Source organism: Aptenodytes patagonicus, chromosome 2, assembly GCF_965638725.1.
Source record: "Aptenodytes patagonicus chromosome 2, bAptPat1.pri.cur, whole genome shotgun sequence".
Classification (NCBI taxonomy): Eukaryota; Metazoa; Chordata; class Aves; order Sphenisciformes; family Spheniscidae; genus Aptenodytes; species Aptenodytes patagonicus.
Window position 1 is genome coordinate 30,705,691 of NC_134950.1, and position 576,716 is coordinate 31,282,406.

General features: G+C 37.9%; 1 protein-coding gene across 11 annotated transcripts; it reads right to left on the reverse strand.

Moving 5' to 3' along the window:
- Positions 1-32,600: 32,600 nt before the first annotated feature.
- Positions 32,601-455,505, reverse strand: RALYL (RALY RNA binding protein like). 11 transcript variants are annotated; one of them, XM_076329474.1, is made up of 11 exons: positions 455,367-455,407; positions 454,368-454,454; positions 253,493-253,771; positions 124,352-124,427; positions 102,294-102,326; positions 71,194-71,241; positions 67,240-67,403; positions 66,496-66,576; positions 58,738-58,851; positions 53,938-54,116; positions 32,601-35,738 (listed from the first exon to the last, which is right to left on the reverse strand). In XM_076329474.1, the coding sequence occupies exons 3-11, from the start codon at positions 253,746-253,748 to the stop codon at positions 35,721-35,723; spliced, it is 969 nt and encodes a 322-aa protein (XP_076185589.1). In that variant the 5' UTR covers positions 253,749-253,771; positions 454,368-454,454; positions 455,367-455,407; the 3' UTR covers positions 32,601-35,720. The 11 variants fall into 11 exon arrangements, with proteins under 11 accessions (XP_076185589.1, XP_076185590.1, XP_076185593.1 ...); XM_076329475.1 differs by lacking the exon at positions 454,368-454,454 and having other exon boundaries at positions 455,367-455,415; XM_076329478.1 differs by lacking the exon at positions 102,294-102,326.
- Positions 455,506-576,716: the final 121,211 nt, after the last annotated feature.

Sequence of the window (576,716 nt, forward strand, 5' to 3'; positions counted from 1 at the left end):
TTTTTAATAGTCTGATCAAATTTGTGGGATTTTCTCTACCTTATATATGTGTCATATATGATACAATTCAGTATTCAGTCACAGTAACATGCCTAAATGAGTGCAAAGTTCAATTGAAGCTGTATAACTCTCCACTCAAAAGTTTCTCAAATAATTTAGTACCTTCCTCAGAAATAATATACTGTGGTCTAGAGCTGGCTGAATAATCAAAAAAGTTATTCATGGGTAATTATTCTATGAGAAATGGCCAAATTTACAATAGGTTTTATTCACAATAGATTATTTGACCAGTTTCACTGGGGACTGCTGTGAATCAAATTTTCTAAGCAGTCAGGCTATCTCCTATACAAAATGCACATCTCAATGCTATTAAACGAAATTAAGCATTTCTGCAATATTATTCACGGTTCACTGTAGCCAAAGAAATACCTTATGCTCTGCAGCAGTTTTTATGGTGATATAAATTACTTCGAATACCTTTAAAACTATCAGAGTGTTGTCTTGGGATTTGTCTGCAGTTAAATACATTCTTTTCTGCATCACCATTTCTGTATCATTTCAATATTTGTATTTTACAATGCCTGCATGATGGCAGTCAATACAATGGCTTCATGAATAAATAATTTATTTGCAGTCTGTTCTCTGATTAAATACCTATGAGATCTGAGGGGTTTATTGCACTTCAGTTGTGTATAGTATATTTTATTATTATTTACTTATATTTTCTAACATCTTACAATAGGAAGAATACTGTGGTCATGGGTAACAGAGACTTCAGCTGATAAAATATACGGTTTGCTTTTCAAGAGCAGGTAAGTGACCTGAAAGGTGGCAGGGCTTGTTGAATTGCAAAAAGCCACACTGTGCCCCTGGTGAGCTCATGAAGAAGTCTGAGGAAGGGTGTGATAACAGCTGTAAATGGATCTAGAAACTGCATAGTTTTTTTGAAAATTAATTCAATTCATTCTACCAATGTGGAATGGTTCCTTGAACTGCAGTCAGTGGTACGAAACACAAAAAAAGCTGTCTGGCAGTCTTACCAAATACAGGTACTCTAGCTGAATTTTCTTTCGATGGTATGATTAAAATGTGTGTATTTAAGAAGAATGATATCAAAGGTTCAAGGCCAAAGTAGTCAGCATTACAAAAATTTTTTTCCTTTATGATCAAAGAGGGAAGATTACACCCTAAATTTAGTATTACAATTTTAAAGCCATTGGAAGCCATTACATAATGTTTCCCAAACTGCAGGAAAATAAACCGGTTTTTACTATGATACTACGACTGCACAGATTTTTACCTGGTATCTGTAGGAGAAAAAGATGTTAGAAAAGATTAATTCAAAAAAAACCATGTATCAACCAAGAGGAAAGCTAGTGTTGCCCTAAATTGGAAAGAGTTTATGTCGAATAAAAAGAGAACCCGCAAACCCCGTCTGTTCCTTCTTTTTAATTGTCTTTCATTTCCAGTTTCATAAACATAGTCTTTGTCTAAATGAGAACATTGGCTTAATTTCTCTAATTGACTGTATTTTGATTTTGAGTCTTGGACTTTGCCACAGAACAGTTTTTAGTTAGTCCTTCTTGGTGCCCTGTTTTAGTTAGAAGTTACTACATTTCCAGTTTGCTAAAAAAAAAAATTAAATCCTTATTTCTTTTCTGTCTTTGAAAAGGCCAAGGTAGTAAAATTTCCCAGACCACTGGTGCTTCCTTATTTGCCCTTTACTTTCCATAACCAGCATCATTTCCTGCAGCATCAGAACTTTGAAAGCATAAAATATAAATATATATATATACACCTTTCCTTCTCACCGACAAAAGAAATACCTAATCTATTTACAATGAATGTGAGACAGATGATTTCTACATGCAACATCTTAAAATAGATGCTTGATAATATTTTTTTTTTTTTTCCTGAAATGTCTTTGCTGGCTTACTGCACTTATCAGGACTGTGATTCAGCAGAAGATCTTTGGAGCACTACGGCAAAGTCCTCATACTTTATAGCCCAATAATTAATACTCTTCCTGTGGGCTGTTGGAAAAACAGGCCAAGAGCCTCCACCTGGTGCCTTACAAATTTGTTCTCTGTCCTCTGCATCCAGGGCAACCTGAGCTTGAATCCCATCTCCTAAAATAGTAGAGCTCAGGAACTGGGACACTCTCCTGAGTGTCGAGAGCCTTTGGTCTGTGTCCTCAAGGAGAAGAGCAGGTGTCCTTCTGTGAAAAATTATGTAAAAAATTAACCCCACTATGTTTAGAGCACAAAGTTGCTTGGCTTTTGTGAGTGCTGCCTGGGACCCACTTGCCCCTGAAATCTCTCTTTCTTTCTGCATCTTCATTGCTTTTGTTAAACTAACCTTTTTAAAACCTTGAAATGGAAACTGCAGAGATTATGTTGTGACTACCAACATATCAGTGCAGAATTATTTCGATTAGTCAAAAGTATTATCCTTCCTCTAAACGTTGCTTCATATTTACCATAATTTTGAAAGGTTTTCCTGGATCTGCCGGAAAGTAAAAAAAGAAACCACCTCACTATTTTCTCAGATTTACTAAGGCTTAGATGGTCTAATTTTATCTCAAAGCAAAAATAAGCAGGTTGAAATCCAGCATCTTATTCCTCTCAACTTGTGAAGGAAAACTTACTGCTGAATGCAGCAGTGGTTTTATGGATATCCACTAATGAGAAAAATAAATGTTAAAATGTAGCTTAATCCAATTCAATTTTTGGCTGTTCTCAAAGAAGGCTATCAGTCCAATTTCAGGGAAGAAGAAAAAACTTGTTATCACAGGAAATTAAAGGCCATTGGTATATGGGCTGTTATTTTCTTGGTTTAGACATTTATGTATGTTTAGTTCATTTGACTATATTACCTCAGTGCTGGTTAAAAATATTTGAAGATAAATTAGAGAAGGAATTAACTAGAGTGTTTAGGAAACTAAATGATGATTGCTGCTATTTGCAAAAATGAATTGGGGAGGCAAAGGTGTAAGAAAAAGGAAATGAATCTTATGGAACTTGAAGTGGATCTCAGAGGATCCCTCCAGGTCATTGAAATAAGGTTGTATGGTTACGTGACTTTTAAAGAGTGAACAGCCAATAAGATGTGACAGCTAATCCACAGAACAGCACATAGGCTATGATATTTTAAGCCATTCACTGAAGAACTGTGTCAAACAGCGTATTAAAAAACCAAAATGAACCAGCAGCCTATTTATGGCTGTTTTACTGAAGAGCATAAGTTGTAGCATGGCTTAATTTGCTCCCTCCCTGGAGCATCGGTGAAATAAGACTCTATGAGTTTTACTATGTCATATAATGCCTCTGGATGCAGCTGGACACCTTTGCTGCCATGCTAATCATGCTTTCAAATAAACTGCTATTTTACCTGTGCTCTGAGAAACTAAAGGGGGTAACTCTCAGAAAAATACCTTTTTCTCTGTCTCGTGACAAACTGGAGGGAGAGAGATCAAAGGATGGCAGAGGCATGAAGGGTTTAAACTATGGCCATGATTTGCAAGGGAGCAAAAAGGAAAAAAAAGCATAAGGAACCATTCTCCCCTGCACCAGCTTGCATTTTTTAAAGCAGTATTTTGGCCTACAGTATCTGACACTTCACTAACTCTCTTTCCTGTGTGTGCTGGCAGAAGAGAGAGAGATCTTGGCTTTGCTGTATGTTTCTCAGTTTCCCACAGAGTGGGAAATGTAGGTAAACTGAAGTGTGTATGTTGTAACCTGGCTTAATTTGCTCCCTTCCGAGGGCATTTCCTAGAGAAATTATGATTCTGTGAGTCAAACTACTTGTAGATGAGTCAAATTACTTGTAGACTTGCTGCAGTAGCACCACACTGCTCCTTGCCTGGAAGCTATCTGCAGAGTAGTCTTTTTATGAATATCTAGTAAAGCACTTGAATGAAAATTGTAACATGTTCAGGGTTCACATACAAAGCATATTTTAAAATTAAACTCTTGAATCTTTTATGTGGAAATGCATGCAGTCCTGATAAGTCATGGGACAGGTCTCTGGGAATAAATTCTTCTGAATTATTAGGCATGCACACACTATGTTGAAAGTGTCATTATAATGCATATAATTTCAACAAAATTATAGATAATCATAGTGAAGTGCTGGGTTTTTTTTTTGGTTCTCTTTCTTCATAATTGGAATAATTGCCAGAGGTTTCAGTTGTCAGCATTATGTCTGGGGTGTTTCATATTATTCATGTCGGGGTCCATGAGGTGAAAGTGAAAATCCTTTACAAAACTGGTGACAACACTTGCTGAGATAAAAGAAAGAGGTAGCAGTGTTGGCACTGAAAGGGTCAGATTGGCTGTCAAAATAGTACTGCAGAGAAAGAGAGAAAGACACTTAAATAAAATTAACTTCTTTGGAAGGTCAGACTGGAAAAAAGGAAGAGAGTTATATGATTTTGATGTTCTAAAGACAAAAAATGCAAAATTTGGGAATGTTAAATCGTAGCATTTGAAATCTAATTTTTTAAGGAGCTGCCTCGGTCTGCTATGCTCATGGATGTTTGTGAATGTACATGAACCTTGTTAGAAAATGTCTTACTAAGTTTCTTATTAATTGCAAGACATTCCATAAAGTAGTGAGAGATGACGTGAAAACTGGTAGTCTCGAGGGATTACTAAGCAGGGCCTTAGTTTTGCAAAACTCTTGCATATGTAGTCAGGCTGACATCCTTGATGCCAAAGTGCTAAAGGATAATGGTGCTGAACTCAGAGGCGGGCCCAGGAGAAGCCTATACTGGGGTCATGGGCCATTGGTCTGGGGTACAGCAGCCCAGGGGCATTTCATACAGCATACATATAATTTCAGAGTATTAAGCAGAATAACGTTTAATTAGGAATCTTTGTTTGACTAATCAATGTTCCTAATCTATTTTAAATTAATTAAGCTAGTGTAATATTTTCTGGTGTTATGATTTCTAGCTTCATATTATGCTGAAGAAAATGGGATTACTTTATGGTGATAGACATACAGACATTTTCAGAGCATGCATTATTATAATTGTCCCTAAAAGGTAATAGCAGCCTTCAGAGAGCCTCAAATAAATCTCAAAATAAGAGAATCCAGATAGGTAATGTGATAATAATTTATTTGTTATATCTCTTGCAACAATCCTTCTCTTCAAGCAGTGCTAGAGGTTTAACACTGGAAAAAGGTAAAATTATAAAAAAAGGAGCGGTTTTCAGAATTATGGAGGCAGTGACATATAGTATAAACTCAGAGCATAAAAATCTGAGAAAAATAGGTGCATTCATTTCTTGTCTAAAGTAACCGCAACTACTTTCCTCTCAGCTTTACTGGACTAATGATCCATAAATTTTGCTGCTTCTCCTGGTATAGTAAAAATATGTGTATTGCCTTAAAAACTAATTGGAAGCCTTGGTGTGTAAAGCCTGATACAATCCTATTTTAAATCTCTCAGCCACAGTTAAGATTGTGGAGGATTTAGAGAAAGAAGAATTATAATAGAGAGTTTTTTTCCTTTAAAGTACACTATTCAATAAGCCTGTATCCCTCTGTCTCTTTCTAGTTAAATGTTCAAGTCAATGGCACTTGAGAAGCGTGCTTTATGAATCAGGACCTTGGTTTCTTGATAAAGCAGACTGTTTTACGTCAGGGTATGCAAAAATCCAAGCCATAGGCCATTTGCTTGCATACAAATTAAATATTATGGGCTGTAACTTCAGCTGAGGTAAATCAACATACATCTTGATTCCAGTGATTCCAGGTCAACTGACACCTGTTGGGGATGGTTTGGTTCCATTCCCCACTCGTGGGTCTATATACATATGTTAAAGAACAAAGGTAAGCTTTACTGATTTACTGTTTGAATCACTCCTGAAGCTCCATAAAATTCAAGAGTCTCTATCAACCTCTCGTACTGTCCAAGAAGGAAACTAGCAGCATGATTTATGTTAATGTTTTCAGTGTCACATGTACTTCTAACATTTAAAATAGACAGGAAGAACTCATCTCAGTGAATGGGCATATGCTGCTAATCTTTATTTTGTTCCAGAAAAGACTGGTAATGCTTGAGGTGTTTAGTCTATATAGGAGAAACTAATGAGAGACTTCAGTAACTTCACTTACTAACTTCAATAACTTATGTTATTGTGTAATAATTATTAACTTCAATAACTTACATTATTGGGAAGCTTAGCAGGGTCTCCAAAAGATTAGAGAGTTACAGCAGAGAAATTAGAAATATCTTTCAAAGCATGAACCAGCCATTGGCAGGTGAGACTCCAGATGGACTGTCTCCATCAGCATTTTATTCCAGAGCAGCTTATCCTGAAGCATCTTGTGGCTGCCTTGAAACACTGAGTTGTGTCCAGTCGCAGACAGAGTTTGACTCAGAGACTGAGTGGATCACTTGAGGCTGCCTCTGTTCCTAAAAATACATGTCTGTTCTGCTGCCTTTGAGGAAGAAGTGTGTCAGTTTGTCACAAGATTTATTTCTGTTAGAGCAGAGAAACTATTTCACAGCAGCAAATACACACAGTTTAGTTTTTTGTCACTGGAACACATTAAAAATGAGAAACATGCACTGTGAGGTATGATTCACCCCAAAACAGAGAGAAAAATATCTTCTGCTGTGCTAGATTTCAGAAATCCCCAACACACACTCCCACAGTAGCACACCAGCTCATTAGCTTTTCCTCTCTCTGCAGGCACAGCTGGATAGCATTTCAGTTCCAAAAAGAAGGCTCTACACATTCGATGCTCTCTCTTTCTCTGTGAGGTTAGACTTACACTGGAGAATTTCAGCTGCATTTCTTCCTACACACCTCCTTCTTCTGTGTTCTTCACAGCTGGAAGAGGATTCTGCTTCACAAATAATTAAAGAGAAGGAGAAACTATTGTAGACCATAGACTTTAAGTACACAGGTAACTGTGAAGTCAGCTAGTCTGACTTCCCATCTGCACAAGCCAGGCGATTTTATCCATATTGCATATACGTGTTGCTGGGGGCTGGAGTTCAGACTGAAAAATGAAACAAGGAAGCCCAAAGTCAGAGATCTCTTCTACTTTGTGCTTTTCTTCAGTTTATTAAAACAAGCAAAACAATCCTAGCCAAGAAATGAGCAGCCCTTGTTTATCAAGGATGACAGATGAGACACTGATAGGATCTTCAAGAGACTCTGCTGAGGCAGGAGCCACCTTGAGGGTGGGAAGGCAGCGCAGGAGCAACAAGAGGACATTCACCCAGCAGGGTGGAAGCCTGTGACTTCTGGCAGTGGGAAGACAGCGCCATTTCAACCTGCAGCTCTTTAACCTAAAATATAGCTCCAGTGCCCTGGCAACAGAGGAGAAACAAGTCCTGTGGGGGAAAGATCCTGGGCCAGATATCTCAGCTTTTACAAGTAGGATCAGTGCCACAAAGAGATGAGTGCAAGTGGAAGAGGGATGGCATGAACAAGTGGAACACAGGCATGGATGACATGGGCTGTTCAGCATGGGCAGGAGGGATAACTGCACCCTTTGTTAGGGGGACCCTTGAATTTTGAAAAACTCCAGTAAGAAACCAGAGGTCAAGATGACATGGGACTAATTTTGATATGTTGTGGAGGTCTGTAACAGATCACCTGGGGCAGAGGTGGTGGTGGATGAGCCTTAAATAGCTATTTCTTGTCCTCACAGGGAGCTTTCATACATCTGGAGGGAGGGCACGATGGCATTGAGCAAATCAGGAAGCTGAAACACTCAGCATGTTCTGTTGTCTGAGTCCTTACAGGCAAAGCCCTCTCCTGGGACCTCTGCTTCTATCAATATGGTTGGGAAGCAGAGAAGTAGAGAGTTGGGGAGCAAAAGCTTTAGGGGACTATTTAGAGCAGCTGAATGTCTTCAGATCCATGGGACTGGATGGGATATACCTGGGATTACTGAAGTAGTTGGCTGAAATGATGGTGAGACTCATCTAAGAAAATTCATGTTGATCAGAGGAGGTTCCTGCTGACTGGAAAAAAAGCCAACACCGCATCCTTCTTTGAAACAGGCAAGGAGGAGGAGGAGAATTACAGCATTCTCACTGTAAAGCTGATGAAGTCCAGGCTGGATGAATGAGAAATTTTCAACTCAGATAGCAGTCCAGTGCTCTCTGTTGAAACAGGATGTTGAGAAACTGGAGAGAAACAAAAGGAGGACTACCACTGGCCAGAGGCATAGAACATGTAGTCCCCAAAGAGAGGATGAAGCATCTGGGTTTATTTAGTCTGTCAAAGAGGAGCTAAGGGGAAGTAGGATAGCAGCCTACAAGTACTTGAATGGGGATTAGAAAGATAACAGAACCAGTAGTGACGAGTAATATAAAAGAGCTAGTGACCAGAAATTGCCATTTTGTGGGTTTAGACTGGACATTAGGAAAAACCTTTCAACAGAATAGTGGAGCACTGAAACAGGTTCACCAGAGAGGCTACTAAACCTCCATTCCTGGTTGTTTTCAAGACTCAGATATGGCTACAGCTGACCTGATGTAGTTGTGGGAATAGTCTTGCTCGGAGCAGGATGATGGACTAGATGACCTCCAGAGGTGCTTCCTGCCAACATTTCTAAGGGTCTGTGACCACCACAATAGAAAGACAAAAATTGGTAGTGTAATTATGCATGGGCTGGCAGAAGAGCTTACACTCATGTTTTCTAAAACCTACTACAATGTAGGTTTGGTGCCTGACTTAATATATGGGTCCTGATGTATTTTTTAATTAGAGACATAGTATTCCCACCAAGGACCCCCACTTCCAATAGCACTTAAAACTATCTCACTGTGAATGTTTTGGAGTCTGTTGGATGAAAGAAACAATGTAGTGTTCTGTAATATAATGGAAGATACCAGGTCCTAAGAAATGTTCACTTACATAACCAGCTAAACTGGAAAGCATTAGCTAATATTAATTGTAAAATAACTTATCCAGCTATGATCATTCTGCTTGATTTATGCAGTTTTACACACCTGGAAGACAGACTGAAGAAAAATCTTACCTTTTAAGTGTTCATGTGGAACCGAACAACTTTACTTCACAAAAGACCTTATTTGGTTCAGTAACAATAGCTTTTTATTCTTGCAGATCTGAGTTACAGATCTGTAGCCTACAAGAATAAATTCAATCAGTCCTTCAGATAATGGTGTTGGCCACAGAGAGAAACATATAATAACCCAAATATCCCCTCTATAAAAGGAGACCCTGCAGTATAATTAGGTCAGTAACAGCAACACGTTGATTATACTTACTAGAAAAGAGGAGCAATAGGCTTTTCAAATCATTTGTTGTAAAGTTCCTGGATTCATATGTATAGTTAAAGGAATAGACTTCAGGGAAATGGAAGTATTTCTCTAACACAGAGAACTTTTGTAATTTTGATATGTATCCATACCTTTAAATTAAATTTTAGGCAACTGATCATGAATCAAATGACTGCTTTTACAAGATCAAGCATTACGGTTGAATTGTATTCCTAATTTTCTCCTATTTCTTTTATACTATATTTACTTAAGAAAAAAATAGGTTATCCAGCACCAAATGATACCATTGTAACAAAAGAATTTTGGAACAGGGTCAACATTGTCCTTCAAATGTACCTTTCTGGGAATGGGCATGTTTTCACACAGCAGTAAAACAACTACTACCTGTGTTATATTCTCTGCTTTCTCAGGTGGGTAATAAGAAATGGAATTTAGGTTGTACAAATATGTGTGTAGATAGCAATTTTGCTATTGGTGGAGGACAAACACATATGATTGACCTTGCCAGGGTCAGAACAATTCCTTCCCCTCACTGTCTCCGAGACTCATAGTCTATCCCCAAAAGATCACAAGTCAAAGAAAAACAGCCCCTTCATTTCAGATGGATTTAAACATTTTTCATTTTTTCTTTTTTCAAAGTATATCTTTAGTGTGATGTGACACCCCACTCAAACCCCTCAAAAACAAAGTAAAACATCAGTGTTATTGAAGAGGTTTCTCTTCAATCACTGTCTCTTTCTTCCTGTGAGATCTGTAGGGATAGTGTAAAGCTAGTGTAAAGCAATAGGAGAACTGATATATCTAAGGGTCTGGCTCAAAGCCAAGACTAAAAATGAGTTCAACAAAAATCTCTCTACGAGGCATCTGAAGCAATGCCATGAATAAAAATACATTCCTAGAGAAAATGTCTCCCTGGTTGTTTAAAATATATAGCAGCCCAACCAGCAAGACAAGCAAGATTTGGAAGTATTTTTCTGCACTGCGCTGCACAGTGCACTTCCAGCACTGACTGGAAGTGTTTTCCTAACTGGTGCGAGATCTGCATACACATTTTTCAGACTGAAGACTGCACTGTAGAACACAGTAGAGTGCAAATTGCCCAAGGTAGCACCAACTATTGTATTTCAGCAACCGTGTCAATTCTGCAACGTCTCTGCCAACCCAGTGCTTGGCCCTTCTTTCACAGGAAAGATGAACTCTCTAGAATTCCCTGGGTGTATACTGAGACAAAAAAAAAGATGAAAATCAATCAGATTTCACTTCCAAAATTTATTAAAGACTGGTATTATTCTTATCCCCCCCCTTCCCCCCCCATTATCCTCTTATTTTTTGTCTCGTTCAAGTCATAAATTGCAGTATGGCTAAAGAATTTTCATTCTATGTTGTATCCCTCACACAGAGAAATTTGGGGTTGATAGGTCTTAAGAGAAGATTGGTTTTGTGATGTATAGTTAACCTGCCTCAGAGGAAATCAAGTACCACGACCAAATAATTCAAAACAAATAAATTAGTATCTGTACTTAAGTGTATGCTATAAATACCTCTACCAGATGAGAATGCATTCCTGTTGAGCCAAAGATTTTAATAAGAAAGCTTCATTGTTTTTTAAAGAAGCAAAATACAGTACAAGTACAAAGTAGATTTAGATGAAAGTGAGTGTCTTCTGAAGGTCAAGAGTTGTGATATTAATAATTAGGTAGTAACTATTCAACAGACAGTTAATTTTAAAATATGACTAAATACCTATCTTTTTTTTTAATAATCACATTTTCATTTTTGTCTTCCTCACCATAAAATTTTTCAAAATCTTAATTATTATGGGAGGCTATTAACTACATTGAAAGGATCTGATTACTTTATACTCTGATATGGTGTGGTTTTGCTACAGAAAGATACTCTCTGTATTCTGTTCAGAGTTTAAAATGTTCATTATTTGCAGCTTTTTAAAGCAACATGAAAATATTCCTAGACCTATTTCTCAATAGCATGTGGCATTGTCAGAAATTGGTAGCTGTGCTGGTTTTAGGTACCAGACATCACTTCCTGTCCACTTATTACTCAGTGTCACTATAAAACTTTTGCAAAGTCTAACAATTTATCTTCATTTCTAATGTGTTTGCCAACTTCCCCACCCCCAGGTTTTATATAGATCCTTAAGATTAGTCTTCTGTGTCAAGGACTATTCATAGAACTCATCACAACTGTACAGGTAGCTTGCCCACTCACAGCAATGATACCTCTACCTAGGCAAAAGGAGAAGTTGAAGCCACAAGCAGCTTCTCTGAAATATCCAGCACTGGCCATTCGCAGAAACCAGATGCTAAATAAACAGGCTGCTGATCTGCCTCAGCATGGTGACTTGTATTTGCAGATCCAGCTTTGCAACAGTCAGTGAGGGTTCAGCATGTTTTGAGCCCTTTGCTTCACCTGCATACAGCACACCAGCTGATACAACGCTCTTGGAAATGTTTGCTTAAAATGGACTGATCAATAATGGAAGGAAAAGTTCACTTCCTCTGAGACAAAAACAGAACAGCATCACACGTTTACTTCATACAGCTAAGCTCTAGGAGTATTTTTCTGACTTTTCAAGGCTCATCAAAATGCTGGTAGTGGAGAGAATGCTCAGGTATAAATACAGAATGAGTCAGTTCTCACAATCTTTTGATTTGTGTGGTTAAAGTTCATTTTCTACAACTTATGTACTCTGTGAAAGAGTAACACAGCAGTAGAAAAGAAACCCTGGAGTTTCTGTCTGACTGGCAACTCAAGATCAATTGGTTCACTCAGCCACCTGACTGAGAAGCCCCTTTATTTATTTGGTTTTATCTGAGAAGCACCTCTCCTATGGCCTCTGGGGAATGCCTGATAAGTAAAAAAACCTGTTCTTGCTCTCCTGATAATTGAAGCACGGCCACTGAACTTCAAGGGCCTGTACTAATGTACAGGAGCAAAGGAGTTTATGCAGGTACAATTAGTTGAGCTACATGTCTGAAGACTGGTTCACAAATGAACTATACAACTCACTAAAAAGCAGTCCTGTAACATTTTAGGTATTGTGGCTGCTATGCTGATTTTGGCTAACAGCAACATTTTACTGTGTATTCATTGGCCAAAATATCACTGTGAAACTTCATTAAAACCCCCAAATCAACAATCTCAAACTCTGAAGAAGAAAGGAGCTGCAGATGTCTCTCCCCTGAGAGAATTGTCTCCACTTTCCAGATGTTCTCACACGTGGCTTGACAAGGAAATAATCCAAGTTTGCATCACCTGCCAAGGCAGCCCTTAAGAAATAAAGACCATTCTGTATTTTCAAACTGTATTCAGTACAGTTGTAAAGTTGCAGAAATTTGATCAGGATCCAAAAAAGAAAACCAACCAACAAACCTTCCCTCCCTACTATTTGGCATAACTGACATAGTCTAATTTGACTTTCTTAGTCTTGAAATCACACAAACCCACTGAAACTCATTTACAGTTCTTGGTCTAACAGAAGTTTTCTCATTTCATAAAAGCTGGAAATTTCAAACTTTAAAAATATCACTACTGGCATGGTTTTCCTTCCTTTTACTGTGGTGTAAATTATGTCTATCACTTATGTTTGATTTTTTTTTCTTTCTTTTTTTCTTTTAAAGGAATTGGGCAAGGTCATTGTGTAGCTTTTACATGCTTTCTCAGGTCTGAAGAGCTAGAACACATATTCACACATACAGAGAAAAAGCCAGGAAAAAATATCCTGGATATCATACTGTCCTGGTTTCAGTTGGGATAGAGTTAATATCCTTCCTAGTAGCTGGTACAGTGCTGTGTTTTGGATTTAGGGTGAGAATAATATTGATAACACACCGATGTTTTAGTTGTTGCTCGGTAATGCTTACACTAGTCAAGGACTTTTCAGCTTCCCATGCTCTACCGACTGAGAAGGCTGGAGGTGCACAAGAAGCTGGGAGGGGGCATAGCCAGGACAGCTGACCCAAACTGGCCAAAGGGACATTCCATACCATGTGACGTCATGCTTAGTACATAAACTGGGAAAAGCTGGCTGGGGCAGCCGCTGCTCGGGGACTGGCTGGGCATCGGTCGGCGGGTGGTGAGCAATTGCATTGTGCATCACTTGCTTTGTATATTCTTCTTCTTCTTCTTCTTCTTCTGATTTTATTCTATTTCAATTATTAAACTGTTTTTATCTCAACCCACGAGTTTTCTCACTTTTACTCTTCTGATTCTCTCCCCCATCCCACTGGGGGGGGAGTGAGCGAGCGGCTGTGCAGTGCTCAGTTGCTGACTGAGGTTAAACCACAACACATTCATATAATTTCAATTTACCACTAAGTGCTACAAGGAAAGAAGAAACAGCAGTAAAGTACCACAGAAGTGCAAAAATTAATCCGCTTCATCAAAATACATTTTGCAGTGAAAGTGACTGCAAGATTTTCCACACCATATTTTTGCATAATCATTCTGGTGGTGTTACTCTCTAATCAGCACAGTCAGTAGCAGGAGGAGACCCAGACTGTCAGGCCCTCTGCTTGCTTTCCCAAACTTCCATATCAGCCCCAATTTACCTGTAGACAGCATTGTTTAGGCAGCGTATCACCTGAGCCCAATTTGAAAAGCATGTTGGCAGAGGTGGTGTACGGGAATGGGAACCACAAGGGACCCATGTCAGCCAGAGCAAGGAAATGAAACCATCTACCCTTTCTGGAAGAGAAACCTACCACCCTTTGTTTTTCCTTCTAGCACTGTTTTATTAGAATGCGAAACACTTCACTATCACATATTAACTTTAAAAAGATAAAAGTCAGGTCTACTAAGTATGGATGAAAGGATGAAAGAACTTGGAAAAAAAAAAGGTTTGGAAGGTGGTCTGCTTTGTGGATCCTTGGAAGATAAGTAGCTCCTTATACTCTGGCTTTCTAGTTTTGAGAAGGTCTCTGGCTTCCAGTGCTGGAACAGTCCTCACACAGTTTCCTCCAGGTCTCAGAGGTGCTTTGGTATGAATCTGTTGGATGTAAAAACTGGATGCAGAGATGTGCTCTTTTCCTTATGGTTCCTGCAAAGCAGCTCATAGCAGTTAGCAGTACCTAACTGAACACCTGCCATCCTTTTGGCTGAACTGGCTTTGAGCAAATGTAGTATCATGTCCACAGAGAGAGACAAGGAGAAGTTACACAGTCCTACCTGCATGTACCAGCACAGACAGTTCTCCATTGCTGTGGCCCTCGCAAACACATGGAGCTGCGATTGCTGAAGAAGATTTCTGTGGGAAATATATTTGTGCCAGAGTAAGTGAGGAGGAGGTTATGCTCCCAAAGATAGATCTGACATGCTGTCCAGCACTGCAGGGACGAGTATATTGGCCATGAGATTAATATCAACCTACAGATGGCCACCATTGAATTCTCAAGTATCTTGAGTAGGAAAATATGTAGAACTTCATGGCAAAGCCAAAGGCAGGTGTGTTATTTTGTCTGATCCACAGGTGTTGAGTTTTAAGCTGAATTTAATCTCAGTGTTACAAATGATGAAAAAAACAAAAGAAGCAGCTGCTCTAGAAAAGAGGTAGTTATGTGAAGGTATTCAAACTGTCCATACAGGATGTGAGTGAGCAGTAATCCTACCTTTTCAACAAACCAGCTAGTTACACATATTATTTCACAAATTATGCTTCAAAACTGCATTTCAAAAGATGCTAACATGGTTCTAATAAGTGCATAATAATAAAATTCCCTTCTCTCATTGTTGCAGAAGGCAGTATGACACGATACTGTTAGTACTTAGTAGTGTAGGTTCACAAAAACTTCTGCAAAAAATATGCAAGCAAATGGAAATGCCATTTCACTGACTTCAGAGAATGCTAAAATATTTCTAGGTTTAATTCAGATATATACATTGAAAGAGAAGATAACAGTGCAGAAAGCAGCACTGCAGTGTACTATTTTGCCTGGAACCATAGCTTTGGCTTTAGGCAACTTGCTCCTCAAGAAACTCATTTCACCCTTCTTTGTGGAATTAGCACTTAAAAGACCCTAGAAAGAGCAGTTATTTATTTATTCCAATAACAACAAGAAGAAATGCATAGCAAGGGAAGAGGAAAAACCTATTTACATTGTCGTTGCTTCCTTGTGTTGTTATTACAAGCTGAAGAGACAATGTTGTCTTCAGTTCCACCAAATCGCATGTGTGTGTGTTGTGCAGGTCAGGGAATCAAAACCAACGTTTCCAAAGTTTGTAATCTGTGTTCAGGTCCAGATATAAAATTCTCAGCTCCAGTGTCTCTTCAGGCTGTCTCCTAGACATGCAGAGCATGGTGGTAAGGCTGACACATTGTTTCCTACACCCAAGATGTATTACTGAGGTACACAGGAGAGGCATCACAATTAACTACAAGTCATATAGGCACTTCTGAAACAGGCACATCAGGTAACGCTTGTTCCAAACTAGATGTGATGTGGTGCTTTGTGAGACTCGCAGGTTCTCATACAGCAGCCACAAGGTCTAAGATTGCCAGATATTGCCAAGGACCTGGATCAGAGCAAGGCAGATATGTTAACCATGTGTGACAGCAGCTGCACACATGCTTTCTGAGGGCTCTGCTTGAACATGCTTATCTGGGGACAGGGACAGGAAGCAATCTGGGACTGCTCAGTGCCTGAGTGCTGCCAAAATGTACATACTCCAGCAAAAACTATCTGTTTTTTTGTGAGGGATCTCTCTCTCTCTCTTTCATATCTACATCTAATCTATATGTATAATCTCTCAGAAAACCTAATAATGATGCTGCATTGTATATATATCTAATTTTAATAACTTAGAAATTCTCTAGTAGGTTTATCATCTGGTTTGTTTTAGGGAAGCCGTCAGACCCTTGAAAGCAGCAGAAGCTAACAATGCAGAAAACCTATCTAGAGGTAAAACATGACCATTGAGTTTGCATGTATTTGCAGTGCTATGTGGAGGACAGAGGGAGAAGGAATATATTTTCCCTTATAGCACCCTTGGGAAGCAGACTTTGCTGCTTGCTTTTTCCAAGTGAAGTCAACCCTCTTCCTAACAAAACAGCTATTGTCACATATAGATAAGATTTGTTAAGATATCATATCCTGACATGATATGATTAAGGTAAATTAGTCATATCTTGAGGACTGCGTATCAGCAGTAAAAGCAGGATAGTCATAAATATAACTCCACCTGTGACTGAATAAATATCTTTATCACTCCTTCAGTGCAGGAATTTAGGCAATGCTTTTTCCATATAGGTCTAGGTGCACAGACAAGGGTCTCAATGCTTTTTTCCTTCAGTGCACCAGAGGGAAAAAAAGTAGTATTCTGCCTGGGCTTTTCACTATGAATGACATACTTCAAAGACTCCTTCAGATTTTAAATGGTTGTCGTGGTTTAACCCCAGTTGGCAACTAAGCGCAACAACCACTGGGTGGGATGGGGGAGAGAATTGGAAGAGCAAAAGTAAGAAAACTCATGGGTTGAGATAAGAACAGTTTAATACTTGAAATATAACAACAACAACAACAATAAATTGTAATGGAAAGTAAAACAATGCGTGCGAGAGAGCGAGCAAAACCCTGGGGGGTGGGGTGGGAGGGGAAAACAAGTGACACAACCTCTCACCACCTGCCAACCAATGCCCGGCCATGCCCTGAGCAGCGATCGCAGCCCCCCGGCCAACTCCCCCCAGCTCATACACTGAGCATGACGTCATATAGTATGGAATATCCCTTTGGCCAGTTTGGGTCAGCTGTCCTGGCTATACTCCCTCCCAGCTTCTTGTGCATCTCCTCGCTGGCAGAGTATGGGAAGCTGAAAAGTCCTTGACTTAGTATAAACACTGCTTAGCAACAACTAAAACATCAGTGTGTTATCACATTATTCTCATACTGAATCCAAAACACAGCACTGTACCAGCGACTAGGATGAAAATTAACTCTATCCCAGCCAAAACCAGGACAACTGTGAACTGGATATGAAGTGGAAAGGATACTGCAGATAGAAAAGTGGCTGAGACTGAAAGGAGAAATCCAAATCTTTTAGAAAATTACCATGCATAACTACTTCTCACTATTTAATACTTCCGTTCAAATAGTTTTACTTTGGTCTAAACAGATTGTAATTCTCAAAGGCATGATATTGAACTTCCACTTGCTATAAGTCTCTGCTTAGATAAAAAAGGGTTTTTATGTTGGAAAGAAAGAATCGTTCTGCTTTCCCAGTTATAAACTCAACAGATCTTTCAGTGATTTCTTTCCACATAAAATGATGCTTATAAATGCCATTTAATAGTGTGTTTATATTTGGTGTATTCAAAGACTGTCAATTTTGCAGTAATGGAAAATACGTAAACTTCAAGTAGAATTAAAAAGAGTGAGAGAAAATGAAATTGTATATTGAAAAATCAAGCTGTTCATAAATAACATTCAGTCCCCAGAAATCCAGAAATGCCTCACAGGTACCAGAGTCAATATTAAGGCAATAATGATGACTGCGTCAGATAATTTTTTTGTTTATTAAATGGAGAAGGAGATTGAACTCCTTTTAGCAAGTAAATACGTGTCTGAGAGGAAAGTTTCATTTATTTTTTTCTTAAACAGTAGCCCAAAGCTGCCTCAGACCTGAGGTTTTTCTAAAGGCAGCTACAAAAATTAGATGCTCAGCTGCTCTGGTATGTCAGGAGAGATCAAGCTTCCCTGGATTTCTCTGAAAATCCCAGCTTGGAGATTTACAGTAGGTGGTGAAAGATGTGTCTGATTTCCTTCCTTTGAAGTGAATTTTTGTTTATGAAAATGTTAGATTTTAGTATTTAGTATTAAATTACAAATTACAAGAAAGAAAGGAACCTGGGACAATTCAGGATTAAAAACTAGTTAGGAGTATCTCCCTAACTGAAGGGCTTGCAGGGTCTTATAATCAGAAGTCATGCAAAAGGTCTTAAATACACATTTATCTACATTTTTTTGAACATTAAAATTCTGTAAATAGTCAATAATGTGGGAAAACTGCTTCCACATTCAAGTATGAAAATATAGACCTATCTACTCTTTTGGTCTTACACTAAAGAGAAGGGGTACATATGCAAAGCAAGTAATTGAAATTGCAAGTAAAGAATATGAACATAGCTTTTTAAAAATTTGCTTGTCTGTTGAAGTACTAGCTCCCTGGTGGCATCACCTTAGTAGTAAGCCCAGGAGAACCCGGTACCTCGAACTCTGGTCCATGCTGTGCTGCACCTCTAAGTGTTGGGGTGTGGTTTGCATTGGATTGAACTAACCTATTTGAATTAACCTGGGAAGGAACTGAAAAGCTCTGATAGATCATCTTCACCTGATGCAAGATCAGACAAATTCCAAAGGGACTTTCCTGCTCTTCTTCCCTTTCCTGGCCTCACATTCCCACCGCCTCCTTTGTGTCATCTGTTGTGACCATGCAGTTGAGCTGGGAGCAGGCTGGAAGTCTGACCTTGCAAAAACCCCAAACACCCTCCCACCACCTCCCCCAACAAATGAGGAGTGTCCTTCCATTAGCTCAGCCAGTTTATTCAACCCACTCCATAAAATCACTGTGGTGGATGCAGGGTAGTGGGCAGCACTGCCGCTGCCTGGGGTAGTCCTCAGCTGGGGAACTTCCCCTCACTTGCAGGTATCAGATTGATCTAGTTTAAACTAATAGGTTTTATTTTACCCTAAAAAAAAGAGGAGTAAAACTTGCAACTAACAGTCCTAGCTGCAAGCCAGTTCTAACTGCTGCCTTCCCTCTGGTGTACGTGGCTGACACTGTCCTCACCTGGACAGCCCCAAAACCTCCAAGAATCTCACAAGGCTACAACAAAGTCTTCCAGAAGGTGTCTGGCCTGCCTTGGTAGCTCCTTTTTATGATCCGGTATGAAGAGTGAAATACAAATGTCAAAGCAACTGTTTACATTCTGTATCTCACCTTTATATAATTACTTGCAACCTAGTTCTTTGGATCTGCTCTCAACACTGTGCAGCTTCTCCTCTCGATTAAATTTCTGAATAATTAATTAAGTATACTTCCAATAATTTAGGTCACAAATAAACTAGATTTTATGTAGTTTCTGATGTAATCTTAATTTCTCTCTATCATAGAATCATAGAATAGTTTGGGTTGGAAGGGACCTCTAAAGGTCATCTAGTCCAACCCCCCTGCCATGGGCAGGGACATCTTCAACTAGATCAGGTTGCTCAGAGCCCCATCCAACACGACCTTGAATGTTTCCAGGGATGGGGCATCCACCACCTCTCTGGGAAACCTGTGCCAGTGTTTCACCACCCTCAGCGTAAAAAATTTCTTCCTTATATCTAGTCTAAATCTACCCCCCTTTAGTTTAAAGCCATTCCCCCTTGTCCTGTCGCAACAGGCCCTGCTAAAAAGTTTGCCCCCATCTTTCTTATAAGCCCCCTTGAAGGACTGATAGGCTGCAAGAAGGTCTCCCCGAAGCCTTCTCTTCTCTAGGCTGAACAACCCCAACTCTCTCAGCCTGTCTTCATAGGAGAGGTGTTCCATCCCCCTGATCATTTTTGTGGCCCTCTTCTGGACGTGCTCCAACAGGTCCGTGTCTTTCTTATGCTGAGGGCTCCAGAGCTGGACGCAGTACTCCAGGTGGGGTCTCACCAGAGCAGAGTAGAGGGGCAGAATCCCCTCCCTCAACCTGCTGGCCATGCTTCTTGTGATGCAGCCCAGGATACGATTGGCCTTCTGGGCTGCGAGTGCACATTGTCGGCTCATGTCCAGCTTTTCATCCACCAGTACCCCCAAGTCCTTCTCAGCAGGGCTGCTCTCAATCCCTTCATCCCCCAGCCTGTATTGATACCGGGGGTTGCCCCGACCCAGGTGCAGGACCTTGCACTTGGCCTTGTTAAACCTCATGAGGTTCACACAGGCCCACTTCTTGAGCTTGTCCAGGTCCCTCTGGATGGCATCCCGTCCCTCTGGCGTGTCGACCGCACCACTCAGCTTGGTGTCATCTGCAAATTTGCTGAGGGTTCACTCGATCCCACTGTCTATGTCATTGATGAAGATATTGAACGGTACCGGTCACAATACGGACCCCTGCGGGACACCACTCGTAACCAACCTCCATCTGGACATTGAGCCATTGACCACTAAATCATAAAATGCATATGACCGCTAAGTCATAAAATGCATATCGCCAAAATCTGAGTTGTTTACAGCCCTTGACTCTGATCTTACAGTGTACGACAGATACATGTAACCTTCATACATATGAATCACCTCTAATTGAAATCTGTCATGATGCAAGCATCTCTTCTCTGACTGACCTCTGTAATGCACCATAGATTGTGTCATACTTCTCACGCAGCATGAGAAATAGGGTAAAACCTAATCTATAGGAAAATAATAAAGAACTACCATATAAATGATAATTTCTGTGGTCTAGTGAATAACCTTAAGGAAATATAATTTTAAATTGAACTGATTTAGAACAAGATATTTTAGTTCAATAATCTGAAATAAATTATGCAGATGTAGGAATGCCATTTTTTCTTAAAAAGGAAACACTCAACTGAAATGCTCAACATTTTCTAATTTTCCCAGAGCGTTTCATTCCATGAGAAGTACGGATAATTCCATTCTTGCTTTTAAGATATAGAAGTATTAAAGCTATCGATAAAAATCTCTGAAACATTAATGCAAATGCTGAAAAATTATTTTTCTCCACAGATTAAAAAATTTCTGATTTTCATTAAGCTCTTTTTAATGTCAGGAAGCAGCAAAAACCCAGCTGGTCCACTGAAGAGGATGAGCTGGGAGCTGAGACCGGGCATGGCATGGGCAGGACAGTGACGAAAGCACAGCCCCATGGCATCAGGGCAGGGTGGTGGTGAGAGGGACAGGGTCCATTTACAGTCCCAGGCAAGGTGAGGTATCGAGTCAAGTCTGGGGTGAGGCCAGGGATCTCCTCAGGAGAGACAGGAGCTATGGCTGGAGACAAGGTTACCTACAGCCTAGGTGCAAGGTCTAGCCAAGAAACCCAAAAACCAGGACAGGCTGTTTCCTCCCTTCCTGTGCTCCTTACTAGGTGATGGTCGCCAGATTAAGTCAACCGCCTTAAACAAGGATATCATGTATCCTCAGTTTTGTGGTTCAAGAGATTGTTGCAATCTTCCTCTAAGGAGAATATAATTTTAAAGACTTCCTTTGAAGAAAAACTTTCAGTTATATTGAATTTCTGATATATACAGTCCTCAAACCCAACAATAAACAATACAAAGAAGAAATCTAGCCAGAGTTTCTCAAGATCCCTTCCTTTGCCAGGGCTTGTGTATGCAGACTTGCCAATGCACAGATCATCGGGGACAGAGAAAAGGTCTGACACTGATTGGTAAATTAAAGGTCTCACCATTAAATAAATTTAACTCATGAAGAAATTAACAGCTTCCCTTAAAAATTCTGAGAAAATTAACATTTTACTCAAAGAGTAAATGCAGTAATTCAGGTATGGTTTAGTGCATTCTTTATACATAATAAATAAGATGAATCACTGCAACACTGAGTGCAAAACTATGCAGTTTCAACCAGAAAATTCTCATTTTCATGCTGATAATAAAAACTGTATCACATTATGCCTAATCACAGCAGACCAGAAGACTCCTGTATGCACAGTTTAATAGCTATATACAGAAGAGCTAGGAATTGTCACTAGATTAATTGTATGTATAAAGAAACCAGACAGTGGAGTGCCGTAGTATGGGTAACACAGTCTTTCAGCTAAGCACATGAGCTCCTTTTGTGCCCTTTTGTTTTCTGAAGAAGCAGGAAATGTTGGATAGATGACCTGGCTTGTGGCGTAGCTTCACCTCCTGAGTTACCAGCAGTGTATTTGTACTTCTCTGAAGCATGAGAATTGCAATGTAAGCTGAAATACAGTAGTATTCTCTCCCCTATGCTGTGAAGGAGTCATTACAGTACAATTTTGCTCAGTAACACTACAAATATACAGCTGTAATGTGTCTATCTCAGCTTTATGTCTTTTAAACCTCAACTGGTCTTCATCAAGTCCTATTATACAGTCTCTGATCATGTTGCACTTCAAGGGTGCAGAGAGAGGTGCTAGAAATCCCCAGGTAAATAGTCATGGAATAACCTGTTTCCACATTCCCTTTGTGCTGTCAGTTAGTGTTTAATTTATGCACTGGAGGGAAAAAGAAAAGTTTATGCCCTTCTTAAAAGAAGAACTATTCCTGTTTAAATACTCTTGTGGAGGTTTTCATTATCCACAGAATGGCTAATCCCTTTCTGAATGCTATTCAAGCTCTTGGCTTTTATTATCTAACTCACAAAGAAACAAATTACATTATAATTATAATTCAGGGAAGCTGGCTCAGATACTGCAGTTCTATCAAGATCCTCAGTTTTAGCCAAGAACACCACTGTGAAAACTGAGACCTGAGGAATAGTTTTTGAAGAAATGTAAAGGCTCTGCATTTTTGTATTCGTAGTTTTGCTTTTTACTCAAATTATAAAGCTGGACATGGTTCAAAAACTGCTACATCCTTCTCAAAACTGGTATTGCTAATGATGTTTTAGCTGATGGGAGTCTCAACAGAAACTTTTGTAGTAGATATGTGAGTATGTGGGCATGAATATATAGTGCAACAAAAGTTTAACAGAGCAATATACAAAACAAGAACAGTACAGGTTATTAATTATCAAGCTAATACTAATATAAGAATAGGTAGGTCTTTAAAAAACACACAAAAAAGACCAGTGTCTTGTAAAAAATCTTGTACCTTTCTTCTACCTGCCCCTTTTAATGCTCTTTCACATGACTGTCCCTGTGACAGCCAGAGAAATGCCCAGAGTATTGCTTCACAGCAGCAAGAATGCACAAGATCTATATAATGAATTTAACTGCTATTAAAAAAGCAACTCATTACATTTCATGCATAACAAGTTTGTATGAGGCTGTAGTAACCCCCTTTGCATTATTCTGCTGCTACTAAGACAAAAGGACAAAGAAAGATGTCTGTAAGGTTCATAAAGCTCTGGTGGGGATGGATCCCACAGCCCTCGTGGGATTGCCCCTGGGACTCAGCCCTTCCTTCTCTGAAAAGGTTTGTTGGCCAGTGTTGATTGCTTTTCAGCCAGGTTTGCAGCTGGGTTACAGGGCTGCTTTGGTGTAGCTTTACTGAGCAAAGTGTCTCTTAACTCTAAACCAGAGGTGAACCTGTAATTCAAAGGGAAAAAAGAAGTCTACACCACTTTTATCTTAATTTCACAGTTCATGGTGAGAAATCATTCTTATTTTTCAAGCTCCTAGAGTGTTAAGCTAAGAAAATGGGCCTTCAGTTATTTTCTTTTAATTGGGAGCCCAGCAGTACAAAGATGGCACAGGCAGGGGTATATTTTGAAATAGCCTGCTGCAACTAGCACTGTGGCAATAATTGAGTCTAGGTGTGACTAAAGTATAGTCCATTTAATGGCAATAATAGGTGCCAAAGTCTGGCGTTCTTTCATAGGTGATAAAAGGATAATTAACACATGCTGTATCTAATTCTTTTTCAGTGGGTAACACTGGATCTGGATTTCAGTTCCTACTCTAGTTATTATAGGACTCACCAATAACTTTAAGTTTTACTGCTACCAACTTACTTTTTCATAAGCTTTGTCCAACCTACTTTTTCCAGTTTTCTATGACTTTCTTTAAGAAATTCTCAGTTATATGAGCAGATTTTTGGAAACTGTTTTTGACATGAATATGAATTATACAGCTGCAGGTTACAGTTTGAAAATGTACTTCCTTCGTCAAAACTTTTCCTTGTGTTACTCAGCCCTTTTTACTGCTATCTTCCCCCAGTTATCCTATCAAAACACCACAGTTAAAATTGGAGGGCCCATTCAGGAACCTAAACATCCTCATCTATGCCATTTCAAATGTCCTGAGTAACTGAAACACCTTCGTGGGACTGGCAGGTATGGACAGGACTGTGAGAGCCTTATTCCTTTATGGAGGATCTAAAGGGGGGTCTAAAATGACACTAGACACCTGTGTTTAGGCATCTAAATTGCTTCCTTGGTGTCTCTGTTTTGGGATCCTAACGAGGGATGCCTGAGGAGTTAAGTGTATGGTATTGCTATTGACTCCAGTAGGACTCATGGACTCTCAATAGTTCTCCAAGGCAAGCCACAAGGACTACAACCACTGAAATACTTCTGTGGTATATAGATGCCTCAGTTCAATCCTGCAGTCCTCAGAGCCTGCCCTCAACTGTAGTCCTGCCCATGCTGCTTTGGTTCAGGAAGCAAGAAAATGCTCAGTCTGGACTTGGGCTAAGTTGCCTTAGACTTAATAACTCTGTGTGCCCTGTTCACATAGCTCATGCCCACACCGTATCTGTGTGCATACAGGAACTCTCCCCCACCTTATATTTTTGGTAGGACTATCTCACGTACGTCTTTAGATGTTCTACTCTGGATTCTGCACAAAACATAGATTTTTATCCAGTGGCATTTTGGCAATGGGATAACCTCTCACTCTGCCTTCCAACAGCCCCACAGTCTTCCCTGAGATTCTTACCCCTGTATTCTGCTCCTTGGGCCAAACCTGCCAAGGTTCCTTGGCAACCGCTTGCTGGTCTTTCCCTCTCTGTCTTCCCTTTGCTTTTCCCTCTGCAGTGCCCTCCAGCCACTACCATTTGCTGTTTGCTTCCCTGAAGCAGATGCATAGCCTGTCTTCCTGGGAAGCATCTGCCAGTGGATCTCGGGAATATTTCTCTTCTCCCATGGGAACAGCTGGAGTGAGTGCTTACCTAATCCCACTCTTCTTGTAGCTCTGCTTTGTCCACTAGCTCATTACTTAGCATAGACAACTCAGATATGGAATAGGCAGCACCAGCTCCCCTCGTTGCCTCACACACTCTGAGTCTCCAACTACCACCTCCCTGATGCAGGGCTGCAGAGTTTTCTGAGATAGGACTTTTTGATTCTTTCCAGCTGAAACTGTTCCTCTTTGCGTCAACTAAGTACTCATTGACTATGAATGAATATTCATCCTGAATAGGATGAGAGAAAGCAATCTGAGCATGACTTCAGCAGCTGCAGGACTCTACTGGGAAAAGAAGGTTCCTGCTTCAGTAAGTGATCATGATGAGAATGTGTTTTGAGTATTCACAAGAGATTCTTATGATAAAGAATATATGAGTGTTACATGCCGATTCTGGCATGCTCCCTGTGCACCTACAGTATCTTTAATGTAGACTTTATGGATGTCATTTTACTATAACATAGAATCACAGCATCACGGAACAGTTGAGGTAGGAAGGGACCTCTGGAGATCATCTTGTCCAGCCGTATTATGTGCCACTGAGGCACATCTACACCAGTAGGTGCAAGGAAAATCTTGGCCCTCCTTCGCACTGTGGATGGGCTTAAAAACCCGAGCTGACAGCACATGTGCTAATACTAGTACCAGGAGAGCTGTGGGGCACAGTGTGAAACATAAGTTACCACAAACACACCCACTCCTGGAAAGCAGTTTAGGTGTATAGGTACTGCACAGTACCCGTGTGGTTAAACTGCTTCTACATCTCAGATGAAGGGTCAACATAGGCCACAATGTTAGATTTATTGGCTCAGATCTTTACTAGTTTATGGGTCTCCCTGGCGCGCTCTGTTACTCTGTGTAAAGGTACTTAATCTTTCAGCCATGTGTTGCATTAAGCAACCTTCTTGGGGGGGACTGCTGCTGCTCCCTCTGCTTGAAAGGATCCATATTAAGTTCAAATAAAAGACTTTGTCCAAGAGATTCATTAAAAACAAAGGCTGTGAAGGGTAGAGTCTGATGATACGGGATCTAAAAGATACTTTTGGTATTATAAAGGATCTTAATGTTACATAAGAAGAGAGTAGGTAATTTTTTGCATTGCAGGAATTAGTAGGAGGAATTCTGTATTCTAGATTATGCTGGTGACCAGATTATCGTAATACTTCCTTTTGGCCTTGAAATATATGAAGCCAAAAAAAAAAATTGTTGATAAAAATAATAAAAAAAATCAAGACTTTAGGCTGAAATCTATTTGGCAAATTTCCAGCCCCATGTGATTTGGAGAGTTTTATTTATTAAAACATACAATGTTGACTAAATTACGAGAGAAAATATACAAAAAACAATAGTTCAGCAAGTTTTATATTTGTTTGAATCAAAAATACGTTCAAAGAATATGAAAGTAGAGATACTTTTTCAGAGGGGCAACATGCCACAGTAACATGATCCTTGCTCAGTTATAGTGATTCATGGCAACGAAACCCTATTATTTTCAATGGCAAATGCTGGCTTAAATTTCTCAGCATTCCTGAAAACCAAGCCTCAGTGGGATGCATTCTTAATATTATGCATTTCTGTATTTGCTGTTGGATACCTTAATGGCTTTCTAAATTTTCATATGCATTGCTATGGAGACCACTAAAATCTGATTATCATTGCTGAAGGAAATATACACCACCACCTTAGCTTGAAGAGATTAAATAATTTTGCTTTTGCACACTATTTGCTCCAAAACTTGGTTAACACTGTCAACTTAGAACAACCCCTACTGGGGCATTTTGCTTGAAAGTCAAATGTGATTTATGACTTAAACTCCATTACTATGCTGATTATTCACAGCAGTAAAAATTTATACCCAGCATGATGTGAAATATTTATCTGCCCATACGGAAACAGAAAGATATGATGTACTGTAACACCGAAGAGTCTTTCAATCTGTAGTGATTTTACCAGGCCAGGATCCTATGTAGTCCCCTCAGATTCTTGCTGTTACCAACAGGAAAAGCCTGTGAGCCAGCTAAATGGCCTCTCCATGTCCTACATTCCCTGTCTCTAACCAAGAAAGGATTCAACCTTCTTCTTCTGTGACTGCTTGAGGTCTGCAGATGAAAAACAATCTATAAAAATGTTTTTAAAGAGGAGCTCATAAGCTCTGTAAGAGTTTTAGTCCTCCAAACTCAGTCTCTTGCAAATTCACTGAAAAAAGTGAAGGTTCACACTCCTCAAGGAATTTGCCCTGGGCACAGGAGATGGAAAGTGATCTCCATTTGTAAGTCTGTGGGTCGTGCGTGTGTGTGTGCACCTACTCACTCACTCATGTTCCTAATTCCTAGGAGGAGACCACTTCATTGCATTTCTCTTCTCTGAAAAACCTTGTAGTTTAACAAATGAGGCAAACCACACACAAAAAGGGGGTGAAGGTGATGGGTAAAAAGCTTGGGCTTGTCCCCTATAAAAAGACACCTTTGAAAAGTGCTATCTGAGGAAGCTGCTGGAAATCTAACATCTGCTCGGGTTCTTTGTTCCCTTGAGTAGGCAGCAGCAGCAGATGTGCTGCTACTTTCTAGCTCTGCACTGCATGGGGTTTCACAGAGCTTCTCTTGTACTTAAAGTCTACATCTGATCAGCAATGTCATTTGTCTACATGGCTGCCCACGTGCAATTCCATGGGCAGTGATTTTTGTCATTTTTCTTATTGCCATTATTGATCGTCTGCTGCTGTCATGTTATCTTGTGACGTGTCTTGGATCCTCCAAAACCAGCGTGGAACAAATTGTTCAGAATGAGCCACATTTAAGCTGGTAGCACTCCTGGATTACTGTTTTTCCACCTTGTTGGCCTACCACAAGAAACACTCAGAACTTGCAATTCACTTACAAATGATCCTCACGTAAGTGGGGGAGTATCCAAATCTGAAAGGGTACTCACCCCTGAAATCAGCACAATTGATTTTATATAGCTTGCTGTCAAAAACTACTTTTGTGTTCCTGAGACATGACCTGATACACTCGCTCTCTGAAGCCTGCTACCTTAAATAATAGTGCTCAATGAATAGATTCGTAAAACAGCTTTTCATACACTGATACATTGGTTACAAGTAATGTAATATGTTGTCACAAACACAGTAAACCTCCTGACATATAGCACTGAAAGTTGTCCTGTATAGAAGTAAAAAAAGAAATGTCTAGGCATTTATTTGCTTTGTACCACATATTGCATAAAACTTTGTCCTCCCGTGTTAAGTAGGGTACTGATGGAGACCAGAATGTAAAAGACTGTCTGTTGGCAAAAAAAAAGAAAAGAAAAAAAACCCAATCAAAATTCATTACTTCAGACACTGATTTATGTGTTTTGTGCACAATGATTTGTGTAACAATTACATAAATCAGAATTTTGACAGACTAGAAATATGAGTTGTGGCATAGCTCCATTGCTGATAAGAACATATCTATTGCATTTTGATTTGCTGTTTTTAACAGCAGTGTTTTTGTAAAGGCGATCAAGCCATATAAGGATGGTCTAAGTGTAAATTAGAAAAAAAAACCAAACCAGATAGGCTTGTACACCTGAAAGCTTTCCTATTTTTATCAATTCTACTTATCAGTCTAAAAAGATACCTTTCTACTAAACTTGTTTCCTATTTGTGTTTATGAACTAAAATTTCTCTTTTTTGGGAATACTTTCTGAATGTTGTATTTGCTAAATGTTTACTTTTCTATAATTCCTTCCAGTTTAACTTAGTACAGAGAGAGAGAAAAATGAGATTAAAAAAAGAGATGAAATTAAGAAAATGTGCTTTAAAAGCTCAAGAATATTCTGAAAATAAATGTTTGTGGTCTTCCCCTACTAGTCAGAGATAGTGAATATTACTTACCCTGTATGGGAATGATTTGAATAACTAAAGCCGAAATAACTTTATAGAACATTAAGCCAAATTCTTTGCTGGAGTAAGACAGTGCTACCTCATTTACCCAAGAGCTGTTTTACCTATTTTCACAATAAAAACTAGCATAACATATAAAAACACTTACCTATGGAGGAAGGCTAATATAAGGTAAAGTGTCCGGTTGCTGCTGGCAAACAATCAGCTGCTCAGTAGAAGTGGTTTGAGCATGGGCTGCTGTCTAGGTTAATTTTTCTAGTGGTAGTGACCAGTTGCCATCTTGTTATGATTACATAGCCCTTCTCCTCACGGGACCAGTGTACATTTTCTTGGAGTTTGGCATTCAGATTGTGTCAGAAGCGTAGCTGTCTCATCTACAGTTTTCCCATCAATGGAAGCATAGATTTACCATTAATGTAGCCACTCAAGTAAACAGACATTTATTAAATCCCTCCCCCACCTTGTGGATTAAAGAACAAAGCCAAAATTTTGAACAGTGGGTTAATTTTCCATGTGATTGGCTACACATTGGTAAGTGTTGAATTCTCAGGAAGTTCAACCAAAATCACCTGAAATTTTGGTGGCTTAGCCCGTGAAAGAATAGTCAGAATCATGGCATTACAGGTATGGATGTGAAAATAAATAAATATGTGGGGGAGGTTTCTTCAAAAGTAAAATGAATACAAGTGCAGCACATCCCCTTTCAGTAATTTCCCCAGTCATCCCCAGGTAAGACCCTTTCAACGCTCATTCAAGTTTCAGTGCCTCGTTCAAGTTGCAGCCCTACCCTGTTGTATATCCTCTGCTCCTCCATGTTCCACCATGTTCCTGCTGCAGGAGCAATACTAGCAACAGCAATATGAGTTATCACTTCTTTTTTCTTCAAATAACATGCTCAATGTTGCTGCAGCTCCTCATAGAGTGAGCACTGATCATAGTTTCTGCTTACGAATCCAGCTGGAGTAGACACCAAAGGTACTCATTTAATGACTGATATCAGCAGAGTTACCCCAGCGATGAGTTTGATTCTTATTTTCCACAACAATAGTTGTCTCTAGTTGAGGAGAAACATTTCTAATTATCTAAAGCACAAAGCAATGGAAGAATATTTTTTTTTCCATATATGCGTAGCTACACATCATAGATATATTCACATATAGTAACACACCACAGAGTGGTCATGCAAAGCTTCTTCTCCATTACCTTAGGCTGTTAAATATACATAGCCAGCATAGTATCAGAAAGTTTTAAATGTAACCTTTAGAAACATTTTTGCTTGGTTAGTTGGATTTATATGGGATGGATGATATGGGAATTAGGTTTTCTGTTAAAACGCAATGTGATAATTGTAGATTAATTTTGTTCACACAAGTCTGGAACGGCAATCTTTCTTTGAGACGTTAACCAAATACTTACTATAGCAGCCCCAAAATATGTATCAATGAAAAACATCAAGCTCTTTTTGTCTCAAATGAGTCTCAAACCCCACCATCCAGAAATCTTTAACTATTTATTTCCTATAGCACTCAGTGTTTTTTCTAAGCAGTTTCTCAAAGCCTGTTCTTATCGTTTTTTCAGAGCTGGTCATTGTAATGGCGTGGATCACCAGAATAGGGCTGCAAATGCTGTACACAGGTGCTCTTACGTTCTCTCTCTCTCATCCTCATAGCCAGAACATTTCATTGGTGAGAAATGCTCAGAGTACTAACTTGCCAAGTTGTGCTGGTTTTGTTTAGTGTACAGAATCTTTCCTGCATCTTTACTCATAGCCTTGGCTGGACTCTTCTTTCTCTAGGAATAGACTATCTGTAGTCAGGTCTGTCCTTAGCTGACTGTTAAGATTGGCAGCCACTGGCCAAAACAGACATCTTTTCTCCTGGTTTAGGGTGCCCAACTGTCCTTAGCTTCACCACACACACTATCCTTCCTCTTGTGTGGGAGCCTAATCATACAGAGATGTTTTTTCTGAGCTGTGGCTGCTGGATCTGAGTGGGCGACTTTGGTGAGCTCTTACTATGGAGAAGTCCTACAAGTTTCTTTCAGGGAGGATAAAAGCCTGAAGGTATGCAGACATGGAACAAGGTTACTGTCTCAGAGTAAAGAATTTATAAGAGAAGAAAATCTTTTCAATGCTTTGCTTTGGAGCCACCCTTTCAGACTCTTAAGGCAAAGAGACAGAATTCCATTACTTATGTGGAAAACTCCTCCACTCCTCTAATAATTTTGCATTATTTTTAAAATGGTTTTCCCAACAGGTTCAAAACTCAAAAATATTTGTCTTTGTCCCTAATGGCAATGAATGAGGCTCAGAATGGATATTCATATGAGCAAATAAAAAAATACTGGAATATAATCCTGACTACAACTTAATTGCATAAATTATATTTTCTATATTTTATTACTAATCATGCAAAGGGTTAAGTACTTCTCTGTTCCAAAAACATTTGTAATGTATTGCTCCTTTGCCTATAAAATGTTAGATTGTTTGATGTTTTATCCATCTAACACTACAGGATGCTCTCCCTGATTATTCTTGACTGATTGATGCCCTAATTTCAGTAATAATTACCCTTGCGGTCAGTATCATCCAACACAGAATTTAAGATTATCAAAATGAATTTTTTTGATGATGTTTATTACATAAGACCTTGTCAGACAAGTACAGAAAATGAAATTATCTTACTTTATTATCCTCTTTCCTCTCAAGTCAGATGTATTCCTTATTTAAATTTTCTGGACTATTGAGGATTCTTCTGAACATGGAAACTGGAAACTTTTGAAGTTCTCAGGCTACCTTCTCTACTAAAAAGGAATTAGAAATTATTTTAATTGGCTACTATTTAATCTGTAACAGGGTTCTTTCTGAATGAGGAATTGGCCCTGTATCATGCATAATAAGAGTAAGTTTATAAAGTTCACAAACATGGGCAAAATCTGGCATAGCTGTAACAGTAAGGACAACGCATTTAAAAATGTAGAAAATACGTGCCATATATAAATCACACACATTTCAAAATAGTCTTGCTTCCCAAAAATTCCCATGTAATTTAAAAACATTCTCGTAGACCTTGTGGACCAATTTTCCTTAGTTTGTCTGTCTAGCAGCACCTCATGCATGGAATAATAAACTATGAATAAAAAATATGTTTGAATACCGAACAGAAAATATAACTATTATTAACATGTTTTTCATCAGTTACATTCATGCTATTTTAGTGATACATGAAACTTAGAAGCTTCCAAGATTAAGAAAATGCATTCTTCAAATTCAGTGAAATATCACCACTGGGCCTCTCTCTTTCTCTCTCTCACCCCACTGAAGAATTTCCTCTTTTTAGGAAGTTTGTCACATTTCTTCTCAGTCATTTTTTAACACAGGACTGGTCCTTAAATTTCTCAAACTGTTAAAATGATAGCAGTATTTCCCACATTTTTCTCCATCTTACTTACTTAAGATAAGTACTTCATACTATGGATGCCTGTTTCTGTTTGTTCTGCTTGGAAAGTTTGTGAAGCATGGTTGTATTACAGAGCTTTAAATGGTATTTTTCCATGAGAGAAATGTATTTTTCCTGGAAAGTTTCTTAAAGTCACATTTTAAGAGAAGAAATTACAAAACTGAATTAGTGCATAAATCAGAGAAAATATTTATTTACAGACATGTAAAAATTATGTTACAACATTTTAAAGAAAACTGTAATGAACCATCAATCTGCTCTACATGGGCAAACTCTGAATGTTTTAATTCTAACTTGCAGTGGCACCTATTAAAAATATGACTGCTTACAAGATTGTAGCTATCTACATAGTTTAAGTACAATGATTTTTCAGAACTAAAAATGGATTTACAGAGAAAACTAATAAGAATCGCAACAATATGTAATACAAGAGTTTACAAAAGTAAAAATATTTTTTCTCAATCCAAACTTTAAAGCTTTTTAGTAAATATTTTCCATTCATGCAGCTGCACAGGTTTGAAACAAATATCTGAAATACACAGAGCGTATAGGTCTGTGTAGAAAATGAATTGGTTTAATTCAGGACTGTCCATAAAGGATTTTATAAGACTGTTGACTATCCAAACCGATTGACAAGATCCTTTATGTTTCCTATTCTTCCATATTGCAAGGGATGAGCAATTTTAAAAAAAACCCCACAACTGACAAAACTCATGTAAAACAAGTATAGGTAGTGATGGCAAACACCGAGCATACCACATACATGAAAAGTAGAGAACTATCAAGCTCTGTTGAAGCTACCAGCATCCTCTGTAGTGATTTGAAACAAACATGCCATTAAGAAACCTTTCTAGTAATTGACTGCACAGCACAGCAAGCTTCTGGCTTGCAAATGAAGTAGTGCCTCATGGTGTTATCAGAGGTGTCTTTTTGTGTTCAAACTATATTCAGACTTAAACTGTGGAGTGAAACAGTGTCGACATTATGACTGTGCAATAATTTCTGTGAATATATAATCTAAGGGTAATGATTGGAAAGAATTTGTAAAAATCTAATAGAGTGCTTTCTGGGATTATTAGCTCGTTTGGAATAGAGGTGGTGAAGAGATGATACACCTAGCTGTTTCTCATATGTAGTTTATTAACACCAACGTCAGAACTGATCTCCTTGGATGACATTCTGCATCTTGTAAGTCAGCCAAGAGTTTACATAGTTGAAATGGGCAGAATGCCTGTTGAGCTGCTAAGGTTTGAAGTTCTTTTTTTTAACTGTCAGCCAAAGATGGAGATCCCAAAATGGCAATTCTTTTTGCATTTTTACAGTTAAAAATGATCATAACCTATGCTAATAGATAGAAAGTGGAGAAATATTTCAACCTTTGATTTGACCTAACATTTCGCTTACACAGAAGTAATATTTTTTGCTGCACTTTTCTGGGAGAGTCAGCCTTGGTGGATTCTGAAGCTGCGATTCTTTATGCTCAGGCGTAACTACTTATACTATTCTTTCCTTAATTAAGTAGCTAGGTACTACTCAGCACTTAGGTAAACCATGTAATTCCACAGACAATAGACAAGATAAATATAAGATACACAAACATAATTGAGAGTACTATGTTACATAGTCTCCTAGTGAAGTAAATTCCCACTCAGTAATAGATAATTAAATTCAAATGTATGCTCTTCTTCCAAATGTTTGAAGAATATCAGTCCTTCTTTGATGATGGTCAAAAAACCTGACCGGAGACCTTGAGCTCCCACCTCCTCATACCCCCACTGTTTGAGGTGAACCTATCATCCCAGAAACTGTTGTTTTTTATAGAAATTGAATGTTTGAGCTATTAAAGGGTCTCTCTGGTACCTTTATTTTTCTTTTGCTTTTAGCCTACAGAGAATGATCGAAAGGGCAAAGCAAGGCTTATCTTTGTGGTGCTGGATGATAATACCAAACACCAGTGGCCATGGATATCAGTGGACATCAGGGCTCTGTGCTACAGACTGGCACACAGCTGGTTCTGAGCTCTATTTGACTGTGTAAGGTACTTCTTAAATTAACGCCTCTCCCTCTTGGAAGGCCGTAGCTATTAAATATTTTTTCCCCTGCAATCACTTTAAAGACATGCCTCTTTCTGTAGGAGTATATTTCATATAAGGATGTAGATAAATAAATATCTATTCCTTGTTTCATGTCATCTGCAGTGCTAAGGAGGTCTAGCTTCGGGATGGTGAACAGGTTGGTACTTTCATTACAGAAGAAGACCTTGTGCTTATATCATATATACTTTGATACCCTTAATATCTCAGTAACACAAGAGAAATAATGCATCCATTCTGTTTGAAAAGAAATATGATTTATTAAGAAATTCTATACTGAGATTCCCCCTACAACATCTGTAATAATTAATTATTCCAACTGCAGGCTTTTAGGAGGGCTTTAGGGGTTCGGGAGTGCAAAGACTACTGCCAGAAAATAAACCAAAAAATAATCAGTAGGCTAACCCAGGTTGTCAGATATTGGCAGTCTATAAGTAATTTACCTGGCTAGAGGAGACTGACTGTCATGTAAACTTTCCATATGGTAACAACAAACTGCCTTTAGAGACTTGCAGGAACAGCTGTAACGACTGTCTGATGAAAGGCATCGCAGAGAGTGCTTATCTGAAGAAAGGGATTTACAGGAGGATCCAATTTACAGTTTATCAAGAATTGCTCTCTTATTTTGACATTTTCACGTTTTAGCAGCTATCCCTATTAGTAAACATAATTATTTCCAATGATGAATATAATAAATAAAATAATGGAAAATACCATACAATGTATTTAATTGTGATCTTGTTTGAATTAAGCTTTAAACAAAAAAGTGCAATATCACCCAACTCTAAATATGGTAAAACGTTAAACATGCTAATCATAAAAATAGCTTTTAGAAATATACATTTGTATACAGTGTTTCCCACACCTGTTAAATATGTCCTTCATACTATTATGATACATTACATTGGCCTTTAAGACATCAAAATTAAAAAAATAATACCAATAATTAGCCAGAGAAAAACACATTTACAATCTAAACCATAAAAATCTGACAATTGTACAGCTTAAAACATATAAGAAATGGAGTTTCTAATATTTGAACAATAACGTCCATTTTAATAAGTAAATTGAGTTTTCATACAAATTGAATCAAAGGTGTTGCTAGCCAGTAAGAAACTGCAGTTCACAATGTTCCATGGGGAAGTCAGAGTTTCTCTTCTCAGTCTTCAGGGGGTTCACACATGACATCTCATCACTTGATCTGTAGAAACTGAGAAATGAAATGTTCACTTTAGTATGAAGGCACAGAATTTCCTCCAGCAGAACCTCAAAAGGAAGCCAAGACAACTGGGGAAAAGAGGAAAGAGGATGATGACTTGACTTTTTCACAAATCAATCAAATATCGGTATCTATCAGACTTTCCAATCTTAAACCGTTGAAGGCTAGAAGAAAAGTCATGTACCTGCAGCAGTGGACAATCAGGACTGTGCAACAGTCCTAAGTTAAACTGCATGGCCCAAAATAACCACAGTGAATCAAGCAGGAGCTGTTGAGGCTGAAGTATACTTCCCCTCCATAATGCAATACAAACAACTGCTGAATAATTTCTATTTTAGCAGCAGAAAATAGAAGAATGTACCTTAGCTGCTTTGCAATGAAATGCTTTATTTGCATAATAGGATTCAATCTAAATAAATTGCGTATCCTTGGTTTGGTCCCATCACACTGTTTATATACCTTATTCCAGACCATTTACATTGACTGTGTGCTTTCAACAATGCTTATAATTACCAGATTGATGGATCTTTCGTCAGTGGTTTCCCTTATGACATTGTTTATTTTATTATTGCTGTTGTGTACATGCTGTAGGCTTTAATTGCATATCCTTTGATTTCTTTTGTTGTTTTACCAGCCGCAGTGTGAAACAGCAAAAATCCAGTGTCAGCCAACACTTTTAAGGGTCATTCTTTCAGTAGAGGCTGGAGGCAGGTTGCATTTAAAAATCTGAGAGTATTGCTGTGTGATCCATTAATGCTACCAGCTTCGACTAGGCATTCAGTGATGCTGCAGGGGAGCATAAGACATACCAGCTCCACCTACCCACAGAAAAACTGACAACACTTTCCCAATCACATCTGTTTGGAAAATTGACAGTAGAAAATGGTAACAGAAATAGATGGTTTCTTTTTTTAAGTGAAATTTTCAACATAATTTTTTTTTACTTTTGACAGGAAAAATATCTTTCAGTTGACTTCTTCACTTTTTTTTTGTTGTTGTTGTATCATTTTCTATAACTGAAACAGAAAACAGCTGACAAAACCCGGTGCACCTCTGATCAAAACCTGAAAAATTTCCAGATGTTCTTTTCAACCAATTTCCCCCTCCTTCAGTGAATTTTAAGTCTGCCTTTTTCCTCCCCAGAAAAAAAGGGATGATTTCTGTTAAAATTTCCATTTATTGAAAACCTGGTTTTCCAATGAAAAAGGTTTTATCAGAAACATCAGAGTCCCTGCAGGACTGGCCCCCTGCCCTTTGAAGCAGCCGGCCACCAGATTTCTCCCTTGTTGCAAAGGGAGCACCAGATTTCTGGTTGTACTCTTCACAGGTAACAAGGATTAGGGAGAAAAGCTCATGTGAGAGATCCCAGAACTTTCTTCTTTCAGTTAAAATATCCTGAAACTATTATTCTTTACTTGCACAGAGAAATATATTCATCTCCTCTATTTTTAGCTCCTGTTTTCTGGACAGACTGAACTACATGAAAAAGATTTTTTAATTCTCCCCTTAAGTCTGAGGGAGGCCTAATGGTTGTTAAGTAGCTACTCATCTTACAAGAAGTAAAAAAAATCCCACTGTACGTCCTATTAGCTCCTCTTTTCTAGCCTTTTCTTCACCTATGCTTTGCTGTTCCATTATGCCATTATAAAAAGCAATAATTATGCAAGTAAGAAGAGAGACAGATTTTCAAGTTATTTATTGAAGCTTTTTCCCTGCCATAAACCTTTCAAGCATTTACCTGTCACCAGCACTAAAAAGCTTCATTAGGTTACTATTACGAAGTGTTACTGCTAGCCATCTGGATCCCAGTCATCAATGCCGCTTTGCTGTTGTTTAGAAACAATGATAAAAATTTACTAACCCCACCAGCCCAAAATCTTGGTGTTCTTCCTTCAGTACATGGGCTTGTTATTTGCCTCTTAAGGCAAATAACCTTAAAGGCTGAGAAGAAACTTTAAAATCTGAAATAGTCAAGCTTTTATTTTCTATAGAATGACAGTAACCCAGGGCTATGATTAATCTAGTGTAATGCAATACTAATTTTATTCTATTTCTTTCTTCTGAATAGTGTGCAATTTATCAGCTGGCTTTATGGTAGTGCTGATGATATTAAAAAACCTCATGATGACTAATGTTTTTTTTAATCTTTGCATTTCCTTCCCGTTATATATATAAGAAACATCCTGACACAACAAGGATGAACTGAATTACATTTAAGGCAGCAATATGGCTTTCATTTGATGTAGTTCTAACAGAAAACCACTTTAGGAAGCGTGATTTGAACATAATGCACTTTAGGAATTGAATAACCCAACTGAGCATATAGCCTTGGCAGCCGTAGACAATATCAAAGAAACAGTATATACTGTCCTAATTGTCATCATAATCTCTGAAAAAAGCTGGAGATAGGTTATAGAATATTTATTGGTTCATTTTCCACCTGAAATTATTTCTGCTGTTTTTTTTCCCTATCTGGGTAGTTTTTTGAGCATGAGCTATTGGAAACACTCTTCTTAGGCATAACACAGTATTTCAGTCTTCCAGAAATGCTGTTGCTACTGTTATTATAGTTCCAGTATGATCCTTCTAGCATTTTTACCAGACTGAAATGATACTAGATTCAATTAATTTTAACTTTACACTATTACAATGTATATAACATTGGAAAGCCAACATTAAATATTAAATGCCTCACTAAATGAAAGTGCAGTTCTACTTAATGGGCCCCAAACTATAATCACTAAAAATGATGGAGTAAACCAGATAAAATGCAGTAAAAATCTAGAGAGTTTTCCATCTTGTCTTTTAAAGGTTTAATGGTTTTACCACTTACCTCGCCTCAAAGCCTAGATAGTTCCAGTCTTTACATCTGTAGATCTTTAAGAGTGCCCTGCATGTAAAGGACATTTTTTGTGGGAGATCCTGGCCATCAGATCACTTGCCAGGTGACCATTTCCTCTAAGCTCTGTGCTTCGTAGTCACCAAGCATGACACAGTAGGAATACTTTGCAGTCTGTATTTCTCCTAAAAGCCTTTTATAAGAAGGCAAAGTCAATATATGGTGAAGACCTGCAGGCACCATTCTTTTAGAATGAGGTGGGCCACCCACCTTTCCCCAGCCTCCCCAAGCAGCTGGAAGCTGTAATGGCGACCACCGCTTCTGTGGCAGGGGGAATGCTGCTGGCTTTTCTAAACTTGTTCAGGTGGACTTTATTTGTCTGCGGGAGGCATGAGTTTTGATCTCTGCTAGCTGGATCCAAACAGAGCTCAGCCTCTTCCCTGCTCTGGTTTATTTGTTCTTCCTTACAGTTCTGAAAAAGGGTAAACAACAGGATATGTTCCTTGTTCCCCATAAATATCTGGTTTCCTTCTCACAGGGTTTATGGGAAAAGTGTGTGGGATTTTCTTTACCATGTTCATCTTCCAGACCTAGATGTACAGGAATAAATCTTACTATATGAGAACATAAATTCAGCACATGTCCTTGGGAGGGAGTATTAGGAATGCACCATGACTAAATGACACAAAAGATGTACATGGTTAACGTCTTCCCTTGTAGTTTAGAGAAATGTCCCACAGAATATGGACATAATAGAATTTACTGTATGGTTTACCCCACAATAATTATATGCAATAAGAGCATCCAACAAGTACATGCAAGATGTTTGTCTGACAAAATGCATCTGCTTTTAAGCAATCGACTTCTCTGAATGGCTTTCAGGATAATGTTAATCTTAGAAATTCCCAGAAAATGCAGCTAAACAGTGGATGGATAGATGACGGTGCACATATACATGAGCTTGAAACCCAAAGCCTCAAAATCCTTCCTCTTGCTCTCCTGCCTCTTTTTCCTGCCAGACAAACCCATTCTTAGGACTGGACTTTTGAGTTTAATAGCTGTAAGGGAGGCATCTGAAGCTAATTCTGACCGTCGCTTGGTTTCAGCTAAAATCACATTTCTACCTCTGTCAGGCTTCTGTTGAGTAGGAGACTCAATGCCTGACACCTTCCCAGGTTTCTGCTGTATAGGACACCTACAGCGGGTGTCTGACTAGTCTTTGGCAGTGACTGCCATACATCACTTTCTGCAAAACAACTGCAAGCCCCATTAAAATGCAACTGCTGCACTGTCCTTTCACTCACAACACTGGCTCTCATACTTGCACTACCTCAAACTGCAATCGTAGTGTGATTGCTTTGATTGCATCTGATGCTCACTCCTATACTGTTATCTGTACAACTGAGAATACTGAATCCAGGTCCACAGATGCCACTGTTACGTTCTTTAGGATGGCATGCTCTGTTTCATCTCGAATAATTTTTTCTGATTATGAAATGTACTTTCTGGACAGCCAAGGAGGTGAAAAACTGAATCTGTCTGCAGAACAGACTTTAAAAAAAAAAAACCAAACAAATCTTGGTTAGCCATTATTGATCCAGATTATTTCCCTAAAATGAGAAAAGTCAGGATGCATTACAGAAAGTAGTAGTGCAAATTGCCATTTTGTTTATTTCCTGCATCTAACTCAAGACAATATCCTTCCTTTCTATCAAGCAGGCAGCTCACACTGGGTGCAAACCCCAGTAATTTATGTTTGTAAGGTACCATGGGGGCATGCACTTCTATTGGCTTTTACACAGCATTCATCATCATGAATGGAATCCGCAAGCAATGAACAGGGCTTACCAAAGAACCTTGAATTTGTATTAGCCATTACATTGACTCCACAGCTGTGTTCATTTGAAATACACCTTGCGCTTTGTCCCTTGATTTAAAGCACGAAATCTCTGATTAAGTAACACAGCTATATAGGTGATTTAATATAACGCCCCCATATGAAATGTAAACGCTCAGTTCAGTAGGTGTTAGCAGGGAAATATGAATGTGCATTACAGGTTTGCTGCTGTCATTCATAACACTTGTAAAACATGACAGACAAAATTATGGCACTAAAGCAAAACTTTTTGTAATGAACTAGTGATAGAATATTCACTGCATATAACAAATGGGAAGAATTAGACAGTTTGGTAAATATTAATAAAGAATAATTAAAAGAAGCAGTTGCACCTTCTTTAAACCTTTCTTCAAATGGTGAAACCTAATCATTATCTTTTGTACTCTGTCAATCATACTTTAATTGCTGAAAACACTACAGAATCGTTTTTCTGTTCAGTGAACAGTTTAATTGCTTTGAAGTGTTAGTACTTATGTGAGTACATGTGAGAATGGCTGTTTTACTCATCAGTGAAAACAAACTTCTATCTCTTTTGTATTAAAAAGTGCTCTGTTTCACTTGCTTGCCTGATAAAAATCAGCAGGAAGAATGAGAAAGCCCTATCAAATACTGATTTTTCCCCTAGACTAACATATCTTTTCTTTCTCAGAGTCCTGTGTAGGCAGATTTGTGATGAATACTGTTCGGTGTAGTGGTGGAGACAGGATCTAATATTTGGAGAGCGTCAGTGAGGACATGCTGCAGTTGAGATGACGGTCAGGTGTGAGGCTGAAGGAACGACTTTGGGATTAGAGTCACCATGGTCATTTGAGAGCTTTGCTGAGAGGGGCTATGAGGGCGGCAAGGAGGGGGAGGGAAAGAAGTGGATCTGTCCACCTCACTTTGTGGCTTTTCCTCCTACTCTACTGCTTTTTGCAGCAAAATCTTCCTCTACAAGGTCCTTTTTAGCTGCAGGAGAAGACACAGGGGCTGGTAGTGTGGTTTCTGGTGACAGTGGGAGGGGTCTGAAGCTGGAGGCATTGGACCTTCTGCAGAGTGTGGGGTGGGCTGCGGGATGTCCAAGCAGGAGAACATGGAAGAGGTGGGAAAGTGGGAAGGTGGGAAGGTGGTGCTTTTGCAGCACTTGCTGCCCTGAAGCCTTCACCCAGAATACACCCACAAGGCTACCCCATGGTGAAGCTGTGCTCCCACCACCACCACTCCATTTCATGTTCTCTCTTGGATGATATAAGGTGAGATTGGGAACAGCATGAAAGCCAGACAAAATGCAGTAAGGCCTCACTGATGCTGTCCACAGAGTTCCCTCAGCTCACACCAGTGTGCCTTGAGAGCAACTCAACACCTTCTTGGGATCCAGTGCCAAATAAAGGGGAAAATGTCCTACTTTCCTTTAACCCCAAGTATGAGTGGATATTCGTAGTGAATTCCCAGAGGTATGACTCTCATTGGAGATCACTAGGTGTTTTCTGCTTCTTAGGATTGGGCCTGTTCAATGAGAAGCAAGTCTAACAGTGCTAGCAGGATCCATGGTAAGGATTGTCCTTGATCATTCTGAATACTACAAAGGACATGTGTTTAGGATGCAGAATTCTGTCAAAAAGTTGTAGAATAAAATTCCTACTGATTTAACCTCTGCTCAATGTGAGGAGTAGGAATTCCCCGGTGTGAGGTGGTGGTCCAATTAGTATGAATGCCGAAGGCAATAGCTCCTGTCCTACCAATGCCAAGGGTGCAGGTTTGAACACATGGCTTAATGTATAAAGGAAATACTAAAACTTGTACCCTGAGGCCACTCACTATGTCTACACTTTAAGTAGTATGTTTTTAAAATATAGGAAAGTAGGAGCTTATGTAGTACTAGAACTACTTTAAACTAATTACACAGAAAGCACCTGCTAAACTTTCCCAGTATTGCCAAATTAGAGTTGAGATAGGTATCAAAAAACAAAGTGCACCCATGCAGGAAAAAGAAATTGTATGCAATGATGGTAAGGAGATCAGGAATGTCCTATCTAATCAACAGGACATTTTTCGGTTACTTAGAGGCAGACATTTTACTCAACATAAAGACCAGGTGGAGCGATGTAAAAAGGAAATTAATTGAGAGGAATGAGGAGGAGAGCTTGCTGGAGGAAGCAATTGGAAACATTTAGCGTGAGATGACAGAAATACTGGGAAAGCTCAGAGTAAAACATAGGAAGGAGGAGAGGGGTGAGACTAACAATGATGCACAATGGATACTTAAATGGTGACGTGTACTGAATTAAGAAAGTCAATTAAACATACAGCATGTAGTTACCTGTGAAAGACTTGGTTTGGGAATGTGATCCAGATGGAAATGACAATAAAACCTGGTCCTATTTTAAACAGCTTTTGCTTGGTGTTTTCCTGCATAATACTTATTTGAATGTAAAGTGCATAGTAGTGCATAACATTTTTGTTTTGTGAGGATTTTGAGAGACATTCCATTAAAAATAAAAATTACAAAGCAAAATGGTGGACTCAGGGTTACATTGTGGTCTGCAAATGGTGCAGAATCATCTAATAGCTGAGAAGGGATTAGTATAACCCTGCAAAGAGGAAGAAGAGAAGAATTTAGCCTTTTGATCCTCTGTTTATTGGGGCTGGAACACAACTTACTCTTTTTGAAAGACATTATAAAACTGTAGTGTACTTTTAGAAATCAATGGCAACAACAATTTGGAAACTTCAGATACACATATCAGCATAACAAGCTGGCTAAGATGGCATTTGATTAACTTCCAAATCTTCATTTTGGCAGACTGAGCTTGTTTTATTCCTCACTGATTGCTTTTTTGTTGAAATGGCAATTACAGTTCTATCACCTTCTAAATAACTTCCCTTTTCTGAGGTCCGTAAATGCCTATGTACAGATAAATTCAATCTGCCTTTCATGTTTTGGTATTAATCATGCAGAAAATCTTCTTAGTAACACATTTATATTTTCTCAAAAAACTGAGACCTTTTGGAATAATTGGGTCACTAACTGCAGCGGCTCTGCAATTTGTATTGAAAAAATAAAAATATTTAAAATTTGTGTCTTTTTATATGGAATAGTAACAACCTTTTGGCTTTTCAGTGTTTACCCCTCTTTACTTGTGTGAAGACTTTCAACAGAGAAATGTTTCCTCTGAGGGTTTTTCATTCAGCATTCTTGAGGCTCAAGCATACTGATAAAGCCTGTGAAATGAATGTTTTCTAGGGGAACTAAAGCTATTTACTTTCAAAGACTGACACACCAGGAAAAATGTGTGATGCATGGCAATTGCTCAATTTCAGTTAAATCTAAGAATTTGAGGATTAAGCTGATTGATAGGCTCAAATCCACAGCCAAACACAGACCCAATGCCTGGCCTGAATCATTGCGGAGGATTTCAGTGTCCCAGTGAGAGCCTGGAAAACACCAGTGTCCCCTTCCCGTTCTCTCACCACTTTCCCACTGTACCTCGTACTGCTGCTTTGGTATCTATGCTAGTTTACTATTCTGATACCTGTTCTCTCTACACAGGACTGGGGAACGTTGGTTGCAAATAATGAGTGAACCAAACCCAACCTAGCACCTTTCACAATTCATCCAAAGTCTGCTGGAATCAACCAAAATACAGGGAGGTAAAAGAAGAGCAACTCCACCAGAATTAGTGAAAATTACATTGGCAAAAATATTCAGGGGTGGAAACTGAAATCAGTCTTCATATTTAAAGTGGTGAGTTACTTCAATTAAATCTTATGTTTCTTTACCAGCCACAAGGTACAGCAAAATCCTGCGATCTTTTTTTATAAGCCTTCATCACCCTCCCCTGAAAAAGGACCTAGGTTTGCTTCCGTGTGGTAAGTGGCCGTCCCCATTTCTGTAGTACACTCAAAGGTTGACTCTACTCTCATGAATTTTAGGCTAGCAAAATCTGTGGAGCTAATTCTGATTTACTTAGATAGAATAAACGTAACCAGGCCACTAGTACTGAATATTAAGGTCAATTACATTACATCAGAGAGGAATTCAGCTCATTTAAGCAAGTATTTTGTTTACATGTCTGAGAGAATTTTTGGCCTCATCTGACAACATTATTTGCCTCTGAATCAATTCACAGGTTGGGGTTTTTTTGTTTTTGTTTTTGTTTTTTTTTTTTTTTAAATTGGAGGCACAACAGTTGTTTTTGACAGTTGAAGCTGAGCCATTAAAATCAAATATTTTGATGTCTCAGAAATATCAAGCACCATGACTATCTTATTCTTACCTAAAAGCTTAAGATAAACACATAACCCTGCCTAAAAAGAAAAAACAAACAAATAAACAAACAAACTCAAAGTGAAATTAGCACAAAAATGAATAATGAATACTAAATAATGATAAATCTACTGACGTTGGGTCAACAAACAGCAGAGTCCCCCTTATCCCCGAAATACAGAAAGTACACAAGCTACCCTTTCAAAACACAGGTCCACAGGAAGGCAGTACATAAGCTTGACACAAAGCACTCAGACAATTTGTGAAAAACATTAAAACATGCTAAGCAGTACAGAAGTAATTAGAAATTCTTTAACGTATCAGATATATTGCCAAGATGTCACCCATACTAGTGTTTCCAAATAGACATATCGCCAAACTTCTGTGAGTCTGTAAATCCCACATGCAAGCTGGTGCTCTGTATTGACAGGCGCTTGCTAAATGAGTGTACTTAGGACTAGCCTTGTGCAGCATTGGGCTATAACCAGCCATTGCTTAGGTTAGTCTAAATACCAGAATTTTGTGACCATTCTTTACAATGGTTCTCAGAAAGTAAAGCAAACAAAAACCCTGTTTAATATTTATACCCATTTATACCCATTTATTGTCTCAGAAAGGATGTACCTCATTTAAACTGCTGAACATGGGTGGTTCTTCTGTGCTCAGTGGGATTAACAGGGTGTAGGAGAATCGTAAAATCGTAGGCTCACAGAATAGTTTGGGTTGGAAGGGACCTCTAAAGGTCATCTAGTCCAACCCCCCTGCCATGGGCAGGGACATCTTCAACTAGATCAGGTTGCTCAGAGCCCCGTCCAACTGACCTTGAATGTTTCCAGGGATGGGGCATCTACCACCTCTCTGGGCAACCTGTGCCAGTGTTTCACCACCCTCAGCATAAAAAATTTCTTCCTTATATCTAGTCTAAGTCGACCCTCTTTTAGTTTAAAAGCATTCTCCCTTGTCCTGTTGGAACAGGCCCTGCTAAAAAGTTTGTCCCCATCTTTTGCCCCATTTAAGGGGAGAAGATGACACACTTTCCTGCTCTTGCTATATGTGCCTGGGCATTATGCTGGAAACTGCTGGTGAAGTTTATTAGTGTTCACCCTGCTGGGCCTGAAGGGACTTGTCCAGAATTGTCTTGCATATAGATAGACCTCAGAAAGAGAGGCCATACTAATAATTCTGAGCAGAAAATGTAGGAAGTTAAATGATGACTGAAACTTCAGGCAGGTCAAGACTGATGGCAGGGTGCAATGAAAAAGCAAAACAAGTTCATTGAAGAGTATATTTGATGTTGTTCAACGGGCAAAACCAAAATTTGTGATTTTTTTGACTGGAAAGCATATGATTTTATAAGTTTAAACCATATATTTGGGGAGTGCTTCTTTCCCACATGTTGGCTGTAGGGCCAAAGGCACGTATTGGTCTGACCTCAGAAAGAGGGTCTGAGTCTACATGCACATTCGATCTGCTGAGACGTATTGCCCACCGCATTGGCTCAGTGGCAAAGCTGAGAATGAGACCCAAACTTCCTGATTCCCCATCCTTTGCTTAAAAAAAAGATAAACAGAAGAAAAAAAATGCTTTTCAAGCTCTTTTGCATCAACTCTGTAAGATTCTAATGGCTGTAAATTAATTCTATTATTTACATTATAAATGTTTTAAAAATTTTATGCTTTTGAGTTTTTTTTTTTTTTAATTGGGGACTAAATAATATATAGCAGCTTCAGAGAAATAGATGTGAAAGGTGAGGAAATTATTTTGTTCATTCATTTTACAAATATGCAATTATAGGCAGGGAAGTCTAGTAGAAAGAGAGACACAAAGTACATGGTAACAGTGCTTGCATTTTCTGCAGGTTCCCATGTGATATGTAGGGGATAGGATGTAAATAATAATTAGAAAAATATTATGTAGTCTGTCAGGAGTACCTGATTTTAACCTGATTAAAACCCTGAACACCACTTAGGAAGTCTGCCTCTGAGAAATCGACTGCCTGGAAAAATGGGGAGGAGGAGCTGGTAGCAAGGCCTTTCCAATGACTCACTTGTACAACAGCATGTGAACAACAAACAAGTCTACTGTGCTATTGCATATATTAAATATAACAAAAGGGCATGTCAGGAAGTTTCTTGCAATTTTTGATTTCATGACATGCTTTTATTACTTTTTCCATTTTTTCAGTCACAGATTATTAGATTTACTGCAGCTTTGGAAGGTACAACACATTAGTATCTGTCAGGTATGCTGCCCCTAATGACTTTCTTAGCTTGCTCAAGTACAAACATCTTGCACTGATATTTATCAAGTGAACACAATCTTTTACCTATTCATTTGTCTTAGGAATGAAGAGCTTCATGTTTCCCCTGATACAGAAAGCAAGATTTCAATGAAGTCCAAAATGTTCAGTGCATTGAAAACACTAAATTTTGCTTGGTCTCAATGATATTTAAAGTAATCTAAATAAGATTTCTGGCACAACGTTGCTTCAGTCATTACCATTAGTTAGAAGTTTTGTCCTCTTTTTTTCTAAATAGTACTCTGTATAAGTGCACTCAACAAGCTGCAAATTGTCACCATAGCTATTGATCTTTTTGACATGCCTGATCAACCTAATTCTGCTAATAGAAGAGTCAGTCTGGTCTGCCCTGATGAAATTGACAGAAGAAAAATGTATCTAAAAGGGCAATGAAAAATCCAGTTTGATTACAATAATAAATTAAGTACTCCCTATCCTATCATAGTCACATATTTGATCAAACTTGCTATTTGAGATATGCAAAATTGGGCTTAAACAACATGAAATTCATCAGACAAATTTTTATTCCTTTTCTGTAGATCTTATTTTACTCTCTGCTGAGTACTTTCATTGTTGAATTCTCATGCAAAATAATGAAAGTACAGAAAGTTTCACTGTTTCATACAAATTTGCTATTAAATTACTTTAATTTCCCTTTAACTACTTATAGGAGAGGGAAATGTTTTTGATGAGCTTTAGCCAAAGTACTAGTTGGTTCCATTGATTTAAATGGTATTTTCATCAATTCCTACAAGAAATATAGCTATTATTATATCATAACGTTTTTACTTTTGCATAATGAATCTCAGTGCAGCAAGAGGATTAACCTGAGTTTTTTGTCTGTGGCAGTTTCTGGTTTTTTTTTTTTGAAACATGATTCTCTATCAGACATTAAAAACAAATCTGATGATAGACTGAAAACATGCAGTGCAGAGATGGAGAAAAGGACAAGAGTAAGAAATGAATTATCCTTGAGAGGTAAATGTAACTGAAATATACTTAATAGAAAAAGAACTATAATTGTTGTTGAAATAACTGTGGTAAATCTACATTGTAACCAGAACTGGGCCTTGCACAGTCTCTGTACCTTTTGTTTCTGATATAATTTAATAAAAATGCCTCTCAAGACATCTCATTAAAAGTGACTCATTATTGTGGAACTCCCATCTAATGCTTGTGTGGCTTCATTATTTTTAGCGTAGCTACACCAGCATAAAATCACAATGCTGCGACTGTGAATATATCCTTCAAATTCCAGCCAAGCACTAACCAGAGTCTGATCTGAGTTAAGACACTGCAAATCTATTGTATTTGAAATCATTGGGATCGCATGCTCTACCACAAAACACTGTTTGCTCTACTGAATGCTTAACTACTGAACCACTGCTGTGTTATTATTATTATAGTTATTTATTACGAAAGGCTGACAGTTTGATAGAAACTATTCTTCTCAGGCAATGTAATATAGATATGAGTGCTTGTGTATAACTCATTCCAATTAATTAGCTTGTTGGTATTTTATTAAGCATTAGCCGAAAGTGATTTTTTTTCCAAATCGACAATTCTTCAGGCTTTCAGCTAATTAATTGGATGCCACCTTTGTTATTTACAAGGGGATTGTGATGATAAGTTATAGTTCATTTTGAGCCAGTGCTTCCTTGATGATCGATTAGCACCATTTGAAACAAGTTCAGAGAAGTTATATTAAATGCTCTGGGTCTGCACGGGGTTGTCCAGCCGCTAAATCAGCAGAGTAAGGAAACCACCGTGCAACCTGATTCACAAATGATTTTCCTGCATGCTCTCAGCTGTGCCACACACTGCTAACACTACTTGTAGTAAGAAGGGGCTTGTTTTAGAGGCACTGAGGCCAAGCTGCTTTACAAATATTAAAACGTGTGTTGGAGTGTGCAGCAAAGGTGACTTCTCTGCTCTCTGCTGTGCAGCCACAGGAATAAGAGGAGGTTATTGGCTTTCCTTCCCACTCCTTACAATTTAAATCCATGCCAGGCACCTGAAAGCTGCTTGATATCACTGATGAGTTGTGTTCTGATGATTTGTGGCCTGTTTGTGATTTGTATATGAGGTGAATTTAGTAAACATGAAGATCTTTCTTCATAGGAGCTTGTTTTCTGTAAGGCAAGATGGGAAGCTATGTAGGTGTGTTGTTTTCCACACAGCACTATTGAGGGACAGTTCAGATTAAAAGCAATAAGAGTGGATGTGTTCGCACTAGGAGGGAACACAAAGATTTTTAATTCACTGCAACTAGAAACTGTTCAATGCGAGGAACAGATAGAAAGCCTGACTCATGGGTCTTGTAAAATCTGGGATAGCCAACTACTTTTTTTTTTAATCTAAAAGAAGCAAAGGAAACAGACCTGAAGTTTTCATCCACCCCAGCTACCTCTGATGATCAGTTAAGTGACATGAGTTGTAGACTAAGCTCAGGAGCTACATTCCTAGGAATTCTAGGACGAGAGGAAATGGCCTCAAGTTGTGCCAGGGGAGGTTTAGATTGGACGTGAGGAAAAATTTCTTTACTGAAAGAGTGGTGAAACATTGGAACAGGCTGCCCAGGGAAGTGGTGGAGTCCCCCTCCCTGGAGGTATATAAAAGACGTATAGATGAGGCGCTTAGGGATATGGTTTAGTGGGCATGGTGGTGTTGAGTTGATGGTTGGACTTGATGATCTTAGAGGTCTTTTCCAACCTTAATGATTCTATGATTCTATGATTCCAAGTTAGTGATTATTTTATATATATATAGCTACAATATATTATCACATGTCCTTGTACAAGGGGCAGTGGAAGGCCAAAGTGTAAGAGCAGGTGGGTGTGAAGCATATGACACTCTTCACTGAGCAAGTTGAAGTCAACTGTTTGACTCTGTCAGTCTCTCCTAGCATATCCGTACATAGCTGGATCATATATCTGAAATCACCATTTAAAGAACTCTTCAGTATGTCAATGCAGCAAAAGTCTTTGGGGATTGTTCTAAAAAGATCCTCAAGCTGGAGTGTCTGCAGCACTGGAGACACTTACTGAGACACTTTTGTGGGCAAACAGTTGGTACAAAAGAAACTTTCCCAAGAGGTGGTTTGATGACTGTAGCAGATGCTTCAAATGCAGTATGTCTTGAATTAGAGTTTAGATGAGCAATCAAGTTATTGTGGCGTAAAACTTTTTCACACTTCAGCTGAGCCATAATGACTGGTTGTGGGCGTGTCTTTAGTCCATAGAAAATGACAATGCAGGAATGAACAACATCCCAATCTAAATGGTGGATGAAGAAGGTGTACAGCTGTTGAATGTGATGTGTTTTTGTGTGTGCAGCCAGCAGGCAAATGAAGAGGCTAAAGCCTCCTTAAATCCACGCCTGACTTAACTCAGACTGCAGGCTAATCTACTTCGCATTTCTTTACAGTTGGTCTAGGCTGAAAGCAGGCATGAGGACAGCTGCCATCACTCAGTTGGTGTGCAGTAACCTGTTCTTCCAAACAGACAGTGTGTGAATTTAGAGAACTGATCATTCCACCTAAACCCACAGCATGGATCCTGCATAGTCACCTCCTTTGCAAGTTAGAATTAGAAATAGAGAAAGAAATGTATTTTTGAGTCCTCTAGTCCAAAGATGCAAACCCACATACACAGGTTCAGAGGCTCCATTCTGGCAGCATCTGGACTCTGGCAGCAGGTCTCTCCTTATTGAACACTTCCCTTTACTGACAGCCTTAGGTATGGTCACAGGGGAAACAAAAAAGAGACAACAGGGTATTGTGTTCAGCAAAAAGAATCCTGCAGCAGGTTATTGTCAAATGGCTTGGCAGAAGATTTACAGCTAAATATGAAACACTGCAAAAAAATGTTAAGATCTAAATTTAAGTCATGTTGCTCGCTCCCTCTAATAATATTTTTCAGACTAGTGGACTCACAACCAATTTTTGGTGCTGAACTGACTTCAGAACATAGCTATGCCCATTTCAAATGTTTTTCTATTTGCTTTGCTGCTCTTAGTGATGAAAGAAAAGATTTTTTTTCATCATTACCCTAAATCCCTTTAGCTTTATACTTGGAAAAGATTATAGATTTCATTAAAAAATGCCCTTTGGAGGGGTATTTCTTATTCTGAGTCCAAGGTTATGTCATTACACATGGAAAGTTTGTCCTAATTGTTTCACATTTAATACCTTTCATGCTAAAACCCCCTTTTTTTTCCTCAAGAGTTGTAACTGGCTCCATTCCAAAATGACACATTTGCTATTAGTCAGCACTTTTTCCTAAATAACTTAGTTTTCATAAAACAGGAGAACAACATCTGTTAGGACTTTTTGTTTTATAGCAAGCTTATCTATCTACTTTAATTTTCACAAAACAGAGGGTAATGCCAGATAGCAGGGCACAGAACAGGTAGAAGCAGACTGAAATCCCCAGTATGCCTACTGGGGTATTCACCATATATTTGATAGTATTCTCATTGACTTTCCAGTTATACAGCTATCAGTGATTGGAGTGGAAAGTAAAACTTATATTATTACTACATAAATATATGTAAGTATAAGTGAAAAACAGACTAAATTACCATATGCATCATAAACTACCAGCTTCATATTATAAGAGTACTGGCTAATACTGCCAAGTGTTTGGGTAAAAACTGTAGAGGAAAGATGCACAGTTCAATTTATAATTGCTTCTCTGTGGGAAACACCCATTGCCTGAGATTTCTTTGAAGTAATCCTTTGTAGAACAATCCTTTATCCAATCCATAGCAGTTTTTCATTCACTGATCTCCCTAGGCTTTGCAAAAGAAAGAAAGTGTTATTATCCCATCGTAGCAGGGAGGAAAACTAAGGTGAAGTGGCCTCTTCCAAAGCCTGAGGAAAATGACAAGGGAGGATGAAAAGCACAAGGATTTTACATCAGTGGCAATCTCAGTTCTGAGCTTTAAAGTGTGCAATACTGCCAGCTTCTCAGCTAGAGGGTGCCAGCTTCTCGGCTAGAGGGTCCCAGCTTTTGGGAAGGCAGAAGGCATGAGGCTGTCTGGCTCCACTGCCCTGGCACTGGGACGGGGTGCACTTGACCGAGATGATGCACATAAGCGCTCTTCCTTGGCCTTTCCTTGCTACTACCATGTTGTGTTGGGAGGGTATCATTCATGAGCGCTAGGGCGCAAGGCAGAGGACACCTCTCTCCATGTGCAGGGAGCCACCTCCTCCCGGCACTCAAGGGGCTCAGTAATGGCATGCAGAGAAGCTGGATCTGGTTCCTCCCTGTGCCTTAGATGTGCAGCTCAGACCTCTGAGCTGTCTTTGGAGCTGTGTCTGCAACACACACACTGCACTTCAACTAATGCCATAACATAAATCTTGGAACGGCTTTTTAACTTGGAAGCAGTGGTGTGCAAATGTGGCTATGCCTATTCCAGACTTTCACTGTAATGAAGTCTTCCTGTGCTGCTTGCTTTTTAGAAACTTCCCTGCTTAGGCCTTTTCTAGATGAAAAATTTCTTCTACATCATGATTCATTATATAGTGAAGATATATGCTAAATATGTCATACCCACAGGGTGAAATGACAGCACTGAACAGTCAGAGGCTAATATACTGTACATTAACTGCCCCACTTAGTTGTCTGCAACAGGGAGTCTGACACCTAATTAGTGCAAAACCCACCAGTCTTGCTAAACTGTGGTCACCCCTATGGCTAATATCACTTCAGCTGATCAGGTATTAGCAATGGTGGGATATTATATTTACAACTATTTATTCATTACAAAATTTCAACTTCCTACAAATTCAGAGTGGCAACTGCTTACAGAGGTCCCTCATACCTGTACAGGAGAACCTGTTTCTTTGAGAAAAAGTGATAATATCATCTATTCTACATCGCATGTTAAAAGATGAGGGGATTCAGGTTGTAGTAGCTTCTCCTGGGCATAATGCTATTCAGGATTTATAAATTCAAGAGGGCCTTGTGCTGGCTAAAGGGACACAGACCCTCAAATTAACAGTAGGTTTAAATTGTTTTTGGAGTAAGCAGTACAAAACACTGGTTATTCACATGCCGCGTTACTCCAGACTTGGTGTTGGTTCAGCTGTGCCCATTGCTGACTGAATTCTGATGGCATCACTGAATGATTTTTACAGTGCAGACATGATTAAATGTGTGTTAAAAAGCAAGCAGGAACAGTGACACTGAGCAACAGAAGTGATTTCTGCTCAAAGCAAAAGAATATGAAAGCTGGGAAGAGAGGGGGAGTATTATAGATTCTAAAACAATGTGACTGATCCATTCTTAGGAATGAAGAAAAAAGTATAAATCTGACTTTCAAAATATTTTTTAATGTTTCTCTAGAAGAACTTAGGAGTTTTACAACATGATGGGCATTTCATAAAGGTGCAGGCTCAGGCTGAAAACCCAAACATTTCTTAGCTGAACATTTCTTAGGGAAAAATCCTTCCATCAAAAAAATCTGTAGCCACCAACACAGCCTGCAGGAGATACACATGGAACACAGGGACTTGGAATTATGGGGGAGCACGTGTTTACTAATAAGAAAGTTTTCCATTCTAGAATCTTATTTTGAAATGTTCCAGTTAGGAAAACATGGTTGCTTCCCCTCCCCACCTACATGTCATTAAATGTAAAATAATAAATGTAAACCAATATAAAGTACATTTCATTTCCTTTCTAAAATCACCAAGTGTAGTAAAATATATTTTTCTTGTTTGTTTATCCTCAGAGGGCCCTGTGCTTAACTGATACTACAATGTACGAAGAATATAGGACTAGGCACTAGTTACAGAACATCACAGTGCTGCTGTGAGCTTTTTTTGTTAACACTGATTGTTGGTTCTCTGTGGTTACTTGTAGCAACTGTATAGACAGACATGGCATGGTTATTCCTTACCAGCTCATTGCTGCCATCCTCATCAAAATCCTCCTCTATCCCATCAGTCATGTCTTCTCCATCCCCATCTGCATCTGGCCCTCCTTCAATTGGCTCTTCTGTAGAGTTATCTGCATTCTCTGATATGCATTCCTCTTGAATCAAATCAGCATTATCTTCCATTTGTTTCTTTTGAGCTTCTGCAAGGAAAACATACTCTGTAGAGATTCAGTAGCCTTCCCTATTGGTGGCAAAGAAAAGTGCTCTGAGGAAGAAACTTAAGCTTCCCATCTCCAGATGAGCTAGCTTTGTAAAAATCAGTTTGTTAATATCTACCAGGCAAACATGATCAAAACCCTTGTTTTCAAAAATTAATGCATAAATCAACCATAGTACCAACATGCTCATCTATCCCATGCAGTGGATGAAGGCTTGATTTACCAGCAGATCCAGCTTTTTGATTTTCTGGACTTTGCTTTGCCCTGGGAATCCAATTGGCATAATCACCATATATTTATTTATCTGCAACCAATGAGAAGGACATAAATCTCTATGCTCTGAGAAGTGGAAGGCTGTTAATTGCCAATAAGTGAACAAGGATTTGCATAAATTTGCTGTGAATATAGCTCAACAATCATACAGATAATCAACAAAGCCTTCTAGACAACTGAACATATTTTTTATGGAGTAAAGTAACAGTTTCTCCCCGTTGGTATAATGTGCCGAGGTAACTGGAGAATGCCGCTCTCCAATTACCCAAATATAGGGCTTCCTAAAATGTCCACAAAGCAGTGAAAAGAAAGACCATTTCCATGGAGGCCCAGAGGATCTGTTCTGGTTGGCTTAGCGCAGATAGCTGCATTGTTGCGATTATGTATTGTGAGACTCCTGGATATGCTGAGGAATTTCATCCAGCTAGCAGAAATCCAGAGGAGGATTGAGGGAGGAATGACAGAGACAGACTGGCCAGAAGAGTGGTTGGAGGGATCAGCCTTATTCCTATGCACATCAGGAGTTTAGATGAAAAGCTTTATGTACTCAAAGTGAATACAGGCCAGAGAATTGGTTGCCTGTAGCTGGAATACCAGTCTTTTCAGTCTGAGGGTGACAATACCCATCAACGATCAAATTTCTAGAATAAAACCATTTCTTTCTTTGTTAGATTGACTGTTCTGTAACTCTAGTAGTGTATCACCTATCTTATTGGACAGGCAATGGATCTGCAGATTGTCTGTGAAGCTCTATATTTTTCATCTCTATGAATTTATTATTATTTTACTATAAATCATTACCAGCTGCGTATAATATTCAAATCTGCTCACACTTTTCTGTATCATCCTGGTCTTAAACCAGGACATTTGTTTTTCCTTCTACCTCGGCACATTTATTTTGCAACTTACTTTCATCTCTTCAGTCTTTGTTAGTCTCTAATCCCTCATTTTCAGTCATTTACTGAAGACACATAACAAGTAAGCTTTTCTCTCTTAGTCACATAATTTCTTCAGAAAGATTCTTGGACTTAAAGAATAAAATGTCATCTTAGATAACTGCTTTGACAGTACTGTAGTCACACGTATTAGTAGAAGATTCAGCCCGTGGAGCCTCATCATCTATTGGTAAGGTGCTCTATACAATACCAGGTTAGTTATAAGTCATGTTACTTGCCTTACTGCGCAAGGAGATGTTGATTGAATCAGCTATGCCTACTATGCCCTGTCCCATCTCCTTCTGCTTTAAGCCACTTCTGAGATTAACCCAGCCGTGGCAGTGACAACTGAATTAACTTTGGTCAAGGCTTTCAAAACGGGTTCCTGAAATTATGGACTTAATACATTTAAATGGGAAAACTTTCAGGATACAGCTGCAAAAAAATTAGCTCACTTACTTAATTGTCTGAATGAGAACATAGACTGGGTTCTTTAGAGAAGTCTAAAATACCAGCTCAGCATCTAACTCTTTTGAGCTCTTTTGAGAAGCTAAACTTAAGATCCTACCTTTCAGAACCCATCTCTGATATTACAGGGCGAATATTCTCCTCTAACCATTTTTTCACATCAAAGCAGCTTCTTATCCCTGGCTTCCTGATTCAGATTTTTACAAACAAAGGAGCTATTCCTGCAGTTTTCCTATGTACAGGAAATCCTCTTATCTATATTCCCATTCCCGCTATTGGAATGGTCAGGGGTTGATAATAAAAGACAGAACATCAGCCATTATTGTAAGGAGAGTTTTCACGCAGCTGTGGAGCAGTAATCAAGGTATGCACTGAGCTTGTCCAGCTTGTCTGTTTAACCTGTCACATTCCTCCAGATGTATAACTTTTAAGATTAATAATTAAATATTCTTCATGAAAGTAATGCAAACTTAAAGAAAAAGGCAAGATGATGGCTTGATTTTTGTTTTGTGTAAACGAGACGTAGATACTCTCTCTGATCCCAGTCTTAGTGAGGCCACACCTTCTGGCAGAGGAAAGTAAGAAATAATATTGCCAAACCACAGAGAAGGAACAAAATCATCTCGCATCTGACAACATAAATGAAATAGTTCAGATACTGATGTAGCCTTATCTTATACAAATCTTTCAGCTGAGGAAGCAATCATCTGCAGACTAATCACCCAGGCTGCATAACCCTCTTCATCAGCTCAGGAGACTTAAATGGGGATCCAGGTTTACTGGTGTCTCTGAGGTATTTTTTCTCCTCACACCCTCTGATGAGAGGCAAGGAATATGGGGGACCGGTTTTGCACCCGATGTTTTAAAACATCAACAATTTGAAACCAGTTTTTAATCTCTGAGGAGATTACTCATTGCTTGTCTTCAAAAGGCATAACAGTATGATTCAATACAAATCAACGTTTTCCTCTTTGAGCTGATTTCTATTTAAATGAGTTCACTACAGTCCTTTAGCAAAAGTGAAAATTGGATATCAAAGTACAATGACGCGCAGGTTGTTTTGCATAGTAATGGGTTTATATAAAAACTCCCTGAAGTAGGGATGCGCCGTCTCAGAGCATTTCAGTACACAAGTGATTCAATGGACTGCCTTGCAATTACATCTTCACTGATTATACCAACTTTTATCTAACTTGCATAAAGTAGAAAATAGAATATAATGAATACATATTGTGTACAGTTCTCCTAAAAGAGATACTCACACTCTGTACTAATGGTTTACCTTAGACTTGGAAAAAAGCACTCAACTTATTTTGTGGTATAAACTATGACAGCTGAGGGATTGGTCCTTGTCTGTCAACTTAGAAAGTGATTGTAAATAAAAGGTAGGGTTTTTTAAAGAGCTGTTTTGTTTTTTTTTTTAAATTGTTAACCCCAAAAAATTTTTCTGTAGTGTTCTGCCCTAGGAAGACATTCATTAGAGTTATTTCTGAATGCCAGCAGGAAAATTCTGGGTTCAGAGAGATACCCCTGAAACAGATCAGCAAATAGGGCAGGCACGGGAACAGGAGGGATCCAGATCTAAATATCTATTTTGCCTGTGTCAGGTTCATGAACCTCAGCTGCTAATTCCCACCAATGTTTTAGATAGTCTTGATGGAGCTCTCTTTATGTGTCCTGTTGGGTCTTTTTGGCTTCACGTAGCTGATTGGGGTTAGGCAAGGGACACAAATCTGAGTGCCCAGACACCCAGGCAGCTGTGGATTTTAAGGCAGAATTTCTTTCACACATTTCACACAAAATACATAAAAAATTTTCATCAGAGAACGGAGGGGGAAAAAAAAAAGGAACATTGAGATTTTTCACAAAATAAGGCTTCCATTTCACCGCTGGCTCTCATCAAAATCAGCTTGCTAGTACACAGCTCCTGTACAAAGATATACCATGTGATTTATAAGGAAATTGCCAAGGAAGTACCATAGACAGTGGTAAGAACTGAGATTGTTTTCTATATACACCGTGGTGAAAATACAACCTTATAAATTCCTTATAACTGCTCAATATGGCTTTAAAGTGCTGCCAGGTGACCTCATTCAACTAATAAAATGATCACTGCAATGATAGAAACAAAGATCTTGATTAAATTAAAAAGCAGGGTTGGATTTTGTCATTCCCAAGGTTTGCCTCAAAACAAAACATTTCAAGACAGAGAAAAGCTGAACTAGAGGTGCGGTCAGATTTACAGAGATGCCACAGTTTCACACAATAGCTTAGGTTGGAACGGATCTCTGGACTCTCCAAGTTCAACTCCTCTTCAAAGCAGGGCCAAACTCAAAGTTTGGTCCAGGTCCATGGGGCATTGGCCCGATGAGTTTTGAATGTCTCCAAGGATGGAGCTACTATAGTCCCTCTGGCAACCTGTTACACTGCTTAGTTGCATCTCTTTTCCTTATATCAAACAGGAATTTCCCTTGCTGAAACTTGTGACTATTGCCTATTGCCCAGGCAATAATTCCTGATATATACCATCTAATAATTCTTAACATGGATAGCACAAGCATCCCCAAGATCAACAACCTCTCACTTAATTCTGTTCAGTCAATTTTTTAGTAGTATTTTGTTTCCAGAACATCTAGTGAGAATCTTTTATTTTCTTTTTTTTCCCTACTGCACCATAGAAAACAATTCTTGAAATGATGTTGCATGCTCTGTGAAGAATATTAATTCATCCTCCCAACAGTTCTACCTGAGAGTTAATTTACCTTGCTTCAGGCCTCCATTACGTAGCAAAATTTCTGGAAGGCTTCCATTCTCTCTTGTCTGTCTGCTTGACTGATAACTAGGAAAGAAAATTAACTCTATCCCAGCCAAAACCAGCACGCTAGGTTCTAATTTAATTAATGTGACAACAAATTGCTTTCACCTACCTGCTTCAGCTTTTTGCTGCTTTTCAATCTTTTCCAGTCTCCCTAGCAAGGAGTCAATTTTTGTTTTGATCTGGGTTAATTCCTTCTTGATTGTTTGCAACTCATCTGATTTCACTGTGGAAGGAGAGTAAAGATGCAAAACATGAAATAAATTATATTTGCAGCCCCCCACGAACAAAACATTATTTTTTCTTTCCTCTGTACTACAAAGTCTACTCTCTCATTTATGTCAGTATTTTTAGAGATTTAAGTTTTAAAATGAACATTGTTAATTAAAAATGCTGAATCCTGGGAAATCACAAGATACTAAACCCTAGTGGCAAGGGGTTATGTGAGGTGTATTGCTCTGTAATAAGCATTTCAGGCAAAACATCTCAAGGGCATTCTTGGTAAATCTGAGTAACTTTTACTGAAAAACAGCCTATAGTGAAAGAATGATTCAAATATGACAGACAGTTCACAGTCTTGCAATGCTATTTTGCTGGACCATTTTGTAATAATAACAACAACAATAACAAGTAGCAGTAGGTATTTTTCAACAAGAGTGAATGGTAACATAAGTGCTAGGGAGCCAGGAATGCAATGTTATATTCCAGTCAACAACTTCATTGCAATAGAAGGTATTAAGTATTATTGCTTCAAAAGCTTTCAGTTCTGGTAATTTCTTGTACTTTTTCCAGCTATAGATAACATATGAAAATATTTCTTTTTATGATCACATCCAGGGACTGGAGGCAACGCCCACAAATTAAGAGCTGAAGTTTGCAGATCTTTGTTGCATTGCATTACTCTTCATTTATGTACATTATTGCACTCTTTGTTGTCTAACATAAGAAGGAGTAACTGCTTTGGAGGTGTTTTGGCTTCAGAAGAAACAGCACTGCAGCACGCATGAATGATCTCACTATTATGGCATTATTAGGATATGTTTTTATGCTCAGAAGATAGTCCAAACAGATCCACTTGCCCCATCTATGGTAGGACATCATGTTGAAAAGGCGAAGAGGAGGAAATGGGAACCCTGTGCTAGCATGGGAAACTAAAGCCATTTATAAAGGTCAGGAGTAGATAACACAGCTGTCACAACTGTGTAGGAAGAAATGGACCATCACCTTAAACTGTGAGGGACTGGCAATGGAAAAGCACTGAGCAGTATTACTCTTCCATCCTTACAGTCACTGAAGCAGGATGTGTATTGACTCTGGGGAGTGTATCCAGAGCAATGGGAGAGCCCTTAGTGAGCCTGGGAAAAGGAATGTTCTGCCATGGTGAAGGACCTGTTCCCTTTCTGTCCAAAGGGTCTCCTGACTGCATCTTGCCTTATCAGTCCTGTTCATTGACTCATGGGCATGTATCTCATCATGGTGTCTCATTGGTATTTTTTATTGGACAGTCAAGATCTGATGATGAAGCATGCAGGCAAGCTACTGCCTGCTTCAGTGGTAGTAAATGAGTATGTGTTTGCTTCTAAATCAGCCTTATTGCAAACTTGGGGCACATCCACTGAGGTTGAAACCAAGGCTTTTTATCTTAGAGTTTGGGTCATGTGCATTATAGTTATAACAGGTCAGCTTAAGGCAGTAGGTTGCTATATGTAGTGATGAACTTGTTTAATCACGTGTTCATCTTGAGAAACTGCATATCTCACAGTATCATAGGCTGAAACCTCTGATCTCATATTGAATGAATGGCAGGCCTTAGAGAACAAAGCTTAAAAGTAATCTTTGTGCTAGACCCTTATATGCCATACAGTATTTGACGGAATTATTCAGTATATTTATAGAGCAAGGCCTTAAAATGTTCTTGGAAAAATAACGGGTCACTATCCAATCCCCCAGATCCGTAACAAAACGTTAAGATTCTGACAACCATATATTTAGAAGGTTACTGCTTCCCCAGGAGCAGTGGTTGGTCTGTGCTGGAGTAGCAAAGTGGCACAGATTTCAGGGTGAAATTGTGTGAATCTGTCCAACAGGGAGTGTTAAGTGTCTGCAGCAGCCCTCTGTGAAGGCAGCTGGCAACAGATCCTGTGCAGCCAAGCTGTTGTGTTAGAGGTGGTCCCTTGACTGGCAAATAGCACGCTTGCCAAGGCTAAAAGGTCAAAAGTCAGAAGAGACACCACAAGGACCTACTGAGATTTGTTCCCAGTCTAAAAAGCAAAGCAGAAAACATTTGCACTTCTGAATTTGGTGAGGAAACAGGCACATACTTAGGGCTACTGTTCAACTCAGGTCAAACCTTCTGCTTCATGGGGGCTTCCCTGTGGTGTCTCAGTGAGAAATCAGTTTGGGAAGAAGACTGCATCAGAGGGAACACAGACACAACAGTGGGGATTCAACAGCAAGCAAAGATGGTATAAATGACTGAGGAGCTTTATTGCTACTTTGCAAGATTTCCCTATGCCAAAACTATTTGCTCAAACTTTGGTCACTGAATCTACAATTTATAATTCACATTTAATAAGGTTATTAAATAGGAGATTCCATCATACAGTCAATCACTTCAAGTTAACACTAGAAAGGACTGAAAGAAAAAGGGGGAAAGTTTTTCAACAAATCTGCACAAGTTCCAAATTTCCACCCTGGCTCCAACATTGCGGTGGTGTAGTTATTTGAGTTGCTTATTGTCTTAATTTGCAGAGAATTGTAAAAATCTTCAAAATCATTCTCCTAGAGCAAATCCACTCTCAGTTATATTGTACTGGGTACTTCTGTAGTGAGCAACAATTACTAAAAACAAATTACGAAAGGTCCTGATGAACAACAAGCTGAATATGAGCCAGCAATGCACCCTTGTGATAAAGGATGCCATCAACATCCTGGGCTGCATTATGAGGAGTGTTGCCAGCAGGTTGAGGGATATGATCCTTCCCCTCTACTCAGCACTGGTGAGGCCACATCTGGAGTACTGTGTCCCATTCTGGGCTCCCTGGTACAAGAGGGAATGAAGAAGACAAAACCAGACTTTTCTCAGTAGTGCCCACTAACATGTCAAAGACCACTGGCATGAATTAAAGCACATAAAATTACATCTAAATACAAAAAAAAACATTTTTTTTTTCCTGTGAGGGTAGTCAAACACTTGCCCAGGTGGCCCAGAGAGACTGTGGAGTCTCCATCCTTGGAGGTATTCAAAAGCCATCTGGACACAATCCTGGGAAACCTGCTGTAGGTGACCCTGCTTAAGCAGGGCAGTTGGACCAGATGAGTTCCAGAGGTCCCTTCCAACCTCAACCATTCTGTGATTCTGTGATTCTGTGGTATAGAGCTTGGGAAGAACTTTAGGCTTTTTAAGCACAGTGTTATGACAAAGACAAAATGTAAAGACTGTAAATACTGTACCTCAGGTGTCCTGCTTTGAGTATATAATTTCTCCTTTAAAACTTCATAGATTTTTTTTTTTAAAGTTGATCTCAGGCAAGAAATAAAGCAGTTGATAAACATAAAACCAGAGCTGCATGTGTCCAAAATATCTGTTCATCTGCTTTTGAGTAATAGAATAGGAGAATAAAGTAGCTTACTGCCTCTTTTTTTTCCTATTAGCAGATAAGCAAAGGCTAGCAGGTGACAGAAATGCGTGTATTGAAAGGGAAAGAAATTACTAATGAAATTCCTCAAGCACTGGCACCAAAATGGCTAAATATCTTCAACAACTTTGATGCAAAAAAGTAAATAAACAGGTGGAATTTGCTGATGACATGAAATTGGAAGGTGTCATCTATTCAGAGTGACTGGAATGGAAGGGTCAGGTGATTTTAAGGAATGCTACATTAGAAAAAAGAGGAAGTGCAACTGCACTGAAAAAAGGTCCTGCACTTGATTGACTAACAGCAGAACTACTCTTAACGTGGAAGCTCATTAACTGAAAAAGACAGTAATGGAGTTGTCCTTGGGTGTAGCTGTAGTCTCAGGTTGACAATAGGCTATCACTATAATGCAGCCATGAGAGAAAATGCAGTGCTAGGATGTGTCAAATGATGTATTGCTAAAGATGGGGAAGTACAATGCCATTGTACAAGGACCTGGTGAGAGCTCATCTGGAATAATGTGTACAGGTTGAACCACTGAATTCTGGGAGGTATGTGGGGAGAAGGGCCGTGAAGATGACCACAAGAATGGAAAGCCTGTAGTGTGACAGAAGAGTTTTGCTTTTATGCCCGAGACAAAAGAAGGTAAAAGGAAATAAAACTTTTAAGCTGAGACAGTGTTGTCACAAAAAATGGATATGAACAAACGAGAAACAAATTTAAGCTGGAAATTAGAAGAAAGAGACAGACAAAAACCAAACCATAACTAGCTTTAAGATGGATCTTAAAGGATTAGATGATGCGGCTACTTGCAACAGTAAGGAATTAGATTCAGTGTCCCTTTCCATCCCTCTGCCAGGAATACAAGGGCCTTCCAGAATGCATCTTTCATAGAAGCATCTAGCACCAAAGGAGACAAACTGCATCCAGCTCAAAACAAGAGATTTAAAATTCAGGTAAATCACATTTTTAGAAATGAAAGTGCTATTGTTCAATTACAACTACATTTGTGAAACATTTTTTGCCATAACTACAAATCGATTCATCCACAAAACATGATTCAGATTACTTTGGAAAGAAATGTAATGTTTTAAGCCTTTAATGTTTAATATAAAATATTTTATCATATTGTATTACTTCAGATTTCACTGAAAAATTTGTTAGCTGATGAAGCTAAATATAAACTATACAAATCAAAATGAATAATTTTAAAGGCATAATTCAGTACATATTGTAACATCTTAAGTGTCTACTCCTTAATCTCAAGCACACAGGGTATAAAAAATTTGATTAGTGTTTTCCTCCTATTTTCAGATGTGTAAAATGAAAATGCATACTCCAAGAGCTTCAGTTTCTATATTGTCAGAAAAAGTGAGTTTTCCCAGTTCTAAATAGCAATCTGCATCTGTTGCTTCCCACCATTAACATGAAGAACTACTGTGTGTAGTTTCCACACCAACGTTTCATTTTGTGAGTTACTGCTGATAAAGTGGAAAGGTTTCTTTATTTTTTTCTAGTGTTTGGAGTTAAAAAGAAAACAAAATATTGTCAGCTGAGCCTTGAAAAATTATAGATTCAGAAAAGAAATAAAATCCTCCTAACTTATTTTGTGTTTTGGAAGCAAACTTAGAACACATATTGCCACTGTTTGGTAGAACAAGAATTTACTGCACTGGAGGGCAGACATTATTTTTGCAGACATACATCAGTGAGCAAGGCATTTTTGGTATTATGTTTTTATAACATCTTTGCTGTGTGCCACAACAAACTTCTGTCTTTGGATTGCTGGTTTTCAGAAGTGAGTCCCTCTGATCCTGATAATTTCACTGAGGGATCCCCTGTGTTCTGACCTTTAATACTACATGTATGGGTTAATTTTCTGGATCCAATCTGAGCATGGAGAACAGCTATGAGAACAGTTATGCCTATGAGATTTCTACTTAAATCTGAAAAGTCTATTAGGGGATGTGATCTCATGAGAGTTTTGCTATTCGGGGGTGAAATCTTTCAAGCATGGGCAATACCATTTTGATATAGTTAATTCTAAGCCTGTGATTAAGCTGTTTTATGGTCTTGAATTTCATTAGAACCCAAAATAGCTTCCTTCCCACAAACTATGTTTCTCCTTATTGAAGAGATCCTTTATTTAACTAGCAATAAATTACAATTAGAATCAACAGTGCATTGGTTCAAGGGGTTCAGATTAGCAGTGTAGAGTAAGGGGCAACAAAATACTAAGTTGCTTCATCCCACAATTCAATATAACCAACTTTTCCAATAAAATGGCAAAAGAAGCCGCAAAACTCACATTCTCTACTTTCCAACTTGAAGCCCCTAAGGAAATGGCTCAGTTATTTCTCGTATATATACGAGACGTATATAAACATCTTGCAATAAGCTGATTACATTCCTGTCCAAGTCAACAAAATCATGTTTCTACCTTTATGATGGGTTGGTTGGACTTGACAAAAAGGGAAGTAATTCAATGGGGAAATCAAGCATGAAAGTCTTTATACTCTGTGTCTGACTCCTTTTAAAGGTGTGCTGCATGCTGAAAGAATATTTTCTGCAATTTATTCCAATGTGATAAATGGTCTCTGCAGTTGTGTTCCAATTGCCATTGTAAAGAACTGAGGGTGGAAACCCAACAGGGGCCAAAATGTTAGCCCACGTTTTTAGTGATGCATCTTGCAGCTCTCCCTTCAGTGTTAAAGAGCTGGATCCAAAGATGCTCTTGTCACCTGGAGCTCTAAGACTGACATTTTTAGAATTCATATCACACCTGAATACATTGAAGGAGCATAACACTGTTAGGATCTCTACACTCCTGATTGCACTTCCATTAAATAATTTAGAGGTTCTGCAACATTTGCCATGTTATGCAGGCAGTGTTTTGGAGGTCTTCTAGCAAGTGGCTATGGGTACTCAGTCTAGGGTTGAATCCTATAATCTACGTTATGCATTAGTTAAGTCCTGACATGGTACTATGAAACATTTTCTGAAATGCAGAATAAATAAAGCAAATTTGATGATTATTCTGAGGAACAGATATCCCTACATTAATGTAATATTCTCTGTTCCATTCACTACAATGAAAATTCAGATTTCTGGGTGAGAGATTTCCTTGACATCTATTGGAATATACTAAGGTCCTCAGCTCTCTAGAATTTTGGTTATTCTTGTTCTGGACAATGAGAAATATATATTAAAAAAAAACTTATCTGAAAATAATTCATCTTCTCAAGGCAAAGTGAGTCCAAAAACCCATTCTTATTAGACCATGCTTTAGGACAATTAGTGACTTGAATGCACTGATACTACTAACTTTTCATATGGATAAGACAACAATAAAGGATGAACAAAGGAGATCTAATGAATCTGTAAGTGTATACACTTACTAAAGCTTTGATTCACTGTGTGAAAAAACAAAGACTCAAGGGCTGGAAAAGACTAAGAAAATAATTTAAATTAAAGTCTACTAAAGTGAAGATATTGAACTGTATGCTTTCTTTTAAATTAATATAAGGAACCATAATTCATTACTTAAAGGATTGAGGAAAGAAGAAAGTAGCTATGGACAGGTGGATTAGTTCAAGATATGTATGAAAATGTCTAGGCTCATGTTGATCCTCCAGAGAACAAAGGAAGTGTTGCTACTCCCAGACATCCTCTTAGGGTATAAGTGAGCTCCAGGATATGACACCTAAATTTAGATGTCTTCCTGTCTGGTAGTGGGCATCTAGCCAATTCATTCACTGGAGACTTGTGTGTGGTTTGACTGTACAGCCAACAGAGACCCTCTTTCTCAGAATGTCATCCTTTCCAAGGAATGGCCCAAGCTCCTTGTTCCTCAGTGTAAAACATTATCTTTTGCTCTGTTTATCACATTTCCATTCTTTCAGTCACATGCATATTTATTACATGTTTTCTTTCAAGGTCTTGGGACACCATTGGTTCATACAATAGGATCAAGAATGGATCCTAGTGGGCTCACTAGAGGTCCATCTTCTTTGTTAGATGCTAGTGTGTGAGATTTGGATAGGTTATTAAAGCAGAGTATATAATTGGCTCAAGCTGATGACATAATTAACCCCTCTTCCAGTAAGGAGTAGTGTTGGTGGATTCACTTATTTCATGGTTGTGTATAAGACAGCATGATGCATTGTCGGCCAGTCTGGTACTGAAAGTGTCTTATTGAAGTCCCTTCATTCTTTCTAATATCTGATCCCTACCTGATTTTTCTCTTCCTCTTCCAGTGACGCTTCCAAGGACAGTATCGCTCCACATAAGGGGCAGGGGAAGACAGGTGGGTGCTGAAAGATGCACGGAGAGGAAGATGAAGTTCCCAGGACAATACTACGGGGTGGGGAGCTTGGTGAGCTTGGAGGAGGGAATGCCTATTATTCATCAGTTCTTCTAAGGCCAACTCACTAAGGAAAGGTTGAATAATCCCAAGTTGCCAATACTGTTTTGCCCTCCATTTAGAACAGGCAAAGACACTTTGCCTTTTTCTACCCTCAGAGGAATCTGGCAAAAAAAGCACACACAACCCAGCCTCCCCCCGCCCCCCTACCCCCCATCCCCACCAGCTCATATACAGTCCTCAAGTCTCAACAGAAATCAGTGTGCCTCTGTCTATAACAAGAATATTAGCTTTGCTTTATTATCAGCTGTTCACATGACCTCATGGTGCATAAGTAGTCAGGATGATAGGAGATTTTAAACAGGCTTCTTCTGAGGCCAAGGGAGTGATCTGTAGGTCAAATGTTGTGGAAGGGATTTCCTTCAAAAGTTACATCAGTGTGCTCTTTGACTTGCAGGAAAGGCATGGCAGCTTTGGTAATCAAACCAGTTTTTCAAGCTAAAGGCTGAGGGTAGGAGATGACTACAACAGAGCTATATAGTGGAAGCTGTCTGCTTACAGAAATTGCTAGGATCATTGTTTCAATAATGTCCAACTGATGTGAGCAACTCACATTTGGATCCTGAGGAAGAAGCCCCACTTGAGGTGGATCGTGATGCTCCTTTCATGGAGAAAACCCCTTTGCCTCTGCGAGTTGTTGTCACAGCCACACGAGGACGCTTCAGTGGAATCACTGCACGGGGTGGTGGGGGGACACGGCCGTGGTAATCAAACAACCTAGAAAAGATTAAGTCAGCTGGACTCCATAAAACCTTCTGTGATTTCATGTCATGGAAGCCCTGTCAACTAAATTTTCATGTTATCTTTGAGAAAATTACCCTCTGAAGCCGTAATCACTTTATATCACAGTCAAATTAGATTTCAAGGACCTATGCACATTAAGTGCCATATTCAGATGTCAGTCACAGACTAGTGCATAGCTCAGATTTTTTGCATAATTTAAATGAGGGATGCATTATGGAACTCTGTTATTTGCAGTATGGAAAATCCATAACCTGCTTTCTACAGGTCCACACCATTTCATTGCACACAACTAACAGCAGTACATTTTGTTGTGGTGACATTTCAGCTCCTTTATTACATGCATGGCTTAAATTCTAGTTTTCCATCTGCTATCCTTATAGGTAGAAAAAGAAATTAACTTTTCTGAAGCCAACCATCACTCTAAAGAAATATCCTGCAGTTTGTAAAATAGCAAGAGTCTTTATAGTGAGGGACCTGTATGTCCTTTTGAATGCATAGAAAAGAGGTCTCAGCATATGTTCTCTTTATTCAAGAATGAATTGATGTAAAATCACTAAAATACCCAAGCATGCTTAATAAAAAAAAAGTCTTGTTCAAACCAAAACCACTTTAGCACGCAGATTTTCAGAGAATTACTACTACAGTCAAGAAAAGATACTCTACAACCAAAATGAACTAGTGTTTCCAAACAGAATACCCCAATTCTAAACACAGAGTTATCAACAGCTGCTACCTAACCTGCGTAGAAGAAAATAAAGGCAGTAGAAAAGGTGATCAAAGCTACAGATATATTTAGAACATAAAAGCTATGGGCTCTGAATATGACAGGTCAGGAGAAGAAAGTTCAGAAAATTAAGATTTCCAGTTCAGAGACTGAAGTAGAGGTACAAGAAACATTCTCACAAAATATTCTTGAGTTTCTTTTAAATGATACTTGCAACTAGTAATTATGGAAATTTATAACTGCATGTTTAATTTTCACAATTCTGACTACTATCACCCAGCTGGGCAGATAGATACACATTTGAAAACAGACACACAGGAAACAGTAATTCACTCACCACAGTGTCTAACAGCATACTGAACGGGAAGCAGAAAATCTTCTAGACTATTTTTTGGCAAGTAAACACCTAATGCTTAAATCCCAAGATCCTTAACATTGTCTGTACCATAATCCTACAGACAATATAACCAGCTCCCTTCTTTTCCATAGCTGCCTACAAAATGTGTCACAGAGATCGTGTCACCCCCACTGAACTTGAACTCCTTGGCCTTGGACATTCTCACTGAATAAGCAGTTTCTAGCCATTGTGAGCATAACTAAACAATTGTGTATGAAGATGAACACTAAAACATTTTTGGGACTTTTAACAGAAATATTATTGTTTGTTGTCACTCTTCATTTATCATATTGGATGATCTGCTGGTTGGTCACAATCTCCCATTTGACATTACTGGAACAAAATGTTTCAGAAGAAATGTAAGCTATCATGCAAAAGATCATTATGCAATTATTCCTCCAAAGGTGATTTTTTTCTAGCTTATAGTGAAATGCAAAACTATGTTTCCTTTTTTGAAATATATAAAAGGACTGTTATCTAATATTATTATTCTTACTTTTATTTTTTAAATTATGCAAAGCTTTTGGGCTTGGTATTTTGTTGCACCAAGTTCTACATGTTTCAATGATATGCTTTCTGTAAAAAAATGCTTCCTTTTATCGGTTTTGAAGTACCCTGCCTGTCTTCATATGAGAAATGATAAACAGAAATGCTCAGCTCTAAAGCAATTCTTTGTCCTAATACTCACTAATGTGCATACAATGGTACCTTTTCTTTCACCCACCCTTCTAAATTCCGCAGTCCAGATCTTGTCAATCTGTCTTCATACAGATTTTATTTTACAGCACTAACCATTATTATCACCCTTTTCTGACCCCACCAATGCTTTAGTCAAGACAAGATAGGTGTATTCTCCCTTCAGGGAGGTTAGAAAATTAATTAATATTATAAAACAAGATCTATGGTCACAGCAAAAAAGATTAAATTTCTGATCACAGAAATTCAGAAAGTTCAGAAGTTCAGAAATTCAAAGAATCATGACTATATTTCTAATTTATATTTCTTATAAGCATGTTGACAGTACATTGAACTTTCCATGGGATTTTCTCTTCCATGCCTACCATATAAAGCTTTTCATCTTCCACTTCCATTAACTTGGATCTAGCAGAGACCTTTAACTTCCTAAGTTTTTTATGTCAACAGATCAACATGTCCAGCCTTGTGAGGCCAACCTCATATTTGGGTTTTTGCCCATAAAACTTCTGCTGTCTTAATCCTGAAAGATTTCAAAATCAGAAAATTATACTATTGAATAGATTATGGACACATTTCACTGCCAGCGGTTTTCCATAAGACAATCACCAAGATAGACATGAGCTTCCACAGAAACAACCTTTAATGCCCCATAAGTATTTCTTTTGTTGTGGAAATGTAACCATTATAGTTGTTCGTTTGTGTTACCCATAATACACAGAATTAGGGGGAAAACTAAAGACATAACTTTAATATTCAGGTGGCATAGATCAGAAACAGCACCCTGTTTAAAAACATACAAATCCACTGATGAAATTCGGAGCAGTAACCTTGGGGAAAGTAATCCCAAACCTGTGGAAGTTAACCTTTACAGGATATGAGCTGCTCCTACTGTCAAGGCTGGACTGAGCAGGATTAAACTGCATTGATGGCTTTTACTCCATATATTTATAGCTCACTATTTTTAGCTCTGTGGACAGAGCTAAAGTGACAAGTGAGCATGGTCATTTACACACAAAAACAAAACTCAAACTGAATCAATCCCAGGAAAAAAACAAAACCAAAAAACATTGTTTCTAAATTTTTCCTACAGTGTTCCTAAGCAGAAAGGTACATAGCACATGGTAACTTAACTTCGGGGTGTAAACTGCTCCCCTGTTATTGTCCATTGGTTTACATAAAAGAAATGTCAGATTAGAAGAGATTGGTGGAGCAATGTTTTGTTCCCCTCTGACTCACTTGGCCTGTGCTAAACCAGGCTGCTGTCATGCAGAGACACAACACTGCTGCATCACGGGCTGGTTATCTGTCGTCATCCATGTTAACCCTGTGTTGTGGTGATTGTGCTACATCTGAATAAATGAATAAATTCCCACAGTGCTGAGCTAGGTTGTGTGTACGTACTCAAGGCACAAGTCTCCAATTGCTCAGGTATCCACACTTCTTTTCCTCCTATAGAAACACACATGCTGTTCAACTTGTGGTCTTGCTTCCCTCAAGGTCCTTCTAGACTTCTAAACATTCTTGGAAGACACATTTTTCAGGACACATTCTAAATCTTTTCATACACATGGATGAAAAGACAAAGACACGAATGTCATACTGAAGAATTTTACAGCTGCTATATGTTCCAGTGACAGTAAGCCTGGAAGAACTCTGTGGGAAGAAACACTGAGCAATTAAACTACCGTTAAACTGTTCAGCACAGAAAATACCCCAAAAGCTCTCAGAGAAGGATAAGACCAAAAGAGCTGTTTAATGAGCATACATTTGGTGATGGTAGGCTTCTCTGTTTATGATATATTCAAATAGTCTTCTGATACACAATAGAAATAATGAAATGAATAATATGTAAAATCAGAACAGACCTGTCTAACCAAATGATGTGATTACATTATAAACAAACAGTAGAAATGGTGTAGGATATACAAAAATATAACCACACATACCGATTGTAGAAATCATCTCTGTAGTAATCATAATCAAAGACATAACCACTGTGGAAAAACACAGAAAAACAAGAGTGAACTGGTTTATAGAAAAATACACGTTGATTAAAACATTTGTGGTAATATTGGCTTACTTTCACATTCCAAGACCTTTTTCAAATTCCTTCCACTTCTTTTTCTCAACCATACACTGTACATTATGTTTGTCAATGCTGTTGTCAGCTATCACTGTAGTATACTTGGAAATGTGAAGTCTGGGGCAAGCAGAACAGTGTAAACAGTTGACAGCACATATAGAAAGGTTTTAGCACAGTGCAACAGCTCTGTAATTAGAGGATCATTGTAGTGTAATTCTCTGAGTGATCAAATGAAGTGAGCATCCTAATACTGAAGCCCTCTTCTTTGCTGGGCTAACAGCATAATCAGTGGACTAGGAAGACTGTTAAATACATGAAAGATTGACGAATGATTGAGTAGGTGAGGAGAAATAAGACAATGAATTTGATTTATGAGAAACATGAAAAGGGTTGGACTGTTGGTCCTTGAGTTCACCATATCTTCTTTCATCATAAAAAGAAATGGAAAAAAGTTAGGAAAATGAACGATTCAAGCAATAATGTTACAGAGATGCCTTTCCTCTCAGGTTCAGAAGGGAATATACACACCAATCTGGGAAAAGAAAGGCACCATCAAGGGAAACAAATATAGGTAGGAAATGCAAAGGTCCAGGGAAAAACTGTTTTTGAGCTGTCAATTGCAAAGTCAATCCTAGATTGATCTTCCTAGTTTTGCATTCCATTACCAACTTTCTGCCTTTACAGTGAAGAAATAGCAATGAAGTCTATCTAACTCACACATCCACAAAAATAGAACCAAAGAGCTAATAAATGATCTTCATGGAAAACTCACAAAGGATTTGTACTTTGCCTGATGAAGGACTAGTAACACAAACCCTAAGTTTTTTACTTGCCTGAGAAGGACAATTATGAATATTAAAGGATGAGAGGTATGAAGAAAGTATCACAAAAAAGGAGAAGATTTAAATAAGAGAGCAGAAAGGTAGAAAGGAGAGACTTAGAAAGACAAAGCACAGAAGAAAACATTCATAGAAAATAAAGGAAAATAAATGATGGTAGCTACATATTAATGAAGTTTGTCTTCACAGGGAATGGACTTCTGGATAATTTGTGCTCTTGAACATTGAGCAAAATGTCTTCAATATTTTTTTTAGTACATAATTTGAAGAATGGGTCAAGAATTCTGGAGTTCTTTGGGTTTATTTTTCCTCATCACATAATGTCTCTTCCCCCTTTTCTTCCCTTTGCTAAGTCTCAGAGGTTGACCACTTAAAAGGGGGAAAAAACAGAATTGGCAGGCTTAAATTACCTCGGTAATCATTTCATCCCAGTGTTTTGATTTTGAGAGTTTGCAATTTCCCTTGTCTGCAACGGGCAAAAACATCTATCAAAGCAGCAGGACGTCAGGGAACAATTTCCACCTCTGGCACATCTGCCTTGGATGCAAGTGTCCAAACCTCTAGTGATAGGATAAGTTGTACTGTCTACGCACATAATACTGGACCAGCAATGAAGATTATGAGACTCACCGGGTGAGAAGGGCAATTGCAGTCCTGTTAGTAATTTATTTGAGAAAAGAAAGCCCTATATGCATTTTATATGAAACACTTATTAAATAAAACAGCCCCATGAGACTAGAACCCAGTAGCAGGTAAGCTGTGTGTGGCAGAGGAAGCAAAATAACATTAAGTAATAATAGTTAGACCTTGTATAGTGATCATGTTTCTGTATCTTACCTTAACACAAAACTAGCAAAATTTTCCCTAAACTATGCGACAGCTCTTATTTCATCTTTCACTCCATAGCCGGTCTACATGGAACTAAGAGGTAGCAGATAGCAGACCCATTATTTTATTTACAGCTATTTACAGTTTGCTAGTGGTTTTATTTAGCTGAATGATTAATAGCTGCAGTAAGCCCATACTTAATATTCAATTTGTGTTTTTAAGTAGAAGATAACAGACAATTTGAAGAAAAAAGATTAAATTTAAAAGGCCTGTCACATGAAACCTTTCACCTGGAGTGGCATTAATTTAATTTGCAAAAAGACCAAATAAATTCAATTTTTCAAGGTTGAAGACCATGAAGCTGATGAAGAATAATTCACTTTGCACCAGCTAGAGTAAGGCTGAAGGGCAACTATATTTTTCTGTGACAACTCAACCCTGGCCCATAGGACACAATAAGGACTGCTGGCCCTTCACTAGGCTTTCAGAGTGTGGGACTTACTTTTCATATACAAATGCCATGACAGAGACGGCTCAAAGCCATCCCTGGGAATGGTGGCACTGACGGGGCACAGGAAGAAGAGAGGACTCAGGCAGAGATCTGAGTGTGTTAGGGAAAAATGTCAGTAGGCTTGGTTGGGAAAGGCTCACAGGTTCCTCAGATGAGGGTAGTTGCAGGCTGTGGAGGTTTTGGGTAAGGAAAATGCAGGAAAGGGTTTCTGGTGTGGCAACCAATTGTTTCTCTCCTTCCCTACCTTCTGCTCTCTCTGTCACTGTACCACTGAGGAGATTCTGTCACACAGCATTCTTTATGTAGAATATTTTTATATTGCTGAAAAATGTGGCTTATAGTTTTGGGTTTTTTTTTAATTTTTTTTAATTTAGTGTAACATCTTGGATAATACTTCTCTTTTGAGAGAAACAGTTTTGCACATCAGTCAGCCCCGAAGAATTTCATTCTTTTTCTCTGTTCCCTGTTCAGGTAGCTTCTGTCTTGAAACTGAACTTGTTTTTTAATGTTCCTTCAGCTTTGCAAAGGACAGTTTCAACCCATATGGTCTAATGCTTATCTGCGGGACCAGAGCAGAAAAAAGCAGAAACACAGTTTGGAGTCTGGTTATCACATGGCAGTGTAATCTATGAATTCTTGTAAATTTTTATAGGTTGCTTATATTACCTTTTAAAAATATTTCATTGCTTCAGAAGCATTTAATACTGTTATGTCTTTAATTTTCACCAGGAGAAACCCCAGCAGTTTTCATATAGTGTTTTACAGCTGAAGCTATCTAAACAGCTCTGCTACAGGTGTGGCCTCTAACTTTAAAGTTAAGGTGCTTTACATTTTTGCATGGTTTAGTTCAGTAGCATGCATTGCTACCGAGATAAGCAGTAACTGCAGTTATTCTGTATGTTGCATGACAGTCAGCCTCTGAAATGGGCATACACATGGCTTTAGCTACAGTAAACATTATTCAATTTGTCCTTCTTATCCACCTCTCTGCCAAGCCACCCTGTGGCTGGGATACGAGATGCAAACATATTGTGGCTTCTAACGGTGCAGCCTGCTAGCACAATTGACAAGCTAACAGGAGCTGATCTGCTTACATTTCTAGTCTGAGTTTATTGTAAGTGAAATTGTCACAATTCAAGGGCATCCTTGTTAATTAAGTCCCATGTCCCAGGATATGGGTGCTGGGGACTCCAGCAGGAAGTGGGGAGGGAATCACTTTCCCCAAAGGCCATTTGGGATCTCTCTGCACTGGCAAAAGGCATTTCTATGTGGAAGTACCATTCATATGGAGTGGGAAAGAGCCAGTTCTGCACATACAGGGACTCCTTACCTGGGACCACTGGCAAAGACGTGGCAACAGCTACTTCATCCTCAAGGTAGGAATAGCACCCAGAGGTGTTAGAGGTGGATGGGCTGCTATGAGCTCTCAACAGAGCAACAGGCTCAATTCTTTTTTCCCTTTTCCATTACTTAGTCTCCTTGAAGAAAGCTGACTGAATTCAGGTGTTGGTCATGGAGGAAAGACATTTATTCTTCCATGCTACCTATTAAAGTAACAAAAGGGGAATGGCACTGTAGGACCTTATCTGTAGGTGTTGACCCTTATGGAAGAAGACAGGTAAAGGAGGGTGGTTTTAAAGCTTTGGGAAATTTTGATGTGGATCCTTTTCTATATCCATGATCTGTGTCTCTCTCTCCCTCCCTGAAATTCTGCCCGCAGCTGTGGCAGCACAGGCAACACAGCAGCAACATGCCGTAGCTCCTGGGGTTAAGCGTCCTTCACTGTGACTGCTGAGTTAACAGCTCACGATGCAAGACATCATGTGAGACCCTTAGAGGTCTGGGGTTTTATAAAGGCAGTTCCTAGTCCTCTTGGCTGTGAAGCAGTTGTCCTGCATTTGTACTGAAAAGGCTATGAGCCAAAGACAATGAAAAGAACCCAAAATGGATGACCTAGGAAAAAAAATCTCTTCTGTTTCTCCAACTGATCTCACTTGGCTTTTTTCTTTTTCATTCCTTTTTTTTTTTTTTTTAAGTTGAATGATGATGTTTCATTTATAATAATATGTTAAAGAGGTTATACTGTGAAAGCGACCAGTACATCTCTATCTACAGTCATAATTGTTCATACTTATGCATGCCAAGGGACAGACATAAGCTTTGGTCAGTGCTGCAGTATAAAACACGAAGCAGAAAATTACACAGATAATCACTGGCACTGAGATCAAGGTGACTGCAGGGCTCTTAACCTCTTGAGATATATTCCTTAGCAACCCACCAACCTGTGTTAGGGAGGCTGCAGGAAATCACTCGCACGGTGTTGAATACCAAATACTCAGCAAGTCGGAAGCAGAGAAAGGTTTAAACGAGCCTGTGAACTGGTGGAGTCAGCGGTTTCCTAATGGCATTGTAAACAGGCAGATTACTTACCCACAAACATATGCCATCTCTGCAATATTAACAACAGAACTGTGCGCATGATGCTGCTATTAAAATGGAAGACAGTAAAAGACACTGTAATGCTCATACCGAGGCAAAGAAAACTCATCAATAAAGTGTGTTTTTGTCAAGCAAAAGTCATGGTTCCTTTTTCTGACCTAGTATCACCAAGTCAATCTTGTATGAGCTGTCTCTTTTAGCTTCACTTCACTTAATACTAAGCCTGCTTTAACTTGTGTATGCCTGAAGAATAAAGGATTCCCCAAAGACCAGATTTTCAGAGTTATAATGCTGTATATATTCAAATTTCCTATGCACATCAGCAGTTGCATATGTGTCAGTCAGGCAAATGCAAAATTATGCTTCTGCATCTTTGAAATAAACCTATGGATGTTATTTTGTCCTTATTTATCTGATGATATTGTATATTGAAAATATATTACAGCATAATCTTTCTCGTGTTCTGTGTTCTATGCCCACAAAAGATTTTTAGAAACTAACAATCACATCCTGTTTTAACTTACTTAGCTCCAAACGCTAGTGAGTGTAACTGACTTCAGGGGAGTTATTCTGACTTTAGAATAGTTAACACAGAACAGAGCAGAAATAGATTTTGTTATTTTCATGGCAACAAGAATTTCTGTCTTGCATGTGAGTCACCCTTAGCTAATATCTCTTTTTCTTTCCACAGGTACAGAGATGTATTTGTAAATCATAAATGTTGACAAACCAGGCATAATGTATCTTAATTCAATTCACAGCACTATCACCATTTATACTGTCAATTGCTTCTCTGTTGTCAGGGCTGGATAAAAATATTAAATACAAAAGCAATATTCCTTCATTCGAACTCTTTTTAGGAGGCACATATCAACCTAATGGTTGAAACTAGTATTCCAGTCACTTGTAAAATCATTTCTCTTGACATGTAAAAAGAGTGCTAGAAATTGTTCCTGTTGAATGCAAAAGAGAATCAGTCTAAACTGACGTGATGTTAAAAAAAGGGGGTGGGTGAGGGTAGCTAGATGATTTAGAGAATAAGCATCGGGAGATGGAAACTTTCCCTGTTAGAAAATCAGTCAGACGGCAATGACTTTCATGAGGTATTGAAAAAAAGGTGAAGATTTCAGGCCACTTTTCAGTGGATGGTTACTTACATTCCCCAAAGACCTGAATTAAATTGGTGGGCTGAATCCCACCTTTACTTTAGAGAGCATTTGATTTTAGTTAAGGCTGAGGATGCTGATAGAAGTGGAAGGACACTTCTGTTTTGCAGTTCAGGCTGTATATTCTGCAGAGAAAGAGAATAGTCTCCAGAGTCTGCTTTTTGCTGACATACTTACTGTCAAAACATATTTTGTCAGTGATTCCTTCAACTAATATATTCTTGGAGGTTTACAGCAAAAAAGAGGGAGCCAGAAGAGGAAAAGTAATTGCAGAAAAGTATTTTACATTCATTTCCATAATGCAGTTATGAGGGCAAATAGGTATAGTTAAAAACAATAACCACCAAAATCCCCAACTGCTTGTCCCAAAATGCCAAATGATTGAACATAACCTATTATTTCTATATTTCAGTTACTGATCAATTTTCATAGTAGTTTTGTAACCATAAGTTAATAAGAGTTTTATTTTAATTCTACATGTTCATTCAATTAATAAGTGCAAGATAGATTTTTTTTTTTTCCTGAGGTGGGGGAGAAGTATGGAGTCAAGTTTTAAAAAGTACAGCAAGGAATGTAGTACTGTAAATGTAGAATTTTTTTCTGCAAAACTGAAAAGTTTTTGGCAAATCTAATCTGAAGAGGTACATTTTGTCCAAGCAAGACATGTATACATAAAATAGCTGACATACAGTACTTCATTTTCCATTAAAGTATCTTTCTGCAGGCACTAGACAGAATTTATTTGCAATATGATTAGGCTGTATTTTTTTCTGTCTTCAGATACATCCCTTCTTTACCCTCATCCTATCTCCTGAAAACTATTTTCCCAATGTAATGTATTTTGGGAAAACTGTTGAACTTATTCTCCAACCTGAATTTTAGGCAAAACTTGTGCAAATATTCAAAGTTGCATATACACAATCAGGTAATTAAGTTACTTAGACACTTTCCTGTAGAGGATTAGGCAAAGCTTGTGAAGCACAGGATAGGAAAGATATCAAGATCAATATTCAGACTCTGGGGATCAGCTGGTCTGGGAGCTGTTTATGGCAGCCAGACGGGCACAAGTCATGCAGAGATTTCAAGGCAAAATTCAGCCCCAACAATTTTCTGTACAGCTAAGTGCTAAGTATTAGAATTACTCCTAATAAAAGCTACTTACTGTGGCTGCAGAGACAGTCTATGCTTAACACTGTTAACCTGATTCTTTTTAGAAACAAAATAGTAGCTTTTGTATGTAAAGAAACCTGAGTAAATCTACTTAACGTCTCCCTGACCTTTCTCCTCCTGCTGTCAAACTATTTTTCTATCATCTAAAGTAATCTCCAGTTACTTATGTTTCCCATGGGAACATCTTATAGTAAGGTAATGAAAAAGCTTTCCCATGTCCTAACCGTTTCCCAAGGTGTCCTTTAATTGTATAGAGTGACTGGGAATTTCTTGATGTCCATACAGTATTTTTTTTCTTAGTACAAGAGTAATGAGTCCTGCCTCTTAAAAATGTGTTTTAAATTCAGTGTATTCAAGGTACTACTGTCAAACCATACACGTATGATTGATTATCCAATTTATTAGTGATATTGTATACATTGCAGGAGTGCCATTTAACTTGGTTTGTCAAGTACAGAAGACTGGCATTGACAGGTGTAGGAATAAGTGATGGGTTTAGGCTTTAAAGTGTTTCTACAGCATTTCACTGAACTGCAGATTGATAAATTAAAATCACAGTGGTAGCACTGGAGCTGAAAGACTAACCACTTAGGATTACAAAAACAGATCTCTGAAAACTTTATGTACACTTCAAAGAAGCCATCTTAGAAGCACTGGATGAAACAGAAAAACACAGCTCACAAAAGATTAATCAATTACAATGTGACAGTGTCAGAGTTTATATAAAGAAAAAAAATATTTCTAGAAAATTGTAACACATGTTTTCCTCTCCCCTTTTCAAACTGTCAGAAGGCTTAAATTAAATTTAATTCTGTTCTCATTTACACGAAGTTTACTTATGTGATTTAATTATTTTGGATTGAGCAACTCAAAGTTCAAACCAGCAAAATGGAGACATGAAAGAGACCACAACTGTCAGTGTCCTGAGTACGGCTTGTGAAGACAAGACATGCTGCTTCTTTTTCCAAGAGTGCACTTTGCAAGTGAAGTTACAATATAAATGGAAATACTAGATACTGTGAATCTAAGAAAGCATTCTTGTATTCCTGACCCACTGTGTAATAATTTCCATGGTAAATGGATATGGGAAGTGTATCTGATACAAAGGAGATTCTTCTTAACCGAGCACAGGACTAGACTCAGTTCCAGTCTTGTCAGAGATGAGAAGAAAGGGCAGTTGTGCATCACATAGCCAATTGTGTATCCTCTAGACCAGTGCTAACTGTGCTGACTACACTTTCCTTGGTTTCTGAAAAATCTGTGCCTCCTAATAAGTCGGTGTTCTGGAAGGGCATATGTCTGTTCACTTTCTGTATACACAGTGGAGAAAACAAGATTTCTTTTCTGTAAGGGAATAAAAAAGTCACAAAACAAAGGGATTCCTAAAATAACAGTGCGAAAGAACTTTTGATTTACAGAAGGAAATTCAAATGTCGCCACTCTGAACTCCCTCACTGTAAATCCAGAATAAAGCTGTTGAAATCAAGGCATCAGCTATAATTATCTTAAATGTATGTCTGGATTTTTCCATTATATTCATTCTCATAAGGGAAAGAGGATTTTTGTCCCAGATGACTCACCTGGGTGTAGTATGTGGCAAAACAGCCTGGTGACTTGTCATGGTATTGGTATTACAGTTTCCCTATAGAGTTTTGGTAGACATATGGTAGAGCTACTGAATTCTTGTCAGACAGATATGATGAGAGTATGAATCATCTAGCTGAAAACTTTCTACATATCTTTTCTAATTTGCAAAGAAGTGTTGTTAGGCACTTACCAAAGGACCTTCTTCCCCTTAGAGAACCCCCATATGGGTTTCTTTTGCCTGCTCTGGTGTCTCAGCCGACTTGCAAGGCTGGCCCCTTGGCCTCTGCAACTTGCCTTAGGCATGGTGTGCCTTGGAGGGAGCTTAGACACTTTTTCCTATCTGCAACAGGCAAGAACTGAGGTTCTGTGCCCATCTTTTTTGAGGAATGTCATAGAATAGAATCATAGAATCACTGAGGTTGGAAAAGACCTCTAAGATCATCGAGTCCAACCATCGACCCAACACCACCACCCACTAAACCATGTCCCTAAGCGCCTCATCTACACGTCTTTTAAATACCTCCAGGGATGGGGACTCCACCACTTCCCTGGGCAGCCTGTTCCAATGTTTAACCACTCTTTCAGTAAAGACATTTTTCCTCACATCCAATCTAAACCTCCCCTGGCGCAACTTGAGGCCATTTCCTCTCGTCCTATCGCTAGTTACTTGGGAGAAGACACCAACACCCACCTCGCTACAACCTCCTGTCAGGTAGTTGTAGAGAGCGATGAGGTCTCCCCTCAGCCTCCTTTTCTCCAGGCTAAACAGTCCCAGTTCCCTCAGCCGCTCCTCATAAGACTTGTTCTCCAGACCCCTCACCAGCCTCGTTGCCCTTCTCTGCACACGCTCCAGCACCTCAACGTCCTTCCTGTAGTGAGGGGCCCAAAACTGAACACAGTATTCCAGGTGTGGCCTCACCAGGGCCGAGTACAGGGGCACCATCACTTCCCTACTCCTGCTGGCCACACTAGTTCTGATACAGGCCAGGATGCCATTGGCCTTCTTGGCCGCCTGGGCACACTGCTGGCTCATGTTCAGCCAGCTGTCGACCGACACCCCCAGGTCCTTTTCCGACAGGCAGCTTTCCAGCCACTCTTCCCCAAGCCTGTACCACTGCATGGGGTTGTTGTGGCCGAAGTGCAGGACCCGGCACTTGTCCTTGTTGAACCTCATACAGTTGGCCTGGGCCCATCGATCCAGCCTGTCCAGGTCCCTCTGCAGAGCCTTCCTACCCTCGAGCAGATCAACACTCCCGCCCAACTTGGTGTCGCCTGCAAACTTACTGATGGTGCACTCGATCCCCTCATCCAGATCATCGATAAAGATATTGAAGAAGACCGGCCCCAGTACTGAGCCCTGGGGAACACCGCTCGTGACCGGCCACCAACTGGATGTAACTCCATTCACCACAACTCTCTGGGCCCGGCCGTCCAGCCAGTTTTTGACCCAGTGCAGAGTACACCTGTCTAAGCCGTGAGCCGCCAGCTTCTCTAGGAGAATGCTGTGGGAGACGGTGTCAAAGGCCTTACTGAAGTCCAGGTAGACCACATCCACAGCCTTTCCCTCATCCACTAGGCGGGTCACCTGGTCATAGAAGGAGATGAGGTTGGTCAAGCAGGACCTGCCTCTCATGAACCCATGCTGGCTGGGCCTGATCCCCTGGTTGTCCTGCTCATGCCTTGTGAGTGCCCTCAAGATGAACCGCTCCACAATCTTCCCCGGCACCGAGGTCAGGCTGACAGGCCTGTAGTTCCCCAGATCCTCCTTCCGGCCCTTCTTGTCGATGGGCGTCACATTGGCAAGCCTCCAGTTGTCTGGGACCTCCCCCGTTAACCAGGACTGCTGATAAATGATGGAGAGTGGCTTGGCAAGCTCCTCCGCTAGCTCCCTCAGCACTCTCGGGTGGATCCCATCCGGCCCCATAGACTTGTGAGCACCCAGGTGGCGTAGCAGGTCATTGACTGCTTCCTCTTGGATTATGGGGGGTTCATCCTGCTCACCGTCCCTGTCTTCCAGCTCGTGGGGCTGAGTACCCTGAGGATAACTGGTCTGCCTGTTAAAGACTGAGGCAAAGAAGGCATTAAGTACCTCAGCCTTTTCCTCATCCTCGGTGACAATGTTCCCCCCCGCATCCAATAAAGGATGGAGATTCTCCTTGGCTCTCTTCTTGTCATTAATATATTTGTAAAAACATTTTTTGTTGTCTCTAACAGCAGCGGCCAGATTGCATTCTAGCTGGGCTTTTGCCTTTCCCATTTCCTCTCTGCATGACCTCACGAGATCCCTGTACTCTTCTTGAGTCGCCTGCCCCTTCTTCCACAAGTGGTAAACTCCTTTTTTTCCTAAGTCCCAGCAAGAGCTCCCCGTTCAGCCAGGCCGGTCGTCTTCCCCGCCCGTTCTTCTTACGGCGTACAGGGACAGCCTGCTCCTGCGCCTTTAAGACTTCCTTCTTGAAGATCGTCCAGCCTTCCTGGACCCCTTTGCCCTTCAGGACTGTCTCCCAGGGGACTGTCTCAACCAGCGTCCTGAACAGGCCAAAGTCCGCCCTCCGGAAGTCCATGGTTGCAGTTTTGCTGGCCCCCCTCCTTACTTCACCAAGAATTGAGAATTCTACCATTTCATGGTCACTTAAGTCTAAGACGGCCTCCGACCACCACATCTCCCACCAGCCCTTCTCTGTTAGTAAACAGCAGGTTGAGCGAGGCACCTCCCCTGGTAGGCTCACTTACCAGCTGCGTCAGGAAGTTGTCTTCCACACACTCCAGGAACCTCCTAGACTGCTTCCTCTCTGCCGTGTTGTATTTCCAGCAGACGTCCGGGAAGTTGAAGTCCCCTACGAGAACAAGGGCTAGCGATTGAGAGACTTCTGCCAGCCGCTTGTAGAACGCTTCATCCTCCTCTTCATCCTGGTTGGGTGGTCTATAACAGACTCCCAGCAGGATATCTGCCTCGTTGGCCTTCCCCCTCATCCTTACCCATAAACACTCGACCGTATCATCATCACAATCATTGAGCTCTAGACAATCGAAACACTCCCTAACATACAGGGCCACCCCACCGCCTCTCCTTCCTCGCCTGTCCCTTCTGAAGAGTCTATAGCCATCCATTGCAGCACTCCAATCATGTCTTTTGTGTTTAGGGAGGGATCTTTCTCAAGTTCCCTCATATGGTTGTGCTCCTGCCTTCCTGGGCATGCAGGGAAGACAGTGCAGTCTGTGTACCCTCCTGCTTTACTCTGCCTGGTACATTTCTTTCTGGTTACCTCCACTCTGTAAGGGCTTACTCCACTCCCTGGTTCACTGTGAGGGTACCCGACAATACGGGGTATTAAACATTTCCTCTTTTCCTCATTCAAGATTTTTTAATGAGCGTATCCAATGTAGAGTTTGATCAGATTACATTTTTGTCTTCAGGTTTAACCTGTTTTTCCTAAATCTAAGCTCCTGAAAATACAGTAGTCACATTTTGTAAATCATGTTATAATCTCTGTCAAACATTTTGGTAGCATAACTGATGTTAACTTAATAGTCCACAGTCTGACTGTTATATTTAAAAAAAAACAAACCTACAATAAATTTGGGGAGTTCAGTATGTATTTTATGTGATCTTCTCATCTTCTCCCTTGCACTCCCTGGATGTTACCAGACTTCTGTAGGCTCCTTCATATCACTGTATTAAGCTCCAAGGAAACAGTTGCACAGATTCACATTTTGACAACTTGCTTACAGCAGGTGGGCAAGTTTCATTAGCTTATTGTTATTGTCTGTTAAGAACATAATACTAATGTTCGTGCATAAGATACCACATTCAATGGCTATAACACTAGAATTGAGAATATTTTTTATCCTGCCTGGGGAGAATATTTACAAACGTTCCTTTAGTCTTATCAACCCTGGCAAAATGATTCTATGTATATAAAAATTAAATATTAATGCATTCAGACTCTCATTTAGAAAGACATTCATCACTCTTAACTAAGATGTAGTAATCATCATGGTTCTTAGACAATGATCTGTATGTCCATCTTTTCTCTTCCATACAGGCTAATTTCATAACATTTTAGATATTAAGAAAATGACTACACAAAAGAGGGCTCGGGGAGCTTTATGCTTCTATTATTGACATTTTCTGTAGCGTGTGTCCCTATATCATGTGGTCACAGTCCCTGTCAGATTAGGGCTTCACTTGCACCAGTATGCATCAAGGCTAGTAAACATTTATAGAAAGGTTTCTTTCAAGTGTTTTATCACTGTGGGAAATGCACATTAGAAGTTAACAACACAGACACATCTTAGACTAAATTTGGTTTTATATAGTCTATTGAATTAAGCTACCATAACAATTTAGTGCTGAGAATTGCCTCCAGCATCTCTTCCCAAACCACAAGACTCTGTGAAGAATAAAGCTGTTAAGGTCTTTCTCCCTCTCCTCCTTCCCCCTCCCTTACCTTCTTGATGAACTCCCCTCACACAATTTTTGCCTTCTCCCAGCAAAACCACATTACCATTACTCACCCTTATATGACTTACATGACTGGAATGTTATTTTTCTATGAATGCTCTACACAGCAAAACAGTTTTATAGCCTATAACATATCAGCCAGAACATGAAATACACCTAACTACTGACACCTAGACAAGGTCTGCTTGAAACAAAATCGTATTTGATTCCAGATTTAAAATGTAATCATGATTAATGTGTGTATGTGAATAACAGTATTAGTTTTGCAAGGAAAAAAACCCTTATTTGATACCTTTCAGGTTCCTCCATCTCTACTAAAGAAATGTGAACACTTTGGCATAATACTGCTATATAAGCCACAATAATGACCTCCAGTTTTGCTTCACTAACTTCACTGTCTCAGAAGATGTAGCTTTCATTTCTATCCCATATCCTCTTGTAAACCAAAAAAGGATAGATCTGCAGGATGAATTACATTACTTGAGAAATGCTTCAGTTTTCTTCCTTTATGTATTGATCCTAATTTCTGTGAAGGTGTTCGCTATTTTCAGGTAGTCAACAAATAGTTCATAGGAAAAAACACAGTCTGAAAGTTGGTAATTCTTCATTTTGACTATTTGTTGTTCATAGAGTGCCTGGAAACCTACCTGTAGTTTCTGTCCCTTGATTTAGATAGCAAGAGAATAAACAAGGCTGTACCTAGCAGGTACTTTTCAGCAAATAATTGCTTTTGATAAAATTCCTAATTTGTTGGGACTTATAAGTACTTTCTGGTGGCTATCTAGGTGGTTATGAAAATGTTTGACAAAAGTAGCTACTGGATGATAGCTGATTCAACCTCCCATCCTTACCCCTGAGAGTAAGGGCTACAGGACGCAAGCGTGACAGAGTTCAGAAAAGTTGTTTTTGTATAAAGCATTAGAGTCGACTGAAAAGAAAAAAAAAAAAAAAGATCAGTAACTCTATATTTGTTGGAAATGGGTTTATACTTTTTAAATTAAACAAATGCTTTAGCATTAGCTACAGACTCACTACCATAGCAATATAAACTGTCAGTTGCTGGTCATGCATGACAGATCCACTCTGATATTTCTACTTTACATTTAAGGCACATCCTCCAACTTTTAATCCTACTCTAATATGTGGTTGTGAAGGAATTCTTTTTATTGAACAAAACTGATCCTTACATGAATTCAGAACCAAAGCTGAAGACTTTACAAATAAAAGTAAGCAATTGAAGTACAGTAATGAAACTGTTAGCAATAAAGCTCTTAGCACACTAGTGGCAAGACAGAATGTGACCTAATTTCTATTTATTTTTACGTACATCATCAGCAAAATTCTTACAACCTGTTATAACTGTATGTACACCCCCGCAGGAGTGTGTATGGCTGATGTTGACAAAGCTGCACTTTGGCCTGCAGAATGGTAAGAATTATAAGAACCCAGCCTGACCCTGAGATAAAAAAAAATCCCCAAACTCAATGGATAACTGCAGATTGCTTTTGAACTGCAGTTCATAATTGGAACTAAGGCAAAAAGCCCCAAACCAAGCCAAAACCAAAATGGTCAAAATCAAGACCTTCCTTCTTGAAATCAACATCATTTTGGGCCAAAGAGAGGCTATTGAATATGACCCTAAATACCCCCAAGACCGTCCTGCTTCTTTTCAAATTAAGGTGTGTAAAGGCGTTATACCAATATAGTTGAAAAGTGGTTTGTAAATGAGGTCAGATCTCAGATTAAGCTAAATTTGTAGAAAACAACCTCTGATATGATTCATTTTAATAGTTGAAAGCTTGCCTAGTATCAGGACATATCCTGATTTTGTTTTATTTTGAATGAGGTGTGTACTACAGCACGCTAACGCACAGCTGAATGATCCAATAAGGCAAGATGTGAGTAGTTGTTCCTTAGTATCATACACAAGGCTATTGACAGAGCAACTCTGTCTCTCTGACAGATGTCTCCTAGCCTAAAGCTTAATATCTTTTAAAAAACCTTTAACAAACATAAGAGAGAAGTAGGAGCTCCAATTTGCTCTGTGTCAACAACACTTCTCTCTGATGTGCCTATTTCTGCACTGCCTCCTCTCTTAACAAACTTCGCACCGTGGGATGGGCCATTCTCCCGATTTCACAGAGGGGAGTCAGAGGCTGAAAGTATCATTGTACATGCCATGTGTCCAACAGCTAATGTGGCTCCCCTGCCTATTCATAGGGCTGGAAAGCACTTCTAGAAGCTGTTTCTAGAACAACTAGCTCAGCCTTCTACCCAACGGGCTAGACCCGGGGCTAGACCAGGTCAGCCATGGCTTTACCTAGCTGAGACTTGGAAACCTCAGCAGATGGAGACTCTGCAACCTCTCTGGAGGACATCTTCCATTTCTTCCATGATCCTAACTCTGGTGGTGCAGCTCTCTGTGGCACACAACACTTTGGTGAAATTATCAAAGTTTAAAATGGTATAGAATCAAGAAAAAAATCCTTCCCTCTTCCCATCACCATTCACAGTAGGTGACATTCATTGTTAGGGTTGCACGTTACCCCTAAACACAAAACCTAGGACAGGGAAGAGAATGGATGGTCCCTTTTAAACTCAGAAAGGGTACTTACGTACTGTGGTAAGAACACATGAATAGAAGGGAAAACATACCCCTTTTTATACATTTCATAATTTTACATTGCAAAGAAAACATATGTATTCAAAAAAACATCTAGGTAATACTATCTTCTTCCTTCAGCCTTTCTAATTCTCTTCATCCTTACTCAGCCTAGCCAATTGGCCAGCATGGTTAGCACTGTTTTACAGGTGCCATGTTCTTTGATGCGTTCCCTTTGCTTTAAAAAAACGGAAAGGTAAGAACAGAAAAAAACTAAATTAGGATCTGTGGCAGTGCTCTTGATGGGGCTTTTTATGAGAATGTCAATGTTTAGAGCACCCGCCCATTTTAGAAAGCCAATGTGTATAGAGACTGGTGTGGAGCAATAACTTTTGAATCAAGGTCAGTTGCTCATTGCTATTGTGATGATGGGTAGTCAATCTCCAAAGAAGAAATCTCTTTATCAAGGAGCTGCAAATTATATTACTGCAGAAGGGTGTGAAGTGGACTTTCAAGTAAAAGCTAGCATAACAGTACTGGCTGTCTTTCTGTGGTTCGGTCTTTTAAGCTATCCTGGTTTTGGCTGAGATAGAGTTAATTTTTTTCCTAGTAGATGGTACAATGCTCTGTTTTGGATTTAGGGTGAGAATAATGTCGATAACACACTGATGTTTTAGCTGTTGCTAAGTTGTGCTTACACAGAGTCAAGGCCTTTTCCTGCTTCTCACACCACCCCACCAATGAGTACGCTGGGGGTGCACAAGAAGTTGTCAGGGGACACAGCTGGGACAGCTGACCCCAACTGACCAAAGGGATATTCCATACCATATGATGTTATGCTCAGTATATAAACTAGGCGAAAAGCTGCCTGGGGGTCCACTGCTCAGGAACTGGCTGGGCATTGGTTAGCGAGTGGTGACCATGTTCCCCATCCCACTGGAGGGGAGTGAGCGAACAGCTGTGTGGTGTTTAGCTGCCTGCGGGTTAAACCACAACGATCTTTTTGGTGCCCAACGTGGGGCTCGAAGGGTGGAGATAACAACAGATCTGACCAGGGCGTGTTAAAACAAATTTGTTACAAGCATTCATTATTAGGTTAATAGTCGCTGGTTGCAATGTTGATTTATTTGCTCTTAGAGTTGTTGTGCTTGTTCTCAGAGTTGTGTTATGCAACACCTCACTTGCTGTATATGTTCCCCGTTGTGCTGTTTATCACCTCTGGGTGCTGGATTAAGGTTATCGCTTTGCTGTACTGTGTAACACTGGCTTATGATATGATAAAATTACTGGTCATGAGACTAATCTGATATTTGTACTCAGCATTGCTGTCATCTCTGTACTTCAGGAACCATCTCTAGGAAACTATTAATAAGTACACTCTTTAACTTTTCCTCTCGGAGAGCCAATTTATGGTGGAGAGAAGGGGGGACACTTTCCCACACTTCTTCACCTTCCCCTTCTCCTCCAGGCTAGTTACAATAGCTCTTGAGAATTTTGAATATCCTTGGGATGTTCAAACTAGCGTGTTCCTATTGCTATGTCTCCCGAATGTGTTTCAGGTCTTGTTTAAGGTTAAACAACTATTTAAGAATACCACCCAGAGATCTGCCCCAAGGCTGGATAGTTATGAGTGGCAGGGTGTGTGGGATAGTATGGACAAGTACCTAGGACAGTGGGCACGTCCAGTGTTTTGGAACTTCATCCTGAACAAGTGCAGAATCCTGAAAAACTAGTAAAATATTTGGAAAAACTATGCTGTCACCCTGGCAATTCCAGAGAGACACAAATCAGAGCAACATGCTGGGGCCTGGCCCATGCCTACCGAGCCCTGTTCAACACTATTCAGTACCCTCTAGGGGAAAAGAATGTCTCTGGATCTGATGACAAAGTGACAGGCACTGCGGTTACTCCAACCCCAGCGGCAGGCACTGCAGTTATTCCAACCCCTGCAACAGGCACTGCAGCTGAACCAGAGAACCAACCCATGCTGGTATTATTAGTCACCCCTATACACAAGAAGAAATGTTGGAAGCAAAGGTCAGTTCGTTCAGTAAGGGAAGAAACTCTTCCTCTACTAAGGGAAGAAGTGGACGAGGCAGACTACTCCGAAGCAGGGACATTATAAGAACAGGAGGAGGAAGCGGCAGAACTCATAAACAAGGCTGTAACCACCCGTTCCCTATCCCTGAGTGAGCTGCGAGACATGCAAAGAGATTCCAGCCATCATCCAGGTGAGCATATTGTCACCTGGCTGCTCCGATGCTGGGATAATGGGGTCAGTAGCCTGGAATTGGAGGGTAGGGAAGCCAAGCAGCTGGGTTCCCTCTGTAGGGAAGGGGACATTGACAAAGCGATTGGAAAAGGGGCACAAGCCCTCAGCTTCTGGAGGTGACTCCTGTCACGTGTGAAGGAAAGGTATCCCTTCAAGGAGGATGTTATATGTCATCCAGGCAAATGGACCACCATGGAAGGAGGTATCCAGTACCTGAGGGAATTAGGCATGCTAGAGGTGATTTATGATGACCTGGACAATGAGCAGTTATCCAAAGATCCAGATGAAGTCAAGTGCACACAACCCATGTGGAGGAAGTTTGTACAGAGCACACAATCATCATATGCCAACTCAATGGCAGTAATGACCTGGAAAGATGGAGAAGGACAAACTGTAGATGAATTGGCTGGCCAACTCCGGCAATATGAAGAAAGTCTCTCTTCCTCCCTATGGGCCTGCATCTTGACTGTAGAGAAACTGTCCCAGAAGGTCCAGCAACTCAAAGAGGATATGTCCTACTCCCCATCTGTACAGACCAGTACCTCAGCTATTAGGAGTAAGTGTTCCTCTGCTCAAGAGAGAGTATATAGTGGGTACACACCACAGGCCACCCTGTGGTTTTATCTGCATGACCATGGTGAGCACATGAGGAAGTGGCATGGGAAATCTACTGTGACCCTAGAAGCACAGGTACATGAGTTGCAAGGAAAAACAATCACAAAAGAGGGTTCTTCCAGGAAAATTGCTGCTCCAGTTTCCAGTGAGCAGTTCCCCAGACAGGGTGGAAGGGATGATTTTACTTCCAATCTTAATAAAGGGACTTTTGATTCGCATTTACAAGAAGCGAGTAACAAATACTATGACCAGGACTAGAGGGGCCTTGCCTCCAGCCAAGTAGAGGAAAGGGACAACCGGGTTTACTGGACTGTGTGGATTCCATGGCCTGGCACATCGGACCCACAGGAGTATAAGGCTCTAGTAGACACCGGTGCACAGTGTACCCTAATGCCAGCAAGCTATAAAGGGGCAGAACCCATCTGTATTTCTGAGGTGACAGGAGGATCCCAACAGCTAACTGTATTGGGGGCTGAAGTGAGTCTAACTGGGAATGAGTGGCAAAAGCACCCCATTGTGACTGGCCCAGATGCTCTGTGCATCCTTGGCATAGACTACCTCAGGAGAGGGTATTTCAAGGACCCAAAAGGGTACTGGTGGGCTTTTGGTATAGCTGCCTTGGAGATGGAGGAAATTAAACAGCTGTCTACCTTGCCTGGTCTCTTGAAGGACCCTTCTGTTGTGGGGTTGCTGAGGGTTGAAGAAAAACAGGTGCTGATTGCTACCACAACGGTGCACCAGTGGCCAACCGAGACTCCCTGATTCCCCTCCGTAAGCCGATTCATTGACTGGAGAGCCAAGGAGTGATCAGCAAGACTCGCTCTTCCTTTAACAGTCCCATATGGCCAGTGTGAAAGTCTAATGGAGAGTGGAGACTACTGTGGCCTGAATGAAGTCACACCACCGCTGAGTGCTGCTGTGCCGGACATGTTAGAACTTCAGTACAAACTGGAGTCAAAGGCAGCCAAGTGGTATGCCACAACTGATATCGCCAATGCGTTTTTCTCAATCCCTTTGGCAGCAGAGTGCAGGCCACAGTTTGCTTTCACTTGGAGGGGCGTCCAGTACTCCTGGAACCGACTGCCCCAGGGGTGGAAACACAGCCCTACCATTTGCCATGGACTGATCCAGACTGCACTGGAACAGGGTGAAGCTCCAGACCACCTGCAATACATTGATGCTATCATCGTATGGGGCAAGACAGCAGAAGAAGTTTTTGAGAAAGGGAAGAAAATAATCCAAATCCTGCTGAAGGCCGATTTTGCCATAAAACAAAGTAAGGTCAAGGGACCTGCACAGGAGATCCAGTTTTTAGGAATAAAATGGCAAGATGGACAGCGTCAGATCCCAATGGATGTGATCAATAAAATAACAGCCATGTCTCCACCAACTAGCAAAAAGGAAACACAAGCTTTCTTAGGTGTTGTGAGTTTTTGGAGAATGCATCTTCCAAATTGCAATCTGATTGTAAACCCTCTCTATCAAGTGACCCGGAAGAAGAACGATTTCAAATGGGGCCCTGAGCAACGACAAGCTTTTGAACAAATTAAACGGGAGATAGTTCATGCAGTAGCCCTGGGGCCAGTCCGGGCAGGGCAAGAGGTAAAAAATGTGCTCTATACCGCAGCCGGGGAGAATGGCCCTACCTGGAGCCTCTGGCAGAAAGCACCAGGGGAGACTCGAGGTCGACCCCTAGGGTTTTGGAGTCGGGGATACAGAGGATTTGAGGCCTGCTATACTCCAGCTGAAAAAGAGATATTAGCAGCATATGAAGGGATTTGAGCTGCTTCGGAAATGGTTGGTACTGAAGCACAGCTCGTCCTGGCACCCCGACTGCCGGTGCTAGGCTGGATATTCAAAGGGAGGGTCCCCTCTACACATCATGCAACTGATGCTACATGGAGTAAGTGGGTTGCACTCATCACATAATGGGCTTGAATAGGAAACCCCAGTCGCCCAGGAATTTTGGAAGTGATCATGGACTGGCCAGAAGGCAAAGACTTTGGAATATCACCAGAGGGGGAGGTGACACATGCTGAAGAGCCCCCACTGTATAATAAACTGCCAGAAAATGAGAAGCAATATGCCCTGTTCACTGATGGCTCTTGTCTTGTGGGAAAGCATCAGAGGGGGAAAGCTGCTGTGTGGAGTTCTATACAACAAGTTGTAGAAACTGCTGAAGGAGAAGGTGAATCAAATCAGTTTGCAGAGATGAAAGCCATCCAGCTGGCTTTAGACATTGCTGATCGAGAAAAGTGGCCAGTACTTTATCTCTATATTGACTCATGGATGGTGGCAAATGCCCTGTGGGGGTGGTTGCAGCAATGGAAGCAGAGCAACTGGCAGCGCAGAGGCAAACCCATCTGGGCTGCTGCATCGTGGCAAGATATTGCTGCCCAGGTAGAGAACCTGGTTGTAAAAGTCTGTCACATAGATGCTTACATACCAGAGTCGGGCTACTGAAGAACATGAAAACAACCAGCAGGTGGATCAGGCTGCTAAGATTGAAGTGGCTCAGGTGGATCTGGACTGGCAACATAAGGGTGAATTATTTATAGCTCGGTGGGCCCATGATGCCTCAGGCCATGAAGAAAGAGATGCAACATAAAGATGGGCTCGTGATCGAGGGGTGGACTTGACCATGGACACTATTGCACAGGTTATCCATGAATGTGAAACATGCGCTGCAATTAAGCAAGCCAAGTGGTTAAAGCCTTTCTGGTATGGAGGACGATGGCTGAAATAGAAATATGTGGAGGCCTGGCAGATTGATTGTATCAATACTCCCACAAGCCTGCCAAGGCAAGCGCCATGTGCTTACAATGGTGGAGGCAACCACCGGATGGCTGGAAGCATATCCCGTGCCCCATGCCACTGCCCGGAACACTATCCTGGGCCTTGAAAAGCAAGTCCTATGGCGACGTGGCACCCCAGAAAGAATTGAGTCAGACAACGGGACTCATTTCTGAAACAACCTCACAGACACCTGGGCCAAAGAGCATGGCACTGAGTGGGTGCATCACATCCTCTATCGTGCACCAGCCTCTGGGAAAATTGAACGATACAATGGACTGTTAAAGACTACACTGAGAGCAATGGGTGGTGGGACGTTCAAACATTGGGACACACATTTAGCAAAAGCCACCTCGTTAGTCAATGCTAGGGGATCTGCCAATTGAGCGGCCCTGCCCAGTCAAAACTTTCACGTACTGTAGAAAGGGATAAAGTTCCTGCAGTGCATGTAAAAAATATGCTGGGGAAGACAGTTTGGGTTATTCCTGCCTCAGGCAAAGGCAAACGCATCTGTGGGATTGCTTTTGCTCAAGGACCTGGGTGCACTTGGTGGGTGATGCAGAAGGATGGGGAAATCCAAAGTATACCTCAAGGAGATTTGATTTTGGGTGAGAATAACCAATGATTTGAATTGTATGATGTTAATTGCTATATAATACTATATGCCATCACTACTATGGTTGCTATATGCCATATCAACAGTATTACAGTGAGAATCACCCAGATTAATGAAGAATGAATTTTGATGAAACCAAGCAAAGTGCAGCGATGATAGAACCGGACAAGTGCAGCAGTGATGGAACCAAAACTGGCTTCAGCATGCAACAATCCAACACCACAGACCATCTCTCCTGCCCTGAAGGCCTGTTATGACAGACGGAGCCCAAAGTCATGGACTAAATGAACTCAACGGACATTTTATAGGGATGGCACATAGAATAAGGGAATGGTATCTGTGTGTATATGTCAAAATACAGGAAAGGTGGTGATGATTAATTGGGATGTATTGGAAAGTGTGAGACCGGGGCATGACATAGATGGTATAGAATAAGGGGTGGATATTGTCCTGGTTTTGGCAGGGATAGAGTTAATTTTCTTCCTAGTAGCTGGTACAGTGCTGTGTTTTGGATTTAGGATGAGAATAATGTTGATAACACAGGGATGTTTTCGTTACTGCTGAGCAGTGCTTACACAGAGTCAAGGCCTTTTCCTGCTTCTCACCCCACCCCACCAGTGAGTAGGCTGGGGGTGCACAAGAAGTTGTCAGGGGACACAGCTGGGACAGCTGACCCCAACTGACCAAAGGGATATTCCATACCATATGATGTTATGCTCAGTATATAAACTAGGGGGAAAGCTGCCTGGGGGTCCACTTCTCAGGAACCGGCTGGGCATCAGTCAGTGGGTGGTGAGCAATTGCATTGTGCATCACTTGTTTTGCATATTCTTTTATAATTATTCTTATTTTCCCTTTCTTTTCTGTCCTATTAAATCATCTTTATCTCAACCCATGAGTTTTACCTTCTTTTTTCAATTCTTTTCCCCATCGCACCGGGGAGGAGTGAGTGAATGGCTGCGTGGTATTTAGCTGCCTGCCGGGTTAAATCACAACATAAGCATACATTTCTCTTTGCTGTCCCACCTTTCTCTTCTAGCACAAGTGCAAGTAACGTTAGGTGGATGGACCAATCTGAGATTTCACTTGCTAGTGAAAAAGATTAAGCTGATTTCAAAAGTGGAATCAGAGAGATCAGCCACCAGATTCTTTCTGAATATTTGTAAAAGCCCTAGCATGCTAAGAACTTAATATTAAGATGAGTTTCAATTGTTACTGTCATACAAAAGTAGTAAGAGCAACACAGGCAGAAGAGCAACGGGCAAATACAGATTGAAATTGAAATTCAAAATATCAAACTTCAAAATTATTATATCTTTCAATATATTTATCAAAGGGAAGATATTGAATTAAAACTTCTTTGTAATGATCTGGAAACCCGTGAAAATAAAGCAAGTCTTTCGTATTGCAATAGCCATACAAAGGATGAAAAACTGTCGCAATTTTCAGAGGTGGTGTGAGTAGGGAGCTAAGTCTCATTTATGAAATTGTTTCACGTGCCTGTTAGCCTACCACAGTAAGCTGTGCATATTCACACAAGCCCATAGAGACTGGTGGGCCAAAATGCTATGTTGATACCTCAGAAATAGGAAATAGGAATACTGTGCTAACACAGACCTCTCCAAACACTGTTTTCTATAACTCCTGGATCAGTGACTACTGTTTGGGCAGTGAGTTTGAAGTAAATAGTGTTGTTCCACAGTGATGTTACATACCCTGCAAATATTGTCCTTCCTTCCTCCCTCCCTTTTCCATTGTAAGAAAATACCTGCCTTTTTTCTTCTTTGTGTAGTCCTTTTACCTGGAGTTTCCTTTCTATTCTTATGGTCCTGCATCCCTGTTTAGTTCCTTTCATTTCCCCCCTCCCCCCTGAATGTTTCTGCCCCCTGAGTTTCCTTAAGAAACATTTTCCCTCCTCTAGAGAACATCCTGTCTCATACATAGGTGAGACTACAGATATTCAGTACTGAGGAATTGTTCATCATTAACCCAGAACATAAATGACTTGCATATGTATTGTTTTCCTAGAATTACTAGTGAAAGTGTAGTCTTGGATGACAGAAGTAACAGAGAGTAAATAAAAGGGAAAGGCAAACAGTATAACCAGAAGAGAAAAAAACTGATCTCATGCTCTGTTCCCTTTCTCAGTTATGAAGCACATTATTACTGATGTTATTAAGGTCAGAGAGGGAAAAAAGAATTCATTAAGGTGCATATTTGTTGAGTTTGTTGCTAATAAAAGTTAACGGAATTAGGAAAATACTTTTTTTTTCCCAAATGTGTGTTTGGCACACATTATTAGTGTGTTTTCTATGCAATATATATTTTTCTGTGTGTCTGAAAGTGGAAGTGGTGTAGAATGAAAAAGATCAGGAAAATAGTGGAACCATAAAATAATTATTTAGATTGCAGATGAGTAGAAAAATACATAATCTGGTATCTTTAAACACAGTAATGACACAAAAACACTGACAAATGCAGTGACAGCAATGGACCAACATTATTATTACTGTGGCTTTGTAATCTCTTCTTCAGAAATATCTTCAAGCAAATAAACTTTTTATAAATTTATAAAACAGTGATATTCATCCACTGTTTCAGATTCTTTTAATAATGGAAAACAGGCAATTATAGAAAAACTTAATCCTTGTGGGTTTTGGTAAATTGTTGGAAGAGAAATGTATCAGTAATACTGCTTGAAATTAAACCATAAAGATTCTTGGCATCTTCCACATTAAGATCCCCAGCTTTCCATAGGTGTTATCGTCCCCCAAATCTGTCCTGTCTCTCTGGGGACTACCCTGGCAGCCTCACCATGCACAGAATCCTTGCAGTCCCCTGACTTCTGCTTCTGGCCTCCAGGCTAAACCTCACACATAATTAAAGAGTTGGTTGTTTTAGAGGGTATTCTCTGCAAATGCAGAAGACCTGCTGCTGCCTATTTAAGTCACAGAGCCCGAGTAGTTTTAAGCATAAGGAATTACTGCCTGTCTCTAAACAATGAGTTTAAATAATTGTCAAGTATGTTCAGTTCTCCCATGCTTTTCATGAAAACACAGCTCCTGAATACCTGGCCTGAATGTGAATGAGAGTTACAAGATTATGTTCAGGTTGGTAGTTCTATTGGTTTCATATTAACAGTGCAAAATGCATCCAGTATCTCCTCTTCTTTTTATATTTTTCCTCTGCTGAAGGAAAATAATTTTCTTAGTTATCTCTCTTCCAAAGCTGGATGGGGACAGTAGGAATAGTGTCTGCTCCTTCCACTGATGCTATCTGATAATCAGGATGGGGGACAAGTGTTATGGTATTTGTTGTGGTTACGTTCTGTTTTGTGCCTTATAACCTATTGTCTGTAAAAAAACCGCCACCCACAAAAAACTGACTGTGAATTGAAAGAACCTGCATATTTTGGAAATGGACTGAATATTATCCTAACAGAGCCTGCAAGGACTAGGCTTTTTTTTTTTTAGTTATCTCACTTCTTCAGAATGGGATCCCTCAAACTGGTGTTTGAGTGCAGGATTTCCTATAGATCTTCTGCAAAATGGCCTTATGGGAAAGAAAACACTACTGAGCAAGAGGAAGAAATGTGGATAACAAATTCCAGTTGTTAGATGTTTCTCAGAACAATTCTGCCAGAAGAAAATTAAGGAATTTTACTTTTTGTATTTTGGAAACACTTTCTGAAGCTGAGCCCACAAAAATTCCTCCATCTTCACAAGCACCTGTGATTCGAAAAGTACTGTGATTTAGCTGTGATTTGGAAAAACATGTTTTTTTCAGTATTTTCTATTGTCATATACTTTCTAGAAACAGGATCTTGGTGAGGAAAATAGTTCATACAGATGTCTAGTCTTTTTACTGAGAATGTAAAAAAATGCAGCAAGTAGTGCCAATTTGACTTGTATCTCTCTTCTTTCTCCCACAACAGACAACTATTAATCATGTAATAAATGCATACAATGCATTCATTTCACTTATGTCTCTCTCTGGGCTTTCCACCTAAATTTATACTGTTTATAGCAAACAGTCAATCTTAAAGAAAAAGAAAAAAGAATGAAAAAGTCAGCAGTTTTGTTTTTTTTTTTTTAACATCTACACACGAAAAAAAGAGAAATAGATTGAAACTCAGCTGACAACCAGATGTATAAAACACATGCATTTTCAAAGACCATCTCACAGAAGAGCTATTGACTGCTTATCCAGAAGTAATCCCATTCTCTGCAGCTGGCGGTAGATGAATCTAAGTTCTCACTAGCCTCAGAAAAAAATCAGCTCTGTTTCTTACTCTCTCTCCCTGTCTCTTCTGAATTCAACAATATGGGACATATTATTAAATGACCCCTAACAAAGACGACAAATATTTTTTAAAGTTTGACAGACTTATTATTTGCTATGATGGATTTTCTACCACTGCATGTGTTAAAGTAAAGACCAGATGTTATTATGAAAGTTACATACATCTATAGGTAGACACAAACAAGAATTAGTTAAAAGAATTTCTACTGTGCGAGACAGTTACAAAATAATTATGGTCTCTCTTGGCCATATAATACTATTACAGGTTTTAAAAGGTGCTGCAATGAGTGTGTCTTACAAAATGAATTTTGAATTTTAGGGCTCAGACTGATGACCAATTACAAATCTGCATGCAATATTATCTGGAATTTATCAAGGGCTAAAATTTTACATGCAGATAGCTACCGTGAATCACCTGCCATGAAATAGCTGGGTGAATGGTTAGTAACTGGGTTATCAATCTAGTCATCTAGAGAGAATGATAACAGTTTTGTTGAGGGGATAATTATGCATCATTATTATTAAGAACAAAATGCCAAATATGGAGAGCTAATATAGATAATTAAAAGTTGTTGGCATTTTAAATATTTTCTTTTAAATATTATACATCCTTTGCCACAAAGTGGGATGAACTTAATATGAGCTGGCTCTTACGTTATTCTTTTTGCAGTACCCAGGTACCCAGTACCTCTTGACCTGCCTGGTGTTTCTAGGTCTGAATCTTTCAAAGACCTCTGCATGAAGTTAATTTGATGCATTGTCAGTAGTCTTCACTTTGGTGGAGTTTTACCAGAACTGTTGCTTCTGATGGTAGTCTTCCAGGCATTATGTCTATTTGCATGACTTCTTTTTTATTCTAACCCTACATGAACATGAATGCTACATAACATGAAGAGGAAAGAAAGTCCAGACAACTCTCTTTCTTGCTTAGGTTAAATATGGACACAAACCCCCAGAAATGTGGAAATAACACCTGGAGGGGGAATCATCCTGTGCCCCTCCAGGCTAACACTCAGCATTCAGCACTGTTAAGAGATGTTTCAGCCTTCACTAAGGATTTTATTTTCACCTCTAAGAGACAAAGGAAGTCAACATGTATCTCAAATTCAGCTCTGTATTGTAGCCCAAAATCATAACATTGAATTCAGATACTTTTATCTGAATAGATCACATACTCAGTAAATTTTTGCTGCCGATTGCTACCTTTAGAGACTTGCATTAAAGAGGTTACTGTTACTTCAGTGCCAAATTATGCCCGTCTTGCACAGGGAGTAAAGGAGCATGGATTTTTCTTCTTTGCTATGCACTTTGCATAGAAAGAAGGATAAATGGAATTTCCTTTACCAAGGGAGTACAGGAGCTGTTCTCTCCCTGTATTCAAGACACAAACTACAACAGCAAGAAGTGAGGTCTGCTTCTCTCTGTAGCTGACTGCTTTCTGAGAGAGGGGAAATGATGCACCGTTTTAAGAACCACTTTTCCTTTGTGGGATCTCTCATGGGAAGGCTGCAGTCCTGCACATACATGCAGAGCTCAACAAACTGTGGCAGTCTCAAGCTCTTAGTCTGCCCCTTTTCATTTTCCCTTCCCCCACCAAAAGAATTAACAATGGAAAAGCACCAAGAAGTTGTTAGCTTAGGCACGGCAAAATAAAAAAGCATAATTAGCCCCTACAGGTAGTACAATGAAAATGTGGAAACAAATCTCTGTCGCAGAAGGTAGATCAATGAAAGGCTGGTGCGCAGGACCGAGTCATCTGTAGGCAACCTAAAGTAATTTAGATTGGTGTTTTGACCAACTCTGGCTGCAAGAGGCATTAAGGACACCCATGTGTTAGTCTAATTGAGGCTGAGTCAGCATTTCTTCTGCAAACATTTACTGTATTTTAAAAGCCTGGTGGTTGCAGCTGTCTGTCTGGGTTAAAACCTTAGATACAGGTCTTGTCACAAGAGCTCATCCTCTGAACAAATGAACATCCCAATTACTGTGGGACTAGGAGGAGCATCTTTCTGACTTAGTACCAAGGAGGTGGATGTTGGCTTGGGCCCTTCCTCAGAGCATGGCGCTCTGACCTCTGTCTGAAGCCCTCCTTTGAGGTGGAGGAAATACAGCAGTAAAAGGCAAAGGTAGCACAGAGGTGGGGACTAATTTTTATAAGTTCTATCCTTATAACTTGCAAAAAATAATTCAAGTACATTACAGGCAAACTTCTGGGATGTTCTGGGAAAAGGCTAAGTCTATTACAGGCTGGATCGATGGGCTGAGGCCAGCTGTATGAGATTCAACAAGGCCAAGTGCCGGGTCCTGCACTTCGGCCACAACAACCCCATGCAGCGCTACAGGCTTGGGGAAGAGTGGCTGGAAAGCTGCCTGTCGGAAAAGGACCTGGGGGTGCTGGTTGACAGCTGGCTGAACATGAGCCGGCAGTGTGCCCAGGCGGCCAAGAAGGCCAATGGCATCCTGGCCTGTATCAGAAATAGTGTGGCCAGCAGGAGTAGGGAAGTGATCGTGCCCCTGTACTCGGCCCTGGTGAGGCCACACCTGGAATACTGTGTTCAGTTTTGGGCCCCTCACTACAAGAAGGACGTTGAGGTGCTGGAGCGTGTCCAGAGAAGGGCAACGAGGCTGGTGAGGGGTCTGGAGAACAAGTCTTCTGAGGAGCGGCTGAGGGAACTGGGGGTGTTTAGCCTGGAGAGAAGGAGGCTGAGGGGAGACCTCATCGCTCTGTACAACTACCTGAAAGGAGGTTGTAGCGAGGTGGGTGTTGGTGTCTTCTCCCAAGTAACTAGCGATAGGATGAGAGGAAATGGCCTCAAGTTGCGCCAGGGGAGGTTTAGATTGGACGTGAGGAAAAATTTCTTTACTGAAAGAGTGGTGAAACATTGGACCAGGCTGCCCAGGGAAGTAGTGGAGTCCCCATCCCTGGAGGTATTTAAAACACGTGTAGATGAGGCGCTTAAGGACATGGTTTAGTGGGCATGGTGGTGTTGGGTTGATGGTTGGACTGGCTGATCTTAGAGGTCTTTTCCAACCTTAATGATTCTATGATTCTATTTGCTCAGATCAGACTTCCCAAGAGGAATCCAGTTTAGCAACAAAGTCACATACAATGACTATGGGGAGGTAATGTCTATTTACACAGTGGCCACCAATCCGCTCATCTAGAAACAAACCCAAACCCAAAACATAAACATAATGCTTCCTCCTAGGTAGACATCCCCAAATATCCTAAAAGTGCTAACACAGTTCTTAAGATCATGACAAGAACTACAAAAGTAAGATTTATTATTTTGTGGCAATTACTATTAATATAACTGTTACCATTGTCTTTTATTTGCTTCCTGGATTTTTATACTTTCAAGTTTGGTCCTCAGCCACAATGGCATGCAACTTCTTTTTTAATCTTAAAGTTGAGATTTTCAGGTAATCACTTCATTATGAGAGTGGAGGCCTCAAAAAACCAACTCAATAGGACAAGTTACAAAGTGGAGTAATGAAAGGTAGTAACAGAAGTGACTGAATTCGATAATGAATTTGGACTTGTCAAAGCATGCAAACCAAGAGCACTCCCCTCCCCCCCCAATTTGACCACCATTTGACTTATTTTTCAATAATTTTGAGTTGGTAGAAAATAGAAATGGCAAGCAATTAATTAAAAATATACTTAAACAAACCAAAGTTACCTTATGCTATAGAAACTGAGACATATCTCAATCCTGCTTATGCTGATTTGTTGAGTTTCTCTGTTCATAACTGACACATTTCCTTTGTTTGCTAACTTTAATTCACACTTCAGAACTTGAAGTAGTTTTTTGATCTCCAGTTAATACAACAATTTGGAAGCTACTGATAATTACATGGTAGAATTAACCCTTAAATGGTTATTTTACATGGGATCTTTTCTCTGCAGTTTATGTTCTTGGTAGCATGAAGCATGGTGTGGTGAACAAAGACAAATGAGAATTAAGAGACATAAAAAATATACAGTTCTGAAGGAAAACAGGGAGTGAGAATGTTAGAAGACTTAGGAAAGTTTTAAAGAAAGAAGCTAAAAGGAAACAAGTGCATGAAAAGTGAACTTAAGACTCAAGTAAAATACAGATACTTACCTTTAAGATATATATAATGGTCTAAATTTTATAAAAAGAATATACTTTTTTTTTCAGAATATGTCACATTTAAAAATAAGTTTTTAGAGAGATGAGTTAATCATTTTAAGATATAAAACATATAATGCTTTAAGTGGTTATGAGACCATGAAGACAATAGCTGTAATAAGCAAATCAGTGCAGTGATCTATAATTAGGCTAAAAATGTTATATTTTTCTATTTTATGAATTTGATTTTATTTCTGTTATTGAAGTACTACAAAATCTTTATTTTAAAAGAAACTATCAATTATTTGTTCAGGGACTTAGACAAGTGGTATAGACAATATTTGAAATGGTTTCTGACTGAAAGATCAGTGAAAACAAAATAATAAACCAGCTACCTTTCAATGCAACATTTAGCTCCTACATGCCTTTTAGTATAAATTTTCATTAGTCAAGAGAGGCAAAACATACTTCTTAGTATTTTTTAAGAAGGGAAATATCCACAACTGCTGACTTTATTGACTAATAACTACTTTTTCTAAGCTTAGCTATAGTAAATAGCCATAATGTTGAAACAGTATGTTTATGCTCAACATAATCCAATAAATTATATTGTATGGTAGTTGAATATATAAATATCCATGGAAATATACGTATTCCTACTTACCCAACGGACAGGAAAGGCTCCTTTGATTCAAGTCTGTCAAGTAAATAACAGAAGCTTTAAAGATATATATATATATTTATTGTATTTCAGAACATTAATATGATGAATTTAAAAACAGCCACTCACAGTATCAAATTTACTTGGTGACCAATACACAATTTAACAACAATAGAAGGGCCTGATCCATTATGCTAGGAGCTTAACTCCAAAAAAATCCCATTTACCTAACTTAAGTTTGGTTTAGTAAATAAATATTTACAAAGCAGCACATCTAGGCCCTTTAAATGTCACAGATTCAGATGACTTGTGTAGGTATTTACATGGAAAAGCTAGAGTGAACAAGTAACACTTTGTCCTTTTTTTTGCATTTTTCATGCAAAATGTTTTTTTCTTGATGGCCATGATTTAGGGAAGATATAAAATCTTTTTTTTTTTTTTTTAACTTTAAACATAAAATTTAGTATGGGTGTAAGAACTTTCCTGATTTGAGGGCCTCCACACCCATTTTATTTGCTTTCCAACATCCTCTATTCATATGACATGGTCACTTCTTTGTCATGAGAACTTCTGGCACATCTGCCACAATCAGCCTTGTTCTGGAGCTGGATGCCACTAGTTTGGTAGACCCAGAATCATGCCCAGTTCTAAAATCAGTTGTTAAAAGTGTTGTTCTCCAACTCCTTGCTGTTACTGCTGTCTCTGTGAGGAGCTGCACCACTTGCGCACTGACAGGAGCCTCTTCTACTAGCAGTTTCCACTCAATCAGGATAGATTTAAAAATCCTCATCTACGTTATTATACTGTATTTCTGCTCCAGTACCTGCAACTGGCTGCCCTTAATTTTGTAGTGTGTCCTGGCTGCAATGAGTTTACTAATATCAGCTGCTTGTTAGGACCATTACCATGTGAGTTTAGGGTCCTTTATAAACATATTTAAAGCAAATTTACAACTCAATTATTTTGAGAGGTTATATGACATGCGAATGATGCAAAAGTTTTCTATTGTGCTAATTTTCACTGAGAGTATTGTGTTAGGAAGAACAGCAAATAAAAAACCCTAGATACTTAATGTCTCTTTGTAGCCTTTAAAAAATGTGTTTCTAACAAAGTGAAGTATGTCATATCTGGAACTGAACATTTCATTTGTGATGACCCCTCCCATCCAAAACCAATTCAGTCCCACAACAAAATATCTGAAATAAACTGTAAACAACAGGACTAATTGTAAATAAAAGGACTGTAAATGATTTGTCAATGTTTTAAGAACGAACCTTTCCTTCAAGTCGTCTTTGTAGAAAAACCAACAGGTACATTTGCAGTTGCTATTCATTTAGCAAAGGTTTTGTCTAAAAAGCTCACAAACCAATAGACCAGTTTAGTTATTGCCATCTATCCAGAAGGGTATTTACAAAAGGTGAACTTGTCACTGTGCTTTTGAAAAGAGTATATGATTTTGTCTGTAATTAAAAAATACTGCATGTCATCTTTTTGCAAAGCATTTACTTCTTTTCCAGAATCACTAGTGGAAATAACTTAGGAGCCTGTCTTCATTTACAGTGTCGTCTTCCAATGTATTTTAAACCTAACTTCCTACGGTTAGATTTCCAGCAGTGGTAAGAACAACTTTCATAAGGCTTGAGGAAAGGCCAAAATGTATCCAAAACATAGTAACTTTTCTGTTGTCCTCATGGCTATACCTCACCTTTCCCTTTCTTTCTGGGATTGTGATCCACATGGAAGTAAAAGAATAGAATAGGAGATCACTGATGGACTTGCATGTACCTGGAAGCATAGTGGAAGCCCAAAGGTGAGTATCCCCATGCTTAGGGGGATGCTTCTCCAGGGCAGTCCCAGTGCTGTCACGAATGCTTTCCCTCCCAGACTGCCATGCAGCACACCAAAACTCTCACAGCACCAAGAAGATGCTTAGCTTGGCATCCTCTGTGCTTAAGCAGTACTGCCAGAGAGCAATAAAGTGACGGGGCCCTTCATGTGCAGGGTTGCATCCTTCTCCTGCAGGCTCTGTGCAGCCACCGTGCCAGCTTCATGGAGCAGCTCTTCCTGCTGCGGATCACACCATTACAGGAAAACATCTGCACCGTCTTTGCAGCTTCTCTCTGGTGTATGAGGAAAAGCCCAACTAGTAGTATGGTTTTGTTCCTGTTTTTCTGCTTAATGAAATGACTGGGAAGTACCCAGTGTTTGGCTCGAGAAACTAACTATAAACGAAACAAGCCAAAAATGAAAACCTCAGAACATATTTACATACTTCATAATACAGAAATTTTGTAATGAAGAGAGACCTGGCACTATCCTGATGGAGGATATTCTGGTGGATTTTACTTGCAAACAAAAAGTGTGTGATAGAATGCCCTGTGGACCATATACTGCAATTAAAAATCTATTTGAAATCCATTCTCAAGATGGAATTCTTGATTGAATGATTTAAATAGTGCTGCCCTAGGTTTGACCCCTCTCTGTTATATTTGACTAAATGATTTTAGATAATTTGCTACATTACTTTAAATTAGTTCAAGTGTTCCTCATAGTAAAGGAATACAATTATCTGTTGGCCTTTTATTTAAATTGATAATTCAGTATATAACAAATTAATATAAAGGTTTTAAAACTGCAACACCATATAAAATAACATCCTATATCATCTTTACTGGTGACATTTATCAATATATATTATAGATTTTTTACCTTTCTTTTCTAGCCTGCAGTACACCAAATTCTCCAGAGTTTTGAGGAAGTCTCGCATAATTAAATATGATATCTCAGAAAGAGTAATCCTGATAAGCTGTGAGAAGGGCTGTCATACACCTTCAGGAAAAATGTTAAAACAGAAGTTTTCTTTCTTGCAAAAATGTATTAGGCATGCAAGAACTACTAGGTTGGACAGTAAACAAAGGGAATAATGTTTTAATTATGTAGGAATGGTAATGAAGCTGGAGTGATCAGGATTTTTTTTCTTTCCTGAAATGATTTTCCCATCAGAAAATTTCAGTTTGTCAAAATGTCAAGGCAATATCAATTTGAATAGGAGGGAGGCAGGCTAATCGGTAGCCTGACTGGGACATGGCAGACCGAGGTTGTGTTTCCCTTTGATTCTGAGCTAAGATTTTCTGAAAGATCTGACTTTCTTATCTACATATAATGGATAATTTTTTTGCAGAAAGAAAAAGGATTTTTACACTATGTAAATTGCTCAATTAAAATCAGTCACTGTAAACCAAACAGGCATAGGTAATCAATTTACACCCATTGATATGCTACAGTACTGTCACACTCTGTTTAAAATAAGGAGCCTAGAAATTTCCATTTAGTATTTTACCCCTTGCAACCTGTCTTGGAGAGATATTTTACAAGATCTGATTAACATAATTGTGTATTTCATTATTTTCTTTGCTGCTAAGTTTGCTTATATTAATGCCAATTATCTAAATCCCATCTTTGACATGGACTGAACATGCAGATGGACAAATTTTTCAAGGTTTGCAGACAAACATACAAGGAAACGTGACTAGACTAAGGGCATGTGAATTCCTCTTTGACTTGTAAATAAATCATTTAAGGAAAGGAAGATCCCAAAGTAAACTCCACTTTCCTTGCATAATTGTCCTGTTAAGATTACAGGTAAGATGGCTTTTTATATCTGAGGCCTGACCCAAGATAGATAAATCAATATCATTTTGTGTTAAAGAATTCTCTCATCTCCTTCCCAAAGCCTATTTACAGGACAAAGTGGATAACATTTCTAACAATATCAGCACGGTACACAAGTGAATGGATTTTAGCCAAGCATTCTCCGAGGTAACTCATTATGAATCAATATATTCTTTCTCATGGTGATCATATAATTTCACCTCTAAGGAGTAAGTAAGAAAAGCATGTGGAATTTAAGGCATTTGTTAGGGTTCTTATTCTGACTTTTTAATATAATAAAACTGTTTATCCTAAATCAGGGAAAGTGGTGGTCAGGAACCAAAATTTTTTTAGATAAGTCACCACTTTGGGTTACAATCTTCAAATCAGAATTTCCAGGGAGGATAACCTGAGTGTGTTGCTGAGGTCACACATTTTCTTGTTTGACTGTAAAACCCATGAATAGTGATTGCAGTTTTGACAGAGACTGGAAGAGTTAATACCTCTAACAGGAATCCAGAGGATTCAATTTTTTCATTCAAGCCATGTAGGAAAGTCAGGTCAATTAAAAGGCATTTTGGACTTCAGTCACTTGATGGATTGGCTGTATAGTGTTAATGTGTATTTTGTATGATTGATGTGGCTGACATATTTACCTGTCAAGCATGTCTATCTCTTTGCACTGCACAGCTTTAGGAACCAAAGATTTAGCAAAAATATGTGAAGTCAAAGAATATTCAGATTTATGGCTCACCCTGTTTGCCAACAAATTTAATTTTAAAATGATAATCAAAGACAACTCAAGGGACCTTTCAAAAGAAACTGAGGTAGTTTGCCATTCACAGTGATCAAGCAGGGTTGCATTTTTCTCTGCATGTTGACTTCGTGGTTTGAAGTCAATCATCAGTAGTGATCAGAAAACATCTTCCTTCAGAAATTTTTAAGCAGTATTGCTCACATTTAGTCCTCTAATTCCTTTACTTTTTAAAATGTGCATTATAACTTTTGGTAGCTCCCAATATTTGTATACAATGCAAACAGGCCTAATAAAAGCATGTCTTAATTTATAGAAGAAATATTATTTCATGTAACTTCCACTATCTATTGAGATTGAAATAACCATTGCTGGTGTACACTAATCCTTCCCTCCTTCCTTCCTTCCTTCCTTCCTTCCTTCCTTCCTTCCTTCCTTCCTTCCTTCCTTCCTTCCTCCCTCCCTCCCTCCCTTCCCTCCCTTCCCTCCCTTCCCTCCTTCCTTCCTTCCTTCCTTCCTTCCTTCCTTCCTTCCTTCCTTCCTTCCTTCCTTCCTTCCTTCCTTCCCACAACAAGCTGTGTGGTACGGTCAACACACTGGATGGAAGGGATGCCATCCAGAGGGACCATGACAGGCTTGAGAGGTGGGCCCATACAAACATCATGAAGTTCAACAAGGCCAAGTGCAAGGTCCTGCACATGGGTTGGGCAATCCCAAGCACAAATACAGGCTGGGTGGAGAATGGATTGAGAGCAGCCCTGAGGAGAAGGACTTGGGGGTGTTGGTTGATGAGAAGCTCAACACGAGCTGGCAATGTGCGCTTGCAGCCCAGAAAGCCAACCGTATCCTGGACTGCATCAAAAGTAGCATGACCAGCAGGTCGAGGGATGTGATTCTCCCCCTCTACTCTGCTCTGGTGAGACCCCACCTGGAGTACTGCGTCCAGCTCTGGGGCCCCCAACATAAGAAGAACATGGACCTGTTGGATTGAGTCCAGAGGAGGGCCATGAAGATGATCAGAGGGCTGGAGCACCTCTCTTATGAAGACAGGCTGAGAGAGTTAGAGGGTGTTCAACCTGGAGAAGAGAAGGCTCTGGGGAGACCTTGTAGCAGCCTGCCAGTACCTGAAGGGGGCCTAGAAGAAGGCTGGAGAGGGACTTTTTACAAGGGCATGTAGTGATAGAACAAGGGGTAATGGCTTTAAACTGAAAGAGGGTAGCTTTAGATTAGATATAAGGAAGAAATTTTTCACTATGAGGGTGGTGAGGCACTGGAACAGGTTGCCCAGAGAAGTTGTGGATGCCCCATCCCTGGAAGTGTTCAAGGCCAGGTTGGATGGGGCTTTGAGCAACCTGGTCTAGTGGAAGGTGTCCCTGCCCATGGCAGGGGGGTTGGAACTAGATGATCTTTAAGGTCGCTTCCAACCCAGATCATTCTATGATTCTATGTTTCTATGATTTCATGTTTCTATGATTTCCTTCCTTCCTTCCTTCCTTCCTCCCTCCCCCCCTCCCTTCCCTTCCCTTCCCTTCCCTTCCCTTCCCTTCCCTTCCCTTCCCTTCCCTTCCCTTCCCTTCCCTTCCCTTCCCTTCCCTTCCCTTCCCTTCCCTTCCCTTCCCTTCCCTTCCCTTCCCTTCCCTTCCCTTCCCTTCCCTTCCCTTCCCTTCCCTTCCCTTCCCTTCCCTTCCCTTCCCTTCCCTTCCCTTCCCTTCCCTTCCCTTCCCTTCCCTTCCCTTCCCTTCCCTTCCCTTCCCTTCCTTCCTTTCCTCCTTGCCATTTATAATGGTTTCTGTGACTTAAAGTAATTTCAATCCAATTTTTCCAGACATCAGTAACTGTTGTCAGATAGAATTAGGGAAGAAGCTCATTCTGTCTTCTGGAACTTCCATAAATACCATTATAAACATTGGCAAGTTTTTAAAGAAGCACTGTCATATTCTGGAATAAATAAATGTTAGACCAGCTGTATAGAAGACATAATTTGTCAGAAGTGTTTCAGAAGCAGAGGGCGTAGAGGAATAATTTACAGCTTTATGTCAACTTTTACAATTGTTCTTAATAAATTTAATAAGTTCCACTTCCAACTGGTGGTTGACATTGCAATTGATGACTCTGGTTAGAAAACCAACACAAACTGTATTGTTTTCATGACTATCATGTGGTATCAAATACTGTGTTAATATGAAAATATGAGTGCCCTGGGAAGTTCTTTTCCACAGAGCTAAATGTTTCTATTATTTATTGAAACGTAAAAATTCTAGTACAAAATAAAATACATTCCTCAAACCATGGACGGAAACTAGAGTACTGCAAACTCAAAATGTCGTTTCTCAGTGCAAACTTACTCCTTTAATATGATAACTGACTTACTGGATAGAAGGAGACAGATAATAGGTAAGACTTAGCCTGATTTTTAAAGCTTTTGATATTGCCTTATATGAGAGTTTCATATTCAAGCTGGGAAAATATGGTCTAATTACCTTAAGGGAAATATACATTAAGCCAAAAAAACCCAACATGTCCATGCACAAAGAATTCTGCCAATGGGAAAGAGGGGCACATTAAATACTAGGAACACTCAGTGCTATGTTTTGTTCAGTTTTGGGTTGCATAAATGATTTGAACACAAAATAAAGACTATGCATGTAAAATGGATGACAAAAAGCTGGTTTTTGAAACAGCCCAGTGAACAGAGTTAAAATCTGAAATTTGTTTGATAAATTGGAGAAGTAGTCTGAAATCAGTGTAATGAAATTCAAAAAAGATAAGTCCAGTGAGAATTTGAGAACAAGAACTACTTTATATGTATATGGAATGGAGGATAACTGGCTAGGTGTTACAAAAAAGCAAGTTTCAAGAGGGTAAGAACTGAGTAACAGGATACTGTTTAGTGTGGGGACATTAAAACATCTTTCCTCAGAATTGATGAATCCCTCAGTTGCTGCACTGTGCCAGCTTTGGGCACAGCATTTTATAACAGGATGGGGGTAGATGCAGAGAATCAAAAGGAGAGCAATTAAGAGTTGAGATGAGAAGCAGTTTTAGAGCGATGGAAATGCCATATCAAGTAGAGGTTATTAGGTCCTCCACGTATCCTCTGTGAAGTAGGAACTTCTACCTTGAAAATATCGGCTGGAGCTGATGCTTCCAACTCTGGGGATTCCTGCTAGTGATCTAGGAGCTAGAGTTTCTGTCATTTAGATCCTTTCTGCTCCATGACAAGAAGCCTAAAATGTCTGCATATACTGCATATACTGTTGCGCCAGGGGAGGTTTAGATTGGACGTGAGGAAAAATTTCTTTACTGAAAGAGTGGTGAAACATTGGAAGAGGCTGCCCAGGGAAGTGGTTGAGTCCCCATCCCTGGAAGTATTTAAAAGACGAGTAGATGAGGCACTTAGGGACATGGTTTAGTGGGCATGGTGGTGTTGGGTCGATGGTTGGACTCAATGATCTTAGAGGTCTTTTCCAACCTCAATGATTCTATGATTCTATGATTCTATGATTCTACAGACCTTGGGGCTATCTGTCTGCAACAGCTCACTGGAGTCACAGAATATGAAAGTCTGAGACAAACACCAGATGACACAGAAGGAACAAAGTACAAAGGCTACCACTCTAAATAAGCATGACTGTAAGCTATTGATGCTTCACTCCTGAGAAATAATTTTTGCCATGTAATCCCTTTCTGGTTCCATCTAATTCCCATTTGGAAAGAAGTCTTTAGCATTCAGGAGCTAATTCCTGCCTGCCAAGCAGGTCCTGAATCACACAGGTGCTTTCCAATATCTGTTCTAGGGATGTTTCCGGTTAACTTCCTTTTCAGCCTATATTAACTACTGACATGTCCCAACATCTCACTTGAGGCACAGCTATTATGTGAGGAACACAAGTTGATGCCATAACACAAGTATGTTGTATGTTACAGCAAAAACTGATGTTGCAACTCACACAGAAATACTTTAGGTTCTCCTTTGTTCTGCATTTTTGTTCTTTGGCTCCCCTGAATCATTGCAGTGGCAATGAGCAGTGTCCTTCAAGCAGCACACGCTTCATCTCTTCTACTCTCAGACCATAGTTAATCTACATTTGATTAAAGTTCACAACTGGAATATTTATGTTTACTAAAACTAAATTTTACTAATTACTGAAGAATTTATTCAATAAGCTACTACACTAGTAAGCACTCTAGGGATAAACAGAGGTTTTCTTAAATACGGTTATCCCTTTGGCTACCAGACTCTCTATATGCAGATCTATATACAGTCCTTAATATATATTTAAAATATGTATTTAGTCCCTTATGAAAGTAGTGCAACACATATGCATTCTGACTGACAAAAAAGACCCATTTTTTCTAATATCTTATGATTTCTGACAAGGTTAATTATTTAACATCGAGAATAACTTAGATCACTTCTTGAAGCATCAGGTTTTCCCCAGCCCCATGACGAGAAATTTGCACCCTAAAGAAGTTAAGTTTCCAATATATCTGTAGGTGATGCGGATCTTACACAAACTAATTTCTGGTGATACGGAAAACTGAAATTATGGTTGGTCCCCATGAGACAGCATGGTTGGAGCATTTTCTGTCTTTGAGTGCTTGTGCTTGCCCTAGGGTTCAGTTTGCACTAATGCAGTTACTCTACATTTAATATGCTGCAAGATGGAGCTGCCTTTATCCTTTCAAGAGTTTTGAAGTGAAAGGAATAGAATATTTGGCTCAGCGTATATATCGTGATTTTTAAGCATATGGAAATTTATATGTCAGGACAACAAAAAGGTATGTGCAAAAATTTCAAAGTTTCAAAGTTTTCAAAGTCAGCCCAAGATAAAGCAAGGTTTGTCGCTTTTAATTTCTTCTGCCTTACTCTATAAAAGTTTTCTTATAGAGGTACTTAGCATATGACCAAATTTAACTAGTTTCCTAGCAAAATCTGAATCTTGTTACATAATTTGTAAACATCAAATTCTTGGTATAAGTACAAGTTTCAGGGGCCCCTAAGATTCATTTCCACATGAATTAATAGGACAGATGATAATCTTTAGCCATCAGTTAGCAGAGTGTGACTGAATAATCTGTCAAGAATTATCTCTAAAATCTGACAGTTGAAAAACTGAATAAAAGGTAGCTTTCCATACAGGGAGGAAGTGCTTTAAAGAGACTGCCTCTTCCCTATGCTAATTTTCACAACAGCACGAGGCTAGGATGAAACATAAACCAGCGTACTGGTTTTGATATACTAGTAAAAATGTGCTTTGTCATGTTGGATACTGAGTGCACTACTGCTATAACACATGGGGTGGAAGGATTTTGGGGTTGTGGTAGGAAAGGGAGGCATGGGGAAGAACAGTAAAGGAAGTAGTTTCCAATAATCTTCACTAATGAATGGCCTAAATTTTAGGCATCAAGAAGAGAGGAAAACACAAAAGCTTTAAGTAATTTGAAGGTTTTATAATAATATAATATCTTTAGAGAGCTAGAACTAAAAAAATAGTATCATATCCATCTAATAGAGTTTGATTAGCTGATTATAGTTTGTACCTGACTTTACTGTATTTTCCTCTATGAATCCATACATCGCAAAGACAACATGGACAGTGGCATGGATTCTCATAGCTGAGATAAATATTGGTAAGTGTGTCTGAGAAAAACCAAGTTGTGACTTGGAGAGAAATTAATTCAGACTCGACATATGAACACCTTCTTAGATAGTTATGGACTGCAGTTTCTTCCCACACCACGCAAGAGAAGTCTCCTGAAGCCAAGCGGAGTGATAAGGAAGCTAAACTGAATTTAATCTGTACACTACATCTGTATGATGTTTCCAGTCAGGAAGAAATGAATGCTCAGATTCAAAGAGTCTTGCAAGAATCAAGAATAAGAACTCATTTTCCTTCAGGTAAGAACACTCCTAACTCTGATCCCCCTCCCAAACGGAAAACATGCTCAATTTGGTACCTTTGTTCAAGTAAGCAAAGGAAACTAACTCTGGAGAATGAAAGTAACTCCATGCCACTGCTGTCAATTTTAATTTGCTTTTTTCCTGTGATATGCTAAGAGTTGCTAAATTTTGCAAAACTCTATGCTCCCAACAAAAGAATTTTTTAAAAAATATAGTAGTGTACTGAGCTATCTACCTTAAAGTCCTCTTTCTGACGGCTGTAATCATTCTTTGCATGAAGCTGATGTCACCTGACCCTCTTCTGCTCTAAACCAGAGTAAGAACATTCAGGTCAATAGGTACTGGTCTAAAAACATCTGGAATGAGTTCATCAGGGTGGGCTGAACAAAACAGTGTTGACTGATCTAATGCACACAATCAATACTACTTTACTGCATGGCTATTTGTAATCACAGAGAGATGAAGGTTACTACAGACATTGCCTTTGAGGATCCCAAGGGTAGAGGCTTAATCTCCTTTTCCCTCAATGACACTGCTAACACTTAAAAGTAGTTACAGGAGGGGCACTGCTCTGACAGTGTACGATTCATGTTTGTCATGTTGTTTCCTAGAATAATCTCACTCTTGCAAGACTGAAAAATACAACATACATTTTTATGCCAATAGATATTATAAATTGCTCATACCTTAGGTCTCATAATAAATTCACACACGTTTATGAATAGATCTGTTACTTTTCAGTAAAATAGCCAGTGCTTTTGCCAGAAGTTCTGGGAATACCAGCAACATAATCTACCAAAAAAGGCATGCAATTTGTAATCTAGTCTTTAATAAATAAAATGACATTTGACATTATGCACCAACAGCGCTATCTAAGTATCGGTCCTGGCAGGCTGGATAGCATATTTTCAGACAGTATACTCCAAGACTAGCAGAATTCACCAAGAAATAAACTTGTGGGGTAATTTCATTGCTAATAGTTCACTGCATATTAATATGTTGCTATTGTCCCACTGTGCTGCACACAGCATAGCCTTCCGTGCTATTCATAATCTTACTTAACAATCCATTTTCTCTTAAACTAAGTATACTTTAAATCTCTTCTTCCAATATTGTTTGTAAGACTTTAAAATATATAACAAGTTGCAGCCTTATTTAGCCAGCCTTCCTTATTTATTCGCAAAACACTAAATCTATAATCCAGCATCATATTTCTATTACCATTTGTAAGCCACCTAAACTGTGCCCTTGCAGTACATCAGCAGCTCCCAGACTGAGTTACAGCCTTCTATACAATTAGAGGTGTTACGTTATGTGAGAACCAATGCCTAATTACGAGCCCACAAAGTGGTGTTCTGAAGCACAGCCTTCCCCTGCATCTCTGATTACTGCTGCAATTAAGGGTTTACTAAATTCCTGAAAATGAAGAATCCCACTAACATTTGCCATGTTAGGACAGGCCATTCTCTGTTTTGTGTCATGAACCCTATGTCCTTACTTTTAAGACCTCTATAAAGTTAATAAGACAGTTACCAAACAACAGTAGTTGCAAAACCAGATACTGTTTCTATGATGCCTGCTTCACTAAAACTCAAATGTGGAAAAATGATCATGGTGTCTGTTTCTGACTTTTTTTAATATGTTGTAGGTACTATTCCTTTTTCTTAGCACAGCTGAGTATCTACAGAAGACATCGTCTTTCTGCTAGAACACACTGAATCCAAATTCTGATTATTTCTTAAATCAAACGTAAGAAGCCATGCAGTAATAAAGGGTGGAAATCTAACATGTAATAGCTGATAGGAACAAGGCTCAGACTGTCAAGATTTAAAGTGAATGAATGAGTAAAAGTACTATTTCTGTTTGCCTCCAGGCAAAACTATCAGTGCTCTGGATCTTTTAGGGATTTACTTTTTGAATTATAAGCCAAAGTTTTTTTCATTTGTATTAGCAGCACATATTCTTGGATAAGAAGGGAGTCATAATAATTTCGATGCCATCAGAAGGTTGTGAATATGTTTACTGTTCCACTGTGGTATATAAAAAGGGATTAAAAACCGTGAAAAAAATAAGATGGTTTTACAGTTAGTTACTTTAGCTAGTATACTGCTTCAGGTTTCATAGGAGATGAAAAAAAGTAAGAAAGAAGATTAAACACCAGGGGAAAAAAAAAAAAGCAATAATAAGAGAATGGGCTATTCTTCTCCAAACTTGCTAATCTCTGAGCATGAGTGTGATTATGGTGTCTGGACTTTTGTGGAAGAAAACAACGTCAGTCATGTGATACCATATATGATCTTCTGCAAGAGGAAAAGTACCGAGCTAGGAAAAGGGATACAGATCCTCTGCAGATGTGTGAGTTGGTGTCACTGGCTTCCTCTTAACAAAGAAAAAAAATAAATGGAAAAGACTGTGGAAGTCTGAAGAACAACTTGAGGTGAGATGGGAAGAAAGACAAGTGCTAATTTTTCAGCTTATGCAGGACATACTTCAAAACGGGTCTAAGTCAAGACCATAGTTTAAAAACTCTGGTGAAGGTGAATGCAAACAAACATGAGAAAAATGTAAGATTTAGGATATACTGATAATCTGAGAAGGAATATCTGCCTTAGTCACTAGAGATAGATTCTGAAAGGGAGTTAGCAATATTTTTAAAATAGTGAAGGGGAAGATTTAAAAAAAAAAAAAGAAAAAGGACAGTTTTGTTGTCCTAGTTGTTATTGGAGTAACCACACAGATTAGGAATAATATGACTGAATGAACAAATCAAGATGACAAGTGTATTTGATATATTTTGGTCTTCTGAACTTTTTCTCTACCTCTACCTGGATTTGCCTCCAGAAGCAAAGGTTTTCCTGGATGTTACTAAGGACCTGAGACCCCCCTCATTTTCCTCCCTCTAAATTTAGCAGGTGCTGCACATTCATGCTCTGGATCATGCGAAGGGGCAAACTTATGTCCTTGGCTGGCTCTCCCAACCCCTCTGAGCACATGGATTTGTTTTTTAAACATCTCTGTGGACAAATTGATTGCAGTTACACTGATATAATTCAGAAATGCAGAGCTGCATGTGTTGCCGTTCATCAGCAAGTATTTTTTTCTTATTCTTATGATATTAGTTATTTGACACGGGGCTTTCTCCTTGAAAGAAAATAAACAAAACTTCAGACCAAACTGAATCACTGGATCTGCTGTAGTTTTGTATCTGTGCCTTTTAACATTTTTAATATAATTGAGAATGCTACTTAAGTTCTTGACACAAGCAAAATTTGCATTGTTGTGAATTTTAAGTGAGAATTTCAGACTAAATGATCATTTTTTCTGTACAGTAATATCTGATTCAAGTGTAATCACTGAGAACATTCTTTGATTAAATGAATGTAAATAATATCCTACTGGATTAAAAATTATCTCAATTTAAACAATGCCTAAAAATGTTGTTTTATGGAAGCTAGAACTTTTGTCAGGAGACGAGTTGTAGAGCAACACTCATCTTAAATTCATTCCATTGCACTGAAATAAAATAGTTTATTTCATGAAGGAAGGTAATCAAAGGCATCAAGAAGATACATTTCTGTAAAAAGGAAACACTTTGATTCAAAAGAAATATCTCACGATATAGTCTTAATATGATGTATTCATCAAAAGATTATGTTCCATAAGCATAAATGATTTTTTTTTCATTCAGTATGTAGAAAAAAGTAAGAGGCATAATCACAATTTAATGCAAATGTAAAGTATCAGGATATAATTGATCAGGTTTATTTTCTGTTATCTGGACTGTGCCTTTAGGTTTTTGTAGGCCAGTGATAAAAATGGACACACAAATGCATTAAGAAAAAGAAGGAATAAAGAAGCAAGCTGTTGGAAATCTAGGACAATATTCAATCAAGAAAGTTCTTTATACCTGCAGTTATTTTTATTATATGCCAGTAGGTTAAAGCATATTGCTAATACACTGCCAATGGCACATTACAGCAGCAATTATGCAAAATACTGCAGTATTCAAATAGAATAGTAATGCTTGTTTAGACAGAATTTGTTGAGTTTATGTTATGCTTTCAAATGGAGGAATGATCTTAAGAAGCCTCCTACCCTGGAAAAAGAAGCAATCAACATTGCCCATCACTGTGCTTTTCACACTTTCCCCTGAAATGAAGGGCGCCCAGAAGTGCTCAGAAAAACAACTCAAAATAATGGATGGCTCTGAGAATTGAGAGGCAAACCAAACCACACCAAACTCTATAAACAGTATCTTAAAATAAATCTGAGAAGCAGAGAGCAAGTAGAGAAAGACTGTAAGCAATTTTTTAAGCCTCTGCTGTAACATAAAACTGCAAAACCAAAGGAACATAATCCAATCAGCTTTGTGATGGAGATTACAAAAGTAAAATGTACTGAGGAAACTGATAAAGTATTTTTGTCAAAGAAAAATAAAACTTTGATACAAAACCATAATCATACCCTGTAAATAAAAGAGCATCTCTTTCCAGTATATTAATATTAGACATTTAAATAAAATAATTTCCTCCAGAGGCCATGGGACGTATGAAATTGTAAAGTAAAGGCTGTTTAATATGGCTAATTAGTAGCATGTTAAATTAAGCATGCTGAACATACACTTCAATTGCATTACATGGAGAAGTGGTTGGGAGTGGGAAATGACTGTAGTATCTAATACCACTCAGGGAGTGCTGAATCATAAACCTGAAACTTCAGAGACCAGCTTGGAAAGAACTTGCCCTCAAGGGAAGCCTTTGCCAGGGCCACCACGTGCTATAGATGGGCAATGATGTGGAAACTCAGCCACCACTGGGTGGAGATCCGGTCAGCCAATGCAACATGACGAGAGATGATTTCACTCAGTATTTCCTGGTCTTGTTAATCCGTCCACTAAATCCACCCTGCTAATCGTCTAACTCCAGGACGTGTCTCAGCTTGATGGATCCCAGGCTAGGCGGCTTCATGCCCAGCCAGCAATGGGAATACTGGGAGGAGTGGGACTTGAATAACTCCTCACTGGGCCTTCAAGATGTGGCACTGGGGCAAGGCCCGTTTTGCTTATTGTGGCCTTATGAGGAAGCTTGGAATTTGGCAAGGGTGAAAATAACTCACATGGGGAGGGTTAGTCTTATCTAAATCAGTCTTGGAAATGTTTATAGGTCAACTACAATATTAAATTGTGTAGAGCAAAGAGAGTGACTAGATAGCCCAGCAGTGCTGAATAACTTGCCTTCCCAGTTTACTTCCAAATCCTAGTCCCCTGCTTTCCTACATTATACAAATATTAGTTCACCCCTGGGTCGTTCGTCTTTGGTAAACAAACAAGTTTTCTCAGAAAGCAGACTTGGATGTGATCTGGGACAGTTTGCTCCCAACTCCCTCCCACTTGTACCAGTATCACTGCACTAGTTTTGGCTCCCCATGCCCTGCGTGGTCTCCAGCAGGCCCCCTCCCAGCACCTCACACAGCAGGGCCTGCAGTAGCCGTGCTCATTTTCATGCCACTAAAAATCCCACCATGCTGCTAGCCCGTAGCACAGTCTTTTTGTTATTTCAAGAGACCCAAAAATAGGTGCTCCTCCCATTCTTCTCAAATCCCCTCATCTCTGTTGCTGCTACAGGGGTGCCAGAGAAGACTTTGAGCTGACCCCCATGCTGACAGCCGTACAGAGGGGACATGGTGAGTCCATCTTGAGGCAAGGAAAGACACAGGCAGTGTGTGCATGGCCGTTCTGCTCCACCTGGCCTGGGGCTCGGCCCCACGCCTGGGGCAACTGGGGATGGAGCCATTAGCAACCTCCAGAATTAAGAACTAGAAGAGCCTTGTCCTGTTTTAATAACCCCAGCAAAGACCTCCAAAATGGAGAAAAAGCTTTCAGACCATGTATTTAACATCTCATATAACATGGTGGTGGACTGAAATGAAAAATAAATAGTTAAAATATTCTTTTATGATGTAGAGAAACAGAATGCTGGTCCATCAGAGTATTTGCGGTTGATTCTACTTTGGCATGTTGGGCATAAACCCAGAGGAAAAAAACAGTAAACAGACTTTCATATGCTGACGCAGAACTGCTTTAGTGAAATACTGATCAAAACACCACAAAATTAAAAAGACAAAGTGTGATCCTTTATTTTACCACAACAATGCTCCCAAAGACTGCTTTAACGTGTTTGCGTCAGCACCTTTAATCTTCACCTTGTGTTTCAAAGATATGAAGATTAGCCAGTAAAATTAGATTTCTGTTTCAGGCTAGACCCAAATAACAAGTTGTAAAATAATTTTAAGATGCAGGTTTGTCAGGCATTTAGTTTTCTGCAGAAGTGCTGTGCTAAAAAAGGAAATTCACAACAACTTTGAACCTTCTGGGATTTAAGTCCCCCCCTCACATAGTGAACAGCAATGCAAATCAGGAGGAATGCTGCTGGAGCTAACAGTTGTTAGATTTAAGCTGATTCCTGAACACTACCCTAAGCATATCTGTAGTTGTTCAATGAATGTGCTTAAAGTTAATAATGTGTTTAGCAGCTTTCTAAAGTGAAGCCTAAATCTTTCTGTTCTCCAAGTATTTTTAAGGCCTAATCCAAAATGGAAGTTGTTTTATTATGGATTGAGTGGCCTTGCAATGACACTGACCCACTCCCACAGCACTCTAACTACTCCGTCCCTGCACTCCTAGACAGTGTCTCTATATACCTCCCAGGCCACCTGTTCCTACTTCCACCTTTTTATGCCTCTTTTTTATGCTTTAATTTTTTCAGGAGCTCTTTTTTCATCTGTGCAGGCCACCTGTTACCTTTGCTTGATTTGTTGTTCATCAGGATGAACCATTCTTGAACTTGAAGGAGGTGATCCTTGGAAATCAGCCAGCTCTCCTGGCCCCCTCCTCTCTCTGGGACAGTGTCCCATGGGATTATTCCAAGCAGTGCAAGCTTGTTCTCCAGCAGTCAAAGGCTGTGATCAATGGGATCTTCAGCTGGTAGGAATTAGGGTATTAAATTACATTTAAGAGAGAAGAAGAAGTGGAAGTAAATTCTAGTCCAGTGAATGGCAAAGGTTTTTGCTGACTTCATTTGGTCCATGAAGTCTTTTAAATTCTCTGTATCACTTTTAATTGCGGCCTTTTTTTCTATGAACTGTACCAGGAATGCTAGCATCAAAAAGATGTAAAAAGAAGTATAAGTGGCATAATAAACTGGAGAACAAAGGAGAGTCTGGATATGTGAATGCATATGTAAGTTGAAGAAGAAATGATATACGCTTATCTATCTTGCATCTAGTTATTCTTATAGCTGAAAAAAAATGATGTGTCTCACATTTAGGCTCATGCTAAATATCACATAGATGACATTAAATGAGATTATTTCCACACAGATTTTAAAACTATAAAGGTTAAAAAAAAGAATGTAGATCCTGAACTGAGGCATGACCAAGTATTCTTGGTATGGTATCTATACCATTCCAGGCAAAAGTGGATCTAACGACTTGGACACATAAGAAAATTATGTGGGTATAACACGTCATAGGACATCGGTTGCTCTGTATTAATTACTCATGTGCTTATCCAGCTATAAATGTGATGCAGGTTTCTCTTCAGAGATGCAGAGTACTTTGAACAAGTTTGAAGCCTCAAGCAATTCACAATAAATAAAATCATGCAACCCTGTGCAGAACTCCGGTTTGCTTACCTTAAAACTGTTCTTAAATGGGTCTCAAATATCCAAAAATACTCTTGAAAAATCAGTAACAAAGGAAACTGAACAAACAATAGTTGTTATCCTTAATACTATGTTGTACGCAGTCACTGTTTTTTCATTGGATGTCTACCTTAAGACAGTTTCTTCTAGCCAAGTTTCCTGAACATGCTTATGAAACCACTACATGTGGAAAGTATCAAAGCTTGTTTAAATGACCATATAGCACATCTACTGTTTCCTCTTTATCCACTAAATCAGCTGCCTTGTCAGAGAAGGAAATTATATTGCTTCAACATAATTTGATTCCAATAATTCTATGATGGATTTTTTTTTTTTTTTACCATCTTATTATCCTCTAGGTGTTGATAAATTGATTGTTTAATAATTTGTTCTAGTACATTTCTGGGAATCAAAGCTGGGCTGACCTGATAATTTTCTGGGTCCTCCTCTTCTTAAAAATAGGTATAACACCTGCCCATGCCCACTGGTTTTCTGCCTTACGTGACCTCCATAAATTTTTGAAAATGGTCACTAACAGTCCACACACAGATTCAGCTAGTCCTTTAAACACTCTAGGGTGAATCTCATCATACCATTTCCATTGAATTAACTTATTCAAAAACTGGTTAGCCAATCCTTTTATTCCATGCCCTCTGGTTAAAATTGATTTTTTCAAATAGCTGGTCAATTAACCTCTTTTGCTAAAGCAAAAGAAGCCTTTTCTGTATCATCTACTATCTGCTGTCCTTTCCCGCCAAGTAACAGCAGTATAAAAAAGCAGAGGAAGTTACTCTAATGACAATCTTTTTGTTGCTTTTTATACTGTTATATGCCTTAACCTTTCTGATATCCTGTCAGATGACTCTACTGTTCTTTTCTACTCACTTCCAGTCATGGGGTTTTGACTCCACATTTTGTACAATTCCTTTTAACTTTTCAGGATGTTAAAGAAACTCGATGCTGCCATAGTATTCCTTTGTTCTACTTCTTCTGCTTCTTCTGTTCTACCTTAAGAAAAGTTGATGCAAGATTTTCTGCACTCCTTTTGTCCCTAAAATTTCTTTCTAAGAGATCCTACTTACCAGTTCTCTGAGCTCTTTGAAGTCTGTCCTTTCTGAAATCCATTATCCTATTTCTACTGCTCTCAGTCCTCCCTTTTCACAGTGAATATTTTGTGATAACTAAATTTTTAACCAATGTCTCTGTTAGTCAAAATCAAATCTAAAGTAACCACTTCCCTCCTAACCTTCTCCATCTTGTGTGTTGACCCTGGCCAGCAGCTAAGCACCCACATGGACACTATCTCACTCCCCTACTGTTGTCCCCCATTGGGATGAAGGAGAGAATAGGAAGAGCAAAAGTGAAAAACCCTCATGGGTTGAGATAAATGCAGTTTAATAAAGGAAGGAAGGGGGGAAAAAAACAAGTGATGCAAAGGCAATTACTTTCCACCTCCCACAAGCAGCCCAGGCGGTCTCCAAGCAACAACTACTTTGGAAGGAAAAAACTCCCCAGTTTTTATTTCTGAGCATGATGTTATATGATACAGAATATCCCTTTGGCCAGTTTGGGTCAGCTGTCTCAGATGTATTGCCCACCCCCAGCCTATTCATTGGGAAGGCAGAATAGGAAAAAGAGAAAGCCTTGAGGCTGTGCAAACGCTGTTCAGCAACAGCCAAAACATTGGTATGTTTTAGTAACAAATCCAAAACACAGCACCATATGGGATCCTATGAAGAAAGTTAACTCCATCCCAGCCAGACCCAGTACAATGTTTTGAAATAAGTAAATGTTCTCAACATTGTCAAGGACTTTATAAGCCATTGATTTCCTCCGATATTAATATGCTAACAGATACTGAGATAATGAAAGTTCTCCATTACCATCAGAGGAAGGCTTCTGTTAGTTGCTAAAAAAAGCTTCCCATAACCTTCTAGAGAAATAGTCTGTACTAGATCCATGAAAGGACATGATCTAAGATCTTTTTTCTCTTTAAAGTTCCCTCAGAACTTTCCACAGGTCTCTTTCTTATCCCTGTCTTGTTGTAGAACAAGTATGTATGAGAAATCATTCAGAAGCTCAGAGATGGAAGTGCATATAAATGCCAGAAACCACAGAACATCTTCAAAAATCTTTTGAAATACTGACACAGGGACACAGTAGACCATGGCTACCAGTAAGACCTACAGAGTTTAACAGCTTGCAGTTGAGAGTAATAATAAAACAGGGGTTCTCTTCTCCAAAAATAATATTCCCATCACTTCAGCTAAGGGCAACTAGATAATAAAACTTCACATTACTATTATCTAGCACACAGGCTCAGATCTAAAATGCTCCTGCCTGTCTTATTCTGAGATCCCACCCTTGAGTTTCCATCTGAAGCTGTCAGACCAGACCATGCTTGAAAAAGTCCTGCTCAAGTGTCTCTGATTTCAGCACTGAGCTGTTGTTCTCAGAGCCAGTCTATCTGCATTTCAGCCACAGTAGAAATCAGTCATAACTCCTTTCATGGATCTGGAGCATAAATTCTGTAGTACTTTTATGAGAAATGAGATTTATTGAGCAGAAATGCATGTGTGCATGTCTGTCTGTCAATCCCCCTAACAATCTGGAATGCTTCACTAAGCTTGGTTGATTTTGGAAAAAAAGGTGGGAGTTTCAGGTTTGCACAAGCTGTATGAAAAAAGGCACTTGGGAATAGGAGAAAGGCACTATCAATGCCCTCCTGAACACCTGAGGAAGAAGTCCAGTCTTGTTAGAAGTTGGTTCTCACCCTTGACACACCAATCAATGAGAAACCAGTGAATTATTAGTCATTTCACTGAACCCTGCAAATACGAGGCCTTAGCCAAGCATAAAGCATAAGGATTAAAAATTGAAATAGCACTCAGTTTAAAAAAAGAACAAAGAAAATTATCGATTGTAGTTCTAGAAGTGGAGACATTAATAAACACTTCACAAATCACCACACCAGTCTTTTTGTCAGTAGGTTTAATAAATGATAGATTTATAATTTTATTATGTACTTCATATTATTAAACATTACACTTTTATATAGGCCTAAAGTCTGCTTCTCTTCTGCAGTTCCATTTTCACTTCAGAAAAAGAAAAAAGGAGGTGTGGAGGGAAAATTAAATTACCAGTGCATAAACAAATAAATAAACAAACACCTTTTTAATGCAACACATATTTAAATTCAAAGCTTGAATTCCAGACTGAGCACTTGGGTGGGGTCTTACAGAACCTAATGTTCACTAAGCGCAACGCCAGTGGCTTTAGCATCCCTGGAACAAAACCTGTGCAAGGTGATTGTATTCTGCTACTTCGTCCTAAAGGAGCGTCACTGTCAAGCATCTTTTCAAATAGCTTTTTAGTATAACAAGAATCTATGTGTAATAGCTCTTACAGTTTAAATCTGCAGTCCTTTCCTTTGCATTGTTCTTGCATTGGCAAATAACATCCATGATGTGAATACCGAGAAGGCAGAGATCAGCTTTTTGGCCTCAGTAAAACATAAGGCATTTTCACTAAGAAATAAAATTCTGGTCCGACTGATTTAGTTTTATCTGTTCTTCTGAATGCCTGTATTATCATTTAAATATCCTAAGTAGTTTATCTTTTTACAGCAAACTCTGGTGTTTGTTTCCGACTAAAAGAGGGGCATTATGTGCATATTGTGATCATTACATCTAAGTATCAGTCAGGAATTTTGTTTGCTGGGCTTACTCCTAGCTTTTTAAGTTAGTTTTTTAAGACAGGTATCATATGGACAGTCTTTATCTCCAGAAGTTAGAACATTTTGCTCTGGAGTGAGTCAACAGATACAGGTCGTGTCAGACACTACAATACTTGCTCTTTTACTCACATTCAAAACCTTTTGGTGTGTACAGGAGCTTGATTATATTTCGTGCAAACACCAAAGATTGGATGGAAAAAAATTCCTTTGTCTCATTCATGGGCTACATAGTGACATTCGTAGATACATTTTTGGTTACCATAATTTTTCTAATAAAAATCGAATTGTAGTGAGTTAAGATGAAATCTCACTTACCTGTAAAGTGCTGAAAGTGGCCGCTTGTTGCCAGGTTTTGGTCTGTATGGTTTTGGTTCTCCTGCCATGTTGATATCTGAAAGCAAACATTTGATATTAGTAAGCCAAATGTCTGGAAGTCAGAGTGAGTTTACAAAGGCACCTTCAAGCCACTGAAACTGAGTAACAGTCAGTGAAAATGGACAGCATGCCTAAAACACCTATCTAGTTTTTATCACTTCTGAATTGATGCTATAAAACTTTCCTAAAAATTCTTACTGTAATGCATGAGGATTTTAGGCAAAGTGATTGGTAACCGATATTTTTTAAACATACATGAGTTTCCACTCAGGAAGCTGAAGCCAATAATGTATTTCTATTACAGAAGGAGACTTGAATGGTAACTTAGATGTAGAGACAAACTATGATCGCAAGTCAAATTCTGTTGTGGAGGGCTATAATGCTTCTGAGAAGCTGCCATTTAAGATCTAGAGAAACGCATGGTGATTTTTAACTGCCACTTCACTATTCACTCAAAAAGTTTTCAAAAGCAAATGAGAGCATCTATTTCCTACCTCAAATACTTTTTTTTTTTTTTTTTTGGTTCTGAGTACAAAAACACACTGGCTTTAAAAATTGTATGGAGAAAGAAAAAATCTGTTTTTGCACATACTTTATCTTAGACAGGTACTTATAATTCTCAACAACACCAGAAATCTTGTGCACACTTTTGAAATGTTCACTTACATTATGCCTGTGTATTTATCCTTGAAATTTAAAAATATGTGAAGCTTATATAGACATTAGTTATGCTGGTTCTCAAGTTACTCTCTTCTTTTGAATCATACTCAAAGACATACCAGGAAATACATGTCCACCATTTTGATTGCTTGTAACTGTTACCCATGGAGAAAGAATCACAGACCCTTCTGTGGAGAATACCTTGCTCAAGCTTAGGAAGCTGTCTATATAAACACAAACCTATATTAAAAAGCTTTCCCCCTCCAATCGAATGTTGCAAAGTCGACATTACAACAAATCACATGGATAAAGTAAAACTTCTGATTAGGAAACAAATTCCCTGCCATCTGAGTGATACTGCAGCTAAATCTCTCCTCAGTTTCACTAATATATGAAAGAGTAACATTCAATAAAATAATCAGAATTATTTTAGTGTAAAATTGCTGTGACAGAACAACGTATCCCATTTACCATGGAATCATCTGGTGATCAAGACTTTCAAGGAAGCACATGTTCTTGGTAAAGTCTATGCTTAACCTGAAATTGAGCCTAGTAGAAGGACAGGAGAAGTAGAAAGCTGAGGTGTAGAATGAGGAAGCATCACTGCCCAGCACAGTGATGCTAAAAGCCCAGACATTTTTATTTAAGCAATTCTTGACCTCAAAAGCTGCAGTAAAAGCCTGAGACTTACTGACTGGATACTTTTATTTCACACAAAGTGGAAAAAATAATCCATCTGACTTTTTTTAACCATCAGAAACATTGAAAATGTGTGTCCCTCAGATTTTTTGACAGAAAAGATTTTTTTATTGGAAATTTGATGTTTCAAAGATTTAAAAGAGTTTTAAACATATTTTCCATTTAAATTTGATATTTTGAGATAAACCAACATTTATTTAAAATTATAAAAGGTCCTGAAATAGAAAGGTTTTGTCTAGAACTATTTAATATAAAATATACTTTTTGTAAAATTTTCTCAGTATAAAGCATTTTGGAATTAAATCTGATTGTAGTTCCTTTTGTCGGAGCTGTATTACTCTTAAATCATAGTTTTCCATAAAATATTAAATTTCTTGTTTTACTTATCTCTCTGAAGTTGGATGAATATTAGAGACAGTTTTCATACCTCCTTGAAATGCTTTCCTGCCCTTAATCTTAAGTAAGTGCTTTATTAAATATATATTAATCTTCCTCTTACATGGTTGTTAAAAATTCAGCTATGATTCCCTTATTTAAAGAAATATGAATTCTACTAATGTTGATGCAACAAAGTAAACCTCAAGCCACTGAGGAATTTTGATAGCTGTGCTGCATTTCCATTGGCTCCTGGAAATAACAGAATTAGGATGAAATTTTTATCCTGTGACCTTTACAATAATTAGACCTTTCCACACTATTTTAATATGTCAGCTTTAAGGTCATTGACTGTATTGACTTTCACCATCTCTTACTACAACTAGGTCAGAATTTAGGAAAAAAAGTAGAATTATAATCTGTTCTTGGGAAATACCTGAGGCTGCGGGATTAATCTTCACATATTTTTTCATGTCTCTCATCTGCTTCTCTTTCAGAGCTACAGCCCAGGTCACTATTCTTAGGCATATGAACATTAAAGGATTTAAAAAACTTTTTCACATCCTTCCGGGACAGATCAGTACTACCTTGATGATTAATCTTGTAGATCTACATTTGCAACTCTACAACACCCACTTTTAACAAAGATGAGTAGTGTAGAAGACTACGGGCTGTTTGTTATGTGTTCCCTTTATTTTAATCAAATACTGTCAGAAAGGTAACGCTGTAAGAAAACACAGCTGTAAAGCTGTTCAGAATCAGTTAAGAGTTCCTCACACTTAAATAAATGTCTAAATGTACTAGCAGAAAACAGTGAACTATGTTTTACAGACAGTAATAGCCAGAATTTTTCTTTAACGCAGGAAATACTTCATACAAAAGCTGTGCACATGGGGCTTTTCTGTTAATATGAAAGTGATTGAATAGCTCTGCAACTCCCTAAGCACCTTGTAGTAGGTGATGTAGGAAATGGTTTAAAAATGGTTTAAAAAGTTAGAACTTATTTTCGCCCCATTATTTTTCAGCACTATCTACTCCAACCTCAATTTTCTAACTAAGATTAGAAGTGAACTTTTCAACATTTCACAGGATAGATTATTTCTAGCTCAACTGGAAATCGTGTGAGATAACTTGTTCTCTTGCTTCATCCATCATTAGTTTCACAGCAAACATTTACATCTACTAGGTCATAAACTGTGTGTCAAATAAATTTGTTGGCTGCAGCACAGAGATTTGTCTGCGCTAATGATTCCACCCCAAGGAATGCAAAGAGGTATCACTCCTTATTCTGTAAAATTAGCTACTGCACTTGTACATGAATATGAACCAGACAACTTGACAAAGGACACAGACATTCACATTGCTTCTACGTGGGAATGGAGCAGCCCAGGGACTCTCACTTTTCCACTCATTTTCTCTGATCATATACTATGAATGTTCAGTTAGACATCAACATTAAGATAAATTCAACACTGAAATTCAAAATATTAAGGAATCACTATGAATAGGAAAGTGAGTGTGCAGACAACAGCACATTGTAATGCAGCAACCGGCTCTCTGTGCTTTCAGAATCAAATGAGATTACTTTCTTTATTAAAAGAAATGCATCTTCAGTTCTATCTATTCCTGTTAGCACAGCAGAGTCTAGTTAAGGTATGAGATCTAGATTTCATTCAAGGCTGTGTGTCATCAGTAAAATATATCTAATTTTGAACATGGTATTTTTTATTTCTAATTATACTGAAAAGTGCATAGCAATTAATGAGAAGAAAAAAGACTTAGAATGTGCAAACCATTTAGAGAGAGCAGTGATTGTATTCAGTAGCTACGTAAATTCGTCTGAAAGAGCATCTCAGCACAGCGTGATCTACCTTTCTCCTATCACCATTTCCTACCACTGCCTGCCTACCTCTTCTAGGCAGAATAGTAATGACCAAGGAGACTCTGGTGCATGAACCTCTCATTTTTGGAGAGGCAGTATCAGGTAGCTCATAGGTTGACTGCCAAAGCCATCTGGGAATCTGGTCCTGAAGACAACAGTTGCCTTTAAACAAGCTTTGTAAGTGTAAGCAATGATACCTAAAGAGTATTCATACCCTAGAAGTGTTTCAATATTTCTCAGTATACCTGCCCCTCCTATTCTTTAAAAAGTTTTATCGAAAAAAAACCAAACTCAAACAAAACAAATCAACCATTTTGGTTCACAAAAACAAATGCCATAAACTAGAAGCTTCAACAGGCACTAGCTCAACCCATGAAAACTGGGACTTCGACGTTTTCTGCTGCAAATCCAGGACCTGTGTCTCAGGCTACATCTATAGTATAAAATTAAATAGTGCCCTTCCCAGACAGCAGTACTCAGTTCTCTCTTGTGTTAGATTGTTAGAATGGTTCCCGGTTTGACTTTTAGCCCCAGTTAACAAGTACCCTCCCATGCAATTTCTAGACATAGGTAGAGAACTGACATGAGCCAGGGACCCTTGCAAATTGGCATTTTAGTTGTGACCACTCTGCTTTGCAGGGTAAGACCAGAGAAAGAGAACGGTTCCAAGTACCTATAATTAAGTATTATTGATGTGGCCTCTGAGTGTGGGCTTCATGTCAGAAAGACTGGGGACCAAGACCTGGAGCTAAGAAAACTCTAAGGGCCTCTGTAGCTCAACAGCTAATTTTCTAAGACATGTTTCATCAGATGTTCTTCCACCCATTCTTGTGAATGGCTGCAGAAACAGAAACATTCCTTGAAAAATCCCACAGTTACTTGACTTAAAATTTTGGATGGAAAAGGGTGTCATTGTGTACTTCCAGACCAGCTCTGCTCTAGACCAACCTTTAATGGAAGAAATGGTAATTAACATACAGAGAAAGAATTCACACAATGAATGTATAATTTATATCCAGACAGAGATATGGATATAGGGAGATCAGGATGCATTTTCTCCTTTTTCAGATGACCCACAGTATATGGGACAGAAGAGGAAGACCAAGAGGTAGATCAATTTAGAGAAAGCCTCTAGTCATGTGATTTATAGCACAAGTGGACACCAGCAAAGCTAAAGCTAATCTATCTTTCTTTTATACTCTTCCATCTACCAGTCCTATAAATCTCCCTGCTGTGTACTAAAGGAATTTTAATGAAGTCACATGACATTTTTTACATCATAGACTTCCTTTTTTCTTTATATATTACATTAATTACATGTCATCTCCTCCCTTTTCCACATCTCTACCACTGAAATGTAAAAAAAGTGGAGAGGAAAGGATAGTCCTCAGTTCTGTTCAACTCTGTGCCCAAATTGCACAGCTATAAAGAAGAGACTTCCCAGAAAATTGAACACAAACTCAAATTAACTTTCAAGGCTAGTAAAATATTAAATGAAAGTCTGGGTCACGCATTTTCCTTTTCCATAATGGTATTAAAAATAATTTGCTTGTGGGGCTCTCAGCTGCATTTGGATTTTCTCTTAGCATTGAAGTAATTGGAAGCCTTTTTTTGTACAAAGATGACAGCTATTGTTAATGCTTCATACAGAAAGAGACTCTTGTTGAATAGTATATGAAATTGCTTTGTTCAACCATCTCTTCTTTCATTAAATACTGCTAAAATGAAATGAGGCTATAGGTTTATACAAGCTATCATTCTTAACACCATTCAGTAACAGAAGTGTCAGGTGTTGTCTTGCTGGAAAGCCTCTTTCTGTTCCCCAGGGAACTGGGTTAGTGTGAGGACAGGCGACAGCTAAAGGGGGAAATCCTGTCCTGTCTATGCACCCGTCACAAACCGTTCCTTCAGGGTCCTGGAGACAGCGGTCTCTCCCTTGGCTGCTGAACAGATGCCAATATGCTTCACAGCTGACATGGAGCATTGGCCTGCCTTGGTTTTTGTCTGCTTGCTGTCATCCCTGCACCTCCCGCCCCCAGTAATGGTACAGTCACTGGGCAGACCTTCCTGGCCCCCTCGGGTATGTGACAAGCAGTGGTCCATGACCTGCCCATCCTGCCCGGGGAAGAGGAGAATGCTAATTTCGTGGCATCTTGAAGACTGCCCATGGATTCTGCTGAGATTGCAGAGGCTGTAGATGAGACCTCCCAAACTGCATCTCTGCTGGCACTTGAATCCCTTGCAGATCACTCTGGGGGATGGCTGGAGGGGAAGGGACATCACGGAGAAAAATGCATGTCTTGTGAAGTGCTTCCTATGGGAAGGAAACCCTATTGGTGGCATCCTCCCCAATCCTCCCCCTCAGCACCAGACTTGTGGGTTCCTCTAACAGGAAAATCCACACTGCTCTTTTGCAGGTGCAAGAGATTCAGACTCAGCTACACGGGACTACGTGGCCACAGCCACTTGTCTGCAGACCAGCTGTAAGAGCTGCAGGAGTTTGGGTGTTAACTATGGAAATCCCTAGTTCGGTTTGTGCCATGGCAGCCATGAAGCTGGCTGTCATACGAGCACTTCACCCCACCAGAGCCAAACTATAGATGCAGGCAAGTGTAGTCTTCCTGTAAGAAGATCCTTTTAATTTAATTAAGTTTTCAACTGCTCTGTTTCCCACCCAGAGAACAAGATTGCTACCTGACAAGTACCTTTTAACACATGGACCGGCTAATTCTGCACATGCAGAGGATTAACATTGCCACAAGGATATAGGAAACCAATGGAAAAGTACATCAGGTACTTTCTGCTACCTTCAGGAAAAGAAGACAGCTATTTTAATGTAAGTTTATCCAGCCAAAAAGAAAAAAAAAGTTCAGGCAGGGACTCTCATATGATCCCAATCCTGCTTGCACTGTACTTTCTCATTGCTGTTATTAATGGGAAACAGAACTGGTCCTTGAGTTACAGCTTTTTTCAGACAGTGAGGTGTGCAAGGAGCACCTTTCATTCTTTGCCTTCTCTTGATCACAATAAAGATGCTGTTTACAAAAAGAAAATAGAGCAGCTGTCTTCTTTCAGATCAAGCACAGTCATTACAGGGCAACAGCCAACAAACTCTCTGCTGCTTTTCTTTGGTAACAAAAGTTAGTTATTACCATGAGACTCAGACAAAACTTAATGCTGACTAGATGTCTGAGTTTCTCAGCATTGCAATTAGCCTCAAGCAGCAACATTAAAGAGTGTAGTGGGGATACAGTATGAAAGTCCCTCATCTACCTCTTTCAGATTTGAATATGATTTATTCTAGGGAACATGCCCTGAACCTCAGTAATTATCAACTCTTCCTCAAAATACCTTTTTTTTTTTCTCTCTTCTGATACTTGGCTACTTTCTCTGCCACACAGCCTTTTATCTAACTCTCCTACTAATGTTAGCTTCATGCTCCAAGCAATAGTTTTCCATGACAATTGAAATCTGTAGTGTACAAGAGAGTTCACTATCCCCATTTCCCCAATCCCTTTGTCTTTCTCATTATTCTTCCCACAGATGGTCAACTTTATTAATGTAAACATGAACAAAAACTATTTTTCCTAAAATAACCATCACAATAACAATATTTTGCCAAAAATTACCAATATTTTTTGTCTGCATTTTTTAACCATATTTCTTGGACACTGCAACAAAATTTGCTTACGTTTGAAGTGCATTTCCCCATAATTTTGAAAAGTGAACATTCCCAAGGCTTTCTGGGTGGCACAAGCAGAATGGTTTCCACAGAAATGCTTTCCAACACACAGCTCATTCTGCACATTACAGCAGCCTTGGGGTCTGTCCTGGTTTGGGCAGGAGGGCCCAGCAGCCCCAAGGGCATGTGGCAGAAGCAGCAGGAGACGGTGTGGGGCAGAGGGTGTGGATGGGCACCTTCAAGGTGCTGTTAGGTGGGAGCACAAAGTGTGTCTCTCTGAAAGGTTGGCTACTGTACCTGTTTCTGCCCCTGGGGTTTGTTGGCATAACAGTCATCACTGAGGGGCAGGTACATTTTTGATACCCTGAACTTTGCTGTCAAAGCCTTCAAGGGTAGGTCTGACCTTGAGGGTATTCCCACAGGCTAGATGTTTTCATCCAGGCTGACAACAGATCAGAGAGGAATCATGCTGTGGATTTCACAGAGTCTTGAAAAATTAAGTCCATGGATCACAGGAGGCTGGCGGGGGAGACAGGAATGGACCTCTGCAGCCCCAAGTGCACTTCCACCACTTTCCACTACTATTCCTCTCTAAAACACGCCTGATTTTATCCTCATTCTTTGTCCTGAAATTCTTCCTTTATTCTTCACTGTTCTCTTTGCAGTGATCTAAGCTTTCATCTTGTCCCCACCTCACTTCAACAAGCCCCCCGCCCCAAACAACTACTCTCAACTACTTTCAGCTGTTCAATTCTCCTTTCTATATACCCTCTTTCTGCCCATGATCTTCGTGTTCCAGGTTTATCTGGATTAGGGGATCTATAGAGGATGTTCTTTTCAAGCTCCAAATACACTTTGGAATTGCATAGCACAAGTCTTATAGCATTTCCCTTGAGATACAGTAATTTTTTCAGTGCCAACTTTATGAAAATTTGTGTCCCAAATTATAGACTCATAGAATGGTTTGGGTTGGAAGGGACCGTTAAACATCATGTAGTCCAACCCCCCTACCATGGGCAGGAACATCTTTCACTAGATTGGGTTGCTCAAAGTCCTGTCCAACTTGACTGTGAACACTTCCAATGATGGGACATCCAGAACTTCTCTTGGCAACCTGGTGCAGTGTCTCACCACCATCATTGTGAAAATTTTTTTCCTTAAATCCAAAATATCACATATTAGGGTTCTGAAAAGTTTTGCCTTTGTAACACAACCATTGTAAAATATATGATGGACATCCACAGAATGAGCTCATAGGTTTTCATGTAAAAACTTTAAATATTCCCTTAATGCTATCACAGTTTCAGTGTTATAAAATAATATAGCAGTAATACAAAAGAAAATGCCCTGTGATGCTCACTAACCTGAAGTCTACCATTTTTATTAACAGGTCAGGGTTGGGTTGAATAAAATGACAGTGGAAATGGAGATAATGTCACTGAATTTTAGCACACAGAAGGAAATATTATTGTGGAGGTGATTTACAAACAAATTATATGCCAAATCCAATATTTCTGTATTAGCAATGCTTAGGTTCTAACCATGTACTAACTCTCTTTCATTGCCAGTGCATGAAGTTCCCCAGTGGATTCAATTTGACAACGAAACTAGAACGGCATAGAAGCCTATTGCAAAAGCAGGATATATAATAATTGGAAATACTGACAAGCTTCAAAATGAAAGAGATGCAGTGTTGTTTTATTCAGGTCTCTCTGGCATTTCTGCAAGGAAACTATAAAAATAGTTGATAGGAATAGAGAAAATGCAATATTTTGTCAGACTGATGGTTCATATACTGTAGTTTTCTGCCGCCAGCTGCCCCAGATGCTTTGGAAGGAGACGCAAGAACCCCAAACTAAGTAGAAAGGAGATTATTTTCCCTCCATTCTCTTATCATCTCAGCATGATTCTCCTCCTAAAATGCTAAGTAGTTTAGGATTTCTTTAAGTCCTAAAGCATGATGTTTTATCTTTCCCCCTATACTGATTTTGTTAGTACCTAACTGGTACTAACTGGAACTGGAAATCACTACAACTTCAAATAGCCTTGCTAACTACATAAATGTCCAGTCACTCTGTTATTCTTACTAATATATCACATTGGCATATTTTTTTAACACAAAAATATGTTTCTCAACAAGAAGTGAGCTCTGTTTTGGCCTTATAATCTCCCCACCCTTCATCCCCTCAAACCCCCTCTCAACCACTATTCATTTTACCCATCAGTAATAACCAAAATCATAGAAGTCATGTCAGAAACCCTTTCTTTAAACATAAAGCATCATCCTTCTCTCTGCAATTTATTGGACTTTTGCTGTTTACTTCTGTAGATTTACATTTGGTCTTGCATGCAGGTATACTTTATATGCTGCTTCAGGGGTTGTCTCTCAAGTGGTTTAACGTGTACTACATATTATTAATGATATTAATTTGCATATATCATGAATCAATAACAGGAAACACTGTAATAGGTTACTAAAAATCATATTAGGAAATAAAGTAATTATTTTGAAACTCATTAAATCGCGTCTGAATATCAAAGGTACTACCAAAAAGACCATGTGACATACTCCAGTTTAATTTTAAAAAAGTAAAAGTATAAATTACCGTGCATATTAATACACAGTGCTAGTGAAGCTCTCAAATTGGTCATTCACCACTCTCCTATGTTAACTGGATCCACATTTTTCTGTGCTTCTCAGTAACATTTTCTGTCTACATTAGCTTTGCCATACAAACAATATATCTCTATTACCCACAAAGAAAATATGTCATTTTGGCTCAGAGACCATAGGAACCAAGAACTCCTCCACTCTGAGTTAATTCTTTTCCCCAGAAATCTGTGGGGCCATGAGATTTCCGATTTATTTCTTCAGAATATGATTATTTTGAGCAAACCACACATAAACACACAGCACAAATGTTTGTAAAAAGGCTTCAGAAACTAATTTCTACTGCAGTTGGCTTAAGAAATATATAGAGCTAGACAAGACAATAAACACCCATTGGGCATTCTCTTCCTCGAAGGCTTTTTGGGCTTATATCAGATTCCTGTAAGGAGTCCAGAATCCTTATTTTTGCATCGAGTCATGATGCAAAACCAAAGTTCTGCAACTTGGTCATGAAGTTAAAACAGACATAACCTTCACCCCACACCCCCAAGATTAAAATTTTCACCCAAGTTGCTAATCCCTATCCAAGGTTCCTGCATTTTCCTTTTCCCTCATATATTTGTACATTGTGCTGATTTTGACTGAGGTAGAGTTAATTTTCTTCATAGTAGCTAGTATGGGGTTATGTTTTGGATTTGTGCTGGAAACAGTGTTGATAACACAGGGATGTTTTAGTTACTGCTGAGCAGTGCTTACACAGAGTCAGGGTCTTTTCTGCTTCTCACCCCACCCCACCAGCGAGTAGGCTGGGGGTGCACAAGGAGTTGGGAGGGAACACAGCTGGGACAGCTGACCCCAGCTGACCAAAGGGATATTCCATACCATATGACGTCATGCTCAGCATATAAAGCTGGGGGAAGAAGGAGGAAGGGGGGGACGTTCGGAGAGATGGCACTTGTCTTCCCAAGTAACCGTTACGTGTGATGGAGCCCTGCTTTCCTGGAGATGGCTGAACACCTGCCTGCCGATGGGAAGTAGTGAAGGAATTCCTTGTTTTGCTTTGCTTGCGTGCGCAGCTTTTGCTTTATTTATTAAACTGTCTTTATCTCAAACCACGAGTTTTCTCACTTTTACTCTTCTGATTCTCTCCCCCATCACACTGGGGGGGAGTGAGCAAGTGGCTGAGTGTTGCTTAGTTGCCACCTGGGGTTAAACCACGACAGTACATGTATACTTGTGTATGAAAATATTCACAATAGAAGTATGTCTTTTCAACTGGAACAATTTTTCTTAAGTTTTGCAACACATCTTTATCACACAGTTTCTGAAAATAGAAGGTTGCAAAGGAACACTGAGGGATATTGAATTCCTGAATCTGGAATTAAATTACTGCTGTTTAAGTGGATGCTGAAGTCAATTGCTTTAATATAGCAAACAAACCATTCCTTAGTCTCAGAAATGTCATATTTGAAATTGTTATCTATCATGATTGCTAAGGGAAGACTGGTGCCACAGACCTATCTTAAACCTCAGTACCTGCAGCTTTTAGAACTGTTAGATTCTTTCTTTCTTTTTCCTTTTTTTTTTTTTTTTTTTTCCCCCAGTGCATTGAGAAATTCCAGTGGCTGATCAAATGAAACAGCTCTTTAAGCTCACCTGGAAACATTAATCTTCTGGACATACTGCATAAACCACTAATCTCATGCCTGTCATTTAAAATCAGGAAGGGAGTACAAGGAAAGATGCAGGCAGACTTTTTAAAGCCTTAGCATTGTTATTTTAATTTGTTTTAAGTCTAAAAGAAGATCTCTAAATCTTGCATTGCAACAAACAATAATGGCCAGAGATAAACACTGGGCTGAATGATCCCTCTGAACAAAAATTAATGATTCAATACAACATTGCTTCAGCACACTGTCTCCTAATCTTTTGCTTCCTAATGTTCAGCTCCTTATCAGACACTGCTGTTAACATCATGACATATTTTTTTTGCTTGAAAGCAGAGCCAAAGATACAACTAAACCTTAAAAATATTTATGCTGGCCTTGTATACATTGGCCCAACAGTCTACAGCTAGCTGTGCATATACCTTCGCTCTGCTGTAACTTCAACTTTACAATCCTTTCCCATAATGCCTGATACTACTTATCAATCTTATAAGCATTTATAATTCCATACTTAAAAATATTTGAACCTATTTTCCAAGCAATTAGGCAAGAATGGAAAAGCAGTGCTCATGTAAGAAAGGAGACAACTTTGGATGAGAGTTTCAAAAGTTCTCAGTGTTAGTGTAACCTTCCATTTAAGTCTGCAGTAAAATCAGATTTAGGTCAGTGTTGTTACTTTTCATTCTTCAATCATGCATTGTATAATAATCAGAAGACCTGTCTTTTTTTTTTTTTTTGACTTACTGAGGTGGAATCTAGTAAACTCCAATAAGGAAGAACATTGTGGCCTTTTACATTTGCCTCTTGCTCATTCACATGGTCACTGTCAACCTGAGCTTGTTTATTTTAGGGAAAAGGAAAAAGTACATCCAGCAACAAAGCCTCCCAGGGATTCAGGATGTCACAGCCTGTAATGGAGGTGTTCCAAAAGTGCCAATGGGAAATTCCAGCTGATTGTGTGATGTTTTCAGCTGTATTTATGGAAAAAGTGTCATACAGAGAATGGCTTTGTGCTTGAGCACATGACATTGCATTACCTGTACTGCCCAGTCAGTATGCAGGATGCAGGACTACATTGCTGTCTTAGCAGTAGCTACCCCCATTCCCAGCTCATTTTCATTTTATACAGTGATCCACAAAGAAATGAAAATAACATTGGGAAACAATAAATTGTAGTAAATGCATTCATTACTTCATTTTATGCCATTCACTAGGATACTGAATCACCACCATAGTGGCTCCAGGATCAATAAGGACAATTAACCCTTTTTGCATGCACATTGTGTTCTTTATTTTGGTGTTACCCCCCAGAAACCTTTTTTTCACATTTTAAAGAGTTCTAAAGGCTAAGATTAATAGAAAAAAATCATGAACCAGAACATGGAAATGCTTCTCAGCTTCAGCTCATATAAGTGGATGCCAGCCAAGATCAAGCAGCAGTTACCCACCAGAAACCCAGTGCTCACTTCAAGAACTTAGGAATCTAAGTTCTGGTGTGGGAGGAGTGCATCACTATTTGGAGTGGATTCATGTTTTCTTTCAGCACCGTTATTCATTTAAGTTTGTCTGGAAATAAAGGCTATTCTAACTGTTGCTCTGTTTGCAGCAAATAACTCAGAAAGGTCCATCTTTGTTTTACTTACATTCAAATAATTGGTTTAATATTTGACACCTCTCCTAAATGAAAACCGTGCTCAAACCTACTGTGCTTATGAGATCACAGCTCCCCAAATCCTGCTCAGATATTGAAAGTCTATAAATCCCTCTCTCCAAGATGTGCAAAATAAACATGCCCACAAGTTACTCCATAGAATAATTAATCTCTGGCTGTCCTCTCTAAATTAAAAATTGTGTGTTTTCTTTCTTTGATACATGTTGCAGTTTTGGGAAGGTGGGTACTATGGTTGAGTATGACAGATTATCCCCAAAGGAAAACAAAATCCACTTGCAGATAACAGTGGCTCAGTTTTGGGTTCAACAGGTTCTTCAGGATACACTACCTCTGGTGACACATGCTGACAAGGATGGTTGTGATGGATGGTGCACAGCATATTTTTTTTCTGCTAGGATGCCAGCCAAAACTGAAATGGTATTGCTGCCATGGCAGAACAATGAGTGAGGGCAGGCGCAGTAGGGATTAGTACTGTCATTGACATAGACTTCAGCTGTCAGAGAGGGATACAGCCTGTTGTATAGTAGACGGGGAACAGGAGGGCAAGTGAATTAGACCAGCCCATTAAGAATATAAATATTCCACTCAGGTCTCATAATATTCATAAACTGGGTATGTCCTGCTTTAGTTCTGCCTTTCTCCGTACCTCTGATTGCTTCACAGGCAGCTCACATGCGAGTCTGTGGGTTGCCTGTGAAAAATTTTCTGGCATGTGTGACAGTGTATTACAGCAGTGCGGGTGCAGAAATTATCTAGCATGGCGCAGACATCCCCTAGGACTCTAAGGATGAAACTGAGGTCTTGATTTTCACAGAGGAGTATGATGAAATTTTATGGCGCATCCATGTAATCTTGCATTTGCAAATACCTGAATGCATTTTTCATGCATTATCAAGAGAGCTAACTGTTGGAGCATTTGCATATGAAAAGCCTCCCCCATACACAGATTGCCAGGTTCCAAGTTTTTCTAATCTAGGAAAGGTTCTAGCTATCACATCTTTAGCTTAATACAATTTTATTTAATTCTTTTTAAATTGAGAGAAAAAGTAAAAAAAGTAATCAGTGTACAAAACCATAAAGCACTGAAAAAGCTACCATGTTAGATGTGTAAATATACTTAAGGTACCAATATAACGTAAATATTAATATTTTAAATTTTAAATCTGTATTTAGCAAAATTTTGCAGTTTTACAGTATCTGCAGAATAGTATGGGAGCTTTCACTAGTCTTTACTTTCACTGGTTCTACTAAAAGTTAAGTATGAACATCTATTCTGATATAGGATGATATTGGGAGAGAAGTGAATCACAGGTCTTTTGCTCATATAGTCACTTCTATAGTTCAGTCACTGGCATCCCAGCAATGAAAGGAATCTATCTAAAGGTCAAATACAAATTACATTTATGTGTCCCAGAAAATACACCTTGGCACCATTTTTGAAAGTTTAATCTAAGTTAAATATACAGTGGTTTTTTTTTAATAAAATAATAAAATCTTTTATTCTACTGTTTACTAGGTATATTTATGATTACTTACTCAATAAATTATTTCAAGGGCTACTATTTTATCCAGCAATAGAAACCGTACAAGAAACTTGCAGTGTTAAATCCCTGTACTATGAATGGAGGTAGGAAGTTAAAGATCCACACTTCTGTCAAACAGGCAATGGGGAAGACATAGAACTGCTAATCAGTGGGTAGCATAGCCAAATGACTGCATTTTGGAAAGAATTCTTTCAGTCTTTAATCTAGGTATGAATTTATGTGCCAGTATTAAAAAAAAACCCAAACAACAAAACAAATCAGAACCATAAACCAGCTGTATTTTGAGAAGAGCTCAGCTTTTATTTACTTTCAAAATTCAGCTGTTTCTCCCCTTCTTTCTCTTACACACATACCTGCAAAAGTCAGCACCCTTCATTTCCTTTTTTATTCCCAAGAACAGGACTCGTATGACAATCACTTCTGAAAAATGGGTCTTTTCTCTTAGTGAGCTACATAAAAGCCAAGATTTCTTACAGACAATCCATATTGTGAAGACTGAACATATTTGACAGGCTGCCCTGGAAATAGCTGTATCCGAGCCTGTGATAAGCAAGGTTGTATTGGGACACAAGCTTTCTTATTTATTGTGCTACCTTGAAATAAATGGTGCCTCCTTGGTATGCACAGGACTCCACCTTTCATACCCCACTCCCATTTTGGCATGCAAACACTTGAGCCACATGAACCTCTGACCATCCAGGAGCAGCCACCCGTCCCCCCGGGCTCAGACACACCGCCGTGGTGTTTGCTGGGTCCAGCAGTATCATGCTATGTCACAGCGGGAGATAACACACTGAGGAAGTGTTGGTGTGTCCACAAAACCAGGAACATTTCGTACAGGTTTCATCAATGCTAGTTGGAATATTGGCTTACTGACGTTCTCACTGCATTACACGGTTCAGTAGTAAACCCAGTATTTTTCTCACAGATCAACAGCAGCAGCAGCTTCCTTTACTGAAATGGCCATACCTGAGTTACAATCCAAAACCAAGATATGAAATGGTAAGCTCTTTTAAATTATAGCATCAGAATTATCTCTCTACAACCAGGCTGTAACTTTGTCAAAACTAAAAATACTTTTGGCAGTGCCACAGTTTCTATTTGCCCCAATGACTTCACCCACTGAGCAACCAAAAACTAAGATCTAGAATTTAATTTGTTAAGTATGCACATCTCCAAACTAATTACTCCAAAAGACAAATTGCCAAGCCATTAAAAAACAGTTAAAAAAATAATAAACACCATTCTATCTTTTTCTTCACTCTCTCCTTTGTGGCTCCATATGAAATTGGAAAAATAATTGGCAAAAATTTGAATATTGCAAATGAAATTGGTTACTGTGCCCATTACTATATGATAGCACAGATACAGTCAACATAGGTTTGTGAGAAATTCAAGGTGGCTTTTGTCCCTGGGGTGTGTCTGCAGTGAGCCTGTGCTACCATGTGGGAGCTGAATAATACAAACCCTGTGTAGGGAAGAAAGCTGACTAGCCAGGAGTGCTGTTTTAGCTCAACTTCCAGTCCACACTTGGAGTGAGAAGGACATCTATGGAGCTGCTCCTACTGTCCATTTCTGAACCTCATGGCACTTCTCTTCAGTTCTCTGGGATATATGAAAGGTGTCATATGGCTTTATTCCTACAACCAAGTCCGAGCACTTGACTGTATCAATGTATTTTGTGCTTTTGGATTTAGGTTCTCCCACAGCAAGGGAGACAGAACCAGAAACCAGATTTTCTTTCTTTCAGCTCTAACTCCACTGAGAGGAAATGGATTATTGCTGCTACTTGAATTCTTTTTGGATTATGATTGAACTGAGAATAGCTTTCAGAAAAAAAGTCAAATCTGTAAACATTTTGGAAAGAAAATGACAATTGGGATTAGGAGTTTAATGACTAACAATAAGGAGTCTATCTTTTTACAGTTTCTTTAAATTTCTCATGTACATATAATTTCTTGAAACAGCATTTTGCTCTCTCTGTCATTTTAACTAGAATCCAAAGGAAGATTTTTGTTATCTTTCTTCTGGGAAGGTACTGAAGAAAAGCTTGCTGCAGTTAAATGCTGGTCATTATTTGGATATCAAGACTCTTAACGTATGACATATATGATTCTTCCTGCCATTTTGAAAAAAAAAAATTAGAAAAAAGATAATAAATAGAAGGCCTTGTGAACAGGAGATTAAAAAGGAAAAGTAGGGAACTGCTAGCTTACTCTTTCCCTTCTAATCATGAGCAGCCTATTGCTGACAGTAATTATTTTCCTCATCTTAACACCACTGGTCTCTAAATTCTGTCCTGAACATACTTTTACTTTATCTATAGCCTTAGATAATAATTGTTAGCATGGTGACCAAAGGAAAAGACAGAGTCTTCCCAAATGGCACACTGAAAGTGTCAGAAATCCCAAATTATAGGTGTGCATTTGAGAAATCACAGGTATTAATACTGTAAAAGCTGAAGGGAAAATCCATTTGGCATAGGAAGTGTGGGCAGTGGAGCATGTCGTTCAGTTATACTAGAAACAGGATTAGTTCAAAAGAAGAGAACTAGTTCTTTGTTTACTCCTAATATCTAAAATGCTTGTACCTGTGAAATTGAAATTTAGCTAAGAGAGTTTTGCTGTTGCTTGGTTTTATCAAGTTTAGGCATTTATTCGTGTGCTAATTATTCTTCTTCTTAAAGAAACAGTAATCAACTAAAAGATGACTGCTCTAAGAGTTGTAGAACTGACACAGAATTAAGAATATTGTTACTTTAATTACCAAGAAATAGGAAAAAAAACCCACCATATTGGTAATGAGTTCTAAAAGCTGTAATGGCGGTGGGAAGAGACAGAGGTAGTCAAGAAATGGAGGCAGTTCAAGTGTAAACTCATCCACTCTACTGTATGCACAAGATAATAAATATGACAAAAATTATTCTATAAACTTTGCTAAAAAGTCCACATTTAGCTTGTCTTACATGATCTAAAATATTATCCTTCATGAACATAAAAATGACCTTTATGTGCTTTGGATATCTGTGGTCTTATCAAACACTTCAATAAACCAATTTGTGAGTACTATGCTAAATCACAAAGTAAGACTAATTATACTGTACACTACAATGATTACCTCTTTCTACCATCTCAGCAGTGGAGGAAAGTGGTGTATCAGGAAGAAAGGAAAATACAGTGAGTTATCATATATGCTCTAGAAACTCCATAACTGAACAGGAAGGAGCAGTAAACAACCACAGAGGATGAGAAATACCACAGGAACAAAGAAAGGAATAAAACATAAATATTTTTATTTTTGAGCTATATCCAGCCACTCAAGTACATGAGGTATGAATAACCAGCACAACCTTATGCTGTGATAAACTGCCATTTCCTGCCAACCCCCTACAAAAAATCCTCAACAACATAGATACAAAAAACATGTTTTCATCTGTCAACAAGTGTTAAAGTGTGGATTTTGCAGCTCTGAGCTTAGTGATCAGTAATACAATGTACTTGACCAGTGTCACTTTTTTCTAAATGTTGCCTTTTCACACTTTGGCACTGCACCCAGTCCTGTCAGCCCCACTTACACCGTGTTCAGGCTGAGCTCTGGGCATGTTCCTTGTGACTGCATGGATGACCCTTGTGCTATGACTTAGCACATTTACTATCTGATCTTTTGGTATCCTGCAAGATAAAGCTACTGACATGCAGAAACCAAACATGACTTATGTTCTCATAAGAGAAATGTCACAGATGATATATTGCCCTGTAATTTTCTGATGGTAAATGAATAATTACTTAGGGTAATCGTGAACATATTACTACTGAAGATACTAAGATTTCAAAATAGTTACATAAATACATCCAATAATTGCATATTTTACTTTATACATAACAATTATAACACTTAAATTATTATCTGGACCTGTTTTTTTTTTTTTTTTCCAATTTTGCTTGAAAAGTCTTCACATGTTCATTAATGTTCATTAATGTTTAGTACCTGCCTTTGTGCATATTTCACTAGCTATGAATGTGGCAGATTTATATCCATAAAAGAGGAAGCAGTCTAGGAGGTTCCTGGAGTGTGTGGAAGACAACTTCCTGACACAGCTGGTAAGTGAGCCTACCAGGGGAGGTGCCTCGCTTGACCTGCTGTTTACTAACAGAGAAGGACTGGTGGGAGATGTGGTGGTCGGAGGCCGTCTTAGACTTAGTGACCATGAAATGGTAGAATTCTCAATTCTTGGTGAAGTAAGGAGGGGGGCCAGCAAAACTGCAACCATGGACTTCCGGAGGGCGGACTTTGGCCTGTTCAGGACGCTGGTTGAGAGAGTCCCCTGGGAGACAGTCCTGAAGGGCAAAGGGGTCCAGGAAGGCTGGACGATCTTCAAGAAGGAAGTCTTAAAGGCACAGGAGCAGGCTGTCCCTGTACGCCGTAAGAAGAACGGGCGGGGAAGACGACCGGCCTGGCTGAACGGGGAGCTCTTGCTGGGACTCAGGAAAAAAAGGAGAGTTTACCACTTGTGGAAGAAGGGGCAGGCGACTCAAGAAGAGTACAGGGATCTCGTGAGGTCATGCAGAGAGGAAATGGGAAAGGCAAAAGCCCAGCTAGAACGCAATCTGGCCGCTGCTGTTAGAGACAACAAAAAATGTTTTTACAAATATATTAATGACAAGAAGAGAGCCAAGGAGAATCTCCATCCTTTATTGGATGCGGGGGGGGGAACATTGTCACCGAGGATGAGGAAAAGGCTGAGGTACTCAATGCCTTCTTTGCCTCAGTCTTTAACAGGCAGACGAGTTATCCTCAGGGTACTCAGCCCCACGAGCTGGAAGACGGGGATGGCGAGCAGGATGAACCCCCCATAATCCAAGAGGAAGCAGTCAATGACCTGCTACGCCACCTGGGTGCTCACAAGTCTATGGGGCTGGATGGGATCCACCCGAGAGTGCTGAGGGAGCTGGCGGAGGAGCTCGCCAAGCCACTCTCCATCATTTATCAGCAGTCCTGGTTAACGGGGGAGGTCCCGGACAACTGGAGGCTTGCCAATGTGATGCCCATCGACAAGAAGGGCCAGAAGGAGGATCTGGGGAACTACAGGCCTGTCAGCCTGACCTCGGTGCCGGGGAAGATTGTGGAGCGGTTCATCTTGAGGGCACTCTCAAGGCATGAGCAGGACAACCAGGGGATCAGGCCCAGCCAGCATGGGTTCATGAGAGGCAGGTCCTGCTTGACCAACCTCATCTCCTTCTATGACCAGGTGACCCGCCTAGTGGATGAGGGAAAGGCTGTGGATGTGGTCTACCTGGACTTCAGTAAGGCCTTTGACACCGTCTCCCACAGCATTCTCCTCGAGAAGCTGGCGGCTCACGGCTTAGACAAGTGTACTCTGCACTGGGTCAAAAACTGGCTGGACGGCCGGGCCCAGAGAGTTGTGGTGAATGGAGTTACATCCAGTTGGTGGCCGGTCACGAGCGGTGTTCCCCAGGGCTCAGTGTTGGGGCCAGTCTTGTTCAATATCGTTATCGATGATCTAGAGGAGGGGATCGAGTGCACCATCAGTAAGTTTGCAGGCGACACCAAGTTGGGCGGGAGTGTTGATCTGCTCGAGGGTAGGAAGGCTCTGCAGAGGGACCTGCACAGGCTGGATCGATGGGCCGAGGCCAATTGTATGAGGTTCAACAAGGACAAGTGCCGGGTCCTGCACTTCGGCCACAACAACCCCATGCAGCGCTACAGGCTTGGGGAAGAGTGGCTGGAAAGCTGCCCAGCAGAGAAGGACCTGGGGGTGTTGGTCGACAGCCGGCTGAACATGAGCCGGCAGTGTGCCCAGGCGGCCAAGAAGGCCAATGGCATCCTGGCCTGTATCAGAAATAGTGTGGCCAGCAGGAGTAGGGAAGTGATGGTGCCCCTGTACTTGGCATTGGTAAGGCCGCACCTCGAATACTGTGTTCAGTTTTGGGCCCCTCACTACAAGAAGGACGTTGAGGTGCTGGAGCGTGTCCAGAGAAGGGCAACGAGGCTGGTGAGGGGTCTGGAGAACAAGTCTTATGAGGAGCGGCTGAGGGTACTGGGGGTGTTTAGCCTGGAGAAAAGGAGGCTGAGGGGAGACCTCATCGCTCTCTACAACTACCTGACAGGAGGTTGTAGCGAGGTGGGTGTTGGCCTCTTCTCCCAAGTAACTAGCGATAGGACGAGAGGAAATGGCCTCAAGTTGCGCCAGGGGAGGTTTAGATTGGACATGAGGAAAAATTTCTTTACTGAAAGAGTGGTTAAACATTGGAACAGGCTGCCCAGGGAAGTGGTTGAGTCACCATCCCTGGAGGTATTTAAAAGATGTGTAGCTGTGGTGCTTAGGGACATGGTTTAGTGGGCATGGTGGTGTTGGGTTGATGGTTGGACTGGCTGATCTTAGAGGTCTTTTCCAACCTTAATGATTCTATGATTCTATGATTCTACCTCTGATTCCTATTCAATATAAAGAAAAATAAAATTAAGATGATGTAGGAAAATCATATCTCTTGTCTCTCTAGAAATAGGTTCATCAGGGTGAACACTTACCATCTTCTATCACCAATAAGACCACCAGCAAAGTATGTAAATATGGAATAAATAAGTGCTCTGACTATTTTTGCAGGAAATGATTATTTCTAAATGATTTAAGATATAAGTAAGATCACAGAACCTAAAATAAGAGGTTTTGAGAAGGAAACAAGGGAAAGCCTGAGCTAATCAGTCTTCACGGTGATATTTAATGAAAGAGAGGACAACTGATCTTCTACAGAGGACAGAGAATACCCAGATACACTTGAGGTACCTTAGATGAGCTGTAACATAGTTGTAATGTTGATACGACCTTGACTGAGTGGATGGTAATTCTTTTGTCTGTTTACCATACAACCTGATGCTGAGTGAGAAGCAAATTGGAAGGCAAAAAATGAAACAAGAAAGAGGGCATAGCACATGGAAACTCATCGACTGTGGCCTTGACAAACCTCCTGTAAAAGAGGGAAAGAGGATGTGATCCTGCTTGGTAAAGGGCTTATTTACTTTTTCTAGAAAATGCAAATGAGATCAACTGATCTTAGCAATAACAATTTAAAAACAGGTGTCTTATTTATACCACTTGTTTTATCTTAACCTGTTTTTTAATCTCTACATCCCTGAACTCCTGCCCATAGCTATGGAATTAGGCAGTTTTGCGCATATTGCCAGAAACTGTATCTCTCAGGAAAGAAGGAGCCAACAGACTTGGACTGTCAAGATTGTCCATATAAAAGGCTTTGACTAGTGAGTTCTGTTCTGTAATATTTATTGCTTGCACATTCAAGTCCTCCCCATTAACAGCAGCAATTAACGGCAGAGTATAAATATCAAGTTTAAAGGATTGAAACTGTCATTTATTGCTATAACTTTAAAACACAGAATGGCTAGGTGTTCAGGTTAATCCAAAACTAGATATAGTAATGGCAGAAGTTGTAATGTAGGCAGAACTCGGCCTTTTAACCACTGTATTACACAAAGCTCTTGCTGTTGCTACTACTAATTGAGTTGCTTTAATTTTCAAAAGGCAAACATTGAAAGAAATTTGTTATGAATAATATAAGCTTGTTATGCTTACATATTAAAAATATACAGCGTTTTCAAAAACCATAAGAGTCACTTGGAGTATTACTGCTCCAGTACCTTTCTTCAGTACTGCCATTTGCAAAGAACATCATAAAAGCAAATATCTGTAATTTTTTTCTTGAAAATTTTAAATTTTAAAACAAGAAAAAAAAAAAAAGAAGTAGTAATAATTCATCATAGTTGCAAAATCATGATCCTGAGAAAAAGATAAAACCAATCAACTGTATGAAGTGTTGGCTGGGAGAAATTTGAAACCATGTGAAAATATTCTCTTGATAGATTCTTCCCTCAGGAAAACTTGATTTTGTAAAGTCACTGTAACTGAAGAGGATGGCAAACAAGTTGCAATATACCAGCAATCTACCCTTCTAATGCAAATAACCGGAAGAAAGCCACATCACAGTTAATTTCTTAGTCAAACCCAGTTCTATCTGATTTCACATTACTAGCATTGTAATTAATTAAAAATGTTGCACTTTTGTCTCTCAACACAATTTGCTATGCTAAACGAGATATCTGCCTTCTGATCACAGAAATGACAATTGTATGGTACAGACAGGAAAACGCCTTTGCGTAGTTTGACTCCCATGCTGGTGTCAAACTGTATGACTAATGTAATGACTGTGCTATTTCTAAGCAATTTGGATTAAGCAAGCCAGAAGGAGCTTCTGAGACCGTCAACACAACAGTGACTAAAGGCAGAGCTCAGGGGAAAAGGAAAGCTGTGATCTGTGGGATACAGGGGAGCTGCTGTCGACTCCCACGTGTGAACTGAGAACAACACTTCCCTCTCCCCCACTTGAGTTATGAAGAGACGTATGGGTCTTGCTTTCTTGTCCTTCTCCTTCCTCTTCCACATCTCTAATGCTTCCTAATAGTGCAATGAGGTTCTCAAAGAAGGAATCAAATGGTCTTCCAAACCCAAGGACAGAAGTATAGCAAATTCTTTGCCTCTGCTGCTACACCATCTCTGATTAAATTCATAGCTGACCCAGAGCACCCACCTGTAAATGCTGGTGAACTGGTAAACACTTTACTCCTGAAATGGAGACTCTACCTCAAATGGACACCCATGGAAACTGTCAGCATGCCCCAGAAAAACATCTGTCCTCAGAATTTCACTGGAACACCAAAGGTAGAATATTTGTTCAGAAAGAGCATCGTATCCGCTTGGAGATCTGATAGGGGATTTTGTCTCTTGCACGGGGTGTGTTTTTCATAGGTGGCTATGTTCAAATTGGAAAAATTGCATTACCCTGGAAGCACATGGTCCATGATAAACACCTTATATGGGGATTCAGGTGATAAATACTGTCAGCACATATCTGCTACAAAGGGGATATCTTCTTAAGCCCCAGCTAGCAATCAGCTTAGTTCCGATACAGAGGGATTAATATATTCACAGGATTTTGTACCAGCCAGTATAACTAGAAATGGCACAAACTGGATAATAAATCAGCCACAAAACATGGGTATATATATCTATATATAGCTTCATTCATTTAAAGATGCATACAACAAAAAGAACATTTCTGATCGTCTTCTGTATTAACATATGCATGTGTTTTGCTTTTAAAAATAATCTACAATTTCATTTCTCAAAATCCATATGAACTTTTGGAAATATGGAACCAGACTTTTTAGTAATCTACAGTGGTTATTGTCAAAATTCATTTGCATCTAACCTCTGAAGTGTCAGTTTGTTGAACAGCCTATTTTGGTGCTAACCACTTTAGCACTAAGCACTGTCTATACAAATTTCAGGGTACGTCCCCAATAAGCTGCAGTGATTTCATAGTTAACAATTTTAAAAGATTAAGAATATTACCTATGACCAATTTTACAAGCAATGAAGGATTAAGCTTTGTTTATCATCCAGATTAGCCTTTTGCTTTTTTGGCTAAAGCTGACAGGTTTAGCACGTGAGCTTCGGTGACACTCATGAGCTTCACCATATATATCCAGGGCATGACAGTTTCAAGATCTGTCACAGAGACTTGCGTTCCTAAATCCAGGGGACTCACAGTTATATTTCAGTGAGGAACTTAATAGCAACACTTATCAGGATCATGATAAACACCAAAATTACATTTCTTAAAGGAGTTTAAAATTAAAATTTTTGAAGAAACATATTTCTTCTGTGCATGAACAGAATATCTGGCAAAGGCCACATGCATTCAGTTTTGATTAAAACATGCATCAAGCCAATTAGTCTTTCACACAAGCACATCCCAAGCTTATCAATGTCCTTGTTTAATACTCTTTACTTTCCTGACTAGACTGATTCAATGATCAAAATAATTAACCAGTTTTGCGGCAAATCAAATTTATACAGCTGTGGAAATGAAACAGGTGTGACCTGCATGTATTCTTGGCTGGTCTTTTGTCATGGGACTGCAGTCTCATTTTTTATTTAAGGACCTTGCCAGTAGTAATACCTCACAAGATAAGGCTATGATTTGTGTGTCAAGGAAAAAAATAATGCTTGTTATGTACCACACCTGAACACTATCGGTGCACTGATAATGAAAGAAAGATGCCAGAAGGAGTAACTCATGTGTGATGATGAAATCAGGGAGCATTAATTAGACACACACTATTTAAGACTATGTAGCAGCCTAACATGCCATAAAATTAAGGGCATGATAAATAGCAGGTTGATTGCACATCAGGAAAAAAACTGATGAAGTTATGCTCCATAATTAATGAATCCCTTTAGAGTACAACTTTCTTAGGCCTTATAAATATCACCTGAATTACTGAAGTAGCTTTGAAATCATTCCACTGGGGAAATTAATTGAAATGGATGAAAGACATATAGGAGATATAGCTGTCTTTAGTATTACTGGCTTCATTGCAACCTGCTGAGTTTCCAACTGTTTGAGCTATATTTCAGATAGAGAATCCCTGGTCCTTGCAGGTAGAGCTGCAAGCTGAAAAGCAACATAGCAGAAGTAATGTAGATTTATAATCTTTCATTAAGTCAGCTTAATGCTCTTCCAATTTTGTGAACATTTTTTGCTATGTAAAGAGAAAAAAAAGAGGACACTGTGCAGATTACCCCCAAATCCTCTCAGTGAGCACATTGATATAGCTGCAAGCATGTGATCTCCTTCCAAGGGAAAAACAGGGATGCTGTTTCCTTTTCCAAGACTGGATTCAACTTTGTTTTCACAGAGTCAAGAGGGGAACTGTTACTTCTCCAAAATGCAAGTTTCTGGCCACGATGGCATAATGATTTCACTACAGAATGGAACTGAGCTCCGTTTCCTCTCTTCTCCACCATTCTCTCTTTTTCCTTACACCTGACTTATTGTAAAACTGTCCTGGTTTTGGCAGGGATAGAGTTAATTTCCTTCCTAGCAGCTGGTACAGTGCTGTGTTTTGGATTTAGCATGAGAACAATGTTGATAACACACTGATGTTTTAGTTGTTGCTAGGTAGTGCTTACACCAGCCAGGGACTTTTTAGTTTCCCATGCTCTACCAACTGAGAAGGCTTGCAGGTGCACAAGAAGCTGGGAGGGGGCACAGCCAAACTGGCCAAAGAAACATTCCATACCATGTGACGTCATGCTCAGTACATAAACTGGGGAAAGCTGGCCGGGGGGGCCGCTGCTCGGGGACTGGCTGGGCATCGGTCGGCGGGTGGTGAGCAATTGTACTGTGCATCACTTGCTTTGTGTATTATTATTATTATCATATTATTATTATTATAATTTTATTTCAATTATTAAACTGTTTTTATCTCAACCCATGAGTTTTTCTCACTTGTGCTCTTCCAATTCTCTCCCCCATCCCACTGGGGGAGGGTGGGGGAGTGAGTGAGCGGCTGTGTGGTACTCGGTTGCTGACTGAGGTTAAACCACAACAAAAACACATAACAAGAAATGCAAATTAATGCATAAAAGATCAAACAGCATTTAATTATACAGAATAGTTTTGAAGAAATAAGTGACAAATAGTTACTTTGTTAAAGTAGTACAAATAGAAACAGATTGTTACTAAGAGAGTAAAATAAAAGCACTGTTGAGGTAGGTGCCCTATATCTTACTGGAGTTATAGAAAAGTTGTGAATGATACAATTCAAAGGGAGGGATCTGGGACGAGGCTTCCTCTGGTTCTGAGGCTGATCTTTAATCAGCTTGTTTTACCATTACCTTTGATCATTAAGAGTTTAGATTCAAGCCCAGAGATCACAGCCTCAGACAATATTCTATTTATATAGCCTACAACTGTGAGCCTCTCTATAGAACATTTCAATGAGTTTTATTATTATTACTGGTGTTACTTTTTACCAGTTAGTAAGGACAGCACAAGAATTTCTCTAATTTCTAGAACTTTCATTCATCATTGGACAAATCCTTCAATATATCACACTGACTCTGCCATGACAGCATTAAATGGAAAGATCACTAGTACCATTTGACTCTAGCATCTCCATCAAATGACCACTAAATATTCTTTTTAAAAATCTTCACCTTGATAGGATGGTATTAAATCCTTTGAACTTCAATATAGACATGAACTCTGTCATAAACCATTTTGTTCTCATCTCATATTTTCTAGAGGCCAGAGCATCACGTTCATGCACTGTCAAATGAAGTGTTAAATTACATTAATGTCCTAATGTTTCTGAATAATTTATGTTTAGAAAATTTATAATATAACAGTGAGCAGTATGAATGTATTCTGAATGGGTTATAGCTTCCCTTAAAAAACCACTTATGGCAGGGTTTATAAATTGGCTGCTTAATTTGCATTTGCCTGAAGCACAGCCAAATATGTGGTTATTAAAAAAAAAAATTCTTTTTCCTTTACTACATGTATTTTAAACTGATTTGGCTGGTGGCTTTTGAGAACTGAGAGAATGAAAATACATACACATGCTTTTCTGCTGTTTTTCAATGCCTGTCTGATAAAAGACATACAAAACTGACTTGCCAAATTTCTTTTATCTCTATTAGGTGAAGAGAGACCAAACTGAGGGGCAGATCTCTGAAGATTCAGTTAATGCCCAACAACAACCCATGCCTCTTAAAAAGCATCAATCTTCTGTACAATACATTCTTAAGGCCTGACTACATAGTTTCCCAAGAAGGATTGCCTAAGATATTTTATCTCATAATATACTATTTCACAAATTCTTTTTTGCAATGAAACAAGTTGTCTGCCAACTATGTAAACGCAACTTGGCTTCTGCTGCTGTCCATGGCAAGATACTTACATGGCCTAAATTAAAGGATCCAGGTGTGCTTTTGAGCACAAGACATAGTTGCTTTCTTGCCAACATCCCAACTCCCTGCTGGGAGAGCTCCAACAACATCCTCACTTTTGCCCATTCCTGGACTCTGCTCTTCACAGAGGAAAACCCGAGTATGGAGTTGGATGGGACCATCATGTCCTTACCTAACCTAGATCCTGGGGAGAAATGACTTCAGAAATCAGTTTGAATGCTGGCTTAGTGTGTATTTATATCTACATGTATGAACAATAATAACCTGGAAGATTGTCTACATACAAAGTAGATCCTGAACTTTTTAAAAAGTCACAGGTAGGAAAATCAGATTACTTGGGAGACTAAAGTATGTTTTGATGGTGTAACATCTAAGTCTCTAACAACTCCAAAACATTAATGCTTAATGGCTGTGCGGTAGCTTGTGTGTAACAACAGTAGCTGTTTGTATTAATTTTTCTCAGCAAACCGCTACAACAAATGGTAGTAAATTGGACACTTTTATGGCAGTTTCAACAGGTGCTCCAACCAAGTGGCTGAAGAAACAGAATAAACAGGCATTCACTTGTAAGACGTTCCCTTCAAATCTGATTTAAATCCCAAAGAAAGGGCTCCTGGGGCATGTTACATGGCTGTTTTCTGTGAACGCAGTGTGTAGGACAACATAATTGTCACTCTTTTCTAAGCAATAAAGCCTTGATTCAACACTATTTCTGTCAATGTGAATTTTGCCATTGATTTCACTATTGCATGACCAAAACTTTAGGTTCATGTAAAAATAATCAATAAAACAAAAAGAACACCTGGAGGAGATGTTCAAAGGCACAAAATGTTGTTAAAAGCCTGCTTGCTGGAACTGACTTTCGTCAGAGATCAGCTGGCAAATTGTCACTGGACATTTTTCCCTTCTACTCTCTGATGCATGTCCTAAATTCTGCAGACAGCCATGGATAGTGTATATCACTTACATGAAAACTAACTATGCACAGAATATCTTTGTTTTTTAACTGCATTAAATGAGTCAGAAATAAGTTATAATGGGAAATGATATATACCAGCCACTTCCCTTTAATTTTAAATTCTCAACATACAGCACTTGTTCATCATGTTCCTGGGTTATAAATTCCTGGCAGGAAGAATGTTACATAAGGGAAATATAAACCACTGCAAAAATTGTAAGCCAGTTATATGCATGATTTTTCTTTTTTTCCCCCCATTTATCTGCATTTCTGTTTATATACCTACAACTTCTTTTGAAAGTAAAATTTTTTTTTTAGACAATTTATGTGCTTCAAGTTGCCTATTTGAGCTACCAGGATCTGTAGACAGTAGTTGACCATATAGTAAAATATAGATAATTCTATGGCAGATCTCTTTTGTTTGAATATGTACAGTACATTCTGTAGAAGTAGGTTTTAAATTCAGGTGTAAACATGTTCTCCAATGTTAAAAATAGCATTTTTGGCTTATCAAATATTTTGAAAACTGAATTCTACTAAACATTCTGAGTTAACATAATAATGTGCATATATATTCAGGCAAAGGTAAAAAGAAGATGTAAAAATGCATGCTAATGTATTTTTATGAAAAGGAAGAAAGAAATCAGGTTTCATGGTGACTGCACAAACATCTGCAGTGTGGAAATTCACGCAGCATTCATGGGCAGATCCATCTGATAGAATCTGCATTTCATGAGATATTCTCCTTCTTCATTTTTTAAAAGGACCCTGGTCAAAGCATAAATCCAACTTATTATAAGAAAGGAATATAAAAGATTTTATGTTTACTTTCAAAATCTTGCTAGCATTGCTATCACAATGTTAATTTGGAAAAAAATATTTTTCAATTAATCACCGAAGGGATTATTCTCACACACAGGAGATACTTCATAAAAGCACATATATTAATATTCATACCTCTGTAGACTAGAAATAATTTATTGTCCGGGCATTTTTTGGTCAAGTATAAGCAAAATATGTGTGAATAGCAGGAAAATATTTTCTTTTTGACAGAGATCAAAAAGAACTGAAGTAGGTTCATTTTGAACATGTGTTTACAACAGCTTGCCTGTGACAATCGAGATTGACTAAAAATTCACATGTAATATCTGTAACATACACAATAATTTCTGCAAATGTGCTCAGAAAGCTTTTTATCCCAGATTTTATAAAAAATTACAAATCATTGCATGTGCACGGTTACTCTCAAACTATTACAGAAGGCACTGGTGGCTGTATGCCATCCACTCATTGCATGCATCTAGCTACTCACTAATGAACCTGCTTTAGAAAAAGTCTTCTCTCCTAGTCGTGGCATCTGCATCAGCTGATCACTTTCAAGTGTAACGCAGTATGTGTGGTACATCACAGGTTACTTATATATCAAAATATACATTGCTGGGGACTGTGACACTGTAGACTGTTTTTCCTAGAAAGCTGATCAGTGAGTACCAACAAGGATGTAAGGACAATTGCAAAAAGCTTGACGGATTTTCTGCTCTCATGAAAGGAATTTGTAGACAAACATATCTTAATGCTTGAAAACTATTTTAGTTTTAGGGAATATCAGAGAAAGGAAAAAAGTGCTAGAGCTAGACCCATACTGGCATGAGTCCATCTTTATAAGACTTAGTCCTCATGAAATATGTTAAATGGAAGATATAAAATGATACCCAGTGGGAAGGCCAATCAAATAAGTGCTTAGTGCACCAGAAATGTAATCATAATGTATGTTTCTGTTTCTCAGGACAGCCATCTCATTTTACAAGTGACCAGTACTAAATCGCTGAGATTTTCTTTGGCTTTTAGTTCAGCCACTGAGGGCAAGCAGGAAGGTACCTCCCTTACCCTACCACTCTCTCCCTGATTTTTTTTTTAAATGATAAACTGTAAGTTTAAAAAGATATCTTCCCTTCAAAAAAGATAGCTCATAAAATGGAAAGACCATTTGCAGAATAATAAACAAGACTACTGAGTGTGGAGACTCTCTGGCATTAGGTTTCAGTTCTGTGCTGATAGAACATGTTACCCTGCAGTAACACAATGAAAATATAGCAAAGACAAAGTGTTGCAAATAGCTGTGCAAAACCTTCAGTGAGTCCTAAGGAAATAATATCTGAACGCAGGCAGTAAAACCAGGCTAGAAGGTCACACCTAGATCCAGCTTTATGACAGACCTGGAGGTGAACCAAAATCAGCAATAGAATTGCCTTTGGAAACTATTAATAAGACAGATACCAGCAATTTGGAGAACAATGGGTGTTCTATTTAAAGAATTACAGTTGGATGATTTTCTAAGGCAATTTCTAACTTGCCAGGGTCAAAAGAAGTTTTATAATACAATATGTATTATTTATTTATTTATTTATTTATTTATTTATTTATGTTTGGTGAAAAGCAGCCCTAGGCAGACTTTATTTTGTGGGAAGTTCAACAAAAACCAAAGAATAGTTTGTAGAAATCAGTGCAGGCTTCTGCAAAGGACAATGAGGAAGAGATGCCACCTTAGTTTTAAGCAGGGGCAGAAAAATCTATAACCATAATCCACAACATAAACTGACAACGCAGCCTATTTTTCAGAATGTTTAACACTCTAATAACTGAAAAAAACAGAAGAAATGAGATGGAACAGAGGAAAGCAGAAATTTAAGGCCAAAATGTGAGCTCTTCAAAACGAAAAATGTGATGCTGAACGCTCCATAGATATGAGCTGGAGTCTAAATATTAGTCATATGTGCCCACAGTCTTCATTGTAATGCCACTCTAATGTACCTGAGATCTCTGTCCCTTCTGGGCTGTGTACGGAGGGAGGAGGGGGAATGTTTCCAAAGTAATGTCTAGAAATGTTTCTGGATTTTACTGTCAAAGAATCTCAAAGATAAAACTGCTGAAAAAATGCTGGACTTTATGTGACATTTAGGTCTTGGCTGATGCTTCACAACCAGTAAATATCCCTTTAATGGTTTATCAGATTTTGGACAATCATTTGAGAGGTATTTTTTAAAACTTTATGATTTTTTTCCTTGTAAAGGTGTCAATACGCACATACTGTGCTTGGTCTTATCACTGGTTGTCTTTCTATATAGATTGCTTTAAACTATGATTACCTTCAACCTGTTGATTGTTATTTTAATAGATTTCACTTTTTAAAACTATTACTGGTTTTCCCAGATCTCAGGTCATTATTGAAGTACAGTCCCAGAACTCGTAAGTTTTGATTCCTTGTGGAAGACTAACCAACACGCAGTAAGTGCTGTTTCACTGATGATAAATTGTGTTACTGATGAACATAGCCACATTTGCTGCCAGCCTGAGCAGGGCTGAGAACTGGAATTCTATGTGTGCGTGAAAACCAGTATTACATTTATAGTTCTGATATGTTCTTAGTTTTCAATGAGCTTTCAAATACAAACTTTCAATTGTGTGGTACATTCGTTTGTTAATTCCCCTAATACATTTCAAATCACATAATCCAAATTATATGATTTGCATATGTTCATCTTTTTTAGTCATTCCCTTTTTATGATCCTTGACAGTAACTGGTGTATTTTTATGAGATCTCCCCAGCTTTCTAATTATTCTTTTTGTTGAAACGTTTTATATTGCCCACTATTCTACTAACTTACTTATGCAAAATAAAGAAACCGCTCCCAACATTAAAACCATAACCTTTTTAATGAAGCCAAAGCTATTATTAAGGTTTTTTGCTGCCCTAAATTTCTCCTCCATAAAACTGAAATGACTCGTTGGATTTCTTTGTTATGTTCTCCACTTGCATTTCATGTGTTCTGACTTCTGCTCTCAGACAATTTTTTTAGAAGTCGCTTCTGAATCTGTACTTGCACTGTTTATTCCTTTCTCTCCCCTCCCTCAAGCTTTCCGCCTCACTTTTAGTATTTCCTCCCAGCATTTACTCTACAGGGACAAAAAAATCTACTTTTGTTTTTCTTCCTGAGGCAGACTCCTACCGAGCAGTGGGGAGCATCACGTGAGTTGTGCATGTAGGGTTTGGTCAGACTATTAATCTCTCAAAAGATGCTTTTTGAAACAATTACCTTTCAATACTTTTGATTCACTTGTACAGTCTAGAAGCAGAAAAAACTTGTCTGCTTTAGAAGTCTACACAGACACTTGAAAAATTGTGAAACAAAAAATTCTAGCTTATTTACCCTGCATGCTTCACTAAGGGACATATGTCTTAAGTTTCACTGTTTAGTAACATTGGAAAATGAATAATTTCAAACAAGCCAACTTTCTCAGGTCACAATGAATTCCCTTCAAAGCTATGTGAAGAGTGCTTCTATCCCTCGAGCCCCTGACTTGTTGAGTAGCAATTATATTTTTTTTTGTATAAAGACGTTATCCATGTGATGTGAATGTTCAATGACATTTGTACTCCTGCAGGTCATGAGGGCCTTCTTGCTCTGCCTTATTACTGATGATACATTTAATTGTGCTGAACTCTACTTCCTCAAAAGGTATGCAGCAATAGGAATATCCTGGGGCTATTCTAGGACAGCTTTACATGAAGAAAACTGTCTCTATGTCATGCTGAAGAGATATTCCCTTGTTGTCTGGGTCTCTGATGTTTTAAGGAAAGAGGCAGAGTTTTCTTATATGTATCTGGGTCAGTAACTACACTTATTTTCCCCAATGAGATCACTTTAACTCCTAGCACATGTTGTATTAAAGGCTGCTATTTTCTTTGAGCAGCAGCAGCCTTGGTATTGGGGGCTCTTTATTGCCCTAAGAGGTAAAAAGGAGACGTGTACATGCTACTTTCTACAGCACTCTGCATGCAGGGAAACCTAGGACTGGACAAACAAAATTGGGGACTGAGGGCAAAGAATCATGATACATTTGACAATTACAGGTAAAGCTGTGACATGTCTCCTTTGAGGAGAGAGAGATTGCCAGAATAAAAGGAAGTATGATGTCTACCCTCTCATTACTTTTTCAAAAAAACCCTGAAATACAACTAATCATCTGTTGGTTTTAAAAGAAGCAAAATCTTCACAAGATCTGGATGATACTTTACAAAAAATACTGTTCACAGCATGTCAGCATAAAAAATAGCAATGACTATTTCAGCTAAGCAAACTGTAATATGCCATGGAAACAGATATTTTACATGGAGCTGGTAGCCAAGCCTTGGCAGAAGTCATTAATGCATTTGGAGCACAATTTCAGGCCCATTTTATGTTGACAGCGTTCTTCACATTGTCATGAATGAGTTTGGGATCGATGCCTTGGAATTAACGGGGCAGGATCTGTAGCTGCACTTATGATAACTGTTGACTTTATCAGTGGTTCCTAATATTCAAAAGTAACTGCTCTTTGCCTCAACTGTCATTGTGCTCTGACTGCCATTGCTGACATGCCCAGAAGATTCCATGAAGCACCAAAAACATGAAGATGAAGAAAGCAAGAGATAAGTCCTATTTTTCCTCTTAATTTTCCCATCTTTACCTTAACTTTGCAACCCCCATTTCTGGTGTGTAGCATGGAAGTCCCACACTAGCCTCTGCACTCCAGGCATCACTCTGCCATCTCCTCCCAGGTGTTGCTGCACACCTTCCTTAAAACACAGCTGCCTGCCACACTGGCCATTACTGTCTCTTTCTCCTTTTGCATTTCTTCCAAGTCAAATTTACAGTGTTAGACTGAAGCATCATTAAGGATCATCTTTTCATTCTTTTCATACACAGCCTTCCAAAATGTGGTCCTGATTTAAGTTGTGAAGCTACACTAACCATGAGTAAATAATAATGATGTGAATTTCTTAAAGTTGATTTATAGGTAAGTCAATTTTTTTCCAACGTTATTGTCTTCAAGGGTAGTAGCCTGCCTTGATTCCTGTAACAGTGAAGTCTACAAGAAAGAACCCAATGAAAAATGGATGCCTGCTACTTGCTTCATGAGAGGAGGCTTGGAGGCATGGCATCTCCAGAAGATGTGAATGACTGCCTCTCCATGGAGAAGACCCACATGTGCACTGCAGCTTACAGCAAGGCTTACCCTGACCATCCTCCTTAGCAGCTGCAGCCCCAAAACAGGTCAGTCTGAGATTCAAACCTTTTATTTCAGAAAAGCTGTACTACACATGTTTACCAATTTTTCAGTGTTTATAAGATTGCAACTGTTACAATGGTTTCCCCTCATTCAGCCCTTAGGTCTGTGCAATGAAACGAGAATCCAGCCTATCAGTTGGATAACATCCTGAATTAAGGATAAAGCACGCTATAAATCTGGGTGTGCAGACACATGTACGCATGGAGATTGTATGTATATGCATAGGTAGGTACATACAAACACTCATACAGAAATAGCCTTAATCTGAATTTTGTTTAGTGTTGCAAGTTTCACAGTGATATTTCACTGTGATATTTATTTTTAAGTCTCACTAGTTACAACCATGTATGGAATAAATAAAACATGTTAACTACTTAATATGAGTTCCACTTTGACTAGAATCAAAAACAAAGGTACAATGAAAGTGAAATATTAAGATTAGTTTTGAACTTAGAAGTCTTATGTACAATGCTTAGCTGAAAAAATATATAGGGAACCTTTATCCTATTCATATAGACAGATAAGTAGACCCATTTTTTTGCATCTGCTCCCCTAGCAAGAGTTTTGTACCTGGGACAGAAATTGGAAATGGGCATTCCTTATATTTTATGTTAGAAAAAGGTCATTATGTCTCTATTTTTTCTGTCCTTCTTTCTAATCTGATGTACTTTTAAATTAAGTACAAAATACCTTACATCCTTCTTCAAACATTAAAGAAAAAAATGGGTTAGGAAAGCAATGCTTGTAATACTGTTCAGAATGTACCAAATCCAGAAGCAGAATTTCAATGAATAAGAAAAAGCCACAAAGCTCACTTTTGTTTTATGCCAGATGTTCAAGTGTTTTATTGAGAGTTAGTGAGGAGATATAAACCCCAAGGTTCACCCTACATATATTGGAAATTATATACTAATTTTTTTTTAATTGTTTATTAAGGGTCACCAAAAATGCCTCCAAGTTTGAAATAGAACATGTGTTAAATGTAATGGACAGAAAATGTAGTACTTTTCTACTGTTTAACACAGCTGCTACCATTATCCCTTGTATTTCAGAATAACAATTACTTAGATGAAATCTATCCTTCAAAAAGCCTTTGAGTGATATGAATAGTAGCAATATCAAAATTACTCAAATTGTTTTGTTTGTCTGTTAAGGCTTTTGCAGTTGCTAATTAACTAAGAGATATTAATGAAGCATCCATGTATACAGTACTGGTATCTAATATAAAGGAGACAGTTTTATTGAGATATTTTATTGATTAGGATCTTGAAGTTAGAGACAGTTTTAAAAACAAAAAAACATTGCTACAGCCATCCTCATAATTACAAATTTGATTCTAATTATGTTTCATTCTTTTTTTTTTTTCCTCTTGGCAAATCACAGATTTTCCTCGGGGTCAGCAGGGGTGGAGGGGAAAGGGGAAGAAGGCAGGTTCTCTCCATAAAAGCATTCTTAAAAGCATCTCATGCAGTTTTCATGAATGACTATATCCCTACAACAAAAAACCTAACAACTCAGCTACCCAGTCACAAATTTTGTTATTGTACACCATAACCAGGCTTGAACAGGAGAGAATGCAAGAATGCAGCTGGCTATAGAAAGAGCTCCCGGTTTACATAATAACAGTGATAGTAATTAGTATGTTAAAATGAACTAGATTAATTATAATCTGCCTGTATATAAATAATTTTCTTTCACTGCTGCTACGGGAACAAAATTTATGATAATTTATTTTATTTGAATGTGAAGCAGATGATTGATTTCTGTTGCAGAGATTTTAGCAGAGATCTGTCCTGCAAACTTTCTACATGCAGCACATCCATTTGTTTTGGGCAAGAAAAAGTGGAGACCTGTACAGATGAAGCTCTAAGGACCAGAAACTGAGGTCAGTGATACAGCTGTATATATCCCTTCAACTCTGAACAGTAACAATGCTCCTGTCCAAATACAATCCAAACTTTTCTTCTTCCAAATTGATATACCTCCCCTCCTGCTCTCTCCCTGAAAACACACAGTGTCTACATGGCATTTTTCTTAGAGGAATGTGTTTTTTCTCAGCCTCAGACATGCTCCCCCTTTATAACTTGGCCTCTTGCTAGATTTTCTTACAGTAACACATACTTCATGACCTGACCCACAGCACTTCATTTTTACTTGCCTCAGTCACCCTTCCGTAACGTTCTGGAGGAGGTAAGATTAGTACTGAAATTCTGCTGGCTGATGCCATAGAAATTTAAAAAGTCAAACAGGTGCTTGACTGGAACTCATGCATTTAGAAGCCAGTGAATTTTCAGGGCTGGAGTGTCTTAAATACACAACAGAGACACATGCGTGCTTCCCTCCCCCCAGTTTCTGTTTCTGTGGTTTAAGCAAACTAGTTAATTATTCTGAAAGTTGTGGTGAAGGAAAATAAAATAACTGCCCTTAAAGTTCTGGTATTGCTGGCTTCCTAAAGCAAACCACATAAAGAAGTCCACCAAGTGAAAGCTTGTCAACCCTGTCAAGTCAAAGGTTATAGCTAGCCAGTCATTAAGCCCTCAATAAAGGATGCTGGTCTGAACTAAACTTACACTTGATCTCTATTTCTTTGTTGATATTATAAAGCAATCACTTACTGAGGGTTTCCATAGTAACAAGTGAGCTAATTTTTTATTTTAAAGCTCATTCATGCACTTAACATATAGATACAGTGGGATAATTGGCAGGGAATACTGCTCCTGCTTTTCTGGTATTATTTAACCAGAGCAGGGTGAAGTAAAGCATGGTTTTCAATGAAACTGGAGATCTATTTTTCCCTCCTCTGTAAGAACATTAAAAAAACTTTACAATTTACTTACATCTTTGGTTTCTGCGTTTGCTCTTGTACATAGTCATTCTGAAGAAATTCCACTTTCTAAGAAGTAATTGCCTTGAACACAGACAAAAGAGATGAGATCGTGCTTCTGCTTTCCAGTGAGACAGTTGCTCACTGACAGAAGGTAACCAGCAATCTCTCAGAGAAAGGCAGGGTAATACCATTCTCCTAGAATCCAGGGGAGATGCTACTGGCTCTAACTATTTTCTCTGTTACAAAGCTCAGAGATGAAATATATTTATTTTCATATTTTTTCCAACGTGTTTGAAACCAGCTAATAAAATCCAGAAAGCATATAGAATCATCTAATCAGACAAAGTGGGGTAATGTGCTATTCTCTAGTCTGACACCAAGATTCCTCGAAAAAGCCCTGATACAACCAAAATTGCATAAATGACCTCATAAACTAATAAAAACTAACTTTTCATTGAGAGGTCTTAGAATTATGCATATGAGGACATTAAAATATTTTGGGCTAAATTTTCAAGCAAAATTACTATTAAAAAAAATCAACACATGTTGATCAATGAAATCCTGACTGCAGGTCTGAGCTCATGAATAGGTTATTCAGGAAATAACACATAAAATGTAATTTTTTTCTTTTTCATGCCTATGTTTACTTCTACATTACCTTTCAATGATTTAATTTGGGAAAAGTGATTTAAGCAACATTCTGCTGATTGCTCATTTTTATAACTACTTCATTGCCCGCTAGTCTGTTGAATCACAAGGTCATGGGAAAAAAAGTGGCAGCATTGTATGATCTTCCACATACATGTATGTCACCATTTCAAAGAATCCAGACATATTCCGAAAGGGAGCAGGGGAAAGGGGAAGAAATTCTTGCTGTGTTAGGGAGATGAGAGGTATGACAACGTTCAAGAAGGTGCCAGTGGCAGCTATGGAGCTGGAAAGAGGTGGAAATTCCAGTTCATTCAGCAATAAATCTGCCTCCAATAAATGTGTGTGAAAGTATTTCTTAATGTTTTAAGAAATTCATGTTTTGAGATGCCCTTCATGTTATGAGATTTGGATCCCAGATGCCACAAATACAGAATTGTCAAAGGATTAGAGATAGAGGGTGCAGTAATGCAAAAATAATTAGTGACAGAAATGTCTTGAAAACTAATAAAAATAGTCTCATCATTTAAAATGCATGGATTGAGAACAGCTCTCTAAACTTCTCAAAGAAATCTAAAGCTAATATCTTTGGCTTACATAAAAAAAAAAACCATCTGGTGCCTATGGATCATTCATGTTTCAGAAAGTAAAAAACAATCCTTTTCAAAGACAGGAACAGTTTGCAACATCCATTATCTAAAAGCATTGACCTACAGTTATTTTCTTCACCAAAAAAAAAAAAAATTAAAAGAAATTAAAAGGAATGTCTGAAACTGCCTACCCACCCTAAAATTATACTTTTTCCATCTTTTTTTCCCCTCTCAGATTTTTGTTTATATCTCCAGTATAACTATTTTTAGCTTTGTGTATCATTTAATTTTCCTGTCAGTTTTTCAGTGTTCACATATCCTCACATTGACACACCTCTAGCTACTGAAGTGAAATCTTTACTTTATATTGGCTCTATTCATCTACTTTTCCTCCCTCTGTCAAAACCTGACCACATATCTTTTCATTTGCTTTGGATTTGTATCAGCATAGCTGGGAATAAAGTGTAGCCTGAAGAAAGTGAAAGCAATGGATGCATTTTTTAGATTTATTTAGTATTTCAACTACAGTCATCTCAAAATGCCACAGTTGAAATAACACCATCTCTATTGTGGAGGTCAACAGAAAGGTGGGAAATTGCAAAGCACATCAACAGTGACAGGAAGGAAAAATTTGGCTAAGTCATTGCTAACCATAGCGGCAGACAAAATGTCTGTACTATGTAGAAAGACCCTGCATGCCATATAGTCAAACAGCATTGCACAGTTTATATCCACTGAAGTCAGTATTCTTGCAGTAATTTATATGCACAGAGGATAATTCCCCAGTTTTCCTGCTTTATTTTTTTCTGTGAGTGAATTTCCAGCAGAATCAGGTCTGTGATCTGACTCAGAGATCTGTGGTCTCCTTTTAGATTTACTGTTTCGTGTAGCAATCTTTGGTCCCTTTTCTTGCTCTTTTTCTACTTCTACCTGAAGGTTCTCGTCCATATTATTCAGTTCAAATTTTCCTTCTTTAATTGATTTGGTAAGATGTCCTCAATCTTTTCCCTCAGCCCACATTAGATCTTAACTATAGAACTCATTCCTTTTCCTTATCATTAATGGCTAATTTTTCATTAATTTTTATCATGTGTTTAACCTAGACATATATTACTAGCTCTCCATTAACATACATTAGACGTATATACATACACATACATACATACAATGTATATATACCTATACATTACACATAATACACACAACAACATGTATATTTTTCCATTGTTCTTTTGTGCATTATTCTATTACAACAATGTATTTGTATGTAAATGTCTTAGTAATGGTATAAAATAAAAATATAAACTAAATGGAAATTTCATGGGATAAGAATTAATTTATTTTAAATCAATGATTCCTGAAAACACAGTCTTTCTTGATTTTACTTTGTGTTAATTGCAACTCTGATTACTTCTTCAGTACAGTGAAATGCATTTGCTAAAAATAATGTAAATACACTCTGGTGAATCATTCTAGGTCTGTTCATAAAAAAATATTGCAAAAAAAGTACTTGAATGTGCTGGCTAGCTTTGAGTGGGCACTGCAGCCTCCTGTTTCTCTATGTTACTGTTCGTTGTTAGAGGAGTTTAAAATTCACTTTCACACTATTACAGCTTTTAAAAAAGACAGAATCTTGTATATGGCTGGTTAAATGCAGCAAGCTTAGTGAGGTGGGAAGAAATGAATGGAACGTCTCAGCAACAAAAATCACCTAGTCACATTAAGCTTATTACTTTTCTACAAAGAAACATCTTCCAAAATGATTACAAAAGTTTAAAATATTCTTAAAACAGTCTGTTGGAATGAATTTTATCAGTTCATTGTTGCTGGTGGTAAAAGAATTAATAATGTCCACATCTGCACATCCCATGTCACCTCTCGCCTTTCTCTCCTCCCCACCCTACAGGTCCCAATAAGGCGTTTTTCTTTGAATACTGCAATAAATTTCTCAAACTGTTTCCTAAGCAGAGGGAAATAAAAAATACAGATATTTTACAAATATAACTGCTGACTTGAATGTCACATATTACTCATCAATAAACACTTAGTCTGGGCTGTATCCTCGATTTTATTTTTAATGAGCAGATCTTAGACAAAAAAAGGAAGGTGGGGGACGTTTAAAGTATGTTCTGTCTCTCAGTGTTTTAATTCAATGCACCCAAAGAGTCTTCTTAGATGACATCCTTCTAAGGCTTCCACTATGGTTATTTTTATGATGTCAACTAAGAAAATATTACATCTATGAATATGAATTAATTTCTTTCTTAAAATAAATGATATGTGTAGGGACCAACATTTACCCTCTTCCAAGTAAGAAATGCTCCTTAACACAATTATTGATACATTAAGATAATGCACTTGACATGTGTGCATCTTTTACTGGTAAAAATTTGGCCAATCATCTGACAATAATGCTTTTTAACATGGTGTTACATTAGATAAATAAAATTCACTTTACCAAGAGATGCCATTTAGCTATTAAGGCAAGTTTATGATAACACATTCCCTTTATGATGTAATGAGGACAGAGCTTAAAATATTGGCCAAACCATACCCCTGACTAACACTGCTACAATACTGAACATACTGTGGCAAGCAGAATAAGAAAGAGTAAAATTTGTACTTCTCATGCTTACAACTATAAGTTAGAGTTTCATAAATACTTTACAAGAGACAACAAAGCTGGCTAGCAGTCCTGAAACAGACCAGAAATAAAGACCGATGAGAGTGCCAAAGAAGGAAAATTGTATTAAAAGTTTACCTGTAGACTAAAGGGCTCCATTCAGCTGCATAAACTTTGATGTCTAGCAATACTTTGATGATTTATGGCATCTGAGACGTCCACACAGTGCCAGAAAATATGGCACAGGACCTGTATGAAAGCTACAACTTTCTCGAGCACTCTGCTGAAGTCAAATCCATCTTAAATGGCTCTAGGCAAATATTTAGGCAACTGAACCCAGCCCAAAGAGTCTATATTTTGCCCTTTTTCTGATAAGTGTCATTATTCTCTGGCTTTTTTATACTTAGGGTCATTGGTTCAAAGTGGTCCCAACCTGAACTCTCAGGCCTTGACCCTGCACGAGTCAATGGATACATGTGGAGGAGAACCCCTACAGAGATCCACAAAAATCCAGGTGGGGAAGAGGAAAAAATCCTGCCTGTTGCAGGCCTGTGATTGATTGCAGTAAGAATTATATGGAAAGAGAAAATTATAAGATGTATGACTGAGAATTTTTAAATATCCTCAGAGAGGCCACTATTTGTTAGTACACAATCCACAGCTGATTGTGTGGATTAAAAAATAGTGTGGATAAAAGAGAAATAATGTAGCACAATACTTTCAAATCAGCAGTACTTCTTTTTGCTAAAGCCAAAAAGACTGTCAAAATGTTTTAACAGTCTTCCTTTACTTCAGCCAGTTTTTATTCTGCCCAAGTGTTCATATCCAGAAGAATATACAGTTTGCAAGATTTCATGAAAGCCTCAAATATTCATCAAAAGCTGCATTAGAAAGAAATTTGTTACATTCACAGCATTCCCATCATTTACTGATTTAGAAAAACATCAGAAGAAATTAGTTTTTTCTGGAGATGTTTGATTTTTAGAAAACTATTTGGCTGTTTCTTTTCTCTATTATCTTCTACATTTCTGCTGACCTATTTTACTTTCCTTCAGTACTATCAGACAGTAATGACACTTCACCACAAAAGATTCTTTTTCAGATAACAGGAGAAAGCCCCCCAGGTGCTGGTCCTACTTTCACCATAGGCAATTTTCTCTTTTTCAATGAAACTTCTTCACTAGAATATCATTTGTCTCATTGTTATACTAGCATTTATCTTTAGTCTTTAAGGAATTCACTGTCAAGCCTCCCTCATTAGACTAAGCTCTTTTTACCAGATGTCACTATTACCATTTAGCAATATGATCACAGAGGTATGAAAGAAAGCCTGCCACCTTCTTTCTCAGGTAGGAGCCCATACTGGCTCTTCCTCCTGTCTCTTGCCCTGTTCACACCACGTTCTCATTCCTCCAGCAAAAACATTAGAAAAGCATTTGGATATTTTTCTGTGACTAACAATTTCCAAAGTTTACAGTGTCATTTCCTACAAATGTAAGGTTAGAATCAACATCCGCATGTCTGAAAGTAAAATCTTCATCTATTAGTAAAGACAGGAATTTCAAAGAATCACAAAAGATTAGGAAAAAAACCCAACAACTAAGTAGAGGTACTTCATAACACTCTTTAAATACATGAAAGGCTGACACACACACACACACACACACACACACAAAGGAAAAAAAAAGGAAGAGTTAGTGAATAAGCCATTTTCTGTGTCTCTGGAGGTTAAGACAATCATGGACATAGACTGTAGCAACAGAGATTTAAATTAGTTCTTTGGAAACTCTGTTATTCATAAGGGTAGCTCTATGGTGCCTAAGAAGTGCTAAAAACTGTATCACTGAAGCATTTTAGAATAGGTTAGATATCTCAGAGGACCGTGACTAGGAGATGGATAAGATGAAATCTTGTAGTTTCTTTCAAACCTTACTTGTGATCCCATATGTCCAGATAAAATAGAAATCATCATAAGGTCCAGCACTAGTCAAGATTTGGTCTATGTTTGTCCTTCAGTCTACCTAATATTGATGGAGCATGCTAGGGGAACACTAGCATGACATGGGGAGAATTTACACCAACCAGTGTGAAGCATCTAATGTCTAGTACCTACTTTTAGGGAATCCTGTCAGACCAACTTTTGCTCTTGACACTGGAGCAGCTTCACCAACTGGGAATGAATGAGATCACCTGTGGTTGAACCCTGCTCTGAATCTTTCCAGCTACAGACACTGGTCTGCTAACTCAGGCACCTGTGGATACACATTATGAATACCCTTCAGAATTGCACTGTGTCCTCAATTACATTTGGGGAACTGCTACAAGATTCAGAGGAGCTACAATACATGGATATGTTGGAAGCCTGAACCTTCCACTTTGCAATTCAGAATCATGGTTTTACACAAAGAGTCACTCTGCAACTTTCTCCCTAGTCCCAAAGATTGACAGGGGCTCTGGAGAGGTTTGATACTTTCCCAGCTCTAACTTCCTTCTCATTATTCACACTGTCTTATATAACCCTTGAGTGAAACTTGGCCAATTCTATTCTGTTCCCAGTTCCAAAATGAATAATGCAGTTATGAATGCCTGATAGCTCATCCTTTTTTCAAAAAAAGTACTGTGCACAGTAACTACAGGTCCCTTTAGACTGGTAGCAATAACATAAAGCTTTCTGTTCCTCCATCTGAAGAACATTTAGCTATTATTTTAAACAGGTATAATAAGATATTCCTCTCTGAAATGTCTGAAAAAACAGTTAAACTTCAGGCTCAGAGTTAGATATTCTATATGATAGATTCTACAGTGGAAAAAACACATCTTCCCTTCTGCTTTGGCAAGTGGAAAAAATGGTAAATCAATCTCAGATGAATGCCGTTCTGACTCCTTTCATTTGCTTTACACACTCCATAAGATCCAAGTTTGTTCCTCCTATCTTAGATCAGTTTCTTTCCTAATCCATCTCAGTTCTTGACAAGTTTGTCTTTGGCTAGTTTCCTTTTGGTTTTGAGCAATTTTAATGTTTTATTTTGTTTTGTTTTTCCTAAGTCTTGGCTTCTTTTAATCTCATCTTTAATTTGATTTTAGCCCGGTTTTATCTAGCCCTGACAGGTTTTCATTTGTTCTGCTACATGCTTTGGTTACTAGTTCGGCTGGGAGTTTTCATCATCTTTTATTTCATCTTGATGAGGTTGTCACCATCCAGCAACAATACTTCTTAGTTACTTTCACGCTATTTCTAAACACCTGTTCAACAACTGAGATGGTCTTAAGAGATGTTCTGCTTCAAACGTCTCTGATTGTGGAACTAAAACACACTTCCCTTCCATTAAAAGGAGTTAAAAGGTTTGTGTCCCAAATTGTTTTCCAAATATAAACCAAGATTCCACTCAAAAACATCTTTTCTTCAGAATTTGCATTAATATAATTCAGAATGCAAATGATTTATAAAGAGGTGGTCTGCATTAAACTATTTCTTAGTAATTCAATTTATGAGCTATATTACTAGAAAAGCTTGCCTACATTTCACCTTACAGTAATCCTTTCAATGATCATGATCTTCAAAGTTTTGCACAACATACTGAAGTTACAGTTCACAGATTTTCCTAAATACAGCACAAACACAATCCTGTCCTTGGAAACATATTCATTTAATACAAAACTGTAGAAAAATGGCTATCAGTTTTACGATAACAGTTTTTATCTGTGCTAGTTAGTAGCATGTTAAGAAGTTCATTATCCTAGGTCATGAGTCTAGAATTAACATTTCAAAATGTAACAGTTTTTATCCAGTTGGTAAATTTTTAATCCTAGTGGAAAACTGTCAGAAAGTCATTAAGTAATAGAAATTTTTTCTTCCTTGTTGTTAAATCTGAAATAAGTCATGATGCCTGTAGCAGGCACCAGTTTTCATCATCTCGGAGCTGGTAGATCTTACAGGATACTGCAAATATAAAAGGGTGGACAAATACCAGATGCGGAGCAAAAGCAGCACTACTGAATTAAAAAAAATATTTAAGTTTTTAATAGACCAGCAAGTGCTCAATTGTGGATTTAATAAAAAACATTCATACATATCATTTCTAGAGAAACAAAGTGCTGAATATTGGTGAGTTTTCATGAGAGATTTAAGACAGCTTTTTCTATCAATCTATCTTGATTCTGCTTAAGTAACAAAATCATTCCACTTCAATGTAGAGAGCTGTTTTTAATGGGAATTACACCCACTGTGTCATATTCTGCAAACAGATGATATCCTTTTCAATTTGATTGAGTGACATGCAATTCAATGCTGCCCTGTTTTCCTTTTCACATTCCTTTTAATTATCACACTGATGAGACACTTCAGTATGATAAATTTAATGGGACAAACCTTTAGAACAGAATCCATTCTTGCATAAATGAAGAACATTGCAAAAATACACCTCAAATTCATGTATCTGGATTCCGTTTAAGGGCTCAAAAATACTTGAACACCTCAGACAGGTTCTTCAGACATAGCCATTTGAAGAAACGATTTGCTATCATCACTATTGCACTATGAGATCTTTTTTTAAAGTTTTTATATGTTTATTGAAACAGCATTAACACACGTTCAAAAGGCATTTTCAGTTCTTCACTCTAGTGAAGGTTGTCTCACTTTGTCTACAAAACAGAACGGGGAGAGCTTGAGAAAGAACCTCTTGTGAACAAATGAGGCACTTAAAATGTCCATTTAGGGCTCACAGCAATGCAAACTGATGATGTTTTATGCTACAGCCAATGAACAGCTGCTGCTTCAACCTTTCATTTCAGACTAATGCTTTTATAACAACAATCAAGAGAAAGCTGAAAATGTTCCACTTTCTTTTCTCATTGTATGGGATCTTTCTCAGTGTGTAGGACTCAAGACAATTTTAGTCATAATCAATCAGTGTAATGGCTGGCTTGAGAGGGAGAATAAGGCCTTTGACAGAGACGAAAAGTAGAAGAAGATTGATTTTTGGAGTGATAGAAAAAGCTGTGTTATATCAATTCACCACCAGACCATGCAAAAGGATGTGACACTATCGGCACACATACAACAACATCCTTTGAATCACAGGGCTCTGCTGACTCTGTGCAAAATACCAGTGTGACTCCAGGTTCACAACTGCTCCTACTTTTTAAGGTTTTTTTTTAGGGCTCGTGCAGGTGCCTATGTGGGGTGGCAGGGTGGGGAAAGCGCTAACAAGAAGCTATTACATTAAAATTATTAATGCATCTGATTTAATGTCTTAATTAGACTGGGGGATGGGTGGAGAGGAAGCACTTTTTCCCTGGCCTAAATGGGCTGCATGCCTATGGTGGGATTATATATGTTTTGAGTCAGCTGAATTCATAGGTTCAGTTTTTAGAATATGCCAGCTATACGGCAACTTCTCTAAACATTGCAAAAAAATCAAAGACAATTTCTGAGTCAATGGTATCCTACATAGAAACAGGATATTTTCTCTATGATTATAGCAAGCCAAATTCTTTGGTTTTGTTTTAAGCTCAAGTAAGTTTTTAATCAAGGCTGGTATTATGGCACAATAGTGCTACATAGCATTTAACACCCAAAACTCCAATTTTTCAATGAAAAGTTTTAAATATGTTGTTTACCCATTTGAGAAAAGGATAGCGAACATTTGAAACAAATTTTACATTTAAAAAATTCTGGCTAATGGCTAGAAACCCAGCATTTTAAGGACATAAAAGAATCATTGTTAGTAATAAAGGGCATTAGAATATGCTTTTGCATGATAAAGAACTTCCAAATCAAATACATCCTCTATTTAGGGATGTTTCAAAACCACAAGAAGTAAGAGGAACTTGGAAAGACTAGTACTTCTCACCATGAGGTTTTACTACTAAATATCAGATCATACTGTGAATTAACTGCTAAAAATGCACATAGAAACTCTTTCCAATGGGATACTGAAACCCAGAAAACAGAAGTGTGTTCTCAATGACCTGAAAACCAATTGAAAAGAGATGTCAGTACAGTAGAGGAGATAAAGAACATTTTTATCCCCTTGTGGACTTAGCAGGAAAACTGCTTTCTCATCAAGGTAAATAGTTAAGAGACTGTGTGTGCAAATGTGAAATAAAGGTATGCAAGTTGCTTTATTAAGCTGTTGCCCAAAATCATAGGCATTGAAGAATTTAGGTGCCAGGGTTTCTATTTCCTGTTCTGTGGCACCTTGGAAGGGTAAAACCATTTCAGATAGCATGAGAATAGCAGCTTCTGGAGGTAGTCTGTTCAGAGAAGATACCAAAACCACAGGGATATCCGAAGTAATTTTTGAAAAAACTGTCCCCAGATCACTTCCATTCTTGAAAATTTCTGTTCTTGGCTCAGCTAGACCAGACAAAACATGCTTATATTTTTTAATGAAGTTTGGCTTTACAGATAAGAAAAATCCTTTGTGATGCTGCAACAAAATAAGAAAAAGAAGGATTTAAGAAAGGCAGCATTGCTATTCACCATTTATCTCTAGACTGAAATCCCTGCTCATGTTTTAGACTATAAAAGGCATAGCAAATTATTTTGCAACTAATATTCATAGGATCCAGTTTAACTAATGTTGCACTGAACACATAGCTCCCTCCTGCCATTACTGAAAGGGTAAGGTAGCTTCAGAAGCTTGCATGAGATTGGTCAGAAGTGTTGACTACATTGACTTCTAAAAGGTGGAGATAAGAAAAGGTACAAGTCCTCTCAAAAAGGGTTTCTTTCCTCCCTCAAAGCAACGAATTACAAAAAGAAGAATTATAATTAGAATACACTAAAATGAGAACCTTTGCTCTGAAGTATGACAGGAATATTAAACTTTGTGGGAGGCTAATTAAAATCTGACAAAATCTTAATCCGTAAATTTTTTTACACAGAGTAAAAAAATGTTGAATGGCCCACATTTTACACTGAGTCAAAATCTCTCATTTAAGGCCACCTACACATTATTGTTTGGAACGCAGACCCAAGCCAATCTGGATCCAGTTTACTTTTTGCCAAATGAAAACCAGTACCATGCAATTCTGCTACCTTATAAATCCAAAACCTGGACTATTCCACTTGCAAAACAAAGAGATGAGCCCTGAACATTATTTATTTTGGAGGGATACAGCACTTACGACACAGATATTTAAGAAAACGAGGTTTGGAGAATAAAGGTCCTGCTAAACCTGGAATAAAATGCTAGAAAAAATGAGCATGAGAAGATTTTGTTTTGCTTTTCTGATGGGCATCGAGCTTAGTCTCAGTCACCTTTCCTGGTGGTTTGGCACTTTCACTGTGGTTTTAAGGGCTTCAGTTGAGATTGGCAAAGGACTAAATGAAAAAACAATTACACTGTCAGATTTTCCCAGGGAGCGAGAAGACTGATTTTATTTCGCAAACATTCCTGCGTGCTTGGAAAAGGCAAAGCAGAAGAAATGCAAGATCATGTCAAACACATGATGAAATCAAATTGGTCTAACTTTAATCTAAAACACATGCAATGAAAACTGTGATTGACATTTTCAGCAACTTCCAGTAAATGCAAAAATAAATCCACATGAAAAACTGAGGTAGGGTTAACTGATATAAAAATTATTGCACAAAATGTTACACTTTCTCCAAGCTGTACTGTGGACCAGAAAAGCAAAATACACTGAAATATTTCTTTTCAGAGTTTCATATGGCTTTTGTCAACACTCTACTGCTGAATATTTTGAACAGCAGTCAAAATATAGCAGATGTGACCAAATGGGAAGGGGAGGTGGTGTAAATCAAAACACTGGATGGAAGGGTCCAGTATAGAAATATAGTCCTGTCAAGTGGATTTTTGATAAATTTTCTCACAGTTAAATCCCCCCCCTGCAGAACAGTGCCACAAACTCCACACTGTTCTGGCAGCAGCAGAACATGTGGCGATTATTTTTAAAGAGATCAACATTTTTAAAGAGGCTAGCAAGATACAGGTTTATTGAGCAGCCCTCATTCAGACTAATAAATGTTAGTGAAATTGTTTTTCAAATGTTAATAGAAGAATTGCTTCTGAATAACATCAAATTAATAACCTTTAAAACACCTGACTCTGGGGAAAGGGAAATAGGATTATGCTTCTTTTAAGTTATCATACAGAAAACATATAGCGAGGTTCAAGAATGCAGTATTTTTTATTAATGGTTTCAAGATGAAGAAAACAGTCAAATTTTCAGCTATTGTAAATTAAAGGGTATTGTATGACTTAGTTGCCTGCATTCATGAATGATTGAGTTCCATGATGTGGGAGGTTCTACGTTATGCAGCATAAATTCAGGAAAATCATCAAAATTATTTTAATTTAAGTTAAGTGAACATTTGGCTTACAATTCTTAATTTTCCAATTCAGTGAACTTAATAGCCTAATCTTTCAAATAGAGGGATAAATTTGATCTGTAAATGGTATCTCTGGCTAAACATATGACTAATCATGCCATTTCACTGCCCAATCTTTTTCTTTTGGTAAAAGCATCTCATTGGAAATAGTCTTGAAATTTTCAGTGGAGTCAGTATTTCCAAGGATGACTGCACTAGAATATACTAATGTGCAACCCTTCAGAAAGTTGTTGAAAAATAGGTTTCTAAATTTAAATGAAGAAGCTTTTAGGAGTTCCCTTAGCAATTGCACCTATAAAGTGATGTACCCTTAAACCATAATCTGGGATCTGTCTTGAGATACTAGCAAATATGGAGCATCACATGTTAAGCAAAATAAAATACTGCAAAGGAAAGTAGAATTAAATTGTCATAATGACAAATACAGCTTTAAAAGTTCCTTTCATAATGCAGGCATATTTTCTTGTTTTGCAAAGTTATAGATCATTAAAAAAAGGTTTTTATCAGACAAGTGTCAGAACCAGGTGCTATATAACAAAAAATATGCTTCTTCCAAACTTGATCTTACATGTCACTTGGACCTAATCTATAAAAAACTGGAAGACACGGAAAGGTAACCTATGCTAAATTTGGACCATCCTATCCTTTGTGTAAGTTATCTGTATGATAATTTACACAAAGAAACTAATAGAACATAGGTGGAATAGGCCCATCTTACCTTTTATTTTAAAGTGATCAACGTGGATGAATGGACAAACTCCTTTATTCAAAAGGATGTAAGATTCAAGAGGTGATTCACCGTTTATATGAAAAATGGGCATGTATTTGAAATGAAGATATGAATTGCAAATTTAAGATACTCTAAATCAAAATCCAGTCATGACCAAGATGATAACGTTCTTTCCTTAAATTTTAAGTTCTTTACATTGACAGATTGCAGACCATTATAGAGACTTATCACCAAGATATTCATAATTCCCTACCCAGATTTTAATTGCACTCCAGTGAGCCTCAAAATCTGGAATACGAGGCATCTGTACTCTGAACATACTAATAAGAACCTGAGGCAAATCAAAAAAAAAGAAAGTAAGGGTGAAAGGTGATTTCCCTCCAAATCATACACAATTGACCATTGGCTATTTTGTTTGAGCTCATGGCCTGTTGGGGTCATGGCCTGTTGGGCAAAATCACCTAGGCTTTTTCAACACTCAGTGCTCTGCAGCAGATTGTTTTGCATGATATTTGGCCTCCTCTTCCTAGGGTTGATATATTGTGTTCATTCTTCTGCAAGTTGAGGCTGCTCTTCAATGCTAGCACCAAAGAAATTTCTTGCTTCTTTACATTAAGCTGTCATTTCTGTTACACCAATTTTCCAGAATGGGTGAGACAGATGGGACCATTTGTGGTCAGTAAGTGAGCTTATTTTTTTCCCCAGTTTTGCTTTTCTTATACATGTCATGTTTTGATCATTACAGTTGCCGTAAGAAATTCCTAATCTCTATCTTTCACAAACTCTTATTCTGTTACTGCTTACTAGATGCCTTTTGCTCCTTTCTTGTCTAATAATTTTGACTGGGAAACAGTTTTTATAGCCAAATACATAAAACTGGAATCTCTTGTAATATTTTTCCTCAATTTTCTATAGGTCATTACAAAAAGGGGAAAAAAAAAAAATCCTAAGTTTGCTCCAAGCTGGGAAATATGCATGGAATGGGATTTCCTCATGCATATTTAATATCCATAAAGAATCAAATAAAATGGCATGATCGAGAAAGCTTTACATAACAGTAGTTTCAAGTACCAGATGTTAAAATTTGAGCATAAGACCCTATGGAGAATCAGAGAAACTATGTGAGTGCAAGGGGAAACTGTTGAACTTGATGAGCCAGAGGGAAAGGGAGGAATACCGATAACATTCTGGAGAAGATGGAATGAGGCAGAACATCTATTTTTGTTATCAAAGTTTTAGTTAAGTTTTGCCAAGACAATCTGACCCAAGCATTTTGTCTTCAGCAGTTGAGATCAACAGGGAGTACTGCTTTGAGAAAGCCTATTTCAGTTAATTATAATTCACTGCTGCCTGTATAACTACTCAAATAAAGGTGGTTTCTTCCTTGGGGTGTCTTCCTACATTTTAGTTTCTTTTGCTTATCCTCTCTGAGACCCTGAAGGTGCAAGGACTCCCAGCTTCTGTGTGAGACTCAAATGGCCCAGAGGACCTAGGCATTACACGAAGTGCAGGCTAAGATCTGAGCTTCAGGGAGCTCAAAAAACCCCCAAACACTCAGCATCTCAGGCAAGTACCTCCAAGAAAATCAACCTGGCTTTCAGCAGGTTATGCAGGTTCCCCAGCCAGACTCTCTAATCTCTCCCTCTGACACTTATGTGGCTTTGTTAAATAATAGTCAGTCTCTCCAGCAATATTTCTTCCTGATTTCCCTTCCTTCCTCCTCATCAAACACCTTCTTTTTTTTTTTAAAGGAAATGTCATTATTTCCCAAACAGCACACTTCAGCAGATCAAACTGTGGCAAAACAAAGTTTGCTTTTGCAGCCTGCCTGAATTTCACCTATGGAAAATAGAACATGAAACTGCATCAGTGACACTTACATGAGTGATGGGGCAGACCCAGTATTACAAGGGTTTATAATACAAGGCAGAAGGAGTGACCTTCAGCTATGACACTTTGCTATAAGGAAAAACTTAAAAAGAATAAAATCTTTAAACTTAAATCCGGACTCTTGCTCTGAGGACCACTTGAGCCTCACAGCTGTGTCTCCAGCGCCATCTGCTGACACGGGATTCCATTGCAACTCCCAAAGTGTAAAATTCCTCCAAGTGAGTTCCTCTGAGCTTTGTGCTTGGGACAGTTGATGTAATCAGAAATTTCTTGTCAGAATTATAGCTGTGATTAATTTCACTTGCTTTTTAAAATTTTGTGCTGTTCTTTGCGGGCATGTGGGGGTTTTCAGTAGAGCTACTTGTTTGTATTGCCATCATACCTTACAAATGAAAATGTTTAGAGGATTCTGATTCTTCTTAGTGCATTCAAATGAGAAAAAAAAGTTGCTATATGAAAATCTTGGAGTTCTATTATAAACTACAGTAGGCACTTAATTTATAGAAGGGAAAAAGTAATTCTTCATAGTAGCCAGCTGCGGATTCAGTATGACCATGCTTAAATTCAAACGAATATGCCCATGTTATGCCCTGGGGTTGTAATTTGAAATTACAATTGTTTGCTCTGACCTGCTGTTTTTGAGTTGAGGTACTTCTTGCCTATCTGAAAACCCTTTACACCCAAGGAAGATCTTGGCTTATAATCACATTACAGTTGAAGAGGTCTATCATCTGAAGATGGCACCTCAAAGTGGGAAGGTGTAAAAAGCGACCATTGCATTTTTCCAGTAACTGGAAAACACATACTGGAAAAAAGAGATTCAGAAAGCAGTTGCCTGACAAGCATTACAACAAAAAACAGCAAAGATTTTTTTTTTTTGTTCAAACTCTGAGGCAGCTCACCAGAATTTTTACACAGATCTGGTGAAGTCAAATTTCTATGCAATCATTTCAGAGGAACCCCAAGAAATAGAGAACTCTTTCCTTCTTCTTATCTCATACAGAGTACAGACAAAATTCCCATTATTAATACTTTTTGCATGCCTTTTTTTCTTTAGAAGTCTTAGTTGAAAAAAGTGTTAGAAGCAGTGAAATAAGAACTTGTGATAGAAACAGTTAAATGTGAAGAAAAATTAATTGATTATTGGAGTGGAGAATTTCAGACAACTGTGAGCGTGGTAATAGCAGTGGAAGATACTTAAATTCGCTCAGATTTACAGCTTATACGAGAGATTTAGCATGACGTGTGTAGGAAACCTATTGATTCTGATGATAATGGTGACTTCCCATGCTAATCATGTCTTCTCTACTCCCAAGGGTTCTTGCTGCAAGGTGCTGTGGAAATGAGATGTCAGTGAATGGAAAAAACAACACAGTTTGTTAAAGGAAAAACATTAAGAAAAGAAAGGAATGCTGGATACCAGTGCACTGGTATCCCAGACCACTCCCTGCTTCGGGGGACAAAATGCATTTGGGGAGTTATAAAAGTTCAATATTCTGGTGATGATAAGATGAATAGGCAACTGAGTTGTATTTTGAACTGAAAACATAAGCATGTCCACAGAGAGACTTGAATGAGACTGAAATATCACAGCAACTACACTGAGAAGTCCACGTTCCTCAAATGGAAGATAATGTCTGTCAGGAAACAAATGGAAAAGGCAAAGACAGTTGGTGACAAGTGCAGGACTTTTAAAGCATGTTTTCACTACAAAGTTAAATCCTTGCTGCCTTTAAAGAGCAGTTCAGCATCTCAAGACAGTAAGATATGTTCTTGATCTGCAGTTACCTGGTTATGAGCAAGAAACATCCCCCGAGGGATGTCTTTTCAATGGGGCATCCAAGGCATTTTCGTGAGAGGGACTATGGCAGAAGTGGGGAAGGTTCAAAAATGTTCACAAGCTGAAATAGTAGGAAAGAGAGAGACCAGTATAGCAGTTACCTCCTAAGGAGTCAGAAAAACAGATCAGTCAGGGCTGAAGACAGATTTTAAACTCCATCTGTAAAACATTTATGTTCCTCTGTCCCCCCTTGTCACACCTTGATTTCAATGGAAACTGTACATGAATGATTGAAATCAGAGCCCATTAGTCTGAATTCAACCAATCTTACAGCAGGTGATTTGCAGAATAATCACAGAAAAAAATGCCTTATCTGAGCAAGAGTTCTTTCTCAAGGATACAGGGTTACCAGCAACAGGCAAACACATTATTAAATTAAAAGCCTGGAAGAACAGAACAGCTTTATGTACTAAGCTCCAGGTGCATATCCCACTGAAATAAGTGACAGTTTTTGAATAAGCTTCAATGAGCTTTGCATCAAGCTATTTATCAGGGAGTTCAAGGTAAATATCTCCTTGATGAGAGCTTGTTTACTAAAAGTTTTCTTTAAAATGCTGAAGAAATGAGGCACACATCTTAATAAGCCAGGAAAGTTTAAATATTCTTTAGTTCTACTTTTACAGGGGTTGTATCTGAACCTTTGGCATTTTTTGATAGAATCAGTTCTAAAAGCCAGTTTATAACTTAACACTTTCTAATTTACATTAGCCACACAATGTAACAGAACCAAGACACAACAGATACCTGGAACATGCTGCAAGAGGTGTGCAGAAAAAAAGGAGGAAAGCTCTTTTCCTGCTACAAGGTATTTTTATCATTTTCATATTTTCACTTTTTCTGCTATGCTCCCATCATCTCCCAGGCTTTTTATTGCAGTGACACAGATTTTTAGATTAATGTTCCTCCTACATGATAGTACTGTGCACTGGGTTAGCTGGATTGAAAAGGAATCTTCTCCATCTCTCTAAATACATTAAAGAGATCAGCAAACACCTATATTAATGCAGTATTTAGAGCATGCATAAGTGAGTGTGGATCTGCGTCTGTGAAGAGGGAGGCAGTGAACAAAACTGCCTGGCCTCTAGTGGCAGCAGAACTGTCTGCTCATAGACTTGATTAGTGAACAGAATTTCAGTATACCTTTCTACGGCTATGAATTTTTTGGAAAGAAAAATAGCTAATCAATAGGTAGTATAGACAACATATGAGAGAATAAATTTTAAAAATAAAGGATTAAATTTGAGTGAAGTGCAGAAGAAAAGTCCCTGTAACTGCGACATAGCAAGAGAAAATTTAAGATAAACTCTTTGGTGAGTGTTACCTACACAGAATTTGAGAAACATTGTGTCAGTTGCTAGTCAAATTGAAAATCTTATCATAGAAAAATACATTTTAGAAATGATTCAAGTGTTTCTCAATGGTCTGATCATGAAAGGATCTCAAAAATAATTTAAAAAGTTGTTTAAATTAATAATTACATTCTTCATGGTTTTCTTTTGTAGAAAAGAACATGCTAGATTCAAAAGTTATATACTTTAATATTCATAAAAAGTAGATATGTAACAGGAAAAAAAGGTAGAGTTGTCACTCCCCCCCCCCACATTCTAAGGTAAAAATTAAAAAAAAAAAAAAAAATTGCAAAATCCCAGAGCAACAAAGCCTCCATCTTTCTCTCATCAATTTTACAATCAACAGATTACCTGTTTCTGTGCAAATCAAAGGAACTCTAGTTGCTGAAATACAATATATTTTGGGCAGAATCTTACATACATGTAGCTCCAAAGAGTCTGTTCTTATTGGCTTAGCATTTCTATTCCAAAAACTGATTGAATTTGTGTGAAAGTTTAGCATCTGTTAAGAGCAATAAATGTACTATTTTTTTGTGCTGTTCATAAATTCTTGTCAGTAAAATAAATGTCATCATATAATGCCATCATATAATGAACCCATCATATTTCTTTGCTTACTCACGAGACTGGAAATCCAGATGTAACAAGAGGAATCAGATTCCTTATGTGTATTTCCTCCTTTAACCCTGTTTCCACCTTGTTGCATCCCTTCCCCTTTCCTTTTCCTAAAATAGGCTTCTCGTCACAGAAAAGTGAAGAAACCTTGCCATCTTGTGGTCAATGGTAGTTATTATGCTTTCAAACAAAAACATGAAACAGGCTCCAGATACTATAGTGGTCACCACGTGGGGAGCTGCAACTTCAGTGACTTTAAGGAAAAAACAGAACAGAACAAAAATTTTAAGTATAAAGAAAGTGTCATACACTTTTACCAGTTCTGCAGAGATAACGAATAAAAATGTCTCAGAGCAAGAAAGAATGAAATAGGGTAGGCTGTACATTTTTTTGGATTCAGCTGACAAACTCTCTTAACCGCTGGAGATGCGGGGAATATTTTCTTTTGGCAAATAGCTGACATTTGCCAAGCAATTTTATCATCAAATTCACAAGCTGTCATCAAAACTTTAGACTTAGGTGAGCTGGGAAAACCTCTTAAGGCTACTATGGATCAGCAAAGTAGCTATTTTTCGTATTGCCTGAGACCCCAAACGTGAAATGTTTGAGTTACAACTCTCACAATGAACACAGAAGAGAAAGGTAGCAGATTTTGCTGCCAGGTGCTTCTCACAAGATGTGGACAAGCTGTAGTGGCCCCCTCCCCGCCTGAAGGGAGGTCCTCAAGGAGAGAAAATCTCCAGGTGGTACACAACTGACAAAACACCTCCTCTGTCAACCTTTTCACTTGTCATAGTGGACGGATAAAAAGATCATATCTATGCTCCGGTGATTTGTGGCTGCTAAAACAGTCCACAGTCAAAATGACTTTTCTAATTTATGCAGGCAGCCAGCCTTATCCTCCTCAGGCCACCTGACCAGACCTCCCACAATACAAGAGACATAAATTCAGATTCGTTTGGTTTATACAAAGACTTGACTGACTGGTGCAATGTGAAGGAGCACTTAATTCTTCTTTCCCTTGAAGAAGTTCAGTTTGTCTCCACTGCTACGATCTTGTAATTTTTTTCCCCAAGTCTTGCAACGAATTCAGTAGGGTTTTTTGCATACCACCCCATGCAGTTAATGTCACTGTTCTGTTAAGGAAGAAAAATTCTTAAAAAAAAAAAAAAAATGCCATTCTTTTCGTGCACTTCAAATGACAAGCTCTCATCAAAGCCCCCGGAGAAATGATGCTTACTGGCAGTGATATGTGTTTGAGAATTTCTGGATGTTGAAAACCTCTTAAGAACCCATAGAGGGTACTTGAAAATGAAACCCACCTAGGACTTTTCTCTTGTACCAAAGGCTAACTACCATGGAATAGCCCATGTCTATACAATTAAACACTTTTATTCCAAGGCAAGGTGGCTGCATCCAGAGTACCTATTAAAATGGTCCTTGGCTCAAGCTACATCCCAAACCATGCCTTGTAAGTGGTAGCTGGCTAAAGCCAAAATCATCCCAGGGACTGTTCTAACAACTTACGCTAGAGATGGTTGAGGTCCTGAGCCTGGGAACATTCCCTGGTTCAGTTTAATGACTATTAGGTGTAGCCAAACATTTTTACCCCCAGATTTATGTCTATGGCAGTGGAAAATTGTTTTAGAAAATTTTGGCTCTGAATCCTGAAGGTAAACAGTGCGTTAATTTGTTATTAATAAAAAGGGCATTATGCCCATTAATTGTAATGAAGCTCCTGTCTGAAAAAAAATCATTTTTCACCTTATCCTCTGTTACCTACTTGAAGAAGAGAAAAAAGGCTGAGGGGAATTCTGTTGAATGAATAAAAGAAATATATATGGGGTATGGCTCAAATGATGCTGGAAAGGTTTTTTCTTTTTCTACTATTGCTTTGATGTCTATCATAACACTACAGCTAAAATTAGGATACGAAAGCCTGCAGATGGTATGCTCTTCTGCTCAGGCAAATTAGAAAAAAAATTAATACTGTGTATTTGTTAATAATAGAGAACTTCTACATTGTTAACAAAAGAAAAGACACATTGCCAAGAAAATGTTCAAATACTTCACAGTGAAAACGAGATCCATTTTATCCTACTTGGAGGCACTGGTATGTAGGACAAGACAACAGATTTATTTCTAGGAAATTTGCATGATTCATGAAATTTCCCTTACAAAATTAAGAGAACAGTGTTGAAACTAAAGTAGAGGCAATTTGTTTGCAGTCAAAGGCAACAATCATTACAATGAAGCAAATCACATGTAAGAATGATATGGGTTATCTTTGAATTGAGGATTTAGTTAATTGTCTATCCTAGCAATTCGCTTCTTTGCATGAATCTTAAGAATTTGGTAGTCTGAATCTAGGCAGCAATATTTGAGCTTCAAAACCTGTTCCAGCTGGGATCCCACTAGTGACATATCTGAAGAATTTATTTGAAAGCTGTGAAGCTTCATTCTAAAGAAAAACTAACAACCATACATAGAAATATAAACAGAAGTATATTTGGTTATTACTCATTTTTAACCATTGCCGGCTGCATATAAAAAACAGCCTGAAGGGTACAGACAGTCTCTACCAGCAATGTCCCTGTGGGCTTGGCTACAACCAATTTCGTCATAGGAAGTGTTGAACAAGAATATGGCAGGTTCTGCCAGGCTACCACTTCTGCATGCCTGGAGCAGGGGTGAGTAGATGGAGTGAAAAAGAACTGGATATGACTCTGGGAGAGCGTGGACACCTCCTCTGCCTTACCTCACTGGAGCCCCAGGGGCTCTAGGAAGCATCAGGCATCTACTGGATTTAATTTATTCTGTCCCTAGGGAATGGCTCAGTGCCCATTTATCATGGAAACTAAAGGATTTATAGCAGTCTATGCTGGCATGATGGATCCAAAAATCTCAGTTCGAGACATACATTGTAACAAGATCCTAACCATAGGCAAGCTTAGCTCCTACATGATACCTCAAGTTTTCATCTGAAAAAAATCTAATTGTAGGACAGAAATGAGTCCTGACACATTCCATCAAGTTTGCTGATTTGGATGATTGGGATCACCATGGGATTACAAGCAAGCCATGGAGCTTGCCTAGACTATGGTCCAAATACAGACTCACAGCCCAGCTTCAGGGTGCTTTTTGATTACATAGCTACACACAATTATTCTTGTCAAGGAGTTACGCAAAACTCTCTATTTCCTCTAGTCTCAACAGATCTTATGAAACTTTTATTCAAAGACCAGTTTCAGTAACTAAAAACCTATGCTACCACATGAATAACTTAACAGTTATTAACAGTTTAAACAGAATCATTAAGTCTGTCTTTTAGGCTAGGAAGAGTTTTGTTTGCTGCTAAGACAGAAAATCTCCTAAAAGAAATGCATTTTATGAAAGCTCAGAGACTTTTCCTGAATATTACATAGGACACAGTTGCTTGAGCACAGGGAAAGTAAAAGCTGAATTCAGATTGACTAGAAATTACCATACATGTTGCTTACTATTAAACATATCTAGCAAAATTCCTTACCACTTGTTATATAGTATATACTCCAGAATGCTAGTAGAATCTTGAAAAGTCTTTGCAGCACACTATCTTGGAGTAGCACATGAAATTTGAGCAAAACATGACTAGTAAAAACTTGTTTTGATTAGGCCTGTATATGTTCTCTTGCTATAGAGTAAACATACAATGCAGTTAAAACATTTGATCACTGAGAAGAAGTCAGTTGGGTAATATACAGTGAAGCAATCTAAAATACAATTGCCAGCCTGAACAACCAATAGAGGAGTTCATTCCTCATTCACCTGTTTCCTCATAGCACTCAACTATTTTGCTTTTGCACATATCTATGCACACTTCAGGGTTCTTCTGTATCTAGACCTCCAAAATGCTCTTCAAGTCCCTTGCTGCAATGCTGCAGGGTGAATGTCTCCCATAGTAATTAACATTTTGTACGGTAGTGCACAAAGCTAGACCAAGCACACAGAACTGCAAGCTTCTGTACAAAATAACTACATTTGTGGCTGGCAGGAGAGTAAAATTGCATGACTGAAAAAGATTCAGCTGTAGGGCAGTCAGGAAAAGAGGTCTGTTGAAATGCTTTTGAGATGTTCGTGTTTCCATCCCTTCCATTCTCTGTAAACCAATAGCTCTGCCTCAGCAAGAGTTATCACATAACCAACAAAGCTATCTGAAAGATTTCGGTTCTAAGGCACCATGAATGAACTGCTTTCCTCTTGGGGTTTATGGCAGTTGAACTATGATGCTGAGGTGCTTCCCAGTGAAATGTCCTTTGCTGTGAAGCCTCTGCTCCTCTGAAAGAGGTAAAAGTTCAGAACAAAGGGAAAGGCCTGATTGTTTTATCATGTTTTTAAGGATGGAGTCAGGGGATTACATGTGGGCAGACAATGTCAAAGTTATAAATTCTGCTGAGCTGATGGAAATTAAGTCATCTGTTCTTCCTTGTATGATGCTGAGAAAAGAATGCAAAGGAACCTTAGTATAGCTACAGGGTGTCACTGTGCCTCAGCAAACCTGTCACACCCAGAGCAATGAGGGAAAGGATGGTAAAAAAAGAGAATCCCAAATAACTGATGACTGGAGAGGGTTTTCAGCAGTGCGTAAAAGGACTCCAATTAGGAAAAAAAAAAGTACTTTTTCTCTTCTCCCGGCTTTGTAAATATCACAATTAAGACCTCATACGTGCCGTGACTGGAGGTTGATACCAAATTCACCCTGTCACAGAAAAGTGCTCCGGAATGTCAACTCTATTTTTGAAAAGAAGTTGTCTGGCTCATCTGACTGCAAAGGGCTAACTAACAATACTCAGTTGACTTTTCAGAGTGCTTGAAACAATGGGTCTGATAGAGGCTAATTGCCTCGATCACCACAGTCAGGGCTCTCTGAATCTGCTGCTTTACAAGTTAATTATTTTTCAGCGTAAGAAAAATACAGAATTCAGTGTGGAGAGAGTTCATTCCACCATGGCCAGATGCCAAACATCTGTTTCTCTCCTCTGCGTTATCCTGTCATTTTCTCAGTTCCTTTTTTCCACAAAAGGTACTGTTTGAATTTTATTTCCTCTTTTACTTTTCACCATTACAACCAAAAAACCAAGGTTCAAAAAAGAGCAGGGACAAATATCCATTCTGTAAGCAGGGCGTAAGTAGAACCAGAAGTTCAGATTTGGCCGCTGCACAGCTCTGCTTTCACATCACATACAGCACAAGGAAAGGACACATCACTTAGGCGTAAAGCAGTCTGGCCTATAATAGTAAGACTGAAATGATGTTTTAAAGTTACAAAGAAAATTTTTCGCATTTGGAATTGAAAAAACAAACTCTGTTGTGGAATAAATGACCTTTCCTTGGGTGTTATACTTGAGTGCTGAAGACTTAACTCAGAGGATAACTGTTTCCTACCATGGAACATCTTAGGCGTCCAATATACATGAAAAACAGATCAATTCTTTGCATAACTAGTGTCCTGGTTTCAGCAGAGATAGAGTTAATTTCCTTCCTAGTAGCTGGTACAGTGCTGTGTTTTGGATTTAGCATGAGAACAATGTTGATAACACACTGATGTTTTAGTTGTTGCTAGGTAGTGCTTACACTAAGTCAAGGACTTTTCAGCTTCCCATGTTCTACCGACTGAGAAGGCTGGAAGTGCACAAGAAGCTGGGAGGGGGCACAGCCAGGACAGCTGACCCAAACTGGCCAGAGGGATATTCCATACCATGTGATGTCATGCTCAGTACATAAACTAGGGGAAAGGTGGCTGGGGGGGGCGTTGCTCGGGGACTGGCTGGGCATCGGTCGGTGGGTGGTGAGCAATTGTACTGTGCATCACTTGCTTTGTATATTATTATTATTATTATTATTACATTATTATTATTATTGTTCTTATTATTTTATTTCAATTATTAAACTGTTTTTATCTCAACCCACGAGTTTTTCTCACTTCTACTCTTCCAATTCTCTCCCCCATCCCACCGGGGGGGTGGGGAGGAGGAGTGAGCGAGCGGTTGTGTGGTACTCAGTTGCCAACTGAGGTTAAACCACGACAACTAGACAATAATTCAAGAGCTTACTTTTAACTCTGACTTTTAAAGATCACAGACTATATTAAAATATGTGACTTGAAGAGGTGATGGAGTACCTGAATCTTGCCTCTGAAGCTTTAACACAAATTATGTAAATTGTCTCAACCATTGCAATAAAATCCCTGGTGCAATTTGGCTCATGAACGCCTCATTCTTTCTTGACAGCTTCAGCAGGAGGAGTCCCATCTGCAGGCTGTCCCAGGCTTGCCTGACATTTGGTGATGCTTGAAAGGAGAAGGCATATTTTTTGAAGCTGCTCAGCCAAGGAGGGAACTGATCCCACATGTCCCACCTTCTGGGAAATTTCTAACTTCCTCCAACCATTTATTTCAGAGAAAACATGAGGTGATTGCTTGTGCACAAAGACACACCTCAATCCAGAATCTGTTGCAGGATCTGAAGCCCAAGCTCTGAGTGGCATCTAAGATGGAAATTGGGATCCTCCCTCCAGTGTCTTTTCTTGGTTAGCCTCCATAGCCCCCTTTTGGCTACTGGGGGTGTGTGAATCCCTTTCTGACAAACCGGGCTATTCATTATAAAGGGATCTAACTTGGGAATTCTGTTATCACGAACTTAATTTTTGAATCTCACTTCCAGATACATTTGTAATAATGGATCATCCGTGAATTCCTTCATAGACCTGGTCCTCCTTAACCCCTGAATTTCTCAATACTAGGTAATATATGAGCAAATGTAACTGAAGATTGTATCAGATGGTGGCAGCAAAGGACCTTCCAATGTTTGGACTTCAGCAGTGTGCATCCAGCATACTCACTGCTCATCCTGTGTTTTGTTTTCAAGTACCACCTATGATTAGGAGTAAACATTGCACTGCATTTGTTTCAGCAAGAGGAAAAATAGCAAGCACATGGTTTATTGCTTGTTTCTAGGAAAAAAAGCTGTTGAAATTGGATGTAACTCTTATAGCAGAGTCAAATAAAATAGAAGAAAAAACAAATGGCTAAATAAAAGCAAACAAAACACATAAGTAAATAAAAGAATGATGAAATAACTCTGTCACCCCCCAGACAGTGAGAAATTCCTTGGTTATTTTTGTCTAGGTGTTAGAAGAAATTCTAACCTAGACTGACATAATAAGTATTATTTTCATAACTAACGTTTTTCTCAGTATCATTTACATAAAAATAATTACAATGACAAAACAAGCAGGTCTCTTTTTGTGTACTTGCTAGATCTCAGCTGCAAGTAAAGAATCAAATCTGAATCTAGAACCTGTAGGACATAGAAGATTTTCATTATTTGTAGATGAGATTTCATAATTTAAGAGGCTGAAGATGGATGGCCCTGTTTGGTACTATTGCTCTGCATTATGCTACAGCTCCATTAGCACAACTGTGGGCAAATAATTAACAGCAAGGTCAGATATTGCCTAGAAGAGACTTGAAAATGGATGCAGGAGAAGAGAAAAGAAAAAGAAAATTAGTATTAAATTAGAGTTGAAAAATTAATAGAGAGAAAAAAAAAAGAGAAGAAAAACAGCACTGAAAGCTGTTAGGTACACTGAAAACTGAATATAGTTCATATCATACTGCACTAACTTGCACCAAACTAGTTTTGAGCATTCCTTTCCAGTTACTATCCAGATCACTGGCTTACCATTAGCTAAGTTTAATTGAATCTCTATTGGGTGTGAGAGAGAAGTTTAAACTTCAGAAAAAAGCTCTGATTCTGCAAAAGGCTTTCCTGTCTGTCCTGGTTTTGGCAAGGATAGAGTTAATTTCCTTCCTAGTAGCTGGTACAGTGCTGTGTTTTGGATTTAGCATGAGAACAATGTTGATAACACACCGATGTTTTAGTTGTTGCTAGGTAATGCTTACACTGGCCAAGGACTTTTCAGCTTCCCATGCTCTACCGACTGAGAAGGCTGCAGGTGCACAAGAAGCTGGGAGGGGGCACAGCCAAACTGGCCAAAGAAACATTCCATACCATGTGACGTCATGCTCAGTACATAAAATGGGGAAAGTTGGCCCAGGGGGGGCTGCTGCTTGGGGACTGGCTGGGCATTGGTCAGCAGGTGGTGAGCAATTGCACTGTGCATCACTTGCTTTGTGTATTATTATTATTATTATTATTACATCATTATTATTATTATTGTTCTTATTATTTTATTTCAATTATTAAACTGTTTTTATCTCAACCCACGAGTTTTTCTCACTTCTACTCTTCCAATTCTCTCCCCCATCCCACCGGGTCATGCAGAAGAAGCATGAGACAGTATATCCTAATCAATCAAGAAATTGTGTATACCCTTTCCCAATTACACAATCTGTTTACCTGCACTCAGCAAATTCCACCCAGTTATTGATAAAGAGTCAAAAGACATTGTCACCTCCATAGGCTGAACTCATTGGATCCATTGGGGGTTGCCTGCACCCCTCTGTCTGCTAATTTTTCATCCCAAGCACAAACGCTACCTCCTACCTGCCTCTCATCCTCTGCATTTTAAGGATGCACTGACACTCTCCACACATGCTCTTGATGAAGGCTCTGTGCTGTCTCATTCCCAAGACCTCTGCTGCTCTAATACTACCAGTACCCATTTCTAGGACCACCATTTACCTCACTTTCCTTTCTCTACCTCATGCATATTTCTGCTGGTCCATGCCTTCCATAATGTTGTCCCTATCTCCTCCACCATACTGTATCTGAGTCTATGGCAGGATTTTAGTGGGTTTCTGCAATTCCTATATTTTTTTTTCAGTGAAAAATGTCATATAAGGTATCAGCACAGACAGCTGTTCTGAGAGGACTGAGATGATGGAAAAAGCTTAATTATCTTTATCTTGGACATGCAAAACTGCCACCAGTTCGTTCCTTGGTCTATAGGCAATGACACCAAAACAGCTAATTACAGTAGTTGCTGGGTCTGGTAAGCCAATTCAAGACAAAAATGATTCCTTGTGGTCTTCTCTTCTGTATTTCAGATTTTTTCCAGATCATCAAGGTCTTTCCCACTGTAGCTCATGCCACTCCCATACGCCTTGGAGTTGGTGAGGCATACAGTTATTCATAAATGGCATCCAAACAGAGCAATGCATTCAAATTGTCAAAAACTAACTTTGGTTGTCTAGCTATGCGACTGTCCTATAACTGAAAGTGGGCTAGAGGTGTTTGCATAGATCCATTCAGTTGAATAGAACCAAGTATTATCTCTCTGTAGCTTATAGATGGGCAACTTTAAACTGCCACCATGCAGTCCCCTCCATGAAAAGTGCTACCTTGAGTTCTCATTCAGACACTGTGTCTTCTTTGAGCTCTAAGCAGTCTATCCAAATGGTTTTTTTCTTCCCTTTAAGCTGGTGCAGCTTTAATAACCTCTGCACTGTGACCTCAAATAACCAATATGTTGAGAGGAAATATTCCCATCCTCCATCTCCATTACCCCACTGCTTCTCCATCTGCACAGGGAGCAGCCGTGCTCCTTGCACAGCACCTTTGACGTGCTAGGGCATCTGGGGTAACTTCCACCTAAACTTAGTGTAAGGCAGCTCTGCTGAAAATCAATAAACTAGTGAGGAAACAAGCTACTCTGAACACAAACAGCAAGTTTAAAACCACAGAAATGAAATGTGTCAATCTTTCTTTCGTTATTAATATGCGTAACTGCAAAACAAACGTTTGAAAATCAAGCAAAAAACATTCTCTTCTACCCTACTGATTTACCAAAGACCTCAGCAAGACTAAAGAAATCTTCCCAAATAATAGTGGCACAGGACATTTCACAGGATTTTATTAAGAAAATATACATGAACAGTGTTATCTAGCATGTTATTACATCCAGACTTGATGAAAATCAATAAACACCAAGGCCAGTATGTTTTACATCTTAATGTTTCTTATACCACCAGCTTATTTCATTTTATTTTGCATATGCTAGTAGATTGGTCCGTGTAAGCAATCGTGCCTTTTCTTAAATTCTAAGTGTAGGCTATGCATATGTAGTTCATACCATGAAACAAACAAGATTAAAATAAATTGTAAAGGAGCTATGAGGAAATGATAATGGCACTAAAAATAAAATTTGCATGTATTTTTAAATATTATGGACAGAAAATAATACTAAAGTATAATAAACAGAAACCAGAAATGGAAGTTAGTAGCACACTCAGTGAGTACCTGGAACAACTCAGACAGAAAAGAACCAAAGTGTTTCAGATAGCTACAGTTAAAACAGTTCAGATACCCTGGAGAAATCCTAGAACACAGCCACGACTAATGGAACCCAATGATACAATTTTACATGGTTCAAAAAACTGTCACATTTGGGGATCTCTGAAGTCTTGCACCTGGATGATGCAGTGTAACCCATTACTGTATTGGCTGTTTTATGTTCCAGGGCTGGAGGGAAGACAAAGCTTAAAATCTGATAGGTAACTAAAAATAGAACTAATCTAGAGTCCCTAAATTAGGCCATATGGCTTTAGAAATAATTAGGTTAAACAGTGTCATAAAACACCATGCAAAACATACAAGTCTGCATGTCACTAAGAACGATCAACAGCAATTGGCAAAGGTTTGCAAGGTAATAACTAAATTCCAACCCAAGAATGACCTGAGAGTCATTAAACTCTTTACAGCAATAAGCACTGCTGAGAACCTTTGCAGACAGTGACTAATAGGGATGAAAAATCTTTGCAAGAATCTAGGATGATTTCAAGCTGCCCTCAACAGGAAAGAAAGTCGGGAAGAAAGAGAACAGAATCCTTTTTTTCTTTTTGAAAGCTGCTGTGCTCTCTGTAAACATGGCTTTGTTTTTTCCTTGGTGCTGCGTGTTCCATCTTTCTCAAACTTAGCATGATTGCAGAAACAATGCAAGAATGGAAAGTGTTTTCTACACAAGAAAGAAGAGATTGTTTTCTGTGGGTAAAGGCAGACAACTAAATGGTGTGGCATAATTATAAGCATTCTATTTTTGAAGATTTGAAGGAAATTTCAGATTTTTCCTATTTAAGGAGCAGAATCTGCAACAAGACAGTGACAAATTTCCCACAGCTGCAATGAGGAAAATATGCATAGCTCTGAATTATTACAGACCAAATCTTGTGCATGACTTCAAGGTCATATGTTCTGAATGAGACTTTTCCTTTGTCTTTGACACAATATGTATATGTATATGTGCATGTACAAAGTAAGGGAAGTCTAAGCTGCATTACCTCAGTGATAAATTTCTATAAAACATTTTTGATCAATAAACTTTAAAACTGTTAAAGGAGGAATTATTAAAACTGTTAGAGCAGTGAGAAACTTACATGGTGCTTTCTGCCAAGGCATTGAAATGCTCACTACTTCTTTCAACATTTGCCATTAGCTCTTAGCAGAAATAAGTCACCTCAAGGCATCCTTATTTTATTAACATAATCTTAACACCAGTAACTCAAAGTTTGAATGGCAAGATTATTTATCTATTTGATTATCTATTTTTAAAATCTCAGCTTCAGGAGTCCTGTGGCTATAGGCAAGGTAAACTTAAAAGAGATACTAAGAAAGGTTTGGCAGTAGAAATCCTAAAGACCCTAAAACCTGTATTGTGAAGAAACAGAACACACAACTGTTGTTTTCAAACCCAAGCAGCAACTTACAATTCACAGAGCTGTATTAACGATATTTATTCCTCTGAGACTGGAAGGCTTTTTACTTCTCTGCCTACTCCCTAAGACACGACCAAGTACTGACTTGTTGGCCATGAGTGGGACATATATGAGGCATTATTGTCAGCAATGAGTGTAAACGACAACGTATCTAATAGCAGCCTTCCATGCTTTACATGAAGTCATTTTCTGTCATCTACAAGATACACAGTTAAGTCTATTATACCTTTATAAATCCGGAAAGGTTTCTGCAGAGGTGTTAATGATTTTAATCAGTTCTGCACAGGCAAATAATGAGCCCTCTCTGTCCTCATCAGAATAGCAAATAGCCCAAGGTGGCACTGAAAATGAATCTCCGTTATATAGGATGGATACTGCAACCTTGATCTTGTAGATAAAGTGTGGAAAAAGGACATTCCTTCCTCCAACAATGCTCCAAGAAAGAGACTGACCTTTATCCGGTTCAGACAGAAACAACCAGGGTGCAGAAGGACAGAGTTCTTGCTGGAGGACATGTCTTCAGTAACTCTGAATGAAGTACCAAATCTCCCAGGAAGGCCAGATTTAAGATCTGTGCCTCTCCTTGATATTAACAGTGGGTTACCTTAGACATTCACCAGCACAGGATGCCAGCTGCTATAAATCCCTTAGCAATGCACTTAACTTTATCTCTAAGTTGTAGAGGAATGTTAGGTGCCCAAGTCAGCACTGTAGAGTCCCCATGGGAGTCAGCTGAAATGCAGGTATTACAAACATTCCTTGTTGCCCCCACTCTCTCTGTGAATCTGGCTCCTATGCTATCTGATTCATCCATTTTTTGAAGGTAGCTGCATTCCCGTTTTCCCAAATAAGAAACTAAATGCACTAAACACTGCAAAATATTTGAATGCTAGAGTAATGCAGGGTCATATAAGTGCTTTGGCTAGAAAGCAAGAAAAGGCAGGGAAAAGCAACCAGTTCCTGACGCAAACAGTACCCATCAAATGTGTTATAAGATATGTCGTGCTTTATGCTAAACAATTCAGCAGGAGAAAGTGTGGGGCAAGAAACCATGGGGATAGTCTACTAATTAGTGAGTAATTAATTCAGTGTAATCTGCTCCCACTAGGAACAATGTACTTGTCTCAGTAGGACTTTTAGAAAAATAGGAAATAATAGACTCATAATTGCAATAGGTAGGTATCCACCTTGGTGTTCAAATGCTTAATTACTTTTCTGCTTTCCTGGTATTAAATCTATACCTAGGCAGCTGTCATGGTTTAACCCAGCAGGCAGCTAAACACCACACAGCCATTTGTTCACTCCCCCCTGCCCCCCGGTGGGATGTGGGGAGAGAATCGGGGAAAAAAAAGTAAGATTTGTGGGTTGAGATAAAGACAGTTTAATAGGGCAGAAAAGGAAGGGAAAATAATAATAAATAATAATAATAATAATAATGATAAAAGAATATACAAAAGAAGTGATGTACAATGCAATTGCTCACTGCCCACTGACCGATGCCCAGCCAGTTCCCGAGCAGTGGCCCCCTGGCCCGCTTTCTCCTAGTTTATGTACTGAGCATGACATCATATGGTATGGAATATCCCCTTTGCCAGTTTGGGTCAGCTGTCCTGGCTGAGCCCCCTCCCAGCTTCTTGTGCATCTCCAGCCTTCTCAGTCGGTAGAGCACGAGAAGCTGAAAAGTCCTTGACTTAGTGTAAGCACTACGTAGCAACAACTAAAACATCGGTGTGTTATCACATTATTCTCATCCTAAATCCAAAACACAGCACTGTACCAGCTACTAGGAAGAAAATTAACTCTATCCCAGCCAAAACCAGACAGCAGCTCAGAAAATTCCTCCAGTCTGATGCCATCACAGCAACTGTCAGTACTCGATAGGCAGTTCTGAAGTGGGGTCTCTGCACACCTGAGGTCTGCTTTGCATCATGAAGGGGGCCATCCCTTGAGCCAAAATTTCAGTTTTAATGGGAAGGGAGCAGCTTGGAAAGGTTTCTGTCATTGAGAGGGAGAAAGAATAGCCAGCAGCAGCAGTAGGAATCGGTGCTGCTCTGCCTGCCTGTTCTTTCAGAAAGAAAGTAGAGATTGTAGGGAAGGATGACTGTTCACAGCTGGATGGAAAATGAATAGTGTCTGGGAAATATACGTAAATATTCTGGGCATCTTTGGACAAAAAATGTTTGGAAATACAGGAGTTTACTAGTAAGACAACTGTAGCAAGTGGACTCACACACAAACACACTGAAATCATATTATCAGTAAGTGTCAGCCAATTAATCTGCAGATTTCTAATGCCATCATATCAGTATATATGTAGGTCCCAGGCTTGCAAGGTTTTTTTCTTCCAGAACTTAAACATTCCCAGGAAGGTCTTGCATCTCCTCCAAGTTTGGAGGGATGATGGTACAGCTATGAACTGTAACATGAAAAATATCACTTTTTTCCTGTAAAAATTGTGCAATAATTTACATTGATAGAAAATGATGAAACCATGCATTTGGAGGTCATATATTGTATGATATGATAGAACTACACATTAGCTACCTGTGAGCTTTCCCACCTTGCACTTAATTTCTCCCCATGAATATATTGCAGTGGTAGCACTGCAATATTTTCACAATAACACAAATTCCATCTGGAATTATTACACATCCATTAAAAATATTTGAGCATATGTTTAGTGGGGTCATGGAGTGACCTTCCCACTTCATGGAAGGCTTTGCATATAGCTGCTACATGGGGGGTCTCAGCATAGTAATGTGAAGAAAAAGAATCTCTTTGGAAACACAAGTGTACGCACACGATGCTGAGCAGAACAGATTATCTGATACTAAGGATATGAACAACTGGGAAAGGCCATGGAGTTTTTTTTGGAGGAAAGATGGCTGGTTAAATGGTAGCCTGGTTTGTTGGCTCTTCTGAAGGAGTCTACAGTTTCTCCAGTTGTGTCCATGTGCCTCACAGAGCTGCTTCAGAAGCACTTAACCGGACTCCTGCTGAGTCGCGGCTTTGAAATGCCCTAAATACAAAAGCTCTTTATAAGTCACAAAAACCACCTTCACAAGAAAGGAGGTCAGGCTGAGACAGCCTAGCAAAGGGTTTCATCAGAGTTAGCTGAAATACATTATTGCACATTTAAAAGGCTGTGTTTTATTTCTGCCTTTCTGGTTTAGGTGAAGTGTAAACGCTTCTCTAATAAAGTCAGTAAAGGTCATCTTGGAGCTATCATCTTCATTGAAAAAGTACAAGCAGTGACAATGTGTCTGAGCTTGCTAAATCTAAAGTATCACCGTAACACTTTTGGTGAATCTTGGTATTTGGGCCTACCCAATATTTCTGAGTAGTAATCCATAAGTATTTTGTTGGAAATCATTTTAGACCACTGAGAATTGATTTTCCCTTGTTATTGTGGTACTTGTCAGTTAAACTCATTTTTAATATATCTTTCCATGCAGCTGGTTGAGTTGCAACCTGTAGCATAAACGAAGCTCTTTGACAATTATTCCTTAAAGATAGCATTGCAAAAGACTAGCTATTGTAAGGAACTGATATTTTCTGTTGTAAACGACTCGTGTTGCACTGATAGCACTGATCATGTGGGATTTGCACGAGAAGTTAAATTCTAGGCAATAGTAAGTTTGAGAGGTTATTTAAAAAATTAAAAAAAAATTTCTAACTACATTCAATGTTGTTTCTTTAAATTTCACATACGAAGACAAAATTTTTGAGCAAGTTTTTCCATATTATTTCTCTGTAGTAGTCAACAGTCTGGCATCCACTACGATAGTGTCCACTTTTGGGGTACTATAAGAAAACAACACAGAACATGAAAATGATCCAAAGTTTAGAAAACATGATGTACTGAGAAATACTGAAAGATCTAGTGTCTTTAGTTTAGAAAAAGAAAGAGAAAGAAGGGGACATTAAAAACCGCAAATATTAAAAATGAAAATGATCAATTGTTATTTAAACCTGCATAGAATATAAAAAGAAGTAAACATTTTAATGTACATAAAGAGATTTTTGTATTACATATTTAGGCTTGTTTATTGTTAAATGCATTTCCTAGGGAGATTATGCAATTCCCCTTATTGGAAGTTTGAGACATGAACCGGACAGCTGCCAAGGATGAACCAAAAGTACTGATCCAGACCCAGAGTAGGAAAATGGACCTCCTGAGAATCTTTCCAGGCCCAGGTTTGTGATCGTAGCAGTTAGGATAATCCATTTAAACTGGGACACTTCTCCTCCTTCTTTTCCTATGGTCTGGGATTCCCTCTGGGACCTACGCATCTATAACACATTACGGCTCTGGTCTGCTTCAGCCTTTTTCTTGGGAAAGGGGCTATCTTCTTCAGGCATTAATAGAAAAAAGAAGGGTGCACAGCCTGTCTCCATGCTAGCAGTCTCCCACATGCTAGAGAAATTGGACAGAAACATGGTGGAATCAGACGGCATTGTGATCTTTGTAAAACAAGGCACCACATAAGAATATGTGATATTATTGTAATTGGGCAGTGTATCACTTCTCAGCCAAATTACTCATGTGGCATTTCATCCTGCCTATCTTTGAATCCTGTTTTGCATTTAATGAATATACCAGGCCTAATCTGACAACCTTTGAATTTAAAGTGATGTGATATACGTTGTGTAGAAACACTGAAAACCAAAGAGGTAATGGGGATAGACTCTTCCTTTTGGAGACAGGGAGGGTTGTTCAAGGTATTGAATGGCTTGGGACTGAAGCAGCTGAATGACTGACTGTAACACCAACATAGGGACTTGGGGTTTTAGACCAATTTTCGGTTCTGGACACTGAAACTCTTCATCATAAATGGAAGATTCATTTGTGTAAAAGACAGGTTTCTCAAAGATCACGCTTTCACCATGGAAAACTTCCATAAGAACTCAGGATAATCAGAAATTTCATAGATTTCCATTCCAAGTACAAAAAGGTCTTGTTTTCAGTAGTAGCAAAGTATGGCAGTATGTTTATAAAGAAACTACCAGCTCTCAAAACATGGTACACTGCTTGCACATTTAGTTTTCCTTTAAGAAGGTGAGATTAGAAAGAAGGACCACATGGCACAGAAATTAGCCACAGTACTTACTGCTCTACTGGAAGGTGCTTTAACGGTACGGTGATGTGCTGTTAAATGTAAGCATTAAAATTGAATTATTCACAGTGAGCCCAAACTTTGAAGTGACAGGTACTGATGATTTAATTGTTATTGATTTCAGCTGGAAGTATTGGACTAACCACCTACTAGAAAAGGTTGACTTTTGTGAAGCAGGAAAGCATAGATTAAAATAAGATCCTAATTTTGAAAGAAATTACCTTTTCTATTAAGAACTACAACCTCATAGCCAAATCAATGAGGAAATAATGACATTCTTGGTACACTATACACTGAAATGTACAAGAACTTAGGGAAAAATATAATGAAAGGTTGTGAAGTCTCTTTCACATGCTCGTTAACACAGCCTCATCATCAGGATGTTATTGCCTTGAGCACAACAAGAACTGAATTGGCTGGTTTTGACCCTGAAAGTAAATGTAATGGTCTTGTTATTACCATATCCTTCAACTCATTGTGGAGTTGTAAGTGAACATTATTTCAATTATTTTGTTCTCCACAAACACACTTTTTTTTTCTCTGAAATAATTTAGAGTTTTTTCAAACACAGGGAGACTGATAAAATTTTCAACATCTCTCTCCCACTATTATGTATGTTAACATACAGGAACCAGATATCACAACAATTATTGCTCAGTCTTCTAGTGCTGTCATCTACTTGTAAACATCCAGGTTAATAAAAAAGTGTGCATGTAAGGTCACGTTCCAAACAAAGACATTTCATCCTATTTGGAAAACTAGTTTTAATTATTACTTATACTTGAATGAAATATATCGGTTACAGCCTGTAGATTCGGATCTGGAGTCAAATAGACTGGAAACTTGCATAAAAAGGGTTATAGGAGCAACTAATAAAGCCAGAAGGCTAATTCTTCAGTGTGACTTGGAAGCCTTATCAGTGCCACATTCCCTTGATTAAATTGGTACCTGTGACAGGCCTGGAGATGTGTGGTTTTGGTCACAGTGCTTTTATTGTCTTCACTTTCAAACTCTATTCCATTTCGCCAATTGATTTCTGCTGCTAATGTACATTGCCATGCGATAAACAGGCATAAAAAATAGATCTCGAAGGCACTAAGTAATTCAATATTAAAAAAAAAAAAATGCTCTGAAAAAAACAAGGTTTCATATACAGATTAAGTTTAATGCAAAGCTTCAGCAATTTGGCTATGGTATGGCTAAAATGTCTATCAATCTGTTGACTACATACAAATACATATGCACATTATGCAAGACCGTATTTATGAAGTACATAATAAAGTATTACACAATGCATCTGTTTTGGATAACCTTGGATAGATGTATACTGAAGGTAATATAATTGCAGATTTAAAGACTGCATCAGAGAAAGAAAGGTTAGTTAAGGTTACCCTTTTTTTCTTACTGACAATGCAAGCAGGTTTAAGTATTACATTACATTGTAATATTACATTGTTATAGCTGAGCTCTTTGTTATTCTTTAAAAGCAAAAAAAGTTTTCTATTTTATAACCAACAGTTGTTAGCCAGCCATGGTCAAACTGCTGAAATTAAATGGTTCCATGGTTTGGTTTTTGGCTTTTTTAACAAAACTGCTTTTGAGGTGTATTGATCAATTCAGCAGAGAGTATTACAAGCTTAAATAACATACACATTTTGTGCAAGCAGTATTAAAAAGTCACAACCATTCTTAAGTGAAAAGGCTTCAGATCTTATTCCAAATCCCCAGCTCTTGATTACATTGAAACTCTTCTAACTCTCCAGATTTGTTGTCATTTACAGATTCATGTTTCATACCTAGAAGCACTTCTGTATGTGCTTGGAGAAACCTGCCCCATGAAAGTGTCCCTTGCTACACTGTGTGGTGGCGTCACTTAATCCCTTTTGTAAACTAGTCAAATTCCTGTTCAGAAACTTATTGGGTAACTGTGGAAATACAAAGATTAAGTACTGAAGCTCAGTGTAACTGATGACTGATCATAAAAACATGGGATGACTCCTGGATAAAGAAACCTCAATACCAAAGCTTCTGTTTGAATCAGGAGTAACAGATTTACAAAACGGCATCCTTCGGCAACTTATGTTTTTGTGGTTGTTTTTTTAAAAAAAAAAATTCAGTTTAAGTTTCATATTCTTCTTTTCCCCAGACAAGCCACATAAGAAATCCTATGCAGATCCTCTGCAAGCAAAAAAATACTTTAAGGCCAGGGCAAATTCCTTTTATTTTTTTTTTCAGACAGGATGCATTATTATATACCTGGCCTCCTCACTATGTTCAAGTCAACCAAAATAGTGTTTTGCTTTTAAACCTGAAGAATGGTAGTGCAAATCCACTTTTTAGCACTTTTTTGTGATCTTTTGTTTAATCAGGAGGATTAATCACGTCTTTATTCTATCATGTGACACTTGAACAATAACTGCACTCTTTAATGAAGACTCTGAACCACAAAAACCTCTAAAGTATATCAGGTAAAACTGTATTTGGGACTACAAAAAACAGAAGTGAGTGTTTCTGCACATACTCTGAACTGAATATTGCTGAGCTTTGCAGCTGAAAAAGAAATACTGTAGATACATTGCAACATCTTATATTTTGAAAGTAACACATCAGCAAAGCATCAGTATACTAATGAATGTTTCACAGCTGCAGTATTATAACTGAAGAGGCAAGAAATACATTAGAAAGACACATGGCTGAATAAGGATGTCTCTGTAAGGAGACATTCAGCTATATGAGGATCCAGTTCTATACTTAATATATACAGTTTTTGAGGAAGTCGTGACAGAAATTAGGGGATATTCAAATTCTGTTTACTATCTAAATATCTTTTAAAACATGTATACATGGACAAATGTCTAAAAAGAAAAAATATTTCCCCCACATTTAAAGGCAAATTTGTAATAGTGGTCAGATAACAGCTGCTTATTTGATATGAATATCGTCTAATTTCTTCTCTCCTGAAAATTATTTCTTTTTTTGCAAGTCAGGGTCTAAAACATCAGAAGACTTGAAGCCATACTGAATAGCAGTGAGGAGTTGGGGGTGAGAGAAGAAAGGGGAAAAAGAGTGATGGCACTGTTATGATGTGACATAATAAATGCTATGACAGTTCTGACAGGCTATGACCAATAAACAAGCTCCCAGCTGAAGATAAGAGTATATGAAGCTTACCAGGTTCTCCAAGACCCAGATTATGTCTGGCCCAGGTGCTTATGCCCAGGTTCTTGCTCAGCTGCATTCTTACTCTGGATCAAAGTGAGACCAATGCACACACTTTAAAGCTTTTCTTTTAGTCCTTCTCTGGAAAAAATGATGAGTTTGCAAAGGAAAAATAACTGGAATCCATCTTAAAGAGAATCCCACTGGTTTGTCCCAAAGGTATCGTGATGGAGTGAAAACTACAGGTAACCTGAGAACTGCAGCGAGCATGACAACGTGTCCAGTCTGCCATCTATAACTGGAAATACTGTCCTAGAGTCATCCTTCTGGAGTGCCATCCTTTGCTCCAGCTGAAGCAGTGCAGATTCATGCTCAAAAACTGGCTTGTCCACTTCAGAACATGAGTGACACACAGAGCCCCATCTTCTGACCCAGTGTGCACATCCCTCACCTGACACAAGGGCATCTGGTGCTCCCTCGGGAAAGGTACCATATGAGTTTTCATGACAGACCACACCTAAGTGCTGCAGGCTGATCAAAACCAGTATTTGCTCCTCACGAACACTGTTTCCAGAGGCTTTTTCCTTTTTCTCCCACCCCCTCTCCCACACTCACACCTATTCCTAGGAAAGAAATATTCCCCAAATCCCATTAAGCATGTTCGTGAGGTTTAAAACCTCATCAGTTATCAAATATCAGACCATCACTGGTTCAACATTAGACTCAGTTCCTGGATGTGAATTCTCCTATTTGTAGCTGACCGTACCAAATCTGTTACATTTAAAACATTCTAGGAAGAGATACTGTTTGGCACAAAGCTGATGAGCAGCAATCAATAAAGATCATTGCCACAGCATCACTTCCTAATGGCAACAAGCAAGAGCTTCAGAAATTTTGTTTTCAAACAACATCCTGGAATGTACATGTTTACTTCTATTTACAAATTTAAACCTACAAAACTTCATTGATTTGCATCTGAAACGCACACTCCAGTCTGGTCTGTACTCTTTAAGCTTTTCTCATCTTAGAGAAAACTTTTATAGCGGGTTATTTAGTATGACCTTATTATTAAGATTGTTTACTTGCTTTTTCTAAATTTCTGCATTCAACATAGCATTAAATACATTGAGGAATGATGTAAAGTCACAAACTAATTCTGAAAAATACATATAGAAATACAAGTATTTTGTAAAGTACTCTTTTGTTTTTTCTTCTTGATTGCTCACTCAGGCAGCTGGCCAGTGTGCTAACAGCTGCATCTCTGTTACTCTGCCTTCTTCCTCTCCATTCCCACACAAGTGTCTCTACCCATTGCACCCCATTGGAAAATTAGTCTTTTTTTCTTTCACATGGTACTGTGTTATCTTACCCCCCAAGTGGACTGTAAGAGTCAGAATCCTAAACATAATAATTGGTGTTACTTTTAATGACAATAGTTATGTTCTTATAACTACTGACATATGAAAGAGTTTACATTTTGTAACATTTTTAGAAGTATCTCACTTTCTTGTTTAGCGGGCAAGCAATATAGTGCATAGTCATTTGCTATAGAGCTGTGTTAGATAGTTTACAAAAATACCTAGGTAAGACGCTTCTACCTTCCTATTTTTAATCTTTGTCTGCTTTTCTGTTGCCACATAATTAGGGATGAAAAATAAATGGTCTGTCCTGGGTAATTTAGAGAAATTCACATAAGCTGATTTCAAGTTGCTTAATATTTTTAGCCTTTTCCTGCTTTTCCAGTGCTATTTTATTAAGAATAAAAAAATTAATGACCTAATCTTTTCTCAAAGTCATGAATGTAGAAAGGCATGTGTACAAATGAAGAGCAGAAGTTTCCAAATCAGAGAGAAATGTATAATATTAATAATAATCTATAGATTTTGGAGCCAAAGCTTTTATGCTGCATGCACTCTTCATTTCTCCATGTGATTAGATTCTCTCATTAGAATGAAAACCATTTATCATCCTCAATGTACAGATAATATGATGATTGATGGCTTTGCAACCAGCTGTACAATATGCAAATATGTGACTTTTTAATTTTTTATGAAACACGGTATGCATGCATGGTTGTTTTAATCCCTTTAACACTCACACTATAAGCATGCCGTGTAACATTAACACAGAAGGGCCACTGGACCCTCTCTTATCAAAACAGACATGATTTTAATAACAATCCAGCATAAAGCTTTTTTTTTTTCTGTTGGCATTTTCATAGTACACTTGGATAGCAGTTCTATAAATACAATTATTTTGTTTCCAGCATAGATGTAAAACATTGTCTTTACTATGAGTAGGTTCATTAAAATGTTCCATGTTATTAAGACCCTACATATTTACATTTACTAAAGACTAGAAAAATCCTGCCACCAGCTAGGGGAGATGTTATATTTCCTTCTTACCTTACTTTTGCTGCTGGTTTTTATCACCTACAGCAATGTGAGGAACAGATGCAAGGACTGTGTGGAGCCAGTGAAGTGAAGTCTGCAGCTCATGGGAGCCAGCCACTGCCCCCAGCCCAGGGAAGGGCTATAGGTAATGCATGCTTAATTCTGAAGAAGGGAAGGAAAAGGAGGATGACTTTATAGAGCCCAGCACTTAAGGAACTTGGCAATTTTCATTTGGATCAGGAACTGGTGAGAAAACAAAGAGGTAAAACAGCTGGAGAGCTCTCTTTCGCATTTGTCACATCTTTGAGGTCTAATAGAGGAGTTCCAGAGACAAATGATCTAGTCACGAGGAAATGTCTCTTATGACAGATAAAAACATGTGCCATAGCCTAGCAGACCTTCAGCATTGGAGAAAGAAGTTAGGATATTCATCCTGGTTTCCTCCCATTTTACCCAGCATGGCATATTCAATACATTTAAAGAATAAAATTAAGGAGAAACAAATTAACACCGTAGACTAGATGCAAACATGACCACTGATGAATTACTCCCTTCCCCTCTTTCCCCTCCTTCTATTTTTTTCTGATTCAAACTCAGTAGCACCTGACACGCACAAAGTGATTTTGCTTTGTGGAAATAACAAGAGTTGTATAGATCGATTTTACTCAGATTTACTGCAGAGTTCCTTCTGAGCCTTTAGATTGTCTATGTATTTTTAAGGTTTTAAGATTCCCCTTTTCTCCAAGGACTTCTTCATGACTTCTAGCTTTCTGTCCAAGAGGGAAAGATTAGCCTCTCTTACAAGATGATGAACCCTGATTTTTAAACAATTGGACATTTTGCCATTGACTGATACCATAAATTTCACTGTGACATTTTCTAGAGCACCCATTTCTTGTGATGGATACGGACTTGCAGTTACAAGGGAGCAGGGGATCGGTGGGGCTCCTGTGTGACAGAGCACTCTCAAAGGCCTGTGCCCTCACTGCAGCAAGATCTACTTGAAATGATATTTTGACACAAATGTATCCCCAAATGTATATGTTGTACAAGAACACCTTCAAATTCTTTCAACTCAGTATGAATATGACTTTCAAAACTGTCAGTTATGCTCTCAAAAAAATATTTGCCTTACATCCTCTGTTGCTCCTGTCAGAGAACACACCAGGGAGACTGGAAAATAGTATGCTTAAGACCATTTTATCCCTCAAGGTGGTGACTCAGCCACCCTGTTTTTCTGTCCAGTGGCAATATAGCTACATTCAACCAAACATTTGAAAAGTTATTGCCCAGAGTCCTGCAGATGGGGTCTGGCTGGAGCCTTCTCTTAAAAGAAGACTAAGCAGGGAGCTGCCTGTCACCAGAGGTTGGGTTGAGATGACTCTTGCCACCTCCGGGCACAGAGAAATTTTTAGTCCCTGCATGCGTATGATGAATAGCTACCTTTGATATCAAGGGATTATTCATTGGCACTGTATACTTTGTAAAGATCGTGGTGGATGGTTAGTGTGTCTGTAAAATGATCAGCTGGTCCTGCATCTTGCAGCTCAGCTGAGGGCTTGTGCGACTGGGCCTGTGACTTCGGACACTTACCCCACTGTCCAGATCCCTTCTTACCTCTCACCAACGCTGCCTTGATCTGCTACTTTCTGGAGAAGATGAAAAAAGTGAAGAGGAAAGAAAGGAGGAATGCAAGAATCTACTGTTTTCATATTTTTCCAAGTAAAATATCTATATATCACTATCAGGACAGTGACATCACAGGGTTGTCCATCTTTCCCTATCTTTTTTCTGCAATGAGTGTGTTTATGATTCAGTTTTCCTACAATGGTTTACAGGGTCCCTTGCTGAAGGCTTATGTGTGGTTTGCTCTCCAGGTAGAGAAGACCTAATATTTAATACTATGTCTTTTTCTTAGAAGGCTAACCTGCCCTTCTTGGAGGAAAAAAAAAAAAGGTAAGAAGAAAAAAAAAAGACTCACAAACAGGCAAAATAACTTAGGGTTGAACATTTTAACTAATCATTTCTTCTTCTGGAAGATATTCAGCAATTCTGATTTGTCTGTGTTTCAAGGAAAGGTTGCTCTACACATCCCCTTCACTTTAAAAATTAGTATGTATTCTGTATACTACACTTCTTACAGTCTGGGAATTACATCATCCAAACCCTCCTTCTTCTACACTGATTTTGTACTAGATCATGTCATTCTAAAAACAAGAACAGCAATGTGACATCTTTATACATTTCTTGTTCTTCTCATTGACCTTGTGACAGTGGTGGTCAATTTGTATAATTTTGCAATATTTTATATTTTACTTAGCACTACCACCTATAGTCTTATCAAGTCATCAGAATTTCATTTTTTATTCTCCCTTTTCCTTAGAAGAATGAATGACTGGATATATGTTTATTTAAAAAACCCAACCAACCAACCAATATAATAATAAATGGGAAAAAAAACCCAACAAAACAACAACCCTCTCATGTTTTTTTTTATTTTAACTGGAACATTTATGAATAAACATGTTACTGTACCTTTATATTTCAGAATGTACAGCAGAGGCCCTTCATCCTTTGAATCAAGGAAATATGAAATACCTGTATAACAATTCAGCAAGTGCTGCCTAAAGGGTGGTACACTGAAATAATACTGACGAGACCACGCCCTACTAAGCAGACTGACTTACTGGAGAGTAACAGACAAATGGCCATGTGTTTTCTCTCTTTTTCCGTATAAAACAGAGATGCAGCTTTTTTTGTAAAATACACTGCATCCTAAGGCAAAGCATTGTATAAAAACTATTTTCTTATAGAGGCATCACTACCAATTAATTTGATTTCAGGATGTTGTTTTCTTAGTAAAGTCTTTTCACTAGTTTATGATACAAAATCACAAACAGCATTTACTCCCATTGCATCAGTTTTCTGCTCACTGGAAGAGCAGAATTTCTTTCCTTCTGCAAGAAATATGCTTATAACACATATATCTAAGATGGTGTTTTCCTAGAATAAATGTTTTAGAATACTGAGCATTAATTGGCGTACCTTTTTTTGACTTCCAGCTCTAAACTTATAAAAATAGTTATAGTGAGGGTGGCAGCACAATATGAGGTATGAATTATTGAGATGAGATGAAACTACAGAATCCTCCATGAAGAGAGCAGAGTCCTGAGAATGGTGAGGAAAAGCTGGATTCCAAACTCGCAGCCCTGCAGCTGGGGCACAGCTGTTTTCTTTGGTCCCTGTGCCCAGGAGAGGGAAGAAAGCAGCAGCACCAAGGTACTGAAAGCAAGGCCAGGAGTTGGAAAAGGGAAACAGTTTTAAGGGAAGCAAGACTCGGCAGAGGACAGCACTAGCTCATGTTCTGCAAGTGCCATAACCTATCTGGAAGTCTTACCAAGGTCAAAAACTTTCATATGGAAGATATCTAAAAATTTTTTGTTACAAACATTGATAAAAAAAAAATCAAACTCAAATCATATAATGACTTAGAGTACTATTGACTGATAAAGGTAAATGCACAATTTATCTTCTTTATAGCCCAAATTAAATATATAATTAATTAATTATATACTAACAGCATATTTGTAATACCATAATCATTCAAAGCCTACTAAAAGATCTGAACCTCAGAGAAGGATGAGTTTGCCCTTCTAAGTCATTAACGTTACAGAATCCTGTCACCCTCCTCCCGTATCTTCCCACATACTCCCTCTTCTTGATTTTCATCATAAACTAAAAGTAACTACTATTCTGACCAAACTAAAAAGAGAAGGTAAAATATGCAGAAATGTGTGTAAAATTGGATTTTTATAGAGATCATTTTATTCTGTGAACTTTAGGTCATGAAACTGAAAAATATTTAAATATTATGGCTCAAACAAACATTTTCTTTACTAACATTAGTGTGATAAAAGAGTCTTTCCTCCTTGACCCGAGGTAAGTGACAATTACAATAAATGCATTTCACCTTTGACCATGGTTTGAGATCATTCATTAATCTATACACACTGTCCACTCTCAGCTGAGATTAGATTTTAAATTCAATTATTGTTTTAATTTACGTGACATTTAAATTTCCTTCAGAATTCTATTATTTAATAACTATTAACACAAGCTTTTTATCTCCTGCTTGAGCCTCAGAATACACAGTTTCATAATTCAGTATTATTTCTAATTGGAGCTATTAAGTTAATAACTGATGAGCTTTCTTAAATTCTCCCACTATCTTCTGTACATTTTTTCATGTGGGTAGTGTAGAATGCTGCGACTTCCTTCCTTTTTCCATCAGTTTACGATGTAAAGTACTAGATGTCAAAAAGAACTTGAGCCAGATTCAGAAACATAATTTTTGGTTAAACTAAAATCCTGAACTTAAGATATGCAGTGCTTACTTTTTAAGCAGCTCCCACTCTTCCCCTCCTTCCCAAAGTGGACAAATTCACTTTCAGCACCAAGTGTCCTGATGTGAAGTATTAGTGGTCAAAATATCCGCATGTAGAATAGGGAGAGACCTTCAGGAAGCACGTTCAGCATGGTGGTGTTTGGTAAACTCACATTTAAAATTCTTACCTTTACTTTTAAATATATATTATTTTATTAGATCTGACTCTGTATATACTTGTATTAGTCTGTCACTCACCATTAACGGTGAGAAACCAGTATAACAATACGAAAACTGGCCTGCAAGGGACATTGTTCAGATTGAATTAGGCTACCTGTAATATACAATTTAGGGACAAGCCAATAATTCAGACCATTTCTATCTTTAGATAGATGCAGCCATGATTATATTTAGCATAGTAACAAACCTTCACTTTCTATATATAGAATTTAAACTCACTGGGAGTTTAAAAACTTTAGTTAATCCATAATAAAATAATGAAAGAGCTAAAAAAAAAAGCTAAATTTCTAAAAAAGCGCATCTTACAAAATCTAATTAACAGGTAAACCTGTGCCTTCTCAGAAAATTTATTTTAAATTCCAATGGCAAATGCAACTTCTTTGGGGGATTGATAACCAGCAGAATTCCTCACTCTTGTCTAAAAGTCCAACAGTAAGACAAGTATTAGGTATTTACACTGTATTAGGTGAAGTATTTCTGTTCTCCATCCCAGAAACCAGGTTATCAATTTGAAATTCTTCAAGTTGTGTCTTATCTGAAATTGTAGGATTATACCATCTTTTCAAGGTTTGATACTACCATCTCCTACTCCTAGTTAAAGTCACTGAAGTTCATGGGATTATTGTAATGAGTAAGGTTTATTCTTTTAAGGACCAAATCTCTAAATTATTAATCGTACAGGTGTTAATTTCTTATTCTAATTTTTACTCCTTTTATTATTCTGATGCTTAGTATGAACACTTTTTCAACTTAAAGAACAGCTCAATAAATTATATGAAAATGTTTGAAAATAATACTAAAGAAACAGATCTAGGAGTGTGGATAAAAATTAAAACCTGAAAACAAAATAAGAAAGAAAGGGTATTTGTGTTCTGATTCCTAGAGTTGTTGATATTGGCACCGACACTTCTGCTTAAAGCTTCTGAGAACCAGCCCAACAACTTACCTTACAACCATGAAACACCTCTGTTAAGCATTAAAATCTCTTAAAGTGTCTATACATACTTTTAATGCCAAGATGTATATGCCTATGCACACATAGCACCTGAGGGAAGTCATTCCCCTGATGTGTTTGTCTTCTTATTGAAATGAAGAGAAAACCAGATTACCATTTCAGGGTTGATCATGTCAATTAAAAATATCTGTGATGCCATTATCCTTCTCCCAGTAATAAGGAGAAAGTATCCAGAGATTTACCTCACTCCTTTCTCCATCCCAATTGCACACCAAAGACAAGCAGTAGGAAAGCAGAGGGCTTGTCCCAAGGCAAATTCCTAGGGACCTGCAGTTCAGTGATGAGCTTTTGCAAAGTGTGTGCTCTTCACTGAAAAACATTCTGCTGGGCAAATCTTCCCTCATTTTCCCTAAAACTATTCTGTATTAAAGAAAATAATTACTGGAACTCTAAACTTTGATTTTGTCTAACAGTATTTGCACCTTAGACCGAGGACTTTTGCTGTTATTACAGTGTTGATCTCCTGCTTTTATATGTGTATATTTTAACTGTAGACATCTTCATGGAAACAGAAGCTGTCCTTTGTTGCACTGGAAATAACTCAAAGTTCTAAAAGCTGGATTTTTTTTTTTTCTTTAGAGACTAATGAAACAAAGGAAATTTCTTTTATCTTTTAAAGAATTTTTCCCATTCTCCTAATCAACATTTCTGCATTTTTTTGTCACCAATTTTGATGGTAATATGGACTCTTAAAGTAATTAAGGTTAAAAGGAACCTCTTGATGTTATCTAGTCCTATCCCCTACTCAAAGAAAGGGCAACTAGTTTAGATTGCTTGGGACCTTGTTCAGTAAAGTTTTGAATATCTCCAAAGAAGGAGATCTCACAGCTCTCTGGACAACCTATTCCATGGTTTGATCACTTTCATGATGATATTTGTTTCCTTTTATCTGGTCACAATTTCTGATGTGGACATTTGTGTCCATTGCCCCTCCTCTGTGTGCACCTCTGGGAAGAGTATAGCTCTGTCTTCTGTATGCCCTCCCATTAGGTAGCTGAATAAGATCTCCCTGAACCTTCTCTTCAGGGTGAACAAACACAGCTTTCTCAGTCTGTCTTTGTATACTATGTGCTGTCATGTATGCTACTTCCCCATGACTTTCATGGTGACTCTTCACTAGGCACTCTCCAGTACGCCAATATCTTTCTTGTACCAGGGAGCCCCAAACTGGACCCAAATGGTACTCCAGATGCCATCTCATAAATGCCAGATAGAAAGGAAAAAACACTTCCTTCTGCCTGCTGCCTACACTTTCCCTAATGTAGCCCAGTATGCCACCCACCAGCCTTCTTTGCCACAGAGGCAGAATTTAGTCATGAGGACCTCCAGATCATTTCTCCAGAAGCTCCACTCTAACCAGTTGGCCTGTACTGTTGTGTGGGTATATACAGGTACAGGATATGGGATTTCATTCTCCCTTTTGTTGAACTTCATGAGGTTCCTGCCAGGTCATTTCTCCATGCTGTCCAGGTCCATCAGACTAGCAGCCCTGGCTTCCAGTGTATCAATCACCCCAGATCACCAGTTTGGTGCCATCTGGAAGCTTGCTGAGAAGGCACACCACTCCATCATCTGGGTCAAAAATAAAAGCATGAACACTATTGATTCCTGAGATATGTCACTAGTAACCAAGCGCCAGCTGGACTTTGTACCGCTGTTCACAATCCTTTGAGCCTGGCAGTTTAGGCAATTTTTCACCCACTTTATACTTCATTTATGCAGATGTCACCAATCTGGATATATAACTATACTGTGGGAGATCGTGCTGTAAGACTTGTGAATATATCACATTCCTTGTGCATTTTCCTGCATACTACTATAAAATGTGGCCCCCTCATGCAGTCAGTTTTCTTCTACCACTGAACTGCGTTGAAATCACGTTTCCTTAGTTTAAAAAGGCTGAAAAAACTTCAGTATGAAAGAACCAACTGTATAGGTCCTATTCTGCAACAATTCAAAAAGTTCTTAACGCTTTTAATAAAATTCAACAATGTTAATAATAGTAGTTAACTTAAAGGCTGATTTAAAAGGCAGTATTGATTAAAACTAATATAAAAGTTTTTAAAAATAAGCCTTTGTAACACTATCGTTATCCTGCTTTCTGCCACTCATCACTCTGCTGTCATTCTGCATTCCAGACTTCATTTCATCTGCCAGGCTTTTACAGAGCTGCTGCAAAGAGTCTGACATTTAGCCTTTTCTGCTTAGCTTTTGTCAGTCAACCCTATTCCTTTTCTGAACTTTCCAAATGCACTTTGGAAATAGTTGGGTAGTGTCAGGCAGACTACAATTGTGAGATTGACTGTTCCTTTCCCTCCAGAAAGCCTGCAATTGTGCCAAGTGTAACTGTTTGCCTACTTGTCTTACAGCCTACCTATCACTCGCTTGGTATGGGATGACCTGAAAACTGTCAGATAATGGCTGAGCCAGGGCATTTTTATCACCCCTGGGAAAACACCTGTCAGCTCTTATGTACAGCCCAAAGTTCAGTAAGCAAGATGACAAGGAAGGCAATAGAATCAAGAGAAGAAAACTAGTTTGTGGCTGCCATAAAGCAGGTCGGCCAGAAATCATTGCTAGCTGTGCCAATCAGTGTCTCAATTGGCAGTTGTTTAGTGTTTGGACTGTTCAGATGCATGTCGCTGGTAGACTGGGATATGTTCTATGAGCCAAGTGACTTCAGTCACGTTTTTGCTGCTGTACTGTCATTTGTAGGAACGCTGTTTCCAAGAATGGATGGGTGAGAAATGACAAAGCATTACTGGGCAGTTTGGAAATCCTAATGAGCAGATGGGTATAACTGAGCACTCTATCTGCTTTATTAAAAAAAGGAGAAAAGGTTTTAAATGAGAACAAAAGACAGGTTAAATTATAATAAATAGAAATAAGAAAGGCTACATATTCACAGAATTCAGAAAATTAAGGTACTGTTTTCCTGGGATGAAAAAAAAGTTCAAAATTTAAACAATGTTTTTATGTCTTTTGCATTAAAAAGATAAACCCAAATCAGTGATGTAGAATTGATATCCAGAAGTTCTGGAAAAGTTTTTTCTAGAATTAACCTTTGGGCATGGTCCTAATTCTGCAGAAGATTTTCTACAAGAGAAAGTTATTTGCTAACCACGGCATGCATGAAGAACGCACACTGATGAATAAAACCTTTCCAGTTCATTACAAGATCATCTAAGGCACTACAAAACCACTTACAGAGTAACAATAGTTCAGAAAGGGACAACTATATCGTTAAGTAATTCTTACAAGAATTAATTTTCATCTGAGGTTGACTACCCACTTAGCTAAACTACAGGAACAAATAAAATAATGGTCCTTACTCAGAGTAGTTCAGGGTCTGTTAAGGGCATACAAAAGGTAGAAGAGAGACAGCCAGTTCCCCAGAATCACCCCATGATAAGAGGCAGAGGGAGGATTATAAGCATGACTTAAACAGCCTTTTCAAGTCACTAAAACTGCTTCCCAGAACAGCCACAATCTGGAGTACAACACTTAGCCAGATGTTGTGGAAGCATGGATAATGATCGCAAAAATGGGCTGCTAATAAGCTGAGCATGAGCTTTTCTGACAAATGAGCTGTTAGGAAGCAGTAAGCTTGCAGCAGGTGAAGCTTTCTTGAACTGAATGTTGAGGTAACCTAAGTGCTCTGTACCAGTACAGGATGCTGCTTGGGGAGCTTCAGATAACATCAACCTCCCTCTTCCCTATCCCCTCTTCAAAAAAGAAAGTTCAAGTGACCAAACATTAGGACGGTGAAAACAAACATTTGTTTCTACTTTAAAATTTAGGCCTTTTTGTCTTATCTTCTACAGTGCAGAGCATTTCTGGCTGCAGCTACATTAGGTACAGTGATATGGTTTCAGAGTGAAAGCCCTGATTGTCCCCACTTACTGTGTGCTGGCTCAGTTCACAGACTGTTTTTGTTCGTGATAACTAGGCCTCTTTTGGAGAAAACTAAAATGGGAACTCTACTCCAAGCATGCACCAAATGTTCTCCCATACCTAATGAGGACAGAGACTGAACCAAAGAGAGGTACTTCAGACGGCTTCAATCATGTGTTGTCAATGCCAAACTAAATCTTGGCTGGAGTAAATCCCTGAATCACATACAGGGAAAATGTAGGAATTACAGTGCCAACTGCTTTGATTACTGGTCCACTTCTGTTTTGCCAAATTGTTTTCTAATATGAAACTTCAATATCCAAAAAAGACCTCTTTTCTAAAGTCTTCTAAATTTTGAGCCGGGGTAGGAAAGAGTGGGGTACAGTAGCATGCTGTGGAAAAACATTTGAAATTTGGGAAATGTTTGTCCTCCTGCCTCCTTACAAATGCCATTAGCAAAATGGTATCAACTGGCATTTCCTTAAATATTACATTAAAGATTCAAAAATACATGGGTTTTATGTTTGGCACTTTACATGCATTAATAAGCCAAGTAGTTACTTGTGCCTGTGAGAAGCTTTCTGTGCATGGCTTAGATTTATTTTAACACTTGCCCAGCAGCAATATACACAAACCAGCTTGCTCCACTGGGCAAAAAGAATGCAGCATCCATGCCTAAGGTTATTTTGGGCAGAGTAGCTTCCTGCCTCTGCCAAGAGGCAGCTTATTATGATGAAAAGTGAGTACGTGATTAAATTCTTGGTAGACTCCTTTAGAGCATGAGCATACAGAAAGATTACTTACCTTAAGTAACACTTCTTTGAGATTTGTTGTCCATGCTTATATTTATGTTGTGGTTTGTGCACAATCATGCTCTGAAAGAGTTTTGGTTTGGGCATGGACATGTCCCTCCCTTCATTCCAAATGCAGATTTTATAAAAGACCGAATGAAACCCCATCCCTTGAAGCTTCAATTCCAGTGTTTGTCTACTAGGACTCTGCTCTAGACAGTAACACAGGAGAGTGGACTGTAAATTATAACCTCCTTGACAAAGAAAGAGAAGCAAAGGTAGTATTTCTGTATATTTCCAAATTCTACATGATTTGTAATAAAAACTTAAAGCTGAAGGTACTGAGTTTGAAAGGCCTCAGAACTGATACTGTCAGCCTTGCGCTCTGCAGTTGTCTCAGCCTGCCTGCACTTTGTTTTTGCTTGGCCTAGCTCTAATATCAGGTTTATTCCAGACACATGGCTATGGCTTTTTTATTTTATTTTTTTACTTTTGTTTATTTTTGTATGGCACAACTACAGTTTTATACAGTTATAAGTAAGAAGTAGTTACTCTGTGTAGAATGAGAAACCTAAGACTCTAATGTAACGATGCAACATCAGTAAATGCAGTTCCATTATGATAGCAGATGCTTTGAGAAGTGGGAGCATAAGAAGCCATGCAGAGGAGTATAGGCATGGGATGATAAGAGACAGGGTGCAGGCTCACCATTGGTCAGATAAATAAATGCAGGTCTGGAGCTGGGCAAATCTGATTTTAGGGGTAACAAAGAGAACAAGAACATAGTGTCTAACATATTTGAAAGGCACCATTTGAAAGGGTCTGGAGAACAAATCTTGTGGGGAGTGGCTGAGGGAACTGGGGTTGTTTAGTCTGGAAAAGAGGAGGCTCAGGGGAGACCTTATAGTGCTCTACAACTACCTGAAAGGAGGTTGTCGGTCTCTTCTCCCAAGAAACTAGCGATAGGACGAGAGGAAATGGCCTCAAGTTGCGCCAGGGGAGGTTTAGATTGGACATGAGGAAAAATGTCTTTACTGAAAGAGTGGTGAAACATTGGAACAGGCTGCCCAGGGAAGTGGTGGAGTCCCCATCCCTGGAGGTATTTAAAAGACGTGTAGATGAGGCACTTAGGGACATGGTTTAGTGGGCATGGTGGTGTTGGGTTGATGGTTGGACTGGCTGATCTTAGAGGTCTTTTCCAACCTTAATGACTCTATGATTCTATATGTAGTACATTTGGATGTAACATGGAGTTGCAGACCAATTAAGAAATAGCAAGTAAAAATGTTTTAGCAAACATAAAAGTGATTTTCAGTGAAAACAAAAAACAATTCTATGATTAGACTGTTGAAATTTCAATTATACTAACAATAATTTCTTGGCTTCATAAACAAGGTGTATGTCTTTTTTGCTCATAAACAAGGTTGCACAAACTGTTGCACGATGGGTACCCTAAGCATCTGTAGGTCTCAGGCTCTTTAGTCAAAGACCATTTCCCTCCATGTGCTTTGTCAGAAGTATCAGCATTAGTGCTTCAGAAGCAGTGCTTCAGCCTGTGTGCTGTCATCAGCCAAGTTAAAAAACAATTCTTCCCTCCCCTGGTGGGAATGTGGCTGTAAATGGGAGGACCCTCACAGGCTACTCAGGACTTTAAAATTAGTAGGCTTAGCTGGAATGCCATAGGAAACCAGTCTATCCCAAAAAAACAATAAATGCTATGTTGAAGACAAACTAGAAAGCTTCAAATCAAATACTGCCACCCCTGCATCTAACATTGAATAAAGAGCAGCAAATTACACAATGCCTCCCATGGATTCATCCTTTTTTTATACCTTCCATAACACTGGGAAAAAAAACATGAGTATCCTCTCCCTGGAAACCACTTCAGGTGAACAGATTCCACCTGAAGACACTGTAAATGTGTATAACCCCCTGCATGTCCAAATATGCCTATGGACAATAACGCAAAGGAGAGAAACCCATAGCAGTCATAGCTTTGCTATCTGAGGACTCCTAGGATTTTATACTGCACCGTACTTCCCTTTAAAGTACACCAAATACACATGCCTTACACAGTGCACTCTAAGAAAATAACTATGAGGAACTTTGGCAAGCAAGGAAAGTCAACTGGAAGTGACTGAGGAAATCCACATTATAAACTGGTGGGCAGAGTTTCAAACCTCTGCTCTCTAGACAGCACTGGTATTTGCCTTGGGGAACAGCCTCACATCCAAACAGAGCTATTAGAAGTTTCTGAACAACCTTGAAACTGGAAATATTTGAAGATATCCCTGTTTTTTCTTTTCCTGCATCTATCAAAGAATTTGGCGTATTTCTCTCTCTCTCTGGCTGAAACAGAGTCAGCATATTTCAGGCTGCAGAACTCACTTTCACCTTCCTTCAACCATCAACTTACACTGGGCTGTCACAAATTTTCCTATCAGTCCCCCTGACTGATTAATGGGAAGGAGCAGATGTCCAAGTCTGTATCTATCATGGCAGACAGCTCTCTCTGTTATTTACCTGTGTGACAAATGCAGCCCTTCCTTGTGCTGGAGAGCCCGGCACTAGAAGGGAGAGCCTGGTATTGACCGAGCTGTCCGCCTACATCTGCGTAGTGAAAGTGCACATCCATTGCTGCAGCTGCAAGGAAGTAACTAATTATAGACTGGCGCTAGTGCCTGGAACAGCACAGAAAAACTGCCACTCTGATAAAGGATGATGGGTTCTTGTGGAAAGAAATTCATGTTTCCCTTTCTTTTTAGAAATACTATATATCTTGTATAGATATTTACATGTGTTTCAACCTAAATTGAGCAGGAAGTCCCTTGTACTTGTACATAGTTTCCACAGACCTTTAAACATTCCAAAACTGACAATTTACTGTAAATTGATGAGGGTAGATATGGAGAAAAAGAGGCAGTAGCAACCATTTACAGCTTGGGGAGATCAAAAAGAAGAAAATGATATAGTGGAAACAAATATGTTGGATTATGCTTCCACAAGCCCTAATGATTAACTTGCGATGACTGTTGGCAGAAATCAGTTTTTGCCCTTTGCTGTTCTGGCTACTCAGTGTCAACAGAACTCAGGAGGTGTTGAAGAAGAGGTAATCATCTACTTCTAATTAGCATAAGTCCTCTTGTTCAACAATAACTGGAAAATATTTTTACTTGATAACAAAAATATCTGAAGAGCTTGTTCTTAAGATTTTGTTTTTATTAAGCAAATAAGGGCAACTCCTGCTAGTATAAAAACAAGTGACCCAAGTAACTGCTGCACTCAAATAAGATAAACACTCTTATATAAAGTCTTATTTAATCCAAATACATTTTTGATTGAAAATATTTTTTGTGATTTATTTGAAAGGAGTTTTTAGTTACACGCTTTCAGAGAAAGTGCATCTGTAGAGCTGAAAGGTTCAAGGACTGGTCTACAGCTTTCTCTGAGCCTCATTTAGACTGATTAAGGATCAAAATTTAAGAGACTTGTCTTCGACCCAGCAGAAGCAGAGATTTGAACTAGGATCTGCCAGTATCTTTTATACTGAAAGTTATAAATCTTTTGTACTGAACAAAAGTATAATTTTAAAACCTGGCATCAGAACTGTAATTGTCTTCTGGTGAATTCTAGTCTGAGGCTTGTTTTAAGGCTGTTGTAAGCAATGTTTACACCTGGGCTTCCAAATACATATTTAATTTTGATAAGTGAATGCTAGTTCAATCTATTTTTGCAATGTGTTTTTGAATAGATTTAAGACATTTGAGCAACCTCCTTAGTTATGTGCACAGAACTGATAAACCTACATGATGGATATAATATACTTATTCTTGGGCTCAGAATGGAGATGACTGATTGAACTCATCAGCGAGTTGCTAGTGCAATGGTCTTCTGGCTACAGCAGCATAACCAGCATGACTGAAGTTTGCAGACTGTTAATTTGTGAACCTTTTGCAGTTAGGGTCTATGTGTGCAAATGAACAGGCTGAGTACATACAATCTTCTAAAGGGCAAGGACAGAGCTAGCCCCCAAGGAAGTGAAGTGGGAGATGGTAGGGAGCATCATTAACTGAATATCTCTGCTTTCCAACTAGGGAGAATATTGGTTGATTGATAGGCTAGAAGAATACAGTTTCATACATGAAAAGTGAACTGATAGCCATTTTCAAAGGACAAAACCTTCCAAAGCTGTTGGCTGACCAAGGGAAGCAGAAGTCTATCTCATCACACCTTGTCCAGTCATAAGTTCATAGGATATTGACTTAAGATATAGTAGTTTTTTGAGAATCTATTAAATAGAGCCTGATTTTTAATCAATAACTGGCTTTTCTTCATGTTCTAGACACTTTACAGGTGGTGAATGGAAACGATGCTTTGGGAAAGTGATCATGCATAGGGAAGGTAGTTCATACTTAAATCAATGCTTGCTGAGAAAACATGACTATATCAGGAAAAAAAACGTGTTCACTCTACAGAGAAAATTAAGAAAAGAGTAATAACAGGCATCAAATAGCAAAGGGCTGTTGCAGAGAAAGGTATTTTTTGTTTTCTGTGTCCATAGTAGACAGGAAAAGAAGTCATGAGTTCAAATCACAGACAAGAAGATTCAGAGTCGTTATTAGAAATAGCCTTTTAATTGGAAACATAACAAAACACTGCAATAGATCATTCAGGGAGGTTTTGAAGTCCCTCTGCTGTCCATCCTTAACTCTGTCAAATCATTAAAGATGTTTAAGACTAGCTTAGAATGACCTAAAAGTAACCCTCATGAATAATCCAGGATTACAAATCTTGCCTTAGGACTGAAAAGGTAACTAGACAAGCTCTTGTGATGCTTTCCCACTTTATGATATCCTTAGACTAGTTATTGCTGTCTCTTCAGATTCTCTATTTTGTTAATAACTATGAGCATTATTATCCAATGGTGAAGATGTGGCCTGCTACGTGGCTTAAGAAGAAACAGTCTGGCATTTGGAAAAACACCTAAAAGTTCACTAAATCATTTCTCAATTCTGATCCACTATAGGTGAATCTGTTGTGTTACAGAAAACATACTTCTAAGTGTATGAATCTTTCTAAAAGTTAAAAGGATGCTGATTTGCTTATTTGTTTTTTCTAAATCAAGAAATGTAGAAGACTGTTTTACCCTAATCTGTGTTTTAATGTATTTAGGGAGGAGTTTCAGGTAACCAGAGGAATTGGATGAGGCAAAGACTTAGCTTTGCTTGCTAACTGTTACACCCTTGGCCCAAAATATAGGACATGTCAACTTGTGTAGAAGCCCATGCTATCAGGTATTATAAGTTTGAACCAGAAAGTGTCTTTTGCTCTGTTGGGCATACTTTCCCTTTCTCAGTGCTAAGACACACTATGTTTTGTACTACATGCTGTACCTCTGTGCTATAGTGCAGACAGCAGAGCACTGTTACAAGATCTTCAAGAGAAGACTCGGGGATATTGGAGTCAAGAAATTCCCTGGCCACATCAGGCGCAGTGAGAAGGCCTGAGCAGCAGACCCTCCTCCCGTCAGGAAAGGAAAGCACTCATCCAGCTCTAATGGAGGAATATCCTGCATGTAAAATGTTTAATGCAGTCGTTTAGCAGGACACCTATGATACATATGTTGTTGATGAGGCCTGAAAGCAGTAGCTGAGTTTTTAAAGTTACCTTTCTCAATAAATTGGTTTTCCGCCCATTTGGCCAGACGTCTAGTATCTAATTCATTTGGCTTTCAGTCACTTGTTAATGAGCTTACTCTTCTTTAGAAGTTACAATGTGATTCAGAATTAGTTAATAGGCACAACAATATTACCTTAGTTTGGAAACATTCTAAAGTAGGCGGCCAGTCATCATTAATTCATGTGGTTTTCACTGTAACATTAATCATGATAAATTAATTCACTTTACAGTTATGTGTGATATGTAACATAATTTACAAGAGTTACTCAGTAATTTTGCAATTAAAATGTCATTATCTTAAAATGTTACCTAGTATCTAATCTTTAGTTTTTTTGAAACTTTATTACAATATTTTTTGCATAAATATAAAGAGATCAGCAAAACTCTTAGTTAAAAATGCCACGTAAGCAGAAAGTCTTGTGCTAGGGAATGCTAATCAAGTTCTAAGGGCAGCAGCCAGGGAAACACTTTTGCAAAAGCAACTCAACAGTCAAGCAAGTATAAAAACATTGAAGGAAACTATTCCACTGATAATGCTCATCCAAGGCACCATTAGCATATGTTTTCCATCATACAGTTCTCCTATTCTGGGGTGCAGGAAGAAAGTGGGAAGAATGTACAATTGAAGATGTAGTAAAACATTTATTGCAAAATATTTCAGTTAAGATGAAGTTAAATATGAAGCTTTTGATTAACCTCCGTAGCTGCTGAAATCTTGTCTGTAGTCATTTTTATCAACTTAACATTTCATCTTAATAAAAATAAATTACTAACACCACTTAAAACATGATCTAAATGCATATCATATATACTTCCAGGGTCTGGCTGGGACACTTTTCTTATTTCCTTTCATACATTCATATTTCATAAGTCTTACCTCTAGCCGCCTAAGTTTACAATAGAAGTAATGGAATTAGAAGTCACAGAATTATGGAAGTAATATATAAACATACAGACAACATACATGCTAATACTTATGCATTGTATATCTGTGTAATTTGGTTATCTTCATATTTAGATATAAGAAATCTTAAACTACAAAGAATGGTAACATGACAAGAAGGAATTTTAGCACAACCAATTTCATAACAAGGAAAAAGTATGGGGTTTTTTTTGTAAGTGATATTACACTCCCTCTGTAACTAGCAAGAAAGAAAACGTGTAAAGTAACTTGTTCACTGATGAAATGAGTAAGAGACCAGCATGAGATAACCTCTAAGACCTGTATTGCATAATTTCCTGGTGACAGCTATTGATATTAGTGCCCCAACAGAACTTATTTTTTTTTCCTCAGGGCTGCAGTTACTTTTTATAAAAAAATGTAAAATGATGGACTCATACATGCCTATACGTAAATGACGAAAAGAAGCCCTGTCCCTCTTCACCTGCCCATCAAACCTGTTGCTCCAGAGAGACAAGGAACACTAACAAGTCTTCAGCCTACATTTATCCTGAGTACAGAACTTAGTTCAGATCCTGACAAAAGAATAAATTCCTCCTTGTACAAAAGACCTTTGAACATCTGGTTTGTAAGCAAGTCCTACTTAAAATAAGTAATTCACTTTGAACTGTGATCATGTATATTTCTATACTAATAGTACTGACTACAACTGTTTATGAATTTTTAGTAGGTTAATATGAATGTCTATATACTGGTTTAAAAACTGGGGTGGGGAAAAGAAGATATAACAATCCCTCTCCCAAGCCCTAAATATGTACCTACAGTTCTAATAGCTTCCTTCTGTTCATTAAAAAAAAGAAAAGAAAAGAAAAGAAAAGAAAAGAAAAGAAAAGAAAAGAAAAGAAAAGAAAAGAAAGGAAAAGAAAAGAAAAGAAAAGAGAAAAGAAAAGAAAAGAGAAAAGAAAAGAAAAGAAAAGAAAAGAAAAGAAAAGAAAAGAAAAGAAAAGAAAAGAAAAGAAAAGAAAAGAAAAGAAAAGAAAAGAAAAGAAAAGAAAAGAAAAGAAAAGAAAAGAAAAGAAAAGAAAAGAAAGGAAAAGAAAGGAAAAGAAAGGAAAAGAAAGGAAAGGAAAAGAAAGGAAAAGAAAGGAAAAGAAAAGAAAAGAAAAGAAAAGAAAAGAAAAGAAAAGAAAAGAAAAGAAAAGAAAAGAAAAGAAAAGAAAAGAAAAGAAAAGAAAAGAAAAGAAAAGAAAAGAAAAGAAAAGAAAAGAAAAGAAAAGAAAAGAAAAGAAAAGAAAAGAAAAGAAAAGAAAAGAAAAGAAAAGAAAAGAAAAGAAAAGAAAAGAAAAGAAAGGAAAAGAAAGGAAAAGAAAAGAAAAGGAAGCTTTTGAGTCCCTAAAGGTAGAAATCAGGGAAAAAAAGATTCAGAAAAGATGAAACAGGTATAAAGATTTTCCTCTATGGGAATATGTAAATACAGTCCTTGACTAGAAAAGCAGGTAAGAAGATGGACTCACCAAGGTCAAATGCATGACTAAGTACTAAGTAGCAAAACATTTCTGCCCCAAGCCTTTATAATCTCATTTTTAGAGAGCTAAAAGAACACAGTATCCTCCAAATACAAGGCACGAGAATTTAAAAATCTGTCTGGGCTCAGGTGGCTTTTCCATCCTTTCCAGTAGCAGTGTGAGTAGGAATTCTGGTCGTCTTGAGGTGTTACTATATTTGTCTATATAGAATTTTTTCACCTTCTCTGATTATGGCAAAATACCTTATCTGCAACATTCCCTCCTGTCCCGCTACTGCAGTTTGTTATTATAAACCAAAAAGATGCCCTTTTTGGGGAGACTGTCCCTTGGTGCAAAAACAAGTGCTTACAGGTCTCAGTGTCTGTTTGCAAATCAACCTGGAGACATGAAATCCCCAAACACATAGATGCCATCTTGATATAATAGTTCTTCACCAGGTCCTATTGAGCTCAACAGAAAAACTAATGACTTGGATCTCATACTATTTATTTTAATATATCCCTCATTTAAATTCATTTCTCTCACTCAGAAATAATGAATAAGGTGCAGAATATAGCACTGGATGTACCCAAAAAGGAGTCAGTAGGTGCACTTGAACCAGAGAAAGTTTCTATAGCAGAGCAGTTGGTTTCTTCCCCTTAAAATTTCTGAATGGAGTCTCTCCCATATAATATGGATATAATAATATATAATATGACAAGAGGGCATGGCAAACAAAAGCATAACAAGATTCAGCAGCTGGAAGTTGACACTGCACAAAACTCAGGCTCGAGAAACACATTTTATCTGTAGACAACATGGTAGAACTTATTATTTCAATGGCTAAGCGTCTAACCTCAGGTTTGTTCTCTTTTTAATTCAAGATGCATGTTTATTAGAAAAGATGTGCTCTGTGGCTGGTTACAGCTGTCAGGCTTATGGCAAGAATTATTTCTAGGAAGTCTTATAGTCTGTATTATTCAGAGCTCTGCCTAAATTATTGGACCTTTCTCTCCTTAAAATATGTGGAAAGTGGAATTTGTTTCTTGACTGTTGATATGTTCTCAATTTGGTTGTGTAATTTGCTGTCCAGAAGTATTCCAATCCTAAGAAAATAATTTCTTTAGCATCCAGTTTTCTATACTTACCAATTAACATAGCAGATACATATTTATGAGTGTTCCTCTTTTTGCTTGTTTCAGAGATTGAACATCTTTAAATGTGAAAGTCCTGGCATATTAGGGCATCTTTCACTCTCTCTTTCAGAACTCTATTATAAGTGACAGAAGTTGAATGCATTTTTAAAAAGTATTTGTGTCAAGACCAAATATATAAACTTTAAATGGTAGCGTAGTTTACTAGAACTGCAGTAAAAGATAATTCCTTTTTTACATTCTTTTCCTCCTTTTCAGTTTAACACCTGACTATTTCTATCTGTTTCTGACACCCCACATATTCAAGATGCTGACCAATCTATTGCAAGAAACGGAAGTTCAAAACAGGATATTATTTTAATGGTCTTTGATTTAAATGCTGAAGTAGAATACAAAACAAACATACACACACATAAAAGTAAAACAAAACAAAAATAACCCTTAAAACCTTCTAATGAATTATATTGAAATGTCATGGTAGAAAAGATAACCAAGTAATTTTGTCCTTTACCTTTCTGTCATATTTGAGGTTGTGGTGTTTTGGTTTTTTTTTCTTTTTTCTTTTTTTTTTCTTATTGACTGAAAAACAACATGTCATTCCATTTCAATATTGCAAATAATGTTTGCATTTCAAAATCCATAATGGGAATCAGACACTTTCTCTAATGAAAAGGAGTGATTCTGACTGCAGAGAAGCTAACAGCCTTGTAATTAGGGCATTCACTTGAAAATTGAGAAAGCCAGATTCAGGTCTCTTGTATCAGCCTGATCGGGGACTTCAATCCAGGTCAGTGCCCTAAATAGCAGACTCTGTTGCTTTGCTTTGCAGCATAAGTCTCTCTTTCTTCCCAAAAATGGGTGTCTTTCTTATTTCAGGGGGGAATGGAGGTGATGGTGGTCACAGCAGAGAACCTGTCTAGATCCAAGATGACCTTTATGGGGAAGGTTTCATTGCAGCTGTTACAATACTGCAGAAAAGCCTCAGCTTTAATGTCAGTGTTTTACAACTTAAAAACCCACAAAAAACATTTTTCGTAGTAGCTTCTCTTCTCAGAAGAAGCTTTCTGCAGTGTCTTCTGAGTCAATGATTGTGTGGAGGTATAACCTAAAAAAATGGTGTGATATTAGAACTACAGATTTTGGTATAAAGCACAGAGTCCATGAATACTACTTTTTTGTTCAAGCATAGTTCTTGCACAGGTAAAAACCACATCTGTGTAAACATGTAGAAATGCAAAAATATATAAAGTAGGTCTCTTGTTCCTTATTCTGTAAATCCACGTTTAAAGATCTAGATTAAAAAGCAGCAGCCCAGACAAATACAATTTTACCTGTAAAGTTCTCCCTGTTCTACCCCACAAACGTGCAAACAAGTTGTCTACTAAAATATTTGACAACTTGCAAATCAACTGCTATAGTAAAAATAGCCTGTAAGTAGCTTGATTGGCAACCCTTTTTCCTGCTTCCCAGGAAATAGCTCTTTAGCACCCTTTAAATATGAGCCCTGCAGAGTCATACCTTTTAGTATAGAAGAAATATGCTGAGCAGTAGTAAATTTTCAGACCAAATGAGATATAAAGGTCACGAAGAATGAAAAAATCTAAAGCTACTTATATCTAAATAAAGATCTGAATTGAGTACAGTCAAATTACACAGTTGGCAGTAGAGGTGCATTAAGGTATTTCACCAGGAATTACTTTAGCAAATATTCATTTTAACTCTTATGGATGGCCTAATTACACTTATTTTGGCCTAATCACATCAGAAAACCTTCTGAGAGTTACATTTCTCTATTTAACTGCAATTGCACCCTGCAAGATTGCCTCAACCCAATGGTGGCATCATTTCGCATATGAGCGGAGACGGGGCTGTGCACGGCAGCTGGGCTCCTGGCTCCAGACATTGTTCAGGGAAGCTTCAAGGGTATGTTTTTTTTGTGTGTGTGGCTGTCCTTACTGCTGGCTTAAAGAGGTAGATTGTATAACTATTCCAAAGCGGAAAAGCCACAAAGGTGTGCAAAAGGGATTATAGCCTCTGTGTGATTTCAGACACTTCTTATTTTTTCATTTGTTTGGTAAAGTGACGCAATACCTGAGAGTGTGTGGCGTAATCAGGTTTATTCTTGAACTCCCTGAAATCAAATGTGGTTTTGCTAAGGAGATTGACTTCCTAATGCTAACACACATTCACAGGTTCTGTGGACATGAAAGGAAAATTGATCCTCATGTGAATGAGTTTTGTGATCTAGAGATGCCTTCTATTACAAAATCTTTTTTAAGTAAGCTCATGTACTAAAATGTAGAAAATAAACATTAGTAATCACCAGCTCTAGCTGTACTTTAAAAGAGAAAATTAATTATCTAGAACAAGTAGCAGATTTTGTGGGTTTTGTAGTTGAAATGATCCATCAGTCAAATAATGGTACAAACCTCTTTGCTTTGATTCCTGTAGCTGGTGTTTCAAATAAGAACTGGAGTTGATTAATTTTGATAGAAACTTTGAACCATTCTTTACTCAGAGGCAGTGGCTGAGATGTTCAGAATATCCAGAAAACATATTTAATTTTCTACATTATTTGCCACCATTAAAAGAACAGCCAAAGCAATTACATTACCTGTATTATGGTGTAGAGAGATAACTGGTAGGACTTTCTAAATCTCAGGTAACGCTCTTAAACAGACTACTAAAAAATTTCAAGCACCAGAAAAATCAGTTTGCAACCTGCCCAACACAGGTTTTTTTATCATTCAGGAAAAGAAAAAGCCTTGCTTGCTGATAAGAATGGAATAAATCCCACCCATTGTTCCTAAACCACATCTCCTGGATTAAGGAATAGATTTTTTTTTACAGTAGATTTAGAAACATAATTGCATGTAAATAATAAATATCAACAATAAACCAGAATTGTAGCACCTGGCACAAAAGCAAAAATAAATAAATTAATAAATGAAGACAAATTAAGTTTTGTGTGGTAGGCTTAAGAATAAAAAAATCCAGAACACGATACAGAATTATTTGCTGCACTCAGTACTTACAATAAAAAAATATTTATCAGATCTGTCCAATCCTACGCTTATTAAATGGCAAATCCTTTCAGCAAATTAAAGTTACATGAGATCAAGACATATTCTGTCAGATGTATGCAAGTTTTGGGTGGGCCGTATTTATTCCTAGGAGAGAGCATGTGTAATGAGTCTGATGTGCGTGGGATGTATCAGCCCAACTTTATTTGTGTTTCACAGATGGTTCTACAATAAAACCAAATGATTTAGTACTTCTACCATTTGGTCAGAATGTCCCTTGCAGGGTGTATGCATAAATCTGAATGTTCCCAAATGTGTTGGACTTTGTGCACACATGCTGTCAAATTTTCCTCTACCACTGTCCTGACAATGCTTTGAGCTTTAAGTGGGTAGGGAAACTAATGCAACAGCAACTTTGACCAGAGCAAGTGCCACTGAGGCAATAATCTGAAGTAAAGCAAGGAAGTAACAACTATCATAAGAATAGAAACTAAAATAAAATATGAGCAGATTAGAGCACTTGGCCTGGACGTGATGGTAGCGTACTGTGCAGCTGGTCAAATTTGACAACCCAAGTAGACAGCCTTGCCTTACCGTATTTATTTATTTCTGTTTAGTAACATCAATAAGCATCATCTAACCTTCCTTTTTTCAAGTAACTCCAAGTTCCTGTCTCCCCCTCCCTAAAAAGCAATTATTTTGAAGGCATGCTTGAGCAGGGGGTTTGGATTAGATAATGTCAGAACAATTTTGTGATCCTGTGATTCTGTGGGATACTCTGACCAAAATGCAGTATTTGCATTCTGTTCTGTCGGAGAATCACTGCCATGCAGACCTCCTCTCCAACTAGGCTCTTCAGCCAATCTTTGAAACACCCACCTCCGAAACCTATGCACATCTCTTGAACCAATCATCCTGTTGCTTCAGCAAGTTCTAACAATTGCAGGAGGATCCAATTACTTTAAAAAAGAAGACGGTGCTAAAGAAGGCCCTGATGGGGACAAAGCCTCCTCTCTTTGTGAGGAGCATGCACAGAGAGCAGAGACACACTGTGATGTGCTCTTCATGAACTCTGAACCAGCTAGAACACTTATTTTTGCATGGTGATTTCATTCATGGGTGCAGCATGTAATCATGCCTGCAGGTCAGAGAGGTGTGCATCACTGTGGACAAGTTTAAATCCAATGTGACAGGGTAGAGCGCCCTTCTAACCATAGTGGGAAATAAGTGCTTTTTGGATCCCTGCCTATTTCAGTGTCCAAAAGCAACAGTAACTCTTGAAGCAGCAGAAGTTCAGTAAAATAGCAAGACTGTTGACTGGCTCTATCATCTAAAGGCAGATGTGTTCAGTGGAGAATGAAATCTCAAGGTTATGAATTTTTAAAAGTCTTTCCCTTTTGCCAAAATCAACCTTCTCTTCACTGTTAAAAAGTTTATCTTCACTCACTTGCTGATCTTTCAGAAGACCTTGAACTGAGGGGAAAGATTATTTAGTCTAATTTGAGAGCAATATTGAGTGCAGTAACACTAGACATTGACCATATACTTTTAGTGGTACTCTCCTTCAGCAGTATCGCCGGACTTCATATAGAGAAGGAGGACAGGTCCAGCTGTGAAAGCAGAGAGTTTTTGGAAGAAGTTATCATGTTTTAATATGACAGGGAGTGTTTGAATGGATCTTAGCAACCTTGTGAATCCTTAACATCTCTCTGAAAGTATTCCTAGACTGAAAGGGTTTAAGTGTTGCCTATCATTATTCAGCTTTATGTCTGTTATCCTGGATCCCCACAACTGCCTGAAACTCAGCAAGGAAGGGCAGATAACACCACCATTGAGATGTTGTTAGTGCCTGCCAGCTGTTCAATTAGCTTTTCTAAAGCATACCGTTTCCAAATTATTTCCCCCTCATTTTCATCATAGATCTAATATTTGCTATTTCATGCCTTGTTTTCAGCAATATCTTCTAGATCTTTTTGCAACTACCTCCCAGTGATCCATGCAATCCCACAGCTTCCTTGAGGACAGCCTTGCTTTTCTCCATTTCCGATTCTGGAAAGAAACCAAGATTTGAGATTCCTGTGCTTTTGCCACTAGTCCCCCAGCTGCAACCGCACCTCTCTCTCAGTGCCCCAGGCTCCCAGTTTCCCCAGTTTCTCTTTGCTCCACTCTTCTCCAAGCACGGCTGCTCAATCTCTCCGGCCCACACGCCTCACTCCCCTGCTATCCACATAATTCTCACCTCTTCCTAACCTGCTAGGCTGCCTGAGACTCTGTTTCCCTCCCCACATAATGTCTGGTCTCTTATTGCTTTTCTTGGAAGCCATGCCTGCTTTCCCACACAAAGCAGTAGTCTCAGGGAAGCCTCCAGCAGCCAGCAAGGCTTCCACTGCTTCTACTTTACAAGACAAACAATAGACAGGCCTCTTCAGCTAGAAACACTTTCTTTTTTTTTTTTCCTCCTGTGGCTCAGTTGGCAGATCATCTATTCCAGCCTCATCGACTGGATGTGATCCAGAAGCCACATACTGAACAAGCCAGATTTTAAATGTTGTTTATAGGGAAAGATGTACTCTACAGAAATCTCCTACACTTAAGTGAAATAAGTTTCTTGGAGGGGAATCTAGGGGAAATAAAAGATCAGTTTATATTGTTGAAATTCAAGGATATCTATGACTTAAGTTATTTTTCCCTCTTAAAATAAGAAGGACCATCACTGATGCTGGAGTGGACCACACAGAGAAGACAAAGGGAAACAGATTCTTAATACAGCTCCTAATGAATACTATCTAGTAGCAAAACCATAAAACAGTACTTGATGAATCAGAAAAAAAGTATTATTTTTGCTGACAATGAAAATAAGCAATTGATTTTCTGTAAAAGGTGCAGATTTAGCAAAATCAGTTACTGAGTTGCGCAAGATTAATGGAGCTGAACACCTGGATTTTCATATGTACATATCAGGTCTCTGTTTTTATGACAATGTGTAAGGAGTAAAAAGAGATAAAGAAGAGGCAGAGTATCAAGTTAAGGCAGAAAATATCTGTTCTCCCCCATCCCCATCAAGTTGTCTTGCCTACAGTTTTTAATATATACTTTCATGCTCTTTAAATATAACTCCGTGATCTGCCCTGGCTGTGCAAGTCATGGCCAATCACTGCCCTGTTCCTGCCATGCTGCATCAGGATTCATGGAAGAAATACGCATCTCTCAATGAGGGACAGAGGAATGCTTTGAAGGTGCTGATTCAGCCCTGGGGGCATAAGGACAATGCAACAGTGATAGGTAGCAGTTAATAAAAAACTTAGCTAAGCTACTTTTTTTAAAGCTTGAGTTTATAGTCACAAGGGGACCCTTGGCAGGCCTACCCTTCTTATGCCAGAACAAACACAAATGGATATAAATATTCAACATATAAAGAGTGTTGCAGGGAAAAAGTAGGTATATTCCCCCTGCAAACTTAAAATCTATAACTACTTTATGGCAAGCACATTTTAAATTTAATGAACATAACTGAAGGATGATGTATGGTGCACTTAAAGGGGCCTAGAAATGCCACACAAGTAATGGATGCCATACAGAAGGACTTAAAGTTGTTCTAGAAGCTAAGTAAAGAAGAAGGACAGAAGAATACTGTTAAATATTTCAGTCAGGTCAGCGTGCTGCTCCTTGGTGTATTAACCTTACTCAGCCAAGGGATGCCCTGGGAAAGAAGCCATAGTTTTGGTTGCCTCCTACTCCTTTTCTGCAACCATGAGCTTGACCTTTGTACTGACAGTAGAGGAAAAAGGAAAATCTTTGGAAAGCCTCACCTTTCCTACAAACCTCATTGAATAAGATTGATTGACAGCTAAAATTTGTAATCTAGTCCAAGAACACTCTGATGAACGTGTGACATGAACTTCTGTTTTTCCCCAAGTGCAAAGGGTGTAGTTTCACATAGACTATAAATAATAAATAAAGAAATAAATAAACAAGCCAATTCTGTACAGAGGTTGATGCAAAATAATCAGGAATTCCTCATCCACCATTTTTCTCCAGTCACCACTTATATACTGCATTTTGCATATGTCCTCTTATCCTCTCGTCACATTTTCATTCCCTACACTTAAGCAAATGCCATTCAACCTGAACCAATGTCTGGATCATGGTTTGAATGTTTGGATCATTTGAGGCTGACTGAAGTTCTTGCTCCCACCTGTGACTGCAGCTGGGCATGTGGGATGTGGGGAAGGATCAAACTAAAAAGTTAAGATTCTCCCGCCTTTTCCGAGCGTGAAGTTGATGGGCTACTCTCACAACACCTTCAGTACGCAACACAGTCAGAGCCCAAACTTTTGGACCAAATGTACTAGGAACAGGAGCAAAATAACACCAAAACCAAATGAATATGTGTCAATACCAGCAATGTGCAAGCATTTCTGTTCAGTTCACAAAAAGGGATGGGAGAAAAGGACGGGACAAAAAATGAGTTGCACTAGTCTCCTCTCCCAGTTCTTGGACAGACAGCAGTATAGCTGCTGAAGTTTTACCCTACCATCCCCAAAACTTCAGGCCTTGATGGGCTACAGCAAGAGCAGGGAGCTCTTAGAGCTCTCTGCTGACTGGCAAAACTGCTGAGAGGCCTCTTCAGCTATGGAAAAAGAAGAGGGTGTGTTTTCATCCAGATGTGGGGCTGGGAGAGGTGCAAAACTGTCTGGAGGGCACAAAATGATTGATGTGGGGCTGGCAAGCATATAATTAATTGATGTTGCTATACTAAGAATGCATAATAAATTGCTGCAGGTCTGGAGGGACACAGATTAATTAATTGGGGCTTAGGGAGAAAGTGGTGCTCTTAGTACCACTGGGCAATATTTTATGCAAATATGTGTAATGTAATGCAAATTAAAAATCTACTGGGGTTTTTGTGCCATAAGATATTGACAGAGATGTGCCTGCACTGTAAAACAAATTCTTTCTGCAGCTACAGCCTGACTAGAATTGGGTGAAGAAGGTAAAAGTTATATATTTTCAAATATTATAGTTTGTAAAATTCCATATTAAAAATACTTTTTATTCAGATGCGTACAAAAGCATCTCGTTTTCCACATATGCTTTTATAAACACGTATTGGGCTAAATAAGTAACTGAAAAAAATACAGTAATGAAACTTTTCAAATTATTCAAAGACCTCTGTGTGGCTGAGCTCTGATCTGGCAAGACGTGCTGCTTGGGAAGAGAAATTACAGGATGCCCATAAGGGGAACCGCATTTCAGGGTAATGTGAGAGGACTGTAATTGCTACACTCTGATATAAGAGAAAAAGAAAGAATCCTGGCTGCAACTACTAAAATAAGGATCTGAAATATGAGGGCAGTAAAACCCTAATCTTTTCTGACCTGATGTCGGCCCAGACACACAATAAAGAACCATCAGGGATTAATCATTTGAGGAAGGAATTCAGGAAGAGTTATCGTATTCTCTGCTAAATTTTGCAAGACTTCTCTGAAGAGAAAACATTCGGGAATGTGGTGGATGTGTGATCATCATTTGACATACTGTGGTAATTTAAAGTAGAACATAGCTACAGAAGAAGAATGAGATCACTAATGGAAGTTTCAAGAAGCAGTGATTCTAGCAAGAACAGTGCACTTTCTCCAAACGAATTTGACTGTAGCCCTTTGCACAGGGTTTAATATCATCCTAAGAAAAAAACACTTAAGACATTAAGATGGTATTAAGCTAATGGCATTATTATGTTGTCTGTCTTTTTTTTCCTAAGGAAAAATAACTTTATGGCTATGATGGTCAGAAAATCGGGTGCAAATATGTCTCTGCCTGTCTGGAATGAAAAAGTAGGTTGCAACAAAATACAAGTTGTGGGCCTGATGGGGAAATCCTTTGCTTCTGTAGTGCAGAAAGCTAAAACAAGATTGATCTTAGTCACAATTTTTTAATTTTCTTACAGATTATTACCAGTGTTGTTAATATCTACCTAAATATAAAAAAGACCTTGTAACAAAAATTAAAAAAAAGACATTCTGTAGTGTAGAAAACTCAGTTCTCTAAATTCCATTCAACCCCTCATTTATTTAATTGTAAATGTCACTGGGAAAAAGCCACTTATTTCTGTTGGCTAAATCAAGCCAAGCTTGTCTTTAGGTGGATATTGCTAATCTAATTTCCAAAGGTGCTGATACAACAAGACCATTTGTGTAATTTCTATAGATTTGTTATTAATATCAGACATAAATCACTAGGGACCTTAATAAAATCAAAAGCCTTTCATTTTTTCTTCTTGATTTATTGTGCTTATCCAAAGAGACTGTAGAATCTCTGTCTTTGGAGGTTTCCATGGCTGTTCCAGACAAAAAATTCCAGTCTGGTTTGGTATAACAGATCACAGAACTTCCTTGAATTAATTCTGGGCTGAACTAGGACATATCCTTTATAATAACATCCAATGCTTACTTTAGAAATTTTGATTTAAACTTTTGGTAAACTGTTCCTAATGGCCTCAATGTTAAAAATGTGCTCTATTTTGAGGTTTGCTTGTTCTCACTTCAGCTTCCAGCCTTCAGATTTTGTTACACCTTTCTCTCCCATGCTGAAGAGCTAATCATCAATGTGTTAGATGTTATACATAGAGCAGTCACACTTTTACTCTGACTCCCTATTTTGGTATTTATTTTCTATTTTGATATAAATGTCCTGTTTTCTTCATCATTCATGAGCCCAAGCATCTTTGTGCTATCTACACAAATTATCAGTGATTTTTGTTGTCTTTCAGATTGGGTGAAAGAATGATTAAAAACCTGATTCTACCATGAACTGCACAAAAGACATACACCTGCTCTACGATTACTTCCCATGTCCCAGTCTTTTGAGACTAGTTTTTAATCCATTTGGTGTGCACCATACAAATGCCATAAGACAGTTTCTTAATCAAATTTCCACTTGGAATGAATCAAGTGCCTTGCAGAAGTATGTTACATCTGTTCAACCTTACTATATGGCGCTAAAAGATAAAAAAGGATACATAATTAATTTCTCAAGCCCTATTTTCAGTAAAGTCATGCTGACATTAGTAACATTATCCCCATGTTCATTCCTGATCAGTCAAGCCCCGTGCCAGTGATTTCGCTGTATTTTCCCTGCAATTTAAACCAATTATGACAGGACTATTGTTACACAGCCTGGCCCTTTTACAATTTTAAATTATTTACATAATGTTCATTTTTTTCTAGTGGGTGTGCTCACAGGAACCACCCTTGGCAAATAGGCTGGGATAACAGCAGCTGACAAGACAGGAGTGAGTGTAAGGTTATGATTGAGTGGGATGTTCAAACTGCCCAAGATGGCATTTGCCCAAAACTGATCTAGGTAAAGAGGAAGACAACCATTGGACAGATTAAACAGTAACTGGGGAATTACCAGGAGACTTCTGGGGGAAAAAAAAGTCAGCTAAACAAAAATGCAAGTGAAACACAAAGTTTTGTAGTGGGCGGGAGAAGAGGGTAGCAAGGCAGAGGGGGAATGGGATGACCCTTCCAGATGTAGCCCCATGGCCCAGGGGCTCTGCCTGGGTCTGGCAGCATGGCCTCACCATGGGCACCCCCAACTGCTGCCCCCAGCTAGTGCACAGCCAGCATGGGGGCACACAGGGACCTGCACGCTGGAGGTGCAGGGTCACCTCCCAAGGGCTGCCACCCACCCCCAAGGGGATGTGGGGGTCAGCCGGGGCACACATCTCCCACAGCAGGGGTATGCTCTGTTGGGATTACTTCTAGAATAGGATTTAGAAATTTTGGAAGCATTTTATTAAAATTTTGCAAGTGCCTAGCGTTGAGGTTGATCTTCTGTTATCGTTATGGGTCATGACTTCCAATTAATTTTGTGTCATTAATAAATCAATAAACGGCTTCAATCCTGATTTGGTTTAAACTGTGTGAACTGAGCAATTTCTCCCTGTGAAAATTCTACCCTTCTGAAATTCTTACTCCAGTTCAAGGCTTAGTGAAGGTAACCCCTCAAATGTTAGCAACTGAGAACCTCCCTGTAGAATATCCCTGCTAGTTCTTTAGAAACTTTGGGATGAAAATTAATTTTCAGGAATTAAAGATAACTTATTTCATAGATCTGTAATGAATTCTGGAATGGAAACCATATCATCATCATTCTGTGATCGGAATGTATCTGACAATTTCCAAATACAGGAAAAAAAAACTTTTATAGAACTATTTTGAAACCAAAACAACAATCCCCCCCATTTCTTACCAGGAATGCATTGATACCCTTCTTTCAAATTCTCTTTGTTCTTTATACTTAAAATACTCATAAATCTAATATAATTTAATCTTTCTACATATTCTATTATTTCAGTTACCTACAGCTTTCTCAGATTGTGAGTTTTTTATGGTGTGTTTTTAAGCAGACTAGCTTCTTTTCATGATTATTTCTCTTTTGGCAACAATTAAAGTAGTTTAATCATTCCTGATCAGATTCATATTTGCGCATTTCAGCACTTTCTCCAAATTGAGCTTGCACACGTCTACTTTCAAGGTTTATAAAATTGACCTTTATGAGCAGCAAGTATACTAAGTAAGAGCAACTTGTGACCATTTGTACCTAAGCAACCACTGTATTTTTTTTCCATAATTGGTTCTTCTCTATCTATCAATACTGATTTCTTCTGCAACAGGTTCTGAAATTAGGAAATTGCATTTTGTAATAGACAGACATTTGGCCTGAGTTCAAATTAAGCACAAGAAGACTCTGTTTTCTGTCCTTTTACACAGATTTGGTACCCTTCTTTTTTTCCCATTACTTTATCCACTTTATTTAAAAAAATAAAAATCCAAGTTAAATTTCTAGATTCTTGAAAGTCACTAAGATATTATCCTCTTACCAAGATGCCAAGAGCATAATGGTATGTAGTCTGAATAAAGCTTTATTGAAGTGAATAAACTGGGATCTGAATGCCATACTATGGAACTTGCTGTATTTTTTTTCCTTGCTGTTCTCATTCTAGATAGACTAGGATGAGTGCCAAGCAATCATTAGTAAGCACTTTTCATGTCTTTGCATTTCAGAAAATGCTGACTCGATGAAAGGTTAGGTGACTAGCCTTCATTTCTGTAGACATAAAGAAATCATATGCCAAAATGAGTACAAAATACGGTAGCCATCATTTCTTTGGGATTTTCATTGTCTCAGCTCATGAATTTTATACCTTCTTATAAATTCTAAGAACAATTTGACATTTTCTGCTTGTATCACCGAGCCAGAGGATTCCTGTGAATACTGATGAACTTTTACTGGAATAAATATATTGTGTACAGTGGTGATGCAGTTCACTATCAAAGTATCTCACTACAGATATACTGCTTACCATCAAAATTTAAAACAGATGACTTGGACTACTATTGGTAATTTTACATAGTCACTTAAAAAAAAAAAAAAGATTACATTCCCTGTGAATTACTGTCCCAGGACTGCCCTTTCACAGAATTCATGGAGCACGTGGACCTGAACTGGGAGAATACATGATCCTTGCAAGAGCTAAAGCTGCTGTCTTGCTCCTGAGACTGTGATTAAATCCATTAGTACCTGTGACACCAGGCCAGGCCCTGAACCTGTCTCCCTTTCAGGCATTGCTTTCAAGGCAGTGTACAATTTCAGAGAGAAAAGACATGAAGTTACAAGAGATTATGATGCTTCACCTTTCTGCTCTGTGCACTCTTCCAGTTAACTGAATATGAATAATGGGGACATAAACTCCTGTAGTTCGGCTTTTTACAAAACATTCCTGTCCAGTAGCTTATGTGCTTTAGTCATATTGTCCGAACACAACCGAACGAATCACATTTTTGCTTTTGTAAAATGATAGAACTTATGACACTCTTCCTACAAGAAAATTGGATTTAATGTGTCTTTTGTCATGCTTTGGATAAGCAACTCAATGAGGAACTGCCAACCCTTTTTCTGTCTTTCAGCAAAACATGCCATGGGATCCTGCATCAGAGCTTTTGCCACACCTGGTATGACCATGCAGTCCTGCACCTTCCGTCCTTACCGGGATGCTGATCCCTCAGTGGGAATTGAAAGTACGCAGAATTGCCAAAGCTCCCCATTAGAAGCTGAAGAAAACAGCTCTGAGGAACAAGGCAAATAGCGAGGGAGTAAGAACTGTTGATTAAATAGATACTTAGTAGGGTAAGAAAGTAGATTTTTCTGGGAGAGGTAAATAAAAAATGGAAATGGAGGAATTTATTGACAGGGTCAGAATATGTTTTTGGACTGAGTGAATGTATGATGAGAAAAGCGATATCAGTGTAAGGAACAAAGAAGTTATTCTTCATAAGTATGACAAGTGTTGATAAAAATCAAGGATGTCAGGATGAAAAGGAAAGGAAAAAGGAGAAAAACTGATGCAATGGGAACATTCTGTTCATAAATTAAATTTGTTGCTATTAATGTATTTCTGTTCTACTGTTGGCAGAAAAAAAAGAGCAGGATTTTGTGGTGAAGCTGGTATTGTTATTGTCCACTATGTTATGGTCAATATGTTCCTTATAGAAATAGTCTTTCCTTTTTTTTCTTTCTTTTTTTTTTTTTTTTTTGAAGACGTTCTTACGCACAAGGACTTTATCTAGGATCAAACTAGTTTTAAAATTCCAGCAAATTAGATTGAAATTGCTACCTCATTTTGCACAACACAAGACCAAAGAAAAAAATCATAACCACTTTGATAAGTTACATCTAAAAAATCCCATCTTTTTCTGCCTTTTCTTCCTCATCTGCCTGTGGATTTAAATACATCAAAACAAAAATTTAAGACTAGGAAACAAATAAAGCAGCAGTAAGTGCCAATTAACAGAAAATAAAGACCTTTAAAGTCAGGCTGTAAAAATTCATGACTGCTTTTCCAGCTGCTGCAATGGTAGTATGAGTGTTGATTTTGTCTTGTTGTAATTTGAATGTTTGCATTTAACTTTCCTCTAATAATTTTGAACAAAACCTGTCCAAGAAACAAAACAAATTCTCAAAAAGTAAAAAACTAGAACAGCAACCATCCTCTTAGCCACACAACTAACCTGTCTTCCACAAAAGTGGTGGCACGGAAGTGTTTCCATAACCTCAGTTTTCATGGTCTTTTGAAAACATTATTAGAATTTCATTTTAATTGAGGTCAGGATGGCTAAACATTAAGGTTTGCATGTAGGTGGTTTATCCCAGCCTCTGGCATCATTAAAAGGTAATAACATGAACATGGCAAAACACTGAAGATGTAAAAAGCAAAGGTGGGGTGGTATAAGCTTAACAGAATTCATGAATAAGGGAGTAATTTCCAGGACAATCTCTTATAAATATTAAATAAACTTGTAAAGTTAACAAAACCAGGAAAAACGGGTTAAGGGTAGACATGGACACTCTTTTTTAACAGGAAATAAGGTAGGTAAAGGAACAGAACTTGGGAAAGGTTGAGGGGTAAAAAGGGACTATAAGGAGAAGAAAATCATGTCCTTAAGGTTTTTTTGGGATACCTATTCAGGAGCCCTGTGCCTGATCTATGTGGCTTGGAGCAGGACAATAAATCTGTTGCTGCTCCAACACATATGTGTCTGACTTACTTCTGTGGTCAGGATGGACTTTAGTGGTGAAGAGGGACCAACCAGATAAGACAGACTGGACAATTACAAGCGAATCATCCTGGGAGTCATGTCCAGCCTCATGAAAAACAAAATGACTAGGAGCAGCCAGCAGATTTACTGAGGCAAATTATGCCTGACAAACCTAATGAGCTTTCTATGATGAGATGAATGGCTTAGCGGATGGGGGAAGAGGTGGTGTAAGTGCTCTTCACCTTCACTTTAGCAAGGTCTTTGACACAATCTCCCATAGCATCCTTGCAGCCAAAGACTGGGAGGTATGGACTGCATGGGTGGATTATAAAGTGGCTGAAAAATAACCTGGACTGTCATTGCTTTGAGTCAACCCTGCTTTGAGCAGGAAGTTGGACTAGATGACCTTTAGAAGTCCCTTCAAACCTAAATTATTCCATAATTCAACAATTCTATGACAGTATCAAATCAAGGGATAAAGCTTAGCTGAAGAAATCATAAAAAGGAAGTATTTTTAAGTGTTTCTTTAAAATTAAAGATGTTGAATTATTACATAGTGTGCAGCTGAGAAGTGAATCACATCCTGAAATGGCTTCAGATTTTGCCAAGCACAGGTTTTCCTGTAATTTAGTATCTATTTGTTTGTTATCTACTGTTTGTTTCACACTTGCTATTTTCAGTCAAATTTTGTGTTCCTCACCTGAAAGACTAATTAAACAGACATAGATTTCACAAAGTGAGCAGTGACCTTGAGTCCAGAAAACTTAAGGTAGAAATAGAATAGAAGACCTAGAAAACATTATACACTTCCCAAATTAATTTCAATACTTGAAAGTTATGACCACACTTTAAACTCATTAAGTTCTGTTCCTCTCTCTTTCATATTTGTATGAAGCACCATGAGCACACTGAAAGAAAGCACAAGAGACTTAAAATTTGCCATTTAACTGCAAACGGTAGGAGAGGTGGCACAGATGTCTACAACAAATTACCACAGCATTGAATTGGAAACGTTCTCTTTTCAATGAGATTTTAACAACACTTAGGAAAGACTGTGCTCATAACAAAAGTGTTTGGATAAACTAATGAACACTTCTATCAGGGAGAAGACTAGAAAAACAAGCAAAAGAAGTAGACTAAAAAAAAAGTATTAAATACTGAGATTGACACAAATAAAAATGAAGTACTTTAAATGTTTAAGCACACCATCTCACACCTCAAAAAAAAAGAAAGAAAAAGAAAAGAGATCTTACTTATGGTAGCAGAGACATTCAAGCAAGTTCTATCCAGCTTTCATAGATACATAAAATAAAATGTGTCTTTTTAAAAAATGTTTTTAAAAGTGTAATAAAAGATGTCTGTGCTGTGCAACAAAGTGTGGCATAAAGGAAGCTAACTGTCATCAGGCTGGTTAAGAAACATGAAGCAGGACAGCTTCATTGGTAGCTGGGAGACAAGTTTTAGTTAGCTCTAGTGTGGATTAGTTGTGGAAATGATTGTACTTCTTTCTGGAACAAGCTAGTGTATGTTCTCAGCTTTCTGCTGTCTGGCTGTTATCGTCTGGTGGGAGAAAGCTCAGGACTCATGTATCTAAGCTTACATATATGTCAAATAAGAAATTCCAGGCTGGGTTTGAACATGATCAGTGTCTTCTTACAAATCCATTATCATTTTGTAAGTAATATGAGGTATTCTGCAAGGTATAGAAGGACTTTACACAACTTAGAATAGAAGCGGAAATATCCAGCTTTATACTTAAAAACAGACTACTCCTTTTTCAGTAGGCCTTTTGAAAATGACAAGTCTTGCCATGAAAAAAATGCTCTGATTCAGCTACCATGAATTTTCTAGACGAGACTAAAGTCAATCACTTAAACAGTTGTAATGATCACGAACATGAACAATGTTCAGTTCTGAGTCACTAAAATACCTAGAAAATGACTTTTACTCAAAACTTCGTTAGCATGGTGGAGCTCAGTAATACTAGATTCTCTTTTGGGGGAGGGAGGAGCAGTAGTATAGAATTTGAGCACCTCATTTGTCAAATTTCCCTTTTTTTGGCTGTGAATTTCACTTTGTATGAAGTGCTGAAAAATAATTGAGTTATTAATAAAGTGTCAATATTATTTTTTTCCCCATATACATGATTTACACAGTTTTGCTGATGAAGTTGTCTATCCTTGAAAGAACTGTACGATTAAGTGTGAAACCTGAAGTAGACCCTTGATGAGAAAGAAACAGATTTCCTCCACTGTATTTTCCTTAGGTGTGAAATGAAAGTAGGCTTAAGACATGAAATCAAATCTGAGGAAGCAAATATGCCTTCACAAACATTTCTTGTCTCAGTTAAGCTAAACAAAAAATGAACATTTGCATTTTAGCTGACCTTGCTATTAAGAAGGGAAAGAAAGAGAGGAAGAGTGATCCTAAAATTTCATCACGCTAAAGAGCTGCCTTCATGAACTGAGACTATGATTGGGTGAAGGATTTTTGTCTACTACATCAGTATTCTGGTAGGAGGAATATTTGCTATACTTTCTTCTCCAAACAGCTGAGTGATGTCTTGAGAGGGAAAGCTATTTCATGGGTTTAACAGTTGTAGTCCAAAAGACAAATAGCAGGGCTGGGATTTGCCTGGATTCTGCAATACACTAAAATATCATTAGTCTGTCCTGTCACCAATTCAGTGTTGAATACCTGGTAAAAACCCCCGCATACTTCCAATTGCAGATTAGAAAGATAAATATTGGCAAGTCAGATTTAGATGAGAAATAATCTGACCTGTGCACTTTCCATACACCCTGGAGCAGATACGAATTTCTCCATATGCCTTTTAGAACAAGGTCAGCAAGTGAAATGTTTTAACAAAAGAATGAGAAAACACAGAGTTATGGCAGGCACACATACAAACCCAAGTGACATGATATTAGCAGCACAGCTCCAGCAGTACGTGATGAGATAGTGAAGAAAGTATTGTCAAATGATCAAGAAAAAAATATCAAACTCAGTCCAGATAAGATTCTGTTTGAAGTGAAAGAAGCCAAATGCATGGAAGATAGTCTATCAAATTGAATCAAGCTAGATGAAGCAAAGAAGTGAAGCTGTAGACAACATGAGACCTCCTAGAACAACAAAACCAAAAAATGCAGAGCATCCTAGAGATAATTCTTTTTATACAGTACATCCCACATGAGACACTGAGACAAATGCTATGAGAGAACCTATCATGACAGTGGTTTTATCACTACAAGATGCTATGCCAGTTCAGAATGAAACATAGAATAGCTATACAAATTTTAATGATCCCAGCAGTCACTAATCAAAGCAAGTATGTTTAAGAAAAGGCACAGGATTTTGTCTGCCACAAAGGAAAATTATTTTTGTAACTTCTTACACAGCTGCAACAGAAATAAAGCACAGTTTTGTTCAAATCAAGAAGGAACTACTGGATATTGTTTGCTAAAAAATAATCTCATAAAGATATGCATGGAATAAAGGCTGAAGTACTGGGAACTTTGAAGTAACATTGCCTAAAGGTTTTGAAAAGCACTTACAAAATTACAATGGATATATCAGACCCATGAACATATAAACATTTGTTGCAAGCAGATTTGAGGAACTTAAAGTGTAGTGCGTTACGAAACCTGAGGATGAAATGATGAACAAAGTAACATTTAATGCAGATGAGACCCTATGCTATATACAGACATGCCAAGCAGCAGAGAAGAACACAGAAAGATCCCATAATAACACCTTGTCCATGATTTTAAAGATGAGCTGGCCATGCAGAAGACTAAGTGAATCCCAATATGCATCTGTATACAGCCTTGAAGGACAGTTTTTCTTATAATAACACTTGCTGATGGCAAGCGAACAGATCATTATTCTTGGCATTATGATGGAGGAGATACTTAACATTTGCATGAGCTGACATGAGGCTATTCAGAGTACAAAATCTTGTGCCAGGCACAACTTTGCAAATTTTAGTTTATCATAGTTTAAGAATATATGAAGAATTTCACAGGAGGAGACCCCAAGCAATCAAAAAGTAAAGCTTTGCTCTCATGAGTTCACCTTGTAGCTAAACTATTTTCTTAATATACCATTGGTACTTTTCTGAACATGAAAAATTTTTGGTTCTGCCAGAAAGTCAGACACAAATTGTAGTTTCAGTTTTCATAATGAGTTAGAGTGACCAAGTCCCATTAAGAGGGAAACAGAAGATTTTGTAAGATATAGGGAGTAAAACTCATTCTTATTCTAGGTATGCTCAGTCTAATGAAATGGCTCATTCCATTAAAATATGGATTTTTGTTATGCCATGAAAAATTCAGCTTGCTCTTCTGGAACAGGCATACATCAATTGTGCAATGGTGTCCTGCCCTGAACCGTGGATGGAGCGATGATTGTTAAAAATAACCCTTCCTTCCTTTATATGAGTTGCTTTATATGCATGGATAGTATCTGAAATGGTTCACGCCAGTGACTATAGGATGAGAAAATACTGATTAAAAAAATCTACAACAAACAGGACTATGGAGTGACTATAAGAGTTAATCATCTTTTCAAGTTCAAGTGTATAAGGAAAGACAACTGTGTTATACTGCTGTAGAATAGTCTGCTGCTATGGCTGTAGACTATAGCTACAATGAATCTTACTGATGCAACAACAGGCTGTATAAAAGTATTGGGAAACACCAAAGTGTGCAATGGGAATGGACGAATGGAAATTATCCATTATCAGAAGACCCCCAGGAACAATGATCAGTGGTCATATCCAAGGTTCCCTACAATGAGACTTGACACCAGTGTCTGCTGTTATGCAGGCTGCACCAAGACCAAAAGGGCATGGGTAGGCATCAAGGTGGAGACCTATGCGATAGATTTAGACAGGGTCCCTGTTCCTGCATGCAGGAGTAGGCTGAGACAGATTACACAGCTTCCCAAATACAGGAACAAATTGACATAGGATTAAAGAGTCAGTTCCAGTGGGTAAAATTTAACAACTTCTGAAATAAGCTGTGGAAGGCTAATTAATAATTTTTCAGAAGTTCTGTAATATTCTGTTCATGTCTGAGGGCTGGATGATGAGAGCATAGACTAAGATGTGATTTAGTGGGACAGACTTTAATAAAGACAGCACAAGTTGATATCTTTAGTTTCACTCTAGGTTCCTGGGACTTCAAAGGCATTACTTTCATCATGACTACATATACACAATTCTTGTGGGTTTTGTTTGTTTGTTTGTTTGCTTTTGTAAGAAGACTTCAGGGCACTGGGGTGACTGGTTGAAGGATCAGGAGCACAAGTAATGTTTTCCTCAATCCCTACAGTGGCAGGGAAGAATACTGAAAGGAACAGGAAAACACACCTGAACAACACGTGGCTCAGGGGCTGGTGCCATCGGAGGAATTTTGGCTTTTTTGATCATGGGGAGGTCTACATGGCACTGGGCCTGCTGGTGACAGACGGAGTTCAGCTGTCTCACAGGGGTAAAAGGATCATTGCTCATGAATTGGCGGGGCTCATTGAGAGGGCTTTAAACTAGGTTCGAAGGGGGAAGGGGATAAAACCAGGCTCACTAGAGATGAGCCTAGGGGTGGCATGCCAATGCTGGGGGCAAAATCGATAGCCCAGCTCAAGTGCATATACACCAATGCACACAGCATGGGCGGCAAACAGGAGGAGCTGGAAGCCATTGTGCAGCGGGAGAGATATGACTTAGTCGCCATCACAGAAACATGGTGGGGTGACTCTCATGACTGGAGTGCTGCAATGGATGGCTATAGACTCTTCAGAAGGGACAGGCGAGGAAGGAGAGGCAGTGGGGTGGCCCTGTATGTTAGGGAGTGTTTTGATCGTCTAGAGCTCAATGATTGTGATGATGATACGGTCGAGTGTTTATGGGTAAGGATGAGGGGGAAGGCCAACAAGGCAGACATCCTGCTGGGAGTCTGTTATAGACCACCCAACCAGGATGAAGAGGAGCATGAAGCGTTCTACAAGCGGCTGGCAGAAGTCTCTCAATCGCTAGCCCTTGTTCTCGTGGGAGACTTCAACTTCCCGGACATCTGCTGGAAATACAACATGGCAGAGAGGAAGCAGTCTAGGAGGTTCCTGGAGTGTGTGGAAGACAACTTCCTGACACAGCTGGTAAGTGAGCCTACCAGGGGAGGTGCCTCGCTCAACCTGCTGTTTACTAACAGAGAAGGACTGGTGGGAGATGTGGTGGCTGGAGGCTGTCTTGGGCTTAGCGACCATGAAATGGTAGAATTCTCCATTCTTGGTGAAGTAAGGAGGGGGGCCAGCAAAACCGCAACCATGGACTTCCGGAGGGCGGACTTTGGCCTGTTCAGGACGCTGGTTGAGAGAGTCCCTTGGGAGACAGTCCTGAAGGGCAAAGGGGTCCAGGAAGGCTGGACGATCTTCAAGAAGGAAGTCTGAAAGGCGCAGGAGCAGGCTGTCCCCATACGCTGTAAGAAGAACGGGCGGGGAAGATGACCGGCCTGGCTGAACGGGGAGCTCTTGCTGGGACTCAGGAAAAAAAGGAGAGTTTACTGCTTGTGGAAGAAGGGGCAGGTGACTCAAGAAGAGTACAGGGATCTCGTTAGGTCATGCAGAGAGGAAATGAGAAAGGCAAAAACCCAGTTAGAACGCAATCTGGCCGCTGCTGTTAGAGACAACAAAAAATGTTTTTAGGAATATATTAATGACAAGAAGAGAGCCAAGGAGAATCTCCATCCTTTATTGGATGCGGGAGGGGGAACATTGTCACCGAGGATGAGGAAAAGGCTGAGGTACTCAATGCCTTCTTTGCCTCAGTCTTTAACAGGCAGACCGGTTATCCTCAGGGTACTCAGCCCCACGAGCTGGAAGACAGGGACGGCGAGCAGGATGAACCTCCCATAATCCAAGAGGAAGCAGTCAATGACCTGCTACGCCACCTGGACGCTCACAAGTCTATGGGGCTGGATGGGATCCACCCGAGAGTGCTGAGGGAGCTGGCGGAGGAGCTCGCCAAGCCATTCCATCATTTATCAGCAGTCCTGGTTAACGGGGGAGGTCCCGGACGACTGGAGGCTTGCCAATGTGACGCCCATTGACAAGAAGGGCCGGAAGGAGGATCCGGGGAACTACAGGCCTGTCAGCCTGACCTCGGTGCCGGGGAAGATTATGGAGCAGTTCATCTTGAGGGTGCTCACAAGGCATGAGCGGGACAACCAGGGGCTCAGGCCCAGCCAGCATGGGTTCATGAGAGGCAGGTCCTGCTTGACCAACCTGATCTCCTTCTATGACCAGGTGACCCGCCTAGTGGATGAGGGAAAGGCTGTGGATGTGGTCTACCTGGACTTCAGCAAGGCCTTTGACATCGTCTCCCACAGCATTCTCCTAGAGAAGCTGGCGGCTCACGGCTTAGACAGGTGGACTCTGCGCTGGGTCAAAAACTGGATGGATGGCCGGGCCCAGAGAGTTGTGGTGAATGGAGTTCAATCCAGTTGGCGGCCGGTCACGAGCGGTGTTCCCCAGGGCTCAGTGTTGGGGCTGGTCTTGTTCAATATCTTTATCGATGATCTGGAGGAGGGGATTGAGTGCACCCTCAGTAAGTTTGCAGACGACACCAAGTTGGGCGGGAGTGTTGATGTGCTCGAGGGTAGGAAGGCTCTGCAGAGGGACCTGCACAGGCTGGATCGATGGGCCCAGACCAATTGTATGAGGTTCAACAAGGCCAAGTGCCGGGTCCTGCACTTGGGCCACAACAACCCCATGCAGCGCTACAGGCTTGGGGAAGAGTGGCTGGAAAGCTGCCTGGCGGAAAAGGACCTGGGGGTGTTGGTCGACAGCCGGCTGAACATGAGCCGGCAGTGTGCCCAGGCGGCCAAGAAGGCCAATGGCATCCTGGCCTGTATCAGAAGTAGTGTGGCCAGCAGGAGTAGGGAAGTGATCGTGCCCCTGTACTCGGCACTGGTGAGGCCGCACCTCGAACACTGTGTTCAGTTTTGCGCCCCTCACTACAAGAAGGACATTGAGGTGCTGGAGCATGTCCAGAGAAGGGCAACGAGGCTGGTGAGGGGTCTGGAGAACAAGTCTTATGAAGAGTGGCTGAGGGAACTGGGGTTGTTTAGCCTGGAGAAAAGGAGGCTGAGGGGAGACCTCATCGCGCTCTACAACTCCCTGAAAGGAGGTTGTAGCGAGGTGGGTGTCGGTCTCTTCTCCCAAGTAACTAGCGATAGGACGAGAGGAAATGGCCTCAAGTTGCGCCAGGGGAGGTTTAGATTGGACATGAGGAAAAATGTCTTTACTGAAAGAGTGGTTAAACATTGGAAGAGGCTGCCCAGGGAAGTGGTTGAGTCCCCATCCCTGGAGGTATTTAAAAGACGTGTAGATGAGGCACTTAGGGACATGGTTTAGTGGGCATGGTGGTGTTGGGTTGACGGTTGGACTCAATGATCTTAGAGGTCTTTTCCAACCTTAATGATTCTACGATTCTATGATTCTATGATTCGAAGACCACTTAGTATTTAATTTTTTTTTTTATCATTACTTTACGTTTTGTTCAACATAAAAAATATTAGATCAAAGAAATTTTCTTGAAACCTAGCCCTGATGATGACAGCTATTTTACAATAGTAATTGATCTCGATTGAGGAATTATTCAGCAATAGTTTTATGAGTTCAGCAAATTTAAAAGTCATCCCCACAATAAGCCAACATTTATGGCATCTCACGGGTTTTATAGGTTTATGGATAAATAATTTCTGCTGATTCAAGTATTTGCTTATTTAAACATATTTTTTTGTTTAAACTTACACGATAATGATAATTCCTTATACAGCATTTCACATGTGTTTTTGCTTTTGCTTAAACGCTGTTCAGAAAAAAGTGGATTATTACACCAGAAGAATGAAATATTCTTTGACGTACAACGTTTACGTGTTGAAAACCATACAATATATAGTTATTATGACTTATCAAGACCTAAATACCTTGCTGTCTAAGGCTCACTTGGATAGATAATTACATGTATACTATGGAGTTACAGCTCTCAGATTATTTACTCATGGTGCAATGCTGATAAGTACAAAACATTAAAATGTGTATCTGCAAAAGTTATGACAGGCCAAAGATTTTTCTATGAAGTGTATTGCTCTTTCTGGTACAGTAATGTGAACATGCAATATCCAATCTCTTAAAAGTATGACTTGAAATATAGTTTGAATATATAATTAATTATTATGTGTATGTAATATATGATATTTTTAATGTCTCATTAAAATATATGTTAAAATACCAAAACATTCCCACTTTTTTCATTGATATCGATACAGTTTCTGGAGTTTCTCTAAGGCAGTCATTGTCCTTGGCTGGAATGTTTTGTCCCACACTAAAACTCCAGTCTTTACAGACTTGCCAGAAGCAAAATAAGAAACCTTTCCAGTTGCTCATCCACTATACACTTTAAAACAAGATAGCATTGCTTTCCTGTTATCCTGTAGAGGTATATCTTGCTATCGGTAGCTAGAGGTAGGTGGGTAAGAGTATCAGGATTGCTTCAATAAGTCATGAGTTATGTTCATACAAATGAATGTCTTTTAGGATTGTTGTACTTGCATGCTACTGACTGAAGGCTGATAGCAAAGTTAAAACTGAACAATCACTAATTCAGTTTTGAATTTCCTTTTGTAGTGTACTATTGGTTTAAAGGAAATTTGTATAGATGTGTCATTTTTCAAGCCAAAGTGCATTTTTCACAAATGAGTTCACTAAAGCAGCATAAGTATTTATTCTTTGTAAATACAAACATTCATGACATAATTAATGTTGTCTGGTTTTCAGATTGAGGTGAAGAATTGATTCACTCTGGAAAGTCCTAGTTCTGCAAATACATAGTTAAGTCTTTCAGTGTTGCTAGACATTACAAATATAAAATAGAGAAGATCTGTTTTGAGTAAAGGCAAGGGAAACAAAAGGAAAACCAGCCCTATTGTCACATCAATTCAATTTACAACAAAGGTATATGTTGAATCTCTCTAAAGGCTATCTTTATTACCTGCTCTTCTCCTTGGATGTTTTCCACTGGGTAGTCATCATTTAGAAAGCCCCTGCAGGGCTTCTGTGCTTCTCAAAAGGATGTGCAATAGAATATGTCACCCAAAATAATTATCTGCAACCACCATCTTACCTTAGGCTACATGTCAATATGCACTCACTTGGTACTCAGAGACTGCATCTAATTTAGACCTGAAGGCAGACATACGTGAATAATACTTACAGCAACAAAACAGGATTGAAGCTACAGTGGAACTAATTTATTAGTTAAAAAGGGCATCAACTGAAGAACTACAGTGTCTTTCATACTCTTGGTACTGTAATCTTTTTCCTTTTTCTCAGCGTTCGAGAATGAAATTCCATGGTGTCTTAAAGAAAGCAACAGAAGACACCAAAAGTACTAACCTTGCAGCATATAATGTGCTTTCTTGAGGTGCCTGTGAGGTGGCTCAGCTCTTATTCTGCTTCAAATCAAAACATATTCTGAGGTTAAAGGAATTATGCTGGTTTAAAAATGTGCGTGAAAGAGGAAAAAAATTAGGTCATATAATTATAAAAGATAAGGCTATGAACTATAAACCAAGCAAAACAAAGGGACATTATGATGTAGAAGTTGCTATGATAGCTATACCAGAATTTTAGATGGAAGCTGTTACATATATTTGCCAAATGCGTAAGGTAAACAGGAATATATAATATAAAGTTATGGAACATTAAATGCCTTTTATGTGGTATTTGGTTTCACAGAATTCATGTGTGTTGGAATGGATAAAAAAGTTAAATAGTGCTGCTGTGACCCTTGTGAAGAACTACAAAGGCAGGAGAAAACATCAGGTGAAGAACTGCATTCTCTATCATGTTCCCAAAAGTTTCATTCTTGCTGCAGCTCGCTCCTCAACCCACAGCTGCAATGAGGGACTTGGACCATTTGCTTTGGAGCTAACAGGTCTCTAGTCCTCCTCTCACCACAGAGGAGTGAAATCACCCTTGGTAAAGCTCACGGACAGACTCGGTATTTCCTCAGAATAATTCCTATTCACCCCGTCTCTTTGTCCTATGTGTCAAGGAGATGAATATGGACAAATGTTCTCTAACTCGTAGATGTGTTTAAAATGGATGAAAAACTTTTGATGTGATACAGCAGAGGGGATTATGTGGGTGTGTTCCCACAACTGGGAACATAACTGGCAGTTTTGTCCTAGATCAACTTGAACATTTTCTTGGCTCCAGCTTGAAGCAATTCACAAAATAATTATTTTGAAGCAGACTCCTGTGCCCAATACTGACCTGTCCCTGCCCTGCTGTGGGCCAGGAAAACATGCTATTCCCATGAAGATATATCATCACTTCAAGAAAGTACAGTGAACTTCCCAATAATAACAATACATTTCTTAAACATGTTTTTTTTGTGTTTCTTTATGATCTCTTCCCCACAGCTTTTCAGAGCATGTAGCACTTCATGGAACAGAAAACTTGGAAATAACCACACAGCTCGTGAAATCCACTTCCTTGAAGTTACAATATCCAAGGCATAGCCATTACACATCACTGGCCACCAAACACATTGAGAGTTGTCCAAGGAGACCAGCAGGCCAATTATAATGACCCACAGGAATCTGGCAAGACTGAGGGCTCTACCAATGCTTTAGATTTGTACTTCTGAGGAATCTGTTAAACAAAATGCCTTGTTATGTACCTATGGAGCCTAACACTTCGGGACTCCACCTCAGAAGAAACATTTAGACAGGACTCTAATGCACACCATTGATGCGATTCCATTGCCTACAACTGAGTGGGAATTGCAGCAGTAACTTCAGTGAATTATGCAGCACTGTATACCACTATAGGAATTTACAGGTTCAATTTTTAATTCCAGTTACATACAAGTGAACAGTTTCTAACCCACGGGTAAAGCTGCTGTAGAGGATATCATAATTTTGAATGGCAGGACTCCATAGAAGACAGGAGCTAACATAAATGGTCAGTTTTCCAAAACCATGAAGGAACTAATGTAGATTAATAATGCAGTCTAAATTAAATGATTCCTTCTTTTGTGAGGTATTGAGTACTATAGAGTGTATGGTAGTATCAGGCATGTACTATGGGATAATCTTTTTCAAATATTCCTTTGTTCAAACAGCTTTCCAAAATGGATTACCATCCAGCCCTCATTATATTACTAATATATTCTAATTCCATTTAAAAGAGAATTCAGCTATGCTAACCAAGTTTATTTGTACATTTGTAAAAGACTTTTCTTGTCCCCTTTCCATACCTTGACTGTTGATATAAAATCATGTGTTCTGTTTTTTTCAGAATGCAAGGCTCTCAGGACAGAGAACAAAGTCTTTTTTCACTGAGTTGTTTCACAGTAATCAGTCAACCTGTTACTTCCTTCCCTTCAAATGCACAATTTTCACATAAGTTATTCTTCTGGGTCATAATGCCAAGCAAATTTTAGCTATCAGCTCCTCATTATTTTGAGGTCACTGTTAATGTCTACTGCTAATAAAAAGAAATCATAGAAACAGTTTGTCTAATGAGAAATTGTCCAAGTTGCAGAAGGCAAAGGCAGGGACTGGGAGAATGAAGAACCTCCCACTGTGGGAGAACATCAGGTTCAAGACGATCTAAGGAACCTGAAGGTACACAAGTCCATGGGACCTGATGAGATGCATCCACGGGTCCTGAGGGAACTGGCAGATGAAGTTGCTAAACCACTATCCATCATATTTGAGAAGTCGTGGCAGTCCGGTGAAGTTCCCACTGACTGGAAAAGGGGAAACATAACTCCCATTTTCAAAAAGGGAAAAAGGAAGCCCCGGGGAACTACAGGCCAGTCAGTCTCACATCTGTGCCCGGCAAGATCATGGAGCAGATCCTCCTGGAAACTATGCTAAGGTATATGGAAAATAAGGAGGTGATTGGTGACAGCCAACATGGCTTCACTAAGGGAAAATCATGCCTGACAAATCTGGCGGCCTTCTACAATGGGGTTACAGCTTTGGTGGATAAGGGAAGAGCAACTGACGTCATCTACCTAGACTTGTGCAAAGCATTTGACACTGTCCTGCATGACATCCTTGCCTCTAAATTGGAGAGACATGCATTTGATGGATGGAGCACTCAGTGGATAAGGAATTGGCTGGATGGTCGCACTCAAAGAGTGCAAACACAGGCTGGGCAGAGAATGGATTGAGAGCAGCCCTGAGGAGAAGGACTTGGGGGTGTTGGTTGATGAGAAGCTCAACACGAGCTGGCAATGTGTGCTTGCAGCCCAGAAAGCCAACCGTATCCTGGGCTGCATCAAAAGAAGCGTGGCCAGCAGGTCAAGGGAGGTGATTCTCCCCCTCTACTCTGCTCTGGTGAGACCCCACCTGGAGTACTGCGTTCAGCTCTGGGGCCCCCAACATAAGAAGAACATGGACCTGTTGGATTGAGTCCAGAGGAGGGCCATGAAGATGATCAGAGGGCTGGAGCACCTCCTATGACAACAGGCTGAGAGAGTTAGGGGTGGTTCAGCCTGGAGAAGAGAAGGCTCCGGGGAGACCTTGTAGCAGCCTGCCAGTACCTGAAGGGGGCCTACAAGAAAGCTGGAGAGGGACTTTTTACAAGGGCATGTAGTGATAGGACAAGGGGTAATGGCTTTAAACTGAAAGAGGGTAGCTTTAGATTAGATATAAGGAAGAAATTTTTCACTATGAGGGTGGTGAGGCACTGGAACAGGTTGCCCAGAGAAGTTGTGGATGCCCCATTGTCCTGGTTTCGGCAGGGATAGAGTTAATTTCCTTCCTAGTAGCTGGTACAGTGCTGTGTTTTGGATTTAGGGTGAGAACAATGTTGATAACACACCGAGGTTTTAGTTGTTGCTAGGTAGTGTTTACACTAGTCAAGGACTTTTCAGCTTCCCATGCTCTACCAACTGAGAAAGCTGGAGGTGCACAAGAAGCTGGGAGGGGGCACAGCTGGGACAGCTGACCCCAACTGACCAAAGGGATATTCCATACCATAGGACGTCATGCTCAGCATATAAAGCTGGGGGAAGAAGAAGGAAGGGGGGGACATTTGGAGTGATGGTGTTTGTCTTCCCAAGTAACCGTTACGCGTGATGGAGCCCTGCTTTCCTGGAGATGGCTGAACACCTGCCTGCCGATGGGAAGTAGTGAATGAATTCCTTGTTTTGCTTTGCTTGCGTGCGCAGCTTTTACTTTACCTATTAAACTGTCTTTATCTCAACCCATGAGTTTTCTCACTTTTACCCTTCTGATTGTCTCCCCCATCCCACCAGGGGGGAGTGAGCGAGCGGCTGCGTGGTGCTTAGTTGCCAACTGAGATTAAACCACAACACCCATCCCTGGAAGTGTTCAAGGCCAGGTTGGATGGGGCTTTGAGCAACTTGGTCTAGTGGAAGGTGTCCCTGCCCACGGCAGGGGGGTTGGAACCAGATGATCTTTAAGGTTGCTTCCAACCCAAACCATTCTATGATTCTATGATTCTATGATTCTATGAAGTACCGCTTTTACAAAGTCTTTTTCTTCATCAAAGAATACCAATGACAACTGTATTTTTTATACAGAAAGAGTAAATGAGGTTTGGAACAGCTAAAAGAAAATTTCACCTTGCTTATTCTTTATATTCCTTGATACATCAGGAATTGAGGCATGAAATATGCCATCACAAGGCTTTGCAGAATAATCAAAGTATTTTAATATTATACAGTTGAAACAGTATTGAATAACCTTTCTGTTATTATTAAAAGATTTGAACAATTCAAGTAATTATTGATCCCTTAATTTCTTTTACAACAACTTCACTTACCTTCTATACAAAGCACAAAAGTACTCTGAGTAGAGCAAGGACGTCTCCTTGTACAAAGCACTTGGCATATTATAGGTGCCACAAGAAATACTAAAAGAGGCTAGCAACAGTAGTCATAGTAATAACAGATCTATTGCCTTAGGAAAACACAGTTTAAAAAATCTGGTCAGACCAGTGTGCAAGGAGCTGTAAATAATGCACTGATGGCATTACATGGCTTATTGCTCGGAGACCACCGCTCCAGGAAGAACCTTCTAACAATGCCATCCCACAGACTGACTTTGCTGCCTTGCTTTATCACTTGAGTTCTTTTATTTCACTCATATCTATAACTTTTCCTGAAAGAGTTGTAAAGTAATCTCCCCTAAAATGTAATTGGATATCTTTAATCTGTTTTTCTTTTGAAACCAAAATACAGGGGTTATAAAACTAAAAATTACTGTTGAGCAACTGTGACAAAACAAGAACCCATCTAACATAAATATCTCAATTTCTACAAATAATCAGAAAAACAGATTTCTACAGCCTGAGAAATTGAAAATGAATAAGCCATATCCGTTCTTTATAACTTGTTACAGCCAAAGCACTAGCTACACTTTACCTTTTCCTGACATAGCCATTGAACACATGGGTTTGGATCTGAGCAACATAGTTCAGAGGTCTAGTGAAAGATCCCTGGCTCCTACCAAACATCTTGCTGTACTGTCCAACATTACTATACATACAACATTTGGGTTTAGTACTGTACTCCAGATGATTTTATCATTGACAGCCTCCATATCTAATTGCAAATAGCTTTCAGAGGTAACACTTGCAATAAGAAACAACAGATCTTACATAAGCATTCATGACAAAGCACTAGAAAACAAAAATATTACACTTTTTTTTAATTTGGAGTTCAAATGAACAGTGTCCACAATATTATGTGGGAATAACTTCAACCTAAGTTTTAATAATAAACTTCTCTAAATGAGTAACAGCATTACAGTTTGATTTGGTACAATTTCAAGGACTAACAAAACTCATTCTTTTGCTTCTGTAGAAAATCTGACACACCACTGGGCTGGATATTACTGTAGATTCATTAAATGCAAGATAACAACATCTATTAGACAAGTCTTGTTATATTACATTAAATTTACTAACTAGAGTCTAAGAGAAAATACTTACATTTTCCACATGAGTAATCACGTTCACTACAATGAGATTACACAGAGAAGTATAAAGCAGTCAGAAGCGATGTATTTAATAAATCAGCAGTTTATAGCACTAAAAATTTTTTAATATCTAGGTAACATCTCATACTTTGAAAATTCTGCCAGATCCAACATCCTGGAAATGCACTTAGATGGAACAATGGCAGAACAAACTGACTAGTCCCCAAGGCACCAGCAGCAGATGATATTTCAAAAGGAAAGGGAAGAGAAAACAATATTTCAATGATATGAGCAAACCCTTACCTAGTGGCTGCCCTGCGATGATCCTGGCATTCTCTCCTGCCACTGCAGCCCTCGCATGCCTCTCGCTCATGTACTGTACAAACGCATAGCCTTTATGCACTGAGCAGCCAACTATTTTCCCATACTTTGCAAAGATCGCTTCAATGTCGCCTTTTTTGACAATGGCTGTGTTCAGATTGCCGATGAAGACTCTGGAGTTGATGGACTTTGGGTCGTTCTTATTGGTCACGTTGCTGGTCTGTGTTTTGCCGGTCATGGTTGGATCACTTGGCTTTAACCCTTAAAGAAAGCACAAAGAGAATTATGTTTCAAAGCATACAGTTACCCCTGACTTTGGATGATTTTTCCAGCAATAATTCACTTTTCATATTTCACTTAGGGTGAATCTAGACTCAGAAGAGTTATACTTTCTAAAAATTATCAATAAACCCGAGGTAGCACATTTTAAAATACTGCCCATAAGTCAAATTAAAACTTCTTATTTTTATAGATATAAAATATACCAATACATCTCTTAATACAAAGTTGTGATAGTGGAGCTTTACTGTAATCATATGTGGATTTCTGCTTAGAAATTCAGTATTGACTTTTTAAGTACCTAGCCATCTAGATACTACAAAGCAAGAGAACGAATCATTTCTTATGTCAAATAAATGAACATTCAAGGCCATGTAGAGAACAAACTCTAAAAATGAAAGACAACTCTGCTTTTGTTTGCTGCGTCAGCCAGAGCACATTTCTCACCAGTTAAATATCATTGACCATTGTGAGGAGTGCGGGACAAGTAACATACAGTTCTTTACTGCAATCAATATGTTTCTATCAGAACAATTTTCCTTATTAATTCAGTACAAAAAAGAAAAGTGAAAAGACAGGGAAAGCACAAGTGGCTTATGTTCCTAGAATTCAAAAGTATGAAACCAAACTTCCTTAATTATAGGAACACAGATTTGCTTGCTGCTTTGTTCTTTCCTCTGGGGTCACAAGTCTAACGGCATCCTGGCATATCTCAAATGGAAATATCCACATTATTCCTGGGAAACATTTGACAAAAGAAAAAAAAACAGCACTTCGTGTGTTCATCTAGCTTCACACTTCTGAAGTGCACCTGATTTTCTTAATATGTATGCAAATTCCACCTGCCAGCAGGTCATCCATTTACATCAATTTACTTAGATGGGGGTGAAATGAAAGAGGTTGTCCCATGTCACTGCTGGGTTTTCTTTAGCTATATTAGACAACAGAAATGTCAAAAATATGCATACCTCTAAATAGTGAAAACTTATTTTGTAAGAAGGAGGTCATTTAGACAGCAGTCAAATATAAGCCATGTCTTACAGCTAAGAATTATGTTACTATTTTTTAACCTGTTCATATTTCTGATCATATCACAGTAACAGCTCAGGCAAGAAGAGAATCCAGTTAAATACTGCTCACAGTCAAAGCTCAGTTCATTTCTTAAGATGAAAAGGAATAACGACCTCTATTCTGGACACCTAAAGCTTGACACTAACTAGCAGAAGTTTCATATTTTAAATCAATAGCTACCATATATTAAGCTAGACTGACGAAAAAAGAAACCATTGTTACTGAACTCCGCACAATTCCTGGTGAACAAAACGGTCACAGCCACAGCCATCAGCACTTTGACCGTCTCCATCACACAGGATCCAAACCCCACCCTTCAGGTAAAAACGCACAATGGAGGTGTGTGGACAGTCCTCCTGGGTCCTAGCAAACGGTCTGCTTTATTAAAAGAACGTGTGCAGTGGAGCTATCAGTCAAATAGCTTTCACTTGCTTAACAACTTAACATGACAGCTTCATATTACAACATTTAGAGAAAACACTGTAGAAAACAAGAAAAAAATATGTTTTCTTGTAAGTTTATCAATTTTAAATACATTCTGGAAACACAAGATACTGTATACATGCACAAATTTCATCATGGAAAACCAGGAAAACTGCCTTGACCAAAAGCCTCTGAGCTTTATCATATGACAGACTCAATACTGTATATTTCTAGATTGCTGTGCAGATCATGCATGTTGAAGTCATGTCTAGATATATTTAACCTGAATATTTTGAACAGTCATAATAGTACACTTGGTACCATAATAGTTTGAAGACAAACCACCTACAAAACATAAATATAATGCACATTGAGATCCGTGTTGGCATAAAGTAGACTGCTGATATTATCTGAGAAGTAACGAGTTTAAACCCATCTTAGATATACCTGTATTTACACAGGAGTCAAAGTGACAATAGCATAGCCATGTTAGCTTAAAGAGCCCTAATGACCCAAACTGAAGAGGTAACACGGCAGAGTGGTATGTATAAAGACAAAAGTTACGGCAGTCAAGTAGCTGGTGAACAGGGAACCACTGGTATCCCCTGCTGCTGCCAAAATGCACACCACTTCGGTGTGCAAATACCACTTCTGTTGGGAAAAATTAACACGGACAGTATTGTATTCATCTTTGTGAGGATCCAGCAAAAAAGCTGTATCTGTCCTTATATAATTCTTAGCATCTTGTTAATGTTGTCTGTGTACGTTTATCAGCTGTGTAGCTGAACTGATTTTACTAAACTCACAGAGGTAGTGTCTCACAAGTAAGACCACTGGTCTAGAAAGCAGTAGACTCGGCTGGTAGACCTGTCTTTTCCACTAGCCTGCTGTATGACTATCAGCAAGACACTTTTTGTGCCTCTATTTCCACTTTTTAGATTTCAGACTTACATTTTTTTTGACTAAGAGCTGTTGTTTCATGTATTTTTATATAGCTTCTAACACACTGATGTGATCTCAGTTGGTACGTTTGGGCACAACCGACACACTAATAATAAAAATGACAAGGGGACAAACTCCACAGAAAATCTTCTGCCAGACAAGACTTGCATGAAAATTATACACAACAAAACTCTTTAATTATTACCATCACAACTGTTTTCAAAACACCAGAGTACTACATTCTGTATTTCCTCTATTGTTTAGCCATTTAACATGGAATTTAGTGAACTATTCCTTTTTTTATTTCATAAAAATCCTCATTTTATTTTTACCCAGTTTTGCTATGCACTAATTTAAATAGACTTTGAATAGGACATCGAATGTTCCTCTCTTGTAGTTGTTCTTTGCAATGCAAATTTACAATATTTTTATAACACAAAGAAAAGTAGTTGTCTGGTGGGTTCTCTCATATTCAAATGAGCAGTCAGGAAAACGTGCTGCAGAAATTCAAAGGGTGAGAATAATATTAACATGTGAATAATTAAGATTTGATTGCCTTGCTGGTCGATGTACAATACTATTATGAATATTTCATAAAAATCAAAGATACATGGGATCTTCATTACAATGAGAAAGAACTTATGGTAAGTTTTACACATCACTTACAATTTACCTTTGTGAATATTGAATTATACCTATCTTCTTTGAGCTATCAGCAAAATCACAAACACTATAACTCATACAACCACAGAAATAAATGAAACAGTGAGAGAAACATATCTAAAATCATCTCATTTCCTTGCAGCCTTTAATAAGGTATCTTGTTAATTTCCTATTATTGCAGTGACTCTTTTTGGTAATAAATATCCTCTATATGCCAAACATATTTTAAGAAATGCTTTATGAATAGCATCTAGCTGTCAATACACTTCATTATAGTTATTTATTCAATACACTTCATTATATACAGCATTGCTTTATGCTGTAGCTGATTTAATTATTCTACCCAGGACTAACTAGTTTAAGTCTTGGTATACTTGAACATAAAAGTTATAAATCAGACTGTTTCCATTACTGCATAGATCTCTGGTTCGAACAGTAAAGTTTGCAAACCTGTTTTAAACATTAAAATATCTAATATGTTAAACAGGAATGAAAATGTAAATGACTAAAATGAGATTCCTATTGTCCAGCACATAAATGGGATAAGTCTAAACCAGTCAATTTGAAGTGCTGAAGAGGGGGGCAGATTTTAAGCCCTGGCTTCCTTCAATTTTCTATCATTTTCTGATGAAGTTCAGTTAAGCACCAACATGACAAAGCATTGCTTTGTGGCTGTGAAACTCATCTTCAGTCCATAAGATGAACGTTTCAACCCACATCTCACATTTCATAGGAGGTGTTCCTCCTAGGGCTCTGTGGCTAACACCAGAATAGTGAAGACAATGATCCCTTTTAGAGTCGGGCTGTGTCCCAGTGCAGGGAAGAGCACAGGACCTGAAGCAAAGGGAAAGGGAGTAAGTTGTCCAGTTGTACATCCCAGTAACTCCCAGGCATTTCTTTGGGGGGTGGGCGCAAGAAGGAACCATGATAGTCTTGTTGGACCTCTGCTCCCAATGCTGCTTACACATTTTACCAATGATTCTTTACAGCAAAATGCAAAATTTGCCTTTGAAGAGACAGCCTTTTGGTCAACCTGCAAAACAATTTGGGACATACGGAAACTTGAGGACCTAAGCTGTTTAAAGGAATTTTGAGAGCAATTCACTTCAGCATGTTCCTAGTCATAGAACTGTTTCTCATCTTAAAAGATTGATTGGAACTCATCAGCCCAGTTAAATTTCTACTGAATACTGAAAATTTGTCTCTGAAATTATCCTTATGCATTTTCCTATGCTGAATAGACCAATGAGGCCAACCTGTAACAATTCTGTTAGAATAAAAATCCTAGATAAATCTTTTTAAAAGAGGTTAGGAAAGATTTACATTTATGGTTTGGGGAATTTTTTTTAGTAAGATAGATACTTAGTTTCACTTTTTAAAAAATTGCCTTCAACAAGTTTAGTAATACTTTCAGGAGCTTCTACATATTTATGTGCTTTTATCTTGGAGCTATTTTCTTTCCTTTTGTAAATAAAACATTTGCTTCTTTTAACCAAATAGAAAAAGTCTGTATATTTGAATGAACTAAATATTACTCGCAGTGATTTTAGGAAGAATTAAGGTCTACTGAGGAAAAACTGAAACAGGAAAACTGAAAATCTTTAAAGAAAAATGAAATGTTTTCTGAAAATAGATTAGAACCATGTTAGTTATATGTAGAGAGATTTAATACCACACTTCTATGTACTTATTATTTTTATAAAGAAAATGTTAGGAAAAATGAAACACACTTTCATTTCCCTGAAAAAAACACAAATTTAGTTTGAGATCATGTCTAGAGCTGAGCCAGGAAATAATCAACACTCTGTATTAAATCTATGTGATAATAAAAGACTAATTCTGTGGAGAAAGATTTTTAGATATGAAAATTCCCATCATTGGCAGCTTATTCTAAGCACCATTAAATACCAAATCTTAAGTTTTACTATTTACAATAATAAAGTTTACACAGTAAGATGCATAGTACACATTTGATAATTACAAATCCTTCCAAAAAAGACAGAGAAAGACCTGAACAGACACGTGGTTAGACAGTGAAGTCTGTCTCCACAATGAAATCCACAGTAAAAAAATACAGCCTGTAAAAAATTAATTGCTAGGATGTTTGGGGGTCGAGGTGAACATGGGCATTCTGGCAAAAATCAAACATCATGGTATTGGTCCTTAGATGGACAAAATGCAGCACTATAACACGTGGTCAGTCTCTGACCTAAAACACATGGTGCTCTCTTTGGCATTTCCAAGCAATTTATATTTGCCCTTCTGTTATCCAGCCTCAGTTAATAGCTGAACTTTTGTAAATATCAAGATTCAATCCTTGCTTTAATAGTTAAGCTTTTCTGTGACTTAATGTCTTTAAGGTTCAAGAATCAATAAATATTAATATGTTTATCATGAAAAAATTTAAGGCCATAATATATTTTCTCTCCTTTTGAATTACTTTTTAGCAACAGTGACAACATTAATACTTTTGTAGTGTTGCATACAAATTTAAGATGTTTAAACATTGGGAGTGTCCTTCTGTGGGTGAAATGTCCTACAACATAGCTTTATCTTGCATTGATACTAATATGTTATGGAGAAAATTCAATATTCATGTTAATTCCTTTAATCAGCAGTCATTAAAAACTATTTTATCTCAGCTAAAATCAGTCCTTGACAAACCCTATAAAATTTTACATACCTGTTGGAAGTAAGAATATTGGACATATCATGGGGGGAGGGAGGTAAGAAGAGAAGAGAGAGAACAGAAAGCTGTCAGATAAAATATATTTTGTCTTGGAAAATCCTTTCTTCTTTATATTTTAAATTCATTTTTAATGAATTACTTTATGTAGGTCACACAAAAAAAGAAAAAAATTATTCATAAGATGGTTAGTTAAATCCACATCAAAATATTCTGGGCTTTTCCAGTTCTCATTAAAGTCAAAGAATCTGTTTCCCCTCTCTCCCCCAAGATATCCTGCCTTTTACGTATATTTTTATTTTATTTTTTACAGTTTAACTTTAAGTTTTCCTTTCAATTATTTTTAAGAAGGGGTTGACACACCATGTCTATAACACAGACAATTCTCCCTTCAAGCTGGCATTTCTTGAGCCATATAAATGACAAAATGCATCAATACTTGCTATGCCATATCTTGTAGAAAACGAAGGACTAAAAAATAAAATGATGTAGCAGATCACACTTCATCTTCTGTTGTCACTCTTCTCAAAGAGACAAAGACTTTCTCTTTGTGGAAGGCGAAGAAAATGTATCTACTTTAAAAAAAAAAACAACAAACTAGATATTAATAATACCATACAGACAAATATCATAAAACACTTTTAAGAATACATTATTTTGGGTTAGTTGTTTAAACATTTGAAAGAGTGAGGGGGACATGCACACCCTGTCTCAGGAGCAGCACCACCTCCAAGGAGGGAAAGAGGAGGAGGTCTGAGGTCTGTACAGGTGGACAGAAGCTACAGCTTCTTATTGCCCTATATTGCTCTATAGCTCATGGTGCTGGGACCTTCTCCCACCCAAATGGGCAGAAGAAAACGAAACCTGTCAGCAGAGAGTTATGGGGATTTTCTCTCCCATTCACACGCTCTTTGTTCTCAGGATATAGAAAATAACCCTATGTGATCATGTAAAGAAATACCGATCCTTAATATAAATTTTTATGAGCACTCAGATATGGGTCCCTTTCCACCATCATACTTAACCCCTGTTAAATACAAGGATTTCTCTATTTATCAGTTGTAAAATCAAACCATAATCCTGTTGACTAGGATAAGAAAGTAATTATGATAACACATATCAGTATAACTGTGTAAATAACACAGTGAATTCAGGAGAAAAATATTAAATCCAAATCTAAAAAAAAAAAAAAAAATAAAATTAAACTTATTTGGGATTCTAAGTGGAGTTTGAAATAGGGTAAAAATGTTATAATACCTAACTGTCTAATCCCATAAAGAGATATACCCTTCCAGGGAATACCCAAGAGACCTGGAAATTAAGGTGACTTAGCAAATTCCAGAACGGGACCTTTGGTATTATCCCTCAGGTAATGTCTCACCTATTAAAATGTCTCCAGGAGAGAGAGTACAATCAGGATATTTTGACACTAACGCAAGGCAGTCAAATAAAGGGTTAACTTTCAAACTTTTCTTTAACATGTCGTGGTTGCAATCTATGCATTGCATATGTCTATCCAGGAAACTAATAATGGAAACTTTTCATCTTGGGGTGCACTGCTTTTATGTGCTGTCAGTCAGGCTCTTGGATATAGAACTGAACAAGATTATATTATTTTTTTTTACGAAAAAGGCAAACTAAAGTTGGTGACTTTTCCCTTCACTTCCAATATTTTGACCAGATCTATTTGTAGCCAACTATCTCATCTCCTCTGAGTCATCATTTATCATTTATACAGCAAGCTATTTTAATCTTCCCTCATCAGTCATTCCTGCTGGCTTCTTAATAATTTTTAATGCATTTCTGACTTTTACAGTTTCTGTGGCCTAAATCTGTTTTCAATCTTCAGTTTTAGGTATAGTGACAGTAAAAGTTGCAGGACTGCTGTCTTTCTCTTCACTTGGTGACTTGATGGTACTATGGATTTCCTACAAACAATCTTAGCTATATTTGCTGTCATATGACATTTCAAGCTAATCTCGTGTTCACTAGGATTGCTTGGTCTCATTTGGCAGTGTTGCTTCATCTGTGTTTTTGCTTTCTCTTCAGCTTCATATCACTGTGAGGATTAAATGAGCCTTGGCAAGTAAGACAGTCTCCTACTATCATTTTTATATTTCTAGCCTTCCTAATAGACTTCACCAGTTTTCTGTGTTCTCAAGGGAGTATACAGTTTCAAAGTACAATGTCTGCTGAAAGTTTAATCAGTGAATTGTTTTAAGGCTTTAGAATTTAAAGCCAATATTTAAAACCAGGTCTAATAATGATACCTGTGGCATGGTTAGATGTTTCCCCTACAACACAATTCTCACTGGAAACCTTCTCTGTTATGTACTAAGCTGTTTTTTGGGACACATGGCATTAAACATAACTAGGCCAATATAAATTAATTTTTCAAATTATTCTTAAGCGAATAAGATTCTTTTGGCAAATTTGTCATGCTTTTTCAAAGTGGCATCCGATCTTTAATGTTTGTGGAATCGCTATAAGCGACTCTCAGATGAACTATTTCAGCCGATTTTATTCTACCGAAGCCTCCAAGAAAACTTTCAGTAACATTATTTCGATTAGAATTTTGCTCCCTTATGTTCCCTCTATTATTTTATAAGAGTTTGAAATTGGATTTGAGGTATGTCATGGTCTAGGCTGCCAAATGCCAAACAAGAAGTCAAGAGCTTCCAAATTGTAATCCTAGCTCTGGTACAGATTTGATAAGAGGCCTTATGCAAGTCACTTAATATCTCCACCTTGTCCTCTTTCTTCAGAAACTGGCAATAATACTGATGATATTCCAGCTCAGTGGCTTGTTGCATGAATGAAATGAAAGAATGCAAAACACCACAAAAATGCTGTGGCACTAGGAAGTTTAATAGAAAATATACAGTCTAATAGAAAACATATGACTTTGTTTTGAGGATTAGTGATACTTTTGTTTTTCCTGTCCATACAACTTATACCTATATATTTCTAAGTATTTTCCTGTATTTTCTGTTCATGGGGTTTTTTTTACAATGTATCTCCCATATTAGTTGATCAAAATCATTATTTGATGTTTCATAATGGAGAGATGTATTTAAGAATACTTGACTTTCACAATCAGAGGCAAATTAGATCACATTTGCTCTTGCATTTGCTCCATAATGTCCTTCTCAGATGTCTGGCTTGGGGATTTATACCAGATGACCATATTGTGCATCTGATTTACAGGAAGAAAAGCTAGTACTGACAACCAAGTAATCCTGATATCTAACTCTAGCTCTGCCAGTAACTTTCGCAAAATGATGCAGTAAATCACTGGCATATTGTGCTTTTGTTTTATCCATCCCATTCTTTTACCCCATTTATTCAGCCTGGCTAGATTTTTGTATCGGTCATGGGTGAACTGCATCTTTAAAACCCAAGCACATCTGCAGGCAACATGTGGTAGACTGCTACATCCCTGCAGAGCCTTGGGTTTATTCGTTAGCCTATACAGTATATTCCAAGTCAGGAAGCCAAGGTAATAGTCTATCATTCACCGCAAAACACCTGAATGCCTTTCTATTCTATCTAGAAAGTCTAGTCTATCTTTTCACATGCTGAATATCATGTGCATATATCAAAATATAAGATTAGAAAGGTAGTCAAGAAACAAGAGATAGTCTCACCGCTGAGGATATGCAACAAGACATCTGAAATTCCTTTCCTTGATAAACCTTACAGTTAGTTGTGTCCACCATGTGGCAATGGAATTTTCCGCATGGGATTATGAAAGTTTCCATCATCTATATATACAGTATACAGATATCTGATGAAGAAAAACTTAAAGAAAAAAAACTTAAAGAAAATTTGAAAATGGATCTAATGATGATTTCATGTCTTAAATTCAGTCTTGTACTGGGTCTTATTTCAGCTCCTTTTTCCTCCACAGTCATGCAACCACGAGCAAGGTCCTTATAAACTAGATCCATAGACTCTCCTGGGATTCTACCAGTTCATAAACACAAATCCAAAGCTATCTGTGGAGCTCTTCTTCCTCTATCATCTCATCCTGAAGGCATCTGAAGTTTAATTGCACTTCAGTTTCTGACATTAAAGCTTACAAGTAGTCTAATGTTCTGCAGAAATCTCTTTAAAATTTTTCAAGACTGAGTGGCTTGATATATATACCATGTTTAAAACTGCCCAAATTCACATTCATTGACCTGTCTTGCCTGCAGAGACTATTTCAGTAATTTTCCTCTGTCATAACTATTAAGGACACAAAACTCAGTTGTGGTGCCTTTCCTAGTGTTTTAACTGATAGTTCGACATTTAGGACATTCTCTGGGACAATGGAAAGCTTCATTCAATTCTCTGCTGTTGAAAATTAGAATGTGTATTCTTGGTCTCCTGAGCATGTGCCTCGGCTCTCTTAGCAATCACTGTAGTGTGGCTGCTTCAGTGTCTTACCCCTACATCTCCCTTCCTAGACTATCTTCAAAAGCATTTGACATTTACTTTGTAGTTAAATCTATTGGAATTTTCATGCCAAAGCCTTACTAGGCACTTATATTTTAATGCAAAAATAATTTTAATATCTGGCTGTTTGTTTTTCAGTTCTGTGCTGAGACATGGGAATTAAATGAACCTTAGCATAGTAACACTGTCATTGTTACTGAGAGATCACAAAGCCTGCAGTTCCTACACTATGCTCCATACCATATAAAAAATCTGTTAGATAGTTTAAGAAACTTTAAAAGCAATGTGTTGAAATACTGTCTGTATCATTGAGAATCTCTGAAATGATACTCTACTTTCATTTTTCTCTTTAAAAATCATTGTATTTACACACACAAAGTCTCATCTGTTCCCTCTTTACCATTTTGTGAAAAGCCACACAAAAATTGGATGAGAAAATTTTTCCAATATTTCTCAATCTTTGTAGTCTCAGCAGTAACTTTTTGCTGCAGCAAGTAGATACAAGTGAGATTTTAATTTAGTCTGGGATAGTAGTAAGTCTTAGTGAAGCTGTGATTTTACTCTAGCAGACATCTGATGCCCAAATACAATGATAATATTCCCTATTCAGATAATTGTTTTATTTATTTAATGCTCTTTTAGAGGCTCATTTAAGCAAACACAATGAAATAATAATATGCCAAAGATGCTTTCCTAAAAACATTATCTGAACATTAATCAACCACATTAATACAGATTTTTTTGATGCAAACCATACAAAACCTGTTGCCAACATATCTTCTCTAGCAGTATGTTATTTGAGCAAATAATTTAATGTCAGCAGGTAACTCAGCCTCTGGGATCCAAATCTGTGTACATTTGAATGCTCTAGAATTTGGTGCTGGCTGCATATTCCTGGTTTTGGTTAACCCTTTGCAAAGAGACAGCTCAGAAAAAAATCAGTTTACATTCACATATAAGTCTAAAGTATCATTCTCTTCTCTTGTACTGACTCCTCGTATCATAAATGTCGTATTTTCATTGCCTTACTCTCATATCACCTGTCTCATATATTCTCTACTTCTTCCCACATCTACCTTACTCTGCTCAAGTCCATTCACACTATTTCTTACTCAGGTCCACTTTGTTTCTTCCATTCTGCTGAGTCCTTCCTACAGATTTTCCTCCTCCTCAACCTTAGAAGAGCGACACTGGTATGAAGTTCGTCACACTGCTTTTGTTTTCTCTTCCTATGGGCCTATCCAGTGACTGGTTAATTTATTTGTATCAGAAGCTTTTTTTTGCTTGGTATGACTCTATATTGTACCTAAAAGAGTGTGGTCTTGTAAGCACTGGGACCAGCAGCACCTGAAGCGAACATAATCTGTCATTCTCTATCATGAGCCGACTGTATTACTACTCTGAGTGAAACTGTGGCCCTGCCAAAGTCAGTGGCAAAAAAGTAGGATTTTAACTGCAATTAAACTGAATTTTTGCCTCTTAATGTGCTTCAGAAGGAACAACACTAGATCTTTCAGCTGCATAGCATTTTTAAAGACTATAAAAGAATGATTCTTGTAACACTGAGTATGCAGTACATTGCTTTTTCTCTTTCTTTCCACACTGTAGATACATATGGGACAGGACAAAAAAAAGGAAAAAGGAAAACATTTCCAGTAAATTTTCAAAATGCAAAGTGGATCATGATTTATTTTTAAGCCAAAAAATACAAGTCTGCAAAGAAAATTTTTAGCAACCTCAGTAGAAATCATTAAAATCCAGAATATTTAATGTAAATATACTTCATATTTTCTCCCTGTATCACAGGAGATTGGACAAATTTGAGTGTAAAGAAACCTCCCTATGAATCTTACATTTAAATAATTTATTCTATTGATTATACTCAATCTCCGACATCATGCTGTAGAGCTGTAAAGTATCTGATAGGAGTGCAGTAAAAACTGGTTAGAGAAAATAATTTACAATGAATAATTTATCCCTCAAATTTTCTACCCTTTAAAGTTTTTTTTATAGCTCTCGCTGTCATAATATCTAACCTCTGGTCTAATGGATGACATTATTAGAAGGATTCATTATTAAAGTAAGTCTGCTTTAAACCAAAGTGTAGCTTTCATTGACTTAACTGGGACAGGAAAGGGTATAAATTGAAAGGAGAGGGGGTTTGCTGTTGTTTTTATGTTATCCTCCTAAGTGAATCTGCACTTTAAGTTTTGTTATACAACAGTTTGCAATGAGTAAGGATTTTTTTTCTTGTAAATATAGATCAGTTTCAAAGAGCTCTTTGATAGCACTTGAATTTCAATATTAAGTATTCTAAATATTCTTTAATTTTATCTAGTTTACCTAGATTTAGTTTGATCTAGTATGTCCAACATTATCATTTGCTTCCAATTGACTTTTAGTGTGTTTCTTCCACCAAGTTTGCTCAGGAAGCTCTCAAATAAATGTTCAAAAATATTCGCACCAATGAAACTTGCCTACTCAGAGCTGAAATATAAAAAGACCACAGAAGCAGGCAAAGCTAATTATAAGTGTGTATGAAATCTATGGAAGAAAGTTGCTTGTGTTATTTCACTTGGCTTAAGTGATCAGCTTTGGCAGCTCAAATTGATTTTTTTCAGTCCATATTATTTTATCATCCCAACGAATTACAACACATGTGATGCTGCATGCGCTTAACTTGGTCTTGTCAACAAATATTAATTATTTGACAGAACTAATTATTTTGAAACTAAAATATACTCAGCAGGGACCACACTGGTCTTTTAACATGCAAGTCTCGGTTCCCCAACAACATTGCATACAACATACAGTCTTTGATTTCCGTTAATATTGTTAGTTATTCTCCTAATGTGATTATGTATTCTTATATTCCTTTTGGAAAAAAAAAAAAATCCTACTAAAGAGCATCTTATTCCTTTTCAAAAGTGTATAGCTGCTTCGTTAACAGTACAACACCAATTCATACATATCTCAGGTGTGTAAGTGATGAGAACTGTCATGTAAGGAAGGAACTGCTTGTCGATTCTTGCATATGTTACATCAATCCCTTTGAAGAAAAACATCACTAGAATTATTTTAAATTCTAAGAGTAAGCTGTAGCTGAGTAACATCACCATTGTCATCATTAAGTTGTGCCACTTAAAATAGCCTTTTATTATTTTTAACCAACCTTGCAATGTTTTCTCTGAAACTGATTACATGTTGATTACAGATGTTCTGATAAGTTGTTCAGCTCCTGATTATTGGGAAAATTTACCAGATGTTGTGAAGTATGAATGGCATATAATGAATGGCAATAAACCAGAATGGCAGATCAATAGGTACAGGTAACATTTTGAAGAGAAACTGGAATGCACTTCTGTAAATTAAATCTTTTAAGCTAGCTCACCTTCAATTTCTGTAAGAATTTGCTTTTAAAATTATCTGTATATTTACAGCAAAAAGGTACTAATTTAATGCTTTTTACTGGTTCTATTTTTATATTTTTCATTGTAGAAAGAGCTAGGACCGTTAAGAAGAAAAAGTGTTTGAGGAGATGGTTACTAGTCCCTTATTTCTTTCGCTTTAATCAATATGTGACTTTCACCCCTATCTTTAATATTTACATAAAAGAAAGTTAAGTGCTATCAGCTTCTATAAAAGGAAAAGTACCTTCACAACAAAAATGCTTGTCATGGTTAGGAGAAGGATCTGTCTGAAATTTCACCACATAGGTATTTCTCAAAAGTGATTTCCTTAGATGTTTCCAGTAGTTTTTATTGAGCTATTTCTATTTCTGTCTGTCAAGTCCTCTAAAGGGTATAATAAAAAAATAAGTGTAAAGAAACGTATTTAAGAAAGAGTAGAAAATTACAGCCATCTCTGGTTTTTATATATTGGTAATCTAAAAATAACAACTTACTATTTGATGCATTTTCCTGTCTTCTGAATATTTGGAAAATGCTCTGAACAAGCCACCCACTCTGCAATGCTGAAGTTCTTTTGGAAATTGAGGTCTTTACTACCAGTCCAAGATGAATTAGGAGTTCTGTGTGTGCATACATCTTCTGAACAGCAACAAATTATGTAGATCTACACTAATTCTTGCTTTCCTTGCTGCAGCAGTATACCAGAGACCTACAAAATGCTGTGACTAATACCAAAGGTAAAGTGGAGACTGTAGGATCTAAGGACAGTAAAGATGTCTGACAGAGTCAAAAACCTTGTTCTCCTTTTGTTTGTTGCTGTCTGACCTATAAATCCTCAGGTGTGTAACTTACACATTTGGACTGCTTGACATGAATGTGAAGGGATACATTAATCTACATGAAAGTATGAGTAATACAGGCAGTCTAGTTACAATAGCTAAAGCAGAGATTGGAAATAACCTTGTCCAGAAGAACAATTGCTTTGCAAAGCATAAACCTTTAGAAGTGTTTCTGCACAGTTCAGTCTCTGGCTACCAAGAGAATCTCTCCAAGAAGTTCCATAGAAAAATGGGAAAATATCTAATGTAACATTGTCAATCAGTTCTTATGTTGGATGTATAAAATTATCTCTCACCCTCAGAACTTGTCTTGGAAAGAAAACTACAACATAAAAACTCGAGACAAGTCCTATTCTGTAAAGAATAGGATTGCAGAATTGCAGAATAGGAAGCAGAACTTGGCAGATCTCTCCAAATGGAGAAAATACTGTCCTCTCACTCTATGAATAGCCTGCTAAATTATGGTTTAATTTTAAATACCATGCACAATAGCTTTAAAAATATAATGTCGTGAATAATAATTAAATTTATTCCCTGACCACCAGAGCTCTGTGAAAGTGTATCACACCTTCTTTCTCTGTTTTTTTATGTCTCTGTAACTTTGTTCCCCAACAAAACTTAAATGGTCTGAGAACTGAAGATTAATACCTTCAGAACAGTAGAAACTATGTCTTTAGTCGTGTCCTTGGTTTAGGAAGAAGGACGGTTTGAAGTATTCAGAAACAATTCATATTCTAATCTCCTTGATGTGAAATTCTCAAATATTGAAGGGTTTGGAAGAGCAAAATATAGTGTGACTAGGTAGAAAGGACTTTTATTAACAACAGTGGCATTTTGGGAAATCAAGCTTTTTCCTCATATACTGAAGGTTTAAAGAACAATTCATTTCCACGAGCCTTTTCCCAGGAAGGTTTTATTTTTGGGAATTATGGTAGGAAGGAGGAATTGAAAATAATAATTAAGAACAGAGAAACAACCCCTGACAACTTAAAGGGTGATTGCTACAACACAGGGTGGGAATGCAAGGTGTATTCATCTTTCCTATCTGTATATGTACTGTTCTATCTTTGTAAAATATGCAGAAGTAATTCCTTCCATTTTACTTGCTTTTTTTTTTTTTTATATATTTTAGTTCTGTAAAGTTAAGGATAAATAGGTTGGGATTATTAGACTTCTCATTTTAAAACATAGTTCTAAATAATTTTCCATCAATATTTAATGAAGTGATGTTGACATCCTAAAATATCTTATCATGTTCTATATCTAATACACATAAATAGACATTTATACATTTTTTCCAGGGACTCATTCAGGTATTACAATTCACTGCTACAAGTGAAAGGCATACTGCTTTTTCAGTTAAAGGAACCTTAACTGAAAGGGAAAAGTAGGTCTTTAATTCTGGGGTAGTGACAGTTTCTAACTGCATATTTTCTATAGAAAAATGTGCTGTAGCACAAAGTCAAGCAGATGTTTGCATCCAGGTTCTGGTACACTCCAAATTAGAAACTGAACCTGAAATAGCAATCTGCAAATATAAGCATGCTATCCACCATGAGCAAAGCACAGCTCTATGGTTGTTAAAATAGTCTAGACAGACTAAAAAAAGAAAGAATATGATTAAAACAAATGAGATGCCTTTATTACATTTGTGTTTGAGAGAGCTGAATGAATCTGCCAAGATTTTATAACTCGCAGGATTCTAAATGCTACTGAGAAGAAAGCTGTAGACATGGTCTATTTGTATAGGTGTCAGTCTCAGACAAAGGACTTTCCTCAGCTCTCTTGGTAAGCCAGGCTGATGTATCTAACGGCATATGCAATGCAAGACTGAAGTTATTATGAGGAATTCAGGCTCCATTTAATCAAAGTTTATGAAACATTTTATAGAATTCAAAGAGATTCTTTCTAAAGTGTATTTTTATTGCAATCACTAAGCTATTATATTACATTGTATTTTTACTTTTAGCCTTGAATTTTCACGAGTAAAAATAATGTATCTTTTATTCAGACAGATTTTGCACTAATTTAAAATGTGTTCAATGATTTACTCTGATTTTTTTAAACAATACTGCTGACAATGTAACTTTTGACCTACAGTTAAGGTGACTTATCAAATGGTTGTTTACATACTTTTATAGAATTACTTATGTCTATATTAAATTGTATTTATTTCATTTCTCAGGAACCAGGGCATTTCCACTAAGTAAAGTATCTTAGATGCTAGAAAAACATTTATATCTGCCTCTGTATCCCTGTTTGTATGAAAAGTTCTACTTTATAAAAGTTATCATAAATTAAGTTTGATGACAGAATTTGTTATGAACTATATAGTGAACTTCTTCACAAAGCATCATTGACAAAAGCATGCCATATATGTATAAAAATCATCTCCTGATTCTTGGTGTTAGTGCTACCATAAATACTTCCACGGCTTTTGCCTTCACCCTACACTTCAGTAAGTAAAGAATGAAGAAATAGATCCACACACAGTCATATTTTTCTGTAATCCAAACTTTGTCCAAAAATAGAAAAGAAAAGCATACTTCCATGCCACCTAACTGAACAACTATCTAGCTACGTTTTCAGAAAGATCTCGAGACCTTTTTATTTTTTTTTTTTCCTTCTCTGTGCTACAAATTCACTAAATCTTTAAGGTAAATAGCAGAAAAATTCTACTGAGAATCTGAAAATATTAGCAGTCTCTCAGACAACTCAACTGTAAGGATTATAAAGCAACTGTTACGAGCTTGGTTAATGATCCTCTAAATTCAAATACACATCCTCCTTCTCTCTCTCAATGTATAGTTTATGAAGTCAAATATATACACTTTAAAGACTTCACTATACAAATGTTGAAGAGATGCATAACAAACTTTTTTCCAGCTAGTAAGATCTAAAGAATCTTTAGAAACTAACATAATTTGCAAATTGAGGTACATTTTTAATTAGTCTGTAATTATAGAACCAACTAACTGACATAAAGGGTGCCAGAGAATACCTGTTCCACCTGTTTTTAACAGAATCTGCTCCAGGAAAAAGCTGTAGACAGTAGACTTTTCAATTTGCTGTTGATTGAAGGGAAAAAAGAAATGTTTCAGGTCAATTTAAAACAAAAATATTTTCCCCCTCTCAAACCAAAGTGAAAAAACAGGGGAGATATATTGTCTTGCGTAAAACCTATAAGACAAAACAAGACAGGAAGACAGACATTTTAAAACATCAGTATATGGGAAAATTCAAAGCTATTTTAGGAAGTGTCCATCTAAAATGCGTTCATTTTTATTCTCTCTCCATTTTTCATGCTGAAATAATATGATAAATTTGACATAATGTTAAGCACAGCTGCTTGAAAATTTTGCAGTTTTTCAGTGATTGTTCCACATTTACAAAGTGGCATCACCTCACAAACATTAACGAATTTGCTTTCACAATGTCTCCTGCTGGGAAGGAGGTTCTCTATCCCAGCATAACAGCAAACTAACAAAGTTCTAAAATTTAAATAGTTTTCTCAAAATATCTTTATAGACACATGGACTCAGCCTTAAGTCCTGATCAAGTACTTATACACATAATATGTAGTTCCATTTGAAATATAGCCAAATTGGTTAACAGAAAGACTTAAATGAGAATGGAGAACACTATGATGACATTATTCCATTACATCTTCTCGCAAAACCTCTCTTATGAATATTTTGTTTTATTCCATTTTAATATTTGTTAATTAAATTTATCAGCAAGACTTTTTATTATTATTTCTCAAAGAACAAGAATGTCCACAATGATAGGGCAATTTTAAAAGAATGCACACAATGTCACCTACACTTGGACGAACCTTGCTTTAACAATATTTTTTTTTATAGAAGTCAGCTGAATTTTCCCCAACATTTATATGGTTTACAGTTGCACAGTATGTACTGTGGGTATTTCCAGATGCTGTGAGGTTATACAGTATTTCAAAACAAATACTGCAGGCACCATACCAATTGGAGGCTTACCTATGGCTGATTGTGAAAAACCATTAGAAAGTCTGAGTCCATGTGGCAGCAATTTCTGACTGAAATAGTGCAATGAATTGCACCCACTGCATATTTCATTTTTGATATTTTTTTTCCTTCTAACAGCACTCAGTGCAGCACACAGCCTTCCTTTTTGCTGTCACAATCTTTCATGACAGACCAGTGGGGAAAAACTAAAAAGTAGAAAACGTATCTACATGACTTGCCTCATTGTCCAGCCTCTCCCAAGTTTCAAATGAATTATTTTCCCTCCAATGTTTCCACTAATGTTTTCAGGGAATGTCTGTGATTTCATGAGGCTGATATTGCCAAATATGTCATTTAGGGGATATAAGAGAGAAAACACTGAAAATGAGTCCACTTGAGCATGTACCTACAGTGCAGAAAGTAGCTCTATCATGATTGCTCTACAGGCTCTCACCACTGACATTTTGGGCTCTCATTCCCTCTTTTCATTCCCCTTGCCCATCCTGACAGAGAAGAGTGGAGCAGGAGCTCTTCGCAAACCCACGAGCACAGTGTCAACCATGGGCACCCAGAGGAAAAAGGCTGTTAGTAAAGTCATGGTTGGGCAGTCTCCTTATAACCAAAGCTCCTATAGATTTCTGTGAGGCTTTGGGATGCTGCCTGGTAAGTATAAAAGAATTAAGATAAACACAGAGAAACATAACCATATTTGGTAGAAATAGTTGGTTTAACAAGATTTCTGAAAATCAAATGAGATTCAACTTTTTGATCTCTTATTGTCACTTCCTACATTCCCTCCTCATGTTTTAAACAGATGTAATATCTTCTTTCTCTAATTTTCCTTTATGATCTCTATTCTCCCATTGGAAACAGGCATAACCTCTTTATCTAAAGATGTTTTCCCCTTCAGTTGACTGCCATCCGGGGACCCAACAAAACAAGGCAGTTAACAAGCAAGAGAATTTGCTGCAGCCCAGCAACTCTTCTTACTAAATAGTAGAAAGATGTCACTATGACATCTACTAGACTATGAAAGCAGCCTTAGACTCGGTAGACCTCATCAGAAACTTCTCTGGTTTCTATTGTGTAATGTCACCAGCACAAGCTCTGGACTTCAAACAAGAAACTGCAAAAACACGATCTACTGAATTTAAGCTTTGAAACACTAGGGGTCTAACTTTGAAAGGAAACAGAATGCTTAGCCCAGGGAGTATCAAAATGGTTAAAAAGCACAGTAGAAAAACAAGTTGAATTCAGGAAAAAACATTTATAGATGGAGTAATTTTTCTCTCAGGAGTGCGAAAACAAGAATTGCCTCTCACAAGAAGAGTCTTAGGTGCTCTCTCCCTGCCCAAGAAAAAGTTATTTTAATAGATTCAGAAGCTTCACTTTACATTTATGGTGAGAAATATTACCCATTTGTAAACATTCATTATGTACAAACAAAATTCTAAGTTGGAAAAGCAGTAAAGACAGTAAAACCACTGCTTCATCTGCATGGAGTGCATTGTATGTGTCTGTGGTTGAGTGGATCAGGTTTTATAATAAAAATCATTGCTTTTGTGATTCTCTTCTCCTTTGCTGGAACCAGCAGTGTAAATAAGAGGCTGCAGTATGAGTGTGGACACTCAGAATAAAAGTAATGCCACTCCAGAAAATCTATTTCTTCCCCCTCTTGTTCCATTGTGATGCAAAATGTAGTACTTAAGCCAAATTTCTCTTGGAACATAATCTCCATTTCTCTGCTTCTCATTTCATATACAGTAAAGATTAGTCTTGTCCTAATTTGCTGGTGGGCCAATGGGCTTTTGTGTTGAAGAGTTTTTCCTCCTTCTCCAGGTCAAACACGTTAGCACAATCAACATCTCTTAGAACATAAAAAATTTTGGATAATATTACATATCTTGAAGAATCTAGTCCTAAATACCTCAAAATCAGCAGATGCTTCTGATCTCTAATATTTCTGAAACTGTTTCCCTAGAAAAATAGAATAATGTCTTCCCCCAGCAATATGGCATGAGAACTCAGGTAATATAGTGGCCAGTGCCATGGGAAAGCTCATGAGGAAATGAAAAATTCTACATGCAAAACATGTTTTGAATGCAAAAAAGCCACTTTTTGAACAAATTAGAAAAAGCAATTGACTACTGATAATTAAGTGAATGCTGTCATCTATCTTGGGAACTGAATGAAGCAGTGATCCTGTGGAAAAAAGACTGTATGGAATAATTTAATCCAAATTCTGATTGATGACACATATCCCAAAGCAGGGTAAATTAGAATTAAAAGTGTACAGTGAAAAAGCTGTCATTTCCCAACTTCTGAGGTTGACTTTGCATCCTAACCAGAAAAAAAAAACCAAACAAACTTTTGTTTGGCAAAGAAACTCTAATGAAACAAATCAATCCACCCCCCTCACTGAAAAAAAAAAAAAAAGAAAAAAAGAAAGATAGCTATTCATCACACTGCCGCTGCCATCCATATGAATACTCAACAAGTATAAATCCATCAGGTCAGGAATATTTCGCAACATGGTCCTCTCCTCTGATAGATCTCTGAAGACACAATTACTTCAAACAATAACACTGATATCAATTCCCTACAAAATAAATGTATTCTCAAAGCTTCTCACTGGCAGCTGTACTTAGCAATTTTTTCTAGGTATTTTCTATAGTCACATATGATTTATAAACACATACAAACATTTTTTGAAATTTTTCTTAAGGCTGAAGTTGGGCAGAATTTCTTAAAAGTGATCCCATTTAAACCTTTGTCTAGATACCACCATCACTGGTACCCAAAGATGAATAATATAAACATGTTTCGCATACACAGATCCTGACCAATGTTTACAGTACAACATCTCTACAAGAAGGATTCTGTATTTCTGAAATCAAAAGAACTTTTCTTGTTGTTTATATTAGTGGTTTTGGATGAAAATTCTTATTCTAACAGGTTTTAAAAGGTATGACAACTGTAAGAATCCAAGTTTTCTGAGCTGTTCATTAAAAGGAAATTATTCAAATATGACAGTGTATTTAAACATTTCAGAGACCCTTGCATGTGTCTCTCAGAGTTTGAAACTTTACAAATTGCAATTTCAATTTTGGTTGGTTTTGGTTGTTTAGGTTTTTTTTTTTCCCCATGACATCTAGGACTGGAAACTTAGATTAAGGAAAAAAAAGTCAAAAGAAAAACCCAATATTTTCACATAATCATATCATACTGTAAGCTGAGGTACAAAGAAAAAAAAGTCTTTAAGAAGATATTATTAAACTTTTGATAAGGTTTGTATTTCTCAGCAATAGAAGACAATCATAGAAAGACCTACAGTAATTAAATCTTCCAGATCATGGTTTATGTATGCTAACAAGGGTCAAAATAAACCTTGTTAGTTTGAAAAAACTATGTAGTGGACTTTGACCTTTCTCTGGTAATTAATAAAAGCTAAGTAAATTTAGTGTTCATGATAGATGTCAAACAGAAAATCTTCAAACTTTATAATACTTTTGCAGAGGACGGAGGATCTGCACTGCAGCAAGTTGAAGATTTGGAGAATCAAGTTACATAGTAAAAGAATTATTTTTAAGCTTCACTTACCTACCTAAACCTCCCCGAAGTTCCTTTCAGAAGCTCAGCCTCTAACTCCTTCCATGTTCCTACCTCTCCTACCTATTGTTCCACAGAGAAATAAATGAAAACATATACTAGAAATCTGGCCAGTACTTACAAAGCAGTGTCCCTGAAATACTTTTAGTTTATATTTTTATTTTTAGTTTATGTCACTGGAAAATGAGACTGAGCTGGAAAGGTACTCTTAAGATATTGTATATCAGTGCACTGGAAAGAAGTTTTTTGCCATGAAAACATCAGAAAAATTTTCACCATAGAGGTTGAGGTTTTACAAACACCTGGGTGTGATTTTTGAATATAGGTCCTAAATAAATTCCCTCAAATCTTGATATTACTCCAAATTCCTTTCTCCTGAAAAAAGCGTCCTTGATTTGTGCTCTAGCTTCTATCAGTTGCATCATTGAAAGAGCAACAAACTACAGAAATAACTGTTTAAAACTGTGGCAAAAGCATATATATCTCCAGAGTTTATTCTTCTGAGAATGACCAACAAGCAAACCACAATTAGAGAATAACCTGCAATATGCTTTTTACATCTGTTGCTTTCATAAAGAATCAGACAGCTTATTACATGTACAAATTCGAAATACTGAATAAAGCCGAATTCAGAGGAGGACAATCAAGACTAAAATGAGTGAATACATTGAAATGTATATGACAGAATGAGATATTCCATGTTGCTTTGCACCTCTTTGAAATGAGTCCCAGCTTAGCTACTCGGAGGTGGGCAGAGAGTCCCCTGCCAGTCGAAGGAGTTCAGAGGTAATTGAGGTCAGCTAGCAGGGAAGGCAGCTTGGGCTCCTAGTCTAGATTACATAGTTTAGGACAGGCAATTGCTTCTTTGAAAACTGCACTTTAGTATTGCAGATTAGAATAATTACATAGGCAGCTTAAATTCTATTTTAGTTTGCACTTTAAAACAGCACCTTATGGGAAGTTGAAAACAGTTCACAATTTGACTTTAGACCACAGTCAGTCACATTCATATTCTCAGTCACATAAAAATCAATTTCACAATTATTCTTACTGGTTTCATAACTTTGGTGATCACTACATTTTTAGCAATAACAGAATTAGGTTCAAAAATTAGTACACAGTTTAGATTTCAGGCATGAATATTAATAAATTTCTCATTTTTGTTACTTAAAAAAGTAACAAAAAATTAAAGATCTCTATTTCAGAAGAATCCCTATTATTGGGAAATTTACCCTGCCAAGTAAGGGAAAGTGTGAATTGGGAAAGAATAAAGTGCATACCCTCTCTAAGACATTTGTAGGAACCGACTAGAGCTACTCATCTGTAATTGGAAGAAAGTACACTTATTCTTACTGGGCTTTTGCCTCTGTATCTGAAGTTATGCCAAATTTACATATACATACCTTGATGATAAAACCAAGACTGCTTAGGTATTACCCAAAATCATAGAAGTCATCACAGAAAGTACTTCGCTTTTCATCTGTCTTAATTTTATACTCCAAAAGGAAGAGAATGAAATTCCCTTTCCCCAGCTTCATTGTTTATACTAGAAAAATAGGGGAAATAGGAATAATTTGGGGTTTAGAGTGTTAAAAAAAATGAAGTAATGGACACACACATATGTATATAGTAAACAGAATGGTACCTGTAAATCTGTAGAAGAGCTATTACAATACTTTTATAAAAAAAAGAATGGAGACAAGTTACAAAAACACAGCTATGCAGTCACAAACAAATAGTCTCCTAGACCTGCCAGAAGTGCCTGCTCTGGAGAGATGGGTGCCTATCTCATACCATGACCGCAGAGTAGCTACAATGGGACAGTGACTGAAACTAGCTGACATGATATTGGTGGTGCCACCAGTCCTTTGAGCAACAGGATGTGGATTAAAGCCCTCTTCCAAGAGGCAGGAGATCCAGTTTCTAGTCTCTGTTCAGCCTGTGGGCCACTTAATGCCCTGTGCAACTTACCCTGGACGATGGCAATACCACCCTCCTCTACTTTAAACACTGTCTCAGTCTCAGGTTAAGTGTCCCAAATGGATACTGCAAGTACCAAATTCTACCTGCAAATAGCAAGGGATAATAATAACTTCTATAGGCTATCACTAAATCCAGTGCATCCATAGGTGAATTTGCCTTTCCCATAAAAACTAGGAGATCAGTTCTGCTACCTTCAGTAAAGCTGAATCAAAGCTTACTGCACAAGTAATCCCTGTTATTTCAATGGGACCATGGAGTATGACGGTACTTAAACTGGGTACAAGCTGCAGGATCTAGCTGAATTACTTGAGTCTAAGAACTGGGGCTGGGTAGTGGAGGATTAAAGGAAGGTGAAAGAATATTTCTTTTGATTAAAACATACAAGATCCTAAGGCACTATGTGGAGCTGTGGTAACAGAAAATACAAAACAGCCACAACATAATAACATCCTAGAATTTAATGAAATTTACAAAAATCAAGTTGTTCTTTCATAAAGATGTGTTAATATTATTTTGCTTTTTCAAAACTGGATGAAAAACAATTTTATTTGGTGATCATTCTTCACCAAAAAAACTTCATAAATATATGTATGAATGTGCACTGGTCTGAGGATCTGTGCTGGCGGTGTACAGCATCCTGCTCGGAAATTGCTCAGGGATCTGGGGGATAGTGAGCAGCAAACACAATATGATGTGACTACAGTAAACAATTAAAAAAGCAAATAGTCAGTTACAAACAGCAACCTTCAAGTTGCGGAGGGAGGACTTCCACAGTAATTCACAAACTGCAATAAATAATTTGGACACTTCTGTATCATACGTGAACACAGAGATCACAGCAAAAAACAAAATTGTATTTTTGACATTGATAACTTCTAAAGATAAAGGCAGAGATGAAAGCATTACATTTATTCTACTGACATTATTCAACTAATGGTATTGGATCTATAAATATAAAAAATAAAAACTTCAAATCCAAAGCAAATATGTTATTTGTGACAAATGGGATAGCTAGTCAGGACATCTAGTTTGCACATGGATCTGAAAAGAACTGGCAATTTGGTATAACATTCTGTTCTGTGCGGCTTTTATTAGAAGGTTACTTCTGGTAGGAACCTTCTGTTGCTTACTTTTAAACAGCCATTTAAATCACATTTAATCATAATTATACAACTAGCAGTGCTAATTATTCTGGATAATGCATTTTAACACATCTTATCGCATAAGCAGCTCAATTCTGTGGTTCCTGGTACTCACAAAGATTGGTGAAATATAGTCCACTTACTCCCATATAGAGCAGAAAAGTCCAAGTGTCTGAGCAGAAGAAAGACTAACTTGTTTCAGACATGTCTAGCTGCAAATATATGAAACTTGTTACCATAATAGAAATAATAATAAAAAATAATCTCAGAATCAAAGACCTGGCTAGTTTACTGAATTAGCATATTTTAGACTTCCCATAGTGTCAGTTAAATTGCTGTTGGATTACTGCATTAAACTAGAATATGGATACATATAATCTGAGACAATTCATGAATTATGATCTACTACATCTGAAACTAAGATGATAACACACAGCAGGGCATTTGAGTCTCAAGGTTTAGCATTGTGCTGGGTACATTTTCTGGTTTTGGGATTTATTTTTTTTGTAAACAGTAATGACTGCAAGCAGGTTGGCACAGCCATGCAAACAAAAAGACAGGAGATATGGTGTGGTCTGTACAATTGCCTTACATTTGTTTTCTTGTTGGCCAAATTCTTAACAGCCAGTGTAGAAGATATTTAATGTATTATTCCTGTTATCTGATTTGTTCTGTCAACCACAGCATTATTCTAATGCTTATTGGTAAGTCCTACTCAAGCCAACACTTTGCTTTCAGCTCCATTTTTACTATCCAGAGATACTGGTTTTCTATTCATAACTTCACTCCCAGAAAAACCCACCCACTCTTCTTTACACTATACTGCAATTCATTATTTTTCTATTAGTAAAATACTTTAATAAAATTTCTCTTTTAAATATAATTTGGAATAATCCAAGGAAATATTTCTAATGCTAGAGTTACTCATGTAGCTTGCCGCACTGATCTCCAGCCTACATTCCAGACATCATCTTAAAATGACAATGTTGTAAAAAATCAGCATCCAAAAATTTGTATTCCTTCCAAAACTGCAACACAAGAGTTTATTAAAAAAAAAAAGAGATAATCATTTTTATCGCTCTGACACTTTCTCTAACATCATACAGTTTATCTTTCCATGCTTCAGCAATCCTGGATTTGTGCACAATCAAACCAAGGAGCCCGTGGGTCATGGCTACAGGCAGTCCTGTCACAGAGATCTATTTCTGCTTTCTAATTATGTCATCATTAGAATATAACCAGTAGCATGTCTTCCAGAGGGGTAACCATTCATTAATGCAGACAGATAAGACTGGTCCATTGAAAGTAATGAAGTGGAAACATCCACATTAGTGCTAAAGCCCTTGAGATCACGCCCGCTGTAGTCCACAAAGCACTGTCAGGCCCCTTCTATTGTAACTGTGCAAGTGAAACAATTACCCACACAGTTTGTGGCTCTGGAGTTTGCTGGGTCAGAATTTCAGTGTCTCATCTTCTAACAGGCTTTTTTTTTTTTTTTTTTTAAGCATCATGGGGGTTTTATTTGCTATTTGCACTTAATACACAGTCAAATCAAGACCACCAAGTGGGAAGATGGTCAGACTTCAAATACATAAAAGGTTTCTGCTACAGAAGGAAATAATGTACTCTCCATGTCCCCAGTGGAAAGGACAAAAAATGCTAAATTACAGCAAGGAATGCAGGTAATAACATTAGCAAAATGTGTATAGTAAAGACAATGTAAATGTACACTAAAGCCACTGAATATATCTGTCTTGTGAGGTTGTGGGATCTCCACCACTGGAGGTCTTTAAGGTTAAACGTATATCAATATCAATCTTGACAGCTATATTTTAACCTTGTTTCAGAGGGGAACAGATTTTATGGTCTCAAAATCCCTTCTGGATCTGTTTTCCATATTTTGGTGATTATTTGTTATGTTATGGCAAGATCAGAAAACTCCATTAAAGTTCAGCATCCCAAAGTGCTAATTGCTGTACAGGTGCTATTTTAAGAGACAAATCCTTCCTTGGAAAATTTATGATCTCATTTCAGATAAGACACAAGGAGAGGTTATAACAGCTGAAGGAATGGTGGATGGCACAACAGTGACAGACAGCAACTTTACAGTTTGTTATTTTCAAAGTGCAATTTGTGCTTTTAATCATGTAAAAGCTCTTAAAAAAAGATGGTTTCATGAATTAGACAGCCATTGATCTGCCAGCCATGTACCTCTGAGTGATGGGTTACTCTGGCAAAATCCATGTAGGTAGCGCCTATTGTGACAAATAGGCCTGTTAGCTTGAGGAGTGTGGAACAGCAGAAGGAAATACTTTCCATTCAGTCTCTGCTGTAATATCATGATAGGCAGAAATATGCCTGCTCTTCCTTCTCACACATCCACACCTTACATATCTAGCTGGTATCCCCCGAGCTCCTTACCCAGTCCTGAGGGCAGCTTGGATCAGAAGCTCAATTCTAATGCTCCAGATTGCGCTCTGGAGGGGACTCTCCCTCTCCATAGAGAAGTCACGGAGACTAAATGGATAAACTAAGAGAATTACAATGAGTTTTTCAGTATTGGTTAAAGTTCGACTTCAAGAAGGTTGTTCTTTCCCAGGTTGTAATTAAAGCCATATGAACCGTGCATTTTGTTAAAAAGTATATTTTTTACATAGTAAAGGCCTGTTTCTTTGCAAAGTTTCCTTCTATTATGGACGACTTGCCACCATGACTCACAATTCTCATGTAGAAAGGATTCTGCAGCAAGCACTGTACAAAAAGGAGCCTGATTCCAGAAAGCTTGCCCAAAGTGCTTTCCACCACCTAAACATCCATATCAAAACATGTAATTTGGGAACAGTTTACTTATTTCTGATAGGCTTGTGAGGTTTTTTTTTTTTTAATAAAGCTAAAGCTAATAATTTTACCTGGTAGGAAAATCTTTTTCAAAAGATGTCCCCAAATCAAGATTAAAAAGAGCCTTTTATATGTTTATAGACAGTGATTTTCAACACTTTGCTACAAACAACCTTTTCCTCCTTCAGTATCTTCACGCTCTTGACTGTAAAGACACAGGTACTGTTAGCTTTCTTTTCCCACTGATCTAACCTTTTCCACTGAAATTCTCTCTGGCTAAGAACTCACTTCAGTGTCAAATCTCCATTTTCTAAAGCTCCAATTCTTTTAGTCATCTTTGTGGTTACACTGGTAGAATGGGCAATAACCCAATTAGGCAGGAAGCAAACAGAGGAATCTTTCATGCTGCTAAGAACACTCACAATAAAACATTTCTAAGATGTAACCCATAATATGAGAACCTTTAATTTCCCAAAATAGGTTAGTCACCTGCAATGACAATAACAAGAATTTCTTGTGACAAGATCCAATTCTTTTCTCATGCTATCTTACAACAAGCCCTTGCATAAATTCTTTTCTCAATATAAAAAGCCTGAAAACTTTCCTGGGAAAAGGACTGGTTTGCATAATATGCAGATTATTTCAGTTGCTTGATCACTGTAATAAATGCCAGAGAAGATAAACAAGCACTCCTTGCAAATGAAGCATTGCATGCAAATTTCATTTTTATTGGAATGACACTTGGTGACCTATTCTGGAACCTTAAATTGATGAGATTTTCCTAACCAGCCATGGTTTCTAATATTCAGTTAATGAATAAAAAAGAACCTCCATGATTTTTATTTAAAAAATACGTACATAAGAAACCTCATTAAAAAATTGGGATGGAGAATATTACATTGAAAATGCTTGAATAGACAGATATTATTACAAAGTGCAGAAGAGCAACATTTCATGAATAAATCAAAAGGTATTAAGATTAAACAAACATGTAAAGTTTGAAAATTAAAGGAGGTCAATTAATGAAAGCAACAAATTAATTCAATTTTCATCTGAGCACTTGACATTAAACTTGCTGCTGTACAAATAAACTCAATTTCAAGGTGTTTGATGCAGAAACCCATGATGCAAGAAGGTCAGAATTTGTCTCAAAATTTCAGTTCCCTGATTGCTGAGGTAAGACAAGCCATACCTTTGTCCTGAGTGGTATGAGGATGCTGGATTAAAATCCTATTATATTCAAATCACCCCTTATTTCAGATCAAAGAAATCAAGATGAACATTGAGCACAACAGAGAAACGATAAGCCTGTGGCAGGTGGAAAAGCAGCTATATATGACATGGAGTATATTCTTTGTAGGTAACTATGTGGGTACTACACCTTATTTGAAATTAAATAAAGGTGTACTTCTGATGCTCAGTGCTATAAAGAATAATCTGAAAGCATATCAGCTCTGGGAAACAACAGAAGGATGTTTGTGTGCATTGTACTGTGCAGCTGTATTGAGACAAAAGTCCCTGAACCATATATGTAACATGGCTGGAATGTGGATTTCATCAGTAAGGCCTCTGTGACAACTTTTTAACCTATTCCACTGCCATTGAAGAATCATAAGATACAGGACCAGGAACCACAGCTTCTCGGTAAATGTGACTTTTTGCTGCATACATAGCACTCCAGAACAAAAAGAGAGCAAGTTTTTGTGCCTATGTAGCAAACCCAAATAACTACACAATTACAGAGCTGGCAAACATTTCTTTCAGTGCTTGTCCATACACTATGGACAAGTCACATTTATCCAAAACTTAAAGACGAAAGAAAAGTAGAAGATGGCATCTGATTTTGAAATCTTTGCAAAGAAATTACTTAGATGGGTCTTTATAAAATACTTTAATTAAAACTTGGTAAAGAATTTCATTGATATGAACAATATTTTGGAGAATGGCTAATAAGAACACAGAATGACTGCTCTGGAAATCCAGTTTACCTTAAGCTTCACTACATTTTGTGCTAAGTGAATGATGTCTCTGAAATTTTAAGTTCTAAAGGAGTTAATCATGAAAATTTCAATTTCTCCCACTCTTGTAGCAGAGATGCCACCTACTAGAAAATGTGTCTGGTCAACAACAAAGATACATCTAGGTCTAGATGCCAGTTCAAATCTCTCCTCTGCCCGCTCAAACTAAGCAGTGGTCTCTAGGGAAGGATACACAAAGGATGCAGGTGGTGGAAGGAAGTTGAGCATGGGCAGAGACTAGTTGCCTCTTATCAAACTACGTGTCAAAGAGAATATAATAATCATACTTTTTTTCTGAAATTCTGATTTGATAAAGCCATATTTCACCATGGAATGACTTCTATGTAGACAAAACAACAACCTTGGTACAAGGTAAGGAGAAAAGCTTTATTAATTTCAGAAACAAAACTTCTCCTGCCATGACCTAATACATGGCTGAGTCTTCAAGTAGGGATATCTCCATGATTGTGCTCCTCGGTGAAGCCTACCCCTTTCACAGCACCCTGGGAGATACAAGGTGCAAATGCTCACATACTCTGGCAGCACTGGAACACATATACCCAGACCTCTGAACTCTTAACTTGATGCATACTCATGAAAAGTCATGCACAGTTAGTTCCAGTTAAATAATAAATTCTTCAGTCAAGAACCGTGATTTTTTCTATTCCCCAGAGTTTATCTAAAACAATAGATTTTTTTCAAAACTGCAACTCAATTCCCAAAGGTATCTTATGAATAAGGCATTTTTAATCTTTATTTTACTGATAGGGAAGCTTTTGAAAGGAGACAGGGTGACAGACAAACATGTCCTGAGTCTGTGTAGTAGCAAGAATCTTAGTCTGTCTTCTGTTTTTTGCTCACATCACTGTATCCTGGCCTTTCAGAGAATCTTTTTCTACAGTGTGGGAATTCAACTTTTCTGCATGTAGTCATTTTAGACCTTTGCAAAACACATGTTTTTGAAGAAATACAAGATTTTATAAAGTGGATTGTCATATTGTATCAAGCATTTCATCATTCTTATTAAAAATCCTTGCTTAGGGGCTTGGCACTGATGTTATGATTTGTTCTGCTCTTTGATATACAGTGTTTGAGTTTTTATTTAGGTCAGCAGCACTTGAAAAAATAGTTATCTATTTATTTTATGGCTTGTTGAAAATCACCAGACCTTAGGACTCTCAGTCAGCAAACATGGGACTTTCTCAAATTACCATTACTGATCAAGCTTGCCAAGGTTTTCTTAAGTCAAATATGCACATATTTTAACTTACTTACTAGTTTTAATCAAGACAACTTCCTGTTTATATTTTTTTTTCTTTCATAGACTTCCTTTTTGTATTCATTCTGGGTTGTATGGTTAAATTCTTCATTTTCAGTGGAAAAAAAAATTATGCATTTTTATTTGCATGAGCTGCTACAGCTGTACAGTATTCATGTGTTCATCCTAAGTGTCTGAGAGGGTATCAAACCCAGCAGATACTGTTCAGTGTTACAGAAGAGAAGCAGTATTGAAAAGCATAACAAAGTCCTCTCTGGGATACATCAACAATGTCTGAGTTGGGGAGCTTGAAATGCTAACAACATGCCATCTGTGTTTTAGTGAGGGTTAGCTACTGCTTAAATGATTGTGATTAACAGCCAGAGCTTTATACACTAACAAGCCAAGTTTGATTGTAATTCTTTGGAGAGTAATCATCACTCTACCCTGCAATTATACACAATGTGTGTTGAATTAGAAGCAAAGAAAAAGAACATGAAATAACTTTCAGACTTGGAAAAGCAGGCTATTGAACACAAGCCAAAGGTGAGATGATTGGCGAGAACTGTGATTCATTGTAATATTGCTGATATACCATAAAAAGATCAAAGGAAATGACAATTTGAAGAGTTACTGGGAAAAAAAATGAGGAACATGTCAGGAACATAACTTACATTAAATAGGAAGGCAAGCAGAGTATAATTTCAGAAAAAAAAGCCATAACCATTTGATTTTGCAACAGAATTGTGAACTATGGAAAATTTTGACTTTACCTCATGCCTTATTTCTTTTGCTGATAGCTAAGTGTTGAATGACTACTTTCACTTGTGCCCACTCACAACAGATGTGCTCTTGCCTTCGCTTTCGACTTGATCTAAAGCTGTAATAAGCAAGGCTTAAAAACTATATAAAGTTCCATTGAAATCTTTAAGCCCAGGTTAATTTTGTTGAGAAAGGAGGAAGAAGAATACCGATGGCCAAAAAACAGGTTTTTCAGCAGAAAATTAGCCTTGCTTGCAATGAAGACACAAGGGGATGTTTTTTAAAAGATGTGAGACAGCAAAAAGATTAATTATTAAATTAATACTCTTGATTCATCTGTTTAAAGAATGTTTAAGAAACAGATGTCAGTACCTCATAGTTGCTAATAATTTCTGTTCCTCTGTGACAAGTAGCCTATAACTGAGGTCTCACCACACACAAATTAGAAACCATACATTTAACTCTTGTAAAATAACTCTAGTAAAATAAGTTTATCAATTTCCTTCTGAGCTTTCAAAGCAAACAGCACAGTCAAACTTGCATTTGAAGGATTTAAGGAAAAGAGTGGAATATTTAGCCTAGGAGAGTCAAAATGTTCCCCCTGAATCGTACATTTCTTCTCAGTCCCAAAATAGGGCTATTGCTCATTTGACAATGATTCTGTCTCCAGTCTTACAGCTCCCTTTTCAACCCTTTCCCATGCTATATCTTGCACCAAATCTGGTTTTCCCCCCATCTTTTCATTCTGCAAGACCCAGAGCAAGGCAACATTGAATTTTTCTGCCTTGGGGACAGACCTTGCTGCTGCTGTCCTGAGACAGAAAAGAAGCTGAAGATGCAGCAAGGCAGAAAAGTACAGTGCGAGACGTGGAGTCTGGTTTGCTACACCCACTGCTAGCAGAGTAGGTGGGACAGGGAGGAATGTCCCCCCCAGATTTGCAACCTCCTCCGTATTTCCTGACTCTCAGAAAGAGAAGCTGTCACCAGGCTGCTTTTGCATGGCTCTGCCACAGGCAAGACAGGCAGCTCGGCCAGAGCTGCTGCTTTTTAGAGTGCTACTCAAAGCAGCTCCCTGCTCCACACAGGCCTGGAGCATCCCCCACCTCCACTCCTTCCAACAGCACTCGGCTCACTTCCCTCCCATAGCTGTTTCATGCGCACGCCATTGTGACTTGCTCTTCTATCCAGTGCACCTACAGTCTTGCTGCTTTGTGTCAAATAGGAGCGTTAAAGAAGTGGCCATTTATAGGCCACATCTGCTCTCTAGCCCCCTTCTCCAGCAACATAAGCAGCTTTTGCCTAGGTCCCTAATCATCCATAATCTTCTCCTTCCTGCCTGATTAGCTTCTATTCTGCCAATTTGATGCTTTTCTTCAACACCCACTCCATCACTCCCTGCTTCTCTAACAGCCTGTGGAAAAAGAAATACTTCTCTATTTCTTTTTTAATTTATTTTTTTTCCCCCTTTAATCTCTCTTGCTAGCTCAACACTCCCCTCTTCATACTCCTCACCCAAAAATACACATTCTTATTTAGGATATATATTAACTTCAGGAAAGGGTGTCAAACCTCTAAACAGCTTTTTTTTTTTTTTGCTTTTTTTTTTTTAAAGTGCAAAAATACTGACCTTAAAACAGTAATTTCCCAGCACCACCACATATACACACACATCAAAAGGAAAAACTTCCCACAGTCATCTGACATAAATACATCAGATCATCACCTGTGTCCCTTATCTTGAATAACTACCTATCCAATTCTGCTAATACTTATCTCCAGTGGTAGGACAGAGATTTTGCAGCACTCTTGTGCTCAAAACTCATTTTTTAATGAATGTTTTCTCTAGTCATGCTCACATTTATTGCATGGCTACAATGGTTCTGATTCTGAACCGTAGACCAGGCTCTCATTGAACTCTGCACGTTTGGCAGGAGAACTAGGGAGCACCAGCAAGCCATGAGACATTGCTCAGTACCCTGGACAGCCCTGTCAGAGACCTTCTGTCAGAGCAGTATTACCCTTGTCGCAAGACTGGACATAGAAATGGCTTCCAAAGTGGCCACACATTGATGCACACACTCAAAAAATGCCTGGATAAGAATCAAAACCAATATGAGATAACTCAGATTGTCCCTGAGGACAGGCAAACTCAGAAGGAAAATGCCTTTCTTTGAGCATAACGGTGGTCCCATGGGGTGAACCAGAAAACTGCCAGTTTATTTACTTGAATTGCTTAGAGGAATAACAGAAAAGCTGTCAAGAAGAGAGAACCATAAACATATGGCAGAGAAGGAAAAGCATTTTGCTTTTTAATGCCTTGCTCCCCCTTGAGTGCAGCTACACAGTGGAGCTTCACCTGGGTCACCAGACCAGGTGAGTAGACACAGGCATGCAGTCCTATTTCCATAAAAATATGAGAGAGGTTTGATTTGCATTTCATTGTGGAGTCCTGGTATTATGAAGTCGTTAGAGCTGCCATGCTAACATATTAGCTTTTTCCAAAGGTGTTTTCCAAAGTAAAGAAACATTCCTGAATTACTGCAACTAAGAAACTATAACCAACAAAGTTTGGTTACAGATATATACATACTAAATATATATATATTAAATATACACATTTGGTTATATACACACACTAAAATACTCTAACCAATGAAGTTTTTGCAACCTATGTTTGCCATATACTTTGACTTTAGTTTCTCTTCTATATAAAAGCTGGTCTGTCACAAGCTTCAGATTGTATTTTTGTAAAGAGTGGTATCATCTTCTCAGAGATAGCTATCAGGATTACAGGGATCAACTGATTTCATTATTGTCAAATTCTGTAAAAGAAGACCACCCTGCAGATAAGAACACAATTACTTTTAAGTCTATGCAGTATATATTGTAGGATGGATCTATAACTTTGACACATGTAATTTATAAATGTGGACTATTTGGGTTTGTTTGGCCCAAAACCAGAAAAGAGAGAGACAATTAGCAGTTCAAAGTAGAAATGTATAATCTGTATGAATAAACTGTGAAATTAATTTGAAAATAAAAAATATAAAAATTGGCATTAAAAGCTTTACTTTCAAATGGAGTTTTTCATAATCTATTTAGAGCAAAGACAATCCATGTTCATTCTCCAATTAAGGGTACAGAGTTGAGTGCACTGGACATAATTTTTCTTTAATTCGTTCAGAACAATGTCTATACATGCAGTCAACAGAATAAATTATTTTTCTATTGTAGAAAAGGGAGAAAAACGGTTACATATCTGTATCTCTGGAGTTCCCATAACCTATGGTAGGACGTATTTGAAAGACTGTTATTGATTCTCTACATTCATACCTTTTGATAAGTTAGATGCCTTAGAGAAGTGTTAATTAGAATAAAAGAAGGAAAGTCCTGTAAAAAAGAATAAAACTGGTACATTTTATTTTTAAGATTACTCATTACCATCATATCTGATTCTCTAGGGAAAAGAAAACAGTGAGAAAATTGCAATTGTGAATTGCAGTTAATATTTGACATATTTTACTTTCCATTTTGGTAAAGATGGTTCCCCCTAAACAGATACCGCTAAGAAGAATTGAGATATAAAGAAAATTGCTCCACTCAGGAAGACTCAGCTGTTTATAAACGTAAATGGAACAAGATGCAACCCAAGTCCCAGGCTGATATTTTGTGCAATGGACCTATACAGGTAGGAGGATGACATGTTGCCCAACCTCAGTTATGGACAAAGTACTAGAGTAGTAGGGCGATTGTTACAACTGGTACACAGTATTAACCAGGAGGCAACCTTCAAACTCTCCAGAAGTTTACTTAAATACAACAATGGAGGAAAATATTCTGTTTCACTACTGAGATAAATACATGTATTTGCTGCTAATTTGTTGTATATTTTAAAATTAACTTCAAAGAAATCTTTATTTTAAGATGGAAGAACAGTAATCTTCAAAGAGACTAATCCAGACTTTTAACCATTTTCTCCAGAATTCTGTCTCAATATGATACAGTTAAAATAGCAAAGTCACCACAAAATAGTCAAAAAGTCAGAAGTCAAACCACAGAAATGATAAATTGTCTTAAAAGCTCCAGGACTATTTTAGAACATATTTATTTTATTTATTTTCTGTATTGGGTCACAAGGTTATGTGTTCAAGTTCGGTTTTCCTACACGTAGAATGAAAGTAGTTGTGTTTTTATTTTCCTGTTGGCTTGTTTTAAATAGAAGGTTAAATTCTAGTGAATCTCTAATGCAGTAAGTCATGTGCGCATGTGTGTGCATGTGTTTTTTTGTAAATATAAGTATAGAAGCATACAATAATCAATCAGAATGTATATTAGAAAATTAGAAAAGCTTGCAATGTCAGAAGTATTAACTGAAATGTCTTTGACTCTGTCAAAGTCTGAAATACTTTTGATTTAGTGTCTGGAGAATTATATCCAAAAGCAATAAGCAGGGCAAATTCTGCCTGAAATTCTGCATTAAATTAAAACAAAACCACAGAGTTAGAAGATCTATAACTTAAAGCTCCTTTATGGGGAGAGGTGATGTAGGTGAACACCTCTCAAATACCGGCTATAACTCTACTAGAAATAATCAATTAAGATTTTATTCCATGTATCTCTTTTTATACAGTGTTCATCTTAAAGCCATCAGTTAAATTCCAGACTTGCTTGTTTAAGTTTACATTGTAAATGTCTCATTGTTATTTGCTTAGAAACTGGCAGTTAATGTGCAGTAATCAATGTCCAAAGTAGAGCCTTGCTACAAATAATGTTGTGCCTACATTTTTCAGATACCTTTATATCAATATTTTGAGATGAATACAAGTGTGTGGATTTTTCTAATAAGAAAGCTGTCTTCCTGTCTTCGCTTTGGGAATATATTTGCAGAAATTAAACTCTGCTCTTTTGGGAGTTTCAGAAATAAAAGATGTATAAGATTAAATGCACCTACACAGGCAAAATTCTGCATTCTTGTAGAGAGACACTTGATAAGTGAATCCATTTTCAGTGTGTCACCTTTGAAGGGGATAGCATTTTCTTTTAACATGTGAATGAAAGAACAAAACATGTAAAAACTTTCCTGGGCACAGATTCCACCATTGTACTTTGCATCGCTAATTGGACACTAGTGGAAAGAAGTAGCCATTCAAAGTCCTTGCCTGAAGGCCACAGAGAGGTATTACCATTTAAAATCCAACCACGGTCTCAGAGCAATCCTCAGTCCTGTATCAGAACCTTATGCCAATGGAAACTGGATGACAGAGACACTGACCATCAATCAGAGCAGATGAAAAAAACCCTCTATTCACAGGAGTCTTCAGACATTAAATTAATTTGTTGATGATGAAATAGAAAGTCTGTAACAACAATCTTCTAACGTATTTCAGAATGGAAATCCACCAGACTTGAAGTTGGTAACAGAAAAGGCCCAGCTTTGCCCTGCTTGTCAGTACAACGAGCTCAGGTGAAGGGCATCACTGGTATCCATAGTTCAGCAGGTTGGTTTCTTCTGTCTGGATTAGAAAATCACAGAGAGAACCATTTACTGCATAAAATACAGTCTAAGTGGTTCCATGCTGGGTCATTAAATCCCCCCAAAATGACAGAACGGGCGCTGCAATTATTGCATAAAAAGAAACTTAAAACTGGAGCGGTACAGACCTCTGCTTTCGAGAATCACCATATTTACAGTTCCAGCCATGGGCACAGTTAAGGTGGGCATCCAGGGCATAGGAACACACCGAGCACAGACATGTCCACAGCACATGATATAAAACCTGTACCCCAGATGCTCCCAGTCCTCGACAGAAGGACTACGCATTACCGCAGCTGGGAGCACACCCTCTGCTTGGGATTCAGAGGACAAGAATTTTAAATTTAGTGTAAACTCCCTAGCTTTTTTCCAGGTTTGCTCCCTGTGACTGGCACCCTTTCTGCAGACTGGCTGATCTTTAACTTCTGATTGAAGTTCCTTTATACTAGTGCTTGCTTACAGAACCTTTACCATGGAATAAAATAAATAGTGACTTTACTACCCTTTTTCCTTCTTTATTTTTTACATTACTTTCCATTTTTTGCCAGTTCTCTCCTTTTGCTCCCTTCCACGATGTAGATGAAGAGGGAACAAACAGTCCTAATACCCAAAATCAAATGTCAAATCAAAATATACTTCCAGCTGAATTCACTCTAATTCTTAGTAATTTAAAATAATTCCAGTTTAGTTAAATTCCAAACCATTCCTTCCTTTTTGTATTTTTTTAAATGCTTTTAACAAAATGTCACTGCATAGTAGTTTCTCTCTCTCTCTCTCTCTCTCTCTCTTACACACACACAGACACAGACACACACACACACAAATATCACTGGCTATAAACTGTGTGCAATAAAGATGTAATAAATATAAATGTAGATTCTGTTTCCACTGCACCTTTCATTTTTCCAAAAGACTGGTCTGCTGACAGACTGACTTACTGAGATATTTTGTTTGAAAACATAGATAACTTGTATTCACTGATCTAAATTAAATGAATATTGTAGAGATAGTGCTACAAGTAAAAATATAATGAAGAATAATGCAGGTTGAACAAAAGCAAGTTGGAAATATTAATCATATAAAGGAATCATCATTCCATTTTACATTCTTAGAGTAATTGACATTGAAAAACAAATGCCCTTAAGAGTTGTGCTTAGAAAATAAAATCTTTGACTCAATGTTAAAACCATCTCTGTTACCACTCTAAGATTACATGATATGCAGAAAGTGTATTCTGTTACGGATGTAACAACAACATCAACTAATTTTACGTGTTTCTTTTCACTGCCTTTTACATGATCCTGAAATACTCATTAAAACAGACCTGCCTGATTCCCAAGAAGAGCTGAGACAGCATGAAAGGCTGGATGACTCCATTGCCCACTGGTGAATTCAAAAATGCCTCGGTAGCCCTCACCTCAGAAGCTTTCGCTGTTATCAGCTCTTTCCAACTATTTTCAGCATATTACGGAACAAAGGTACTGCAAATGTAAACAGTCTTTTGAGATAATAAAGAGAACAATTTAGCTGAACGAAGAGGGCACATACATTAATTCAATTTTGAAGACATGTAAGTGGGCATCTTAGATAGGCCTCTGAGGCTGAAGCATCCCTGTTCTGCAGGATTACACAGAACACTGCCATTTTTTCTTACACCTCTCTCTTATCTTTATCTCTGACCCGATTCCTCCTCAGGCCCTGATCCTTCAGCCTAATTGGTTTTCCCTACTCCCTGATTAGCCACTGGGGTGAGAAGCTCTCCACGTGCCGAGTGGGACCACAAGGGCAGTTCTGGTGCTGCTGCTGCATGCTGGTGGGCACTCGCAACAGCAAGGGAAGCGGCACAAGGCTCCAAGCTGTAATCCTTTGAGAGATCTCTCCTTGGGGCTTGTTTATTATCCATAAAGCAACAGCAAGTCAACCGCAAAACACATGGCAATGGTCCCCAGAGGCTTTCTGAGCTCCAGTCAGCCAGGACAGAGGGTCACACTCTCCTCTCTGTATACAGTTTTGTTTTTCCCTCTTGCTCCAGCAGCCACATGACCAACCAGGATCACTTTAACGCCATTTACTGGCTGTGTTTACCTTTCACTACAGTGTTTGCATCTAAACTCAACAGGAGGAAATTAAAATTCAGTGAAATTTCTGACTGTGAAAAAAATTTCTCAGCCCTAAATGTTCATGGCAAACATTTTAATGGCCATAAAATTAAGGCTTTTGTTCCCACAGCTAAAAGACAATAGAATATTGATACAAAGGTTTTTCCCAAGACAAGAACTGAAAACATTTTTAATCTAGGTATTCTGTATGCCAGTTGACTTATTAGGATATTTTAGACAATCCCTGGCAATGTTTATCTGATTGGGCCACTGCCAAAAAATAAAACAATTTGGAATTCATCACAGGTTACTCAGAACCACCCACTTTGCTATCTATTACTGTGCAACCTCCTCCTATAAGCATGACAAAAGAAAAAACAACAGAATTTTGAAGCCTGTCTGTATCATACTACTTTTTTTTTCCCCTCTAATTTACATTTTTCTGTAGAAGCAGTCACCGATTTAGGACTACCCTTTCGATCTGGCCCAGAGCCACATAACTCAGAAAACAGGATTTACAAATGATATATGTGTTTCAGCACAAAACTGCAGTAGAAAAATTCCATCCCACATTCTAAAAAAGTTCTCTCTTTGGCTTCTCTCTTGGCCAAATGCCTATATTGGCCCAGCAACACAGTCTTGAGAAAGCTTTCTTACTTGTGTCTACTCTAGAATAACATAAGCAGACAAATTACAAAACAACCATTCCTTTGTGCTGCAGTACTCCTATAGTACCCTGTCAGAAGGCACTGAGAGCACACAAGGAAAGAGAGTGCTTAGCTTAAATGAAGGGGTAGGTGGTACTTATTTCCACACCAACGTAGCTATGATCCAAAGTTCACACAAAAGTGGCACCATGAGGCAAGCCCACGCTCAGAGGTGTATGCAAGGCAAGTATAACAGTATAGACATAGTTAATTATGCATCCAAATTATAACTGAACCTCAAGGGCAGCATACTAAACCATACAATCATGTAACTCGTAGGCTACAGAAATATCTTGCAGAGTAATAATTAATTCTTGCATCCATACAAGTACAGAAAAATCAAAGACTTGTTATTAGTCTAGTTACAGTGACTTCTAATCTAATTATTACAGTTTGTTCCTCATAATGATAGAATTGGGGCTGATATGCACAAAGTTATGCATTTCTCTGGTGTTTTACTCTGACTTCCTATGTGTTGGTATGGTGAGTCACCAGCCCCTAAATCACTTTATGTCTCAGAGTATGGTGGTTGTCTATGAAGTTTTGCCTTTGGAGCATGTCCAGAACTGCCAGAGTCTGTGTATCTCAGTCACTCACCTCCAGCGGATCAAGGTGCAGCACACTTAAATCAGCTGAAGGGCCAGTAGATCCAATAATCCCACACTAGCAGCCTACAGTTCAGTTTAGAGCAAAACACTGCTTTTAATTAATTACATTAAAACACCTCTGAAGATAAGCTTAACCACGAGGTTAGCTACCATTCCAGTGGAGGTAGTATCCAGCCTGGAATTATGAGTTCAAGAGTCATTGTCATGATTATTCTCCAAATACGAAACATCAAGAACATTGTTTTTTAGCTGAGATACCAGCAAACAAAACAATTTCTTGTCATAATAAAGAGGGTTACCAAGCATATAGACATGACCCAAAATGAAGACTGTAGTCCTAGAAATCACAGTTCACTAGTTTCTGTGTTTTTCTTTTGTGGAATAAAACATTAAAACATTTCTATTACATTTTTGCAGGAATGAATCAACAATATCCTTAAGTATGAGTCAGGAGTATGGAAGCATCTTTAAATGTTTTGACATTTTACCACCTTAGGTTTTCTGTGCACCAGCTTGACTTTACTTTTATGGCTGCTCTAAATTTCATTGCCCATCAAAGATTTCTAAGGTGCTACTACAGACACTAGGAAGGAGCATCCATATAGAATCATAGAATCACAGAATACTTTGGGTTGGAAGGGACCTTTAAAGATCATCTAGTCCAAACCCCGTGCCATGGGCAGGGTCATCTTTCACTAGATCAGGTTGCTCAAAGCCTTGTCCAACCTGACCTTTAACAATTCCAATGATGTGACATCCACAACCTCTCTGGGCAACCTGTTCCAATGTCTCACCACCCTGGTCATAAAAAATTTTTTCCTTATGTCCAATCTACCAGTATCATGTTTCCCAAGCTGCTTTTGCCCACAGCATCCTCAGAACACAGAACTTGCCACAGTTGCTTTACCTTCTCCCTCCCCATCACAGAAAATATGCAACGGATGTAGTTTTGCAACAAGCTATTTGGGTGCTTTCATCTGGCAATGTGACACCAACAAGGAAAATTCCAATTGGACTACTTGCATATACATTTATTCGCATGCAATATTCATGGCTAGCAGCAGACAGCTAACAGAAAGAGCAGACAGATAGGCTGTTATGACCCTGGAAGTGGAAATCTCTGCCAGGTAGAAAGAACTTAAACTGTTGCTCCAAACAAAGTTGGAAAGGTCAAGCTGACACTGAGACAGCTTGCCTTACAGGGAACAGCCTCTTCTTTGTGTAACTGGTAATGGAGAAGAGTCACTGCATTCAGTCTGTAGGGAACCACTTATTAAATGGGTCAGAGAATACATATTTCAAAAGTTAGACTGTTGGCTATAAAGGGTGTAGTTTCATTCTATAATAAGCACAAGCTTGATGTTCACAGAAATAATGCTGTCAGAGTTGCCCTTTAGAACATTGATCCAGTGCTGGTAAACTTCAGGAAGAGGACAGAAAGCTTACTGCAAGTACAAGCCATGGACATTATCGAATTGCAGTGAAAACAAAATAACATGAATAAAGCAAGCTTGATAAACTCATAATGCCAAATATTTTTCTCAGTAATACAGTACCTGCAAACAATCTGCACTGCTGCCCATAAGGAAAAAGTAATTTTGATAATCTAAATATTTGCCTGCTAGTCCCAACTGATTTGTCAGTAACTGTGTTAATGTGCTAGGAATGGTAATGCAATGATTTCGAACACACTTCTATGCTTCCTTTGATATTCCAGGCATCTCAGTTGCTGTCCCTGAACAAGAAAATCACATAATTACTTCTGCAAAGAGGCTTGTCATAAGCCAATGTTTAGTACGGACCTCTTCTTTCTTTAGAATGTGAACTCTGAAATGCTAAACTCAATAGGAAACAGCCAACAAATGCACACATTTTTCAATAAAAATGGTCTTGTGCTGACAAAATCATAGGCTGCTAATGCACCTCTTAGATTGATAAATGTGAATGTGAAAGCTGAACAGTGTGACTTTCCTATTAAGTTTTTCATTTGCATAGGTTACCTCAAGGTCTCCATTCAAATTATTTGGTCTCTTATATGAAATCAACAAACATGAACAACTCCATTTCTCAGCACCAATTTCCCCTTGGTTCACTACTTTCTCCTTCCAAGCTCTTCACCTCCCACAAAGCATTGAACCTCGTGAGACCAAAAGTTGATACAGCAAGTGAACTTTCCCATTATACAATAAAGGTGAAGAAAGGGATCCACACAATAGATAAAAGGCCAGACAATAAAATAGAGCTTGAGATGAGTTAAGATTAATTTGTTTATAACCACAGTTTTTGCTCATGATTCAACAGCTAGCAACAAGAAAAAACAAGACAGAATAGCATAGCTTCATGGGACACACAGGTTATGATAAAGCAGGGATGAGAAGCAAAAACTTAAAAGGAACAAGTATCCCAACATAACAAAGAATACATGCTGTGCACAAAAAATTAAGAATTCATTGACAAATCCTGCATGAGCACATGTTTTTGCCAGCTTTACCTCATGCTTGAAGAATTGCTGGTTAGAGCTATATTAAAATTACAGGTTGCCAAGGCTTGCCTTCTGACCTTCAAGGAGAGAGGCACTGCACAGCTCTCATTCATCTGGCTAAACTCCTTCCTTCCTTCTCTTCCCTTCCCTTCCCAAAATGAGGCAGTTATGTTCCACCATCCCTGCCTTGTGCTGCTTGCAGGCTGCACCCAGTGATGAGATGTTGGTTGGCGCAGGACACAGCACAGCAGGGCACATGCCGTAGACTAAGCAGTCCTGACTGTTTTGTGGCTGTGCTTGAGACTCTGCCATGGCCCTGTGTATGGCTCCTTGGGCATTGTGGGAAGAAATCTCTAAAAGCAGTGCTCTCTTTGAAAAGTACGACCTTACAGGTCAAGTTCAAGGATGTCTTTCCCGAATTGCCTCTGAAAGTTAACCAACATTGCTCTGTGCAGAAAGCTGTTCCTCAAAAGAAGAGAGCTGGCCCTGAAATCTACCTCCGAAGGACAACAAAATGCCATTGAAATATAACATCACTGGGGATGAGAAAAGCTTTGCCAATTTCTTCCGAGGCCAGGAGAAGCATACAAATTGTTGTGCCCTTTGAAAAGAGAAGAGGTGCATGCTACAGAACCATCTTTCATTTCTCTATACACCCATTCCTTAGCTAGCACAGAGATTAATAGGTAATTTAAGAACAAACTTGTTTGGTTCAATCTGGTTCTCTTGGTAGAGAAAGAAAAATGGTCACCGGAAAAAAGAGAGATATACAGGAGGAAAAACTGTGTCTGCTGAAGTGAAGCAGCAGCAGCTTACTTACAGCTAAGGTGACTGCAACAGGAGAAGGAGCAACAGCAACCAAAGATTGCTGAGATCTCTGAAAAAAACAGATATTTCAGCCATGCAAAGCCATATGTGATTTTGAGTAGACTTTCTTTACTCTTTTGGTTGGCTGTTTGCTCCCTCCCTCCATTTACTCCTCATGTTATGTTACCCACGCAACCTTTGCTGCTGCTGTGTCACACCCAGTTGGACAAGCCATACAGCTTCCCCATGACTCAGTTGCTGCCCCTTCCACACCTGAAAACAAATCTTATACTTATCTAGTTCATTTAGATTGAAAGTGTCTTGGGTAAACTGCCTGTTACTTTATGAACTGCTCCACACAAGATAGCCTCATTTTAACTAATCCCTAGGCACTACCAGAGTATGTCTCTCCAAAGACACAGGTAAAAAGAGTATAGAAAGCTTTTTTTTTTTTAAAAGAAAAAAAAAATCAATCAGACTGTGTCCTGTCTATATGAAAGATTTTATTACACTTTTTGAAATATGAACAAAATAAACCTATGGATAATAACTGATGGTGTGAATCAAACATATGTAGGTCTGTTCACAAGATGGGAGGAAACTGTCACATGAATCACACACAAAGTCACATAATGACAAAAGTGTTTTGATTAAACCACTGAAGTGAGATTGAGGTTTAAAACATTTTACAAATAATTAAAATATTACCTTAATCCTCAGTGGTACTCAGACACATATCTTCCACTGGCAGTCCAAATTACCATGAGTTAGCTTTATTAGAAAAACAACACAGCTCACGAATTACCAAACATATACCTCTGAATACCTTTTAGAATTAGCTTTCATGCTTGAGTGAACTAAGAAGTAGTTGATTTTATAAGAAATATAAAGCTATTCCTGAAAATTGCTGAACCTTTTAAATCCCACCAACCCGTACGCTAGAAGCAGCACTCTAAATGTCACCAATTGCAGTCTGTACCTTCCTTACCTAGAAGAATCATCCCCTGTAAGCAAAATAATCGGGGAGTGCAGAAATATCTGTGCAATTATAAAAACAATGCAAAAAATAAACTTACTTTACCCCAGGGGTCTAATCCTGGCAACAGTCATACACAGGAGTAGTTTTATTCCAGTCTGAGCAGAGACAATGAATAACTTTACTACAGCAAATATTCCTGTGCAAGTGTTTCCAGGATCAGTTCCCAAATCTATAAAGAAACCATGTTAAGAGCTCAGGTAAAGTTGTTTTCTACATTTATATAGTTTACATTTGAATAAAATTACATAAAAACACGTAATTTAACATTAAAGCTATGCTAGGAAATTGAAAGTATTGCTTGATTTTTCCCCTCCATCGGCTATCAAAAAAGCGATTTGAAACTGAATAAAAAGGGAGATATTATCTGAACTGTAGGTGTTGTGAAAACTGTGCAGTGAAAATTAAAATACTAGTTTGTGCTGCAGCCATAAATTACTAAACTAATTATCTAGTAGCAGGCATAACTGAATCATTCAAAGGGGTAATTAGCAATCAGACATAATGAGTACTGCTACTATTTCTTGTCATACTGTATTTAGCTTCTGTGCAGCCTAGAGGAACTGAATTATTTCCTACCCTTCTCAGAGGGCATTACTGTTATATTGAGTGCATCAGCCCATATTATTACTCCCAGTAGTTTAATTCTTCACTGGACTGCACACTTCTGATTTCTCCTGTCAAAGTTTTGCCTGATCTCCTGGGTCCTTTTAAGCAGGTACCATCTTCACAGTTTCTTCCTTGGCCTTAGCATAAATGTAAACTGTAATGTAATCAAATTACATGGCTCTTATTATTTTCATTGTATTCCTGTCTGTGAACATATGCTGCATCTTATAGATAGTTCATGTTTTCTATAGCACTTGGACATTATACAGTGTAAAATGGCGGACTTGCATAAAACTGTATATCCAGAGGCGATAGAGGGGAGTTCGACCGTTAATGTTGACCTTTCAGATAAGAAGGTGCAAACCCATGTATGCTGTTGATCAAAGGTAGTTTGGAGAAAACCCATTTTTTCCAGTGAGTTCAACACCCACACTTCACAACAAAGAATAAAAACTACAAAAAACAAGCAAGTGTTGCTTTTATGTGGAAAAAATATAGCACAGAGAATCCAGATTCCTCAGTTAATACATTCTGTTTGGGGTCTGTTTTAATTTTGTCTTTGATTACAAAAGTTTATTTTCAGCCAGACAATGTCTTATTGTCATAAGCTTCACATTACTGATGGCCTCTTATTTTGCTCAAAGTTTTTGGACATGCACATACTCAAGAATATATCACAGGGTTCGGTAGAACACCTCTTTATGAAAGCCAGATTCTACCAATATCCTTGCATTTTTGCAGCACAGTTCAAGGACCATCTAGTATTATGCATCAGTAGAGAAGCTGATCACCTATGAAAACTGGTGGAAGCAGAATGCTGTAGTGAAGGAAGTACTACTCTGATATGAAAACTCTAGAGTTTTAAATATTATAAATTTATTATATTATGTTACTATTAGATATAATGATAAAAAATTTTCACTAATAAGTGATTAGGTATTAATATTCAAATTTTCTTTCATCATTTGCAACTTCAGGCAAAATTTTCCTCTGCCCTCCATCAACTGTCAAAGGCTCTGGCTGTTTATCAAGTTTTTATGGAGTGACCAAGTCCTTACTTGTAGGGATCTGGGCTAATACCAAGCTACCAAGGTTGAACTCCTTGCAATGAGTTGACACAATATGGCAACAATGCAGAAATCATTGCATGCAGAAATTCTTGCAATGCAGAAACTATTTTCAAGAAGATATCTCCTCACTAAATATAGTGTAACTTACATATCAGCATGAGTAGAGCCCCTTTCCCCCCACATGAACTTTTTTCTTTTGAAACTTGCAGTTACACTAATGTTTGCTGTTGTGGTGGAAGGAAAGGGAGAATTGCAGTGCAGGGTTATTGACCAGCCTGCCTTTGGACCGGCTCTTCATCACATCATTTACTTGCTTATTTTTGTGCTTCTACAAAGGCCAGGATTTGGCATATAACAGTTTGGTCCACATTCCCAAAAACAGATCAACATGATTTAGTGCCAAATTAGCATTTGTGGCTGAGCAAACACTGACTGCAACATCAGGGCTGCTCCATTTAAAAAGCAGAACAGAGATTTTATGAGTTGCATCTACTTTTTAGTCAGTATCCAACGTGTTAGTAGTAGCCCCTCCCTGAATAGACTGATAAAGTGTCTACTCAAGCCAAATCTGAGTCTGTTCCACTAGTTTCCAGAATCTGTTACTTTTATTTGAAAAAAATCCCACCCTCAAGATACTGCTCACCCCCAAACATCTAAATGTGCATATTGGTATGGTAGGCTGAAAAGAGTTTATTTTCTTTTCTTTTTTGTCAAGTACTCCTGCAGATGTATTGCATTTGAATTAAGGTCTTCAGGAGTTATGACAGCAGCTTCCTTGCATTGTAACTACCAGTTTCACAGCTTTGGACTTTGGATTTATATTGGTTTTTACATTTAGATAGTATCTAAGATGCAAGTGCCCTAGTCCTGAATACATTCATTGAAGCTAAGCAGATGCATATACAGAATTCAAAATAAACTGGATTATTAGCTATCTTTATGAAACAAATACATTACACTTCAGAAAGCAGGTAGTTTTAACTAGGTTGTTATTAGTCATAGAAAGAAGGAACTTTGAATTAACATAATTTTTCTTCAACCTCATTAAAAAAAATAAATATGATTTTTAGCAGGTTACTGAAATTTCTCTTTAGCAAGATGCTGCAAATAATAAACCAAGTTTAGGATTGCTAACTACTATATCATTTTTATTTGGAGTAATTATGACTTCCATATTACCATGCACATCTTTAGGGAACATTATAAATTCAACCTTACTTGTGTATTTTTGCTTATTGCATTTCCCAAGCATCCAAATTTTGCTCTCTGTTTAAAAAACATATTAACAAGGTAGAATTAGTAAAGGATTAGGTTAAGGCAGATGTCCAGAAACAAGTTTCAAATGGATCACAGATTAAATTTGTGATTATACTTGTACTGATTCTCCTCACTGGACAATTTTTTTGAATTTGTGCAGCCATGAAAGTCAAGCCTTTATTCTCACTGCAATTTCATCTTTATGTAATCCTTCCACAGAATGATTTATAGCATTCTTCTTTGATGTCAAGTGGTCACTATGAAAGCTAATATTCTTTCAAGAAATATGAAGCTCCCTGTTTTCTTTTTTCTTCATCTCCTCACTTCATCCTGCCTTCTCTTTTTGTTATCAAAAGGAGAATTAGGGCATTTTGATTCAAAATGCACATCACACAGATGGGTTAAAGCTTTTCCACTTTGATCTCCTAAAAACCTCTCAAACCTCCTGATCAAAGAACTCCTTCCTAAGATCTGAGTCCTGCAGCCATTGGCTGTTTCACTGAAATTGGTGAGAATAGGACCATTCCCAGGAGCACATCCTGCAAGGCTGGCCTTGAACAAATGGAGGTAGAGTGCTAACATTCACTAACTGCATTCAGATTTCCTCTTACTTGGCAGTTGATGCTTCCTCATTATCAACTCTTCCATATCTCTGGCAACTGATCTATTTCTACTATGTAAAATCTACATGTTTTCACATTCTGTGAGTATGAAGATTTAATCAGTCTGTATCTTCATTTATTCTACAAATTTTCTATTAAAATTATTTTCAGTTCAATCAACTGATAGTAGATTTCATACCTGACAGCTATGTCACAACACATTTCTAACCAAAAGCTATTTTTCCCCAGTTGAACATACTTATTTGAAAAGGTCAGACTTGGTTGCATTAAGAAGAAACACTGACTTGCAATTTAAACTTGGACAAACGGTACCCTGAAAAAAAGTTTAAAAAGGTGTTATATGCACACTTATTTACAAAATGTGTACACACAAACACAAATCCACCGAAGTTAAGGAAGTTTTTATGTTTTAACTGTCTTAGCAGAAGCAAGTTAATATAGAAATACTCTAGAATATGGAAATGTATGAGCTCTAGTTCTGGTTCTACTCCTGTGGTTTCACCAGAACTGTGTGAGGCTTGACTGACGCCTCTGCATCCAGTCTGGTCCTGCCAACAAGATACTCTCCCTTAATTGTTCTGTTGCCTGTAGCCTCTCTTAATCCTGCAAAGCATCAATTACTATAGTTTATTGCACTCTAGATGCACCTTTGTATAAAGCAGCCGGAAAGGGCATAAATGAAAGTAAATGTTTCTTCTTAAATATTGTTCCTAAGTGTAAACTTCATTTTATACACTATCATTTAAGGCACAGCCGTAACCTTTATTCAGATATCAAATTAAACTTTGAGATTCATTAAAGCTGAACAAGATAAATGTTTCTTGCTTTCTGTTTCCACACTCCAGCAGTTGTTGGTTCTAACCTGACATGGAACTGGGTTAAATTTCATGTTGAAACCATGGGTTCCCTTACACACATCCTTATGCCACCACAACTACAGCAAAATATCACTGTGATAAAACCAGCTGTCTCGATTCCCAAGATTATTATCTAATCAGTCTTTAAATGTTACTCCAATCACTGATCACACAGGTCTGTTGGTAACCATTTTCTCATCTATTTCCATGCATTTAACCATTTTTTATGTAAATATGTAAACCTCAGGTGATAAGGTACTCAGCCTTTCATTGAGAGCAAACCTGATCTTTTTGGGTGTTTTGACACCCAAGAACATTGGGTACATGAAACCTGTGATTATATTGCTCTAAGAGCAACATACCATAACTTATGCGAGCAATCTTGGAAGTGTAATTCCTACTAAGTGAAGTTCCCATTTTGTGTGGGGGAAAAAAAAAAAAGGCAGAATTGATGTCTTTTTAGATGCAGCTTGTTCTGTCCCATTGCTTTCTGGGAGCAGAAAGGGAAAAGGAAGAAAACCATATTCTTCTTTGAAGGTGATGGAAATTTTTTGGAGATAGAGACCTTGAGTTATCCTATACTGAATCTTGAAATCATACATTATATACAATTACAAAGAAAAGGTTCTTATAGAACAGAAATCAGATAAAAGGACCACAAATTAACTTTCTGAGATTAAAATAACTGACAGAAACCAATGTTAGTTTGGAAAAGTTAACCTGACTACTTTGATGTCACATTTTAAGACACGTTTTCAAAGTTCCAAAGTTTCTGTAAAAATCTTTTCTAAATGTCATCAGGTTTTATTCTTTGTCTAAAACTGGTACATGTCACATCTAGTTTATCTCCCAGCACAAAAATAATGAAAGGAACAACAGAAGGCACTTTTAGAAGTACACCTTTAAAAAGCATCTGTATTCCTAAAGTCCCCTCCTGGACTAAACTTAGCTACATGATTGTAACTGAAAGCAGAATTCCTCCCAGGTTTTAAATATGTAGTTCCAATGACAAACATTTAAGACAGAAATTAAGACAGAAATTATGCCCTCAGATACACTTCAGCAGCTGGAGTCCAGCACATGTTTTGAAGGCAGAATTTGCCCTTAAGAAGTAAAAGGACAGTCTCATAACCTTCAAGGGGGTCACATCTAAACCTGATGCTAAGGGGGCACAGTACCAAAGCTGACAGAGCAGCAGCTGCATCTACTAGATTAGAATCCAGCTTCTTACAGTAAAATATTCTTAACATAAATATATATTGCATATAACATAAAATTCAACAAAAGCTTTTCTCCAGTTCTCTAGATAAAGCTAATAAATTTCCTTTCCTATATTGGAGGTAAATAGCACTTATTTTTACCATTCTGCACTGCTTATACTTTTTGAGTTAGTAAAAACAGATTATGGGTGAAATTTTCAGCTATGAAGCATACTAGCTTTTGAATCTATAGTTAACCATTGCTCTTCATGCTATTTTTACTTTGTAAAAGTATAAACAGCTTAAAATATAATTCTTTCTGCCACAATGATTTGTTTTGGAATAATTTAAGGAGGCTATTCTCACTAAGAGGTCTAGAAATTACCACCATGCCACCAAGCTTTCATATTCTCAGCATCAGAATACAATATTTGTTATGCAAAAACTCTGAAGTTTCTAACTTTGCATTCCTTCCAGCACTGTAACTCTGCCCTTTTCTAGGCTGGTTTTAAAATCTTAATAAATTAAAATCTATTGTATTTAGCAATGAAGATTCACACATATTCCATATAAAACCTCATTTCATTTGATTTCAACTGCTGCTTAAACAAAATACATAAATTTACCTGCTATTTATATTTTAATTTGCAGAAAGAAACAGAAAAGCTTGCATGAAGACTTCAGTTATTGTCATTTTATGATAGACACTACATTTGCTTTAAAACACACCTAAATCCAACTCTGAACTCAATTATTGTTATTATTCCAAACATCGTGATGGCAGCATTGCTTCAAAGATTGACATCTGCTTTCTCAAGTTCAACATTTGACTGCACATTCATTTGGTTGAACAACTATCCTTCAAAAGTTATAATGTATGCATTTTCTAATGACAACATGCAGAAGTATCAGGCACTGCAGAAAAACTCAGTATACTTGTTTGAAATGTTTTCTTTCAGCACCATTTCCAACTTCAAAATACTTCAAAGAAAAAGTCTTTGTGTACCTGCTCCTTTTCAAAATGGACGATCACAATAAAAAATAGACACAAATCTGATTAAAGTTTGTTTTCACAGCATTCTTTTTTCAGGTTTTAGAAAGTAAATATTCACTTCATGTATATTTGTACTAAATACAGAGCAAAGACACAGAAACAGTTAGTAAGGCTTCTAAATACAAATAATTCTATACTTATTCATTAGAACCTCAGATTCTTATTTTGTTAGTAAAAACATAAGCAAAATGATACAGTGAAACCTAGACAGAAGTAATGTTTGTTTTGTTGTTTGGGGTTTTTTTTGTTTGAGTATATTCTGTAAAAGAGAAGATGGAATTGCAGCTAAAGTCTCAGCAGGTAAAAGAGCACACGCTTCTAAAGGGAGAACTGTTCTCAGTTAACTTTACTAGTTTATGAAGTTTTCACTTATGAACAGGACCAGAACTATCAAGCTTCCTGGGCTAGGGAGTTTTGATAAAATCTTATTTCAAAGGGTTAGACAAAAACAGCACAATACTCACAGAAAGAGCATTGAACAGCTTTGAGCTACTGACATGTACATCAACTTAGCAGTTCAGCATACTGCTGTAGCCATGTATTTCAGTGGTCACCTACCTCTATGGGATCTACGGCTTCCCTGTTTAGGTTTAGCAGAAATTTATCAGAAATTTGCAACATCAACATTGCCACTGTACAGTTTCTTCCCATATCTCTGCCTTCTTTTTTACACCAAAAGCATTCCAGAGAGGATCAAAGCTTGCACAAGCAAGCTATTTTCGGAGAAGCCAGTTCGGCATAAATCAAGGAAACAGTCTCCAAGACAGTAAGGCTTGCTGGCAGAGATAGCAGTCTCATATCCAGTATAACATGTCTAGCATGGGCAAACATTATGGTGTTAAAGCTTCAGGAGACAAGTGTTATAATGGCTGTCTGCAGCACTGACTGCTGACAAAAAATAATTAGTACAAAAAGAAGAAAAATCCAAATATTTTCCTAACTAAGTAATCAAAGTCAAAGATGATCAGTGGGTAATTATGCTTTTATGAATAGAGTTAGATTATCCTAAAACACCAGACAACTTCTCTCTTGGAAAGATATATTGCAAGCTCATTTCTGATAAGGGGAAAAATGTTCAGATGTCTTCCCCAAAGGAAAAAAGCATTTGTATACAACTTGACCTACCAGAAGTTTTGAAAATGATGGATTGTCTACTTGTCCTTGACCATAACCTCAGAATCCTGTCTCCAGTGGACACTTCAATATTCATTACAATAACTCTTACAATAGATTTAGAAAAGAATAGCTAAAGAGTAGCTATTATTAGAACTTGAGTTTAATTTTGCAGAAAGTTCAAGTATCAGATTCAACAAGCTGAAAAAGATGGTGCATTGCAAGGTCCAGATCATTGCATTTGGTAGTTCTGGAATAAAAAAATATGTATAAAAACCCAACTGATATATCAGTGTGATTTTGGTTTATAAGAACTGAGGAATTAGTGAAAACTTCATATATCTATGAACTCTAATTACAGAACTGGGAATTGATATGCATGAAAGATAGACAGACACTTTTGCAGGACTTCTTTCTGAAGAAAATTCCTCAGCATTCCATTCCCACATATACAAACAAACAATCATATGTGTGTGTATAAACTTAATACTGCAGCGTTCTACAGAACTACACTGATGTTTCAGTTTGGGTTTTTTTAATTTTTTTTTTTTTTTTTAATAACTACCTCTATGATAATATGTAAAGGAAGTTTCAAAGGAGTAGATAAGATGGCTACGGCTGAAAATCAGCTGAAGAATTCTTCTCCAAAACAAATTGACTACTTTCATTTTCCATCTCTGAGCAAATCACTATAATTTAATTGAAATAGATGGACAGATAGAAAAAGGAGCAATATTTACAAAAATTAATACACTAACCACAATTGTCAGAAGTTTGTTACTCAAAAATACTCAAATCACAGAATATTAGATACACGCACTTTATTGGAAAATGATGGCATTTGAATTATTGAAATTTTCCTTCCTTCATGAGCCATTGACAATCACAGGTTTTTTAACCAAAAATCTTACTGATGTTTTTAGGTCTCATGGTTGAAAGGAAATATCTACAAGTTGAAACATCTGAAAAAGTAGCACTTTAAAGTTTCACAATTTGAGAATACGTAATATTTTGAGAGTTGAAGTCAGGCAAAACTGCAGTTTTGCCTCACACTATTTCATTTTTCTAGTCCCATATTAAACAGAGCACACACATCATCCATGAAGGTGGTGAACATTCAAGGTATGACTCCTGTTTGGGATCACCTACAGAGCTTTTTTACTCCCCGTTCTGTTTTCTTTGTAACTGTACACAAAATATGCAGAAGATTCACCTCTCCCCACTTAACATTTCCAGTCATATGCTCAAACAAGCAGAAAGCCTTACAGCACTAGACAATATTCAATTTACAGTCTGTTGCTATTTCTAACTACTGGGAGGGTTTATCTATTACTTTGAACAGCAAAACCCCACCAGGTTATATTTCTGATGCATGTTTCATGTGGCATTTAAGTTACTTACAGGTTTTCCTCCAAGACAAAACTAGCAGAATGGCAATGGATGCCGCACAAAAAACTTCAGCAATCTGAAGTCCAAGGAGTAGTTTATAGCTGAATAAAAAGTATACCTATGTTTTCAAGCACTGAACTGGCTAATTAGAACATTGATTAATTAAGAAACACCATATGCCAAATACAAAGCACAGTTTTGAAGGCCTTGTGAAGAACACTCTCCATTTATTATTATTATTACTGTTGTTGTTGTTGCTGTTATTATTTTGAAATCATGCAATAGAAAAGCATGTAGGTCAGTAACGCAGAGCAGAAACTAAAATAAGTTTAGAAGAAGTCAGCTTGTTTACAAAGGGTACAATCCTGAAATGACACATTGCAGACATCACTGAAGTCACAGCTAAAAGGCATGGGTGGATTTCTCTGCTCACTTTGAGAAGTGCAAAATCGACACTTTGAGAAGGTTAAGATGTCACTCATTTAATACCTGCAGAATCACAAAGTAAGCAGGGAAGTGTAAATATTACAGGATAAGTTTTAAGTCTGTTACCTTTTTAACTGTTCTAACAATGATCATTACTCCCAGGTTACTTAAGGAGTTGAAATAGCTGCAATCTTTCAGAAACAATTCCGTGAGTTAAATTCACCATTAAATAATGGACCGAGAACATACAAATAGTTCATTGCATTATTTCAGCTGACTCTCTTTTGCTCCCTTTTATATGAAGACAGTACCCGTCCCCAGCAGAAGAAATACCAAATCCTCAGAACTGTAAAAATGAGCAGCCTCCCAGCCTCAGTCCACACACACCTATTGGTTTACACAGCTAGAGAATAATTTAGAGTGCAATAGCTCATTTATAATCAATACAGTAGCTTGCTCTTCTAGGAAAGTTGTGTAACTATTCATGATATATACTGTCAGCTGCTCACATAAGCCAGCAGTGTACCTGTGAGGATTGCAGAAAAGTTGTTACAATTTCTATGGGATTGACGTCACATATATAACCTAATGCCCATTAATACATAGACTGACCCTCCCTCTTCCTCCTCTTCTCAGCTCCAGATAACATAAGCCACTATTTAATGTTAAACATGGAATATTAGAGTAATATTTGTTATTCATATATATTAACATTTACTTCTTAATTTAATCTTTTTTTGATCATTACACAGACAGATTTTTTTTTTTTTTTTAAGGATAAATTAGGTGAGTGTCTTGGTGCTGAGACAGAACAGAGCAGACCTGTCTGTCAAACACAGCTCCAATTCAGTTCCAGGTCTGGAGCAGTCCACAGTCTCCTCCAGAGCTAATACAGTATTTGATCAGTTTAAATGTGCACAGCAGATTAATGCACAAAAGTAGCACGACTGTGGGAGGGACCAGCTGAGTAAAGCATTCTAATGAGGATTCATGGAGCATTATTTTGGCATTAGGCCTTAAATCTTTATACTGAAAGAAATAAAAACTATGAAGTAATGGTCTGAAAGCTTTGTTCCTTTGAGATCAACACAAAGACCTCAGCTGAGATGGAGATTAATATTCAATAAAGAAGCAAGCACTGAAACTAAACTTCAGCAAGCAAGCTGAAACTAATTATTAGGAAGTTTTTGCTATGGATTATGACAGAGTTGGAACTCATTCTAGAAGCACTAAAACCCCCAATATTAATAAACTAAGCAATATTTTCCAAGTTATATACTTAGAACTTAGAGTCTGATTATCTCATTTACTCTTCACATCAGAACTAAGGCCATCTAAAACCTATAAAAGACCAGAATAGCATCCACTGAGAATTAAATAATTTTGTAAACATAAAATAGCCAAGATGAATGCCTGTACTCTCTTTAAATCATAGTTTGAAAAGGACTTCTGAAAATGCGTAGAAGCATCAAGTACTTAACGGGTTTTTTTTAAAAAAAAGGAAACTTCTTATAAACATACAGAATCATTCATGAAGATATAAAACAAGACTGTAAGTATGTTTCAGTATTGAACAAATAGCATAGAATAGGATTTCTAAATGCATTTTCTCATTTTGTATTAAAAGTTTATTTCAAGTGCGTTTTTTACATAATCAGAAATTTAAGGTTATTTTTATATTTTTCAATTTGAAGGCACATGAAACAATGTAGTAACTCAATTGCTTGAGTTGAATTGAACCAAGTTTCTAGAAGGGCAGTCTTGGAAACCCATCAGTTTCAAAGTATCCAAAGTTCTCTAAATCCTGGACAAAACACTACACATTGAGTCATATTTACACAGTTCTATATGTAAGTAAATAAAAGCAAAACAAGAAGCAACATCTGCAAAATCACACTCGTTGAACAACCAAGTGGCAAACTCATATAAAAACAATATCTTGAAGTTATTAACAATCTGTGATTGTCCTGACTTATGAAGAGATCAGGAGCTGAGTGCAAGTTGAATGGGCATCAGGAGGGCTGGGGTAACAATTCAAACCACTCTCTCTTCCTCACACCTTCCCCCACCTTCCAGAAAAAACCAAGGGCATTTACAGTCAAAATATTTTCCAGTGAACTTTAGCAGGTTTTAATAACACTTCAGTAAAGTTTTTGTTAATTTCTAAATATTCTATTTCATAAAAGAAACATTGCCTACAAATTATAAGTGAGGCTGTTCCTCCAAGTCCTCCGCCTTTCTGTACTCCTTCACACTATGCCAGTGAACACTATTGGCAAGTCTGAGAAGCTATTGCCGCAGTATTAGTTTCTCTACTGTACTTTAGATACTCCAAAACTGTTCAGGATAATGACCTGCTATACGTTGCCCCTTGCCTGTTTCTTTCTTGTACTGGGCACACAACAGAACGAGTCTAAACACTGTACCGAATCATTCTTTCACTTGTTTGTACTTATAATACTTTTCCCCATCCCCCAGAGTCCCTGGGCTGCATGCCCAGACTTTGGTCGCCTGTTCACAAAAGCACAGAACACTTTAAAAGAACTGTTTATCAGGTCGTGATCGAGCTAGACTTACTTTCCCCAAATTTGCCAAAACTGAGTGGATACACTAAACATTCACATTGAACACAGCAAACCCTGGCCAAACAGGGAATTTCCATAAGGAGACTACTTTCTAATTCTTGAAATCCTTTTAATCTAAGTAACTGAAACATTCTCAGAAAGAATGTACTCTGATACTGATATCATGATTATGGCTTCTAGAAAAAACATGCAGTGGCACCTCTCAGAGTTGAAACTTCACAAAAAATTGTTAGCATCTAGGCAATGAGCAACTAAATAAAGAAAACAAACATTTGAAGCCCACAGAGCTACCTAGATGCATGCTTTCACAGAATACTAAGATATGAGCCATAAACACCCAGAGTTTACACAACAGGCACTCATATTCCGGAGAGCTGGTTGTTCTCACAACCCACCAGGAGTGCTTGCTACTTAATGTATTCCATCTTCTCACGCAGGAAAGGAAACGACTGGTTCCAAAAAACAACTAAATAACAGAGTTCTGCTCAAAATACAGCAAATGTATGCTGAGGCATGAGTCTACTCTTTTTACAGCATCACAATTTAAAAAGAAAAAAAAAAACTGTCAAGAAGCTAGTTCAGCATCCTAAGGACATTAAGAACGTTCTAGTTCCTGTTATATCTGAGATATGTGCATACCTCACTATATCCTCTGGTGCTATTCCTGATCTTAAATACCCCACAAGCTAACCCACTTAAAAAATTCGCTGCTCATTTATTGCTGTTATTTTTCACTGATTCAAGTCAACCTAAGATACTTCACTACAGTTGAAACACAGCTGACCTTCAGACCTCCTCTCCAAATGCTAAACTTAACCACCACACTGTTCATAATTGCAGCAGATGGTTATAGGCTTAATATGCACATGTGAACTTTATAAGGTCTGTTCTCATCTCTAAAGAAGAGGCATGGAAATGTATCAAGGTCATCGAAGCCTTTTCTTTGCCCTCCAACTTAAGGGGGGTTGGGAAAGGGAGGAGAAAAGAAAGGTTGGAGACAGAAAAAGAAAAAACGTCCTTGCCATGGTGGCCCAGTCTTTCTGAAGTGCTGAGTCTGTGTTGGTAGCTAATGCAAACTGAGACACTCTACTGGTTCCAGTACTTTGTCTTTTATTTATTTATTTTAAAGGCTACTCTACCTCTCCCTCTATGATAACTAGTTTCTTAATTTCATCATACAAATTTAATAATTGATAGTGATTACTATTGCTGCAGATCATCATCATCAATCACTGTCTCCATTTCTACTCAGTAAAAAGTCCCCTTGATTTAGCACGTGTAACATAGCAGCTTAGTCTCAAACAGTTAAAATTAATTTTAAAAATCATGCTACCTTCCCTCAAGTAGTTTTTATTTCTTACCCCTAACAGGATTTCTTCTAAATATATATTTTTATTATTTCATTTGTACATTAACTTTCCCAGCTCATGGAGATGTTGGAATATGAACCTGTGAATTTATTAATGAATATAAATCACTCTCTACACTGGATAATGAGCATTATACTGACTACTATAGTATGCATCATCATTATAACAAATTATTAAATACCCATTTACTGTCTGTGTTAATGTTTCTTGATTTTCTTCTCCATTTCAGAGCTATGTTAAGACAAGCCTGGCTTGTGCTTACTACCTGCTGGCAAATTTAAGAAACCAAAAGACAAGTTTAAAGCAGGTGATTTTTCTCAAATATCCTTACAGCACAAGTATAAATGAAGAACTGTACCGCTGCGATATGCAATGGCATAGGCACAAGAAACAGAGTCATAGAAGAGGGGATTTGCGATGTTGATTATATCAATGTTATATGAAGCGTGGTTATCCTCTTTTCAACATTGGCTAATAATAGCTGCTTCCAGGCAAGTTTTGAACTGCTGTATCAGACAGTTTTATGGAAAAAACCACTTATGAGATAAGTGTATTCCTAATCCTGCAAAGTCACCAAATGCCTGGAAGCATGACAGCTGATATTTCTTTCAGTTTTTTAATCCAATTTGGAACAGCTGAAATCAGCTTAAGGAATGAGTTAATAGAAAACAGCAGAATAATTACCTTTAATTTTAGTATAAACATCCTGTTAAAATAGTAATTAAAAGGGAATAAATGGGAAAAAAATCCTCACACAAGAATCAAGTGTGATGAGAAGGAAAGCCTAATACATAGGAAAGAAGTAGGTTTTAAACCCTAGGTGGAGAGCAAGCAGAAGCAACCTGAGGAGTTTCTGTCCCACTGAAGAAAAATACAAGTTAAAAGCACTGCATGTAGCTTCATACGAGCCTGTTCAAAAGTTTGAAGTTGAAGAGCAATTTATTTCTCTTCAGGTAAGGAGAAAAAAAATGTATATGGAAAGATTCTATGATACACTGATATTTGCAGAGCAAAATCTAGGCAGCAGGAAAAAAAAGAGGAAATAAGAGGACTTTGGAAGTTAAGCCAGACAGAAAAAAAAAAAATGAACAAAATATCCTCACTGTTTGCTCCTCTTTAATCTGTCATCTCCAAAGGCTCCCTCATAACTCAGCCATTGGTGATGAGCCAAGTTAACACAGCTGCTCCAAAGAATCAAAATTTTCAAATGTTGATGTGACAGCTAGTCTGGTGAAAATAAAAACAGGATGATGACAGAAGAGAGAAAATAAAAGAACCCACACCCCCAGAAGGTAAACGAAAACCTCTGAGAAGCCCAATCCACAACGTGACTATTTCTTTTGGTCCTCTGACTGGTAGACAGACAGCAGTGATGGAGAAACATTTTCACCACCATGCCTGAGCAAGAGTTGCAACATTATTGTGAAGTACCCCCAATTGCATTGGCTTATGGTCATAGCAACTACTGCCTTGAGCTTAGAGTACTGCAGAATTCTTTACACAGGACTATGCTTAGAGGCTTGGACACCTGAAATATTATCATTTATGTGAGGATTTTTCTTGCTTAAACATTAAACCATGCAGAGAATACATTGCATCAGCCATCACTGCTCTGTGGAAGTTGCCAGTAACAACCCTGCTAGAGCTTCAGATTTAAGTTTCCTTTGAACTCTATTGCCCCTCAAGTCTGCCCCTCCTGAGGCTTTACCACCCTATCAGCTGATGTTTTCAAGGACTGACATGCACTGACAATGTCCATTTAGGCTGTCATGGCTATTAGGAGACCAGCTTCTAGCAGACAGAGTATGAACAGCTCACGTGTTTAGATGAACTTCTGTCACCCTCTACCAGAGCCAATGCCTTATGCAGAATTTCCACTCTTCCTCAGCTGAACCTAGCAGCAACCTGTTTTGAGACAGTGGGAAAGGAAGAAGAAGTTTTAGATTTGTCTTTCAGGAGTAATTCAAACACTTTTGCCTTGGCTCTCCAGAACATATACACATACTTTTTATTATTTCTTAGGTTGCTGCACAGACCTAAGATGAAGGATGCTGGGGGAGTAGACAACTATTTAGGGTGGACCTAGATGCTCATCTAATTGGGAAGGGAACAGAACTGTATTCCAAAGACTTTTCATAGTTCTAGTACTTTGGCAAAAATAAAAAGCATGATGGCGTCAGTTAATGTTAAATTTAAATGACCCATTGATCCTAAACCAAATTGAAGGGCTTCTGGAATACTATTTTAGTTTTTTTCTTTTTGATTTTACTGAAAGTAATTTTCTATTATTCTTGTTACAATTTCTTGGATCAATGTACTGAGTTTAAGTGGCAAGGTTTTGGTAATGGGAGGGGGCTGCAGGGGCAGCTTCTGTGAGAAGGCACCAGAAGCTGCCCCCATGTTGGACAGACACAGTTCTAGCTGGCTCCAAGATGGTCGAGAAGAAGGGAGAGGGTGGGGGGATGGTGGTTTTAGATTTGTTCGTATTTCTCATTATCCTAATATGTTATTAACTGGCAATAAATTAATCTTCCCCAAATCAAGTCTGTTTTGCCCGTGATGGTGATTACTGAGTGATCTCCTTGTCCTTATCTCGACCCATGAGCTTTTCATCATATTTTCTCTCCCTGTCCTCTTGACGGAGGGAGAATGATAGAGCCTGTTGGTGGGCACCTTACAACCAGCCAAGGTCAACCCACCACAATCAACCACTTAAACAGATGACTTCTTAAAACAAGATCAAATTAATAGAAAAAAAATATTCTTTTTAATATAAGAATATCTGCGCCAGATGAAAGTCAGCTTCCTAAGAAGTTTGATACAGGCCAAGAAACTAAGACGTTAAAATTGGCAGACAATCTCCCCCCAGGGATGCATGAAAGGACTCAGGGGTAGCTACTAACTCACATCCTGAATTCCAGGTAAAGCGGCAACGTATCACCTCATAATGGAGCTTTGATCACCTCAGCAACATTGTTATTTGACAGATTACTAAAGAATCTAGAACAAAGTTGTCTGCAACCAGTTACAGGATAGAATGGAGGCAAGGATGGAAAAATATGTTTTAGCTGGGTGGTAAATTTAAGATTGGCTGAATCCACATCCTAGAATAGAAATCTCCCTACAGGAAAGTAAGGAAAGAATTAGACTCGTGCACACTGGAGAACTGACTTGAACCAAAAAGTACTTTGAGTGAAAAAAATAAATGAACACATACATTTTGTTTTGTTGGATCAGTGTATTCTTTTGCTAGGTCTGAGTGCAGAGGGTTTTTTTGCTTTGTGTGTGTTCCTGAAGAGGTGAACTCTAAATGAACTTCCTACAAAGTTGGAGTTCTGGCAGTGGTTATATGTTGGCAACATGTACCTGGGGGATGGAGAGGCGGAAATCAGTGCTGGATGACTTGGACTGATGGGACATGAGGTTATGAGACTGCGAAATAGCAACAGAGATACTACTAGTGAGGTTTTACAGTGCTTAAGGTACTATATACTGGGACTGTCACAGTACTGCCTCCCCAAATGTGCATTTTCACCCCTTCCCTTGTGAAAGGCCTGATACTCATGTGATTGCAGACAAGGAAATTTCAGAAGCTAATTCAAGAAAAAGGTGATTTGACCTTTTGATCATATCTTTCTGAAGTAGCTCATCGCTTGGTGGTGCAGAACCAGTATCTGTACAAGCTGTCGTGGTTTAACCTCAGTCGGCAACTGAGCACCACACAGCCACTCGCTCACTCCCCCGCCCACCCCCTCCCGGTGGGATCGGGGAGAGAATTGGAAGAGTAGAAGTGAGAAAACTTGTGGGTTGAGATAAAAACAGTTTAATAATTGAAATAAAATAATAATAATAATAATAGTAATAATAATATACAAAACTAGTGATGTACAATGCATTTGCCCACCACCCACCGACAGATGCCCAGCCAGTCCCTGAGCAGCGGCCCCCCCGGCCAGCTTTCCCCAGTTTATGTACTGAGCATGACGTCACATGGTATGGAATATCCCTTTGGCCAGTTTGGGTCAGCTGTCCTGGCTGTGCCCCCTCCCAGCTTCTTGTGCACCTCCAGCCTTCTCAGTCAGTAAAGCATGTGAAGCTGAAAAGTCCTTGACTAGTGTAAGCATTACCGAGCAACAACTAAAACATCGGTGTGTTATCAACTTTGTTCTCATCCTAAATCCAAAACACAGCACTGTACCAGCTACTAGGAAGAAAATTAACTCTATCCCAGCCAAAAACAGGACACAAGCAAAAAACAGAAATGCCTGAGTGAGAGCAGTAGAAAGCATGAGACTACAACAGCTTCTGCTTTGGTGAATTTGTGCTGATGGATAACTATACCTCGTACCCTACCTTTCACACAGACCAAGGCAGTGAGAAAGCCCTTGCCACTACTATTTTTGCCATACAAAGGAAGCTTAAATGACCCAAGCAGCCTGGCTCTAGATACCATAATTCGGTGTCTGGGTGAAAATTATTCATCATTAGTGGCACCGTGTGCTTGGATATTTTATAACAGAGCTATGTCATAAGTAGGGTGAGATTTCTCCACAGTGCTGTCACTAATAGCTGTGAATCTCAGTGATAATTTTTAGACTCATCAAGTGATATAGCTCCAATCCATTTAGAGACTTCATTTTTCATGAAGTCTATCATCTTAGCACTTCAACAGGCCATAAAATATCTTTATGAAGTTTGGCAACAGTGTTATGCACAAACTGAAAGCTAGAGAGTTTCACTTTGTTAGATTCAGTGACGTGGCAGATTTATGGATAGAAAGGAAAAAAGGACAGCTGCTAGCTTCCTCTCCATATAATATTGTTTATTAAACAATATAAACACATGTGCATAAACTCCCTTCAATAGCCAGCTTGCATTGTTCCCTGACTCAGAGGAAAAATAAAGTCTATATATATGGACTTAGAAATGAGATTTTTCTCGTCCCCACAAGAATAACGCAATTCATCCCATATCTTCTTGCTCCTTTTTTATACATGACAAAAGGCAGAATATACCTTTATGAGCTCTATCCCCCTCACGTTGCACTAAAATATACTTGGTTTATTTCATTGTCATCTTTAAAACCTTTAAATAAACATCTCTATGCTATAATTTATCATAGTCAGGAGATAGGGAAGAAGTTAATACATTCAAAAAGTAACCTAATCTGAAGGACGTCAGCTCTCACCTTGCTTCTATATTGCAGGGTCCTAATAAAATTGCTGTATTGATTTAGACCACTGCCTTGCCTATTCCAGTAGCCAAGACTAGCTAATAGCAGATGTTTCTGAAACAGATTAAAATACATCGTTATAGTAGGCTACTCATATTCTGTTGAATTGAGACATTCCAGAAAATATGTTAGAAATATTTTCAGTATCCCCAAATGTGTGCCATGTCTTTAACTTGGAATACTTATTGATCAAACCAATATATTGTAAAGGAAAAATTCAGTTTAAAAGAAATTGGTATATAAAATGAAAATTATATATCTCATTTTCTGCCCCTCACTTTTAAACAGAAAGTCACAGAATGCTTGAGGGTGGAAGGGACCTCTGGAGGTCATCTTCTCCAAGCCTTCAATGTCAGATTATTAAACAATGAAAAAGAAGGATCTGTTTCTTCCCTATATGAGTTTTCTTTCTCCTTTATCACTTCTTCCTCTTTTCTCTCTCATCTCCCTTCTATCCCGTGAAGTGAGAAAACCAGCAAAACATAGTAACATCTTTTTTTCCTCTGTCTTAGAAAAACTGAAATACTTTCTCTAATAAATACCATGACTTCATGAAAATTTAAGCTCAAGGTCCTCTCTTGTTTCTCCTCCTGTGTAAGGAATATTCGTATCTCTTATGATTGCTTCAGTAACCTCCATGCTGACTATGAATTATTAGTCAAAAGGTGAGATTTTTCCAAGAGTGCCTTTCTAAACCCTTGACTTGTTCTGCTTAATAGAATTCATCCTCCAAATATACTGAGCTTATTTAGGATCAGTAAAATGAAGATAAAAACATAAGAGCTGGTTTTGATATTAATTTCTCTCCTCCTGCTCTAGAACTGGCTAATCCTAGAAATGGGAAATAAACAAAAATGCCTAAGGCCTTAGTTACACTCACTCTGTGGAAATTAAGTCATTTGTTAATACCATTTTATTACATTGGTTCTTTCTACTCTGTACTGCATAGGAAGGCTGAGAGCAGTCATGTTTTTTGTATTCCTAGAGTCTGAATAAATATACAATATATATATTTATGCAATTAATCTTGTAGCATGGATAAGACTACACAACTTTATGAAAGTATTTTAAGATCAGATTTTTATTCCACCATACTTTCTTGTTTGGTTTGAGAGCAGTAGATAGAAGTACAAAGTGTCTGGGAAAAATTATTTATTTATTCCTTACATCTATGGTCCAGACATTACACAGACGGCATGCAGGACAGATTTATGCTGAAATTTATCCTCTCCTTCTCTCTCAGCACAGTCAGACATCTGACCGTTGGTTTTTTTTTTCTTTTTCTTTTTTTCTTTTGTTTGTGCAAGAGGACTTGGACCCCCGAAGAAGCAAACAATTCCCTAGAACCATTTTGCATTAATAGATTTTCTCAATTCTGCTTGATGAACAGCAAGATGTTTGTTTTTAAATAAAAAGCAGTAAATTATTGGGAAATTAATCATTTACTTGGCACAGGATAATTCATTTTTCTTATGCTATATGAATAGTTTGCTAATTTTCTTTTCCATGAAGGGTCTGTGACAATACACAAGCTTTCCTTTAAGCTATGAGAAACTATATCTTTCCACTTTCTGTTAGTATAGGTTATAACAATAAAAAAGAGTAGAGTTTTTATCTGAAAATTTGCCACAGGCAAATGTTGCTCTGCCAGTGATTTTAACTTCTCACTAGTTGTGGGTTTCAATCTTCTGTAATCTACACACAACCTTATTAGGCTGGTCTAGTTTAATAGACCTTAACATTTTCAAGTTTTTTATTTTCTCTCATTAATGAATGTGAATTCAGCAAGGTCAGGTCAAAGACCTAAGTGAGGTCAATATGGACATTTGTGTGTTTCACAGCATTTTTCATGGAAGAGGTGGGGATTTTTTAAATTAGTCTAAAGAGGTAAAAATGCAGCAGTGACCACAGGTATTTAGAATTGCTTTCTTAGCACACTGGGAAAGTAAATCCCTAAGTCAAACATTTACTAGTTTCTATTCATTTGGAGGAAGAAATTATTGCATTAACCTCTGTAAACTATACCACATGTGCAAGACTATCAAGGTAACAAGCAGAACAGCAACCATAGCTGTTAGTTCATCAGCCTATATGGATGGACTCTCTTCCTCAATATATTGTGTTTTATGATGATGATGGTTATTGGTTTTGCACTGCATTATACTTCTAAGCAAATACTTTGAAAAGTGATTACAGAGATATGAGCTTCCTAAAATGTCTGTTGTTTTTGAAATACCCATTCACATAATAGAAGATAGCTTGATTGTTAATGTACTAAAGTCTAGATGAAAAAAACCAAACATCGGAAAAAACAATTGCTTCTAGTTGAACAGAATCCCATGATCTAAAAATGTTCAAACATGAATTGCCATAAGGACAGATATAGAAATCAGTAGAGGCTACCGATCAATACATAACAAAATATCAGTCACGATTTACTTCCTGACTCAGTTTGAAAGGTAAAAATATCAAAGCATAGATGATGCCCTTCACAAGGATATTTAAGCAAGTATTGCATTTTTGGCAGTATAGGAAAAGGGCCATGCCCTGGGCTGGCTTCCGTATGCCTGTTCTGAAGGACTGCTTCGTCACTGTGGAAACTGATTCTGGAAGGCAGCAATGCTGAAGATCCCCTCCCTGAGAAAAATACTCCGATCACACGCTGGCCTGCGCAGTCTTGCACACGCTTGCACTGTGACATTTGTGCTATTGACATCCAAACAATAGTATGAGCAATTCTTTATTGCCTTTGGCCTCCTAACAGCTCACTCCACCTAAAAATCTGTAACTAATAGGTGAGTAATTAAGTTCTGTTTTCCTAATGGTTATGTGTTCAGGTCATGGCTTGATTGATCATGGTAGGACAGCCTGGGAGGGGTAATCCAAAACAATGGCCACTGATATCTTGTTGGTTAAAATGTCATTAACCAGCAATGTCCTGTACAAATGTCTAAGTATGATGTCTAATTTCATCTATCCTTTGTGGCCACCGAAGCATGCAGAATTTAGGGAGCAGCACTCATGTCATACTCGATCAATTACCTCAGAACAAGCTATGGAGGGATGGTGCATGAGTTTTCCTAGAATAGCTCAAAATCCCACTAATATAAAAAACATCTATTATTCAGGTGTATTTGCTCATTTTCTCAGCCTATGCCACTTAAAACCTACATCCCAACTTCTCTAGGTCAGCCTAAAAATTTACTTTCTCCACTGCAATGATGAGCAGTCTGGAGGAAGTAGTTTTGTGTACAGAGCAGCCTGTTTCTGGAAGCTCGTATTGTGACACAGAAAAAGTTTGTTCACACAGATCCAAAAGGGTCTGTTTCTGTATAAGGAAGTCCCTGTTACACAGATCAGGTATGACCTCACTGAGAAGCACTTATTCTCCTGCGCCAAAACCATGCATGCATGTCTAGAGGTTTGCCCTGTAGCTGCAGCACTTCAGTCAGAAGCTTTTATAGTGGACAAAGCATCTCCAATTTCTGTGTCAGAGAGCTCTCAGAAGCCATGAAGTCCAAGTGGCTCCCAGGCAGCAGAGAGAGATTTCTGCTAACAGAAACAGCTCAATGCATCTGTGGCTGTTATAAAAGCATAGCAAGAAGCTTATAGAACCAGAAAAGCCTCAGGTACATGTGATAGTATTCCCCAGTTATCATTTTACCTCCCAAAGGTGTTTGAATGAGGTGTTCTGAGATACCCGACTGTAAGGAATATCTGGGATCATTTATCAGCCCAAAAGTGACAGTTTATACCAATACCGACTATTGCTATTTCTGGAGAGTTTTACCTTCTCTAAAAAAAGTACTGTGGGTGGAGGAGGAAAAGATGGTAAAAAATTCAGAACTAGGGTTGTGTATGTAGATTTTTATTTTTTGGATTGAAGAAAGTCTGTAATGAATGTTTAAAGCCTGTATCTGCGCAATTGAAACATACAGTCAGAGTTAGTCACAGTGAGCAAAGTGGCATATCATCAGTGCTGAAAGTTCTGAGAAAGTCACTGTGCAAGTCCAAGGACTATTCATTTTAACAACAGCTTATAGTTTGATGGTCCAAGGTCATCTGACCTAAAATGAGAAATAGATATAGGTAGTTTTAAAAACAAGAGGAAAATTATGAGCTATAGGAAGAAATAGCCTGCAGCTACAAGACCTTGGGCTGTGAGCTCATTAGATTTCAAAGTGTTGGAGGCAGCCAGGATCAATACTTGAGTGACAGACCAACATGGAAAATGATCTGGATGTTTCAGAAGTGTACTGGAATTTCAACAACAAGCTTAGAGTCTTCAGATGAGATTTAAAACAACAGATTCTAAAACAGAACATACCATAATTTAAAACAGATATTCTCATCTTTTGCTTTCCTCTATAAGTGATTGTACCACCTTCTTCCATTTCAAAGATCATTAACATCAATAGCTGTCTTTAGATAGCTTGAAAATGGTATTTTATACTTAACCCTCAAGGACTGACAGATTTCAGTCTAACACCTTAAGAGGACTAGGAGAAATGAATACCATTGGTATTCAGTAGAAGTAACTTCTGCATTGACTTTCCCAAGAACAATCAGTATTAAAAAATCACATAATAAAATATTCTTAAATAAAAAAATCATAATTTAGACAATTTGTTTAGACTTAAGATCATGTTTTATTTTCCAGAAGCTTGAACTTACTTACAGAGTCATAATTACTCTAACAAGCCCATAGGGACAGAAAGTATGCTACTTTTTCCACTTTTTTGAATTTTGGCATCTAAATACACGATAATAAAGGTAACACACGGTAAACATAACAGACTACTAATAAAGAACTTTCAGCCTTAAACAACAGCTTATGCTAAAGCAAATGCAATAATGGGGGCCAGATCTTTTGAGTACAGCAGCTTATGCTCCACAAAGTTTTATCAGAACTCATAAAGCAGTAAATTTATTCAGTTTACCTTGCACCAATAAAAATTATGTGGCTAACCCAATAAAAGTAAGGCAGACCAGTGTATCTCACTACGAATACATACGTAGGCTATTACATTTTGCACACACAAAATTTAAGATGCAAGTTTGGCACACATTTGCAAGAATGAGTATCTTTTAATTTAATACGGCTTCAACCAGAGATGGCTCTTATCTAGGGTACAGTAGTTTCAATCACCCCTAAAACTTCATAAACCCTGTTAAAATTTGTTCTGTGGAATGATGAAGAATGGCCATTACCTTGAAAGGACCTTGCAACTTTCTACTACTTGTCTCCAGAAATAATTGTGAAATGCAAGTATCACAACATGCAACAAGTTTTATATTTGAATTTCCGTGTACACCTGAGCAGTAGCCTTCAGCAGTGATTTCACTGGCTATATCCAAACCTGCAGAAACAGGCATGTGGCAAACGAGGCTAGCTCGGAAAGAAACATATAGGAGAAAGCTACAAGGTATTGATCATTTTTCATCTTTACCTGTGTATAGCACTTACCTATTCTTCTGTAGTTAGTTTTAGCTTGATAATGAATAACATATGCTATTCCTTTTTTGTACGATATTGATCTGTTAAACTTCCGTTGCATTATATATATTTGCATACTCACATCTACCATAAAATTTTCTGTTGATATCTCTGTCAGCTGAAAAGCATCAAAGCTGCTACTGGCCTGAACACAATTCATTAATTTCATTGTTCTACCAAACAACTACAAGGAAGTAAATCAGATGCTTAGAGGTAACATAGCAATGCCTGTTAACATGACAATGCTGCAGTTTCTTATGAACAACATGATATAGTGTAATTCAAGAAGACAGAAAACACAAATGATAAAAAACCCAATTACTGGCTGATGAAAATATGTAAATACTCTCTTCATACTGACAGTCCATAAAACTGCCTTATAGCTAATGGCAAGATGAAGCTTAGGTCTCAGACGTTTGATATATGACAAAGTTTCTTAAATTCTTCTGATCTGAGCCCTGTAATGATCCCCCCAAGGTTGCAGGCTTTATACCTGACAGATCATTGTTTTATAATTTAATACATTTTCTTCCAGCAAAGCAGTGCATAAACAAGTGCTTTAGCAATTAAACAAATGTTGCAGGGGCATGTAATGGTACCCATACCTCATTTATATGAGCTTGGTTATCTATATAATAGAGTTAATTGCTCCCACAGTGCGGGACAGCATGGACTTCTGCCAGCCCTATTTAAAGGAGCCTTCTACTGTGTGTGACCAGCATGAAAACCAAACAGATCCACTGTGCATTTACAAAGAATGTCGGAACTGCTGTCCCCTAGAAAGGGTGAAATAGCAACAGTGGCACATCTGGCCCGTCACAACAGGTGGAAGGAGTAAATAAGTTTATGAAAAGCAGGGTCCTCTGAGTAGAATCTGTTTCTTGTGATAAATTCATAAGACTTAGAGTCCTGCATCAGGAAACCTTCTTAAGCTCATGCAGACATTTTTCCTTTCTTCTGTGAAGCCAGAAACTAGCTGCAATCAGGAACAACTCCAAAAGAGAGTATACATGGACAAGGGAAGTGCAGTCACTTGCATGACTGGAATCCCGAATAAATCAAAACTCCTTGAGCAAAAGAGATACTGATTTTAGCAGCTTCTTTGGCTAGTTAAGAGTGTTATACGAGCTGGTTCTTACAACAGCAACAAGGGACTAGACTTGGTTAGCCCAGAGATCCTTTCATTTCTGTGTTTCTAAGCTGACAAACTGAGTAGAAATGATTTTTAATAATAATCTAAGAAAAAAAAAGAAGGCTCTAATAATCTAAGATAAATTTCAAACAAAAGAGAAACTGAGAGAGTAACGATTAAGAGAAGTGTCAGGTACCTCTGCGGTCAACAGCATCACGCAACGGGAACTTCTATAAAGCTATGTGGGGATTTCAGAAGAATTTCATCAGGTTGATAGAAAAAATGAGGGGTGTGTTAGTAGCTAAGCAAAGAGGGTAGCTTCCATTACCCGAAACAGAAACTGGATGAGCATTTTCTATTGTTCCAGTGCAAAAAAATATTGTTATTCCTTAAGATATGAAACTCCTGTTAACCATACATTTCAGGAAATTGGGAAAATTAACATTTAAACTCAATTATGGTTTATGGGAATACAAGTTCTTAGATTTAAATGCTTCAGTAACAGAAGACAAAGAAGGCTGTAGAAAAGAGAGAAGCGTCTAAATGAACAAATGAATAGCAATCTTAAACTGCAAGAGTAGAAACCACTAGTGAACAGGCAGTTATTAAGGCATCTATCTTTAGCTTAAACTTATATTAGTTGGAACAGAGATGGCAATATAAAACGTCAGTGATTTCTTGAGTTTCACTAAGAAAACAACAATAGTTTGTGTAATGGCTCCCTCTTCTCCTGCCTTACTCTGGGAAGTATAACAGTGCCTTTTTTTTTTGCTTCTCAGAAAGCTTGCTTAGAAACTACCAGCCGCTAACATGCTAGCAGTTCTCAGGCTTTCTTCTCTAGGGTACTCCGGTAACCATCTGGGGAATAGAAAGAAGAAAGGAGATTTCAGTTTGGACAATGTTGTCTTCTGGGCAACGCTAAGTTAACAGTGAGATAGCAGCCACAGGTACACAGCCAAACAGGAACTAGACTGCTGAAAATAGATTGAAAGCATACAAATAATACATATGTACATACCTATATGTGTGTTTATATGTAAATATATACATCTCTCTACATAAATATATACACATGCATACATTTCAGAGAGGATGGAAGGGAACAGCATGTTACCTAATTTAGACATATAAAAAAATTAAAAGAGAAATAATTGGAGGCTGACATTTTCTGTTCTGAGCTTTCTGTTCTGCAGTATGTACCATGTGGATAAGCCTGTTGATTCAAATGGGTTCAGAGTGTGGCCTGAGTGTCTCAGTGAAGGCTGGGGCCCTGCAGTGGTGTGATGCTTGCATAAAACATTCTTTCATTATACCAATCAACTTTTATTACTGAACAAAATCAGTTCGATTACAAAAAGCATTTGGTGTGTCAGCAAAATAATTTTCTGTTCAACCTTTAAGTTTTCCAAAGAAAGGGCAGTCAACTTGTTTCTTGCCAGCAAATCAAAATGAAAAGCCATTACAATTTTGTAGCAGTTTCAAAGGCAAACTGCCGTAAAAGATTTTAAGCGAAGTCCCTGAAATCTGTTTTTGTATTGTTAAAACAGGCTAATGTAATTTGAGAAGTATGAGCTCAGCAAACAGCAGTACTCTCATGGGCTGCAGAACACTGAGCACTCCAAAGGCACTGGTATAGCAAGTCTACCAACAACTTCTAGATACATAAATGGTTAATTCTAAAGATTGTTTTGTGACAGCAAAATGAAAAGTTTTGATCACTTTTTCCAGTAGCAATGGACCATCAAGAATAAAAAGTGAGCTTCTCTTTCCATTAGTAACAGTCTAAAAGTTGTGGGAAGGAGAGGAGTAGAGATAAGGTTTGTGAACCTCTTCATTAGCGTCACTCTGCTATGGACTGGAAAAAGGGATAGCAGTGCTTTGCAAACTGCTGAGAAGCAGTCTTATATATAAGTATATGTAAGTATATACCAAAATGCAGCTCAGCACAGGATTACTCCATAATGTTTACTAAAGTATGGGGCAGACACGTCCACGTAGTTAGTGATGATAGGTGAGGTAGAGTCCCTGGGGAGCCATCCCTTCTAGTGCAGTGATACTCACTCACGTCTAGAGCAGCACAGCAGCCTTAGGGCCATACACAACTAAATTAAAGGATGACTCCTATCAGTAGAAATTATCAGTAGAACTTGAGCATGGTACCATGCTGAGGAGAAAACACCCCTTAACCAGGGAGGTCTATCAGCTGATGCTGCTAGACACTGCATTCTGCTGCAGGAAGTTCACCTTCCGACAATATTTCCAATTGGCTTTACTTGAGCTTTCCTCTATTGAATATTAAGTCTCAAGGGAAAGCTACTGCAACAATGATTAACACAATTCCTCAATATACAGAACAGAAATTTTCAGGCAGGATGACTCTGTGTACAACACTGAGACAATGGTCTGTTCTGTATTCAGTTTCTACACTTAAAAGATGGAAAATTTGAAGGAGATTAGAGTTAACTTGTCATGCATAAGGATTTGCTTTTGACCTGACAAAAATTTCCAAGTGACATGAATATGGTACACAGTAGTACACAGAAGAGTACTACTTGAAACTAGAATATTATTTTTCTTATGTCTAAGAAACAGCTATGAAAGTCACGAGTAGGAGTTAGACTCCCAGCTGAACACTTGATAAACATTTAATCAATGAAGGTTAAAGGATTTGGAACACTCTCCATTGCTAGATGTATTGTTTCCTGTAAATTGATCTAGGATAGCTTTTAATCACAGCTTACTCAGCTGGATAGATGGATGACTGAGGAAGTAATTCTGTGAGCTGTTCTATAGGACTGTACCAGAAATACTAATAGTCCCTCTGACATTCAGGTCCATGAATTTCTGGAAGAGATCTTAAAATGTGAGAGGGACATGCTCATTTTTCTTTTCCATAGAGAAAGGTTGTCCTGGCCATGAAATCCACATAGTTTTGCTGCACCAGGAGCAGGGTTTATAATCCTCACAGGGGAGGTAATGTTGGTAACAAGAATTGAAAGCACTGCGTGGGATGAGATATGGCTGAAGAGGCAACGCTCAGAAGAATGCAGGCTGACAGAAAGGAGCCAAGAGGAAAAATAGGATTTGATCAGGCTGACGTGGCACAAGGGAAACATAAGCAGCCAGGAAAGCCTTGTGGACCAAATGAAGTTAATGTCACCAAGCTAGTCTAGGTACTTAGCTCTCAGCATGCTGTATGGGGCCCAAAAGCTGAAATGAAAAGGATGGGGGAATAGGAAAAACAGACTTTGTATGAGTAGAATACTTTCAGAAGTAAAATCATGGGCAGAAAAATAAAAAAAAGAAAGTCTGCCTACTGTTAGACAGATTCACATGACCCACAATACAGATGAGCAAATTTCTGTCTCTGGACCACTGTTGTTATTCTCTAAGGCAGTAAAAGATTCAGTATCACTTGCGTGTTTCTCCAAAGAGCTAGTCAGTGCACAGGCAGAGATTTGAATAATTTACAGTAGAATGTCATTAATCCTACCACTCCAGGACCTTATCAAAGTGCAGATTAATGAGAGGTCATGTAACTTCAATGTGCTACTGCTAACACAAGCAATCACTCTGCCGCTGAACTATTATACTTCCTTACTGAGCATGAGCACTTTAATGAAAACAACTTTAAGTGGCTGTATAGGAAAATAAGCTTTTTAGCAGAGATAGCAGTGACTTAACTTTGGGCTACAATCATTTAGATTAATCAGATCTGGAACATTTATGTTCCACCGTATGAATGTTAAGAAGCAGCATTAACTAAATACACAAATAAATAAATCTGACAACACTGTCCTCAATGATCTCCTGCCTTCTCAGGAGTCTCCATTCCACAGACTAAAGAATTGAAAGCATAACTTGCATTGCTCCAAAGTGAGTGGTAATACCTTGAACTGAGTGAGTCTAGCTCTTCTCCCTCCACCCAAGCTGACTGGTGTGGCAGAGAGTTCCTAACACCACTGCACCAGAGTGGGGTCTTAGTGCATAGCACAGAAGTAGGTTGGTACTAACATATCCAGGTGAACTGGGGTTACTGTCAGTTCACGGGGAGTAACTGGCTGTTTCATAGCACTGACTCCTTCGCTGCATTTTAGCAATTGAAGGCATGCAGCCAGCGCATGCAGACTGTGCTGCCTGGCAGGAAAATAAAGTGATTTTAATGGACTTCATTAATGATAACAACTCCACCTGTAAAAACACTGTAAGTTCAACTGACTGCACAATTGTACTGACTAAAGTCTATATAATACTATATATAGCAATATGCAAGAAACAAAATGCTCTCCGATGGTTAAAACATTTAGTCAGCCAGTGCAAGAACAGAAACTGAAATTCAATGAACTGACATCCTACAGTATGTATAGTTTCTGAACTGACCCTTTGTATGCGGGCTAGCTGCCCAGATGAAAGAAGGTAATCAGCATTTAAAAGAGTTTGCTTTGCTGTGCTGAGCTAATATTGACTACTGGACTGCAGACATATGGTAAAAACAGCCACATGGAAACTGCTACTTTTCCATTTCAACTTTGTCCAGGAGGTAACACTAACATGATACTACACAGAAGTGGGTGAAGGAGACAAAGCACAGACAGCATCCTTCGGTACAGCAGCCAAATAATGCTGGCCTGCCCAGCCTGCTAGTAGGAAAAGCCAGTATTCCTCTTTATGTGAGGAGAATTAATAAAATTAATTTTGCTGAAACTGCATCTCCTCTAGATGATTGAATCTAAAGCTCATCTCAGTGACATCGCCACAACTTTGAAGCAAAACATTAAGAACTGTATTTGGGGAGGTATATAAAATTCTAGAAAATAATAATGATTAATAACATGATGACAGGGTTAGATGGAAAGGGAAACTTTAAAGCTTGTAAAACCAAAAATGTTCTGTTAACTCAGAAGTGGATTAGAGTGTTCAAAGTGCTTCAGGACTCGACACCATGTAAAGGCTGATTTATACTCCAGGCATCATAATGCCTACCTACTTCAGAATGACAAATAGCACTGCGCTGAGATCTCAATGGCAGCCCCAGAGCACTAACGGCAAATGTCTTCCATCTTAATAGCTGAGACTCTGCAATTCTCCTCACTTAAAATTCTGAGCGTTTAACACTTCTCGATGCATCTAAATCCAGATACAAAAACCTTCAAATCAAACTATTTACCTCAAGTGAAATCTACCCTGAATAATTCATAAGCAGCAAGGACGCTGGAAGCAAAGGAGCTGAAGAGTATTTTAATGAAGTCTAGAGTTTCAAATATAATGGTATAAAAGCTATTATGGATCTTTTCTAACCTTATAAGAAAGAATATCAGTCTCTGTAACAATGAAAGATCCCAATGAACAAGAAAAGAAACACAGTTCAGGTGTCTTGTTGTCAGTGACTGATGCTGCTAACAGAATCGCACAGATTACTGTAGAGAAAGGGCTGCTATTTGAAGCAATTCCTGACGAAGAATTTGAAGTGTTCAGATTGATTCTTATTCATCCTGCCCCTGTGAAGAAGTATTGATCCTTAAAATAGCTATAATAAGCTGCAATTCAATTAGAATAAAGTATGAAAGTCAAGAAAATGCACTGAACGCAGGGCTGGTGTTAAGATGGCACTTACCTAACAAGAATTTTTCAGCTCTTAAGGACGAGGCAAAAGAATCACTTATTATGTATCATAGCTGGTCATTTCACTGTGGGAAGCAAGGTTTTGTATTTTCCTGTTTCAGCAAATCATCTCTGTAAAATAGATACTACTAAAATGCTTGGTTGATTTGTCTGGGATATCAGTGACAAGCCAGCACTATCATCAAATATCATCTGCTTTCTAAGCCAGCCACTGACTTATTCTGAATTTGGTGCATTTTAACCACTTATCCACAAAAATGTGAAGAGGAGAGAGAGAGAGTGTGAATTAAAAATTCAGCAATAGCACTAACTTTCAGAAATTTAAGGAAATTGGTGTCTTCAATCAAAGTTCTTCTGCATTGCTGGTAAACAATGAGTTAATTCTTCTGTGTTACTGATTAACAACATCAGTGCATGGACAATCTGATTACTTTAAACTAATAGGAATAAGTCATTCAAGTTTTGTGGTGTAGGACCACATACTTGAGACGGTCTATGCAAAATTTTTTTTTTCTTCTTTTTTTTTTCCTATTTTACACACTGAAAAAACAGCATTCCTTCATAAATTGGACTGCTGAGTAAAAGTATATTTCTATCTCAATAATAAGAGCATAAATCTGACTTTTGCAGAGTAGTATACCTGTGATAAAAATCTCTTAGAAACAGGTATTCTCCTAGACAACACTAATGAAGGTGTAGATATATAGTACTACTTACTACAAAGGCATACTTGAAAAGAAGAATTTTTCAATTTTGAAGTACATATTATTTCCATCTGACTCAACTGTAGTAAAGCAAAGTAGTTAACACTTTTGTATACATTTACAGTATTAATGTATGAAAATTGTTCACTTATTAGCGTTGCAATTTGACACTGAAATACATGCAGCAGTCTGCTTTATTCTGTAGAAAGAGGACAAGTTTCTGCATAAGACATCTCAGGTTTGGGGCATCTAAATTCAGTTTTCAGATCAAAGATTTTCATAAGGCAAGTCACTTAATTTTTTCAGGTCTTATTTCCCCACTCTTATTTGTATTTCGCAAAATGGTGAAAGGATAAGGAGTCTTCCCATACATCTGTTAATAGGGACTACAGATACCTTTGAGAAAAATTCACATAGTTTCCATAGTAAATAATACTGTTCAGAGACAAGCATTTTAAACACAGAAAGACTATGAAATTGTTCAGTACCAGATACAAATAACAATAATTTGGCAAAACATTCCTTGTTAGCATCAAGGAGGTATTTTGTGATATATCTTAGTAGTGCTACCTATGGATTAACATGTTCATTTTAAGATAATTTTAGGAACTTTTACCCCCTACTTTTCAGACATTTGGGTAGAATTAACATTACATACACAAAATTGAAACGTGTCTCTGCTCCCTCTGCTGAGATAGTAAAAGTTAGCTGGCAGTCCTAGGGTCAAAGCAAGAGAGGAGTACTCTTTCTCTAGGACTCCAGGGTAGGAAAGGTAGTTGAATTCATCTTGACTGAGGAATAACTATGAGATGGGGATGGACCAAAAATGAATCTGTCCCCACACCTGTCAAAATCTGCAAGTCTTATGCCAATGTAGGCAAACCATCTGTTCAAAGAGTAAGGGCCAAAAAACCCCTCAATTATTACAGCAAAGCTTTCATCCATGTTGGTGCAGGCCAAGAAAAATTAACATCAGTGCTGACACCAAAAAAGTCTCACACTAAGAATCCAGTCTATGCTCTGAGGTCTATCAAATAGAGAACTAAATATGATTCTATGAGGTGGGAATAATGTCAGACAGCTGAGGAAGGACTGCATCTCCATTTTGCTTATGCTACTGTCCTGAAGGAGTCATATTATCACCATTTCCTTTCCCACCCTCCATGATTAACTCCCGATATAAAGGGATTGCTATTCCCAGCAGCAACCAAACCCAATGCAGAAGACGGTCAGAACATCACTAAGAGCGCAGTTCTGGTAGACAAGGGATGAATTATGTTATCCTTGGACTTTGCTTGAGAGAAAGGGGAAGAAGAAGAAAATCTGACTAACTTCTGATAATTTTGATTTCTAATTTGACACCCTCACCTCTGCTCCCCCAACACACACCACTTACCTCCTTTAAAATAAAAATGCAACCACTCAAATTATCCAGCCTGTGCTAGTAATTTCTATCGCCTATGGTAGGGTGACAAAGGGATGCATTTGTGAATCTACTTTGCATTCTAGTAGGAGATGCTCACTAATGTACCCTTTATAAGCCAATTCAGAAAATGCTCTGCATACTGCTACTTTTCACTCCTTCCTGTCCAGTTTGTGATATGGGAAGTCTCCCACATACTGGACTGAACTCTTGCAAAGGGAGGCTCCTGCTATGTCTTGCTCTGGGCAGAGAGGCAAGCATAACTCACCAAGTAGCTATGCTTTAAGGGCCAAGGGCAGCAAGCTACTTAAAAAGACTATTGTGCTCAAAACTCTGCTAAACAACATAAAATGTCTTCAGAGAATAACAAGGGCAAGCCTAGGTGAACAAAAGCAGAAAAACAGTGCCATCCACCCTCCGTTCATAGCTCTTTTTCTTCTGGAAAAGCCTTTCCCCAGGAAAGATGAATAATTTTGCTGGCTGTTAGCTTTCAATCTTTACTGTTTATTTATCATATTGCTTTTGCTGTAGATACAGCATTAAAGGTTGTTTGGTTGTCACAACTCACCTCCTTTGTTAATGCTCTAAGTGATCATTGAAATGCATTTCAAGATTTGGCTTCTGCATCTTCAGTCCATGTTATTAAACAAATCAAAAAAAGGGTTAGAAATAACTTTAGCAAATTTCAATTAAGTCACCAACATGAAAGAACAGAGTTCTCTAATAGTCTATGCAATATGTACAAAATCCACGCTCCTCTCCAGTTATTGCATACATTTCACATGAGTAGTGTAAATAACAAGTAACCTTTTTTGGACACCCAGTTTATCAGCCTGTTTTGCCCGGAATCAGTGTGAATAAGCCAAAGAGCCAGTTTTATCACCTTTTCACCCCTTGTTTATGGAAACTGGTTCCCAAACAGCTCTTCCACATGGAGACACTTTTACAACTGCAGCCACGCTTTAAGCAAACTACAGAAGGCATCTGCTGAGCTTCACAGGAATACACAAGGAACGGCATGGAAGGATAACACTAGTTTTATGCCAGTTCGCTGGCACAGACTGCTTTAATGGCTAGAAAAATCAAGAAAGCATGCAAAAATCCTATTCCAGATTCAATAAGGCAAAGCAAACATCAACACCTGAAAGGATTAGAATACCAAATGAAATTACCTTAGAAACAAAGACCACTTTCAAGCGGATAACAGTATAATCCATTTATGAGAGTGCTTCAACACAAAGCACTTTGCCCTTCTGAAACATTCCTCCTTCTCCCCCCCAACACTTCACGTGAATGACTCATGTGCCATAAAACCCTTCAGGGCAGAAATCTATCCATACATATAGGCGCGTAATTCAAAGCAAGAGATGTTAATTTATTTGTTCCCATTTCCTGCAAATCTGTGAAGATTTAAAAAAGAGCAAGGTCTGAACTCCCACTCTTGATCTCAGGGCTGCCATTGCAAAACAAATTCTGGTAGTGACAATGATATTCTACCTCTGCATTCAAGTTTAATAATGATTTTATTAAACTTTATTTCTAAGCTTTCTAAAAATTTTTTGATCTTTTACTGATCCACAGTAAAACACACTGTTTAAATATTACAGTCCCTGCATATTTCATGGTTTAGAGGTTTAAACCCATATATAAAAAAATTGTTTTGTCTCATCAGCTGTAGTTTCAGAAGACCCACAACAACTATTTTACCAATCGTGTGTATTGGAAAATCTACGATTCACTGGGAGACCACTGATTTTGAGACGCATTAAAGTGAACTGGTAATTCTTCTAATGTAAAGCTGTATGTACATTTTACCTTCTTAGATTTTATTATTTACTAAAGACCCAAATAAATTATGTATGATTCATGTGATAACTCTTAAATTCAGTATCACTGAAAACTTGAGCTTACAGGTGTTGCCAATTCTATATATTTCAGGGTGATCTGCCTCATTAATGCATTCTCTCTGTTCATCTGTATGCATGATGTATGGGGTTTGGCAAATTGAAAACTTTTGATATGATAAATTGTGAAATAGAAAACCATTATAATCATGGACATAGTGCTTTCTGAAGATGCATTTTGTCTGTGAACATCGCTAATGTTCTTATGTTTACCTAATACATGTTTTCTATAACAACTCTATAGCTAATTTGAGTAAGGAAAAATTAGATCATTGTTATTATATGCATTACTTGATATTTCTAAAAACTAGAATCTAACCTCTCAAGCATTAAAAGAATGAAGAGCCCAAGTATTTGTAAAGCCTTGGATTTCATTGATCCTGCTGCTTAGTTATATTTTGGACCAGAACACCAAAAACGCCTTCTGTTTGTCAGTCCAATGACTATAAAACCTATAAAGATTTTTTTTTTCATCCCTTGTAATGATTTTTCAGCTTTTAAGTTTCAAGTATACCCTAATTTTTTAAAGAGTGCTCCTTGGTCTTTAATAGTCTGTTCAATCAACCTTAGTGACATGGAAATTTAGAAGTTTCCTACATGGTGATCAGTGTCTGTTAGTTTTGGAGAAAATGGTATTCAGTAGGAGGGGAGGAGTTAGGATGAAATGCTGGACAGACCAGACATACAAAGCTTCCTGCTCGCTTTGTTGCAGAATACATTATGTTTCCCAATCAAACTGCAAAGATTACAATCACAGCTACAGTGTTATGGTTGTGTGAATAAGACTTATAAATCCATTTTTATTTTTGCCATCTTGTGTCTGCTCAATTCTTGCTCTTTCCAGGCTTTTAGATCATATTTCAAATTACAGGTTAAACAGGTTGCATATAGAACTGCCAATACAGTCAATTCAGTAACCTTTACGTAAGGTTTTAAATCAATAACAGGGACTTCTCTCTTCATCCTAAGGTTTAAATAGTTTAAATATTAACTATTAAATAAATTATTATTATTATTATACATATTAAACAAATAAACGCTAAAAATTTAATAGTTTAAATAAAAACCTGCTAGCTGAAATAGACAATGTCTTTCCCTCTCGTCTACCAAAAATGTACATATTTTGTAAGGCTGTCTGTGCATGCCAAAAAGCTTCAGGGCAGGCTTTCTGTTTTCAAACACAGTAGATTTGCAACCACACCTTACCAAATAAGGCCATCCATGTAGTAAGAATTTTATAATGCTAGCCAGAATTTTTGCCTAGTAAATATCAGCATTTATTAAAACCTAATTTGTGGCATTTCATTGGGAAGAGAGAACATTTTCATGGCTATTATATCCCATCAGTTTTCCTAGCCTCAGAATTATTTAAAGAGTGCTTTTGAGTGTATGTTTATTTTTACCTCCTATTCCTCCTTACATAGGTTTTATTTTTGATTGGTTTTTTTTGAAGTAGCTGTCCTCAGACTGGTGGCCTAAATATATTGCAGACCTTACTATGCCTCCAGCAAGAACACTGGAAAGTTATGAGGATAGCACACTCCCCACTTTCTGCGGTGCCCTTCAGTATTTTTATAAGGGAGCTGAGAGACAATAAGTGACAAGCCATTGTTTGCAGTCAGATCCTATCTGTTTTCCTGTAGAGGAAAGCTGGCAATGCAAATAACATTTGCAGTGTAAAAGATTTCACTTTCAGGAGAAGGATCATGAGAGAAGAGTTGTTGAAAGATGTAAAACCAATGTTAGACAGAGGGGAAGATAAGTCAGCCAATGGCTATCAATTAAAGTTGGATTTGCAGTGCAGCACGGGAAATAACTGAATACTTGTTCATCTGAGCACAGAGGCTGACTGATGTGGACACTGCAGTTAAAAGGTGTTCTTCTTAGGACCAAAATCTCAGCTGCTTTTTGTTTTACCAGTGTTGCAGCCGTAAAGTTTGTTTTCTTTAAGGCTGATCCCATAATCTTAAAAGGGCTCAAGCTCTGGAGACTTATTTTAAAAGAGAGTAAGAGACTTGTCAAACAAGGCATGTTAATGTACTGCTTGGAGTTCCAAAGATGAAAATGTCAAACGATTTGGTTCACTGACTTCTTTTTCTTCAACATAGACTAAAGAAATGAAAACCTTTACCTGCTGAAACCAGTGGGAATACTTCCCATCAACTTCAATAGTATCAGAATTTTATCCAATATTTCTTCATATATAGAGAGATGCACAGCACTGAAACATGCATCACATCTGGTGTAGCAGGAAAAATTGCATACAAAAATTCTTTTAGAAACCTTAGGAGATTTGTAAGAAGCTATTCCTTCAACTGGAAAACTCAGTAGCTATAGAAGATCCTTGATTTAAAGTGCAAAGTATGGATCTATGTGAATTTCTCTCTTATATAACTTAGAAACCCTCTGTATCTCTTTGTGCCTCCCAGGTCTTACAAACTGAGGTCCAGCAACAAAGTCTGTTAATTACAAAGTTCTCTATGTTACCTATTCTATGTGCTTACACTGTTATTTGCATCCAGAGATAAGCAGAAAGTGTATATAACTTTTATGTCCTCTGAACTTCAGTTGGAACAGCTTTCCCAAAGTCTTGACACTATTCACAGAAAGTACTGTTGTATTTTTTAAAAGCCATCCATTTACAGATAATATTGAAACTTTTACAATCATGTTCTTAAATGGATCTTAATAGCAGCTTCCAATAAAGGCTTTAGTTACAGACAGCAATTAGTCAGTTTATCCCTAAAACCAAAAAAATTAAGGAGGTTATGGAGCAGATGCATCCTTAAATACTCTAGTTCCTGGCCAATTCCTTAAATCACTAATCATAGAATTATAGAATCATTGAGGTTGGAAAAGACCTCTAAGATCATCGAGTCCAACTGTCGACCCAACACCACCATGCCCACTAAACCATGTCCCTAAGCACCACGTCTACACATCTTTTAAATACCTCCAGGGATGGGGACTCAACCACTTCCCTGGGCAGCCTGGTCCAATGTTTAACCACTCTTTCAGTAAAGACATTTTTCCTCACGTCCAATCTAAACCTCCCCTGCCGCAACTTGAGGCCATTTCCTCTCGTCCTATCGCTAGTTACTTGGGAGAAGAGACCGACACCCACCTCGCTACAACCGCCTTTCAGGGACTTGTAGAGAGCGATGAGGTCTCCCCTCAGCCTCCTCTTCTCCAGGTTAAACAGTCCCAGTTCCCTCAGCCTCTCCTCATAAGACTTGTTCTCTAGACCCCTCACCAGCCTCGTTGCCCTTCCCTGGACACGCTCCAGTACCTCAATGTCCTTCCTGTAGTGAGGGGCCCAAAACTGAACACAGTCTTCGAGGTGCGGCCTCACCAGTGCCGAGTACAGGGGCACGATCACTTCCCTCCTCCTGCTGGCCACATTATTTCTGATACAGGCCAGGATGCCATTGGCTTTCTTGGCCGTCTGGGCACACTGCCGGCTCATGTTCAGCCGGCTGTCGACCAACACCCCCAGGTCCTTTTCCGACAGGCAGCTTTCCAGCCACTCTTCCCCAAGCCTGTAGCGCTGCATGGGGTTGTTGTGGCCCAAGTGCAGGACCCGGCACTTGGCCTTGTTGAACCTCATACAGCTGGCCTCGGCCCATCGATCCAGCCTGTCCAGGTCCCTCTGCAGGGCCTTCCTACCCTCGAGCAGATCAACACTCCCGCCCAGCTTGGTGTCGTCTGCAAACTTACTGAGGGTGCACTCGATCCCCTCCTCCAGATCATTGATAAAGATATTGAACAAGACCAGCCCCAAAACTGAGCCCTGGGGAACACCGCTCGTGACCGGCCGCCAACTGGATGTAACTCCATTCACCACAACTCTCTGGGCCCGGCTGTCCAGCCAGTTTTTGACCCAGCGCAGAGTACACCTGTCTAAGCCGTGAGCCGCCAGCTTCTCTAGGAGAATGCTGTGGGAGACAGTGTCAAAGGCCTTGCTGAAGTCCAGGTAGACCACATCCACAGCCTTTCCCTCATCCACTAGGCGGGTCACCTGGTCATAGAAGGAGATCAGGTTGGTCAAGCAGGACCTGCCTCTCATGAACCCATGCTGGCTGGGCCTGATCCCCTGGTTGTCCCGCTCATGCCTTGTGAGCACCCTCAAGATGAACCGCTCCACAATCTTCCCCGGCACCGAGGTCAGGCTGACAGGCCTGTAGTTCCCCAGATCCTCCTTCCGGCCCTTCTTGTCGATGGGCATCACATTGGCAAGCCTCCAGTCGTCCGGGACCTCCCCCGTTAACCAGGACTGCTGATAGATAATGGAGAGTGGCTTGGCGAGCACCTCCGCCAGCTCCCTCAGCACTCTCGGGTGGATCCCATCCGGCCCCATAGACTTGTGAGTGTCCAGGTGGCGTAGCAGGTCATTGACTGCTTCCTCTTGGATTATGGGGGGTTCATCCTGCTCACCGTCCCTGTCTTCCAGCTCGTGGGGCTGAGTACCCTGAGGATAACTGGTCTGCCTGTTAAAGACTGAGGCAAAGAAGGCATTGAGTACCTCAGCCTTTTCCTCATACTCGGTGACAATGTTCCCCCCTGCATCCAATAAAGGATGGAGATTCTCCTTGGCTCTCTTCTTGTCATTAATATATTTGTAAAAACTTTTTTTTGTTGTCTTTAACAACAGTGGCCAGATTGCGTTCTAGCTGGGTTTTTGCCTTTCTCATTTCTTCTCTGCATGACCTAATGAGATCCCTGTACTCTTCTTGAATCACCTGCCCCTTCTTCCACAAGCGGTAAACTCTCCTTTTTTTCCTGAGTCCCAGCAAGAGCTCCCCGTTCAGCCAGGCCGGTCGTCTTCCCCGCCCATTCTTCTTACGGCGTACAGGGACAGCCTGCTCCTGCGCCTTTCAGACTTCCTTCTTGAAGATCGTCCAGCCTTCCTGGACCCCTTTGCCCTTCAGGACTGTCTCCCAGGGGACTGTCTCAACCAGCATCCTGAACAGGCCAAAGTCCGCCCTCCGGAAGTCCATGGTTGCGGTTTTGCTGGCCCCCCTCCTTACTTCACCAAGAATCGAGAATTCTACCATTTCATGGTCGCTAAGCCCAAGACAGCCTCCAGCCACCACATCTCCACCACATCACCACCAGTCCTTCTCTGTTAGTAAACAGCAGGTTGAGCGAGGCACCTCCCCTGGTAGGCTCACTTACCAGCTGCGTCAGGAAGTTGTCTTCCACACACTCCAGGAACCTCCTAGACTGCTTCCTCTCTGCCGTGTTGTATTTCCAGCAGATGTCCGGGAAGTTGAAGTCTCCCACGAGAACAAGGGCTAGCGATTGAGAGACTTCTGCCAGCCGCTTGTAGAACGCTTCATGCTCCTCTTCATCCTGGTTGGGTGGTCTATAACAGACTCCCAGCAGGATATCTGCCTTGTTGGCCTTCCCCCTCATCCTTACCCATAAACACTCGACCGTATCATCATCACAGTCGTTGAGCTCTATACAATCGAAACACTCCCTAACATACAGGGCCACCCCACTGCCTCTCCTTCCTCGCCTGTCCCTTCTGAAGAGTCTATAGCCATCCATTGCAGCACTCCAGTCGTGAGAGTCACCCCACCATGTTTCTGTGATGGCGACTAAGTCATATCTCTCCCGCTGCACAATGGCTTCCAGCTCCTCCTGTTTGCCGCCCATGCTGCGTGCATTGCTGTAGATGCACTTGAGCTGGGCTATCGATTTTGCCCCCAGCATCGGCACGCCACCCCTAGGCTCATCTCTAGTGAGCCTGGTTTTATCCCCTTCCCCCTTCGAACCTAGTTTAAAGCCCTCTCAATGAGCCCTGCCAATTCATGAGCCATGATCCTTTTACCCCTGTGAGACAGCTGAACTCCATCTGTCACCAGCAGGCCCGGTGCCATGTAAACCTCCCCGTGATCAAAAAAGCCAAAATTCCTCCGATGGCACCAGCCCCTGAGCCACGTGTTGTTCAGGTGTGTTTTCCTGCTCCTTTCAGTATTCTTCCCTGCCACTGTAGGGATTGAGGAAAACACTACCTGTGCTCCCGATCCTTGAACCAGTCGCCCCAGTGCCCTGAAGTCCTTTTTGATCACTGCAGGACTTCTCTCTGGAACCTCATCACTGCCAGCCTGTATAACCAGCAGCGGGTAGTAGTCGGAAGGCTGTACCAGACCAGGGAGCTTCCTGGTAATGTCTCTGACCCGGGCCCCAGGGAGGCAGCAGACTTCCCTGTGGGATGGGTCCGGTCGGCGTATAGGGCCCTCTGTTCCTCTCAGAAGGGAATCGCCTATGACAATTACCCTCCTTTTTTTCTTAGCAGCGGCAGTCGTAATGTGTGGGGCTGACTGCCTCACCCTAGGCAACCTCCTGGACGGACCTTCGTTTACGTCCTCGTTTGCCAGGCCCTCAAGTTCCAGGGCCCCATATCTGTTGTGTAAAGACAACCGGGAAGGTGAGGGAGGCCAGGTAGGGGTTCGCCTGGCACCCCGAGCAGGGACCTGTTTCCATTCCCCCCCATTGCTTAGGTCCCCTCTTTCTACCTGGTGGCAAGAAGGCAGGGGATCCCCTGCTTCTCATGGAGCCTCCATCTGCTGCCTTTGCCTCAGGGATGGTAGGGTGCGGCTCCACCAATCTACCTCCCTCTCACACTCCTATTCTAAGTTCACAGCTATTCTAAGTTCTGCCTTCTGTCTTCCACACCTATTCCTTTACCTTCTGCCTATCCATGAGTCAACTGCTATGTATTTATATACACATACACATGTATGTATATCTTTCAATTCCAGGCTGCTGCCAGAACACTTTCTTCCTAACACAGATTCACCCAAACAAAGCTTTCCACCTTCTGGCTGGGAATATGAGAATGAAAGGAGTAACAGGATAAAGTGCAGGGGAGATAGACTAGCATGGAGAATTCTGCAGTGCAGTGAGAGATATCACAGCAAGAAAGGCTAAAAGCATTAGAATAAAACCCTCTCCAGCATTTGTGGGTTCCTACCCGAAGCACAAAGCGATAAGCTACACATTTTCTCACAATTCCTTATTGTATGAACCATAGGATATATTGGTATCCAAGCCACAGGATCCTGATCTCACTCCTTTTTGGTCATATAGCTCCCAGTTGCTGCTCAGCCATCTTATTCAGGCTGAACATACACAAAAAAAGATTTTGTTCACTTTACTGTGTAATATCTTAGAGCAAAAACAAAAAAACTATTTTCTTGGCATGGATTCTTTAGACTGGTTGTATTCTACTGGAGTTACTTTAACAATTATATTCCACCAAAACCTTCTCCTTCTTTAAAGAACTAGAGACTTTAGTAAATGGAGATAACTATAATATCATATGTTTCTGTGGATTTGTTTTATTTTCTCCCATTAAAGTTATTATTATTACCAGAGTAGAACAACATGGCATGCTGGATAATATAAGATAGATTTAAATTCAAGAAGGTATATACCAGCTGATAAACAAAGATGGGTATTTACAAGTAAGTGAAGATAATTTATGTTGTTTGCACAGTACTACCATAATTTTTTACATGAACCACGTAACTAGATCTGAATGACGTAACATCTAAGTGGCAATCAAGAAGGAATTTTATGCCTAAACATGGTACTGGAATCCAGTCATCAAATATGAATGGAATTGGAACAGGCTGCCAGTGACATTGATACCTAGCTTTTGTTATATTTCATATTGGTTAAATTGACATATACCCAAGATCAAATCTAACTAACAACTAGAAGTAGGAAAAATATTAAGAAATCATAACCTAGCACCCTAGAGTTTTAAAAAAAGCAACACATGTTTATTATATAAATTAAACATTAACCATAAATCTTGAGCCTAATTTTGTTAAGATTAGGAAAAAAATAAAAGTAATTTAAGGAAAAAAAAATCAATCCATCTAATGAAAATTGCATCCACTCAAGGTTTTTTTTAAAACAATTCTCTGAATTTTTAAAGGAGAACAGAAAGCCATTTGGATGAATCAAAATTAGGAGCTTTTCCTTTAAAATCTTTATGTTCTGATGAGACTGAAAGACACAGTAAAATAAAAAAAAATTGTCATTTCTATTCATTTCATTGGCTGGATTACTGCTGTTTAAGTTTTGAGAAAGAGATGCACAATATTTTGTCATTTCACACACACACACATATATATATGGCTCTGTATGTTAGGGAGTGTTTCGATTGTCTAGAGCTCAACGGTTATGATGATGATACGGTCGAGTGTTTATGGGTAAGGATGAGGGGGAAGGCCAACAAGGCAGATATCCTGCTGGGAGTCTGTTATAGACCACCCAACCAGGATGAAGAGGAGCATGAAGCGTTCTACAAGCGGCTGGCAGAAGTCTCTCAATCGCTAGCCCTTGTTCTCGTGGGAGACTTCAACTTCCCGGACATCTGCTGGAAATACAACACGGCAGAGAGGAAGCAGTCTAGGAGGTTCCTGGAGTGTGTGGAAGACAACTTCCTGACGCAGCTGGTAAGTGAGCCTACCAGGGGAGGTGCCTCGCTCAACCTGCTGTTTACTAACAGAGAAGGACTGGTGGGAGATGTGGTGGCTGGAGGCTGTCTTGGGCTTAGCGACCATGAAATGGTAGAATTCTCGATTCTTGGTGAAGTAAGGAGGGGGGCCAGCAAAACCGCAACCATGGACTTCCGGAGGGCGGACTTTGGCCTGTTCAGGATGCTGGTTGAGACAGTCCCCTGGGAGACAGTCCTGAAGGGCAAAGGGGTCCAGGAAGGCTGGACGATCTTCAAGAAGGAAGTCTGAAAGGCGCAGGAGCAGGCTGTCCCTGTACGCCGTAAGAAGAACGGGCGGGGAAGATGACCGGCCTGGCTGAACAGGGAGCTTTTGCTGGGACTCGGGAAAAAAAGGAGAGTTTACCACTTGTGGAAGAAGGGGCAGGTGATTCAAGAAGAGTACAGGGATCTCATTAGGTCATGCAGAGAAGAAATGAGAAAGGCAAAAACCCAGCTAGAACGCAATCTGGCCGCTGCTGTTAGAGACAACAAAAAATGTTTTTACAAATATATTAATGACAAGAAGAGAGCCAAGGAGAATCTCCATCCTTTATTGGATGCGGGGGGGAACATTGTCACCGAGGATGAGGAAAAGGCTGAGGTACTCAATGCCTTCTTTGCCTCAGTCTTTAACAGGCAGACCAGTTATCCTCAGGGTACTCAGCCCCACGAGCTGGAAGACAGGGACAGCGAGCAGGATGAACCCCCCATAATCCAAGAGGAAGCAGTCAATGACCTGCTACGCCACCTGGACGCTCACAAGTCTATGGGGCTGGATGGGATCCACCCGAGAGTGCTGAGGGAGCTGGCGGAGGTGCTCGCCAAGCCACTCTCCATTATCTATCAGCAGTCCTGGTTAACGGGGGAGGTCCCGGACGACTGGAGGCTTGCCAATGTGATGCCCATCGACAAGAAGGGCCGGAAGGAGGATCCGGGGAACTACAGGCCTGTCAGCCTGACCTCGGTGCCGGGGAAGATTGTGGAGCGGTTCATCTTGAGGGTGCTCACAAGGCATGAGCGGGACAACCAGGGGATCAGGCCCAGCCAGCATGGGTTCATGAGAGGCAGGTCCTGCTTGACCAACCTGATCTCCTTCTATGACCAGGTGACCCGCCTAGTGGATGAGGGAAAGGCTGTGGATGTGGTCTACCTGGACTTCAGCAAGGCCTTTGACACTGTCTCCCACAGCATTCTCCTAGAGAAGCTGGCGGCTCACGGCTTAGACAGGTGTACTCTGCGCTGGGTCAAAAACTGGCTGGACGGCCGGGCCCAGAGAGTTGTGGTGAATGGAGTTACATCCAGTTGGCGGCCGGTCACGAGCAGTGTTCCCCAGGGCTCAGTTTTGGGGCTGGTCTTGTTCAATATCTTTATCAATGATCTGGAGGAGGGGATCGAGTGCACCCTCAGTAAGTTTGCAGATGACACCAAGTTGGGTGGGAGTGTTGATCTGCTTGAGGGTAGGAAGGCTCTGCAGAGGGACCTGGACAGGCTGGATCGATGGGCCGAGGCCAGCTGTATGAGGTTCAACAAGGCCAAGTGCCGGGTCCTGCACTTGGGCCACAACAACCCCATGCAGCGCTACAGGCTTGGGGAAGAGTGGCTGGAAAGCTGCCTGTCGGAAAAGGACCTGGGGGTGTTGGTCGACAGCCGGCTGAACATGAGCCGGCAGTGTGCCCAGACGGCCAAGAAAGCCAATGGCATCCTGGCCTGTATCAGAAATAATGTGGCCAGCAGGAGCAGGGAAGTGATGGTGCCCCTGTACTCGGCCCTGGTGAGGCCGCACCTCGAATACTGTGTTCAGTTTTGGGCCCCTCACTACAAGAAGGACATTGAGGTGCTGGAGCGTGTCCAGGGAAGGGCAACGAGGCTGGTGAGGGGTCTGGAGAACAAGTCTTCTGAGGAGCGGCTGAGGGAACTGGGGTTGTTTAGCCTGCAGAAAAGGAGGCTGAGGGGAGACCTCATTGCTCTCTACAACTACCTGAAAGGAGGTTGTAGCGAGGTGGGTGTCGGTCTCTTCTCCCAAGTAACAAGCGATAGGACGAGAGCAAAAGGGCCTCAAGTTGCGCCAGGGGAGGTTTAGATTGGACGTGAGGAGAAATGTCTTTACTGAAAGAGTGGTTAAACATTGGACCAGGCTGCCCAGGGAAGTGGTTGAGTCACCATCCTTGGAAGTATTTAAAAGATGTGTAGACGTGGTGCTTAGGGACATGGTTTAGTGGGCATGGTGGTGTTGGGTCGACAGTTGGACTCGATGATCTTAGAGGTCTTTTCCAACCTTAATGATTCTATGATTCTATGGGAAAATTTAGAAACTAATACTCTGTTTCAAGTGGCTCAAGGGCCTTCAAAATATTGTTTGTGTTAATTTGGTTCTGTTGTCTTTTTCTTCAGAAAGGAAAACATACGGTGAACATACTATGTATTCTATGTAAGCTTTTAAAAAAACCTGTACATGTGAAGTTCTTTACTAAACATTATAATTCCAGTGCATTTATTCAACATATTTCTGATTCAAATTAATTCTGAGCTAAATTATGTGTTTTAAGTGCATCATATGCACTACTGTTCACCAAAGTGAAACCCAGCATCTTTTTCCTTGATATTTCACATTTTCTGAATATCTGATCTATTTTCATTAATCTAAATTTTCTCTCCAGAATGCACACCACAGCAAAACACATCAACAAATGAAAGGCAAATGTGATAACCTATAGTCATCAAGAAGTGAAACACCTGGCCCATTTTTTGAGACAGGTAAAGTGTTTGTTCCTGTCCATAGCAGTATATTCAGCAACAGGCTGAATCTTTATGTACTTTGCATAATGATTTGTGTTATTTAGTGTTCCAAAAAGATGAGACAGTTTTCTCTAAGAATGACTTTGATTCAGCAGCAGAATGATACCTGATAATTTTCTGAAGAACATGGCTAGGTGGAATTGATTAAAACATATATTAACATCCAACTGTGTTTTAAATAAATCTTTTTTTTTCAAATAGATTTTACATTGTTGAAGTAACTACATAATATTAAAAAGGTCTTCAGAAATTCCACCTAAAATAGTACAGGTCAAGTGCTACAAAAATATTATTTTTTTAACTAACTGAAACACTGGAAATGCCAACATAGTATAATTTATATGCATCTATACCATTGATGTAGAAATAAGGACAGTGTTCTGGGAAAATATCAGTGTTCTCCAAAAGGATTTAAGTACTGGCCCTGATCTCTGAGCTGATTGCAACACTTCTTATAACTTTATATTTCCAGTGGAGTGAGTGCTGATATTTTACATGTGAAAAAAAAATATATATAGTGTATGTATATGCATGTGTGTGCACATGTGTGTATGCATGTGGTGGCACATGAAAGCTTCAGCTTATATACTTTTAGTTTCAGTTTAGCTGGCATGTGATGAAAGAATAGCTTCTTCAGGTGAAAGTGTTTATTCCAGCTACAATACATTATCTTTTCCTGGTCATTTGAAAGCAGTAGTGTACTCAGTTCCAGCACTGTATTGTGCTACAATACACTGTTCTAAAACAGAGGGGTTTTTATAGCTGTTTAAGAAAAATAACCAATATTATAAAAAATTAAAAATCAATTATTTAAGGTAAGATTTATTACATTCTGATTTAAATTAGTACTTAACATTGGGAATTTAAATTCATCCTATAAAACATAGCCCTGAAGATGATGAAGGCCCTTAAAAAGTTAATCCTTGGACACAGAGAGGTCCTGTGTCCCACTTTTGGAGCTGACCAGAAACAAAGCAACCGAATTCCAAAGGCAGCTCCGCTCTGAATGCCCTACAGGCGCAGAAGGGTACAGCTCTCTGCCTGAGCTTACAGACCCGCTTCAGGTTTGGCAATGCTTCTTATTTATCCAATTCAGAGAGCAGGGCAACACTTGCTCATCCAGCACCATTCATGCAGAGCTACCAGAAATACACCAGGAAATCAGAGAAACTCAGCACTACTATGTCATCCCTGAAGCAGAAGCAACAAGGGAAGGGACCCATCAGAAAAGCCTATTTCACACACATTGCAGTAAGGTCACACCACTTTGTAACCGAGTAGTGCGTTTCTTACATGTTCGTCTCAAATCTTAATGTGAAAATCTTATAAGTTCTGTTGTAATCCCATAAAAGTTATCTGAAGAGATCTAAGATTACGATAAGCCAAATGAGTGCGACATTGAAAATTTGGGTATCTACATTTCCTTGAATTTGGAGAAATAAAAGTATTTTAAGATAAAATAGGACATGACATAACACTCAAGTTATCATACTTCTCAATTTATCACAAGCTTTAGCTTATTGTCTTGATGCTAGATTTTATGTTCTTAAACAATTTATGAATCAGAGTGAGGAGAGGCTAGGTACAAAACCTTCAGTAAATTATGGGTAAATCATTAGGACAGAAGTGAATCTCTCTATCCTTCTGTTTGAAGTTCTGCTATTAGAATTTTATTGTAATTTATTGAATAATGTATCATTTAGGAAGGAAAAAAAAATCAGAAGAACTAGAAAGAGGAGCAGGGATTTCCTTTGGACAAAAACTTAACATGATAGAAACATAAAAGCCCTTACCTGTTAATATTTAAGACAGAGCTTTATTAAAACAAATTTCATTTTCATCAATGACATTGTGCAGAACTGAATTCCTCCCTAGTGAATGACACAGGCACTTCTGTGGAAATAACTAATGGGAACAGAACCTGCATCTTATTCACGGTGGTGCTGAAAGTGTTACAGAAACTGTCAGTTCAAGTTTGTAAACTGCCAATCTACATCAAGTCTTTTAAAAATTGTAATAAAAAGATTAAGACTTTGTTATAATTAAGATTTTTGAATCAGCAATGATCAGACCTTTGCAGAAAACTGCTGCAGTAACAGTCCATTAAGAAAGACAAGCTGTAGGAACTAGTTTTTTCCATTGACATCACATGAACAGTTTGTACTGCATTGTCTAGTTAGGCACAAAACCCTAAAATATCATTTTTTTTCTGGGAAGAAAAATCCTTAAAAATAAACATTTATTTTTGATGAATAATTTCAAAATATATTTTCCCCACATTTTAAAGACATTCTCCATACATGAAAATTTTACTACTGAAAAATATTTTGTCAGCTCCACATAGACTACTCCTATGAGCCAGCTCTGTGTGCATTCAATTAGTTGTTGCTAATCACACATTCTCCAAATTAAGCTTACCACCCTTACCCCCCCCCCCAAAAAAAAAAAAAACAACCCACCAAAAAAACCCAAACCACAATAACTGGGAATTCTATCTGTCCTTGAAATGTCATTCTTTGATATCAGAAACTCTAATTTGTTGTTCCAGATGGGTTCAAGTCTTTTAAATTACACAGAGTTACAGAAACTACTTTGGCCCCAAAGGTTTAAACTTTGGTAGTCTCTATAAAATAGGGGGTAGTATGTTTAGGGTATACAAAGATGGTGATTCAAGGATGTGTATAGTGCCCCAAGGCACAGATTCTTCCTTCAAGCTACCATGCTATAGCAAGATCAGACCATCCAAATCATTACGGGATTTGGATGGTCTTTGCAGCTTTCCAGGCAGTTTGTATTTCGGGATACAAATATAGAGCCATGTTTGTGATGTGGAACTTGGGGTAGGGAAGGAGAAAGGAGGAGAAGGAAATATTCCTCCCCTCTGTCAGTCACTGGTTTATTATGATGTATTTTGGAGAAAAACCTTATGGCAGGTAAACTTCCTATGGTCCCTCCTTGACTCTGCAACTCCAGACCAGAACTATCCACACCTCAACCTTCCAACACTGAAGCACCTTCTCTCCAGTTACAATCATGGCAAAGCTGTTGTACAGGCAGTCAGACCAACAAGTATTACACATATTGTACAGTCATTTTCCCTTCAAGTGTATCAAGTGTTTTTCCATCACTCCTTTAATCTATGCTTCACTCAAAAAAAAAATCTGTTTTAGAATCAAGTTTGACTTTTAAAATCTTAATGTTCTGAAGAAAAGTATTGCACGTTTTTATGAAACTGTTAATGATTTTTAGCTACAGTTTTGAAGACCTAAGCTCTTAGAGGCAAGACCACAGCTAGACCAGAGGCAAGACCACAGTGTTCTTTCCCTAAATGAAAGTTTTTTCATGATTACTGAATTACTTCACTATTCATACTCTTGAATACATTCTGAATACATAGCTATCTTATACAACAATAGATTACCCAGTGGAAATCACCAACATAGGCCAGAAGCAGCTGAAGGTATTCTGTTGGGAACCCCAATGCCAAAAGGTTCCTAGGTATGAAGTCCAAAGTATACAGTAAAAATTATACCAATTATGGTAAGGCTACTTGATTATCTGTTACTGTCATCTATAAAGTGTTCTTTATGCAGTAAAACAAAAAGTTATTTATAGCAGTAAAACAGCATTTAAGGTACCATCATCAGTCTAACAAAAGCAGAAGGAGCCAGAGGAGTTAACAAAAATATTCATGAGGATGTCAAATGTCAACAAAGAACAAATATTAGTTACATGGGGGTTTGGCAGGTGAGCAATGCTAGAAGCAAATCTATAGCCAACGTCACTATGACAAATCCTGTGTCAGCTGAAGGCCTGTTCAAAGATGTGGACCTTTAGTGGATAGCTGTCAATCCTAAGAGGACCGTAGTGCTTTCTGGCTGCCCTGAGCTACAGGTGGTCAGAGCCACCTCTGACTGCAGCAGCAGGTCATTTCTCCCCCACACTACTTCTGAGATGTGCCCCTCCCAAAAACTGACCATGTTTTAAGTTGTTTTAAGTGACTGAAACTGCTCTGCTCACAAGAATGCTTTTCAGGAAGCCACAACGGCCATTTGAAATAATTAATGGAGAAAGTGGATACTCTTTCCTGACATGATCATCTTGAATAGTTTCTTAAGTTCCCTTCAGATCATGTTTTTCTAGGCATGTATTTCCCCAGAAACAGCATTATAACATAGCATAACTGAATCTAGAGATTCAGAAACATTGTGCAGCCTGCTTTTCCATTCAGACAGTGTAGATGGTATTTTTCAGTATTAGAGTAATAGTCTATATTATGCCGATAAATATTGTACTGAAAAGCATATCAGCACTATATATTTAGGTCCTCAGCATGACTAAGTTATCAAAAATTATAAGTAACCTCTCATACTAATTAAATGTCCAAGACCATCTGAAATTTGACAGAAGTCAATGGAAAGACTCACATTAGCATAAATGGGTCTTGGATCAGGCCCTTAAAATCAAGTGCTTCATGTAAGAGGTAAGTACACTGTTTGCTTGTAAGGAAAAATGAAAGATCTCAGTGGGAATGTAAGTGTATTTAATGTTTGGATTTTATGATGACTAGTTATGAACCACTTCTGGAGGTTATTGGTAAGTAACAGGAAAAAGTAGAAAAAATTATAGGACTACTTGACTTCAAATAAGAATTGGTCCTTTTTCTACTTTTCTCAAAAAAAACCCCTTTTGTTTAAAAGCAAACCAAAAGCAATAACAAATTTTAAAAACCTTGCTTTTAATTTTCTGTTTCCATGTTTACATGTGTGCAATATCCCAAAAATTCGTTTTGAAATCATCAAGTAATAAGACATAGTAGCTGGAGATGTCCATGTCATTTCTAGATACTGCCCAGAAACAAAGTTGAGGTGGAATATTATATGCAGGTTATTTTTGTACTTGCTGGGGGAAAACAATTAATTAAAAAAAGCATGAGACTAAGTAGTAAAATAGGTGTTAAAGGGTACTATTATGACCTGTGGAAGTCTCTGTTTATTAATTAAACTGCAGAGGAGATAAGTTGACATGTGTAAGTAAGTATTCCCAATGTGACAGTGAAGTCAGCTAAGCACTGACTTGTGTTATCCCTTGAAAAATAACTTCTTGGTTATACATGTTCTGAGACAAGGACTGAGGGATGGGCAAGCAGGGACCATCTGAGAACAGGGTCTTTTTACAAGTCATCACTGCACCTGCTGTACTGATACTGCCCCTTTCACCACCTCAAGTTTAGAAAGACTTCCCCATTTTAGACTTCCATCTTCAGAGAATTGTGTGCTTAATTTAACTCCAGCAATAGTTCATATTTAATAAGCATTCCTGGGAAGTATTTATGTCTGTAGTCAGATATATTCAGCTCTCCCTCTTGTTACTAGTGTCCTAATCTTCCACCTAATACATTACTTTTCCCCAAAAGCCCTGCAACTAATAAGACAAACATCCACGTCCCACTGAAAAATACAGGTGAAGGCATTCAAAACTTGCTTTTATTTGAACAGCTTGAAGTTATGCAGTACCAACTGTAGTGACTTTTCTAAAACTTTATTTAAATAAGCAAGTGTGGAAGCCAATACATCAGTAATGACAACATTGCTGTCAGATTAAGACAAAGGCCCATATCCCTACACTTCACTGATTTTATTCTCCTAGGCAAAATGCTTAACTCTGTTAGGAACAATTTCTTGGTCTACTTGAGTCAGAAGTTAGCACTGCAGAACTGCAAGTATCATTTAAGAGCCTTACCTATTATTATCTCTAATGATGCTACCACCATATGTCACAAGTTACTAATTGGTAATAACACCAGTATCAGTTACATCCAGATTTCAGACTAATGATCTTAAAATAGATTCCTCTTATGATTCATGCTAAGAATAAGGGTTACCTATCGAATTTATGTAACACTTCAGTTGTCTAGATATTTCATAATCTTTCTAGAGAATAATTTATCTATTGTCTTGTCTAGCTCTCATTTGAAGCAGTACTTGATTGCAACTTCTTTCCATTCCTAATTGAGATGGTCATATAAACATCACAGAACTTCAGAATTACTCAAGGGGAAAAAAATATTCTTACCCTCCCCAGAGAAGGCCAAAGATATTAAATTATACTCAAGTATTAAAGTTGAGCAGGGGGGTGTTTTGAGGAGTTTTGTTTGGTTGGTTGGTTTTGTTTGTTAGTTTTATTAAAGCTAGGCATGGATAATAATTTACTTCCTCCTGAAAACTCCAAAGCTATCTGTCTAGAAATTATTTTTAGTCCCCTATATACCAAAAGATTCTATAAAAACAAATTGGCCAATATTAGGTGAAATGACTCTGAAGGTCAAACACATTTTCTAAATAAAAATCTTTCTTTTCTAGAAAATCAGTAAAATAAATGTTTCGCAATACATCCAAAACCTTTTGAACAAAATGTAATCCAGCTAAATCCATGGAAAGCCTTGAACCCAGCCCTCCTAAACTAAAACTCTCTAAACAGTGTCTATCTAAAAGTTAACTGCTTATGCAATTAGGGAGAGTCATATAAGCTCTGTGACTTTAGGATATCTATTCCTTAAATCTTCAAAATAAATCCACATTGTACTGATATTAAATAGCTGCTTAGGGCTCCTAAGCACAGGTAAAGATACTGGAACACCTAACTTCCAAGAATGTACAGGATTACTTTATAGTCTGAAAATACTAGGCTATAAGCACGACTGTAGTAGAGGCTCCTAAAGCAGGCTCGATCATGCCCAGATCACAGCCAAGACATGCTACCCAGTACAGTAGGTATTAAAATATCTTCGGTGATGTAGAACTTGGTCTTTGTATCATCTATTTATTATTTATTCTATTTCTATTTGTGCACAACTTTTTAAAACATCAACAATTTGGTTATGTCAAAGTGTTGCTGATTTTGTGAAATTATCTTTTCTCATTTACTGAGATTACTTGTCAGCACCGACACATGGAATTTTTTCTTTGCAGTCTTTAGTCAATATTGCTAGCTTGGACTTGAAAGCTTCTGATTTCTATTTCATATGTATTGGAGTTGCACATCCTTTTCACTTTGTGTGCCTCTATGATTTATCAGAAATTCAGTAGCAATTTAGTGATTAAAAAAAGTATATTCCCTTCTGTTTTGTTTACCACTTCCTAAATTTCAGATGACTGTCTTATACAAGTTAGATTTTTGAAGCTGGATGAGAGTTTCCTGGAGAGGGGGCAAAGTTCGGTACTGAACCCTGACCATAGGGCAGGATCCCTGCATACACATTTAGGAAGGACAGCTGATGAAGAGCGCCTGCTCCCTAGGGCCAGGGCTAGAGCTGTGCTGCACCCTGAGACCAGGCGACGTCCACCCATCCTGACCTCCCGGTTGCTTGTGTCCTCAGTAGCTAATGTGAAGTTACTTCAGTTCTCCTGTCATTCCCCCAGCAACAGCGACAGCCACATAAGCATATCCTGAGTGCAAGAGGAGAGAGAACATATGGATGCAGACAGGGGAGCACACAGAAACCGTGGGACCATATTGGCAGTAGTCATAACACATCACCAAGCTAACTGTCAGCACGATCCCTGTAGGCATCAGAACAAAGGAGAGTTAAGGAGGGATTTGATGGGGATAATGAAGTAGCCCAACAGGCATTTACAAAAATCTGGGGACGGTGCAAGAGAAAGGAGGGTTTGCTGAAACACATAGTGGGAAGCGGGGAAGATGATGACACCAGAAGCTGTTGGGGAGCAGGAGTGAGGCATTTGATACCAAGTGGGAAATAAGCAGGGAGGAGTGATATTGTGAAGGGCCTTGAAAGCAGAGACAATTTAACATCTGATGCAGCAAAGGGAAAACAATATTGTCAGAATGACTGGCTAGCAAAGTGTTGTTTGCAGCAGCAGTCTCTATGCTTATCTACACAGTAATGAAGGTTGGGTAAGACCATCAAAACAGAAAGGTTTTATTTTTTCTCTGCATTGGAATTAATTTAAAAAAAACTGCATTGGTCATAAAATAGAAGCATTGCAATATAAGCAAAAATAAGGTTGCCTAATAAGAAAACCAATTGGCAGAATCTGGCCAGTTACATTTCACTGCATAATAGCACCATTAATTCTAGCAATATTACCAGTGGAACAGGCTGAAATTGTCATTTCTGACAGAAAAAATATTTTGGAAGACAACTAAATCTATGATGGAAGTAGGCAAGCACAAATCCACTTAAATCAGTGGTGCAGCACCCGTTTCTGTCAGCTGCAATAGTCTCCCTTGATTTTTCATGAAGTTTATGACAAACAAATTACAGTACGCGGAGAAGGCAAAACTTGCTATGTACTACACTGAGATATAAATATGGCACAAAGGTTACTTATCGAAACATGCATCCTCCACTCCATACAACTTCAGTCAGATAAGACCTCACAGAAAAAGCTATACTGAGATAATACAGGCATAAAATACAAAGTTTTTGAGAAAGTTAAAAGATAAAGAACACTCTAAATAACTGATTATTTCACCCTATAGTTAAAGTGCCACTCATAACATTTTAACCCTCAATAATTTCAAACTAGATATTTGCAATTTGTATTCCTGCAAGAAAGGCTAGAATAGCCTCTTGAAGACTATTAGGTGATAATTATGTAGCTTTAAAAAATTATATTTGTCCTTTTTAGCATCTAAAATGGTTTTAATATTTTTTCTATCTACCTTCAATAACTTGCTTTCTATTTAATTTAGCTAATAGCTAAATAAGAAAGAAATAATTCTTTCTTAATAAGAAAGGATTCTGTAGAGTGAACAAGCTATTCTGAAACACCATGAAATACAGAGAAGCTAAGTAACTTAATCACATTTGCTAGAATAAAGGTCCACATGAACACAGGGAGAAAATTAACTAATAACTGCCATATTTTTTCCCATTATCACTTGGTATTCTATAGATCTGGGAGTATAATTACTAGTAATATTGGCTTGGTTTCCCAGTCACTTTCATAGAAGACCTCAACTTCTCATTTTCAGATCTTCTCCCAGAAAGATACATTCAACATTGACAGGTTGTTTTTCTCCTCCCCTGATTTTTCAGAAGTCAAAGCAAACAAAGTTTAATTTTAGGGAGTAAAAAGAACCATTGAGTAATTACTTAACTGCGTAATGGGAAGAGAATTTGAGACTCGTATGAATTTTCCCCATCACACCACAGAAGATGGCAATTTCTGTCCCTCTTTTGGAAGGCTTTCTCCCTCTTTGATACAGCATAATACTAAAAAAAACCCCAAACATACAAAAACCTCATGAGCTACATAGTATCATCTTTTGGTGATAACTAAATTAGGATGCAAAATGGTTTAACCTCTTCATTGGCCAAAGGGAAGGAATCACAGCTCTGTAGAAAAAGAAGGGTCAAGAACTGCCTCCTATAGAAAGCAGTAGCAGGGTTTCCTTTGAAAAGCCAAAGAGCCCACATCTCACGTTAAAACTCCTCCTATTCCTATTCCAATATATTGACTTTGGTTTCTGCAATGCTGACAAGGAAAAAAAAAAACCTGCCAGTCAATTGTTTTATTTTTGTTTTCATATTGAACTATTTTCAACAGAAGAACTGCAATATTACGATGGATATCTACAGAAAGGAGGAAGCCAACAAAACTTTCCCCGTTACACTAATGTAGCACTGAATGCTTTCAGACAAAGAAATATTCATAAGTTTGGCATTTTACAGCGTAAGAGGTTAAAAATCTGAGGGACTTCATACAATTTTTCCTTGAAGAATAGCCTGATGTTAGTTTAAGGTTGCTGAACAACACAGAGATACCCGAGAAGCCCAATTCCAATTGCAAGGCACAGTTTAGCTTAGGACTAAACAAACTACCTGTGCTCAGTACATAGTAAGATTTCATTCATCCCCAAAACTCAACCCTTGCTATGAAATCTTTTATTATGCATATATTTTTAGAGAATTACATTAAAATTTACTATTAGTTAAATTTAGAAACAAAGGCAAGGACAAAGACAGCTCATATGGCTTCAATTTAAGTCAAATATTTAATACACCCTATTAGTATATCCAGTTTTTAGGACTTAATGACTGTCAGGTAATTTCATATTCTGGAGTTCTGATACAGCATCATAGGGACTGCAAAGCACCAGTGGAACTGAAGAGACAGCTTATCTATTTATTGCTTTCCCATGCTCCCAGGCATGGAGGTAGGTGTATAAATATATTCAGTTCCACAGATCTATCAAATCAGGTAATTAGGCAAAATTCTGAAGAAAGCAGAAATATTATTACAATTATAAACAAACAAATGCTACAGTCTGAGACCAAAAGAAATTAGAATCTTTGGGCAGAGATAATGACATGAAGAATTTATAACCTTTTGATGCACATTTCAGATATACATTGTATTTTATTATAATCACAATAAGTGTACTTTCACACTACCCTTAATATAGTGTGATTTATGTATTTAAGCATGTCTTTGCAAGAGAGATCAGCTAATGTTTTTGTCCAGTATACAGTGTGCAAGAGCACAAGATTAATACCTAGTTTTCATGTTTACAGGAGACACTTGCAAGAAACTGGTATCAATTATTGACATTTCCAATCATTATTTTCAGTGGTTTAGCAGAATTCAAAAACCTCTTCTCAGTTACTTATCACAAATAAAAATTATTACATAGAAGGCACTCTGAAGAAAGTTAATGAAATAGAGGTTCTATTGTGAAAACAGCTAGAAATAAAACACTACCCTACCTTTTAAAATAAACACAAAATTATGTTGTGGAACAGTGCATTGGAAAACTGGTTTACAAAGTAATATCAGAAGTGTGGAAACAGCACAGTACATATTAACCATAGCACCTCACTCTGCCTTCTGATGGAGGCAGGGCAAGCTAGCTTTTAGTCATCCCCCAAAAACAGGAGTCCCAAGGGTCTACCTGAATGAATGCAGCAGACACTTGATATTTATGCTTTCGTATCACCTAATATATGCAATGAAATGGATCCCTACCTCACTGTAAACAAACTTTTCCACTGCCATATCCAGCTTTGTTTCCACATTATTTCATCCTTCAAGACTCCCTAGATACTCGGCCTCAGGGACTAAGATAAATCTGACCTCTGAAGTCTTAACAGAAGTCTGAGTCTTTCCTCTCTAAGAAGGAATACAGTTAGGACACCTCAGCACTGTAAGTGCCTCCAGACCCCAGTTCCTCTTGCAATATACTGACAACCCTCTGGAATTGAGGAAAAATAAATACACCTAAGGATCAGAGCTGTTCTAGCATCCCCTTGTTTCCTTGTAGAAGAGATCACACGAAAGCCTTGCAGCAGATATTCACTCCCTGCTCATTCAGCCACTTGCTGCCCCTCAGGAGGGCATAATAATTTTCTGTAGTGAAGCTCTTCAGTTCTGTCAGCATCACATAAAAATCCCCCAGGATATAACTCTGGTAGCAGATACATTTCCAGGAACTGTGGCATGAATTCTACCCGTTGTCAGCAGCTGCCAAATTATCAAGACCCAGTTAGGGAAGAGAGCTTAGGGACTCTTACACTCTGGACCTCAGTCACTATCAAGATTTTGCTCAACCCAGCCTTTTAGTTCCCCAGTAATTTGAAGCATTCAAAATAATTATTGAACTGTCCCTGATTTGTTTAAGCAAGTTCTCTAAATAGAAAAAGCTGGAGATCTTACACTAAGCAATGCTTATCTGTGGTAATATTTTTAGGGAAGTAAGCACAGCACAAAGTCTTAAGTCCATTTTAAAGAAACCCCCATGCATAGGATATCACTGGAAATATAGCAAAATGAAAGCACATTCATTGTACGTGTAGGGCTAGATCCTACTTGTGTTTGTATAACTCTGGTGCTCTCTTTGGCTTGAAAAAACAGAACTCTTCCCCCAGTTAAAGGAACTTCCCAGCCGTATGACCAGTTCTGTGGCATCTGGGCACCACAGCCCATCTGTTCATGCATATGGGTGTAGTACAGTGACAGCTTTACTGCATATTAGTCATGCATCATGTAACACATTTCTTGACAGAGGCAAAAACAGTTTATGACTTGAAGCAAATCATTTTACCCCAAGGGCTTCTCAGAGCCAGGCAGGGCTTAGGTCAACAGCTCAGGAGTTTGGCAACTATTTCCTATCATTGCTTTCTTTGCGAGGGTCCGTTACCTGATCATGTTGGAGAATGTGGCCCTATGTTATGATAGAGAAGGCACTTTGAGACAGCTAACAAGGAGCTGCAGTGGCCATGAGCATGGGTTATTCAATCACAGAATCACAGAATGGCTGAGGTTGGAAGGGACCTCTTAAGATCATCTTGTCTATGCCCCCCTCTGCTCACTCAGGGCCAGCTAGAGCCAGTTGTCCAGGACTCACATGTCCAGATGGCTTTTGAATATCTCCAAGGAGGGAGACTGCGCAACCTTTCTGGGCAACCTACCTGGGCAGTCTATCACTTGCTCCTAAAGTACCTGAGGAAACGGCTACTAGAAGGAGGACACTTAACCTCAATATAAGTTGGTGTCTACAAACCTATACAGGCTGCAGGTTAAGCATTCTGAATGAGGTCAGCAAGCTACAAAAGCTCCCTCCTGCTAAAGGTAAGGGCAACTGCATGCAGTAACATGGACAGTTTATCTGCCCCAAAATTATACCATGCAACAAAGCAGGGTGCAGTGACCCCCAAACCAGCACTGAACAAGCTACCCCCAGAACTACATCACCCTGCTGTTTTGCCAGGGCAAGGGAAAGCACGCACATATATGCAACACAGTGTCCAGACAGCACACTTCCGAGCTGCCCACAGAGAGCATGGCTTGGATACCAGTGAAATAGTACCTTAAAACATCACTATTCAATATAAGCATGACTGATTTCCCTGGAAGTTTTAAAGGTAAAACAAACCTGGCAATTTAAAAAGGAGTTAAGCAGCTTAGAGGTTGACAGATAAAGGCCAATCTTACTATGATAGATTCCACAGTGTATTAGAAGAACGTATAATATGAGAAAAAAAAAAAAACCACAGAGTAACAGATTCCAGCACATAGACATGTAATTCTGATTTTGCAGTAAGAAACACCATACCTATTCAACTGCTTCTTCATGGACAGGAATATATTATATCCCACTATAGTTATCCAGCAAGTGCAGGAATATTAAAAATGCTTTACAAATACTTCATTCTTCTAAGTCAAGCATTTCTTAGAGAAATAAAAAATCCTGCTAGCTCCACTCTAAAGGTCATGCCAACTATAAAGTCTAATAAAAAATTTCCAGATGGCAGCAGCCAACTTCCAATAAGATTTAATTTGGTTAATTGACTCTTATTTACTAATTTATAGGAGTATGCAGTTCATTTAAATTAACCTCAATTGCTGTCATGATTTAAGCAAGGTTAAACAACCTGAGATTAAAAAAAAAAAAAAAAAAAAGAAGAATTTGTGTGTGGGGGAAATGACAAAGAGGTTATTTTCCTATTTGACATACTAATATAGTCATTGGGACTTCAGAGGCTTTCACTTTTGTTTAGAAAAAGGAAAAATAGGAAATACTGACTAAATTGTTAGTGTAAGAACTATCTAAGCACGGAACATTCTTGTTACAATTCCATTAATCATTTAAAAAAAAACAACAAACCTCTGGGTGAGACAGGAAAACAAATAAGCCAACTAATGGGAATAAGGGACTGGCCTCAGCTTAGAGGACTTGTACAGAAAATATTCTCCAATGGACATGGTCCTCAGCACTTAAGCTGTAGCATCAATTCCTCACACCTTGGTTCTGCAAAAAGTTAATCCACAATATCAGCTTTTTAGTACTGAAAACTTAATTTCTCTACCATCTTTCCACACTCACAGGAAGGATAAAAGAAACCTTTTTTCAGCCCAAGCCCCAGTGACTGTTACCTACTTCTCAATGGAAGAAAAAGAGATAAAAGGCAGTACTAGATTGTAATAAGGCATTTGTGGACTTAGCCAGTTCTGATTGCTTATCAGATTCATCTGGGACAGTGCTTTGTTTAATCCTGAATGAGCTTAGCAAGAAAGGAATGTTTCACTGGAGAAAGAAGTTAGTCCTTGAAGATATATAAAACTTCTGGGTTCCTACAGACTGTTTCGATTGAAGGTTTTGTCTGAAAACTGAAACTTTCTTCTGAGGAAAAAATTGCAAAGACCTTAGTGAGGTGCCTTTTCTTCCTTGCTTGGAAAAGCAAGAGAGCGGTAGCATGCAAAGCCCACAGAGACGGGGTTGGATGTGTGTCAGCTCCTGCGCCCTAGGCGTCTCTGTCCCACTCGGGCCGCTTTTGGCTGTGGCACAGATCAAAGATTGGAGAAAGCATGGGAGAGAAGAGGCTGGATTGTTCTCTGAATTCTTGAATAGCAAAAAACTTAGAGGAATAAGCTTATGTCTGTGCTCACAGCATGTTGATCAGTGTTAAATGACCACACCCTTGCTTGCAAGGTATTTAAATTTCAGAAAGGGTTTTCTTTTTTATTGTTGTTTTGTTTTGTTTTGCCACTGGATTTTAAGTTTCTTCCCTGCTGTTTCCAATTCTCCAGAGGAGGAGGGTTTTTTTGTAGGCATGAAACCTAAGGAGTATGAAATAACATGAATGAAAGTTCTGAAGCTTGAAGAAAAAAGTTCTACAAATTGCAAAACTGTTGCTTTAAAGTCCTGACAATGACAACTCACAGAAATATCTATATTATGAAAGACCAAGTTCTCCCATCTACCACATAAAACTTTATTCATAATCAAAAACATCTAATACACCTATAAACAGTACAGCTGGCTTCCTTTTTAATGGAGCTTGATATATCTCCACACTAGGGAGCTGTTTCAGACAGAAATGTTTTTGTGAAATGTGGGCAAGAAACATGCATACAACAATGAAAATGCACTGCAAGACCACGTCTTAGGAGGTCAAGCATTGATGTGACCACACTCTGCTCACTACAGTTGTTCTCAAGTTTTCCTGATATTCATCACAATTTCCATCCTTAAAAGGAAATTTTCCCAAAAAAATCAAATCTAAAATCCCCTGAATATGTATAGAAAGTAGACTGTGCATCAACATAAAGCAGGAGAGGTTATGTTCACATTAGCATATCTGCTATAAACTCAGAGTGCTATAAGTGCAGGTATGACGAGATTGCTAAATAGCTCATTTGTACCTGACACTGCAGAGGTATCCGGTGCTCACAAGCAGCAAAGAGCTGGCTGGGATGTTGAATGTCCTTTGCCCTCATTGCCTAATAAGTCTCATAACTGCAGTGATGATTTCAGAAAGTAATGGTTTTCTTATTCTATGCAGTGGGAAGTCTTACATAGGGGCCTGAGCTAAGATAGCTCACTTAGAAGCATTTCTAATGGGCAAGTAACAAAGCAATTCCATGCACAGAATTTGGTAGACTATTTTTCCTGCAATTTTTTTATACAGCTTTCTTATTTTCAACTAATGTCCCATTAGTGGGAAATAAGAAGTGATAATTTCCAAACTGTGATTCAGGGAAAGGTTTCTGCAGTGTGTTAATGCACAACTGGGAGAAGAACAAGTGGCTACTGCTGAAGAAGGCTCCTTCCCAGGCTTCCTGTCTGAGGCAAACACTCCCCGGCTTTTGAATGAGGATTGACAGCATAGTGAAAACAACAAGAAAAGATATTAAGAAAAAGTAACACTTCTAGAGTAAATGTCATGCAGCTCTGCCTAAAACACATGCTTGTTACCATCTGTTGTATACAACCTGTGTGCCTCAGATGCGCTCTGAGCACATTACTGATCCTTGGGGCATCACTGAGAGCTTTCTCACTCAGAAAATGTTGGATGTGGAATTGATTCGGTGGTATATCTAGCTAATTCAGAGTGTAGTACATTTATCTGATTAATTTGAAAAGAATCTCTGCTTTGGAGACAAAAGAAAAGTCGTTTAGCACCCCGCTAGACAGATTTTGCCCACATGGGTAGTTTTAGCCAGGCTCAGATTTCAACCTGTGCAGAACTGGCACTCTATGCCAGACATGGCAGTGATTTTTTTGGTCGTTCTTCCATTCTCATTTTGATTCCATTATTGCCAATGATAAGAGAGTAGAAGCAGCATATTACTTCAGGAGCCGATATAGCTGCAACTTTCTTCAGGAACTTTGTGACATAAGGAAAAGAGTCTCTCTTGATTGATCTGTAACCAAAGAAGTTGTATACTGAAATGACTGTACTAGTTCAATAGCTAAAATATATGATCTGAAATATGTATTGCCAGGCAAAGCAGTGTAGGATTAAGAAGTGCTTTTTGTAAGGATTCTCCCTCTATTTCCTCCTAGTAGATATTTATCAGTCTTTTAAACTTTTAGGTTGGAAATTTTCCTCTTGTCTTAAACTGTCTGTATAAATATTCAGATTGCAATATTTATTTCAGCTATCTAATTTGCTTGAATTTCAGTGGTAATTTGCTTGTTAAGGCATACAAGCTGAGACTGTCAGAGTGTATTTGGAAAGTACAGTGACTCCAATTTCAAATAACTAACTAGAGAGGTGTTAAAAGGATTTGAGATATATACAGTGCTTACTATGATTAAGAGGTTGTTAATGTGTATCCACTTGGACACCTGAAAATGAAACATCCAGAACCATTTTAGCGGTACTCTGATACATTTTCTTCACTGTTTTCTAACCTATTGTAGTTAAGTTCTACAGTCTGTGATTTTATGTTTTTCACCATTTTAAGTTTGGAGTTTTTTCTATTTGCAGTGGTAAAGTTTCCCATTTTTTAATTTTGACTCCATCTGCCTCTGTCAGTCAGGTTATTTTTACATTTTGGATCTGCATGACCTACAATCATTCTATTGCTTAAATATTTACTATTTGGTATGGAAATTAAAAACAGTGCTAAAAAGCAACTAGCTCTCTGACAGCCTTAGCGTAAATACTCTAAGTCTTTTGTTCTTGTCAATGGTAATTTTTCTATTGACTTGTTTATTTTTCATCTATTCACTTTCTATGTGCTTAGTCTCTTCCTACAGTCAGCATCTTCTTCAGCTCATTTGTTTTTGCATCCTAGCTCAGCTCTCCACAGGTCTTCTCAGGTCCTAACTTTTTTTACGTACATTCCTGCTTCAGTTCAGTCATAACACTTCTCTTTTCTTCTTAGCCAAGAAAGAGACGTATAGGTTCTTCTAAAGTATCCACCGTTCCTTGCTTGTTTATATCCTCTACTTCTTTTCCTAGACTCTTACAAACTCTGTGAGTGGAACACTAGACACAAAGTATTTATAGGCACCGTCGACTGTTGGCTCAGAAAAGTTTGCCAATAACAATGACTCCATGCACTTTCTTTAGGCTCTTTCAGCCTCTTCATTTTCTTTTTTTTAATATTATTTTTACCTGTGGCAAATCATAAACTTGCATGAAAGTGTCCTATAGAAGTGTACCTGTAAGTGAATTATTTGCCTATTATCTTTCTCTGTTGCTACAGAAATCAGTAAAAAATTCTAACTTCACCTGTATCAGAAATTGACCCCTTGAGCCAAGACTCAACTTAAATATCTTTTTTTGTCTTTTAGCTCTAATTTTAACATTAACTACTTGTGATCATTTTCACAAAAGTAAAATACACAGATAAATCAATTTAAAAAGTTTAGCAAACCCCTTACATCAATTTTTGAGTGGGGCTGATGTGATCGAGTAAAGGCTTTATTTTACCTCTCTAGTCCAAGCACTGTTTGTTTTTTTAAGGACAATTAAATCTGTAATAATTTTTATTTGCTGTCTTAACTCAGACTCCTTATTTATATTTGTAGTACAGACCTTTGGCATTATCTTGACCATAAACTACCCTCTCAAACTATTAGTATAGTACTCACAATCTTCGTGACAGCCTCTTCTACTACAGGGATTTGTCTCCACTCTACAAAATAGCGATTTCATGTCTATTTTCGGTATGTTGTAATTTATTTGGCATTCTGTGCCATCAGTCCTGCCTACCTATTAAGTTATGTTAGTATTGTCCTGGCCCCCTATATGAATCTGTTATGACTCACGATGACAGAGATTCATGGCAAGTGACCTTGTAATTCACCTAATTCTCAGGAAAGTTTAACCTGTTTCCACATAATCTGGAAAACAAAATACAGCTGGTCTTCTGCAATTTAATGTGAAGCATGTCAAATCTGATAGCAATTTTACACTGACTTTCATTATTTTTGGATTCAGCATCAGTCTTCATCATCAGTATAAAATAATTATGCATAGAGAAGTAGGCAAAAACAATATTGGGAATCAAACTATAGTTTAGATCTTCTTTTTACAACTTCAGAATGAGAATATTCTAAATGTTCTGAATATATACCTTGACCGAAATGCATATGCTACATGTAAGTGGAAATGCAACTTTCAAATGCCAATGTGCATCTGAGATGTTATTTCTGCATAAACAGAATCAGAACATATGGTCAACCAATAACAGTATATCAGCAAGCACATTTTACTCCTGAGACTGTGCCTTGAAGAGAATGTACTATCATATGCCCATTCTAGATATTGATTCTTGTCCCTGTTCAGCTGTCTAGGCACAAAAAGAATGGGGTTCTTCTTAGAGAAACAGCAATATTGTTGATTTGAGTGTCAAACTACTAAGCCTTGAAATATGTATATTCTACTGTGATTGTGTTGGAAAGAGGAACAATGTTATTATGTGCTAAGAAAAAAGTTTACTCTTCTCCATATCTCCTCTATAATTTGACTTCCATCATTTAAGCTACTTAAGAATAGGGTGATGTCTTCTTAAACTTCTACTACAGAAAAGAGAAAAAGATGTCAGCGCTGCACTACATCAGCATTGCTTTTTCAGTTAAAAGGCAAAATTCTAAAAGTTGTAAGGATGTAATTTCCATCCTCTGAAAGTCAAAATAAAGGTTTATTTGTCATACAGAAAATTTGGTCTGAAACATCTCATAATATTTATTTCTGAAGGAACTTTAAAAAAAACAGCTGATCATTCTAGAACAATAATTGTTATCTCATGTTCAAAATTAGGCCAGCTATAGCCTCACAAATGAGTAACTGGGAGGCATAAAAGATGGTGATGAGCAGAATATGATGCAGATGCAGTTAGCAGGGTAAGACTGCAACAGCAAAGAAAATAATTTTTCATATTTTTAAGATTTTTTTTTAGAGAAAAGACTTTGAAGGCAGTCAGAGGAATATCTACATTTTAAACAGACTACTTAATATAAAGTTCATTCTTACAGTATTCTATTTATGAATCTACCAAGCAAAATAAAGAAGAATGGACTCCTGTTTTTTAAGCAATGAGAGGGAAAAGCAGCACTGTTAAAAAGACTTTGTTTAGTTTCTGTACCTTAAGAATCCTTTTCTAACCCCTATTTATGCCTGTCAGAAATCAGCTCTCTTGGCTGGCAGTTCAATGTACTAGCAGTAGTCCATCTGGTTGGAAACCCTGAGGAGGATCTATGTTTCTGCAGATAAAACAGGCAGGATTGCAGTCAAGTTAATAGACTCAGGCAAAATGACATAGTGAACTTTCATTTTTAAATAATTTGCTATGACATAAAGATGTGGAAAGTAAAACACAGAGAAAAAATCAAAAAAATCAAGGACTGGATTAAATTCTATTTGATGATGCCTATTTCAACCTACAAATAAATTAGAATACAAAGAAAACTATTGCCATAATATTTTAAGATACCTGTGAAATGACAATTTGACTGTAAGAAGTAACCCAAACACCAGTAACTGGTTGGCTCTATGACCCTATTGAAAGGTGAGTGCTAATGTATTCAGAATCATGTATATATGTTTTTTTCATCTGTTTAGTCATACATAATTACTGACTAGCTAGGGACTGATTTACTATGTTTTGATGTTATGTAGAATGCCATCATCAGTTTCACTGAGTAACGTATCCAGAAGGAAAATTTGTTGGGTGTACAATGTAAGCATATCAAATTACTTTTAAAAATTCTGGAAATCATCTTTCATCTCTACCCTTACAAAATTTGATACCATATATATGTCTTCCGAACACGGTTCACAAAATTGTAGGTTATGGGACTGAGACATTCTTTCTCTGTGTGTACTGCTGTAACTCTCAAGACACTTCTGCTAAAAACCATAAGAAATATAGCAAGAGAGGATACAATGATTAACTTTTCAGAGGGACACTATGTAATATATATGTTAAATATATAATTTTCCTGTAGGGCAAAATGTTGAGTATTGTAGTTCTTACTAACTTCAGCCAAAACATGAGGAGCACAGCACTATGTAGGGTTGGGATCACACAGTCATTCTGAACAAAGTGTAACATTTTCAGCTAAATGTTTCAAATTTCTAAGATTTATTCAGCATAACAGCAGAAAGTTTGAAATTTTCAGAGATGAAATTTCAAAATACACACAATGGATTTTAAATAGCATGGACTTTGTGACTGGACAAAGAAATTGTACTGAATAAAATTACAAACTACATTATTTGAAACTGAGACTCTTTTCTGTCTTCCTAATGAAATTATCTTTAAAAAGAGAAAAATCCTGAAAGAGAAATACATGTACTGATAAATTAATTAATTAATTATGTAAGTTTTTGAGCATAAGTAACCGAAATAAATAATTTCTACATACCTAACATTTATTTAAGATTCTTTTGATCTCATAAGGATGCTAAAATTCTTAAAAGAGACCTTTCAGTCACTTTTAATCAATAGTCTAGGTATTGTTCTCATCGTTGTAATTCACAATATACTTTTTGAAAATATTTCCACTTTCCTACTTTTGATCTTTGCTTCATAAAACACTAAATGCAAGTAGTACTAAAATCATTAGTTATTTATTTGCTTGTACAACCACAAAGTGTTTTCCTACAGCACAGTTCCAAAGTTAATGTGATGAAGCCAAAGAGGTACCACAACCTGTGCCTCATCTGGAGTCTGCCAGACTCCTAAAGTGACTATGTTCCCAAACAGTTCAGCACTGCCATATGACTTAATCTTATGATGCATCTTACAATATATGGAGTTTTTCTTAAAACATGCACCACAAAGATCTGCAAATTACTGGAATATTTTGTTTTCGGTTTGAATAGATTATATGTCTGAAGTTTATGATTACAGTTTTTGTCTGAGCTGTAAGCAAAATATATGTTACAAACTCACATCAAGAGACCAATCAAAACATTCAATATTTATCCATTTTAAAAAATTTCATGACTTTGGAAGCCTGATTTGTTATTTTGTTTTAAAAAATACAGGTTTAGAAATTTTATTATAATCGAGGCAATGTTGCAGCAGATTCTTGGGGTTCATTAAAACTCATATATTTCACCTTTCAATCTGCAACTGTGTTCTGTAACCTGCTGAGGTCCTTCAAATCAGTGTTCAGAAATAGAATAATTATTTCTTCTACTTATGTAGTTATTTAGCTTATTTAGCATTTGGGGAGAAAAATCAAATATTTATGCTCCTTAAACCTTGTTAAAATAGAGCTATTGATACAGTAATTAAAATTGCATTTGTAATTTTTACTCTTTTCTATAATTATAGCAGAAACCTATAAAATTTTCATAGCTTTACCATTTTTTTTAAAAATAAACCTGGGTTCAACGAGTGTAATGCTTAAAGAGATGTTAGACTTGGAAAATAATTACTTGCACTCATCAGCTCCTGTAGGGGTTTACTAAAATCTGTCTCCATATGTAGATTTAAGTCAGGTCTTCATGGGGTGGAATTGTGCCTGTTAATCAGAACATATTTAAAAATGCAATAAACTTTTAGATAGTGCCTCTGTTCCTTGCAAGGAAGCTCTGAATCTTAGGAATTAAATTCAGTGACGTGGTATTAACTAATCATTTTAATTGTTATTCACATCAAAGATGAGTAAAGGTCTCCAGTGCCTTTTCTTGTCCTTAACACCTTTGTGAAGATGTGGAAGGTGGAGAGAAATTTCACCTAAAGTAAACTGAGACCAAGACAATCAAAGCAATCTTTAAAAAAAAAAAAAAAATTCCAGATGAGAGAGGATGTCTTGCAAGGTATAAAGATTTCAAATTTTTAGCAACCTAGACTGGTAGTTAGCAAGCTTAAAGCATATATGCTTTCCATTTATTGCCATTAGGTCCTAAATCAGAAATGATATCCTGAGAGCTTACACCCACCTAGCTATCACATTCTTATATTGTTGTGGTTTCATTCACAGACCTGATGGTTACTAAGGTACTATTCTGCTTTCAGCATTTTTCAATTCTGTCCCATGACTCTTTCAGGCTCCAGGATTTTTTCCTGTCTATTATCTTGGAGATTCTTATGACAGTGTTACTGTAAATAAGGTCATTGCCTGAAATAACAAGGAAGGCCTCCCAGTCCTATTTTATTATGTAGGACTTACAGATTTTTCCAGAAAAAAAAAAAAAAAAAAAAAAAAAAGTCTGTAGGAGTGAGAAAGAATTTTGTTTATTATTATTTTTCATACAGAGACTTTTGTTTGTTACAGGATCAATTTTTTTTTCTTTTTCAAATGTTCTTGATAAAAAAAGAATAACTACTACAGAATGACAGGACTGTGCTTGCTGACCTGTAGTACTGAATACACAAAATTTAGAAGACACTGTTGGAATGACTACACCAAGAAACTGCATCAGCCAATAGTATAAGTCCATCAATACCAAATATATTTTATTTTTCCATATTCTGTAACACATGGTTTCCTTTTTTTCTGTGCAAACATCCTTGTAATGAAGAACATTAAAACTGAAGGGACTTTCTGGATGATAGAATGCAGTATGCTCGGCTGTCACCAGCAGCCAGCGGTCTCTTTCGTAACATGTTCAGGTTCCTCATAACTCCTCTGGGGAAGCTAATCCAAAACCTGACTGTAATAACTTTTAGGAAACTTATTCCAATATCTCTCTGGAATGAACTGATTTTTATATGTACCAGCACTGCTGTTAATGATCTTTTTAACTCCTTGATGCATATATGGACAATAGGATCAGATTTTACTTAGGCTAAAATCCCTGAGATATTTTTTCTGTATACTTGTACTGTTTTCAATACCTATATTTTAAACTTGGGTATCTGGAATCAACACTACAGCACTACCATTCCCTTATCTACATCAGAAATATTTTCCTGATATATGTTAACTTAGTGTTTTCTTTTTTTCATATTTAGATAGTTGTAGTAAAATTGGATGCTTCTAAAGTTAACTTCTGGACTGCACTGTGGCATGCTTTAGGGACAGGCTACCCTCATGTATGGCTGCATCTTGAACAAAGGAGGAGGCAGAAAATATTTGGGTTCAGCTTATGATCTGTGATCAAGTAATGTACACAGATCTTTTAAAACAGATGTGCAACCAATGACATAGAAAAAAAAAAAAGAAAAAGAAAAGGAAAAAAAGAAAAAAAAGAAAATAAAAAAGAATGTTTGGGTTTTCCACTATTGAATTTTATCCAAATTCTTTTACTCCAGTGTTCAAGGACATCCAGTTTTTCCTATATATCTGAGTCCCCTGCATTTTTATAGTACCTCCTAATTTTTATTTTCAGCAGATGAATCCCTTTAACACAATTTTTTTTTCTTATTTATAATTCTCCTAATAATTACATTGTAACAAATACTTTTCTATGTAACATTTTATGAAGTTCAGAGAGATGAGAAGCACAACAATTCCTTTGTCTAGAAAACCAAAGTAAATTCCTCTAAATACCTTCAGTTCATTCCATTGGAGTTTGGCATCGCAGAACCTCAAACCTAGCAGTTGGTTATTTACCAGTTTCCTACTGTGACCATCATCCACCATACAGTACTCCCAAATTCATTTGGTAGAATGTGAATGCCTACATATTATTATGTTTTTATATTTGGAAGTCAGGAGCATGATGTTATCATCAAATTTTTACCTTTTCAGTCTCCACCAGCAGTGTTGATAAATCAATTTATAGATGTCTAGTCTTTTCTCCCATTGCTTCTATTGGGGTTTTCTAGACTGTTTTGCAGGCTCACCACCAGAAACAGAAATTCAAAGTGTTAGGCCTCTGGTACAGGTAAGGATGGCCAGATTAATTTTACATGCTAGTGTGTGTGCACGCAACCAAGACTCACAATTAAAAAAACATTAAAAATCTCAAGAACTGTAATGCTGAGACATGACAGCTCTCCCACCGACCTTATGCAGATCTAGTAAAAATCATATATGCATCTGACTGAGGTAACTGTGGATGGCTTTATAATCATCCCCCTAGACATAAGTATGAACAGTCGTAGTTTCTTTATATTCCTTTCACAGTGCAATCAAAGGCACTAATCCTGCTTATGTGGGTGAATAACATTAAATATTTGAATAATCCCTCTGACTTCTCTCTGAAACTTCTAATGAGCAAACAGCTCATTATCATGTATCATCACGGCTTGGTTTTTCAAGAATAACAATACAGATTCAATAAAATAAATACAGCAGCAAAAAGTTTTACAGAGGAGGAAATCCTAGCCATTCAGTAAAGGTAAATGTTCCTAAATTCTTGAATAGATACTAGGTCTACTCATTCTTTTTAAGATTTGTATTTTATTTCTGGTTCCTTTAGAGAAAGTGCTCATGTTTTGTATTATTTCGAATAAATATTTCTATTTATTTTTACCCATACTTTTTCTATCTATTCTATTCATGTGTACCCATATATTTGTTTGCACAGCTTCATAATGCATGGCCAAGTAGGTCACTAGCAGGTAATGAAACTAAGAATTTTTTCTTCTCTTCACAGGTAAATGTATCCATTATCCACTGTTCTAAGATATGTATCACATGGTCATCCAAAAAAACTAAGAACTGTCAATTTGACGAACTACAACTCGCATCTCATTAGTGTTAGCACAGAAATGATATTTCACATCAAAAATGACTGCTAAAATATCCGCAATTACCAGCTGTTCAGCATCCATTTTTTATAGATAAAAAACATGTCAAATTTAATTTATCAGACATTTTCTGCTGTCATACTTCTTTTTCATCCAATGTACTGAAAAGTTATCAAAAACCCCTCACTTTTATTCCAGACAGGTATCATAGAGGCAAAAAACCCCCCATAAATGTTAAGTATCCAGATATAATAGTTACATAGATGGATAATCTTCAGAAAATTTCTTCATTTTAAAATCTCTATGAACTATTTTATCTTTAAGTATTTGTCTTTTCCAGAAGGAGGGTCAAAATTTTGTTAGTTTTAGTTTGTTCATTTTGGATACTGCTATCATGGGCAAAATAAATAAAGAAGTAATAGTATCTCAGTATATATTATTTGTTAGCTTTCCTGGAAAAAAAATAAGATTAAAAAGACAGATTTTTTGTAAACAGAAAACATAAAACACACCCTCATTTGAGTATGTGGGTCAGCATGAGCAGTGCTTATTTAGATCTTCAGTGATGTTGCAGAGAGAAGTTATAGAATCATAGAATAGAATAGTTTGGCTTGGAAGGGACCTCTGAAGGTCATCTAGTCCAACCCCTCCGCCGTGGACAGGGACTTCTTCAACTAAATCAGGTTGCCCAGAACCCCGTCCAACCTGACTTTGAATGTTTCCAGGGATGGGGCAGTCACCACCTCTCTGGGCAACCTGTGCCAGTGTTTCACCACCCTCAGCGTAAAAAATTTCTTCCTTACATCTAGTCTAAATCTACCCCCATTTAGTTTAAAGCCATTCCCCCTTGTCCTGTTGCAACAGGCCCTGCTAAAAAGTTTGCCCCCATCTTTTTTATAAGCCCCCTTGAAGTACTTATAGGCTGCAATAAAGTCTCCCCAAAGCCTTCTCTCCTCTAGGCTGAACAACCCCAACTCTCTCAGCCTGTCTTCATAGGAGAGGTGTTCCATCCCCCTGATAATTTTCATGACCCTCTTCTGGACCTGCTCCAACAGGTCCATGTCTTTCCTGTGCTGAGGGCTCCAGAGCTGGACGCAGTGCTCCAGGTGGGGTCTCACCAGAGCAGAGTAGAGGGGCAGAATCACCTCCCTCAACCTGCTGGCCACGCTTCTTTTGATGCAGCCCAGGATACGATTGGCCTTCTGGGCTGCGAGCGCACATTGCCGGCTCATGTCCAGCATGAAATGATGATGGTACATGATGAAAATGATGAAAATCCACCAGTACCCCCAAGTCCTTCTCAGCAGGGCTGCTCTCAATCCCTTCATCCCCCAGCCTGTAGTGTTACTGGGGGTTGCCCTGACCCAGGTGCAGGACCTTGTTAAACCTTGTGAGGTTCACACAGGCCCACTTCTTGAGCTTGTCCAGGTCCCTCTGGATGGCATCCTGTCCCTGTGGCATGTTGACCACACCACTCAGCTTGGTGTCATCTGCAAACTTGCTGAGGGTGCCCTTGATCCCACTGTCTATGTCATTGATGAAGATATTAAACAGTACCGGTCCCAATACAGACCCCTGCAGGACACTGCTCATCGCCAGTCTCCATCTGGACATTGAGCCATTGAGCACTACCCTCTGGATGTGACCATCTAACCAATTCCTCACCCACCAGACAGTCCACCCATCAAATCCATACCTCTCCAGTTTAGAGAGAAGGATGTTGTGGGGGACCGTGTCAAAGGCCTTACAGAGGTCCAGATAGACGACATCTGTAGCCCTTCCCGTGTCCACTGATGTAGTCACTCCATCATAGAAGGCCACTAGGTTAGTCAGGCAGGACTTGCCCTTGGTGAAGCCATGCTGGCTGTCTCATATCACCTCCCTGCCCTCCATGGGCCTTAGCATAGTTTCCAGGAGGATCTGTTCCATGATCTTCCCAGGCACAGACGTTAGACTGAGTGGTCTGTAGTTCCCCGGGTCTTCTTTTTTTCCCTTTTCAAAAATGGGGGTTACGTTTCCCCTTTTCCAGTCAGTGGGAACTTCTCCGGACTGCCACGACTTCTCAAATACGATGGACAGTGGCTTAGCAACTTCGTCCGCCAGTTCCATCAGGACCCGTGGATGGATCTCGTCGGGACCCATGGACTTGTGCACCTTCAGGTGCCTTAGATGGTCTCGAACCTGATCTTCTCCCACAGTGGGTGGCTCTTCATTCTCCCAGTCCCCACCTTTGCCTTCTGCGGCTTGGGCGGTGAGGCTCGAGCACTTGCCGGTGAAAACCGAGGCAAAAAAGTCATTGAGTACCTCTGCCTTCTCTGTATGCTGGGTAACCAGGTCTCCCGTTTCATTCTGGAGAGGGCCCACATTTTCCCTTGTCTTCCTTCTATCCCTGACATACCTATAGAATCTTTTCTTGTTGCCCTTGATGTCCCTGGCCAGATTTAATTCTATCAGGGCTTTAGCTTTCCTAACCTGATCCCTGGCTGCTCGGACAATTTCTCTGAATTCCTCCCAAGCTACCTGTCCTTGCTTCCACCCTCTGTAGGCTTCCTTTTTGTGTTTGAGTTTGTCCAGGAGCTCCTTGTTCATCCATGCAGGCCTCCTGGCTTTTTTGTCTGCCTTCCTCTTTGTTGGGATGCATCACTCCTGAGCTTGGAGGAGGTGATCCTTGACTATTACCCAGCTGTCTTGGGCCCCTCTTCCCTCCAGGGCTTTATCCCATGGCCCTCTACCAAGCAGATGCCTGAAGAGGCCAGTCTGCGCTCCTGAAGTCCAGGGTAGTGAGCTTGCTGTGCGCCCTCCTCGGTGCCCTCAGGATCTTGAACGCCACCGTTTCGTGGTCACTGCAGCCCAGACTGCCCTTGAGCTTCACATTCCCCACCAGCCCCTCCTTGTTGGTGAGAACAAGGTCCAGTAGAGCACCTCTCCTCGTTGGCTCCTCTACCACTTGGAGAAGGAAGTTATCATTGACGCATTCCAGGAACCTCTCGGATTGCTTATGCCTTGCCATGTTTTCCTTCCAACAGATGTCGGGGTGGTTGAAGTCCCCCATGAGGACCAGGCCTTGTGAGCGTGAGGCTGCTCCTATCTGTCTATAGAGGGCCCCATCCACTCGGTCTTCCTGGTCAGGTGGCCTGTAGCAGCCCCCCACCGTAATGTCACCTGTCCCTGCCTTCCCTTTAATTCTGACCCATAAGCTCTCGGTCAGCTCCTCATCCATCCCCAGGCAGAGCTCCATGCACTCCAGCTGGTCATTGACATAGAGGGTGATGCCTTCTCCTCGTCTCCCCTGCCTGTCCTTCCTAAAGAGCCTGTATCCCTCCATCCCTACACTCCGATCACAGGAGCCATCCCACCACATCTCCGTGATGCCAATAAGGTCGTAGCCCTGCAAGCGTGTTCATGTCTCTAACTCCTCTGGTTTATTCCCCATGCTATGTGCGTTTGCATAGAGGCATTTAAGTTGGGCCGCTGATGAAGCTGTCTTGCTGGCTGGAGTTCCTTTATGCTGCTCTTCAGACACTCTCCTGCTGACCTGTGTTCCTTCTCCAGGCTCTGGGCATCTATTGCTGGCCCTGGCATCAAACTGGTGGGAGAGGGATGGATTGAGGTTCCCCTCCCCCGGCATCTCTAGTTTAAAGCCCTCTTCACCAGCTTGGCAAGCCTATGACTGAAGATGCTCTTCTTCTCTGACAGATGGACCCCGTCAGCCCCTAGTTGACCAGGTTTCTCAAAGCAAGTCTCATGGTCTAAGTTGACTTAATCTTCAATAGATCACAGAGGAAGAGAGAGCCTGAAGCACTCTGAAGGCAAAAACTAGTAGTTTAAAGAAAAATAATTATTCAATATGTGGGTGAGGAGTGCTTTTGTTGCATTTTGAAGACCTCTAGGTGTCTGGGAATGGCTTAAATTGCACATCAGAGGCCAAGTTGCAGAAGGCAGCAACAAAGTTATACCAGATCAGATAAGGTCCTGCTTTACACTGATGTTTGGGGGAGGTAAATGGAGGTGATTATTCCCCTTTATTCTGTGCTTGTGAAGCTGCATCTGGAGAACTGTGTTCAGCTTGGGGATCCCCAGTACAAACTGGAGCAATCAAACTGGAATGAACACAATGGAGAGCCACATGAGTGGTTTGGGGCCATATAAGAGGCTGAGGGACCTGGATTTTTTTAGCCTGAAGAGATGTTTATAATCTTGTGGCTCTGGAGCAGCCCATCTGACCCATCTGACCCATCTGACCCATCTGCCAAGGGTCTTTGGATTCACTGCAGCTACGCACCTAAACTCAGCTATTCCACAGTGGTATATATGAGATGTCACTGTCACTGCAGCCCTAAAGGATGAAGTAAACTCATCTGATTTTGGAAATGTATGCTACAACAGTTTTAAGTAACGTGCTTTAGAAAGCACGTATGGAAAATTAAAAAAAAAAAAGGGGGTTTCAAATTTGTTTGAACTGAGGCTGGATAAAAAAAAAAATCTAAATAAAACCTGCATTTTTTCAGCCAGTTCACATGAAAGTTCTTTTATTATTTTGCCCTATCTGACAGATGGGAATACTGAGGAAAAACCCGCTGCCCAAGAAACTACAAGGCTGTTAAAACTCTTTTATTTGTAGTTATCCTTAGCTATTATTTCCCAAATCCATTTTGTTTTCTTTTTCCATCAATAAGGTTTTTGTTCCAGAGTGAGAGCTCACAAGAGGAGAAACCATTAGCTTTCCTTAGTGCCCAGTAGCGATATTTAGTTTTTCCAGGTTTCCAAGTGAAGTTCGAAGCACATTTATTGATTAAATTTATAGTGGATCCTCTAGCTATTCTCAGCATAGTACTTTTTGTTGCTGACTCCTAGCAGAAAGGTTATAGTTTATTTTTATTTTGTAAAAGAAAACACACATAAATGGGAACTCCCCACCATCATATTATTTTAAACCAGTTCTGGTGGGATTGTGAATTTCAGTCCTTTGCTCAGACTATTTTTTAAATATTAGAATGAAGGCTGTAACAACTAAACCAAATATCAGCTCAGTAAGTCTCCAGTTTGTTGCAAGCTAGTTTGATGGAGTTCTGCATGAAATAAATAACAATGAAATTACTTCTTTTTAAAATGTCTCCACTTAGCTATAAACTAGAATTCAAATGTTTAGCATTTTCTCTTTATTTTAGGTCTGATTGCAATGTAAAGCTGGTGGTATATCTTGCAAATATCTCAGTGATATGACCTGTGACTTCGGACCCTCTCCTGTGGTTCAGCATTCATGTTTCACTATGAGGATTTTTCTTTCTGCAGCTAGAGACAATGTTGTAAAAAGACATTTCTCTGAGCTGATTCATTACTGAGCTGATATTTGCTTTAGTTGTTACAGCCTTCATTCTAGTATTTAAAAAATAGTCTGAGCAAAGGACTGAAATTCACAATCCCACCAGAACTGGTTTAAAATAATATGATGGTGGGGAGTTCCCATTTATGTGTGTTTTCTTTTACAAAATAAAAATAAACTGTAACCTTTCTGCTAGGAGTCAGCAACAAAAAATGTCTGATTACCATTATTATTTATTTAGTATTAACAGTGGCTATATGTTTGCAATGTGAGGAAAACTTTTTGACCTAGAAAGATTGCAGTTTAAATTGATGATAGCCTTTCTTTTTGTCAATAAAGCATTACAAAACATGGCCCAGTTACTGTACATGTTGTGTGAGCTTAGCAAGTATTCAGTAAATAACAGAAAATATTTCAATCTATGAGGTCTTTGAATGTTCAATTTAGCTTCTTGTTAGTCATTAACTTGTGTGATCAGTCTCCTTAGACACATAGCACTGTTTGTGTCTTCATTGGATGATTAGAACTTTTTAAAAAGGAGAATAACAAATGATGAAAAATGGATAGCAAATATGCTTGTTCCATCTAATGTATGTGTTTGCATGCACATAAGTTTATTAATTCAAATAGACCTTCCCAAAAAGCATATGCAAGGCAAGTCACATTCACATGGATGCGCATAAATACTGAGCACACTGGTGGGTATTTATTCAGCTGGTATTTTGAGTTGTAACAAATGCTTACAAGCATTGTGTTAGCAATATCTCATATATACCTAGATGATATGAGATTGGAAGACGTTTTTCCTTTACTTTAAATCTACATGTAGCATTACCTTGTTACTACTTTCATTCTTGTAACAAGCCTTACCTGGACACAGCTTACCTTGAATGAATAAAGAAACTCTTAAACATTGCTTTCTGTTCTCCTGATAATGGCCCTTGTCTGTTTTTTTCCTAAAGTAATTAAAGAAAATCTCCCATATTCCAGACATACCATAATTTATTTCCTAACTGTGGTAAAACCTTGCTCTATTTACCAGTCCCTTGACCAACATCTATGTCTAACAGTCAGGACAGATGTGGTTCATAAGCCACGTTAAGTCCTGATTTCTTGTTTTTTCTGGGTGGGATGTGAGCATATCATATGCTCCTGTTAGCATCTTGGGTTTCCTTCCCTGCATTGTATCTGGGTTTTCTTCCTCTGAAATTCAAGGATATGAACTCAGTACAAATACTGGTCCAACAGCCTTTGCAAACTAGACTCCCCCCCCAATAACCTTTTTGTGTTGCAACTATTCCAAATATCAGCACACAGACAGTTGTAGCTATGATATCAAAGAATGAAGATACGTGGAAAAGATGTCCACAGTCTTGACATTCCCTTCTTTTAGATGCTAAGTCAGCTGCTACAGATCTCAAGATGTACCTTTCTTTCTTTCTCCTTTTCTCCATATGCTCTTAGTCTGAGCCCCTCTGCATCACACTTGAATTAAGTGGTCCCAGAAGCCTGGAGGGGAGTTTGTGATTACTCTCCTGAGTTCTCATTTCGATAAAGATGACTGTGGTGGGTCTCAACTATATTCAACTACATGAACAGGCATTTTTTTTCTGAAAACAAAACCTGTTCAGAATTTGACAGGTTTTGGTGTTCTCTGTACAGGTATTTCCCACACGAAAGACCATCTAGCTCTTAATTCCTCAGAGCTAACTGATGGAGTAAATATATTATACTAGAAAAAATGTATTAATTATATTCAAGATGTCTGGCTTAAGTGTTTTTGTTCCAGCTAAATTTCTGCTGATGTGAAATGTACTTAACAGTCCCCAGTATCCTGCACCCTCTTTATGATTAATAAACACAATATACTAAAATTCTTCAGTTCCATAATATGCTCTGCATATTTAAAATAACATACAGAAAAATATAGGCTCCAGAAAAAGATTATTCAGGGTCTCCAAATCAGAAAATCACACTGCATTTTCAGTTGCTGACAGTCTTTAAAATGAAAATAAACAAGTAAAACTAAGCTTCAAGAAAATTCCTCATATTAAATATTTTATAAAAGTTGTTACCGTCTAGACAAATCTGATGTAAGGGTTGCATACCAGTAGCCACAAATAATCAATATGACAATTTTGGCATGGAAGCATAAAGTTGGCTGCAACAAAATCAATAACAGCATGAATCATCATGTCTTGGTATGCTAATTACGGTTCTAACTTTAACCATTAGTACCTGAATAAAATATAAGTTAAGAATATATTCTCTACAGCTGTCATTAGTAGTTAAGTGCCAACAACTAATTATCAACCTTTCCTGAAAGTGCTAGATGTTTTATTAATGCACTGTATTGGTAGATTACATGAGTAGATAAAAAGTAATTCTCTTTTTAAAAAATCCCTTCATAACTTTAAAACTGATAAGGTCTTAATAATGAGCTTCTATATATTTATATGTTTTAAGTAGCTTATACAAGAAGGTTGCTATCCATTTTAGCCTAATCAATATTCTGTTCTTCAGTTCATTTTCAGCTTGAGACATTTCAATATAAGTTATCATACAAGAAATTGTTCAAACTGTCTTTTCCAACTGCCCCAAATACACCACTGATAAGGTGGGGACACACAGACTAACAAGTAATTTATGTTCCTTTCTATGTAGTTAATATTTGAGTAAAACAGTCCAGGAAAAAAAAAAAAAAAAACCACAAACCTCTGGAAACTCCAGATAATAAAAAATAAAACTTGTACTGGTGATGTATAATGTATTCACCTAGTTGCTTAAAGAGGTATCTTGTAATCTCACTGTTTGTGACTTTGAATATGTTACAGTTCAAAAGCCAGTTTTCCCTATGGTTGTTCCTGGAGTTTTAGACTGAATTCAGTGTATGCAAGAGAAAAATATTTTATGCATTCTCATAAGTATAATCACATAAGTTTGAAAAAGTCATCATTTACTGTGTTAGAAGACTATAACTATGGTTCGAGACAGTTCTGGTAGCCTGAAGCAAAGTTCATCTTGGAGATTACTTTTTTTTTTTAAATTGACAGGTAACAGTTACCTATTTTCCCCTATTTCAAGGACAGCATGTTAGTTCTATAACTATTGATGGTCTACCTTCCGGACACCTACTATGTGGTGCAAGTGAACAAGAACAAAAGATCAGCTCTAGGGAGCTGGAGATGATGATGAAATGCTTGGAGAAAAGTAGGTATGCAGCAGTGCAGCATAAAATGACCTAGAAGTTATACTGGCCAACAAACTGCATATTGGTCAAACAATAGCAACGTGCTATTGTTTCAAGAGAATTCAATGTCACTCTGACAGGTTTAAAGAGAAATGTTTTATGAGGAACAGAGAGGTGCTACGTCATTCTGCTAGATGTTGGTGAAGCTTCAGCTGGGAGACGGGTCCTAGTATGCCTAAAGACAAATTGGAGGGATCTGGGAGTTTAATACTAACCTCAGGTATATGAAATTATCAGAATTCTATAAAACATGACCTGTGAAGAAAACCTGAAGAAACTGGAAATGTCTACTGTGAAGGAGATGAAGTGGTGACAGGAAAGCATTCTTCCAGCATGTAAAATTTTATTATTACATCAGAATAGTGGTCAGTCTATGCCCACTAGGAATAGCACAAGAAGATTTCTAATTTGTAAAGGTAAAAGATATTAGGAGAGGCTTTCTGCCTGTAAAAATAATGAAATGCTGTATCAAAACAACTAGAGAGGTTTTTGGTTCACTTTCATTTCATGTTTTAACAATATTTATATAAGTCTGTCATGGATGATGAAGACACACTTGATTTTACTTTGTAAGTAAAGCAAATGAAAACAAGAAGGATCTAAAAAATGTCATGCCAAATTTGTGATGCAGGGGATGCTTGTAGACCTTGAAAAATACACAGGATCCACAGCTAGCAGAATGCTGAACATCTATATGATGAAATACATGAGTAATGGCATTGGCACTGGAAATTTTTATCAAAATTATTGCAATTGAGGCAATCTGGCAAAAAGTGTTATGTGTATCTTCAAAAAGGCATATTATTGAGTAGTTCTTTTAATATATTGGAGTGAAATAAATATGTTTGTTCCAAATCACCAACAAACATCTGCATGTCGTTTGCTATGAAAAAAAAATCCCAAATCTGTTAGCTAGTGTGATAAACACATACACAAAAAATTATAATGGACTGTCCATTTTGTTTATATAGCTAAGCTAAGAGGCCTCCAACAAATTCATGAAGATCTTGAAGTAAATAAAATCCTAATACTATGAAGACATTTTCTTTCAAGTACACATTTGCTAAGAGTAACCTTTTTCCATACCTGCAATTATCTTACTCTAAACTGATTGTTGTTGACATATGTAATTAATGCTTACAAAAGGACAAACCAGGAATTAAGACAGGCAGCAATTATTTGAAGTGTAATGTCTTCCAGATTAATGTTGCTGTAATGAATACACAATTGTTCATTGTGTATTAAAACTGCATGCCAACTACAAGAAGAGCCTTGAAAAGCTGGTTCAGAGGAAAAAATTAAGATTATTTATATCTAATAAAAAATCAAACTGAAGAGGCTGCAACCCACAAGTTAATTTTTAGTTCTCATCTAAGGATTAATTGGACCCTGTATATCAAAATGTCTCTTTGCCAACAGACGTTTCTCTATTTGTTTAGATTGTGCTGCACCAGGACATGACCTATGTCTACTAAAGTCAGTGAAAGACTTGCTTTTACTGAACAGGATTTAGACTCACACTTCTAGTAGGCTATTGCTGGCTGCATAGAAAATGATGGTGTGCTTAATTATCTGATTTTTGTTTGGTTTCATGCATATCCTACCTCTTATTGCCAGGGCTTTTATTTTGGCTGGGATTCTGAGAAGCTCAAAAAAGATGCTTTAAATAGACAAGCAAACATTTAGCAGTTCATTCATACCTCCCCTCTTCCATGCTTCAAAATAATAAAATAATAATGGGAAAAGAACTAACAAAAATATTCTGAAATATATGGAATTTTCTTTAAATTACATATATGCAACAGAACTGCCAGCTAGCTAGAGGAAAAGTGAAAATCACTAGATAGTGTATATCTTTAAAGGAGAAAAGAAAATTAGAGAAAAGGATAAATACGTTGCGTTAATGATTGATAAATACTTCTGACCATAAGCAGCAAACATGATTACCAAAATAATTGGTTTAATGAAAATTGTTTCAGATCATTGACACATATGAACAGTATACAAAAGTAGCATATACTGCTAACACCCACCCCCTCTGTCCGTGGGCACAGGGGTTTTGTTCAAGCTCACACCTGGACACCCAGACTTGCCTTGAGTTAAGTTGTAGGTGTTCCTGAGCCCAAATCTGTCTCCTGCTGTCCTGGTTTGTGGGTTTCCTGGGTAGACCTTGCACCTATGATGTAGGTAACCTTGTCTCCAGCCACGCCTCCTGCCTTACCTGAAAGGATCCTTGGGCTCACCTTGGACTTGACTCGTTACCTCACCTTGTCTGGGACTGCGGATGGACCTTGTCTCTCTCACCACCCTGACCTGATGCATCATCAGGGAGGGCACTGCCCTACTCGTGCCATACCTGCTTTCAACTCCCAGCTCATCCTCCCTCATGAATCAACTGTCCTCTTGCTCCTCCCTGGCACAGACATGCACTGTGGGTGCCTTTTAAAAACTGCAAACCTCAGATTAGTATTGTTTGCCATCACCTTACACTCATAACAATGAAGTTTCAACACAAATACTGCTATGTATCTCAGCTGCTTGTAAAGTCCACAGAGAGACGTGGCTTCACAAGTAAGCAAGTTTTCGGATGTGACTAGAATGGAAATATGATGAAATAGCTGCTGCATGTTTCTTGTGGTGCAGCAGTCCCAAGCAAGTACTCATTGAACTTTTTCAGAAACTATAAGCTACACAGCTCACAGCTGGTTTATCATAGCATGGAGTTAGAGTTCTTCATGATACTCTACAATCACAGAATTGTTGAGGTTGGAAGGGACCTCTTGAGGTCATCTAGTCCACCCCCCCTGCTCAAGCAGGGTCAGCTAGACTGTTTGCCCAGGTCAATGTCCAGATGGCTTTTGAATATCTCCAAGGATAGAGACTCCACAACCTCTCTGGGCAACCTGTGCCAGTGTTTGACCTCCTTCACAATAGAAAAGTTTTTCAGATGAAAAGTGTTCAAATGGAATTTCATATTTCTTAATTTGTGCCCATTTGTCTTGTCCTGTCTGTGGGCACCACTGAGAAGAGTCTGGCATGAATGGAGCATGCAGCATGCAGCCTGGCATGCAGGTAGCATGCAGCATACAGCCTGGCATGCAGGTAGCATGAATGGAAGAATTCCTTTGAAAGGAACCCAGGCAGAACTGCCTGGAGCATGATGGGTGTTTGTTTCCATAAGCAGAGACTAAGAAAGGAACTTTTTTGAACTTTAAATTGGTTGTTCCTATGTTATTGTTTTTTTTTTTTTTTTTAAATAAAAAAAAAGACATTGTCAAGAAGCTTGGATGTTAGTTGGTCTCCACAGAAACCAACAAGCTTTTCAAAAATCAATCAGTGAGTATAATATACAGAAAAATAGTTCTCTGACAAGTAAAAAAGATCAAAGGTATGAATTAGTTTGGCATGTTTATAGTTTTGAGTATCATTATCAGTGTTGGAACTTGATTCAGCAAATGATCGTCTGTAAGTCAACACTAAGAATACAATACCCAAGAGAAACATTTCTTTAAGCTACTTACATACTGTGAAACTAAAACTCTCCAAATGATAACTATTAAAGTGGAAACATTAACTATATCAGCCTCCCATATTCACGCTGTTCTTTCTTCACCATTTAAGACTGTGGTAATCTGTTATGTAGCACTGATCTGATACAGTATCTTTGATGCAACTGCAAGCTCCATGCTGTTCCCTTTTAACAGACCTTAGAAGCATCTCCATGGGTATTCAGCTGAGCTTTCTCAGCATAATGGAGGACAGGGCTTTAGCAGGCAAAATCCAGTTTTTCTCTGCAGCATCATATTTAGTGCAGCTCGGTGCATGGTAACCGGGTCAAAATTTATGCTGTTTAAGCAGCATTAACTAAGTGTTTTGGAGTCCTCTGAGCAGCAGCTGCCGAGCAGTCCTGAAGTTGGACTAGAACAGCCTCAGGACCACCTGTACGCCAAGTGCTGTTTCTGCCATCCCTGTATTTCTTGTTGAGTGGATTGGAGAGGAGAATTAAATTCTTCTTTTTATTTTTACACTTCAGTGTTCTTCTCTCACCTGGCAAGCAATGTATGAAATTGCATTAAGTATAGATCATTAAGAGCTGTTTGACTATATGAACAGGTTATTATTTTTCTCTTTCTGAACATACAGACTACGTCATTACTGACACTTAAACAGTTATATTCATGACTCTGGAAACATTTATAGTTCCAGACATGACAAGCTGGACAGTTCAATATTTTCATGGAATTCAGTTTTGAAAACAAGGTCTTCCAGACATATCCACTGTGGTAACTACGAGGACAACAGGGTACAGCTCTCAATAAAGTATTTATTCTTTTCATGAGATTTAACTAGGTAAATGTACCTGTGATGCATGTGCATAAAAGAAAAAAGAGATTATACTCCAGTAAATAAGTAGGATTCTACATTCTGTCAGAAAAGGCGGATTTGGCATGAGAACAATTTCTGCTTCATCAGAACCAAAGTAGATTTCTAGTTATCTGCACCACTGTAGAAAAGTAAAAAAATGTTTGAGATTTTAAAGAAACCACATTATGACATTGTTGTTATAATTCTCTGGGTTTTTTTTCTTTTTCATTCTGCTCTTCCTCAGTATTTAATCTTTGCAAAACAGGCCCAAATTGCAAATAGATGTTTGTCTTGTGGCTTTCTAAAAATCCCATTGAACAAAGAAATTTATTTGAATACTTAAAATTCAGTAGTTTGAGGAGTTAGAAGGGTATTATTCAGTTGTTCAGGCATAGACTGAAGAATTTTAATGTATCAAATCTAATAAATTTTGAAGTCATCTGCTTGTAGTGGGTTATTTTTACCTTAAATAAAAGATAGCACGATTTTCCAGAGGTTACAGAGTTAATAGTAACTATCATACTGAGAAAAGCCGTTCACCAGTAAATCCACTTTTGCAATTAAAACCATGCGTACATGAATTCACTCTTGCAGAGCTATTGAATCTACACATGCATCCACTATCAGGGACAGGAATCCTGGGGTAGATTTGAAATTAAACTATGCAACGCTAGAAGACTTTTTGTAAAGTGTGGGTTTGCAGTGTCAGAAATCAACTAATCCTGACATTTCCAAGGATACAGAACATAATCTTTGAAATGCTCTTGGCAAATGGAAGGAGGCAATGTTACCCTGCTACTGCCTGTGCCACTGGAAACTCCAGGAACTGTTTGTTCTTGGCTGTTCCTACCGTTTGCTGAAGCACTCATGGTATTGTCGCCTCCGTGTGCTTCCTGAGTGGCACTAGGGAGAGCAGAAAGTCATTGGCTTCTCAAATGTTTATCCGTGCTCTAGGAATGTACTTGTTTTAAGGTTGGAAAAAAAGTTTGATTATCAGTTTAAGATGATTTGAGGCTGTCTATAACTAAATGATGGAGCTTTATTAAGTAACCCATTATTTGTCCATTTTAAGCTGGTAGTTTTGAAGAGCTTCAATGAAGTTAAGGGAACTAATGACATGTTCCTTTAGATAACACTGAGCATCTTAGACTAGCATTTAGACAAATATCCTATTTTTCAACTTTTCAGAACATTGCTTAGTATGTGATCTCATTGCATCAAGAAATGAAGTGTATAGCAGGTTATTTTTGAAAATCAATGTGTTGGTTAGTTGCCTTTCCAGAAAATAGCTATTGAACCATAGCAATAACGTGATCAAATATTTGTCCATATCCCAGTTGTTATTTTGAATTTTTCTAAACTCCCCTTGTCTCTAGGTTTGTTTTGTTAAGAGTTGGGACCTGGTGTTGACTACAGCTAGACTTACTAAATTCATCCTTTAGATCCAATGGCTTCTGGAGAGCCTAATGCTAATATGTAATCTTTTACTGTGTTGTGAAATCTCTTGGTGTTGACAGTAAATGATGATTTGGATGCACTGTGTACTCAGGAGAACAAATGACTGCCATAAGTCATTTTTATTCCTTTGGTCTGTAGTTGGGGTTTGCAAGAGGATTATAATGGTACTGCACTGAGTATTGTATTATATGTCCCCAAACTACTACAAGACCTGGCTATGCAAGTCACACAAATACTGTCAAGTAAATCCTGCAGTCCTCCAATTTTCTACTCCTATTACTAGTTATTCTTAAGTTTCCACAGTTTTTTTTTTTCTTTGTCAGACTGCAATACCATCATGTTTTTGTGTTCTCTGTGTTCTACCAACAAAATTTCTTAGCAGATTACTGTACACTTTTTGAAATATCAACACATATTTTGGGTTTCTTCTGGAAATGCTTAACTTTCAGTTTCTCCAAAGATACGATTGTAAGATGTTCTTCCTCTAGTTCTACTAATCAGAATCATGATTCTTTTGACATAAAAAAGAAACAGCTACAAACAACAGTTTAGTGGTAATATTTCCTGAGTTTGTATTGCTCCATGTCCCACATTCAGTTACATGTATATGAATGTAAGTTCACAATATTTATGGAATTATTATTCCTGTCCATATTAAAGTAGAAATAGATGAGGAAATAAAACCAGTAGTAGTATTCACTGAAAGCATCTTAACTTCACTTGTGTTGCTGTAGGTAAATGGAAATGGCCAAGCATTTTTATTCTAAGAGCTGCTGAATTCAGTGTAATAAAATTTTCATCTGAAATATGATTTCAAATAATAAAATAACCCTTGATTTGTAAAATTATAAAATTGTCCATATATAGGAGTTACCCATCCTGGTTATGTCCTTTAATAGGAATACTTAGAAAAATGTTAATTTTTGTCACACAAGCAAAAAGTCAGAATCAAATCTGAATCCTTAGTGGTTTCAGTAGCAAAAACACTTCAGGACAAAATAGGACTCAAGACAAAAAAACATCGCTACCCAACTTAATGAGTTTCAAAATAATGAATTATCTTGATATTATGTTATGATTTATTTCAGAATTTTAGGCAAAATACTGGTGAGTGATAATTAACATGCAGACCCTCTTTCAAGCATAGGTTCAGGCATGCTCTCTTCCGAGTTTGTTCTTTTTTTTAAAATGGTGATTGATACAGGAATCAATATTTTAGTAGTGATGCACTGTTACCAATTGTGCATAAATGACCTTGCATACATGTTACATTAGAAAAAAAATTAAATGTTCATATATCTGTGTAAGTTAATCATAGGTTGATATATTTGTTGAGAATAAAAATGATGTATGGATTTTCTGATAACAGTTAAGATGTTCCGTATTTCAAAGTCTCACTTGTGATAAATTATTTTTAGTAAAGGTTTTTAGAATTTTTTTTTCTCCCTTTTTTTTTTTTTTACTTTTCTTCTCCACTGACTTCTATTAAAGCGCTGTCTTGGTTCAGTGTCCTTTGAGTTTAAATGTGAGATTGATTGCTAAGCAAATCTTCACATCTCTCTTGCCTACAGATACAATAGAGGTCTTGAATGCCATTGCTCTGGTCTCATATTAAACAGCTGTGGGTAGCATGGCAGAGCAGTTTCTCAGATAATAAAGACATACTTTTGAGTACTGGCCTCTTCAGCCTATATTGGGAAAAGGGCTAGAAAACACGTGTTAAACTTTGACAGCTTTCTGCTGATGTGCAGTGCTTTCCTGATCATCTTTTAAAAAGTAATGGTAAAAAGTACACTGAACCCCTGGTAAAACTATCAAAGGCCACTGGAAGGCATGAATTCTATGTAAACAGTTATGCAGCATTGGATGTTCTTTCCTATATTAACATCAAATACTTCATTAAAACCTGAGAAAATTTGTTTTTTGTATGGGTCTATGGGTCATTTCTATTATGAAGGCAAAACTAGAAAAGAGGGGGGTTTTAGATTTTAACACCATGGGAAATAGTAATACCGAATTATAAATATGGAATTCCTACTCTTAGGTCGATGCTTAGACAGCCAGACTATTCTTATACATGGTATTAGTATTATTATGGGTAGAACTGTGTGCTACCTTTTACACCAAGCACTTTGTTTTATAATGCAGATTCAATAAGCCCAAATAATGTGAATTTGCATCAGTTATGCTGAACTATTCATTAAGGAATACAATCCCTCAGAAAATCTATAAATGTAATATCAAGCTTTTTGTCCAAAAACATTTGGATTTTTTAGTTTGAAACTGTTTTACTTTGCAATAATTTTTGTAATTTTATTCAAGATAAACACTTGATACCACTTTAAAAGAGCCAATTTCAAGCAAAGAATTTTGCTTTCGTCAAAACAAAACATTGTGTTAGCTTAAAATGAGTTTTTAAATTTCTGAGACAGATACCACCCTCCATAGTCCATTATTTACCCAGCTTCACCAGTAATGTATAATGTTCCCTACTAAGAATGTTGACATTTACCTGAGTTTATTTCTGTGACAGAGAAATCCCTACAGGTAGTTATTGTGAGCAAAAATCTTTTTATTCTGACTGTTAGAGGCTACATTTAGCAAACAATAGCATAGAAGGAAGAAGAAAAAAGGTCGTCTTTGCACTATCATTTGGAAAGCCAAGAAAGCCTTCTTTCCTGTTACTTTTTGGAGGATGAGTCAGCTTACCAGCTTCCCCAAATTAATTTCACATTATAGATGGTATTGCTACACCGACATTGTACCCTATACCATGATTCAAACTAGTTCAGTACAGTGGGGTTAATTTATTTCTTCAAATCACACAGCTGCTCCACAATTTTGTGCTCAGAGTAAGACACAGCAAGAGATGTTTAAACACTTACATCTGTCCCTGATTAGCTATCTTGGAAACTAATTAAGCAATCAATAAACAGAACAAGTACAAGTCAATGGCATCTCTGATAAGCATGCATGATCTTAAACCCAAAGCAACATAGTTGTCAGCAATTACAAGGAAAGCTATACCATCCTAAGGTTCATTAAGATATACTTGTACGGCTATTAAATGTCCATCTACTAATAGATTTTGTACAATACATAAGGCAGGAGTGTGGGGTTGTCTTTAGCTTCACTGGTGTATAGAGTAAATTTCACTTAATCATCAATAAGAAATACCAGATGTATTTCAATATATACATGAAGCATAAATAAAACCCTTTTTTCTTAAAAATACTTAAGCATTCCTGTTAAATTTATGTCAGTAGTTCCCAAGGCTTGGACCTGACGTATTTAATGTGTTGCTATGGAAGCATTATGTCTCTTTCCATTGTAACAATTATATGCCTGAACATGAAACAGAATCTGACTGATTTCAGTCTTTGAAGAAGTCCTGACATGAGTTTGATGATGAGATTTTAAATTATCTGCTCATCTGAAAACACATACAGTTGTTATTTTCAGCTAAGCAAAAATGCAGATTTTATCACAGCATTTAATCTTATCAAGGATGTGATATATAATTACAAGGTAAAATAAGGAAAAACCAATCCTGTCCTAATAGGAGCCCTGTTACTAAAATAATGACAACGATCTCGCTGTACTTTGCTGTTCCTCCTGCAGGGTCCCGCGGTGCTTTGACGAATCATTGTAGCTGCTGCCTCTTGAGCTCTGGATTGCTGGAGCTGTACATTACTATATTGGCTTGCACATATGCATTACCCTTTCCACTGACATTCACCTTATTACTTGAAAAGACAGGTTCTCTTTCAACATGACTGTCTTTGAAAAGAGTTAAGGAAGTTCTAATCACTTGCCTTTGCAATTGAGGTATTTGTGGAAGGGTTCAATGTTATTCTAAATCTTCTCCAGCCTCAGTGTTGGCAAAAGACCAATTAAGTAATTTGAACTTTTAAAATTCGCATCCTGCCTCTTTATAAATTAAAAATGCAATTTGTATATCTGCAAGTCAAAGTTGATGGGTGTTTACAGGTGCCTAAAACTGTGCAAATATTCAGCTGATTTAAGAAAGAGCATCTTATCTGTGTGTTTAAATGTGCTTTACAGGATACAAGAAAAGTATATTGAGACAGAGGTATCATTAATACAAGAAACCTAGCATGTCACTTTCCTGAATTATTAGCTTCTAAAATTCTGATCTGAATGTTACATGTAGTACTTTCTTGTATTTTATACAGAAGTTAAATTGCCATCCCCCTGATTTAAAATGGGCCACTTCTTTAATAGAGTTAATAAATGGATCAGGGTGACAATTCAGCAAGGTAGATAAGCATGTGATGGATATAGCATCACACTCCAGGTTAGCCACATGTCTAATATCTAGGACAGTAGGCAAAAAACAGGGCTTGTCTTTTGAAATAGAAGAGGCGATTGTCAGTAGGCAGAATGTAATTTTCCACATTGGAATTTGGCCAGCACAGTGGGTGCTCTACAGTGCAACTCTTCCAGAAAGTATCTTCTGCTCTTTAATGACTACAAGCAGTTAGAAGGTTGGTTTTCTGTCTCATCTGAAATCTGGCAGCAAATTCATATAAGCTCTCGTCCAAAACACTACAATTTTCTGGAATTTTCAGATGACCCAGATGTCCTTGTGAGGAATCATCTTTAATCATGAAGATTATTATTATTACTATTATTACTGTTAATAATATTAACAGTAATAATAGTAATACTATTAATAACAATAATAATAAATATCTCATATTGCCAAATCTTCAGCCTTGAAAATAGTGCTTTTGCCAAGGCAACATCATGATTGATTTTCTATCATTTATGTTCAATTGTGATTAAAAAGAAATTGTCCTTTTGTTATTGATAGGGTATTACCCTAAGCTTATTGTCAAGGCATATTTAAATGCAACATTATTATTTCATTACTTTAAGGACATCGGCTATAACTGTCAACACTCTCAGCTGAATGGTGAAATTAAACCTTTTCTTTTTTATATTTCACATTTGCCTTTTATTTTTTGTTTTATTCTATTGATAAATGAACAATCCTTTGATTTAAAAAGAAAAAAAAAAAGAAAACAAAAAAGCACAAAAATCCAAACCAAGACAACTTGAAAGATGATTACTATAGGTCTCATCTTTCTACTTCTTCTCTTTCCTGTTTTTATGTTCTTTCCTATCCCATTCTCCTCTTCTATTTCTTGATTTTCTTCATATTTTTCTTATTTTTCACTCCTTCTCCTCCTTCCCTGCATCTCTGCTCCTAGACTCTCTTTTCTCCTTCCCTTCCTCACCTACTTTCTATGACCTTTTCAAGTTGCTCATTTACGATTACTAAAAATCTTTCACTAATCCAAAAAGCAAATGAGATGGTAGTAAAAATCAATAATATTAATTCTGTGGTGTTCTATGTGATTTCTTAATTAGACTAGATGACTGAAGTTTTTATTAAAAGTCTGTTACATTATCTGTTTGTACAGCACCCAGAAAAATGCTGAACACAATGTCCTTTTTGTTTACATAACTGCAAAGTGGAAGTAGCTCCACTGATGTGAGTGGAATAGCCCTGGTGTAAAATTAGAATAAACCCGAAAGTTTCACTGTTACTGTATCACTTGCAAAAACCTTGCAATCTCATGTGAACTCTCAGAAAATCTTGCAAATCCAAAAGACTGCTCACATGGGCAGTCAAATTCACTTAATTGTAGCTGCTGGCATTTGTAAAGCTGCTCACCTGTGTAAACGTTTGACTGATCAGGATTTAATACGTGGCATGACAACATGGCATGTTGACAGGGGCTGAAAAAATAGAAGGCGACAATGTAAAGTAGGAAAATTATTGCAAAATCAAGACTACTTAGAGATTGAATTCACATCTGTTCCCTCCTTGATTAACTGGTTCTTTTGTTTTTGACATATAAAACCCTATACTTATCGGTGGCTTTTACATACTATGTTGAAAACAAAATTTGCAAAACTTTATTCCCCAAATGGTCATGAATTTTCTTACCTTCAGCAAATTGCTTTTCTATATGGCCTTAACATTAGAATTCTTAATTATTAATTTGGCTACTAATGGTGAAGGGGCTCCTTGAAAAACTTGGTTTAATACCAGCATGGCAAGACCTAAAGTGTAAGTCCTGGTCCCAGAATCTGTAATACTCAGCAGGACATGGGCTCAAGCACCATCCTACAATTGACTGTACTATGTAGCTATTAGCACACTCCCTGACATGGTTTTGTCCTGGGCAAGCTAGCACTTTCCCAACAATGCCAAACATGGTTTGGGAGATGATGTATTCAAGGAACCAGTCAGTATGGATGAGACCTTTTTGAGAACAAAGCTTAGACCTGTTTCAGGATAAAATCTAGCCCTATAGATGCAAACCATGCTGTGCTTTGTGCCTGTCAGGCCAGAAAGTTTACCAGAATTGACAAATCTTCAGGCTACCACAGTGCACATGGGCAGAGTTTGGTTCACAGGAGTCAGTCAGCTGATTGCTAGGGTGTTGAAGAGACCCAACAGGATAGGACATGCAGATAAGCCCTTTCATTCTGAACAGTATTAAGGTGCAAGATATTTCTCAATATTAATGGCTTTGAAACCCCTTTCAGGGCCGTAACTCTGTTTCTGTTAAAGAGCTGTTGCCCTTTTTCTCCCCAAAAGACAGAACCTTGCAGAGGAGTATCAGACTTGGTGCCATCTAGGAAGGAAAGGCCAGGATTACATTTTCTTTGCAGCCAGGGAGAGATTTCAAATCACATCTCTGTTTTCAGAAGAGTGCTTTAGTAATCACCTATAGGCTGTTCCAGAAATGGAAAGGTGATGGAAAAGGTTCCTTTCCCATCAAGGATTTGCTCTCCATGCTATAATTAAAGATTTTGTGTGCCAGGAAGAATAACAAGGGAGAATAACTGCAGTATGCTGGTTAGGACTTTCACCTTCAGAGGAAAAAACAGCAGTCATAAGTCGTAACCCAAACCTAAGCCCTGTTTCAAATGGTCCTTAAAACCAGGACAATAATTCAGGTCTTTCCCCCTTGCAAGTGCCCTAAGCACTGAGCTAAAGTGTCATGGTCACAGGGAAAGATATTCGTCCTATATTTGGGTGCCTGTTTTTGTACTGTAAGTACATTTTTATCATGCATATTCACCATACAGTCTGTTATTAATTTTAATTATTTTCAGTATTAAAGGCCCATGACACTATTAGCTGACCATTAAAAGTCATCTATAGCTCATTATCAGTGATTAATCACCTGCTGTCTTATAATTAATGTTTATTAGGGGAACAGCAGTTTAATAGCTGTTCCATATTTTCTGTGCTAGTCAAGAAAACTTAAAAGGCAGTTATAGTGGACCCTCAAAAATTTCAAATGGCATTTTTTGACACTGACTTTTAAGTCTCAGGAAATAAACTGTCATTGAGAAGTAAATTTACTAGCTAAAAAAGGTGTAAAAACCAACCACACTAAAGACTTATTTTACTATAATGATAGTCACTGAAGCCTTAATAGACTATTTTCCATTTGTTGAGACTACTTAAATTTCCAGATATGTGAAACTGGTCATGCCAAGATCAGCTTGCCATATTCGGCTAATAGGCTTGTGACCATCTTTCAGAATTGTGCATTCTCTTTTGTTACACATCTTGCTGGAAGAAGCCATTTTGACACTGACAGTCTCAATTTTAATTAAAAATTAGAGTAATCTTTCACTCATATTTTTTTCTATTTTTATTTAGAAACATTCAGTTATTCCTTTTTTGTTTTAAATATGGGCAAATATTTATTTCTGCAAATTTATGCTTTTAGTCATGTCATAGATGAAAGGATGAAATAACTGCTGAAGTAATGGAATCAAATATGACTTCATAGTTTTTATTTATAGAAGTAGCTGTTCAGCTGTAAGCTAAGTTCAGTATTGCACAGTTTAGGGCATTTTGAAAACATTGATTTCAAAAATCAGCAATTTTTCAGTGCAGTTATGAATCTTGTTAGGTAAAAAGGGCCATGATAAGTGAAGTGATCTCATCTGCTGAGATGTAGTCTCCATCTGCTGTCTCGAATCTCTGGGATTTGGGAAATCAGTATACTACCACTATGGTAAGAGATATTTAACTTTGGAGGACTTCTGAACATGCTGGAGCAGTGCAGTATCACCAGCTTGCAAAATATTGTGAAAATAATGTATGTTTGATGCTGTGAGGAAAGCAAATAAGAAATTTCAACCTTAATCTGCTTGATCTTCACAGAAATTTCTTCTCAATCCTTATCAAAACATACAAGTAACTATCCCAAGAGATATATAATATACTGACTTTGTCATCTGCGGGTGAATTCCCCATTTACTTGTTCCCACATTGAGACGAAAATGGCTGAGCCTCAGCTTCCCCGAAGAACACCCAGCTTCCTGCTGGTCACAAGAGAAAACAAGAGATGCCAGCTCTAACACTGTGGGAGTAGTTAGGTTTTTCTCTTCCATTACTTCTGGGGAACATTTCCAGAACACCACTGCTTTAATGATCCAGTATCTAACTTCCCATCAAAATTTATTCTGAGCCATTCTAGATACATTTGTTCTACTGCCTGGACTAAATTATATTTCAGATGGTTTTGTTTTCTTTTTTTTTTCCTTTCCTTAGAGTTTACATGTACTCTACATACAGACAGCAATTCTCTCCCTTCTCAGCCTCCAGTTTATTAGGTTAAATGAAACAATCCCTTTCACACTCACCTAGTATCATAGGTTCTGCCTCCCTGTGATCAGTTTTGCAGTCCTTCTCTGCACTTATTCCCATTTGAAATCACATTTCCTAAGCAGAAGTGGTGTATTTAAGATGAGGTGGTGTATTTAAGATGAGGCCTTGCCTGTGACTAGTCAGTAGGTATAGTCATACCTTTTGTCAGTTGAAAACATCTCTGATAAATTTTAGTTACATACTTGTCTTTCCCATGGCTGCAAAATATTTGTGCCTGATGATAGTAATTCTGGGATGACCCTGCGGTCCCCCTCTTTCTCAGTGATCTATTACTAATAAACACCTAATTTATAATTAGAGGTTTCATTAAGTAGCCCCACATTCCTGGCCTTGCCTTTTTACACTATTATACTTCAGGCCATTTCTATTACTCCAGTCTTCGATGTCATTCATTTGAGTTAAAATGATAAAGGATAGCCTTATGGTATTAGCAATCTCTATCAGATCTCAGCTTTTGTACAAGGGTTGTGGACTGGAACGTTAATTAAAGCTGATTCTAGAGAACTCCCCATGGGCCGCTCCCTGGCACAGCAGTTTCCTTTCCTGTACTGTCTTACCACTGTTCTGTTCATTTTACCTTGGAAACCCTAGTCCCCTTCTTCTCTCACTAATATTTTTTATGTGACAGCAGTAACTTTCAGCAAACAACTTTAAGTAAGCACCTAAATTCCATAACACATAATCAACTTGTTGTGGTTAGTATGCACACATTGAAAGGAATTTTCTCATTTGGAGCAGAGCCCAAATTGCTACATGATAATGACAGACTTCCCATTGTTTCAGCAGTTTGGGGGATAAATCTGTAGGGATCTGTGTTTCAGATTCTCCTAACTGTCATGTGCAAGAACTCTTAGATGCCAAATGTATACTTAACTACAGTCTGCTCTAATGGCTTTTTCTCAGTTAAAAGCTTCTTAAGTAAGAGCACTCATTGAGACAATTCCTTTAGGTCAAAGAAAAGAGGAATACCACTTCTTAACAAATATCCTGAAGATGCTGATCAGTTATTAGCTGCTGATTAGTTATTATCTGCATTTCAACAGACACGCAATTTAAATAACAATAGTATCACCTTGCATACCAAAAAAACAACTTGTGTCTTTCTTACAAATATGTGCAGAAAAAAAATCTACCATTTTTGGTCTTGATAGACAGTTTTGAAATCAGTGAGTAAGAATGAAATTCTAATGTATTTATAAAGAATTGAAATCACTGCTCTTCTACTTTAAATATAGAAAGTCCTAGACTAATCTGATGAAATGAGTAATCTGAGACTTGTGACTTCTGTTGACACACAATAAATTGTATGAAAGTTTGCCTGGAATATGGTCTATGGGTCAAATTGGTGATATTCCTTAATGCAGTAATATATATCTAATAAAAGCCTTCATATTAGTGTGAACATGTGGTTCTCTCTACATACCTTGTTAGTAAGATTATTGTCTCTGGTCACCACACTTATGATCTCCCTTCCTTACAAAACAGTGATCTAGAAAGTGTGAAGTAAGGATCTTTTCTGAATCAGAGGAGGAATTTCAACTAACATAGCACAAGAGTATGGTTTGGCAAGCCCTTTTGGCGCTTGCCAGGCTGCTATCAAATGCAATTGTTGCCTTTCACAGGCAGGAGGCAAGCTTATAGCCTTCTGCACCCTTGAGCTTCCACAAAGCAGACAAAGCTAAAAATAAAAAGAGAAAAAGTAATTCAGCTTTATTATGATACTTTTCACTTTTCTTTCCCTCTGTTTTTTCTTTGCTTGCACAGAAAATGGTCAGCTAAAGCCAGAAACCTTTCTAGCTATCTGAAGTCTTAAGTTGGGGATAAGGTTGGGAGACATCTGAGATTTCTAAGTTTTGCCCATCGATTTTTCCTTTGAAGTAAACTCAAGGCAAGCTGAGAAATGTCAGATAGTTGCTGAAGGTTATTTTTGCTATGAAATGCTAAACATTGGTTTTTTTTTTTCACAAAGTCTTATTGCTTCTATAAGGAGGTTTAATAACAGAAGTAATTAAAAAATTGTGCAGAACTATAAATTTATATGAGGCTATAAGCATACAAATAAGCCTGCATTGCATCATTTTGCATGTGATATTTATGGTGTTTGAGTTTCATTTATCCTTAAATAAAAAGGAATTGTTAGCCCCAGTAGAAAGGAGATTCTGCTTAATCTTGAGAATAAAGGGAGTTCTAGGTGTTTAATGGAGAAGACACACTTATTTGGGAGCTAATGCTGCTCGCAAGTCAAGTGTTAAGAACATTTTGACTGCAGGAGTAAGCCCCAGGAAAGCTCTGTGCTGGCACACAACCAGAAAGCTGAAGGGAAACTATTGCCCCCCTCACTTTAATTAAAAAAAGAATTTAAATCTAGGTATCCATGTATATTTATGAAGCAAGTAAATCACACCGCTATGGCTTCTAAAGTTATAATAGCATGGATTAAGGCCATAATACATTTATTGTACAAATTGCATTTGATACTTAATAGTAGGGAGGATGAGAGAACAATGTATTATACAACATAATAACAGGAATAAAAACTTTGTATTTTCATACTCCTTCAGCTGTTCATAGTTGTCTGCGATTACTAGTCAAGTCATCATTGCAACAGTTTTAGGGAGGAATAAATAAAGATCATGTCCTCACCGTAAAAATAGGGAAACTGAGGCAGAGAAATCCTATGATGTCTGAATTCTATAGATACAAGTCTGATGTTACATGAGTAGCCCAGTTAGGACTGATTTTTCAGTTGCATATCTAAGCACATAAAGAAGTACCATATAATTTTCTTTATTCATTGCTATATTAGAACAACATTTAATGTAGTTTGCCTTGCTATCTTACTAAAAGTAATGGCAGGATGAGGAGCGGTATTAACCCTTCTGCCAGTTTCTGTGCTCTGCTATTCCTGTGGGCCAGTGGGCTGTTTGCAATGAACACAGTGCTATTATTACCCTAGGGAGATTTTAGGTGTAAAAATTCAGAGTTGGCTGAAATTTTCCTTGGGGATTTCTCTTGCTCTGATGCACCCTTCTTGTCCACTTTGACTAGCTCTTGAAGATGGTTATTAACAAGTTAGTCTATTCACCTTTTCAAGGTGACATTCTAGTTTCAGAACCATTTTCATTTCATGACAGAAATACAAACAATTCCCAGGTTTTCAAATAACCCTGAGTCTCTGTGGTAAAATACTGTTCTCTCTGTTTGTAGAAGAGAACTCTTACTTCAGGAATGAAACTTCCAACAAGTGCCAAACAGGGTCAGTAGAAAAAAATAAATAAACCATTTCTTGTTCAAAAATGCAGACTTTCTTTATCCATGCCATTATATTCAGGACTGACTCTGTGTTGTATAAAAAGACAACAATTAATATTCTACCCTTCTCATTAATCTTTGTATCAGTCCATTCTTTATTATAAAGTGGGTTGAATATATTGACTATCACAAGTTCACATATTTCCCACAATTGAAAGAACACATATATGTAGAATTAAATTTTCATCCTCAACATGTGACTGCCAGTCATGTTTTGCAAGACAAGTTTCTAGTATTTCTATTCTTTTCCAGACAAAGTAGAAATTCAACACTAGAACAGAATAAATCTAAACTGTTGCAGAATCAGTATCGGTTTTTATTCTGCCATCTAGATTATTTTATTTTTAAAAGCTTTTGAAGATTTTTTCTTCAGATATCTGTGGCTTATAAAAATCTCATAATGTTAGACAGGAACTGGCTCCACCAGAGCAGCCCCTGCAACATTTTGGAAAGAAAAGCTACTGCATAAATCTATAAGCATTGGCTGACATGGTGTCACTATTCCAGTCAGAGAAGTTATCAGAAAGTGATAGCTGAACAAATATTTTCTTGAATTTTCTCTCTATTTTATATTTCTAAATTTAAACTTTTTAAGATTATATGTTTTTTAAACTCTTTTGTTGTGGAGTGGGCTTTTTTTAATTGTATTTAGGAACAAGAGAAGGGAAGGAATGGGATTAGTGGTTAATGGCAGCAATAAAAACAGTCAATTATATTCAGTAAGAAAAGCTATTCCAAACCAAAAAGACTAATCAGAATGAATTATCGAGAGGAAAACCCTTGTCATTTTTATAACAGTATCAAGAGGCACAGTAATATTCAAAGCAAAAGCAGCTATATAACAGCTGGTAGCACTACTACATCCACATGTGAAACTCCCTGACCCTGCCTTTCCATGTCCATGTTGTCCTGTAAATTTATGATCTTTATAACCAACATGAGACAATGTGACTGTTGTATGTTGCATAACTGGGCACCAAAATCCCACATTTGACCTAATTCTTATTTTTTTAATGAAATAGTCTTTTGGAAATTTATGACTGGATATGAAAAATGATCCTTTGAAATGATGACATTAAAAGGGAATCTGTAAAAAAGACTTGCCCAGGCTTGTATGTGCTGCCTTTGAGATTCATCTTCTTGTATCTTAATAAATCTACCACAGGATGTGTGCACAAGTACTGTACTGAGCCTGAAGCCATATTACCTAAGATTCACTGGGCCTGCACAGCATGAGAAAGGGAAATTGTTACTAAAGATAAGGCTAATGAGCAATGATGCAGTGAGAGGAACAAAGAAACTCCACTGCTGCAAATCATAGAATCACAGAATCATAAAATCATTTAGGTTGGAAAAGACCTTTAAGATCACCAAGTCCAACTGTTAACGTAACACTGCCAAGTCCACCACTAAACTATGTCCCTAAGCACAACATCTACACGTCTTTTAAATACCTCCAGGGATGGGGACTCCACCACTTCCCTGGGCAGCCTGTTCCAATGCTTCACAACCCTTTCGGTGAAGAAATTTTTCCTCATGTCCAATCTAAACCTCCCCTGGCGCAACTTGAGGCCATTTCCTCTCGTCCTATCGCTAGTTACTTGGGAGAAGAGACCGACCCCCACCTCGCTACAACCTCCTTTCAGGTAGTTGTAGAGAGCGATGAGGTCTCCCCTCAGCCTCCTTTTCTCCAGGCTAAACAGTCCCAGTTCCCTCAGCCGCTCCTCATAGGACTTGTTCTCCAGACCCTTCACCAGCTTCATCGCCCTTCTTTGGACATGCTCCAGCATCTCAATGTCTTTCTTGTAGTGAGGGGCCCAAAACTGAACACAGTATTTGAGGTGTGACCTCACCAGTGCCGAGTACAGGGGCACAATCACTTCCCTACTCCTGCTGGCCACACTAGGGCCTTTGGGTATGATTTAGAGGTGTTTGCCAGGTGGAAACAGGAAGAGTCCAGAGCATTTTTGCCACTTGGTCACTTTGAATGTCTACTCTAGTTTCAGTGGAATATGACTTTCTAGCACTAAAGCAAAAGGAGAAATAGGATGAGCTAGTAAGAGGAAGCACCTAAGAACAGGCACTAACTTGTTGCTCAGTGGGAAACTCAAACTCGGGTGTTTTCACCCTGGCATTCTAAGGTAGCCACAAACAAAAATTTTGATTTGTGATATTCAAGGCTACTACCTTCAGCCTTGGGACAAATGTCAGCCCCTCTCTCTTTCATCCAGTGAATATTAGAGTAGTTTTATGAAGTATAACAGCTTCCAAAAGGAGAGAAGAAATGTATATCCACAACAAAGATGTTTTATTAATGCAAAATTATGCTACAGTAGCAAATTGTTCTTATTGACTGCATTTTGTATCAATTGTACTTTGCCTTTCTGTTAAAAAAAGTAAAAGTTCTTGGTGCAATTTAAGTAGTGGGTTTTTTTCTTGCACGGGTGCATTCATGCTGCATCATGCTTTATCCTCCATACTGACTAGAGCAGAAATCTGGGGTATGGCTGAGACCTAAGTAAGAATCAGTCATTTACTCTGCAATCTGAGGGTTGAAGCACTGATCTGTGACATGAGATGCCCCAGGACTGTACCTGTTTGCAAGGTATCCGGAATGGAAAATGAGTCTGAACTGAGCAGCTCTGAAACATTCACTTAATTCTCCTGTATTTCATGTGAAATGAAACTTTCCAACCAGTTGACTGGGGTCTCTTGTTATGCATTTCCTAAACCCCAGAAATTTCTTGACATAATTTTTTATAAAAATCATTACATTCTCCCAATTCTTTTCACTTGCAAGAAGCTGTTGATAAAAATGGATCATTTAGGAAAGTCTATCATTGTAAATAAGAACCCTTGCACCCTTATTCTCCTCACATAAAAATCAGAGGTCATTAGCATTGGATTTGAGCTCACATTTATATAAAAAATATTATGTTGAACTTGATGTAATTATTTTCTCTTTGATTTTTTTTTTTAATCTAAATGAAGGCCACAAATATCTGAATTTCACATTTGATTAATGAAATAAAATCAAGTCACTGGGCCTCTATTAAGTTGATAGATATCTCTTTTAGAGATGGAGATTTGTTTATTCATGAATATGTTAAGTCCTTTTTTATCTGCGTCATTGAAATCTTGAATTTCACATTCTGATATGAACAATAGTTTATATAAATCTCCATAGATAAAAGGTAGGATTCAGCCCACAAATTAAGACACTTAAATTAGGTGCCTACATGTAGGTGCTTGTTTATTTATGCACTAGGTGTCTAAGTGCCCATTATACACAGACAACGGACCTTAGAGATATATTCACATCACCTTACAACAGACCTATATTTTGTCAACGATAACATCACCATTAGGTATAATGATGGTTTAGACAAGCAGTTTTTATGTAGACACCTAGTGAAAGATTCAATTGCTAAAACAAATGTATATAGTTCCATAGGAGACAATGTGGAGCATTCCACCTGCATCCTAGCCCTGTTCCAGAAAGGTGCAGCCCCCTCATAGCTCCATAACTGCTGGCATCTATATGCCTTAGTAATCTCAGATGTCTTAAGATGCCTATGTTTAGGCAAGTAAATTCAATCCTATATGCAGACGTCTTGACTTGAGTGTCATAATCTGCAAGGTGAAACTCACCTTTAGTTTGACTAAATTTCTACTCTTTGATTTACTCTGCATATGCAGTTTTCCTGCAGACTTTCTTCCCTGAAAGACTTCTCTCCTTTTATATGGTGGTGAAGTGCTGAAAGCTAACATAAAACATGTGAAATATATAGTTGCTATCAGTTTTCTCAGATAGACCAATGGTGAAATAAGGTTCTTGTTCTCACCCTGGAAATGTGGGAGTTTCTATAAAAAGAAAAAAAAAACCAAAAAACCCCTACCAGCCTTCTGATATGTCCCTCAGACTTGCACATTTGTTTCACTTGTGGTTTTTTTTCACCTCTGCAAATATACCCAGGGATAGGAGGAGATATTATACCCTTCTCCACTTTCACACTAGTTGTCCTTTTTTTTTTCTGGTTGACATAAGTCCTCTGAGTCATTTGAGATAAGCCCATGACATAAGCACAACCCACTACGTAAGACTACATCCAGTCATTTATACATTTAAAGGGTTATAAGTAGCAAGAAAATAAAAGTGTGCTTTCTTGTAAGAAGAACATGTTTCAAGTTTGGGGATTTTTTGCTATGCGATGTTGTATTTAGGATATTTTTAAGTGTTTCTGTGTTTTAATGATTTTCTATTTTTCTTGTTTTCTTACATATTGATATGGCTTGTAATGTTTTGGGTGTTTATTAATAGGAGGACTTAGTTTTTTAACACCTTTGCTGTAATATCTCCAGCATCTATTTCTACTGCTTGAAACAAGGTAGAGAGTACTGTGGATCTGAAATTCCCAGGGGCTGGGTATGATGTTATACTTCAAAACTCTATTCAGAGGACAGAAAAACACAGAAATTAGAGTACTTTTTACTGGTCCCTAAGTATGTCTTAAGCATTTGTTTCCTAATCTGAACAGTTCATTTATTTTGTTCATTTTTTATTTTTAAATGGGGGGCTATTTTACAAAATGCCAAGGTCAGTATTACAATAATAAGAAATGAGTTTTACTGCTTCTAACACCATTTACTTCCTCCTGTACTGCAGAGAATATGACATTATACACAAAAAAGAAATCTCATTCAAACAGACATTTTCTGCTTTACTGCTTGACTTTCTGTGAATAAGTAATCTTTCACATTGTGAAAAATTTTGTGGCAAATTTTCTCTCTAAATAGAGTTTATACATACTACATGTCATGCTACAAAAGTGAAAGCGAAGAAGAGGGAGAGATTGCAACCTGTCTTGTAAAGGTTTATCTGTAGGGAAAAAAAAAATCATAGATTTGTTATTGCAGTTCATTATCATTGCTGTATTATCAGTGATGAATGTTGTTATGCATTAAATATTAAAGTCTGGAGATTGTATTTCTATTAATTTAAGATACCATTGAATCTCTTTTTAAGTGTTAATCTTGCCTTCTGTATCTGGATCATATTATCATATCGCTTGAAAAATCAGCAGATATTTTTCTTCTTTTTGCATATGCAGAGTAGTGTCTGCAGGGTTGAGTTTCCCATGCTTAGGTAGAGAGCTATTGCAGCACGCGCACTTTCATGTCGAAGAAGCATACCAGCCTAACATATAATTCACTTGTGGAACACTACCACAAGATAATATTGACATCAAATGCCTAGCATGATTAAAAAGAAAACTAGACCTTCACAATTAAAAATGAAACTGAACCTCCAGCTGTGGTATGCTTTGAAAGCAACTCTCCTTACGTGCAGCCTGGCTCTTCAAAGTTTCCTGACCCCCACATCAACATGATTTCTTAAACTGAGGTAAAATATTAAAGAAAAACAAGGGAGATGTACAGTCAGACTACAGTTATCCAAGCACCCACAGATGAAGTCAGATACATAATAGCATGCAAGAATCATCTGGTATGGATTGAACACAAGTGGGAATTCGAAATGTAATATAATCAGATATTTTGAACATTCTGCTATTGGTCTCAATTTGTCTAAGTACTTTAAAAAATGAAGTCCTTGAACATATTAAATCTAAATTGCATCTGAAAGAGGATGTGACAGCCAGATCCAGAAGAGGGCTTACAATGTGAGTATGACAGAATATAGGTATCTATACTCAAAGCAGTTATCAAGCCTTGATTGCTGCTTCTCAGTTACACAAGAACTCCTGTAACTAGATCTGGTTTCAACATGAAAACCACCATAAATGCCTACAGTTCTCACGTACTCCACACACACACGCAACACTTCCCCTTGTTCCCAGAAACTCTGTCAAAAGTAAATCCTGTGTTTTGGAAGAAGGAGGATTGAAATCAGAAACAACAACAAAAAAAACCCCAATAATAATATGAGCTTAATAATAATTATTATTATTCTATGATTCCATGTACATATGTACATACATTGGCCATACATACACTGCCCTTACATAGGATGAGGTAAGTATGAATTCCCAGCCAATATTGGGATAATATCTAGGCTCTCTTTCCCATGAAGCTGGACCAGATGATCTTTTGAGGTCCCTTCCAAACTGAGCTATTCCTATTCCTATTCCTATTCCTATTCCTATTCCTATTCCTATTCCTATTCCTATTCCTATTCCTATTCCATTCTATTCTATTATATTCTGTTCTGTTCTGTTCTTCTAGTTCAGTATTTTTGTCAAAAGTTATTGAATAAAATGCATTACCAGTATTTTTTCTAAGCTGCAATTCCTGAATACAGAGAGCACCTACCTACAATTCTGAATGAGGTCTAGGAGAGAAATGAAACTTAAGACAAATTCCTCTATCTTTGTGGCTTCCCCAGTGGGAAGCCCTGCAGATCAGGGAGCGTTTCTCTGGGTTGGTTTTTATGTGTCCCTCCTTGAGGCATCTAACCAGGGAGAGCCATGAGCCCTGCAGCTCTCCTTCATCAACATCCAGTGTCCTATACTGGGAAAGAGGCTGTGCTGCTCTTCATTATCTCTTTGGCTGCATCCAGCCCTGTGTTTAACTCTTCCCAAACACTGCCTAGGGAACATTTACTCAGTGCATTCTAGTTTTGCGCAATGGATCTCATCTCTATCCCTTAGTCCATGTGTACATGGTAAGCCATGGACCTTCAGCAGTTAGCTGAATAGCAAGTGTCCTGCTCACGGACTTGACCAACTGTGCAATGGCTTGGTGCAGTGTAGCCCATATGTGCAGGGTTCTTCTTGACACACCAGTGCACCAGAGGGTGACTGCACACAGCCAAGCCTCACAGGGGCACTGAGCCAAGAGCTGTTCACACAATTCATACTTAGACCAAGCCTTAGGGATTTAGAAAACATTGACCAACAGGATCCATTTCATGTTCTTCCCTTTCTTTTACTGCCATGTCATTTCCTCCAAGAATAAACCAGAGCTCTGGCTTATTCTTGGATAACAATGTCTCATATCTTATGCTTAGTCTCTAAGCAGAATATTTCTGAAAATTATGGTGGCAGGGCCTGGAGGCTGAGGCAGTGGAACCGTAAACAACCAATAATAAAAAGTGACACATGACTGCTGGTAATAAAATATAAGAACAGAACCCTAAGTATCTTAAACCTTATAAAGTTCTTTCAGGTATTATTCCTTTTGCACTTTATTGCATCAGTTAAATGGCAAGGAACTTATTTCAAGAAAAGATGTATTTTTTTCCTGCAGAGTGCATTTCAATATCCAGGAAATCTCAAATAGCTTCAAGTTTTGAATTCCTAATCATTGAATCTAATATTTTTCAATCATAAGCCTAAATAAGAACTCAGATTATTTTGGTGGTTATAGTATGCTGTGATGCAGGGAACATAATCATAAAAGGAAAGGTACACTTACTCTGGGTCTGAATTTTAATAAATGATTTCAACAAAAACATATTCATCTCCATGATAGTTGTTTTCCCTTCTCTACATTAAACTCCAGAAGTGAACTATTAAATAAGTCAGTTTATTGAAATACTGAATTTATCCTACATTAAGCCAAAAATGTTAATTGCTCACCAAACTAAGTCAAGTATTCTATAAAGTCTTGTTTTCCTATAAAAAGATTTCCCATAAATTTAACAGACTACTTTATTCTCATCACAGGAGCACACTAGAGGAGAAAGAAAGAGAGTCACAAAATAAAGGTTACTTTTACTGTTGTTTTTAGCTAGCTGTGAAATTATAATACTACCTCTCTATTAATATACTAGGCAGTAAACAGCTTCCACAAATATTTTAACTACAAGCAAAAATTTTATACAACAGCCATTACCACTATAATTTAGAAGAATATAAATTATAATGTAATTACATAACGGATTAGTAATATAAAGACTCTTCACAACTAAAATTTGCTAGATTGAGATCTATAATGTACAATAATTTCAGATATACATGATAGAAGTAACACAGATTTCCACTTAAATAATGGTTTGATCTCCCTCACAGAAATCTTACATCCACAGACATTGAAAGGCTGCAATAATACGAGTATAGGTTGTGCCTGTGTAATTTTTAAGCTGAATTCTGAACACATTTATTCATGTGTCAAACTTCTAAAAAGTTACTAGAGTGCTCTTGAAACTTAAGCACACAAAGAGTCCTACTGATCAGTAAATTATGAGCTCAAAGTTCAGTACATGAAGACAGTCTTGTGCATAAAACTGTTCCAGAATATCAAAATGTTTTTGGAGGTTTGGGACAAAACTTTCTCACAGATTCATAGCTCTGTGAATATAATATAATTTAGTGTAACTCTATACAAAAATCACAGGAACCTGTGATTGTTGTCTTTCACTTCAGCTTTGCTTATTTTGATCCTTTATTACATAGCTTTACATTATTATTAATTAGATTCTGTTGAAGTAAATTGTCTTCATTGCTGTTTTATGTTTAAGTTCTATCATTATGGATCTTCACTACTTCTATGAAAATTATCTATAAACAAATACTAGTTAAATGGTGACCACCTATAATTTTCAAATAATATTGTAAAGATGTCGTAACAGTGAAGTTGTATTGCTTAACTGCACTAGAATTCTTTACATAAAAATAATAATTAGAGTGCTTGATACACATTAAGTAGATTAAAGAAGTCACTTTGATGGTATTCAACCATTGCTAATCAGTGTGTGCTATTAATTAAAACTTAATGACCTGAATCTTTCTGTTATTGACAAAATGTGGTTTATAATTACACAAGAATTTAAATAACATGGCTAAAGTAATGCTAAAAGGGCAAAACCTCAACAGTTTGCTTACTCACAGAATGAAGTAAGTTTTCATAACTAAGCTTGTCCTTTTAATTAATAACAAACTTGGTAAACTTTCTCTTTGCTTGATAAAGTTGATCACTTTATATACTTTTGTAAATCAATCCAGCACAAACACTCTGTGGAATTTTAGTCTATACATTGTAGATACAATGGAAAGTGTTTTATAAGTCATTGGTTAAATGGCCACCAGGTCATAAATTTCAATTCAATTAGCTTTTTAATCTAACATATTAAGTCTTGCAGGTCTAGTCTTAATGTGCAATAACATCATTCTTTTACACATCAATTATATTGCTTCTATTAGAGAAAAACAGGAGATAATGCCCTTGAAAACAGCTGTTTGCCACTACTCTAGCCGATAGTATAATGTTTAAGTCAAGATTTTTTTCTAGTTCTACAGTGAATCTGAAGAGTGAGACAAAATTTTTCCATCAGGTCCTGCATTTTCACTACATAACACTTTCAGGGTCTGCTCCTATGATGTGTGAGGAGCCAAACCGAAAAGGAGCTCAGAGCTCCTACCTGTGACCTTCAATACATCTTATTCCTGTAACTTGTTATTGGTCCCTTCTTCGAGATGCTATCTCCTCACAGCAAAGACAGGAGAACTGATTGTAACGCTTTCCCCCAGGTGGACAGGGCTGGGCAGGGACGCAGGTTCCCAGCAAGGTTGTGCTGGCTCCATCCTCGTAGGTTTCCAAGCCCCAACACGGCACAGCCCTGAGCAGCCTGGTCTGAGCTCACAGCTCGGAAAAACAGCTTGGACTAAGTGATTTTCTGAGCTCCTTTCTTGGCCTGTTTGTGTCCGAATACGTTCCATCCTCTCACACCATTTTTTTTTGTTGTTTGGTTTGGTTTGTTTTCAAAAGTATACATATAAAAAAATATTTCCTGTATTTTTCTCCTTCTATTTGTCCTTCAGCTTCAAATGAATGAGTCTAAATGAAAAACATTTTCTTTCATCTTATTTATTAGATAAATCCAAACCAGTGAAGAAATAGAAAAAAAATTCACTGAAGAAAGACATTATAGGTATGAGTAAAAAATTGTGAACTCTGAGGTGTTTTGCTGTTGTAAGGTATGAAAATAGAGATACTGAATATGTTGATTTTATTCTATTTTATGTAATTAAATTAGTAATATCTGATTTTCATTTAAATAAAAAACATAAGTAAATTAAATGGTTTTCAGCCATAAATGTAACTATCAAGATCAAATTTTGTTTCGAACAGATTAATTTTAAATTGTATATATTCATTAATATATACATATGATGCTGATTAAATGAAACAAAAAGACAAAAACAATCACCTTTTAAAACCCTGGCTTCAGAGAAAGAGATTTACTAGAGCTAGGAGCAACATCTTGAGTAACTTTTAGCAAGACTGTCAGCACTACTGAAATAAGTACTGCTTAACTGCTTCCAAAGATTTCACAATTTTTAAACCAAGTTTTCCTGTGCAAATTGCAATCCAGGTGTTAGTACTGGACTGTACTAACAGTACAGTGACTTTTGTTGCAGTTTCAGCTGGACGTGGTACCTTTTCTTCCTATTACAGACTTTTTGTTCAGAGTTAACTCAAACCGTTTATTTAGTGATGCTACTTCAGATTTAGGTGCACTTCTATGGCTGGTGAAATCATTCTTGCCCGCGGTATGTGGTGTTTGAAATATTTCTGGGAAAAATAATATGGCAATGTCAAGCACTATTTTAGGGCTAGATTCCTGTTGACAGCCCCACTCTTGAGGGAAAACTGGTTGACAGGGGTAGGCAGTTTTAGCTGGCTCTTGACTTATTTCCTCATCTTCTACTCTTTCTTCTAGGTTTCACAGATGGCAGATTAAAAAATGAGCCTGATCTATTATTTATTTTGATAAAGTAAGAAGAAAATCCATACAACTCCTCAGGTCCTACAGAACACATAAAACCAAGAAAGTCTGTAAAATGTTCCAGCAAGGGAAAAACTGAACTTGCAAATTTATACACAGGAAACAATGAAAAGAAAAACAGCTAACAATAACTAGAACAATGATCAAAAGAGACACATTAGAAGATAAACTTTTAAGCAGCCAACAGAAAAAGTTATAAAATCGTTACAATTTTTTTTTTTTCTCCAGTTAGACTTGTCCAAGAAACTCCGTTATATAGGTATTTTAATTTATGGTGTTTTCTTTACTATATATTTACTGGTCCTCTAGAAAATAATGACTTGAAACTTTGTTCCAACAATCCACTTTTATAAGATAAGTTTTTTTCCATTAGCTTCAATAGTGAAATTAAGAAAAGGATTAAAAACCCCCACATTAAAACTTTTCCTTCCTCTTTATTAGAAACATTAATTAAATTCTGCCATTGTTCATTTCTCTAAGTACTGCTTTTCACCTATAGTAAATTCTATTAAGTATTGGTGCTTTATGCCAGTAAAATATAAATTATGATAGAATAATTTTAAGAGGATGTAATGAGTATTGCATGAGGGTATACGGACAAAATATTATTAATGTGTTAGTAACTAAGTACCCTCACTGAAAATACACACATTGGAAATGAAAAATAAAGCCACGGTGAATACCAATATAATTTTATTTCTAATGTCAACATTTTTCACTTATTCAGTTAGAAGGCATTCCCTCAAGATATATATGAGGGAATATATACTGCTGTATACCTGACAGTTTTAATCGTTATATGTTTGAGATAACTGATACATTATAAGTAATCTCTTGTTAAATAAATATAAAATTAAAAAGAACATTTTCCATTGTATAATCCAGTCAGTCATATTTAACCTTAAAAAGATACTCAGCTTCTTATTAAATCTTATAAAAATATTTATCCCAAGTTTCAAGCAAAATATTTATCCCAAGTTTCAAGCTCTTTTCCTTAAAACATATTAGAAAATTGAGTATGGAGGGATGGTGGAACATTCCTAATACTTTAAGAGTAACAAACATTTCCAAGTCATTAAATGATAGTAATGAATCAATACATATTCTGGCATTGCTCATTAATACATCACTGAAGCTGAGATTTATCTTTATGTTGTAGGACCTAGAATAGAAATATCCTTCATAATTAGTTAATTGAAAGACATAGGATGTTGGATTGCTAATCTGCAAATAACAGTTATTCTCAACAAAGTATTTTTTAATTGGGTCAGAAGTGAAAACTGAATTTGCTGCCCAAAGTGACCTATTTTTCCCTGTAACCACAACGGAGTTACTCTCTTTCTTTGGCATGTAGTTTCAATTAATTGTTTTAACAACACAGTTAATTTTGCTTCTATCTCCATGCATATTTATGTGCTGAAAAAATGAGATGCTAGAACAGAAAAGAGGCTACCTAATCTCTCTGAGGGTCTGGTCATTTAAAACCACTCCTATAGCAGGAAGCTGCAGCCTCTTCTAGCACAGAACTAGGGTCATCCTGGGGTCTTTTCAAAAAATGTTCAGCATTTATTAAGTCTTTCAAATTAAAAATCCAGACTGCTGACAGGAAGCTTAAAATGTGCAAAAATCTAGGTAAGGTGTTCAGCTTAGTGATGCTAATTTTCTCCCTCACAGAGGCTCAGAGGAAGCAATTGCCACTGATTGGCATTATCTGCTAGCTCTGGAAGGTGGGTTCCAAACACCTTTATACTGTTTTTCAAGATTTTTTGTTATTTTTGTCCCAAGCATTTAATTGACTTTGACTGCTTATGAAAATCCCATTGGGAGAAATCTCTGCTATAAAGAGAGACATTTCAAGTAGATTTGACATTTCCCAGTTAATTCTATAGTTCAAACATGAGATGAAATTTTGCATTAACACCAGAAAGAAGTGATATCAGTGCTCATTGTAAACAAGAAACGTTCCAATGGCTTCCACAAAGATGTGGAACCCTTTTATCCAATTTTAAACTGGGGCCATGCAACAGGTCAAAAATTAGTCTTGGGGCACTCATTATCATTCATTTGCAGTTCATTTTGCCAAAACTCTGTTCTATGTTCCTGAAAGGTGGCAAGGCTCAGAGATACCACTGCTCCATTACACGGATCCATAGTAGGCATCAGAAAATTCTGTTTGAGTATATGAGCACTGAGTGTCTGGATGATTATATACACGCTTATTTCTAGTGCCACCAACAGAAGGAAGTTTGCCTTCTGCAGTTAGTTTAAGATTGTACAGGTTGCATGAGATGGAGCAGAATTCATTAAATTTCAAAGTCAGAGGTGTCCTGTATAATCAAATTAAACTATTTTGTAATGTCAGAGTTATCATATAGAAATAATTCTTCTTTGTCACCCCCTTTACCATATTTCCAAATTTGCCAATTTAAAATGATTAATCAGTAAAAGATTATTAAAATTTATTACCCAAATCTTAAGCAGAAATGTCTACTACAGAAAATAAAAAAGTACTGAGATTTGCTAAGAACAAAATGAGTTATCCTTTTATGACTGTCCTATGCCCCCTAACACCTCTGCTAGTGGTTATATATGACTTTGAATAGTTTAATGCACAAAAAATCACATGGTTCTTCCTGGCTTGCTAAAATGGACATTTCATTCATTCTCAGCTTTGTGAAAGAGAGGATAATATTATTACTGCCTTGACTGTCTTCTTTTTCTTTCACATCTAACTCCAATTTGTGTTTCCTGTACTGGCTCCTTTGGAAAATGAATGGTGACTTCCAAGAAACACAAAGCATTCTATATATGCAGTAATTTTCATGCTATTTTTCAAGAAACATTTAGGGAAATCAGAGAGAGAATATATCTTTATGACCGACTTCTTTGCTAAACCTTTAGGAAATCCCACTCTAGCTGATTTTTCTTAGTCCAATAACTATATCTCTTGAATATTTATTTCAAAACAATCAGGTTCCACTCATCCAAAATAATTTCCTCATTTTATGCACAATTCTTACTAATTGGATCTAAATTACTGGATATAAATTATCCAATTACTTCAAGAAATATAGTTTCGAGAAATATAATTGTCCAAGTGATGACAAATAATTATGTTAATTGTCCTTCTGTTCCTCCTGATTATTCCTGTCCATTTCCCAGCTCACTCCCCCTTCCTACCCGATCCACCGTGATTTTCCTTCTTAGCCCTGAGTAGACAGCAGAAAAGGAGTCCTAAAGCAGCACAGGCAATTTGCTGTTCACCTAGAGTGGGAGGGTTTTTTTTCAGAAACTCTGCCTATGTGTCTATTTGAGAACCACAGGAAAACAGCATCTGACATCATCATGAAATATCTTCATGAATTCCAGATCACTTCATGAAAGCTGGCATGCTCCTTCCATCCAAAAGTATTTTATGGAACATTTATTAAGTTCTATGATTCATGAAGCTTTTGGAATTGATAGTTCTCTTCTTCCAGAAAAATAAGGTGGGGGACCTTATTCAACATTTGACTAGTTTTTCTGTTTGTTTTGTCATTTCTTTATCACTCCCAAAAGTCACTCTTCACCTCCACAACAGCCTTGCAAATTCTTTATCTACCATTTTCTTAAATGCACCTCATCTCAGCAAACCAGGTTTTCCTTTCTCTTGCAGCGCATGAAATGTTTTCTCTCTTGTGAACATAAAGAATACAACAGTTAAAGCTCACAAGCAAAAGGAAGGTTTTGGGGCCAGAGACCTGTGAACTCTTTCAGTATAAATACCATTTAGATCAATCTTGTCCATTAACAACCTCAGGATAAGTATCAGGGTTTTCCCTAGTCCTACACCTTCAGGGGTCTGTCTCATTCTGGTATTATTGCCTTGTGATGTGCCTTTCTGATGGGCCAAACTAGATTAAATTCATTGGTATGCCTAGGAACATGCTGTCTTTGGGCAGGCATGACCTGAACTTCATCCTCTCATGGAGAAATGAAACTCTTACTGACCAGTGGGTGCAAGAAGATTTCAAAAGCAGCTTCTGTTTGGAGGGTGGTGACTACAGACTTAGTTGTGGAGAGATCTGTAGTGCTGTTTTTGAGATGAGTCAACACCTCGCACTTGTCCTGTGTGATCAACACTAAGGGGGAAAGGCTTTTCTCTTTAGCATATCTGCAACTCACCTGTACTTGCAATAACATTGATACCAATTATTTATATATATATATATATATGCAGGTATTAATAAATTTATAGTCTTCCTGAGCTATTCAAGAATTCCATGAACTCTCCTGTCTCCTTCCAGATATTTCTGCAGGCACTCCATAACCTTATTCTTTGCACAATATGCATCTCGTTTTATAATTTCAGTGAAACTGCAAAATCAAATGAGTTAAACATTGCAACAGAAAGAATTTGGAAGCTACTACTATTCAGCAATTCTGCCCTTCCATAAAAGGTTAAAATAATTCAGTTACTAATGTGATAAATGGGAATTAGTTCTCATCTGGCTCTGGTTTGAAGGTATTTAATATGAGCTCGTTATTCTAATATAGGGAACTGAGAGAGCCTAGGCAGAGATGTATTAGATTTATACATATTTTTCCTTCATCTGAGTTTAACTCTTAAAAAAAAATAATGCCAGTATTGTTTTCATTTTCAGGGTTTTATACAGTTGTGCTAATGAGGTAGGAAAAATATGCTATTTTTGTATGCATATTAAAACTAGGAATGACATGAGTTGATGTCAAGAAGACAGAATGCAACTATTTAAAGATGCTTGTAGGAAGAAGTGTTGTCACTTTTGTATTCTTTTACTGTCACAGCCACAACAATTCTACTATTTAACAAGCTATTAGAAGGGTTACTTAACTATGAATTAATATAACCTTCATTTTGTTAATGTGGATGACTGCAATATGTATGCTGATTTTGCTAAAAATGTTGATTTCTTTGATTTTTGGCAAAGACACTGACTTCTACAATGGATTGCATTCTAGAATGATGGTTTTAACTTCATATAGCAAATGGTGTTCAACCAAATACTTGCCACGGCTGGGAACAGGCAGCATTACAATTCCTGCTAAGACTGTAATGGTTTAAGTTACTGGGAGAAGAATTTTTTTGCAAAACATCTTTTCCATCAAAGTGCAATGGAGCACTCAGTGAGATATTCCAGTGCCTGTGAGTTGATGACTTCTAGAAAAAAGGCTTGGGACTGCTTCAGCTGAAGGTACTTTAACAAGCAAAACCTCTGCAGGCTATTCACAAAAACTTTCTGTGCAGAAACACAGCTGTCTGGGGGAACATTTCCTGTATCATCACGCACCTCACACTTTCCACTACACAGTTCTTCATCCTGCTTCTACTCACAGGCATGAACCAGGAGATGCAGCTTAAAAACCAACAACAATTGTCTCACATTATTGCGGATGACCTGGCTCTCTAAAAACAAGATTGGGGGGGGGCGGGGGGGCATCCAGAGTAGAACAGGGTTAAAAACCTGTTAGTATAATGTGTTTCCAGTGCTTTGGTATTTTTAATGTCTTTGATGAAGTCAGTGAAATGTTCATAATCTGCATAGTGTTACATTTACATATACAGTTGCATATAATTCTTCTTCTTTGTTTATTATAATGCCTTTGTAATATCTTAGTAATATAGTAGAAGAGGTACAGAATCATTTATCACTAAATTTACGTGCTACTGCTTTACAGTGTAAAGTAATATTTTATTTTTTTTTTAATTCTGTGGCAGAAAACAAGGCATAATGCTGTACTTGATCAATGACATTTATCAAAACTCATTAAGCAACAAGGTAGGCATATAATTGTGTTTTCACACACAGATCTTAAGACGTGAGCAAGAAAAAGGCTGGTGATGAAAACCCATTTACTGAAAACCAGTTGGAAGCCTTTAATCCCCCACCATGAAGCAGACATGTGGTTCCGGTCCTGAGGAAGGATATGACAAGGGCAGAGGACAAGGCCCTGTAAAGATCCAGAGGTGAATGGAGATGTAGAATGGGTAAAAAGCATGTGGTGGTGGTGGAGTGAAAGACTGGATCAAAATGAATACATGCCTGGGGTGATAATTCAGGTTGCCTGAGAAACCTTAATTCAGGTGTTTCATAATTTCTGGGTTCTTCAGTTGCAACCTTAGTGTTCCTTTGGCACAGTTCAGAGGCAGTGTAATAATAAGCCTTTACAAAAAAATTAACCACATAAAGCTGCTGAAAGAAGCTGATCCCTTTGAGTACTCAGCAAGGACAGTCATGCTCAAGTTTCTTCAAGTACTTGAACCAGTGATGATACTGGTAACACTGTTAGCCTCCAGCTGGTCCTATCCTTCAGGGAATGAAGGCAAACTTAAATTTCTCTGCTATTTTCTGAATAAGGGAAAGCAGACATTCATGAATGGTGGAATTCATTTCTATATCTTAATCAAAAAGAAGTGTATTCTGGGGGTTTTAAACACTTCTGCACCAAGTTCCCTGTGAGTCTTTCCCCTACCCTGGCCTCCTGTTTAGTTCCTTTCCTACTATAGCTCCCAAACTCCTGTTTCCTCAGCCTACTCCTGTCTGACCTTTCCTATACTGCCCCACACCTTTACTTCTCTCATTTACCCCACACAAGCCTGCACTCTTCCTCTTAGCATAACTGCTGCTGTTCCCCCCTGCTGCTATTCAATTTCTTGAATCTTCCCTGGGAATGTTTATTTCGGCTCTTTCTATATTCTTCCCCTTAACATCTTTCTTTACTACAGTCCCTCTTGCTCCTGTCCTGTCCACACACAGACCCATTCCCAGTCTCCAGCCATTTCCTTCCTCCCCTTCATCCTTCCTAAAGGCATGAGGAGACAACGCTGGAGGGACAGGTTTTATATGCTTAAACTTTCTTGAGAAAGAGCTTATTTTAATCAAAACTTTAACAAAATATCTGAGGGATATATTCAGCATAGAGTATTAGAGCCACAATGGTTTACATTTGGCAGAGCTATCAGCAACTGAAAACAGAGGCTTATGATTGAAAGCCTCTGGCAGCCTCACTTATTGGCATCAGAACTCTGCCATCTATTACAACATGCTGTTTATTTAACAGTTTCTGTTAAATTAAATTACTTATCTTTAATCATGGCAGATATATTTATATCTATTTTAAATAGCCCTCCAAATGTTTCTTTCAATTCTTGCACATAAATTCTAGTGTAATGAGGTAATGCTGCTGCATTTTCATGAGTATAATAAACCTCCTATGGTTTGGCCCAAGTTGAATATATCAAGGAAGAGAAAAAGGGAAGGAGGAGTTGGTATAATCAAAAAATAAGTCACATTTAATATGTTAAGTTTTAGAAAGTACTGAGGAAGTCCGCAGTGTAAGGAGGATGAAAATGACATGTAAAAGAACAGTACCTTCATTTGTACAAATATTAAAATATAGGCTTTAACTTTATGAGTCTGATTCTGCTCTTATTTATGCTGGTAAATTTTGTTTACTCTCCTGTAGAAGGACTAGTGAAATCAATGAAATCAGTGGAGATAAACAGAAGTAAAACTAGAATCAGACCCCCACAAATGTAAATGAACAGCATAGAAAAAGAAAGATGATCTTTTGGACAGTGCTGGGGTTCTTATGTAGGAAAGCTGTCATCATGAAAAGTTAATGATGTTTAAGGATTTAAAAATTGTTAGAAGGTAAAATACCAAAAGTAATAGTTGAGATTATTTTCTGCCTGTAACTGCCGCTTGAAAAAGGGCAGTTGTTTATGTACAGTAATACTTTAATTTCTTATACAAAATTCTACTGAAAAAAGTTGCATTTGGCTGGGACAGCATTAAGATCAACTTGTATTAAAAACACCATCTACATTTTATCAATTTTTTTCTTCCAATTTCAGATACAGTGTAACTACCCCCCCACTGTTGCCATGAACTATTAGTGATTCACAGAAACATAAACAGTATGAGGGAAGACTAGAAACAAAAAGGTTAATTATACAATCTTGCAATAAACTTCCCAGCACTTGTAGTTTTTATTGGGTGCATAACATGGCACTGTATAAAATGCTTTTTCTTTACTCTCTTACCAACGTTGTTCGTGGGAATGTGAAGGTCTTACAGGCTGAATCCTACTGACAATAAGTTTAATAGCTCTGCTGTATAGCTTCTTTCTTCCTGAAATGATTTTCACCACAAATTTATGAGTTTTTCAATATATAAAGACTCTCATCTTTATTGTTCTTTAAATAAAGATTACAAATCAAATTAAATACTGGAAAGTGAAAAAGAGCATAAGTGAGAGCAATAATTTTCCAAAAAGTGTTTTTAGTATATTTCCTTCCACTGACCAAAAAGTCATGATGCCTGGAATTGAATTATACAGTAACTTGAGGGTGAAAAAATACCAGAAGACTGCAGAGTAGCGTGTGTTTAAAAATTATTTCCTAACAGTGCAATATATCTACTATTTTTCTTACTCCTTCCCATCAAGAAGACCAATGAAAGCCTTACAGAAGACCACATCAGTCATTTGCTCCCATCTGCATCCAAGCAGAAAGCTCTGGGTTGTAAGAAACTGCAGCCCAGCACCAGCCGCTAGTCCTGAATGAAACAAAGCATCTGCCTCTCTGCCTTGCCATGGGCTCTGCTCACTTTCTGGGAGCAATTATAGTGTTTTCTTTGTAAGTCTGCATACAGGCCAGTGAAGAGGCATTGCTCCAGTTGATACATGGGGGGGACTGTTTTAGACAGTCTGCTCCATCACATGATAAACCCTTGACCACTGCACTATAGGAAAGACGTGTAGATGAGGCGCTTAGGGACATGGTTTAGTGGGCATGGTGGTGTTGGGTCGACGGTTGGACTCGATGATCTTAGAGGTCTTTTCCAACCTCAATGATTCTATGATTCTATGATTCTATTTGAGGTGTGAAACGGCTCTCCATGAGCTTCTCAGGAAGACCCGCAGCAGAGAATCTGTATCTAGATGAGGCTAATAACTGGAGGTAATATGTCTAATATATTAGAAAAAGTTCTTTAATCTAAGTACATCACAAAGAATAAAATCTTTCTCCATTTTTAAGTAAAGCATTACCAGTAAAATGATAGCATCTTGCCACAGTCTTTTTATGCTCATTTTAAATCTTTCTTACAATTATCCTGCTTGATACTTCCTTTGCTTATAAGTGATTTTTAAAAAAAAAAAAAATCCAGCCTTTTCTATTTCTAAAGTAATTATTTGTCATGTTAGAGATGTAATGAATATCAATCTAGGCTGACAACTAACATAGCAGTGCTGCAGCAAGCTTTCTGTCAAGCATACCTAACATCAGCAATTATTTCTACTGATGGGCTAATTCAGTGATGCTGAGGTGTTATTTCCTTATATTTTATCCCATCTTATTCCTGTATTGTTCCAAAAGCAGTTCCCTGCCAAAGACATTAAGCTAATTAAAATAATAAAACCCCATTTAGCTGAAACAAAGACTGTACTGAAAATTCTCAAGAGTAAAGGCAAATGAGCTCACTTACAGATGTTTTGCCTTCCTACCATTTTCCTTGTGCATATTTAGTTGGAATGTCAGTCTCCCTCGTAGTCCACTGAAACTTGTGATTTACAGTGTATTTCCCCATCTCCACTCACATTACCAAATACAGTCTTGGAATTTTTCTACCATGTTTATCAAATAAATTGAGAGAAACAAAGATGGCATTTCCTCACAACAAAATCTAAACTAAATTCCATTATATATGATCAGCCACTTGATTAAAATCAAGCATCCTTTAACTGAAATCTTAATAACTGAAACCTATATAAGTTTTTAGCACTGTTAGATATTAAATGGCAAGCATCTGTATCACAGGCACATTAAATGATAGCTAACTCTTCTGGGAGACTCTTCCAACAGTCAAGAGCTGACCACAGATTAGGCAAAATCTATCCTCTGTGTGCTGTCTCCCACACAGCAGGTGTGTTGAGAGAGACTTGTAACTCATGCATTTTTTTGTGAATAAATTAGAAACTTCAGTATTTTTAGTGTATGTTAGAGTTTAAATAACACATTAATTGAAAATCCTCAAAGGAAAATAAAAGCCCAATAAACTTGTTGCCAAATTTAATTTTAAGGAAAATTTCCTGGTTGAAGAAAACTAAACAATGTTCTATTCAAATACATATATTTATTACAGAAAGATGGCTTCAGACCTGAAACAATTTTCATTTTTGTAAATTAGCATAATAAACGACAATAGAATATCCAATATCAGCCAAAGATGCAACCCAATCTAGGGAAATGAGATTTACAAAAAAGCAAGGAAACAAAACCCAATTAAATTCCTTTTCATCAGTTTGTACAGCCTTTTTCACAACACCCACAATGATATCTTTTTTTCACAACACCCACAAAGATACCCTTTTTTTTAGGAGTATACCTGAAATGGCTAGGATACATGTAAATATAATACCCCACTTTATTTTCTCACCCACAAAATATTAAAGATATGGCACTAAGCTGCATTAATAATGGAGTAAAAAATCCATTTTAATGGATAGGCTTTAGCTATCTTAACTGCAAAGTCAGTGAGGCAAAATCTCTCAAAATAATCACCTCAGCTAACGGTCTTTTTATTATATAAGGTCTGTGACCTTATTAGGTAGCAAGACTGGATGCTCAGAGAGCATGAATGTAGTTTATTAACAAAGCATCAATGAAACCTGATAATCAGAGTATAAGAACGAAGGATGGCAAGTAGACTAAGTCTTATAGATATATTGGCAGATGACAGAATTAATGTTTTCTGAAGAAAATAAACAGAAATATACCACTCAAACCAAAACAAAAAATAGATTAATTGTTAAAAGAAAAGGTTTATTTAAAGAATAGAGGAGGACAATAGACAAAACACAACATTTGGAAGATTGACTGTTATTGATAGTTACAATTTCTATCAGCTAAAAGCTGTACTTGCAGACCTGCACTGTGCTGTGCTAAATTCTATATACTGTATTTTCCCTATCCCTGCATATAGTAGAGATGCCAGGCCCTTCTCTTGATTCATCCTCTTTGAAAATACGTGTGGTTGATGGAAAGAGGGTTAATTAGTTCTCCATATCCTAGATAACTCTTGTTGCACCACTCTTACGGTCTCAAGTATGACTGTGAATGCATTGTACCTGCTTGAAACACCATTGGCTGGTGATGTGATGGGCCCTACAATATTGTACCAATAGCACCCCATGTTGCTGAGCCCTGAGGATGGCACATGGGATCCTTTGGAGGACCAGAAGTGAATTCACAGGCATGAGGTTTGCAAAGCTGATTTCAGTGATGGCTTTGGGAACCCTCCAAGGGATGCTGGAGCGCAGCTCACATTGTCAGCTCACTCTCTAATGTGCCTGTTGACAAAATTCCCTTTAGCAGCTTAGCTGAAAAAGTTGATGCCTAAGCTTCCTTAGTTTCCTTCCTTAGATCAGCTGACATGTTTTTTGTTTGTTTATTTGTTTTTTTCCTGTAGTGACCTCCTAAAACATGGCAGACAAACTCAACAGCAAGAAAAAATGTAATAATCACTATTATTGCCAGTCTTTGACATGCAAATTTTTATAGCTCTGGCTTATTAACTCTGCACAAATGGATTTAGAGTGTGTTTCTACAGGAGGAAATGTAGGTGCTGGACAAAAAATCCACCAGGACTTTGCCATGCCAGAAAAGGAGTGGGCTAGCATTTGGTTAATAAAGCCAGCTCCCAAGGAAGCTGTGGATATGGACTGCATACGAAGTACTAATTTTTTTCAGAGCCAATGAAAAAGCTGCCTTTTAACTGGACTAAATTAGCTCTTTCATGGGAGAGCAACAAACCAGAGCAAATTGCTCAACAGTATCCCTCTTAAAATGTCAAAAGTACTTTGTCGAGCAGGATCATTATTTATATCATACAGACTTCCTGCATCTGCTTTTACTCTTATCATGGCCCAGTTCAGAAGTATTCACAGAAAGCATCACCTACAAAGAAAGAAAGATAAATGGTGTAGTTCACAAAACAGAACAACATCATTCCATCAGAAACTTATATTTTGCAGAGCTCCGGGTTTTTACTTGGCTCAGAATTCTTGCTACCTGTGAAAGATTAAACCTCTAGAGAGCTACTGAATCTGCTGTTTGCAGGTAGAAATTGTCTTCTCTTTTATCTAAGAGAGTGCAATAGTCAGGAGAAATCATTATTACAAATCCCTGGAACAGTCTTTTTTTCAGATGTTCTCACTATTTCTAAATCTGCTTTCATTTTGCATGAGGACCCTTTCACATTTCAAGGAAGATTAGATATTGGAGGAGAGGGGAGGAAATGCTTTTCTTTTCCTGTTTTCCTGTTTAGGTCAGATTTTGTGCTTGTGTCAATCAACATAATTACACTGATTTCAACAGATCTTCAATAATTACCTTGTTTGAAAATATAAACCTTTGTGAAAACAAAGAACTTTCTGTAGTTAGCCCTATTCCTTATGAAATCTGGATGCTTTTATTTTATGGTTTTTGTCCAATTTGTCCATACCGCTATAACACTTTGCTTTTTGATTACTTCACCTGTCCATCATGCTCTCATATCCCTTGATCCTCCATGACACTGAGGAATTCAGTATATGATGTAGTAAATGTGTGATAAAATGCTTCAAAATCTTTGAGCACAATCACCACCTCAGTTGTCTAATTAACATTCTGTTTCCACTGAGGCTGGGCAGTGCAATGGAGGTGGCAGGAGGAGGCATTAGTGGAGGTCTCATTAGTCCCCATTTCCTCATTCGTCCCCAGATGTAATGCTGGCAATCGGTATAACTGTGTTGTACTCAGGCCTTCCGTATGGTGCTCCTGTCAGGCATAATTAATCAGCCCTTTTATTGATTGCATTTTGTATATTGGCTTTTAGACCAGAAAAAATGCAGTGAATAAACATCTCTCATGAATGTTGCCCTGCACCAGAACTTCATCACCTGGTCGAACAGAGACCATTCCCGTTGCATTACAAAGGTAAGATATCCTAGATGTTAAGTATATCATGCTTCCATGGCTGGTCAGGCTGCTCTCCCATCCCCACCTTTTGGCTGCAGGGCTGCATATGCCCTACTCAGAGAAAGGTCTACGTCCTGTATCATAAACTCTACAGGTGGATATAGTAACAGGACTGATATCAAAACTTACCACTTATTGCCTTCTGAAGAAAGGGAATCACTTACAGGAAGAATTTACTTCACCCCAATTCAAGGCTTATCTAAAAAACAATTCTTGAATAGTACAGTATAAAAAAAATACTTCAGAGTTCTTTTCTGGGCTTAAAGCTAGGCATTTCTATACTCTGAAGTCCATGTTTACTCAAGTTGTCCTGTAATTTGGTGTGCTTCAAAAAGTACTCCATAGAGTTGAGGTTCTCAGCTTGTAGTCATCTTAGTCTGATATCGAGCTTTTCCAAATTATCTTATTATTGACACATTCACCTATATTTTCCACAGGCATAAAGTTCAAGCCATAACTCTGATAATACTAAAACATTTCTTAATTGTTTTTGACTTACATAGTTACTCCACAGCATGTACTTATACTGAGAACTTTTGTTTTTGGGGGGGAAGCAGAGCAAAATTTCAAAAGGGAAATGAGTTACCATGCTGAATGTGTTGCCTGTGGTGCAAGATGAAGCAAAAGGAAATGAGAGAACAAGGAACAGACCTTTTACTTGCTGCTGGGTTCTTAAGGCATAAAGGTCTAACTGGATGACAACGAGAGAAGATGAAGGGGAAATAGTGACAGAACAGTCAAAGGATGTCACAAAGACACATAAGAAAGAGATCCACACATCTTAGCCTGGTAGTAAACACCACATCTTAACACTTAAGAAATTTCTGTGATTTTTGTTTCTGGTCTGTCATAGACTGCCCGTTCAAGCACTTTGTTGGAAGATGATTTAAGAAAGGGAAAAAGCATTTAAGAATCCATAACATTTCTGCCTTTAGCTAATCACAGGCATGCCTCAACTGCAATCTTAACTGATAAATATAATTTCATAAATGATTGCTCATGAATGTGACATTACACTGATTAGTGGAAAATTGTATACATTTAAAACATCAGCCAAACCAAAACTCTTGAAAAATACAAACGATAGAGCTGATGATCAACCTTAACTCTGCTCATAGTGCCTCATGCCACATGCACCTGTGGCACATGTATCCTCACTTCTTCATACCAAAATGGGTAAGAGCTGCCCGCTCTGGTTACCTAGTACCCATCTCAGGGACAAAGGTTAGGGCATTGTACCTTGGTGTGCACCCTAACTCCACATCCCTGATTTTCAAGGTTTCTGTTTTTATAAACTTCATATTCAGAAAGACACAATGTAACACTATTGTCTTCTGTGGGAGGACACAAATTCCCTTTTCCGATTGTGTGGTGTGTTAGATTAATTGTTCTGGTGTCTCAACCCAGATTCCCAATGCTGTTGCTCATATGCATTAAATTAAGAGGGAGAAGCCATTGCATGCAGTCCCAAGGGCTTCAATGAGTCAATGCAGCCAATGAGATGTGAAAGACCAGGTATCACGTGGTGAGTGATACTCCTGGGTCCTTTTCAGTGCTCCCGTGCTTAACCGTGGGATGTGAAGTCATGTGAATGACACTTTCTGTTAGCCCTGTGCCACCAGCTATTAGAGAGCTGGTCCAAGACAGATGTAAAGAGAACAAGGCAGGCAAAGAGACCCACAGCCAAAATGGAGCGTGCACCCTACCACCACTGCGTGTGAAGAGCCTACCTAAAAGGATATACAAACAGTAACGACGTTCCTAGTTATCATAATTTGTCGCTGAGCAGTTCTCAAAAAAGTTTCTTTTCCTTTTAAGCTCCTAAATTAAAACTTACTGTGTATTGGAGAGCTATTTCATGGCCCTATCCATGACTTATACCTTGTTTTAAAGATTTCAATAGATCATTATTGATGTATGGGGATTTGCATGCAGCAACCAATGTTTTCATTTGATCAGTCATTCAATATTATAACATGAGAATGATAACAAGCTACTAAAGAGTCCATCATGGGTAATGATGTGAACCTGTAAAGCATTAACTTTTGCATTTAAGAGGACATCCTTTTGTTCAGATGTACTAATTTCTACAGATAAAAATAAGACAAGCAAATATTAAATCATTTTTATTGGCTAGAGTCCAGAAAAACCAGGTTCACTAAAGTCTAACTATACACCATAATTAAACTGTCAAATTTTTTCTATTAAATAATTAAATACAGTATCAAACCCAGCATTAATAAATTGGGTGTATCATGTCTCTTCCTGGACAATTTGACTGAGGAGGCTTTGAACCATGCTTTCAATTTCTCTTATTCAATGAACTGGTTTTGATTCTCATCCAGTCATCAGATGAATTAGTATTATTAGTCAGTGCAGATGGTAAACTACATACATATATGGTATTATGACTTCACAGCTATTGTCAGTCATGAAGATAATCTTGCAACACTTCTGACCTGCTCCACATATTAGCATTAAAGGCTCAACACAAATCTGATGAAAGTCAGATTTATCAGTAGATCCAGTGTTTTTCAGTTCAACATATCACCATATTATGTTAACTGAAAATATATAAGCAACCTCAGTCAAAAAATGATAACTGATATTGCAAATAGTAAAACAGAAATTATGGAAATGTGATCATAAAGTCGATGCTTTGAGAGTAGTTTTCAATTTCTAAAGTAGTTGTTACCATTTTTCTATAATATATATTGCAGAGCCTTGCTGGTTTGCATGAACTGGGAAATCTTAAGAGGAACCAATGACACAGGAAAACCCGAAGAAATTAAAAAAAGCAACAAACAAATAAGACCCATTTGTAAACACACAGATTACAAACTGTATTTTGTCTATTAAGAAATTAAGATGGTCATTTCATCTACAATTACTAAACAGGTCCTGGTGGGTATGTTTCCACTGTACATGCTGGTTTTCTGGAGTGAATTATGCCAGCCACCAGAGGAAGGAGTGGAACCATGGATCTGCTCCTGGGAACAACCTCATGCCCTGGGTCTCCTGCTAAGCGAACACATTCAGCCTGGATGGTGACTACAGCCCAGGGGCTGTAGCATCAGCTCCTGGGCAGACCTGAGAGGTAGCTCTTGCTAGGTGGATTGCATTTAAACAGTATGTCCTGGCAGCATCTTTTCTCTGTTGTTCGCTGCTTGGGTACACACATGCCTTGCCAGGGCTGTTTTCACTGAGAACATGATTTTGCTGCCATTGTGCAACATTCTTCACAACACAAATACGTCTGTCTGCACATCACTGACACATCAGAGCCTGGATAGCTGGCGTGAGTCTGCTTTTACACCAACCCTGTGTGATGATTTAAGCTTCTAAGCCATACAGTGTTTTCCATCATCTTCTATATGACACTGGGTAGTTGTAATTACTGTTGTTATACACTGCAAATTCTCAAAGCAGCACATTCGATAATATTTCAGCAAACACAGAGCTCTGCTTCTGTCCTTGCAAAACTCAATCAATACACTGGGCCTACACTGTCAGAAAACAACCTATATATTGGAATTATCCCTCAAATTATTAATTAGTTAATCACAGAAATGTCTATCTATTAAGATGAAAAATAACTCAGCAATTCTGATTTGTACAACCAAAAAGGTTATAATTAGTATAGAAAACTTTTCCATTTTAAGCTCTGCATTTCTTTGCCCAGATCAGTGAAATATTAGGATTTACATCGAATCCACAAAGAGGCTTTGCCATATCTTACAATGCTCAGGGGTTTAACAAAGCTATTTCTGCAGATTGTCTTGAGGATTCTACTTAATTAATTAACTTAATTAATAATGCTATATGAAGATTTTTAGGGAGAACACGCACTCTGGTTAATTTCTTAGCATAGATAAGGTTGCCATTCTGCACGAAATCCTACTGAAAGCAGTACTCGGGAAAGGAGCACCAATGGTAACAATACCTTGTTTTGCCAGCTTGAACTGATCTGGAATTCCTGAGGCCTGCCCAGCTTCTGACTTTGGGTGAACGTGGAAGAACCATCTTACACCTTTACTTGTTTCTGCTACCTCCATTAAAAGTTAGGTACGACTGAAATCTTAACACTTAATGACATCAAAGAAGGTAAATTTGCACAGCATTGTCCTGGCAGTCAAACTTGTTCTGCTTACACCAACACCACTAACATACACGTTAGTTTTGAATCAGGCCATAGTTGTCTTTTTCAAAGTAACAGCTAAGCTCAGCTTAATGTCATGCCAGAGAAAACATGCTAGTTAACATATTTTTTAACATAATCAGTCCCCTGTTACAGAAAAGGTGCCTATGCCAACCACTTTCAGCTTCCAGAGATCAAAACATTTTGGCAGTATTTGATGTTCTCCCTCAAGTACTCAGAACATAAAAATGTTCACATGTACACATATGCATTATTATATCTGATTAAGCTCCAATAGTACAAAAAAATTAGTGAGAAAGTTAGATATCAAGCAGAGCTCTAAAGATCAGTGATATATTTTTCATATATCTAGATGTAATTTCATAATTTTTAAGACTGCTACCTATGTAGGAGTCAAGAAAACATTACCTTTTTATTTTCTGATGGATTCTGAAATATACTTAAAACAGTTAAATAAAATGAAAATATGAAAATAGAATATGCAATTGTTCTTTTAATTACTGCATTTGTGAGATACATATATATACATATATATCCTTTTGTTACACAGGATTTCTAGTATTATTACTTGAATTTTAATATAAATGTTATAATAAATTGCATTATATTTCCCCTACAAGATTAATTTATGAAACCATATTGTGGTTTATGGTGGCAGCTGAACCCCTCAATGGAATTAATTAAAGGATAATCTCCATTGCTTTGTAGCATACAAACCAATAAATGGCTGCTGAGATTAATAGCTGAAGCGAAGCTAAAGTGTTTAAGGAATTTCAAACCCCATTTATTACACCCTACAAAGCAGGAGAGATTATAGCTGTACAGCAAACTGGAACATCAGAAAAACCCAAAAACAAAACCAAAAAGAAGCCCACACAAGGAAAACATCATTTCCTTCCCTTGTGAATATTTGAAAGTGATGCTTCTTTGTTCGACAGTTCTGTGGCATACAGATGAACTTGGCTAGAATGAAAAAGAAACAGGGATGAAGCTAAAAATGTATGCTGGCTCTTTTGATTTTTCATCTAAAGCAAGGTCTACCCAGGGAAAACACTTAAAAAAAATTAGAACAGGATATTATTGATGGAAATATAATTAAGTAGGTTTTTTTAAATAGAGTTTCTTTGTGAAAGCTTAAATTTTTATATTCAAGACAGCATTTCCCAAACACAAACTGTGAAATGATAAGGTTTGCAAGGTGTTTGGAGGATGTTTTCTTTAGAGCAGCACCTGTGGTATCCTTTGGATGAAATTGCTTCTGCATCTTCACCAAATCTCTTTAGCTGACAGAAATGAGATTTGTACGATATTCAGTCCTCCTTTTGGCTTTGGTAGGAGCAAATGGGGTACATGTGTGTGCTACAGCACATAGGTTGTTGTGCTTTGAAAGTTTGTCCAGGTGACAATTTTTCAATGCCATTTTCAAAGGAGTTGTATAAACCTTCTTTGACAGCAACCAGTTTATTCTGTTTTTTTATTAAGTGAATTGAAGGCTGGTTTTAACTACCAAAACATACTACTTTGTCTCATTCCTTTTGCACCAAATATTATCCTTAGCTTTGATTTCTTCCTGAATATAAGTAAGTCTAATAAGCACTCCCTATAAGCATTTTATTTAATTCTTCTTTTCATTTTATTCTTCCACAAAAATCACTGGCAAATTCTGAAATTTCCATTTTAAAAGGGGTTTTCACTTTATTTTTCTAGCTATAGAAAATTAATGAAGTTTAAAGTTAATGAGGTATAGAGTGTGGGTTAAAGTCACCCTACCCACTGTGCATCTTTAAAACTGATGATGGCTCAGCTTTCTAAATAAAATGTATTAATTGTCATCTGAGGATGAAGACTTGTTTCAGGATAACAAATGTATTTAACAGAAAGGGGAAAAAAAAAAGTGAAGTATATGCATCACTGCCTGGTCTGCTAGCATCTGCTCTGGTTTCATGTCTGCCTGAGAAACCTGCCTCAAGAGCAGCTCTCTCTCTTAATCCATCTGTGCAAGAGGGAAAGGGAAAGAAACAGAAATCTCCCAGGATGTGTGGCCACTTTATCATTCCTTCCGAGCTTAACCCTTTGGAGAGCAATAGGAAACTCCAAGTCTGGAATGGAAGAAGCAGAATACAAAGAATGTCACTTCTGTTAGCCAGTAATGTTTTGAAGATAATATAGTTACACTAATCAGCTGAGTTAGAATTATAACCAATAATGTTAGATCCAAAGATATATTTGTAATAATGAGCTGAAAAGGTCTTTCATTGCATTCTCTTGAATACTGCTTTCTCAGCATTAAATTCAGGAGTAAATTTACTTCAGCTTCTTTTTCTTTAGCCCTTAATTACACGTGTGGAATTTTATTGCATTACTGCAAATTATTCCTAGACTTTCAGTAAAATGTTCTTGTTGGTCTTCCTTTAGATTTCCTTAAACCCACACTGCTCTAACCTGTTTTTATAAGCCTTTTTTGTATAAAAGCCTACCACAATGCAAATAATTTGACAAACAGGAGTACAGAACTAAACCAGGAAACATAAAGATGAAAAGCACCAAACTGTTCAAAACATCACAAAAATGTTGAGGTTTGGGGGTAATAAGCCGGTTCCTAAATTAATCTGAGCTGTGAAAAAAATCTCAACTTTCTCTTTTAACAAATCTCAGCTCTCTTATTTTATTTAAAAGATTTTATTTTTTCCAGAAATCAATTTTTTAAAGTCCTACATTAAAATGAATATTTTAAAAGACTATCTTTCACTATCCTATACTTCTTCTACAGACATGTATATTTGTTATCATCTATATTTAATCATTATAATTTGAGTCCAAACTCTAGGAAGTTCCTTCCACTGATATAAACACAACATCTATTTGATCTGAAGATTATTTATCTCTTACGCAAGTACTTCCCTATATCCTTTTACATATATGTACCTTTAATGTATTGTTAATATGTGACAGAGCACAGCTGAGAAGTTTTCTATTCATTATGTGAACATAATATAGCTTACTTGCAGCATGACTTTTTGCAGTCCCAATGCTCAACCCTGTGTTGTGCACTGTTTCTGAGCCAGGCAGGATTCATCCCAGTTTTGGCATTTGTTGGACAAGAATCTTTATCTAAGCTTAACTGAAATTCAAACTTGAGAAAGCCTGGTTATCTCTGAAGAGCTATTGAACATGCCTAAGAAAGGCTTTGAAATGAAGACAGAGACCTGAGTATTTAAAATAAGACTTGATGAACTAGCTACCTACAGGCTCTTTCCAGTTTAAATTTGACTTGGTCTTCTGGTGAGCGTAGCAGGAAAATGACGATGTAAACAGGCTGCACAGGGCTAACCTATTGCAAACTAGATAGTGAGATGGGAAAAATAAATCTCTTCCACAGCAGGGACTTGTGCGACCAGTCAGCAGCAGGAGCCCCCAGGGTAGCACACACTGCTCCGGACATGCTCCCCTACTCCCATTCCTCCTGGCCAGTGTATTATAGCTGCAAAGGACCTGCCATCTACCTGGCTGCCACTGAAGAGCACAGACTGATTCCTTCACATTTGTGTGTTGCTAAACAGAAAGCTTCCACTGATTTTTGTGCATTCTTATACCCCAAATCAAAATCACAGTGATCATTCTGGAAATGGTGATGCAGAGCCTTCTCTTTCTTGACTATTTGGGCTTATAGCTTCTCTTTGACCTATTAATCTTCTCTGTCTCAGACAATTTTACAGTTTGGCACCTGTAATATACTTCTGTGAATTGTCTTTAGCAAACAAGATTGCTGGTTCCACCTCTGAGTGCTGAACTAGAATCAGGTGAATCCCTAACTCTAAAACAATTTTCTATAGTTACCTTTTACCAAGAAGCACCACTCCTGGGAGACTGAGACAGTTTCTCAACAGACCTTCAACAGTGCTGCCCATCCCATCAGATAAAATAATAAAACAATAGTAGGGAAAATGTACTTTAAATATTTTCATGCATTATTTACGTTTGGTGCTTCTATTTCATAATAGTTACATAAAAATGTAGGGCAAATGTCTTCATTCTGATAAACATTGCAAACTCTGTAGTTCCAAATGCTTATATTCCATGCAAAATTCCCTTTAGTGACCAATAAGAAAATAATTAAAAAATGGTTTACACATTTACAGGACCTTTCATCCAAGAGTCTCCAAGGGGCTGCAGAGATATGTTCATAGTAACATTTTCATCTTACAGCTAAGGAAATCAAAGACTAGAAAGATTAAAGCCCAAGCCTTTGGAATTAATTAGAGCCTTGAAAACCTTTCAAGGGTCTGCATCTAAGCAACTTGTCTAAGGATGCACCCTGCACACAACTGGAAAATAAAATACAGGTGTCATGAATTCCTTTTTCATTATTTCAAGGCCACCAAAGACGAATTATGCATATAGAACAAGCATAGCTAAATGACTTCATGCAATTCATAGAAGAGAGATTACCCCATCAAACATAGTCCCATAGTATTCATGACACTCCAAATAAGCTTATTTCCTCATGATAGCAAGTATAGACAATCACTGTATATAAATATCTACAGTCTAAGGTGTAATGTACAGTCTTGTCATCCATTGCATTTGGAGAGACCTCTAAACATGCAGGAATTGCCATCACAGGTCATGATCACGCGTTTGTGTGCATGTGAGTGTGTATGTGCACGTACATTCAGTCCCAGAGGGTTACTTGCGTAGTGGAGGGGAGTCAGGTTATGAAGATTTTGACCATTTAAGCGTAGAAGACTAACTTTCCTATCTAAACAGCGGAAAAAGGGCTGGTCCTTTCAAAAGGTAATCAGAGTCCCAAAAGGACTTCTCTGAATTTGGATGAAGAGAATGTATCACTCAAGAGATCCACATCTTGAATCAGGTCCAGCTGTTTAGACTCTTCATTTATGTTCCATGCTGACACACACGGAACCATATCAGCAAAAAGGGAGGGGAGGGAGGAATCAGATTTGTGTAAGCAATCTTTTTTTCAGAATTTTACAGAAATTTAGAAAACTTCTATACTTCATGTTGGGTTGAAAACCACGCTGACATGGTTTCTGTCAATGACATTGACTAAGATGTGATCCTGCTTCTCTTGAAAGTGACGTTGTTTTTGATGGTATGTGATTGGACTTTAAAGGCATTTATATATTTTATTGAACATTCTGGTATTAAATATTCTGCTAATCAAGTCAAAAGCTTACCAGATGAATTAAATTTATATTCAACAGCTATAGTCCTCTTTGTAATTTTTGTATGTATTTCACATATATAATGAACATATGTTGCAATATAGAATTTTACCCTATAAGATTAAGTAAAAATATTTTTATTATTAAATGTCTGCTTTTGTTTTCAGGATTTTTTTTAATTTCAGAAATGCTAACAGTTCTCAGATTGGTGTGTTGAAGAAAATATTGACCTAAAATAGTACAGCATGCTTTGAAAATTACAGGTATGAAGAAAATTGGAATGAAAAAGAAACCTCCTGGGTGAGATTATTCACCAGAAAACATGAAAACACTAAATAGATCACCGTTTTTGAAAGAGGAAGAACCCTGGAGCAGGTGAGATTTGCATACTAATTAGAGACAAAGTTTATTCAGGCTCACAGGCCAATCTATCTTCCATCACAAGACAGCATCTGTTTTAGAAGAGTCAACTCCTTTTAGGTTGGCTGTTAGTGTTATAAAAGCTGAAATATTTTTCAGCCTTCATTACATATTTTTGCTTTTGGGGGTTTACAATTCAGTCAGTTTTACTTTTTTCACGTTTAAAGTAATTGTGTTTAGAAGTGATTTTTATTGTAAAAATAATTTCACTGTTTTCCAGTTTTGTTAAAAAAAAAAAGTGCCTACGTGGTGTGATTTGCAAAATAGTTAAAAATCAACCAGAGGATGCATGAAATATAGACTATCCAAAATTAATAAGAGCAAAAATATACAGGACTGAAAGGGATCTTATAGCTGAAAACTGACTTTAATAAGTGACCCTCATTTAATATTTAACTGCATTTCTATTACCCTAATACGAAAGGCTATTCACTTTCTCCTATATGATATCCCAGTCCTTCTCTGTATTATTGATGCCATTCCGCTTATCTGATATGAGCAAATTTCACCAATATACTCCCAATATTTACCAATATCAATAGTGAAATTATGAAAAAAAAATTATCTCAGGACAATTACCATAAAAGTTCCAGTTGTAAACTCCCTCACTCACAATACATCCTGATTTAACACTGCTGTCATCTGCTCATTTGCAAATTCCTTACCCTCTTTATGATACTTTTTACCAAGCCTCATGTTGTCCTTTCTAATTATTTCCAGTGCAGCACTGTACTCGACATATATATTAGCTTCCATTTAATGGTTTTTAATTTAAATTTAAATTTTAATATTTAAATTTTTAATATCTAAATAATTGATTTTAATTATTAATTTTAATATCTAAATTTTAATATTTTAAAATTTTATATTTTAATTTAATATTTTAATATCTAAAATATTCATTAATGTGGGTAATCTGCATTTCTGGATATCTATCTTGATTTGATTGCAATGAAAACATTTAGATGAAAATATGGTTTTAAATGCATCCAAGTGAATATGTACAAAACCTGAGGTACCTAATACCTTGTGAACTCAATTGAAAACATGCTCAGTCCCACAGGAAGAAATTGTGTCAGTAAATTCAAAAGAATGAAAGGAATTATAGTGTCAGTTACTTTAATTAATCATTTTAATTCATATTAAAATGAAATATGATATACAGGAATGTTCTACTATTAGCATGGATTCCTTTCCCAGACCACAGCTTAGTCACTTACAAAAAAATACTGGCAATTCTTTCTTAGTCATAAAACACTTCTACTGAGAAAATTCATTTTCCTCAGTCACATACATAAGTACAAGATCCACCTGAAATAGTTGTCTGATCAGTCCTCCAATTTTAAACAAACACGATGCCTAGGGCTATCATGCTGCTGCTTCTCCTAGATGGGCTTTCTGTTTCTACCTGAATTTTTTTTCTTCATGACATTTGAAGGCTATGGTCTTCATTCACAATTTCCATCTGTTCACTCACAAGCACGTGACAGCTCTAATTTGAGCATATTTGGCAAATTTACTTGACTCCTGCATGCTTCCTTGCAGACGATGATCACTCTTTTGCACCCAGCCTTAGTAAACATGGCCTTCTCTCCTGCTGGTGAGAAGGAAAAACACCTCCCCTTGTCTCTATAAAAGCAGGGATTATAGCAGGGCTACTATAATCCATAAACTGTGAAAGTAATTGTTGCCTTTACTAGACTTGTATTCTGACCCAGAAAAGCAATAGTAATAATGGGTTTGGTGGTGCCATTCAATCTGTCACTTTACCTTGCCTTCATACAGCTGACTGTATGGCCAAAACCCCACTGCAGTCTGCCCTGTCCCCTCTCAAAAAGCAGTTTCATTAAATATAGTTTATTTAATTCATCAGTCAAATCCCTATTTAAAGCTAAAGGGAGTTTCACTCACTAAGATTGAGACTCAAGTCTTCCTCATCTACTGAAATTCAATGCTATATTATTGCATCAGTTATTAAAAGACCATGATAAGAATGCTGTGCTTCAGAAAACATAGATCTGAGCAAGACAATATAAGTTTTTATAGCATTAAAGAGAGTGACAATTAGCTCAGTACAGCTAATGTGAAAAATGTTCCCTCTTTACAAAGCCACATGTTTTGAGACAGCTGTAGCAATTCATCTTGAGACACGATGCCATTCCCAGAACTTCTGCTTGTAGAAGTCTTTGCAGATCTTGTTTACTTTGGTTTTGCATAAGCAAAAAGAATTTGGCCAATGGATCTGTCGCTACATAGACTGATCCCAGTATAAGTCTGCCTAGAAGAGAAGCAGCTTCAGGCAGGAAGATCATTGCAATGCAGCCAAGACAAAATCATGGGCTCTCAGATGTTCATGGAAACCTTGCCTTTAACTACCCCGGAATGAGGATTTCGCTCTCTCTCTCAGGTTTAACACTTGTCTCTACAAGGTTTATTTTACAACTGTGAATAAATGTTCACCTACATCCAACAGACAGGCTTCGGGGCACTGCAGTTGCTTCACAGCGTACTAACGGCAGAAAGCAGGACGCAGGGGTGACGAGCACAGCACGGAGAGATCCCACAGTGATGCCGAGCCGCCGGAGTGGGGGCCACATAATTTCCCTTCCTTGCAACTTGTACAGAGAATGGCCAGGGGAAATAGAACAGGACTCAGCCTTCATGGCAGTCTCTGACTGTAGTAATAACTCCTTGGCTACTGGCAGCAAAAGGAATTTTTGAGCAGCCCTCCAGCTCAGAGAACCACTTTAAGGAGTGCAAAGACAACTGTACACCCTTTTACACAAATAATGTCACACAGCTGTTGTGAATGAATGCCAGATATGAAGCAAAATGTTTTCTCATGACCGTGTATTACATGTCTTCCTCAGTTTTCAAATTGGTCCCTGTATAGTCTCCATTTTTAACAACGTTTTTTCAGTCACTGTACGATCTTGATGAGATAACCATAAAGAAACTGTTTCCCCTTTAATGTATCCAAGTATATCATTAGTGAACCAAGTTCCGTTATTTCAAATGGAACAGAAAAGTATACACTCCAAACTTTAAATATACTTAATAACAAAATGCTTTCTTGTGACATATATATTCATTTATTTCATAACGCTGCAATGGTGTTCAAAGGCATAACTGAATTACACATTGCCATGAATGCTGAACTTCAGGACAACAGGGTTTCAGCTCTTTTAATCACAAACTAATTTTTCCTTGCTGAGAAATACTCATCTTCTTGATGACAAAATTTAATTAATGTTGTCTTAGGTTCCTGAGTGTAATATTGGTTGGTATTGTTGCTGTTATGAAGTGAAACAACTAACATTGATAACATTCTGTATTTCCAATCTTTTACAAGAGTGCAATTCTAAAAGGACAGAAGAGAAAAATAAACAGAATAGACAAATATATAACAGGTAAAATATAAACATGGTCATACACTGTTGAATTTTAACAGGGGCTGCCTATAATCTTTCACAAACATGAAAATGCATTGTATTATTCATTACTTCAATTTAATTACAGAATCATGAAAGGAAATTAGAAGAGACCTCAAAAGTCATCCAATCTATTCCTTGGCATGTGTTGTCTGATCTGGGGATTAGTCTCAATATGTAATCAATCAGCTTTGCAAATTGAAGAATAGACACAATTTTCCTTATGTTACTAAGAAAAATCTGTCTCAAAAGTGTGACAAAAACCACCATAGGACAACTTCATATTTTAAGTATGGAAACACACGTTAACCACTTGTGCACGAACAGCAGCTGGCCGTGATTCATAACTCCTTTTTATGCAGGATAAATTACCTTGCTTCATCTTTCTCACCCAATGGTGTAAACCGCTGTATGACCTAATTAATATATTCCGTACAATAATAGGTCTAGGTATTAAATACAGGCTATAGCAATTTATAATAAATGAGGTGTCACAGATAGAAAGCAAATTAAAGGAAGTATTAGTTATTAACCAGAGAAAACAGTATAACAATTAAAGAGATGACAATAGCCAGGTTACTTACCTTAGAAGGGGATGTTCCACTAAAAAGGAAAAAAAGCATACAAGATGCAGTCTGCATTTTTTTTACTTGGCTGAAAATTATTACTCAGCTTAATGGATATTTTTCATGAGGATTGGGCTGACTGATATTAAATGAGAGCAATTACCTTGATGAAGTATTAAGTAAAGAATTTCAAATGCATGATGTCAGGAATTGAGAAAGCACATTCACAATAATATTAACATGATCGTTTTTATAATGTTACATATCTTACTTTCCGCTTGAGTTATTTCCTGATTTTTTGGTTGCCTGTCACTGTATTTTTTCCTAACCAGACAAATCCATCCATCATTTCACAGGGAGAGCAATGTTTCCTTTTTGGCTGATCAGAGACAATTTCAGACACAGGTCCAGCATGAGCAGAACCTACCTCTGATTCACTTCAAAGCCTCTCTTGTGTCACACTCTAACACAACAATAAAAAGCTATTATCTCTATTTATTTAGAGATAATGAGCACTATCAGCTGCAAGTAAAGTCAATAGCATCATAGTTATCATTTCTGAAAGTCTGACTCTTCACCTATACCAGAGAATTTACTCCGTGGTTAATTCCACACCCAACATTGCAATCCACAGCATTTCACCACCTAATAATCCCAGTACTGCAACAGAGTGCATGGATAAGCACAGGACATACTTAATTAAGTTTAAGAAACAATTTCTAAATAGTGTCTCCTAGTTATCAGCAATTTTTCAATAGCAGAGAGCTGTAGTGATGCCTACTGGTAGTTTTGTACTTTCCTAAGATATACTTACAAAATATTTAAAGCATGATTCTAAGTGGTTTATCCTACATTATTAAATCTAAACAATCTATATCAAATCAGCATAGAAAGTGTATTTCTGAAAGATCATACTTGCTGTAATTTTTATTTATAATCTCTAATTTACAAAGGGTGTCCTAATCATTCATGCAAATTAGCAGTTGTAATCAGTGGTGTAACTTGAGAAATGAACTTGTTTTATAAATTACGCAAGATGAAATGGAAAACTCAATCCTGAGCTCATAAATGTCAAGTGTAATTTTGTTGCATGTCAGACACAACTACACATTCTATGTATGTAAAGAATTTGCCATGAACATAATCCACTTCTGTGGTTGTGGACAATGCAATGATGTTCAGTACTAATAAATAAATACATTAAAAAATACAGTTATATTAAATTTAGTTTCCGCAGTGGGCCAGATCTAGCACAGGAGTAAATCAATAGAACTCTATAGAAGCTAAACTATTTCTGACAATTTGCTCTGGATCTGGCCCTCTATATCTCATGAAATAATTTTTTTAAATGATTAAGTAAAGTACTGCACATATAAGGCATTGATTTTTATCATTGATTTTGTGCTGGCATTTGAGCCAAGCCTCAAAAAGCTTGAGCGTTTTATGTATTTACAGCTGTCTGTTGGCAAGGAGTAATTCATTCACTCCAAATGAAACATGCTTGTAAAAACAGCATTTTTCTAGACTAGATTTACAAACAGCTTCTTCAAATAAAAAGTTAGAAAATGTACTTAAAATCACTGAAACAAAAGCAGAACTCTATTTCTTGATTTTTTTGGCTTGTCAAACAAATAAGACAGATATAGATTATATTTTCCTCCCAAGAGAGCTGTTCCACCGGCAGAGAGCAAAGATCAATGTTGAATCATCATCTCATAACAAAATATTTCCAGTGACAAAATGAAGCATATTATTTAGTATTTTTGGTTAAATATGTGCGTAGGAAATTTTTGGTTGCCTGTCACTGTATTTTTTCCTAACCAGACAAATCCATCCATCATTTCCTGGGGAGAGCAGTGTTTCCTTTTTGGCTGATCAGAGACAATTTCAGACATAGGTCCAGCATGAGCAGAATCTGCCTCCGATTCACTTCAAAGCCTCTCTTGTGTCACACTCTAACACAACAATAAAAAGCTATTACCTATATATGAGAGAATATCACCCTCACAGAGACCGACACCTATTCATTTAAACCACTCAGCTCCCTCAAGTCTCAACTGGTTAATGTGTTATTCCAGAAGAAAAAAGTTTTTTCCCCTCTCTTTCAGAACATGTGTCCACCAATGCTAAAGCAGAGAACACTGCTCGCTACAAGGGCTTTGCCAAAAAGGAAAGAAATGAGTGGTAAAGACAGTTATTCCACACCTTCCAGCTATACATTTTCTCTTTCTACCAGTCTGAATGACCTTTGGCTGAGCACGACATCCAGAACAAATTGTAGGTTTACTAGTATTGGGGGCTACCTTTTCGACGTATCTATAGACAACTTTGTGACAGTGGTTGAAAACACAGCTGCTAAAATATTTGCTTTTAAGTCTTACAGAGTGATGGATAACTCAATACATGAATCATCAAAAATAATTTTGATGATGGAGGGGTTTATTCCCATTTCAATGGTGGAAGAAATGAAGCAGAGAAGGCACAATTCAAAAGCATTAGAAAGACCAGGAGAGTCAATAGACGTAGACTGAGTTGTAAACCTAGTTCTGTCCACGGTGAAAACTAATGGTATTTAGGAAATGTGAATGGGGTTCGCGTTCAGGTTTTAGATTGAAAACTCCAGCAAATCAGCTTTAAAGGCACTGTTTACAGAAACTCTCACAGATAAAATCATTGAACGCAAATCTCAGGTTCCTCTGCCAGTTGTCATTTCATTGGTAAGGCAACTGAGCAGTAACCATTGGAACCACATGACAAGGACCTCTTGTGCACTATTTCATAAAAAACTGAGAGAACAATAGGGAATGTTTATACCACATTTCTGTCACCCATAGGTTTTATTAATCCCATACTTATGTTATTATTCAGTAGTCTGAAAGTTTTTTTCTGTTCAATAAACAATGGTATTTGGCACACCACTTATTTCTGAACCAACTCACAGACACAGATTCTTTCAGTTTAACATGCTGATATTACGACCTCAGAAATGTTCAGAGAAGGCTGTCTACAGCCACATTCTGGCAACAATCTTGCCTTTTTTAGCACTGAAAAGAGGTCAGGAAAAGCTGCCTTTTAAGACATTTAAGGATCCCGCCAGTATGGGAAAATTAGCAGCAGCTATAGCTTGTAACCATATTTTACCCCTCTACCCAATAGAACATGACAGGACCCTGAAAAATTATGACCAGAATGTCCCATATTTTGACAATTCCTGCCTAAAAAATCCTTTTTGGGAACCATTGGCACAAACCAAAGCAGCTGTTAATCTGAGGACTTACAACAGTGAGAAGCAAGCCAGCAGATACCACTATTTTGACTGTCCAAACTCTTAGGTCCTTCACTAAGCGCAGTTTCCTCAAGCCCCAAAAGCACATTTGAAAGGAGCTGAATAAAACTTGGTGTGAAAATGTTTAGTCATTACATTTTCCTATTCACACATTCACAAAGCTTCAAATTTCAAATTTTGTCCTTTGTTTGATTGTTTTCAGAGATGTTACAATATCATCTCAAAGATCTGAATTTATCAGTCTTGAAAGATCTTCCAGCAGTGTGGGCATACCCCTAATAAAGTGTAAGGAATTCATCTTAACACCGTTTCTTGCTGCACAGCTCCTCTTTTATAATTGCGGTTTCATTATGATACTTTACATCAACAAGAAGGTATGTGGTTCCAACTAGTGAACTAATCTGAATAACGAGAACAAAGAGGCTCAGAAAGGCTATGTGATATGCTCACACCACAAGGTCAACAGCAAAACCAAATCCTACCTACTGTCCCATCTTATACTTTATCCATGAGGTGACAGCTGAGGCTCAGGTGCCACGCATATATTTTCAGGTTTTATCCCTTGTATATATTCATTCTCCTCCTGTCCCCTTTCTTTCATACTGAAAAGATGAGTTTCAGAGAGATTAAGCTAAGTAGCATATATTAACTATGGCTCATTACACATACCAATGGAAAAAAAATAATATTGGTTCTAAAACACAGAAGAGAAAAAAAAGTGTTACAATAATGACTTTTTCAACTTACGGATATTTTTCTCTTTATCAAAAAAGAAAGAGCCCATACTTTTTTCTCAAAATATCTAATCCTACAGTTAAAATTGCATCTTGCATGGCATGATCCTTTAACCCCTCTCAGCCATACTGGCTCCAAAGCATACTTCCCAAACCAAATTGCAATTCTTGGTCCAAAGCAGAACAATCGGAAAAATGGTGTTTTGACAGCTGAATATCTGATGACTGTATCGCTTGAACCTGTCTGTTACTTAACCCTTCTCAGGATTTAACATAATAACATGCTCTTTTGTATCTCTAATAATCAATCTAAAAATTGGGTTAGCGAGTGGTGGCACATTTATAGAGCATCCTTTACATTTAAGACCTCAGCAGGCCTAATTAATGTCAAAATTTCTAGGATCCATTAATACACTCTCTTTGCCAATGCAGTTTTTGCTAAGTAGGGCATACCTTAGTCTATGCAAAATGTCTGATTGATTATAACCAATACACTATTCAAGGCACAAGACAGATTTTTCTGCAGTAGTATGTAACATAAAATGGCTAAAAAATATGCAAGCTTGTGCCCACCACCCTCCATCAGAAACAACTGACTTTCTAACTATCCTTTTGCTATGAATAATGCATTCTTCTAAATCCTCTCAAAATGCAAAGGAGAGGCTCTAGAGCTAAATAGCTTTCACTGAAAAGATGGTTTCCAAGTTTATAATTTCTGTGCTCAGGTTTCATGTGCATCACATTTCCCCCCACCCTCCACATACAGCATGCCTGTGCATTACCTCAAAATTTTCAAAGCTCCATTAGTCATTCTGTAATAAGACTGAAATGGTCTTCCCAGTATAGAACTAATCGGCGTATTTCCCACAACTCATCACTAAAAGGAAGCAAACCCCATTACATATGCTATGAACAAGTTATGAGCATAGAACCAGGTAATCAATTCTCCATTGATTTAATGGAGACATCCTAACAATTTATACTAGCTGCAAATATTGGTCACTATGTTTAAAAATGTCCAGGCCACAATATTTTTAAAATTTTAGCTTAACTTTGAAAAACATTAGCTTTGGTAGCCTTCCTGCCTTTTTCTATTTGCTTATGGGTTTATTTGTTTTTGATTTTGCAGGATTAGTGAAAAGATTTCAGATATGTTAGTAGCTCTGTAGAGGGACACATACAATTGACAGAAGGAGGCTTCCATGTGAGATTTAAACTTAAATACTGAAAAGAGGAAAGGAGGAGAGGGGAATCATAGTGAAGGTTCAGGCACTAATTGTTTCTGTTGTGCATACACATCCTTCCATCAGATACTATGCTCCTCTCACTGTCCAGTACCTCTGCAGTTTCTACATGTTTTGTGTTTTTTTTTCTTTCTTACACCATTCTTCTATATATCTGCAGGAGGGAATACTCCTCAATGTGTCCCATAAGATGTGACTGTACTCTTATTGGTGGTCAAAGGTTGGAGCCCATCACTGAAATTGACTGGATTATTTTGTTTAGCTCAAAGAAGGTTAACTGTAGTGCATGTATGTAGAAGAAATTAGCCATAATAAACAGACAATTTACATCAACAGGAAAATTATTTTCATATTCTCAGCTTTCTGAGATATCCCATATCTGTACTCCAATGATTTTTTTATTTCTGTACTTTTAAACAAATATGAAAGAAAAGTAACTAATACCAGTGTTTATTTTCAAAGTGCAATCAATATCACCTTCAGCCCTAATGATCATAGGAAAGAGGTGTTAATTAATTAATTAATATATGTTTAGTAAAAGAAACAGGTGTTGCTGAACCAGTCTCCTGTTTTCCAGCAAATGCCCTTCATTCCAGTTCAACGGACAAGGAAATTCTCTTTATGCTGTAACTTGCTATGGAAAAACCACCCAAAAAGACTGAACTTCTGCAAGGGGTTTAGGGAGCACTTGGTTAGACGGGAGATTTTACAGAGGACTGAACTGAAAAGAGAAGTTTGAGCTGTGGGTTTGAGGCCACACTAACCCAGCACTGAGTTTGACCTAATAAACCATACCCAGAGTCTTCTGAAAGTCACATAAACACTACAATGTCTTAGAGACATTGAAGCTGGGCTGGGCAGATGGACTGCACATGTGTCCATGCTGTAGATGTGTCCTCAGAAACAAAGGCTAAGGAAAAGATTTTGTGGAAAAATGTTGCCTAAAAGGAGAATAGAAACTGAGTGACAAAGCCCTCTCACATTGCCTGCCTTCTGCTGTGTACAAGAAAATTTCTGATTGTTCATTTTTCTAAATAAATGTGATTTCATAAAAATAATCAATTCCATTAAGAATATTATCTAAAACCAGAAAGAACCTATGTCACCCCAAATATTTTTTTTTTGTAACGTGTTTTTGAAAATTACTGGTTTAGATTATAACCCTTTTCTATACACTATACACACAATATCACCACAATCCAGAATAATTAATAATTTGGCAACATTCCTCCAAGTCTTTATGAAAAAAAAAACCCCAAACAGAATTCTGGCTTATTTTATTTTGCAACAAGGTTTCATTTTAAACTGCACCCTAAATGTTATAAAATTTTGGCTGTGCCTGACATACAATTTTGGATGCCAAGAAGTGGCAATTGTAGATGTCCTTCTATAGCAGACAGTTGAATCTAGACTCTCAAAAAATCTTACTAGCTCATTAAGTCTGACTTTAGTAATTGGATGAGAATCTGACTACAGAAAACATCAATACTGATTTACAAGAAATCACGCTTTATCTTATTTGGTACTACAGCAATTTTCAATATAGTATTGCAGAAAAAGGTATTATGAAGGGAATTTTCCCCCAAGATGCAAAACTTGCTTTTCAACTGCACAGTAATTTTTGTCTACAAAATATTTATCTATTATTCCTAGAAAAACTGGTGAGTTGTAGGATTTAACCATATTTAATCATGTGATCATGTAAAGTACAAACTTACAATACAAAGCCTTTAAAGATGTGCGTGTTTGGTGGTTGGCAGGAGAGAAGTCCTTACCTCAGGAGTGAGCTCCTGCACAACCAAGGCGAATCCTAACCAAAGCCAAAAGCCACATCACTCCCTGCCCCACCACAGACCTTGCATGCTTTATATCAGCTAGATGGAGACTAAACACGCAAATGAAATTATGTGTTTAAACCAGACTATTAGCTCATGCAGCATCTTTCCATGAATTCATATCAACTAACATTTGGTTTCACTGAAAGAAAATTATTTCTTTTAGTCTTGCTTTTGAAAACAACTATCTTCGTTTTTAATGATTCAGTTGTGGTCTAATACATGGTGCTGGAAAAAAACAAATTGACTCTCTCTGTTGTAAATAAATAGAAATTTACATCTTCTATTACACCATATATCATACAAGATAAGATCATGTAAGATATACGGTATCTTTTATATATATATCCTATACGGTAGATGGAGGAACAACTTCAGCAGCTTCTCATAGATTCTCTTTAACTGTTGGGACATAACTACTTCCATGAAAGTCAGCTCATTTAAAAATCAAAATTAGCTGTACGTCTTTTTAAAATTTTGCCTGCAAAATGGCTGTAGGATTTTTCTGAAGATTTCACTGTGATAATTTCACTATTTGTTAATTTGGTTTTGAAGCCTCTTTCTGCTCCACCTGCTTTGAAATATGCTGTTATTATTCTATTAATAAAGACCCATTTTTTTTCCTTTTTTTTTTTTTTTTTTTTTTTTTAGGTTGAGCTGTGTTAAAAGGTGTTGAGAAAGATAGTAACATAAAAAAAATCTCCAAGTGAAAGAACTATCTGGGGACTTATAAAAGGGATGCAAGGACAATGAGACCAGACCTCAAGTATAACAGAAGGCTTATATACAAAATATATAGCATGAGAGAAAAATTATTAATAATAAGAAAAAATATTTTTAAATGTATAAGAATATTTTCACAAATTATCTTTTCAATATACTGCTGTTGAGAGGTTGTGACTGAATGAGTTTACAGAGGTAATGCATGCAAATACTTTAGATGATTTCACATTGAAAAGAATTTAAATGTTTACACTGTGTGCATTATTTTGAAAAAAAATAATTGTTATTAGTGAATACACACTCTACTGCAGAATCTTGAGCACTCATGGTGGGTTGCAAGCTGCATATAAATCATGTGGTTTTCAGGTTGGAGCTCACCCTCTATTTTTTTAATAAGCTGCTGGTATTGTTTCATGGCTGGGTTCCTATGTACTTTAGCAACACAAATCAATAATAGTTTTCTTATGTTATCATTACTTAAATGATAAGTATTTGTAAAGCATAAAGGCTTTAAAATTCTTAGCTGAAATTTGACTAATAAAGTAAGTCCTTAGAAAAATATTACTGTTCTAAATGTAAATAGGTGAACACATACGGGAAGCTGAAGTTCACAAAAACCAGAGGACTTCCTTCCAGAGTTTCTGCTGGGATACAGATATGACCAAGCTTGAATTGTCTGCTCTGTTCATTAAAGCATACTTCTACTTTGCAATCTTCCTCTCTTACTTCCTCATACAATGGTGCAAATAGAAAATATGGGAAAGTTTCAAATTTATAGCTTCAATAAGAAACTACAAGGCAATGCTCCAAAATAATTTTCATAAATAACTGTCTTTTTATGCTATCATTGCTACATATTTCATAATGAAACTTCAAATATATGTGTTTAGACATGTGATCTCCCTCAATCTAGTAAATATAGATTGTACACATATACATTCAAAAAACAGTATATTGAAAAAATTTAAGTAGGTCGGCAAAGTCAAGGAATAAAAAGTTAGAAAATGCCAGAATTTAGGAAATTACAAACTCCTATCATTTGAAATTACTTCAGGAGTTTGATCTGAGCTGCAATACGAATCTAATAATGTATTCCTATGTCATCATCTTCCACATATATAGCAAATTAATATTTATTTATTTTTTAATTTTTAAAAATGTGTTTCTGCTTTAAGCATACTTTCTACAGTATATTTTAAGGTTTTGTTTTTCTACAGAATATGAAGTTGCTGTTAATTGATATGATCATTAATAGATATTATATTTACTTTGGTAAGATAGTGTGATATGTCCTGATATGTATCTAATTGTACAAAGTATCAATTTCTGTGCCAATTTATTAATATTGATAAACTATAAAATAAACTATAAAGAAATTATAGGCCAGTATAGTTAGTTGAAGATGTCCCTGCCCACGGCAGGGGGGTTGGACTAGGTGACCTTTAAAGGTCCCTTCCAACCCAAACTATTCTATGATTCTGATTCTTGCATTATTATTCTGGTATTTCATGCATTCTACTAGAAAGTAGCCTCTTGCGAGAATACCATTTTTTTTCTTATTCTTTACTACCAGCAGAAACAGAATAATGAGCTAGCTGGACCTTGAGTTTGACCCACTGCATCAGCTCTTTTTTACTTCCAGTATACCAGAAAAAATATATACCAACTCATTTACTAGGAAAAACAACATTGTTTTTTTTATATGAAATCAGGTTTTTATTATGCCATCTTCAGAACCCCTGATTCAACAGGTACCAGACTGTCTGTTCTATTGAGTTAATACCCTGTTCCACATTTCTATCAGAAACACAGCCTATTGTATTGAAAACAGAAGCCTGATCTTACTCCCAATGAAATCAATAGCAAAGTTGTTATAGACTCAATTACAAGACGGGGAGTATCCTTGGATATAGTTACATAAGTACACCTTCTACATATCATGGTACGCTCTGTACTATTCAAAATGCATGAGACTGGAAAGATAGACTTTTATGAGAAAACGTCATGCACAATTTCTCATCTTTAATATAAAAAATCAAAACAAAAAATGATGTCCTCAGAAAAAACTTTGTTGCGGCGCAATCCAAATGGACTCACACCCAAAGTGTTGCAAAACTGCAAGTGAGAGCAGTATCTGACTCCCTGTTTCTATGTGAGCTCCATCTTGCTACAAGCTACACATAGAAAGCGACACATTTTACGTTCAAAGTGTACCTGGTATGCATTGCCATTGCATATTTACTTAAAATAGCTTTCATATATGAAGTATCTTACTGATGATGATGGCAGCCTTCATTCAGCCTTGTTTCCACCACAATTCTGTTTTCTAGGCCAAATAGAGATCACCATCATATACAGTAATCTACATTCTACACATAGTAAATCGTCCATAAAGATGCTGAGGTCAGGCCTTTAACTCTGTATTTAGTGGAGATGGACAAAATTCTCTTGACTTTCAAAAGTACTTATGCTTGTTGCTCTGTGTGAGCGGCAGTTAACAGGCGAGTACCATAATTTGGAAATCTTGCTTTGAATTTCACGGATGAAGTCTAATACCAGAAGACTAATGTAATTTATTTCAAAACTTACATGTTACATGTAGCATCCACTACCATGAGATACATTTTATATCACATTCCAGAGGTCACAAAGTATTTAATTTGAAAGAGGCAGATTATAAACATATGTAAAGAGCACCACCCTTTCAGGAAAGGATCAAAGCTTTCAAAGTTTTCATTAAGAAGTTCTTAGCTTCAAAGGTGCCAACTCTATTACTCCATTTCTATAAAGATACTTTACTGATGCACTGCAAGGCTGTAAAACATAATAACAAACAGCTGGTCATAAAAGAAATTGATGATTATGGATTATACTGTAGTTACATTTTGAAGTGAAATGGCAATTGCTATATGAAATCATTCTGTCGCACTCTGAAGGAGAAGATAAAAGTTGCAAAGCAAACTACAAAGTTAAAATATATATTTATGGCAGAGAAGGTAGGATGGTAGGACTGAGAAAAGGCAAAGGATTTGAGTTAGTCCAAGGAAGTCATCATCACTCCACCCCTGATTTGAAAAGTATTTGCTTCAGATCTGTTTCCACAGCTCCTTCTTCATCTTACTTGTGTGGGCAGTCTTACTGACCAACACCAGTGGCTTCAAAATATCTACTTGCAGGAGCAAGAAAGTCAGATTTCTCCCGTTTGCAAATGACTCTAAGTTCTGAAGCATGGGATGCATTTTTTTATAATCTCTCCTTTCACAAGCATGTCCCTGAACACGTATTCTTTATTCAGGGTCCCTGGACCACCTACTCACCCAGAGCAGCTGGCAGAGTTAGACCCAACGACATCAAATAGCAGAGTTTGGCCTATATGCCCTACTCTCATTGAGAAATTCAGTTGTGCTCATCTATGTCCTGACATCTATGGTCATGAGACCTTTATATTCCCGTGACAACAGTGTGCTCCTAACTCTGAGCCGAGACACATGAGTGAAAAAGGAAACTTTATGGTGCATAAATGAAACAGGGAAAAGAGGTGAAAACTTCATGAAGTCAGCAAAGGGTTTTATGCTTGTAAATCTGTTTTATGCGAATACTGCTCAGACGATGCATTTTTGAGGGACAGTACAAAAACTCAGGGTAGAAATATAGATACATTTTGAGGAACAAAGATGCAGACCAAGAGGTGCTGAAGTGTACAACATGACACAGTAGCTGCAGCTAACAGTTTATAGTCCCCAGAGCGTATTACTGCACTTATTTGAAACAGTTATTTCAAAGTGCTGAGAACTCCAACTTTTTAACTCCTCGATTCTGACAAATCTGTAAGATTTCTGAATCTGTACAAACCATTATAACGTGGCTGTTAGAGCTCACAACTGCATCCTACTTTATCATGGTAGTAACACTATGGTATTTGGGCAATTAACTCTTACTATGCTAAGTTTTGTGCTTATTCCTATTATACCAAATGGTTCATTTCTAGTTTGGATTCAGCTTTTGTTCAGTTTCATATTATGCTGTCAGTGAAAAACACAGCCTATGTGAGCAACTTAACGACATTTGCACAAGCACTCAGATAATGCCGCTCAGAGAATAAGACAAACCCTATGGTGGAAACATGTACACTATGTTCACATATATCAATACCTGTACAAAATCTTACAGAAAGCCCAAACACATATTGAAAGAAATTTCAGAATTCATAGTTTGTGGAAAAAGAGGATGATATCATAGAATACTGGGCAGTGGCACAAATTGGCTGGTGCTTTTGCATCCTGTTACTCACAATGACTTGGGATGAATCTAAAGCAAGTCACTGAAATAAACTTTGCCTAAGAGCTGATTTATACAAAGGTTAATACTCAGTCTTATAAAATTCCAATTTTCTCTAGAAAATTGCTTGAGACAGGGAAAAATAAAATCTGTCTGGATATTCAAAAATACAGGTTTTACTGGAATCTTTTATAACAAGCATGTACATGAGGATATCAGCAGCATGCCACCAATAGCTAAATATTTAACCTACGTTGCCTGGATCGCCTCAGTTCACAAACTATTATTTTTGCTTTTTTATCTTTTAAAAAGCCTTCTTCAGAACCATCTAGAACTTTCAAATTCAGGTCGTCTGCTGTTTGTTGATCTACTAATGATTTTTTAACACTGTGACTATATATCTACGTTCATTTACATATGCAAAGTGCAAGTAGCTGATTCCATTGCCACCCACATAATCTTTATCTTTCAATTATTTTCAAAGGTTTCTCAAATGAGGTCTGTGATTGCACCTAATAGCTCAAGTCCCTGGATTTTAGAATAGGACTCTGTGAGGAGAACTCGTTGAAGGATCAGGTTGTAGGATTACCTTATAAACAGTCAGAAAACTGCATGAAGCAATGGAAAAAAGGTGTGAAACCTTGGCCCCACCAGAACTCTTTGGGAATTTTGTCATAGTCCAGAACTGAATCAAAGTGTTTAGAAAGACATTTGCATTTCTGTAAAAAAATTATTGCAGAAGTTGAAAAGAAATTCAAGTTAAAACTTAAAGCTATGAAGATTCTAGTGGCCAAAAATAAGTTTTCAACCAAATAGTTCATTAAGAAATTAGTATTTCAACAGACGGAGGGGGGAAAAAAGCATGAGATTCATCTCCTCTAACTTCATCCATCAAAAAGTTAGGAAGCTAGTTTAAGTGTCCCATCTAGGTTCTCTCTCATCAGTGACAAGAGAGAGGCATTTTAGAAAGGTCGTTCATCTCAGCTATCCATAGATGCCTCTCTTGGGATGTAATCTGTAATTCTCTGGAGGTGTCTATATATCTCCATTGACTACAAAGCCTTAAGCGACTGTGTTAGACTTCAATGACTAACTTTTAGATGCCTAAAATGTTGACTAGCTTAGCTCTGAAAACCTATTTTTTAAACAGCAAGGTTAAGTGATATGAATTGAGCCTTTTGTGTGAATCACTTTATCAAAAATCTACAGAAAAAAATGTTTTGACAGGAAATTTTGACTAGCATATGTATTACTGATTTTAATAGGACTAGGGCTTAATTCTGCACCTTTCTGTTTCTATGTCACCCACCAGAGCAGGGCACATGCTGATGAATGGTAACACAGCATGCTTTTCTCATAAAATAATAAACAATAAAAATAGCATCAATGTCCTGATGAACTACCTCCCTAAAGTAAAAGTGACATAACATCAAAATTTAAATGTAGTTTCTCTTTTCATTGTGCTTAATGTACATTAATTGTCTACAACTTACAAGTGCACAACTAGAAGATGCTAACCTCTTCAGAGCCAATCTTACAGTTGTCACATTTACAGAACTCCCATTTAACTGGAAGTTGTATATGCAGGAAGAAAACATAATTACATCCTTCTTCTTCTGCAGTTTGGAAAAAAAAAAAGTGTATGTGAATTTATACAGTAGAGAGTACATTAGAAAACTGTCCAACTGTGCAACATCTCAAGTGTTGGGTTTTACCCTGTGAAATCAGTGGCAAATACAAGTTAAGAAATGAGATAATAGCAGTGATATTTTTGTTACTTAGAACACAGTATAATTAATCCCTTTTATAGGTACCCAAACAGGAAGTTTTGTTTTAATTATACCTTCAGGGTGTCTATTTCACAGGCACTGCATGACAGTTTGCACAGCACATTTTAAAATGTTATATAACTTCTATTTATTGGGTGAAGGATCTTTTGATAAAATATTGTAACTAGGTAGAATTCCTTGTCTTTTATAAAAAGTAACTCTGCATTACGGATCAAGCTCAGAAGCATGATGCTGCAATTACTAAAAGCACAGTGTTTCATTGTAAAAAGTCAGTGAGTTACTATAACTCCCTCTACCCACAAGAAGAGCTGTTAGCATCCAGTAACCCTTGAGAGCAGGCCCGGTGTTCAAAAATGTTACATTTGTTACATTTAAATTTGTTACATTCATGCATTTTAATTTTTTTTGCATTTTATTCATTCATATTGTTCTAATAAAGAGGATGCCTAGGATAGTGCAAACATTTTAGTACTTCTGAACTCCATTATAACACAACCAAACAGAAAGAAGGACCAGCATTGTCAACACCATAGAAATATAATTCTTTGAGACTGAAACTCCAATTCTTAAGTCAGACTGAAAATACTGCATGCAAGGCATCCATGTGCAGTGCCTCTTCCAAATGATGAAGTTACCACTATTTAACAAGGTGTATCTTGTATCTATTTGACATAGATGCTGTTCAGCTTCTATGCAAAACTCTCAGGAAAAACGGAGACACCTTTTTACTGAATGAACTGTGCTAGTGTGATGTTTTTCTACAGAACAAATTTAGCCTTGCTTCAGTCAGGTGAAAAATCCCATTAATATTTGATTTGTGCCAGATAGTCCCTTTTTGTTGACCCTGCGCAACACAAAGCACATGCCTGACTCAGGGGAGGATCTTGACGGAAGCAACCTATGTGACTGAGCAGGCTGAAATAAAGGCTTTTGGTATGGGGCACAATCGGAAGACTGGGACCTGACTTTCACCAAGTTGTTTAATAATTATCAAGGTCCAATAATTATCATTGGATCCTTTATGGTTTCTTGTTCTTTAAATTATAATAATAATGGTCTGTACTGCCTTTTATAAGCTATGGCTGTCCAAGGGACTGTAAGCAATTCTCAGAGGACCACAGAATTGCCTGTGCAAAGTCTCAGCTCTTTTCGGCAGCCAACCGTTGACTTGGTTGCCCAGAGACTGCGCGTCAGTATAGGCAATAATCGCTGACATCAGGACAGAGCCACCTGGGAAGGGCCACTGATGTAAACGAAGTTTAATCAGAGCTTTGGGTATGTTGGGAGAAAGACTCACGAGTGTGCAAAGGAAAAATAGAGCCTGGGGAGTGTCATCCATATTCCACCATGTTCATACCCACTGTTGATCATCACTCATATGAAATCTACCTCTGCTTCTTCAAACTTCTACCCGCCAAGTCAGAGTAGAAATTATTATGTTTACTACCATAACCATGAAGGAACTACACCAGAGCAAAAACCTCTGTTCCTGAAACTGAAATGCAACTGCAGAATGGTTGAGCCCTGACATCCTGGCAGGCCAGCCAGCATGCAAGGAGCCTGGGCTGGATGCTGGGGAAGCACACAGAGGAGTACCATGGAGGCAATTTAACTCCATAGCTTTTGTCAAGTGGCAGTAGATAATAGCGGTGTGTATAAATTTACTACGCAGACAAAAGTAAAGAAAAGTGTTGGCTAAGCCCTAAAGGATAATTAATTAATGTAAGATTTCCGTTAATTCTCTATCACACTAAAAACATCTCTAAAATTATCTATCTATATTATTCTATCTATTCATCTACCTATCTATCATTTTATCCCAGAATATCACAATGATAAAAAAAAAATAATTGTATTCATGCTAAGAAACCTGAGATTTACTTAATAATTTGAAGTTCTACTCGATTATTTGTTTTAATTGTTGGCAGATGATTCATTGAGATGGAAAATCACACTTCATTGTGCAAAAATAAACTTTCTCAGAAAATACTTCCAAAACTGCAGTATAAATGCTTTTGAAGGATTAAGTACATTATAGAGATTAAAGTGTCATTTTGAAATAGGAAAGAGTAAAGACAAGAACAAAAATGGTACGAGTTATTCTAATGTGTGTAGATGCAAAACAATAATCTTCAAGCCATTTTACTCCAGTAATTGTTCAAAGATCATAAAATAATATTGGTACCTTAACAAAGGCAAAGATGTTACATTGTAATCTTCATACCATTTAAAAGTAGCACTTTGTTTTCTTCTGTCAATCTGGATCTGAGTTTAAGGAAGCTACAAACTGGATGACTATGTAGACACTGTCACAGACTACGTAATTTTTCATCAGGAAATAGTCGTCTTTAGCCTTCTGTTCAGAAATTCTATAAGTACTTAAAACACAAAGGATTCAGCTCCAGAATTTGACAGAGCACCACATCCTCTAAGAAGACCAAGAGAAGTTAAAAACATCCAGCTGAGGGCAGACCTATCAGTCTTTACAATCCTACACTTTAAACACTATTAAGCTTTTTTTATCTTTTTATCTTTTGAAACACAATGCAGGGAATGAAGAAAATAGAAAAAACGACACTGTAAAAGAGAAATAAGTGCTTTTAGAATAATACTTTAGAAGACTAGAGAGCTAAGATATAAGCAACGTGGGAAGAACCTAATAAGGAAAAGATATTTTAAAAAGCACTGTAGCCAACTGTCACATTTATTCCTGATAAAAGGCAGTCCCTGATACAGCACTGGCTCAAGCCCATTCAGGTTACCCTGGCTGGTATGAATACAAAATACTAAAACAATAAGTAGAAGATTCTTGGGACTTTAAAAGTGTTGCAGGAGAAATTCCTGAGAGTTCTTTGCTGTTACATTCTAGCCAGAGAAATTCAGATTGGTTAGGCAGAGCAAAGGGATGGTCCACACAGCGCAAAGCCTGCTTCACCAGAAGAAGGCATGTCCACTGTGCAGCTCCAGGTGGAAATGTTCAGGCTGATGTGAGACGAGAAGCCGGACTGCCATGTTTGCAGCTGAAAGCAGAACAGACCAGCTTGGGCAGAAGAGGATTTGAATGTAGCTGCCCTGCTTCTGCTGCAGCATGACTTTGGTCAGAGCCAGCCTCAATATCACTTCCCAGCGCTGCACCGTCCACACGGGCCAACACCATCGGGAACTTCTCCCCAGTAAGCCCAGCAAACGTGAGTGAAAAGGGGCTATGATTGCTCCTTAGAAATACACTCTGAAGAGGAGCAGAGACATGGGGAAGGAACCTTACTGTTTAGGGACAGCACTGGCACAAAAACAAAGGAGCGTAAACTGTCTGAGAATAAATTTAGGACAGGAATGAGGTTTCTAACAGCCTGAAGAGTGAGGCTCTGCCCAGCCTTCAAAGAGATGCAGTGGGAGTGGTGCCTGAGCTCAATGTAAACTGGAGCTTGCTGAATCTGAACAAAATAAGAAGACCAGCCTAGCATCACAGCAAAACAGAGCTGATGACTCCACAGGCCTCTATAGTCCTATCTTCTATGTAGAAAAATATGTGAAGATACGTTTCTGTTGCTGATTCAGGCCACTACAGTGGCTAAAAACATGTATTTACGAGCCAGCGCTCTGGGTACTATACAGTTAGTAACTTCTGCTCACCTGTCACATTTTTATTTGCTAGTAAGTACTGCTAATAATAGTTAGTTTATGAAGGAAGAAAAGAAAAATTGCTTTCCAAAGCTTTCAGTTTATAAACCTTTATAAAGGTATCTTAAATTCCTAAGCTCTCCTGAATATCAAAACAGATGTAAAGAAAAACAGAAGATGCCATTTAAGTCTGGACACTCATCACTTTCAGGAGTTAGGGCAGTACAAGTACCTCTCATACTAAATGTAAGAAATTGTCTTTTACACTAACTATGGCTTTCCAAATATGCTTTCAACAGCATTAGTCATAGCATAACTATGGAAACACTAAGCTTGAACCGGTTCCACCAACCCAAATCCTACTGTGCCCACATACTGCAGGAGGTAGAAGTATCCTCTTTCAAAATTAGCTTCTTTATTCGCATTTTAAAGTCTCCAGGCTGTTTGATATATATGAAATCATACAACCTCAGATTGCTGCAGATGAAATGTATGTATATTAATTACCATGCTACTCGGACAACAGGTGTTTTGTAGATGAAATCTGGGTGCTGAAATTAGTGCATTCCTAAAACTTTCTTTCTCAGACTTCAAGATAAGACTAGGCGAGCAGGATTAGATCTTCAGTCAGCAACTATCTGTACAAATTTACTCACACAACACACCTGCAATATTAAAAGAAAGGACAAAAGGAAAATCATTCTGGAAACTGCTAGCCTAATTACTTTATTTCAGTGCTTTAGCAATATCAAAGATATCTTGCTTACTGGCAGTTCCACGTAATTAAAAGAAAAACTTTATTTTAAAAATAAGGAGGGATGGAAATAAAAAGAGGGCTGGAAGACAAAGTTTCAATCACTCTTGTATTTTAATGGCTTGCTTTCAAATTAAATTATGAAAAAATAAGCAGGCTGAATCTTCTTAAAATGTGGAGTATTGACCCAACAGATCGTGACTATTTTTGAGAAGTCATCATAATCTATCATGCAAATATCTAGACAGTGTTTTTTAGACACATGGATTATTGACCCCAATATACTGCCAAAAGTATTCCATCATGTCAGAGCAGAAGCCGTGCATAAATACGTGCTAAATATTTTTATTGCATTTAAGCTGGAAAAAGCCACCATAATAATATACATAATAGATATGTTTCTACAAAGGCAAATGAATGTATTTATTTTTCAACATGACTAATTTCATGAGAGCATGCTGAAGACTTCTCATACACACTTTCTACTTTAAAGGAAGCTGTTAAGTTACAAGAATGTAAATATAAGTGTTAGAAGCCTCAAACTTCCGAATGCATTTGTAGTCCTATGAATTATTTTTGCTTATACCACAGTGAGAAAAGAAATATATCCCCTGTAACTTACTTTAGTTTCCACATCTGTATACACAGTATATCTTTATAGTCAGTTATAGATCCCTAAAAGCTGTTTATGTAAAATACATTAAGCAATCCCATCACAATAAAGTAAACTACAGAGAACACTGCAGGTCCAAGCATTCAGCACTTTAACTTTAGCATAATATTGCACTAGATCTCTTCCGGGGGGGGGGGGGCACACGAGACGACACACACGAAAAAACAAAACCAACAAAACCTGTCATCTGGAAAAATCTCACCAAATTGTATTTTAGAGAACCAATATTCTGTCTCTACATCGGGGGCAGCCTCTGTTAAGCATTTAAGTGCTCTCAATGAAAAGTAACAGTTTCTTCTCCAATCCTGAACTCTCAGTGACCGTCAGGGAAAGTAACAGTTTCCCATTCCCTGCCAGCCAGTGGCATTAACAATCATCAAAACAAAACGAAACACCTTCAAGCAAATATCTGCTTCTGATTAATCTCCGTCCCAATGAGTTAAATTCATAAGAGGCAACCTGCTGCCTTGTTTACACCTTTTTAATATGAGGAGCAGAAGTTGCATATAAGGGTTTTGCTGCCCTCAGGGCTACGAAATATGCCTCATGTGGCAGTGAGCCAGCTCTCCGAGGGAGCCTCCTTTGCTGTTTCTCTCAGCTATTTTCTAATGGATAATTTTTGAACAGACACACACAAACACACACGAGTCACTACAATACAGGGCCGGGGGTTTTGTTTTTGTCTAAAGTCCTGTAAGTATTTGTACTCATAACAAGGATCTCAAGGTTTCATCCAGTTTCGGTTTGGGGCTTAGGGTTTTTTTCAAACGGGAAGGAGCGGGGTGGTGCTGGTGGGGGGTGTCTGGATTTTTTTTCCCCCAGCTGCCTTCCCCTCTATACAGCACAGCACATAAAACACCTCTCTTCAGCTTAACCGACCTAGGCTCAATTAGTGCAACATTTTGCACACATCCAAGCAATCACGAGGCAGAGATATTTAGTTCAGTCCTCATGTGTATTGCACAGAAACCTTTAGTTAAGGATGGAAAGAGATTTCTTAAAAAAAAAAAAAAAAAAATCTCACAATGTAATTTACACAGCGTGGAAACGCCTACAAGGAGATGAAGTACCTGCACTGGGGAGATGTTCAGTTGTTCACTTCATCTTCCGTTGACAAGGAAACCAAACCGCACTTCATTCTCCAGGAAAACCTTCCACTGCCATCATTTGAAAATGTATTTATTTGTATATATGTATATATCTATCATCATCATCATGATAATAATAACCATCATAAAATACTGCTGGCAAAAGAATAAAAAAGTCAAGGTGCAAAATGTGCAAAAGTAAGGATCATGTCTTTGGCTTTCTGTTTTGCTTTGTTATCTTTAAGGAGGAAAAAAGTATTTAAAAATTATAACTGTAACAAGCTGCAAGAAAAGTTTCACATTATAAACTGGCATCAAAAACTGAAAAAGAAGAAAAAAACCCCCCTGCTGATTGCACTGAGTGTCAAAAAAAAAAAAAAGAAACAATAACAAAAATAATAAAATTAACATCTTGCTCTGTGGCTTCCACCAGTATTGCAAGATTACAAACTCTGTGTAAACACTGCTGTAAAATGCATTTTCAATTCCCATCTCTTTACAAAAAAAAAACCCTTAAAAACACCCAAAAATAAAAATAAAACAACACCAGAGAAAATCCTCTGCAAAAAGAGTTAGAAACATGCCTTTTCTCTTATCTTTAAAAAATAAGCATCATATTTCACATCGCTTTTCCGTGCCACAACAAAACCAGTTGCATATATAGATATATAGCTACTAAATGTATATCAGTTGTTGCTGGACTGGCAAGTCTGTATTATTAATATTATCATTTTTCATTCCCAGTGACTCCCGGCCCCAGCAGCACCTTTTGCTCACAGTTTAGAAACCATCGCATGCTAGGAAAAAAACTTGTCATCAGCAAAAGATCAAATCCATTTAAACAATAATCAAAGAGGAAGAAAAAAAAAAGAAGAAAAAAAACAAAAAAAACAAAAAAAAAAAAACAAAAAAAAACAAAAGGAAGAAAAAAAAAACAGGACAAAAAAAGGAGGACAAGAATGTCAGCGGAAAGGTACTCACCGAGCGGGAGTAAAAGGGAGGAATAAAAATGAGAGTTACTATAAAATACAGTATGGCGGTGGAAGAAGGAGTGAGGCGCTTTTTTTTTTCTCTCCTCGCTAGTCTCTGCCTCCGGCAACCGCCACGTGATCCGGAGCCGGGCGGACTCGCAGCCGGGAGGGCGCAGCGGCGGCGGCGCCGGGCGCGGGCGCGGACCCAGCCCGGACCCAGCCCGCCCCGAGCCCGCCGCAGCCGCCCGGCTCCCGCCGCCGCCCTGCGCTCCGCACCCGCGCCCCGGCGGCCGCCCGGCCTCGGCAGGTGCCGCTCGCACGCACGCACTTGCACACACACGCTGACACCGAGGCGCGGGCACGCAGCCGGCTGCGCGGGCGAGGTGCGGAGGCGGGCGCGTCTTGCGCGGCAGCGCAACTTGCTCGCCGGCGCTGCGCGAAGTTGCCGCCCGGCGCCGCCCGCCCGCCTGTTGCCCTCCGGCCGCGGCGGTGCCGCCGCCCCTTGCCCCGCGGGCCCCGCTTTGCGGCGCCGCTCGCCCCCGGGACTGGGGCCGGCGGCGGGCGGAGCGCGGAGCGGAGCGGAGCGGGCCCGCGGTTTGCCCGGCTGGGGGGTGCCGTGCCCCGGCGGCGGCCCTAGTCCAGCGCCGGGCTCCGCGCTGTGTACGCTCGGGTTGCCACCCCTCCTGCCGCCCCGGCGGAGGGGGGGGGGCTGTGCACGGGGGTACGCTGTGTGTGCGCAGGCAAGGGGGTAGCCCCACCGCCCAGCTCGCCGTGCGCACGGGGGTGTCTGCCCGCTCGCCCGCCCTCATCCCCCGCGTGTGCACGGGGGTGCCCCTCCCGCAGCTCCGGCTCAGCGTGCGTGCGCGGGGGCAGCCCGGCACGCAGACGGGGCACGGAGGGCTACCCCCTCCTGCCGCTCCAGCTCAGGGTTTGTGCACAGGGGCACCTCTGCCGCCGCTGCGGCTGGGGATGTGTGCACGGGGGTTCCCCTGCTGCCACTCAGGCTCCGGGTGTGTGTGCAGCTCAGAGTGTTTCCGTGCCGTGCACTGGGGCTGCAGTTACTGTGCCACCCACTCATGTCTGAGCAGCGCTTCTCCGTCTCCTTCCGGAGAGCGTTTCACGTGTGCAGCTGGGGAGAGAAGGACAGGTACCAGCAGTCCCATCTATTATTTGCTTTTGTTTCTTGGCCTCTGCCCGGCTCCGTGGCCTCTCCCTCCTCCCCTCCTTCCAGTGGTAGGGCTGTTGCTTCCCATAACAAAGTTACTGGCCGAGGTGGGAAAGAAACAAGTGTTTCCAGAGGGGGTCACTCGCTGGGGGGTGCACTCCCGAGGGCAGCCCACAGTCACAAGCAGCGTGGCGCAGGGCAGTGGGCTTAGCAGCAGGGTGAGCCCAAGCGGGAACCCTCCCACGGCACCACGGGCAGCTGCCCGCAGCCTCCTCTCATCGGGTGGAAGTGTTTGGGGTTGGGCCCCAAAGCACACAGGAATGGCCCTGAGCAGCTCTGTGGTTGGCTGGATGGCAGCTCTCCCTTTTATTTTAACAGACAAGAAATAAACTGGAGCAGGCTGTATGTTACTGTTGCTGCGAGTTTCCTCAAGACGCTTGCTTTTCCCTTTTTAGCTCTCCTCGCCTGTCTCCTTATTAACAAACACAGCAGTCGCAGAGAGCGGCGGCTGGGGCTGAAAGCAGCTTTGCTCTGGCTCCAGCTGAAACAAGACCTGCGCACAGCACCGCCAGGCCCCAGCCCGCTGCCTCGGCTCGGCCGGCAAAGGTTGTGTCCTCACTTCACTGGCCCCCAAAATGATCACAACTAACAATCTCCCCCAAAACTTACTTAATTACTGCTTCAGCAGTAGGAGGAAGAGCAGCAAGAGACATCTGTATGAGGTAAATTAACGGAAGAATAGAAATGTGCATCCATAAACCAGGCGCTGTGATGGAGGGAGCGATCTAGGCAATACTTCCCTGCTCCCTCCTCCTCCCTTCTTCCTCACCCACTTTTTTTTTTTTTAGAGCCCCTCTCTTTTCATCCGGGTCAAGAGGCAGGAGATACAGTTAGGTTATTACTGTATAAAAATTACTCTGGCCAGTAAGAGGATGCCCTGCTATATAAAAGACTGGTGAGGGCACCAGCCTGCCTTCTTCACATCCTCACACAAAGCTTTTTCCCTTGCCCTGACCATTTCTTTCTTTCTTTCCTGTCCTGTATCTCTTCCCCAGTGTTTCCAGAGAATGAAAAGAAATGCTCCCTTTCTTCTTTGCGTTCAACTTCTTTTATGAAGTATAAAAAGAACACTGGCCGAAGTTTAAAAATACATATAAACAGTTACGTTTTCTTGCTTGCTTTTTATTTGGCACTGGGCTTTTCATACCAGTCCTAGTTGTTCTCCCCCTGCTAAGTTTGGCTCTCAGGAGTAGAGCTGTACATCTGAGAAGGTTTAAAACAAACAAACAAAAAAGGAAGTCCTTAAAGATACAAAAATCTACAAGAAATGAAAATGTTTGGTATGAAAACTAACCACCTTAACTGTACAATGTTTTACATACATATGACAATGAACTCAATCATATTGTCATGACAGTATCACAAACTGTCATGTCTGGAAATTTCTGGTGTGGGAGATGTATTTCCTTCGCTGGTGCACTCTGATTTTGAATAGCATTAGATACTGCATGCAGAAATAACAGTTCATTGGCTGAGGGTTTTTTTTAATGATATTTAACATCAAAACATATTTGCAGACTTGAGGCCTAAATTACAATCCTATTTTTTGTTGTTTTTTTCCAATTTCCGTCACTGTTTAGGTAATTTTGAGCACATATCTCTTCCTGAAATAACAGCAGCAGTGAAAAGATGGTATTTTAATAATCCAAAGCTGTATAATAGATCTGACTTGAAAATTTGGATGACATTAACGCATATATAGGAAACTGGATACACACATTTTGGACAATGTATTCTATGTGTTATTCATGCAGTAGATTCCAAGAACTAGGAATAAGGTAAATATGCAAATATATATGTTTTCTTTTTCAATGTGTATATATTGATTTGGCATACTATAAGTGAGTTAAAAAGTCATTATGATACATTGGGAAATGTGGATGTAAACACTTAAATGTGCAAGGCTTAGGGGTGGCTTTAAGTCCTGGGGGCAGTGCAGTGAGCTGTTTCAGACCAGGTCTAGAGACAGAGCTGAGGGGGATCCAGACTCAGAAATTGTGACAAAATCACAATATATAGTGATATATATAGTTATCATTGTAAATATTGTGAAAATGAGCTGGTTCCTAAGGACTTTACTTTAGGTTTACCTAAGGAATCGCCAAAGTATGCTTCTGTTACTTTACTGCTTACAATCCATTAAGGTGAAGTAAGCATTAGGGAGTAAGAGCTGCAAGAAGTTTGGCAAGAATACGTGTTTGGAATAGGTTACAAGCAAGCAAGCAAGAGCTTGAGAGAATGCTATTTTCACAGAATCCCGGGAAGCCTTTATTCATCAGTGTCTACTTTCTGGCTACTCCTGCTGGAAGTTTCCTCCAAGAGCAGTACACTTGATGCTGGACCAAAATGAGGGAAAGTTCAGCCCATTGCACACGTTATAGCTTGGTTATGCGCAGTGCTCAACAAAGTATACAGTAAAAGAATGCAATTGAAAAAGAAGGAAAAGGAGTGTCACTTAGACCATTTCCAGGGCATAAGCGTTCATGTTCAATTCAATGCATGCAAATAAAGTGCCTGCTGGCATTTTTTAGGCTTTCCATTTCTCCTTCTGCAGGACAGCAACTGAGCTCCATTGCAACATGACTAAGAGTTGTCCTTAAAAGTAACCAAGAATTCTGGGCAGAAAGTGTATGAACCAGCACTTCTGTGCCTCTGCTTTGGCTACCAGCACAGAGATGCTTCCTAAGGTTCTCAAAACATTGTACTTCACAGCCAGTGCTCTGTGGCTTATGCTGGGCTTGCTATTCATGTTAGTCATGCCATACAATCCCAGTATTTCACATCCCTTTCCTGCACCTCTGCAGTACCACTCCCTTCCTCCCTCCTGCCCCCCCCCCCCCCCCCCCCCCCCCCCGTAGGAGCAGAAATAAGTACATGCTAAGATTACCTCATTGCCTATAATCTGTTTTTCTTGATTGGATTTAAACCTCTATGCTCTCAGCACAGGGCTGCTGCCTTGCTTCTGCAATTTTCTTCCCTTTCTACTGATGCTAGTATTGAAGAAACACACACTTTTTTCTTACATCACTTTCACTGCACTTACACTTTCCTAAAATAAAGAAGCTTCTCTTTGCAGGTAGTGAGCAATTAGTTGGAGTCCAGCACTAACATACTGGCTTTGCACAGATCCGTCAGCATGACTCAGCAGCCTGCAAGCCTGAGCTCAAGTTGCAGTTACTAGTATCTCCTATTGCACTGGCTTTTCATACCAGTCCTAAGTCAGCTAAAACAATACCAGATGCAAAAATAGCAACAGTAATAATAACAATAATGATAAAATAATTAGTGGTCCTTTTGCAGATACAGCTGCCTGACCCTGCTTTAATGGCTAATTTGTATGTAATCCCTTCGAGACCATCCAGTATAACTATAGAGTTATAAGGTTGTGGGGTTTTTTTGTTTGTACATGTTGTTCGTATCTACCATGACAACAGGAAAGGGAAACCTAGCTGACTGGCAATAAATGCTAAATGAAAGAATTACTTGAAGTTAGCCAAGGTATTACATTGTTAAAGGAAGAGAAAAGTCTGCATTTCTTTCAAATTAATACAGAGTTAGCTATCATCATTTAAATCCATTTAGGTCTTGGTTTTGTTTTGATTAAATTGCTATACCTTAGAGAATATCAAACTGAACTACTTCACATTTTTAAAATCAACTCCAGTCTACGTTGATAAATAAGGGATATTACTTTAGACCGAAACATATTTTTAAAAGACTTTTCCTTCATCTGTTTTTCTCTGCATGTTATCATTGTTGTTCTTGCTTTTTTTCTCCAGAATCATTGATAATTTTCACAAAATTCTGCACTTTTTCTCCTTCTACTTCTTACAGTGCTTTTAAGACACTGTATTTATCTATATACTGAAGCTAACTCACTTCTTCTATTGCCACCTTTTCAGCTGAAGTTTCCAAGTGGCAGAGCACAATGCAGGTAAAAAAGTCCGATAATATATGACAGAAGAAATAAAAGCAAGGCAGCTCTGTTTAAAGGAGGGCAAATAAAGTACCTGAATGTTATACCCACTATGTAGGGGAATGCAATAAAAAATAGGAAATCTTCAACACTTTCGTGGCACCCTTTTTAACTCCTTTTGTTAGGTTAGAGGGGTTTTCAAGAGGGAGGAGTTTTTAACTATTGAATGCTTCGTAGTCTGGAAAGTCCGATCTTTCAGCCCTTGTGTACTATGCTTTTTGAAACAATCATGATCAGAGCACATAGCATACAACAAGCTTTGTGTCCTCAAAATTACTATTTTCATATGCTATTTCATATAAATAAACCAAAAGTGACATCTAAATTAAAAATCAGTGAGAATCTTGTGTACCCCAAATGTCTTCCTAGTTTCAAAATTGTTGCCTTTTGCTCTTTTGATTTGTTCTTTTCTTGAAAGGGTTAATTAACGAGTACAACTTATAATGAGCATGTCTCGGTTTGTGAGTTTTGCAATAAATAAGTCTGGGAACAGTGTGAGATAAGGCAGCTTATGATCAAATTCACTGGTCTGCAACATCTGTACTTATGCATTAATTTTCTATATGACAATCCTTCCATAGAAAGAGAATCCAAAACATATTTTCAGGAAGGGTTTGTGGTTTTGTTTTTTGTTTGTTTGTTTGGGTTTTTTTTAAATTGTGATGTATCAGCCAGAATGAAATGATGGCTGATGACTGGCACTTATGGTTGAATGTAACAACACTGAAAGCTGAGAGCGTGCATTTATAGGGTTAATCAGACACAACACCAGAAAGTACGCCTTTACAAGGACAAGTAGTAACTCAAGAAGAAAAGAAGAAGATTAAAAAGAGAGAGAAAAAAAAGAATGTTAAAAATTTTTGGCAATTTGAGAAATTGAGTTGGAGAGATTTTAAAAAAATGACATCTAAACTGAAAAAACTGGCTTTGGTAGAAACAATGGGAAAGAAGAGCTTTGTCTTCTGTGAATCAGATCCCACATGCTCAAGTTGGACACCCATAATACGAACACACATATATTAATCTTTCTAAGTCTAGTTTAAGTGATTCAGCAACCATAAGGTGGCTCTGTGTCAGTCAGAACTCAGTTTACCAGCCAAGCATTCATGTCCCTAAACTTACAATCCTTGTTCTTCTTGCCTTCAGCTGCTCCAGTTTTCAGAGGTGTGAATAAAAGAGGAGCTACACACAGTGTCCTCCTTTACTACAGGACATTGTTTTGCATCCTGAGTACCATTCATGAGTATTGTATAAGGCAAAGATAGATGAAGAAATAAATATGTGACTATACAGCTGGTCTTTATCATAATGATCGTGCACTAAGAGGTGAAATGAGGTTGCATAGGCAATTCCAATCCAGGAATTTCCTGAAAAAAGAAATTGTTGTTAGCATTCCACTGTTCATAAACATCTTTTTGCATGCAGGAAATGCACATATATCCATACATAGGTACACCTGCATCACATAACCTGTTCTACCATTTTCTTTTTTTGACCCTGCATTCTAGTTATGAACAAGAGCTAATCTTAGCTAGCTAACGAGATCTGACATGATCACAGTCCATAGCAGTATGGCTGGAGGCTAGAGGATTTTTGTGTATGTTGTTTTACTCATGTGTTGTCCTGGAGAGGACTGGAAACATCACGTAAGAGTGCTAAGCACTCGGTGTCAGCCTCTAGGCAAAATACAGGTGAAGGACTCCTTCAAAATAAAAGTATATAAAATTTAACTTTTTTTTTTTTTTTAAATGGAAAGACAATTTGTAATAGAGACATGTCTGACTCTAACCTCATCTGCCCTGCATAAATGCAGAGAAATTCTAGACAAGAGAAGACTTACTCTATAATTACATGAGGTAACTTGAGGTCAGTAATTTTGAAAACATATATTGGCATGCTGAGTAGCATTTATCAATTTATCTTCTCTTATTTTCATTCCGAATAACACAAGCTCTTTTTCACAATCACAATTTCTTTTCTCCATCTCCTACTTATCAAGTATTATGTTCTAGGACAGCATCCCATTGTTCCTTTGAGGTAAATCATTAGCCTGTGAGACCATCTAGCAAATCTGTACCAGACAGATTTCCCTTTTCCCCCCTTTCTCAGTGCAGCTGCACTAAGATTTTTCGGGTTTTGTGTTTGGCTGTCTCATATAGCTAAATCTCTGCACTGCTGCAGCTCTTTGAGCGCCTTGCAGCTTCTAAATGACTCATACGGCACACTCCCTTCCCTCTAACCAACATGGAGAAAGCCTGGAAAACTGTGGTTGGGAATGATCATCCTTCTGGCTTACATCACAAATTACTTCCGTTACAGGATAATGCCCAAAGGCACAATCCAGCCTGAAATACAGTCATCATGAAACATACAAATACAATTGCTCTTAACAGAAGGTATATACCTAGAATCATTTACAATTCTAAACCCAAACCTCTTTCAAGTCTACCTTTCCAAACTTTTAAAATTTGTTTTCTTTTTTGGTAGATGCTAATAAGTGGCAGTTATTGTGTTTGATGTGAATGGACTGTGTTACAAGCAAACAGAGACAAGATATACAAAGCCATCCAAACAAATCCTATTATTTTCTATGAGATTAAAGCAGCAGTTTCAGCACAAATGAATCTTGGAAAAGATCAAGATTCTTCAAATCTGCCAGCTCCTTTAGGTAGGTAATCGCTGCAAAGACCACTGATATTCAATTCAATCTATATTCTGCTTACCAATTATTGCCGAAACACCATCTCCCTCAAAAGAAAGAAATCTGCAAATTTGCAATGTGTGTTCCAGTTAAAAAAAAAAGAAAACAAAAACTTATGTAAGAACCAGGTGTAGTCTGATCTTCAGAAACTCCAAGTGACCATGAAATTGTTGTTATGGGTACCCAATCCTTCTGACAATCAAGCCCACGCTGCTAAGAGCATTACCAATTTAGGTATCAAAAAACCTTCCACTTTTCTGTTAAAATACACCTCACTGTGAAAGAGGGACAAGTTTGTGCTCACCCTATAATGGGTAACTTTGCTATTGCAATAACAGCCAAAGAAACAAGCACTTAGTTGCTGTCTAATTGTATTTCAGTATGCTTACTTTGACATATACAGTGTTTCCAGGCCAGAGAACAAAATTTCTTGTAGAAGATATATCATACCTGGTAAAAAAATGGATGGGAGTAGCTCGCACTTGTGTTAAAACTTAACTTTTCCCCACCAACCCAGCAGATTTAGTGTGTTTCTTTTTTTCCACGTGCTAAACCATTTCCCCAGTTTCACACACCGAATGAGAACATTTTGAACTGGATAGGCTTAAAGCAAACTCCAGAAATGTGTTAAATAAAATGCCTAATCACACCAAAGAAGTAATAGTAAGAGAATCAAGTATTCAAGTGAATGCTGTCTGCACCCTACAACTGCTGGTGCATGACACCCACTACACCCATTGCTGCTGCACTGTAGGAACAGTTCTGCTTTCAACAAAGGCTCACGAGTTAAGTCTCTGCCGGGAAATGAAATGATGCTAGGGAATATTTATAGCTCAAACAGCCATGTTGTAAAATTAGTAGCCTAATTTTTGGCTCACACTAGGCAAACGCTTCCAGACAACTCCCAAAGACAGTTTGGAGACCCAGTTCTGGGGCACCTTTAATGGAACAGAATGTCTGCAGATAGGGAGGACAATGTTAGTCTAGTACTAGCAGTGATTAGTACCTGCAGAGAAAAGGGAGGGCTTAAGGTGGAATGGGCTATATCTCCCCTACTGCTTACAGAGACCAAACAGCAATGGCCACTGTCTTAGTCTGGTCACTGCACTGTTACCAGAAGCTCAGTCTCCAAAATCCCAAATGAAGTGTCACATGCTGAGGGAACATGATTTGCCTTTGCCTTCCAGGTTCCTCAGTTCTTACAGCACTTTCATCAGATAAAAGTCCTCGATAAAAAAAAAAAAACAAAGAAACCCAAGTCAGGAAAACCTGCATGCCAGCACTTAACTCATTAGGATATCACAAACCTATTGCTAGTGGCATATGATATTCATTGCTAGTAAATTTTTGAAGCCCATATTTTCCTAATTGGGAAATGCCTTGCAATTTTAATAGAAAATTTTAGATAATTTTCAATTCTATTAGAATACAAAGTAGAACATGAGTACAAAGGGAGAAACATCACAGGTTATTTCTAGAGAAGGTATTGTTTTCCCCTAGAACTTCATTTAAAGAAAAATCCTTCCTTCTGTGGCTTTTGAAACTCTTAACGTGCAACATTTTTCTCAGCAGCAAACCTGCTCAAGTACAAAGGAATGTCTATCAGAAAACTTTGGAAGGTGTCATTAGGAGAACGTTTTCTTAATTTCTGACGATACACATGGGAAACACAACTACAAGCATCAAGGCAACTTTGGAGGAAACAATTGTTGATAGTCCTGGTTTTAGAGGTTTTTAAGAGGAAGATTATAGATCTCTCAAGGTAGAATTATAGATTTTTACAGGAGTGCTAGTTCTTAGCCAACATCTACCGTATCAAGAAAGTCACCTGCAGTGCAATTGGTAATACCAATAACATAGCAATCCCACAGTGAAACATTAAATCAGTATCAAGAAAATTGTAATTAGGTGATATTAGCTATACAAAGGGAAGGTAGAAGTAAGAAAATAGCCTAGTTATTAATATGGGTTTTTTTTTTCCTTTCTCACACTTGCCTAATATTTTTTCCCTCTATATTCCACAACATGACTGCAAGCTGGAATAAAATGCATTTCTATTCATATATTCTTCTCTCATCTACAGACTATCTTACTTATCTGTTCAAAAAGGAAGTATATATTCTTGGTTTATAGTGATGCTGATAGGGAGTTGCACTGCAGCTCAGAAAGAATAATATAAACCCAGGAGAAACCAGTGGGTTCTGGTGACCATTTTCATGAATGAGAATGACAAAAATAGAGGGAAGAGAAAAGGAGGAAATCGGGAAAAAATGAACCAGTCTGAAGATTGCCAAATGTAATACTGTTGATAACGTAAGCAATCTACTAGAAATACTAATTATTGATGGTTTCTAGAATCAGAATATAAGCATTCATATAATTTGTAGCAACAAATAAAACTGTGCTCTGTAAATACGATATTCATTTGTCAGAACAAAATAACATTTCCACCCCTTGTCTACACATTGTAATTGTTTGCATGTAAGAAGCATATTCTGTGATTTTTATCTGATATTAAAATCTTCTAATTATAAAAAAGCTATACATCAATATGAAAAACAATTTAACTTTTAATATAAGCAGCACATACATTTTTACATGTCCATTTTCTTTTTATGAGTTAAAATAATGTACATACACATAATATACACAGAGAAGAAAAACATACCATTTAAATAATTTTAATCTGTAGGAAACCAAGGTTCTTAAAAATAACAGGAGTCTCTGTATTGCAAACATTCATTTAAGTGATCTTCATACAAGTAGCAGCATTGATTTGAAGTGAATGCTTTTGTGAGTAAACACTACTTATATTATTAAAAATTTGCAGGAAAGGTTTCCAACTCAGTGGAGATCCCTTTTGGCCCCACCAGCACTTCAAGCTGTGGGAGGAATTTTTACGATGATGTGGATTGCCATTAGCTTTTTAAAGCTGAAAATACTCTTGTATCTTCATCAATATGTAAGAAAAGATCCCTGCTTTAAAAAGAGTTTGAAGTTTCAGGAGGAAATAATGATGGAGTAGAGGGATAAAGACATGAGCAAAGGCTTTATCATGATACATTTTGTTTATCCCTCCTTTTTTTTATTTAGTTTTGTTTCTTTGAGGGTGAGACTGGGAGTTAAAGAATTAGGCTACCACTAAGTAGGCATGCCACTCTGACTTCAGCCTAGACAGGGTAACCAGCCTACCCTCATGGCTATTTATCTCTGCTTCCCCACCTCTCTCCTGCTAGAGGTTCCTCAGATACAATGACATAACTGCATACGCAGTTGATCTGGTTTTGTCAAAGATCCGCTGTTAAAGTGTTTAAGTGGATAAGGATCACTAAATACTAGCTATACGTGGTGTTATGCTGGGAAGTCTGAACTGATGGTACCAGCTGGAAAGGATTAGTGGTGCCAAGCAATCATCTTGTAGATGGTAATCTTCTTATTGTGTAGCCAGATCAGCATATTTAAATTCACATTGTCTTAAAAAAAAAAAAAATCCAAAACATAATGGAAGATATAGACTCAAGAAATCCAAAGAAAATTTGGAGAAGGCTGAGGACTAGAGGAAGAGGTTTGAATTTGGATAATAAGCCAGCAAATAACCTGCAAAACGGTTTAGAAGATAAGTAAGGTGTATTTTTTTTCCACCTGTTTTTGAACACTTTTGAGAGAGAGAAAATAAACCAAGTAATAGAGGTTAGGGAGAAGCTGCAGGAGATATAGGTGAAATCTGTAAAAATTGGAGGAAAAAGGGTAGGGAATTAAAGCCAAGAGGAAGTCATGAATGCAAATATGGAAGAAGCACTTGAGAAAGTAAAAGGAGTGAAAAAATTAGTGCTTGGGTTAGAAATTGCCTGAAGTAGAAGTGAAAGATTTTAGGAGAGGCGGTTCTAGTAAAGTGAGTATGGAAAGGTATTTTTGAATTCAAAATTGCAGTAACGTAAAAAAAGTTGGTAATCACAGAAACTATATGAAAGTTTTAAGAAGATAAGCAGTGCTGTGGAGGATATTGACCTGATAATAAAAATGGAGTGTGCTTCACAGCAGTAATATTCCTCTTGATAATTTCCCAGAGATTGCCGTTGGCATTTTTGGAAAGGTAAAGTAGAAAGTCATAGGTTGTGAGGTACTCATCTGTGTCTGCTGAGATTTTGTATGGTCTCAGAACGTGCATAGCGCTTCATAGAATTGGTCAGGAGACAGGACAGTTGGTAACAGGATAGGAGTCAGGAACACAAGTTGCCTCAGTAATGTCTGTGTTGTGTAGCTGTAAGTCATTGAATTGGCAAATAGAAGAGTAAAAGGAATTTCATTTTATTTGATTTATGAATCAGTAACTCCTTACCATGGCAGCTGAATCCCTTAAAATATTTAGATTTGCTTTTGTAATCTGTTCAAAGACTAAAGCTCTCCATTGTCTCCCCTTTTCCAAAGACAAGGAACAATCATAAAATATGTCTCAGGAGTATCTATAATTCCCAGAGTTTGAGCCTGCATAAATGAGAGTAAAAAGCTTTCTTCAGTCTGATAGAATCCCCTCTGAATCCGTTGGCTGAATGCAAAATAAGCATGCATTGAGAAAGGACCACTCTTTAACTGTCTTTTCAGTGAGGATTGGGTTCTGGCTCACACATCTGTTGGCTTCACAAGTAATTTTAGCTATTTATGCATAGATGAATACATCTTTACAGAGAAAGAGAAATTTGCAGTGCATGTCTTTGCAGCGCATGTCCTGTATGTGTGAACAAATTCAATAGCTCCTTTTTGTTAGTGTGTATTCTTTAAGATTGTTTACTGTAATTAGTCCTGTGCAAATCTTCATTGCACAGGAAAGTATGCAATACATTTCTAGAACCTGCCAATGTATTGTACTAAATGTTAGAGGGACTGGAAGATTATTAGATCATTAGAACAGGATGAAGAACACAGCATGGAGCTGATGTTCAGATGCTTCTCTCTGTTTCCACAGATCAATTTTCCTTACTCAAATGAGCAATAATCACTCCTGTAAGAGACATACACATTGGTTGCAACAAAAGTGGTCAAGAGAAATAGCATCTTCAGTGTTTTCTACTTCGACTAGCACAGCTTTGTCACAATGGAAATATTTTCCTATTCAGCTTTTTCCTACTAAGTGGACTGGAATCACATGTGGTAATACACACTAATGGAAAGCAGTGGATGTACAGCCCGGGAAACTGTTTACTTCGTCAGGGATGATCAAGGAACCTTGGGACTAGTAGCTTTTGTGTTTGTAAATAGGACTCTTCAATATCCATATGCAAGATCTACAGAAAATACGGTGATTCTTCTCAGGGACACAACCAACCATGTTTTCTAAATTTGCAATATTGAAAGTACTGCTGCCGTACACTCCTTATTTGGAAACAGATCCTCTAAAATAGGTAATGCTACATTGTTCCTTGCTTTGTCATGAACATTGGCTAGGGACTCTCAAAGATTATAGAAACTATAGCCTTTAGTTAAGATTGTGCATAGATAAATATACTATGCACAGAACTTGAAGACATTAAATACATATAAAGCATATCAATATTATGCCTTAAAGCACTGTCTGTGCTGGCAGTACACTAGTTTCCCTTTATGGGACATTGTGTTGGAGTAAGCTGGAGACAGGGGGAGTTTGACAGAAGCCAGGACAAAACCTGTGTCTACCCTCCAGAAAGGGGATGTGACAAACAAGCAGCACTCTACTATGTATTTACCTTCATTGAAGAGCAGAGGAAATAAAAGATTATGAACTCTTAGCTGCCTGAGAAACCCCACCTTGATACTTTGCTTGAGCAAGCAAAGGTAAGACTGTCTGTGAGGTATAGTCAATGTCTTTAAAGACAGATGTCTTTGAAGTTCCAGTCTTATTAATGGGAGAACACACCCTCGTAAACATTGTACCTCTGCAAGGGTGTATAAAGGGTATAGACTTTTCAACCAGACCTGCAATTGTTACTGAAATCTTGCTAGGGTTTTTTTGTAGACCTATGTAGTTCATCAGTTGTGTATAGCACCACAGCAGTGTTTTTCTTTACTTTTGATCAGTGACAGGGATGCTGCCTGCCTTTGGGAACCCTCCCTGTATGTGCTAACGTTACAGCTCTCCTTTATGCGAACTCGTTCAGCTGAGCCAACATAATGACAGCTTCTACAGAAGGGCAGAGAGGAAGGTGTCACATCCAACTCCTCACTCGTCCAAAGGTGCTGTCAAAACTTGGAATTTAGTCTTTGAGATTAGTGCTTAAAAACTCAGAGCCCTAGAGTCAGGATTTAGGCTTCGTAAAAGTCAAGCTATGTAATTATTTGAAAGTTCAGTGGTCAAACCCAAAAAGCTCAGACTTCAGCTGAGTGCAGCTTTTAATAATGTTAGTTTGTCATTTCTATTAATGCACAATAACATATAGATATAGTATAGTATAGTTACTGACTGAATGGGCATATTTTCCTGATGATAAGAACTGATAAATCAGTTAAATACATTAGCATGGTATATAAAACTTTTGAATGATGTTATTCATGAGGCAACTGCCTAGTCTCTGTGTGCAGAATATGCTTGGGACAAGAAGGAATGATTAAAGACAGCTCAGATATGTATAGATCAGTGCTTGAAGTTCCCGACTATAGTGAACAGTCTCTGAGAAACTGAGCACTGTACAAGAAAACAAATGAGTTTAGGCTTATTTACGTACATTTAAGTTTATAAAAGTTTTAATGAACGATAGGTTTGTTTGGATTCCTTTCTTCACATTTTATTAGGAGTTTTAATAAGCACACATTTGTTTTGCTTTTTTGGAAAAGAAGCAACAGTTTGTGCTCTTTGATTGGCATACTTATTAAGATGGAATGTCAAAATTGGATAATAATTTCTCTAAATGTGTTTATCAAGTCTTTACAGATTTTTTTTTAGACAGCTTGTAGTGTGAAAATGAAGCTGGATGTTTGAACGTGTCAGTAAACCCCTGCTTCTTGTGGAATGGTTTCAGATTGCTGGAATTTTGTTGACTGAATTTTGTTGTGATGTCCTGAATCAGTGATGATGGGCATACTCAAACAGCTGAAACTGAGTATTTTGAAAAATGTAATTTCATAAAAACACTAGACTATATGAATAAATAATTTGAACTGTTTTTCAGTACCTTTACTTTTGTGAAACTTTGCAACCACTGATCAGGTCTTAAATCCAAGGAAAAAAGATTTCTTCTGTTCTATAGAGTCATTTGCTTGTTTAACCCACTTTTTGGTTCCCTTTATTTTAGCTGTCTGTATGAGATAGCTGCTGATTCATAAAATGCCATATGTGTAAACTTCGTCTTCGGTTTTATTACTGTTTCTGCAAAACGTGATGTTGAATATTCGGCTATACTGCATTTAGATAAATAGTATAGAAGCAGCTTTCCACCATAACTGAAATTGTATTTTGTCTGGTGTAAATGAAAGCAGAATCTGGGTTGTTTCATTTAAACAAATCTCTTGTTTTCTAGTGTTATACAGATCTATTAAACCTATACAAAGTATTTACTGTCTTCTATACTGAGTTCACCTTCACAGACTACTAGTTTCTAACACACTACTAATTCTTAGATCTTGGCATTCATGGTGACATTACTGGATTCAAGAGGGGGAAATATTAGGAAAGAAGGAGGTGAATCATGAGATTTCCATTGTGTGGAACTTTTTTTTGGATGTGGGGCTGATGTGTCTCGTTATATTTACACCAAGATCATTTAAAATAGGAACTTTTATATATTAGGCTTCCTACATGCATATTTAAATGCTTCATTAAGTGAAGTGGTTTAGTGACTGCTGACTACTCTAGAGTTCATTCAATTCACCTCATTCTAGTGGAGACAGGATTCAGTCAACCAAAGTTCTATATTCCTGTCCAAAGCTTTTTTTTTTGTTTATGGAAAGATGCAACTGTGCAAATACCATAATGTTAAAATAACATTGTTTTTTGTAGAGAAAGTGTCATTTAAAGTATGCTTATTTTAAAGATTCTCACTATAATTCTTTTCTCTCTTCTACTCAAGGTCTGAATCACAATAGAGTAAATCTAACTTGCCTGAGCAAGATTCATTGAAATCTCCATTATTTTCTTATTGTAGTATCTCATGTTTGTTAATGTAAGTTAATGGTAACATTAATGGTATGTTAATGTCTATAAAATGACACAGATGGTGATCAAAAACAGTTAAGGTTTTTGACTTAAGCTGTTGGAGTTAGATTTGGGTTCTTTGTAACTACTGTGATAGACTGTCTCATTCATCAATAAACAGTAGAGAAGTGAAAGAGAATAGATTAAAACAGGACAAGTTGCTGGAACATAAAAAAGAAAGAGTTGGAGAGGAGTTTTTAGAAGTGGGGTTTTTTTCAGCTGGAAGTTAAAACACAAGTGCTTACATTGCTGAAGGCAAGACAGGATTTAATATGGCCCTCTTAAGAAGCATTTTCCTAGAACAAAGTGTCCTTGAACAGTTATGGTTAAAAATCATTGTTTATTACATATAATTTCTGCATGGAACCTTTCTTAACATCAAGTGATTTAGAAAAACAATATTCTTCAGATGCTGTGGCTTAGAAGAGACTGCAAAGAACATGTTTGAGAGGAATGAGTTTTTGATTTTCAAAAGAAATCTATAGATGAGGAGATGATGATGATGATGATAATAGTAGATCCTTTAAAGAAGAGACCAAAGTAACACAGTGCTCTTAACATGTCATGAATTTGACTGTTTCCATAAAGTCAACGGTACATCTAGAAAGGAGGAACCTATCATAAAAAGAGATTGAAGTTAACATGGAAATCCTTTTGAGTAGGAATAACTTACTGAACAGTACGTGAACAACTTTTTCTCTTTTACACCCCTGCATTCCGTTGGGAATAAGTCCATACTTCTTACTTTCCAACCGGCCAGTCCCTGTTCATTTGGCCAGTCCCTGCCATATCCCTGTCAAGAGGAACAGCAGTGTTCAGGCTTTTCTAAAAGAGCCTTGACTGCCTAATTCCTGCCAGATCTTCACATATTGCCCCTTTGTCCTCTAATCTAAATAGATTCCAACAGTTAAAAGTGAGACAGAAAATAAGATTTAAAAAGGTAGGTGTTAAACAGATACAGCAGAAATGAAGTTTCCTTATCATTACATGATGGGTATCACATAAAGATTCAATCTCTCACTTTTTTATTTTTATTCCGTGCAGAGTCCTGACCACAACAGAGCACACGGCAGTAATGCAACCAGGCAAAATGATTTGTGATGAACATTCATTTTGAAGGGAGAAAGTGAAACTTCTGAATTATTGAGAAGGGCAGAGTGATCAAACACACTATTCCTAAGGAACTCCTATCACTTCTGTTCTACTTTCAGAGTCTCATTTTATTTCATCATGAATACTTTGCATTTATAAAGTGGCTACCACTGTGGTATGTGAAGCCATGAAAATAGCAATTGGATTAAAACTATGAAAAGCCCTGGCAAATCAAAGAGTTTAAGTAACATGATTCATACACCCTAACTCAAGAGACTGTCCCTCAAGGAATAACATTTTTTTAAGCACTGAATTATTTATGTCATTCCTCTCTATTTCTGAATTTCACCTGTGTGTCCTGGGGGTGTTTGAAGCCATAGAGCATGAGATAAAGACATCAGGTGGCTTTAGTCTTGCTATAGATACTGTCCTGGTCTGCTAGGTTGTGGGAGGTCTCCTGTGCCTTCTGCTTCCCCCATTTCCATTTTCTTCAGCTCTGTGGCACAAGTCCTCTCACAGTCCTCCCCTTCAGCAATTCATTATTCAGTGCCCCAAATCAACACAATCTCCTCAACCACATGTCTGCCCACCACCTAGAGTGAGACACAGTCAAAACACTGATGGCCTAATTCCTCTCTATGGGGTGAATGGAAGAGGAGGAGGTGGTCCAGTGGGTGGTGGGCGGAATAGAAAAGACCCAACTCTGCCTTGAGCTGCAATTTTAGCCAGGAGATGAAAGTCCTACCAACACAGGGACTAGCATTGCAAAGAGATAAAAAGATCTGCATGCTCACTCACAGCTCCGAAAGGTTCACTGAGTCCTCACCGTTCAGAGAAATATTGATATAATATCATCATATTTGATGATATTGTACTTTTGGGTATCAGTGTCATGAAAGATTCAAACAGTAACATCCAGAACTGCTAACAATAAAAATGCTTATGAATCCCTCTAGTTCTTCGTTTGGCCTTGAAAACAAACTGTGTGAGAACATTTGTGGCATTGATTCCCAAAACAAAGCCATCTCAGATACTGGCTACAGTATTTCAACTTGCTCATTGTGGAAGTGGGTACTCAGTGACCTCCAAACAGCAACTTGTTCAGCACAGCTACAAGTCAGCATAATATCGTTATTTTTTATTTATTCAGGTTCATTAATAAAATACAGAATATAGGATAAGGAGGAATGTATTGTGAATTTAAGTGAGATTAAGGAATGGAATCTATCTTGACCTCCCTGACACTAGGGTTTTTTTTTTTCAAGCAAACTTTACAATAACTGTTAACTTCATTAACCTAAAAATCAGGTCAATGGGAGTAACTGCATAAAAATTGGAGAGCAAAGTTGAACCTGAAGTGTGAGGATGCATTTTATAACAAATGGCGATTACAAATGCAAAATAAATATTGAAATTAATTTGACATTAAAAGTCCATGTTAAACAGATGTTGTTATATAGTCAGGAAATGTGAGAGAAAAAAGCTGAAAATTAATTTCAACATGCCTAATGAAGCAAAGAAACTTAAAAGAAATCCCCCCCAACTCACTCACAAAGAACAAAGAAAACAATTGCTCTTTCCAGGTATGTCAGCTGTGGTTTGTACACTTGTTAATTATCTTATTTTAGGAATGTAAAGATTAACAGTTATATTTTTCTAAAGTTCTGATGGATTTCTATATTTGGTAAAATTCTCCTCTGTGCATAAAGCTGGAATAATCTCTCCACATACATTCCTTCCTCACTTTCCTTATATATTTAGTTATTTTTGTGATTTCCAATTTGAACTCTGAGAAGACAACTTAAGGGCATGACTTCATGACTGGAAAAGCATCCTTCTGTGCTGCAGTTCCTACCATAGTATTTGTGATTTATTTATTGCAGGGGGTGAGGGGAGCATAGGGAGATTCTGGAATCTTACAAAGAGCACCTGTTTTGCAAAAACACACTTGAAGCATTAAATTAAAATTAAACTCAAAATTCTTAGTTTGGGGAAAGTTGTTCCCAGAAGTCTCTTGCCTAAAGTCAGTAGGACTCCAATGGCAGAATTCTTTTCTGCTATAACTCATTTCATCTTGCTGAATATCCTGTGACAGACACATCCAGACTTCCCCACTGGAAACATATTTCCTTGTATACAGGGAAAATATCATAGCAAATAAAAAAGTAAGAAATTCTTGAATCAGTGCTTCTAGACATTTCAGAATACTGGCTCAGGGTCTTTAGAAGGCAGCAGATATAAACATCATCATGTTAAAAATTCCTTTCTGGACCAAAGGATGGGGGAAATTTCAGTTCAGTTCACTGCAATCAAACCTAGGAAATGCAGGTCATTATTGAATTTAATTTCTGCTAGAAGGCTAAAGTACAAAGCAGCTTCATTCTGGCTGAAATCTGCACATTTAGGAGATATCTTCTATGTATATTCACACTTTTTATTTCTTCAAGCCTTAGGTAATGAATTACTAGTTTCATTAGCATGATAAAAACACTTCAGACAAAACGTAGGCCAAAATATATTTCTTGCTATATCATAGAATCATAGAAACATAGAATCATAGAATAGTTTGGGTTGGAAGGGACCTGTAAAGGTCATCTAGTCCAACCACCCTGCCGCGGGCAGGGACATCTTCAACTAGGTCAGCTTGCTCAGAGCCCCGTCCAACCTGACCTTGAATGTTTCCAGGGATGGGGCATCCACCACCTCTCTGGGCAACCTGTGCCAGTGTTTCACCACCCTCAGCGTAAAAAATTTCTTCCTTACATCTAGTCTAAATTGACCCCCATTTAGTTTAAAGCCATTCCCCCTTGTCCTGTTGCAACAGGCCCTGCTAAAAAGTTTGCCCCCATCTTTTTTATAAGCCCCCTTGAAGTACTGATAGGCTGCAAGAAGGTCTCCCCAAAGCCTTCTCCTCTCCAGGCTGAATTACCCCAACTCTCTCAGCCTGTCTTCATAGGAGAGGTGTTCCATCCCTCTGATCATTTTTGTGGCCCTCTTCTGGACCCACTTCAATAGGTCCATGTCTTTCTTATGCTGTGGGCTCCAGAGCTGGACGCAATACTCCAGGTGAGGTCTCACCAGAGCAGAGTAGAAGGGTAGAATCACCTCCCTTGACCTGCTGGCCACGCTTCTTTTAATGCAGCCCAGGATACGATTGGCCTTCTGGGCTGCGAGCGCACATTGCTGGCTCATGTCCAGCCATCCACCAGTACCCCCAAGTCCTTCTTGGCAGGGCTGCTCTCAATCCCTTCATCCCCCAGCCTGTACTGATACCGGGGGTTGCCCCAACCCAGGGGGCCTTGCACTTGGCCTTGTTAAACGTCATGAAGTTCACCCAGGCCCACTTCTTGAGCTTGTCCAGGTCCCTCTGGATGGCATCCTGTCCCTGTGGTGTGTCAACCACACCACTCAGCTTGGTGTCATCTGCAAACTTGCTGAGGGTGCACTCGATCCCACTGTCTATGTCATTGATGAAGATATTAAACAGTACCAGTCCCCATAGAGACCCCTGCAGGACACTGCTCATCGCCAGTCTCCATCTGGACATTGAGCCATTGAGCACTACCCTCTGGATGTGACCATCTAACCAATTCCTCATCCACCAGACAGTCCACGCATCAAATCCATACCCCTCCAGTTTAGAGAGAAGGATGTTGTGGGGGACCGTGTCAAAGGCCTTACAGAGGTCCAGATAGATGACATCTGTAGCCCTTCCCGTGTCCACTGATGTAGTCACTCCATCATAGAAGGCCACTAGGTTAGTCAGGCAGGACTTGCCCTTGGTGAAGCCATGCTGGCTGTCTCTAATCACCTCCCTGCCCTCCATGGGCCTTAGCATAGTTTCCAGGAGGATCTGTTCCATGATCTTCCCAGGCACAGACGTGAGACTGAGTGGTCTGTAGTTCCCCGGGTCTTCCTTTTTTCCCTTTTCAAAAATGGGGTTTACGTTTCCCCTTTTCCAGTCAGTGGGAACTTCAGCGGACTGCCACGACTTCTCAAATACAATGGATAGTGGCTTAGCAACTTCATCTGCCAGTTCCATCAGGACCCGCGGATGGATCTCGTCGGGTCCCATGGACTTGTGCACCTTCAGGTGCCTTAGATGGTCTCGAACCTGATCTTCTCCCACAGTGGGCGGCTCTTCATTCTCCCAGTCCCTGCCTTTGCCTTCTGCGGCTTGGGCGGTAAGGCTTGAGCACTTGCCGGTGAAAACCGAGGCAAAAAAGTCATTGAGTACCTCTGCCTTCTCTGTATGCTGGGTAACCAGGTCTCCTGTTTCATTCTGGAGAGGGCCCACATTTTCCCTTGTCTTCCTTTTATCCCCGACGTACCTATAGAATCTTTTCTTGTTGCCCTTGATGTCCCTGGCCAGATTTAATTCTATCAGGGCTTTAGCTTTCCTAACCTGATCCCTGGCTGCTCAGACAACTTCTCTGTATTCCTCCCAGGCTACCTGTCCTTGCTTCCACCCTCTGTAGGCTTCCTTTTTGTGTTTGAGTTTGTCCAGGAGCTCCTTGTTCATCCATGCAGGCCTCCTGGCGTTTTTGCCTGACTTCCTCTTGGTTGGGATGCATCGCTCCTGAGCTTGAAGGAGGTGATCCTTGACTATTACCCAGCTGTCTTGGGCCCCTCTTCCCTCCAGGGCTTTGTCCCATGGCACTCTAGCAAGCAGATCCCTGAAGAGGCCAAAGTCTGCTCTCCTGAAGTCCAGGGTAGTGATATACCAATCCGTATTGTTTTGTGGGCAGAAATTAAAAAGGCAATAACAAATCAAGTACAGAATTCTGAATTAACTTTGATAAAAAGTAAATCTAGAACATCAAAGCACTAAATGTTTATTCCAATATTTTCAAGTGAAGAATGCAACTTCACACACACAAAGTCTTTGCTGTGATTATTTCACATTTCACTCATTTGACAGAATTGTTTTTTCCTTCTCTTCAGTTACAGTTTGTTGGTCTGCAAGTTTCCTGTTTCCCTTAATTCCTACACTGGACTTAAGTATAAAAAAGGTTAGAATGGCCATGCTGCAACAGATCAAAGGCCTGTCGAGCTTCACATTATTTCTGAAATTGGTCAAAAGCAAGTGTAAAGGTAAGAGTATAAGAACATAAGACCTGGATAAAAATATATGATACTTTCTCTTACAGCACTTTTCTAACCTCCAAGCACTTTCATCTCAAGAACTTCCAGAGCTGAATATACTTTCTGTCTATTTAGTAGCCCTCAACAGATCTCCATGAACAAGTCAGGCCTTGCCTTGAGCTTATGTAAACTTTTAACATCCTTTCACAAAATGTTTCACAGCTCAGCTACCTTTTGCACAAAGGACCACATCCCGGTGTTTGTTCTGAATTTACTTAGCATCCATATAATGTCATCCAGTCCCCCTCATAGTACTGTCTTAGGATACCAGATGGTGCCAGGGATTTTTGGCAAGAATTGTCTCAAAAACTTACACTGCAATTGAAACTGGGGTTGGCTGGAGTGCAAATAAGTATCATGGAAGTTTACAGAGCACTTCAACCTGAATCTTATAAAACTGCTTACATGGAGAGGTTTGGTAGTTGTTATTTTTGTTACAGGAACTACCTGATAACATTTCAAGAAATCCAGGAGTAGCTGAATTTACTCTTGCATTATTAGCTGTAAATTTATTATTACTTCCTCCTCCCTTCATAAAAAGATGGGTGTATACACCAGACTGCTTCACTGGTGAAGTCTCTAGGTCTTTTCTTGCCTCCTTTGTCAGACATAGAATCATAGAATCATAGAATCATTGAGGTTGGAAAAGACCTCTAAGATCATTGAGTCCAACCGTCGACCCAACACCACCATGTCCACTAAACCATGTCCCTAAGTGCCTCATCTACTCGTCTTTTAAATACCTCCAGGGATGGGGACTCCACCACTTCCCTGGGCAGCCTCTTCCAATGTTTAACCACTCTTTCAGTAAAGACATTTTTCCTCATGTCCAATCTAAACCTCCCCTGGTGCAACTTGAGGCCATTTCCTCTTGTCCTATCGCTAGTTACTTGGGAGAAGAGACCGACACCCACCTCGCTACAACCTCCTGTCAGGGAGTTGTAGAGAGCGATCAGGTCTCCCCTCAGCCTCCTTTCCTCCAGGCTAAACAACCCCAGTTCCCTCAGCCGCTCCTCAGAAGACTTGTTCTCCAGACCCTTCACCAGCCTCGTTGCCCTTCTCTGGACACGCTCCAGCACCTCAACGTCCTTCTTGTAGTGAGGGGCCCAAAACTGAACACAGTATTCGAGGTGCGGCCTCACCAGTGCCGAGTACAGGGGCACCATCACTTCCCTACTCCTGCTGGCCACACAATTTCTGATACAGGCCAGGATGCCATTGGCCTTCTTGGCCACCTGGGCACACTGCCGGCTCATGTTCAGCCGGCTGTCAACCAGCACCCCCAGGTCCTTCTCTGCTGGGCAGCTTTCCAGCCACTCTTCCCCAAGCCTGTAGCGCTGCATGGGGTTGTTGTGGCCGAAGTGCGGGACCCGGCACTTGGCCTTGTTGAACCTCGTACAGTTGGCCTGGGCCCATCGATCCAGCCTGTCCAGGTCCCTCTGCAGAGCCTTCCTACCCTCGAGCAGATCAACACTCCCGCCCAACTTGGTGTCGTCATCTATCCTTCTAATGTTTTATTCCTCTTATCTGTTTTGTCTTGTTATAAGGCCTGGAAGATGTGAATGAGAACATGCTTCTTTAGTTTAGTCCATAGCACTTCTGACTCTGCTCATTTCTGGACCAGTGTAGAGTCACTTTTAATATAAGACCCTGACTGTCTTTCAAAACGGATAACATGATCATAAGAAATCTTTGAGCAGATCTCTCTTAATTTAGTAAAGTTTGGCAGTCCGTGTGAAGTCCCCTGATTTGTTCTGAACCTACTCCTTAACTTGAAGAAAAATCTGTTGGACATTAACTTTTTCTTCTCCGGATCTTTGGGAAGTATGTGAGAAGAAATTATTTTTATAGGATAGGATAGGATAGGAAAAGTTAGATTCATTTTCTTGTTTGGTTATCTTTTGTTGTGGGAGTTAAAATTAAATTGTTGATTTTATAATTAATACATGATTGCTTGTTAACTATATGGCAAGAATGCCTAGAGCTTGAGATAAGAACTTTTGAATATTATGTACAAATGAAAAGCAAACAAACTAATCAAATTAAACAAAACCAAGGAAATAAGGCCCTTGCAGAAGACTGGAAGCAAAACAAGCTTTATTTCTTCCCAAACTAGCTTCTAGATTATGTGGAAGTTAATTTTTCCTTCTTTTAAATATGAAACTACTATTTGTTACTAATACAAATCAAAAGCCAGGAACAAAAGCTAACCTCATATTTTAACTTGGGGATGCTGTCAAGATTTCTGTCAGAGACCACAGGGAGATTACCTCAGAATAGCTGAATGGATTTAATTTATTTAGCTGCTTAGTAGTGGTAAGCCACATTGCTCTGATCTTTTCTGCTGTAGCAGAAAGGCAGTGTGCATGCAGGGTACTGGTAGGGCTTTTAATGAAACCCCAGGAGATTTTCTTGTTTTCCCAGGTCTGCTGGGAAATGCTGACTCATTCAGGGCAAGCTACTTCTCTGGGTATCTCAGGTTTCCCTAGCTATGAGATAGGACTAATAACATTAGAGGTGGTAAATCTGTTTTAAAAAATACTAAATTCACCAGAAATATGCAGATTCAGAGGACTCAAACTACTCACAAGGCTGGGTAGAATTCAGCTAAGTCTCAGCCAAAAAAAAATTTTATATTATAAAAAATAAAACAATATATTATGAAAAAATAAAACAATATAACTCAGCAATTGATTGTAATCTAAAATAAAGAAAGCATAGCATGCCTGCATTTACAATGAAATTGTAGATTTCAGTTTGACACAAAATTTAATTGGTTGTGCTTTGTTTTGCTGTTTGGGGTCACTTACCTCCTCTTCCCTTGATTTTTGGTTCAGCAATTAAACAAAAACATCTGTTATTCCCTGAGTTCTAACTAAATTATTTTGCAAAGGGGATAAATATTGAGATTTTTTTAATGATAATTTGCATAGGAAATGAATGTATTACTATTACTGCCTCTGACTGAACTGGAACTGGGAACAGACTTTATGGCATGAGTGTGGGAGAGTGGGGAATGAAATGTCCCTGTCTCAGCGGGGTTCTTTATCTCCCCAGTATACGACATTTCAGGTTAAGAGATTCTCAAGGCTTAACTAGACTCTTCACTAAAATTTAGCAGAAGGCTTTGATTGCAGGAAGTTTAGGAATATTACATCCTTTTTTAGAATGTGAGTTGACCTTTTCAGTCTGCAGGGCTTTGAGGACCCCCACACAGGAAAGTATGTAAAGGGGTAAGATGGCAGCCCAAGTAAGAAGGACTATTCACTGATTAACAACTTGAAATGTATTGTCATGTTGTCTTGTTTTTTTCTTCCGAACTACTCATTTATTACTGTCAGTGCAGTAGCATTTGCAGAGATTGAAATGAGTTATTGAAGAAATAACACTGCATGAACTAACTCCTGAAATCCTATTTAATTTTATGCAGACGGAACTCCTACACTAGCATGATTTTTATACAGTATCTTCACTTTGTCAGCAATAGATTTGCCATATCTGTTGATAATAGCTTTTAGTAACTTTGGAGTTGTCATTGTTTTAGAAGTATGTATTACTCATTAGGAATCTTTGAACTGTTAAACTGCTTTTTATCTCATAGCTTAATTTAAAAATTCTTTGAACATGTTCAGTTATTTACTTTTATCCAGCAAAGGAAACATTTCTTACACAAAGTAAAATGTTCTTATAAATATCTATTAGTTTCCTTGGAGAATCATGGTTGCTCAGAGACTTCTGTTCCTTTGATTTTCTCCTTGTATGATTTAGCGTATGCTTCTTTTCTTACTGTTAAAAATGATCCGTGTAGTTGGAACCATTAGGATATTTTTCTATGTGGCAGCAGAAAACATTTTCTACTTTTCTACTTCAGGACTTAAGTTCATTTATTGCGTTGCTTAATATTTACAAGGCAGTAGCAGCTCTGAGTAATCATTACAAATCAATTGATAATGTTGCACAGTAGGTTTTTGGAGTGTGGAAGTGAACTCCATCAAAGAAGGGTGATAAATTAATAAAAGTCTATGGTTGTTTTGTGAAATTTTTAGAATGATCTCACTGCAAATAGCTAGAATATCAATTTCTAACTACAATGACAAATTAATATAATGTAAATTTATGGACACTTAATTTCAGTGTCAGACTACAAAGAAAAAAGTGTCATCTGATATCTGTAAAGACAACATCACAAGTGCAAAACATGTTTAGTGTAACTATACTGATTACATTTTATAATCACTGACAGTTTCAGACTGAAACATAGAAGTGGGTTACATCGTCTGTGATGCAAGAACTGCAGCATGGATCATCAGGTGGGCAAGAAGGGTAGTACCACACAGGTGGAAAAACACTGAAAAAGATTTCAATATAATTTTTCTAAGATACCAGAGAAAAATTTTAGAACAACACACTGTAGCCAGTCCAGTTAATTTACAATTGTGGTCACATATTGAGAGGAACAGTAATGGATAAGCTGAGGAATAATATTGAAGTCCTTCTGACCTCTCAGAAGAATCCCATGCCCATTTCTCAGACTATCAGGAATTCATTTGATAATATACAGACATCCCATTCTGAGCCAGTCACCGTAGACTCCTTCAGTAACTAATAAAAATCTGACTGATGAGAGTCAGTGAAGCCTTAGGCACAATTCATAAAATTTTTGGATGACCTTCAAAATAAGTCTACCAAATTGTGCCTATTTCTAATTTGGGCGGTAAGAATGAGCTTAGCATGCCCACCTCAAAAGTTAGATGAATCCACCTACCTTATTGTCTGGGCTTTTCCCCAAACTCTACCAATTGTTTCTTAGGGAGCACAGTACTAAGCCACAGATACCAACAAAAGCATTTTCATTGACTTTTGAGACATTGTGAAGTTGCTACAGCCTCTAATCTTAAACCAACCTTAAATCCAACAGTTAAGTTACGTACTCTTTTGTATTACCCATCCTAGTTTAAGTATTAACAACTGTCTTTTTCTAGGAGGCACTGAGTCTGGGTAGGGCTGATGAAAATTTTGGTGCCTGAGAACTGGGGAGGAAGTGTGATTATTAAGGAAATCTTTGGGGAAATACAGTAAAGAACAACTGTCTTTAAACCTTTGATAAATTATATTAACTTTCAGTGATCAACCAATATAGTCAAAATTTATTCTAAGATTTGTTTGATTAGTGTCATACTCAGACTGCTGTAAACATTAAGTGCAAATACCTCCATATTTGCAGCAAATATGAATTGTCCTTCATGTTATAAATGCACACCCTATGTCTGGTTTCCATTTGTTTAGTATTAATAACCAACAACTGAAGTAACGTAACTTGCATCATTGCCATTTAATTGAAAGGGAAGATTCAAATGTTGTCTGAGACTTGAAAAAAACCCCAATGCAGAATTAAAACTTAGATCTTTCTCTTTATTAAAGCTGAAGAACTTTTAAATTAGAGTATTTCTATTGTAATGTTGTTGTATTTATGCATATTGAGACATTTACTATTGTCTAGTTATCCACAGAGATACATTACCATGAAAATCTCTATACTGTTACAGACTATAAGGAGAGCAGGTATACATACCAACAAATATGTTCACTGCTATGTTCAAAGTCATCTTTGAAAACAAAAGGTTATTTTATATGATTTCTATAGTGCATTGTTGACATGATCATTTCCATGATACACTAAGCTGATTTTTTGGTATTTTTTCTTTACTGGACGCCCCTATGTATTTAATTAACACAAAGATTGCTTTTTAACTTTGCTAAAGAGTATTCAAGAATATTGAGGAAATTATGTGATTAATTTAGTCACAGCTACACTTTCTGTTTTGCAGAGAAGAGATGGTTTGTGTATGTAATTGTTGGGTAGTCTCTCTCCTTAACTTGTTAAATTAGGAAGCCTTGAAGTTCATATATTTTGCAGAAAATATGGATAGATGTTCCATTGTCTCGGAAAGAGCTTATTGGTGTTAAGAGATCACTCTTTTTTTCCTCTTAATTTCAAAAGTTTTGTTCAAATACCTTAATGTATTAATTGTAACACATTTTAGAAGGGCAATAGGAAAAATATCATATTGAAGAAAGAAATATTTCATAAAATCAAATACAGAGCTTTCACTGATCCATTTTAAAAATGTTTCACATTTTTTATTATGGACTCTAGGTCTTATTTTTTTAATGAAGGAACACTTTGTGAAATCTGTATGTCATTGTGCCCTTTATTGGCATCTCATAACCTGTCACTTATGATAGGTCTGGCATGAGACAGATGACACTGAAACATCCTAAGTTTTGCAGGACTCTAGTTCCCTATTAATGTTTAATGTTTGTCAGGGACAGTGGCCCATACCTGTTGTCTAAGAATATCATATTATCTCTGAGTTTAATAGCACAACCTTTGAAAATCTGCCTTTCTATCTTATTGGGGGAAAAAAAAAACCCAACAAATCAACAAAAAAACAAAACACAAGAAAAGAGAAAGACAACCTTTGGAACCCATTTTTCAGCCCTTGGTCTTCAAATTAAATGCATAAAACTGTAACTAAAGTCAAGTATTTCAGCTAGTTGGAAGATAATGTTTTTTCTTTTGGACAGCGGACATTCGTTTACCAAAAGTGAAGCAATTTGTGAAAAAGTTTATCTTGCAACAATTTAGAAACATACATTATAAAATAACCCCAAAATTGGATTCCATAATTTTTAAACTAGAAATTTAATTTTACTCTTAACATGGAAAATTAGAAAGTTAAAAAAAAAAAAAAAAAGAAGAAAAGGGAGCTCCTGTAATAAATTAGAAATAGCCACACTGAAAAAATTATCACCTTGAGCTATACTGCAAATGCTTCATATTTTGGTTTGCTTTTTACTGAGACTTTGCACCTCATTTACAAAAGACATTTTTTATTTTAATTTTTCAGACCTTGAAAAATCAAAAAGCAGCTCTGCAGTGCTTGCGTGAGGCTCTGCTGAACACAAATGAAGTATTTGCTAAAGGGAATGAAGCCCATAACTCCTACTGCCTAAAAGTTGGAAAGTTATTAAAATTGAATGTCACTCGAGATATTTCTTAAAAACTGTAATTCTGGGGAACAATATTATCAGTTCATATTCTGAGAAATCGCTCTGTCAAATGCTATAGGAGGAGATAAATAACTTTCTGGGAAAAGGCTTCCTGAACACACAAATGGCTTGAGAACTTCTGTATCATAGTAAAGAGGGATGTATTCAGCTTTCAGAAGAGAAGCATGAAAATTTCATGCTTATCTAATATCTCAAGAATCTTTGGAGTTCTGGAACATATTCTTTTATTTCATATTATTATTTAAATTTCCAGGCTGGCATAGTGGTCTACACAGCTGCCACATAGACAGAAATAAATAAGGCAAAACAAAACAGATTAATAAAATGGTGCTTTTTTTTTTTTGCTCCCCTTTTTTTTTTCTTGTGATGTTCTTTGAATTTGGGATAAGGATGGAATATTACATTTCTTACATTACTTATAACTAGAGAGAGCCTTAAATGAGAATTCTAGACATGATTTCCCAAAAATTGTAAAAAGTTCGACTGAGATGGGAACCTTGTGGCTGTCCCCCTGTCCTGGTTTTGGCAGGGATAGAGTTAATTTCCTTCCTAGTAGCTGGTACAGTGCTGTGTTTTGGATTTAGGATGAGAACAAAGTTGATAAGGCACCGATGTTTTAGTTGTTGCTAGGTAATGCTTACACTAGCCAAGGACTTTTCAGCTTCCCATGCTCTACCGACTGAGAAGGTTGCAGGTGCACAAGAAGCTGGGAGGGGGGCACAGCCAAACTGGCCAAAGGGACATTCCATACCATGCGCAGTACATAAACTGGGGAAAGCTGGCCGGGGGGGCCACTGCTCGGGGACTGGCTGGGCATCGGTCGGCGGGTGGTGAGCAATTGCACTGTGCATCACTTGCTTTGTGTATTATTATTATTATTATTATTATCATATTATTATTATCATTTTATTTCAATTATTAAACTGTTTTTATCTCAACCCATGAGCTTTTCTCACTTGTGCTCTTCCAGTTCTCTGGCTTGTGGTTGCTCAGGGCCCCATTTGAAATCGTTCCCCACATTGGGCACCAAAAAAGACTGTTGTGGTTTAACCTCAGTCGGCAACTGAGCACCACACAGCCACTCACTCACTCCCCTGCCCCCGGTGGGATGGGGGAGAGAATTGGAAGAGCACAAGTGAGAAAAACTCGTCGGTTGAGATAAAAACAGTTTAATAATTGAAATAAAACAATAAAATAATAATAATAATAATAATAATAATAATAATAATAATAATAATAATAATACACAAAGCAAGTGATGCACAGTACAATTGCTCACCACCTGCCGACCGATGCCCAGCCAGTCCCCGAGCAGCGGCCCCCCCGGCCAGCTTTCCCCAGTTTATGTACTGAGCATGACGTCACATGGTATGGAATACCCCTTTGGCCAGTTTGGCTGTGCCCCCTCCCAGCTTCTTGCGCACCTGCAGCCTTCTCAGTCGGTAGAGCATGGGAAGCTGAAAAGTCCTTGGCTAGTGTAAGCATTACCTAGCAACAACTAAAACATGGGTGCGTTATCAACTTTGTTCTCATCCTAAATCCAAAACACAGCACTGTACCAGCTACTAGGAAGGAAATTAACTCTATCCGTGCCAAAACCAAGACACCCCCCCAGTACTAATGTGTGTCCAGTTAGATTGTTATATGCTATCTACCATGTAACACAGTCTTAAAAAACTTCAGTATTTTATTCAAAATGCATAGGCAGATCATCTTCCTCTTATGTTTTCCACCTCTGCTCTAGTGGGACTGAACCTCTGTTGGCTTGTTGTTGCTGTTCTGGGAAGCCTGTCTGAAGGAATACGCTTTGCCTACTGCTCTGTGCTGCAGCTGTTCACAGTCATACTGCTCAAAGCCATTCCTGAGTCTGTTGAGTATTTCTATGTTGGGTATTTATAAATCTGTCTTTGCTACTGAAGCACCTATGGGATGCTGTGGTATGTAAGGAATGACAGACCTTGAGATAATTTAAATCACACTGACAAGAAGGGTGAAATCTTGCAGCTAATTTTTCTTTTTTCCAGGAGAAGAGGGTAAAGACTGGCGCTAATTTTTTTTTTTTTAATTGTTTGTCCTGGTTTTGGCTGAGATAGAGTTAATTTTCTTCCTAGTAGCTGGTACCGTGCTGTGTTTTGGATTTAGCGTGAGAATAATGTTGATAACACACCGATGTTTTAGTTGTTGCTGAGCAGTGCTTACACTAGTCAAGGACTTTTCAGCTTTTCATGCCCTGCCAGCAAGAAGCTGGGAGGGGGCACAGCCAGGACAGCTGACCCAAACTGGCCAAAGAAACATTCCATACCATGTGATGTCATGCTCAGTACATAAACTGGGGAAAGCTGGCCGGCGGCGCCGCTGCTCAGGGACTGGCTGGGCATCGGTCGGCAGGTGGTGAGCAATTGCATTGTGCATCACTTGCTTTGTATATTCTTTTATTATTGTTGTTATTATTATTATTACTACTATTTTATTTTATTTCAATTATTAATCTGTTCTTATCGCAGCCCACGAGTTTTCTCACTTTTACTCTTCCGATTCTCTCCCCCATCCCACCGGGGGCAGGGGAGTGAGCGAGTGGCTGTGCTCAGTTGCCGACTGAGGTTAAACCACGACATTGTTATATTTATATTCTGATTCTCCTGTAGCTACTCAGAGTGAATGAATCAACTCATTTTAGGCCTTGATTTTGCAACTCTCATGTGCCTGGATGACATTGCAAATTCCCACATGTAGAAAAAATATTTACACAAATACAAGCTGTGAATTTTTATTTTGAATTTATGACACAATATGATACTTTTTAGCTAATAGATGTTTTAGTATAATCTGTAGTTATTTGAATGACCCCATTTACTAACACTTTATCATATTTTAGAAAGTGTTCTTTTCCCTAAGACTTTTACACTCCCTGTCCATTTTGAAATGCATGTTGTTACTTCAGCTCATACTTTCTAACCATTTCCAACACTCAGATATCTTTCAATATATTAACATTTTTTATCTTATGGAGATATGGAAATGTTATATTAAGCAGTGACTCAGTCCTGATTTTTCAGAAAAGATCCATAACGTATTTCATGTACCTGGATGAGGCAGCAAACTATTAATTTTGTTTTCTTTCATCTCAGATGAATTTTTGTCATGCTTATTCCAGATTCCTTTTTCTTCTTAGAAATATTGGTGGATACTCTTAAACCTTATGCTTCTGCTTTCAGATTTAACAGTTTTAATGACAAACTTAAAACAATGTTGATAAAGTAGACTGCAGTGCAAGGATGGACAGAAATGGCTTATTAACTATACACAATTTCATACTTGAATATTCTGCATTTCCGTAGTGGATCATCACAAAAGCACTGCATACATTTTTTGTCTTTTAAAAATGGAAAAAATTCTGTATCAAACACTGGAGGGCTCTGAAAGTTGGTAATATTAAATATATTGAGATCTTAAATATCTAGAAAAAGCAGCTGATATGGTATCTGGTAATTTTTATTTTATTTTTCTCTAAATGCAAGTTTTTCATTCTTGCTTATTTGTATAGATTTGTTTTTATATTTATAATGATATGCCTGTTTAAAAATACATTTTTACTATGTTACATTTCAACTTCAGAGGTTATGCACACCATTTCTTAGCTATGACCAAACTGTCATGGCTACATGCAAGGATATGAACACTAAAATACCCTCTTTATATGCAAGGGAATTCTGATATTACATTTTATATAGATACAGTAATAGTATACAGCATTACTATGCTTCCTAATCTGTCACTTTTTAAGACAGTAGAGACTCTTTGTTGGCTGTTCTATTGGAATTCAAGAGTCCCAGTTACAGAGATCTATTTCTAACTGGGTAGCTGGTTCAGAATTAAATCTGTTGGTGGACAGTGCTTTTACAGTCCTCCAGTTAGGAGTCAATGCAAAGCCTTTTCATTTTTGACATGAAATGTATGATGCAGCAGCAACAGGTCTGATCTATTTGGCACTGTTATGCTGACATCTCTGACCATTTTTCTGCCTCAAACTTTCTTGCAGTAACCTTTTATTTCCTCATGTGTCTGTTGCTTTTTTGGAGTAAGTAAGTGCTGTTTTCTTTTGTGCTTGTCTAATATTGTCTTCAGTGGTGATTTGGTCTCTTACTGGAGTGGTAGATGTTACAGCAGCAAACAGCAATGAAATCTCAAAGACTATTCTACCATCTGGAGCTTATTAGAGTGCAATATCATTCTTCCCATAAGCGCACTATATCAGTTTGTGAAGTTGGTTACAGCAGTCCAAAGTCACCTGCAGATGTCCAGGCAAACATGAGATTACTTTAACAAGTGAAACTAATAACATGAAAAAAAATTGCATGCTGCTCCTACTTGACTAAATAGAAAACAATAATACAAAAAAGCTGGCTGTATTATCTGGAGTTTCATGTAGTCTGTGAATTTGTTAATAATTTTTGATTTTTCACTTTATTTATTGATCTGTGGGGATCTATTTCCCATGCTGTTCTCAGTTCAATTCATCTGGGATTAGTTCTTAGTCATGTTTTCTTTACTTGTTTTGTATAAGACTAAATGGTCTAAACCACTATTTTAAATCCAACTTTTAAATGATATTGATATTATCCCATTTTTTTATAATTATCCTGTTCTCTGTCCAATCCTTTTTATTTCTTGGAAATAAAAGCATATTCATCAAAAACATTTCCGTGAAAGAGGGTAAAATCTCAGTGATATTAACTCTATGTGAATCACAAGTTTTATTTTATCTTGCACTACATTTCCTAGGAAAACATGAAGCTGTTTGTCTGAAAATATAAGAAGTCTGGCGATGTACCCAAATTATGTAAGCTATATAGCATATTTACAATGAAAAGTCCATGGATTAAACCACATGGTATATTAGTCTTTTCTAATTTTGATTTCTAATTTTACATTGAACAAAAGAATACACAATGTTGATTACTATGTAATCGCATTGACTGGTGTTCAACTCATAATTTTGGCAACTAGTCTGAACCAGGTAGCCACTTTGTGAAGATGGGAACTACGCTCAGATGAAAGTCCTCAGCCCTCTTTCTCAACCAGAGTGGCAGCCAAGGTAGCACACTTTCTCTACACACATAACTTGCAGTTGGATAATGTTGGGGTAGCAGAATCAGAACCGTTACAGGACTATTTACTCTTAAAATTTCTGTACAACAGCACAACAAATTTTAGACAACAAACAAAAAATTAAAAGATATAACTGCCTGAAAAAGGACTGTCCAAAAGGTAATTGTGACAACTTCTTTAAAATACCTCTGCCAAGATGACAATTCCATCTTGTGGCACCATTTACAGTTTCAAAATTTGCTTTTGTTACATGCAGGAATATAGAGAAGTTTTTTTCAAACTTTTCAAAACATCTGAGTTTTTATATGTGGAAAATAGATGTAAGCCTGCTTTTTTAAAGGGTATATTCAAGGCTCTCACACATTCCAATCCATAAATTCATGTGTCTAGGATTCAAAAGTCTCTTTCACACACAGAATATTCCTATGAAACTTTATCAAAATGATATATTAGAAATGTAGCAGAAGAACACTTTTGTCCCAAAATTCATATTTGGAGAAAAAAAAAATATACCAGACAGCTCTAGTCATAAAACATTTTAGAATGATTGACCCTTCAGATGAATAGGACCTGTGATATTGTAGTGGGTCGGTGTTCTAGTTGATACAGTAGAGAAGATGCTAATGAAAGATGTGTTACAGATCATCAGTTTGGAAGACAGAACAAGATGAGCAGCTCTTTAAATTTCTATCCATATTACATACAGAGTTATATATTTTATCCCAGATAGCTCAAATGCCTCTATTATCTATTGAAACTATATTTGAATTTTCTAAAAAATAAACCAACAAAGTGTAGTAATACCAAGTCAAACTCTAGAAGGTCTCATTGACTGCTGCACTAAAATAATGGTTTGCTTGGATGCTAGTTTATTATGTTAAGTGAAAAATGCAGCATAGTCCCAGCCCATAATAAATATCTTGCTACTCTAAAAGGGTCAGTTTCCTGATACTGAAACCCATCAGCTACAAAATTGGGTGGGAAGAATGTTAATGATAATGGAGAAAGTGAACACATTTTATTAGATACCACCCATTCTCATAAAACACACGATTCTGCTTTCACAGAAGATGGCTCTTTTATTTTAAAAGCTATCTCTGTTAAGATAGAAAATGGTCATTAAAAACCTAACAAAAATAACAAATGGGAAAATACCTGGGAGTATAAGTAAGTTAAAAGTGTTCATGAAAACCGGTCTATGGTCAAGATCTATTTCCTTTACTAAGGACATGGATACAGTACAGACAAGTGAAGTTCTAACAATTTTATCACTATTAGCATAGATAAAGCTGATAGTTTACAATAATTTAGAACAGTCTTAAGCAGTCAAAAGAAATTCACACAGTATTTGGAAAGAAGAGCAGATATAGTATTTACCAAGGGGTTCATTGAGGAGCAACTGCTAAATATTTATAACATAAAAGTCAAGGATTACCAGAAGTGAAAACTACTGAAATATCTGTCAGTGAGTCTGATCAGCTCTCTGAAACCATGAGTACTATTTATTATCATCAAGTAGCAAGTTAGTAAGTTGTCTAAGGCCCAATGCAACAACTGAAAAAACCTGTACCACTACTTGAACAAAAATATGGGTCTGGATGAGGTAATTAACTTTAGAATGGTTACCAACAACTAAAAAATGCAAAAAAGTGAAACAGGAAGCAGTAAGTGCAGAATTAAAGAAACATAACCAAATTGACTCTAAACAGTGTAGTTGTATGGCCAATAGGTGAGTAAAAAACCCTATATATTTTTAAAGTGAAATTATGGGTTTGGTTGGTAAGTGCATTTAATGGAAGTTTGTATAGTACTTTCATTGAAAATAGAAGTACAATTAAAAATAAAATAAATGTTACTTAAATTAAATTAATAAAAAATACCACACAGATAAAAAAATGTTTAGAAATGGGAAAATTATTTTATAGAGAGGAAGCATGACACATGGGTGTAGCATTGGCCTGAATTACTCTTGCAATTTATTGAAGATTTGTGGAAAAATATAAAATCACTGCTTAGAATATTTTCAGATCATATTTAAATGTGGTGTTTATGGGCATAAATAGTTTTGGGAACCTGTCACTTGTATTGACTAATCAGATTTGACCCTTTTTTCTATTTGTAACCTTCCCACATCAGCAAAGGACAGCTTCATGAGCAGAAGACTTACTGTAATCCTGGAAGACACCTTTGTTCTTGAAGCTTATGCACAATGCACTGTATGTTTGTCTGTTGCTGATGTAGGCAGCCATGTTTCTGCTCCTTCTGCACCATTTTCTCATTATATTCCTATAGAGTTTAAAATTAAAATATGTGGCTTTAATCAGATTTTAAAGCTGTGAGTGATGCAGGCCCTGTGAACAGCAGAGATTTAACTCAAGGGTAAATAACATATACTGTGAGCTCTAAGTAAAGGCAGCGCATAGTTCGCCAAACAGCCCAAATAACATAGCAGGAACCAAATTGTGACTCAGGAAATCACAGCTTGATGTTTATTTTTTCAGAAAGAAAGGAAGTCCTAAAGCTTTTGCCTCCATGCTAGTTTAATTGTGACAGCCACAGCCTGTGATATGAGAATTATTCTCTGCATTTGCAGGTTACTGTGGTAGGAGAGGAGAAGCATCCTAGTAGCATCAGTATTCAACACCTAAAGAAGCAGGCTGTGAATTGCGATCTGTCCGTCAGTGAATTCCTGTTCATCTGATAGAGTGATTTGAGGAGGAGATAACATCATGTGCTAGAATGAAAAAAGATGACACTGTTGTTACAGTGAGCTTCAGGACGTGCAGCTTGCTGTCCCTGATTTTTTTTTTAGCTAAGAAACAAAAGAAATTTTAACTTACACAGCAACAGATGCAGTTCCTATATTCAGTCTAGGTCTGTCTCTTACTGATTTTAGCTGCATAATTTTTAAGTATTGAAAGTTAGAATGATTGGTATCTCATACCTTCTTCTGAGAGTCAGGAATTTAAGTCCTAATACCTCTTTTTCATTCGTACTAGTTTTGATTGTTTGATAAATCAGTTCATTTTCCCCTGTCTCACTTCTTATTTGCTTATCATGCCTAACTCTCTTACCATAGTATTGTGTTTCTGCACAAAGTTTATGAGTATGTTCCAGTTCTTCAAAAGCAATACATATGCTAAAATTTCAGAGGCATATAGGAGATGAGATTTTATATTTTTATTTCATTTTAATTTGTTTCTATGAGTCTGAGTAATGCTAAATTTATCTATCAGTTACCAGTTATCAGTTTTCAGTTCCTTGGAAGGCTATAATGCCACTGAAATACAGTTCTTAATGTGTTTATGTAGAATTGTCTTCAAATTTATGCCCTATAAACAGGCACAACCATTTCAATTTAACAATTGCTTTAATCAGTATTTCAGAATGACAACTCAGAATTATCCTATTAACTTTGTTATTGCAACATTTATAGCCTTTGCAATAGATAGCCGTTTGGATGCTATCACTGCATAACTTTATTTGAAGAAAAGAGTGAAAGGAGATAAATGCATAATTGTAGTTTGTGGTGCAAGAATGTCCTTTTATATCTTACAAGTGTCAGTATTTGTAGGTCATTACTTAATAACACTGCTAGTTGAAGAATGCTGTATGATCTACTTATGTTCTTGAACATATTACTACATCACCATTAACCATAAAAATACGATACTTTTTATGGTAATACAATTTTAAATCTGTATTTTTCAACTAAGTGACACTGTTCTATAAATTCAGAAGAAAAGCCAAAAAGATATTTTTCCATTACATCCTCTTGACAACCTTTATACAGTTATCTCATCAGCCTCTCTTGGCTATAAAAGCATAGTGTCACAAGGAAACAAGAATACGTTGGACTTGTGATACACCTTATCAAAATGTAAGATAACAATGTAAAGAAATGACAACCTCTAGACAGATTCTTTAAATAAATACATTTCAGTAGCATCTTTAAGTACTATTATTTGGTGGCTTGTGCCTGAGAAAATGAATGGTACCATAGTTTAAGTATCCATATTCATGGCTGCACTTTGAAAATCCAGCCGACAGAGGAAATCCTTTTTCAGCTAAAGTGAAAGCTAGTTGAACTGCTGCAGACAATTAACTTTTAAGACTTGGAACCTTTCCCTCTGTTACCTTTCTTACTGGTCTTGCCCTTTTATGTGATATATTTCATAAACATTTTTCAATAAATTTGGTATTTCTTAAAAAAATAATATTTTTGTAACAAATGTCCAAGCTATCTACAATACAGAAATTAAAAAAGTATAATTTGTGGTCAGAGTGGTCTTACCCCTCTGTTATTCTGCTTTCAGAACTGTAATACATGAGCTGATGTTAACTTGATTGTGTTTCAGTTCAGTGCCATCATGCAAGTAGACCTCACCTTGCATAACTTGTTTGGAACTCAAGTTGCCTATTCATCTTTAATTTGGTCCCTTTATTTAAGTTCATGGTGATTCTATGTAACCACATCATTGAACATTTATCCATATTTGTGCTATTTATGAATTCTTTTTGCCAGTGAGTCATTAAATTCCCACCTTTCAATCCCATTCTTTGTTTAGACTCTGTACCTCACAACCCTGTTTACTTTCTTCCCCATTTTCCTGCCTGCTTCCCTTCTGCCTCCCAAGTTCTTTCCCATCTCTGTCTTCTACCAGATCTGTCAGCTGCTCTTTCAACATGCAGAGTAAATGGTTTTCTCTAGTATGAATGGGAAGTGAAAGCATTGGAAGGTTCTTCATTCTGGTGATTGGGCCAGTATGAATTTTTCCAGGATTTGTAGAGGAAAACTTATGAGTCTGAGACCAAAATATAGTGGAATAGTCTCACTTGAGCAAGAATCTTCAAAAGTGTTAGCTTCAGGATTTTAACATGTGCCACAAATATTTTTTTTTACCCCAAATGGAAGTGAATTCATCAAATTAATGTGTATTTTCCTAGAGAAAGCAAATTGCAAAATGTTGAGACATGGTTATCGGGTCATCAGGATGCAATAATTAACCAAACAAAAGTACAAAGCTATATAAAGAAAACAAACACAGAAATACATCTTTGGAAGTATTGCGGCATTCATGGAAAATTACTGACTTGATAAACCTGTTAGAGAATTGAGTCTATTATTATGAAAATATGTCAACAGGTGAATTTTGTTCTCCTTTTTACACTGTAAATCTGGATGAATCACTCCAATTTTGGGGTTGCTGCTCAACTATGTTGTAAATGAAAGCAGAGCCTTCTCCTTTCATATAAAATTAGGATGAACATGGTCTGAGAGAAAGCAAATACTACATTTTCTGGAAGAACAATCATATTATGCCAACACATGTTATGCCAACCTGTGTTATATTTGGCTTCAAATCCCAGAAGATGATCACTCTTATTTGACATGAAACTTGTCCCCTTCAGTTTTTTCTTAGCAGATTGCAAGAAACAACTCTTCTAGTCAGGTCATGAAATTTTGAATAAACAAAGGATCAAACAGTTAATCTACGTAATGATACTCTCCATAAAAGAGAAAGACTCAGTAAAATTCTGTCTCTTAATTAATTGAATCACTAAACAGTGAAACTCTCAGTAAGAATAGGCAAACATTTCTTGAGCTTTAACTCTAAACAACATGAAGAAAAAGGATGTATTTAAAAGTAACATATTCAAGAACTAGGAACACAAAGCACATTACCAGACTAAGATATTCACTGAATGAACAGTGAATACAAAAGATTAATGTCTAAATTGTGGTCAGTTGAATTGTATCTGTATCTCAAAAAAATGTAACTGCAAAATCTGTAGTGGCAATTACAGTTTTAGGTAGATTATCTAACTCATTTCGCTTAGAATAAGTAATGGTCTGTGTGATCAACATGGAGAATCTCTAGTCTTTCTGAATGTCCTGGTTTTGGCAGGGATAGAGTTAATTTCCTTCCTAGTAGCTGGTACAGTGCTGTGTTTTGGATTTAGGATGAGAACAAAGTTGATAACGCACCCATGTTTTAGTTGTTGCTAGGTAATGCTTACACTAGCCAAGGACTTTTCAGTTTCCCATGCTCTACCGACTGAGAAGGCTGCAGGTGCACAAGAAGCTGGGAGGGGGTACAGCCAAACTGGCCAAAGGAACATTCCATACCATGTGACGTCATGCTCAGTACATAAACTGGGGAAAGCTGGCCAGGGGGGCCGCTGCTCGGGGACTGGCTGGGCAATCAGTCAGCGGGTGGTGAGCAATTGCACTGTGCATCATTTGCTTTGTGTATTATTATTATTATTACATTATTATTATTATTTCAATTATTAAACTGTTTTTATCTCAACCCACGAGTTTTTCTCACTTGTGCTCTTCCAGTTCTCTCCCCCATCCCACCGGGGGCAGGGGAGTGAGCGAGCGGCTGTGTGGTGCTCAGTTGCCGACTGAGGTTAAACCACGACACTGAAGCAGGTAAGAGCAGTCACTGTTGTTAAAATTCTGACAATTAGGGTATAAAAACAAGAGGAAGGATAATGTATTTCTGTTTATTTGCAACAGATATGACTTAGTTCTTAACAGCAGTACATCTCAGGCTATAAGTGAAGAATATGGCACATATAGTAAGGGCACCAACAGGCTCTATTGTCCTGACCCAAAATTTGCTTAAACAATCTCAGTAACCTGAGACTTCACTACAACCACTCTGCTATAAAATACTTGTTCAGATATGAGGAGAGGCTGATGGATTTTATATGTGAATTAGAAGGTAGAAGAATTAATAATTAAAAAAAAAAAAAGGTGAATGTTTAATGTATTAGCAGCCAGGCATATCCTGTGCTCTTCAGATTTTGGAAACATCTCAAACACTGCCTTTACAGAGAAGCTGCTCTTAAATTTTATTGTTTTCCATTTTAATGCACTGAAAATATGAAAGATGTCTTCTGCATTTTGAATCTTTAGAGTTCATTTCCACATCCATCAAAAATATAGTCTTGATAATACTCATGACAAATCCCCCCATTACAGACAGTACCTCAAAAACCCTTTTAAAGAGGGTTTTAATAAATAATAATGTTTGAAGGCTTCCAGTCAGTCTTATTTCTAGCTCTTCCTGTAAATTAATAATTTAGAACAATGCAGAAAGACTAAATGACTAAAACACCTAGAAGTTGATCACTACCACTCTTAATTTCTATGGTCTGACTGTGCTGTTGAAGCCCCAGCTAGACACTTAGATAGGTAAGTATATCCTATACAGTCTATAAAAAGAGATATGAGCTTCTATGGCCATCTGGGAAGCTCTTACATTGAAGTAGTTAACTACAGCTAACCAAGATGAAGCACTGAATACAGGTAATGTCTTAATTTTTTCCTTTTCCATTACTAATTGAAAAAAAACCCTAAAAATATAAATGTATTTTTGAAAGGTCTAATGGTATGTGTTAGAAGACCTTTGAGTACAGCTACTGCATCAAGAGCCAAAAAAAATGTAGGCACTACTTCATTTTGTGGTTCCCCGTAAGCACGAGCAGTGCAGGAGTGGTACAACATTAATTTAAATAAAACTAAAAAGTGGCTCCTAGGTTAGTGGGACAATTATTTCTTTGGGATATATTTTGAGTGTAGATGATAGGCCTATAACTCTCACTTAAAGATGTTTGTTTACCTTGTGCATATCAACAACTAGTTTACTAGAGTCCTTTTGCGGCCAGTGGAGATGCAGTTACTCACCTATTTATTTCAGGCATCTCTTTTAACATAAAATGAACTGCTAGGAGTAGTTGGCTATAGAGGAATGGAAAAACAGGAGAATAACTGAGTATTAGTGAATATTACAAAATGAACAGATGAATTACTTGGTTAAGGCCATATGTTTATAACCATAAATCCTAAGTTTTTATGACCATAAATCCTATTTTGGATATAATCCTGAAACACTTCAGGTAGTTGTTTTATGGTGAAAAAGAAGCTACAGAACAGCATCTTCATCACGGTGGGATCAAAAGACAATGAAATATGACTGATGGTTACCAACTATGGTCAATTATTTGTTTTTCAGAGTGCTTTCTTTTCAATCAAAAACAAACTTCAAATTATAATCCAGTTACTGAGATCATTTATCAGATTGGCAGTAATGTTTTTTACCCACATAAGTAGGGGAAAATTATGACTGCTACCCTTTTTATCAGTCTTTTTGGCTTCATGTCTCTTACTGTGTTCAATTACCTGCTGCTGGCATACTCTTTTTTTTTTTTTTTTTTCCCATGCCCTGCAAAGAAAATTACACTTCATTTCCTGTTCATGTGGAGGGGATAAAGTCCATCTCCATAGTCACTTCCATCCTGACTGTCCTATAGTCTTTCAGATAAGGCATTCTTGTGAAAAATGGGAGATAACTTCATATACTCTCAAAGACATAAAAACTTGATTTCAAGTTGCCCATATACTTGGTGCATGGGAGGAGCTCTAAGAATTAATTTATTAAAGAAAAATACATCTCCTCTCTAAATCCATTTTCTTTCCTCCCAATGTCACTCCTCCTCTCTCCTCTCTCTTCTTCCCCAAAGGAAAACTACTTAAAGCAATTTCACAAATTTGGGTCAAATCCACTTTTGGGATGAAAAAGACAGTAGTTCTTCATAAATTTATTTACCAAAATGTTTTTTGACTGCTTGAAAATGATAGCATAATTTGGCTTCATATTTATACGTAAGGTAAAGACTGAAACAGTAATTCCATTCTTACTTTGATGACTCAATTCTGTCCCTAATTCTTGACAGTGTATATTAATTAAGGCAGATCACCACACTAAAGTGGTTATACTGATTCTAATACCTAAACTATCATTTTCAAAGATAACTTGGATTATCTCTGCTTGGCACTCCTTTGTTCTGTGTGAAAGAACACATTTCTCTCAAACCTACTGGACACTGCAGAAATAAAGCTGCTACATGTCTCAAACCAAAATAAAATTATTATATCTCATCTGAAGAGTGGCTAAATAGAAGACAAAATGTGTTTTTAAATAGTCATTAATAGTATATTTATTTCTGCATTGATGAAATTGTTGAAACGTATGCTATTAGCATGATTTTCAGCAATTGAGCTGGTGTGAATTGTTAGTAAATCAGGCCTGTAATCTTCAAACATACTCCCTAGGCCTTGAATCTAAAACCATCTGGACAGTGTGACAGTGTTCTATTTATTACATACAACTGCTTGGATACTGCCAAAGCATAAACAGTAATTAAGCACACAAGCCAACCATGCATGCCAGATTTGCTAGAACTATCCTTTGAGTATCTTAGAGTTTCCATGCCAGTGAGCTTACTGAGGCACTGGCTGGTGATTAAACATTAATGATTTATGGTGCAAGCAGGGTTCATTTACTGCTTACCGAAATACGTTTGACAGTATCTTTGTGATTTTTTAAGAAATAATGCTTTCAAATATATTTTTCCTGACTCATTTTCTATTCTGTTTTCAGTAAGAATGTAATGTAGAATCTCATAGGATAGTTGCCTGTGTGTGTGGTTCTCTTGCTGTTGTATACTTTGCAGCAAGAAAATGGGTTAAATGCAGCAGGAATTGGTAACTGTAACAAAATGTTCTTTTTCCTCAGTTTAAGAGAGCTTTCTAAAAATGAATTCTAAAGTCCAATACTTCAGACTCTTAATATTGAACTGTGCATCTATACAGGTGGATTTTTCCATTGCTGTTTTGCTCATCCCAGCTCCAGGTGACCTTCCTAAGATCTGCATTTGGGGTCTAACACACTTTTCACAGGGACATAAAAAAGTTGTATATATTGGTAATCTGTATAGGAGCCATGAGAAAAGCCTAACACAGAGACCAAATGTTCAATTGATCAAGAGAAAATACCCTGTACTGCAAGTGGGAGATAGTGAAACACCATCATTTAAGGAGCTATCTGTCATTACTCAATGCCAAGGACCATTGTCTAATGTATCATGTTTATGTGCACAGCAAAATTTCACTATAAAGTCAGAAATATTTTTGGTGACCACAACCATAAGTTTGGAACTGTGCTTGTGATGTTTGTCTGGAAATTATATAGGACTAGAGACTCATTATTGTACAGTTTCAGTGTTTATACCAGTAGATAACTCCTCATATGTGTCAGCGTCAGATGTTTCCCCCTTCACCGCACCAATCCTGATTTACTAGTGTTTCAAATTCCCCTAGGAAGCTAGGAAAGTTAATTTCAAATTTGCACACCTAATCATGGAAAGAGAGGTATGATTCATTGGCTTGACAACACATGAGAGTGCTGATCAGGGATTCGTGGGTTTTTAATCTTAACTCTGGCATCAAACAGATCTTGGACCTGAAATAAATCCCAAACTCTCCAACTGAACAACTATTTTGTAGAGAACCCTTTAATGCATGTTTTGGTAACTTCTGTGGTTGCATTGAGTAAGGTACAGTTTAGTGCCAGTTCCTTATGTATTAGTCTCAGATTTCCAAATCACCGGTATGGAGAGGTTAGTACTATAAAAAATACGAAATACAGAGTTTTGTAGAGTTTTTACCTTCCAGTAACACCCTATTTACAGTCTGGGTCTAGGGACAGATGCTGACTTTCCATTTGGATTACCTCCAAGTTTTGTTATCCATGGAGAAAGATTACAAGAAAAACTGAGCCCCCAAAATAAGGTAGTATGGCAGTTTTCCACAGGGCGGACAGGCTAACACAAGTTAAGAAAACTAAGCCATCCATAGGACTGAACCTGTCAAATAAAGAGTAGGCTGCGTTGGCTTTCTCAGACATAAAGTCCCAGATGCAAACTGTAGAAAGATTCCTGAAACAGCTCAGCAGCATTTAGCTCAGAAATTGGAAGCAATACAGCAATGTTAATGTCATGCCCCAGATAATTATCTCTGCTGAGAGACAAGGGTAAATTAACCTGGAAACAGAATCAAATTAATGCAGTTAATACCGCTTCCAGGATGCAAGCAAATATTTTCTTTCAATGCTGCACTTTGCCACATGAATACACAAACTCTTTCAGGACTATCTAAGGTAAATTTTATGTGGGACACCATTTCCCCTGTGTAAATGCTGTGAAACTCTGCACCCCTGCTAATAATACAGGGCTATCCTACTGCCCCAGAGTAGGAGGTAAGGAGTGATCTTCCCACATGCTCAGGAATTCTGTCAATGACACTGCTTAACCTGTGAGATTCCATACTGAAAAATGTCTTCATTTTACAGAAAACACTGCCAAAGGTGGAACCTGAAACAGTTGCTTTGGAGTTTTCTCTTGTAATTTGATTGATTAGTATAATTTGGTTATTTGAAGAATAAAAGAAAATTGTCTGTCACCACACAGCAACAGAAGACCTGGCTCCCCCATGGTTCTCTGCCAGCTTCATTCCAGGAATTGGAGGAACTTACCTTGAAAGATAGGATATAAACTGCTTGCTGCAGTTGTGAACCCCAAGTCTCATATGCTGACACCACACCAGAAGGCTATAGCTGAAAAGTCAGTCTGTGAAGCAAATACTCAACCACAAACACATTGGATGGGAATTGTCAGCTTATTTTCCCCTTCAGGCTTGCAGATAGCCTCTGGCTAGCTATCCATTAACTGTTAGCCACAGGCTACAACCTTGGGTGACTATCTGCCTGGGATTTACTTTGCCTTCTGTTTTAACTAATTTGAAGTATTGTCCTTCTGCATTTATGCTATTTAAAGATACTTCTAAACACTGACAATTTTTCTTTTGGTTTTTTCTGCAGTTAATATTATCTTTAAAGAAAATAATATCTGCACAGAGCAGAGAGGAGCAGGATCACTAAGCAAATGGATTTCAATTACGCTGATCTCTATTTAACGTGGTTCTCTCCTTTCTGCCCACCTCATCCTCTGCTGGCAGGCTGTTCAGTAAATACTTTCTCTGCAGGTCCATGAGTCATCCTCATAGTAAGTCACAGACAGAGACTCAGGGATAATTGGGAAGTGTGTCAGTGCACTAGTCTCTTCTCTCTGGGGATCAGAGTTAAAAATTTCACCCAGAGCACAAGTCTAGTGGTCTCGCACTGTTACCACATGTTTACACCCCTGAGCTGCCACCACTGTCGGCCTGGTGCCTTCTGTAAGGAAAATCAGTCTCTCAAAGCTGAATTCAGAGTTTGATGAGTGCCTGCCTGCACAGTGCATTCAGCTAACTGACAGACTTATATTCTTAGACAAATTGTTTTCATTTTTAACATGGAAGCCTCAATGTTTGTATAAATAAGGTATCTATAGATAGAGTCTCCTCTGGAGGTCAGCTGGCCCAACGTCCTGCTGAAAGCAGGAGAGTTACTGAAGTGACTAACATAAGAGTTATGTTAGGTGGCTCGGGGCCCTGTCCAGATGCTCTCCGAACATGCCAAGGTGGAGCACCCACAGCCTCTCCAAGTGACCTGTTCCACTCTTTGGCCATCCTTATCATAAAGAATTTGTTCATTTTACCCAATTGGAATATCCCTTGCTGCAACTTGTGTCCACTGACTCCTGTCCTTTTACTGTGCACCTCTGGAGAAACTGAGCCCCGCCTTCTCTACCCATGAGGTAGTTGAAGAAAGCAATTAGACTCTATCCCTTTTTCCTTTTCCTCTTCATGCTGCACTACCCATTTTTGTTCCCTTCCAGCCTTGCTTTGTTAAATACACATTAATTTGTTATTAATGAACAAGATATATACCATTTTTACAAGCTATAGCACTAACAGCTGCTTCCCTGCATGAAAGGTAGCTAACTGCCTTTTCCTTCTAGTCTAAGGAAATATTACTGCCTTTTTTCAGGACACAGTTGTATCAACATTACTGATGTCTGGTAGGAAACTAGACGGTGTCTCTGACCATTGTAATATATTACTCTCAGTGTCTCCTCCCTTCTAGTCCCTCTAATTTATGGTCTTCTGAAGATGTCCATATCAGCAGGCATAGTCCTTAACCTCACCAAGGTGCAGACTTTTCCCTCGGTGCATCATTTAACAGCAGCTTCTAGTGTCTTATGCATCTCTTGCAGACACAACCTTCACAAGAATCTTTCCATGAAGGACTTTATCACATCTTTCTCTAGCAAGGGTGGTTTATCATCCTAATGTAAACTGCTTTCTTTTCATTCAGTATGGTTTGAGGCAAATGTAGATCTATCCCAACCCTTTTGTGATATTTTGATCCAATCCCTCCACCACATTTCTGTGCCACAGCATAAATCATCTCAAATTTAATGTTAAAAATGTAAGCATTCGGATGGTCTGGGCATTCAACTTCATCAGTTTAGATATCCTCTTTCCTGTACGACCATCAAGAGAAACAACAAAAACTCCTGTAACTAGGATAACTCCCCTCTTTATCCCCTTTTGAAAGGGCCACACTTTTTTTTATGCTTTAAATGACCAGCTGTCATGATAGCTCCAAATTTAAATCAATATAGTTACCCTTCCTAGAGCAACATTAAGCAATGCAATGCTTGATTAAACCTTGTTTTCAGTGCAAAATTCAGCCTAAAGAAACTTAATCTTTCAGTACAGTTTACCAAAGAGATGAGAAAAAAAAGAAAAAAAAAAAGTTTTTTCTTTTATGTTATCCTAAGCCTGCACTGAGTTACACAGTTGAGATAAAATGAACAGATATGACTTTGTGTTTTGGACTGCATGTTAAAGTACTCTATTTCCAAAGGCCTTCTGCACTTTCAGTTCAAATAAAGAAATTATATATAAATAATAAAATTCATGTGATTTTTATGGCAATATAAATAAGAAATGCTTCTCCTGGACAGGAACTGTATACTTTATTCAAAAAGTATACTTTATGCAAAAGGATAGGTTTGAAATGCATTTCAGAATATCCAGCATACACCAAAAAAATGCAGTGAGGGCTACTCTCTGTGCTCAGGCTTTTATTATTTAGAGAGGATTTTAAAATGTGTATTTCTCATAACCTATGTATTGGTTTCACGGAGCATAGAACTTGGAATTGGTTGACCTAGGACATAGTAGGTTCAAAGCAGGCAGAATCATCATATTAATTGGGAATTTTTAGCTGTTAGCTATATTCCCATAAATATTGTTATTGTAAGTGTGATGTTAACAATCTAAAACCTTATTTTGGCAAAGAACTGTAGGCCAGCAATGACTGTGATCTTGAACCTGGGAAATATGAAGGACCCAGGAGGCTTCTGAATGAGACATGGAAGATCACTCAGAAAAACAAAGCAAGCAAAAGATGGATGTGATGCGATGCAGTACGAGTGGTCATTTTAATATGTCTTTCCGTGGAAGAGATTTATTGTGAATGGTTGAAGCTTTACTCTCTTATTTGTTCCTTTTCTTTAACTGCTTTTACCATTTCTTTCAATTTTTTAGGTTCTTTTTCTATTTATTTCTGTTCAAATTTGATTGTTTTTCCCTTGCTTATTTCACTATTTGTCAATATTTTCAATTATTTTCTTTATAAAAAAGCATTAAATAAAAACCAGTAACTCCTCCATTTCTTTTAATGCAATCTTTTAGCTAAGTGATAGCAAAACAGATTAGATTCTGTGTGAGTTTGTAGAAGACTTACTCAGTAAGGACCATATTCTTCCATTTTTACTCAAGGTTAGTGTAACCTTTCCTTACACATAATTTCATTCATGTCAGTGGAGATGTTAATGAAATTTTACTCAGTTGCATAAAGATAAAGAAGTCTATCTTTTGCTGATACTATTTTAAAGACACTAAAAAGATCATTAGACCAAATAAAAATTGGCATAAAGGAGAGCATGCACACACACACAAAGAAAAAAATGTAGAAATCACGGTTAAAAATAGACAGCTCCGAAATCTACAAATTCTCTAAGTAAAGATCATCAATTATCTTTACTTGGCAAATGAAAGGCAATAACAGTAAAATGCGTATGAGCACCAACTGTGATGTGAAATTTAAGGCTCTAAAACTTCATTAAAATCAGACTGATAATGATGTACCATATGCACTGGGCTGCGTTTGCCTGAGGATCTCCAACCTGTGGCTCATTTCTTTTGTCACACCACCTCTTTATAAGAATGACTCAGAGTGCTTTGCTGAAGTGCTTAGGGGCTGACAAGCAGGGTAGGTGTTTCAGAAATAATCATTTGCTTCATTATACCCTGGTGGATTATAGACATTTTCTGTTTATGGGAGAATCTTAGGCTTTCATTTCTAAAGTTAACTGAAGACATGAAACAAGGCTGTTAACAAGTATTCTGACAATTTATGCTTTCTGAATAGGCAACTGATTTTTTTTATAGCAAGTAAAAGGGATTTTTTTTTTAATAGCCTTTTACAGAAATAACTGATAATGAATTTGGATAGTACATTTCAGAGGGATTACAGAAATACATTAACCAGGTAAGATAGATGGGTAGACATCATAGGTGAAGGGCTGCATATTTCATTACCAGCTCTTGAGCAATTTAGTACCCATGTGCTTATTTTATTATTCTGGTACTTTAGTCACTTATTTGTAGCTCACTTTTATAAATTATTCAGGGCCTTTTCCTTTTTCAATACTTTCATATATAGCTCCCATTAATGCCACAGCAAGCTATGGCTATATGTGGAAAGTAAAATAAGTGCTTTTATACGAACCTTCAGCTTATTATGATTAAAGATAAAAGAAAGCCCATGCCAAAGCAACATTAAGCTAAATTCTTTATATGTTAAGAAAGATGAAAAGTTGGTGGTACCTGAGAGATATTAATTAAACTGAAATTCATTTGATACCTGGTCATACCCTAGACATTAAAAATTAAATTTCTGAAGGTATGTGGAAGCACCTCTAAATAATGACATTTAGCAGAGATGTCCAAGTTCTCACAAGAGACAGTCTGATGGGGATGCTTAAACTGTCTTCAGCATGTCTGGCAGTCACAGACACTCAGAAATGCAGACAAAAGAAAGCAGTAGTGGTTCCTGGGTTGTCTGGTTGGTTCATTTGCTTTCAACTTAAGAAACCTGCTGACCAGGCTATTTACCCAAGGTAGGAAAGTCTGTGTTTAATTCCATTTTCTGAACAAGAAAGTGCCTTAGCCATTTAAAGAAAAGCTTGGGAAGAATGCATGCTACTGGCCTTGTAGCGCAGTAAGAGAAAAAACCGTGACCTTAACAGCTAACACACTCACTTAGGGAAGTATAGAGCCTTATTGGACATAGGACCATCTGTAAGATCACCTTTCCTTTTTCATGTAATAAAACAATTAGTGAATACATTTTATTGTTGCAGAAGTATTTTCCCATGTTTCAAGTATTTAGAATATTATAAAAAGCATTTAAACATACTTTTCACAATTTTTTTTTCAGGTTGTCTGTGGTACCATTTCAACAAAAAAAATCTAACATTTTACTGAAAAAATAAATTTCAGATTAAGTTTTGAAACTTTTGTGATCACTTGGCATAAAAGGGACACCACAGGTAAATAATAACTCATTGTACACTATAGTGTTACTGGTGTGTGACCTTGTACTTTGAACTGAATAACCACTGGTAAAAAAAAAAAAAAAAAACCCTTATACTATAGGATGACAAGGAAGAATCATTTTAAGATTTGGTTTTATTTCTCATTACCCTACTCTGATTTGATTGGTAATAAATGAAATTAATTTTTTTTCTCCAAGTCGAGTGTTTTGCCCATGAAGGTAATTGGTGAGTGATCTCTCCCTGTGCTTTACCTTGACCCATGAGACTTTTGTTATATTTTCTCTGCCCTGTCCAGTTGAGGAGGGGAATAATAGAGCAGCTTTGGTGGGCACGTGGCATCCAGCCAGGGTCAACCCACCACACTATGGATTAATATTTGCATAGCATAAGGTTAAGTGTTCATATATTTGACTTGAGCGAGACCATCATCCTCAGTGCAGCTACTTGAGTTCCCTGGATTAAGCACATGTAAATTGATGACTGGTTATTTTCAAGATGCAATAATGTTTACAGGCTGCTTTTATATCCTTTAGAAAGCAAAGTAAGTGTCATCCATTTCCCAGTGTACTGAAGGCTGAAGAAGAGAATATTGCCGATTTGTTTGATGCTCCATTTTTATCTGACACTGTATCTTTTTAAACTTGTGCACTCTTTCTATGAAATGTAGTTTCATATTAAGTCATATGAAATCAAGAATAATGCTTCTCTTTTTAATCAAGATGATTTGGTAGTCTTATCCGACTTTAGTTTCACCTTTGCTCTGTTCTGTATTCCCAAATTAAAAAAAAAAAAAAAAAAAGGACTCCAGTGTTGATTCCACAATCCTTGTAAGCATTTGGCGCTGAGTTCTGTTGGAGACAGGATATCGTAATAGCTGGACCTGGAGTTTGGTCCAGAGTAATGAATTATTTTTTTTTTCCAGGGCTCTATGACTAACAGCATGAGTTGCACCTCTGGGAACATTAGTAAAAATTTTGTATATGACATTATTTCCAACAGAAAAAAAAAAGGTTGAAATAGTTAAAATAAGAACGAAGATACAATTTTTACATAAGTACCTTCCTTTATTTCATCTTCCTTTTCTTAATGACTTTAATAGGATTGCTCAGTTATAAAGAAACATAATCCTTCTAAAAATGTTATTTTCTTAATGACTTAATAACATTGTTCAGTTGCTAATAGACAGCATCATGACACAGCTTCTATATGTATTAAAAGCCCTGGTAATGTACATTTTTACTGCATACATATAATGGTTTAAATGACAACATCTTAAATAGAAAATTACTGGAGGCAAATTTTAACAACATCTCATGGCAGGGTTTCTGTTGCTTGTAGTATATCCATCATGTAACAAGTGCATAGGAAATATTCATTAATTCTTCAATTAATTGATTGATTAAATTTCAAACATAGGATCCATTTCTGAGCAGCTACACACTATAAAAGTATTCAACCTATGACTAAGACAATTCTGCTTGAAGCAAATAATCTTGAAATGAAATCACTACTTTTTTTCTTCTGACAATAATCTATGATCACAGGAAAGAATACATTAACTCACATATCTGCTGTAACCAGATATTTCAGTTTTTGTCATGCATTTCAAATGCTGAAGAAGTTTAATGACTGAATAGGTAATCAAAGAGCACCACTTTGGGGCTGCAAAACATTCTATGAAACATTCAGTATTATTAATAAAAAATGTAAGTTAACTCTTGATGGATATATCATTAAATGTCCTGGTAGTATTTTAAATAGTAAATTGCTAAAATTTCAATATGTAGGTCAATATGCATTTGAGATTGGGAAGCTGATCCATCTGGGTTACTATGTGGCAATATCTTTCTTGGGAGAAACCCTGCCTAGCAAAGAACAGTGAGTTTTTCAACTCATCTATATATCATTTTGACAATAAACACTACAGATTTTCTCAAGTTGCAAAATTCACTTCCAGATCTGGAACTGCATCTCACCAGTTTTGGAAAACTCATATTGTTAAATTTTTTCCTCCTTATTATAAACAAAAGAGCAAGGTCTCTATAAAATATAGTTTGTATTAAATGACTAGAGTACAGAGCTGTTTAGTTTCATCTTTTTTGTTCATTCCCTTCTCAAATATAAAATCAACAATCACTATCCCTGTGAACTAATGTCACTGCAGAATGTAGTACAAATCACTGATGCTTATCCATTGCCTCATGTGGCATATTGGGGGCAGCACAAATCTGAACTTCTTTTCTCTAGGATGTGAAAGATAGACTTACACTGTGTGTCACCAATGCAGAAAAAAAGGTAGTTAGATGAGCTGAGGGAAAATATGTTTACCTAGTAAATATAACTTCATAGGCAGATCTTCAATGCTATCTACATTAAAATGAGGCCCCAGTGAATATCTGACCCCAAACAATAAGATGTTAAGGAGAACCAATAGATTTGATTTCACCTCTTGTAGATAACAGGCCATCCAGTTTCATCCAATTGTGCCTGCAAAGTTTCATAACTTTTGTTGCATAAAAACTCCTCCCTCAGCCTGGTTCCTGATCCAAATGGAACACATCATGGTACAGAGGATCATCTGCTTCCCAGTACTGTTTTTTTCACATTAGTTACTCTCACTGTTCTCTCTCAATATTAAAACAGAAAATAAGGTTATAAAATTCTGGCTTAGTTCTAGCTGGAATTTTTTGTAGCTTTGCCCCTAGACACTAGTTTGTTGTTTAAACTGTATTTTTTTTGCTAGACCAAAAAAACCATCAGAACCAACTGGTTTTCTTCCGCAACTGTCCTTACTCAGGATAGTCAATTTACGTGTCATCGTTTCAGACACAGTAAGTAGGTTAGGTTCTCTTAATCTTATTATGGTATGGTACGATATCGTCTTCAGCCCCTGAAATGTTCTGTGTACTTCTTTCACAGACCCTGGGATTTCAATATCTGATATTAAATGTAAATATCAAGACTGGATGTTATTCTCTCATTAACTTTACCAGTGCCAAAAACAGACAAAAATTCAATCCCCTAATTCTACTTCCCGATTGTGCCTCATTCTACCCCCCCTTGTCATAGTACCACACTGGAAGTTGATAATCAATTGTTTATTTGCTATGACTTTCAAACAACAAAAAAAAAAGACATGCAATGAAACTGTTTTGGAACCACCTCATCAGTTGATCTGCATCCTCAGCCTCTTCTCTGATGAAGTAGAAAATAACTTTATATATTGGTTTACCTAACTTATAAAAGCTTTCCCAGTATGTCAACCACTATGACGTGTATTTGTAGTTGTTGCATGTATCGAAGGTTGAGTGACTCACAAGTAGCTTTGGAGTAGCACAGACATGGCAAGAAATGTGACAGCTGTCTTCATCCAGGCAAAGGTCAGCTCAGCGTTACTAGATCTTTGAATGATGTCAGCACCATACACAGTTAAAAAAAAAAAAAAAAAAACCTCCTGATATTTTTCCAGGCATTCACTGTTCTTTGCACCTTCTTGCAACAGCTGTGATCAGTTAAACACAGTAAAAGGAAAGAGGCTTAGATAAGCAATTTCTTAGGAAACCTATAAATATTATTCTTGAGGAATAAAACCCCCAAAAATAAATGTTTACAACTGCCATGTTTCTGTGCTTATTTTGGCATCAATATGGCATAAAGCTCCCTGTTTTCTCCTTCTCTCTGAAACAAATTTGGGCACACCTACTTTTTCTCCCAGGACCCACTGCACACTTGATTGGATAAGATAAGCAAGTGCGTTCAATTTGCTTTTGAAAAGATTGATGCACACTGTTATTAATAATGCTTCATCGTATTGCAAGCAATTTGTAACCAGCATATAGAAGATCCCAGATTTTTATAGCATGACTTTCTCACCCTCAGTTTCCCCATGTATTTCTCCTAAAATTCATCAAAACAATGGATAGTACTTAGGCAAGTAGAAGACGCACAGGAAAAAAGAAAAAAAAGCTGCTTAGATTTTACAGCTTAGATTTTTTTCAAAAACATGCAAATGAAAATAACTTTTGTAGACTAGCTTTTCTTTCATTTTCCAGTACAATCTGAACGACACTTTCATAAACATTGTTAAAAGCTCTATTATTTATTTGTGTCTAGGGTGCCTCTAAATGGGACTAAAGTGTACTTCATAGCTATGGTAAGTTTGATTTGGCTGGTCATTTCTATCTGGACAGATACTAGAGATAATACAGAGAATGAGAGCAACATGGAGAATTAAAATTGTTCATTTATCATTAAAACAAGAGTCATTATATACCATTCCATGCTTTGGATGAATTCACACATTGGCTTTCATTGTACAAAATTATCCGAACGTTGTACAGTAAACTAACTAAACAGCCCACATAGACACCCACAAGCAAGATTAATAATATCGCCCCTAACCTCTCTGTCTTCCCTTTCTGAGAGAATCTAAAAAAAATCCTAGATATTCTTCACTGCTTCTTTGAGAGCCTCACAGAACGAATTCAGTCTGAGAGAAGGTGGACAAGCAGGTGAAGATTAACTTGCTACATTCTCAGTCACCAGCATTCTCTAAAGACCATAGTATTTTTCCATGGGCATAGATGTCTTGCCATCAAGTCTTCCCACCTCCCCTTGCCAACTTCAGCCTCCTGATTCTTGTGCAGTCCTTGCACTAACATAACATGGGTCTGGGGAAACCAGCAGTGTGGTTCCTGCACCTGGAAGTTTTTCCTACGGTGCAGCTGTAACAGTTGAAGCACAGGTAAAGGGCCTAGTGAACTCCTGATACCCAAACCCATCGGTTTCATATCGTATTTGTACAATTCATGTGATTGGTCAAAAAAGAAGTGGCACTGCTTAACACACACACACGCATATGGGTGTTCATGTGGGCATTACTAAGTATGTCCCAATGAAGGAGGCATCAGACATCTGGCTGATTACTGAACTACTGGACTATACAACAAGACTAGAGGAGGAACTAAAAGTCAGAATATCATTTCTGTATGACTCCCGGCTTCATCCATTTCATTTTATACAGATCTATGTATTATTTATCTTATAGGCAGCTCTAAGTAGTCATAATATTTATAGTCTGATCTAATTTCTATGTGCTCACCTAGGCTGATTGAATTAATTGCCTTTTTTAAAACAAATTTTACAGATGATACCTTAAATTAAAATCTAAGATTCAACTCCATAGCACTGCAGAAAACTGATTTAATGATTCCTCTCATTAAGGAGGAGAGGTACCAGTTTTGGAGGGGAAGTAGCCATTTGGAGAGCCCTTAGATGTTGGAGATACTAGGTTAATTGTCACCATGGCATGTCAGAGGCAATTAAGAGACAAGTGAGGGAAGGAGCTGTAAATTAGAGATAGGAATGAGCCCAACTCCACAGTACAAATGTCTTAGTTGGCAAAAGTTAGTGTGCCCTAAGCTACAATAACTCATGCTGATCCCAGTACTTTTTGTTTTCTTGGAAAGAAATGTACTGTACATTTAATGGGAAGGTGATCCTGCTCCTGAAGAGACTTACTCAGGTGCGTACTTGTGAGTATATGGTAAGTCTATGATCCTAGACCCCATAGAGAAAATGATGATTTAAAATCACGTATTCATATAAATGTATTCATATCCTTCATATAAAAAAGGATTTCTTCAATTCAGTTAGAAAAAAACAATGCACATTCTAGGTTTATGGAAAAGGAGCTAGCTGCCTAGGGTGGCATGCCAAGGGTGAAAAATAATCTTGTTTTTTGATCTTTTCTTTGTCATGGAAATAAAAATGCACAGTATGTAGTGCAATGGCTAATGCTGATGGAGAAAGGGATAGGTAGGTCCGCCGGGAAATGGTAGTTGACATCTTTTGCTCTTCCATGCATGTCCAGCAGCGAACCGATCTTTCGTGGATCTCCACAATCCTTTCTCTGGTCTTTCTGTTCTAATTTTACTCCTTTTGCCTTTCTCTGGTAGCAGCAGTCAGACTTTTGATCCTTATCCAAGGGAAGGTAAAATTAGTCCATCTGGCTAAGAAGTCTCAGGCCAGCCCTGATGAAAGTTGCACGATCTATTACAATTCAACATCAAAACACCATGCCTATTATTTTCTCATATGCTACAATTGTATTTTCTCATCTGAGCCTAAGGAAATATTTTCTTGAAATCCCATGAAAAATGAGCAAACAAAATTGGCACAGAAACTGATCACACTGTGAGTGGCCAAGAGTAATTTGCTTTTATATCATTGTTTTATAACATAATGTTGCTTTATAACATAATAGCTTGCTGTGTTTTACTGAAGCAAGTATTCAGATTAAAAGGAGGATAGAATAGCATCTATGCTTACACTAGGCTGGATAAAATTTGAGGGTTATCAAACTTGCTTCTAGGAGATATACAGTGATAATCAGCTAACATCAAGCACAGATGCCGAAACAAAGAATCACACATTGCAATATCTGAGGTATTGTGCATCCATGGTGAAACAGTGAACAGAGATGTATACTGAAAACACATGAGCTCATATACACACCAAATACACTTTATGGTGAAGCATTTTGCCGAGGCTTCTCTAAGGGAGAAAGAATCAGCTTATAAAGAGCACACTGATACATACTGTGCTTTCATATTTCAGGAGTTAAGTTCCCTTTATAATACAGTGATATCTCACTCTCCTCTTTTTATTCAGAAATGCTGCCTAAAAGTTGCTGCAGGCCTGAGACTTAACAGGCTGTTCATAATGACTGACAAGTTCCAGCTGGAACACAGAAAGAGGTAACGAAGCACAAACATAATAAGCCTTAAGTAAAGAAATAACTTCCCTTTATCGAGATTAGAGTGGGTAAAGTGGTTAGTGATTTGGAAATGAAACGAGACAGTTAATGTAGAATAGAATCTTACATTTTTACTTTGTTTTACATTACAAGACAGAAAAGACAATAAACATATCCATATGAATCTGTTATGTGGTCACTAGCAACTAAATATAAATTTTGAACTTTAGAGGAAAAGGAACATATATTTCTGTCAAGGGTAACTTCTACTGAAATTAGTTCTTTCAGACTTAAGTCTGTATCTCTTCCTTAGTAAATGTAACTTCACCTTTACTTCTGTGATATTTTTTCATGAAAAGCCATTTCTTATATTTACAGTCCTTTGCAAACAAAAGAGCTTTCAGCTCTTATAAATCTGATGACTGCTTTTATCCTCTTCATCCAGATTTTTCTGAAGGAAGTTAATAGAGGTCATCTATATAAATGATTGCCCTGCAGAATTGGAGGACCTTTTGATCAGTAAATAAAGCTGCAGAGAGAGATGTTAGGGGGAATTCTAGCCAGATTATGGAACTGTGTTATCAGGAGACATCTTGTGTGGCTCAGGCTTGAACCATAACTTTGCTGCAAACTTTGTGTAAAAACAATGCATAGATGAGCTACTCCAGGAGTTCATCATAGCACACAATTGTTGCAGTATAGATAAAATTCATACAGCATGTAATTTATTTGTAGTTTTTTGTTGTATTACTTATGGCAGTAACTAGAAACCAAAACCCCATTTTACTAAACCCTGTAAAAAGTGATGACTAAGGAACCTATTTGTATGATTCTGACTAATCTCAAAAGAAGATATGGGCATTAATGGGAAATATTTTTAGAAAAATATTAAAATATAGTTATATGCAATGTGAAAGATGATCAAGTTTTTCCCTCCACACAACTAATTCATTTCCAAACTTTAGTAATTCCCCAAAAAACTTTTTTATTTGTTAATTATCACATTGCTGTATTTTTCTAATTCTTTTGCTTCAAATGACACTTTTGTCAGTATGGGACCAAACATAGGCTACTTAACTTTAAAGACCATTCATTGACTAGTTGCTATGCCCTAATCAATATCAAAAAGTCATTATCTCCACAAAGTTGTCTGATGGTGATGGCCATTTTTATTTCAAGGCCTGAGACTTCATGCTTTCTCCGTAAGAACCTAAATGGTCCCCTCCCAGATCTTTTTTGGCTAATACCATGTTCCTTCATGCTGTATTGTCTCTTTGGCATTTGGTAGCTGTGCTTGCATTTGAGATTGAGTTCACAGTGGCTTGCTTTCCTAGTAATCCTCTACCTGAATGATCTTAGACTGTCAGCTCTTTGACGGAGACACTCTCTATGTTCTGCATTTGTACAGTGTTATGGTAATAAAACAGAAAAAAAGAAAGCTAATGGAGATGCCACAAATATGCTCAGTGGAGTAAATCAGGACCACAGAGCTTCCAGAAACATTTTGCATAACATAGATGACAACGTGCAGTTTGTCAAGACCAAAGAAGGAAAAGGCATCAATAGCAAAGATATACCTGACAATTTATAGTTCTTTATGATTCTTTGGTAAAGTACTACCTCACTTTTTAACATTTCCATTACTTCTACAAGCCAGCATGCACATGGATGTGTGCTTCTTTTGCTTCATGCCTGCTCCTGCTGTGTATGGTGTACCCCCTGTGAACAGGAAGATGTCTGGATGATTCAGTCTGCAGAATTCCTCGTGTGATTTACATTTGAACCATAGTTTTGCTACAAAATCTGTGTAAAAACAGTGTATAGATTAACTACTCCAGGAACACATAATAGATTTAGCTGAAACTACAAGAGCCAACTAATTTCTTTTAGCTAGAAAGAGAAGATCTTCCAGCTGTATACTTATGATTGAACATGCCTTCAAAATATGAATGCAGATCACTCTTAGTTTCTTTGCTATTTCAAAAACAAGATATTCAGAGGATGCTGGTCAGGAAAAACCCCTAAAAACTCACCAAAGATAACTTTTTTTTTTGGTTAAAAAAAAATAAACAAATATTTTCATTAAGGTCTGAAGGAAGCATATATTTAACCTTGCTCAAAGTATGCATACAGACTGTGTAAACAATGCTCATACCATGTACATGGGGCAGAAAAAGAGGAGAAAGAGTAGATAACCCAAACCAAAATACTAGTGAGGTAACTAATACATTATTAGTAGAATGTGGAAATACATGGAAAATGCTTAGACACAGTCATTAATGATGGTTATGCATGCTAATACACCTCTTCTACCAAGTTGAACCAAACACAATAATAAGACAGCTTTATGCAGGGGCCTAACACAGGTGACTAAGAATTTCCATCGTCTTGTGTGTTCAGTCATTAACAAAGTCTCAATCAAGTGCTCAAAGTGTTTCAAGCACTATGAAGAATATTTCATAACAGCTAGTTCTGATGAAATTACATTAATTTTGAAGGTACTGCTTATTAGAGCTATGTGATGTGTCCCAAATGTATATCCTCTGTACAGCAGGTTTAGGATCATTCATCTACTATTTTATAGAAGAGAGACAGACATCTCGTGTTATAAGGATGAAGAAAGGCAGTTCTTTCCCTTGGCTTGGAAAATGCTGCATTCTGTTCTTGGCATTTCAATACAAGAAAGTTATGAAGACACTGGTAGAATTTCAGAGGCAAATAAATATGACCAAGGGGTTTCCTCATTTCCAGTGAGGAAATACTAGAACTAAATATGTCTAATTTGGTCAAATGATGACACAGTGGAAGAACATCTTAATTGTGTTTAATTTTTTGGAATTAGAAATTCCAATTGGAAAGAAATACCACCTATAATATTAGAAAAGAAACAAAGTAACTAAGGTTATTGGGATGTCAATAAGTAAAGAAAAATTTAGGAAAAAAGAAAATTTAAACATAAAGAGAAATTTCATTAAAAATTTTTGATTCAGTTGCAAAATTATCACCCTACAGAGCAAACTCTGGTATCTATAATTAACTAAGATTGAACGAAAAATGTCCACAAAACTATAAAAAATGTTGCTATATAGAGTTTAATTTTTAAAAAAATTAAAAAACAGAAAGGCAAAATGGAGGTTAATATTTTTCCTTAGCTTTCTTAAAAACTAGTTATCTACTGTATTGGTTTTGAAATGTCGTAAAGAGAAAAGGGTTTTATTATTTGAACAGCCAGGCTTTTAATCACCAAAATTTGCACATATTCAAGAAACAAAGCCTGCTGAATTTGTGGTCCACTTTTGGTGCCCGTCTGGCTATAGGCATAGGATGACTTCAGTGGTGTTCCCATGCCTGTGGACAACCTGCAATTAATAAACTGTGGAGAAGAGAAAGCAATGGTGAAAAAGGCCAAATGAAGGTCCAGGATTTCACACAAAACTTCACTGACAACTCTGGACTGTAAAAGGAAATGAAAAAATATATTATCAAGATACATAAAATTTTGTGAAATGTGTAAACTGCAGGTGTGATACCATTCCTTCTCTCGGACTTTGACATATGTAGAACATATAGTTACATGGAAACATATTTGTGTCTCTTTGGGAATGCTATAATCAGATGGTCTGGATTGGAACATGGATAAAATGAAGCTATGGTTATTCAGAAAGAGATCTGCTGCATGTGGCAAGTACACAGATTACTTAGAAAAAGGTTTGCTATCCAAAGTAGCTCTGTTCCCTGTTTCTCCATTTGAGAAACATCTGAAGGATGAAATCCTGACTTGTGGAAGTTTTGTCTTCTACAAGTAGAGTTTTAGTTGCCCTTCCAGAGCAGAGCTCTAATTAAAGGCATACGAGAATATGCAGTACTGCAAAATATATACATCCCACAGAACACATTGCAGGGTAGTAAAACTTGAATATTAGGAGCAGTCTAGTTGCAGTAACACAGATCCCTGTGAGGGTAAATTTATCCTGCAGATAAATTAATCATTATAGAAAGCATCACCATCATTGCAAGCTTCAGAGAGCTGAGCTAGCTAGGTATGCTTAAACTAAATATATGCTTGAATGAAAAGTTGGAATATTCTTCATTCTTTGAGGGACATATTTCAGAACATTTTCCTTGTCATTTCACAGCAGGAATGACTTGTTTGGGCTGGGTTTTTTGTGTGGAAAAGACCTGAAAAGTTTCAGATCCATGGTACTGATTAATTTGCTTGCTTTGAAATACAGGCTCACAAAATGGGGTAAAAGACACCTTAAAATGCTGACTTTTGCCCTTTTAAAAAGCATATAAAATAGGTAGCAAGATTCAACTTGTATTCAGATATTGACATGTTTAGTAGCAGTGTGAAAACATAAATATGCTAATTAGAATTTCCCGTGCCTAATTATCTTCTATTCTTACAGTATTGATATGTGAAAAAATATCTAAAAATTTTAACATGGAGTGATGGATAAATGTATCATTATCTTTCATTGTACTAATTATTTAATTTCTGTTTCTATATTCCAATTAATTTATGTTTGGACTTTGTAATTTATAGGTATTACAAGCTTTCTATAAATCTATGAAATTCTGTAAGAATACATTAATTTCTTAAAATTAAGTTATATATACTCTAACACTATTCAGTATTTTTTTCAGAATAAATATCATGTCTTTTAGAGCATCAAGAAGTTATTTTTGTTAAATTTACATTTATAATATAATACTCCATTTCTTAATTTTATATCTTCAAAAACTATTCCAGTGGTTTCTGAGGACAAGAATAAAATTCATGTAAGTTTCAATTTGATTCTGGAACAGACACTTTAAATATCTTCCATTTATATTAAATTTACATAAAATAAATATCTTGAAAAATTGTCTGAAAATATTTTTCAGATTAGAGCTGCCTACAAGAAATATTTGAAAACCAATGCATTTAAAGAACTGACTTTCAACAGCCCATAAAGATTATTAAACTGCAAAAAACTCCATTGGTGTTCAGAAAAACCTACTTCTTTCTTGACTTACTAAATGGCATTTTGTCCCTCTGGTGTGCTGACATTATATCAAATTAACTTCAGTTTGCCAAAAGTTCTGCAACTGATGTCCTAAAATACATCTAAAAATCATTCTACTACTGATTTCTTGGTCTTTAGACAAATTTGCCACAGCACTGAATTAAACATAACAGGCTTTATTGCATATAAATTTGCTGTTTGTTTTTTCATATAAATAGAAAACTGGCCAGCTTGGGGCTAGTCTGCATGGAGATGATATGAAACATTAATGTGAAACAGTGGAAGGCATGATGATACAGTCTGTAAGTTAGTTAGGTTAACGCTATCACTTGCAACCACGAGTGCTTTTAGTTAGAAATAGTCATATAAGAGTACTGTACCTTAATTATTCTCTTCTGTTTATGTGTGTGTTGGGTGTACAGAGATGTTTAACTTAATTTCCAAGAACATTCTATTCCATTTAATTTCCATGCACAGTCAAGTCCTAAATTACTTAAGAAAACCAAGGCAGGTCTATCTTGTCACATTTAAAATTTTCTATTTGCAAAAGCAGCCTCCACTGGCAAAGAAGAGATTAAAATTCCATCGATCACAGCTGGTTTATGGCTGGAATATAAATGTCTTGCTTAGCGTGTTCCTTGCAGTCCCTTGAAGAGTAATGTAAAAGCTGCTATCATGTCTGGCCTGTATTACAGAGGTTCATTCACAAACTTATGAGAAGACTGAGTCGGGATCCTCTATAAAATTATTTTTCCAATAAATTTGCACTTAGAAATAAACAAAGACAGTAACTGTAAATGGAACATCATTACAAAAATATTTGGTTTTTTTCTCCTCAATAAATTGATTTCTCTGTTTTATGTTTCATATATTTAAAATGCAAAGTGAAATGTAGTGGATTAAGACTTTATTGAATTTGGAAAACTCTGACAATGACCTACCACCCTATGATTTAGAGAGAACTGGCTAGCCGACAATTACTTTCTAATGTAGTCTTGTTTTTGTAATAAATTGAAAATAAACACATAATCAAAAAAAAAGTGGGTGAGCATGACAACTGAAGTTGAAGTGTGAATATATGCACATAATAAGGTAGGCTAAAGTGTTTTTCTTGCAGACATAGAAGTAGTATGTATAACAAAATGAGGAATTTATTAGTTAAGTGTCTGGACGTGTTGTCTATTGTTACCAATTTCTATGCAAATGCTTGCATAGAAGCAAGAATAAGTAGGGTATTTGGGGATCAATCTTACTTTTACCGCATTTCATAACAAAACTTACATTAATTTCAAATGAATGCAAGATCAGACTCTGGAAAAATACCAGTAAAGCATCCAGCATGACCAGCCAGACAGTTTATTGAGATGAAGGGGAATCTGAAAGTTTCTAAGAAGCCCGGTTATGAGGGTATATATCTTACAGGTTCCAATACTTGTAGTCTGACTCATCTTCCCTCTAAACACCTTCCCAGAGAGTATTACCAAAGCTTTTCTAGTATTTGCTAATGCCACACAAACCCTTCACAGAGATAGGAATGATGGGAGAGGGAGAGAGTTACCAGCAGCCTTGCGTGGAAGTGGTGGACAGGATTGATGAGGAAAGGGCCTGGAGTGATGTGAACAAAAAGGAACACAAAATCAAGAAAACAGAGCTTAAGCAGGGTTGCCTCAAGCATTTGCATGTAAGTAAGAAAGTGCCTACTAGGCACCATTATGAAAAAAACACCCAGATAATTTCTGGGAAACAAGCATGCTTGGGTGCCTCTCTGAAGTGCCTCTACACTAATGCACACAGCCTGGGGAATAAACATGAGGAATTAGAGATCTGTGTGCAGTTCCAGGGCTACGATCTTGTTGGGATCACAGAGCAAGGAAGACATACTTTTGCAAAAGAATCAGGTCAGAAAATATTTAAGCAAACTTGTCATATTTAAGTCCATGGGTCCTCATGGGATCCACCCACAAGTGCTGAGGGAACTGACTGATGTCATTGTGAGGTTACTCTTGATAATCTTTGAATGAACAAGGTGATTGGAAGAGCTGTCTGAAACTGGAGGAAAGAAAATGTCACTCCTATCCTCAAAAAGGGCAAAAAGTAGGACACAGGGAACTACAGGCTGGTCAGCCTTACCTCAGTCCCTGCAAAGGTGACAGAACAACTAATCCTGGAAACCATTGCCAGGTACATGAAGGACAAGAGGGTGATTGCGAGTAGTCAGAATGGATTCACAAAGGGGAAGTCATGCTTGACCAGTCTAATAACCTTCTATGATGAAATAACTGGCCTGGTAGGTGAGGGGAGAGCAGTGGATATTGTCTACCTTGACTTCAGTAAGGCTTTTAACACTGTCTCCCATAAGATCCTCATAGAAAAGCTGTTGAAGTATGGGCTGGATGAGCAGACAGTGAAGTGGGTTGAAAACTGGCTGAAAGGCCAGGCCCAGAGGGTGGTGATCAGTGGTATGTAGTCTTGTTGGAGGCCAGTAACTAGTAGTGTAACCCAGGGGCTGACACTGGGTCCAAGTCTGTTCAACACCTTCATTAATTATCTGGAAGCTGGGGCGAAGCATAGCCTCAGCAAGTTTGCTGATGACACAAAACTGGGAGGAGTGGCTGATACAGCAGAGGATTGTGCTGTCATCCAGAGGGACCCTGACAGGCTGGAGAAATGGGCTGACAGTTCAATTCATGCAGTTCAACAAAGGGAAGTGCAAAGTCCTGCAACTGGGCAGGAACAACCCCATGCACCAATATATGCTGGGGGACACCCATCTGGAAAGCAGCTTTGCAGAAAAGGCCCTGAGGGTCCTGGTGGACACTAAGCTGAATATGAGCCAGCAATGCACCCTTGTGCCAAAGAAAGACATCAACATGCTGGGCTGCATTAGGAGCAGTGTTGCCAGCAGACCTAAGGAGGTGATCCTGCCCCTCTACTCAACCCTTGGTGAGACCACAACTGGAGTACTGTGTCCAGTTCTGGGCTCTCCAGTACAAAAGAGACATGGGCATCCTGGAGAGAGTCCAGCAAAGGGCCACCGGGATAAGAAGCTGAGAGAGCTAGAACTGTTCAGTGTGGAGAAGACAAGGCTCAGGGTAGATCTCATCAATGTATATAGATACTTGAAGAGAAGGTGTAAAGAAGCTGGAGCCAGACTCTTTTTGGTGGTGCCTAGTGACAGGACAAGAGGCAATGGGCAAAAACTGAAACACAAGAGGTTCCATCTGAACATCAGAAAACACTTTTTGACTGTGAGGATGACCAAGCACTGGCACAGATTCCACAGAGATGTTGTGGAGTCTCCATCCTTGGAGATATTAAAAATCTGTCAGGACATGGTCCTGTGCAACTGGGTCTATGTGGTCCTGCTTGAGCAGAGGGGTTGGATCAGATGAGCTCCAGAGGTCCTTTCCAACCTCAATCTTTCTGTGATTCTGTCATGCTCTTCTTGACAGTCATGAGCGTCTCTGCAGCCAGAGATACAAGGACAAGGTCTGGTCCTTATAAAGCACAGAGCAGGTGTGGCACTGGTTGTTTGTTGAGAGATTTATTAAAAAATTATTAGAATAGTCAATGACATGTTTAGACCAATTTTGTGACAGCTAAATCTGTAAAAGAATAGTTATACAGTGTATTAGTCATATTAGGATATATAAAGTAAATTTTGCTATGTAAAGTGAACAAAGCACTAACTAGACAAGCAGACCATTTGAAAAGATTGGTAAATCAAAGATAAAACCAAGCTTTTCACATCACTAAAACATGATGTAAGAAATGTTTTTAAAAACTCCAACACATCATTGAAAGAAATTTTAGCGAGAGTTGGACTGCAGAATGAAATGGTACAGAAAATAGAAGAGAAAGGAGATTGAAAGAAACAGATACAAGGCAGCTACCAAGGTGTGCATACATATAAAGTAATACATGCAATACAGAAGGATTAGGATATGCCAGATAATGGAACCAAAGGAAGTAAGAAAATATTGTCTATATATATTCAGAAGAAAAACAGCATTGTGAAATGACAGAAACTCTAGGAAAATGCAGTAGGTAAGAAGTAAATAAAAAACTCAAAAGACTGAATTTCTAAATAGCTATTTTTACTTGTTTTTCTCTTTAAAAATGATGAAGAAATGAAAGAATATTATGCAAGAAGCAGAAACAGTGATTAATGATAATAGCTGGAGAGACTGAGACCAAAGAGTAAACAGAGTATCTGACCACATGCTGTTTGAACAGTGAATAATTCATAGAGAACAATCAGGATCCCATTGCTGTGAAATTTATTTTAGGATCCACCTCTTGCAGTAGGAAATTGCCCCAGTGGCTAATTTTTAAAGTTAAGTTTACAGTTCTCTTGGACAGAAGAAATGTCAGAAACAGTGTAAAAGAAATACAGTGAGTGGTAAAATTACAGGACCAGTAGGACCAAGAGGTGTAAATTGCCTTGCTCCGCACTCCTTTCAAAGTGAGAACTCTGAAAACTAAGTCGGGTAGGTTAATTGCCAGCTCTTAACTATTCAGATGCTGAAGTTTTTGAAGTTTCCTTTAGTTGTGACATCCAATTAGTGTGACTACACAGTCCTGAAACTTTTGTCCATAGACCATCAACTGCCGAGAGATCGTCAGCAACTAAAACTTCAACATTCTCATTATAATTGATCTATAAAAAAAGTTCTATGTGGCAGATACAAAGAAAGAATGTGGAACTGAAGCCAAATCTACGTGACAAATTTCTATGGCATAGTTTTTTGAAGAGTGGCATAAGAATATTTGTTTGACATCTTTCAGAAAGTCTTCATGTAGCTTTTCTTATACACACAGACATATATATGTATGTACGCATTCATATTTATGCATACACACCGCTTTTGCTTTCATACTAGCATATCCCTGTAAAGTTTTACTAGCAAAGTTGTCCAGGTATAGATCTGCTTTGACTAATGCCCTTAAAGCATAGAAGAGTCTAACTTATATTAGAACACAAAGCTATGGTTCAAGAGTCATGAAAATCTTTAAACAAAACAATCCCACTCTGCCATTCAGCAAGGTGACTTTTAAAAAAACCCTAAAGGCTGAGTCTACTGATTTCACTAGTGCCTGCATCTCTTATTAGGGAAGCGTTCCTTTTTGGTTTATTCTTTTATGTATGGTAGCCTTTTATAGGGGATCCTTTATTTCAAAATCTAAACAATAAGGAAAGGAATAGGCATCTTTGTTGATGCATGATACTAGATCTACCCCTCTCCAGGAAAAATGTGAAATGTTAATTTACAATACACTTATATATTTATATTTATATTATTATTTACAACTTATTTATTGGTGAATAAAACCAGCAACTATGCAGTGTTTCAATAGCACAGTGGATAATTAACATTTAATCTAATCTCATTTAAAATCATTCATACAGATTAATTTCTATGAGATTCATTCACCTGCCCTTATGCTAGTCATTTTAAAAATAACTTGCTGCTTGTCACTCTGCTAACTAATGAATTCTCATCAGTTCTGTATTCCTTTGAGAGTTATTTTGAAATGCAATCTGTTATGTGAAATATATGTTCCTGATTAAAAAAAAAACGCACATGACAATATGAAATCTAAAATCATGGTGTCAGTTTTTAGAATCAAGCCTTGCAAAACTTTTCCTGCCACCAGTGAGTAGTCAGCTGGATTTCCCAGGTTTCTTGTGGTCCTGCCCACCTCCCTGGACCTCTTGCCTGGTAAACGCCAACAGCTGGCTCAAGCATATTTCCTCTCTGCTTGGTGTCCTCTTTCCCCTCATCGTTTAGCCCTTGCTACATGTCGCTCTGAACATACTTTGTCTGGGAAAAAAGCTATACATCTTGAAGAAGCTCCAGGTGTTACAGACCCAGGAGAGTGCTGCTTCAGAAGACAGTGTCCTGAGTTTGCTAGTGTCCTCACTAATCCTGCTTTTCTTTGAAAACGGACTCATTAAGACTTTTTATCATCTAATTGCTTATGGCCTGAAATACAAAGAATTGAACATGTTATTTAATAATTTGAAAATTCCAGAGTAGAGAAGGACACAGTCACTTGGATGCCAACAGTTTCAGCCATGACCAGTGAATATGAGAGGGTCCTGCTCATTTTTCAGACTTCACCTGTATTGGCTGTCAGTTGGGCAAGCAGTGAAGGACTGCTTGATAAACTGCCTGCAGAAAAGAAGAGGCAGCTGAACACATCAAACTCTGGTACATTCTGGAAGCAACAGAAAAACTAAGTTAGAGTTTAGTGGTTAATTTTTCACCATTACCATTGTTAGAAACAGGAAAAAGCTCATAAAACAGCCATGCCTATATTATAAATTGTCAGGCCCAAGTTTAGGTCAGGCATCAGTAAATTAGATTGCCAGATGTACAAAGAAAAGAAAAAGAAGTTTCAGTGTGCCAGGTCAGCAAAGTTTTTAAAACTTGATTTAGTCCTAAGAGACCAAAGGATTCTTCTAATTAAAAGTGTACTAAATTTAGGATGCTGAAACTATTGACAGTTAATTTCCATATTATAATCCAGAATCACAGATGCTTTAGCCAGAAAGCAGACCTACAGTTTTTTAGTAAACTCTTTCTTTTAGTCATTTAATTGATTCTCGTTTTTCTCTGGATCAGTCCCAGCCTACTCTTTTTCATTGTTTGGTTCACTCCATATTTCAATCTCCCAAGTCAGACTCTTTGTACTAATCACACAGAGGGCTGCAGCTGACCTAAAGTAATATGAATTTATTGAAGGCAGCACAGGTATGGTTTGCATCAATTACAGGTCAGATCCTGTGTTCAGAAGACAGTGAGTATGCACTCATTCATGAAATTACCTTCGATGTATTAACATAAATGCAACTGACTGGGATGTAAGTGCTGTTCTGAGCCCTATCCACTCTGACTTCCCAGGCCTGAGCACTCTGGGTTTCACATTGGTTTAAGCTGAGACTACCGTAGTAACCAGTTCTCTTCCTGCCTTATAGTTTCAACTCTAATTATGTGGTCCTAAATCTTTCCTATATGCAACCTGGGCAGTTTATTTGACCCCTTTGTGAAGCAAGGAGAAAACTAATGCAGCAACAAAATGAGTTGAGTGTCTTCCTACTGGCTCAGCGAGCTGAGCTCACTTATCAAAGGATGAGATGTGTTCTGGTGTTGACACAAGTAAGGAAGAAGGCATTCAGGGAGGGAGCATAGGAGAATCATATTCTGAACTTATAATGCATCAATACATATATTTTTAGTTTATTACACTATATAAAGATTAGCTCAATATAACCAGGATGACATCTATGCAAATACATTTCACATGATCATTTCATGTTCTCAGGGATTAAATTTGTTTGTTCATCAGTTTAATGCTTTGTATTTTCTACATGTAATCATCCTAATTTCATTGGGTATTTTACTTGTGTGATGTGCATATCCAGAGAGAACGCATTTTGGTGGAGACAGAAATAGAATAACAGACTACACGGGGACACCTGCTTTCTTTAGGTTTATCTTACTTCATTTTTCTGGATTGTCTGTTTCAAAGATCCTGCCATCTTCAAAAGTAAGGGAAGCACCTTTGCTGTAATCAGGAAAGTACTGTTGCACTATTAAGAGAGACACCTGAACACGTGCCCTTGATAGTAACAGATTCTGGCAACTTTTTACTGTAGTTAGTCCCTGTGCTTATGCAAGTTATTTACATTTTTTTTACTACACTCATCTTCACACCTCGATCATGTTGTATTTTCCTCTCATCTTTAATCAAGCTTCTTTTCCTTAAATTGTCCTGCAGAATATACCCAGATATGATACAAAAAAGACCCCTAGTTAAACTAAGAGAGTCCTGAAGTAAGCAGTATGGGAACAGTCAAGACTGAAGATAAATTTGGGCTAGACATTCTGCTTTTGATGCCAAATCATGCCAAATCCCAGGCAATGGGGAGTTTTGACCTACAGTCATGCCCAGATCAAGTGAGGAAGCCATCCTTTACTTAGCATAAAGGGTAGACGATATTAGAAATGCAAAGACAAAGCATGTTAAGAAACAGAGAAAACAGTCTCAGACAAAGATATTTTATGACAAAAACTTACAATGCTGCCAACATCAATATCTGAGTGGCCTATCTGCCTGCTATATATGCAGTAGTCAAACCTGGGTTTGGAGAGGTTTTAACTTGTATTGGTAAAACATTCCTTAGTGTCGTGAAAGTCTTCTGTCTGATAAATGTTGTTTTTATGTAAATTTTCACAGGAAAGTTACATGACATGATTTTCCTCTTTACTGTGGCCAACACCAAAACATGTCAAGACAAGAAAATAAATTATAAACTTTTTTTTTTTAAAGAAAAGAAGTATTTGACAGACTGGAATCAGTATTTCATAAAATGCTTTTACAGACAGAAAAAATTAAGTCGCTTTTGAGAATTTAGGCCTCATGGGTATTTTAGGTTTTGGTTTTTTTTTTCTTGGGGGGTGATGCTTCTGGGTTTTAACTTCTTTTTTTATTTTAATAAAGACAACTCATTTACAGTAAATTAGGTTTAATCTTTGTATTTGTTCTACATTTGGCAGTTAAAGTAAATTGAAACATCACAGACAAAGATGATGTACCCAAGTTCTGACCTTCTCAATGTTCTGATGACTTAAATGGAGGAGCTGTACTGCTGCAATCACACCATATGTAAACCAGAGTCTACTGAATCCATACCCCATACATTATACTTTTATGGACAAGGATATATAGCTTTTGTTTCTTGGCCAAGTCTCTGAAATATTATTTGAAATAAAAGCTTCCTACAAATACATCTTAATAAAACAAAAGGAAAATAGTTTAATTCATTGGACATAAAAAGTAAAAATAGAAAAAAATTATTGATGATGAATTATTTAATAATTTCTAACATTTATTTCAGGATTAAAAAGGTAGCTTTGACATAAAAGATAAAGAGCACAAATGGAAAAAAAAATTACTTACTTTCAGAGAAACATCCACTACTGGCTTTACGTTATGGATCATCTGCTTGAATGTTGGCTACTGGCCCCTATAACACTGAGGTGGATGAAACTTCTCATTGAATCAGGACAACTATTTTTATATTTTAGAAGAGAAATTTGTTTCAGCTTTCTCAGTAGACAGAAGCAGGAGTTCAAATAGTTACCCTTACTAAAAATAGAGCTGAAAAAGATGCTGGAGTGAAGTTATATCTGCCTGTCACGAGTATAATTGTATGAGCAAGCAGTTGAAAAGGAGACAATGCTCAGACCTGTTTTATTATCAGAAACAACCAGAATTCAACTGCTGATGCACTCTCATCATACAGTAAGGAATGATTAATATTGGTGAAGATATGCAATGAACAGAGAGAGCAAACATCCTACATCTGTACCAGTGTAGGCCATATGGCATCATCCTGAACCTGTAAATAGCTGCTGCTTCTGAGCTCACTGATATTTGCCCAACATTTATACCAGCAAGCCATAGCAATGTTTTGTTTCTTAAGACTGCCAAAGGGAAGATAAGAATAGTAAGGTTTTAAACTCATCAGTGTCAGTATAAAATAAACCAAGAGTAACACAATAATCAACAGACAGGCTTTGTTACCAGTCCCATCACATTCCACTACCCTCTGTTCTCACTAGCTAGGGGTCCTTCTACAGTACACTCCATCCTTAAATTAAATGAGACTGCTATGAAAAATGATTTAAGAGGGGCTGATGAAAATGGAATTGATATTAAAGAATGCTGTCATAAAAGGATTAATTTTATTATCACAAAACCAGAGCATCCCCTCAAACAAATAAAGTCTATTTCATTTTGAATTTTAACTGGGAGATTAGCACTGCAGGTGGAAGAAGCAGCCATTAGCTGAACACATTGGATTTCAATTGCCTAAGAGTGAAGTCAAAATGAAAAATACATATGGATAAACTGATATTTTGATAGTTTTATGTTGTACAGGGAACAAGTAGATAGAAACATGCTAATTCAAGCACTTAAGTAAATTCTAATTTTTTTCTGTTTTTGTGGCTGCCTATCTAAGGAATCTGGATGATCCATACTGTCCTAAAACTTTCCAGTTATACTGTCCTGGTTTCGGCAGGGATAGAGTTAATGGGGGACGTTTGGAGTGATGGCGTTTGTCTTTCCAAGTAACTGTTACGCATGATGGAGCCCTGCTTTCCTGGAGATGGCTGAACACCTGCCTGCCGATGGGAAGTAGTGAATGAATTCCTTGTTTTGCTTTGCTTGCGTGCGTGGCTTTTTGCTTCACCTATTAAACTGTCTTTATCTCAACCCACGAGTTTTCTCACTTTTACCCTTCTGATTCTCTCCCCCATCACACTGGGGGGGAGTGAGCGAGCGGCTGTGTGGGGCTTAGTTGCCGGCTGAGGTTAAACCATGACATATACATAACAAAGAAACAAAAGGTAAAATCACCTTCATTTGAGAAGCCATAATCAATAATTTCTCAAATGTACAGTTAAACTGAGAAAAGGAATAAACAGACAACAAAGAAATAGGGCTCAATTCTCCTAGTGCTAACTTCTCACAATTTCCTTACTCTATTTAATTCATCAGTCAGTCAAATCAACAGTCCCCAAAAAGCCAAATAAGAGGAATAAACCATTTGCTCACCTCATTCAATACAAAATGAAGCTGGGATTTTCTGAGCACAACCAATTTCATACAGAATTACATATAGCTCTTCATTAACTCTGTCTGACTTGAGCGAGCATGAAGATCACAGTGCCAGAAAAAATGATTTAACATCTAAATCCAAGAGGTCCCCACAATGACCTCTGTATTTATGATGTTACAACCAGAAGCGGGAGCATTTTGTAATTCATATTTAACTACTTTACACTGTATACAAAAGTGAGCAAGTGTGTGGAAATGCAAAGTAAAGGGCTCTTGAGAGCCTTTCCTGTCACTGCTGGGACAGCTGGAAGGTTGGCTGATGGATGGAGGGACTGAGTTGGTATTAAACACAGACCAGTATCTCAGCCCCTCTCTAGTAATACTGAGTTGTAAGTTTTGAAGGGCTCTTGGTAAAACCAAAATCTGCAACACAGCAAGGTCTGTTTTGTTTCCCCATCAGTCTGTTCTCCCAGATAACCGAAGCACGGGCAATGTATTTCATGACAGTTACAGTGACCTAAATTCATATGCCATGAACTCACCTTGCTCTCCCCCAACTTTCCTCTCCGTTGCTGTGTGTTGCTGCCTTCTCCAGGACTGCTGGCAATACAAGTATGAGGTGAGCTGTTCAGGGAACTGGACTGGAAACTTGATCTAAAATCTCACAAGATGTTCTCTTAAGATTTCATAAGAGAATCTCTTTGGAGCCACTAACTCATGCAAATATGATTTTTTGCCCACTCCAACAATTTAAACTGTGACATGTCTTGTTCAAGGATTTTGTTTTTCATGCATCTGTTCTGCAAATAAAGTAGAAATTGGTAAATGCCCATAGCTGTGGATTGGGAGAGAGAAGTGACTCTTAACTCGGATTGCCATAGGCTGCCTGCTCAGCTTTCCCCTGACCTGGGACAGGACATAGTGAAAGGTAACAGCGGTTCCCTCAGGTAAGGAAATCACAGTAGTGTGCTAGTCAGTTGAGAAACAAGTTCACTTTAAATGTCTAACCGTCTTTTTTGACATTTATGAATGCTGTTCCTTTGCTATAAAAGTCTCTTTTTTTTCTGCCCACTGACCAGAACTAGTCTTTCTGTAAGGTGGAATGCTCCTTACAATAGCTGGGAAGAAATAAAAAGGTGCTGTATTTTGGATGAGTTGTTACAATCTGAAAATTAGGCAGTCTGCTATTGTCTGATGGTTCTAACTTCTTTTAACAGGAGTGGCCTCTCTGTTGGTCCTGCCATTCCTCTTTTCTTAGTGGCAGCATGACCTTTCTGCTGAGGAGTCTGGCTTCCCACGCACTAGTTTCTGTGACCTTTATGGGAGCCTCGGTAGAATGACTTAGAGGCATAATCAGCATACTTCACTCTTAGATATATAACAAAACTTTTTTGTAGATCACTTCTTTGTATTTGCAGCAATAAAACAAGTAGAGCAATAAGTAAGGATTATTTCTGAGTGGAAAATCTGAACAAGTTAAAATAAAAACAACTTGAATAAAAATACATACGATAAAGTCACAAAAGTTATAGGCAACTGTTTGATCAATGCAGGGTTCAAACACATTTTTCTTTCCTTATTCAGTACCAAGGCTATTTGAAATTTCCCCATGACTATTGACCATGCAATCTCTCATCTTCCTCACCTGCTACCAAGATTTGACAAGGACTTCCCTTCACCTTGAAACACACTAGTGTAAATTCAGTTTGAGCCTTGCTTTTCTAGTAGGCTAAACTGAGAAGCACTAAAAATCTCTTTTCTGATTCTCTAGAGACAAGTTGAACATAAGAAAAGGATTTCTCCATTTTCATTCTCTAGCTATGAATACTTTTCATTTCATTTATTTATTATTACAAGTGAGCTTTTACCTAAAAATAATACAAAAAGTCAGAGGCAGTAGAGAAATGTCAGTAATGATTATTTTTTAATGTAAAACAACCTCAGAAATTCAAATGGGTAGAGGAAAGAAAAGTTGGTGGAAATCCTTTGTTAATGTTGGATACAGAAGGCAAGGGGTGACTGAGAAGGATATTGGAGAAAGTTAGGAAAACTCAGTGAAGACATTCATTCTGATTGTTAGACATTTGGTCAAAATGACAATTCATTTATACAGCTACCTATTTGTTTAAACTAAAATTATGTCTGTAGCTCCTGAAAATAATAAGAATGCAGTAGCTAGGACTCTTTCAATTTATACGTGCTTTGCATATAGGAATTGTTTAGAACATTAGTGGTGTTGGAAGTAGCAAATTCAGTCTTAGGCTCTTGTATTCAGAAGAGCTCAGTTTCTTTATTTCTCTGAAAGAATCCTGATTTAAACACTCTACAGACTTGTTTATAAAGATGTATGTGTACAAAAATGTATGACATTCATAAAATACTTCTAAGAAGAATCTCTTTAGAAAATTAAATAAGCTTATAACAAAAATTTTTAAACTTCCAAGTTTTCTTAAAACAATTCAGCAAAGGTCTTGATTTCAATTTCTCTTGCTCGTGAATGTCTTTCAAAATGTGCCAAATTGGATGAAACAATAGTAATCTAAATAGTGGATAAATGAAATGTTCAGCTCAAGTTCAAATGAAAGGAAAAAGTGGATCAATAAAACTGGAAAAACTCTTAAACCCACAGTGCAAGAGAATATGAAAGGACATTAGTGAATCAAAAAATAAAGAGGCTCATGAAACAAAAAAATAAGAACAAATATGAATAGTATTTGTTACTAGGTGGGATTTTCAAAAGCAGGCTGCATGCAGGCTTTATTGTGTTTATACTGAAGCCAGTAATAAGACTCCCACTGAATTAACAGAGAACAGATCTAAGCCAACACTGAGCACTTTCAAGATCCCACCACTAACCATAAACTAAACCATCAAGTGATGAAAAAAAGCTTTCATATTCCTTCAGATAGCAAATAACAACCTTACTTCATTATTCTCTGAGAACCTAGTAAGGTCAGAGGTTACTTCAAGTATATTTAATACATAAAGCACCAATGTTCAATATTCTCAATAGCAGGTTTCCTGTATATTGTTAAAAACAATGGCCTGCAGGGTAATTATGAAATATTTTTGAGACTGAAGTCAAGCAATATGGCTAGGATGAACATTAGCAGCAGCTGCCACGGTAGACAAGGTGGCAAGGATTTTGTCATAAATTGTCATGACAGGATACTAGGAAGACCACAGGCTACCTAAGAGTTGGATTCCAGCCTCTCTTTGAGAATTCATAACATTGGTCAACTATTTGGAAGACACCTGTCTAGAACACCACTCCTTTCACAGAAACAATTTTAAGGTGTCCATGTTTCAAGTAATTTGTAGCAAGAGCGAAACCTAGTGTCCTAAAAACAATGAAGAAAATCATGTTGCCCATCTGGGTTTTGGGAAGCAAGGACCTGAACGTGTTTCAGACCAATACCTTTACAATATGGACACAACTCTCTCTCTCTCTCAGCCTCCTTACTGGAGCTGTTCTGGCTTGTATAAAACATTAATTATAAATGAATTAAGAAAAGATTCTATTTGAAAATTACTGGTCTTCACAGTATGTTTCCACAAAACACCAACCAATAATCAGAAGAAGACATGAAATCATAGAAGTAACATATCAGCGATGACATTCTCTCATGTTAACTGGTTACCTTGGACAGATAGAAGGACAGATCCAGTTTTTGGTTAATGTGTATCAGCAGGCAAGAAAGCAAAACTATGTGTTGGAAGGACCTACATGTTGGGTCACCAGCTTGGGACAGGCTGAGAAAGTGGGCTGACAGGACCCTCATGCAGTTCAACAAAGGGAAGTGCAAAGTTCTGCACCTGTGGAGGAACAACCCCAGGTACCAGTATATGCTGGGAGCCACCCAGCTGGAAAGCAGCTTTGCAGAAAAGGCCCTGAGGGTCCCAGTGGACACCAAGCTGAACATGAGCCAGCAATGTGCCCTTGCAGAAAAGAAGGTCATCAACATCCTGGGCTTCATTAAGCAGAACACTGCCAGCAAATCCTTCCCCTCTGCTCAGCCCTGGTCAGGCACATCTGGAGCACTGTGTCCAGTTCTGGAATCCCTAGTACAAAAGACATGGAGAGAGTCCAGCAAAGCGCCATGAAGATTATTAATGGCTTAGAGCATCTCTCCTATGAGGAGAGGCTGAGGGATTTGGGAATGCTCAGCCTGGAGAAGAGAAAGGTCAGGGGGACCTTATCAATATATATAAATACTTGAAGGGAGGGTGCAAAAAGGATGGAGCCAGGCTCTTTTCACTGGTGCCCAGTGACAGGGCAAGAGGCAATGGGGACAAACTGAAATACAGAAAAATCCATTTAAATATAAGAATTTTCTTTTTCCTATGAGGGTGGTTCAACACTGGCACAGGTTGCCCAGAGAAGCTGTGCAGTTTCCATTCATGGGGATATTTGAAACCCAGCTGGACATGGCCCTAAGCAGCCTGCTCTAGCTGACCCTGCCTTTGAGCAGTAGGTTGGACTGGATGATCTCTGCAGTTGCCATCCAACCTCAACCCTTCTGTCATTCTGTGATTCTGTGGTATTAGAATACCTGTGGAAGAAATCTTGATAAGAATATATTAAAAATACGTATTCTGATCTTCTGGTTAGAAAGTATGCCTTGAAGTTCTTTAGTATGGTCACTCTTCTGTTAAAAACCAGTAGAATATCAAACTTCCCATGGGTATTATTTCCTACTGTGGGATTTGAATCAGGTCCTGAAGGAGCAGACATATAGAAGAACTTTAGTGGAGGGAGGTATTCTAAGGATTAGGAACATTCAAAGATAGATCAATAACAAGTGGAAAAATATACATCTACAAATAAAGAACACTTTACAGAAAGTAAATTAAAAGATAGAGCTATTCTTTTTTTTCTTTTAAAAAAAAAAAAAAAAGATAGGCCAATAAATGTAATTATGAAACTGTTTTAAACCTGGAGAGCTAATTTACAGAATACATAATTAGCATATGTAGGTAATTGCTATGATATATTATCTAATCCTGAGATTAATGGGATTAATAAAAATGAAAAACATGAATATGCACAGCTAGAGTAGATAGGATAGAGGTAATAAATATATACAGAGGTATAATGGTAATAAATGTCCCTTGTTTTAAGAGTCAAAATTAAGAAAGAAAATCAATGAGGTTCCGGTAAAATACATTCCAATTACTATACTAGAAGTGTCAAGTCGTGATATAATTTTTTTCTGTTTTTGAAGCACCTGATGCTGACCTTTCTGTCACTTGCCTGGGATTTTTGTCAGAATAATCACAAGGGTCAAAAAAAAACCCCAGATGTAGTCTATCCTAGGGAAGGAAACTTTGTCATTTCCATTATGCACTTGAAGACCTCAGTCCTCCTTGGATAGTTATCTGGATTCATACACCAAAGACTTAAAGATCTGATCCCCTCGTCTGGAAAGCTAATTATAGTTTTGGGAATCTTTGATATATTTTAATGTCCTCACTGAAAAATTAATAGATGCAAGTTACTCCAATATGGATAATAGTTAAATTATATATCAATCCACCAGTATTGGGCAGTTTGCCATTCAAAATAAGGATGTCGTATTAACTTTCTCTGAGGCAGTAACTTCTTCTGTAACTTCAATTTAATACTATATCAAGGGCAATTTTTCATCCCAAATAGTCAATGAACTGAAAATTATAAAATAATGAACTCTGAAAAATTATCACATAGAATCTAGTGGAACCACTATATGTGGATTGACAGAACTCATGATATATAAAAATCAAGATAAAAATTACATTTAAGATGATATAAAATAGTAGACATAAAGAATGATGCTACTTGTTTCTTTAACATGAAAGGGTTGAGTATTTTTCAAAGAATGAATAACAGAGGGAGGAAAGACAGACGTAGAAGCTGAAGAAGCATGAGAACAGATAATAGTCTACAGGAAAACGTTCATAGCACATTATACCAGTAAGCATACATTTGCAAAAGCTAAACGTAATAGGGATGCAAACTGTGTAGAAAGAATGAGGTCATTTTAAATACCAGATTTCAGGCCTGACCTTCCAGAGGGTATTTTCTGATATAAAAGATCAGTTTGGTAGTGCTGTAGGTAGAGGGCAAAATAAATATTCCAACTACACATTTAGTGTAAATTAGATAAATTAAGTTATGGAGGTTTGCCAAGGTATTTAGCCTAGTAAATGTATTTTCAGCCAGTAGAAACCTCAAATTTATCAAAAGACTCACCTAAAGCTCTCAGGAAATATAAAACTTTTCTTATATCTCTTTCAGAATTCACCGAACAACTTCTGGTTCTAGCTTAGAATCATACCATAAATTATGATTGGTGATCATGATGTGCCTCTGGCTTAAAAAGGACTTGTCAAGTTAAGGCATGTACCAGTTTTTGTAGACCTCCACATGCAGTGGAGTGATTTAGCTATTATTTTCAGTTATTTCTGACTCTTCAGAGCAAACAGCCAAGCGTGATTATCATGCTTGGACTTTCAACCCATCTTCAACTTGTAGAAACCATCTCTCTGTACCAAACATAATTCATCACCTTCTTCACAATCAGCAAATCAATGAGAAAAGAATACAATGCAGAGGCAAGGAAGAGAGCATGAGCTAAGAGGTTCTCCCAAGGGTCACTCTGTGGCTGGAAAAAAAAAAAAAAAGCCAAACAAAACAAACCCCAAAGCCCTACAAAATTAAAAAGAAATAGAAGTACACTGAAATGCAAACAAACAAACAAAAATTAAAACCCCAAACCCACCCAAAAAAAACCAAACAAAAAAAATCTGGTGTTTTCAGCCCCCTATCCTATCCCAGACTGTTCAGCTGAGAGGAGCAGAACTGCCAGCAAAATACTTTTCACTTCATATAACTTCTTTTAAAATGCAGTGCAAGTGAAGATTGCTCTGATATTAGCTGCCAGAGTGGCAAGCAAAGTGGCGGGTGCAGCTAGATAAGCATTCATGTTTCCAAACTCTTCATTCACAATTTAGAGGACGTTCATTAATAAATCAAGCCCCTGTCCCATGGAAAACCTGCTCAGTTCATGTAGTTTAAACCAAATCAGGATTGAAGTGGTTTTACTGATTTATTAATGAGGTGTATTTAACTGACAATCAGTGAACTATATATTCTGGATCAATATTAGCAATACGATAGATAAACCACAAAACTATTGCAAAAGTTAATAAGCAACAAAGCATTTTCTAAATACCTTCTATAATCCCAATAAATATTAATCCCTCCTTTTATCCCCAACTCAGTAATACATGCACATGAACCCCTTCAGAGGCCATGGGCGGTGCAGGCCTTCCTCATCTGGGCGTGTGGGACACCCTGCCCACACCCCCTGCTCTGGGAGATGTGAGTGCACTGGCTGCCCCTCATCCTCCCAGAGGTGGGTGATCCCACACCCCCAGGGTGCAAGTCTCTGAATGCCCCTGCGATGGCTGGAGGCGAGCTGGAGGCAGTGGCTGGGGGCAGAGGCAGTGGCCCATGGGGGTGCTGTGCTGCCAGGCACAGGCCCCTGGTGCCATGGGACCACATCTGGCAGGGTGACACCAGTGCCACTGTTGCCCTGCTCCCCTCTTCTCCTGTCTGCTACAAATCCTTGTGTTTCACTTGTATATCTGTTTAGAGGACTTTTTTCCCCAGAGGTCTCTTAATTCCCCAGTTACTGTTTAATTGGACCGATGGTTGTCTTCCTCTTTACCAAGATCAGTTTTGGGCAAATGCCCACTCAGACAATTTGGGCATCCCACTCATGCACACTCTTACACACACATTCCTGTCTTGCTGGCTGCTGTTATTCTGAACTCTTTGCCAAGGCTGGGCCCACCAAGTGCTGGTAACACATCAAGATATTAACTGTCGAAACATACCATGAAGATCAAAAGTGGCAATGGGACAGAGTTGTTACGCATCTATAATTTCTATGCTATTGTCATATTTGCACAAATAAATTCCATGTCTGCAGCTGCAGAGAAGTGGCAAAACTTGTTACCAAAATATAGCATCTGATTTTTTCTATCTTGCTATGACTTAGGGTTCTTGAACAAGTATCAGTAGTTATGGCTGACCTTTACATTCTGAAAGCAAGTGAGCAGCTAGATTCAGGTTTTTTAAATGGATGCTTTTCTGTCATTTTATAAATATTTTAACAGTTCTGAGGGAGAACTGAAATACTACTTTTTGAACAGAAAAGAGTATGACTGCACAAATTCAGAAAATATTTACAGTTGTACTGAAATCCTAAAAGTAAAGAGAAGACTACATAATACAAGTCACAACATTGAGATTGCAGAAGAAATGGAGCAGTTATGATGCCACTACAGAGAACTGAAAAGTATAACAAGTTTAGTTATTATCAAGGAGAAATTGACAATTCCTTCCCTTTGTACAAGCTCTAGTGGAGAATCAATAAACACATCGATGCTCTACGCTTTGTTAACAGACGTATATATTTGTTGTGCTTCTGCAAATTCCTAAACCACCCAAATTAAAGGTAGCTTGATGCATGTGAACACCTGTGTAAAGAAAAAAAAATCCATTAAAAGCAAATCATTATTTTTCAGGATGATTTGGTTTTAATGACAAAAAGCAATTTTTGCTTCACTGTTCAGAATGTCTAAGTTTTTGCCCTCTTAGCTCAGAAACCATTGGACTCTGAAAGCAACAATGGAAGAATGTGACAGCCTAAAACAAACCTAGTGACACTGTTGATTCACTTCTTGCTTGATAAACTGAGTAATCACAATTACACATGTGCGTGAGAACAGAATATACCTATACCTTTTAGTATATGCATGGTTAAGCAAAGTAGCCTTATAAATTTAAAGTGTAGTTACATGTGCATGGTAAGTGAGCAATCTAATAAATCTTACAATGCCAAGAATCAAACAAATAAACAGTTACTGCTGGATAATTCTGCACTTACACCATTTTAGAGCTTGAAATATGCTATATTTTCCTCTAGTGGTAAGAATCTTTTCGCCAATTTCATATACATTTCATTAAACTAATGTGTATTCCCACAAAGCAAAAAAAACAACCAACCAACCAACCAACCAACCAACCAGAAACCCCAATTTATAATTGCTGATGTATTATTCTTAAAAATATTTTTTTAAAACCTTGAATTTTAAATGCTGTCTTTAGACTTTTGACATTATATTTGCAATTGTGTTTCCAGTAGCCTTATGTCTGCCAGCTTTCCACCTGTTGGAGTTCGTGCTAATTTTTTGCCTCACAAAATTTAAAATGGTATTGGTATATTTATGAACTTTAAACCTACCCAAGATATTCAAACCATTCCCATATACATTTAGTACACAAAATTTATTTTGTTCATCACCTAGGTGTCAGGGCAAATTGCAGGGAAAGTTGGTAGATGGATCCATCTATCCATTCTATGTAATTTCTAACAGCAGAAATTTCATAGATGACTGATGATGGCCAATTGCCTCTCATGTATTTTTGCCAAGCTGTCAGAGAAACAGAAGAAAGCATACACAGTGCTGTTTTGTTATATTAACTGGGAGACAGTAGTGGGAGTGTGTGGGGACCCTCCTTGTCACCCCTCTAATGAATGCAGCAAGCGTTGGGTAAAGTTATATACTGTAACTTTCCTTTCTGTATTTGCCTAAAATTCACATCTGTTAACATCTGTTGGGCTTCTTCTAATTTTCTAGTACCTGCTTCTGGTCAATGTAGCTCTCTAGCTCCAGAGTATATGCCTACCTGCAGAGGAAGACCAAAATCCGAGGACTCAAGGTAAAGTGACACTAAGGGAAATATTTGAGTGTGGACCATACCTAGAAGATAATATGTTTCAGCACGACAGTTCCAGATTCATATTTTACCGGTGCTAAACTGGCTAGCAGACATACAGAGACAGACATACAGAAATTACAAAGTAGATAGTTTAGCATCAACTTGGAGAGTTTTTAAAACCCTGAGATCAAGGCGGAAGAGATGCATGAGAAAAACAGCCTGATTATGGGTTGTCAATGTGGTTCAGGAAAGAATCAAGATCACATCTGACTAGTTTATTGAGATCCTTTGAAACGATTACCACCAAGGTAGACAAGGTGACACAGTGGGAGCTCTCAGTCCAAGCTTCTCAGTAAAAGCTCTGCAGCCACTTCAGGGGAGTCTTGTTAAACAATGTGTTTATTTTAAAATTGAAGCCAGGCATATAAGCAAGGCCAGTGGAGAAGTTGAACACCAGGAAAAAAATGCAAGAAACATTTGTGGATATTGTGTTAGTAGCTCATACCGTGTTTAGTCCCGAGATTTGCCAGACAGCTTTCACTGCCACCATTTAAGTCCATGGTCTGGATTAACTGCTTCCTGAGAGGCAGACGAGCAGCCTTGCACTGCATGATGCCTCAGAGGATCAAAGACTTCAGGGAACTAAGTCCCACTGACCCTTTTACCCTCCGAAGGGTGACTTATTGCAGATATACCTCTGCAAATGGATGATGAGTTGTTTCAGAGAGGATACATCTCGCTGTATTGGGTATAAATGGCAAGGTGGTGGCAGTGGAGGGCTGCAGGGTGGCTTCTGTGAGGAGGCTGGGGCTGCCCCGTGCCAGACACAGCCAGTTCCAGTGGGTTCCAGCCAGCGCCACTGGACCCACTGCAGGGCACAACTGAGCCCCGCAGCCTAACGGGGGACACCTCTGGGAAAACATATTTAAGAAAGGACAGTAAAACACTGAAAGAAAAAGGATCAATGACGTGAGAGCCTATGAGGTGCTCCATGGTGGAGCTGGCAACGCCCACAGAGGGGCTGCAGACCATGGAGGACTCACATCAGAGACACCAGAGAGGAGGAAACAAGCATGAAGGAAGGAGCAGTGGCAGAGTAAGGAACAAGGAGCGGCAGGAGACACCACGGTGCCCTGACTCTAACCCCCTGCCCCACCCATCGCCTCACCGAAGGGACTGAGTGTAACCTGAGGCGATAACAAGGCAGGAGGAGAGGCCTGCAATGAAGGTGAGCAGGGGAAAGGAGGAGGAAAGGTGTTTTGTCTAAGTGTTTAAATGTTTGTCTTCTTTGTTTCCCAATACCCAGATCAGCAATTAAACGTTTTAAATTAAGTTAAATTCCCCAGACTCAAGCATAGTTGAGTCTGCTTTGCTTGTGACAGTAATTGCTGCGTGATTTCCCTGCTTTTATTTCAACCCACGGGTTTTCTCACTCTTGTTCTTCCCCATCCTGCTTGCGGAGGTGTGGGGAGTGAGCGAGCAGCTGTGTGGGTGCTTGGCTGCCAGCCGGGGCCAATCCACCACACTCACCCAGCCTCATCCAGTCACCTAGACTACTCCCATAAGAATAGCTACTCGCAGAGAGAAATTAATCCTGTTTAAGATAATGATCAGGGATTAATGGCCTCAACATTTTAAGAAGGTTCTAATTTATAGCTCTTTTCAAGACAGTGATCTAGCTGGCTTGACACAGTGTGTTTTGTGAAAGCATAGGTTTCATAATCTGCTGCCCAATAATGAGAACTATCCTCTTGTACCAGGGAGACTAGTCTCTCAAAATTTTGTATATTTTAGTATTTAATAAATCAAGCTCAGCCCTGAAATGTGTCCAAGACTGTGGCAGTTTGGAGTAAGCAGAAAAACAGACCTAGAAATGCATGCTAAAATTAAATGCATTGGTAAAATCTTGGCATCAAAGTATGAATGGATTTGTAGATTATCCTCTTCAATGGGCATGAATCCCATTTTAGATGCCTGCATACTTTATACATGAGGACACAGAACTCCAGCTCACAGCAAGAGTGTGTGTCCTTGCTTATGGAAATAGAGGGGTTGGAGGTTATCTTATGAAATAAACCACTTAAATTCTGTACCTCATTGTCAGTATTTTCATGTGAGCCACGTGTCTAAACTCATGTTATATTTGATATGGTCAATGGAGTCTATAATCTTCTGAACACCAAATGCATATCTACTGTAGGGCAAAGTTTTCCATACTCTTTTTACTGTATTAACCAGATATTCATTGATTATAAAGGGAGATTAGGCACCAAGAGCTTGATTCTGGTGTCAAAACATAGGCAGCACATGCCATTTAATCTATCCTGGAATGTTCATTTCTCCATAGAGGTGATAGACACAATATTTTTGGGACTCATACCCATGCCTATGCTCTTCAAGAGCAGCAACTAGACACCAGCAGGGACAGCAGACTGTCCTACTATCTCAAATGGCAGTAGATACCTATGTTTGGGCATCTTAATTGAACTCTCGGTTGACATGGAAACAAACAAAGGCGTCTTTACCGGGTACTGGATCCTATGCTACACACCTATAACCATAATCAAGAATGGACATATCTCTAAAAAAAATGAATGTGGAGGAAAAGGCTGCATAATCATGCAGTCATGTTGTACTGTGTAGAAACATGTAATGTGCTAGCCATGTGATTCAGGAGGTGAATTTCCAAAAGAATCCGCCCTGGTAAATCTGCATCTGGTCATAATAATATATTCAGTAATACGGAGTCACTTGCCTTTGAAAATTTGGCCTATGTCTTTCAGAGGATTTAAGAACTTATTTCTTGGTCAGTAATTTTTAATTCAACTGTTATTTTAGCTTTGAATATGTGCAATGGAAAGTAAGAAATCGGTATATATGACATTAAGCAAAGGCTGAAAATGTTTGTACTGCTTTTTGAGGGAGTGCTGCAAGGGAGATAACATGACAACTGAATATTCCCTCAATATTTGAAAGCTATTGTGCTGTGCATACAGTGTCCAAGATAGCAATGAGATAAATATGCAAGAAAAGCTCTTTGTGCTTGTGATATGAAGCAGTGTTACTATAGATCCCAACCTGAGAGCATCTGAAAAGCAGGCTCAGGGGAATGCTGCAGGCAGCTAGCTGATGCAAGACTGTCAAAATTCAAGGACTTTCAGGACATTTTCTTAAATGAAAAATAGACTGAAATTGCAAATTTACTTCTTTGAAGCACTTCTGTTTCATCTGTGGTGATTACTAGGGTGTTTTGCTTTGCCTAAAGATTTCTCTGAACTTAAAATAGCACAGACTAAATTCTTCCTCTCCTGTTTAGATTGAAGTACTTAGATATTCTTACAGTAAATGGACAACAATTTGGGAGGATATGCAGAAAATAAATTTGTTTTCATATTTTAATTTAAAGGCTATGCTGATTCAAAATGTAAAATAATGACTACTTTTTCTGATGGTTGCAAAGAATGAAAAATATTGTTATTGGAATGTTTTCAACTATGGTTTTTGAGTCACTGTAAGTAGCTCTTTTAGAACAGCTTAGAGTGCTCACTGTGCATCAAGGAAAAGAAAATTCATAGCACAGAAAATTGTGAATCTGGGTCATGTTTGCTCAGCTATGCCTCTCGTGTCTGAAGTCAAACCCCTATTTTCAGCCTGAATAAAAAGAAGTGAGTTGTTATCTTGAGGCTGTTCTTCACTTAGTCATTAACAGAATGGCCAGATTCATTCTCTCTACTAAAATTACATCACATCATTTACACTACCAGGCTCTTGCGGTAGACTTGTAGCAGGGACCTAAACAGGATGCAACAGCAGGGCATCAGAGATTCAATTATGCAGCACAAGAAATGTTGTGGCATCCCTGTTTGCAAAGGTTTTTTTATTCTTAGCATGGCTTACTTTTGGAGGGTCTGTGTAGGATTTCTGGTAACTCTTTCCACCTCTCCTACTTGTTCAGTTCTTTCTCTCTCTTGATCTCTCCTTGTCAACTGTCAAGACATGAGTACTCTTCTGAGGTCCTAGCTAATTCTTTTTCCTTGTCTTATCTGGCAATAGGCATTATTCTGACTTATCTCCTTAGCAGTCATCCTTAGCAAAGAAATTATGAGCAAAAAGGTTTCCTAGTTTCATACTGTTGCATTTGTCCCTTTGCAGTAGCAGGTAGACCAATGGGAACAAGACAGAAGACCACAGCTCATGTTAGAAACTGCTCTTTCTTTTGGAAATTTTTGTTACCTTAATTTAGGGACATTTTCTGCTTCTTTTCACCATTTTACTTTCTTAAATATTTCTGCCTCTTTTTCTTATGCCTAGAATGAACTGACATTTTAAAGATCTTATTTTTAAACACCATAATTTGCATACACAAACACAGAAATTTATCCTCTCTAATGACAGAGGCTCTATTGTGTTCTTTAAGTAAGTTTACCAAATACATTCAAAATGTTCAGAATTCAAGCAAGAAACATTATCCTGTTCTGAAGTGAGGAATCTTGTATTAATCCATATTTTACCACTTTTAAGCATATGCTCTTACCAAAACATAAAATATTCAATATTCTGATAAGTCAGTACTTGTTGTATAAAATACAGTGAGTTTAACATCTTGTCCTAGATTTTAAGAAATGGTCTTTTTGGGTATTCAACTCTGCATATACAAATAATTGAGTTTGAATTTCTGCATGCATAATTCATAACAGGTGCAAATATTCTTTGGGTGATTAGATAGCGGCTAATATTTGTGCTCACATTCACTTTAGGCACATAAATTCAGGTCAATGATTTGTGAACGCAAAATTGCCTCAAACTGTGAAGGCAGGCAGACACATGTAAATCAGGCCTCGATTTTGCTGACTGATAGAGGGTAGATTTGTTCCTGCAAGGTGCTGAGAACTTTTAAGAAATTTTGAGAATCTGCTGTTGCTCTTGTGATGGTTAGGAGTGCAGAGTGATCAGCACCTTGCAGGATTTAGAACTATGATGTCCCCAAAACATCCTTTGTGAACAGACTCACTTTCAGACTACAGTTCAGAAAGCATATGTTTAACTTAAAGGGCAAGTGAAGTGTCATTGTAATGAATGGACTCACTTATGTGCTTTAAATTAACCACATATTTAAGTACCTTGGTAAATCATGACAGTTTATTAAGAGGTTTGTAATGAGGGAACAAGCCCATTAACATCAAAAAGGCACAGGACATTCAGGAGAAGTTAAAAGAAATTAACCATTGCACACTAGCTACAGAGCATTAAAGCTTTGTATGGATGCTTTAATTCAGATGTAGAGTGGTCTTGGGTCACTTTATCTTAATCCTCCTTGAGCTAGTGAAGAAAAGTCACTTCTGAATGAAGGAAGTCACAGAATGTTTTAATATGCTTTAATTTTATTTTATCTTTTCTAAGTAGAAGTAATAGGATCTATTTGGGATGAATTAGCTATTTGTAAGAAAATTATGGTTCATTGACTGCAAAATATTTCTTATGGATATCCTCAGGCTCTGACAGGAGGCTCAGCTCAACACACCAGCCCCTGTCGCCCTGAGGTGCTGAACCTAGGGCTGAAGGTCTCAGGAGCTGCAGTTCTAGCTGAAGGTCAGCGTCCCCAGCTCTGTAAGAAAGAAAGGAGAGAGAGGAAGCCTGGCTGAAGCCAACATTGTCAGTTTCATAAGCCCTGCTGCAGAGCCCAAACTGGGCTGAACTCCAAGAGCGTTTATTTGGATAATAACCAAGCCAAAATAAAATAAAAACGAAACACCTCTCCTTAACCTGTTCTATTCCTCACCATTCTTGCAGACTTATTTTAAAAGACCCTTCTAGAGAGGGTCTATTTGCTCAGAAAATCAGAAGCTGGAGACTGGTAACAATAAGATATTCTTGAGTTTGTTTGGGTTTTTCTCCAGGTTGAGTCCTGTATATCTCAGTTATAATAGCCTAATAGAGATAATTATATATGCATATAAATATTTCATTATCTTTTATATATACATATCAGTTATAGCTATAATTAAAGGAAGATTACTACAAGGACTGATAACAGAAGAAATTTTAAGTGTGATCAGCATAGGATGAATTCCTTTGGTTCAATATTCACCAACTTGCCACGGAAGATCAAAAGAAAATTCCTTAATGAATAATAACTTTTAATATGCTAGATATATCATAAAAGCAAATTGGGATAAAATGTGTGGATCAGGAACTTAATTTTAAATATTGTAATTGATTATTGTGGAAGGATGTTGAATTAGAAGAAAGTCATAATGTCCCCCATACTAATGATGGGTTCTCACATGTGAACGCAGTGCTTCCTAGAGAAGATAAATGAAGGTTCTACAAAGAGGGAGAGGACTGACGTCCATACTCTGACCCTACACAGACATCAGGCACTCAGTGTGCTGCTTTGGAGCAAAGTGCTGACTTTGCAGCCTTGTAAGGTTGTATTCCTTCTTAACAGGCACCTAGTCGGAGATCCCCAGTGTTACTATGCTATTATGCAGTATAATTGAGCTTACATTTATACTATTAGGCAGGATTCTTCATACTTAGTTAGCATACAACAGTTTTTGTTTGTTACTGCTAACTTTTTTTTGCTGGTGTTATTCTCAGTCATAATTGTAAGTAAAGAAGGAATCTACTACTGCTGTAAATAAGAATTAACTTCATTTCACCGAACTGCATAGAACTGCATCCTGAACTTCAGTAATTATGAAAGAAAATAGGCAGGCCTTCTAGGAGGCAGAGAAAGAGGAAGAGATTTGAACCACATAGTCTAAGGCTACATCAGCATCTGTCTCTCACTGATTAACCTCAGAAAATCTGGGCTTCCGTCCAGAGAAGAAGGAACCATAGAACCTCTTTAAAAAACATAGTGGAAGAAAGCTAAGCCCTTCATTATTAATACAGTCTAGCTAGAAAAAGTCTCAGTGTTACAATACTGTGTTCAGCATATTAAACTACTCATTTTTTCTTAAATGGAGGTCTGTGGAGGTCCTTGATTTTAATGAATATCTTTACATCTACTTATATATCATGAGCAGCTGCAAGGAACCCTTTTGCAATGCAACTGGAGCCATTTTCTTTCCACAACAGCTGTTTGTGAAGGGGCTTTTAATTGTCTTGGAATACTGTGTCTTTGAAGATGTCTTGTCCCAGGAACGCTGACTCTTACAGACCAGATATCCTGCCTCAAAGTCTGATTCATCTGCCCCACTGAAACTTCTGCTACTTCAGATATTTCAATTAAGTGAATGTCAAATTAGATTTTTCATCCTTGGATGCATACATGTGGATTTAATTTATTTTCTTTCTTACCACTTCTGAATTTGGCATATTTCTCTTACACTAGAATTAAACTGGATTGCTTTACCAAGTTTAAATTATGATTTGTAAACTACATAAAATAGAAAGAAGCGGTGTGATTTTTGTAAAGCTCTATAATGCAAACAATGCTGTTAAGTCCTATATGAGTGCATTGAGTTCATCAGGATGATTAAAACATAATCTCCTCTCAAAAGATCCTTTTAAGGCCTTCTTGCACTGCTAGAATTGGACAAAGCAGATTTAAATTACTTAATTCAGCTGCTGAGGAGCTCACTACAACAGAGGAGAGTTCTCAGCTGGTGCATGTCGTCAAGTCTTGCCACACACAAGGCACATCTGGTCTCAGCTGCTTAGAGGAAATTTCAAAGACAGATGGAGGTGAAGAGGAAGAAAAATGAAGTCAACACATTGTAGTAACCTTGGTGTAGGAAATATTCACTGCTTGCAAAAATGAATTAGGGAAGTTCTGCAACTTTTGGGTTTAATTCCTGGAAATGAAAGATTAGGATATATGGAACTGTGATATAAACACCTATGGTCTCTTTTCCTTAACCCTGTGAAATTAATATATGCTTTTTTAGAGAGAGCTGTGTCTATTTTGGGGTGGAAAGTGCTTTGGTACTGTTTCTATTAACTTCTAAAGTAACATTTTTCATAAAAGATAGTCTTGTAGAGAGGAATCTTGTTGTTTTAGTGTGTCGTTAGTAAAATAAATATGGTTTGTAGTATATAGATATTATTTCAGAATAATAGCCCTTAACTGAGCATTTTTATCTGCTATGCACCTAAATATATCATTTTGCCTTGTGACTCAGAGATGTAGCTAACTGAGTTCAAGACACTGTATAGCCTCTGGAATGCAGTGGAGAGAGAGTATATACATGAAGGAGAAAGAGAAAACTTCTGTCAAACCACAAAACCATACAATGTGATTAATCTAATGCATGTTGATTACAAAAATGAATTTGATGGGTCTTAACAATAAAATACACAACTAGGAACCCATGATTACTGTTGTGTTTTTTTTAATAGTCTGTTGTCATTCTGATTTTTATTATAGTGCATTGTAGTTGTTTAACCTATTTATTATTACTACCCGTAGCAGGGAAATGTAACATACTGATTCACCTACAAAGAATATAGTAAAGCCAGTGAAAGAAAATCCACTCCTAGTAGACACTGGCAGAAAATACACACAGGAAAAAAACCTCACACTAAACCATCCATTATCATTAAAGAATGGCATTATACTATGTATTATGTGCATGTGGAAATCTTCCTGAAAAAAAGTCAGTGAGATGAATATAATTTCCCTTAAAAATATATTTTCCCTTGAAAGTATTACCTCCATTGTATCTGGAGTTTTTAATGGCAAAAATGATTGACTAATACCAAACCGTGAATTTCATCTGACTTTTAGCTTAATTTCTCATGTACCTTGGATACGTCTAGAGGTATTGGTTTTGTGTGTGTGATGGGAAAGGACCAGAGTTGAGACAACATGAAAGGAGTATCTCTTTATCTCTGTATCAAAATGCTGGAACCACCACATATTTTAACTTCTCAAACAACTGGCAACATTTTTTTTTCCTTCAGAATGGCAAAGGCTTGGCTTTTGAATCTGCTGACCTGACACTTTACAATAGTATGAGTTCTCTTATTTGCTTTTTTCTATGGGCTGCCTGAATAATTTAGAACCAGTCACTCCATGTCTTTGTGTCTTGGTCTCCCTACTTTTTCAAATGGGTTTGATAGTGACCTGCTTTATATAAAGTGCTATCTCATAGATAAGAATTATTAATTAGTTTTGCTGTATTCAGGAACAGAATGGTCCATTATCACCAAAGCAGTAAGAAAATCTGAGTATGAAGTTAGACACCTATTTTTCTTTACTTGTGTTGGCTCCTGGCGAATTCAGTGGTAAAGCACCAACTGGCAAATAGCTAAAGAACAGTTTAGCCACCACGCAGAGCATCAGATGCTGAAATGTGATGCCATGTGGCAGGATTTCTCATTAAACAGCATTGTCACACAGCATACACAGATGCATGAGTTGAAGGGGGCCCAGAGAGCCTAAGCTAGCAGGAGCAATACATTTAGCTTAATTTGGACAGCTCATAAGTAAGGCAAATATTTTTATTCATGAACATTTCTGTTGCCTCTTTTAGAGCAAAGATTGCATTTTCATTTGTTGACTCGGCTTTGATTCCATTGAAGACACTGGGAATTTTATCACATTCTTAATGGATCTTTAATTAATCAATCTTAAAATCACTTACACGTTAGACATCAAAGTCTCAATTCAACAAGTCTTAATTTTATGAGTAACATACTCAAAAAGGTAAACATATTAATGCCAATGTGATTATTCCATATATAAGAGCTCTGGATAAGATTATTAAAGTGTCTAAAACATGTAAAAAATTAATTTCCACTGTTTTCTGTCGAGGTTAGATATCTCAGTAGAAGGTGTTATTAGGGTTTAGTCTCCTTGGTTTCATGTTTAAATGCATTTCAAAATCTGTCTCTGTCTGCAGCAGTAAGATTTACAGCAATACAATTTGGTATCAGAGTCCTGCCATTTATTTTCAGATACTCATATGAACATGTGATCCTTTTGTTTTCATAGCTATTTTCAGAAAGGAAGATGTTATTTTCATTATACGTATGGATTAGCCTTGGAATTCAATCTGATGACCCTCTACAAAAGCCTTGAGAATACCTCTGCCTGCACTCTCTTCTGTAAGGATGTCAGAGTGTGAATTAAATGTTCTAATTTGTTTTAATAGCTGTAAAAGGCTGAATGGAAGTAGGCTTTGTACTGTTTTTATGACTAATGTGGGAAACTAGCCAAAGGGAGTTCTGAAAGGTTAGAATGACTTTGATAGTGTTGGTGCCTAATCATTGAATAGAATATTAATGTGACAGACAGGTGCTTTGTAAAGTCCTTTTTTAAAGAAGGTAGTGACTTACTGGAAGGAAAAGGGATTTCAAAGTCTGAGTCTAAATAATTTCACTGTTTATAATTCCTTGCCATTGGTTTCCAAAGGCAATGATTACATTCCATTGTAATATTTTGCAAACAGTAGCTTTATAGATATTTTACAAGGTATGTTACCAGTATGCATAAACACTAAACTGTGATTGAACTAATTTTGATTTTGATTTAATTTGACATGTCGGCAGCCTTGTCTCAATATGTGTTACTGTGTAATCATTTAACCAGTGTCAGTTGAATCCAAAAAGTGATTTTATACCTGTGCTAAAACCTTGACTATGCAACAGAACTTAGACACTGGCTCAATTATTTCATTTTGGTTTTAGTGACAAATTAAAACTGACAAAGGAGAAAGAAAATTAACAAACTTTGAAATGGAAGCATGTACAGTCTAATGGATTAATCTCTAGATTCACCTGCCATCTTTCTATTTCTGTAATAATCCTGGGGGAAAAGAACTAATAAAGTAAGATGAACACAGAAGATTTCCCCAGGACTCAAGCACAATGGCATATTTAAGAATCTACCAGTTTTCCCAGTGTTAGCTCATTTGAAAGGTACAGTTTAGCCACAAGTATTTACTTGAGTTAAAATGCAGTCTACAAAGACTCATGCCAGCCATAGGTTTTTAAAGGTTAATTACTTGAAGAATTATGGAGCTTATTAAATAAAATCACTGAGCTATATCACAAGCTATAGGTTGCTTTAACTAATGTGAGAAAGAATAATTTGTTTAGATATCACTGATGCTGGTTTTAGATTTTGTAGACTTATAAAATTAGGCACAGTGTGGCTATAAGTACAATGAATTTCATGATTAGCATAAACATCCTTATCCATAAAATTGTGTGGGGACACAGTGTCACTTCAGGTCCCTGCTTTTCTTGGGAAGTTTCCAACTCCAGATCAAATTCTTACTTGTCTCAGTGGTCACAGACACATTTATCACTCTCATATGTTTGTCTCGCTTGCTCTTTTAATTTACATAGTGTTCCATACTCTAGTAAAACACTTGGGGTTTGCTACCTATTCGTTTTAGTATTTTGCTTCTCTGTTTGCCTTTTATCTCAGTTTTTCACTTTCATCATACTCTAGTGGTTCCAGCTTTAGAGTCAATTACCTTCACTTCAGAATCCTTTACATAAAGATCTACCTTTTTTTCCTTGAGAAAATTAACAGTGATTAGCAAGGTGAATGCCAGGGTTCCTCATTTTCTAATTTGCTTCTGGAAGTGAAGTGTGTCATTCCATCATAATTCCAGTTCTCTAGACTTAAAAGCAGCATCATGAAGTAGTGCTTGGTTGTGCAGTGCTCAGGCATTCAGTCAGAAACTTTTTCCTTACATTGTCTTAACACTGCTTTTTAAAAATAGTTTAATTATCTTCTGGAAAATGTGCTGCTTCACTGGATAGACACACTCATGTAAATTATGGTTATATGACTGGCTTTCTAAACAGGTTCAGGAAAAAATAACTTCATGAGCAATGAAGGAGTAACAAAGTGGATAAGCTCTAAAACAGAAAGGGAAACCCTAGGAAAAAGTAAGAAGCTGCGGGTTGCCCAACAAATTTCAACTGACTGATAGGTGACTGATGCTAAATTTCCACAAAATGAACAGTGCAGATTTGCACATGGCTCAGCCAAATTATAATTTTGCATGTAGACATAAATGTGTATGTCAGCATGAAACTTTACAGTTACAATTTAATATCACTATATAGTGGCATCCAGTAAGTTGATTTGCTTGCCATCGATGTACCATATTTTAATGTAATTTTATTGGTATCCCTGAAGTAAGATAACTTGCACTTTTCCCTATATTCTGGTTAGCTATTTTTTTGTTGTTGTTGTTGTTTAAGCAGTAGATTCATTGATTAAAGAAACAACCCCCTATGCCATTTTATAATTCTAAAGGCAGTTACTTTGGGATTTTTTATTTGTTTTGTTTATTTTAATTCTTGATTAACCTAAGTATTTGATACAAATTTCATTGTCTGGTAATGGTAACAACTGATAGTTTTTCATCTAGAATGACAGCACTGCTTTACAGCAAGCTGCACATTTTAATTACGTATCAGTCTGGCAATTCAAGTCATGAACAACAAAAATAAATCACACTGCTGTTTAGGCAAGACATTGTCATTTTGTTGTAATAAATATGCATTTGTTATCGTTGTACTGGAAATAAAAAAGCAATAACTACATGAAGAGTAATGAGCAGTCAAGGTAATCTGAAGTTGTTAATATATGAGGAGTGTGTGGCTGGATCAGAAGGCACAGAAGCACAGTAAGTTCAAAGTTGTCAGTACCCTACATCGGTCATGGTCCTGTGAGAAGGTTTGCAGATATCTCAGATTTTGTATTTCCCTTGCTGGTACAGGTGGCGCATTAGCAATATACCTAACACACACTGATAGACCTAGGTTCCTTCCAAAAAGCTGCTCCTGAAAAATAAAAAGTTGTCTATTAGCCTCACTATTGAAATGCTTTGTCCAGGAAGTGAGACTCCTATGTTCTGCTTGGCCTAGAAATCTTAAAACCTATGGCTTTTACATCTCAGGAGAGCACCTGATTGGGATGGAAGCTAGATTCCCCTCCAGAGATAAGGATCCTAAAACACAGGAAACTAACATACAGAAATTTAAGTTCTTTCCAGACACGTTGTGTGTGTATTTGCCTGGATATTCTGTTCAGAGACTTTTTCATCTGCCTTATCAACTCAAATGCCTATTTTTCTTCATTTTATGAAGAAAAAACCCTTGTTCTTGGTAAAACTTCACACCAAAACAAAGAAAAACCTTGCAATATTTGGGAAGGCCTTCATCATATCTTCTTTGGCTCATTGTTCCCAATGTTCTTTTCAGATATGCAAAGCTTGGATGACTAAAACAGACACTTAAGGCTATAAAAATCACAGATTAACTAATCACAATCAGGGTTATTTTCTCAGAAAAATAAGCCTCATTTTCTCTTGCTTTCTAATGTATTACCAATGGCCCTTCTGTTCTTCAATGTCCTCCTCAGACTTTAAAGACAATTTTTCCCTATGTTTTTCAAAGCAACCGAATCTCATTTAAAAATTTGTTGCATTTAGTTTTTTATAATATTGCTTATGTATTTTTCATAGACAGCATGACACAACCTATTCCTGCTTATCTGGCATAAGGTGATCTCCCCCATCTTATTCTGAAAACCAACCTGAAAGCCAACATACTGCATGATCAAAGCTGTTCAAAATCTGTTATGTCCCAGTCAATAGTGTGCCCAATGCAGAAATCCTACTCAGTTGTGTCTTTCCAGCTTTGTTATTGGACTGTTCTTTTTTTTTTTTCTTAAGTAAGTCATCATCCCCATAAGGTTGGTATTGACATCAGGGTCAACTCTTGCCCTGTACTACTCCTGGGCAATTAGAAAATGGAAAGCAAGTGAGCAGAGGAATGATAGACATTGGAATTAGTAGATGGCCTATACTTTCCAACTTGTATGTTAAAGTTTTGTAACCCGGTCTCTTGACAAATGAAAAAGGGTAAAAAAAACCATAAAAAAATTAAATTGCTTATCATCTCTGTTTCAGATTCTATGCTCTGTCTTCTATCTACTGATCTTTGCTCCCCATTGTTTTCTAAGCTTATACACTTTTCTTCCTTGCTGTTGTAATAGAAACACTGTGAACATAGCTACATGAGACAGGTTGCTGTTTCAGTTTCTAATGGCACAGTAGCTTGGAGCAGCTATTGAAGAGAAAAATTGTTTAGGTTTGAAATGCTGAACTGAAGAAAGCTCAGAATGTTTGGAAACATAGAGGCAAAGTTGTTCAGACTTCTCCTGAGCAAAAACTGCCATGTTTTAAAAGGTTGGATTTATTTACTGGATCATAAGTTTCTGGAACCTACGGGTCTTAATGCAAGAAAGTATTGTTTCAATTAAACAGAAAATCCCTTTGCTTTAAAATCATTTGCTGAAAATTATGCCAGAAGATTCACATTAGATAAGTGGATAGCTTCATGAACAACTGAAGATAGTGGGGAAACACATCTTCCTTTCTCAATAGCAGAGAGGAATTGGGGCATTACTGTGGAAGTTCACAGACTGAAGTAAATTTCCAGAGTCCTAGCAGACTGACACTGGGAGAGATCAGGTTTGGGAGGTTTTTTGTTTTTAATCTTCTGGCTCAGATCCATACCCTGAATGCTACCCTTTTGAACACACAGGACTTTTTTGATAGAACACTCTCTGCATGCGCAAAACCTAGGGCAGACTATGTCTGTGACTCAGAGGTACAGGAGCAGGAAAGGTTAATACAGGGAGCAGTGAGCAGGAAGCTAATAAAAGCTTTTCTTTCTTTATATATATTTTTTTTCTGCACCTGCAATAGTGCCCACCCCTAATTTAATGCAATAATCTTTTCAGTAAGCCGATATTTACCTATGTTCTGAACAGCTAATAGAAATGATAAAAGCCTACAGATGGGTCAGACAGGACAGCTGTATGAGATTTTCTCTAAGCTAAAGAAAAACTATCTATAGATACCTATCATCTAGAGTTGCAAGGGAAAACAATCACAGAAGGGGGTTCTTCCAGGAAAAATGCTGCTCCAGTTTCCAGCGGGCAGTTCCCCAGACAGAGTAGAAGGGCTGATCTTACTTCTGATCTTAATGAAGAAACTTCTGACTCGTATGTACAAGAAATGAGAAATAAGTACTGTGATGAGGATTAGAGGGGCCCTGCCTCCAGCCAGGGGGAGGAAAGGGACAACCGGGTTTACTGGACTGTGTGGATTCGATGGCCTGGCACATCGGACCCACAGGAGTGTAAGGCTCTGGTAGACACCGGTGCACAGTGTACCCTAATGCCATCAAGCTATATAGGGGCAGAACCCATCTGTATTTCTGGGGTGATGGGGCGATCCCAACAGCTAACTGTATTGGAAGCCGAAGTAAGTCTAACTGGGAATGAGTGGCAGAAGCACCCCATTGTGACTGGCCCAGAGACTCTGTGCATCCTTGGCATAGACTACCTCAGGAGAGGGTATTTCAAGGACCCAAAAGGGTACCGGTGGGCTTTTGGTATAGCTGCCTTGGAGACGGAAGAAATTAAACAGCTGTCCACCTTGCCTGGTCTCTTGGAGGACCCCTCTGTTGTGGGGTTGCTGAAGGTCGAAGACCAACAGGTGCCAATTGCTACCACCACGGTGCACCGGCGGCAATATTGCACCAACCAAGGTTCCCTGATTCCCATCCATAAGCTGATTCGTTGACTGGAGAGCCAAGGAGTGATCAGCAAGATTTGCTCACCCTTTAACAGTCCCATATGGCCAGTGTGAAAGTCTAATGGAGAGTGGAGACTAACAGTAGACAACCGTGGCCTGAATGAAGTCACACCACCACTGAGTGCTGCTGTGCCAGACATGCTAGAACTTCAGTACAAACTGGAGTCAAAGGCAGCCAAGTGGTATGCCACAACTGATATCACCAATGCGTTTTTCTCAATCCCTTTGGCAGCAGAGTGCAGGCCACAGTTTGCTTTCACTTGGAGAGGCGTCCAGTACACCTGGAACCGACTGCCCCAGGGGTGGAAACACAGCCCTACCATTTGCTGTGGACTGATCCAGACTGCACTGGAACAGGGTGAGGCTCTGGAACACCTGCAATACATTGATGACATCATCATGTGGGGCAACACAGCAGGAGAAGTTTTTGAAAAAGGGAAGGAAATAGTCCAAATCCTGCTGAAGGCTGGTTTTGCCATAAAACAAAGTAAGCTCAAGGGACCTGCACAGGAGATCCAATTTTTAGGAATAAAATGGCAAGATGGATGTCATCAAATCCCAATGGATGTGATCAACAAAATAACAGCAGTGTCCCCACCAACTAGCAAAAAGGAAACACAGGCTTTCTTGGGCGTCGTGGGTTTTTGGAGAATGCATATTCCAAATTACAGTCTGATTGTAAGCCCTCTCTATCAAGTGACCCAGAAGAAGAACAATTTCAAATGGGGCCCTGAGCAACAACAAGTTTTTGAACAAATTAAAGAGGAGATAGTTCATGCAGTAGCCCTGGGGCCAGTCCGGGCAGGACAAGATGTAAAAAATGTGCTCTATACCGCAGCTGGGGAGAATGGCCCTACCTGGAGCCTCTGGCAGAAAGCACCTGGGGAGTCTTGAGGTTGCCCCCTAGGGTTTTGGAGTCGGGTATACAGAGGATCTGAGGCCCGCTATACTCCAACTGAAAAACAGATATTGGCAGCATATGGCTGTGAAAATTAAACAATACAATGGACTGTTAAAGACTACACTGAGAGCAATGGGTGGCGGGACATTCAAACATTGGGATACATATTTAGCAAAGGCCACCTGGTTAGTCAACATGAGGGGATCTGCCAATCGAGCTGGCCCTGCCCAGTCAAAATTTTTACGTACTGTAGATGGGAATAAAGTCTCTGTAGTGCACATAAAAATATGTTGGGGAAAACAGTTTGGGTTATTCCTGCCTCAGGCAAAGGCAGACCCATCCATGGGATTGCTTTTGCTCAAGGACCTGGGTGCACTTGGTGGATAATGCGGAAGGATGGGGAAGTCCGATGTGTACCTCAAGGGGATTTGATTTTGGGTGAGAATAGCCAATGATCTGAATTATGTGATGTTAAGTGTTATATAATATTATATGCCATACTAATGATATTACAATAAGAATCACCCAGATTAATGAAGAATGAATTTTGATGAAACCAAGCAAAGCACAGTGATGATGGTACCAGAGCTGACTCCAACATGAAACAATCCAACACCACATACCATCTCCATCTTTCCTGCCCCGGAAGGTTATTACAACAGATGGAGCCCGAAGTCATGGACTAAATGAACTCACCAAACATTTTCGAGGGATGGCCCATAGACTAAGGGAATGATATCTGTTTGTACAGATTTATATTAAAAAACCCAAACAAACAGGAAAAGGAGTGGTGATTAATGGAAAAGTACTGGAAAATATGGGACTTGAGCATGACATAGATGGTATAGAATAAGGGGTGGATACTGTCCTGGTTTTGGCAGGGGTAGAGTTAATTTCCTTCCTAGTAGCTGGTACAGTGCTGTGTTTTGGATTTAGGACTAGAACAAAGTTGGTAACACACCAATGTTTTAGTTGTTGCTAGGTAGTGTTTACACTAGTCAAGGACTTTTCAGCTTCCCATGCTCTACCGACTGAGAAGGCTGCAGGTGCACAAGAAGCTGGGAGGGGGGCACAGCCAAACTGGCCAAAGGGACATTCCATACCATGTGACGTCATGCTCAGTACATAAACTGGGGAAAGCTGGCCAGGGGGGGCTGCTGCTTGGGGACTGGCTGGGCATCGGTCCGCGGGTGGTGAGCAATTGTACTGTGCATCACTTGCTTTGTGTATTAGTATTATTATTATTACATTATTATTACTATTATTGTTATTATTATTTTATTTCAATTATTAAACTGTTTTTATCTCAACCCATGAGTTTTTCTCATTTCTACTCTTCCAATTCTCTCCCCCATCCCACCGGGGGCAGGGGAGTGAGTGAGCGGCTGTGCGGTGCTCAGTTGCCGACTGAGGTTAAACCATGACACTGGAGTATTGCACTGTGGTAAAATGAGGGCATTGTTATACTACGGAATGCAGTTTTATGCTGGAAATATCTGAGTTTTTTGTGAATGAGCTGATAGGCAGAACAGTATTTCCAGTTAATGAACAGGTACCCCCTGTTCAGCCAGCTGCTTGTTGTGGATCCCATTCTGAGGCTGCTCAGCCCCACCCACCCATATAGAAAGAATTTAGATGTTTAGCACAGGCCTCTCAATTAACCAGGTTCCCAAGATTTAGGTATTATGGTACACAGCATTTCAGTTTTGAAGTACCTTTGTGAATTTTGCTTACTGCCTTTTCCTGTGAAGCTGTGTAAGAGTTAGCAGCTTCTCCAGGTAACAGATATTCACCATTCTGGCTTCAGTTTTGAATCTGCCAGATCCCAGTGGCAGAATAGCTCGAATAGCGGAACAAGGTATTTAGCATTATGAATAGAAGTGGTTAATGAAAACATGACACCTGTAACGAAAAACCACAGAAGCTGAACAGACAAGCCTATGTTTGTCAAAGGAAATTCTTACATGAGCTAGGGTCACTTAAATCCACCCAAATTTTGGTGGATGCAGCTCCTCTGAAGCTATCTGAAAATCAAATGTAATTGAACAAACAGTAGAAACACCCACCTGAGCACGTCCTGCATGTGAAAGCCAATAGTAGCTTCTGCCAGAATGGGGAGGATGCATCAACCTATCTTTTCACTTGGTCTGTTTTCAAAAAGTTAATGTAAGTTTGCATTTAAGAATTTCAAGAGTCAGTTTCTTAGAATGACAGAATGAAGTCTTTTGTCAGTAGTTCAAATTTTTATAGATTGATATGGTGGAGATACATGGGAAAAGCATTCAGTCTAATTTATTTTCACCATTAGGAAGTTTTATTTTGTAATCTGAATTTCAGACATGATTCTGTGTTATTGCGACCTGTGGCCATCACTTCTTATTCCGTCTAACATGGACATGAAAAAGAAACTAAACTCTTACTGTTTGTGATGTAACTGCAATAATTTTCATCTTTCACTTCCACCTCTACCCTTTCTATTTTTTTAGGATTTTTTAAAAATCTAGTCCTCACAGACCATGTTTTCTAAACCTCTAATCATCGTCATTGCTCTTTCCTAAACTCTTCCTAAATGGTGTATGTTATTTGATAATTTTCCTGTTTGGGAAGTATTTTTGCTTTATTAACCTTTATAGACCCAATTATGACACTTGATAGCTGCATTCAGGAAGGGAGTAATACAGAGATTTCTGGAGGGTTAATTGTCCGTGTTTAGTGAGAGACAGAAATCCTGCACCATGTAACGGTTTCAAAATGTGCTTGTTGTGTAGATACACCCTACTACTCTCCTTTTATTCAAAAGGTGGAAATCTACACTAAAGACATACACGAGAACAGTGAGATCCAGTGCCAGATCACTGTGCTGGTGGATAGATATGATTCTGATGCAACTTCTTAGGCATGAGTCACATGGCTGATATTCAGATAAAGAGAATATGGGTTTTTGAGTCTAAAATCTCTGCCTTTTTCTTTTCTTATTACTGAACCAGTGAATCCCTAGTCATCTTCTCCAACTGATGTCAACCTATGCTGCAATCATCAATTCTATTTTTCCTTATGTTAATTATGACATTTCTATTTTCATTTTTTTAAATTGTTTTACAATCACATAATACACCTAAAATAATGTAAAATAGATGAAATGGATCAGTAATTTTCCTTCTCAATATTTTACTCTCAAGAATTTTTAATTTAACCATAACAGGAACAAGTAGGAAAAAAAAAGTTATATTCATGTAGGGTCAGTTTTCTTAAAGAAATTCTGAGAGCTCATGGTATGATACAGTTAGATAAGGAAAGTTGCATTTTATATCAATGCGGTGAAACACTCACAGCCAAAATGAAAGACATCATCAGTCTGACCACATATCTTAATATATGCCAGCAGCTTTTCCCAGCACAAGCTATGCTATACACGTCATTGAATGATCCATCTGTGCCCAGTATAGCTATGTCAGTGAAAGTCTTCAAAATATTCCTGACGTAAGATAGCCAGGGGTGTGCTGTATTCCCAAAGTGGTAACAGCTACATGTTGAGCTCCCTCTCCTCCATCAACAAATCTGTTGGCTGTCTTTTGCTGCTAGAGCTGGTCTCCACAAAGCATCTCTGACAGCAGCTGCAATCTAATTTGATGTCTAAAAAGTTCATAGGGATTTTTCTGGCCTTCTGAGTTGGAATTAATTTTACCCCATTCTGAGGAACCATTAATATTCTTTCTTATTTTTCTTTATCATATGAATGTGAAGGAGATAAGTTACTCCTTGTTGACTGAAAATTAAGTACAACTACTATACCCATCATAAGTAATTTAAAATTAGTTGTTTGACTATATCTTATGAGTAGGCATAGTAAGGCAAAGAATTTAATAAATTGTCCCTGATTCACATTTTTATCTAGTGTTCAGGACATAAAGCCAGAGAAGTTTGGCTTTAGTATTTACTCTGATAACCTGCTTTTAATAGTAAAGACTCAATTCTTGAAAGAAAAAAAGGCCTAGTTTTCTAGGAGTCCCTAGTGATTCCGCCTGTCTGGCTTTGCCGACAATTGTATGACTTTCATTTTCAGTAAACCTTCAAATTTAGTCTCTTTTAAAGTTATCCAGATTGACTTTCCAGTATCACTAACAATTAAGGAGAGTTTAGGGAAAACATTTTCAAAGTAACTTAAGAATTCCATCAACTGAGATGCTTAAGTCCCTTGATGATCTGAGTCTTAGAGTCAGGCTTAACAAAAGTATTTGTTTAAAGATTCAGATGGGTACTTAGTGATATTACAAGTAAAATATATTAAACATCTGGCACCTCCTTAAGCACTTTTGAAAATTCTCCTAGTAGCTAATGCATCTTTTGATGATTGAATAATGTTGTAACTGGGGTTTTGTGGTGGGTTCTTTTTGATGTTCAGGATTTTACCATAAACCTTATGCTTTTATAAGAAAAAAAAGTTTACATAGGGAATGAGGTTTTCTTTTTATAAACTTACTGTACATTTTAGGCATATCTGATGGACAAATGTGAAAAGACAGATATTTCTTGGTTTAGGTTTTCCCATTAGTATCACACTGGAAATAATTGATATTGTAACTTCTTTAGTTAATTAACTATGTAGTTGACTTAGTCAATGTGAAACAACACATACTGCTGCCGTTCAAAATGGCCCTCTATCAGCCACTGCTATTTCTAAATATTAGAAAATACATTTTACAACAGAATGTGAAAAATATTGGAAAAGCTGACTTTTGAAATTATAATCCCCTATATAAATGTATGAGAAGCACTTTATGACACTAAGTGCTTTGTAATTTTTTTCCTTCTTTAACTCTGCTATTCTTGCTTTTTCTAAATGCTAGAATATGCTTTAGTCACATCACTGAGCTGCCCATGTCTCCTTTGACACACATCTTTTCATGGCTAACTGTTTCAATTGTTTTGTTACCTATTTTAACAATCAGCAAGAAATGTGACAACTGACAAGTCACTTCCTTTTAGAACAGAGGTCATCATATCTCTAGATAGTGGCTAACAATCACTGTGTCTTTGTCTATGAACAGATAGGAAGGAAAAGTTTGAGGCAGAGCTTCTGTCACAGATTGAGTTCATATATTTTCAAAGCAGAAGTCTTTAAATGAATAATGGACAATCTTAATGGAGTTTAGGGCCTCATCACTTTTAAAAGTGCTCTGCAGTTTTCCAGACACCTTAGTTACATTTTTCATCTGTGATGTATTATATTCTCATAGAAAGGTGGAAGTTAACATTAAGAACTTCAGAAAGACATTTAATTTCACTCCATGTCAAGATATTTTTGTCCTGAAAGATTCCATTTTCTTTCCTTTGCATTTTCAATATACATTTAACTCTTTCTCAGAAGTATCACTCTTCTGAGATAGTTTCTTTATAGGAGTATTACCTGAATAGTATTGGAAATAGTTAACAGTTTTCTACTTGCAAAATGGGTTCTTTATAAATTATACTATTTCAAAAAAGTAAGTAATGTTGCTATTAATGATAACTGCTAATATTATTTAAAAAAACCCAACAAACAACAAAGCAAGACATATTAAAAAAAGTCATATTTTATATAGTTCCTAGAGTTCTATTCAATAATTTAAACAGTTTGAATTTTATACCATGAATTAGATAGAAAGCAATAGGAAATGACATTTCAAACTGTAGTTTCAACTTCCTATTTTCACTCAGCAATACTCTTGTTTTGCTATAAACATTCAAAATGCCAAATGAGCCCTAAATCCTTTTGGCTACCAGGTCACTGCTTACTGTGATGCTGATTTAGCACTTCAGAGAGCAACAGAGTTCAGACATTATTTATATGCATAGAAAAAGTCTCCACGCTTTACTAACACACAGGTTAAGTTATAAATGCTCCACCAAGCTCTGGGCTGCCTGTATTTTCATGGGATGTGCGAATTTTATAGAAAGAAAAAACAGGAAAAAAAGGAAAAAGCAAAAGCTCAGTTCTAGGAAATTAAGAATTCCGGAAACCCTCCCTTCATGATCTTCATTTTGCCCAGTCTGATCTCCATCTTAAAAAACCTCCTAGCAAGTGCTTTCCATAACAGTGGTGAAACACATAAGCTTTCAAGGGTCATTAGAGATATGAGCAGGAGTACTCATGTGGAACAGAGATGGTAGTAGGCAAAGAGGCAGTTCCAATACAGACGAGTGAGGTTATACAACATTCCTCTTGTCTCTTGGCATCCCCTCGTAGGAGGCAGTTCTGATGAATGGAAGATGATTTTTCTGTATTTCCTTTTTTTCTGACAGATTTGAGTACATGGAATGTAGAACCATAGAATCATAGAATATCCTGAGTTGGAAGGGACCCACGAGGATCATCGAGTCCAACCCCTGAAATGTACATTTTGAAATCATTAGATTTCCAAATGGGTGGATTTGTTAGTCATGACTAAATGTTTCCATGCGGTACTAAGATTTACAAGACTATTTAAGGGCAAAGGATTTTTATATGCAGACATTTTTTGTACGTATCTAGACAGGCAGGTCTAGTAAACCTCTAATAGAAAACTGTGTCACTGTCCTACATTTTTAACATGTATATAAGATAACAAAACCCCCACTATTCTATTCAGGAAGTAAGAAATTATTTATACTAATATTGAAGTGTGCATTTACTAAATCAAAAGCTCTTAAAAGTTTTAATTTAAGAAATACATATCCATACCTATCTCATCTACATTAGTTCAGCCTAACACTTTGTCTGGTTAATTACATTTCTTTGCCTTATGTGTTTCAGTCTTACAGGATACCAGAAGGCCTGAGATGTCTCAAATCTGTATCACACATAAATTACGAAGTACAGTGATTATACTAATAGAGACTTTTAAGGCTCTTTCAGGCTCTTTTCTACAATTGGATGTTTTCCTTCAAGCAACAGAAGTAGTGTTCTGCTAAGTCCCTAGGAGCATTTATTTTAGGTATGAATATTTCAGGATTTTGAAAAAAAAGGAAAAAAAAAATCTATTAACGTGGCCTACTGCAGAAATGCAAAAGCACAGGTGTTGAATCACATGAGAAGCATCTGTTGGACCAGCTGTTGCCACCATTTCAGTGCAAGCTGGTGCCCAGGAGTATTTTCTCCTGCAGTTTTGTTTGTTCATTTAGGTAGAATGATAGGTGATTGACTGCCAAGATGAGATGTGACTATTGTATTAAAGAGTGATTTGGTTGACCTCAGGTGTACCATCTTGTTAGTGACTCCCAAGATTGGACTGCTGCCAAGACATATTTGCTGGTGAGTGGACAGATTTATTGAGTGGGACAAGAGGGAAAATATTGTCTGTTTCTTATAGTGGAGAATCTGTATGAGCTGTTAACCAAGATATTGTAGCAGAGATGACTAAGTATTCATGATAGCCAAAAAACAATAACAATGACTAATCTTTGGGTTTATGTTAATTCACCGAGTGAAAAAAGCACCTAAGCAGTACTTTCTTTTTAACTAAGAAGGCTGAAATGAAGTAGAATCTGATTTCTCTGAATCGTTAGTCATCTGCAGCTGCCTTGGAATGCAGTTACATAGGTATATGGCTAGCATTTCGGAAAATCAGGCACTTGGTGTTTAATTTCTGTTCCTAGGAAGCTGTGACAGAAAGGCATGACTGAGACACTTGGGATACATGAAAAGTGTTCAAGAGCATCAGGTTCCTTACAGAGTGATGCAGGGAGCTATCATAGCATTAAGTGATTATGCAGGAAATAGGCCACAGATTGATAAAGTTTTTGTAAACTTTTACTAACAGTTTATGAACTAGAGAGCTAAAAAGCCTTAGGTGTTACAATACTTGGTGTGCCGGTGCCTTATTTTTAGGTATTTTCTATTGCGTTGGGAAAACCAGCCCTTCTAGTATATTTCAGAATATGTACCTTAAAACAGTATCTTTTCATTGTACAATCCCAATCCTGCAAAGAAACTCTAAAATAGTGTAAGATTTTGTACTCCACATCATCTTGCAGGATCAGAATCTTATGTTTAAAGTGCACTTACACATCACCTATTTTCAGTTTCTACTAAGAAGTCAGTTTTGCAGGTATAATGATAAAACCATCTCCATGGTTTTATCTTTACGTGTTAATTCTCACAGGCTGTTACTACTGAGTCCTGTATTGCTTAGATTGAAGTTTCCATTAGTATCAATAATTTCAATAGCATGACGTCTATGGATTATGTTGCTGTAAAGATGTGTTTTGCAAACAGCTAGTCAGTGAGGTCATGAAATTCATTTTACGACAGCTTACTCAAGCAACTGATGAGGCCAATAGTTTAGCTCTCCTTATTAGTGTTGGATATAAACCTTTGCCACCAACAGTGAAAGATAAATGTTTAATTTAAACAGATACCCAATTCCCTTTATTAATGGATTTCCAGTATATATTTGTAATGCTCTGTTTAGTGCTATGTTATTTTTGCAGATGCATTCTCCACACTTGGCTGTTAGAAGTTTTAATATTTTTAATAAAATGTTCTATAAACATCATTACTAAAATGCAGGTCTGATAGCAAACTGCAAAGGAAGTGTTTACACTATCAAGGTCATAATCTAAACAATTTTTAACAGCTGTAAATATTTAATATGGGTGGGTGTGTGAGAATATACTCAGGGCTGTTCACAGTTTTGTTTCAACTTTTTTAGTAGAATTACTTCCTTCAAAATTGTTTCTTCTAGGGCAAGGTTTTGCATGGACTATATACCCAGTACAGTGTTGTTTACCTATACTTCTGTTGTGCTCAGTGCATGTTGTTTCTTAGTGGTTATTACATGAGATCTATTAAGATCACATAGAAACAAAGATTTTTTTTTCCAATCTGTCAGCGGTCAGTCTCGGTCTGCAATCTGAAAGTCACTGCATTGTATGCCATGGCTTGCAAAAACCATATTGCAACAACACAAGCTTCTTTCTCCCTTGCCTGTGCTGTCTGGAATGGGAACAGGAACTGGTACCATACAAGTGTATTTTGACAACTGCCAGGAAGATAGGACTCCAAATAAATGTAGGAGATGAAATCTCAGCTTCCTGGAAGGTAGCAGGAGTTTTATCATTGGTTTCATCAGAGCTAGAGGTTCACCTGGGGAGTATATGTTTTGAGGTAATTAGTACAGTTTTCACATTGTTAACTTTATGCTAATGGTATTTCAAACATAGCTATTGTATTTGGGTGATAATGGTGAAACTAGGAACTACCTTTGTTTTGATTTCTATTTCCTTATACATAATGGTTAAAACATAGACATTGATCTTTCAATCAAATATTGCTCATGCATACATCAGACTTCCATTCATCATATATAGTATCCATTGCATGTCTGACTGTCAGCCTAACAAATGATACTTGATTATTATCCATTCACTGCACATTTGATGCCTACTGAAAGCACCTTTATGCTTGTTTATTACCTTTTTACCTGTTTATTATTAACTGCCAATAATATTCTGCAGCTAAAAAATTTCTGTCATATAAACCACCTTGCAATGCTTTTCAAAATGTATATTGAATTACTGTAATGTGAAAGTTTTTCCCAGCTATTCTTGGAGATTTGAATTGTCAATCAAAAAACAAACCTACCCTTATTTCTGTAGCTATTTCTCTGACCTCAGTGTAAAGGTTTTTTAACCTACAATAACAAAGTGTTTTTTTGTCTTTCTTCAGTGGGGTATCTCCATCATCACTAGAGATTCTAAGATATCCACTATGTCTCCACTGTACATGCTGTATAAGCTATGCTCTTCAGCTTCATGGAATATCCACCAGGTCTGTGGATAAGGCATTGACTTAAAGCAACTCTTTATCTATGTAGATACACTGGGAGTAGTATTAGTATCCTTTGCAATTTCTGAGATGCTTCAGGCTTTTTTAACAGAGACATTTTCATAACATTAACAAAATAAAAAATGACTGTTTTGGACAGATTTGTGTGCTATGGAATTTACTGGTGTAGACTTATATAAGCCAAGCATAGCAAATGCAACATTTTTTTAGCATAGGCCTCTGGAACATTTCTCAGTCCTGACCTAAGAACATATCTTTCAGAGATGTACATGTGATATCTTGCTGCAACCACAGTGGCTTGATAAGTCTGCTGCAAATAAAGTGAAGTTATATCAATTTCATTTATTGTGAAGGTCAGGGCTAGTTATTTGTCTGTATCTAGAGTCCATGTTGCATTGTTTTCATATTCAGGAGCTAAAATTGGAGTTATGGCTGTAGTCTTAATTTCATTGGGTCCATCCTTCAGAGAATTCAATGAATCAGCCAGCATTTTTTCCTGAGATGTTCTGGACTGTAGATGTTCTTTGTCAACCATACTGTTTTCATTTCTTTTCTTCTAAATGACATTCTTAAGCTACTGTTCCTTTTAGTCTGCTTGGATGAAGCACTAGCCACATCCTCAGCAATTATAATTATTAAAGAAATATTTCATTTGCTTTACCAGTTTTATATTTAGTCCAATACGATAATCTGTAAGGCAACGTACCTAGTATCCTATTTATTACTCAATGTACAGGACAGGAGAATTCAACATCCAGTTTTATTTGTTAGTACTGATATTCATACCTAGAATAACAAAATCTGTCTGTCTGCCAACTGACTGTGAATGTCTGTAGTCATAGATAATTTCTGTTTATCCATGAGTTTAGCTCCTTCTTGGTTATTTTCCTTAGAAACTACTAAGCTATTGAGTAGGAACAATTGCTTTCTTAAAGGTGACCAGGGGAAAAAAAATAATAAAAAAAAAAAAAGTTATTCTTCTCCTGTAGAAGGAGTCTGAAAAAACTTGTATACTGTAAAGAAGAAACAGTTACTCTTGAATCTCATCTTAAAGGGAAAAAAAGATCAGGAATTTCCAGTCTTGATTTCCTGTATTTGTCAAATAATGTGGCTATTCTGAAAAAGTCTAGGAGTCTTTTCGATCTTTGAGTTAAGGAGCTGGAATAGTTAAATATATATAAGGATTCTTGTTCCAGTTGTAACTGGAATGCTACTAGGCATTAATGTTAAACACATGCAACATGAATGTAAAAGGATATCCAAAAAAAGTTGTTATTGCTTTTCCTTTTAATTTATAATGATTTTTTTGCTAAATGTTCTATGGGTGGTGTTATTAGGAGTTTTCTAGCCATTGATAGCATTTCAGGTGAACAGGTCAAGGTAAGAGAGACTTGAACTTCCCAAAGCCAACTTCTTTATTTCTTTTAGCAAAAGCAATATTTCTTTTTACTTTGACATCTAAGACTATACAGCCTAAAACTGGAAAAAAATAAGTATGCTTTTAATTCATAAAGGAAATTTTTATCATTTAACATGCTGTAGGATAATTTTGTACATAGTCTGTTTCACTTGTTGTCTTACAGTTTCCATAGCATTTTCCATATGAGCCATATCAGACTTTGTAAACCTGTTCACTTACCATCTTCAGGACATTAGCAAAAACCTCTCTTTCCTGCCATTGGCAGTGAGAAACGGATGTGAGGACTTGAATGACATTTCCTGTCCTGCTTACCTTTCCCATTCTTCTTCAGTTTTTCCTCTAGCATTACTTTAGAAAAATATCTTGGTATAATAGAAAATAAATCTTATCAGAGATCCATGGAATAACTCCAGTTAGAAAGGACTGCTGAAGGTCATCTAGTCCCACCTCACTGCTCAGAGGAAGTCTAATTAGATTACATTGCCCAGGGCTGTGTCCAGTTGACATCCACCAAGGATGGAGATTTCATCTTGTTCCAACATTTGTTCATTGCTTCTTGCTCTATCACCATGTACATTCAAGAATAGTCTGGCCCCATCTTCTATCTTCCAATCAGTTGTCAACAGCAATAAGGTCTCCCCTGAGCCTTCTGTTATGGTTGAACAAACCCATTCCCCTAGCTTCTCTTCACAAGTCGTGTGCTCCAGCCATGACCAGCTTAGTTGCCCTCCATGTGTCTCACTGTGGCATGTCAATGTCTTTCTTGAAATGAGCCCAAAAATGGACATGACAGTCCATATGTGCTCTCATGGGTGCCAAGCAGAAGGGAAGGATCACTTCCCTTAACTTGCTGGCTCCACTCTTACTAATGCAGCCAAGTGTACTATTGGCCTTCTTTGCTGCAAGGGCACATTGCTGGCTCATGTTCAGCTTGTCATCCAGCAGGACGACCAACAGGTTATTTTCTGCAGAGCTGCTTCCCAAATTGTCAGTCCTCAGCCTGTACTGGTGCATGGGGTTATTCCATTACAGGTGCAAGACTTCACATTTGCTTTTCACAGAATCCCAGAATCACAGAATGGCTGAGGTTGGAAAGGACCTGGTCCAACCTCCCTGCTCAAGCTTTGCCACGTAGAGCTGTTTGCCCAGGACTCTGTCCAGGTGGCTTTTGAATATATCCAAGAATGGAGGCTCCACAACCTTCCTGGGCAACCTGTTCCAGAGTTTGACCACCTTCACAGTGAAAAAGTGTTTCCTGATGTTCAGAGGGAACCTCCTGTGTTTCAGTTTGTGCCCATTGCCTCTTGTCCTGTCACTGTGCACCACTGAAAAGAGCCTGGCTCCATCCTCTTTGCACCGTCCTTCAGGTATTTATATATATAGCTGAAGTGCCCCCTGAGACTTCACTTCTCCAGGTTGAACAGTCCCAGCTCTCTCAGCCTTTCCTCATAGGAGAGATGCTCCAATCCCTTCATCATCCTTGTGGCCCTTCACTGGACTCTCTCCAGTATGTCCCTGTCTCTCTTGTACTGAGGAGCCCAGAACTGGACACAGTACTCCAGGTGTGACCTCACTAGTGCTGAATAGAGGGGAAGGGTCACCTCCCTCCATCTGCTGGCAATACTTTGTCTAGTGCAGCCAAGGACACCATTAGCCATCTTTTCTGCAAGAGCACATTGCTGGCTCATGTTCAACTTGGTGTCCACCAGGACCCCCAGATCCTATTCTGCCAAGCTGCTTTCCAGATGCGTTGTTGAACTCCATGAAGTTCCTGTTAGCTATTACACAGCCCATTCTGGTCCTTCTGAATAGCTGCTCTGTCCTGCATATTGACTGTCCCGCAACCCCAAGTTTGGTGTCATCAGCAAACTTGCTGAAAGTGCCCTCCACCGCAGTTAGTTAATAAAGACATTGAACAGTATTGGCCCCAACATGGATCCCTGAGGGATGCTACCAGTTACTGGCTGCCAGCTGGACTTTACACCACTGATCACAACACTTTAAGCCCAGCAATCAAGCCAGTGTTCCAACCCACCTTTATCATCCAGTTATCCAGTCAGTATCTCACCAATTTGGCGATAAGAGGCCTACAGAAGACTATATGAAAGACCTTACTAAAGTTAAGGCGTACAAAATCCACTGCCCTTCTCTTGTCCACAAAGCCAGTTATCTCATCATATAAGGCAATCAGGTTATCAGGCATAATCAGGCAATCAAGACATGATTTGTTCTTGCTAAACCCATGTCAGCTGTTCCTAATCATCTTCTTGTCCTTTATGTGCATAGAAACAGCTTCTAAGAGGATTCACTCTATAACCTTCCCAGAGACTGAAATTTGGCTGACTGCAGTTACCTGGATCCTACTTCTTGCCCTTCTTAAAGGTGAGTGTCATATTTGCTTTTTTCCTGTCATCAGGAACCCGTGCTGTTGTTCACCTCCTCCTGCAGTTCCTTCACCTGGTGACTCAGGGCTGTGACCAAGGCACAGGGGAGGCCCCTGCTGCCCTGGCACCAGGAGAGGCAACAACCCTCTCTCCAGCCCCAGACCTTGAGAGAGGTGTCCTCCCCACCAGAGATCTCCTCTGTGCCACAGATGTTTGCACCAGTAAATGACAGAGAACATACCCTGTGTTGTACTGAGACCATCACTTCAAGCATCCCCATGCAGTCATCAGCAGAGGTGCTCTGTGCCCTTGCTGTGCGACTGCTGTGTCTCTGCTAGCTGGGTCTTTCTGTTTGCTTCAAAGTATATTAAAGAGTGGTCAGAAATTCAAAAGCTTTGCAAAAACCCCCATCACTAACTGAGAACAGAAAAGGCAGAGCACAAACTTGCCTGTATCTGAGAACTACAGAGTAGTCCTATTTCATGACAGAAATGTTTTTCTGTGTATAAGCAGATGAGGATATTTAATGATCTGTATCTTAATTTATTCCCCTACTCCCTGTCTCCCATAATCCCTACCTACTTGGATTAGGATGCTAGATTTCCCCCCCCAGAAAGTAATATAAGTAACTGTGGTGAATTTGCCATAAGTCTGATATTTCCTAAAAATGTTATATTTACTGTGTATGCATAAATCAACACTTCTGAAAAAAAATCAGATGTTTTCAGGAAGTGTCAAAATTGCTGCACTTGTACTCTGCTGTTTAGCACTGAGTACTCTGACAATTTCCAAAAGTATGACAGCTTAGTCAGAATTAGTTTCATAGCACTGACACAAGCATCTGGTACCCTCTAACAGCTTAAAAAAAATATTTAAATTTTACTTTGACAAAATTTATGGGTGGAAAAGGAGAGATACCTGTGGAAATCTGATATATATTAGCCCTATACTTGGAGATTGTATAGGAAGTACTGTTTTAGGCAGACTTTCCCTTCTTTGCTAATCTACAAGCTGTTCTTTACATTTATTTTTCTAATAGTCATGATATATTATGTGTTTAATTTGTTACTGTCTATTCTGGGAAACCAAAGAAAAATGCTATTTCATATCAACAATATGGTGATCAGCAGCAATTTTCAGGAATGAAAGGGGTTTTCTTATTGGAATTCATTGATCAAAGGAATTGATCAAATGTAAAAAGTTATATTGGCAAAAACTTGATAAGCTAACAGATGATTTGTGAAAAGAATGTTTCCATTTTTATTGCTATATACTAACCTTGGACTATTAGACTGTGGTTAGAAATATGTATTATTCTGCTTATACCTATTGACATCAATAGGAATTCTATCTGGTTATTAACTCACTTTCTTTTTCTGTAACCCCATGTTATGGGATGTTTTCCACTTGCTTTATGGATTTAGATACCTGAACAAGCAGAAGAGTTGGAGATAATGTTACTTAAAAATTAACATTTCTTGATATGATGAATGAAGCTTATCTCTGTGACAATAATGTTCATAATATCTTTTGTATCAAATTGTCAGCATGATCCTTGTCTAATAGAGGTGAACCTTATCCAGTACAACTGGAAATCATCATGATTTTAAAACACTTATAATAGTTACTAAATAGCTTAGTAATACTACAGCCAAAATCAGTTCACAGTGATTTAGCCAGAATTTTAAAAGCCTCTATTCAAAGATGAAATTTGACTATCTTTAAGCTCTAAGGAAGAACAACCAACCATATGTTGCCCTATTTGAAAGAACTAAAAATATTACAAAGAAAGCAAAAATTGTGAAATGTAAATTTAATTACATTTAAGAGGAATATTTTGTTTTCAAGAACTTCAAGGAACAAGCCATGCCTACCGAGAAAGCTCATGCAGAACCTAAGGAGTTCTCTTCAAACTCTGTCATCTCTATCAAATGCAAAGCTTTACATTAGACTCTGGACTTTCTCCTGTATGTTTTTCTCCCCAAAACACTAGCATTCAAATGTAAGATCAGTGGATTTGGTCTGTCCCTTATCTCTTTGGAAGTCCCTCCAGATTTTAGAGAAAGGTAGTTCATGAAATATGTAGAAAAAGAAAGTGAGATATCAATTCAGAATAGATTTTCCACCTTACAGGAATTCAGGATGAAGATCAGTTTATCTCATTCTGCGTTTGTACTCTCCTAACTGTTCCTCACTTTTGAATCTGTGCTCCACTGGAGAACTTTTCATGTATTCAGAAGTGGTATATGGTATGTGGCTGCCTCGACAAAGGCATCTGTTTTCAATGCTTTATTGTAATCAGCCCTTTTTCATGGGTCTAGCAGATTGACAGATTTTTCATTGGGTCTGTGCAATTCTGTAGTGGTGACGAAAACCAGATGAGATATCCTTGGATTCCTGAAATTGCACTAAATGTTTACCTGCATCCCACTAAAAAAACTTTCTATTTTTTCTGGGAGTGTTTTAGATTGTACTAATGGCCAGACCCCTGACTTTTTTTCTTATGCAGTAAATTGGCTTGTACAGACAATAAACTAAAAATTAAGTTCTATTTTTACATAAGTATGTGTAGACTGGCCATGGAGGTTGGAGAATTATAGCTTGATATTTTATTGCCAATTATTGATCCTCCTTGTAGAATTTATAGTACCGCATCAAACAAATTATATGGAAATTGATTTGTTGTTGGCATGATTGCTCATTATATAGCAGGCTTAACTGGTTTTCTCCTGAATTAAAAAAACAGTGTGTGCATATATATACACTCACACACTTTTTTTAAACCGTATTCATATAAAGGATGCAAAAATTCTTGACTTACAGTTAATTATCTAGGCTTTCATATCAACATTACTTGATAGAAAAACTAGTCTGCCGCAGAGTGATATGGTGAGACTCAGTTAATTAATGCTAATACAAAGGGCTGATTTGCCTAGAAGAAAACTACAAATACATCTGGATTTCATTTACAGTGAAGAGCACCAAATTACAGGAAGGAATCCAGGCTTTAGACAAAACTACTAACTTGAAGCATGGATATCTCTTAAATGACACAAAGGCCTTAAGGTGTGTGTGAATGGCTCACTCTGGATGATAAAACTTTATCTCATGACCAGCTATGATGAGATGTCAAAGAAAGGAAAAGATTCTTCAGATATGTGAGCAGTAAGCAGAAGCACAGGGAAAAAACAGGCCCATTACTAAACAGGGCAGGGAAAGTAGTCACTAGTAATGCTGACAAAGCAGAGGTTCTCAATACCATCTTTGCCTCTGCCTTTACCAATGTAGCTGGACCCCAGATCACAGGATCAAGTAGCTACTACAACACGTCAACCCAGCAGTAGTGGAGGAAGGGCTGGTCTGAGGCCTCTTACAAAGAGCTCAACCCACATAAATCTGGGTTAGGACAGAATCAACCCCAGGGTGTTAAGAGAAGTGGCTAACATTGTTGCAAGGCCACTGTCTATAATCTCTGAAAATTTCTGGAGATGAGGGGATGTCCCTGATGACTGGAAGGGACAAATGTCATACCCAACCTATAAGAAGGGCCCAAAAGAGGACCCAGGAAACTACAGGCTCATTAGTCTTACTTCAGTCCCTGGGAAAGTAATAGAATGAGTCCTCTTAGAAACTATCACAAACAAAATGAAGCAGGTGATTGGGAAAAGCCAGCAGAGGTTTACCAAGGGCAAATCATGCCAGACTAACCTGATTGCATTCTACAACAAAATAACATCTGTCGACATGGGGAGAGCAGTGGATGTTGTTCACCTGTACGTCAGCAAAGCGTTCAACACTGTTTCCCTCATCCTTCTCTTGGACAAACTGGCAAGATACAGACTGGATGGGTGGTCTGCAAGGTGGGTGGAAAATTGGCTCACAGGCCACACTCAGAGGGTGGTGATTGATGGTTTTTACTCAGACTGGCAGCCTGTCACAAGTGGGGTCCCCCAAGAAATGATACTGGGCCCCACACTGCTAAACATCTTCATAAATGACCTGGGTGATGGGACTGAAAGCACCTTCACCAAGTTTGCTGATGACACTAAACTAGGCGGTGAGTTGAACATGTCAGAAGGGAGAGCCATCTTAGAGAGAGACCTGGATAGGCTGGAAGAGTGGGCTAGCAAGAACAGTATGAAGTTTAACAAAGACAAGTGCTAAGTCCTGCACTTGGGACAGAATAACCGTACTGGTTTTGGCTGGGATAGAGTTAGTTTTCATCATAGTGCTATTGAAATTTTGGATTTGTGATGAAAACAGTGTTGATAACACACTAATGTTTTAGTTATTGCTGAACAGTGCTTACATGTCGTTAAGGCCTTTTTTGCTTCTTAAACTGCCCTGCCAACGAGTAGGCTGGGGGTGCACAAGAAGCTGGGAGGGGACACGGCTGGGACAGCTGACCCCAACTGACCAAAGGGATATTCCATACCATATGACGTCATGCTCAGCAATAAAAAGCTGCAGGGAAGAAGGAGGAAGGGGGGACATTTGAGATTATGGCATTTGTCTTCCCAAGTAACCGCTACGCATGATAAAGCCCTGCTTTCCTGGAGATGGCTAAACATCTGCCTGCCAATAGGAAGTAGTGAATGAACTCCTTATTTTGCTTTGCTTGTGCACACAACTTTTGCTTTACCTATTAAGCTGTCTTTATCTCAACCCAAGAGTTTTTGCGCTTTTACCCTTCTGATTCTCTTTTCCTTCCTGCTGTGCAGGAGTGAGCGAGCAGCTGTGTGGTGCTTAACTGCCTACCCGGGTTAAACCACAAGACTTCCTTTAAAACCAAGGATTTGCATTAGGAAAGTAAGGCCATAAATTAAATGAACAAACATACAAACAAACAAACAAAAAAAACACAATGGAAAAAAATGCCTCCAAAGTCCTAAGGAGACAAATGTATTGAAAATGATCCAGTCTCATGAAGTAAATTCCAATGATTGATGTGAGCCATCTGCTGTCATAGCTGGGAAAAAAAAAGAAACTCTTAGTGTGGCAGCCAGTTCTGCTTGTCCATCTGACTAGCTAGTTGGTATGTTTTACGAATTACACTGAATCACTCTCCATTGGTATTAGAAATTTAGACATCTACAGCACAAGCAAACACCTAAGTTTAGATGTCTAAATCTGGAGGATACTCTTTCTATTAGAATGTTGTGCTTTCTTTAATAACTTCACCTACTGAATATTCAAAGCAACAGGGCTGCCTAAGGATGTTGCTAAATACAATCATAGGGCCATAGCTATAGATTTCCACAGGTGTAGACCATGTTGCTAACATACTTGGAGTATAAATGAGTAAACATTAAATATCTTTGTTAGTGGGTTACATTTTTGCAGAACAGAAACCCTGACAGAGGTGTACTATGAAACACATCAGTGACACACTTACGAAGAGGGCTAGAACACAGGAAACAACAAAGTGACTTGGGCTTTTAAAATAAAAATAAAACTTGCTGAAAGATAAAGTAAATTCAGTAAAGTGAAGGTGTGCTTCTTCATTGACAATAAATGTTACACCTCATTCAGTGCTAAGAATTCCAATTTTGAGAGAAACTTTTTCCAGTATAATAGAGTATAGAAGGGAAGAACTAAATTAGAGTTCATAAATATAAAGTGCTCTAGAATATGAAAAAGTGCCTATTAGGTTTAGACCTAAAGGGTGCAGTAAATGTGAATAAAATATAGCTCCCTCTCTTTCTCTATAGCTAGACTAAATAGCATGTAACATTTTAGACAACTGTACTTCTTTATTAAACTCACTATAGATTTTCTGCAGGACCAAAAGAACACAGCACAAACCATTTTCTGATTTGACACTAGGGAAATACTAATATACAAAAGAATTTTAAATGTAGACCTGCTGTTATCTAAATTCAACCTGAACTTGGAAATCTAGTATTATATAATTTATGATGAAAATTGCAAGAAAGGAAAAAAAAAAGGCCTAGATTTTTTCCTTTTGTATCTCTGGCTAATAGCCCCAAAAGTGATAATTTGTACTTCGAGTGGAACAAAATACAGACTAGCTTTCAGTTAGAATATCAAAATGTGTTAAGAGGAATAGATCGTTTTAAAGTTTTAAATAGATGCTGAAATGATAGAAGAATAAATTATCTGAGTCATTTTCATCTGTTGCTCATAGTCTGTCATAAGATTCCATTAAGCTGGAACAGAGACAGCAGGGTGATGACAGCAGCTTGCCTAAAGCCCTGATTCTGCATTTTAATGGGGCTCCAGATATACACTGTAGAATGGCTATTACTGCATGCTTTGAATAGACCTCTTACTATCTGTGTGTATGCAGAAATTAGCACTGCTTAAAAGAGTATTTCCTCTAGAACTGTTGCCATTTAAAATTAAGTGGGGATTTCTGACTATAAACTAGAAATTCATATTCAGACATTTCAAAATTTCATTGGCAATTTTTCCATTCTTTTTAATTTTTCTCAATTCTGATAAAATTAACCAAAGTTAACCAAAAAAGATGCCTGTGTGTTTTTATGTGCAGTAGTTTTTATTCAGTTATCCATATGAAATGATGAACAAAGGTAAAGCATTTAACTCCAGTATACTTCACTTTTTTCTTTTAGCACTTCGTTCTCATTTCTTGGCTTGTAAAAGAGGCAGGAGCATGTTCATGCTTTGTGATACGGCTGGCTGAGAATCTTAGTGTTTCATGAGTTGTTTTAGGGCAACAGGAGCAGCAGCGGTAGGTAGTCTGCTGCTCCCACCTATTGGAAAGGGGAACCTGACAAGCCCAGCATCTTTGGGTTTATGTCATGTGTGAGACTGAGTGCAGTAGATGTTAGTAGGTGTTGGGCTTTACTGACTGCAGGGGTTAAAACCATAAGCATTCAAAAACAAGCAAAGCAGGTAGAAAACATTTCAGTCAAAGAGTTATTCAGCAGAAAAAACACTAATTTGATGCATTCATTTTACATTGATTAGTCACTTAGTAAAATATACAATTGACTTGGGCATAAAAGCTTGGTGGTCTGTGCCCCATTGAGTCACAAGGCTTCAGTCATGCTCCATGGACTCTTTTTTTCACAGGAACACAGCTTCGACAAAAGAGGTTAAAGAGGCAGGTGGTTTCTTTTCCTCCTCCCCTCTTTTCAATGAAACCAGCCTACAGCACCTTATATGGTTCACTTGTGGCAGCTGTGGTTGCAGGGAGCTTGATGTCTCTTACGTACAAACAAAAACCTGGGTTTTCCTGTCCCAGCATGAGGGCTTTGATTACAACCTGACCTGTCACCTTCCATTTTCTTCTAGCAATATTTGAAAGAAAATGGAAGCTGTAAATGCCTTTTGTAAATCCCTATTGGTATGAATTAGATGAGGCTGGGAACATATGTCATGTTGAGGTTCTCAAACTGAATGGCCAATTCTTGTCACCAGGGAGACTGAGACATGAGGGAGGACCCCAGCAAAGCTGAAGACCTTATCCCTGATACTAAGGTGCCACCACAGTTCTGGAGTAGCTGAGCAGGGATTTTCAGAGTCCTTGACTTGGACAGAAGGTCTTATAACATTTGCTCTGATCCCTGTATAGCTATGTAAGTTGTGTTTTGGTACTTTGGTATTTTTATACATAGGGCAGATGAACTATCACACTTTGGACATACTGGCTTGGTGCTCTATTTTTCAAAAATTTGGTCCATAAACTGAAATTTAGAAGGAAGTTGAGATTTAGATAAGGAAGAAATAGAGAATTCAAACAAAGGCCTAAGATATTTTTCTGTAATTTTTGCCATCTGCTTTTAAGGAATAAATAAAGAACACAACCATAGCAAAAGGTGTAAAGAAATGAGATGTCATGATTAAAGCAAATATCAAAGAATTATTATTTTCCTTTATAGTCAAAGAATACTCCATCTGCTCTTACCAATTTTTCATTCTTGCATCTAAGTTACAGAGTACATGTGTCTGAATTTATATTTTTTTCTTGTTTGTTTTTTTTGGCAGCTGTTAAAACTGTTTCTAATAAAAAGAAAAAATGTTTTCAATCTGCAGGGGTGTTCCATAGTGTTACTGAAAACAATCAGTCTCTGAATCTATTATTGTGAGCATTTAGATCAGATTTTATGAAAAAGACTTTCATCCACGCTTAACATCACTGAATACTCAAGAGAGTTCAGTTATCCTGTATAATAGTTAAAAGTAAGGTCAAGATTTTGAAAGT

Coding starts and splice junctions, on each gene's coding strand:
- RALYL (XM_076329475.1), bottom strand. CDS start 253,748: ATGACCGGCAAAACACAGACCAGCAACGTGACCAATAAGAACGACCCA. Junction 67,404..71,193: donor AGAGATGATTTCTACAATCG/GTATGTGTGGTT, acceptor AATCTTTTCTAG/GTTGTTTGATTACCACGGCC. Junction 58,852..66,495: donor AAGAGGAAGAGAAAAATCAG/GTAGGGATCAGA, acceptor CTCCTTCCACAG/TGAAATCAGATGAGTTGCAA.